This window comes from Homo sapiens, chromosome 5, assembly GCF_000001405.40.
Source record: "Homo sapiens chromosome 5, GRCh38.p14 Primary Assembly".
In the NCBI taxonomy this organism is placed as follows: Eukaryota; Metazoa; Chordata; class Mammalia; order Primates; family Hominidae; genus Homo; species Homo sapiens.
In genome coordinates, this window is record NC_000005.10 from 64,005,658 (window position 1) to 64,505,652 (window position 499,995).

At 37.3% G+C, this 499,995-nt stretch overlaps 1 protein-coding gene across 15 annotated transcripts, besides 4 other annotated features; it reads left to right on the top strand.

The window, feature by feature from the left end:
• Positions 14,353-14,543: a silencer, noted in NCBI's record as "fragment chr5:63315837-63316027 (GRCh37/hg19 assembly coordinates)". NCBI's record gives its function as "represses an EF-1alpha promoter that drives an FKBP-Casp9 reporter gene in an ReSE screen in HepG2 liver carcinoma cells {active_cell/tissue: HepG2}" and the evidence as "EXISTENCE:reporter gene assay evidence [ECO:0000049][PMID:32094911]".
• Positions 159,694-367,212, top strand: RNF180 (ring finger protein 180). Of its 15 annotated transcripts, none has more exons than XM_047417118.1 (8): positions 159,694-159,768; positions 195,151-195,285; positions 206,408-206,503; positions 207,901-208,860; positions 211,704-211,739; positions 319,511-319,754; positions 324,624-324,749; positions 363,958-367,212. In XM_047417118.1, the coding sequence occupies exons 2-8, from the start codon at positions 195,151-195,153 to the stop codon at positions 364,155-364,157; spliced, it is 1,797 nt and encodes a 598-aa protein (XP_047273074.1). In that variant the 5' UTR covers positions 159,694-159,768; the 3' UTR covers positions 364,158-367,212. The 15 variants fall into 15 exon arrangements, with proteins under 15 accessions (XP_047273074.1, XP_047273076.1, XP_016864877.1 ...); XM_047417120.1 differs by having other exon boundaries at positions 319,529-319,754; XM_017009388.2 differs by having other exon boundaries at positions 159,694-159,723.
• Positions 205,225-205,519: an enhancer, noted in NCBI's record as "tiled region #1263; HepG2 Activating non-DNase unmatched - State 24:Quies". NCBI's record gives its function as "activates a minimal TATA promoter and a strong SV40 promoter by Sharpr-MPRA in HepG2 cells {active_cell/tissue: HepG2}" and the evidence as "EXISTENCE:reporter gene assay evidence [ECO:0000049][PMID:27701403]".
• Positions 401,336-401,836: an enhancer, noted in NCBI's record as "H3K27ac hESC enhancer chr5:63702820-63703320 (GRCh37/hg19 assembly coordinates)". NCBI's record gives its function as "activates a minimal SCP1, AML or CMV promoter by ChIP-STARR-seq in primed H9 embryonic stem cells {active_cell/tissue: H9 hESC(primed)}" and the evidence as "EXISTENCE:reporter gene assay evidence [ECO:0000049][PMID:30033119]".
• Positions 401,837-402,337: an enhancer, noted in NCBI's record as "H3K27ac hESC enhancer chr5:63703321-63703821 (GRCh37/hg19 assembly coordinates)". NCBI's record gives its function as "activates a minimal SCP1, AML or CMV promoter by ChIP-STARR-seq in naive H9 embryonic stem cells {active_cell/tissue: H9 hESC(naive)}" and the evidence as "EXISTENCE:reporter gene assay evidence [ECO:0000049][PMID:30033119]".

Below are 499,995 nucleotides of genomic sequence, written 5' to 3' on the forward strand. Positions count from 1 at the left end.
AAATATAATGGAAGCCAATGGTCCAGGAAGCAAAAATATCATTATCTTAAAATTAAGGCAGTATCTACCATGGCCTAGAGGGTGCACAACTAGAATTAGAAGTTTAGGAGAGTGGTCACAGGTAGAGATGAGTGGTCACAGGTGGAGATTAGTAGCTACATTCGAGATTGGATGGGACTAGATGGGGGAGTCAGACGGATCCAAAAAAATGAGGAAATGGTATGGTTTATCTCTAAATGTCATGCCTTGAAAGGCTCAAGTTCCAGACATAAGACATCACTTGGTCGCTGACATATGCTTCAAAGCAACTATCTCCCTACCTCTGTCTCCTAGTCTTCCTTCAGACTGGATAAACTTGGTTCTCGTGTCAGCTCTGAGATCCACCATCCCTTGTCTTCTTCCCACTTCATTTGTATAGTTCATATTCATTACGCTGGCTGAGTTTTCCCCTCAACATGAATTCTGATAGATTATCCTTCTTCTAATTCCTAGGATGGAGCTCCACTCTGTCCAGAAATATTTTCAACAGACAGAAGAAAAGATGGCACAGGCAATTAGGATACATCCTCCTTCTGCCAGCTTTGACCCAAGGACTAGGACTGTCATGAACCAGCAAGTTAGAGCCATCAGAGGGTTCAACCTCAAGGAGGTGGAGAAGACAGAGACAGAGGAATGCAGGCAGAAGATAAGAGCAAGTTATTGACTCCATCAGCTCCCATGACACACCAGACTACAAGGTGAGAGGTTGGGGTTGACATTCAGGAAGAAATGGTAAAAGCTGGTGACTTCTGGTGTATATAAATACACACACACACACACGAATATCAAGCAAAAATAAAACCCAAAGCCCCCCCAACCAACTGAAGAGACCTTTTCTGGGCCAAGGGAAACCTGAGAAACTGATTTTCCAACCATGACAGAAAGAGAGGTCAGAGGCACCTCATTATACCCCCTCCCTTTTGGAGTTTAGGCAAAACTGACGAGCATTAACATTGAAATAGAGATTATAAGACTGACAAAACAGACTTTTTGTGTCAATAAGGTACCAAATTCCAACCTGACTCTGGTATAACATCATATGACAGGTAGCAGGCCCTTAAGGAAAGTATTTTACCCCAAAATATGTGTCTTTGGCATTTTTTGAAATGACCCTGCAAAAACCATCTCTTGTGGGGGAAATTTGTATCTGTAGATCTGTAGAGAATCTCCTTCCCTTTCTAGGTCTTTTCCAGATCCAGGAGAAATTTAACTAAGAGTCTGACACCTTTTAAGGTCAGGTAAGATACATTTACCAAGTATTCCCTCGGAAGCCTGCTATTTAGAGGCTTCAACTACATAACAAGAACCTTGGCTTCTACAACTCCCCTTATTTTAACTCAAGCATTTCTTTCTATTGATTTTAACTTTAGGCAAAGCTTAACTCTTTCAACCAACTGACCATCAGAAAATCTTTAAACTTTACATCTACCAATCCACCTGTGACATCCCCCTGACTGTAGCCCCTCCATCCTGCCCCCAAGATATCCAGCCTTTATGGCCAAACCAATGTATACCTACATGTATTGATATATGTCTTTGCCTGTAACCTCTGTCTCCATAAAATGTATAAAACCAAGTTGTAACCCAACCACATGTTCTCAGGATTTCTTGAGACTATACCCCAGTGATGATCACTCATAATTTGCTCAGAATAAACCTCTTTAAACATTTTACAGAGTTTGGCCTCTCTTCTCTCTTTCTCTACGTATATACTTTCTCTGTCTCTCTCTCTCTCTCTCTCCATACACACTCTCTCTCTCTTCATATATTCTCTCTCTCCATATATACTCTCTCTCTGTCCATATATACTCTCTCTCTCCATATGTATTCTCTTTCTCTCTCTTTCTCTTTCTCTCTCTCTCTCTCTCTCTATATATATATATATATCCTCTCTCTTTCTCTCTCTCTCTCTACACACACACACACACACACACGTATACACTCATAAAGCCAAACTCTGTAAAATGTATCTTTTCTGTTAATAAGCAAAAAGAACCACAAGTCCATTGCACTGGCCCTCTCTCTGAAGTAAACAATGACTGGCCCTGTTTTCTTCAATAATCTTCATGCTCAAGGATATCCTACTTTCCAAAATACAGAACACACTACAAGTTTTAATACTGCTATTCTGTTTTCCCAGAGGCAGTTTTGACCACCTCTCAGATTTTTAAATGTAAATTAATTCAGCTGGATTGCAGCTATGCAGTTATTTATGGTGCATTTGCACCTAGGTAAATTGCCCTACTCCTCTCCTAGACAGTGAGGGGATCAGTCCCTCAGGCTTTTTATAATTTGTCATTTTCAGTTAATATTAAAATCCTCCAGGAAATGTTGCTTATGGTCAGTATGGCTCAGACGCCTCAGCAATGTCTCTGACTACATTGAATTCAGTCTTTCAGACTATGGTTGGATAAATCCACAAAGGGTAGTCCTCCTAGGGTTTTTGACAAACCATAAGAATGTATCTTCCTGACCTTCTTCTTTCTCCTGCCTCCCAATAACACACACACACACACACACACTCACACACACACACAAACACACATGAGACATTTATAACACTCCCACTTAAGAAACATCTACTGGGGAATTATCTCTCCCATGCTTCCTCAGTGTTTACAGGTATTCTAAATATCACTGAATAAGGTGGGGTATTTTCTCAGTAGTGCCCTGAAAGGGGTTATTTTCTGAGTAATGACTTAGTAGTGACAATGTTGTCTATCTCTTTGATGGATGCAGCAGGAAGATTAGAGGGAGGGTCCCCAGAGAATCTTGGACCAGTTTGTGCACTGGGAGGATGGGGTGGAGCCATGGGAAGTTCCCACCATTTGCAGAAGGGAGGAGTCTGGCCTCTCCTGTTCCTGTGTGGGAAACCTGCTAGCAGGATGCCCTCTTGCTTTGCTAAGAGTTATTTTTCCTTTGTCCTTTTCACCCAATACATTCCGTTCCCCTTCATCCTTCAAAGTGTCTGGGCGCCTAACTATTCTTTTTCGTGTGACAAGAACCTGTTTTTTTCTACAACATCTTTACAGAAATGAAACAACTTAACATGCCCGTAATGAAATTCACTATTGGTAAAAATTGACAACTGTTTGCATCCATAATTTCTGAAGTGTCCACTATGAATGACTCTTCCCTCAACCACTGAGCTGCAACTTTTCTATTCTGCAGCCACCACGGAAGCTGGGACCAGTAACCTCTCCCCTCTCAGCCCACAGGTTTTTAAGTGTATACACAGTGTATGTGATAGCCCTGGTTCCATCAGGAAAATGTAATGAATGAGCAGGAAAATTAGTCAATAATCTAAAACAGTAACAGCTAAAGGCTAAGAGGATTGTCCTGTTAATTCATGTTCTAAGGGATCACAAGTTTAGTTTACCCGAGAAAGATTTTTAAAAAATCAGTGGTCTTGAATGTTACCCCTTATTCATGATTCAAAGCCCTCCCAAACTACTCCCCATGTCTTTCCCCCAGATGACATTGGTTGATCATAAATCCCTCTGCTCCTGATTACTAATTAGCCTTATTTGCATGTGATTGTGTTTATTTGAATATTACTTTATATGACATCTGGCCTCATAACCAAAGCAACCAGAAATGGTACAAGCACTATTGAAGGAGGATACCTTGTCCTCTGACCTTTTTCCCTAGAGTCTCACAAACTGAACAATACCTCCCATAAACCCATATACTTTAGAGCGTTCCCATTACGACCCTCCTCTGGTCATGGTCCTCTCCACCAGTCAAGGAGTCTGTGAAGCTAAATGTGTGAGCCCTCTAGATAATTCTCCAGATACCAAGGATGCCAGAATTACTGGCCAAGATGCCTCAGCTCATTTCCAGGACCTATGAATCCACAGACTGACCATGCTGCTGATACATACATCTCTAAATCATATGATTCACTTTTGGCGAGGCAGTGTGCCCAGAGCTTAAATGAGAGCTGGAATGTCCACCCACATGCATTTGAGGTACCACTAGATGTGGGACAAAGTATCAATAAGAAGAGGAGAGTGGCAAATAGCCTCTGTTAAAAGCTTATGAGGGGCCATTGTTTTGGACTAACCTCCTATACTAGGCCCCAGCAAACCAGACCAAACCAAAAATGGAGTCACTCTATGCTAAGTGACATATAATCAAACTGAAACTTTAAGGAAGCAAGTAGACCCCCAAGCAGTCCAGTTTATCCTGAAAACAGGAGATTCACAGCAACCAATCAGAAAGAGCCAGTCTATCTGAGTCAGTGCAATAAGGAAATCTCCTCTGCTTTAACTGTTACAAAAAAAGTGACCTGTAGTAGCCTGACGTTAACCAATCTGCATTTTAAAAAGTATTCTGTTTCCTTGTTCCCACCTTACAAAAACCAACCATTCTGTCATGCCCACCAGAACATGCATTCTATTTTATAGAATGTGATATCATCTAATTCTAGAATCACAAATAAAAGCCAATAATATCTTGAAACTAAATTTATTGTAATTTCACCTTTTGACATCTCCATTTCAGCTCTTGCCACTACCCTTCAAATGCTAACAATGTACTTTCCTCAGTATCTTACTAAAATGTACACATTCCCCTGAATTCACTGACATTCAGAATTCACATCCTGAATTCACATTCTGTTTCCACTGACAAAATCTAATAATTTTCCTCCCTACAGTAAAAGAGTTTTCTTTTTCCTAGTCAACACTACTCAATGATTTAGGGAGAAAAAAGAAAGCATAAAGGTGATCTAGAGGCACACAGCTCTTAAGAAATGCATACCCTTGCAATTACTATATATCATAATCATATTTTATTAAGAAGAAATCAGCTTGAGCCATTTTATTTTTCCTCTCATCACTCATTTAGGTATGGTCAGTGATATGGCTTGGCTGTGTCCCCACGCAAATCTCAAATTGTAGCTCCCATAATTCCCATGTGTCATGGGAGGGACCCAGTGGGAGGTAATTGAATCATGAGGGTGGGTTTTTCCCATGCTATTCTCATGAGAGTGAATAAGTCTCACAAGATCTGATGGTTTTGTGAAGGGGAGTTTCCCTGTACATGCTCCCTCTCTTGCCTGCCACCATGTAAGACATGACTTTGCTCCTCCTTTGCCTTCAGCCATGATTGTGAGGCCTCCCCAGCCACATGGAACTGTGAGTCCATTAAACCTCTTTTTCTTTATAAACTACCCAGTCTCGAGTATATCTTTATTGGCAGCATGAGAACAGACAATACAGGCTGCTAACTTAGGTTTGGCATAGTTTACCGAGATTTGTTGTATTTTTCCTTCTGCCTTCTTCTCTCAGTTCATGGAAGTGAGCTCTCCATTGTGCCAGGCAGAGAAGGCCTAGAGAAGTTGGAATAGTGATGGATAGAGTCCTTTTCTTTAAATTCATTTTTGTTTTCTACACTTTAGCTCTTACCCACAGACAGACCTAATGAATAAACCCATACGTAAAAAGGCATCAAATGGCTGCAATGAATTAACATTCTGCATACTATCAAAATTGCCTATGGTATGAAGCTGTCACGTTCACATAATGAAGAAGCAGAAAGGTCAAATGTATAGAGTGTGGGGACCTGTGCATGTCGCCCAAGAAAACAGAGCCAAAATACCAGTCCAGTTATTTCATTAATACTAGTAGTCAATCTTTCTTGATCAACAGGAAAGAAGTGAGGAAAATAAAAGGTAATCTGTGCTTCTTATTGCTTCTAGTAAAAAGAAAAGTAAATTTTGAAAAAGTTCTATAGTAATATAGACTATATGGTAGAATGTAGCATAAAAATAAAATTATGAAGGAGGATGGAAAAGTGTACAAGGACAAGTTGGGGGAAAAAAACTATGTCACATGATTTTTCCCTGACTATAAAATTATTTTCCAAGGCAGTCATATCATATATAGTGATAAGAAAAGCAAAATGATTATAGAGAAAAAGAATTGTAAGCAACTCATTAAACTTAGAGCAGCACTGTTTATTGCACAGCTGCAGGGGCATTATTACCATCTATAGGATGGTGCCCTTTGGTTATGCAACAAGGTTGGCTGCCAAGAGAACAAGTAGAAGAATTAGAGTAGATGTCTGTCAACCAGCTTCCCAAATTAGGGAGTTAATGAAAGACAATATTAAGAATTGTTTATCAGTAACAGATACTATACAATTTGACAGATAATATATACCATGAATCTATAATCACATGACTCCTCAAAAGTTTATATACAATAAATGGAAAATGTTACTCATATTATGACAGAAGGCACAAGTAGGGAGAGTTTAAATGAATTCCACCAAGTCATAGGCTGGGATAATGTTACTAAGTCTTAGGCCAGACCCACAATTTCTCCCAAGCAATTAGTCAACTTAACAGAGCAATCTGACTTTAGGTGAACATTTTGTGGCACCTTGATTCTGTAGGCAATTTCAACTGCTTTTAAATAACACTTCCTCCAGGCTTCAGAGGCATTGTCACTTTATGGGATGGAGGAATTAGGCTATTACATATCACAAAGCTCATGGTAACTGAATGATCACATTAATTCCAATTAGTTCAGATGTGAGCAAGATCCTGAATAAAAAAGACAGCCTGAAGCACTGAGGAAAAAAATCTAAAATGGAAATACATTGAGTTACCAAGAGGATTCTAATGTGCTACCACTGCAATCTTATTTAATAACCTCATTATAGAATAATAAGCAAGAATAGAATTTGGGTTTCCAAAATTTGTAGAAGATAAGGTAAATTTGAAGTCACTAAATTAAAAAAAAAAGAAGCATGGAGAGAGAAATTTCAGGAAGGAAAGATCCATTAGCAAGAAATAAAATTAGATTCAACAGGGTATGAGCTAAACATCTGAATCTAAGGGGAACCAAACTTTCAATACAGGCCAGAAATCTTGAAATAGAAGTCTGAATGGTCATAGCAAGAGATAAATCTGCAGCCTGATACAGCACTAACCTCATCCATTGTTGCCTCGAGTTCCCAAAGGGAAGGTGGCCCACTCTGTTCAGTTTTAGTAAAATAGCTACTTCTTTCATAAGAATGTGACACCTCCATCCTATCTGCCTGCACCTGTACCTCTCACTCTCTCTTTCTGTTTGCTGTTAGCCAGTTGGTTCCAGCCGCCATTGTCCATGGCCTAGATGCAGTGTCCTTTAAGACTGGCTCTCCCAACCGTGAGAGGATGTGAATGGCAGCTGTGACTGTGAGTTTTGGATGTATTCAAACACAAGAAATGCATTCATACTCTTGTGCTTTTCTTGAAGCTGGTCTTATGAAAATGTTTGTTTTGTTTGCATGGCTTACCCTGTTTAATCAAGACTGAAACTATTTTAAAAATGGAAAACAATACTTGAGGCTATAGGGCTTTAATTCAAAGGAAGACAGTTTAATGGTGGAATTTCAAATGCTGTGACAGATTCATGGGATTAATACACTTGGGCAAAAAGTTCAGCTGGCTCTCCTAGAAACTTCCCCACAGATACTTGTCTTCCTTGCTTATGCAGAAGCCTGTTGACATTTGCTTACACAGAATGGTGAGCTATCATCAAGATGGAAAGGTGAAGCTTTGCTCCATTCATCTTTCTATGATAGCCTGTTAGAACTGGTACAGCAGTAGTCATGACTGTCTATATTCTATGCAAAAATTAGTCCCTAAAATAATCCGCCATCCCTGTCTCCAACCAAATTGTCATTTGTATTTCATCAAGATTAGGAGAAGAAACTGAGGGACACAAGGATGAGAGATGAAAAATTTTAGAGGCTGCAACCATACCCTCCAGAGAAACCTCACTGGGAGTCTCTGTATCCTGAGGAAGTATCACAAAGGCACAAGTCTCCAGAGGAGACCCCTGGAGGAGAAGAGGGCTACAGTAAAAGGAGGTGAAAAGGCACTGTTGGCAAGTGTGACTTCCCCTATAGCTCTGTGTTTGGAGGAGTCAACCCCCTTGAGCACTCTGTTCCCCTGGCTTCCGAAAAGCCAACCTTGCCCTCTAATTTTCTCAATCATAGAAGACACATAGCTCAAGAACTAAAGAAGAATTTATTCACTGTTATGTTCCATGTGCCTAGGCTACCTACCTGAGTTAATCCCCTTAGCTCAAAAATGTTTTCATTAACCACTAACTCCATTCTTTAATTCCAAACAGTATAATTATCATTTCTAAGACAATTTCCTCCCAAAGTACACATACCCCCTAAAGCCATGTAGTTTCTTACTTGTGTTTTATTCATTTCCATTTTCAGTCTCCTTCCTCTTCCCCTCAATAGTCTATTAATTCCAAGACTATTCAAATGAAGTGAAGGCAACCCTCTATTTCACTTTTGCCTTTTTTGGATAGGGACCAGATCCAGCATTCCATTTTATCCTCTTGTTACTTGTTCTATTTTCCTAATCATCTGACCCTTTCCCTTATCTGGGCCTGCAGTACCAATTGGTGATTTTTTCATCTTCAAGCATACCAGCATTCCTATGACTGCCTGCATCTCTCTCTGTTTTCTCATTATGTCCTTGGACAGTCCTGCCAATGACTTAACAATAGTTTGATTTAGCATGACCTCCCCAACTCCCCAAATTGCAGTGACATAAAGTCCTCCAAAAAAAAAGCCAGATGCTCTCCCTGGCAGTAAGAAATTTATGCCATCCATGTGGATGGTAAGAATAGTCTCTGCTGGCAGAACAGAGTCGGCACACGCACAAGACACACACACACACACACACACACACACACATACACACACATAGGAGAATCTAAATGCAGTATGGGCTCTATACTGAATGTGTATCATATCCTGGTCTTATAGATGTTTAGTGTTATGTGTAGCGGGTATGTTCGTGTATGTATGCGTATGTGCAAGTAGAAGAAACTGACTTTACCCTGAATTTTGTTCTATCTACTTTGATTTTTCTTTCTGAATGACTACTGTAATAAGGAACTTAATTCAACAAATATGTTGTGTTAGTCCATTTGGGCTGATAAAACTAACCTAGGCTGAGTGACTTATAAACCATAGAAATGTATCCATCACAGTACTGGAGGCTAGGAAGTCCAAGATCAAAGTGCTGGCAGATTTGGTGTCTGGTGAGGGCCCTCTTCCTTCTTCATAGACACCCATCTTTTTATTGAAACCTCACGTGGTGGAAAGACAAGAGAGCTCTCTAGGGTCTTTTTTATAAGATCACTAATCTCCATCCTCATAACCTCATCACCTCCTGAAGGCTGCACTTGCAAATACCATAATCCTGGGGGTTAGGATTTCAACATAAGTTAGAGAAGACACAAATATTCAGACCACAGTGTATGTCTAGCTCTTACTAAATGTCTGACATTGTAGGTATGATAGGACACCCAGAAATGTATAAAACATGACATCTAACTTTAAGAAGGTTATTTTCTATAAGGAAAATAATAGAAAACAAAAACTTCCTCAGTCTTCTAGGTTAGAGAAAGAAGGCTTTTGTGACAAGCAAATCTTAGGTTCTCATTTCAACAAGAGGGTAGAAGTATAAAGACAAATATAAAAAGATTGGTAACTTGCAAGCTGTTGGAGGAAAGTCAATAGGAGGTAGGAAAAGGACCAAAATTCTGGCTTTAATGTGCTATGTGAAATAATGCAGTTGGATTTCAGGTGGAACTGGCTCATTAGTATTGTCAGTTTCCACAGAAAAATCAAATATATTACTTTAGGGTTTAGGGCTTAACTTCCTTGCAAAGCACGAACAATATCATATTTCCTACTAGTAACGAAAAGGAAAAGCAGGCAATAAAACAATTCCAGTGAAAACAGACTAGAGCAATCATGATTTGCCAAATAGCATTGCAAAAATTGTTGTTTTTGAGGGGGCATTATGAACTCAAGCATGAAAAAACAAATCAAATACTCTTGTTTTTCAATGATTGTATGATACTTTATTTGACATTGGTGCAAACAATTTCTTATCAAATTATAGTCCTATTAGAGATATTTTGTAGAAAAGATGGCCATGAATTCCCTCATTTCTATCATTTCTGACTTTGATCTTCTTTATGGCCTAGATGTGAACAAAGGGTGTACTCACCACAGCTTTCTGCTGTTTGTAAAATGGGCCAATAGTGCTAATCGCAAGTTTCTGATAGAGTGTGGCTGTCTTGTGATCCTGGGTTCAGCTCAATTCCCATTGCCAGGGACACAACAGAGATCTTATAACTGGTTTAAATGGATAACCTCACTGAGGACAGGGTTAAGTCACCCTTATGTATACAAGAAGTAGATGACACTGTCCTCACAGCCCTAAGAAACCAAATCTGCCTCCCCACAAGCCATCCACAGTACTTCAAATTCCTGTCACTAGAGTGACCCATTTCAGTTAGTTACACTGCACCTCCAGCAGACTGCCTAAGAGAGGTGACACATTTCATTGTTGTGATTAGCTTAGTGAGTTTACCAAATGGGAGAGAAAGTCACTCAAAAGAACTCTGAAGAAATGGGACGCAGCTCTCTTGGGCTGACCTAGTCCTAGTGCACATTACTTAACATATCTGTAACTCAGTTTCCTTATCTGGAAAGAAGGGCTTTCATTAGAATAATAGATTTGGAAGCATTTCAAAACACTTTAAAATCTAATGCTATAAAAAAAAGACTATTAAATTCACTGTCATAGGGGGATTCTGTAAATAAGCTGTGCTTCCCCGAACAATGTAAAGTGTATTTAATAGTGCATGCCTCCTCCTTCTCTGGCCTTCCAGTTATTTTCCTATAAAAAAACTTATTCCATCTTGTTTTCCCCTAGGGCTGCACTATCTAATTCCTTCAAAAAAAGAAAACAAATATTGGCTTTAAATGACTCCAAACCACTCTGTGTTTCATTGAAAGGCAAGGCCTCCCTGGAATTCTTGAAAATAATGAGCCTAATTCTCTCTTATGCACCAAGCAGAACAAAAATGAGTGTCCTTCCAAATGCTGAGGACTCTGTAAAGTTAGGAAGAAACCTGAAGAAAAAGGCCAGTCAGCTGTTCCATGCGGCTTAAGTAACTTTCTGTAACCCCTACTTGGGAGACTAGGAGTTCTGCTCAAAGGATCACAACCTTGGAGCCCAGGTCATTCCAAAGCTGTCTAGTAGAGTAGCCATCCCCCATCAACTCGCAGTTCCCTATTTAAATCCAAAAGCTATAGGTTGTTGCAATAGCAGAAATAAATGTTACCGAGGTAGGACATTATATATTGATCCAATGATAGACTAATCAGACAAATAAAACTGATTACTGTTATGAACCCCATTTTACAGCTGAATAGAAAGATTTAGAAAGTTTAAGTTATATGTCCAAGTAATTGATTTAAAAGATAAATATAGATTAGAGAGGCTTTATTTAAGGGACGAGAGAAAGCAGAAGACGGGGAGGTTGAGAGATAAGAAAGCAGAGCAAGGGCTCTTTTGGTGAACTTATTGATGTCATATAATACTTCCTAAAATCTCTCAACATATTACCATGCCAAAGTGTGAGAAAGAATTTGAATCATCTGAAATTGTTTTCCTTATGAAAACTTTTAGTAAATTCATTTAAATTAACTTAGTGTTATTTAGGCCTTAAAAGAGGTAAGCCTTGTCAGATTCTATTTTCGTTGTTTGTCTTATACCCTCAGTCAGCTCACCCCAGGATGGAACCAGTGCTGCTTAGAAGGTGAAAGCTCCAGGATATCAGAAACTGGAGTAAGTAAAGAGCAAATGTCAATTGACTTGACCTCCCTCTCCATTTTCATGTGATCCTAAAGAATGAATCGAGGAATGTCATCATTCTATAAATTGAGATTTTTACAGCAGCCTTTATAGAACTATAAAAGATGGGTTCTCATTAAAAAAAAAAACCTGTGGTTAAAAGCATGTCAGAAGTAATAATGGCCCTCAAAGATAAATGCTTGTGCAATAAAGGAGAAATGGCTGGATTCATCCGTTTTATTTTTCTAAAGAACTATCTTGTATTAAACATTGTCGGTTTCTCAGCTCAGTAAAGCAGGAATTGCAGCTAAGACTTTTCAATATGTTTGTCCTGTTGTTCATCAGATAACTATTGCTGCCTTAAAAGTCACCCCTAAACTTAGGAGACTAAAACAACAATATTAATTTATTTCATAGGTCCTGCATGTCAGTAATTTGGGAGCAGTGTGGTGGTATGGTTCTGGCTTGGGATCACTCGTGAAGCTTCAGTCAGATGGTGGCCACAACTGGGGTTCTCCAAGATGTATTCATTGTCATGGCTGGGGCCTGAGCTGAGAACAGTGGAGCAGAGTCTGGAAGAAATGGGGCTTCTCATATTCTCTCTGTGTCTTTTTGTAGTCCCTTCTCATGGTGTCTCTAGGATGACAGCTTCAAGGTAGCCAGGATTGTAACATGGCAGCTAGGAATGTAAAGGTTTATATCCTCCAAGAAAGCCAGGGGAAGTTATACCATGTGCTATAAACAAACCTCAGAAATCATGTAGCAAACCTTTCTCCACATTCTATTTGTCAAGGTAGTAAAAAGGAACTGCCCAAGTAGAAGGCAAGGGACAAAGACCCCCAGTCTCTCAATAAAGTGACAACATCACACTGGAAGAACATGTGAGATTTTCCATCTTCTGAAAATATAACCTTCTACATACTGATTCTTAGAATTTGAATTCAAAATGCACTCAGTTGAAATCTACAAATCACATCACATTTACAGACATTAGTGAATTATATTGGATCTGCACTTCTCATTATATGTGTGGTAGTCCTCAGCATCTGATTACAGGGCTTTATTCAAAGTGTTTGCTTGGCAAGTATCTATGGCCTTGTCACAATGCTGTTTAGCTAGAAAAAGAAGACACAGCTAATTTCTATTCCTTCTTAAGTTGTTGTGTGAACAGGTTTAACCTCTCCATGCTTTTACTAATCTGTAAAATGAAGACCATATTAGCTCTCTTTCCTATATCACATAATTTATGAGAATAACCCATGTATTCATGTCCCACACAAATTTGGAACTACAGTAGGAAACCTAAAATGGTAGCAGAACCATATTCTCTTTGTCTCTGATGCCATTTGTAGAATTTTAGAAATTCTGACCTAATTGAAATTACTGCGTTAGTTTGGAAAATTCCAGGGGCCTGACTGGCATGCACCGTCCTACAGTGTATTTCCTTCTTTACAGTTCCTGAATGTGATGTCTTAGGATGATGTCACTTTGCTAAAGTGGGAACACCACGAGCCATCTCTATTAATTCAATCCGTTCATAAGGAATGTTGCTTTGTGCTCTCCAGGACTCAGCCAGGGGGCTGTGACAAAGAGAAATCACACTAGCAAATGTCACTCTGCTTTCAAAATCACCTTTCTCCTTTAACAACTGCTTGCCCTGCAACCATGTTCTTGTATATTGACCCCTGATACTTTAGGAAGAACTTCTTTCCAATAAGCTGTTTACTCTCCATGTGAGCAGAAACCCAGCTGGCCTGCCTCACAGGCTGTCCAAGCATGGCCAGACAACTCAATCCCCAGATTAGTTTAGGCTTTGCTGATTTCATCTTTCATGCCAATTCCAACTGATGAAGCATAGCCAACTGGAGTAACGGAGTAACCTAAAGCAGAGTCCAGGATCAGGAAGAAGAGTTCCTTGATCCGCTAATATTGTCTGCCAAAGGCACAGGAGGAAGAGAATGGTAACAATAAATCTCAGTGTTGTTAGAGCTAAGCACAAGCCAAGGAGAAAAGGTGCAGCAATATTCCCGGCCTGCAGGTTGACTGAAGATGACAAGGTGAGAGAATTGCTAAGTTTGTACAAAAGCTACAGTCATGGTTTGAGGAGAAGAAGGCTGAAATAGGAGAAAATCCATGAAAACAATAAAGTGTTTTTCAAATAAATTATTATTCCTTATTACAAAATTAGTACATGGTTATCATAAAACATATAGAAATATGAAAAAATATAAAGACATTTTAATTACCTATTACACTATCTTCCATTGTCAATGTTTATATGTATTTCTTTTTAGACTTTTTCTATACATACGCATAGTTTAATATTTTATTTTAACTTATGATCAGCTTCAGTATTTTCCTATGACATTATATAAGGAGTTTTGAATAGCACTATTATCTTTTATTACATAAATTTACCACAACTAATTTAATCAATATTTTATTCTTGGAAATTTGGGTTCTTCCTAATTTTACAATTAACACAAGGATAAACCATGGCAGGCAGAAGTCAAAGATGGTCTCCAAAAGTCCCGGTCCCTGGGGTACACACAGTCATCCAGTCAAACACTAATCTAGGTGCTGTTGTAATGGATTTTGCAGATGTAATTAAGGTCTCAAAGCAGTTGACTGTAAGATAGGGAGATTATCCTAATCGGCCTGACAATAACATTAGCCCTTTAATCCTGGGTCTAGAGGTCAAAGATAGGGGAAATCAGAAATTCAAAGTACAAAGGGATTTGACACACAAGAAGTTCTTTGTCACTGGAGGTGGGAGATGCCACATGGCAAAGAATGTAGGTGGTCTCTAGGGGCTGAGAGCACACCGCGGCTGACAGCCTGCAAAGAAACTTGGACCTCAAACTGCAGCCACAGGAACTGAATTATGCCAACAAACTGAATGATCCTGGAAGCCGATTCTTCCCCAGAGTCTCTAGACCAGAACTCATCCTGGTTGATACCTTGATTTCAGCTGTGCAATACCCTGAGCAGAGAATCCAGTCATCTTGTTGCTGGCTTCTCACCTATATAACTGAGCTGAGAAATGAGTGTTGTTTTAAGCCGCTAAATTAGTGGTTGTTATACAGCAATAGATAACTAATATAACACACTTACACGGAAATTCTTATGCATATCTCAGATTATTCCGTTTTTTTTTTTCTTTTGAGACAGAGTCTCATTCTGTCACCCAGGCTGGACTGCAGTGACGTGATCTCGGCTCACTTCAACCTCTGCCTCCCAGGTTCAAGCGATCCTCCTGCCTCAGCCTCCCAAATAGCTGGGATTACAAGCATGAACCACCACGCCTGGCTAATTTTTGTATTTTTAGTAGAGACAGCGATTCACCATGTTGGCCAGCTGGTCTTGAGCTCCTGACCTCAAGTGATCCTCCTGCCTCGGCCTCCCAAAGTGCTGGGATTACACGCATGAGCCACCTCCTCTGGCCTCAGATTATTTCTTTAAGATTTATTTCTAAACATAGAATTACTGAGACAAAGAATTTCAGTACTTTGACTCCATATGCATTACCAAATTTTCTTCTATAAAGGTGTGACAATTTACACTCTTACTATATATATATGAGTTGTTTTACTCTACCTTTACCACCTCTGAATGTTATCATTTTTAAAAATAATCCTTCCAAATTTACCTGTATTTCCTTCTAGTTTTCTTATGGTTTGATTTTAAGCAGTTAACATTTTAATCCACCTAGAATTTATTTAGGTATCAAGTATGTGGTAGGGGATTAGTTTTTTTCATTTCATCTCTCATATTATTAATATGTGTATTTTATATTGAATATTAATTATTTAATAAATCCTTTTTTCATTAATTTATGACACACCTTTTTATAATCTAAATTTTTACATATCCTGATGTTTGTTTCTAATTCATCTGTTCAGTTTTACTGATCCCATAATATTTATGTGAAAGTAATATATGTTTGAATGAACATTAAGCAGCTTCTATTCACAGACTCAAGAGCGTGGTACATTTGGATGATCAGCAGAAGAGATTTTAAAAGAGAAATACAGAAACCTCCAAAAGCAAGGAAAAGTCACAACAGGACAACCTATACCTTAGAAGTGCATCTGAAAGTTGACAGAAAGGCCTGTTACTGGGCAGCCATTGTGGTCTCATTTCCATTGACCATGTGACTTCAAAAGACTATTTGAGGATCTAGGATGGCCCATTGTAGAAAAGAGCCTCAGGTTTTGGATTTCTAACAACTAAACTAATTAATGATATACCTTCAACCTCCTTCACCCTTCTAAATATTCCCAACTATTGAGTACCTTCAGCTCCCTGAAGCTGGTTCTATTAATGTTGATTTGCTTTTTCTTCCTTGGCAATATAAATTATGACTCTTAGCTGGTTACAGAGCTAAGATGAGTTCTGTCTGAGTATGGGATAAAGATTACATTTTCCAAAATTCCTCAGAGATAGATAGGCAAAGTCACATGACTAAGTTCTGGCCAATAGCATATAGGCAGATATGTCATATGTGGTATCCAGTAAGTATCCTTAAAGAGATGAGGTTCACCCTTCACTTTCTCTTTCTACTTCCTGCTTGCTAAACTGTGGAGTTATGGTTATAATTCAAGCAGCCATCTTGAACCATAAGGTGGAAGCCACATGTTGCAGGTGAAATAACAACAAAATAGAAGGACCTGAGTTCTTAATTTTCACTGTGACATCATACAAGCTCTTTACTGCTTATCATTTATCTTTGCTTATCAAAGAGAGAAATATACTTTATCTTATTTAAGCTGTTAGTGTTCCACGTTTCTATTACTAAGCAACAAATATAATCATAACTGATTACCACTACCCACAAGATAGAACAAAGAGTCTCTGGCTATCTCTGCTAGAAAACCCTTATTTCCTCCAGATTTCTCACATTGGAGTATTCAATACAGTCCTCCAGAACCTACCTTTTATTCTCTCTTTTCCAGTGTGAGGGATAAACCCTTATGCCTTCTTTCAAGCCAGTACCAGGTTGTCTGTTTTATGTGACTACATAGGTATTTTGATTCAAACAATAGCCTAACTACCTATTTTGACATATTGTACAAGCAGATTAATACAGTAGATTCTCAGTGACACAACAATATCCAGAACTTTAAATCAAAGAGCACTGACAGGCCAAGAAATAAAAGGCATTGCTGTAATAAAATAGAAGCTTAGGACCAGTGTATATCAAGACAGCAAAATGTTATTGCCATCAAAGATATGCATTGTGTTCAGTTTGAGTTGGAGAACAAGGGTTAGTGCACAGTTGGGGTGAAAAAAGAAACAGTTGCAAGTTTTCCAATCACAGGCTGAAATGGTGGCTGTCATCTAAACATATCTCATAGCATTTTGTGGTACAGCCACATATATTATTAATAGCAATAGAAAAGAGATGACTTGGTAAGGCAGAAGGTAGGATGGTTAACATAGATGAGCCCCTTTCCTTTAATACCCTCCCTTGGATTCGGCACACATGAAATCATCTATAGCTCATGAAAATACAGCCTCTGGAAATTCAAGTGCCCACAATTAGCTGAGTGTCTTTAGCTGACAGTTTTTGAACAAGCCGATTGTATTATTTTTTCCAAAATAAATCAAAACTAAATATGAATCCCTAAGAGATAGTAAGTCTGAGAATATCAAAGTATTGATTTGTTACTATACAATGTTCTATTAGTATAATCATGACACCTAAAATTGATCTGATAGATTCAAGTTCTAATACAGACAACCTAGAATTCTAATTTCCAAGGCAACTATTCAGAAACTCATTGAAAACATTGCTTCTAATTCTCATAATTAACTCACATCACTATCCAGGCCTTTTTAGTATAGTTTAACCTTATAAGTGCCCTATGTATAATGACCGTGTACATCAAACAAGTTATAATTACTAAAAATATGCTTTCCTTACTATTAGTACTTCAAAAACATGTATGACTGCCAATAACAATTTCTATTAGGCATGAGGCAATTAGTGTTAACACACTGGAATAATACAAAAGCAAAAAAAAAATGTGGTTTTAGTTAACCTGGGAATTCTTACAATTATTTCTATCAGGGATAGATTATTTCTATCAGGCTCTTAAAAGGACAGGAAAGAGCTCCCAGGACCACATGAATGAACTTTTGAGAGCTCAGGACTCCAAGATGAGCATACTGCTGTAATATTATATGTAATTTACTTTGAAATAATTCTGTACAAACAGTGTTACAAAATGTGTGAATTAAACCTAAACTACAACCTAAGGCATTGTGATATGGTTTGGCTTTGTCCCCACCAAAAATCTCATCTTGAATTGTAATCCCCATTATCCCCACCTATCAAAGGAGAGACCAGGTGGAGGTAATTGAATCATGGGAGCGGTTTCCTTTATGCTGCTCTCATGATAGTGAGTGAGTTCTCATGAGATCTGATGGTTTTATAAGTCTGTGGTAGTTCTTCCTTCATTCACAGGAAGGACTGCCACTTTGTGAAGAAGGTGCGTTGCTTCCCTTTCACATTCCGCCATGATTGTAAGTTTCCTGAGGCCTCCCCAGGCATGCTGAACTGCAAGTCAATTAAACTTATTTCCTTTATAAATTACCTAGTCTCGGAAGTCCTTTATAGCAGTGCGCAATGGACTAATACACAATGTTAGCATTTGAAGTAATCAGGAGTTCACCCTCCAGGACTGGGGCTGCAACAAGACCTTCAAATATCAATATCTGAATCTGCACTAGAGAGTTTGTATAGTATTACAAAGAACCTTGCAAGTACATTTTCACTGCTGAAATTAGTGATGTTCAAGATACGTGTTTGGCTTGGAATTTTATACAGGCACCTCTGCCCTTCATGAATGAAGTCAAACTCTGAGCTATATGAGCTATTTCTCTCCATATCCTTGTTTGGATCTTCCTAATTATTTCTGTAGGTAATCAGTATTTTCTATTTTCAACTGCCCAGGTTTAATGTCTGCTAGAGGGATTTCACACATTAGAGTCACTAACTTCTAAGGGCTCAAACCCTTAAAACTACTCAGTGCTTCCCTTTACAGCTTCACAGTTGTAGCATGAAGCCTAATATCTCTGAAAACTCCAGAGCACCCGCACCTCCATTCTTCTTTCTTCCTTGTCAGGGATAGATGTGAAATTATTGGACATCATCTTATGTTTCTTTTCTGCTTTCAAATAATGGACAAGAATATGTTTGTCATCAGGGAGAATCACCTGATGAGGTTGGAGTAGTTTTCTCCACAAAACATTGTTGAAATCAATTAAAGAATACCTAAATAAATGGAAAGATATTTCATGCTCATAAATCAGAAGACTTAATATTGTTAAAATGGCAATACTCCTCAAATTGATCTACAAATTCAGGGCAATCCCTATCAAAATTCTAAGCTGGCTTTTTGAAGAAATTGAAAAGCTTATCCCAAAATTCATATAGAAATTCAAGGGACCCAAAGAGTCAAAATAATATTGAAAAAGAACAAAGTTGGAGAACTCACATTTCCCAATTTCAAAACTTGCTACAAAGCTACAACAATCAGCCAGGCACGGTGGCTCATGCCTGTAATCCAGCACTTTGGAAGGCCGAGGTGGATGGATCACAAGGTCAGGAATTCGAGACCAGCCTGGTCAATATGGTGAAACCCCATCTCTACTAAAAATACAAAAAAAATTAGCTGGGCGTGGTGGCACATTCCTGTAATCCCAGCTATTCGGGAGGCTGAGGCAGGAGAATTGCTTCAACCTGGGAGGCAGAGGTTGCAGTGAGCCAAGATAGTGCCATTGCACGCCCACCTGGGCAACAGAGTGAGACTCTGTCTCAAAAAAAAAAAAAAAAAAAAAAAAAAAGCTACAACAATCAAAATAGTGTGCTACTGGCATAGATATAATTATAGATATATATCAACAAATATAATTGAGAGTCTAGAAAGAAACTGTTACTTTTTTAGGCAATTTATTTTCAACATGGATATCAAGACAATAGAGGTGGAAAGAATAGTCTTAACAACAAATAGTGCTGGGACAACTAGATATCCATATGGAATAAAATGAAGTTGAGCAACTACCTCACACCACAAGCAAAAATGAACTCAAAATGTTTAAAGACCTAAATTTAAGAGGTAAAACTATAAAACTATTAGAAGAAAATATAGGTATAATTTTTCATGGTCTTGGATTTTATCAAAACCTAAAACTTTTGTGTTCAAAGGACACCATGTGGAAAGTGAAAAGACAACTTATAGAATGACAGAAAATATTTTCAAATCATATATCTCATAAGGGACTTGTATACATTCTATAACATGAATGAACCTTGAAAACACAACCTTTCACAAACAGTGAAAGAAGTCGACCACAAAAAACACATAGTGTATGACTCCATTTATGGTGTAGTGCCCACACAGGAAAATCTATATATAGAGAAAGAAGGTTAGTGGTTGCCTAAGGCTGGTGGGGAGGTCAGTGGGGAGGAGAAAGGAGTTGGAAAATGGAGGATGACTGCTAATGGGTACAGCGTTTTTGATGGAAATGATAAAAAAAAGTTCTAAAATTGATTGTGGTGATGTTTGTGCAACTGTGAATACACTGAAAACCATTGAATTATATACTTTATGAACCGGAAGCTATGTTAATAACATCTCAAAAAAGCTATTATTAAAATATTAGGAATGCACTTTTGAATATCCTGTCCCTAACTAAAATAAAATAAGAAGACAAAAAAGGTCAATTTTATTTGAAAAGAAAATTGCATATTATTGTTACTTTAATTTTTAAGATTTTTATACCAAACACACACAAACACACACACACACACACACACATAACTCTGGTGAGCCCAGTAGGATACCTTCAAAGTAACAGCCATATCAAACTCTGTTTCATCCTGTGTCCATACATTTAATGGTGGAATCTGTTTCCTGATCCAACAGGGTTAGCTAATGCTGCTGACAGAATATTGTCATTTTCTCCAGATGAATGATTCATGCAAGGTCCTTGTCAGAGCACCTGAAAAGATTTTTTAAAAAGCAGGGTTTTCACTGGGTTTATAGGAAAAGAGTGTTTCAATGTTTTGTGACTGCTGGCTAACAAAAAATGCATTTATGTGGCAGTATTTGGTTCACAAAATATTTCATTTTTACAGTTCTTGTGATAGCAGTGTTGTAGAGTAGGAAACTTAGTTTCTATCTTTTTTTAGTTGCCACAGGTGTCTATTTTGCCAGCGTAATCTAATAATTATGAACAGTTGATTGGCCAACTCAATTTACAACACATTGAATAAGGTATGGTGCAAGATCACTCTGTAATTCTATATTGTACATACTGTATTGCACAATTCTGTATTGCATTGTTCAAGATGAGTACAATTCAATACAGTATTTGTTTCTGTATAAAGATGTTTGTCAAGTAACGAGTTTGAATAAATAGGAATCTCATCAGCAATATTTATAAATACCTGATTTGCCACAACTACTTTCAAAACAATGTCTCAGATATTCTAGAGATTTATAATTCTCAAGCACCATTACCTTTAAGATTCCAATCATTTTAATTAAAAATGTACACCAATATAAATAAGGTCTTATTTTTTCCTTTTTCTGTGCTTGCTATGTGATCTTAGACAAAATTAGATACCTTTCTAGACCTCAATTTTTCTCATGATAAAATAAGGAATTAAACTAAATGATTTATAAGTTCCATACCATTTCTAATTATTCATAAATCCCTTCATTCAGGGACAATTTTTTGAGAACTGACCCACATTACCTAGTGTACTAGGCAAGAGGTAAAGCAATGTGGGTGGTTTATAAGACTAACCACAAGATAAATAAAATGAGAGTCTGATCTCATAAAGTCTATGATGCAGTATATGAAGTCTCATGAAAGAGATATAACCAAGGTTAAGAAAATAAAGAGCATGGCTGACTTCATTCTAAGGGAGGCTTTCAAAAATTTCCTGAAGAAAGGGACAGTTGAGTTCAAAAACCTTTAAGAAAAGATGGAGCTTGGACAGACAGAAATTGAATCAGGAATGAGTAATTATTTAGCACATGCAGACCATAGGTGAGTGCACATAACAAAGTAGTATGTTTCCCCCCAATTCAGCCCCAGCCCTTTTCTTGGAAATTTGAATTCATGTGTCTATTTTTATGTGTAAATACAGTTACAGGTTTTTCATGGACCTAAAAAATTTACCAAGGCCATTTGTGAACGTCTTAATTTTTTTTTTAAAGAGCAGAGATAACCATGGCCTTAGACAGCTTCACATCAGTTGGTTGTTGTATTGATTTTCTCTCTTGTGACAGTCACAGGCAAGACATGGAGCTGCCAATATCTCTTGGCAGACAATAATTTGAAAAGAGTGCTAGTATTTTGTGTAAAGATCAGCATATGCTACTCAAAAAATAAAAAAAGATACAACTTGTCTTTTTCTGGTTCAAAAGAATGCCATTGTGGGATACCAAAAGTTACTACATTATACTATGAGTAAGAAAGGTGGAGTGCCATGGGCTATTTCTATATGTGTGGCGATGAAATCAAGACAAATGCATTCCATATAAAGCCTTAGAGTATTTATAGACATACACACATGCACACACACATAAGTATATGTATATGCGCTATTTTATATTATCTCATTTAGTCCTCCCTACATGAATGAGGTAGTGACTACAATTATCTGTTTTGATGAGGAGGAAATTAAAGCACAGTAGGGTTAAATAATTTGCTCAAAGTTGTTACTAGCAAACAGCAGAGCCAAGTTTCAAGTCTATGGCTGTCTGATTCTAGAATATGCACTTAATTCCTCTACACCTTAGTGTCACTATTTGCCTAATTAACAGAGACAGATGCAGAATTCTGCACCTGTTTCACCACAAGTATAAAAACAATATCAGGCAAACCAAGGGATGAGATGCACTTATAATAGTTTCTTCACCTGAGATTTAGTCTCCCAGGTGCAAATAACCAAAAAGCATATTTAACATACCATGAGACTTCAATAGAAAGCTGGGTGGCAAGCTGCAGATATACGATGGATAAAACCTGAAACTTATTGAGTCATATAAGTATTTATAAGCTTGAAGATGTTAATGCTAGCAAGGGGATTAAAACAAATGAGATGGTACTTTAAAATATTCCCTGGGGAGATTAAGAAAACTGAAAGTTGGCATTGGGAAACACACACACACACACACACACACACACACACACAGACAAAGATAATTTTTAAAGTCAGAGGCTATTAAGCACAGTTCTCAAAAATTGAATTATTACTGAAAAGAAAAGATTTTGGCAGTCAGAAAGCAATAAAAAAGTATCTGAAAAGTGGTAATGGTTGTAAAATCTTCCAAGAATTCAATACTTGAAGTAGCTAATAAAGAATAGCTGGTATATTGGAAACTGTCAGAATTAATAAAATTTTCTGACTAGCATTATAAAGTCAGAAGAATTGGTAAGCATGTTTACTGATTTGCTCAAATTATCAATAAAGGAAAACTGAAAGATTAAATATCTTGATATTCAAATACCTAGAAAAAAGAACTGAAATTTTGGGGAAATATTAGATAGTACAAACATAATTGCAGTTCAGTGACTTCCTGAATCTATGTGAAGATTATTTTCTATGATAAATAAATATCAGTGTTAATGCAAATAGCATCCTCACGGTAAACTTTTCTATTTCCACTACTAAAAGCATCCTGTAGATAAAATGAGAGGTCTAATCTCATAAAGTCTCTAAAGTCTCTAAAATGGAGACTTTATTTAAATAAAAACTCTAAAGTCTCATAAAGTCTCTAAAATAGGTGAAAAATAGATGATTTTGATAGCAATAATTATGTATATATTTAAAAGCATCATGCTCCCAAAAGAAGTTGTATCAAGACTTTTGGCCAATTGATTGGTCATAGTGTCATTATACAACCACCATTTAATTTGAAATTATAAAATATAGTAACAATGAAAGCTAGCATTGAAAAATTACAGGAAGGTATAAAAATTACCTATATTTCAGAGTAAAAAGAGAAGATAGTAGAATCTCTAAATAAAACAGATAATAGACACACTTTTAAAACATAGGAAGACCAATACTTAATTGTTATTGCGTCAACTGAAATTGGAGTCTTTGTGGCAACTGAAAATGCAGTCTTATAAGCCTAAATCAAATCTTTACATTCTCTGCTATGATTCATGTGCTTTCCAGCTAGTTACTAAAAACTCCAAACTTCACTTTAATAATCTGTAAAAAAAAAAAAGTGATAATAGCATGCAGAAATAAATTGAAGTAAAATATCAAGGGCTTTCCCACAATGCCTGGCACATAGTAATGCCAAACAAATTTTAGTTATCTTCCTCTCAGAAAGAACTTTCTGTTCAAAGTTCTTTCTTCTGGAAAATTGGAAATGTGGTATAAGTTATAGCCTTTGAGAAGCTTGTAGCCTTGTTGGAATGATGAGATATATAGTCAGGGAACAGTCAAAGATTATAAGCATTTTATAATGAAATATGAAATATAAGTACTAACTGTTCAAAAAACAGTACTTATATAAAAAAAAAGACAAATCAAAGAAGGCATAAATTGTGGTTAACTATAAGGCTTCAAGAACAGATAAGACCCAAGGAGGATCCTGATGTACAAGCAGGATTGGATATGTGAATGGGAAGGAGGAGCCTTTTCCAAGCCACAAGAGCAATAGGTCTGGAAATTGGCCCTCCATCTTCCTGGCTCAATCCAGCCAACCCGAAGCTTAGCTTCTGGGAGCAACAGTACCAGATACCATCTGCTTGTCAGACTTACATCAAGGGGGCTTTCATCTCATCTCAGTCAGCTTTACCAAATCCCCCTTCCCAATGCATTTGCCTGCCAGGGTCCTCACACTCTCCAAAACTACTTCCTGCCTTAATGAAATTTATGAAGAGAAACATCAAAATTTGTTGTTCTGAATCAAGAGTTTGAGGATGTATCAGAATCCCTGGGGGACAGAAGAGAATGTGGGGAGGATCTAGCATAGGTAATTCTGATACCCCACACTCTACCTAAGAACATCTGACATAAATTTTATGCTAAAGAAATCAACAAGAGTCAAACACTAGCAAGACATCAACAGAAGCCAGATATATGAATAGATATGGAGGTAAAACAGACAGAAAAGCAGGAACCAGTGATGTGTGGTCATCACAAAGAGTTGAAGAACATCTCAGGCCAACGACATCTGTGTGGAATATTAAAAAATTGATATATGGCCCCAGAATACCGAAATTTTATTCAGTACTTTTCAACAGAGTATGACCTATGCAGCTGAAATTACCAGGCTTCTCTTTCCAAGTGAAAAAAGGATGCATTCATTCTTTTCCCAGCCTAAAACAGGATTATAAATGGCAACAGACCTCTCAAAACCTTGTCTTCAGTTACACAAAAATCAGTCTTACATACAATGTGAAGATGTCAGATGTGAGATTCAGCCACAGCCACATACAGGTTATCAGGCAAGGTGTGCAAAAATGCTGATCATGACAGGTAAGTGTTTACAAAATGAGAGTTCCCTCCCTCTGCAGACAACTGTGCAGCAGCATGTAAAGGTGAACAGAGATGCTATACATAGCTCCCGCTAACTGATATGCCTATCAAGTATAATGTTTCCATCCTAAAATGAATGCAAATTGCCCTGAGTACTTTTTAGCCTAAATTTAGATGTAAAAATATGGTAATGGATGTGCTTTCTTTCATATTTAAATATTGTGCTGCTGACCCTGCATTATTAGGGCACACACTTGAGGCCAGCTGCCCCAGTGTCACTGACGGATTTGCAGGCCGCCTATAACCAATAGCAGAAATAAAACAAAACAAATCACCCTAGCCAGAAATGGAGCTTATGGAGGTTACAGTGAGATTCTAGCAGTTTCTTCACCCCTGAACTTATCCCCATTCCACTGCCACCCCCAAGACTTGGAAATCAGGGAAATAACATGGTCCTTTAAGAGTTCAGCTCTAATATTAACACACAGTTGCACTGAGCAGAGAGATGCCAAGTTACTTTTGAGATAGAATGGCCTTTGGATCTACAGGATCTCACTATGTGCTAAGATGAAGGGAATGTTTTCAACCTTCCACACAAGAGAATTTTCAGTTTTCTGGCTCAGGTTCCCCATAAGTAAAGTTCACCTTCTAAGTGGCTTAGCCAGACCTATTCTAGGCTTACAGTGTTACAGAAAAGGGTGAATGCAAACGAAAAACCAGGAAAGTAAGGCCAAGAGTAAAATGGAAGGATCCTTGCTTGCTAGATGAATGCCCAAGTTCCCACTCTTCCTTTCATATGAAGAATTTGCACATGGCCTTAAAATGTTGGAAAAACCTTTGGATAAAACAGAAGGAGAAGCAGTCAAGTAAAGATCTTACAGATGGGCCAAAATGTCAGATTTGACAAAAGTTTAGGGATTTCACATGAGAGTCTCTGAGAAAACTGAAAGATGCTAAAGAACTGCAAAAGAAAGAGAATGAGTTTTGAAAAATGTTTTCCTGAGTTTTGGATTGTGTCCTATTACTGTTCTGTGAGAGATACAGAAAAAGAAATAATATTTTCAAAGGTGATTTTTGTAAAGGTGACTATATGCATAGAATGAGCCACCTGAGACCAAAAGAAGGTTTTATAACTATAATCTCATTAAATATATTAATATATGTAAAAAAGATTACCTTTTAATGTAAAGATTATCAAAAGTAGGACTTTAAAAAGTAGGACTAGTCAGGCATGAAAACATATGAATCTAAAAAGGAGATGCTCCAAGGCTGGTGCCTAAAAGCCTGCTACCAGAACTGCCCAAGAAGGGAGCCTTGGCCCAAGGACTGCCCTCTCTAGATCCTGGAACACATCACTGCTTTTGAAAACCTAATGATTTGAGTGTGACAGTGTGATGTCATTCATATTTAAATCCTGTAAATAATCCCCCTTGTTCTGGCTCCATTCTCACCAAACAATATTTTATATCCTGCCTAGGGGTCTCAATTGTCCTATCCTGTGGTACCTCAATTAGAATTTCTCATTTCAAAAGCAACAGAAAACCCAAGTCAAAGTTGTTTGAAGACTAAGGGAACACACATATCAAAATGGCTAAAATTAAAAATCTTAATAACACAAAATGTTGGCAAGGATGCAGAGAAACCAAATCAGTAATCTATTCCTGGTGGAAATGTAAAATGGCACAGCCATTGGAAGTTTCTTTTAAAACTAAAAGTGGACTTACCATATTACCCAGCAACTACATCATTAAGCATTTATTCTAGAGAAATGAAAACATGTTCACACAGAACTTTGTACACAAATATTTATGTCAACTTATTTGTAAGAACCCAAAACTGGAAACTACTCAAATGCCCTTCAATGGGTAAATGGTTACATAAACTGTGGTGGGTTCATACATGGAATACTACTCAAAATTAATAAGGAATGAATTATTAATGCATTCAACAATTTAGGTGAGCTTTAAGACAACTATACTGAATGAAAAAAAGGCATTCTCAACTGGTTGTATACTGTATAATTCCATTTATATAATACTCTTGAAATTAAAGTGTGGTAATAGAGAATAGATTAGTGGTTGTGAATAGCTGAGGATGAAGGATCGGAGTCTGGTTGGCTACAAGAGGTAACACAAAGGAGCCTGGTAGGGATGGTATAGTTATGTGTCTTAACTTTGGTGGTAGTTACATAAAGCTACCTGTGTAATTGAAGTTCATCAAACTGCATACTCACACATGCATGCAAACACATGTGTAATGTACGTATGTATAACATAAAATCAGAATGCGTTCATGGATTATACCAAGGTCAATTACCTGGTTTTAATATCACACAATAATTATGCAAAATAACATTAACTTTGTGAGAGGCTGAGCGAACGGCACATGGGCATTTTTATTCATTTATTTGTATCTTGCTATAAATCTATAATTATTTCAAAATAAAAAGTAAAAGAAATACTAATTCAAAACCTATGTTTATTTATTCCCACTGATTTATTATATACTATGTCAATAGGAAAATTGAATTGAAAGAGAAATTTGGGCCCAATAGGTAAATAAATAAATAGAGTTATTGGTTCAAGTGAATGGAAATCCAAACATAGTGCGGGCTTCAAGTTTGGCTGACCCAACAGCTTAATGTGTCACTGAGGACCCATTTTCTTTTCATTTCTTCATATTCCGTTCTTCAAAGACTGTTTCATTCTGAGTAACATTTGGGGCTATGTGTTCCATTGTACATGTTCAGTGGAAGGGAACATATTTATAAGATTCCAAGAAGGATTCAGAAATTCTTCCTAACTGGACTGCTTAGGTAAGGGAATCACATATTCTGATTCCTCAGACCATTCCAATTTCCTATTGGCCTGAAATTATTGTTATTAATGCCTCTCCCTTTTCAAATGCCTTAATGGAATATGTTATTTTCTCGTTAGGCCAAACATGGTCTACACCGAGAACTGATCTTCTGGACTCCAAAGGCAAGGGTATGGCTTCCCAACCAAACTTAAGGTATTACTAGGAAGAGGAGGTACCTGGTTGCTGAGTTAGCAATTAAAATTTTCCACTAGATATGAACCATTATGTTTCTGGTGGAAAACTAATAAATTGGCCTTCTGTTTCATACATTAATTTCTATAAGCTTGATTAATGTGAAACAATACCTGAAAAATTAATTTGTTTTCAGTGCCCATAATTTTGGAAACTGAGCCTCTAAGACTGATACTTGGCCACTAGTAAATCCATGAAAATGATGAATACTACCTGGAAAATAGCCAGCTGGCTTTTCCCTAGAGATTCTAACTTTGCTCTTGCATATTTTTCTCCATTAGTACACATGTTTGTTTAAAAATCTTAATTAAAAATGAAGCAAGGGAATAAGCAAATACCCTGTAAAGTTAAAACAGAGGAGATAGTCTCTTTGAATATTCGTAAGTGCCATAAGCAAAAAGCTGCTAAATTGTTGTATAAAGAATGAAATTCAATATACATACTAAAAGTAATGCAACAAATACTTTAGGTCTAAGCCAAATTGCTCATGCACATCCTAAAATAATAATATATCCTGTTAAAATTATATTATCTTCCTGTCAGAAGGAAATTATTAATTATAAATTATTAATTATTTAGAGCCATGAATACATTTTTAATATTTGTTTATGTTGAGCTTTGACACATACTTTTTTATCTTTAAAACAAGGTATCTCCAATTTGATAGTCAGATATAAATTATTACATGGCAGATTAAGAATATTAGAAAAGGTGCTGAACCTCAATTCTCTCACCTTGAAAGTACCTGGATACTGCAACTATCTCATAATGGACCCCCTTAATTCCAACCCTACACGTTTTTGTTTCCTTATAAAGCTACAAGTTCATCAACCTATCCTAGAAACAGAACCAAACTGACTCTGCAAGCCCCCTTTATTCACCTACAAACTTGTTCTTGTCTTATGAATTCCATCCCTGCTATGCTGTCCTATCTTACTCATCTATGACCTAGTCTTTACTTTCTAATGGCTTTGTCTGTCTGTGCTAAATTGTAGAACCCCAGCTTTGCCAAGGAAGAGAGTTCTTGGGAGAACTTGAGATCTCTCTGGCATCTGGGGTCATACATGAACAAAAAGACTGACAACAGCTTCTCATCTGGAAAATGCTAGAGGCTGGAGGTTGGCCAGTGCGGCCTCTCAATGGAAAAACAGAGAGAGGGCAGCAGTGGGAAATCTTACACTGTGATTATTCTGTGTAGCTAAAATGTATGAGTTTTCTGTGATCCAAGTATAGCCCATAGAGAGTAGCTAGGCTCAAGCTATTTTGAATTTATTTTGCTCAAGAGGGAAGCCAACAGATGTCAGAGAATCCAATGCATCAACAATGCATTTCATGAGAGGGGTTGTTGTAAGAGTTCACTGGAATACGTTGCTTATATCACAGAACTATCTACCATGGAAATTTTTCAGAATATCCATAGAATCCATGTCTGTACCCAATTTAATAGCCAGGCTTTTGATGCCTGTTATGTAGGCAGATTACGATAGTACCTGTAAGACCGTTACTCTTGTTCCTCTAATACTCCTTTTCCCTCCCAGCCTCAAAAGAGCCAAAGCAGCAAAGAAGGGATGGGAGGATGAGTGAAAAACAAAACAAAACAAAACAAAAAAATAGGCCACACACACCTCCTTCCCTGTGGCAAGTCCCAGTCAGGGGTGAAAGTCATGAAGGGAAGAAGAACTTTGAATTGAGTGTGAGGTTAACATTTTCATTTAAAATGGACAAGATCTTTTAATGTCTGAAAATGAACTGTTATTATGGAAACCATACTCACAACAGGAAATAACAGAAAGGCTAAGACATCTTTCCAAGATATCATTAGGGGCAGGGAAAGGAGATCTGAAGGTAGCGGTTGGTCAAAAATAAAGCCATTTTCTGTCTGAACCCCACCAATCCCAGATTGTTCCATTAAACAAGGAATATTCACATGCACACATACACATAGTATTCGGACTGATTTTTTTTATTTGCTACTATATCTTGAATAATTCTCATAACATTAAATATCCACATCCATATTCTGGCTTTGCAATATTTCTTTTTAAAAATACACTGTAATATATTTTACTGATTCCTTATTATTGGACATTTAGGTTATTTCCCTTAAGTTTCCTATTAAAACAAATGCTATAATAAACAACTTTATACGTAAAGATTTGCCTGTAACCATGATTCATTCTTTGGGACAAATCTCTGAAAGTGAAATTATTAGATCAATGAGTATAATCATTTTTAAAGTCTTGGATATATATTGCCAAATTTCAAAATGGATAATTTAATAAATGTATATTTAATTAATATCTATATCGATAGCTTCTCAAATTCTGCTAAATTTATATGCATTTTGTCAAAATTAAAAGTTAAAAATAGAATATTTTAGATACCAAAAGTTGTGCTGTACAGCATTTAGCTAAAGAAAATATTCAATGTTAAATTAAAATTCCAACTTACAATAAATGATCAAAGTAATCATTTATGAAAATAAACAATTACAAATAAATATAATAAATACAATATATTATATAATAAATAATTCAAATCTACCTGTAAACTGGCAACTTCAAAATAATGGCCCTCCACATATTTATTTAACTTCTAGGCTTTTGGGTAAAGTTGTTCTAATGATACCCACTCTGGATATCTATTTGAAATTTTCTCACCTAGAAATCTAAAGAACAAGGTCTTTCTTCCATTAGCAAGGACTTTTTAGGTAATAGACTCCATGAATGCTTGGGTTAAAAATAAGAGTTACACCCAAATGTTCAAAATAATCAGACTGCAGCACAGCCACCTGTGTTTTCTGAGGAAAGAAAATATCTGTGATGAGATATGGTTAAACTGGCTAACTGCCAAGCAAAAAGTGTTGTCATCTTTTCTGAATATAAACAGAATAGTTCAATAATCATAATTATTGGTCTGTGAGCAATAGCAGCAAATGTTTTAAAATTAATATTGTTTATAAGGTATGTGTAAAGTATTTTCATATATACATTTTCATTTGAATGTCATAACACCCCTACAAGGTAGATTGTATTATTTTTATTTTTTTGTAAGTGAGAAAACTAAAGCTCAAAAAATTAGTTGGCTCACTCATAGACAAGCAGCTCTGGAACAAACACAGCCAGGAGTCAAAACTGTACCTTAATTTTAAGTTCAGACTTTTTCTACCATGGTACTGTGCCTCGTGGTAAATTTATTTATTTATTTGTTTGTTTAAGGAATAACTTATTGAACATCACTGTGTGTCAGGAATTGTTGTAAATACTGCTCCACAACTGGTAAAGGTAACAAAAAATCCCTTCCCTCTCGTATCTTGTGATCACCAGCAGGAAGTTGAGGAAGAGAGAGATAACAATTAAAAAATAATTTGTAATATCTCAGGAAAAGGATAGTACTGTGAAAATGAATCTGGATTAGAGTAGACACAGTGATGAGAGGTGCTGATATGGTCTGGATCTGTGTCCCTGCCCACATCTCATATTGAATTGTAATCCCAGTGTTGGAAAAGGGACCTGATGGGAGGTAATTGGATCATGGGGGTGGATTTCTCATGAATGGTTTAGGAGCATCCCCATTGGTACTGTACAGTGAGTGAGTTCTCATGAGATCTGGCACATCTCCCCTCTCCCTCTCTCTCTCCTGCTCCAGCCACTTGAGGTGCAAGCTCTGCCTTTGCCTTCCACCATGATTATAAGTTTCCTGAGGCCTCCCCAGAGGCAGAAGCCACTATGCTTCCTGAACATCCTGTGGAACCATAAGCCAATTAAACTTCTTTTCTTTATAAAATATACAGTCCCAGGTATTTCTTTATAGCAATACAGGAGCAAACTAATACAGAAATTCATACTGAGAAGTGCGGCATTGCTATAAAGATACCTGAAAATGTGGAAGCAGCTCTGGAACTCTGTAATGGGCAGAAGTTGGAACAGTTTGGTTGGCTCAGAAGAAGACAAGAAGATGAGGGAAAGTTTAGAACTTCCTAGAGGTTTGTTAAATGGTTGTGACCAAAATGCTGATAGTGATATGGACAGTGAAGTCCAGGCTGAGGAGCTCTCAGATGGAAATGAGGAACTGATTGGGAACTGGAGCAAAGGTCACTTTTGTTATGCTTTAGCAAAGAACTTGGAGGCATTGTGCCCCTGCCCTACGGATCTGTGGAAGTTTGAAGTAGAGAGTGATGATTAGGATATCTGGTGGAAGAAATTTCTAAGCAGCAAAGAATCCAAGAATTGACCTGCCTCCTTCTAAAAACCTATGCTTATAGGCATGAGCAAAGAAATGACCTGAAACTGGAACTTACATTTTAAGAGGAAGGAGAATGTAAATGCTTAGGAAATTTACAGCCCAGCCATGTGGTAGAAAAGAAAAGACTGTTTTCAGGGGAGGAATTCAAGCAGGCTGCAGAAATTTGAAGAAATAAAAAGGAGCCAAGTGCTAATATCCAAGACAATGAGGAAAAGGCCTTGAACGCATTGAAGAGACCATCCTGGCAGCCCTTCCAATCACAGACCCAGAGGCCTATGAGGGAAGAATGGTCTCATAAGCCAGGCCCAGGGCGCTGCCACCCTGCACAGGCTCTGGACACTGCTCCCTGCATTCCAGTCACTTCAGCTCCAGGCTAAAAGTGTCCCAGTGACAGCAAGAGCCACTGCTTCAGAGGATGCAAACAGTAAGCCTTGGAGGTTTCCACATGGTCTTAAGCCTGTGGGTGCACAGATTGTAAGAGTTGAGGCTTTGGAGCCTCCAACTAGATTTCAGAGGATGTATGGAAAAGCCTGGATGTCCAGGCAGAAGCCTGCTGCAGGGGTGGAGCCCTCATAAGAAGCCTCTATTAGGGCAGTGTGGGGTAGGGGGATGTGATGTGAAGTCCCCACTCAGAGACCCTACTGGGCACTGCCTAGTGGATCTGTGAGAAGAAGGCCAGCGTCCTCCAGATCCCAGAATGTTAGAACCACTGACAGCTCTCACCATGCACCTTGAAAGCCACAAGCACCCAACACCAGCCCAAGAGAGCAGCCACAGGGGCTGACCCCTGCAAAGTTACTGAAGTGAAACTACCCAAGGCCTTGTGAGCCAACCCCTTGCATCAGTGTACCCTAGATGTGGGATGTGAAGTCAAAAAAGATTATTTTGGAGCTTTAAGGTCTTATTACCTTAAACTTGCTGGGTTTCAGACTTTCCTGAGATCTGTAGTCCCTTTCTTTTGTCTGATTTATCCCTTTTGGAATGCGAACAATGCCTATACCCCCATTGTATCTTGGAAGCAACTTTTTTTTTATTGCATCATAGGCAGAAGGGACTTACCTTGTCTCAGATGAGACTTTGGACTTTGGACTTTTGAGTTAATCCTGGAATAAGTTAAGACTTTGGGAGACTGTTGGGAAGTCATGATTGTAGTTTGAAATGTGAGAAGAACATGAGATTTGGGAGGGGATGGGGTGGAATGATATGGTTTGGATCTGTGTCCCCACCAAAATCTCATCTCAAATTGTAATCCTTAATGTTGGAAGAGAGGCCTGGTTGGAGGTAATTAGATCATGAGGGTGGATTTCTCATGAATAGGTTAGTACCATTCCCCCTTGGTACTGTATAGTGAGTGAGTTCTCATGAAATCTGGTTGTTTAAAAGGTATGTGGCACCTCCCCTCTCTCCTTTTCTTCCTCCTGGTCGTGCCATATAAGGTGCTGGCTCCCCCTTCACTTCTACCATGATTGTAAGTTTCCTGAGGTCTCTCCAGAGGTAAAAGCCACTATGCTCCCTATACAGCCTGCAGAACTTTGAGCCAATTAAACCTCTTTTTTATATAAAACACCCATTCTCAGGTCTTTCTGGAGAGCAATGCAAAAACGGACTAAAACAGATATTATTTAAGATTCAGTTCTTAAGGAAGTTCTCTTGGATGAGCTTGACAATTGAGCAGAGATCTGACTCTGAGAAATCAAGCTATGACGATATCAGGGACAAGATAACTCCATGAAGCATGTGGGAATCCCCTTTTTAACACGAGTTACTCTTGTTACAGGATAACTAATAGCAGTCTTGCCTACTATTAGCTTAATAGTTATTTCTAGAGGCAGGGAAATGCATTTGTTTAAATAAATAAGACTTATCTGAAAGAAGGCAAAGATTAAATAGCATATTCACCACCCAGACGCAAAAAGTGAAAGCTTCTGGGATTTCTACCTCTAACTAGCATGGTTTTTAAATACTCATAACTTTTTGTTGCCAGACAGCATTGGAGAACTCAGTTTTTTTTTGAAGAAAATCTTGCAAATTATCCATAGTTTCAGACTAATTTAATTTCATCCACAATCTTGTAAATATCTTTTAAGGACATTTACTAAGAGATAAGAAGGGGTTTCTTATATATTTTTTTTCTTGTGTTTTGTCCATTTTTACTGCATCTATCTTTTTTTTTTTTTTTTTTTTTTTAGAGACAAGGTCTCACTTTGTCACCCAGGCTAGGTGCAGTGGCAACATCACAGCTCACCGCAACCTCAAATTCTGTGCTCAAGTGATCCTCCCACCTCAGCCTCCTGGTTAGCTGGGACTATAAATGTGTGCCACCACACCTGGCTAATTTTTTTTTTAAGACACGGGGTCTCACTATGTTGCCCAGCCTGGTCTGTAACTCCCGGCCTCAAGTGATCTTCCCAGCTTGGCCTACCAAGGCACTGGAATTACAGGCATGAGCCACCACCATGACTGGCCTCATTTTTATTAATCTTAAAAAAAGATTATAAGCATTCTCCACTAGATGTCGTAAATCCTCAGCATCAGGTAATGAGGTATAATATTACATACTTGTTGCTTTAGTATAAGATATTAGAGCTCTTGATTATCCAATTACTTGGAGAAATGAAATAAAGAAGATTATTATCCCCAATAATTTAGGGAAATCTTTATAGAAATAATTGCTGGAGGTACAAAATGAAAGAATGGTGAAGAGATGCCAAAGCTTTAATTTTCTTATATGGAAGACCTTATGATGTAGGGTCTGTGTAGCTGCTAAAATCCATGAACATAGTATTGCTACCTTTTTTTTGGTCTCTTACTCTGAAACAGGCCACCTGCTAAGCACTTCACCTGCATTGTGGCTGAACCCCATAACAGTCTTCTGAAGTAATTACTATTAATACAGTTCTCCTTCTACTGATAAAGAGAGGCTAATTTAGCCTACCCAATATTCTATAACTAGTAAATGGCACAGCCATGATTTGAATTCACTGCTAGAGCATAGGCTCTCACAGAACCTGCTACACTGACTTTCTACCAGAGCCTTATTCCCAGCCTCTCTACTGGTGTTCTAACAACCAGGAGGTTGACTAAAAGCAACATCAGATTTAACAGCCACACATAATCCATTGTCCTCTATCCAAGAAACCTCAAGATAGGAGATGGAGCAAGATTGTGGAATAGAAAGCTCTACCAATTGTCCCCTCTCCAAGGACACCAAGTTAACTATCTACACACACACACACACACACACACACACACACGCAAAAGAAAAAAAAAACCTTTTTAAGAACCAAAAATTAGGTGAGCACTCATAGTACCCGGTTTTAACTTCATATCATGGAAAGAGTCACGGAAGAGACAGAAAAAGCAGTCCTGAATCACTGACACCACCTCTCCCTTACCCCTGGCATCAGCTGTGTGATGTGAAGTCTCTGGACACTGAGGAAGAACACATCAACTGTGAGGCATTGAACTCAGTGACGTTCTATTAGAGCAGAAAGGAATATTGGACCAAATTTAGCTGACAGCCACCCACGAAGGGAGTATTTAAAGCAGCCCTAGCCAGGGAGGAATCACCAATCCCTGTGGCCCAAACTTGAGTGCCAGCAAACAGCATTCTGTGTCTTCAAATAAACTTGAAAGGCAGTCTAAGCCATAAGTACAACAGTCAGGTGACTCCTAGGGCTGAACTAGGCCCAGACGCAGTGGACTTGGAGGACACAGAACCTACTGAGACACCAGCAAGGTCAGTCAAGGGAGTACTGGCATCACCCCACCCCTAACTGTAGGCTGCACAGCTTGTATCTCCAAAGAAGATCACTTCCTTCTGCTTGAGAAGAGGAGATAGGAGAGTGGGGAGGACTTTGTCTTGCATCTAGAATACCAGCTTGGTGACAGCAGGATAGGGCACCAGTCAGTCATGAGAGTCATGAGGACCTCATTCCAGGCCCTACCTCTAAGATGACATTTATAGACACACCATGGGCCAAAAGCAAACCTGTTATCTTAAAGGAAAGGGTCCAGTCCTCCCAGCATTCATCGCCTGCTTATCGAAGAGCCCTTGGGCCCTGAATAACCAGCAGTAATACCCAGGTAATACATCATGGGCCTTGGGTAAGCCTCTGAGACTTGCTGGCTTCAGGTGAGGCTCAGCACATTACCAGCTGTAGTGGCTACAGGAAAAAACTCCTTTAGTTTGAGAAAAGCTGAGGGAAATATAAAGGGGACTTTGTCTTACATTTTAGGTACCAGCACAGCCACAGGGAGGTGGAGCACAAAGCAGGCTGTTAGGAACCTCAGTTCCAGAACATGACTCCTGGATAGCATTTCTGGACCTGCTCTGGGCCATATGGGAGCCCATTGCCTTGAAGCATGAGTCCTAGGCCAGGCAGCATTCACAACAAGCTGTCTTAAGAGCACTTGGACATTAAGGAAATATCGGTGGCAGTCTGGCACTACTCCTCATGGCCTGCGGTGGCAATGGCTATGGGGTGAGGCTCCTCTGCCTTTGGAAAAAGGAGAGAAGAGTGGGAAGGACTGCATCTTGTGGCATAATGCAAGCTCAGCCACAATACAATAGAACACCAGGTAGACTTCTAAGGCTTTTGACTTTAGTCCCTGACTCTTGGATGGCACTTCTGGATCCATCTGAGGCCTGGGTGACCTTGCTGCCTTGAAGAGAAGAAAACAGGCTGGATGTCTTTTCCACCTGCTAATTAAAGAGTCCCAGGGACTTGAGCAAACATAGACAATAGCCAGGGAGTGGTTACAGCAGGCCTTGAGTGAGACCCAGTGCTGTTCTGGCTTCAGGGCTGACCCAGAACAGTCATAGTAGTGATAGCCACAGGGGTGCTGTATCTCTCCACCCCCAGATTTAGGTGGCTCAGAACAGACAGAGTCTCTGTATGTTTGGGGGAAAGTAAGAAAAGAGAACAAGAGTCTCTGCCTGAAAATCCAGAGAATTCTCCCTGACCTGGTCCAAGACCATCAAGGCAGTACCCCTATGAGTCTGCAAGAACAACAGTGTTACTAGGCTTAGCATGTCTCCTAAAGCAGATACAGCTTAGATCATAACATCCAACTCCTTTCAAACATCTGAAAAGCTTTCCCAAAAAAGATGACTACAAATAAGCCCAGACAGTGAAGACTGCAATGTATACCTAACTCTTTAATGCCCAGACACCGAAGAACATCCACTAGCATCAGCATCATCCAGGAAATCATGACCTTACCAAGTGAACTAAAAAAGGCACCAAAGTCAAAACCTGGAGAAAGAGAGACATGTGACCTTTCAGACAGAGAATTCAAAATAGCTGTGTTGAGGAAACTCAAATAAATTCAAGATAACACAGAGAAGGAATTCAGAATTCTATCAGATAAATTTAACAAAGAGATTGAAATATTTAAAAAGAACCAAGCAATAATTCTGGAGCTGAAAACTGCAATAGGCATACTGAAGAATGCATCAGAGTCCTTTAATAGCAGAATTGATCAAGGAGAAGAAAGAATTGGTGAGCTTGAGGACAGGCTATTTGAAAATACACAATCATAAGAGACAAAAGAAAAAGGAATAAAAAACGAAGCATGCATAAAGGATCTAGAAAATAGCCTCAAAGGGACAAATCTAAGCGGTATTGGCTGTAAAGAGGACCTAGAGAAAGAGATAGGAGTAGAAGGTTTATTCAGAGGGATAACAGGGAGCTTTCCAAACTGAGATAAAGACATCAATATCCAAATATGAAAGGGTTACAGAACATCAAGCAGATTTAACCCAAAGAAGTCTACTTTGAGGCATATAATAATCAGACTCCCAAAGATCAGCAACAAAGGATCCTAAAAGCAGTAACAGAAAAGAAACAAATTACATACAGGAGAGTTCCAATATGTCTGGCAGCAGATTTTTCACTGGAAACCTTACAAGCCAGGAGAGAGTGGCATGACATATTTAAAGAGCTGAAAGAAAAAAATCTTCACCCTAAAATAGTATATCCAGTGAAAATATCCTTCAAATATGAAGGAGAAATAAAAAATTACTCAACAAACAAAAGCTGAGGGATCTCAATACCAGATCTGTTCTATAAGAAACACTATAGGGAGCAGTTCGATCAGAAAGATAAGGACATTAATGTGCAGTAAGAAATCATTTGAAGTTTCAAAACTCACTAGTAATGGTAAGTACACAGAAAAACACTGAATATTATAACACTGTAACTGTGTTGTATAAACTACTCTTATCCTAAGTAGAAAGAATTGATGATGAACAGATCAAAAATAACTATAGCAACTTTTCAAGATATGGTACAATAAGATATAAATAGAAACAACATAAAGTTAAGAAGTTGAGGGATGAAGATAAGGCATAGATTTTTTATTAGTTTTCTTTTTTCTTGTTTGTACAAATAGTGTTAAGTTGTTATCAGGTTAAAATAATGGTTTATGAGATAATATTTGCAAGCCTCATAGTAACCTCAAACCAAAAAACATACAATGGAGACACAAAAAATACAAAGCAAGAAACTAAATCACATCAGAAGTGAAAATAATCTTTACTAGAGGAAGACAGGGAGGAAAGAAAGACAGAAGAGAAGACCAGAAAATAACCAGAAAACAACAAAATGGCTGGAGTAAGTTCTTAATTATCAATAATAGCATTGAATGTAAATAGACTAAACACACCAATCACAAGACATAGACTGGCTGAATGGATGCAAAGACAAGACCTATTGATTTGTTGCCTACAAGAAACACACTTCACCTATAAAGACACACATAGACTGAAAATAAAAGGATGGAAAAAGATATTCCATGCCAATGGAAACCAAAAAAGAGAAGGAGTCATTATGCCTATATCAGACAAAATAGATTTCAAGACAAAAACTATAAGAAGAGACAAAGAAGGTCACTATATAATAATAAGGGGGTCAATTCAGCAAGAGGATATAACAATTGTAAATATATATGTGCCCAACACTGGAGCACCCAGATATAGAAAGCAAATATTATTAGAGCTAAAGAGAGACATAGGCCCCAATACAATAATAGCTGGAAACTTCTACACCCCACTTTCAGCATTGGACAGGTCTTCCAGACAGAAAATCAACAAAGAAACATTGAACTTAATCTGCACTATAAACCAAATATATCTAATAAATATTTACAGAACATTTTATCCAAATGCTGCAGAATACACATTCTGTTCCTCAGTACATAGATAACTCTCAGAGATAGACCATACGTTATGTAACAAAACAAGTCTTCAAACATTTTTTAAAAACTGAAATAATATCTAGCATCTTCTCTGATTACAATGGAATAAAACTAGAAATAAATAAAAAGCAATTTTGGAAAGCATACAAATACACGGAAAATAGTATGCTCCTGAATGCCAATGGATCAATAAAGCAATTAAGAAAATTTAAAAATTTTTTGAAACAAATGATAATGGAAATACAACATACCAAACTTATGGGATACAGCAAAAGCAGTACTCAGAGGGAAGTTTATAGCTATAAGTGCCTACGTCAAAAAAGAGGAAAAACTTCAAATGAACAATCTAATGATGCATTCTAAAGAATTAGAAAAGCAAGAGCAAACCAAACCCAAATTTAGTAGAAGAAAAGAAATAATGATTGGAGTAGATACAAACAAAATTGAAATTAAAAAAACACAAAAGAACAATGCATGAAAAAGTTGATTTTTTAAATAGTTAAACAAAATTGACCAGCCTTAAGTAAGACTAACTAAGAAAAACAGAGAGAAGATCCAAATAAATAAAATCAAAATGAAAAAAGAGACATTACAACTGCAGAAATTCAAAGGGTCATTATGGCTATTATGAGCAAATAAATGACAATAAATTGGAAAATCTAGAATAAATGAATAAATTCCTAGACCTATACAACCTACCAAGATTGAATCATGAAGAAATCCAAAACCTGAACAGACCAATAATGAGTAAGAAGATCAAAGCTGTAATAAAAGTCTCCAGTAAACAAAAGGCCAGGACTAATAACAATCCTACTTAACAGAACTATTGACAATCCTACTCAAACTATTCCAAAGGCCAGACATGGTGGCTCATGCCCATAATTCCAGCACTTTGGGAGGCCGAGGTGGGCAAATCACTTGAGGTCAGGAGTTTGAAACCAGCCTGGCAAACATGGTGAAACCCCATTTCTACTAAAAATACAAAATTAGCTGGGCATGGTGGGCACCTGAAATCCCAGGAGGGCACCTGAAATCCCAGCTACTTGGGAGGCTGAGGAAGGAGAATTGCTTGAACCCAGGAAGTGGTGGTTGCAGTGCACTACAGCCTGGGTGACAGAGTGAAACTCCATCTAAAAAATTTTAAAAAATAAAAATAAATATAAAAAAACTATTCCAAAAAATAAAGGAGGAGGGAATACTTCCAAACTCATTCTATGGGGCCAGTATTACCCTGATATCAATACCAGACAGACATCAAAAATAAAAACTGCAGGCCAATATCTCTGATAAGTATTGATGCAAAAATCCTCAACAAAATACTAGCAAACTGAATTGAACAGTACATAGAAAAATCATTCATCATGACTAAGTGGGATGTATCTCTGGGATGCAAGGATGGTTCAACATTCAAAAATCAATCAATGTGATACCTCATATCAACAGAATAAAGGACAAATGCCATATAAATATTTCAGTTGATGCTGAAAAACCATTTGATACAATTCAACATCCCTTTATGAGAAAAACTCTCAAAAAACTAGGGATAGAAGGGATATACCTCAACATAATAAAAACCATATAAATCAGACCCATAACTAGTATTACACTGAATGGGGAAAAATTGAAAGCCTTTTCTATAAGATCTGGTACACAAAAGGATGCCCACTTTCACCAGTTATCCAGCATAGTATGGGAAGTCCTAGCTAGAGAAATCAGACAAGAGAAAGATATAAAGGACTTCCAAATTGAAAAGGAAGAAGTCAAATTATCGTCGTTTGCAGATGACATGGTCTTATATTTGAAAAAAACTACAGACTCCACAAGAAAATTATTAGAAGTGATAAATAAAATTCAGTAAAGTTCCAGGACACAAAATCAACATAAAAAATCAGTAGCATTTCTATAGGCCAACAATGAACAATGTGAAAAATAAATTAAAAAGTAATCCCATTTTCAATAGCCACACATAAAATTAAATACCTAGGAATTAACCAAAGAAGTAAAAGATCTCTATAATGAAAACTATAAATCACTGATAAAAGAAATTGAAGAGGACACCAAAAAATGGAAAAATATTCCATGTTCATGGATTGGAAGAATTAATATTGTTAAAATGTTTATAGTACCCAAAGCAATCTATAGATTCAATGTAATTCCTATTAAAATACCAATGACATTCTTCAAATAAATAGAAAAAACAAATCTAAAGTTTTATGGAACCACTAAAAATCCAGTATAGACAAAGCTATCCTAAGTAAAAAGAACAAAACTGGAGGAATCATATTACTTGACTTCAAATTATATTACAGAGCTATAGAAACCAAAACAGCATGGTTCTGGCATAAACACAAACATGTATGTCAATGTAACAGAATAGAGAACCCAGAAACAAATCTATATACCTATGGTGAACTTATTTTTGACAAAGCTTTAAAGAACATACATTGTGGGAAAGACAGTCTCTTCAATAAATGGTACTGGGAAAACTAGATATCCATATGTAGAAGAATTAAGCTTGAGCCCTATCTATCACCATATACAAAAATAAAATTAAGATATATTAAAGACTTAAATTTAAGACTTCAAACTATGAAACCACTACAAAAAAAATTGGAAAAAAATCTCAGGACATTGGTCTGGGAAAAAATATCTTGAGCAAACCCCACAAGCACAGGCAACCAAAGCAAAAATGAACAAATGGGATCACATCAAGTTAAAAATAGTCTGCACAGCAAAAGAAATAATCAACAAAGTGAAGAGAAAACCCACAGTATGGGAGAAAATATTTGCAAATTATCCATCTGAAAAGGGATTAATAATCAGAATATATAAGGAGCTCAAACCACTCTATAGGAAAAAAACCTAATAATCTGATCAAAAATAGGCAAAAGATCTAAACAGACATTTTTCAAAAGACATACGAATGGCAAACAGGCATTTTAAAAGGTGCCAACATCATTGACCATCAGAGAAATGCAAATCAAAACTGCAATGAGATATAATTTCACCCCAATTAAAAGGGCTTATATCCAAGATGTGGCAGGCCAGGTTTCCATTAGCAACCAGAACAGTCAATTTCCACTAACCCTTTACTATAATGCTGGTGAATGTACAAATTAAACATTAAAGAACTGGAGAAATTGATACCTGAGTAAAAGGGCTGGAATGTGAAAACAAACTCATTACAACTCAGCCTGGGTTTTCTCAGACCCTAAAGTCTGATCAAATAATAAAACTTTCTTACACATACACTTCATACCAGGGCCCACTTAAGATTAAGAAACTTTCCAAGACTCTGGAGAAAGCTTTCCAGATCCTAGACCCTAGTTAAAGATTAGATATAGATTGCATGAGACACTCCCACTTGTAGGTACACTCCCAGACGTAGGCATAGAGCTTAGAATATATATAAGCTCTGAAGAAAAATTTATAACTTTGAGTTGGTCTGGTAAGTTACTCCAACCTTCTCCCTATAACTAGTTGCAGAAATAAACTCCCTTCTTTCCCAGTCTGCTTGGACCATGAGAACAAGCAGCTGGACCTCATTCTGTCCAGGTACAAAAGATAGGCAATAACAAATTCTGGCGGAATGTAAGAAAAGGAAACCCTTGTACACTGTTGGTGGGAATGCAAATTAGTACAGCCACTATGGAGAACAGTTTGGAGGTTCCTCAAAAAACTAAAAATTGAGCTACCATATGACACATTAATCCCATTGCTGGGTATACCCAAAAGAAAGGAAATTAGTATATCAAAAAGATATCTGCACTCCAACGTTTATTGCAGCACTGTTCATAATAGCTAAGACTTGGAAGCAACCTAAATGCCCATCAACAGATGAATGAATAAAGAAAATGTGGTCCATATACATAATGGAGTACTATTCAATCATAAAATAGAATGATATCCAGTCATTTGCAAGCAACATGGGTGGACCTGGAGATCATTATTTATTATGTTAAGTGAAATAAGCCAGGCACAGAAAGACAAACATTCACGTTCTCACTTATTTGTGGGATCTAAATATCAAAACAATTGAACTCATGGACATAAAGAATAGAAGGATGGCTACCAGAAGCTGGGAAGGATAGTGGGGTTGGGCAGGGAAGTGGGGTTTGTTAACGGGTACCAAAAAAATAGAAAGAATGAGTAAGACCTACTATTTGATAGCAAAATAGAGCGACTATAGTCAATAATAACTCAATTGTACATTTTAAAATAACTTTAAGGGTATAATCAGATCATTTCTAACTCAAAGGATAAATGCTTGAGGGGATGGATACTTTATTCCCCATTATGTGCTATTTTGCATTGCATGCCTGTATCAAAACATCTCATGTACCCCATAAACATACACACCTACTATGTACCCAGAAAAATTAGAAATAAAAAATAGAAAAGTCTCTTGCTTTTCAAAGAAAGGGCAGGGAATTTTGGAATACAGGAGTATACCTGCATTTTATTTAAAAAACTCTCAAAATTCAGAGATACTCACCTGGAGGTCTCAAGTAGTTCAGTGAGTTCAATGTATGCAAATTGGAAAGAGAGATAAAGGATCAATCCCCTTTGGGAATTAAGAAAGACTTGCTGAGCTCTGGCTAAGACTAGAGCAGATTTATAAAAGGCACAGCCCTGCCCTACTGCTTGACTGAATGATGGGAGGCAAAAGACAATGACTGTGTCCTTCCCGACATGATGCCTGTGACATAGTCAGCACTCCTCTGTTGAGGAAAAGAAATGAGGCAGAGCGGAAACCCCTAAAAAGAAGATAAACCTAGAGAGACGATAAAACTTAAAACCACTTATGGAGTAACCCATCATCCAGTACAGGACTGGCATAGGCTATTTCAGCCATCCTGAGGCACCTGAGCCAACTTCAAAGGCAGGAGAGAGCAGTGGGTAATCCCTGTCTGTTGAAAGCCAACCTAGACTCAAGCCTGGAATAGCTTTCACTGCAGATCCTTGCTTCCCTATCAATATATGGCCTGACAGTGTCTCTTTTAGGCTCTGGGGAAGAGTTCTGACAAGCTTTTATCATGCATGAATTTATTGTCTTTCTCCTGAAAAGAAATATTTTCCTGACAAGTTAAAAATCTCTCTCTGCAATAAAAATGCCTTCAGCCTTTCTGAGCCATCACTGTATTTAAAGATTATCTTCTGGAAAGATGCCAAATTGAAGTCTTACAGACATTTGCCAGGCCATCATCTGCCCATCACCCAGAAGCTGCAGTTATTACTTAACATTTCAAGTGGTATATAAGTGTAACCTTTGGCAACCAGAGAGGATTCTCAGTTTCTCTTGTCCTGGGTTCCTGGTGATAGCAGCAGGAGGCAGACAAACCCTAGGCAGACAGGGGAGCATCCTCAGTGAAACACAACCTTCAAACTAAAGACAAGTTAAAGCCTGAAAATTGAGCTACAAGTCTTGGATAAATCTACAGACCAGATTGAGAACCGCTCTTCCTGATCAGCGTGCTTTCTTCTGATTGAGCCCTACCCTTCACCTATTTTACATATACCTACCCTTCCCTAATTGTTTTTTTACACTGTCATGCCCATCTTTGAGTGGTTCCTTTTTTATGCTTTTTGTATACTCACAAACCAATCAGCACACAGTCCCCCATTCTGAGCCCATAAAACCCCCGGACTCAGCCACACTTGGGAGAGCTACCCAACTTTGGGTACGAGACTATCCCCTTCAAGTCCCCTTTCCACTGAAAACTGTTCTGTCACTCAGTAAAACTCTCTGCCCTGCTCAACCTCCAGTTGTCAGCATAACCTCATTCTTCTTGGACATGGTACAAGAGCTCAGAACCCATTGAACACAGGTACGAAAAAGGCTGTTACACTGTAGCCCTCTGCATTCCGCTGGCACCTGGCAGACACCCCATGCAACAGGACCCCACTCACCAAGGTGCAGGCAGCGGGAACAACACCCCCTTTGGAGTTCCGGGTTTCCTGACGTCTTCAAGTTTTTTGGGTGCTACTGCATTCCCCTCATCCAGATTCCAGTGTCCAAGATGGAAGCCGGCTGTGGCATGCCCACTCCAGCCACAGGCTGGAGCACAAGTCAAGTGCAGCCCACCAGGCCAAGTGGGCGGGATACCTCCAGCAGTGATCTCAGAGCTGAGTAAGGCTCTGGACAGCTGAAAGCCCTGGACCATGAGGCCCTGGACAGTGTGGTCCAGCTGGCAAAGCAGCACTGAAAAATTTCTGCATTACTGGTCTGATAATGAACAGCTCTAGAAGAGAAATCCCAGAGGAGAGAAGGGTCTTATGCATGCGTCTATGTGTTTATCTATGTGTTTGTGTGTTTACACCCAAATCTTCTCCTCTACCCCATGTTTTCAGAAGACAGTGGCAGTTATAGTATGAAGTCTGCACAGTTATATTACCAGGTACTGGAACTGGTCTAGAGGGATATGAATGATGAAGACTCCAGAGGAGGAACAGATAAGAAACAAAAGGAGCAGGAGCAGACAAGCAACATATAATCTGCTTTCTGGAGATAATGAACTTCAAAGACAGTAGAAAGTGAATATCATGAAAAACAAACAAATCTCACAAAAAAGAAACCAAAGAGATATAAAAACTAAATACAATGAGCAATTTTTAAGTGGACCCTGGAATAAAAGAATAATTTTTAAGCTTGGGGGACAATTGGTGAAATTTGCATTTTTGATAGCATTCCATAATACTATTAATCAAAAAAGATTTTAGATTCTAATTCAATGTAACTGTTTATATAGAAAAAAAAATGGGAAAATGCTTTTGGAATTCTTAGGTTTAGTTTCTGTTTTGCTCCTAGAAATCACTTTTCAGAGCACCTGTGGGCCTGTCATGCTCACTCAACCCACCCAAAACATAGTTCGCTGGAGCTCTCACCTGTTGAGGTAAAGTGTGGGAAGTGGAATGTAGATTAGCCAAATTGAGAGTGGGGAATAAAGGTTAGAAAGAGGAAGAGCTGAATGACTAGATGTACAATAAAAATTAACAAGACAAGCCCAAGAAATAACACAATGATTTGGTTCCCATACAAGGAAACATGGTCCCTGAACAAGCCATGGGGTGTGTTTTTAGAGCTGGCTGAATCTGTAAGTAGTGACTATAACACATCAAGTTACAAAAAACCTAAATCTACTCTTTGTAGTCATAAGAGAGAGAAGTGGAGGGTGTTTTTCTGTTTTTTTTTTGTTTGTTTGTTTGTTTTTTGGAGTTTTTTTGGTTTTGTTTTGTTTTGTTTTTGAGACGGAGTCTCCCCGTGTCGCCCAGGCTGGAGGGCAGCGGCACAATCTCAGCTCACTGCAACCTCTGCTTCCCAGATTCAAGTGATTCTCCTGCCTCAGCCTCCTGAGTAGCTGGGACTACAGGCTCATGCCACCATACCTGGCTAATTTTTTGTATTTTTAGTAGAAACAGGGTTTCACTGTGTTAGCCAGGATAGTCTTGAGCTCCTGAATTCATGATCCACCCGCCTCAGCCTTTCAAAGTGCTGGGATTACAAGCGTGAGCCACTTTGCCCGGCCATGGAGGGTGTTTTTTAAAGGAAAAAAAAAAATAAGTATTGATCTAAAGGACTACTCCATACCCCACCCAGCTCTGACTGACCAGGTTGGCCCTGGCTGCAACGAGCCTACAGGTGAAAAGATTGGGCACATTTGTGGGGAGAGGAGGAAAGTGAGAGCAGGGAACCCAGTGAGACCCGAAACATTGGAGCGGCAGCATCTTTCTTCCCTGTCCATCATTCTCTGATACTTTCATCCCAACATTTAATAAATGTTCTGGATGATTTTCAGGCAGAGGCAAAGAGAAAGAGGGGGAGCTTTGTCTCCTTTTCTTTCTCAACTATATGCTTTTAAATGTATATGAGGGAAACTCTTCCCAAAAATGAATCATTGAACAAAAACAGATAAAAGCTCTACAATAAATCTCATCAGGGGAGATCCCAATACTTGAGAGCAGCAAAATTGAAACATTTCCTATAGAGTTTTATAGCACTAATTACCACAGTATTAATGTTGCACACATAAACATCATTAAAATCAGCAGGAGGGAAGCTTCTTCATGAGCCAGTAAGGAGAGATCAGCAGCAAATATTTAATTTTCCACTGAGGTTGGTATTAAAGGCAGACTTAATTTGTGCCAGAAGGAGACTTTACCAAGAGCAAGACCATACTAGCCAGGAAAGTGACTGTCTTAAATGCTGGATTCTATCCAATGACTATTAATTGGCACCTCTACTATTTTCCAGGCATATGCTTGGTGCTGAGACACAGCCTTTGTCCTCTAGAGCTTCCGCTATTTGTCTGAGTTCATCATCACAAAGTTTCTTTATCATCCCTAAGTATGCTCCTGGCTGGAAAATAATTTGAGCAAATGAACTTTTTTGAGTAGTGTCGATTAGGGTTCTGTGGTTTTAGACAGACACACACACAGACACACACACAAACACACACATACACAAAATCACTTTTAATCAGAGGAACTCTTTTTTCAAACAAAATATACATATAAACCAGCCTCTTCAATATTTTTGCAAGATATATAAGTTTGCTTTGAACCCCTGAATTCCCCACTCTGTGGCAGTGCAAAGATATCTGTGACTTCTTGGGACTGGGTGGGGTATGGTATACTTTGCTTGGAGACAGACACCTCCGGCATACATGCTGCTTATGTTCTGTGTTGTGCTGATGTGAAAACATTCCTCTCATGATTTTCAGCACTCACCATACTCACACAAATCATTTGGGGTTAAATTTTCTCAAATTATTGAGGGAACATAAAAGTTGGCTTCAAAAATTATTCCTTCTAGAAAGTTCTTTCTTCTGCCCCTCCACAGGGAACTTTCCACTATTCTTTCACCACAACAGTCTCCTACCTCATACTATTTTGCTGGCACCTTTCTTTACCCCCTATGCTAGTTCATTTTATGTGTCAACTTGACCAGGCCACGGAGCGCCCAGATATTTGGTTAAACATTATTCTGGGTATGTCTCTCAAGAGGGTATTTCCAGATGAGATTAACATTTTAATTGCCAGGCTGAGAAAAGTAGGTTGCTCTCCCTAATGTGGGTGGGCCTCACTCAATCCACTGGGGACCTGAATGTGACAGAAATTTGAGTAAAAGAAAATTTTCTCTCTCTCTGCCTAATGTTCTTCAAACTGGAACACTGATCTTCTCCTGCCTTTTGACTCAGACTGGAACTTATACCATCAGTTGTGTTTCTAAGTCGTCTGAAATGCAGATCTTGGGACTCAAACAAATGAACCAATTTCTTATAATAAATACATATATATATCCTAGATAGATATATATATATATAGGTATTTTATGCCTATATATAGATTTATAAATCTATATATAAATTTATATATATATAGGATATATATATCTAGGATATATATATATATCTAGAGAGAGAGAGAGAGATAAATAGATATCCTATTGGTTATGTTTCTTTGGAGAAGCCTAATAGAACCCCCACTCTTTTCTCTTCTTTCTTTTTTCTCCCCTGCTTTTTAGAACAAAATAATAATAAACAAAAATTGTTTACTTTCTCATGCAAAGCAGTTTAACCATCTAGTATTGTTGTTCAGGCTCTGCCATCCCTAACTTTCTGTCTCTGTGGAATATATCAAGGTGTTTTCCCAACATAGGCAGCTTCTTTATACTTCCTTCTCTAAGAGGAATTCCACTGTAATCTGTTGAGAATACCATCTTCATCATAGTACATATGGAAAGATAAACAGTGAGGTATTCTCCTTGGTGGAAATATGGTGGACCTGGAGCCTGCCTACTTTCTCCAGCTCTAGTCCTACCCACAAATCATCCTACCTCTAACTGCTGAGACAACTCAGGAAACCCGGGAGTCCTGGGTAGACCATCAAATTAGGCATCTGTCTGTCAGCCGGTAGAGAGCAGGTTCCTAAAAGATTGAGGCACAGAAGTAAAAACTAAACAAAGTTCTAGAAAAGAATAGGTTGCTGTAAAGTGAGGTAAGGATGAGGCTGCTGGAGAAAAATGTGGGAGCAAAAAAAACCTCAAGTGCACCCTAGATGGAGTATGAAAATGGAAAGGGGATTCCAGCATTGGCCTGCTGCTGGTCCCCAGGCCAAGTGCCGTACAGAGAAAGTAAATAAGTCTTGATCTTTTTTTAGCCTGTACCATTCCCACTGTGAAACCAAATAGTACTGTCAATAGAGGACTTATGGCAAAGCAATTCAGGCTATAATGCAAGATGTATCTATAGGTAGTAGAAAACATAGTTGGTGAAATATGCATAAGGTATTTCAGTAATATTTACATTTTATACATTCTATTTTATAATTTAAAAAAATGAAGTCCAGGTATGGTGGCTCATGACTGTAATCCCAGCACTTTGGGAGGCTGAGGCAGGAGGGTCACTTGAGCCCAGGAGTTTAAGGCCAGCCTGGGGAACATAGTGAGACCCTATCTCTATTTAAGAAAATAAATATTGTTATCAATGTTTTTAAAAAATAATGAGGATACAAATGGAATAAAATAATATGTTGAAAGGGGCCAGAGGGTCTTAGATTCATTGGAGAAGTTTTGGAGGTTTTTGGTTTTGTGTTTGCATTTTTCTTCTAGAGTTTCTTATAAACTATCATAAGCCTCCTTAATGGATCTCCCTCCTCCTCAGAGCTCATTTGAGTCTGACCTGAAAACTTCATTATTATACTCAGAAAGACTATTACACATTCAAAGCTTAACTTATTCTACAAACATCTATAGGCAGCAGAGACAACATAGTGTAATGGCTAGGAGAATAGATTTTGGAACCAAACTGCTCGGGTTTAATTTTAAGCTCTACCACTTACAAGCCGTGTGATCTTGGACAAGTTACTTAATCTCTCTGTGCCTTAGTAAAATAAAGGTAATAATAATACCTACCTCCAATAATTATATTGATGATTTAGTGAGCTCATCTTTGTAAAGTGCTGAGATAGTGTCTGGCTCACACAAAATGGAATTTTAGTGTTTATGTGTCAGGCATTATGTTGGCTGGTGAACAGATGGTAGTTGTTTTCATGGAGCTGACATTCTAATGGCTTCCAATGGTCTGCAAATAACTAACTACAGGAAGAGTTTGTTTTCCCAGGACAATTGTTACCTGGAAAGAGTCCTCCAAACGGAGGAAACAAAAATTCATAGAATAAATACAGTCAAAAAAAAGTTTTGGCCTGGATTTGATCTTTAAAAAAGGAAACTCAGAGTCATGATAAAATGTTATTTTATCTCATGTTTAACAAAATGTAGGTTATGATTGCAACAAAGGATAAATTTTGTGTTGGATTTTTATGGGAAATTTTTTTTCTACAAAATGTGTAGTATGGCAACCTTCATATCCCATTTGAATTTTTATAACATTTTTGCAAAGATGATCTCATTTGTAAGAATGTTGGCCAGCTTCACCAATTTTTTAATGCCTGGGTATACAAATTATTCTCCTTTGATGCTCTTGTCATCATCCTTGTTAATTTTCTCTTGGCTTTCATCTTATGAATAGTTTCGTGTTTATTTCAGCGTTTATCTGGACTTCATGATTTCCTATATTTTGGGGTTCATGAAATTTCACAGCAGTTCATTAACATCATATCTAAATTATATTATGGAATGTTTATAGCAACCAACAACCAGAGGGGAAATGTCAAAGATATTATGGTGATAGGTAGATATTATTTATGATAAATGAAGAGAAGTTTTAGAAGAGTTGGGGTTAATATTATAAACTGTCAGCTAATTATTGACTCTATTCATGTTTTATAATTTTTGTTTCCCCTTATAGACTCATGACTTCAGAGACTAAGATGATTAATAATCATGCTTTTCATATTAATAAAGGCAGACAAAATAAGTATAATAATCAAAGTATGTACCAAGTTCTATAGGAGTAAGCAATAAAAAGCCATTTGTTCTACCTGGAAGAATTGAGCCTATTTTATGAGGAAGCCAGTGTCCATGAGCTAAAAATGACAAATTGAGTAGTATTTCAACAAAACACGAGCATTCTCAAATTAATAAAGGCAGAAGAGGTCATGTTATTTTTAGAAAATCATAAACAATCTGCATAGGAATTGTTTAGAGGGCTGTAAATGTGGATTTGGGATGGAGGTAATGGAATAAGAAATGGCATGAACGAATGAAGAAAATAACTATGGTTGCAGTGTAAAGATTGCATTAAAAAGATAGATGATTAGAGGCAAGGAATCATATTAGAAAGTTATTTAAATAATCCCATCATGCCTGAACCATGGCTTCCCTAAGAACCCTGTCCTTTATTTTTTGTTCTTTGCCTCTCTCTCCCTTACTCTATCCCTTTTCCTTAATTTCCTCCCTACTCCCATTGTTCCACCTTACTTCTATATATAACTCTATGCCTTTTAATCCTAAATGTCCAGTAGGTTCACATGACCCAGGGAATAGTAGAAAAGAAGGAACAAAGGTCATTCAGGTCTGCTGAGCCACCATTTGAAGGGAGGAGGAAGCAAGGCTTTCAGTGGGCTTCCACATTCCAAGCTCTAAGCTAGCACTTTACATATCTTATTTCAATTAATCTTAACATGCCTATGAGTTAGAAACTCCTGACCTCACTTTTTAAACTGAGGCTTTGTTGGTGAGACATGAATTTACTTCCAGGTCTACTTGCACTGAATCTATGCATCTGTACCACACTTGTACTAAGTAGTGAAGGGCAAATGGGTAGAGTGAGGCCTCCACTGTGAGAAAAATGAATTGAAAAAGCGATTTAGGCATTAAAGAAAACAACGTAATATTCTAAGCCACAAATGCTTGCTGGTTTTTTTTTAATGTTGCTGTTGATTTTTTTTCCCCAAGCCACATGTAGAAGATTGGTCTAAGTTGAATGAATGAACTTCCTCAAATCAACTTCCTCCATGGGATTTTTCAAGAAATCACAACCCAAAGTCTATATGTTGATAGCATTACTGCTTGCCAATTTCTTACTTATCCCAGGTTTATGTTGTTTTAATAATTATTTAATTGCCTTAAAGCCAAGCACAGTGACTCACACCTATAATCCTAGCACTTTGGGAGGCTTAGGTGGGAGGATCACTAAAGTCCAAGAGTTTGAGACCAGGCTGAGGAACATAGCAAGACTCCATACTTACAAAAAACTTTAAGAAAAATTACATTTAAAAAAAGAAGCAGAAAATTCTGTATTAGGTTCCCAGGGTAAAAATTTTTGAGGGAAGTCAGAAGAATAAAAAGAGAATGCCTTATATTTAAATTCATGAATTCATTCATTAACTATTTTGAGTGCTGATATGATTTGGCTGTGACCCCACCCAAATCTCATCTTGAATTGTAGTTTCCATAAGCCCCATGTGTCATGGGAGAAACTTAGTGGGAGATAATTGAATCATGGGGATGATGGTTTTATAAGGGGTTTTTCCCCTTTGCTTGTCACTCATTCTCTCTCCTGCCACCTCGTGAAGAGGTGCCTTCTGCCATGATTGTAAGTTTCCTGAGGCCTCCCCAGCCATGTGGAACTGTGAGTCAATTAAACCTCTTTTCTTTATAAATTACCCAGTCTCAGGCATTTCTTCATAGCACCGTGAGAATGAACTAATACAGTAAATTGGTACTAGAAGTGGGGTGCTGCTGTAAAGATACCCAAAACTGTGAAAGTGACTTTGGAACCAGGTAACAGGCAGAGGTTGGAACAGTTTGGAGGGCTCAGAAGAAGACAGGAAGATGTGGGAAAGTTTAGAACTTCCTAGAGACTTGTTGAATCGCTTTGACCAAAATGCTAATAGTGATATGGACAATGAAGTCTAGGCTGAGGTGGTCTCACATGGAGATGAGGAACTTGTTGGGAACTGGAATAAAGGTGACATTGCTATGTTTTAGCAAAGAGACTGGAGGCATTTTGCCCCTGACCTAGAGATCTGTGAAACTTTGAACTTGAGAGAGATTATTTAGGGTATCTGGCAGAATAAATTTCCAAGCAGCAAAGCCTTCAAGGTGTGACTTGGTCACTGTTAAAAGCATTCAGTTTTATGTATTCATAAATATATGGTTTGGAATTGGAACTTATGTTTAAAGGGAAGCAGAATATAAAAATTTGGAAAATTTGCAGCCTGATGATGCAATAGAAAAAAAAACATTTTCTGAGGAGAAATTCAAGCCAGCTGCAGAAATTTGCATAAGTAACGAGGAGCCAAATGTTAATCACCAAGACAACGGGAAAAAAGGCCCCATGGCATGTCAGAGGTCTTCATGGAAGCCCCTCTCATCACAGGCCCAGAGGCCTAGGAGAAAAAAAGGTTTTGTGGGCCAAGCCCAGGGCCTTGCTGCTTTGTGTAGTCTCAGGACTTGGTGCCCTGCCTCCCAGCCTTGGCTAAAAGTGGCCAATGTAGAACTCAGGCCATTACTTCAGAGGGTGCAAGCCCTAAGCCTTGGCAGCTTCCATGTGGTGTTGGGTCTGTGGGTACACAGAAGTCAAAATCAAGGTTTGGAAACCATCTAGATTTCAGAGGATGTATGAAAATGCCTGGATGTTCCAGGCAGAAGTTTTCTGTGGGGATGGAGCCCTCACAGAGAACTTCTGCTAGGCAGTGTGGAAGAGAAATGTGGGGTCAGTGCCCCACACAGAGTCCCTATTGGATACTGCCTAGTGAAGCTGTAAGAAGAGGGCCACCATCCTCCAGAATGCAGAATGGTAGATCCACCAACAGCTTGCACTATGTACCTGGAAAATCTGCAGACACTTAATGCCAGCCTGTGAAAGCAGCCAGGAGGGGTGCTTTACCCTGCACAGCCACAGGGGTGGAGCTGTCCAAGGACATGGGAGCCTACCTCTTGCATCAGTGTGACCTGGATGTGAGACATGCAGTCAAAGGAGATCATTTCAGAGCTTTAAGATTTGACTGCCCTGCTGGATTTCAGACTTACATGGGGCCTGTAGCCCCTTCATTTTGGCCAATTTCTCCCATTTGGAATGGGTGTATTTACCCAATGCCTGTATCCCCATTGTATTTAAGAAGTAACTAACTTGCTTTCATTTCCACAGCCTCATAGGCAGAAGGGACTTGCCTTGTCTCAAATGAGACTTCAGACTTGTACTTTTGGGTTAATGCTGGAATGAGCTAAGACTTTGAGGGACTGTAGGAAAGGCATGATTGTGTTTTGAAATGTGAGGACATGAGATCTGGGAGGGGCCGGGGGGGAATGATATGGTTTGGCTGTGTCCCCACCCAAATTTCATCTTGAACTGTTGTTCCCATAATCTCCATGTGTCATGGGAGGGACCCAGTGGGAGGTAATTGAATCATGGGGGTGACAGTTTTAGAATGGGGCTTTTCCCCCTTTGCTTGTCTCTCATTCTCTCTCCTGCTGCCCTGTGAAAAGGTGCCTTTTGCCAGGATTGTAAGTTTCCTGAGGCCTCCCCAGCCATGCTTAACTGTGAGTCAATTAAACCTCTTCACTCTAAATTACCCAGTCTCAGGTATTTCTTCATAGCAGCATGAGAACAGACTAATACAAGTGCCTACAATGGACCTGGCACCATATGAAGCTCAAGGATAGCATGATTGATTATAAATCAGTCACAGTTTCTTTCTTTGTGGTGCTTATATTTCAGTAGAAAAAAGTGCATCCCTAACGTATACAGTAATTAAGCAATAGTAGGAAGATATCAGGAGAGGTAGGTGGATGTCTTTAAAAGAGAGAGCTTTAGCAAGTAGACTTTCTCCACCATTTCCAGCTTTTCATTTCAGAAATATCTTCCTCATGCATTCACACATTATAGGAACTGCTTATATATTTGATCTCCAAGTTAAATGAAGTACTAGTTCAAGGAGAATTAGGCCATCTATACTTAGGATTGAATTAATTCCATTCAATGCCATGTAATTTATTGAGTGCTCAGTATTTGAATAATCTCAAATACAAAACTGAGATTAAACTGATCAAGGTCATAATCCCTGGCTCTGAGTCAGTTATTTGACATTTCAAGTTTCAACAACATAATATAGGAATAACTGCTTGTGTAATACTTCCCAGGAGGCAGAAGGAAAGCCTTTCTGCTTTGAGAACATGAAGGAAATAGCAAAGAACCAAGAAAATTGTAACTGCTCGAAAATTAATTTTAATTAGGAAATGTAGACACAACACCAAACAAACATTAGTCTTTATTTTCATTAATAAAAGAAAATCGAGGTATTCCACAGTGCTAATGGGAAGAAGTATGTTTTGGTACTCAGAAAACATGCCTGGCATCAGTAATATTTTGCAAAGTAGAAATTGAACTTCTTGTTGGCCCTCGATAATTTTTCTCTTGAGTTGAAAAGGGAGATTTAAACATGGCCTATAAGGCTCTACCTAATCTGTTCCCAGCCCCTGTCATTACCTCAGCTCCTACTTTTGTTTATACGTTCAGTTCCAGCACCCCTGGCCTCATCTTCACTGTTCCTCAAACATACCAGTACTGCTCCTGCCTCAGAGCTTTGTTACTTGCTATTCCCTCTGCCAGGAATAACCCTCCATGAACTATCCATGTACCTTATTTCTCACATCAAGTCTTTGTGCAAAAGTCACCTTCTCCAGTTGGCGTTCCCTGATCATATTATGTAAACTACAAACCTTTTCCCAGTGCTTCCCAGCTTTATTTTTCTTCTAACTCTTGGTCAGTATCTAATATGTTATTTACCTTGCCCATAATTTCTATCCCTGCTAACAAATAAGTTTCTTAAAGGTAGGGACTTTTTTCAACTGTTTTGTTCACCACTATAGCCTCAAGAGCTAGAACAGAGCCTGGCACATGGCATGCATTCAATAACTTTTTGTGAGTGAATGAATAAATAGCATAGCCAGCTACAGCTGGAAAGGCCACAAAGGAAGCACTTGCAACTTGGTGTGAAACCACCTAGATATAATGGTTTCAAGAACTCTGAATGCCTCCTTGAAAAAGGATCACTGATCTCTTTCCTCTTCTTCAAAGATATCAGAAAGTAAAATTTTTTTAAACCATCCAGCGATGTCAATAAGTTTATGTCTGATTTAAACCACTAAATGGAGCCATTATCAAGAAGAATACCTGTGCAAGAACAGAAATGATTGCCCGATCAGGTCAAAATAAAACTATACCCTACAACCCTTGAATTATGACTGGCATAAAATACAAACCACCTAGCTAGACCAAATCTCATAAGATCCCAACAAGCTCCAGGCACCAGGGTTATCATTCTTTATGAGCAATTCCAGGCAGAAAAATTATCTTTACAGTGATTTCAAGCATTAAGTTGGCTATAAAATACAACGATTGGCAAAGATAGTTATGGCACCTCTCAGTAAAATAAGACTATGCAATTATCATGAAAATAGACTTTCAACAGCTATTCTTATAAGCATTTTATTTTCATGCTAAAGGCAAACACATTAGCAGAAAACATGCATATATATGACTTTATAATTTACTTATATATCTAATGAGTTACGTAATGTCTGTTGAGGGCTATGGGTTCACCTACAGCTAGTTTAGTCATCATAGCAAGAGGCTACAAAGATTCTACACTTAAGTACAAATGCAATGTTACCATTTATTACAAATTACCTTTCCCCCTCTTAGTAGAAGTAGGGCAGAATAGAAAGAAGCTCCTCAGTAGAGTTACATCCTGATAAACCTATCGTAGTTTGAAAATACTGTAAGTTGAAAATGCATCTAATACACCTAATCTACTGAACACAATACTTAGCCTAGCCTACCTCAAAGGTGCCCAGAACATCTCCATTAGCCTACAGTTAGACAAAATTATCTAACATGAAGCCTATTTTACAACAAAGTATTGAATATCTTGTGCAATTTTTTGAATACTATACTGAAAGTGAAAAACAGAATGGTTGTATGGGTACTTGAAGTAAACTTTCTACTGAATGTGTATCCCTTTCACAGCATCCTAAAGTCAAAAATGCATTAAGTTGAACCATCCATAAGTCAGAGATTGTCTGTAATCAACCCATGAGGTATTCCCAAAATAAATGTTCAACTTATTGGCTTCTGTCATAACTTCCATCAGTAGAAACAAGCCCTTTCTTCCACAATTAAGCATAAAGCTTCTCAGAAAAATATCCTTAAGAACAGCAACATTTTAGCTTAAGTTCACAAAAGTAATGCTTGGTATTAGATCCACTCCTTAGGATATGATTTGATAATGAAGAGAGTTTAAGAACTCTTCATTCCCTCTTCTTACTTTTACTGTCTTTTAATGTATTTTGTTTTGGTTATTGTTGTTGTTAGTAAAATAACAACACCATAGAGTATGTTTCCTCTATGAGTTTGACTGTTTTACTTACGTCATATAAGTGGAATCATGTAGCATATCTTCTATGACTGGCTTATTTCATTTAACATAATGTCATCAAAGTTCACCCATGCTATCACATATTGCAGAATCTCCTTTTTTTAAGGCTGAATATTCCATTATATGTATACAGCACATTTTTAAAAATTCATTCATCCATTGATGGACATTTAGGTTATTTTAACTTCTTGGCTATTGTGAATAGTGCTCATATCTCTTTGAGATATTGATTTTAATTCTTTTGGGTAAATATCCAGAAGTGAGATTGCTAGATCTTATGGTAGTTATATTTTTAATTTTTGAGTAATTTTATACTGTTTTTAATAGCAGCTACACCAATTTACATTCCATAAACAGTATACAAGAGTTCCAGGTTTTCCACATCCTCACCAACACTTGTTACATTTTGTCTTTTTGGCAGTAGCCACCCTAACAGGTGTGAAATTATGTCTTACTGTGCTTTTAATTTGCATTTCCCTGATTAGTGATCCTGAGCATTTTTTCATATACCCATTCGCCATTTGTATATTGTCTTTGAAAAAATTAATATCTAAAATATGCAAGGAACTCACAGAACTCAATAGTATTTTATATCACACACACATATAGGAGCTCACACATCTCAACAGCATTTTAAATATATATATATATATGTTTGTGTGTGTGTATAATGCTATTAATTTTTGTGAGTTCCTTATATATTTTAGATATTAATCCCTTTTCAGATGCATAGTTTGTAAATACTTTCTCACATTCTGTAAGTTGCATTTTCACTCTATTGAGTGATTTATTACTTTTTAGTAGAAGATTGTGACATAAATCAAGAAAGTAATAGAGATAAAATAATCATAGGCAAAATTAAGTAAATCAAGTTTGTTAACTTTCAATCAGTGGAACATAGTTCACTAGATATTTGATGGTTTTCAACTGGGGTTGAGGAATGAGAATGCAATCATGATTCATTTGAGAAAGTGTCCTTGGTGGGTATCGCTAACTCTCTCCCTCCCAACTCTCTTTAGGGTGTAATACAAAACCAGAAAAATAAAGCCAGCAGTGGGGGAGGGGCGCAGATAAAGAGGTCACTTTAGATTAAGGTAGTCTCCCATAATGTCTAGGGGAAAGCAGGCATGGGAACTGGAGAGAGAAAGAGATGGAGAGAGAGAGAGGAGAAAAAGAAGAGTGGAAACAAAGGGAAAAAATGGGTTCTGTGGTTCCTTTGGGCCAGTTAATAGAAGCCTACAATTCCCTAGAGGAAGATGCTGCACCTTCAATTGCTGCCTCTTGTGTATTGTCTGGGAAGCTAAGCCCAGTGGACCTGAAGGATACCTGCCATGGTAAGTGGAACTCATCTCAGGCTCAGTGCTGTGGAGAGGCCTTAAGGTTGCCCTCACACTGCTCACACTCCTCACTAGGTTGTTACTCTCCTAGCTCTAGAGACACTACTAGCCTAAACTACTTTCAGAAAATTATGAACAGTTAATGAAAATTAAAATTCACTGCAGGAAATCCAAAAGCTGACGGAAAAATCCCAAGCTAACATCTAGAAGAGGTGAATTCCACTAAAGAAAAACTGATGGAAAAGATATATGAGAAGCCTCAAGAAGATAATTTAGAACACAAAGAAGATTTTCTAAGTGTTAAAATTATGACATTTTAACTTTAAAAGTAAAAAAACAAAATGGCATTCACTGATGAGAATCAAATTTGTACTCTGGGAAGACAAAAAGAAAAGAAATAGTTCCTAATATATAAACACAAAGATATTTTAATTATGAAGGAAAATGCAAGACACTGGAAGGGCAGATGGAATAGTGATATGGACTGGAAGCAGGGAAATATTGGGTACAAGAGGGCGGTCCCCTCAAGCCTGGACCCATGGTCCAAAGTGAGAACATGCATTCCTGTTTTCCCACCCAAATGTGGCCTTTTCCAAAACCATCCTGGCCCACCCTGCCCCCCATCCTGTAACCATAAAAACCCCAGGCCCCACCAGTGGAGCAGCACAGTAGCAGAGCAGCAGAGAAGGAGAGGAAAGAAGAGAAGCAGCAGCCAGATGTTGGAGAGAAGCAATTTGACTTCAGAAGGATGGTTTGATGGCAGGACCTTGGAGAAGAGTTCAGACAGGGGCAGCTGAATTCCAGGCGAGGACCACCTTACCACTCCATCCCCTTTCCAGCTCCCCATCCTGCTGAGAGCCACTTCCACCACTCAATAAAATCCTCCACATTCACCACCATTCAATTCGTTTGTGCAACCTGATTCTTCCTGGACACTAGACAAGGACCTGAGTGCAGGTACAAGAAGTTGTCACCTTGACCCTCCACTGAGCTGGTTAACACTTAAGCTGTCCACAGATGGCAAAGCTAAAAGAGCACACTGTCGCACATGCCCTAGACACTGCCACAGTCCCACACACAGTTCTGCTCCTGCTGGTTGCCCAGAAGCACTTGTCCTGGTCTCTGTACCCACTCACATGAGTGCTTCCCCTTCCACAAGGGGTTGAGAGCTGTGAGCTGAGTAAATGAGCCAACCCCTTTGTGAGTCCTGCAAAGGGGGCAGGGAACTATCCTATTTCAATAGTAAGGACAGATCCAGAAGAGAAAGGAGAATAAACAGGGAAGCAATAATAAAACAAATAAATAGATAAAAATTCTTTAAGCAGCAGCCTCTTGGTGTCCAAACATTCTTGAGCCTGAGAGGGCTTAGTGACTGAGGCCGTGCTGTCCTTCTCCCAGTTGTGAAGAGGCAGCTCAATGTGGATTTTCTACTTCCAGTTAGGACAGAGTAAGCAACATCACATCCTCTCTCTCTCTCTCTCTCACTGATTATAACTAAAAATCCTAGACAGGATGCATAAATAGACTAACTGAGGACTCTGAAAAGTAAATAAAAGCAAGCAGATTGAAGAGAAATATAAAGCACAAAGAATAAGCAATATGGCAGAGATTTTCTTCAGGGCTGTTTTCTTCTCTCATGCCTCTGGGATTAGGCTCCAGAGCAGCCAGAATCCTGGAACTGCACAGAGGGTATGAGCAGAAAAAGCGCCAAGAGAAATCCTCTCTCTGGCTGGAGGACCACAGAGGAGGTTAGGAGGGTCACTGCAAGGCAGAGGCCCTGGGAAGAATCCCTCAGTTGTCCCTCACCTTTTCAATGTCTGTGATGGTTAATTTTATGTGTCAATTTGCCTGGGCTAAGGGATGCATGCGGGGTGTGTCTGAGAGGGTATTTCTAGAAGAAATTACCATTTAAATCAATATACTAAGTAAAGAAGATCTACCCTCACCCATCCATTGCAGACCCACCCAAATAGAACAAAAGAGGTGGAGGAAGGGTAAACTCCATCGTCCTGAGCAATTGATATCAATCTTCTCTTGTCCTCAGACATCAGAACTCCTGGTTATAACAATGGTTCCTCTGTTTCTTGGGTCTTTGGACATAGACTGAATTACACCACCAGCTTTCCTGATTCTCTAGCTTGCAGACAGCATATCCTGGGACTTCTCATGCAAGCCAGTTCCCATAATAAATCTCTTCCTCATATGTCTATATATATATATGTGTGTGTGTGTGTGTGTGTGTGTGTGTGTGTGCGCGCGCACGCGTATCCTCATTTGTTTTGTCTGTCTGAGAAACCCTGACTATTCACATGATGGAATACTGCACAACAGTAAAAATGAATGAACTGAGCTACATCTGCCAATATAAATAAATCTAAAAGCTACAGTGTTAAACTAAAATAGCAGCAGAATAATGAAACAGCCATTGCAAAATTATAACTGAGAAAATGAAATAGATTTGACCTAACCAACTCCATCTTGCTTCTAATCTCCAAGCTGTTCTTGCTCATTCCTGGGTGTAGGCTGAACCAACTTTGGGAGGACCTTAATTTATATTTTGAAGCAAAAATGATAATGGCCCTTTCCCAAAACAAATCCCCTTATTGCCTGGAGAATAGTCTACCTTGGAGGACTAATAAATTAGCCAAAAGATTAGAAATTATGATATAGGAGTCACGCAACTAGAGACTACAAGATTTTGACCCTCCTCAAATTGCTCCTGGGGATAACATCATTATTGTAAAACCTAAGATCAGTGCTTGAGATATTTTGCAGACTCCACACTTGATGGATCAGCTGGCACCACCTAGATCAATAAACTGGCTCAACTGATCTTGTGGCCTCCTCTTAGGAACTGACTCAGTGCAAGAGGGCAGCTTTTACTCCCTATGATTTTATCTCCAACCCAACCAATCAGCACTCCCAACTCATTGGTCCTTACCCAGCAAATTATCCTTAAAAGTTCTGATCCCAAGTGCTCAGGGAGAGTTATCTGACTAATAACAAAACTCCGGTCTCCCACACAGCTGGTTCTGTGTGAATTACTCTTTCTCTATTGCAGTTCCCCAGATAAATCTGCTCTGTCTAGGCAGTGGGCAAAATGAACAGTACAAGACCATGTGCATAACATTTTAAAACATCCAAAGCAATTCTATATTTTTATTATATAAATGCATGCAAAGGAATTAAAAACATGAACTCAGGGTGGTGGTTACGTCTGGAAGAGGTAGGAGAATGTGACTCATACTACATAAAGGACTTCAATGAAAGATGTATTGAATTTTTTTTTTTTTTTTTTTTTGAGATGGAGTCTTACACTGTCACCCAGGCTGGAGTGCAATGGCGCGATCTCAGCTCACTGCAACCTCTGCCTCCCAGGTTCATGTGATTCTCCTGCCTCAGCCTCCCAAGTAGCTGGAATTACAGGCACACACCACCACACCCGGCTAATTTTTTGTATTTTTAGTAGAGACAGGGTTTCACTATTTTGGCCGGCCTGTTCTTGAACTCCTGATCTCATGATCTGCCTGCCTCAGCCTCCCAAAGTTTAAGCTAGGTGGGAGCTACATAGTTGTTATATAATTATTCCCTATATTTCTTCAGTATACAAAGTGATACTAATTTTACTTATAAACATTGATGCAAAAATTCTAAATAAAATATTAACAAATTAAATCCACGAGTATATAAAAAGAATAATATACCATGAAAAAGTGTTTATTATATCCATCAGTATAATTTGTTACATCAACATGTAACTGTGTATTTAAAGAAAAATGACCACTCACAGAGTTTATTCCAGTAATGTAAGGCTGAATCAACAGCAGGAAATCCAGTAACATAATTCATGGCACCAAAGAAAAGACAAATCCTATATGATTGTATATTGAAAACGTTATTTGATAACATTCAAAGGTTAAATGGATATAGAAAAACTAAACGTACTATTTTAGAAAGCTGTTTGCTCCTCCAAAAGAGAAGTTTTATCTCCTTGAAGTCTGGGTATTTGGTAAAAAATCAAGAAGTTTAAAAAATTATATATTTACCAAAAAAACAAGAGCCAACATTACACTAAAAACAAAATGTTAAAATCAAGAATAAATCAGAAACAACCTTATTGCCATTATTTTTTAATGTGGTTTTAGAAGTTTTAAGCTAAAGCACTGAGACCAGAGTTGAAATAATCAATTCATATAAGTAAGAAATAAAAAACAAGATCCTACATCCCCAACCAAGTGAACAGATCCTCTCTTGGCCAAGGGGACCCCAGGGAAAGCTTGGAAGCTGTGTTCCCAGCAGCCATGACAGGCTGGGAGGTCAGACAGCCTGATTAAACAAACAACTGACCAAGAGATTACTGGATATGGTTTTTAGCACAATATCACATATATCTCTTAGTGATTGTGTTAGCCAATTTGAGTGTTGATTTAGAGATAGATCTGCTCTCTCATCTAGGAGATTTGCAGAGTAGATGATACAAAGCCAATATGGTAGCTCTGTGACATCCTGATGGGAGTACAGGACAAAAGGCACCTCCCTCAGCTATCTGTCCCCACTTTAAAAGAAATCTGTAAAAGTCCCACCCAACAATTCTATTTGCATTTCACTGACTAGATCTGAGTCACTTGGCCATACATATCTGAAAGCAAGGGAAAAAAATGTAATTTTCTATTATAGCTGGCCTCACTGCTACCCCAGGCAAAATTAAGGTTCTGTTGGTAAGGAAGAAAGGAATACAAGACATTGGCTAGGCAACTTGAAGTCTGCCATTCTACTGTAATAAATATAGCACAGTATTAGCATAGCAACAGAGAAATAGCTGGGTAGAACAGAGTAGCAGTCTTGAAATAGATACAAGTATATATGGGAATCAAATTAGATATTATATGTCAGCTTAGAGGGGAAAGATGTTTTGTTTAATACATAAATGGTGCTGGCATAATTGGCCGCTCTGGAGGAAAACAAAGTTAAACACCCATTTTACATAACATATAAAAATAAATTACTAATAGATTTGAAATTTAAATGCAAAAAATAAACATGAAGAAAATTTAGAAAATAAATAATTTTAGAGTGGGAAATGCTTCCTAAGCAGAAAAGGATATGTAAGCATTACACAATTTGAATCCATGAAAATGGAAAATCTATATGGAAAAAGAGGCCATAGACAAACTCTAAAGATGATCAATAGATTTGAAAAAAATAACACATGTGAGAAACACAGGGTTAGTATTTCTAAAGTATCCAAAGCTCCTGCAAAATTTTAAGAAAATCACAAACAACAACATATAAAAATAAGCAAGGAATTAAAAACAGACAACTCATGTAAGAAGAAATTCAAATGGCCAATAAATACATGTAGAAGGAAACATCAGCTGAAAACTAGATGTCAGGGAGATGAAAGGTAAATAAATGAGATGTATTTTCTACCCTGCAGATTAGTCTTGATTAAAGTATGCAAAATCATTTCATGTTGGTGAGGCAGCAGACATTCTCAATATAGCTCATGGGGCTAAAGAGCCATGTATTTTCTTTTTGGGAAGCAATATAGAAAAACCTATTAAAACTATACATATATATATATATATACTCTTTGAGCAAGCATGCTCACTTTTGAAAACCTCTAACAGTTAAAACATCAGTATAGAAGAATATGTTAGAAGATAACACATAGAAATTCCAAGGTTGCTCATAGTGGCAAAAACTGAAAACAATGTGAATGTTAACAGGCACATTGTAAAATAAATGTCATTACCTCCATATTATAAATTATCATGCAACAGCTAAAAAGTGCATGAGATTGAAAAAAAAGTCAGGTTTCAGAGTAAGATATATAAACTATTCCCATTATGGTTTAAAAAAAGGAAGGAAACTCATCCCACAATTGTATATGTGTTTGGTGTATTTGTCCAGACATGATGAATGATGGGGAAGGACACAAATCATATTGTTTACAGCAAAGATTTCAAAGGAGTGGAGCTAGAGATAGGATACAAGGCAGAAAAGTTATTTTGTGTATTCATCTTTGGCCCCTTACTTTCTTCAATGGACATGTATTACTTTTGGGATTTAAAAATTAATTGTGGTTTGACTGCCCATGTCACCAAAGTAATGAAGTTTTGTCAAATAATAATTTTAGTTTTTCCTACAGAAAGAGCTAAACAGATTTTTTTCACCCAACATTTGTACCCTAAAATTGGTTTTACAGGTTGAATTATGTCCCTCCAAAAATATATGTTGAAGTCCTAACCCGCAGTACCTCAGCATGTGTCTTTATTTAGAAATTGGGTCATTGCAAGCATAATTAAGATGAGGTCATATTGGAGAAGGGTGGGCCCCTAATCCAATATCACTAGTGCCTTTATTGGAAGATAGCCGTGTAAAGAAAGAAAGGAAAACTGAAAGAATGGCATGTGGAGATGGAGGCAGAGACTGGAATGATGTCAACTGGTGTTCCTATGAGTCAAGCAACACCAAGGATTGCTAGCCATCACCAGAAGCCATGGAACATAGATTCTCCCTCTTAGAACCCTCAGGAAAAATTAACCCTGCTGACACCTTGATTTTGAATGTCCAGCATCCAGAATTGTGAAAGAATAAATTTCTGTTATTTTAAGCCACCTGGTTTGTGGTATTGTTATGGTAGCCCTAAGAAATGAATACAATGGGTAAATCTGTTTCTTAACTACCAGCATATTTCAATGCATATGAGAAGCATAATCAATGGATTTTCTTTACATTCAAGGAATATAAGTTGTTTCTAGAAACAAAGATTCTCAGTGGCTTGCTTTGAAAATTCTTATTAGAAACTCTATATAAGACAGTTCTAACTTCATTTTCAGCTCATATAAGAAAAAGAAAAGATCTTCAAGAAACATATTCCCAAAACAATGATTCTATAAGTTCAGCATCATATAATGTTACTATTTAAAATTATCTTAAAGACTGTATTCTAGTTTAGCTTAACTGGATAGAACTATTTAATGTGTACCCTCCCTCTACTGCTAGGCACTGTGATTGAGGCTTAGGATATAAGAATAAACAAGATAGATTCATTGATTTAGGATGCTTACAACCTAGTGGAGAACACAGTGCTATGGCAGGGATAAGAATAGTAGGAGATGGGAGAATGGCCACAGCAGAGGGTTGAAGTGAAAATTTTTAGGGAAGATTTCCTCTAAAGAAAGTAACATCTAGGCTGAAACTCAAAAAAAAAAAAAAAAAATAGAGACAAGCAAGTGAATGGGGACGCATTGAAGGGAAGTGTATTCTAAGTGCAGGGGTCAACATGTGCAACTACTAAATGATAGTTTAGCTACTAGAGGTTACAGTGCATAGCCCACTACAGGAATGTCATTTCACAGTGGTGAGAACACAGAGTGTGCTGGAAGACATAGTGAGTTAAGGCTGAAAATTAATTGCAACTTTGTAAACTGTGTTAAAGATTTTAGACTTTATCCTGAGGGTGGCAGAGGGAACAAACCTGAGAAAAGTAATCCAGGCAAAAAAGGTTGGTGCTGGAACTAGGAAGTAACAGCAAGGACAGAAAATACTGAGTAGATGAAAATAGGGTTGGAAAATAGAATTGGTTTGATAATTGAATGGGAGAGTGTGGAAAAGGGAAGGATGAAGGTCAGCTTTTTGGCTAGGGCATCAGGATGAATACTGAAGCCATTTCCAGGAAAGATGTATAAAGTATGAGGGCTGGAGGATGAGGTCAGACATCCCTGAAAAACAATCGAACATCTGGCAGAGAAGGAGACTTAAAAGACATGAAGAAGAGAGTGCCGGAGAGAAAAGAGGAAACCCAGAAAGATATTGCACTTGAAAACTGGAGACACAATGTTCCAGGAAAAAGTGAATGGTCCACAGTATAGATTGTTTTCAAAAGGTCCATTAAATAAGAATTGAGCATGTTTATTGGATTTAGCAAGAAAATGTTGGCTAGTCACCCTAGCAAGAGCAGTTTTAATGGAGTAGTAGGAATAGAAATCAGATTGTTGTGGGCTGAATAGTGAAAAGGAGGGGAAACCAAGAAACAGAAGCTTCAGTTTTAGCAAAGAGGAAAAGCAGCTAGGTTCTGATTGCAAGAGGCTAAGTAAGTTTGTAGATTGCTGGTAGATCAAGTTTGGTGGCTCCCTTTACATGGGGGGAAACCAAGTTACAGAGAAATGATAGCAAATGTTTATCTCTAAAGAGGTATATCAGTTATCATGTTGCATTGAAATTTTAGTACTTCCTTTATACTTTTTTGCATTTCATGTTATTGTATTTTTATAAATTTAAGGAGTACAGGTGCCATTTTGTTACGTGGATATATTACATGGGGTAAAGTCTGGGCTTTTAGTGTAACCATCACCTGAATAATTCATATTGTAGCCATTAAGTAATTTCTCATCTCTCAGGCCCCTCCCACCCTTCCTCCCTTCATGTCCAATGTGTATTATTCCACAGTCTATGTCCATGTATACACATTATTTAGCTCCCACTTATAAGTGAGAACACGTGGTATTTAACTTTCGGTGTCTGAGTTGTTTCACTTAATATAATGGCCTCCAGTTCCATGTACGTTGCTGCAAAAGATATGATTTTATTCTTTTTTTATGACTGAATAGTATTCCATTGTTGATATCTGCCACATTTTAAATTCAATCATCCATTGATGGACACTCAAGTTGATTGCATATCTTTGCTATTATGAATAGTGCTGCAATAAACATACAAGTACAGGTATCTTTTTGATATAATGGTTTCTTTTCCTTTAGGTAGATACCCAGTAGTGGGATTGCTAGATAGAATGCTAGTTCTATTTTTAGTTCTTTGAGAAACCCCCCTACTGTTTTCCATAGAGGTTGTACTAGTTGACATTCCCACCAACAGTGTGTAAGCATTCCCTTTTCTCTGCATCCTTGCCAACATCTGTTAATTTTTTGTCTTTTAAATATGTGCTTCCTTTATGTTGTAAAAATATTATTGTATGGACCAATGAGTCAGTCAAGGTTATGTATTAAGTATATTTTTTGAAGTATATACTTTCCTTTCAAAGAATTTGAATTCCAAGGAAGGAAAAAAGACAAAATGTTCCACACCCAAAAGTGACAGAAGCAGGTCTCCAAATTGTACAGGGAAGGTTATAAGATACTAAACAGTGCCTAAAATGAAATGAAGGCTATCAGGTTCTATAAATGTCTGGTGTGTGTTATCCGAAATCAAGTAGGAATAGTCTACAATTCAAACTAATAATAAAAACACATGCCAGGTGCAGTGGCTCACGCCTATAATCCCAGCTGTTTGAGAGGCCTAAGTAGGAGGATCTCTTGAGCCCAGGAGTGTGAGAACTGCCTTGGCAACATAGATCTCATCTCTACAAAAAAAAAAAAAAAAATATATATATATATATATATATATATATATATATATATATATATATATATATAGCTGAGCTTGGTGGTGTGTGCCTATGGTCCCACATACTTAGGAGGCTGAGATGGGAGGACTGCTTGAGCCCAGGAGGTCAAGGCTGCAGTGACCCTGGGTGACAGAGTAAGACCCTGTCTCAAAATAATAATAATAACAATAACAACAACAATAATAAACCTGATATGGTGTTTCCTGCTTTCAAAGGCTTTTGGGGGCAATCTCCTAAAGTACCAGCAGGTGGGGATATTACAAAAGAGGACGGCAATCACAACAGTGACTTGTTGTCATCACCAACATACAGGAATGAGATGTTAACAGATCAGCAATGGTGGTACCTCCTAAGCATACCTCCAAGTACGCTCCAGGAAATATGACCTTCCTCACTATCCCTAAGAAAAGAGGTTTCCTTTTCTTTGAAATATGTGATACAGTGATTGAGTTGAGTGAAACAATTATTAGTGTGTTTTGGTTTCCCTCATCTCAAATTTTGGAAATGTGGTTACATCATTTTTATAATTAATAATATATGTATAAATTAAGAGGATACAAATGCAATCAGTTACCCCCAAACACACTGTACTTCCAGAGATTAGTTTTAAAATAAAATATGTATTGGCTGGGCTTGGTGGCTCACGCCTGTAATCCCAGCACTTTGGGAAGCTGAGGCGGGCAGATCACTTGAGGCCAGGAGTTCGAGACCAGCCTGGCCAACATAGTGAGACCCTGTCTCTACTAAAAATACAAAAAATTAGCTGAGCATGGTGATGCATGCCTGAAATCCCAGCTATTCAGGAGGCTGAGGCAGGATAATTGCTTGAACCCAGGAGGTGGATGTTGCAGTGAGCCAAGATCATGCCACTGCACTCCAGCCTGGGCGACAGAGCAAGACCCTGTCTCAAATATATATATATCAATATAAATATTTTATTAAATATATATCTTATCAAATATATATATCTTATCAAATATATATATATATACACACACACACATATATATATTTTTTAAGGTAAATTCTGGTGTTTCCAATCTGTGGGATTAGAATTGTTCATAGATGTATGGCATCTATAACAACAAACTTCTACAGGGATGTTTAGGAGGGATTTTTTGTTTAATTTTGTTTTGTTAGTTGTTTGTTGCCTTGCCTAATAGTTCCTATATAATTTCATGTTAAATATAATTGCACTTGGCTGTCTAAGAGTTTGACGGGCTGATTTATAAACATAATTTCATTGGTTTGTTGATTGGTTGGATGGGTGGGTGTTTAGGGGCTTATAGATTGATATTTTTCTGAAATCAGTTTCTGGGTTTACAAGTAATATTTTGAATGTGCCAATTTTGTGTAACATTTTGAGGGAAGGATTTCTGGAACTACCCTAATTTAATGATAAATAGGCCTAGTAAATTATTGCCTGAAATTATTTTGTGTATGAAAAGGCAACTACCAGCAAAAGCATTCTAAAGACAAAAAAAAAAAACTAAGACTTTTTAGTGAATATAAACATGTACACATACATTTTGTAAAATCAAATTTATTTTATGGATTAACTTTCTACTGTCCCCCTTTATTTTAAGGGCACAATAATCATCTCCTGTTTAATACTTCTAAACCTGATTTTCTTAAGAATTGGCTCTTTCTCATCTTATAGACCTCAGGCCTTCTCATTAGGAGATTGCACAGAAAATGTAATCCTAGGAAAAGTAAAAAGACAGAGGATTTCATTCAACCATTGGGGTCTATTAAGAAATAAGTTTTTTTTTGGGAGGCCGAGGCAGGCGGATCTTGAGGTCAGGAGTTCAAGGCCAGCCTGGCCAACATAGTAAAACCCTGTCTCTACTGAAAATACAAAAAAAATTAGCCGGGCATGGTGGCAGGTGCCTGTAATCCCAGCTACTCAGGAGGCTGAGGCAGGAGAATTGCTTGAACCAGGAGGCGGAGGTTGCAGTGAGTGGAGATCGTGCTACTGCGCTCCAGCCTGGCTGACAGTGTAAAACTCTGTCTCAAATTTTAAAAAATAAAATAAAATAAAAATAAGTTTTTAAACTAAATACTGTTTTTATAAGAAGAGCAATGCCAAGCGCTAAAAGGTACAGCAGTTGAAAACCTTGCTAACTTTGTCTCTTGACAGCCTTTCATAGCATGGCTTATCTGATATGGTGTCTAACATTAAAAGTTCTTTGACCATACACAGAGTATGGAATGTCCATATTACAGGCAGTGGAGAAAAACATTGCTTGTGCACCCTGCAAACTTCTCTATCTGAAATGGGAGCACAGACTAATATCTGGGCCAGCCGTTGTTCAGCCTTGCTTGATCAAACATAGCAATTACGTGAAATTGGGGTAATGAGGCTGCTGCCAGCCAACCGGGGCATATTTTATTACATCTAGTTTTCAAAGAAGGTAGAATTAATATATCAAAGCAAATCAGTGTTTGAATATGGCTTTATTTTTTTTCTTATCTAAGAAGTTATTTTGGTCTTTTAGTCTCCTGTGATCTTTATTCTGAGCTACTGTCTACATTGTAAGCCCTGTCTCAGAAATTGTACCCACACTTTGTACAGGAGATACTGTTTCCTACTTTGAAGCCTCTATGAAAACCGTTAAGACCTGAGTAATGATGTTAAGTTCATGCTGACTCTCAGTGTCAAAGACAGGTTTAAAACAAGTTATCTTAAAGCCTGTGATTTTACCATTTACATTTCACTCTTTGGCATCTGTCAATGAATGTTTTCTTTCCAAACCAGAAGGGTAAAAAACGAAATTCCTTTTAAAAGATAAATTACCCCTTATATTCAATCTCACCAAAACTACAATGTTTGGCTTCTATTTGTCACCTGAAGAAGGCAGTTCCCTGGTATTTTCACCCTACGATTTAGCTGAAGCATTCGCACTTACGCACCGTATAGATAAAGCAAGTTCCTACAGAATTCAGGCAAAAGATTATTTCTTTGCCTCAATTTCATCAGATGAGTGCTTTGGACTATGGATTTTGAGGATATTACCACAAAATCATTTTCTAAACCACCTTATGTTCTGTTTAAATGTGCTTTAAATGTTATATTCCGTGGAAGTTTATAATCCCTTGAGGGGAGGTAACAATCAGAGTAGTCTAATTCTACATCATTTGATCGAGGGATTAACTACTTGTATCTTAAATACTAGATAATTGAACGGAAAGGAAAACTTGCAACCATTTAGAAGTCAGCTGGTCGGGAAACCACCGATGGAGAAATTACAGAGTGTGGAGAGGTTTCCATGAGTAGAAACAGCTGCAGTGCCTTTTTAACATCAGAACTGAATAATGCCCGGAAAAGTTTCATGTTATGCAATGTGAGGCATTATTTCTAACATTCTGAAATAGATCTTGTGGTTTGAATATTTGTGCAGGACCACATAGTAGTACAGTAAATGAATGGAGCATTAGAAAGGAAAACATAAATTATAATAGTAATTTCTGGCCGGGCGAGTTGGCTCACGCCTGTAATCCCAGCACTTTGGGAGGCCGAGGCGGGCGGATCACGAGGTCAGGAGATAGAGACCATCCTGGCTAACAAGGTGAAACCCCCGTCTCTACTAAAAATACAAAAAAAAATTAGCCGGGCGCAGTGGCGGGCGCCTGCAGTTCCAGCTACTTGGGAGGCTAAGGCCGAAGAATGGCGTGAACCCGGGAGGCGGAGCTTGCAGTGAGCCTAGACCGCGCCACTGCACCCCAGCCTGGGCGACAGAGCAAAACTCCGTCTAAAAAAAAAAAAAAAAAAGAAATTTCTAAAGCTTACATGTTACATGTTATTTGTCAGGGACTATTGTGAGCGTTTTACATATACATGTTTTAGTTCATTTAATTCCCACAAACACTCTTTTTTTTTTTGTTTTTGTTTGGTTGTTTTTTTCTTCTTTTTTTTTTTTTTTTTTTTTTTTTGAGATGTAGTCTTGCTCTGTCGCCCAGGCTGGAGTGCAGTGACGTGACCTCGGCTCACTGCAACCTCCGCCTCCCGGCTTCAAGGGATTCTTCTACCTCAAGCCTCCGGAGTAGCTGGGACTATAGGCTCGAGCGCCACCACTCCCAGCTAATTTTTGTATTTTTAATAGAGACCAGGTTTCATCATATTGGCCAGGCTGGTTTCGAATTTCTGACCTTGTGATCCGCCCGCCTTGGCCTCCCAAAGTGCTGGGATTACAGGCGTGAGCCACCGTGCCCGGCCCCACATTACTCTTACAAAATAATTTTATGCTCAGATGCAGTGGCTCACACCTGTAATCTCAGAACTTTGCGAGGCTGAGGTGGGCAGATCGCTTGAGCTCAAGAGTTTGAAACCAACCTGGGCAACATGGCAAAACCCCATCTCTACCAAAAAAACAAAAACTAGCCAGGCATGGTAGTATGACCTTGTAGTCCCAGCTACCAAGGAGCCTGAGGTGGGAAGATCACTGGAGCCCAGGAAGTTGAGTCTGCCATGAGCCATGATAGCACCAGTGCGCTCCAGCCTAGGCAACAGTGAGACCCTGTCTCAAAAATAATAACAATAACAATTTCTATTGTTACTTCAATTTCTTTCATTTTTTAAAATTTGACATATGATGTACACACAGAAAAATGAGTTTGGACAAATACAAGATATAGAATAAAACAATTCATCATCCCAAAAATCACTTCGTGCCTCGTCCCTGAATCACCATCTCCAGTGATAACCATCTTTCTAATTTCTATCACTGGACTTTAGTTTACTGTTAGAGAAGTACATGTAAATGAAATGATACAGTTTGAACTGTTTTTTGTCTGCCTTCTTTTGCCTGAATTTTTTTTTTTTTTTTTTTTTTTTTTTTGAGATAAGAGTCTCACTCTGTTGCCCAGACTGGAGTGCAGTGGCGCAATCTCGGCTCACTGCAACCTCCGCCTCCCGGGTTCAAGTGATTCCTCTGCCTCAGCCTCCCGAGTAGCTGGGACTACAGGCGCACACCACCATGCCCGGCTAATTTTTGTATTTTTTAGTAGAGATGAATTGATATTTTTAAGATTCACCCATGTTAGAGCATATATCAATAGTAAACTGTTTTATGAATACACCACAATTTATTTTCCCATTTTCCAATTGAACATTTGTGTTATTTCCAGTTTTTAGCTATTATGAATAAAACTGCTGCCAATACTCTGATACAAATCCTTTTTTGGACATATGATTTCATTTCTTTTGAACTAGGATTAGAATTATTATGCCATAGTTTAGGTGTTTATCTGGTATCATATCAAATTGTGAGACATTTTCCCCAAACAGTTGTATCATTTAACATTTTCATCCAGTATGTTTGAGAATTCAAGTTGTTCCATATCTTCATCAATACTTGGAATTGTGACCCTTTTTAAATGTATTCATTCTTAAGGGTTTGTTGCAATATCTCATTTTTCTTTGAATTTATATTTTCTTTATGATTAGTGATATTGATCATATTTTAATTTGCTTACTGACCATTGGTATTCTTTCATTGTGAAGGGTCTGTTAAAGTCCTTTGCCTATTTTTTATTGAGGCTGTTTGTATTATTATTATTGAATGCTAAGGATTATTTGTATATGGCAGATACAAGTCCTTTGTCAGAGATATGTAATGTGCATATTTTCTTTCTGTGTGTGGCTCAACTATTCATTACATTAGTGGAGTATTCGAATGAGCAGAAGTGTTTTATTTTCATGAGGCCAAATTTGTCCCTTTTTTCTTTTAGGGTGAATATTTTCAGTGTTCTGTATCCAAAAATTTTTCCTACACCCAGGTAATGAAGATATACTCCTATGTTATGTTTTATTTTAGAAACTTTATAGATTGAACTTTTATGTCTTGGTTTATAATCCAACTCAATTGATGTTTTTTAATGTATGGTATTCAGGTAGCTGTCAAAGTTCTTTTTTTTGCATATTGATATTCAGTTCTAGCATCATTTAGGGAAAAAAGGGGTTTCATCCATTAAATTGCTTTCATGCCTTTGTCAAAAATTTACTAGAAATTTAACTGTGGTGTGAGTCTATTTAGGGGTTTTCTATTCTCTTCCATTTTTGTCTATCTTTATTCTGTGTTAATTTTATTTTTCTTTCAGAACTTTACAATCTAGTTTCATTTTCATCTGGCTTGCATTATTTCTGATGAGAAGTAGAGATTGTTCGTACTGTTGTTCTCCCCCGGGTATCTTTTTGTCTAACTATTTATTTATTTATTTATTTATTTATTTATTTATTTATTAGATTCAGAGAGTACATGTGCAGGTTTGTTACATGGATATATCGCATAATGCTGAGGTTTGGGCTTCTATTGAAACTCTCACCCAAATAGCGAACATAGTACCCAATAGGTGGTTTTTCAAGCTTTCCCTCCCTTCATCCATCCTCCTTTTGGTGTCCCTAGTATCTATTGCTTCCATCCTTATTTAAATATGTAGCCATTGTCTAGCTCTCACTTATAAGTGAGAATATGTGATATTTGAATTTCTGTTTCTGTGTTAATCCACTTAGGATAATGGCCTCCAGCTGCATCCATGTTGCTGCAGGAGACTTGATTTCATTCTTTTTTGTGGCTGCATTGTATTCCATGGTGTCTGTATGCCACGTTTTCTTTACCCAATCTACCACAGATGGGCACCTGGGTTGACTCCATGTCTTTGCTATTGTGAATAGTGATGCAATATTGGAGTGCAGGTGGCTTTTTGATAGAACAATTTATTTTCCTTGGGGTAGATACCAAGTAATGGGATTGCTGGGCCAAATTGTAGTGGTATTTTTAGTCCTTTGAGGGATCTCCAAACTGCTTTGCACAGGGGCTGAACTAATTGCCACCAACTGTGTATAAGCATTCCCTTCACAACTCATCCTCGTCAGTATCTGTTATTTCTTGACTTTTAAAAAATAGCCATATTATTAAAGCTATTACATTGTAGACTGCTGTGAGACAGTATCTTATTGTGGTTTTACTTTGCATTTCTCTGATGATTACTGATGTTGAGCATTTTTTCATATGTTTGTTCACTACTTGTATGTCTTCTTTTGAGAAGTGTTTGTTCATGTCCTTCGCCCACTTTTTAATGTGATTTTTTTTGTTTTTCTCTTCTTAATTTAAGTTTCTTATGTATTCTAGCTATTAGTCTTTTGTCAGATGCATAGTTGAAAATATTTTCTCCCATTCTATAGGTTGTCTCTTTACTCTACTGATAGTTTATTTCACTGTGCAGAAGCTCTTTACTTTAATTAGGTCCCAATTGTCAATTTTCGTTTTTGTTACATTTGCTTTTGAGGTCCTAGTCAATTTGCCTAGGCCAATGTCCAGAAAAGTTTTTCCTAGGTTTTCTTCTAAGATTTTCACAGCTTGAGATTTTACATATAAGTCATTAATCCATCTTAATTTTTATATATGGTGAGAGGCAGGAGCCAATTTCATTCTCTTTTTTAAAAATTTGTGGGCATGCAATGAGTAATAATGAAATCAGTATATGTGGGGTATCCATCACCTCAAGCATTTATCCTTTGTGTTAAAAACAATCCAATTATAGTCTCCTGTTATTTTAAAATGTACAATTAAATTATTATTGACTCTAATCACTCTATTGTACTAGAAAATACTAGGTCTTATCATTCTTTCTGTTTTTCGTACCCATTAACTATCCTCACCTTGTCCACATCCCCCTGCTACCATTCTCAGCCTCTGGAAACCATTCTTCTATTCCCTCTAGCATTTCTTGTAAAACAAGTCTGGTGTTGCAAAAATCCCTCAGCTTCTTTTTGTTGAGAAAGTCTTTATTTCTCCTTTATGTTTGAAGGACATTTTTGGCAGATGTTCTATTCTATGGTGTAAGCTTTCTTCTTTCAGCACTTTAAATATATCATGCCACATTCTCTTGACCTGTAACGTTTCCACTGAAAAGTCTGCTGCCAGATGTATTGGAGCTCTATTGTATATTAGTTGTTTGTTTTATCTTGCTGATTTTAAGATCCTTTATACTTGACCTTTGGGAGTTTATTAGATGACTTTGAAGCCTCTTCTTTGGTTTAAATCTGCTTGGTGTTCTATAAACTTCCTTTACTTGGACATTAATGTCTTTCTTTGGGTTTTAGAAGTTATCTATTATTATTCCTTTGAATGAGCCTTCTACCCCTATCTCTTTACCTCCTCTTTAAAGCCAATAATTCTCAGAGTTGACCTTTTGAGGCTATTTTATGGATCCTGTAGGCATCTTCATTCTTGTATACTACTTTTTTCCTTCTTCTCTGACTGTGTTTTCAAAAAGCCTGTCTTCAAGCTCACTACTTATTTCTTCTTCTTGATCAATTTTTCTATTATGAAATGCTCATGCATTCTTCAGTGATATGGTTTGGCTTTGTGTCCCCACTCAAATCTCATCTTAAATTGTAATCCCATAATCCCCATGTGTTGTGGGAGGGACCCAGTAGGAGGTAATTGAATCATGAGGGCAGATTCCTCCATGCTGTTCTCATGATATTGAGTGAGTTCTTATGAAATCTGATGGTTTTATAAGGGGCTTTTCCCGGTCTTTGCTCAACTCCTCTCTCTCCTGCTGCCATGTGAAGAAGGATGTGTTTGCTTTCCCTTTCACCATGATTGTAAGTTTGCTGAGGCCTCCCAGCTATGTGAAACTGTGAGTCAATTAAACCTTTTTTCCTTTATAAATTCCTCAGTCTTGGGCAGTTCTTTATAGAAGCATGAGAATGGACTATTACATTTAGCATGCCTGTTGAATTTTTCAAACTTGAGAATTTCTGCTTAATTCTTTTTAATTATTTCAATTTCTTTGTTAAATTTATCTGATAGGATTCTGAATTCCTTCTCTCTGTTATCTTGAATTTCTTTGAGTTTCCTCAAAACAGCTATTTTGAATTTTCAGTCTGCCACGTATCTCTGTCTTTCCACAACTGGCCCCTGGTGCTTTATTTTGTTCATTTGGTAAGGTCATGTTTTCCTGGATGATCTTGATGCTTGTGGATATTTGTTAGTGTCTGGACATTAAACCATTAGGTAATTATTGTAGTCTGCATGGTCCAGGTTTTTTGTACCCATCCTTCCTGTGAAGGCTCTCCAAATGTTTGAAAAGACTTGGGTGCTGTATGTGTTAAGGTGAGTCTCAAGACCAGTAGCACTGTGGTTCTTGCAGACACATAGAGGTACTGCCTTGATGGTCTTGAACAAGATCCAGAGAATTCTCTGTATTACAGGGCAAAGACTCTTGTTCTCTCCTTCCTCTTGTTCTCTCCTTCCTTTACTTCTCCCAAACAAATGAATTGTCTCTTGCTGTGTGCTGAGCTGCCTGAAGCTGGGGAAAGAGTGAAACATCCACTCATGTGGCCACCACCACTGGGATTGTGCTGGGTCAGACTTGAAGCCAGTACAACACTGGGTCTCACCCAAGGCTCACTATATCCACTACCTGGCTACACCCTATATTCGCTCAAGGCCCTGGGTTCTAGAATCAGCAGGTGCAAAGCCATCCAGTCTTGTGTCCTTCCCTTCAGGGTGGCAAGTTTCGCCATGCCTGGGACAGGTTCAGAAATGCTGTCCAGGAGCCAGGACCTGGAATCAGAAACCTTAGAACTACCTGGTGCTCCATTCTACTGTGGCTAAGCTGGCACCAAAACCACAAGACAACATTCTTCCTACTCTTCCTTCCTATTTCTCCAGGCAGAGGAGTCTTTCCCCACATCCACCACCACCATAGGCCCATAAGGAGCACTGCCATGGTACCACCAATGTTCGCTTAAGGCCCACAGGTGCTTCAGTCAGCTTGGGGTAAATGCTGCCAGGCCTGAAACTCACCCTTAATGGCAGTAGGCTTTCCCTCTGGCCAAGGGTAGATCTAGAAATGCCAACCAAGAGTCAAAGCCTGACAATGAGGACCCCAAAAGTTCACCCAGTGTTCTTCCTCATTGTGGCCAAGCTGGTGCCTAAGCTACAAGAAAAAGTCCCCTTTATTCTTCCTTCTCTTTTTCTGAAGCAGAAGGAGTATCTCCTCATAGCCACCACAGCTGTGAATACACTGGGTCACACTTGCAGCTAGCATGTCTGAGTCTCACCCAAGGCCCACAGCACATACCACCTTGTTACTGCTGCTGATTATTCAAGGTCCAAGAGCTCTTTCATAAGCAAGTGATGAATCCTGCCAGGACCGGGTACTTCCCTTCAAGGCAACAGGTTCCCTTCTGGCCCAGGGTATGTCTAGAAATGTCATCCAGGAGCTAGGTCCTAGGGCCTAGCTAGAATGGGGGGCCTCATGACTCTGCCTTGTGTCCTATCTTACTGTAGCTAAGCTGGCATCCAAGATGCAAGACAAAGTCCTCTTTATTCCCCTTTCTCGTCAAGAAGAAGGAACGGTTCTCTTTTGGAGCTGTGAGCTGTGATCCCTGGGGTTTGGTGAAAGATGACATAAGTGAGTCCCTTAGCCACCCTGTCTGCTGTCTTACTAGATCTTGTGCCCCCGCCAAGTCCAGTGACTCTTAGTCCAGCACAGCACTAGGACTTGCCTAGGAGTTGCAGTCCTTGTAGCATAGACTGCCTTTCAAGTTTACCTAGGACCCCAGAGCACTTTAACCCATGATGGTGGGGCTTGCTGAAACTCAAGTTGCAACCACTGGAATGAGCAATTCCTCTTTGGCTAGGGCTGGTCTAAATACTCCCTCTGTAGTCACCAGCTGATTTCTGCCTGGTGTTGGCAGCACTTAGTTCCAATGTAGAGTCCCACAGTCACTGCACTCTCCCTCTCCCAAGCTCACAGTCTCTCTCCATGCAATGTAGCCAGTGCCAGGGGATGCGGGAAGAGTGGTGTTGGCAGTCCAAGGCTATAATTCCTACCCTCTTCAGTGCCTCTTTCAGTGATATGAAGTTAAAAACCAGGTATTGTGATTACTCATCCAATTTTTGGTTCTCATGAGTGTGCTTTTTTGTGCAGATAGTTGTTAAATTTGTTTTCCTGTGGGGAGGATGATCAGTGGAGGCTTCTGTTCAGCCATCTTGCTCCACCTTCTCTCCTTTCTTTGTCCTTTTTAACTGTTGTTCATTTAAAGCCTATTCTATGTGATACAAGAATAGTAACCCCTGCTCTTTTTTGTTTTCTGTTTGCATGATAGATGTTTTTCTGTCCATTTACTTTGAGCCTATGGGTGTTATTACATGTGAGATATAGGTCTCTTGAAGACAGCAGAAGGGAAGGTCTTATTTTTTGTCCTATTTGCCACTCTATATATTTTAAGTGGAGCATTTAGGCCATTTAGGTTCAAGGTAAATATTGATATGTGAAGTTTTGTTTTTGTCATAGTGTTGTTAGCTAGTTGTTTTGTAGTGCAGTTGCCTTATGGGGTCTGTAAGCTTCGTACTTATGTGTGCTTTGTGCTAGCAAGCATCATTCTTTTGCTTTCATGTTTAGAATTTCTTTAAGCATTTCATATAGGGCTTGTCTTGTGATGAATACCTTTACCATTTGTTTGGGAAAGACTTTATTCTCCTTTGTTTATGAAGCTTAGTTTGGCAGGATATAAAATTCTTGGCTGATATTTTTTCTTTATGAAAGCTAAAAATAGGTCACCAATCACTTCTAGCTTGTAGCTTCTAGCTTGTGAGGTTTCCACTAAGAAGTCTGCTGTTAGTCTAATGGGATTCCTTTTATAGTTAATTTGGCCCTTTTCTCTATCTGTCTTTAAGATTATTTTTCTTTTCTCATTTACCTTGGATAGTCTGATGACTATGTGTCTTGAAGATGGTCATCTTGTATAATATCTTGCAGGAATTATCTGCATTTGTTTTATCTGCATGTCAACCTCTAGCAAGATTGGGGAAGTTTTCCTGAATTATATCTTCAAATATATTTTCTAAGTTCCTTACTTTTTTTTTCTTCTCTCTCAGAAATGCCCATAATTAATAGGTTTGGTTGCTTTACATAATCCTACATTTCTCAAAGGCTTCATTTACCTTTTTAAAATTGTTTTTATAATTTTTGTCTTACTGGGTTAATTCAAAAGACTGCTCTTTAAACTCTGAAATTCTTTCTTCTGTTTGGTCTAATCCATTATTAAGGCTTCTAATTGTATTTTTTAATTTTTCTAGTGAAATTTGTAATTCCCAGTGTTTGATTTTTTTTCTTAACATAGCTATGTTGTATTTTATATCCTGGATTATTTCTGTTTTCTTTATACTGGATATTAATTTTAACTTTTCTCAGATTTTATTGAGTTTCTTTGCCACCCATATCCTGAATTCTATATCTGTCATTTCAGATATTTCAATCTGGCTAGCATACATTGCTAGGGAGCTAGTACAATGCTTTGGAAGGGACAAAACACTCTTGTTTTTTGTATTGCCAGAGTTCTTGCACTGATTCCTTCTAAACTGAGGGAGTTATTGTCTAATGCCAAAACAGATGCTTCGTACATTTTCCAGTATTATAGTTGTCTATTGTGGGAAGGTAGTCTGATACCCACTATTTGGTCATATTTGGAATCAAAAGTTCTTTTATTTAGATTTTATAATTGAAGAAACTGAGACAAAGAGAGGTTTAGTAATTTACCAAAGCTCTTACAACTTGGCAAAGTCAGGATATAAATTCATTCAATCTGGCTCCAAAATGTGTGGTCTAATGGAGAGACTGACCATAGAGTTTTGGGATTCTTTTTTATCACCTCAATTTTATGAAGTTAAAGTGAAAAAAAAAAAAATTGAGGGGGTGGAGCCAAGATGGCCGAATAGGAACAGCTCCAGTCTACAGCTCCCAGCATGAGCGACACAGAAGATGGGTGATTTCTGCATTTCCAACTGATGTACCAGGTTCATCTCACTGGGGAGTGTCGGAAAGTGGGTGAAGGACAGTGGGTGCAGTGCACCAAGCATGAGCCAAAGCAGGGCAAGGCATTGCCTCACCCAGGAAGCACAAGGGATCAGGGAATTCCCTTTCCTAGTCAAAGAAAGGGGTGATAGACGGCACCTGGAAAATTGGTTCACTCCCACCCTAATACTGTGCTTTTCCAATGGTCTTAGCAAACGGCACACCAGGAGATTATATACTGCACATGGCTCAGAGGGTCCTATGCCCACAGAGCCTCACTCATTACTAGCACAGCAGTCTGAGATCAAACTGCAAGGCAGCAGCAAGGCTGGGGGAGGGGCCCCTGCCATTGCAGAGGCTTGAGTAGTTAAACAAAGCAGCCAGGAAGATCGAACTGGGTGGAGCCCACCACAGCTCAAGGAGGCCTGCCTGCCTCTGTAGGCTCCACCTCTGGGGGCAGGGCATTGCCAAACGAAAGGCAGCAGAATCCTCTGCAGACTTAAATGTCCCTGTCTGACAGCTTTGAAGAGAGTAGTGGTTCTCCCAGCACGCAGCTGGACATCTGAGAATGGACAGACTGCCTCCTCAAGTGGGTCCCTGACCCCCGAGTAGCCTAACTGGGAGGCACCCCCCAGTAGGGGCAGACTGACACCTCACATGGCCGGATACTCCTCTGAGACAAAACTTCCAGAGGAACAATCAGGCAGCAACATTTGCTGTTCATCAATATCCGCAGTTCTGCAGCCTCCACTGCTGATACCCAGGCAAACAGCATCTGGAGTGAACCTCCAGCAAACTCCACTAGACCTTCAGCTGAAGGGTCCTGACTGTTAGAAGGAAAACTAACAAACAGAAAGGACATCCACACCAAAACCCCATCTGTACGTCACCATCATCAAAGACCAAAGATAGATAAAACCACAAGGATGAGGAAAAAACAGAGCAGAAAAACTGGAAACTCTAAAAATCAGAGTGCCTCTCCTCCTCCAAAGCAATGCAGCTCCTCACCAGCAATGGAACAAAGCTGGACAGAGAATGACTTTGACTAGTTGAGAGAAGAATGCTTCAGATGATCAAACTACTCCAAGCTAAAGGAGGAAGATTGAACCCATGGCAAAAAAGTTAAAAACCTTGAAAAAAAATTAGATGAAAGGCTAACTAGAATAACCAATGCAGAGAAGTCCTTAAAGGACCTGATGGAGCTGAAAACCAAGGCACGAGAAGTACGTAATGAATGCACAAGCCTCAGTAGCCGATTTGACCAACTGGAAGAAAGGATATCAGTGATGGAAGATCAAATGAATGAAAGGAAGTGAGAAGGGAAGTTTAAAAAGAATAAAAATAAATGAACAAAGTCTTCAAGAAATATGGGACTATGTGAAAAGACCAAATCTACATCTGATTGGTGTACCTGAAAGTGACGGGGAGAATGGAACCAAGTTAAAAAACACTCTGCAGGATATTGTCCAGGAGAACTTCCCCAATCTAGCAAGGGAGGCCAACATTCAGATTCAGGAAATACAGAGAACAACACAAAGCTACTCCTCGAGAAGAGCAACTCCAAGACACATAATTGTCAGATTCACCAAAGTTGAAATGAAGGAAAAAACGTTAAGGGCAGCCAGAGAGAAAGGTCGGGTTACCCACAAAGGGAAGCCCATCAGACTAACAGCTGATCTCTCGGCAGAAACTCTACAAGCCAGAAGAGAGTGGGGACCAATATTCAACATTCTTAAAGAAAAGAATTTTCAACCCAGAATTTCATATCCAGCCAAACTAAGCTTCATACGTGAAGGAGAAATAAAATCCTTTACAGACAAGCAAATGCTGAGAGATTTTGTCACCACCAGGCCTGCCCTAAAACAGCTCCTGAAGGAAGCACTAAACATGGAAAGGAAAAACCAGTACTATCCACTGCAAAAACATGGCAAATTGTAAAGACCATCAAGGCTAGGAAGAAACTGCATCAACTAACGAGTAAGATAACCAGCTAATATCATAAGGACAGGATCAAATTCACACATAATAATATTAACCTTAAATGTAAATGGGCTAAATGCTCCAATTAAAAGACAGAGACTGGAAAACTGGATAAAGAGTCAAGACCCATCAGTGTGCTGTATTCAGGAAGCCCATCTCACATGAAGAGACATACATAGGCTCAAAATAAAGGGATGGAGGAAGATCTACCAAGCAAATGGAAAACAAAAAAAAGGCAGGGGTTGCAATCCTAGTCTCTTATAAAACAGACTTTAAACCAACAAACATCAAAACAGACAAAGAAGGCCATTACATAATGGTAAAGGGACCAATTCAACAAAAAGAGCTAACTATCCTAAATATATATGCACCCAATACAGGAGCACCCAGATTCATAAAGCAAGTCCTTAGAGACCTACAAAGAGACTTAGACTCCCATGCAATAATAATGGGAGATTTTAACACCTCACTGTCAATATTAGACAGATCAACAAGACAGAAAGTTAACAAGGATATCCAGGAATTGAACTCAGCTCCGCACCAAGTGGACCTAATAGACATCTACAGAACTCTCCACCCCAAATCAACAGAATGTACATTCTTCTCAGCACCACACTGCACTTATTCCAAAATTGACCACATAGTTGCAAGTAAAGCACTACTCAGCAAGTGTAAAAGAAAAGAAATTATAACAAACTGTCTCTCAGACCACAGTGCAATCAAACTAGAACTCAGGATTAAGAAACTCACTCAAAACCGTTCAACTACATGGAAACTGAACAACCTGCTCCTGAATGACTACTGGGTACATAACGAAATGAAGGCAGAAATAAAGATGTTCTTTGAAACCAACGAGAACAAAGACACAACATACCAGAATGTCTGGGACACATTCAAAGCAGTGTGTAGGGGGAAATTTATAGCACTAAATGCCCACAAGAGAAAGCAGGAAAGATCTAAAATTGACACCCTAACATCACAATTAAAAGAACTAGAGAAGCAAGAGCAAACACATTCAAAAGCTATCAGAAGGCAAGAAATAACTAAGATCAGAGCAGAAGTGAAGGAAATAGAGACCAAAAAAACCCTTCAAAAAATTAATGAATCCAGGAGCTGGTATTTTGAAAAGATCAATAAAATTGATAGACCGCTAGCAAGACTAATAAAGAAGAAAAGAGAGAAGAATCAAATAGATGTAATAAAAAATGATAAAGGGGATATCACCACCGATCCCACAGAAATACAAGCTACCATCAGAGAATAGTATAAACATCTGTATGCAAATAAACTAGAAAATCTGGAAGAAATGGATACATTCGTCGACACATACACCCTCCCAAGACTAAACCAGGAAGAAGTTGAATCTCTGAATAGACCAACAACAGGCTCTGAAATTGAGGCAATAATTAATAGCTTACCAACCAAAAAAAGTCCAGGACCAGATGGATTCACAGCTGAATTCTACCAGAGGTACAAGGAGGAGCTAGTACCATTCCTTCTGAAACTATTCCAATCAATAGAGAAAGAGGAATCCCTCCCTAACTCATTTAATGAGGCCAGCATCATCCTGATACCAAAGCCTGGCAGGGACACAACAAAATAAGAGAATTTTACACCAATATCCCTGATGAACATCGATGCAAAAATCCTCAATAAAATACTGGCAAACCAAATCCAGCAGCATACCAAAAGCTTATCCACCATGATCAAGTGGGCTTCATCCCTGGAATGCAAGGTTGGTTCAACATACACAAATCAATAAACATAATCCAGCATATAAACAGAACCAATGACAAAAACCACATGATTATCTCAATAGATGCAGAAAAGGCCTTTGACAAAATTCAGCAGCCCTTCATGCTAAAAACACTCAATAAATTAGGTATTGATGGGACATATCTCAAAATAATAAGAGCTATCTATGACAAACCCACAGCCAATATCATACTGAATGGGAAAAACTGGAAGCATTCCCTTTGAAAACTGGCACAAGACAGGGATGCCCTCTCTCACCACTCCTATTCAACATAGTATTGGAAGTTCTGGCCAGGGCAATCAGGCTGGAGAAAGAAATAAAGGGTATTCAATTAGGAAAAGAGGAAGTCAAATTGTCCCTGTTTGCAGATGACATGATTGTATATGCAGAAAACCCCATCATCTCAGCCCAAAATCTCCTTAAGCTGATAGGCAACTTCAGCAAAGTCTCAGAATACAAAATCAATGTGCAAAACTCACAAGCATTCTTATACTCCAATAACAGACAAACAGAGAGCCAAATCAGGAGTGAACTCCCACTCACAATTGCTTCAAAGAGAATAAAATACCTAGGAGTCCAGCTTACAAGGGACATGAAGGACCTCTTCAAGGAGAACTACAAACCACTGCTCAATGAAATAAAAGGGGAAACAAACAAATGGAAGAATATTCCATGCTCATGGGTAGGAAGAATCAATATCATGAAAATGGCCATACTGCCCAAGGTAATTTATAGATTCAATGCCATCCCCATCAAGCTACTAATGACTTTCTTCACAGAATTGGATAAAACTACTTTAAAGTTCATATGGAACGAAAAAAGATCCCGCATCGCCAAGTCAATCCTAAGCCAAAAGAACAAAGCTGGAGGCATCACGCTACCTCACTTCAAACTATACTACAAGGCTACCGTAATCAAAACAGCATGGTACTGGTACCAAAACAGAGATATAGACCAATGGAAGAGAACAGAGCCCTCAGAAATAACGCCACATATCTACAACCATCTGATCTTTGACAAATCTGACAAAAACAAGAAATGGGGAAAGGATTCCCTATTTAATAAATGGTGCTGGGAAAACTGGCTAGCCATATATAGAAAGCTGAAAGTGGATCCCTTACTTATACCTTATACAAAAATTAATTCAAGATGGATTAAAGACTTAAATATTAGACCTAAAACCATAAAAACCCTAAAAGAAACCTAGGCATTACCATTCAGGACACAGGCATGGGCAAGGACTTCATGTCTAAAACACCAAAAACAATGGCAACAAAAGCCAAAATTGACAAATGGGATCTAATTAAACTAAAGAGCTTCTGCACAGCAAAAGAAACTACCATCAGAGTGAACAGGCAGCCTACAGAATGGGAGAATATTTTTGCAATCTACTCATCTGACAAAGGGCTAATATCCAGAATCTACAATGAACTCAAACAAATTTACAAGAAAAAAACAAACAACCCCATCAAAAAGTGGGCAAAGGATATGAACAGATGCATCTCAAAAGAAGACATTTATGCAGCCAAAAGACACATGAAAAAATGCTCATCATCACTGGCCATCAGAGAAATGCAAATCAAAACCACAATGAGATACCATCTCACACCAGTTAGAATGGCAATCGTTAAAAAGTCAGGAAACAACAGGTGCTGGAGAGGATGTGGAGAAATAGGAACACTTTACACTGTTGGTGGGACTGTAAACTAGTTCAACCATTGTGGAAGTCAGTGTGGCGATTCCTCAGGGATCTAGAACTAGAAATACCATTTGACCCAGCCATCCCATTACTAGGTATATAACCAAAGGATTAAAAATCATGCGGCTATAAAGACACATGCACATGGATGTTTATTGTGGCACTCTTCACAATAGCAAAGACTTGGAACCAACCCAAATGTCCAACAATGATAGACTGGATTAAGAAAATGTGGCACATATACACCATGGAATACTATGCAGCCATAAAAAATGATGAGTTCATGTCCTTTGTAAGAACATGGATGAAGCTGGAAACCATCATTCTCAGCAAACTATTGCAAGGACAAAAAACCAAACACCACATGTTCTCATTCATAGGTGGGAATCGAAAAATGAGAACACATGGATACAGGAAGGGGAACATCACACACTGGGGTCTTTGTGGGGTGGGGGGAGCGGGGAAGGATAGCATTTGGAGATATACCTAATGTTAAATGACGAGTTACTGGGTGCAGCACACCAACATGGCACATGTATACATATGTAACTAACCTGCACATTGTGCACATCTACCCTAAAACTTAAAGTATAATAAAAAAAATTTTAAAATTTTACTTTAATGTGGTAGGCCATGGATAGGTGAAGAACATGGGATTATATAACCATGGCAATAGCTGCAATAACGTCTAATACTTCCTTCTCCAGATAAAAAGAAAGGAAAAAATAACAATAAATAGTTTTTTTGTTTTTGTGACCTTGTGGAGTGTTCACTTTATGCATTCTACTATGAGCACTGAACATCAGAGTCATTTCCATGAAAAACTAGAGAGATATCATGAGAAGCTATATCAATTCACTCATTTGTATCCTTGCCACTTGTTCTGTTCCCTAGTCCAAAAATAAATCATAGTGAAAGCAACTTCAGGCCATGTGTTGTCATTGTTGTCAGCCTCTTTTACTGGATCAGTCCTTTGTAGTCTTGTCTAATACATCTAGGCTCAAAATTACATATTAAATTATTTTGTAATTTCTCCAAAAACTGCAAATTAATTAGAATTCTAGAACTTAGGCTTAGAGATACTTTCCATAATATTACTAGGCTTGGAAAAATTTCTAGTTTCACTGCTCGCAATACCATTCAGTGATTTTTTTAACGAAACATCACAGGTAAAATAGGACAAAGTTTCCCCTATAATGGGAAATTCAGATTTTTATTTCAGCATTACATTTTTAGACTCCATGAATTCAGATTTCTCTTGTTAAATTGCAGGTCCTTCCCTTGATTCATTATTTATAAATTAATATATATTTGAAGGAGATATTATATGTCCCAGAAGCTACCCTCAAGAAGCAGAAAAAAACTTCCATATAATCTTCAAGATAGCACAAGATAATGCAAATTATATCAAACCTTTCTTAAAGAAATCAAAATAAACAACCTCGGTATAATCCAAACTATGAATACATAATATTCCTAGCCTTGATGGAATAACTGTAGAAAAATCATGATTATAAACTGACAAAGAACAAAAATTGTATGACTTTGAACAGTATATGATGTATATTGCAGATAAGCTATTGTGCTTATTTACTTTAATCATTAGCTTTATGCAAAAAGAGGAGGTATGAAATACTTAAAAGTTAAATAGTGAAAACCCTTGGTCTAGGTCATAAACCTAATAAAAAATTGACTCACTCTTCAGGTGTAAGACATTAAAGGATTAAGTGTGACTAAATAAAAGAAACATGTCTTGAGGTGTCTGCCTCCCCATAACTCTCTTCTCTAGCAGCTGCCTGTTAAAATTGCAGGTGCCTTCAGTCAAATTTGTGCCATGTGGTCTCAACACAACAGCTCATTGAATTCGGGGTATGCATTGGACTGAAAGTATCCAGTGCTTTAACCAGCTGGTGATCAATCATATTGTCTATACTTACACTAAGAGGCACAAGTTGTAGGGTGTGGAAATGAGATATGTGATTGAATTCGATAGAGGCAACCTGACGTAGTCATTTTTAGCTATATGTATGCCAACAACTAAGCAGGTGGGATGTAGTCAGAAGCAGAAGATGGAGCAGGTACTTAGACACAAATAAAAGGTGGATTGAGGAAGTCTTGATCTCTGGTTTTCCAGTTCCTGATTTCACAAGCCTACTTGTATTTCAGTTTTTATACACTTAAGCCTGCCTGTTGAATTCTTAAAATTAATCTCCCTTCACTGGAACTAGCTTGCATGGCTTCCTTGCAATAAATATTCCCTAAGATGCTTAAGCACCTAGTTCTGATTGTCCTTTGAAAAAAATCAGTACAAACTGGCATACATTTTAAAAGTTTCTTTGGAAGTGATTATCTCCAAAAGCAAAGAGGTAGCCCATCCACCTACCTAAGTGAGCTCCATGGTCCCTTACAAAATAAATGATCCAACATAATTGACCATGTGCAAGAAATAAGCAGCTATTTTACATTGTTTCACTGATTAAGAAATCAGGACAAAGGAACTGTTAATACCAAGTAGCTATTGGTGCTTGAGAATTGGCATATTCAAATCAAACTCAGTGAAATAAAATGGAGATGGATCTGCTTTTGGTTCTTGCTAGAGACATGTTAATTAACTTTTCCTTTCTATTAACCAACAGTTATATTAAAATGACAGTGGTTTTGCTCTCCTGTCTTTTATTCCTGTTGTAACAAGTATATAATCTTCTCTAACAGGAATTTCTATGTTTACTCTTGTGATCTCATTAGACCTAAATATTGTCAAATGTTAATGTACCAAAACAGAATTTGAAATAATTTATTTCCTCTACTTTATTGCATTTCCAAGAATTGGAAACAATCGGTGTAATTGGCTATTTGCACCAAAAACACCTTCCTTGAGAGTACTCCATCAGTTGATTCTAAATCTAATAATATCTTTTTGTTTGTACACCATTTTAAAGTTTTCCAGGCACTGTCGTATGTAACATCTCATGTTGTTTTCAGTGGGAGAAGGAGATAATCCTATCTCTATTTGCAAATGAGAAGACAAAGGCCAAGAAATTCCAGTGCCCTATTTATCTGTGAGCTACAGCAACAAATTACCACAATATTGTGGTCTAAACAATTTAAATTTATTTTACATTTCTGTAGGTCACAAATCCAACCTGGCCTCACCAGGCTAAAAGCAAAGTGTTAGCCGGGCTGCATTTCTTTCTGAAAGATCAAAGGCAAAAATCCATTTTCTTGCTTATCTAGGTTGTTGGTAGAATTCAGGTCCTTTAAAGACCAAGACCCCCATTTTCTTGACGGCTGTCAGCTGAGGCCCATTCCTGTCTTCTAGAGGCCAGCTGCATTGCTTGACTCATAGTCCCTTTCCTCCACCTTCAAAGCAATGAAAGACTTGTCCTTTCACATTTTAAATCCCTCCTCCTTCTTCTACTGTCTCATCTCTCTAACCAAGTTGGGAAGCATTCTCTGCTTTTAAGGGCCTATGTTATTAAATTGTGCCCACCTGGATAATACAGGCTGCTCTCTCCATCTCAAGGTCTGTAAACTTAATCATGCCTCCAAAGTCCCTTTTGCCATGTAAGACAACACAGTCACAGGTTCTGGGTATTAGGGCATAAACATTTTTGGAGGTGCCATTATTATGCCTACTATATTCAGTGAAGGCTAATTTAGGTCTCAGAGGTTTCCTCTCAGGCACAAAACTTACAAGAATCTCCTTTCAACATGATTTAAATAACAAAAATAATATTCTAGTAATGCTATAATATTTTTAAAGCATCCTAAGACCTTGGAAGCCAGAAAACATATCCTAAACACTTCTAAAAGTCTTCTGTCTGCAAGATGGAAAAATTTTCAAAGTCATAGGCTAATTTGGTATCCAAAATAATAAAACAGTGCTTAATTTCACAATATTGAGAAGTCTGAAAATGTGTTTTCTAGTCTCTACATTCTAAACACTGCACCTGTATTTTCTTTTCCCCCACTACATCCCTAAATCAGAAAAGCTATCAAAATTATTTAGGTATTGCCTGTGCAGTTCCTTTAGTTTTCAAATAAACTCATGTTTTCAAAACTATCCTGCTTATGTACAATTTTAGTGCCTCTTCTGGAATGGATACTATCTCATGTACATGCAAAAATCCTTACATATTGTGCCCCCTCCCATATGTCTATCCATATGGAAAAGACTTTATTTCTTTGACTCTAATCTTCCTAATCCTTCTTAACCTAATCTTGCTCCTTGCCCAGGCCTCTGACCAACCAGCTAAGTCATTTGCCACAGCCATGTGTCTTGTGCCAGAGGTTTCTTCTCTTAAATCCAGAATTGATGAGGTTCACTATCCAAAGCTCTGCCTTTAGGAGGATTTCCCCCATACCACAGTCTTTCTGAGACATCTCTGAGTGCAGCTATAGTTCAAAATCAGTCAATTTTGTGTTTGCACCAACATAGCAAGTCAGCCAATCCATAAACCAAGCCCTGTTTATGTTTTCTTTCAAAACTTCTGTCCACTGGATGGATGGAATGCCCATCAAAGTCATCTGTTCCAAGCTAAGGTATAAGTATCTGAGCAACTTACGTAATAGGGGAGTGTGCACTACCTCTTTCTGCAGCTTGACTATGCCTCTAGCCTTGCTCAAAACTCTCAAAAGTATTATTTTCCTCTTACAATGGATCCTACCATCTTACTTACAGTAGGTTGCTGCTGGGCCCTCCTAACTTTGTGAATGAGAGGATTTGATACTCTCCCAACTCATGATGGGCAACTCTGGCTATATGGTCACTTCATGTTCCATGCTTAGATGCTCAGTCTCTCTGAAGTCCCAGGGGCATCCTAAGAGTGTTTTATAAATGGTGTACAGCTCTTTGCAGAAGATTGAATAGCCTGTTTCAGAATTCTAGGGTTCTTCTCTGCCACTCTTCAACTGGGACTTTTCTAGTGTCATCTTTTTCTACCACAGTTATCTCTGATACCATGGTTTATATGACCTAAATGGCAGACATGTTTATACTGCATTCTTGATGTGCTACACAGTCTTTTCTTGCTCTATATCCCACTCAAAACTAGCAGTATTCTCAAGTGCTACCTCAAAAACAACAAAAAGGAATGCCAAGCATTTTGCTTCTCTCTTTATGGTAGGAGGTACAGGATACAGCATCATATCCTTTGCTTTGGAGAGAATGTCAGCGTGCTTCAGCTTTCTGCACCCCTAACCTCTTCACCAATGTGGCAGCCCTCTGAATTTTTGTGGTATTTATCTCTCACCTTCTGGTGTACATGAGTTTACTAAGGTAGTCTGAAGGCTGAGAGCTTCTTGCTCTTCAGGTCTATTAAACACATTGCCATAGATATATTGAATGAAAGTAATGTTCAGAAGAATGTCCAGCCTGGCAAGTTCCATTTAAGATTATGTTGTGCAGCAGATGGAAGAGTTAACATTGACCTGGAGACAGACTGTGATAGGCACTTTGACTATTCAATATGAAGGTGAATCATTTATTCTTCCCTGGTGGTATGGAAAGAATGTATTCACAAGATTGATAGCTGCAAACTGTGTCATAGAGACTTCATTTAGGGCTAGTACTTAGTTAAGTGCCTGGTAATCCACTTTGATATGTCACAATTCATCAAGTTATTGCAAGTTTTATACTAGTAAATTAAATGAAGTTATGATTGAGACCACCATGTCTGCATTATTTTGGTCTTTGAATATGGCACTAATCTCTGTCATTTTCCTTGGGATGCATTATAATTTGACTTACTGTATTGGCAGGGATAGGGAGAGAACAACTTCAAGGATTCTACTTGGCTTTTCTTGCTAAAATAATTGGATTTACAGGTCAAAGAACAAATGTGAGTGTTCCATTATGAATATACATTTAGGAACTAAAAAAACTGCCACCTAATGGATCACCATGGACCTAATGGACCCACCATGAGACGAATGTGGAATAGAACTCCATTTATGACTAGAATTGATATGTCCTTATTCTAACAGGGGGTCAGTGATTATGGTCTGAGTTCCCTGGTGTCAATGTCAATTCAAAGCCTGTATCCAGTAGCCCTCAACAGGTGTGGGTATTCTCTTTTCCCTAGTTGATTTTTAACCTAGTAAACAGCTACAAGTGTCTTTGGGGGAAGGAATGGGGTGATCAAATGCACACATTACTGTATATCTTTGCCATAGTGTTGGAAGGTCTTTCCTTGTGGGGACCCAGACTCTCCTTTAGTTGATGAATTCTGAGTAGAGTAATCGGTTCAGATGTAGAAACTGCTAAGGCATTCTGACTTTCCGCTGGGAGGCTGACCTCAGCCCTCTGCTTATCCAATCTTGACTTTTTTTCTGGAGATATATATGGTCTCAAATAAAGTTGAACTTTGACCTGACCCCTGTGGCTATGGAGGCTCTAGACCAGTGCTGCCCAACAGAAATACTGTGTGAGCCACATATGTACAAATAAATAGGTAAATTATTTTTAATACACTTTAACCCAAAATATGCAAAATATTGTCATTTTTACATGTAATCAATATAACAAATTATTCATAAAACATTTTGCATTCTTTCCTTCTTTGTAAATCTTCAAAATCACTGTGTATTTTACAGTTCTGACATATCTCAGTTCAGACTAGCCAGGTTCCAAAGTCTCAGTAGCCACATATGGTTAGCTCTATATTGGACATTACTGTTGCAGACTGTAAGTTGCACCACAGAATGTCCCATTTTAATTCAAGTGGACTGAAAGAGCAAATTTAGACTTTAGTACCTTTATATCAATCAGTCAGTGACCACTCCAGCAAAGGAAAGTGGGTGTGAAAATTCCTAGACATCTCTGGGAGAGGCACCTCTCGCCAGTCAATGGTAATTCGCTGAAGAAGGTCACAGCTGTAAGCCATTATCCAAGCATTTTCAGTTCTTAGGGAATGGGTGCAGTGGCTGGAAAAGGAGACCAGGGTGGTAATCCTACAGTGTTCATTATAGCGTACCTAAGTTAGCTAAAATAATTTTTGTAACTTGCATCCAGAAACCTTACAATGTAACAGAATACCTAAAGTGTGGTTTTATCTCATGCCCTTATTTTTAAGAAGGCTTTGTAATGTGAGCTACTCCCCAGATCTTCAAGTTCTGGGCTATTCTATTAAACAGTGAAGAAGAAAACAAAACGACCCTAATTTATCCAACTGAATAAGTCTGCCAAGTGCAAACAAAGCCTTAAGTTAAAGCTGGGGCTCTAAAAACCTGGTCCCAGAATCAGTAGTATCTTGGAACTTGTAGAAAACACAGATTTGGAAACTCTGGGGGTACATCCCAGCAATCCTTGTTGCAAGCAGGCCTCCAAGTGATTGTGATGTAGTCTGAAAAGTACTGAGTGAAATGCATGTCTCTCTGGAAATACAGCCTCAACCTTAGCACGGCAAAGCCTTTGACCCATGTGAAGAAGGCAGACTAGCTTCCTACATTGATACCCCTAATACTGGTGCACTTTCCATCAGAGATATAGGAGAGGCAAAAGGTCTTCATATTTGATACACTAATTAACATAGAGCAACTTACCACTCTGTATGGTAGATTGCTTGAAGCTAGTGTTCTGTTTTTCAGAGCATATGGAACAGAAATTGATTCTGAACTTTTACCTGATGTATTTCTGTGGAAAAGTGCAGACCAGTATGACACCTGCTGGTGCAACAGGCCTAACACAATGTGACAGAGAAATAGAAATGACAGCCAAAGAGCTATGCCTAACCCTTCTGCCAAGCTGCCCTAGATTTGCTCAAATTCATGGCCAGGTAGACCTGGGGAGTTGACAAAGTGCTGATTCTTCTTTCTGCCCGGGGATGCAAGTCTCCCAGCCAAGTCTTAGAGAACAAGCTAATGATCAAGAGATAAAATAAGTTCAATGAGAGGCCAAGCACAGAAAAGTCATCAAAACAGAGCCAAAGGGCCCAAAATACGTTGAAAATTATCCTTAACATCAAATAAAGAACATTTCAGTAAGCTGGGATTTTTAGTCACTTAATGATTAATCATTGAAACATTACTTGTTTATAACACATAGGGCAGAATTATGACAGAATGTTTAGATATTGAGTTTAATTAGCATAATACCAATTCCTTTGTTTACAGTTGCCATCCATTACTATTTTGTTCTGACTCCAACACATCATGAAACTCTGCAAAAGTTGTTGCAAATATTTGCAGATATATCTACTCTAAATAGTGAAGGAGAAATAAAATACTTTACAAACAAGCAAATACTGAGAGATTTTGTCATCACCAGGCCTGCCCTAAAACAGCTCCTGAAGGAAGCACTAAACATGGAAAGGAACAACCGGTACCAGCCACTGCAAAATCATGCCAAAATGTAAAGACCATCGAGACTAGGAAGAAACTGCATCAACTAACGAGCAAAATAACCAGCTAACATCATAATGACAGGATCAAATTCACACATAACAATGTTAACTTTAAATGTAAATGGACTAAATGCTCCAATTAAAAGACACAGACTGGCAACTTGGATAAAGAGTCAAGACCCATCAGTGTGCTGTATTCAGGAAACCCATCTCACGTGCAGAGACACACATAGCCTCAAAATAAAAGGATGGAGGAAGATCTACCAAGCAAATGGAAGACAAAAAAAGGCAGGGGTTGCAGTCCTAGTCTCTGATAAAACAGACTTTAAACCAACAAACATCAAAAGAGACAAAGAAGGCCATTACATAATGGTAAAGGGATCAATTCAACAAGAAGAGCTAACTATCCTAAATATATATGCACCCAATACAGGAGCACCAAGATTCATAAAGCAAGTCCTGAGTGACCTACAAAGAGACTTAGACTCCCACACGATAATACTGGGAGACTTTAACACCCCACTGTCAACATTAGACAGATCAAAGAGACAGAAAGTTAACAAGCATACCCAGGAATTGAACTCAGCTCTATACCAAGCGGATCTAATAGACATCTACAGAACTCTCCACCCCAAATCAACAGAATATACATTTTTTTCAGCACCACACCACACCTATTCCAAAATTGACCGCATACTGGGAAGTAAAGCTCTCCTCAGCAAATGTAAAAGAACAGAAATAATAACAAACTGTCTCAGACCACAGTGCAATCAAACTAAAACTCAGGATTCAGAAACTCACTCAAAACCGCTCAACTACATGGAAACTGAACAACCTGCTCCTGAATGACTACTGGGTACATAACGAAATGAAGGCAGGAATAAAGATGTTCTTTGAAACCAATGAGAACAAAGACACAACATACCAGAATCTCTGGGACACATTCAAAGCAGTGTGTAGGGGGAAATTTATAGCACTAAATGCCCACAAGAGAAAGCAGGAAAGATCCAAAATTGACACCCTAACATCACAATTAAAAGAACTAGAAAAGCAAGAGCAAACACATTCAAAAGCTAGCAGAAGGCAAGAAATAACTAAAATCAGAGCAGAACTGAAGGAAATAGATACCAAAAAAACCCTTCAAAAAATTAATGAATCCAGGAGCTGGTTTTTTGAAAGGATCAACAAAATTGATATACCACTAGCAAGACTAATAAAGAAGAAAAGAGAGAAGAATCAAATAGACGCCATAAAAAATGATAAAGGGGATATCACCACTGATCCCACAGAAATACAAACCACCATCAGAGAATACTACAAACACCTCTACTCAAATAAACTAGAAAATCTAGAAGAAATGGACAAATTCTTCGACACATACACCCTCCCAAGACTAAACCAGGAAGAAGTTGAATTTCTGAATAGACCAATAACAGGATCTGAAATTGTGGCAATAATCAATAGCTTACCAACCAAAAAGAGTCCAGGACCAGATGGATTCACAGCCGAATTCTACCAGAGGTACAAGGAGGAACTGGTACCATTCTTTCTGAAACTATTCCAATCAATAGAAAAAGAGGGAATCTTCCCTAACTCATTTGATGAGGCCAGCATCATCCTGATACCAAAGCTGGGCAGAGACACAACCAAAAAAGAGAATTTTAGACCAATATCCTTGATGAACATTGATGCAAAAATCCTCAATAAAATACTGGCAAACTGAATCCAGCAGCACATCAAAAAGCTTATCCACCATGATCAAGTGGGCTTCATCCCTGGAATGCAAGGCCAGTTCAATATACCCAAATCAATAAATGTAATCCAGCATATAAACAGAACCAAAGACAAAAACCACATGATTATCTCAATAGATGCAGAAAAGGCCTTTGACAAAATTCAACAACCCTTCATGCTAAAAACTCTCAATAAATTAGGTATTGATGGGATGTATCTCAAAATAATAAGAGCTATCTATGACAAACCCACAGCCAATATCATACTGAATGGGCAAAAACTGGAAGCATTCCCTTTGAAAACTGGCACAACACAGGAATGCCCTCTCTCACCACTCCTATTCAACATAGTGTTGGAAGTTCTGGCCAGAGCAATTAGGCAGGAGAAGGAAATAAAGGGTATTCAAGTAGGAAAAGAGGAAGTCAAATTGTCCCTGTTTGCAGACGACATGATTGTATATCTAGAAAACCCCATTGTCTCAGCCCAAAATCTCCTTAAACTGATAAGCAACTTCAGCAAAGTCTCAGGATACAAAATCAATGTACAAAAATCACAAGCATTCTTATATACCAACAACAGACAAACAGAGAGCCAAATCATGAGTGAACTCCCATTCACAATTGCTCCAAAGAGAATAAAATACCTAGGAATCCAACCTACAAGGGACGTGAAGGACCTGTTCAAGGAGAACTACAAACCACTGCTCAATGAAATAAAAGAGGATACAAACAAATGGAAGAACATTCCATGCTCATGGGTAGGAAGAATCAATATCGTGAAAATGGCCATACTGCCCAAGGTAATTTATAGATTCAATGCCATCCCCATCAAGCTACCAATGACTTTCTTCACAGAATTGGATAAAACTACTTTAAAGTTCATATGGAACCAAAAAAGAGCCCGCATCACAAAGTCAATCCTAAGCCAAAAGAACAAAGGTGGAGGCATCACGCTACCTGACTTCAAACTATACTACAAGGCTACAGTAACCAAAACAGCATGGTACTGGTACCAAAACAGAGATATAGATCAATGGAACAGAACAGAGCCCTCAGAAATAACGCCGCATATCTACAACTATCTGATCTTTGACAAACCTGAGAAAAGCAATGGGGAAAGGATTCCCTATTTAATAAATGGTGCTGGGAAAACTGGCTAGCAGTATGTAGAAAGCTGAAACTGGATCCCTTCCTTACACCTTATACAAAAATTAATTCAAGATAGATTAAAGACTTAAATGTTAGACCTAAAACCATAAAAACTCTAGAAGAAAACCTAGGCATTAGCATTCAGGACACAGGCATGGGCAAGGACTTCATGTCTAAAACACCAAAAGCAATGGCAACAAAAGACAAAATTGACAAATGGGATCTAATTAAACTAAAGAGCTTCTGCACAGCAAAAGAAACTACCATCAGAGTGAACAGGCAACCTACAGAATGGGAGAACATTTTCACAACCTACTCATCTGACAAAGGGCTAATATCCAGAATGCACAATGAATTCAAACAAATTTACAAGAAAAAAACAAACAACCCCATCAAAAAGTGGGCAAAGGATATGAACAGACACTTCTCAAAAGAAGACATTTATGCAGCCAACAGACACATGAAAAAATGCTCATCATCACTGGCCATCAGAGAAATGCAAATCAAAACCACAATGAGATACCATCTCACACCAGTTAGAATGGCGATCATTAAAAAGTCAGGAAACAACAGGTGCTGGAGAGGATGTGGAGAAATAGGAACACTTTTACACTGTTGGTGGGACTGTCAACTAGGTCAACCATTGTGGAAGTCAGTGTGGCAATTCCTCAGGGATCTTGAACTAGAAATACCATTTGACCCAGCCTTCCCATTACTGGGTATATACCCAAAGGATTATAAATCATGCTGCTATAAAGACACATGCACATGTATGTTTATTGCGGTATTATTCACAATAGCAAAGACTTGGAACCAACCCAAATGTCCAACAATGATAGACTGGATTAAGAAAACGTGGCACATATAAACCATGGAATACTATGCAGCCACAAAAAATGATGAGTTCATGTCCTTTGTAGGGACATGGATGAAACTGGAAATCATCATTCTCAGTAAACTGTCACAAGGACAAAAAACCAAACACCGCATGTTCTCACTCATAGGTGGGAATTGAACATGAGAACACATGGACACAGGAAGGGGAACATCACACTCTGGGGCCTGTTGTGGGGTGGGGGGAGCGGGGAGGGATAGCATTAGGAGACATATCTAATGCTAAATGACAAGTTACTGGGTGCAGCACACCAGCATGGCACATGTATACGTATGTAACTAACCTGCACATTGTGCACATGTACCCTAAAACTTAAAGTATAATAATAATAAAAAAAATTTTATTAAATAAAAAAAATTTATGAAAATATTAAATAGACAATAAAATGTTAAAATACACTTTTCCATGTATAATAGCTCTGTTAACTATCTTGATGACCCTATTCCGTATTGTAGTTCACTAAACACTGACAAATAAATGCTGCCACGTATACCTTGGCTTGTTAACCAATCTCCAAAGAACTAAAACATACTAAAATGTACGACATTAAAAGCCATAATGAAGATAGATATGTGTATGAGAGAGAGTATTTTAGGTACTGGCTATATTTCTGAATTATAATCATGACCATTTCCTGGGATTGTACTGTTATTCACGTGTGGTGGTACCATTAGTAGGGGTTACGTAAAGATAGATCTGAATCTCATTACCTCCATCTGCCAGATGCATGGCCCTAAGCAAGCCATTTCACTTCTTTGTGACTCAGTTTCCTCCTTTGTGAAATGAGATGAAGATAATGTCCCATTGGGAAATTGACTTACAATAGAAAGAAAGGGAAATGGATCCTGGGAAGGCAAAATTGAGATGACAACTTCCATAATACCTGTCTTCAAATATTTGAATGTTTGACAAATGAAAAATAAACCCCTTTTATTTTGTGAAATCTCACACAAAATAACAAGAATTAGTGTATAGAAGTTACTGGGAAGCACCATTTATTAAATAGAGAATCTTTTCCCCATTTCTTGTTTTTGTCAGGTTTGTCAAAGATCAGATGGTTGTAGATGTGTGGTATTATTTCTGAGGGCTCTGTTCTGTTCCACTGGTCTATATCTCTGTTTTGGCACCAGTACCATGCTGTTTTGGTTACTGTAGCCTTGTAGTATAGTTTGAAGTCAGGTAGCGTGATGCCTCCAGCTTTGTTCTTTTGGCTTAGGATTGTCTTGGAAATGCGGGCCCTTTTTTGGTTCCATATGAACTTTAAAGTAGTTTTTTCCAACTCTGTAAAGAAAGTCATTGGTAGCTTAATGGGGATGCCATTGAATCTATAAATTACCTTGGGCAGTATGGCCATTTTCATGATATTGATTCTTCCTATCCATGGGCATGGAATGTTCTTCCATTTGTTTGTGTCCTCTTTTATTTCGTTGAGCAGTGGTTTGTAGTTCAACTTGAAAAGGTCCTTCACATCCCTTGTAAGTTGGATTTCTAGGTATTTTATTCTCTTTGAAGCAATTGTGAATGTGAGTTCACTCCTGATTTGGGTCTCTGTTTGTGTGATATTGGTATATAAGAATGCTTATGATTTTTGCACACTGATTTTGTATCCTCAGACTTTGCTGAAGTTGCTTATAGCTTAAGGAGATTTTGGGCTGAGACGATGGGGTTTTCTAAATATACAGTCACGTCATCTGCAAACAGGGACAATTTGACTTCATGTTTTCCTAACTGAATACCCTTTATTTCTTTCTCCTGCCTGATTGCCCTGGCCAGAACTTCCAACACTGTGTTGAATAGGAGTGGTGAGAGAGGGCGTCCCTGTCTTGTGCCAGTTTTCAAAGGGAATGCTTCCAGTTTTTCCCATTCAGTATGATATTGGCTGTGGGTTTGTCATAGACAGCTCTTATTATTTTGAGATATGTCCCATCAATACCTAATTTATTGAGAGTTTTTAACATGAAGTGTTGAATTTTGTCAAAGGCCTTTTCTGCACCTATTGAGATAATCATATGGTTTTTGTCATTGGTTCTGTTTATATGCTGGATTATGTTTATTGATTTGTGTATGTTGAACCAGCCTTGCATTCCAGGGATGAAGCCCACTTGATCATGGTGGATAAGCTTTTTGATGTGCTGCTGGAGTCGGTTTGCCTGTATTTTATTGAGGATTTTTGCATTAATGTTCATCAGGGATATTGGTCTAAAATTCTCTTTTTTTGTTGTGTCTCTGCCAGGCTTTGGTATCAGGATGATGCTGGCTTCATAAAATGAGTTAGGGAGCAATCCCTCTTTCTCTATTGATTAGAATAGTTTCAGAAGGAATGGTACCAGCTCCTCCTTGTACCTCTGGTAGAATTCACCTGTGAATCTGTCCGGTCCTGGACTTTTTTTGGTTGGTAGGCTATTAATAAATAGTGCTGGGAAAACTGGCTAGCCATATGTAGAAAGCTGAAACTGGATCCCTTCCTTACACCTTATACAAAAATTAATTCAAGATGGATTAAAGACTTAAATGTTAGACCTAAAAATATAAAATCCCTGGAAGAAAACCTAGGCAATACAATTCAGGACACAGGCATGGGCAAGGACTTCATGTTTAAAACACCAAAGGCAATGGCAACAAAAGCCAAAATTCACAAATAGGATCTAATTAAACTAAAGAGCTTCTGCACAGCAAAAGAAACTACTATCAGAGTGAACAGGCAACCTACAGAATGGGAGAACATTTTTGCAATCTACTCATCTGACAAAGGGCTAATATCCAGAATCTACAATGAACTCAAACAAATTTACAAGAAAAAAACAAACAACCCCATCAAAAAGTGGGCAAAGGACATGAACAGACACTTCTCAAAAGAAGACATTTATGCAGCCAACAGACACTGAAAAAATGCTCATCATCACTGGCCATCAGAGAAATGCAAATCAAAACCACCATGAGATACCATCTCATACCAGTTAGAATGGCAATCATTAAAAAGTCAGGAAACAACAGGTGCTGGAGAGGATGTGGAGAAATAGGAACACTTTTTATTGGTGGGACTACAGTTTACAAACTGGTTCAACCACTGTGGAAGACAGTGTGGCTATTCCTCAAGGAACTGGAACTAGAAATACCATTTGACCCAGCCATCCCATTACAGGGTATATACCCAAAGGATTATAAATCATGCTGATATAAAGACACATGCGCATGTATGTTTATTGTGGCACTATTCACAATAGTAAAGACTTGGAACCAACCCAAATGTCCAACAATGATAGACTGGATTAAGAAAATGTGGCACATATACACCATGGAATACTATGCAGCCTTAAAAAATGATGAGTACATGTCCTTTGTAGGGACATGGATGAAGCTGGAAACCATCATTCTCAGCAAACTATCGCAAGGAACAAACCAAACACCGCATGTTCCCACTCATAGGTGGGAATTCAACAATGAGAACACTTGGACACAGGAAGGGGAACATCACACTCTGGGGCCTGTTGTGGGGTGGGGTGACGGGGGAGGGATAGCATTTGGAGATATACCTAATGTTAAATGACGAGTTAATGGGTGCAGCACACCCACATGGCACATGTATACATATGCAACAAACCTGCATGTTGTGGACTTGTACCCTAAAACTTAAAGTATAATAATAAAAAAAAAAGAAGTTACTGGGAAGCATATTCCTAATAAATACAAGATATAACTATATAATTATTACAGTCATCGACAATGAACAGACTGCACCAAAAAGTGAGGATGTCCTATCACAGTTTCCAAAGTTAGATGAATACTTGCCAGTGATCTAATACAGGGGATTTTTTGAACTGGGCAGAAAGGAGGAGCAGATGAAATCTAAGGTCCTTTCCATCTCAAAGTCTATGGTACATTCTATAAACATTCTAGCTGAAAATCATGTGTTGTTGCCGTTGCTGTTTTTTAAGTAACTTTTTAAGATATACTAGTATTTCTGAAAGGCCTCTGTCAGGCTCATAAGGAAACTGGATATGAAATTTTGACCAGCTTATCGGTTGCCATGGCAACCAGAGAAAGGGACGTAGCAGAACAGATTGGCTAGTGATCAGAGACTTGTTAAAGAGCAATTACTGCAAATGAGGAAAAAGTTGATACTATGCAATAACAATATCGGAGCAGTGTGGTTGACCTATCATGTTAAGATTAAAAAATCAGGATTGAGTGTACAACCACAAAATATGACAAAAATTTTAAATATAAATGCTTACCTAAACAAAAGGAACAAAGATATAAAGCATGATAAATAAGTACTGGTGCAAGATTAGGGTTAGAGGTTATTAAAGGAAGCTGTTCTGAATCAGTAAGTATGATTTTTTAACACAATGATTCACAAGCAGCACTTATTTCCTGTTAAATGAATATTTAAATAAGTTGAGTGTGACTTCAAGACCTATTTGGAAATATAAGTATGGATGCTTGGATGATGCAGCATAAATGGATGTTGAAACCCTCTCATCTGCACAAACTCCTCATCCAATTTTAGTCAAACACATACTGGCCAAGATAAAATACAACTAAATCTAAGCAATCATCTAAATGTGTCAAAAGTCATCTGGATGAGAGAAAAAAGTACTTCGATTCAATGGAAACAGATATTAAACTTATTTCAACATAATTATTAAGAAATTCTCCACAAATAAACCTTTATCCATATACTTAACTGTTTTCTAAATACAAAATAATGAATTGATCTAGATTTGAAGCTATTTCATGGCTGGGCAGAGACATTTCTGAACTTTCTAAAACTGTATACAAAATTGATGTCTATTTGCTTTCGCTTACAGAATATGGCCCATAGTTCCTGTAAGATTTTTTAAAGAAACTGTGACCCATTAAGAACACTAGGTGACCCCATTACACTTCATGGGATCTGAAGCTGATCCCATTGATTCCATTCACTTCAGAAATTTATACCCTGAAACTTGTGCTAACTTCAATATTTCTGTAAAACTTATGATAAAAGGAAAGTATACTTCAAACTAGTCGCTAAAATTAGGTCCAGAAGTGATGCATGGGTTATAACAAGGAGTTTTTACACACTTGCAGCTGGTACAGATAGATTAGAGTAGCCTTCCCTCTTACACTGAGCTCAAAGGAGAAGCTCTGTCACTGGGCCACCACTCACCATTAGGGGCCACTTCAAGTATTTTAGTTTGGAAGCACATTCCTAAACATACTCAAGAAGACATAAGAGGAAGGTAGATGTATTTCCATTACACAAATTAATAAAAATAATGTGGGAATGTACCTCTGAATTAGCCTATTAGAGTTCAGAAGAGCAGATAGATAAAGGTAAATAGAGGCAGAATTACCTAAATATTGGAAATGAAAAACCACAAAAAAATTTTTAGATTTATGGAATTTGGCTAAGTTCTCTGAAGCTAAAGTTATCTTCTTTTCAAATTACATCAATGCTTCTGGTCAAGAAAAGAGCCAGGAATGAAAATGTTGTGTCAGTAAGCAAGACATTAGAAGTGTCACAGGAAAAAAATGTTTCTGATGCATATGAATACCGAGCACACATGCTTCTGAGAATGAGTTATCTGTTTCTGCTCAGCAAAACAGGCGCCCTTTCAAAGGACCTGTGGACAGACATTTCCTTTATGCCATGTGATTACCTCCACCAAAATATTTTCCAGTAAATTTTAGAATATGAATTGCCCTCATGCCTACAGCCATGACTGAACTTAATCCCATTCCTAAGGTATGTTTATTGCTGAAATCCCAACCCCTACTACCCCACTAATAAGTTATTTTCTTTTTCTCTGTCACTATTTTTTGTTCTCTTCCTGCTCCCCAAGTTCTAAAGCTCCAGCATTCCGCAGCTGGCTGGAGCCTCTCTGCCTCCCCCAAGGCACCAGCCAACTATTAGCACTGCTACCTCTGGGTCTTCAGTTCCTAAAGACAGAGGCTGTCTTTTCTTTCTCTTGCCACTGTGAGACTACCCTACTTCCTCCTAGGCCAGATTTTCTAAGTATATTGAAAATCTGCCTGTCCCCACTGCAAACACGTCTGTAGTTATTCAATTAATGTTTAACATTGCATTCTCTAGACTATTTCCAACTGTTTTCATCTTTTATTATTCTTTCCTTCAATTTTTGCCAAAACATTCACCCTAAAATGTTAAAGGCTGAACCAGCTGAAGCTGATCAACCAAAACATTATGATGGGGTGTTTTTGTGTCCTTAAATCTGTACACCATTGCTGATGTGTTTGATTTAGTAATAAAATACTGAAATGTTTAGAATTGCCCAAGGCCATTAGTCCCTTTATGCCACCAATTATTTCCCATCTTTTAGCTGAGTATTTTATTCATTTTTGTCTTCCTACTTATGTTTTTAGATCTACTCTATTTCATGACTCAGAGTCCAGATATGCCATGAAAAGAATTCTTGATATTATATTGGTCTTAGTTTTGGAAAGTAATGTGAGTTTACACTTTTTCTTGTTTCTTCTCTTGGTAAAAAAGTTTCTGTTTTTAGTGGAGAAAAGGAGATAGGCTTTAAATGAGGTTGTAGACAGATACCATACTAAATAAGGAATCTTTCCTGTAGAAGCTTACCTTCTCAAAGTGCCTTTATCTTTTATCTTAAGTACAAATAATTTTTCTGAATTTGGTGTTACTCATGAGCCTGATTACTATTCATAACAGGTTGTATTTTCCAAAGATGGTCACCAAAATATCTCACCTCACATGCTTTTCTGCAACTTGACCTTAACATTCCTTCATCATTCCACATCAAAATGTGTAAATATATATATATATATACCCAACACAGGAGGACCCACATTCATAAAGCAAGTTTTTAGAGACCTATGAAGAGACTTAAACTCTCACACAAAAATAGTGGGAGACTTCAATACCCCATTGAGAGTATTAAACAGATCATTGAGGCAGAAAATGAACAAAGTTATTAAGGACCTGAACTCAGCACTTGACCAAATGGACCTAATAAACATCTCCAGAACTCTCCACCCCAAAACAACAGAATATACATTCTTCTCATGGCACATACTCCAAAATCGACCACACAATCAGATATAAAACATTCCTCAGTAAATTCATGAAAATCGAAATTATACCAACCACACTCTCAGACCACAGTGCACTAAAGATGGAATTAAATACAAAGAAAATCGCTGAAAACCATACGTTTACATGGTAATTAAACAACCTGCTCCTGAATGACTTTTGGGCAAATAATCAAATTAAGAAAGAAATCACAAAGTTACTTGAAACTTCTTGATTTTGAAAATGAGAACAGAGATACAACATACCAGAATCTCTGGAACACAGCTAAGGCAGTGTTAAGAGGGAAATTTACAGCACTAAATACCCACATAAGAAAGAAAGATTAACAACCTTTCTATTAACAACATCACAACTAGAACTACATCACAACTAGAACAACATCACAATTAGAACTAGATAAACAAGAGCAAACCAACCCAAAAGCTAGTAGAAGACAAGAAATAACCTAAACCAGAGCTGAACTGAAGGAAATTGAGATGCCAAAAACCATTCCAAAAATCAACAAAGACAAGAATTGATTCTTTGAAAAAATTAATAAGGTAAATAGACCACAGCTAGAATAATAAAGAAGAAAAGAGAGAACATCCAAGTAAGCATAATTAGGAATGACAAAGGGGACATTACCACTGGCCCCACAGAAATACAAATAACCATCAGAGACTACTATGAACATCTCTATGCATACAAACTAGAAAATCTACAAGAAATGGATACATTTCTGGACACATACATCCTCCCAAGACTGAATCAAGAAGAAACTGAATCCATGAACAGTCAATAACAAGCTCTAAAGTTGAATCAGTAATAAATAGCCTACCAACAACAACAAAAAAATCCCTTGACCAGCCAGATTCATAGCTGAATTCTAGCAGATGTACAAAGAAGAGCTAGCACCATTCCTACCAAAACTGTTCCAAAAAATTGACAAGGAGAAACTTCTCCCCAACTCATTCTATGAGACCAGCATCATCCTGATACCAAAACCTGGCAGACACACACACACACACACACACACAAACACACACACACACACAAAACCACTTTAGACCAATATCCTTGATGAACACAGATGCAAAAATCCTCAAGAAAATATTAGCAAACTGAATCCAACAGCATACCAAAAAGCTAACAATTCACCACAATCAAGTAGGCTTTATCCCTGGGATGCAAGATTGGTTTAACATATGCAAATCAATAAATGTGACTCATCAAATAAACAAAACTAAAGACAAAAAACACATGATTATCTCAATAGATGCAGAAAAGGCTTTCAATAGAATTCAACATCCACTCATGTTAAAAAAAACCAAGGAGAGTCTCTTCCATTGTCCCTTGATTTAGCTGTGGGGTAAAATATTGCAGTACATAATACAATGTTGAGTCCAATACCTGGCTCAGTTTCCATGGCTGTCCTTGGAACTGATACTCTGGTCATGAAATGACACTGAGGCGCAACATGTAGACTAGCTCTGGGTGGCATGTCCTCCAATAGGGTCTTCTGTTGTTTTCTGTATCAGCAATTGATCACTGAAAAGAGAAAATAAAATGGTTAAGGAGAAAGCTTTCCACCCAATTAGCCAGTGAAGTAACTAAAACCGGAAAGCATACAGAAGAGCAGACTGAATCCACTTGATATAAAGTAATGAAAAGAAAATTGCCCTCAGCATCCCCACCTTATTGTACAAAAAACTTCTAAAATGAAATAAATGCACTGCCACTTCTGTTTTTTTAATAATGAATTTCCATTAGATACCGAGGAAAGAAAAAGGACCTTTGCCTCTCCCTGAGCTGAACACTTATGGACAAAACATGAAACAGTTTCTTCCTCAACATGTTTAAAAGCTAAGCACATGTAGCCAAAAAATGATAGGGCACAGAAGAGGCCAATACCAGCCAACAAAAGGCATGGGTTTTGTTTGGTTTAATGAATGAAAAACCATTGATGATGACCTCAAAAAGAATTATTTTTCTAGAGGAAAGACTGGATTATCTTTCTATTTTTCTCTAGAGAAAAAGATATCACAAAATTGTTATATGTAGTGGCAACCAAAGAGTATGCAAACAGAGAAGGAAACTATTGTACAGACCTTTAGGCAGTTACTTAATTTTAAAAAATCATTCTCTTTTCCTCTGTGTTTTTTGGTAGTTATAGTATTTGTCACCTTTTGAAAATCTGTGCTTTATTGTGGATTATTTTACATTTTATCATCCTAGATTAATGTCCTCTTTTATGTCTAAACATTACTTCCAAATAGCTTATTCATGGAATAATGATTAATTTTTATAAATCATTTCATGTTTTAAAGAATGGAATTCTTAGCCTTCAAAGACCCAAGACAGTAGTACTTATTATATCTCACTTATCTGAAGAAATTATTTATTTAAATAACAAATAAAAGTCAAACAGCACAGAGGGAGTAAAGCTCATATAATAAGACACAATTTCTTCCTCTTTAGAAATGAATGCAATCTGATATGAACAAGCCATTCAAATACTTAATAAGGTTCTGGAGAAGAAATAAATATACACCACATTGACAGCAAGCTTTGCATCTGTATTTTACATTAGATTCATTCTTTCATTAAACAAATAATTGTTGACCTCTGCATAGACAGGGCATTATGCTGCTGTGGGGCTATCATTATTTTTTTTAACTATGATATATTTTATTCACTACATTAGTCAGGGCTCTTTTGCTTGCCAGTGACAGAAACCCAATTCAAACTATCGATATTAAAAAATGTATATATTGGCTCACATACTTGAATAAGAATGTAACTTAAGAATAGATCTATCAAAATTATCAGAAATTTCCTCTGTCTCCTCACTGACTTTATTCTTAGACTGATTCTACCATTGTGTTGGCTAAATGGCCACCACCAGTTCCAACTTAGGACCTCAGTGAAAAGTCAGCGCTTTTCCAAGAGTCCCAGCTTAAGCCCCAGTGCTTTTGTCCATTGGCTGTAATTGATTCATTTTACGTTATGTGACTATTCTTAAACCAATTACTATGACTGAAAGGAACCAATATACTACTTTATCAAGTTCATGTCTGCCCCTGGAGCCAAGAGAGAAGTAAGCCTCATCCAAATGGCCAGCAATGAAATAGTGGACCAATGCTTCCTCAATTAAAAAGAGGGAATGGATACCTGAGAGGAAAAAAATAATACCTTCCCACTACAACTATACACAAGGAGCTACAGAATAGAGTAAGATATAAGTATGTAAACAACTATAATGTATCTCTTTGCCTCTGTCTCTCTGCTTCTCTATTTATCTATATCTGTCTACATTCACAGACACACACAGTGGTGCATATTAAATGTTTAGCTGGCTCTGCAGGGGAAAATAAGTTCTGATTTATACTGTTATCCAATCTCCATGGTGTAAATACTCTCATCATAGCTGATTTCATGTACCAATGTGATGTCACTGAACGTGGAATTGAGGAGATATATCCACACGTTCAGCTCTTCTCAGCCAGTATGAACTGTCTCCAGCATACCATTGCCATAATTAAAGATAAGGTGGGAGAAGTTTCAATCTAAGTGAACAGAAGTAGTATATGGTCTGACCCTTACAGGATGAGTAGAATTTTTGCAAACTGATTATATGTGTAGTATTATTAAAAATAATTACAGAGGCAGATCAAAGAATCAGAGTTGGAAAAATGAGAGATGTTTTATAGAACTCAAAATTGTTTTCAAATATTTAGTTTATATGAACTTGTGCCCCATATCAAGAGAGTTTGACATGGCATTTCACAGGGAAGGGGTAATTTTGGTGGGGAAGAATATTTCTATATTCTGAGGGTCCCATAAGAGTTTAGAATCCATTTAATTGCTTTACTTTTCAAAGTCATTGTTTTACTCTCAACCCTCTATTATCAGACCCGATTTATGTGTAACTGTGAATAAACTACAGCCACTTCAAATTCTTTTTAAAATGTCCTTTATCCCCAAGAGTAATGCACTGAGAGAAATATGTCATGTTCCTCATAGACTTAGATCTATGCCAGTAGAAACACCAAAGGGATGTTGCATAAACAAGTAATATAGACTTCTGGTTTCAGCTCTGACATATAAAGAGCTTGAAAGTCGTTACTCCTGTCCTTAAAAGAAAAAGTTGAAAGAACTAAAAAATCAATGATTTTTCTTAGACCCATCAGGAACTGAGGTTACAGGCAAGCCACCATCCAAAATCTGAAAAGAGAGAGATGAATCCAGAAAGTGACAGCCAGGATCTGCTTACCTGGAGCAGAAGCTACTGGATCCATAAACTGGCAGACAATCTTAAATGGTAATAGTGATGATTTACTGGCGACCGATGGTAGATTGGCATAAGAGTAAGAAACTCCTGGAGACTACAGTCTTAGGGCAGACCCATACTTTCTTGGATTTACCTTCAGAACCTCACCAGGTTCTCACAGTGAAGATCTAAAAAAGACATGCTGATGGCTCTGTCAGGGGGAGGGAAATAATAACCAATGTGAAAAAGGCCCAGAGTCTTCTCCTTAACGAAGGCCTACTCAATGAGGGAAAAGACTACCAGAGCCTTATCCCAGCTGGGGGAAGGATGGGAAGGGCATTCCTTACCTTTCTGCACACTCTAGCCTTTCTTTCTCATCTAAGGGGAAAATAAAGGCTATACAATGGCAACATAATTGTTAAAATCACAGATAAGAGACATAAGGCCACTAATTATATTACAGAATTCTTTTCTCTCCCCTATACCTTAGCACCACACCAGCACGGCTCCAGAATAACAATAGTGGATTATAGCTAAAGAGCTGTGGAGACCAAACTCTCTCTGATGAGGTGTGCACGGGAAAGCTCAAAGTCAAGAGAGGAGACAAAACAAGGACACTAGAGGAATTTGAAGGCCCTGAAACCCGTAGTGATGGCAAACAGCAAGCACAGCCCAATTCCTAGCTAGATTATCATAAGTCCTCACACTAAAGGCCTGTTTACCTCAGTTCCTATTCCTGATACAAACATGTCAGGCTTTCAAAGAAAAGTCACATGGCATGCCAAAAGCAAGAAAAAAAGACACAATCTGAAAAGACAAAGCAAGCATCAAAACAAAATTCAGAAATGACATATGTTGAAATAATCAGAAATGGAATTTAGAGTGATAACTGTGATTAATACGTTAAAAGCTCTACTGAAAAAAGTAGATAATATGTGAAAACAGATGCTTAACGTAAGCAGAGAGATGGCAACTCTAAGAAATAATCAAAGGGAAATGCTAGAAATCAATGACATTGTAATAGAATGAAGAATGCCTTTGATGGAATCACCAGTAGACTGGACATGGCCAAGTAAAGAACCAGGGAGCTTTGAAGGTAAGTGCAGAAGTGATACACTCAGGACTAGACTTAAGCAATGGACAGTTCAACTCTTGCTGAAAGCCCAAGAAGGCATCTGATATGGTTTGACTGTGTTCCCACTCAAATCTCACCTTCAGTTGTAATAAGCCCCATGTGTCAAGGGCATAGCTAGGTGGAGATAATCGAATTATGGGGTCAGTTTCCCCCATACTGTTCTCATGGTAGTGAATAAGTCTCACAAGATCTGATGGTTTTATAACTGGGAGTTTTCCTGCAAAAGTTCTCTTGCCTGCCACCATATAAGACATGACTTTGCTCCTCATTCGCCTTCTGCTGTGATTGTGAGCCCTCCCCAGCAATGTGGAACTGTGAGTCAATTCAACCTGTTTCCTTTATAAATTACCCAGTCTTGGGTATGTCTTTATTAGCAGTGTGAGAACAGACTAATACAGCATCCTTTACTACCCCGTAGTTTCAGGGTCCTCTTCTGATAAAAAGGGATAGTGGGATGGAGTAAGCAAAGTCAAATTTGACACTTTTTCTAGCACTCTTGAACTACATCAAGATTTGCCACTTTTTCTAGCCCTCTTGTACTACCTCAGTGTCTTTGCACTCCCTCTCCTTCCAACTCTCATACAGCATGATTTCTGGGTCTTAAATTAGGCATTTATAAAATTATACAAATAAAGCTACTTGCCATATTATCTCTCTTGGAGTGTATTTGCATTACAAGCTTTATCTAATTGTGTATTTAAGGCTTTGCTTCCTATGGAAGGAAGAGCAGACTCCAGGGAGGAGGTGGGAGATGGAGGGCCTTTTTCTTAACCCTGGAATCACATCTCTGCCCCATGCATAAGGCAGCCCTGTGGGGAATTGTTATGTGCATTGCTCTCGAGTAACAGGTGAGAATGGAGTTCCAAGAACAGCAGTATTAGGAAGGTGAGTAGTGGGAGGCTGCAGGATAAGGATTGGCCTAAGCCTTGGGGACTAAAGAGCCAAGGGGGTGGCCTAAGCCTTGGGGACTAAAGAGCCAAGCCTTCTGTGGTATCAGGACCACCTCCTTAAGTTGTTAAATCCCATGACCAGAAGAACCTGGAAAGAGTTTCAGGGGGACACCAGGTGAGAAAATCAAGCCCCGTGTGAAAAGGTCACAGAAATTTCCATCGTTCCACTGAGAAAAGGGATGGCAATAAGGATTTTTAACATCCGTGAGTAAAAAGAAAAAATTATGGGCAGTTGGTCCTTTGCCAGAGGACAGAATTCAGAAGACAGCTTTGGAACATAATGTGATAGATTCAGAGCACATATTGTTACACCTTTAAATAAGCTATCTGAAGGATAGTGGAAACAATCCAACTATGGATGGTTTTATTCTTTGTTTGTTTGTTTGTTTGTTTTTACACAGAGTCTCTCTCTGTCGCTCAGGCTGGAGTGCAGTGGTGCAATCTCTGCACTGCAACCTCTGCCTCCCAGGTTCAAGCGATCCTCCTGCCTCAGCCTCCCAAGTAGCTGGGACTACAGACACACACCACCACTCCTGGCTAATTTTTGTATTTTGAGTACAGACGAGGTTTCACCATGTTGGCAGGCTAGTCTCAAACTCCTGACTTCAAGTGATCCACCTGACTCAGCCTCCCAAAGCGCTGGGATTACAGGTTTCATCCTTTTCTGAAGGCCAGAAGAGATATTTAAAACAGATCCCAAACCTTGATTAGATGTAACCTGGCCTGCATTCTGCTAACAATTTGGTTTTATTTCACCAAGAAACTCTAGCAACTAATATGTTCATCTGTCAAATGCAAATAGAGCGAAACCTCTCTGCAAAACTATCTGCTACTGAGTCATTTTCATTAAGAAGCTAGTCCGTCTTATACCCCATCCAAAGAGTGCTTGATTCTTGACAAATCAAAACTACCACAATAATAACAGGCTCTTACCTATAAAGCAATCTCACAGCACATAACTCAAGGATAATGCCACGGTGTTCTTCCACTGGAAACATCCTACTGATGCAAGTGGAATCCCTGCTAGGAAGCACTGCCAAGTACTTTGAAAAGAGAAAATGGTTCTACTAGCTGATTCACTTTCTTGATGAGCTTCAACTACAGTATCTACTTTAGTGTGTTCAGAGAATCAGCATAAATGTATCCAGTAATCCTTAACAGTAAGTCTATTTTTTTATCTATTTATCTGTCTAATGTATTATAGATCCATTATGTTTCATCCAATGGCTTGCTTTCATGAGACTATGTTTGCCTTATTTTTTGTCAGTCTTTTAAAATTGTTTAAATTGGAGAGCCATTTTAGTTAACTTTCACGCAGAACCAAATAATTTTTCAAATTTAAAATGTTTTCTTTTTCTGTGCTACCCCCCCAAAAAATTATTGACCTTGAATCAATGTCTCTTAAACACATCTCTCTAGCCTCCTAGCTGTATTTTTTAAATCACAGATTCTGATAGAGCAGATACTTTTAGAAGTTTTAAGATTCTTAGACTTGGTTCCACAAAATCCATTCAACTCTTGCCCTTCCACTCTAATGAGAATAATATATCAAAAGGACAGCAAATGAGAAATCGGATTATTAAACCTCAACATGAAACAAAAGATATGGTATGAAATATTTATAAGCAGAACAAAGAGCATTGATGGGAACAGAAGATGATGAGGATGATGTCTAAAATTATTAATGTTACAGAAACCATCCAGGAAAATTAACTGAATGATTGCTCTCCATTGCTATGAGTGAATGATAGTGGTAGCTGAAGGAGATTACAGGTAAATGTGGTTTTATTTACCATAATTTTAAAGGTAGTTTCAAAGTCATTGCCCATAATAAACTACTCATGCTTTGGGGATACACAGAGACTGAGATACATGTTACATTTGTTCAGAACACTTAAATGGGAATGTTCCCCTTACTTAGTAGTGCAAATCTGGCAGGTGTAACCAATATAAGGTGTAACCAGTATCTTCAGTAACTAGATACTGACTGACTTAAAACCTACACTTCACCCTCCCTCACCCCTCCTATGCAGCCATCACCAAGTCCTAAAAATCTCATGAATCCATTCCTTCTTTCCATTTCCACTATCACTAACAAGAGAAATCCTGGCTACCATCGTCTTTAACCTGCATTACTGCAATGGTTTCCTGACTGGTTGCCTATAAGTGGTTCTTACTACCATCTAACAGCAGCCAAGTGCTCATCTTAAAATGCTCATCTTATTACATTCACTTTTTTCTTAAAATATATCAATATTTTCCTGTTGTTTTTAGCATAAAGACAAATTGCCTATGACTCCTTGAGTGATCTGGCCCCAATCTACATCTCCAGCCTCACTTTGCATCATTTTGCCTCCTCTCACTCTCTCTTATCCAGCCACACTGCCCCTCTTTGAACCCCATGTTCATGTCATGCTCACTCCCAGCACAGGACCTTTGCACAGACCATTCTCCTCTCCTAGGAAGCTAATTTGCCCACCTTCAGCTAGTTAATATCTACATATTTTCAGCTCTCAGTGATGTCATATGCATAAAATATTATGAAAACAATAGAGGAGGCACACAACCCATTCCAGATGGAAATCAAAGACTTTCTAAAAGTCCTGGGCCTCTAGTCTGATTCATACTGGAGCTGAGTAAGGTGAAGAGGGAAGGAACAGCATTCCTGGCAAGGGAACAATAGAGCCAGTGGAACAGAGAAATTAGTACTGTCGGAGCCAAAACTAGCAGGAGAGGTTGAAGGGAGATAAAGTTGTAGAAGTAGAGGGCTACTTACATAGAGCTAAAAGTCTATGGAAGAACTTTAGAGGGTTTGAGGAAAGGGCAAAAGAATATTAGATTTGCTTTGAGCGATTTTCCCATAGTCACCGGGTGGTTAACAGTATTTGGACTAAGATCTCATTTTTCTAACACTCAGACCAAATGTCATTCACCAAACTCAGTACATCAGAATAACCTAGGGATTGTTAAATGCAGATTGCTGGACCTCACTACTGGAGTTTCTGATTCACTGTGTTTGGGACAGGGCCCAAGAATTTACATTTTTAACAAGTTTCCAGGTAATACTAAAGCTCCTAGTCCAAAGACTACACTTTGATAATCACTGCACTAAATGTTATAACTTGATAACTGAAATATAAAGCCATTCAAAGAGATTTAACTCTAAAAAGAATAAGAAAGAAAAACTGAGGCACAGAAATGCCAAAACAATGGAAAACCTAAGAGCATTTTTTTTCTTAGCAGTAAACATAACTTTAGGCTGCAAATTAACTAATCTCCTTAAATCTCATTTTCTTACCTGTAAAACAAGATCATCAAGTGAAATGAGCACTATAGTTCCTTCCAGTTCTAAAGGTTTACAATCCTATGATTTAGCTTCTTATTTATATTTTGCTAAGGTTTTTTTTATTAAGTTACTTGTTATTCCATAAGTATACATGTGGGTAAAAATGAGAAGAAGAAAACAGACTGAGACTTTTGGGAAATAAGAGTTAAACCAAGAATTCTAACAAAAAGAGGCTGAATCATCAAGTTAATCACATATACCTATGAAAGATGGTTATCAATAAAATATCAACAAGAAGAAATTATGCAGTTTGCTAAAATTCCTGAACTTTTAAACATCTAACAACTCAATTTTTAAAAAATTTTAGATTTGGGCCGTACATGTGCAAGTTTGTTACATGGGTATATGGCATGATGCTGAAGTTTGGAGTTGTAATGATCCTGTCATCCAAGTAGTGAGCATAGTACCCCATAGGTAGTTTTCCAACACTTGCCTGTCTCCTTCCCTCCCCTGTTTTGGAATCCCCAGTGTCTATCGTTCCCATCTTTGTCAGTTATTCCCAATGTTTAGCTCCCACTTTTCTGTTTCTGCATTAATTCGCTTAGGATAATGGCCACCAGCTGCATCCACGTTGCTGAAAACAACATGATTTCGTTTTTGTTTTTGTTTTCTTATAGCTGCACAGTATTCCATGGTGTATATGTACCACATTTTCTTTATTCAGTTCACCATTGATGGGCACCTGGGCTTATTCCATGTCGTTGCTGTCATGAATAGTGCTGCAATAAACATACAAGTTTAGGTGTCTTTTTGGTAGAATGATTTATTTTCTTTTGGATATATACCCAGTAATGGAATTGCTGGGTTAAATGCTAATTATATTTTTAGTTCTTTGACAACTGATTTTTTAAAGCATCTTTCTAAATGGGTGTTTTTATCTGAAACATAACCCAGGTGTTATTTTCTCTTTACCAAACATCTCAAACTATACTTCTTTGCCAGAAATGCCATCTTATTAGCTAAGATTCCCATGGTGAGACAAATTTTAAAGAACCATCCAAATAGTAAATAGTGTCCAGAATCTATGTAATATTCATGAGGGACCATTTTCTTTCCAAATGAAACATCAAAAAATGTTTTAATAAGATTTTACATAGTTCCAATTTTCTTTTTTTGACCAAATGCCATGCTTTTTCGATTAATCCTTTAAGACCACCAGATTGTTATATTTTTATTTTTTACTGATTAGATATTGGGAATTAAATAGTATCTGATATTTTCCCTGTAGGTATTGATTCTCTTTTCGATTAATGCCCTCTAAATAACTGTCTTTGTTGTTCATATTAAATTGACAGCTAGATTCTAAACAAGTGCTATTAACTTTGTCATAACCCTAAAATTAGGAGAAATTAATAATGGGTTGGGGGCAGGGTTGGGGATACAAAAGATGGACAGCAGCGACTCTAAGAAATATGGCATTGAAATTAGGACTAATTCACAACTTCAGGGGGGTCTACTTTTCTGGCAATGAAAAAGACTTGTTAATTAATTGCTCTCTTCTATCTGTCATGTACCTGTCTTTAATTTGACCCCTCTATTTAATAAGAATTCTTTGCTCTTTTCAAAGGCTTTCTCTCAAAGTGCACTTCTTATGTTCCCTTTGGCCCACAAATGGCCACCTTTTTCACAATTACGTACTCTTGAAGATACCTGATGATGAGGATGAAATTCCAGCTCTTTGTGGAGGTTTTTACAGATTACAAAGTGACAGAATCCTACCTCAAACTTGGTTACATAAAATAGAATAATTTGTTGGAAGGACACCAGGATACTTCTCAGAAATGAAGGAAAAGCTGCAGGATCAGGGAAACTCAGAAGAACTTAGTGACTGTCACCAGAGGCCCAAGCACAGCTTGTTTTCTCTTCCTTCCTCTTTTTTCTGAGTTCTTCTTTGTGTACCTTCATCCAGTTATACTGCAGGAAGGCTTTCACCATACTGGACCTAGACTGGCCCTGGCAGGGTCATGTACCATCTCTTGGCCCAATCACTTTAGCAAAAGTAACATAATATTATAAGTCCAACCTAGGCCACATCCCATTATTATGCCAATTAAAATGTCCAAAGGGGAAGTGCCTTGCCTGGTAACTTTCCGGTTATATTGGGAGGAAAAGTCAAAGAAAGGTTTGTTTGTTCCCAAACAAATAAAACAATATTTCCATTACTATTGCAGTGTAACCAACCACTCCAAATTTAGTGACATAAAACCACCATTATATTTTCTGTACCCAAGAGTAGTACATGTGATGTATTTCTGGAAGAGCATATTTGAAACTAATTCCATTCAAGAAAATCAAGAATATTTTTTAAAATTAGGTATCCCTTATTATAAAAGCAACTTTAATAAAGACTGTGCATAGCAATATACCTGTAGATTTGATACCTCAACTTACAGCCAAAGTTTCACCTTTAAGTCAAAACTGCAAAGGATATATTGATGCTATTAATAAAAATAATAAACAACAAAGAGTATAACACTAAGGGAATTGATAGCTGCCTAGGAGGTGTTAACAGAGTATGGTAAACCCAAGGACAATGAAGCCCAACTGCACATTCATTACTTTAACATGTTCAGCAATGAGGTAAGATAGTCAATTATTAATGGTAGCACTGAGACCAAGGGCCTAACAATGCCTTTATGGTTATTAAATGTTATTTGGCGTTTGTTATCTCAAATTGCTTTTGTGTTGCTTGCTTATGACCTTCCTATTGCTCTTTTGGGGGTGCTAAATAGTCAAGCATTTCTAAAGAATTGTTTTCTAATCATCTGAATGGAGGAAACTCTTCAGGTACCTATCTGAACATAATTTTCTTTGTGGTTCACAAAATGATATTAAAAGATAGATCAGCCTACAAAAAGACAAATCATTCCAATTTACCTTTTAATGATCCAATATGAGGAACTGTATTTTTATTTGCCTACTAAAGACTTGCTGTCATTTCACTAGTATTTTATTGATGGCAATTAGATAATGTCATTTATGTCCCACAATACTAAAATAATGCACTGTTACTAAGCTTTTCATTTTCGAATGGCCTTCCTTAACCTTCATCCTTCAGTACTCATTTAGTACATTGCATACATTAATAAATTCTCAAACATTGCTCTGATTTTTACACTTACTGTCATTTGGTGCTATTTCATTTAGAAGAAACACAACACTGGAACAATGTAAAGCACACCAGCCCAAGTAACAACTGACCATCTTTCAAGTCCTCTCTTTGTTTGGGTTACATTAAGAGCAGTAAAAAGAGAAAATTCTAGATGGAAAGGAAAGCATGTTGTTCAAAGCCAAGACAGACAAAAGACAGGTTGTCTTTTTTTATTTCCATCCTTAACCTTGGCAAAATAAGAGAGATTGTCTTTTTTCTTAACCTAGGACATGGGTCCTCTGGCAAGGAAGAGCACAGAGGGCAGCAGTTATTTCTGAGAACAGATGTAGAGATAGAAGTGTTTGTCCTCCTATCACAAATACCCACTGTGTCCTAATTATACATCTGCCAGGATGAATTAAAGGTAAGAGGACTTGAATGCCTTTCTGTATTTTGCCTTATCAAGAATGATAAACAGTGTCAAGACAGAAGTTAGGACTCACTCTCAGGAGTAATACAACAATTTAAGGATTTTGAGAATGCCAAATATTAAAAATCAGTGTTAATAATAAGCAGCTAACATTTTTTGAGCACTTACCATGTGCCAAACACTGTTTTAAATACTTTACTTAGATCCCCTATAAGCCTCAACACAAACATAAGTGCTATTGTTATTCCCATTTTTCAGATGCAGAAACTGAGACACCAACAGATTCAATCACTTGCCCAAGGATACACTTGGAAAATGATGAAGACAATGACAATTGAAAAGAAATGTTACAGAGAAGGGAGAAAAAAGAAGAAAGTGAGTAATCAGAATTTTATCAGATATCAGCTTTGGCTCTTTTAGTAGGTAGTAAATATGGATTTTCTGGAAGAGAAGTATTATCTTGTGCCCAAATAATAGTAATGTTTGAAAAACAACAGATATGAGGACTCTTGTTACTAACAAATAGTGACCATTTATTGGTATCTTCTATCTACACAGCTATGTGCATACACATGCACATTTAATCTGCAACAGTCGTTTGAGAAAAAGAGTATGAGGTCAATGAAGCTCAGAGTTGCTGGGAAATCATTGAAAGTATGCTAAGTCTCATTCTTCCTGCAGATTCCTGTGGGGATATATGACACCCACAGAAAGGAACTGGAAATTGTCTCCAGTGATTATAAAGTCCTGGAAGGAAATCTAAGACTTGAGACATTGATGGACTTTAATCTAGCCTTCCAAACAAAGTTTGGGATTTTAGTAGAGAAAATCCATGGTGAATTTAATGGCTACATACATAACTGATATCAAATAATGAGATTTGATTTCTAGAAAACAGTTAAAGTTTCTTTAGTGTTAGAAACACTGTTGAAAGAGTTGTTAGAAAGAGATGAGTACTCCAAGAATGTGTTTGCCAAATGATTTGTAGATCTGATCAAAATGGTATTAAACTCAAAATTGAAAAGAGAAAAGTTTACCATTATAAAACTAGAAACTATCTAGATGATTCAATATTGGAATACTCTGCACCTAGTGGGGAAAGCAGCTTTTCCATAAAGAAAGCCCTTCCTAGAATTTTTTGAATTTCAAAAACTTCTAGATTGAAAAAATGGAAAAAAGTATGATAGTCTCTTGCAAGAATTAAACCTTAGGATTCAACATAGAAGCATTATTGATTAGAAGCAATCCACTAAAGTAAAATCTAAAGCAGGAGCAGGAAATGCTGACATGCAGAGTCCAAAGGTAAGGTTGACATATCCAGAAGCTGAATTAGGAGCACTAAAGAAAAAGCAATCACAATCCATCATTTTTTTGTAGCTATCACCATGTTAGAAGTGTATGTTCATCATTCTGTATGCAGCTAATGGTGAGTCATTCTTGCAAATAAAATAAATATTCATACTATATAAGCATATGTACATTACATAAATTATATGCATACTGTTCCAGGAAATAACAGGTTTGGAAGCAAATAAGTCTGTAAATTGGCAATTTTGGCATGCAGTTCTGTATAGAACTAGAAGATCCAAAATTTTAATTGTTGAAATGCTATTCAATTGCTACTTTAATTGTTCAAAATGCTCCTATTTACTTGCATATCCCTGAGAGTATGAATATTCACAATAGACTGTAGTTCTTCATAAATGCTATAATTTCAATGTTTCTTATTTATTAACCATATTTTTGATACCAATAATGAGTAAGCAGTGCGAAGAATGTTAATCTTTAATAATAACTTCCAATTGCAAAAATTCCTAGGAATTCTGAAATCTTTTTCTCAAATCCTGAAGATAAATATCTGTTGGAATTTGAAAACACTAGGAGAAAGTCTAGAATGGCAATTTAAAAAAATACTGAGTGTCATGACTACACAAACATGTAGTATATAATAATTCACTTCTACTATCACTTATCTCTATTTGAACTACTAGGTCATTTTATTTGTATAGTGGACTTCATTGGAGCCTTTTAAAATGGTTTTGGTCCATAGAAGTTAGGCCAATGCTCACGTTAAGTTGGGATTTTACCAAACAAAGATAATTATAAATTTTTATCATCACTGATAATTTGTGGGAATAAACTCATGTCTAGAATATTATACACATTGTTTAAAAGAAATGATCTTATTAGAAAGGAGGTTAAGAGGCATTATGCATCAAAATAACAAAAACTTGAAAGAAAATCAATAAACTTAAAAGTAGAGACATATAATATACTTTTGTAGGGACAAAAGAATAAATAAATATAAGCCAAACACTGTGGTAATTTATTATACACCACCCAGTTGGTATGAAAATGAATGGTACTTCCTGAAGACAGTTTCTAAAAATGATATAAAGAGAAGATAAAATAATAAACAGTTGCACTTATCTGGAAATTCCTTCAAAGTTTTATTTCTGTACAGTGCCTGAGTATAACAATAAATACTTGTTAAATGAGTGACGTAAGCGAATTTTGTTTAAAAAAAAAGCTATCTTTAACCGTTCTGAACCTTGTTTTGCTAATTCTTTTATTTCTCTAAAGTTAGAAGAAACAAACTGTAGAAAATGGATTTGTACCATCTCTTTAGTTTTTTAACTATTTTTAACAACTTTATTGAGATGTTATTGACATACAATAGACTGCACATATATAAAGCATACAATTTGATAAGTTTTGACATATGTACACCCATGCAACTATCACCGCAACCTAGATAAATGAACACGTCCAATAGTTCCAAACTCCTCATACTCCTTTGTGATTCTTCTCTTCCACTCCTCCTGACACCCTTCCGCATTCTGACAAATACTGATGTGCTTTTCTGTCACAAATATTAGTATGAATTTAATAGAATTTTATACAAATTGAGTCATATAGTATTATTCTTTTTTTTTTTTTTTTTTTTTTTTTTTGAGACGGAGTCTCACTCTGTCACCTGGGCTGGAGTGCAATGGCGCAACCTCAGCTCATTGCAACCTCTTGGGTTCAAGTGATTCTCCTGCTTCAGCCTCCTGAGTAGCTGGGATTACAGGTACCTGCCACTACGCCCAACTAATTTTTGTATTTTTAGTAGAGAAAATGTTTCACCATGTTGGTCAGGCTGGTCTCAAACTCCTGACCTCGTGATCTGCCAGCCACAGCCTCCCAAAGCACCGGGATCACAGGCGTGAGCCACCACGCCCGGCGAGTATTCTTTTATATCTGGATTATTTCACTCAGCATAATTATTTTGAGATCCACTAATGTTGTGTGTGTCAATGGTTCATTGTTTTAAATTGCAGGATAGTAGTCCAGTATACGGATATACCATGGCTTGTTTATTCATTCACTTGTTCATAGACAGATACTTTGGCTGCTTCTAGTTTGGGGCTATTACAAATAAAGGTGATATGAACATTTATTTCAAGTTTTTGTATTGATACATTTTCATTTCTATTGATTGAATATCAAAATGTAGAATGGCTGAATCATATGGCTCATACGTGTTTAACTTTTCATAAAACTGTCAATTTGTTTTCCCAATTGGTTATATTATTTTACACTAAAACTAGATGTATCAGCGTTGCAGTTTCTCCACATTCTCACCAACATTTGGTATGGTCAGTCTTTTCACTTTTAACCATTCCAATAGGTGTATAGTGGTTATAATTGCATTTCCCCAGTGACTAATGATGTTGAACATCTTCTTATGTGCTTATTTGTCATTTGTGTATCTTTTTCGGTGAAGTGTCTTCAAATAATTTGCCCAGTTTTTTGTAGGGGTTTGTTTTCTTATTTTTGAATTTTGAGAGTTCTTTATATATTCTGTGTAAAAATCCTTTGTAAGATTTGCAAATATTTTCTCCCAGTCTGTGGCTTGTCCTTTTATTCTCTTAACGATGAGTTTAACCATGCTTTTTATTCTCTTTATTCTCTTAACAGAGCAGAAGTTTTTAACTTTGAAGTTTTTTTTTTTTTTTTTATACTTTAAGTTTTAGGGTACATGTGCACATTGTGCAGGTTAGTTACATATGTATACATGTGCCATGCTGGTGCGCTGCACCCACTAACTCGTCATCTAGCATTAGGTATATCTCCCGATGCTATCCCTCCCCCCTCCCCCCACCCCACAACAGTCCCCAGAGTGTAATATTCCCCTTCCTGTGTCCCTGTGATCTCATTGTTCAATTCCAACCTATGAGTGAGAATATGCAGTGTTTGGTTTTTTGTTCTTCCGATAGTTTACTGAGAATGATGATTTCCAATTTTATCCATATCCCTACAAAGGACATGAACTCATCATTTTTTATGGCTGCATAGTATTCCATGGTGTATATGTGCCACATTTTCTGAATCCAGTCTATCATTGTTGGACATTTGGGTTGGTTCCAAGTCTTTGCTATTGTGAATAATGCCGCAATAAACATACGTGTGCATGTGTCTTTATAGAAGCATGATTTATAGTCCTCTGGGTATATACCCAGTAATGGGATGGCTGGGTCAAATGGTATTTCCAGTTCTAGATCCCTGAGGAATCGCCACACTGACTTCCACAATGGTTGAACTAGTTTACAGTCCCACCAACAGTGTAAAAGTGTTCCTATTTCTCCACATCCTCTCCAGCACCTGTTGTTTCCTGACTTTTTAATGATTGCCATTCTAACTGGTGTCAGATGGTATCTCACTGTGGTTTTAATTTGCATTTCTCTGATGGCCAGTGATGATGAGCATTTTTTCATGTGTTTTTTGGCTGCATAAATGTCTTCTTTTGAGAAGTGTCTGTTCATGTCCTTTGCCCACTTTTTGATGGGGTTGTTTGTTTTTTTCTTGTAAATTTGTTTGAGTTCATTGTAGATTCTGGATATTAGCCCTTTGTCAGATGAGTAGGTTGCAAAAATTTTCTCCCATTTTGTAGGTTGCCTGTTTACTCTGATGGTAGTTTCTTTTGCTGTGCAGAAGCTCTTTAGTTTAATTAGATCCCATTTGTCAATTTTGTCTTTTGTTGCCATTGCTTTTGGTGTTTTAGACATGAAGTCCTTGCCCATGCCTATGTCCTGAATGGTAATCCCTAGGTTTTCTTCTAGGGTTTTTATGGTTTTAGGTCTAACATTTAAGTCCTTAATCCATCTTGAATGAATTTTTGTATAAGGTGTAAGGAAGGGATCCAGTTTCAGCTTTCTACATATGGCTAGCCAGTTTTCCCAGCACCATTTATTAAATAGGGAATCCTTTCCCCATTGCTTGTTTTTCTCAGGTTTGTCAAAGATCAGATAGTTGTAGATATGTGGCATTATTTCTGAGGGCTCTGTTCTGTTGCATTGATCTATATCTCTGTTTTGGTACCAGTACCATGCTGTTTTGGTTACTGTAGCCTTGTAGTATAGTTTGAAGTCAGGTAGTGTGATGCCTCCAGCTTTGCTCTTTTGGCTTAGGATTGACTTGGTGATGCGGGCTCTTTTTTGGTTCCATATGAACTTTAAAGTAGTTTTTTCCAATTCTGCGAAGAAAGTCATTGGTAGCTTGATGGAGATGGCATTGAATCTGTAAATTACCTTGGGCAGTATGGCCATTTTCATGATATTGATTCTTCCTACCCATGAGAATGCAATGTTCTTCCATTTGTTTGTATCCTCTTTTATTTCCTTGAGCAGTGGTTTGTAGTTCTCCTTGAAGAGGTCCTTCATATCCCTTGTAAGTTGGATTCCTAGGTATTTTATTCTCTTTGAAGCAATTGTGAATGGGAGTTCACTCATGATTTGGCTCTCTGTTTGTCTGTTGTTGGTGTATAAGAATGCTTGTGATTTTTGTACATTGATTTTGTATCCTGAGACTTTGCTGAAGTTGCTTATCAGCTTAAGGAGATTTTGGGCTGAGATGATGGGGTTTTCTAGATATACAATCATGTCGTCTGCAAACAGGGACAATTTGACTTCCTCTTTTCCTAATTGAATACCCTTTATTTCCTTCTCCTGCCTAATTGCCCTGGCCAGAACTTCCAACACTATGTTGAATAGGAGTGGTGAGAGAGGGCATCCCTGTCTTGTGCCAGTTTTCAAAGGGAATGCTTCCAGTTTTTGCCCATTCAGTATGATATTGGCTGTGGGTTTGTCACAGATAGCTCTTATTATTTTGAAATACGTCCCATCAATGCCTAATTTATTGAGAGTTTTTAGCATGAAGGGTTGTTGAATTTTGTCAAAGGCTTTTTCTGCATCTATTGAGATAATCATGTGGTTTTTGTCTTTGGTTCTGTTTATATGCTGGATTACATTTACTGATTTGCATATATTGAACCAGCCTTGCATCCCAGGGATGAAGCCCACTTGATCATGGTGGATAAGCTTTTTGATGTGCTGCTGGATTCGGTTTGCCAGTATTTTATTGAGGATTTTTGCATCAATGTTCATCAAGGATATTGGTCTAAAATTCTCTTTTTTGGTTGTGTCTCTGCCTGGCTTTGGTATCACAATGATGCTGGCCTCATAAAATGAGTTAGGGAGGATTCTCTCTTTTTCTATTGATTGGAATAGTTTCAGAAGGAATGGTACCAGTTCCTCCTTGTACCTCTGGTAGAATTCGGCTGTGAATCCGACTGGTCCTGGACTCTTTTTTGTTGGTAAGCTATTGATTATTGCCACAATTTCAGCTCCTGTTATTGGTCTATTCAGAGATTCAACTTCTTCCTGGTTTAGTCTTGGGAGAGCGTATGTGTCTAGGAATTTATCCATTTCTTCTAGATTTTCTAGTTTATTTGCGTAGAGGTGTTTGTAGTATTCTCTGATGGTAGTTTGTATTTCTGTGGGATTGGTGGTGATATCCCCTTTATCATTTTTTATTGCGTCTATTTGATTCTTCTCTCTTTTTTTCTTTATTAGTCTTGCTAGTAGTCTATCAATTTTGTTGATCCTTTCAAAAAACCAGCTCATGGATTCATTAATTTTTTGAAGGGTTTTTTGTGTCTCTATTTCCTTCAGTTCTGCTCTGATTTTAGTTATTTCTTGCCTTCTGCTAGCTTTTGAATGTGTTTGCTCTTGCTTTTCTAGTTCTTTTAATTGTGATGTTAGGGTGTCAATTTTGGATCTTTCCTGCTTTCTCTTGTGGGCATTTAGTGCTATAAATTTCCCTCTACACACTGCTTTGAATGCGTCCCAGAGATTCTGGTATGTTGTGTCTTTGTTCTCGTTGGTTTCAAAGAACATCTTTATTTCTGCCTTCATTTCGTTATGTACCTAGTAGTCATTCAGGAGCAGGTTGTTCAGTTTCCATGTAGTTGAGCGGTTTTGAGTGAGATTCTTAATCCTGAGTTCTAGTTTGATTGCACTGTGGTCTGAGAGATAGTTTGTTATAATTTCTGTTCTTTTACATTTGCTGAGGAGAGCTTTACTTCCCAGCATGTGGTCAATTTTGGAATAGGTGTGGTGTGGTGCTGAAAAAAATGTATATTCTGTTGATTTGGGGTGGAGAGTTCTGTAGATGTCTATTAGGTCCACTTGGTGCAGAGCTGAGTTCAATTCCTGGGTATCCTTGTTGACTTTCTGTCTCGTTGATCTGTCTAATGTTGACAGTGGGGTGTTAAAGTCTCCCATTATTAATGTGTGGGAATCTAAGTCTCTTTGTAGGTCACTCAGGACTTGCTTTATGAATCTTGGTGCTCCTGTATTGGGTGCATATATATTTAGGATAGTTAGCTCTTCTTGTTGAATTGATCCCTTTACCATTATGTAATGGCCTTCTTTGTCTCTTTTGATCTTTGTTGGTTTAAAGTCTGTTTTATCAGAGACTAGGATTGCAACCCCTGCCTTTTTTTTGTTTTCCATTTGCTAGGTAGATCTTCCTCCATCCTTTTATTTTGAGGCTATGTGTGTCTCTGCACGTGAGATGGGTTTGCTGAATACAGCACACTGATGGGTCTTGACTCTTTATCCAATTTGCGAGTCTGTGTGTTTTAATTGGAGCATTTAGTCCATTGACATTTAAAGTTAATATTGTTATGTCTGAATTTGATCCTGTCATTATGATGTTAGCTGGTTATTTTGCTCGTTAGTTGATGCAGTTTCTTCCTAGCCTCGATGGTCTTTACATTTTGGCATGATTTTGCAGCAGCTGGTACTGGTTGTTCCTTTCCATGTTTAGTGCTTCCTTCAGGAGCTGTTTTAGGGCAGGCCTGGTGGTGACAAAATCTCTCAGCATTTGCTTGTCTGTAAAGGATTTTATATCTCCTTCACTTATGAAGCTTAGTTTGGCTGGATATGAAATTCTGGGTTGAAAATTCTTTTCTTTAAGAATGTTGAATATTGGCCCCCACTCTCTTCTGGCTTGTAGGGTTTCTGCCAAGAGATCCGCTGTTAGTCTGATGGGCTTCCCTTTGAGGGTAACCCGACCTTTCTCTCTGGCTGCCCTTAACATTTTTTCCTTCATTTCAACTTTGGTGAATCTGACAATTATGTGTCTTGGAGTTGTTCCTCTCAAGGAGTATCTTTGTGGCGTTCTCTGTGTTTCCTGAATCTGAACGTTGGCCTGCCTTGCTAGATTGGGGAAGTTCTCCTGGATAATATCCTGCAGAGTGTTTTCCAACTTGGTTCCATTCTCCCCATCACTTTCAGGTACACCAATCAGACGTAGATTGGGTCTTTTCACATAGTCCTATATTTCTTGGAGGCTTTGCTCATTTCTTTTTATTCTTTTTTCTCTAAACTTCCCTTCTCGCTCCATTTCGTTCATTTCATCTTCCATCGCTGATACCCTTTCTTCCAGTTGATCGCATCAGCTGCTGAGGCTTCTGCATTCTTCATATAGTTCTCGAGCCTTGGTTTTCAGCTCCATCAGCTCCTTTAAGCACTTCTCTGTATTGGTTATTCTAGTTATACATTCTTCTAAATTTTTTTCAAAGTTTTCAACTTCTTTGCCTTTGCTCTGAATGTCCTCCCGTAGCTCAGAGTAATTTGATCGTCTGAAGCCTTCTTCTCTCAGCTCGTCAAAGTCATTCTCCATCCAACTTTGTTCCATTGCTGGTGAGGAACTGCGTTCCTTTGGAGGAGCAGAGGCGCTCTGCTTTTTAGAGTTTCCAGTTTTTCTGTTCTGTTTTTTTCCCATCTTTGTGCTTTTATCTACTTTTGGTCTTTGATGATGGTGATGTACAGATGGGTTTTTGGTGTGGATGTCCTTTCTGTTTGTTAGTTTTCCTTCTAACAGAGAGGACCCTCAGCTGCAGGTCTGTTGGAGTACCCTGCCGTGTGAGGTGTCAGTGTGCCCCTGCTCGGGCGTGACACCCAGTTAGGCTGCTCGGGGGTCAGGGGTCAGGGACCCACTTGAGGAGGCAGTCTGCCCGGTCTCAGATCTCCAGCTGCGTGCTGGGAGAACCACTGTTCTCTTCAAAGCTGTCAGACAGGGACATTTAAGTCTGCAGAGGTTACTGCTGTCTTTTTGTTTGTCTGTGCCCTGCCCCCAGAGGTGGAGCCTACAGAGGCAGGCAGGCCTCCTTGAGCTGTGGTGGGCTCCACCCAGTTTGAGCTTCCTGGCTGCTTTGTTTACCTAATCAAGGCTGGGCAATGGCGGGTGCCCCTCCCCCAGCCTCGCTGCCACCTTGCAGTTTGATCTCAGACTGCTGTGCTAGCAATCAGGGAGACTCCGTGGGCATAGGACCCCCAGAGCCAGGTGCGGGATATAATCTTGTGGTGCGCCCTTTTTTTAAGCCCGTCGGAAAAGCGCAGTATTCGGGTGGGAGTGACCCGATTTTCCAGGTGCTGTCTGTCACCCCTTTCTTTGACTCAGAAAGGGAACTCCCTGACCCCTTGCGCTTCCCAAGTGAGGCAATGCCTCGCCCTGCTTCGGCTCGCGCACGGTGCGCGCACCCACTGACCTGCGCCCACTGTCTGGCACTCCCTAGTGAGATGAACCCGGTACCTCAGATGGAAATGCAGAAATCACCCGTCTTCTGCGTCGCTCAGGCTGGGAGCTGTAGACCGGAGTTGTTACTATTCGGCCATCTTGGCTCCTCCCTTAACTTTGAAGTTCTATTTATCAATGCATTCTTATATTGATTGATCTTTTCATGTTGTGTCTAAGAAATCTTTGCCTAACCCAGGTTAAAATACTCTATAAGTTTCAGAATTTTAGGATATAAATCTGCACTAGTTAGGGGTTCTCCAAAGAAACAGAACCAATTATAGATATTATTTGTATATATACATATAATTGTACCTATACATATACAATAATCTTGTATACATATAATTGATATGCAATTCTATGTATATATACATATATGTATACATATACCTACACACATATACATATACAATTATATATATACACACACACCTATATATCTATATGTATATATAGAGAGAGAAAGAGCGAGAGAGAACCAGGAAGCCAGTGGTGTGATTCAACTTGAGTTTGAAGGTTTGGTGGTTGGGGATGGTGGGGAGGGTGATGGTGTAAGTCCTGGTCCTAGTTCAAAGGCTCAAGAATGAGAAGCCCCATGTTTGAAAGCAGAAAAAGATGAATGCTCAACTCAAAGAGAAGAGAGTAAATGTACCTTTCCTCTGTCTTTTTGTTCTATTCAAGTCCACAACAGATTGGCTAATGCTCACTCAAATTAGTGAGGGTGATCTTCATTCAGTCTACCAATTCAAATGCCAACTTCTTTCAGAAATACCCTCACAGACACACCCAGAAATAATGTTTTACTAACTATCTGGTCATCCTTTAGCCTAGTCAAGTTGACACATAAAATTAGCCATCACCATATTTCCATCATCCTAGGTAAACATCAAAGCTTATTTTTTAATACATTGCTATCCAATTGTTCTAGCACCATTTGTTTAAAAATAACTATCCATTCTCCATTAAATTGTCTTTGCACCTTTGTTTAAAATGAGTTTCCCATTCCAGTGTAGGTCTATCTCTAAACTCTCTATTCTACCTCAGTGATCTATCTTCCTGTCTTTACAGTGTTATTACATTGTCTTAATTACTGTAATTTTAAAATAAGTCTTGAAACAAGGTGGTATTAGTCCTCCAATTTGTTCAGTTTTCAAAGTTGATTTAGCTATTCTAGGAACTTTTCATTTTCATGTGAATTTTAGAATCTGTATGTAAATTTCTTTTTTAAAAAAGTGTGACTGAGATTGCACTAAAACTGTAGATCAATTAATTTTGGGAGAAATGAGTGTTAACAATTTTGAGATTTCTGCTTCATGAATATTTATTTATTCAAGTCTTCTTAAATTTTTCTCAGCAATGATTTGTAATCTTCAGTATATAAGTCTTCCTGCAATGAATAATCTACTGTCATCCAATCCAGTGTGTGTGTATGTGTGTGTGTGTGTGTGTGTGTGTGTGTGTGTATTTCAAACACTACAGTGAAATAAATAAATATATATATATATTATTTCAAACACTGTAGTTTACATCTCTAGAAGTTAGATTTTGGTCTTTTGAAAATGTTCCATCTTTGTACTTAACTTTTCAATCCAGTTATAATAACTATTTTAGTGTCCTTGTTTGCTAATTATTGTTTGCTAACAATTTTTTTAGTCCCTGTTGATTGATTTATATCTCCATTATGTGTTGTATTTTTCTACTTTTTTACATACTAGGTAATTTTTGCCTGAATCCCAAACATTGTGAATTTTTTTTGTTGGGTACTTTTGATATTTTTGTTTTTTGTTGTTATTGTTTTTGTTTGTTTGTTTGTGTGTGTGTGTGTATTTTGAGACAGAGTCTTGCTGTATCGCCCAGGCTGGAGTGCAGTGGCGTGATCTTGGCTCAGTGCAAGCTCCACCACCCGGGTCCACTTCCCTAGTAGCTGGGACTACAGGCGCCCACCACCATGCCCGGCTAATTTCTTATTGTATTTTTAGTAGAGACGGGGTTTCACCGTGTTAGCCAGGAAGGTCTCAATCTCCTGACCTCGTGATCTGCCAGCCTCGGCCTCCCAAAGTGCTGGGATTACAGGCGTGAGCCACCACGCCCAGCTGATAGTTTTGTTTTTATACAAATGTTCTTGAGGATTTTTTCCTATGATTCAGTTAAGGTACTTGGAAACAATTTGATTCATTCAGATCTTACTTTAAGATTTATTAGGTGAAATGGAGCAGTATTTAGTGTAGAGTTAATTATTCCCCACCACTGAAGCAAAATTCATCTGTATACTCTACCTATTGTCTTCTAAAGTTGGAGGTTTTCGACTCTGGCTGGTGGTAATACAAACTACTCCTGGCCCTGTGTGAGTGCCTGGCACTGTTACCTCTAATTCTTTCAGGTGGATTTTTTTTTTACCACATCCTTGAGCAATTCACACTAGAATCAATAAAAGGTAGTTACAGAGAGCATTCTGAGAAGATGGCATAGTAGGAATCTGTCTCCCCAGCTAAACAACAATTACATTGGCAGGATCTGTCTGATGTAACTGTTTTGGAACTGGAGTCTAGTGAAAGCTTGCAACTTTCAGGGGAATACTTAGATGGTAAAATGTGATTACTTTTGGTCAATTTCAGCCCTTAATACAGTAGCAGCTACCATCCCCCACCCTTCATCCTCATGGCAGGCAGCTGTGTATGTGTTTCTCATGCAGCTTTCACACAGGTTAAGGGAGCCAGGGTAGGCAAAAAGGATCCTGTTCTGCAAATATCAGTGATCTGTGCTCTTATCACTGATTTCTACTTTTGACCACAGAGGTGTGGACAAAGAGGTAGCAGCTATTATTCTTGCACCTACCCACATTGTTGCAAGCCCCTCCTCCTCTAGCTAAAGTGACTTTCAGGAAATTTAAAAGGTGGTGTCTTCCTCTCCCTCCTTTCATTTTCTCTTTTTTTTTATTTTTTGAGAGCCATACATTGACAAGTAGGACATTCAAAAGCAACCACATATATGAGGGAAATTAGAAATCACCATAAACACCCAGGGGAAGGCACAGGCTCAGAAAATGCCTGAGAAGACCTTAAATTTACACTCAGGCTGATCCTTGGCACAAAGATATCCTAAATAATAAAAAAAAAAAAAAAAAAAAAAAAAAAAACACAGCAAACTCTGGGAAGGGGGTAGATTCTGATTTCTAGAGTTATCACACTTTTAGATTCAAATCTCCAGTTTTCAAAAAAATCAAAAGGCATACAGAGATACATTAAAGTATAGCCAATTTAAAGGAAAAAAATTATTCCAACAGAAACTTTCCCTGAAAAAAAGACCTGATGGTAGATCTACAAAATAAAAACTTTAAAATAACTGTCTTTTAAAAAGGCTCAAAGAACTAAAGGAAGATATGGAGAAAGTCAAGAAAATTATGTATGAACATAATTTAAATATAAATAGAGAGACAAACACCTAAAAAGAAACCAAAAAGAAAATACTTGAAAAATACAACAAATGAAATTATTAAATTATTAGAGGTATTTAAAGGTAGATTTGAGCAGGTAGAAGAAAGAATCAATGTACTTGAAGATAGGACAATGGAAATGATCAAGCCTGAGCAGCATGAAGAGGAAAGGTTGAAGAAAAGTGAACAGAGCCTAAGGAACATGTGGAACACCATGAAGTGGACCACTATTTGCACTGGGGAACTGGAGAAGAAGAAAGAGAAAAAGAGGCAGAGAGAATATTTGAATAAAATTTGACCAAAACTTTCCAAACATGATGAAAGTCATGAATATAAACACACAAGAGGCTTGATGAACTCTAAGCAGAGTTAACTCAAAGAGACCCACACTGAGGTACATACTCAAACTGTTGAAGGCCAAGGACAAAGACAGGATTTTTAAACCAACAAGAGAAGTGACTCACCATATACAAGGGATCCTCAATAAAATTATCAGCAAATTTCTCATCATACACTTTGGTGGCCAGAAGGCAGCAGACTGATACATTCAAAGTGCTAGAAAAAAAAACAAAAACCATCAACCAAAAATATTATATCTGGCAAAACTGTATTTCAAAATGAAAGAGAAATGAAGATATTCTCAGATAAACAAAAGCTGAGGGAGTTTATTATCACTAGCCCAGCCCTTCAAAAAATGCTAATAGGAGTCCTGCAGCTTTAAATAAAAGGATAGTAGACAGAACTCAAAGCTTTATGAAGAAAGATCTCAGTAAATGTAAATACACTGGCAATTATAAAAACTAGTATTATAACAATAGTGCATAATTATTTGTTTTCTACATGATTTAAGAGACATTTAAAAAAATAATTATTAGCCTAAAAATTAGTACTATTATTACTTTGGTTTGTAATCCCACATTTTGTTTTGTACATAATTTAAGAGACTAAAACATTTAATAGAATTATTAGCTTATATTTGGGAGCACATATAGAGAAAGGTGCAATTCTGTCACATTAACAACTCAGAAGGGTGGAGACAGCTCTTAAATAAGCAGTTTTTGTAAGGCATTGAAGTTAAGCTGGGATAAATTCAAAGTAGGGGGTCATAAAATTAGGATCTTAAGTACAATCCTCATGACAACCACAAAGAAAATGCTATCGAATATATAAAAAAGAAAATGAGAAATTATTTTAAATATCTCACTACAAAAAACATCAGCTAAACAATAAAGATAGTAATGCAGAAAATGAGGGACAAGAAAACAAATACCAAAATGACAGAAGTAAGTTCCTTCTTACTTAAATATTACTGGATTGAACTCCCCAATCAAAAGACAGAGATTGAAGTAATATATTTTTTAAATGTGATTCAACTATATGCTGTGTACAGTAGACTCACTTTTTATCTAAAGATACAAATAGGTTGAAAGTTAAAGTATAGAAAACAATATTCCATGCAAATAGCAATCAGAACAAAGGAGATGTGCCTATACCAGTGCCAGACAAAATAAACTTTATGTTCAAAGTATTACAAAAGACAAAGAAGGACATTATATATTCATAAAAGATTCAAAATAGCAAGATGAAATAATTAGCATTTATACGCCTAATAACAGACCATACATTATATGAAGAAAAAATTAACAAAACTGAAGAGATTAATTGACAGTCTACAATAAATAGTTGGAGATTTAAATATCCCACTCTCAATAATAGAAAAACCAGACAGGAGACAAGGAAATAGAAAAATTGAATGACGCAATAAACCAACTAAATCTAACAGACATATACAGAACATTCTTCTCAACAATAACAGAATATACATTCTTCTTAAGTGCACATAATAGATTTTCCAAAATCGACTATATGTTAGGTCACAAATTAAGTCTCAATAGATTTTAAAAGATAGATATCATATAAAGCATCTTCTCTGACCATGACAGGATGAAATTGGAAATCAATAACAGAAGAAAACTGAAAAATGTATAAATTTTTAGAAATTAACATACTCTTAACCAATCAATGAAAAAGAAATCACAAGGAAAATTAGAAAATACTTAAAGATTAATGAAAACAGGTTGGGTGCAGGTGGCTCATGCTTGTAATCCCACCACCTTGGGAGGCCAAGGCAGGCAGATCATTTGAGCTCAGGAGTTCAAGAACAGCCTGCTCAACATGGTGAAACCCTATCTCTACTAAAAAAACAAAAATTAGCTGAGCATGGTGGCACATGCCGGTAATCTCAGCTACTCAGGATATAAACACACTAAAATCAATCACATTTCTATACACTGATGATGAACAATCGGAAAAGAAAATTAAGAAACAATTCAATTTAAAATAATATCTGTCTTAGTGTATTCCTGCTGCTATAACAAAATACCTGAGACTGGGTAATTTATAAATAACATGCATTCATTTTCTCATATTTCTGCAGCCTGAGAAGTCCTAGATCAAAACACCAGAAAATTCAATGTCTAGTGAGGGCAGCTATCTACTTCCAGGATGGTGCCTTTTGCTACATCTTCACATGGCAGAAGGGGCAAACAGCTCCCTCACACCTCTTTTATAAGAGTGCTAAGTCATGAGGATGGCACTCATGACCTAATCATCTCCTAAGGACCCCACCTCTTAATACTATCACATTGGCAAGAAAGTTTCAACATGAATATGTGTGTATGGGGGAGACACATTCAGACCACAGCAGCATTATAAATAATAAAATACTTGGGAATTAACCAATGAGACGTAAGACTTGTACAGTGAAAACTCTTTTTAAAAATTCTGAAATAAAGAAGACAAAAATAAATGGAAAGACATCTTTTGTTCATGGACTGGAAGGCTTAGTATTGTTAAGATCTCAATACTACCCAAAGCAATCTACATATTTAATTCAATCACTATCAAAATCCCAATGACCTTTTTTACAGAAATAAGAAAACCCATCCTAAAACTCATAACTATATGAGTTAGTATCTGAAAGGACCCCAAATAGCCAAAACACTCCAGGAAAAGAAGAACAAAGCTAGAGGAATCACACCTCCTCATTTCAAAATTTATTACAATGCTACAGCAATCAAAGCAGTGTAGACCTGGCATAAAGACAGACATAGACTATTGGAATAGAATACAGAGTCTAGATAACAAACCTTTACATGTATACTCAAATTATTTTCGACAGAAATGTCAAGACCACTTAATGGAGAAAAGTCCATTTTTTCAACAAATGGTGTTGGCTAAACTAGATATCCTCATGCCAAAAAATGAAGTTGGACCCTTACCTAACACCATATATTAAAAAAAACTAAAAATGCATCAATGACTATATTAGCCTGTTCCCACATTACTATAAGGAAATACCTGAGACTGGGTAATTTATAACAAAAAGAGGTTTAATTGACTCACAGTTCTGCATGGCTGGGAAGGCCTCAGGAAACTTACAAACATGGCAGAAGGCACCTCTTCACAAGGTGGCAGGAGAGAAAATGAGTGCAGCAGGGGAAACGCCAGATGCTTATAAAACCATGAGATCTCGTGAGAACTCACTATCACCAGAGCAGCATGGGGGAAACTGCCCACATGATTCAATTTTGTCTCACCAGTTTCCTCTCGCAACACATAGAGATTATGGGGATTACAATTCAAGATGAGATTTGGGTGGGTACACAGCCAAATCATATCAATGATCTAAATGTGAGAACTAAAACCCTTAGAACAAAACACAGGGCAAATGCTTCATGACGTTGAATTTGACAATTATTTCTTAGATATGACACCAAAGGCACAGGTAACAAAAGAAAAAAAATTGGACATCATAAATTTAAAAATGTTTGTACACCAAAAGACATTATCAATAAAATAGAGTGTCAACCTACAGAATGGGAGAAAATATTTGCAAGAAGACATTTGCAAATTGCATATCTTTTAAGGGATTAGTATCCAGAATACATAGAGAATTTCTTAAATTTAACAACAGAAAACTATCTGATTCAAAAATGGGCACAGGACTTCAATAGACATTTCTCCAAAGAAGACATACAAATAGCCAATAAGCACATGAAAAGATGCTCAATATCACTAGGAAAATTCAAATCAAAACTACAATAAGATACTACCTCACACCCATTAGGATGGCTGCTAACAGGAAAAAAAAAATAAGTGTTGGTAAAGATGTGGAGAAATTGGAACACTTGTGTACTGTTAGTGGGAACATAAACTAGTACAGCCACTGTGGGAAACAGTAAAGCAATTTCTCAAAAAATTAAAAATAGATTTACCATATGATCCAGCAATTCCAGTTCTGAATATGTACTTAAAATAATTGAAAACAAGGTTTCAAAAGGGTATTTGTATATCCATGCACATAGCATTATTCACAATAGCTAAAATATGGTGTTAAAGCAAACTAAATATGGCCTGAGAAGGACTTTGTACTTCTATATTTGAGTCCTTGTGGACGAACTGCAACCTAACTTAGCGGGTAGACAAGATTGAAACCCTGACTTAGGAGTATGCACCCATAACAGTGGTTGAGTCTTGGCCAATCCTAACAGCCATACTTCAACCAGTAATACACTGCTGAGTGTTCAAATTGTGTTCAAATGAGGTAAATGGCAATCTGTAACCAATCCAGCTGTTTCTGTACCTCACCTCTGATTTCTGTACATCACTTCTCTTTTTTTGTCTATAAATTTGTTCTGACCACAAGGCAACCCTGGGGTCTCTCTGAATCTGCTGTGATTCTGGGGACTGCCCAATTTGTGAATCATTCATTGCTCAATTAAACTTCTTTAAATTTAATTCAGCTGAAGTTTTTCTTTTAACAATGGAAGCAACCCAAGTATAATACACACACACATTATACACACCACACACACACATTATACACACCACACACACAAATATTTCAACCTTAAAAAGGAAGGAAATTCTGGCATATGCTACAATGTGGATGAACCTTGAGGACATTATGCTAAATAAAATATGCCAGTTACTAAAACACAAATATTATATGATTCTACTTATCTGAGGTATTTTGAATAGTCAAAATCATTAAAAAAACCAGAAAGTAGAATGATGGTTTCCAGGGCCTTGGAGTAGGAGAAAAACAGGAGTTATTGTTTAATGGGTATGTAGTTTCAGTTTTGCAAGTTAAAAAGAGTTCTGGAGATAGATGCTGGTGATGACTGCCCAACAATATGAACATACTTAATACTACTGCCCTGTACACTTAAAATGGTTAAGATGGTAAATTTTATGTTATGTGTATTTTATCACAATAAGAAAAATTGGGAGAAACAGGAAGTTATGGAAAGGTTGATTTGAGATCAATAATACTTTCTAATACTTAAAGGGCATGTAAATGGAATGGATGACCTTTTAAGATGGCATGATGAGATCTCACAAACTGAAAATATTATAGCAAAAACTGGAAAGCCATTTATTGAGGATTTTATGGTAGAGAGTAATCTTTTATTATTCAGAATATTGTATTAGATTACTTTTAACTTCTTGGATGGAAGAAGACATGATTTTCGATAACCATAGAGGTGAGCCAGAGTTCAACATACTTGGAGATAAAATAAATTAGATGCACTCTTACCCCACTGAGTAAATAATGCAGCAAATACACTTTCACTATTAAGAGTTATAGTAAGAGTCACATTGTTTAAATCATTAAGCCTTTATTTCACCAAAAAATATTACTTCTCCATTTAATATGAAGATATTTTCCAATACCTTGAAGTATAAACCTTTTGATTTAGTTTTTACAGTATCACCTGAAAACACTGCTATGCACAGCAATAATAGTGTGGGCTCATGAAACCAAATTATAGGTAAAAACAAGCTTAAAGAAGGGATTGAGTCTGTGTGATAGCATTTTTCGGAGGCTCTGGAGCCCCCAGAATAGATTTTTCCAAGATTTTCATCATGAATAACAAAATATATATAAATACCTCTAATGTGAAAGAGACAGGGCTAGAATATCTGAGAACTGGAAATGGACTGAAGGAGGACCTATCTACATGGGTGATTATTCTTTAACATTCCTGCTGTATCATTCATGTTCCTGGAAGGAAACAGAAGCCACACCCAAAAGGGCTTTGGGGAAGAAACTTAAATGAAGGTCCTATTTATAGAGGTGTGAGTAGTGTGATTATTATAGCTCCACGCTATTATCACCCTTAGTCCTGAAGCAGCAAAGAAGATGTGCCATCTGCCAGGAGCTGTGGCTGTCAAGTAATGCAGGACTGCCACACTATGCTTTAGTCATGGAGGGAGAGAGAGGAGAAAAGATCTCAACCTCTTTTTCCTTCCACCCTCTGATCACCAGCCAATGCTTGCAGAATCCAACTAGAAGCCATAGGACAGAGAACCCAGTTAATGGTCTGTAGACATCAGCCTTTCAGGGTACAGAACCCAACATAGAACACAGAAACATTTCAGAGAATAAATTCAGGAGAGTGTGGTGGCAAATTGAGAAGAACCAAAACACTGGGACCTCAGAGAAGAATCCAGTAGCTGGAACAGGGAGATTCATCCACATTGTAGCATATGCCTGTGCTGACACATTAAGTAGGCACTATGCTTTGGCACCCATACACTCAGTTGTGAGTCACCCTTTCATTCCTTTTTTTCTCACATCCAGTTGTATTTACTTCATAGCATATCATTATATGAAATTACCATTCTTTTTTGTTTGTTTAAAGTTTATTACCTGTCATCTCTTCACTAAAGAGTATGCTCCATGAGACAAGAACTTTATTGGACACACTACTTTGTCTCTAGCACTCAAAACAATTGGCACATAGGAAATATTTAGTAGACACTTCTTTAAAGATCTTTTGCCTAAGTAGAAGTTTGAATGGCTGTCATTTTCTATCTGAACTTCTTGGAACAGGGAGGCTCCACAACACTTCCCTATATGGAAAATTATTTAACAGCTAAATAAAGATTTATAAAGTAATAGCTAATGAAAATGACATTTAAACTGGATTGGAACAAAACACATAAAGGACCAAAATTCCTGGGCAAACGTTTGCTTAGATATAGGCCTGGGGTTAAGCCAAGGAAAATCACTGGAATAATTCTTGATAAAAAGATTTGACCCATACCAGAATGACACAGTAAATCTCCCGAATAGATTTTCATTCCAAACTAGTACAAGAAGCCAGAAAGCCTCAATACGAATAAACTTCCAAACAGCCCTTTGATGTGAGGCTTGCCAAAGAGCAGCAGTGAGGAATGAAGTCCGACAGCTCAGAATCTTCTTTGGCCAACTAAATTAATGTCAAACAAAATAAAAACCTAGGCAGCCATTTATATAGCCCAGAGAGGAATAGAGAACCCTTTTCTTGCTTTATTTGGAAGTATCTACAAATTAAGACACTTATAAATCATACAGTTTTAATTTATTCAACATAAAAGTGACCCAAATGAAAAGTCCATTATTGTATTTAGCATAAGTGGTATTTATTTATCAAGCACATGCTGTTATAGTAACTGTGTCACCAAGCAGACGAAAAGAAGTAAAGTACAATCCCTGCCCTCTTGAGGATTACAATCCATGGCAGAAAAGATAATAATCTTTTTATTATCTTTTCTTTTATTGTCTTTTCTTATTATCTTTCTTTTATTATCTTTTCAGAAAGCTAATAATCAGTTTCATGACAAAGGCTATAAGAAAGGTATAAACAAGGCGTGATGAAAATACAGGAAAGGGAGGAGTAGGCACTGCCCAGAGATAAGGGCTTCGCAGAGGGAATGATATTTAAATTGAGTATTAAAGGGTATGTAGAAATATTTTTAGTTTAACAAGAGGATTTGGGAAGACATAACAAGCACACCATAACACTGCCAGTATTTGCAACTGTGCTTATTTGCAATTGTGCTCACTATTGTTGCTGCTAGCAGCTATTATAATTGTGATGAAATAAGGAGAAAAAAACAGGTAAATTTAATTCATAACAGATACAGTCATGCCACATGAAAAACAGATAAATACAGCTTGAGCCATATGTTTTACAACAGTTCAAATAGAGAAAAGTAATAGGACAATAAAGTCATCACATGGCAAAATGGGCATTTAAATCTCTAAGCTGCACTGAAGTCAGAACCATGTTCAGGTTGCAAGTGATAAGAACTTCTGCCACATTGAATTGATGTTCTTAATCTGACCTCATCCAATTTCATGACTCTAAGTACCATCTATAGGGTGTGTCGCCAAACATTGTATCACCGCCCTAGTTTTCTCCTCTGATCTCCTCTTTGGTATATGTGCAACAGGCATCTCAAAGTAAACATTTCCAAATAATAACTCTTGTTCTCTCTACCTTCACTCATCCAGCCTGCCCTTCCCACAGACTTCTCCATCTCAGTAAATGACTTCAGCTATTAAATTTCTCAGCTACCCAGTTACCCTTCAGTGCTCTCTTTTATACCCCTCATTCAATCCATCAGCAAATCTTCTATCTTCAAAATGTACCCAGAACTGGACCATATCTCACCACTTCCATTTTACCATGCTGGTCCAAGTCATTGTTACTCCTTGCCTCCTAATATGTCTCTCTGCTCATCCCTTGCCACAACTATAGTTTATTATTCATGCAATCTTCAGAGTGATCAATGTAAATATGCATTGCCACATCTCCCCTCTATTCAAAAGTCTCCAATAGTTTCCAGTCTGATTCAGATATATTTGTCTCTGTATGTCTGTGTGTTTGCCCCTGTCTCTGTGACTCTGTACATATGTCTCTGTATTTGTGTGTCTCTATTCTCTGTATATGTCTGTGTGTGTGTGTGTGTCTCTGTCTGTGTCTGTGTCTATGACTGTACATATGTATCTGTGTGTGTCTGTCTCTATTCTCTGCATTTGTCTCTGTGTGTGTCTCTGTTTATGTATCTGTGTGTCTTTATGTGACTCTGCATGTATGTGTGTGTCTCTATGTGTATGTCTCTATGTGTATCTCTGTGTATCCCTGTGTCTGTGTATACATACATATATGTATGGGTATATGTATGTACACATGTATACCTATGTATAAAATTGCCCATCTGGCCCTGTGTGCTCTGCCCCCTCCTGTCCACACTCACCTTTCTGGCCTATGCCCTACTCTCCCTCTCAGTCACTCTGCTGCAGTGCGGCAGCCACACGGCCTCCTTGATGTTCCTCAAACATTCCAACAGGCTGTTGCCTCAGTGTTTACTGTTCTCTTTGCCACTTCCTTCATGTGCTTTACATCTCAGGGAGGTCTTCCCTGGCCTTATCTAAAATTTAAATGCCCCTTCCCCCACTCCATATCTCCATTCCAAGCTATATTGCTTGTGTAATCTTGGATTTACCTTTTCCTGTTATGTATGTCTTGTATGTCTCCTCCCGACTGTTCAATGAGGGCACAGATTTCTGTCTGTTTCACTCACCGCTGTATCTGCAGTGCCTCGTATTTCTTCCACAAAGGATCTTCTCAATAAATGGTACTTAATTTTTTAAATGCAGCTTTTCATTACACACTAGCAACTGGAAAGGCATGCAATTCTATTTCCAAAATTCATTAAACAAACGTGGTAAACATTCAGGCCAGAAGGCGGCAGCAAAGCTTCATCAGCCCAGCAACCGGCCATCATGCTGGGTCAGCAATTCAGAGGCGCAACTAATGGAAAATTAGGCAGAACAGCTTTTCACCAGGGAGTCTGAGCTGAAGGAGGTGAGGCCAGAGAACTGAGCTGGTTAGGACTGCACCCTGGCCAAAGAGCAGGGAGACAGATAGGAAGAGAGAGAAAGGCAAGGCTTGTCCAGGAGAATGAGACCCACATTAGGGGCTCACAGAATGAACATTCAGGTTGTCAGGGAACTTAATCAGGTGCCAGAAAATTTGGCATATTATCTCAGCAAACTCAGGTAAACCTTTTGGCGATGTCCACAGGGAGGTTCCCTTTCAGATAACAAGTCTATTTATCACTGTAGCTAGAATCTGGGAGCCAAAATATACCTACCCCTATTAAGACAGGAGAATTATGCCAGTCCCAACAAGTGTGTCACCAAGCCGACAAAAATAAGTAAAGTACAATCCCTAGCCTCTTGAGGATTACAATCCACGGCAGAAAAGATATGAAAGCTAATAATTAGCTTTCCCTGAGGGCCATGTTTCTTTTCACAATTGCAGTGCCACATCTCATACTTTGTTAAAGAAAAATAAAGATGGCAAGTGCTTAGGTCTAGGCTGCTGCAGAAGAAAACCAGATGTAGGAGGAACTGTGACTCTGCCTCTCATGCAGGCCTGAATCTGGAGTGTGGTCCTCCTGTGGGGTTGCACTTACTCTGGATTTTTCCAGAAAGACTGTCTATAGGTGCCTGCATGCTGTGTTCCTGTGAGGGAAGCCCCAGCTGTGTCTGTGGTGGAGTGCCAGAGGGGAAAAAGGACCCCTTCTCCAAGCCCTTTCACCATCACGGAGGCTGCCTGCCTGTTGGGGTAGAGATGTAGACTTTCCCTACTACACCCGGCACTGCAATTGTGTCTCTGCTGTCAGAAACTAACCATTAGTGGAAAGATCTGGAACTTGAGGCCTGATTTTCAGATTCTTTTGTTCCATGGGGTGATCCTTGACGTGCTGCTCTTCCCCTTCCCCTAGGGATGGGGCTTCCTGAGAGCCGGACTGCTGTGCTCGTTATTGCTCTTCTGGGTCTAACCACTCAGTAGGGCCACCAGACTCCAGGCTGGTGCTAAGGAATGGCTGCAAAAAGCCTGTGATGTGGTCCGTCTTTAGGTCTCCCAGCTGTGAATACCAGCACCTTCTCTGGTGGAGGTGGCAGGAGAGTGAAGAAGATTCTGTGAGAGTCTTTGGTTGCAGATAGGCTTAGTGTGCTGGCTTTCTTGAATGCTGATTGTGCTGGTGGTGATGTTGTCATGTGGACAGACTCAGGGCCTCTGGTTATCCAGAATACTGCAGGTGGTGGTATTAACTGTTGTTTTCTCCTTCCTGGGAGCAGGGTAATTCTGTCATGAGTTGCTGTAAAGGCCTGAGTTGGTTGGACTTCAGCCAGGAGGTGGTGCTTTCATGACAGCACCAGCTGTGATATTAGCAGTGGGATATAAGCCTCCCCTAAGTTGGCCAGGGGAGGTATTCTGGTTACTCAGGCAATGGATGGGATCATAAAGCTCCCATGAGTGTATGTCTTTTGTGTTCACCTACCAGGATGGGTAGAGAAATACCATCAGATGGGGACAGGGTTAGGAGGGTCTGAGCTCAGACTCTCCTTTGGTGGGCTTGCCATGCCACTGTGGGGATTGGGAGGGTGGTTCTCAGGCCAATGAGGTTATGTTCCAGAGAGGACTATGGCTGCCTCTGCTTAGCAGTATTGTTCACCAGGTAAGTGGGGAATAGCTAGTAGCAAAAGGTCGCACCCACCTCCCACGCAGTTGGCAAGGCTGGTCTCGCTCTCACAGTGTCCTACTGAGAGGTGACAGCGTGCTGGCAGCCCTCGCAGCCCTCTCTCACTCTCGGTGCCTCCTCAGCCTTGGCGCCCATTCTGGCCACACTTGAGGAGCCCTTCAGCCCGCCGCTGCACCGTGGGAGCCCTTCTCTGGGCTGGCCGAGGCGGGAGCCAGCTCCCTCGGCTTTCGGGGAGGTGTGGAGGGAGAGGCACGGGTGGGAACCGGGACTGTGCATGGTGCCTGTGGGCCAGCTAGAGTTCCGGGTGGGCGTGGGCTTGGCGGCCCTGCACTTGGAGCAGCTGGCCAGCCCTGCCGGCCCCAGGCAGTGAGGGGCTTAGCACCCAGGCCAGTAGCTGCGGAGGGTGCGCCAGGTCCCCCAGCAGTGCTGGCCCACCGGCACTGTGCTCGATTTCTCACCGGGCCTTAGCTGCCTCCCTACGGGGCAGGGCTCGGGACCTGCAGCCGGCCCCCACCGCCCCTCTGCCGTGGGCTCCTGTGTGGCCTGAGCCTCCCTGATGAGTGCTGCCCCCTGCTCCATGGCGCCTGGTCCCATCAACCGCCCAAGGGCTGAGGAGTGTGGGCGCATCATGGGACTGGTGGGCAGCTCCACCTGCAGCCCTGGTGCGAGATCCACTGGGTGAGGCCAGCTGGGCTCCTGAGTCTAGTGGGGACTTGGAGAACCTTTGTGCCTAGCTAAGGGATTGTGAGTGCACCAATCAGCACTCTGTGTCTAGCTCAAGGTTTGTGAACACACCAATCAGCACCCTGTGACTAGCTCAGGGTTTGTGGATGCACCAATCGGCACTCTGTATGTAGCTAATCTGGTGGGGACTTGGAGAATCTTTATGTCTAGCTAAGGGATTGTGAATACACCAATCAGCACTCTGTATCTAGCTCAGGGTTTGTAAATACACCAATCGACACTCTGTATCTAGCTAATCTAGTGGGGACGTGGAGAACTTTTGTGTCTAGCTCAGGGATTGTAAACACACCAATCAGCACCCTGTCAAAACGGACCAATCATCTCTCTGTAAAACAGACCAATTGGCTCTCTGTAAAATGGACCAATCAGCAGGATGTGGGTAGGGCCAGATAAGAGAATAAAAGCAGGCTGCCTGAGCCAGCAGTGGCAACCTGCTTGGGTCCCCTTCCACACTGTGGAAGCTTTGTTTTTTCACTCTTTGCAATGAATCTTGCTGCTGCTCACTCTTTGGGTCCACACTGCCTTTATGAGCTGTAACACTCACCGCAAAGGTCTTCAGCTTCACTCCTGAAGCTAGCGAGACCACAAACCCACCAGAAGGAAGAAACTCCGAACACATCCATACATCAGAAGGAACAAACTCCGGACACGCTGCCTTTAGGAACTGTAACACTCACCGTGAGGTCCTGCGGCTTCATTCTTGAAATCAGTGAGACAAAGAACCCACCAATTCTGGACACACTACTAACAGTGCCAAGTTTAGATCCAGGCAGCTTGCTCTCCTGAAACTCAGACGTTGCCTCAGGCCATAAACTACCCCACTTAGCAAGCAAGCACTGCTTTCAGGCCTTGCCCCTCCCCATCTGCCAACAAAGTTGGCTGTGACTCCAGCTCTTGTATTTGCAGCAGTTCCCATTCACCCCCATATCCTGTCAAAAAAGTTAGTGCCCAGTTAAAATTATTGCAAAATTCAGTTGGAAACTTCTTACACCCTGTGACCCTTCCCTAATTCTGCTGAGTGCCTTCCCTGAGGGCTTCTGTGAAATACAATCAGAAATGGCTTCCCTGCGCACAAGGTGAAGAATGGGAGTGCCTACAAGGCTCTTCCCACTGTTGCATTTACTTTTATATTTTGCACAGCTCCCTAAATCCATTCCAGCTCTAGATAAGGTTAAATCCTTCTCTGGTGATCTGTATTTTCAGATTCCTCAGCGGGAATACGTGTTTGAAGGCAGGTTTTCCCCCTTTCAGACTATGGAAACTCATAGTTGTTCATCTGTCTCATGCAATCTGCAGTGACTTGTGCTTCTTTCAAAGATCTGTGAATTCTTTAGGTTTTCCTGGTATGGTCCTGCAGTGGTTCTTGGAGCAAAAGTCCACAGTATGAATCTTCACATGCCATACTGTCCATCCAAGTAGGAGGTACATGTTAGCACTATCTCCTATCCAGTATCTTCTGCCTGTGAAAGGAAATTAAATTTTGACACCCCAAACTCATTTAGCCAAAGGGAAAAGTCAAGCTGGGAACTGGGTCATGCAAACCTGTCTCCACCTTTTGATTCCTAAATAAAATGGCTACAAGATGAAAAGCTACCCACTTTTCCCATGTTTTGCCAGCAAGGAAATTCCTGGTGAGCTGTTACAACTTCACCATGGCAATGCTAATTGATAGCTTATCTTGACAGGTGCAGTCACCCAGCCTGCCAGACACAAATGCGTATCAGATTGTCCCCCTACCCCATTTTGTCTGTATTATCTTATGTTAAGATGCAGATTCCCCACATTTTTCCTTTGCCCCTTTTGTTTAAGTGAAAACTGTGTGCTTCTCAATATCCCGCCCTTTCCCCTTTAAATTTGGAGCCCTCAAAATCATCTTCAGAGAAAGGCATAGACCTATCTCCTGTGAGCATCCTTAACTTTGGTGAATAAATCTCCAAAAATGATTGAGACTTTTCCCATCATTTGCTTCGACTGACACCCTCATCATGACTTTTCTACTGCAGGAACATCCAAATATGCAGGGATTACTTTTTCAATGTTTCTGTGGCCTTATTGCATCCCTGCCAAATCTGAGCCCCACGGACTGCCATTTCAGCTCTTCTTTCATGACACCTTTATTCCTTTTGCTTTTTGTCCTGTGACCATGCTCACTGTTCCAGTCCTGAACTTCATGTAAATCACATCAATTTACTGTTTTTGTTCCTCCTCTTGGGCTGCTGATCATTTTGAAGAAAATCTCAAAACCTACATACCCATTTCTGCCATCATTCAAGCCTCAGCTGGCTCCCTCTGACATTTTATAATCTTTTATTTTGTACTCAATTAACTACACATTCACCACTTATACTGAACATTTTTTATTTTTGCCTGTCAAATGTCCATTTCCATTTGTTTTGATAACAGCACCCCAATATTCATTTGGGTAACTATGCCTATCTCACTTTCAACCTTTGTGGACTGAGTAGGGGACTGATTCCCTTCTACACATACATACAGTTTTATGGGTGAGAAAATGATATGCAAAGGACCAACTTGCTAGTTCCTTCTCTCTGTGGGAATGAGCATGTGGTACAAGTCTCTACTGGAAGCTCAGTTCCAGAACTTTGCTGGAATTAAAGAGATATTACTTTTTGCATTGTGGTTGCTAAACTGGATGAATTTAAGCCTGGAGCTACTAGTGGCCAATCTTGCCACTACATAAACTGATTCTGCCTAAAAAGGAAGCCAGCACAGAGAAATAGAGGGAAAATGGTGAAAATAAATTGATGATGGCATCATATTTTGTTGTTAAAAACAAATAGTTCCTCTTCAAAGGGTTTCAATTCCTGGTTCTTTGTTCTATTCTAAAAGGTAATCGTACCCATTCATCTATCAGCCCTCCCTATCTCTGCTATGCCCAAACACCCCATGATGTACCATACCTGTCCTTCCCATCAAATGCCCACCCTTGCCTCCTTTGATGATGTCAACAGTAGCTTAGTTTACCCTAGATTGAAATTAGCCTAGATTGTGTGGTCCGACCCCAGCCCACAAGGGGAGGACACAGGAACAGGGTCTGCATTACAGATAAAAATCTCCTACTCTCCTTTGTTTTGCATGCTCTCCCTTGCCTCTGCCTTGCATGCAAGAGGCGCCCTTCTATAGAAGTAAATTGCCTTGCTGAGAAAACTTTTGCCTGAGTGCTAGTTTCACTTTGTGGCACCAAATATTTGTTTCTAACAATTTGGGGGCCTGCCCAGGATTCCCATTTTCCTCTGAGGAAGGGGTCTCTGGTCATCTCCCAGGGGGAGATGCGTCCCACTGCCTCACTGCAGTGGTCTCAGGGGCTAAAGATCCAGCCATCACCCACTGTGATGAATAAACCCAGACTCTCAGCAATGTGGGAAGGAAAGGCTTGCCTACAAATACCACAGTGACCAGGTAACTTCGTGCACAGACCAAGGTAAGAAAAGCCGCAGAGGGGGCAGCAAAGTATTTCCTTGGTTGTTGGGATATCTTGGAGGCTGAAAGTGTGTGTGAATGATCACTGCTTGTGGTGCTGCTTGTGTGAATGGTGATAAGTACTACTGCTGTGTGGGGTGAGTGGGTTCTATCTGCGGTTCCGTGGTCACCTCATATGGCTTAGGGCAGATCCTGCCATGGGGCTTATACCAGCACACCAATACTAAGAGGGACCTAATTTCCCACAAGGGAAGTGGCCAGATAGGACGAAGCGAATGGAAAGGAGTGCAAGAAACCTCCAGTAAAGGGGGTGAGCCTCTAGAGAAAAGGGAAGGCAAGAGATTTCTAGTAAGAGAGGTTGGACCACACACACACTCAAGGGAGCATCCAAAACCTCCAAGATGGGAAACACTCCTAATACAACAGGGAAAGATAAGGACGGGGATAGTCAGATCACCTCCAACAGTCCTTTAGGTCTCATGCTAAAATATTGGGAGGAGAAGGAGAGGACTAGGCACAAGAAAAAGCAACAGATGGTAAAATATTGTTGTTTCATCTGGGCCAAGGAACCCATCCTCAAATCTGCCATCTTCTAGCCAAAATATGGATCAGCTGAGGCTTGGGTCTGTCAACTTTTAATTCAGTATGTGAATGACAAAATTCCAGTCGCGCAGGAAGAAACAGACTATGCTCTCTGCTGGAGAAAAGAACCTGTTCTCCTCTTTCCCCTAAAGAATGCAGGGGAAGCATCAGATTTCACACTCCCCAAAGTAGGCATAGTAAAACCAACCCCTAGGCAGAGGACTCCCTATGCCTGGGACCCTCTTAAACCACCTTCTCCTGTTTAATTCCCCACGTCTTGACCTGCCCCCTTCCCAGGCAGCTGCTGCCACCCCAGACCCAGTCCCAGATCCTTCTCCTACTCCTATTATTCCTCCCCCTTATAAATCTGACTCTTGGGAATTACCACCACCCCATGAGTCTGCTCCTTGTCAGCCTAAGTATCCTTCCCTAAAGGGACTACAACGTGAAGTACAGCAATGTAAAAAAGATATTCAAAATCTTCCTTTCCCCTCTACCTCTAAGGAATCAGCTCCAACTATCTTCCCTTTGAGAGAGGTGCCCCAGGGAGGAGGAGCTATTGGCTTTGTAAATGCTCCTTTGACTAGTTCAGAAGTTAGAGGTTTAAGGAAAGAATTTAAGCCATTGCTAGATGACCCATATGGGGTAGCAGACCAAATTAATCAATTCCTAGGCCCCCAGTTATATACGTGGGCTGAATTAATGTCTATCCTGGGTATCTTCTCAGGGAAAGAAAGGGCGATGGTTCGCAGGGCTGTTATGACAGCTTGAGAACATGAACACCCTCCCAGCCCAAACGTTCCTGCAGCAGACCAGAAATTCCTGGCCCAAGATCCTGAATGGGAAAATAACAAAGCAGTACACTGGGAAAACATGAAAGATCTCAGGGAAATGATAATTAAAGGAACTCAAGAGTCAGTGCCCCTCACTCTGAATCTTTCCTGACATACAACAAGAAAAAGATGAAGGCCCCATGAAATTTCTACAAAGACTAAGGGAACAAATAAGGAAATATGCAGATTTAGATCCAGAAGACCCTCTCAGGCAAGGAATGTTAAAGCTACATTTTGCAATAAATAGCTGGTCAGACATAGCAAAGAAGTTGCAGAAACTAGAAAACTGGAAAAATCAGTCCATAGAGGAACTCCTAGGAGAAGCCCAAAAAGTGTGTGAGGAGAGATGAAGAAAAGCAAAAACAAAAAATGAAACTTATGCTATCCACCTTCCAACAGATGGCTTCAAGCCCATATGTTTTTAAACAGAGACTCTGGGTGGGGCAGGAATTATAAAGGGTCCAAACCCCTGTTTGGAGGACCCAAGCCTCCAACTAGGGGACCTGGACCCTCAGTTACCAGGCCCTCTAAAGAGTATGGAGGAGCAACGTCAAAGAATCCCGGAACTGAGGGAGAGGAAGAATAGAATAGGTGCTTCAAATGTGGAAGAGCAGGCCACTTCAAAAGAGAATGCCCCCAGTGGGAAAAAGAAAAAGAAATTGTTCTGCTCATGGCATTCAAGGAGGAATAAGGAGGTCAGGGGCTCTGTCTTTTCTATCTCAAGTCCCACCAAGAGCTCTTGATAAATTTAGAGGTGGGACCCAAACATAAGCTTATCACCTTTTTAATAGATTCAGGGGCTGCTGGTTCCTCTGTTTGCTATCGGCCCTCTAATATAAACTGCTCATTAGGGGAACTTCTTGTCTCAGGGGTGAAAGGGGAAGGATTTAAAGCCAAAGTTTTAGAAGAAACAAAAGTTAAATACAAAAATCAATCAGCCAGTATTAAATTCCTGCTAATCCCTGAAGCAGGAACAAACCTGTTAGGAAGAGACCTGATGTTAATACTAGGCATAGGCCTGCATGCCTGCCCTGAAGGATTTTTCACTTCATTGAACCTGCTCACCACCACAGAAAAAAGTTACATTCATCCCAATGTGTGGTCAAAAGAAGGGAACCAAGGGAAACTAAGAATCTCCCCCAGTTCATATAAAGTTGAAAACCCCTGGGGAAATAGTAAGGAGAAGGCAATATCCAATTCCTCTAGAAGGCAGGATAGGCCTGAAAACTGTGATTGAAGGTCTTGTTCAGGATAAGTTACTTGAACCCTGTATGTCTCCATATAATACTCCTATATTACCTGTAAAGAAATCAGATGGGTCATATCAACTAGTAAAAGACCTCTGGGCCATGAACCAAATAGTCCAAACCACTCACCCTATTGTCCCCAATCCATATACTATCCTCAGCAACATTCCATATGACCATCAGTGGTTTACAGTAATAGATTTAAAGGATGCCTTTTGGGCATGTCCCTTAGCTGAAGACAGCCAAGACATACTTGCTTTTGAATGTGAAGATCCTCATTCAGGGCGGAAGCAACAATACTGCTGGATGGTCCTGCTCCAAGGATTTACAGACTCTCCTAACCTGTTTGGCTAAATTCTTGAACAAATTTTAGGGAAGATATCTGTCCCAGAGTCTATATACATGCTCCAATATGTAGATGACATACTTGTGTCTGGGGAAACTCATAGAACAAGGATCTGATTTCTTCATCAGTCTTCTCAATCACCTGGAAGGGGAGGGATTACAGGTATCAAAGGGGAAGCTCCAATTCGTATAGCCTGAAGTATTTAGGGCACTTGATAAGTGCAGGCAAGCGAAGAATAGGACCCAAAAGAGTTGAAGGAATTGTGTCCTTACCCCTGCCTAGTACAAAACAAGAGCTTAGAAAATTTTTAGGGCTAGTTGGATATTGCCACTTGTGGATTGATTCAGATGCTCCAAAAGTCAAGTCTCTGGACTCCAAGCTTACCAAGAAAAACCCCACCCCCTCCGTGGGGCCCCAGAGGAAGTCAATGATTTTAAAGAATTGAAACATTTACCCATAACTGCCCCTGTTTTAGCTCTGCCTTCCCTCAAACAACCATTTCACCTGTTTGTCAATGTAAATAAGGGAGTAGCTTTAGGAGTGCTTACCCAAGAACATGGGGGCCACTGGCAGCCCGTGGCCTTTTTGTCAAAAATTCTAGATCCAGTAACCTGTGGATGGCCCAAATGTATTCAATCTATAGCGGCCACTACTTTGTTGATTGAGGAAAGTAGAAAGCTAACCTTTGGGGGAAAATGAATTGTTAGCACACCTCATCAAGTTAGAACAATGTTAAACCCAAAGGCAGGTAAATGGCTTACAGACTCAAGAATTTTAAAATAAGAAGCCATTCTATTAGAAAAAGGTGACCTCACCCTCACCACTAACAGTGCCCTTAACCCTGCTGCTTTCCTAACTGGGAATCCAAACCCCAAAGATCCTGAACATGATTGTTTAGATCTCATTGACTACCATACTAAGGTTAGACCTGATTTAAGAGAAACCCCTTTTGAAACAGGACGTCATCTTTTTATAGATGGCTCCTCCCGGGTGGTTGAAGGAAAAAGACACAATGGATACTTTGCCATAGATGGAGTTCTTGCCGAAATAGAATCTGGAAGATTGCCAAATAATTGGTCTGCTCAAACTTGCAAATTGTTTGTGTTAAATCAGGCTCTAAAATATTTATGAAAGCAAGAAGATACCATCTATACCTACTCCAAGTACGCCTTTGTGGGTAGTGCACACCTTCGGAAAAATTTGGACTGAGCGGGGTCTAATTAACAGCAAAGGGCAGGACCTTGTCCACAAAGGATTAATCACTCAAGTTTTAAAAAGCTTACAATTACCTGAAGAAATAGCTGTTGTGCATGTCCCAAGGCACCAGAAAATTTCTACCTTTGAAAGCCGAGGAAATAACCTTGCTGATCAAATTGCAAAACAAGCTGCCCTCTTTCAAAAAGCACCTATCTTCTACCTGACTCCCTGTCTCTCTCCCCTAGTTGCAATCCCTATCTTCTCTCCCGCTGAAAAGGAAAAGTTAGAGAAACTAGTAGCTAAGGAAAACTCAGAAGGGTAGTGGGTGTTACCAGACCAAAGGGAAATGCTTTCCAAACCACTTATGGGAGAAATCCTGTCCCGACTACATCAAGGGACTCACTGGAGACCTCAAGCTATGTGTGATGCAGTTCTTAGAGTCTATGGATGTATAGGAATTTATACCTTAGTAAACCAAGTTGTGGACAGCTGCCTAATATGTAAGAAAACTAATAAACAGGCCCTAAGGAAACAAACTTTTGGGGGCAGAAGCCCCAGATTAAGGCCATTTCAAAGTATTCAAATTGACTATGCTGACATGCCCCCACTAAGTCACCTTAAATACCTAATAGTAATAGTAGACCACCTCACTCATTGGGTTGAAGCCATTCCTCTCCTCAGTGCAACAGCTAATAATGTGGTTTAAGTATTACTAGAGAACATAATACCTTGGTTCAGGCTACCAGAAAATATTGACTCAGACAATGCAACTCATTTTACTGCAAATATCATTAAAGGGCTTATTCAAGCTTTAGGAATCAAATGGGAGTATCATACCCCCTGGCATCCATCCTTGTCAGGAAGAACAGACAGGATGAATCAGACTTTTAAGAATCATCTAACTAAGTTAATTTTAGAAACTCTATTACCCTGGACTAAGTGTCTCCCCATCGCTCTACTCAGGATTGGAACTGCCCCTCGAAAAGATGTTGGCCTATCCCCTTAGGAAATGCTCTATGGGTTACCATACTTAAGCTCCAGTAGTGATATTCCCACTTTTGAGACCAAAGATCAATTACTTAGGAACTATATACTTGGTCTATCTTCTACTTTATCTTCCTTTAGGACTAAAGGTCTCTTAGCACAAACCCCACCTCTTGAGTTTCCAGTCCATCAGCACTGGCCCGGAGACTACGTCCTCATTAAGAGCTGGAAAGAAGAGAAACTTGAACTGTCCTGGGAGGGACCATATCTAGTGCTCCTAACAACTGAAACTGCAGTCTGAACCACTGAGAAAGGATGGACCCATCACACCTGAGTCAAGAAAGTGCCCCCCCGAATCCAGGGCTATGGGCTATAGTCCCAGGGGAAAATCCTACCAAACTAAAGCTAAGGAAAGTTTAACTCTCTTTCATTTATTCTATTACTCCTTCTTCTTTCCTTTTTCTGTTGCTAGCCACCTCATTATTAATGTAACTAGATTAGACTCACCCCAAACCATTACCTTTGATGCTCGTTTAGTTATTTCTTGTGGGGATCTCCAAAGCCAGAGACAGCTTGCAGCAGCAGAGAAATATCTCTGCCCCATCCACAGCAGATGCTTCTAAATTGTTTAAGTACCTGTTTTGTCATACTTGGGAATATGTCATTTGGACCACTCAATGTCAAGACTGGGTCCCCTCAGAGGATTTCCCGCTAGCAGTTCTAAAGCCCTATAACCATTTTACTAAAGGAAGTGCCCCTCCCAACTGTCAACATAACCAGTGTAACCCTGTGCAAATTTCCATCACCATCCCAACTCTCCAAGATTCCTCCCCTACCCTAAACTGTTTTTATGGTATGGGAGCAGATGTAACAGGAAAAGACCCTATAGGTTTCTTCGAGTTGCACCTCATTACATCCTCATCCCTCACATTTCCACCTCTATCCTCTTCTAAACCTGCTGACCAGACCACTGTCTCTTCTCCACCTAATGACAAAACCAACATAGCTATTGTAGAGGTTAAAAATTTAAAACAAACACTGGCAATTGAAAAAGGATACCACGATGCAAATGCCTGGATGGAATGGATTGAATATTCTGTTCGCACTCTAAATAAAAGTGACTATTACGCTTGTGCGCATGGTAGGCCAGAGGCCCAAGTTATCCCCTTTCCACTTGGATGGTTTTCTGACCAGCTGGGCATGAGCTGTAAGGTGGCACTTTTCCAAGACCCCACAGCCTGGGGTAATGAATTCTGTCGAACTTTCTGCTATTCCCTGAAGTTCAACATCGTGCAGGTCAGCCCCTGAGAGCCATCCAGCCTCCATCTCCAGACACCAATTTTACTTCTTGTCTCTCACTACAGGGACAACATTTGGCATTTCTTGGAGACTTGAAGGGATGCAGTGAGTTTAAATCTTTCCAATAGCTTACCAATCAGTCCGCCCTTGTTCATCCCCATGCTGATATATGGTGATATTTTGGTGGACCTCTACTGGACACTCTGCCAAGTAACCGGAGAGGCACTTAGGCTTTAACTCAATTGGCCATCCATTTCACCCTGGCATTTCATCAACCAGAAAAAGGGAAACCACAACACCATAAAACGAGAGAGGCCCCTCATGGATCTTTCAACTCTCATGTTTATATAGATGCAATTGGAGTCCCACAGGGGATACATGATAGATTCGAAGCCCAAGACCAAATAGCTGCAGGATTTGAATCATTATTTCCATGGCTAACTATTAATAAAAATGTAGATTGGATAAATTACATCTATTATAACCAGCAGTGACTAATTAATTACGCTAGGGATGCTGTCAAAGAATTAGCCAAACAATTAGGGCCTACTAGCCAGATGGCTTGGGAAAACAGAATGGGCCCTAGATATGATATTAACAGAAAAAGGTGGAGTTTGTGTTATAATAGGAACCCAATGCTGCACCTACATTCCCAACAATACAGTCCCTGATGGAAAAATTACAAAAGCTTTACAAGGTCTTACCTCCTTATCAAATGAATTAGCCACAAATTCTGGGATAAATGACCCTTTCACAGGATGGTTAGGGAAATGGTTTGGTAAATGGAAAGGACTCATGGCCTCTATTGTTACTTCTCTTGCAATCGCAATAGCTGTGTTTATTCCTGTTGGATGCTGCATCATACCCTGCATTCGTGGACTAGTCCAAAGACTTATAGAAACAGCTGTTACCAGCACCTTCCTTAGTTCTTCCCAATCTTATACTAATAGATTATTTCTCCTGGAAGAACAACAAAGCTGAGTCATGTTAGGTAAGTTTGAATAACAAAATATATAAATTCAAGAGGGGGAAATTGCTGTTAAGAACAAACAGTTCCTCTTCAAAGGGTTTCAGTTCCTGGTTCTGTGTTCTATTCTAAAAGGTAATCGTAACCATTCATCTATCAGCCCTCCCTATCTCTGCTATGCCCAAACACCCCAAGATGTACCATACCTGTCCTTCCTGTCAAACACCCCTTGCCTCCTTTGATGATGCCAACAGTAGACAATCGGAATTAGCCTAGATTGTGTGGTCTGACCCCGGTCCACAGCAGGATAACACAGGAACAGGGTCTGTGTTAGGGATTAAAAAAACGCCTGCTCTCCTTTGTTTTGTGTGCTCTCCCTTTCCTCTGCCTTGTAAGCAAGAGGTGCCCTTCTGTAGAAGTAAATTTCCTTGCTGAGAAAACTTTTGCCTGAGTGCTAGTTTCACTTTGTGGCATTGAATATTTGTTTCTAACAATAAGAACACTTAGATCCACACATGCCTGAAGCTATCATAGGCTTATCCATACAAACTAGTGAATATTTGCCTTGGGCCAACTTGAGTTAGGTTTCTGTCACTTCACTGAAATGAGTCCTAACTAATGCACTTCTGGATGGAATGGACCGAGCAGTGCATTAGGCACTGCTCTCCAGAAACTGTTTCTTAAAGATCATTAATACTAACAACAATAGCTGATATTTATTGAGTGCTTACTATATACCAGGTATCATTTTAAGCACTTTGCTTGGGTAAAATCATTAAAACCTCACAATAACTCTACGATATTACTATTATCTCCTGTTTACAGATGAAAAAACTGAGGCACAGAGAGATTAAGAAACTTGTTCTCAGGTTATACACTTGTAAGTGGAAGATTTGAGACTCAAGCCGAGGAAGAGTTCCACACCTGTGCTATTCTACACTGCCTCAAGAGTCAGCATATCCAGTGGCCTTTTCTCATTCTCTTTAGCCTCTTTGTCCAGTTCGACTATGCATTTGCTCTTCAAACTTGCATAGAAAGCTTTAGGTTTCCAGTCCTTCTATTAGGAACTTCTTTAGGTTTTCTTCTGCTCTGCCTCCTAAATCTAAGGTTTTCCTAATAATTCTCTGCTCTTTTCTTGGTAATCTCACATACCTCTGTGCATTAACTCAAACCTCTAATTTTGAACTTCCTGCTGTTTCCAATTCACCCAATGTCCTGCTAGGGCCTCAAATGGCATGAATTGCATCACACAATGTTGGGTTTGTAGGAAGAAATTAAATTTTTTTATTATTTCAGTCTTGTTGGAAATTATAATTTATGCTAGAGGTTATAAAATTCAACCGTTAGGTAATGAGATTATTGACACAGGTGCTTTGGGAGGACTAAAGATTCAGCTAGCCATTATATCCGGTGTGATGAGAGATAATGTTAGTTAATATTTAGATACTAATTACCTAGTAGTTAAAATAAATCTGTACTTATTTTGTATCTTATAATCATAAAGCTGAGTTTTTGTCTGTCTTTTTACTAAAATGTAAATGATCTTCCTGAAATATTGAAAATCATACTCTTCGTTTGTACCTTTGAGATGATGAATATTTGTTAAGATGTTTATTAAAGGAAAAAGTGTTTCTTCACTTCTGGTTGTAAAATGACTGGAGAGGTTGTTTTTAGTTTATCACACCTGTGCAAATTAATTCCTCTCTAGAGTCATGGGTTCTCATACTTGACTTTTCTTTAGAATCATCTGATATCCCACATCAAGAAATTCTGATTGAATTGTACCACAGTAAGAACAGGGCATTGGTATTTTCACAAGCACTCCAGGTTATTCCAATGTGCTTCCAAGGTTGAGAATCATTGCTCAGAAGTTACACTTTTTAAGGTTGCTCAATAAATATGGGACACCCAGTTAAATTTTAACTTTTAGTAACCAAATATTTTTAGTGTGTTTTATACTAAGAATTAATTCACTGTTTATCCAAAATTCAATTTTAACTGGGCATCCTGTGTTTTTATTTGTGAAACTTGTCAACCTTATCATTTCTCTGAGTTCATCCCTGTGATTTCATCAGAAATAAGAGATTATATTACATTACTGAATTAGAAAGCATCAAGACTTTCATCTTGTCTTTCTTCTTTCAGTCCTGTTTGTAATAAATCTTGTACCTCCAAAAGTTTATTTCTTTAAAAAGGAAGCACTGCAAATTCAGCCAGGAGGCCAATCTTTTCCTCTAGAAGTTACCCACATTCTCCCTCTTGGGTGTTTCCAGGGTGGTTCCCTCCCGGAAAGGAAGGTCAAGTCTCTCTCAGGCTTCAAAGCTCTCTGACATTTCTTGCCATCTCATCTTTCTGATTCTAGGTGGAGAAAGTTTTCTGCTTTTAAAGATTCATGTGATTAGGCTGGGCCTACGTAGGTAATCCGAAATAGTCTCCCTATTTGGGTCAGTCACTTTTATGACATCAGTAAAGTCCCTTTTCTATATACTGTAACATCTTTGCAGGATCCAGAGATTAGAATGTGGACATTTTGGGGGAGCCATTCTGCCTACCACAGTTGTTGCGGGTGTCACCTTCACTTCTCTTTTCTATCAGATTCTCTGTCTAACCACTTTGTTATAGAATACATCCTCCAATTGCTTCCTGAGAAAGAATGCATGAAAATACTATTTAAACCTTTGTATATTTGAAAATGTCTTTTTAAACCTCATACTTCATCAATTTCAAAATTGGAAATCATTTTTTTCTCAGAATTTATCTTTTATTTATGTTTCTGTTGAGAATCCAATGCCATTCTGATTTCTAAATCTTCATAAATCACCTCCTATTTTTTCCTCCATGAAAGTTAAGATCTCTCTGACTCATGTGGTTTGAAATTTCACAACTTGGTTATAGAAAATTTTTATCCATTAAACTGAGAGCTCATGTGCTTCTGTCCTTTAGCTCTGAGAACTGTTGTCCTCGTTTTCTTTGGTAATTATCTTTCTTCTCTTTGTTCTACTAGCTGTTAGATATTCCACCTTTCCTTGCCTAACTGCCCTGGCTAGTGCCTCCACTATAATGTTGAATAGAAGTAGCAACAATTGACATCCTTGTCTTATTCCTGATTTTAGGTGAAAATGTTCATTCTTTCAAGATTAAGTATGATGTTAATTATGGATTTTTCAGAGGCTCTTTATTAGGTTGAAGAAGTTTCCTTTTATTCCTAGTTGAAGTGTTTATATCAAGAAAGGGTGTTAGATTTTGTCAATTGCTTTTCCTTCATCTTTTGAGATGATCATGTGGTTTTTACATTTAGTCTATTTAAAGTAGTGTGTTACATTAATTTTGTATGTCACACCAAACTTGCATTCCTGAGATAAATCCTACTTGGTCATGTTGTATAATTTTTTAAAATGTTGCTGGGTTTGGCTTGCTAGTATTTTGTTGAGGATTTTTATGTTACTATGCATAAGGTATATTGGTCTGTAGTTTTCTCGTGATGTCTTTCATTTTGTTCTTTATTTCCTTGTATTTCCAGATGGGAAGTCACTGCATACAGCCCTAATCTTAGGACAAGTTTCCAAGTAAGCCACTTCAGGCAAATAAAAATTTCTGTATCTAGCAGAGAAACAAAGCTGTATATTTTTTTTGAGGTTCCCTCCTAGCTCCCTTCCCTCTCCTCAAGCCAACTAATAAAACTTGCTTTTTATATTCCGAATCTTATTTATAGTCGTTTGATCATCTATGAGGCACCTGCAAGTCAACATTTACTGCACGCGGCCCCCTCACTCCCTAAATAAGCACTTTTGATTTACCGCCAGTCATCAACTCACCTCCCAACTGCAATTTGTCAAGAGTAGTGTCAGGTGCACTTTAGTGGTTAATCTCCTTGCACATCGGTGGAACTTTAGGCACAAGAAGGTAAGCAACGAAGATAGTGATATACGAAGGGAAAACTAAACCCAGGTAGCGTTGCCAGCTTAAAAGTCCTAGGCATGGGGATGGGTGGATGGGACGCCGGCCTAAGATTTTAGCAGGGAACAGACCCAGTAGTTGGCTTGGATCTCTTAACTCCAGAAAAGGCCGAGTGAGGACAAGGGAGACCACAGGGATAATTTCTGTGGCTCTGGTAAGGGGATGACAAGGGAGAAAAACTTTCCCACGGTTCCGTCTGGCCCGCGGCGCTTGTCTGCCTGCGCGGGGTCAAAGCCCGGCGCCGCCCACGCGCGGCTCGGGTGGGAACCCGCAGACGTGGGGCGAGCAGGGCCGCTGGCTGTGGCGGGCGAGCGCCGGGGCGCCACGTCCGAGGCCGCGGGGTCGGGGCTGCAGGCACAGCTCGAGCGCTTTCCGCGGGGTTTGGCTCCTGTCGCTTCCCGTCTCGCCGAACCGGCATCGCCGCCGCCGGAGCCGCAGCGAGTCCTCAGAGCCTGGCTGCTGGCGGCCGGGAGCGCCGGGACGGGGCGCGAAGCCGGAGGCTCCGGGACGTGGATACAGGTAAAGGCCGGCGGGTCGGAGTCGGGCGGGGCGCGGCGGCGGCGCCTCTCGGAGGGACCTGGCCTCGGCCGGGCCCTACCCAGCCGCGGTGGCCCGGGCCCCCACGTTGGCCCAGGCGGGGACGTGCCAAGGGGCTGGGCTAGGGTTGCCGCTGGCCTGGCCGCCTCTCGCCCGGCGGGCCTCAGGTGACGCGGCCGCGGCTTAACTTTCGCACCTGAGGCTCTCGGAGCGGCCTCGGGGCGCGCCCACCTGGAGGTTGGAATTACACAGGGTCGAAAAAGCTGAGTCCTGGAGGCGAGGCGCTGTAGGTGTGGCGGAGGAGGCCGGGGAAGGTGGGGTGGGTGCCAGGGGTCCAGTACTGAACCCTCTCCAGGTCTGAGGTGGGGAACTGCGTCTTGTTTAATTTCGGAGCTTGTGGGGACCACACAGCCCCTTCCACGGCCGATTCCCTCTGCACGGTTCCACTTTCCTTTGTCTAGCCCATTTCAGTATCGGCGTCGCAGTCGCTTTTGTTGCAGCCTTGGGTCCGGAGTGTACGACTTTCTGCTAGGCAGAGGTCATAAGCTCTGAAATCCATCGGGCGGAGGTGGGGAGATGGTCCTTTGGTGGGAAATTACTAGTGCTGTTATGAACACTAACACATATATTCCACCTTGTTTTTTTTCGAGATAGTGCTCATTATTTTCGTAGCATCTAACAGTTGTAAGTGTATCTGTGAGAGCATTCATTAGTTAACTTCAAAGGAGCATTATGCGGTCGGGTTACTATTATCCCATTTTATAGACCAGACAGCTGAGGCACCCAAGAGGCAAAGTGATTATATCAAAACTAAGCAGTCAATCCTTGTGGAATCTGTGATTAGAACTTGTCTGACTAGAGTTGTCCTTGGTCCAGTTGGTCTCTTAGTCTCAAACAAAATTTAGCTCTCAAAGATGGACGGTCTGATGCTCATTGTATTTTTATATACTCATTAATTGTTAAAACCTTTCTTAAAAAATAGAGTCAATTCCTTTCAGACTCCTGTTATAGTACCCCTAAAAGTGATACTTGAAAGATCATAAACACTTCAGTTTCAAATGAGTGGTATCATTTGAGTCGTAGAAAGAAGTAAAATTCCGTTGTCTTTTATCTGTCAGACTTTCGTCTCTTGTATAAATGTAGTGCCACTGGCAGCCCAAAGATACTTTGGTGACAATGGCAGAAACTCTAAATATTTATTTAATAAGTAGAATCGAGGAGGCGAGCTGTTAGGTTTCCCGGAATATTTGAGTAAGTTTTTTCTCATAAAGAATCAAAAATTTAGGAGAATAGTCATTTTAATTATTGTAATGAAAAATTATCTCGTAATTGTGTACGTGTTATGTTGTACTTTATCTCTCTGGAACCATCAACAATTTACCAGTTTCCCTAGGGTTTGCTCTTAGTTTTGTCAATGGTATTTTATTACCCCATTTTTCTTCCTCTCTTTCATTTTTTGTGTGTTTGGTTTTTCAAAGTGAAGATTTTTTCTTCGAAAATTCAAAAAATAATATTGAAAAAATCAACAAGATTTCTTTCTTGATAAAATAGACTTAATTAGCACTTTTTTGAGTGTGTCTGAGGACCGACACCAGCCTCTTTAATAAGCACCTCATACATGAAGCAGGAATTCTTCCAGGCAAGAATGCAATAAATTAATCATTTTAATATATTTCTGTAATATGACATAGCTACCTGAATGATAATGCTTTTTACTCTTACAATGTCTTTTTCATTAAGGAGCATAAAGATTAAAAATTTCGCTTAAATTTTGCTAACTACATAGTACAAGGGGACAGTGTGCTTAGACTTAATTGTTGCTTTCATGGAATAAACACAGTTCTCTCTCCCTTATACCACCTCCATTTGGCCATCTGAAAAAAGAATGGTGATGTGTCCTTTCCTTCATAGGGATATTTGGGGAATTAATGAAGTAATATCTCGAAAGTAGTTTGAACTCCACGGAAGAAAGCAGCTTTGTAACTTTGAAATGTGATTGCAGAGTCTTGAAACATTTTCCCTCCTTAAACGTGCTGTCGTTTATATTTTTAGAGAGTGGTCATTCCAAGTAGTCACCTCAGGAGGCTAAAAACTTATTCCAGTAGTGCTGCTGCCATTCATAATTATTTTGTATTTTTTGAAATTTCTAGTCAATTTACAAGCAAAATAAAAACATTTCATGATAACATTCATAAACACTTGTTTTTGTTTCTATTTTTTAATCAAAAAACTAATTCAGCTTGAGTACCTATTTTCTTTGCTAAATTTGGCAGAATGATTTCTACATGGTTGTAAAACTCAGTTCTACCTTCAAGATTTTACCACTATTAAGGATATTTAAAGGATTGTCCTGATGGCTACGAAGGCAGTTTTAAAAGGGCAGTTTAAAAATAGTTTAAAATAATGACAGACATTGTTAGAATTTGCAACCTTCCCAGAAGTCTACTACAAAGGGGACAGTGCTTACTTGTAGGCTGAAGTTCTGTGTGTATGTGCACATTTGCATGTAATCTCTGTTGTAACCTATCAATTATCTCTTTTCATCACATTGATTTCTTAGAAATCAGATATTTTACTTACATATTAAATAGAGTACATTAAGTAGATCACATCATACTGGAACAATGTTAGATTGGGAGTGTATTTCATAGAGAAGTTTGAATGTCACATAAATTTAAATTTAAATCTTTGTAACAATTTTGAATAATAAAATGTGGCTCCATATTGTATGTTTTGAGTGTAATACAGCCAAGGCAATATAGCCTCAAAATATAAAATTGCTATTTCCAAAAAAAAAGTTATTAACAAGTTGTGTGTGCAACAGACTTTCCTGACCACACCGATGTCAAAAGAAAAAATTTCGACAAATTTAGTTTAAATATCAAATTGGCTTTTATTAGCAATTCTGAAATTGGGTAGCATCTCATTCCATAAAATAGAATGCCATGCCCTAGGCATGGCAGAATAGTTGGTTTTTGTAAGGTGGAAACAAGGAAACAGAGTATTTTTAAAAGTCTGTTGGTTAACATCAGATTACTTAAGGTTACTTTTAAGTGTTAAAGCAGAAGGGGCTACTTATGCCAGCTTAGGTTTACTAAGCCCTTTCCTGTTGCAGCAAATCTCCTGTTTTCAGGAAAAACTAGTTTGGTCTTTGAACTAGTTCCTTACAGTTTCAGACTGATTATGTGGCACTGAGCATGAGTGACTCCCTTTTGGTTTGATCTCTTCGGGCCTAGTGGAGGAGCTCCGTCTAAAACAACGTCCTGTTGTAAATATTATTTAACAATTCTGTCCTTTCAGTAAGCTTTCACCTAAGTGAGAGTGTGACCAAAACTTAGGGCATTAACGCTACTCTCAGTTACTATCATTCTGGGTTTCCAGTCTCAACATGTCATTAATAGGTTAGGTGTCCTCATTATCATAGGTTTCTTTGAGTTTTTATCATATCAGCTGGAGAGAGATCATTGACATTCAGCAGATTGCTGCATGCAGTCATTTAAAACTTTTGAGAGAATGCAGCACACTAGGGAGACTACCATTATGACTATCAGAAAGATAATACCAAGAGTTTGGAATGTGATTCTTAATCAAAGTTCCCATGAACCAAACCCACTGAAATTGGACAGATCAAAGAACGAGAAAGACAAAGAATCCACTTATTTTAACCAAGTAGCCTGTTTAATTTTTTTTGCAACTGAGTCTCTATAATACCGGAATTTATCCATGTGCAACAATAAGTGTTACCAACTGCAAAGACTCCTCGCTCTTTGACCAGTAGAAATCTAGAGCAATTCTGTTAATACCTAGTATAACTTTAACAAGAGAATTCAAAGAAGTCTTGTGCAGCTATAGCATTGCAGTAGAATCTTCTATAGAGGCTATTTCGCGGGATAAATTCTAATCATTACTTCATTTGTATTACTCTAAGCCATAGGAAAAGGGACCTAACAAAGCCGATCCAAAAGGGTTAATGCCTCTTGGCAGTGTTCTCTTTAATCTATGACATAGGTAAGGAGTGAGCCAGTATTCCACTTCTGGATTATGGAGTGACAACTTACCATTTAGATTTTTAGCCCACATTGACCCTTCATCCTCTACCTGTCAAGGCATGAGGTTGCCTGTGTATAAGGTTGGCCACAGAGTTATCCACAAATAATGATACACCCTGTGGGTGCACATAAGGACTGCTTCCCAGTTCTGTTGTTTGTGGATATATTGCTTGGAATGGTGGATTTAGCAGTTTCTAGCCAAGGTTAAAAAACTAATATGTTTGCACTAAGTCAGTTTGAAATAAACTCTATTCAGGCTTTTGGTACAATCCTGTCTTATGATACACTCATTTGGACTTGGTTCTTGTATCCCATGACTGGATTAAATTAAAACAGGGAGAGAGAACAAGTGGGTCTAGAAATCTGACTCTATAAGAGGGACCAGTAGCACAATTTAAACAAGCAGTTGTGTTCGGGGTGTTTTTAAGTTAGCCACTGAGTAGATTAAAAGATCTTTTAAGTTATGTAAAGATTTGGGTTTGGCAGGACAGATCCAACACTCTGTGAAGTTACCTACAGAAGCAACTGGTTATGACAGTATTATCCTGCCTAGCGGAAAAGGCATAAGAAAGGAAAAATTAAGAGGGATAAGAATCTTATTATGATGGAGGATCTTTTTCTGATGTCTTGGGAAAAGCCATCCACAGTGTGAAGTCATCAGCTTCTTATCCTGGTTAACCTGATTTTTTAAGGTCTGTGGCTTAAGAAGAGAAGCAGGTGGCATCAGGAGGTGGTCTTTTATGAGGGAGATGTGAATCCAGGGGTCAACACCTTTGAGTTTAGCTGCTATGCCTGTAGTCAGGAGCACTTGGTATGGTCCTTTCCAGTGGGATTCAAGAGCAGTCTTTCTTTGAAGACATTTCGAGAACACCCAGTCACCAGGTTCCAACAAGCCTTTTTGGTTCTGTGTCTTGAAAGTCTTCCTTTACCTGTTGGTGATAACTTTTGGCATAGTGCATTAAGAATGTACAGTATTGGGTCATTTCAACATAGGTCTATTAGGGATCTACATTTGGAGTAATAGTCAACGATATAGAGTAACAAGCAGTAATTTCATAAGAAGTTAACTTGTGTTTTCCAGCACTGTGGCTCTGAAGAGTCATAAGAGCCAGAGACAGAATTTTAGGCCAAAGAAGGCTAGTGGTTTCAGAAAAGTTGGAAATTCTGAGGTTAAGTATCCCATTCATTTTATCGACCTTACCAGAGGACTGAGGGGGATAACGACAATGATAATGCTAGACTGTTTGTAAAAATTTAAGTAGAGCATGAATTAACTGTCCAGTAAAATGAGTGGCTCAGTTACTTGAAATGGCATTCAGTATATACCGCAGGTGTGAAGTACTACTTTTGGCAGTTTTGTTTTACAGTAAGGGCATTGTCAGCCTTTTGACATGGGAAGGCCTGAGCCCATCCAGAGAACATATAGACTATAACAGGCACATACAGACTATTGCAAGTACATGCTTGGTGGGAGTGGATGAAGTCTCATTGTACATGTTCAAATGGGCCTAATGGTTGGAGTGAGGGGTGGTCATTCCAGGGGAACTTTCTTGGATTATGAGTTTGCCAGCTTAAATATTGATTTTAAATAGCTTTTATAACTTTATAACAATTTTCCCACCACAACTTTTTGATCATTTGATCTATCTTGTCAGTACCATTATGGATAAGGGAATGTAAGAAGCATAACAAATATCCCTTAAGTGACCTTTGGAGTACCAAGTGGCTGTCTTGGCCTTCCCAGAACTTGGAAAGGAAATTATAAGAACATCCTTCTCATTCCTAAAATTTGTTTTAATTTTTAGAGGCCTTCTCCACCCCGCCCCCCCACCAATAACTAACAGCATCTGGGTATAAGGAAGCAAAGTTAAGTAGCAGGGAGCATGTCTTACTGTTTCCAGCTGTTGGATTTAGGTAAAAGACCTCACAGAGTTGGGTAACATCTTTGGCACAAAAATCAGTTGGAGTACTTACCTGCTATTCAGCCTCAGTTCTCTTTGTTTGAGCTTCTTCTTTTATAACAGTAATGTCTTTGGGCATCAGTATCCAGCAAGGAGCTTATCAACTTGTGGGCCACTTTTTATTGGTATGCCTGAAAAAGTGAGGAAACATCTTTGCTTCCAAAGTGTTTCAAAATCACAAACCACTTCAAATGCATAGTGACTGTTAGCGTAAATGCTGACAGACTGATTTTTAGGTAAAATTCAGGCACAGGTATGTGTGTGAGTACTCCCCAGTGCCTGCTTTAATGTACAAAAAGGATTACAGGTTTTGAATCATTGGGCAATTCTAAAGCAGGGGGCTGGGGGTTGTTGTACTACCCTTTTTCATTCTACAAAGGCTGCCTCATGTCTCCCCCCACCCCCCACAAGGAATGGGTTTAGGAACTGAATTTTTAGTGAGTTCAATAAGTTGGGATGCTAAGAGTAAAGATTTAGGAACCTGTAGATGGCAATATGCAACTAACTCTACTAACATATTAAGTTGTCTCTTAGTTCTGGGCCTGGGAAAATCGTGGATGAGCCTAAGTTTTTTAGGAGACTTGGATACTTGCAGCACTTAGATCATGTCTTAAATAGTAAATAGTATCTGATGATAAATGTAATTTTTCTATGGAGACGTTATGTCCTTTCTCTGTTAACTGTTAATATGTAGATGAAATACTCTTAGGATGCCTCCTCAGTGCACGAACAAAGAGGTCCTCCGTGTATTGCAGGAGAGTTGACCCTCGATACTGGAGGGTGTGCTCAAGTCTTGATGGAGCACTTGAGAGAAGTAGGAGGGGGCTTCAGTGAACCCCTGAGGCATGACTGTCCAGGTACACTGTTGATTATTCCAGGTGAAAGCAAATAGATATTGACTGTCATGGTCAGTGGGAATGCTAAAAAAGGCTGAACATAGTTCTACCACTGTCAACTGTTTAGAATTCAGGGGACCTGGGATAAAAGAGTATTTGGGTTTGGAACCACTGGGAAATGTTAAATAATTATCCTGGTAATGACTCTTAGATCCAGACAAATTGCCATCCTTGCCTGTTAGATTTTTGTCCCTAGTATACAGCAAACTGTACAAAAAATAGAATCATATTAACCAAAACCAAATATCCTTGATACAGTATATATTAACCATTTAATTAAGGTTTTTATTTTCTTTTACAGAGACAAATTTTAATTACTTGAATTCCCAGCCAAAGTAGAAACCACCCAATAACATTTAAATGAGAATAATTTTACATATTTCTTGAATGTATCTTGAATGTATATACAATTTTTGTTGTCATATTTTTGTAAATAGCCATTTAATTTCACTGTACTTTTATTTATAATTGACACATTTTTGACATATATTGTACATATTTGGGGGTACAGTGTGATGTTCTGATACATGTATATGTTGTATGATGATTAAATCAAGGTATTTATTACCTCAAAGATTTTTCATTTATAGTGAGAACATTCAAAATTCTCTCTTCTTGGTATTTTGAAATATATACAATATAGTGTCGTTAACTATAGTCATCTTGCTATGCAGTAGATCACCAAAACTTATTCCTTGTACGTAACTGCAAGTTCGTACCTATTGACCAATCTCTCTCCCTCCTCCTTTCCCTTTCCCCTTTCCCTTTTCCCTCTCTCCCCTTTTCTACTTCCCAGATTCTGGTGACTGCTGTTTTCCTCCCTACTTCTATAGCATCAACTTTTTTTTTTTTTTTTGAGATGGAGTCTCATTCTGTCACCCAGGCTTGAGTGCAATGGCATGATCTCGGCTCACTGCAACCTCTGCCTCCCGGGTTCAAGTGATTCTCCTGCCTCAGCCTCCTGAGTAGCTGGGATTATAGGCATGCACCACCACACCCAGCTAATGTTTGTATTTTTAGTAGAGACAGGGTTTCACCATCTTGGTCAGGCTGTTCTCAAACACCTGACCTCGTGATCCACCTGCCTTGGCCTCCCGAATTGCTGGGATTACAGGCGTGAGCCACCACACCTGGCCTGACATAACTGTTTTAGGTTGCACATGAGTGAGATTTTGCAGATTTTGTCTTTCTGTGCTTGGTTTATTTCACTTAATATAATGTCCTCCAGACTCATCCATGTTGCCACAAATGACAGGACTTCATCCCTTTTTTTGGCTGAATAGTGTTCCATTGTGTATATATACCACATTTTCTTTATCCATTCATTCTTTGATGGACACTTAGATTGATTCCATATCTTGGGTATTGTGAATAGTACTGTAATAAACATGGGAGTGCTGATGTCTCTTCAGCATACTGATTTCATTTCCTTTGGATATATACCCAGAAGTGGGATAGCTGGATCATGTTGAAGTTCACTATTAATTTTTTGAGGAACCTCCATACTGTCTTCAATAATGGCTGGACAAATTTACATTCCCACCAACAGTATGTAAGAATTCCTCGTTCTTCATATACATTCCAGCATTTGTTATTTTTTTTTCTTTTTGATAACAGCCATTCTAATTGGGGTGAGATTATGTCTCATTGTGATTTTAATTTACATTTATATTTACCAAACAGTTAGTGATCGTTGAGCATTTTATCATATACCCGTTGGCCATTTATATGTCTTCTTTTGACATCTATTCAGGTCTTTTGCCCATTTTTGATCAGATTATTATTATTTTACTGTTGAGTTAAGTTCCTTATATCTTCTGGATATTAACTCAGATGCATAGTTTGCGAATATTTTTCCCATTCTATAGGTTCTGTTTATCGATTGTGTCCTTTGGTGTGCAGAAACTTTTTAGTTAAATATAAATATAATCCTGCTTGTCTATTTTTGTTTCTGTTGCCTGTGTTTTTGAGGTCTTATCCAAAAAATCATTGCTCAGACCAAGGTCATAAAGCATTTCCCTCATGTTTTCTTCTGGTAGTTTGATAGGTTCCGGTTTTACATTTAAGTCTTTAATCCAGTTCTTTTTTTTTTTTTTTTTTTTTTTTTTGAGACGGAGTCTCGCTCTGTCCCCCAGGCTGGAGTGCAGTGGTGCAATCTCGGCTCACTGCAACTTCCACCTCCCGGGTTCAAATGATTCTCCTGCCTCAGCCTTCCAAATAGCTGGGATTACAGGCATGTGCCACCACACCCGGCTAATTTTGTATTTTTAGTAAAGATGGGGTTTCTCCATGTTGGTCAGGCTGGTCTTGAACTCCCAACTTCGGGTGATATGCCCGCCTCGGACTCCCAAAGAGCTGGGATTACAGGCATGAGCCACTGTGCCTCGCCAATCCGTTTCTATTTTGAGGTGATTTTTTTTCATATGGTAGAAGACGGGGGTTTAGTTCGTTCTTCTACATGTGGATATTCAGTTTTTCCAGTATCATTTATTTAAGAGACAGTCCTTTTCCTAACATGTGCTTATTATACCTTTATCAAAAATCAGTTGGTTGTAAGTGTGTGGATTTATTTCTATATTCTCAATTCTCTTCCATTGGCTTTTCTATTTTTATAGCAGTACCATACCATTTTGATTACTATAGTTTTGTAGTATATTTTGAAGCCAGATAATATGATCTCCAGCTTTATTCTTTTTGCTCAAGATTACTTTGGCTATTTGGGGTCTTTCGTGGTTCTGTATGAATTTTAGGATTTTTTTTCATTGCTTTGAAAAATGTCATTGGTATTTTTATAGGGATTGCATTAAATCTGTAGATTGCCTTGAGTACTGTGGACACTTTAACAATCTAATCCATGAACACAGAATATCTTTCTATATATTTGCATCCTCTTCAATTTCTTTTATCGATATTTTATAATTTTTACAATAGAGATCTTTCACATGCTTGGTTAAATTTATTTCCAGGCATCTAATTTTTTGTAGTTATTGCAAATGAGATTGCATTCTTGGTTTCTTTTTCAGATAATTCTCTATTGGCACATAGAAATGCTACTGAATTTATATATTGATTTTGTATCTTACAACTTTACTGAATTTGGTAATTAGTTCTAACAGTTTTTTGGTGGAGTCTTTAGGATTTTATAAATCCTGGAAGATTTTGAGAAGAACTGGTATTAGTCTTGAAATGTTTGATAGAATTCAGCAGTGAAGCCCACAAATCCTGGGCCTTTACTTTGATGTGAGACTTTTTATTACTGAGTCAATCTCCTCATTTATTATTGGTCTTAATGTAAAGGTTTTCTATTTCTTCATAGTTCAATCTTGGTAGGTCGTATATATCTAGGAATTTGTCAGTTTGTTTTCAGTTTTCCAATTTATTGGCATATAGTTTTCATAATATTTTCCTTTGTATTTCTGTAGTATCATTTGTAATATCCCCTTTTTCATTTCTAATTTTATTTGAGTCTCCTATCTTCTTTTTCTTAAGGTTCTGTTAATTTTGTTTATCTTTCCAGAAAACCAGCTCTGTTGTGCTTATCTTTTGTATTGTTCTTTTTAGTCTCTTCTCGAAAAAATCCCTTTTTGTGGGGAATGCCAGGTACTTCTAGTCAGCCATCTTGATGACATCACTATTAACAAGGTGTTTTCTTGCTTTCTTAGATTTTTAGAAAATTTTTGAGAAATGACGGCTGAGTTTCATAAAAAAGCTGGCTGAGGAAATTGAAACTCCTGAGTTTTTTAATCTTGATAAATTTTTCCATAGCAAGCAGAAATACTGGAGAACATTCTGTTAGTAACTGAATTGTCCTTATGTTTTATAATCTCTTTACCTGATTAGTTCACTGATGGTTTGATATCTGGAAAACCTTAGAAACAACCACAGCTGTTTAAAAGCAGCTTTAAAACATCCTTGGTAAAATTGCTGAAATAAACAGTGAGGCTTGTTCTGAATGAGAATTGCCTAGCCTATTCAGAAACCTGTTGAAAAAATGTATCCTAGAGGCCAAAATTGAAGTATGGACACATATTTTGGGCAGCAAGGAATGAAGAGAATAGACGTGTGGGCCAATGGTATTATAGGTAAATTGGGGGCTGTCTACTCAAAGTTTGTTTAATAGAGTTAGAAATTAACTGCATAAGGAGAACTTCTATCTTTCTGGCCAAATTTTGCTCAGATCTCTGGTTTCAAGGTGGAATTTGTTAATTCTCAGACTGTTTTCTGATGATACGTGAAGTGTATAATAGATATTTGTATAGCTACACGTGTCTGACTTAGAACTACTAAGGCTGTAGAGTCAGAAATAAAGCTTTCTCTGCTCAAGTCAAACATTATACTTACTGCTAGCCAAACAACCCTACACATTCCCGACTTAGTGTTTTGGCTTATTTATTTTCCTTGTTTTAGATGTCCATATCTCTTCATTCTACTTGGCTGATGCTATTTAAATCCCCTCTATACTTTAAGACCCAACTGGAAGACTACTCTCTTCACAAAGCTTTCCCTGACTCCCTAATTCTTGTTTCTTGCCCTTAGTTTATCTGATACTACTTAATTGCTAGTTATTTTCTGTGTTCTCAATTATTTTACTTATTTTGGCCATGAACTTGTTCTCTATCTAGATTTTTTTCAAAGGCATAAATTATGCCATATATATATATATATATATATATATATATATATATATATGTATTTATTTCTTTCCTGAGTCATACATAATACCTAGAACAGTGGTTAATAGCAGTATATGTCAGCTTATAAGGTTAGATCTACAGAAGAAATTTATTACTCTGATACTCTGGTATAAAGCATAACTTAGTAATGTTAGTCAGTGTTCTGGTAGAAAATAGATGACATACTCAGATGAGGTAACTGAGATGAGTTTAATTTAAATAGGTGTCTCTAGGTTAAAATAAACCAACAATGGATGGTGAAGCACCCCAAGACTAGCAATAATGAGAGTCATTATCATCCCTAGGCTTGAAGAGGCAAAAGAAGGACCATTACTGAAACCCACATGGAAACTATGTAGAAAAGGCTGCCTGGGGCTGGGCGTGGTGGCTCACGCCTGTAATCCCAGCACTTTGGAAGGCCAAGGTGGGTGGATAATGAGGTCAGGAGATTGAGACCATCCTGACTGACATAGTGAAACCCCGTCTCTACTAAAAATACAAAAATTAGCTGGGCATGGTGGTGTGTGCCTGTAATCCCAGCTACTCAGGAGGCTGAGGCAGGAGAATTGCTTGAACCAGGGAGTCAGAGGTTGCAGTGAGCTGAGATGGCGCCACTGCACTCCAGCCTGGTGACGGAGCTAGACTCCATCTCAAAAAAAAAAAAAAAAAAAAGAAAAGCCTGCCTGACAAGAACTCTGGCCTTTCTATGATCTGACAGGGGAGCACCAGAGGGAATATATATACCCCAGCCTCACGCTTTTCCAGTCCTTTGATCTCCACCTGATGCTTTCCATTGGCAGACAATATTGGAAGCCAAAAGGCAAGAGAGCCTTGATGTAGCAGTCCAAAAGTCAGCCTCCTGGGAATTAGAGCAAAGTTAAGAAGGTAAAGAGTAGACTCTGGAATGTGGAGCAAAGAATATCCAGCACTGTAATCATATCAAGAGAGTGTTTCAGTTACAGTTAATGTTTTATGCCTGTTTGTGCTGTTTTTATTTCTTGAAAGGCACCTATGTTTTTCTAGTCTAATTCAGTTACTAACATCCAAGAACATTGTATGATTGATGCATTGCATATGAAACGCAGCTACTGTCCTCTTTTCTTGTGGTATTAACTTGTGTAGTATTGTTAAATGTGTCTTCTTAATTTATTTTTTTATATTTTTCTATTGCTTGTACAGTGCATAGGTAGAATACATGGAACTGTCCACATAGCCATTAGGAAAACTGTACCTTCACCATTCCAACTACATATTTTTTCTAAATCAATCAGCGTTGCTCATTTTTCTTTTTGTGTCATTTTCATAGACAAGTGGTTTTCAGTCTTATTGTGTATATGGTCCTCAATGCAGACATTTTGATTCAAGCAGGTTTAAGATGAGGCCTGAGCGTCTATTCTTTTAAAAAAAACCTTTCAGATATTTCAGATGCACAATAAATGAGAACTACTTGCCCAGGTTATCATTTTGACCCAGGTGTTGTTGCTGCTCCTTCCCCACTCCCCAATATATATCATACTTTTTAGTAACTAAGGCTTAAATGGAAATCGAATGCTACTTTATGTGCTCTTCAAAGCAAAATAAATGTTTCATATTTTTCATATTCACAAATACTTATGGGATAGAAAATATGTGGTTTGCAGATTCCTAATAAAAAATTTAATTTTTTAAATAAAATATTTCAAATTTACGATATAGAGAATAATATACTGAACATCTGTGTGTTCTCACCACTTAGTATTAGAAAATATTAATGTTTTACTATTTTTCCTTTTTTGTTTTAAAAATAAAAATGCAGATAAAATTTAAGCCCCCTTTGGTTTCTTCCTAGAGGTTACTATTCTAAACTTGGTGTCTGTCATTCCTGTGCATGTTCTTATGCTTTTGCTACACATGCATGTATCAATAAACAAAATATTACTTTGTTTTACATGCTTTAAAACTTTTTATAAATCTTACTGTGCTGTGTTATTCTTTAATGTGTATATTTCTGCAGCCTTTTTACTTAAAATAACTTTGATTTTTTTCTAGATACATACAGCTTTATTACTTTTCATTGCTATATAGTATTCCATTGTATGAATGAACAAATATTTATCAAATCAATTGATGCACATTTGGGTTGTTTCCAGTTTTTTTATATTATTGCAAAGTGTTGCTAAAATGAACATTCCCATATGATATGTTTCCTTATTCATATACAAACCTAGAAGTAGAACTGCACATCCATGGATAGACATATTTTATTTTATCAGACATTATCAAATTGCTTTCCAAAATGATTGTGCCTAGTTATACCTCCCCGTAGCAGTTTTTGAGATTCTTCTTGTTGCTCCAGATCATTTTTATAGTTGGTATTGTAAGACTTTTTAATTTTTCCCAGTGTGATGAGTGTGAACGGGAACCTTGTTTTATTTTTCATTTTCCTGATTTCTGGTGAGGTTGAACACTTTTTATATAATTGTTGGCCATTTGGCTTTCCTCCTCTAGGAACTGCACTTCCATACTCCTTGTTCATTTTTCTGCTGGATAATTTTCTTTTAAAAAATTTGTTTTGTAGAATTAATTGTAGCTATTAACCATTTGCTTATATTTGCAGATTTCTTCTTCCAGTCTGTGGGTTGTCATTAATTTTGTCTTTTCTTATACTGAAGTTAAAATTTTATCAGTGTTTCACTTTGCCATTTTATTCTACTCTGTTTTTTGAAACATGACCCAGCCTATAGTCACAAGTTTGAGCTCAAGGTTTGCAGCTTTCTGTAATATCTTACTTTCAAAATTTGTTTGTAGATAAGGCAGGGTATAAATAAATAAATGAAGAAGTAAACATGCCATACAATTGCTCATTAAAATTTGTGTAAAATTATGAATTTTTAAAAAATTATGTGAAGACTCCTTCTGGTTCAGAAATGGCAGCTAGCAGCCTCCAGTGTACCATTTTCTCATTTTTCATTAAGTTCCTATGAAGATGTAGAATAAAATCAAAATTTACCACAAAACCAAAACTTAAAAACTTCAAAAACACAGAAAGCAGGAGGAAGTACCTTAATTAAGAAGCATATGGTCTTAGGTTGAGAGGAATTTCTCTACTTTAGCACCTGCATACCCCACCCTTGCCTCAAGATATAAACAACCTGATAGATACAAGCTAAGAGGCATTATTCTTCCCCTGTAGTCAATTCCTTCATAGAACTTCTACCAACGGCAAAATGGAAAGACATCCCTTTTCGCCTCTCAGATTCTCAGATACTACTCTGTGAGGCAGAAACTGCTGAATTTCTTTCATTTCCTGTGTTCCCAGCAAATTCCAGGAAGCTACTAGGCAGAAGGGGAATTTGTCATGTTGTATTAGGGTTCTCTAGAGGGGCAGAACTAACAAGTCTGGATCCCAAAACCTCAAAAGTAGGGAAGCCAACAATGCAGCCTTCAGTCTGTCGCTGAAGGCTTGAGAGCCCATGGCAAACCACTGGTATAGGTCCAAGAGTCCAAAAGCTGAAGAACTTGGAGTCTGATGTTCGAGGGTAGGAAGTATCCAGCACACAAGAAAAATGAAGGCTGGATGACTCAGCAAGCCTGCTCCTTCCACGTTCTTCTGCCTGCTTTGTTCTAGCCTCGCTGGCAGCTGATTAGATGGTGCCACCCAAATTAAGGGTGAGTCTGTCTGTCTTTCCCGGTCCACTGACTCAAATGTTAATCTCCTTTGGTAACACCCTCACAGACACACCCAGGAACAATACTTTGCATCCTACAATCCAATCAAGTTGACACTCAGTATTAACCATCACACGTGGGTACCACAAAGCATTTGCAGAAGTTAAAATTTTATCAGTGTTTCACTTTGCCATTTTATCCTACTCTGACACAAAAAGAACCCTGTTGATTATGTGTGGTAGCAATGGCAATTACAGTTTTTTAAATGGGTTTCCTCTCCCAGAAAAACAGGTAGGCAATAAAGGGTATTGAAAAATGCCCTCTCTGAAAAATATTGAGCTAAAAATCAGGTGGTAAAGGCCTGTTAAGGATAGGTGAACAGGACTGAGTGCTTTGTATGTCAGCAACCTTTGCCTAGATAGGAGCAGATGGGCAGAAAAGTGATCATGGGTAGTTTCCCTCAGCTTGTCTGTTTGACACCAAAGTCTGGGCAGATCTCTCTGTAATCTCGCTGTGTGTACGAAGAAAAATAAAGCAGCCTGAAATGAAACCTCTGAAATACTATGGAACAAGGGAAGATTTATTATTGAAAATAATTGTAATAAAACATTAATTTCAGTAATTGATAGTGTTTATGAACACCGTGTTTTATATCAGTAGTGCTCAATCTGTGTTTCAGGGATTCTGCAAATAGTGAAATATTTAACCCCTTAATTGCTTTGGTCAGGTTAACATTTTGGGGTTCCTTATAAGATTTTGTATGAGGGAAAAGTGCAACTGCTACTGTCTTTTTTTTTTTTTTTTTTTTTTTGAGACAGAGTCTCGCTCTGTCTTCCAGGCTGGAGTGCAGTGGCACATCTTAGCTCACTGCAAGCTCCGCCTTCCAGGTTCACACCATTCTCCTGCCTCAGCCTCCCGAGTAGCTGGGACTACAGGCGCCCACCACCACGCCTGGCTAATTTTTTTGTATTTTTAATAGAGACGGAGTTTCACTGTGTTAGCCAGGATGGTCTTGATCTCCTGACCTCGTGATCTGCCCGCTTTGGCCTCCCAAAGTCCTGGGATTACAGCTACTTTCTTAAATAATGTGATTCACAAAAAATTTATTTTAAAGAAATTTCACAAAATGAATCAATCCAATTGCTTTAGAGGATCTTCACTAATCACCATTAAATATTTTATTGTGAAACTAGGGTTGTTGAATTTACTAACAGTCATGAGTAACTTCAGAATGTAGGAAACATTAGTGTCTGGAAACATTCAAAGAAAACAAGCTAAATTGCATACTTCAGGAGCCTCCAAGGGCCTCAGTGAATGAGAAGACAGAAGAAATAACTGGGACAGCTTGGCTGTTTTAGTATTATAAGCTAAATCTTTATCTTAGCGTAAGATCTAAGAGTATTACTGAATTTCAGGGAGATTCATGCTGAAGGACTATATAGAACAGCTGTCTCCAGAGGCATTTACTGCCAGATAGTAGTAAGTTTATACGAGAATAAGTGATAGCAAATTGAGTATGTCTTGATGCAGATTCCATACTCCTGAAGAAAGGGAGAAAAGTACACAAAAGCAAAGAAAAAGTTTAAAGTAAAGAAGGCCACCAGTATTCATATGGTAAGATAGTAATGTGTGCAGAGTCTTTGCAGACCCTGTCAATGTATTGGACCCTGTTTTATTTTTAGAATGGCTAAAGGAGAGTACTTCCGATGTCACGTAAAAGGTGATCAAGACTGAATATAGATCTTGACATTCCATCTCGGAGCTAGTTGCTGCTTCCATTCCTTACCTTCTGCTACTGTAGCCGGCTAAGATGCCAGCAGGTTGGGGAGGACAACCAATGATGTTTGTTGCATCCTCCATTTCAGTATGTGACCATCAGCTTAGAATTCTCTGTCAAAACTTCAATGCATCTCACTCTTCTCATCCTTAGAAATCTCAAGACTAGAAAATAAGAACATCTTCCTCACAAAGTGATGGGAATAATTTCAGAAGTCACTTAACTTCTAGGACTCAGTTTCCTCATCTATAAAATGGAGTTAACAGTCCCTACCTCATAGGAATGTCTTGATGATTAAGGGAACTAATGCCACTTAATAAGTACTACACTAAAAAATGATAGCTAGTTTAAAAAATAATATTAATGCTTTGATTTCATGTTTTATATATGGAAATTTTAGTTTCAAATATATGAAGGATATACCACTTTCTGGCCTATTGCCTATTAAAAAGGGAGAAAGTATACCTTTTTTTTTTTTTTTTTTTTTTTTTTGACTCAGTCTCTCTCTATTGCCCAAGCTGGAGTGTTGTGGCACTATCTTGTCTCACTGCAACCTCCACCTCCCTGGTTCAAGCAATTCTCATGTCTCAACCTCTTGAGTAGCTGGGATTACAGGCGTGTGCCACCACACCTGGCTAATTTTTGTATTTTTAGTAGAGATAAGGTTTCACCTTCTTGGCCAGGCTTGTCTTGAATTCTTGGCCTCAAGTGATCTGCCCGCCTTGGCCGCTGAAAGTGCTGGGGTTACAGGCGTGAGCCACTGTTCCCAGTCAAAAAGTATACATTTTTTGATGGATAGTTTCATAAACAGCATAGTAACATATAGTTATCAAACCACATATGATGTCCTGAAACTCAGACTGTGTTCTTTAATGGATTTTCTAAAACATCAGTCTCTATAATAGCTTTATTAGGCTGCATTGGGCACCCCCAAATTCATGTGTTGAAGGCCTAATTCCTAGTACCTCCGAACATGGCTATTTGGAGGATAGGGACTTGAAAGAGGTGATTAAGTTAAAATGAGTTTGTTAGTGTGGGCCCTAATCCAATCTGACTGGTATCCTTATACATAGAACAAATTTGGACACATAAAGACCTACTGGTTATGTGTGCCTACAGAGGAAAGATCATGTGAGGACACATTGAGAAGACAGCCATCTGCAGCCCAAGGAGAGAGGTCACAGAAGAAACCAAACCTGCTGATGTCTTGATTTTTGGCTTCTAGTCTCCAGAACTGTGAGACAATAAGTTTCTGTTGTTTAAACTACCCAGTCTGTGGTACTTTGTTATGGTAGTACTAGCAAACTCATACCGTTGTCCTGTTTTTAGTGATTTTGGTTTGATCTTTGAGTGTTAGTGGGAACAGCCTTATTTGCCCATTATAAAGTACTTTATTATCTTTTTTTTCTAATTGTTTAACATCTATTGATGGTTTTGTCTAGATCCATTATTTCATCGGGGTCAAAAATGGTAATTTTAATATAATCACCCTTCATTTTTTAGCACTGTGCTTCTATACTGAAGAATTTTTGCTCACCAACTATTTGGTTACCGTGAAATAGTCTGTATTGCAAAGGTACAATAACTGCTTGATTGGATTCTTTCTCTTTTTAAATTCATTTTTAGATTCTGACATCCTCCATATCACCTGAGAATCCTAAAATTTCAGGTTTGGGGATTTGAATTTATACTATTAGGGTGAGCCAAAGACTTCCAAACTGAGAAATTTATATAAAGTATCCCTGGGCTGGTGATGCCTTTGGAACACCTGGCGGATATGGTGTGAAACTCTGTTTCCAGGAGGGGCAGATTCTCAAGGTCACATGCTAGTCTTCAATCCATGAGGAAATGAATGAGAGTTAATATATCCCCAGAAAATTTAGGTAAACCCAGGGCTGAGTCTTTGGTCTTTTCTCTGTCCATGCTCACAACCTTGTAGATATCATTTATTTTCATGGCTTTAGAGAACCATCCCACATTTAAATCTTTTGTTCAGAGATCTCATACCTAAATATATCACAAACCAAACTCCTGACTGTCCTTTCTGTTTCACTGGCACCCTTTCCCTTACCCGTTGATGGCAGTTTCATCTTTACAGTTGCTTATGACAAAGAATTTGGAGATCCTTAGATCCTCATAGACTCTACATCCAATCTGTCTGGAAATCATCTCTGCTTTACTTTCAGCATATATCTAGAATTTGATGATAACTTAACACCTTCACTGCTATCACCTTAATCTAACTTTTGGCTATATTCCTGTAGCAGCATTTTTCATCATAACAGTGTTTGTCTGGTAGATTAGTTAGTTGATACTTTTCATAAACATAGTCCTGTTTTACACTCAGAGTTTTATTTAAAAATAAATATGATAATTCATTTAAAAAGTACTGCTTTATCTCATTTTTCTTTTCTTTATGTAATTATGAGTAAATTAAGAGTTTACTAGGGAAAGGGCAGAAGCTTGTAGAAGCGTATTGTATACTAGGACAAGCATTTTGATTCAACCAGAAGCATATGAGTATGTAAATCATAATTTAGTTTCTAATTAGGTTTTTTTCCCATGTAATTCAACCTAATGTATTTAAACATTGGTTTGGCTCTTAGGTGAATTTAAATGAAATAAAGAATGTGGTTTATACCTGATATGTTTGGATTTCCTTTCAATGCCCAAAGAGAGAACAGTAGCTCTAATTGCCACAAATTCATTTCAGCAACATATATAGTCACATACAAGGCAGCCTGTGGTATTGAGGGGGACTACAAAAACTTGAGCTACTGCTTATGCCCTATCTCTGGGAGTTTACAAGTAGAGGAAGAATCAGATGTACTCATTAGTGTGTTATCTGGTGATGCAAAGACATAAGTACAACATAAAGGCATAAGTAACAGATGAACAAAGGTATCAGATGAACAAAGGTAAAAGCTGTTTAGGAACAGAGCAAACAATAAAAGTGCTAGGAATGTAAAACTCTCTTTTGGGGAAGATGGTGGGATAAGTAAGTAAACAAGCCCAAGTCTCTCGGCTTCCCAGGCAGTGCTTTATTGGCCAGTGTTTTATCTGCTAGGAAATACCTGCTTTTTTTTCTCCATTATCTGGCAATTTTTTGGAGCCGTATCTTTTGAGGTAACCTAGTATAGTTGCCTCTGCATCAAACAAAATGTCTCTGTATGTGACAATTCCTCTTGCCCTGAAGTAAAAAGGATTTTGAAGCCAAGTCAGTGTGCTTGTCTGTGCAGCCACCTTTCATCTGAATCCTTTCTTGATTACTGATACATCAAGAAGAATATATCTAGTAAGAGTATGGCAAATCAGACAAATACTTATTATCAACATTTGGTTAAAACAACACTTTATGTCATATTAATATATTTAACATAAGGTAAATATGTTTTAGCCCGTATTTCCCCTTCTAAGAAGTCAGCCTGAGAAGCACTTGGGAGGAAGAAGGCTCCATTTGACCTCAGGCTCAAGTCTTTATTTAGATGTTTTCCTTTGAGAACCCTGACAATTTTTGCCTGTTCTCTCCCAGTCAACTGGCTTAGAACCCCTCTCACCCTCTCATATGCTTTCATAGCACGTGTCTTTGTTATTCTTTATGTTCTGGGACAAAATAATAGTTTCTCAGCAAATAATTATTGAATATTAACTGAAAAGAAATTTCCTGATTTTATTTTCTTCTTTACTGTATCTTTATGGTCCAATCAGAAATATTATTGGGACCTTCATTAAAATTATATTTAGATGTATCATGTCCTGGATTGCTCAAGAATCTCCAAAAATAATGAAAACTCTTCTTTGGAGCCAGAACTTGTATACTCATCATATGATGATTTCTGAGAGTCCCATGTAAATACCGACATGCACACAACATTTTGGAAAGTGTATTTCAGCATTTTGTACAACTCTCTTAATTCCGCATGCAATTTCTACCTTTTCATATATTTTTCCCATAAGAAAGTAGTGTGTTAGAAGTCAGTGAATATATGGGTCCTGCTTATTATTACTTTCATTCTTCTTTAAAATTCACTATTTTATGAAAGACAGGTAGCAATTAAAATGGACAAAACTAATCAGAACACATGTCTGCATTTCTTCAGTAATATTTTATAATTCTTAAAGATGTCACTTGGATTGAAATACTGCAGTGGGCATTCAAGACTAAGTGCCTGAGATATATTTGTGAGAAAAAGGAAAATGAGTCAGTTTACAAGAATAAAGAAGTGCTATTCAACTTTAATTGAAGTATGTGACTTAAGAACCTATGGGACAGGATATGAAGTACTGGTAGCAAGTACAATGACAAATTCATACTACTTTTTGTCATTAAGGTTGTTTATTATGCATTGCACTCTGCCTAACTCAACAAACCCAGAGAAGGTAGAAGAAAAGTAGAAATAAGGAAGGTGAGAGGTGGCTAGATGGAGATAGGAAAAATACTTATAGATGTGAACACCAAAGCATATGCAGAACCATTTAAACTATTGAAGTTGATTTTATCATGTTCAAACACAGAAGTATGTAACACCAACAATTATTTAAGAAGACTGTGGTCTCTCTCTCTGTAATTCGTGTTGGACAGTTTAAGTTCATAAATTAGCAGTTTCAAATGCAGTTTTCATTACTGCAGCATAGAATTATAAAATGACAGTTTAGAAATCACCTGACACCGTCTATTTGTGTAGATGAAGTATCTGATATCTTTCACAAAGATTGAACAGTAATATGAGAGGGATCCCAGATTACAAACTGTCTTTCACCAAATAATACAGGTACTTGAAATATTCATTGAACTAAGTAAGTAAGGCACATACATTCCATAGGCATCTGGCCATAACTGTGAGAAGCTGTTTTAATTTTTACTTAACATAGGAATACTTTTTGTGTCCTAAGGTGTTCTTAAATGATTCACGAACAAATTAGGTGATTGTCTGTTTTGCAAGTTCAGCCATTTTACGTTTTTGCAGCATTTCACAGATCATTGACTGTAGTGTTGCTAGTATTTCTTTGCTGTGGCCTGCTTGGATTTGGACTCCTTTTATTTCAGTTCTTCCGTGCTCACAATAGGCATCAAGAAGATTCAATATCAGTAGGGTGAGCTGACATGTAATTAGTTTTACAAAATAATTAATATCTGTGCAGCTCATCTGACAGAGTTATTATGTATGATGTTCTGCTCATGTTAACAGCCACGGATGCCAAAGCCCATTTCAACAAAGCAGTTGTGGGTTACTGTTGGGATTGCTATGCCCTGTGTAACAATGAGATTTCCCTTACATTAAGGACATGCTATTTCTTTATATCTACAAAAGGAATGTTCTTTCTCATTTTCTGGAGACATAAGGTCCTGAGCACTTACAGTATACAACCTTTAGGTGATTAATTATGCTAAACTTAATGGTTACAAATACATTATGGTTCTCGTAAACAAAAAAAAAAGTACATATTTTTAAGTGCCGTGCCCAGGAGGTATGGATAGTTTAAAAAAAATTTGGAAATATTATTTGCCCTGAGATGGTTTGAACTGGCTAAATTATTTAAGCATTTTATTTTCTAAGTTGGTATGCTTTGCTCCTTTCATAAATTTATCAATTTTACCTCACTTGAATTTTTATCTTAAGTTTTAAGAAAGATATTGATAATTGCTAAGGGAGCTCTAAGTTCTTTGGTCATTTCTCTTCTTGATTTTTCTTTCTTGTTCACTAACAGGATTTTTACCCTTTGAGAAATATTTGGTGGGTTTTCTTTGTGCCGTGACTTTATTCTATGCAGGAAGTATAACAGAAAAGACACGTAATAAACATGAGCATTCTAATAATGGCAAAATTGGGAGGACTGGCTTGGGTTCTATAGGTACTGTTATGGACTGAATTGTGTCCCTCACCGCCTGCCCCAAAATTCATATGTTAAAGCCTTAACTCCCAATGTGACTATATTTGGACATGAGGTCATAAAGGGAAAGTTAAGGTTAAATGAGGTCACAGGGTGAAACCCCAATCTAATAGGACTAGTGTAATTGTAAGAAGAGGAAGAGACATCTGAAGTATACACAAACAGAGGAAAGGACATATGAGGACTCAGCAGGAAAGTGGCCATCTGCAGGCCAAGAAGAGAGGTCTTACCAGAAAGAAACCCTGCCAATACCTTGATCTTAGACTTTCAGCCTCCATAACTATGAGACAATAAATTTCTTTGGTTTAAGCCACCCAGTCTATGGTATTGTGTTATGGTAGCCCAAGCAGAATAGTGCATATTTTGGTACTGTGAATTGGTATTCTTCTGTAACAAACACATAAAAATGGAGAAACACTTTGGAATTAGGTAACATATGGAGGCTGGAAGAGTTTTGATGCCTCTGTTAGAAAAAGCCTAGATTAACTTGAAGGAATCATTGGTAGGAATGTGGATGTTAAAGGTGATTCTGGTGAAGTCTCAGACAGAAGTGAGGACTGTGTTATGGGAAATTGGAAGAAGGTAGTCCTTGTTATAAAGTGGCAAAAAAAGAAAAAAAGAAAAGAAAAACCTTGGCTGAATTGTATTCTAGTGCTTTGTGGAAGGTAGAACTTGTGAGTGATGACCTTGAATATTTAGCAGAGGAGATTTGTAAGCGAAGTGTTGAAGATGTGGCCCGGTTTCTCCTTACCGCTTACAGTCAACTCAAAAGGAGAAAGATGAATTATACAAGGAATTTTAAGCTAAAGGGAACCAGAAATTAAGATTCTGAAAATTCTCAGCCTGTTTATATTGCATAATAAATACTGGAAAGCATGTTTTGGAGAGGACACTCACTGTATCGTTGGACAATCTTTCCATCCATAATACTATGATGGGATTATAGCAGCAGAGATACTGCCATTTTGGATTAAAGGAGACAAGACAGGACAAAATAAAGGAAGGCTTTCAGACTTCTGGGATTCTACAGAAAAGGACCATAGGCCTATCTGGCTATGAATATGCCTTATCCTTCAACAAAAGATAAGGACCCGAAGATGATACAGAGATGCCTCCACAGGCCCAGAGCACACAGACTCACAGGGCTAAGGCTGTTTCTTCCTCAGTTTGAGTATAGGGCCATCTCTTCAGTTTTAGCAGTTGAATATTTGTATACTTGTGTCCATAGCCTTAGGGGCAAGGCTGCCACCCAGAGCCAAGGGAGCAGGTCTGCCATCTCAGTGGGCCGAGAAAACAAAGCCGCTGTTATGGTGGGCCTGTAGGTCAGACCATTAAGCCAGAAAGGATTATTATTGTGCCTTAATTTGTCTTGCTAGGTAATGAACTTGCTTGCAACCTGTCATCCCTTTCTTTGTTCTGATTTCTCCCTTTTAGAATGGGAATGGCAACCCTATGCATGTGCCACCATTGTATTTTAGAAGCATATACATTGCATGCTTTCACAGTTTCACAGCTGGAGAGGAATTTTGCCTCGTGATTAGTTATACCTTGAGTCTCATCCATACCTGATTTAGATGATATTTAGATGCGACTTTGGATTTGGAGTTGATGCTAACATGAGTTAAGACTTTTGGGAGCTGTTGGGATGGAGTGGATGTTTTTTTGCATGTGAAGAGGACATGAATTTGGGGGTCCAGAGGGAGGAATGTTACAGATTGAATTGTGTCCTCTCCCCTAAATCCATATGTTGAAGTTCTAACCCCCAATTTGGAGATAAGGTTTTTAAGGAGGTAATTAATGTTAAATGAGGTCAAAAGGGTGGGGCTGTAACCCAGTAGGACTCCTGTTCCTAAGAGGAGGAGACACCAGAAGTACACATGCACAGAGGAAAGGCCATGTGAGGACACAGTAAGAATGTGGCTGTCTGCAAGCCAAAATGAGAAGCCTCACCAGAAAACAACCCTACCAACATCTTAATTTTGAATTTCCAGCATTCAGAGCTGTGAGAAAATAATTTTCTGTTGTTTAAGCCCCCTAGTCTGTGGTATTCTGTTATTGAAACCCAAGCAGACTAGTACATATATCATACTGATGAAGTATAACTTTTTTTACATTTAGAAAAGCAGCGTTGATACTAAATTTCAAAAGAAGGGTGTAAAAACCCAAGACAAAAGTAAACTTCTCCTTTTTTTGTTAATGAATACCAGTAACTTTGAGTAGATGGTATTGTTATTAGATGTCAAAATAGTTTTTTAAATTTGTAGACTATTTTTAGAGCAGTCTGTTTATAGAAAAAATGAGCAGAAAGTTACAGAAAGTTCCCATTTATTTCTGTATGGAAAGTACAGAACACTTCCTCTTACCATGCAGTTTCTCCTATCATTAACGTTTTGTATTAATGTGGTACACTTGTTACAATTGATCAATGAATATTAACTAAAATTAATAATTTACATTAGGATTTATTCTTGGAGTTGTATAGTTCTGTGGATGTTGACAAATGTATAACATCATGTGTCCACCATTACAATATCATACAGTATTGTTTTACTGCCCTAAAATTCTCCTGCATTTCACCTATTCATCCTTCTCCTCCCCCCAGATACTTAGATATTAATACAAGGTGATGAGACTGCTAGAAAGCACTAATTGGAAATTGTCTTTCTTTACTATTCTGATAGAAAATATAGACTATTTCACAAAGGTCAATGCATGAAATACAAACATATTTTTTCTGTTGTCTAATGACTTTAAAGACTAATATGTCAGTGTTTAATTGGCTTATGTTTTGCTATTGAATTTTAGAAGATTTTTATGTTTTTATATTAGCACCTTATCTAAATGGTTTCCAAATATTTTTATCCCATTCCATAAGTTGCCTTTTCACTCTGTTGATTGTTTCCTTTGCTGTGCAGAACTTTTTGGTTTAATGTAGTTTTACTTGTCTATTTTTGGTTTTATTGCCTGTCCATTTTGTGTCAAATTCAAGAAATGCTTTCCAAGACTAATGCCAAAAAACTTTCTCTGTTTTCTTCCAGGAGTTTTACAGGTTCAGATATTACTGTTTAAGTGTTTAATTCATTTCGAGTTGATTTTTGCATATGGTGTAAGATAGGGGTCCAATTTTATTTTTTTTGCATGTGGGTGTCCAGTTTTCTCACCATCATTTGTTGAAGAAACTGTCCTATTCACCCACTGTGGTCTTGACACCCTTGTCAAAGATCACTTGATCATATATGCCTGATTTTGAGATAGCAAACAAACAAAACAATTAAAAATGGGTAATAGACTTGAATAGACATTTTTGCTAAGAAGACATACAAATGGCCACTAGATACATGAAAGGGTTCTTAATATCAGTAATCATCAGGGAAAGGCAGTTCAGAATTACAATGAAATATTGTCTCACACCTGTTAGGATATTACCAAATAAAAGGTAAGGGTTGGCCAGGATGTAGAGAAATTTTGTACACATTTGGTGGGAATATCGAATGGTGTAGTCACTATTAAAAACAGTATGGAGTTGCCAGGCGCAGTGGCTCACTCCTGTAATCCCAGCACTTTGGGAGGCTGAGGCTGGCGGATCGTGAGGTCAGGAGTTCGAAGTCAGCTTGACCAACACAGTGAAACCCTGTGTCTAGTACAAATACAAAAATTACCTGGGCGTGGTGGCGCGTGCCTGTAATCCCAGCTACTCAGGAGGCTGAGGCAGGAGAATCACTTGAACCCAGGAAGCGGAGGTTGCTGTGAGCCGAGATCGCGCCACTGCACTCCAGCCTGGGCGACAGAGTGAGACTCCATCTCAAAAAACAAACAAACAAAACACAGTATGGAGGTCTTCAGAAAATTAAAAGTAGAACTACCACATGATCCAGCAATCCTATGTCTGATGTATATACAGAATAATTGAAGTAACAGTCTCAAAGAGATAATTGCATCCTCATGTTCATTTCAGCATTATTCAGAGTAGCCAAAATAAGGGGAGAAAAAACCAGGTGCCTATTGACAAATGAATGCATGCAGAAAGTGTGGCATGTATATATATATATATATATATATATATATATATATAAAATGAAACATTCAGCATCGAAAAAGAAGGCAATCCTACCATTTGTAAAATGGATGCACCTAGAGAACATTATGCTAAGTGAAATAAGGCAGTCACAGAAGGGCAAATACATTATTATACTTATATGAGGTTATCTAAGATAGTCAAACTCATAGATGCAGGGAATAGAATTGTGACTGTCGGGATGGGGGAAAGGAAATCAGTAACTGTTGCTTAATGGGTATACAGTTTTAGGTATGTAAGATGAATAAGTTCTACAGATCTGATGTGCAATATATTACCTATAGTTAACAGTACAGTATTATGCACTTTAAAATATGTTAAGAGGATAGATTTCATTTTAAGTGTTCTTAACCAAAACCAAACCCTACAAAGAACAAGGAAATTTTTGGAAGTGATGGATATATCAAGTACCTTGATTGTGGTGGTAGAATCTTGGGCATATACATATGTCCAAACTCATCAAAATGTATATATTAAATATATGCAATTTTTGTATACCAATTGTATCTTAATAAAGCTTTTTTTAAAAAAAATTAACATCAGTCCATATAAAGGATAGCAAATCACAAAGTTATCTGTTTTGAGAGGTTCTCAGCATTACATTAGATCTTTCTATCTTGGCCCATTCCCAATTGTTTAGGATTTGGATTATGAAAGTCGTCTTTAGCATTTAACCAGTTCTTTGGTAGTGACAAGGGCTGGTACTGTTTATCCACATATAAATTTATCTGTTATATATCACTTTTATAATGAAAGATCAGCCTGGGTTCATTTCCACACTTTCTTGTTCTCCAGTTTTTCCTTGGTGATAGATAAGTAATCCCTGTATGGGCAATGGTGGGAAAACACATCTGTGATTTCTTGTCTCATTGCAAGGGCTTGACTTTTACCTATCCGAAAACCTTGACCTTTTAACCAGGGCCCAATAATAAGAGTTGTCACTGTAGACACTGCCCCATATTGGGCACCCTTTACCTACTGTTATCAAACAGAGGCAAGCATGAGGTTATATTGATGAGAGGAAAAGAGGGAAAGGAAGAGAGACACACTTTAAAGTTACAAGTTTTTTTTTTTATTATACTTTAAGTTTTAGGGTACATGTGCACAACGTGCAGGTTTGTTGCATATGTATACATGTGCCATGTTGGTGTGCTGCACCCATTAACTCGTCATTTAACATTAGGTATATCTCCTAATGCTATCCCTCCCTTTTCCCCCCACCCCACAACAGTCCCCGGTGTGTGATGTTCCCCTTCCTGTGTCCATGTGTTCTCATTGTTCAATTCCCACCTATGAGTGAGAACATGCAGTGTTTGGTTTTTTGTCCTTGCGATAGTTTGCTGAGAATGATGGTTTCCAGCTTCATCCATGTCCCTACAAAGGACAAGAACTCATCCTTTTTTATGGCTGCATAGTATTCCATGGTGTATATGGGCCACATTTTCTTAATCCAATCTATCATTGTTGGACATTTGGGTTGGTTCCAAGTCTTTGCTATTGTGAATAGTGCCACAATAAACATCCGTGTGCATGTGTCTTTATAGCAGCATGATTTATAATCCTTTGGATATATACCCAGTAATGGGATGGCTGGGTCAAATGGTATTTCTAGTTCCAGATCCCTGAGGACTCGCCATACTGACTTCCACAATGGTTGAACTAGTTTACAGTCCCACCAACAGTGTAAAAGTGTTCCTATTTCTCCACATCCTCTCCAGCACCTATTGTTTCCTGACTTTTTAATGATCACCATTCAAACTGGTGTGAGATGGTATCTCGTTGTTTTGATTTGCATTTCTCTGTTGGCCAGTGATGATGAGCATTTTTTCATGTGTCTTTTGGCTGCATAAATGTCTTCTTTTGAGAAGTGTCTGTTCATATCCTTCGCCCACTTTTTGATGGGGTTGTTTGTTTTTTTCTTGTTTACAAGTTACAAGTTTTAAAAGAAATTTTCATATTGAAATATACAGATAGGAAAATGAACAGATCACAAGTATACAGCAAATGAATTTTCACAAACTGAACATGTATATATGTATGTAAAATACCAGTACCCAGAGTAGGAAAACTAGTAGTATGTTAGAAATTAGTATATTTCTAGCACCACAGAAGCTTATCAGGTATTATGTTAGCTTATTTATAAATTTAACATTGTATCCCAGGAGATTCTTTTTTTGAGTAGTACAGTTTCTCCTTCAAATAAGGAAAACTGTATAGGAAAATGTTTTCCATGATCTTATCCTCACCAGTTATCCTAGTGACAAATGTACATATTGGGGGTAGAGTGTCTTCTAGCTGATTAGTAATACTGAAAGTATTTCATGTAAGTCTAAAAGTTGAATTTAAACATTTTTAAACCAAGCATATTTACTAATATAGGAAAGTTTTATATACCAAGTGTATGAAAGTTATGTAGTTAAAATCATCGTAGTAAGCAAATTGTTATTAACCACCTCCTGTGTAGTTAGGAAATAAAGAAATACCATGTGAAAGGGGTGTGTTCTCCCCAGTTCCTCAGCATCAGGGAACAAACTTGCTAACTGTTGTTATTTATGTGCAGTAAGTCCTCACTTAATGTCATTGATAAGTTCTTGGAAACTGCAACTTTAATCAGAATTTAGTATAATGAAACCAATTTTACCATTGGCTAATTGATATAAATAAGAGTTAATTGCCTATGGCATATTTCTGGCCACAAAAACATCAAACTTTTAAGTAAAGACCAAAACACTTCTAATATTAAACATTAAAGTAAATGTGAGCTATACAGACATTTAAGAAATCAAGACATGTAAGAAAATAAGATCAATATTCACCCAGTTATTCTAGTTTAGGGTTGTAGGTGGCAGAAACCTAATCTGTCAGCTCAGGGTGCAAGGTGGGAACCAGCCCTGGACAGGGCACCATTCCATCACAGGGTACACTCCCACCATCTCAGATTGGCACCATTAAGACATGCCAATTAATCTAACATGTATATCTTTGGGACGTGGGAGGAAACTGCAGTGCCCACAGAAAACCCGCACAGATATGGGGAGAGCTTGCAAACTCCACACAGTGACTGTGGTCAGGAATTGATTATTTTTCTCATCAGTGTTACAATGGAAATTGACTTTCTTTTCCTTGTCAATTTTATAACTGATATTGAATAAAACAATGTTATTCAAGGGCCTGTTGTATTTCTAACAAGATGGAAACACCTGTAACCTAAAAACCAAAAATGATGTCATGTATTAACAGGCACTTAGTTTTTTTTTTTTTCCCACCATTAACGCTTTCGGATGCTATAACTCTTATTTACTAGCATTAGCTAGGAGTCCTGCTACAAATTTGAATAATAGGGCAAATAGCATCATTATGTTCTCCCTGATTTTAATGGAATGATTTTAAAGTTTCACCATCAAGTATTATATAATTGCTAATGTTTTCGATAAACTCCCTTTCTCTCAGGTTAAGGAAGTTTCCTTCTATTGCTAGGGTGGTGTTTTTTGGTTTTGTTTTTCATTTCTGACTAAATGTTGAATTTCACTGAGAGTTATATTTTTTGCAGCTTTTAAGATGAGCATGTTTTTTCTTTTAATCTTTTATTTCGGTATATTGAATAGTTTTTCACCCAATTTTGACCATTCTTGAATTCCTGAAAGTAATCTTACTTGGTCAAAATGTATTATTATTTTAATTCATTGATGGATTCTGTTGGCTAATATTTTATTTAGAATTTTAGCATCTATGTTTATAAATAGTTTGGTTCATATTTTTCTCATATTCTCCTTGTCTAGTTTTATATTTCCTTGTCTAGTTAATATATCAAAGTTATATTACTCTTATAGAATTATTTTGAGGAGCTGTTTTTTCTTTTCTGTTTTCTGGACTACAGTTTATAGGTTATAAAGATTATTTCTTAAAAGATTGGTAAAATTTGGCAGTTACAGCATTTATGCTTATATCCCCCCTCCAAATTGCTTTGGAGAAGGTATCTGAGTTCTGTTTCAATTTTAAAAATCGTTTTATTCGTATTTTCTAACTTTAGGTTAATTTTAATTTATAATTTTGTCCACCTCATCTCAAGTTTCAATTTATGAATAACAAATAAAAAGGTCAGCAAAGACTAGAGACCCACGAATGTAGAATTATTACTGTGTCAAATGCTGGTATTTCACCATAAAGTGTAGCAAATAGCAAAGGATAGACAAAGAAATGCAACTTCGTTATGGAGGTTATAATTCCAGTGCTTGGTATTATAAAAAATTTCAACCTAATCTGTTATAAATATGTTTCTCCATAGGGACTCATCTTTCGTTCCTAAGTATTTTAAAGAATGTTATTGAGAAGTAAGATTTTCAAAAACAACACTTTTGAGATAGCTGTTTTGCATAAAGTAGCATTTCTCAAAATGTGCTTCATGCCGCTGGTGTCTGTGAGACCTTTTCAAAGAATGCGGTCAAAACTGTTTTCTTGGTAATATTAAGATGTTGTTTGCCTTTTTCACTGTATTGACATTTGCACAAATAATACAAAAGCAATAGTGGGTAAAACTGCGGGTCCCTTAGCAAAATCAAGGCAATGGTGACAATCTATACTAGGAGTCCTTTTATTCTTTACCACCATATAGATGCAAAAAACCTGTTTATCGAAGCAGTAAATAATATTGTATTAAATCTTTTCTTTTAAGTACATCTTTTTAAAAATATTCTTTGTGGGAAAAAATGAGAAGAACCCATAGAGCACTTGTGCAGTCTACTGATGGCTGATGATGATCTTGAGGAAAAACCCATGTTCAGTTGTTTTAGTTGAGAGTTGAAGTCAGTACCTTTTCGTGGCACATTATTTTTTACTTGAATGATTGGCAAACTGTATATTCAGACATGGATATTTGGCAGTATTGTAAGTGATAAATTTGAACTTTATACAAAGATTACATCCTAGAAACATTGAATTAGAATCTCTTAGATTGTGGCCCACTGACTTGCATTTAAGTAAATTCAAGGTGTTCCTTATACTATATATTTGAGGAGGTGACATTGAACCAAGATCTAAATGATGAGAAAGGAGCCAACCATGCAGAGACCCAGGAGAGGTGAGGAGGTCTAGAAAAAGGTTATCCAGTAGAAATACAACACAAGCCTTACCTATAAAGCCACATAAACAAGTTCAAAGAAACAGGTTAAATTAATTTTATAATACATTTTCCTTAACTCGGTATATTAAAAGTATTATTTCAACATGTACTTAAAAATATTGAGATATTTTACATTCTTTTTTTCTACGAAGACTTCAAAATCTGGACATCTCAATTTAGATAACTCACATTTCAAGCACTCAATAAACATGTCTGGCTAGTAGCTACTGTATAGAATAGCTCAGATCTATGAAGAGTGAACAGCCAGTACAAAGGCCCTGAAGGAGATTCATAGAGAGATGTGCATTGGCATTTGGAAATTGAAAATACTGGTTTAGAGCTTTGGAACAAGACCAAAACTAGATCTATAGATGTAAAAATCATTGATACGAAAGCATTGTCACACAGAGTGAATACAGTTTTCAGTGTTTAAATGAAGACTTAAAACAATCTCCTACAGGGTTTTTTTCCTACTACATAGTTGTACCCCAAGAAGGCATGGAAAAATTTCAGGGAGAAGAGGGCAGGTATTTCAGGGTTGGAGGGCACAGGCAGATGTAGAGTTTCTCCATACTTGATTCTGGTATGAATCCTCCCTGCAGTCCCTATCCTGGCTGAGGACCACTGGTTAAAAGGGAGATGAAGATAAAAGAGGCTAAGAAGGGTAAGAGAGGAAAGAAGAATACTAAAGAAGTTAAGTGTGTTCGTGCTTCAACAATGAAGAAAGGGGAGGGCAGAACATTTGCAAATTAAACAATTTTTTTTTTTTTTGAGACGGAGTTTCGCTCTTGTTGCCCAGGCTGGAGTGCAGTGGCACGATCTCGGCCCACTGCCACCTCTGTCTCCCGAGTTCAAGCAATTCTCCTGCCTCAGCCTCCCAAGTAGCTGGGACTACAGGCATGTTGCCACCACACACGGCTAAATTTTTGTATTTTTAGTAGAGACAGAGTTTCACCATGTTGGCCAGGCTGGTTTCGAACTCCTGACCTCAGATGATCCACCCGCCTTGGCCTCCCAGAGTGCTGGGATTACGGGCGTGAGCCACCACGCCCGGCCAAATTAAATGATTTTTGGTGGTCATTGAGGTCATAGTTAAAATGGAGTGGTCAACTGGGCTAAGATGCATTCTGAAGATGGGTCAGTAGAGACAGAACTGCAGCCTGTCTACTTGAAGGTCTGAACTAGAGGGGCTTGCTGTGCCCTCTGAGCCAGAGTTCTTTAAGTCCTACCTTTAAAGTTGATTACTGTCTGTCCATGTTCCCTCTCTTATAGTTGCATTTTACTTAACTGTTAATAGTATGCATGTCTCCGTGTTCACCCTGACCATACTGTAGATTCCCTCGGGTAATTTTTTTTAAATGTCCATTTCTACCTGCATCCCCATCTCAGAATCAGTAAAAATTTCTAGGAGTGGGTCCTAGGCATCACTGTTCTTTTAAAGCTTCCCAAGTGATTCTATGTGCTACAGTTGAAAAACTGTTGATCTGTAGCATAGTGAGCACCTCTGAGACAGAAAGAAAGTTTTACTCATTTTCATGTTCCCAGAGTTTGACTCATTGTCTGGCACATAGGTAGCTTTCAATAAGTGTTGGACGAATGAGAACTGAATGAACAAATGAGGAAATGTGGCCAGGGAACTAGGCAGGCCCATGTGGGTAGCCTGATAAATTAATGTTGCCTTTCTTTGTAATGGATAATTACCAGACAAGTTATTTAACACCCTGTACCTATTTTGGAATTGTTATGTATTAGTGTGAAACTATTATCCCAAATTGGCTTAAAGTATTGACATAAAATCTCAGGTGCAAAAATAGATTACAAATTTGGTGGGGCTGTTCTCTGAGTCTTGCTTGATTATATACAAGATGTAGTATATAGTTAACTGTTCCAATAAGTACAATATAGTGGAGACTTTGTCGCTTTCAGGATAAAGGAATTTTGCCATCAATTTAAGGTAGGCACTTCCAATTTTCACAGAATTAACAACTCAGTAAATCCTATTTTTAAAATTTAATGGTATGACTATTCAAAACATGCTACTTATAAGAATATTTAGTTCTTTGTCATGACTCTTTAAAACCACTGTAGGCCAGATGCAGTGGTTCACGCCTGTAATCTCAGGACTTTAGGAGGCTGAGGCAGGGGGATTGCTTGGAAAGCCAGGAATTTGATACTAGCCTGTGCTACCAAGCAAGACCCTGTCTCTACAGAAAGTAAAAAAAATAAAATAAAAAATAAAAAATATTAGCCAAGTGTGGTGGTGCACTCCTATAGTCCCTGGTACTCAGGAGACTGAGGCAAGAGGATTGCTTGAGCCCAGGAGTTCGAGGCTATAGTGAGCTATGATTGTGCCACGGTACCCCAGCCTGGGTGACAAGAGTGAGACCCTGTCTAAAAACAAACAAACAAAAAAACTACTGCAGTAACTTATTGAATTGACTCTACAGATTGTGTTTACCACTTTTAGTGAGAGACAAATGAAAAGCAGTAGATACAAAACTTTGTGCACAAAGAAAATAAGCTGGTAGTCATTAACATAATGTATCATCATAATTAATTGGGATTTTCAATCTCAGATGTAATGTATAGAGTGCCCCAAACCTAAGACCTGATAACTGGTAGGTACCTTAATAAATGATAGTTCCCTGCTTTACTGTCCACTTGTAGCTAATGCCATGTTAAGGATTTAGAAAGTCCAGTTTATCTGACAGTTTAACATTCTAAAAATGCACTAATGTTTCCGCAGATGAAAAGAAGCAAAGAATTGATAACTAAAAATCATAGTCAAGAGGAAACAAGTATTCTTCGTTGTTGGAAATGTAGAAAATGTATAGCAAGCTCTGGTTGTTTTATGGAGTATCTTGAGAATCAAGTGATTAAGGTGAGTATTGGTAACTCCAGTCTTCAGTTTCCTGGTAGAGGAGTGCTGTGGGCCTATCCACACACATGCACACTTATTCTTCTCTACCTTATTAAGAATATTTATAGTTCTTTGTCATGACTCTTTGTCTCTCACCTTATTTCACCTGACCCACTGAAAACATTCTAAAATGGTATTCAAAAAGCATCCCCTTCCAAGGTTAAAATTAATTTTGCCTTTAATTACGAATGTTAATATGACCTTAATGTTTTAAGTGCAATGTTATAGGCATAAGCTGAAGATAATAGTCAATGTTTTTTATTCCCACTATGAGTGAGCCTCAGTAATCACTGCACAATTAAATTCAGAATCCTAGTAAGAATTGGAAACTTGTTATATAGGTTTTTTTTGTATTCACTATGGGCCTAGAAAAGAAAGTTTATGTGTTAATATAAAAGTAACCCATAGGAAAACCTGAATAATATTCAAGTGTGTGTTTGGTCATCCTGATTAAAAAATGAGTGTTTTTAAACAACAAAAATAAAAATTTCTTCTCTAAGAGCAGTATCAAAGAGGCATGAACTAGAAAGTAATTAATGGAGTTTGGCAGAAATTCTAAATTTAACAGACAGAGTGACTGTAATCACCTGTCATTGTTTTCTTCCGCTTCTTTGGGAGACATACTCAGCTTTTTGGTTTTCGTTTGTTTCGTTGTTTTACCTCAGTTAGATTTGATCATGATGGTTTCCCTTCCACTTTAACAAATTAGCTAGTCTAAACTGATAATAGTAGATAACTTTGATTGCATACTTACTACATGCCAAATACTTATTTTGGAGATGGAGTCTTGCTCTGTCACCCAGGCTGGAGTGCAGTGGCGTGATCTTGGCTCACTGCAACCTCCACCTCCTGGGTTCAAGTGATTCTCCTGCCTCAGCCTCCCAAGTAGCTGGGATTACAGGTGCCTGCCACCATGCCTGGCTAATTTTTGTATTTTTTAGTAGAGATGGGGTTTCACCATATTGGTCAGGCTGGTCTCGAACCGAATACTTTTTAATGACTTGAAATAACATTTTAATTAGGAAAATATCCAAAACTTTTTATGCTAAGAGTATTTTGGTGGATATAACTTATATGTAGTACAAAAATTAAATGTACAACTTGATAAGTTTTATCAGCCCTGCCATGAATCAGATCAAGATATGCATTTGCATCACCCCAGGAATTTTTGTCTTGCCCTTCTGCAGGCAGTGGTCTCCCTCTCACTGATGTCTTTCACCATAGTCTAGGTTTGCTTGTTCTTTACATTCCTTCAAATGGAATAATACAGCATGCATTCTTTTGTGCCTGACTTATTTGTGTCAGCGTAGTGTTTTAGAGATTTATGTTTTGCATGTGTCAGTAGTGTGTTCCTTTTTTCTCCTGAGCTATGTGCCATTTATGAATATACCACAGTTTATCAATTTTTTTCTGCTGAAGGACATTGGCATTCGTTCCAGTTTTAAGTTATGAATAAAACTGCTATCAAAATTTTTATAAATTTTGTGGTCATGTTTTATTATTTCTGTTTAATATATGCATAGGAATGGATTTTTGGGGTCATGGGGGTAGGTATAGTTTAATTTCTTAAGAAATTGTTAGTAGTTTTTCAAAGTTTATGTTCACTTTCGGTAGCAACATATGAGAATTCCAGTTACATCTTTGCCAATACTTAGTATTTTCCGTCTTTATAATTTTAGCCATTCTGATGGACGTATAGTGGTATATCATTACAGCTTTAATTTTCATTTCCTTGGTGACTAATGATGTAGCGTACTTTTTTATGTACTTGCTGGTTAGGAACTGTTTTAAATGCTTTAAAAATATTATTCATTCCTTACAGTAACTCTTTGAGGAAGATAACCTATCATCTCCATTTGCTAGATAAGGAAACTGAGGCACAGAAGATTAGGTAATTTTCCCAAGTTCACACTGCTACTAAGAAGTGCAGCTGCAATTGGACTGGGCAATGAGGCTCCAGAGCCAGTGCTCATAACCTCCACACTCTCTGCTGCCTTTGCTCTTCCTTCAGGATATCATATGATGTCACTTCTTCTCACTGGAGTGGCTGATCCTTTTATTTACCTGGAGAACTCCCACTTACTCATTCATTAAAACATATTTAATGACCTAGAACAATTCTAGCACTGCTGTAGGATGTATTGGGATGGATAGTGGAAGAGTGATACAGAGTTGAAAAAATATACTCTGGTCCTTAGGATCTCTAAAGTCTTGTTGAAAATAGGCCAACCAGTGTAGCCTGATCTGAGGAGTACTCTAACAGAGGAATGCAAACAAAATTCTGCCTGGGCTGGTCACAGGAGACTTTGCAGAAAAGATAATATGTGAACATATATATGTTTGTGTCTTACAGATTTTAAAGTATAATTTGTAGACCATAAAATTCACCCATTGTTAGATAATAACTTAATGATTTTTAGTTGTGTAACCACCACTACATTGCAATTTTGAGCTATTTTCATTACCCCATAAAGTTTCCTCAGGCCTATTTGTCCTGCTCCCATCCCCAGGCAACATACCAATCTTATTTCTGTCTCTGTAGATTTATATGTAAAATAAAATGTATAAACATAATAAAAGATGTAAACCATTGAAAATACCTTATAAAGTAAAAATATATTCATTTATATAAAATTGCATCTGTAATTGAAAATACATAAAAATTATGTACTAAATATATATAAAATACACACAAATTATTTTAAAATGAAGGGATAATTCAATATCATGGTTAAGTCTTAGCAGAAGGAGTAATATGAAGCAGTGACTCTGAGGGGGGCTTCTAAAGTAATGTTAATGTTAAATTGCTTAATCTTGGTAGTGGGCATATTGGTATTTTCTTTTCTTTAAATTCCCTTTATAAAACATATTTTATATTTTATAAATCTGTATACATTATCAAAATATTAAAAATGAACATGAAAGGATCCTTTAAAGGAAACTGCAAAAGAAATTATTAGAACCCCAAAGTAATTTTATCAGTACTGTGCTGAAAGGTTGCTAAATTTATCACCTATTAAAGTAACTGTACAGTTAAAAATAAGCCATATATATAATAAGTGTTTATGAACTTTCTGTAAATGAAATTACACTGTGATTATTCTGGAAATTGCTGTTTTTACTCAGTATCACCATGTCGAGTGTAGATTTAGTTCATTTTCACTTCTGGATAGTATTCCAGAATATACTCTGGTCCTTAGGATCTCTAAAGTCTTGTTGAAATTCTTGTTGAAAGATCTCTAAAGTCTTTGTTGATAGTCATTTGGGTTACATCTATTTGTCTTGCTCTTATAATCAGTGCTACTGTGAACTTTCTTATGCATATCTTTGCACACATTGGCATTAGTATTACTAGAAATGGAGTTCCAGCATCATAGGGTATGTGCATGTTCAACTTTACTGGGCAATGCTGTTTTCAAATGACAGTCTCACCAACAATAGTTCAGCATTGCTGTAATTTCACGTCTTCACCAACATTTAACATCTCATTCTCAGAGGTCAATTGTGTTTTCTGCAAAATGTCTTTTTTTCTTGCCTATTTTTCTATTAGGATGTTTTGTTTTTGATACTTGGAGATTCTGTGTTCTAAATACCAACCTTTTTTTGGTTATTGTATTGCAACTATTTTTTTCCCAGTTTATGTAACTTATATTTCATTCTTGTGGTGTCTTTGTTGAAAAGAAATTCATAATTTGATGAATGTATTAGTTCTGTCCTTTATGTGTTGTACTGTTTAAGAAAATCTATATTGTGAGGGGAAATGTTTTTTCCTCTCCTTCTACTGAATACCAAAGTTAGGCAAGTTTCCTTGTGTGCCCTCTGAGAAACAGGTTTCTCATTTACCCTCATACTGAGGTTATAATCAGCTTTATGTAGGGAGTTTCTCCTTAGGTTCTTTCCATCCTGAGGGTGCCCTGGGCTGTATCTCCTGTCTTCCGCATGCAGACATGAAATGGCTCTCAGAACAACATAGAGAATAAGGAAACTGGGGAAACAACATCAATAGCTGTTGACTCCAGGACCAATTGCCTTCTTTAGCCCTGACCATTGCCAGGAAATGGAAGTCTCACATTCTTTGTCTCAGCCCTCCCAAAGCTAGGAACTGGACACTAGAATTGCTGTGATGTTTGCTGCAGAATAATCATGTACCTCCAAAACCAAATTTGCCACAAGAAACAGTACAAATGCAGCCATCAGTTCTGCTTTTGTAATGTTGTGTGGGTGTATCAGGTTTGTCAAAGTTAGCTTGGTGTGGAATTTGAATTGTAAGGGAAACTGGGATATTTGAGCTTTAGTTATCCAGCCACTGGCATGCTGTAAGACATGAGAAAGGCAATTTAGAATGGAGTTTTCAGACAATCTACAACGTCCACAAGGAGAAAGGGGGACTTCGACCTTGCATCCAGACCTGAGATAGATGAAATGTGGGCAAAAACCAAAAACAAAATAACAGCAACAAAGACCCTAAAGATGTAGAAATAAAATAACAGAAATGGTCTCCATTTGTGCAATCTGTGTTAGGGAGTGGCGTCCTTAGTTTTAGTTAGTTTTGTTATGGTTTTGGACATGTGAAGTTTATGTGGCCTGTAGAATATTCAAATATTTTAGGAGGCTGCTCGGTTCTATGGATGTGGGATTCAGAAGAGAGATCTGAACTAAAACTGTGGATCATCAGCATATAAGTTTTAGGTGAAGCTGTGAGAGTAGATGAGATTACCATGCAGTGTATGAATGGAGTGAGAGTTAAGTAGTTCCTATCATACAGGAACATTTATAGGATAGACAGAAAAAGAGAAGCTCTCACAAAGGAGAAAAAAAAAGAGTGAAAAAAATAGAACCGAAAATAGGAGAGAGCAGTAGTTACTATCATATAGGAACACTTACAGGATAGACAGAAAAAGAGAAGCTCCACAAAGGAGAAGAAAAAGAGTGAAAAAATAGAACCGAAAATTAGGATACAATATTATGGAAGTCAAGGGACGAACATTCTCTAGGAAAAAAAAAGTGTTGATGATTCGTGTTAAATGTTAAATGAGATCTAGAAGATCAGACATTTCCTTCAGTGTGCAGATTGTATACTGCACAATTCTAGAGGGAGCTAGTTTGTGAAAGGTTTGCCCTGGATTTGTGCAGTTAGCATACAAACTATATATCCATATGTAAAGACCCTAAATGAGAGTTAAAAGTGTCCATTGGTTTTAAAAGAAATCGTTGGTCAACATTCATTGTAGTTATGAGACTTTTAGGGGCAGTTACCAAATTCTACTGGGTTCAGATAATTGGGAGCTGAGGGATGGTCAAACACTTACAATAAAACACTTTAATTATTAGGTTATGACTTCTTCCATCACCAGGCTATGAAGTATTTCATCTGTATAACACCATTGCCAATGCAGTGGCTGACATGAATAGGACTGATGAATGTTGAATTGATTATTAGAGTATATACCTCCTCCCTCATGTTTTTTGGTTAGATAATTTGCTTATTTTCTCTCTGGCTTTATTATTCTGGTGGTATTTTTCCTTCAATGGCTGTAATACTGAAATAAATATTTTTATGCTTATTACATTTTTAATACTTTGTGTTCGCTCTTCTTAGTGATACCGTATATTTGTTCCATACTAGTCTTAGCACATGCTATGCTATGGACTGAATTGTATGCCCTCCAAGTGCATATTTTAAAGGTGCAGTGTGACTATATCTGGAGATAGGGTCTTTAGGAGTTAATGAAGGTTAAATGAGAGCATAAAGATGGGGCCTTAATCCAATAGGACTGTGGCTCTATAAAAGGAAGAAAAGAGAAAGAGATCCTGTGAGGACACAGTGAGTAAGCAGCCACCTGCAGGCTAGAAAGAGAGCCCTCGCCAGAGCCAGAACATGCTGGCACCCTGATCTCAAACCTTCAGCCTCTAGAACTGAGAGAAAATAAGTTGCTATTGTTTAAGTCATTCAGTCTCTGGTATTTTGTGATGGCATCCCAAGCAGACTAAGACCACACACGTCCTGTAATAGGAACTGGAAACTCAAAGATGAGCAGAAGAGAAATGGTATGTCCTTATGAAGTTTTCAGGATTTATCATTTAATCTTCTATTAATATTATAACAATTATAAATGTATTCTAATTATATTATAATCATATTAAAAGTTTGATATTTATAACTTAATAGTGAAATAATTTAATATTTATAATATTGACCAGTTATGTAAATATTAAATATTGATTACTCATATAGATATAAATTATTAGCTGTTTAAGTGGCAAAAAGGAAAAGTATAGGAAGCCATAAGAGTAGGATATAGATAGAATGCTGGACCTAGCTGTAAGGCTTTTCTGAGGAAGTGACCTGTGTAGAGATATGATGGATAAGTGAGGACAGTACAGGTGGGAGAACATTCCAAGATTCAGGACCAGCGTGTTCAAAGGCCCTGTGGTGGATCTCCGGAACTAAAATAGATTGCCACTATTGGAGTTCAGAGATGAAGAGGGAGTTTGGCAAGATCTGAGAGTAGAAAGTTGGGTGTTGTTCAAATCATGTATGGTCTTGTAAGTCAAAGACTTTGATCTTTATCGTAGGAGCTGGCAAGTCAGTGGGAGGAAGTAACATGACTTTTGAATTTTAAGATTATTTTGGTAATAGTGTGAAGAGTGAATTAGAAAGGTACCAAGAATTGAGGCAGGGAGCCTGTTTGTTTTTTAAGTGAGGCTTTCATTTTTTTCAATTCATTGTGACCTTTTGATTATAAAAAGTTTTTACCCTTAAAGTACCTTCTCAAAGTACAAATAGACAAACTAGGCAGTCCAATAGAATTGTGGTTCCTTTACATTTGTGACACTTTAGACAATTAATAATGTTAATTTAAATGACATTTTTGTTACATAGTCTTTTCCCTGTGGTGTTAGCTGCGGTAGTCAAATAATATAGTTGGCTCACATTTAAAGAATTAGCTGAAGGAATGTTATTGCTTACTTTGGAAATGCAAAGGGTTAAACATCTTCCAAAATATTATGTAATAATATTATCAACTTTTTACATGTAACTTGTTACACTTAATTAAAAATATTAAAGATCACATAATGATAAAAAATAAGGCATCAAATTTGTAATTTTAAAATTAAGTGATATTTTTCTGTTATAGAAACTGAGAATATTCCCAACACTTAAAGAAAAAATTAAAATAATACATTGGCTCCCTCTGCTGCTTGAACAAATTATTTCATTTACAAACATAATGTTGTCAACATTTTTCTGACATTATTACATGAAATTGCTATTACTTTCTCCTCCTTTTCCTTCCTCCTTCCTCCGTGTGGGAGATTTGAGACAGAAAGAAAATCTGTTTAGTAATTTTTTTACAATCCTGGTAAAACAGTTCTAATTTTCAGTCAAATTTTTCCCGAGGAGATAACTTGTTGTGCTAATACTTTGATGGCTTTAAATTCCTAAAATTGGGTTGCCTCCAGTTTCATCACTCATCTTAAAATATGTCCATCAAAACTTGTTTTATCATTTATATATTTGTGTGATTTTAAAAAATTAACTGACTTAAAACTTAATAGTTGATACATCCTCTTTACTTGTAGAATTATATTGGAAATAAATATTACAAATAAAAATGTATTTTTTCTAAGACTGTGTTGGTAAATACAGGTGAAAGTAGTTGGCAGTTTCATTTATAGTTGAGGTGTCTGTGTTTACCCTGGTCCATGTGTAAAGTTTTCAGAAAACGAAACAATGCTATAAATTCAACCCAGCTTTTTATGCTTTCCTACCTGTATGAATTGCTATTCCTCTCTTTTTGGTTGTGAGGAGATGAAGGTATACTTTAAATTTTAGCTATTTAAAAGAAAAAAATATATGCTGTTTTATATTATTTTTTCTCAAATGAAGGAGGTTGGGTTGAGGGGTACAAAAGGAGAATCAGCTGTGGAATTTTTTCTAAACATACCTCTCCCTACATAAATTTATTTTAGTTAATTTAAAAATAAGATATGCTTCAGTTTTAGTTTTATAAGCGTTAGAGAAGAATAGCAGTATCATACCTTAAAGCATACACAGGCTAGAGATATAAGAAAGTTTATTGCCCTAAAAACTATAGTATTTTATATGGCATAAGAGGCAATGTGGAAGCTTGGGATCGCTTGTTTCAGTGTTCTTATCTGTAAGACAGTAAAAACTCTTAAAACGGTGCCTGTGCATAGTGAGCACAATATAAATATTTGTTATTTAGTGAAAATAAAAAGAATAAGTACATTGTAAAACTTTCTTCTACCTACAACTGTGACTCCAGTGTTTATTCTCATAGGAGTATTCATAAAGCATTTCCAAAATTTATAGTGGGTAGTGGTTTTTTCGTGTTATGATCAATGCTATGTGATTAAAAAATGATCAATTTATATGATTAAATGAAATAATGAAATGTACATAGTAAAATAAGAAGTAGGACAGTGAAATATTAATACATTAATACAAATAATAGATGTACCTTTATGCAACACAGTCCCTGGCATATTAATAAGTATGTCTCTACATGCTTTGTGTGGTCAACACTGTGTTTAGTAATCACTAAATAAATATTGATAGGCTGAGTGCCATTAACTTACTTTGACATTGATAATCTATTATTCTACCAGTGTAGAAATTTCCTCCCTCTCTCTGTCACTGCCACCCTTCTTTCCTTCCTCTGTATGTAGACATAATCCTGAAAAGTCAGAACAAAATTCTGGATCTGATAATGAAAAGATTACTTCATTTGTCAATTCTAGTTTGTATTCTCTGTAAGATTGTTTTAAAGAATTCATTAGAGTTATGCTAATCTTCATAATTGTCAGCTCCTAATGAAAAGAGCTAGTGTGTGTGAGTATGGATGTTTCACAAAATTAATTCTACTTTTTCAAAAACTGTATCCATACCTTTATTTTGTTTCTGGGGCAAAATAGATAAAGCTATACTGTTTAGTTTTATTGAGTCACTTCCAATAGGTTTCCCAAGTTTCTTTAAAAATTTTGTGTATGAGTTGGAGAGAAAAGCTAGTCATGACTGAACTGTTATTGTAAATTAATCACTATTAGAACTTAGAAAAGGCAGATGACAGAAGCACACAAAATCAAACACTAAAAAAAGATGTCTCTGGGTTCTTAAGTTTAGCGTGTATGAAGATCATAAGTAGGGATTTATTTATAGACACTCTTAGGTGTGTCCCAGGAGTATAAATTTTTAGTAAGTAACCCAACTTATGTCTAATGCTAGTGATCTAGGGACCACATTTTGTGAAATACTCTTCTAAGGTGGCTCTTCACAGAGTTCATGATCTTGATGCAGGCTCTTTCCTTCAGTGCTAGTCAAAAGAGAACCTTGGACTTACCAGAGTGTTGATACTCTCTCTCAAACTCTCTGTAGAAATTGGCATCCACAGATGTCTTAGAATAATTAAAGTTTGGAACCCTAGGATTATCAATGATTGAATGTGCTAGAATTTCTCTTTTGAGGGGGAAAATCTGATAACATCTGTTTATATTTGTATTATGTTGTGGGTTTATGAAAAATAATTCTAGGGTGTTTGTTTTCATGCAGTTTGCTTGCTGGTGAACAGTGGAGATAGAATGTGACTTAAAGTTTCTCTTCTCTTGCTAAAATTGAAGATTTACCTTTCAAAAGACCTATTAGTCTGTCATATGCTTATCCATATACAGACTTGCACTGAAGTACACCTCTTCCTGCCCTGTTTATTAGATGAATTGGTAAACTTATTCAGAGGGCCAATTTCAAATGCAGTTTTGAAGATACCTTTCTCCTGGTATAGGGGATGGCACTGTTATAGGACTAACAGTTTCATATGCCCGTGTAGTAACAGATCAATACACTGAGATAGCAGGATTTGCAGCAGAGAAAGAATGTCATGATTGCAAGGTGTCCAGTGAGGAGATGGGAAGAGACCCTCAAATCCTTCATCTTCCTGAGGAGTTCTGGGCTGGGAGTTTTAAGGAAACCATGGAGAGTGAGGAGCTGGAAAATTGGGGTGGCTGATTGGTTGGGGAATGAGGGATGAAGTCATCAGGATGTGGAAACTACATTCTTTGGTGAGTCAGCTTCTGGTGGTATCCTTCTTTCAGAGCAGCTGGCATCAATGGGGTTTTTCAGACCAGCTGGTGTTAATAGTTTCATTGGTATGCAGGACCTAGAGGAATATCTCAAAGGGAAAACTAGAGGAATATCTCAAAGGGAAAACTTTGAGTTTCATAATGTTCAAGTTGTTACCTATAGAGCAGTTAAGGGAAACTATAATCTAGGATCTATGGGATTTGGGGCAATAGGCAGCAAACAGCCATGAGGAAGCAGGTCAGACAGCAAGCAGACCTGGGGATTAATGCTCAATGTGCTGCAAGCTTGGTTTATTTTTGTTTGTCCCCCTCTTCTTCCTTGGCTAATTTATAAAGTTTATAAGGACAGTTTTAGCATCTCTCATGTAAGAGTCTTATGACATACTTTATGGGAGGTCAGAAAATCCTTCCTAGGTTATTGACCTGCTTCAGGCGAAAAGGGCAGGGGGAAGGTTAGTGAGACCTTCCTGCATCCGCTGTTTTTCAGTATGCCAAGGAGGCCTGTTTTGGGGTAGTGTGTCCTGAATCCCATCATTCTGTTCCTCCATCTTTCTGCACATCCATCCAGCATCTTGATAGAGAATAGAGCAACTTTATTCTGTCATTAATAGAATTCAGATAGAATAGAGATTTGGGGCTGGAGAAAGTTGCCATGAAAGACACTATTTTGTCTCACATGCAGAAAAAGACACTAGATGTGTTCATTCAGTAACTAACTGCTAAATTGTAAATTTCATTTGATGACCTCAATGAGATGGAAGGGCTTTGTCTTAAATCACAGGTCGTTATTCCCTGAAGAAATTTTTAAAAAATCTTTTTTTGTGGGCTTGTTTTTTTATTATGGGAGTTAGGAAGGGAAGGCAGTGTATATTTGCCTTCTAGCTAAAATAGAATTTGTATTTTTGAGTTTTACTTAAATATGAAACCTGTGAAATAAATTCTGAACTGGTAATTAGTAATATCATTTATTTTTATTTAACAGGATAAAGATGATTCAGTTGATGCTCAAAATATTTGTCATGTGTGGCACATGAATGTAGAAGCCCTTCCAGAATGGATAAGCTGCCTAATCCAAAAAGTAAGTTCTTAGTTTCTGAGTAAAATTAAGAATATACAACCTTCAGAATGTTTTTGTCCTCCTTTTAGAGCTATTTTTCTTAGATGCATTCCTTGGCCAACCTCTTACTGCTCCTCACTCCCATTACCTCTCTTCACACTTCTTTTCTCCTTTCTCCGCTTTATATACCTACCTGTGTTTTACGCACACACACACACATGCACACACACACATAATATATGTTACTTTTAAATATACAGAAGCATATATATGACATATATATTATTATACACACACATATACATATTTACCTAAATACACATATAGCTTATTTAACTTGTTAATTGCCTAGCTCCCACCCTAGAATATAAGCACCATGAAGTCAGGGACTTTTATATTTTGTTCATTTGTATTTCCCAGCACCAAGAATAAGTCCTGTTGAATAAATGGAATATTCTGTATGTGTTATTCATATGTATACATATATACATAAATGCACAAGCATACAAAATAAATAGGATAATTAATGACCCTCATTGGTATAATCAAAATGAAAATTCTACACTTTAAAGGATCCTTAATGAAATATTATAAGAGCAAGAACTGACCTGGTATGTGTAGTTATTTTTCACAATTCAAAACTCCTGTCTTAGAAAATTATAAGTAGTAGGACTTTGGAAATATATAATTACATTTCTCCACTGAGCAGCTTAATTATTTGTTAAAAAATAACATTTGATAGATATCCCTTTTCACACTGTAACAGTTTTCTAGGAGAATGCCAGTGCACTGTTTATAAGTGTCCTGAACTTAACAAAATATATTAGGACACTGCAGATATTTCACTATCTCAGTTGGAAAGATAATTTTAAGACAGTTCATTATTAATTTCCAATCTAAGCATAGAAAATGCACTGTCTGATGTATGCAATCAGTATATTTTGGTTGTATGTAAAAAGCCAGGAAGAGCTTTATTCTGTTGGTTGGGTAACGTTCCCTCCCACAGTGCTTGGTATGCAAGAAGTGTATCAAAACAGATACTTTTCTGTGAGATTTTACTTGCAAATTAAGCTCTGTCCACTGATTTGCTTCCTGGTTCCATAGCATATTTTTCTTTAGTTCACACTGTATCCATATTCAACCTATTGTTCAAGAGACTCTCATTTAGAATTCTTAGGAATATTGTTTGGATGGGCATGATTTGCAATATGTTATCATTCTAGAACTTTGGCGCTGCTTATCTTTATTTCTTGGAAGGCTTGTTTTATTTGCTGTTCAGTCTACTAATCAGAAAACAGAAAGCTAGCCTTTTCTGTGGCATAGAAAACTTTCATGTGGCTGGCTTTAAAGAAAAAAAAATTTCTCTTCAGTTACTTTATAATGAAAGCACTGTCTTTATTCTTCTTTATTACCTGTAGGCCCAGTGGACAGTTGGAAAACTGAATTGTCCTTTCTGTGGGGCCCGTTTAGGGGGCTTTAATTTTGTCAGCACTCCAAAATGTTCCTGTGGCCAGCTTGCAGCTGTACATCTCTCCAAGAGCCGGACTGATTATCAGCCAACACAGGCAGGCAGACTAATGAGACCATCAGTGAAATACTTGTCACATCCTAGAGTTCAGTCAGGTTGTGACAAGGAAGCTCTGCTGACAGGTGGTGGCTCTGAAAACAGAAATCACAGGCTTTTAAACATGGCCCGAAATAATAATGACCCTGGAAGATTAACAGAAGCACTCTGCCTGGAGGTGCGACCAACATATTTTGAGATGAAGAACGAAAAACTGCTGTCCAAAGCATCAGAACCAAAATACCAGCTTTTTGTTCCCCAGCTTGTGACTGGCAGATGCGCTACAAGAGCTTTTCATAGAAAATCACATAGTTTGGATCTGAACATCAGTGAGAAACTGACTTTATTACCCACTTTATATGAAATACATAGTAAGACTACTGCCTATTCCAGACTAAATGAAACACAGCCTATTGACCTTTCAGGCTTGCCTTTACAATCTAGTAAAAATAGCTATTCCTTTCAGAATCCATCCAGTTTTGATCCTAGTATGCTGCTGCAAAGATTTTCAGTGGCCCCCCATGAGACCCAGACACAAAGAGGAGGAGAATTTCAGTGTGGTCTAGAAGCTGCTTCAGTGTATTCTGACCATACTAATACTAACAATCTGACTTTCCTGATGGACCTGCCCTCAGCTGGCAGGAGCATGCCGGAGGCCTCAGACCAGGAAGAGCACCTCTCCCCTCTGGACTTCCTGCACTCAGCCAATTTTTCATTGGGCAGCATTAATCAGAGGCTTAATAAGAGAGAAAGGAGCAAGTTGAAGAATCTAAGAAGGAAACAACGAAGGCGTGAAAGATGGCTACAGAAGCAGGTAATATTTTTCAAAAGAGTTTACTAAAAATCTGTATTATAAATACTGGAGTTTGGGGAGTGGAGCTAACTTTCAACATCTGTATAATAAAAACTTGGTTTTAGTAATTCTGGAAATGCTATTTCTCTCTGAGTGCACTCAGTAATCATGCAGCCATATTATAATTGGCATGTATAACCCAGTCTCTATGCTTCATGCATGTTTAGAAAAAACCTCTTTTGTGCAATTTTTCGCAATTCTAATATTTTAGAGGGATATTAATCTCTAATTAACACTGGATTGTTTTTTACTATATTTTAAATGTATGACATATTAGGATTGTTTTGCAGCGGTTTTATTTTGGGTTGAAAAAATGTTTTTTTTAAATTTTGGGTTGAAAAAATGTTTCAGTAAATTCAATCAGGTGACAAAGTCATTCACTTTTCATCACATTTATAATAGCTTAAGTGGGTATTTCAAGAAGCCTTAATCATGGGCTCACACGATCTAGTTATGATTAACTGTGCTAAATTGTGAAAATTATCTAAAGGGTAATTTACCCTTATTGTAATTTCGTAGGAGACTATGCTTCTCTATGATTTGATCTACTTCAGTACCCATAGTAATATGCTCCAGAGTAGGATGTGCGAAGGAACTGAACAGTAAATGTTAGGTGCTGTGGAAAGAAAGCAATTAAAGCCAATGGATGAGATGCTCATGAACATTTGAAAGTTCGAACCAATATGTTTCTGAATAAACTTTTTTTTTTGCAAATTGACTTTATTATCTACTTATTCATAATAGTGTCCTTATTAATCAGTGTGTTGTAAACAGAACTAAAATACAGAAAGCTGCAACTTGATATATTAGTTTTTTCTTTTAAAAATAGTTAAGTGAACTCATTATGGCTTATTCTAGTTTTGACTCAATGAAATAAAACTACTGCATTGAATGCTTCAGATTGAGTGTTTTTGTCATCTTTCAGTTACATAGTATAATTATTTCTATAGGTAATTTTTTATTATATTTTTGGTTGCTAAAACGCATTTCAGTTTGGTTTGTTTACAAGTGATAGTATAATGTGACATCAAAGTATATATTACAGAATGTAAAAAATGAATGTGTTTTAGCATCATTATAACATACTTCATAGTTTAACTTAAACTGTAAAATTCAAAATTTTCATTGAGACTCGAGCTATACATAGGTAAATTGGAAGTGATCATATGTTAAGTGAATATTCAGAAAGAATATTTTCAAAATGATTAATGTAATGTGGAGGGCTCTAAAATCTGTAGCAAATAGAAATGAAAAAGAAGTATGAAAATTATACTTTGTACTGTAAATATATGCAGATAACATCTGCAATTTAAAAATGTGTTTAATTCTTAGGCTAGGTAGTTTTGAAAACCTCAGCTACATGATTGATCATTTTCCATCATAGGAATACTCTTATACACAGTTTAGAGCAAAGCAAGTACAAAGTTAATGTGTTTTTTTTTTGTATAGATGAAGTTATTTGTATTCATTCACATACATATGATATAGCTTAATTGATCAGAATTAATGAGTCTTAGACCTGTTGTCACAGGTCAGTGTAGGGAGTGACATGGCAGGATCCTACAGAGTTTGATTGGTAGCACAGAAGCTACAGGCAAACAAATACCCAGTGTTTATTTAGCACAGTAAATTTTAAAGTGTATGGCAGCACAGAAATTTTGTGTTAGTGATATAAGTATACATCGCAGTTAGAACCAGAATAATTACAATTTTTAAGTCTGTTTTGCTAATTCAAGCAAAAAGACAAATCCTAGAAAGAGTAAATATCTGAGATAAATTAATGGCATAGCTGTGCAGTTCATTCCATATTTAATAAAGATTATGTAAACACTTACTAAAGCTTGTTTGTGATACTGTGTCTTTGAGTAATGACTTCAGTACAGATCAATCTTGCCCTTTTTAAAATGAGGATAAACATACAATATGTAAAGTAAAAGTTACTATTATTAATGATAGTTTTTTAAAAATTTAAAATAATTGGTTGATATATCTGGATTTCCAACTTTCACTTGAAGTTTTTAATAAATGTTTGTAAGCTAGACATCTTTCAGTAATCTATGCCATGACAGAAAGTATTAATGACAGTACAGAAAGTTATTTAAATATTTGAATCTTAGGGATGTAAATGAGATTGATATTAAAGCAGACATTACAGCCAGTTTTCAGGGTTTTTGTTTAGCAAAAGTTAATTGAGCATCTACTTTGGGGAAAGACGTAGCACTGAGCCACATTTAACCAGCAAACCTCTTTTTTATCCAGCATAGTCCTTTTGTTTTTCATTTTTATTTTTTAAATTATCATGCAATAAAATTATTCTCTACATACAGCTTTATGACTTACACACATGTAAAGGTTTATATAATGACCAACACAATGGACATACAGAACATTTTGATCACTCTCAAAACTCTCTTGTGCTATATACCTTTATAATCACATGCTCATCCCGTCCCTAATCCCTGAAAACCACTGATGTGTTCTCCATTATTTTAGTTTTGTCTTTTTGATAATGTTGTAAAATATTAATATACTGTTAAAATATAGAATCCTATAGTATACAACCTTGAGACTGGCCTCTTTTACTCAGTAAAATTGCCTATAGATTCATGCAAGTTGTTTGCATATATTTATAGTTTGTTCTTTTTTATTGCTCAGTAGTATTCCATTGTATGAATGATCCACAGTTTATCCATTCAGCTGCTGAAGGACAAGTGGATTGTTTTAGGTTTTGCAAATTATGAATAGAACTTTTACAGACATTCATGTGCTTATTTTTGTGTGAACCTAATTTTTTATTTCTCTAGGGTAAATACTCAGGAGTGGGATTGCTGGATCATATGGTAAGTATATATTTACTTATATGAGAAATTGTCAAATTGTTTTCCAGAATGGCTGTACCATTTTGCATTCCAAGCAGCAAAGACTTCCATTTTCTGTGCGTCCTTGAAAGCAAGCACTGGTATTCTCAGTGTTTTAAAATTTTAGTCATTCAAATACATAGACAGTTGTATCACATCATGACTTTAATTTGCTTTTCCTTAAGGATGCTGAACATATGTGCTTATTTTACATTTGTATATATTCTTTAGTTAAGTGTCTTCAAATCTTTTGGGCTGGTGTGGCAGCTTATGTCTATAATCCCAGCACTTTTGAGAGGCCAAGGCAGGAGGATTGCTTGAGTTCAGGAGTTCAAGACCAGCCTGGGCAACATAGCAAAACCTTATCTCTACAAAAAAAAAAATTAAAAAAAAATTAGCTGAGCGTGGTGGTGTGTGCCTGTAGTCCTAGCTACTTGGAGGCTGAGGTCAGAAGATTGCTTGAGCCCAGGAGTCCAAGGCTACAGTGAGCTATGATTACACCACCGCACTCCAGCCTGTCTCAAAAAATACAAAAACAATCTTTTACTCACTTTTTAATTGGGTTATTTTCTTTCTTTTAAGGGTTCTTTATATATTTGGGATACAAGTGTTTCATTTGATATGTGATTTGTAAATATTTTCTCTCAGTCTATAGCTTTTCTTTTTATTCTCTTAATTTTTTTCCTGTAGAGCCAACCTGTTTAATTTTTATGACGTCCTATTTCTCAAAAAACGTTTTAATAGATTATGCTTTTGGTGTTGTATCTAAGAACTCTGCCTCGTACTAGGTTATGAAGATTTTCTCCTATGGTTTCTTCAAAAAGTTTTATAGTTTTAAGTTTTACATAAAATTGAGAATTAGGATTCATTTAAAATTAATTTGTAATAAGTTGTGAGACTTAAGGGGTATATTATTTTACATAGAGATCCTCAGTTGTTTCAGCACCAGTTGTTGAAAACAATGTCCTTCCTTCATTGAAATGCATTTGCAGCTTTGTCAAAAATAAGTTGTCTGAAAATGTGTGGGTATATTTCTGGACTCTGTTCTGTACAGTTCATATTTATGTCTGTGCTTTTGTTAGTACCCCTTTTTTCCTGTGACTTTGTTATTCTTTTTCAAAATGGTTTAGCTATTTTAATTTTTTGACTTTCCATATAAAACTTAAAATCAGTCTGTTTATATTTATAAAACATCATGTTGGGATTTTGATTGGAATTATATTGAAGCTATAGATAAACTTGGGGAGAATTGAAATCTTTACTATGTTGACTCTCGTAATACGTGAACATGGTATGTCTTTCTTTTTAAGTCTTTGATTTCTTTCATCAGCATTTTGCAGTTTCCAGCATTCAGAACCTGTGCATGTTTATTTAGATTTATACCAAGTATTTTTTCTTTTGAGAGGAGTTATTGTTATTTAAAATTTTTTTGACTCACAATTATATATTGCTAATGTTTAAAAACACTATTTTTGTTTTGACTTTGTATCTTGTGTTATTAAGAGTATACATTCTTGACGTTTCTTGTCAGATTTATTCCTATTATTTTTAATGCTGTTGCTAAATGCTAATGTTTTATTAAATCATAGTTTCCAATTCTTCATTATAGTATAATGCTGAATGGAGGTGTTGAGAGCAGAAATCCTTGTCTTCTTCCTGATATTAGCATGAAAGCATTCATTCACCAGTAAATATAATGTCAGTTGTATGCTCTTTTTCAGGTTGAGGACATTTTCTTCCATTTCTGGTTTGCTGATAGTATTCTCATGAATGGATGTTGAATTCTGTAGAATGCTTTTTCTGTATGAGTTTGATATGATCATGTGTTTTCAATGTTAATAATAATTCACTATCAAATATTGAGATAGTCTTGCATTCCCGCCATAAACTACACTTTGTTATACTATATTATTATGTGTATTACTAGATACTATTTGCCAATCATTTTTGAGGATTTTTTATGCCTCCGTCGTTGAAGAATATTAGTCTGAAATTGTCTCTGTTTTTTGTAATGTCTTTGTCTGATTTTGGTACTAGGGTATGATGGCCTTATGAAATGAGTTAGTTGTCTTTTTTTTGTTTTCTGGAAAATAATGAGGATAACATTTTTTTTTCAATTGACATGGAGTCTTGCTCTGTCACCAGGCTGGAGTGCAGTGGCGCGATCTCAGCTCACTGCAACCCCTGCCTCCCAGGTTCAAGTGATTCTTCTGCCTCAGCCTCCTGAGAGCTGGGACTACAAGCGCACGCCACCACGCTCAGCTAATTTTTTTTTTTTGTATTTTTAGTAGAGATGGGGTTTCACCATGTTGGCCAGAATGGTCTCTATCTCCTGACCTCATGATCCGCCTGCCTCAGCCTCCCAAAGTGCTAGGATTACAGGCGTGAGCCACCGCGCCTGGCCGAGGATAACATTTTTTTACTTAAATCCCCAGTGTTTCATAGTGAAACTACCTGAGCCTGGAGATGTGTTTGTTGAAAGGCATTTAACTATGAATGCAATTTCTTTAATAATTACAGGACAATCCAGGTTATCTACTTCATATGGGGTAAATTTTGATGTTGTTTTTGAAGAATTATCTAAGTTGTCAAAATTACATGTTTAACATTGTTCATAATATTCCTTATTTGTTATTTTAATGTCTGTTGGGTCTGTAATGATAACCTCTTTTCAATCCTGATAATGATGGCTTCTCTCCTTTTTTTAGTCTTGCTGGAGGTTTATTAAGTTTATTGATATTTTTAAGGAAACAGCTTTAGGTTTCAATTGTTTTTATTGATTTTAAAATTGTTTTACTGTTTTCAAAATTTGTTTATATGTAAATATGTATATATTTACATATATTTCTTCTCTTTACTTCCTTTGCTTTGAATTTATTTGTCCTTCTTTTATAATATTTTTATGATAGAAACTTCTATTACTGATTTGAGATTTTTTCTTACCTAATCATTTAATGCTATAAATTTCCTTTACTGTATTAGCTGTATACTATAAATTTTATTATGTGATATTTTTATTTTGATGCAGTTAAAACTTTTTCTGATTTGTTTTGCAACTTCATTTGGTCCATCTAGTTTATCTAAGTTATTAGTGTATTCAGGAAATTGCCAGTATATCAGCATTTTGAGGAAATTAATAAAAATTTTAATCCTAGAACAAAACATTTTTTTCGCTGAATTGAGAGAAACTAAAGCTACCATTAGTATAGTTGCATAGTATTTCCTAATATTTCTAAATAATTCTATTTAAACAGCATTTCATTCTACTATATTTGTATTTCTTACCTTTAGGCCTATTTAATATAAATAAAAGAAAATGTCTCTTTAAGGCCACAGGAAGCTGTTGTGAAAAGAGGCAGTTTTTCCTTATGTGTCTGTGGAGTATTATACTTGAAAATTAAAATAATTGACCATATATCATGGTTTGTAATAAATCACTGAGTCATCTACAGTAATTCTATTACATTATTTTCAGTGAGCTAAATGAATTAAGATGACTTGTATTATTAAAAGGGTGTGATTTAGACACTACGCATAATAGAAGCTAATAAATTATATTAAAGACCTGCTTATTTGGTTTTATCTAGCAAAGACATATCTTCTACAAAGGCACTAAGTTTCATTTTCATGGATCTGCATATAGAGATCATTTTGAAATTTTTACAGTTTTTAAAGGAGCCCATTTAATATTTCATCTCTTGATTCATCATCTTAAAATCTTATACAAATCACACTCCAAATATATATTTGATTATGCAGTAGAATTAAAATAGTGATCCAAATATTGGAGAATTATTCCCCATTCATTCTCCTCTTCCTCAAGCAGAAAATTAATGGTTATTGAAATGAAAAGCTTCAGTAATGGAAATATGACAATTTTGAGTTTATAATACACATTTCTTATGGTTTTATTAAACATAGAAAGTCACAAAATAGTCGTTTAGTAAAGAAGACAATCAATAGATTAAAAGAGCATCATGACCTTTAGTCATATATTGAAACAGATCATTATTTATTGCTCACTCTACTTTGTGTCAAATTATTATTTCAGTATAAGTTTGTTACTCTGTTTTATGAATGTAAAAATACCTAGGGCATACTCAGTAAGTTGATAATTCTAATTTTATTCTACCTTCTAGGAAGTCATCATCTACTAGAATAAGATATAAATGTGCAGTCAAGTTAAATAAATAAAACTAAATATCTTAATTTGGCCTTTCTGCTAACATCCAGCTAAATGAGCAGGTGTGGAACAAAATAATGTATGATTGATAATGCCTTTACCTGAAGTAATTATATAGATCTAATTTTCTAATGCTTAGCACAGTACTTTGTACATAATAGATGCTCAAGTATTTTTTAAAGGGTCTTTTTTATTTTAGGATAGTTTTGGATTTATAGAAAAGCTTTGAAGATAGTACAGGGAGTTCCCAAATGCTCCACACGTAGTCTTCTGGATTGTTCATATCTTACATTAGTATGATACATTTGTCACATTTTATGAACCAATATCAATACATTATTAATAGTATTTATACTGTATTCAGATTTATTTAGTTTTTACCTAATAAGTCTTTTTTTTGTTGTTTCAGAATCTCATCTAGGATACCACATTACAATTAGTTGTCATGTCTCATTAGGTTCCTCTTGGCTGTGACAGTTTCTCAGACTTTCTCTGTTTTTGATGACCTTGACAGTTTTGAGGAGTACTGGTTAGTTATTTTGTAAAAGGCCCCTCAACTGAGATTTGTCTGATGTTTTCCCCATGATTAGACTGGGCTTATCGGTTGTGTCATGGGTTCCCAAAACTACTGTATTTGATGATTCACTAAGAGGACTCATAGAACTAAGCATGAATTCATACTTCCAGCTATGTTTTTTTTTAATTATACTTTAAGTTTTAGGGTACATGTGCACAATGTGCACGTTAGTTACATATGTATACATGTGCCATGTTGGTGTGCTGCACCCATTAACTCATCTTACAACAAAAGGATATAAACCAACATCAGCAAAGGGAGGGGGTACATGGGGGTGAAATCTGGAGGAAACCAGGTGCAAGCTTCCAAGAGTTCTCGCCCCATGGAGTTACACAGAATGTGCTAAATTCCCTCAACAGTAAGTTATGACAACAGGTGTGAAATGCTGTGCACCAGGAAGGTCATTATAGACTCAGTAGCTAAGGTTTTTATTGGGAGCTGGTCACATAGGTACCCACTGTCTGACACATACCAAAATTCCAAACTTCTGGAAGGAAAACAGGTGTTAAGCATAAATCACATTGTAGTTTGGGCACAGTGAGTCACTATTATCAATTAGGATGATGGGAGCTCTCCCAAAATTCAAGTTTCTGGATGACACAAGGGCCAGCCTTGTAAATGAAGACAAATATGCTATGTTATCTCTTCTCTGCACATGAGTTTCGGGGAGGAAGACTACAGAGATAAAATGCCATTCTTTATTAGAAGAATACATACTATCAACATGAGTTATCACTGTTGATGTTAACTTGAGAATGTTTTGTAACAGAGGAAAAATAATTGTCACACTTACATATCCCTTACATTAGTTTTCTATTGCTGCTATAACAAATCACTATAAACATTGGTTAAAATAACACAGTTTTATCATCTTATAGTTCTGAAGGTCACAAATCTGAAAATGGGCCTTGTGGGGCTGATATCAATATGTTGACAGGGTAGTATTTCTTCTGGAGGCTCTATAATAGAATCTGTTCCTTTCTTTTTCCAGCTTCTAGAGTCTACCCTCATTTCTTGGCTTGTGGCCCCCTTCCAGCCATATGGCATCACTACAACTCCTATTTTCTTTCATCACATCTTCTTTCTGACCCTTTAAGGACCCTTGTGATTACATTGGGTCTACCTGAATAATCCAAGGTAATTTTCCCATCTCAGGGTCCTTAACTTAATCATAGCTGCAAAGTCCCCTTTCCCATGTAAGGTAGTACATTCACAGGATCTTAGATTAGGACCTGGACATCTTTGGGGAGTCATTATTCTGCCTGCCTCACCTTTCTGGATGCCAGTTATTTTTCTGAGTGCATTATTTCATTTAATTTGACACAATTTTAGAGATAATTTCTATTATTATCCCTATTTTATAGATGGAGAAACTGAGTCTCTGGTTAAATAACTTCCCTAGGCCTACAAACCTAGTATGTGATAATAGACCTGTGTCCCAAAGTTTGTGCCCTTAACCATTATTCCACAGCCTTTCAAGAAAGAAAGTTTTTCTCCCACATATTTTATCTTTTTTTTTGATGATTCAGAAAACATTTTACTATCATATATCTTTATTCTTCATTCATCCTTTCCTTCATGTAACTAATGATCACTTGGTAGTTTACTCTTTGCCAGAAACTGTGTCAAGTATTGAGGATACAACAATGAATGAAATATCATCGCTTCCTGGAAATGGAAGTAGAGGGGGGGAGACACGTGAATTTCAGTAATCATTTTCTTGGGTATTTGCAGAAATGCCATATTGTAGAGAATTTTGGACAGCAGTTTACTTAATATGGGATTGCTTTGGCCAAGACCTTGAGATGCAACTGCGAATTCTAAAGTAGTCACAAAGGAGCAAGCATGATTGGCTCTGTTAGATTTTCTTCAGTTGATCTAGGTTGGGGTGTGTGTGTGTGTGTGTGTGTGTGTGTGTGTGTGTGTGTGTACATACATATTTATATCTCAAGTTATTCCAGGGTCAAAAACTATTGAAAGGAAGAGAGGTAAACAAAAGGAATTTAAAGAGGTTTAGACTTGAGTTGATAGAGTCCTTGACAAAGGATTTATTAACAGCAGCAAAGAAAATTCTGATGGATGTTATAGAGGGAAAGACAGCTGATTTCAGTGGTTGCCAGGCCAACAAAGGTAGATAAAGAACCATACTGGGAGAGAGAAAATATTTTGATCCTATGCTGTCCAACACCTAATATAGGCCCTGGCAGTAAAATGGTATAAATATTTATGTCCAAGTAATGTTTAGTTCATTTATATAGCTTTTCTTACCCTGCTATTGAGAGAATGAGAGTTTTGATTACGAGCAAGGGGGAAAGAGAATGGGAGGGAGAAGTTGTAGTGGTGAGGTGATGACAGCAGGTTAATATTTAATGAGCTTTATTGTATGCTAGGTACAGTGGGAGGTATTTTACTTGCATTACCAGATTTACATGAGCTACTAGGTCACTGGAGTATAGGAAAGGTCTGAGAAAAGAGCACTGACGTCCTCAGGCACTGGGGGGAAATGTCAGTTGGGAGGTAGGAGAACAGCAAAGATGCATGCTGTCTTTCCCAAGTGCTGTGGTTTGAACATGTCACCTCCAAAATGCATATGTTGCCTATGTGATAGTATTCACAGATGGGGCCTTTAAAGGATAATTAGGCCTGAGGACTCCTTCTTCATTAATGGAATTAAAGCCCTTTTGAAACAGGCTGTATACAGTGTTCGGCTAGCTTGCTCTCTTACCCTTCCACCTTCTGCCATGTGAGGATGCAGCAAGGAGGCCTTCACCACACCAAATGCTGGTCCCTTGACCTTGGGCTGCTGGCCTCCCAAACTGTGAGAAAATCATTTTCTTGTCTCAATAAATTACCCAGTCTTGGGCATTCTGTTACTAGCAACCCAAAAGGAATAAGATGCTAAGTTTTATGTAAAGCCAGCTTGTTAGGGGAAAAAATCAGAATCATCAGCTAGTCTCAGAGTAGTAACACACACAGAAAACTGGAACTAACCATTTTGGTCTGAGCTTAGTGCTAGCTGTGTTTGATGAATAGAACTAGGTGATGGCTTCAGCTCTTTTGGCCTTACGCATAGGAAAAACTATCTTTTTTTCATTCTAAATCTGCACATTTGGCCCGGCCGCCCCGTCTGGGAAGTGTGGAGCGCCTCTGCCCAGCCGCCCCGTCTGGGAAGTGAGGAGCGCCTCTGCCCGGCCGCCCTGTCTGGGAAGTGAGGAGCGCCTCTGCCTGGCCGCCCATCGTCTGGGATGTGAGGAGCGCCTCTGCCCAGCCGGCCATCGTCTGGGATGTGAGGAGTGCCTCTGCCTGGCCGCCCTCCGTCTGGGAGGTGAGGAGCGCCTCTGCCCGGCCGCCCTTCGTCTGGGAGGTGAGGAGCGCCTCTGCCTGGCTGCCCCGTCTGGGAGGAAGTGAGCGCCTCTGCCTAGCCGCCCTGTCTGGGAGGTGAGGAGCGTCTCTGCCCGGCCGCCCCGTCTGGGAAGTGAGGAGCGCCTCTGCCCGGCTGCCCCGTCTGGGAAGTGAGGAGCGCCTCTGCCTGGCCGCCCCGTCTGGGAAGTGAGGAGCGCCTCTGCCTGGCCACCCTTCGTCTGAGATGTGAGGAGCACCTCTGCCCAGCCTCCCTTTGGCTGGGAGGTGAGGAGTGCCTCTGCCCGGCCGCCCCGTCTGGGATGAAGCGAGCGCCTCTGCCCGGCCGCCCCGTCTGGGAAGTGAGGAGTGCCTCTGCCCGGCCACCCCATCTGGCCACCCCATCTGGGAAGTGAGGAGCGCCTCTGCCCGGCTGCCCCGTCTGGGAAGTGAGGAGCGCCTCTGCCCGGCCGCCCCTTCTGGGAAGTGAGGAGCGCCTCTGCCCGGCCGCCCCGTCTGGGAAGTGAGGAGCGCCTCTGCCTGGCCGCCCCATCTGGGAAGTGAGGAGCGCCTCTGCCTGGCTGCCCCATCTGGGAAGTGAGGAGTGCCTCTGCCCGGCTGCCCCATCTGGGAGGTGTACCCCACAGCTCCGAAGAGGCAGCGACCATCGAGAACGGGCCATGATGACAATGGCGGTTTTGTCGAAAAGAAAAGGGGGAAATGTGGGGAAAAGAAAGATCAGATTGTTACTGTGTCTGTGTAGAAAGAAGTAGACATAGGAGACTCCATTTTGTTCTGTACTAAGAAAAATTCTTCTGCCTTGGGATGCTGTTGATCTATAACCTTACCCCCAACCCCATGCTCTCTGAAACATGTGCTGTGTCAACTCAGGGTTAAATGGATTAAGGGCGGTGCAAGATGTGCTTTGTTAAACAGATGCTTGAAGGCAGCATGCTCGTTAAGAGTCATCACCACTCCCTAATCTCAAGTACCCAGGGACACAAACACTGCTGAAGGCCGCAGGGACCTCTGCCTAGGAAAACCAGAGACCTTTGTTCACGTGTTTATCTGCTGACCTTCTCTCCATTATTATCCTATGACCCTGCCACATCCCCCTCTCTGAGAAACACCCAAGAATGATCAATAAATACTAAAAAAAAAAAAAGAAAAAATTTTTGTTGTTTTAAGCCACATTTGTGATATTTTGCTACAGCAGCCACAGCACAGATATAGCTGGTAACAGAGTTCTTTAGCCTCCAAAATACAAGCCTGGGGTAAATAACTATTGAATTTGGCCACATGGAAATCAGGAAGAATGTAATAAGCATCATCGATGGATGGGATGACCTGGGAGATCGTGGCAAGTTTAAAGCTAATTGGAAGTTGGCAACCAAAAAGTCCTGTCTTGCAAATTGCCAGGAAATTGCCAAGAAAACCTTTAGAAAACATGATTAAAGATGGAGAAACCCGGCTGACTCCCTGGTTTCTGAAGAGGTGCTTAGGCATTTAAATGAGACTGACGAGACTTCACACTGTACCCTTCAGAAGGGCAGACACTCACGAGATCGTCAACCACGGCTCCCTCGCTGGGAGGCAGACACAGAGCTGGAGGCAGCGGCCACAAACTAGGTGGGCAGAGAGGCGTCAGCATCGGGACTTGCAGGAGGCCCTGGGAAGGAACAGGCAGCGGTGGGGCCTGGACAGCCTTGGGGAAAGGAAGTTACTTGGAGGAGACCAGGGGCTTGCATTTGGGCCAAAACCAAGGACGAGATCAGCTGGTCCCAGGGAACTCTGGAGCCCAGCACCCCACCATGGGTGCAGGGGCCTGACAACCCAACAGAAGGCTGTGGGTACCGGGCACCAGCCTGTGGGGGGTCTGAAGGCTGCTGCCCAGCCACACATGTCCTGGTCCCGAACAAAGGGTTCAAGAGGCACCTGGAGCCCCGCCCTCCTCAGAGCAGCCTCTTAGCCTCAGCTGGTTGTTGGCCTTTGGTCACCCCACATGCCCTGACAGTGGGGCCTGGCCTCAGAAAGGGGCCCCTCCATTTGTACTTTCTATCTGATCCTTGACACAGTGCTAACACCAAAGACCAAACCCGAATCTTGGTTCACATACTCTGCAAAGAAATGACTAAGACTAGTTCTTCTGGAGGTCAGTTTTAGAACATGTTTATTCTAACTTAATTCTGCCTTATCTCTGTGCACCAAGAAAACTATCTGCACATGTGTAGTAAAATGTGAAGGTACCTTCATTTTGTTTGTACACTAAACTTTTAAGAAATATCTCACTTTTAAAATAAATAAATAAATAAAAAATAAATCTGCACATTTGGTTTTATTTACCATGTCAACCAAGATGTACACTGCCAACCTGTTTTTCTCTCTCATTGCTCCATGTCTGCCCTTACCCATTTTTAAAACCATAGTCACTTGCTGGTAGTGCTTCCTTGTCCTGCCTTGTCCCATGTGGAGATGCAAATCTCACCTACTCCTCTCACGTGTGGAGACCTTACAATATCAGCCTCCATGTGCCCCCAAACTTGGGAGGTACCTGGAATCCTCTCCTTGGCTCAGCATACCAACTGTAATTATCACCTGGGATTCCTTTTTACAAAGTAATATTTTAAAGTTAATATTTAATCTTAGAAGCAATATAATAGTGTCAGAGGGCTGAAAACTGAAAATATATGTAAGCATCAATCATTAGGAGGCCAAATTTGGTCAGGCACGGTGGCTCTTGCCTGAAATCCTAGCCTTTGGGAGGCTGACGCAAGAGGACTGCTTGAGCCCAGGAGTTCAAGGCCAGCTGGAGCAACATAGTGAGACCCCCATCTCTACAAAAAATGTATACTTAGCTGGGCATGGTTATGCAAGCCTATAGTCCCAGCTACTGGAGAGGATGAGGTGGGAGGATCGCTTGAGTCCGGGAGGTTGAGACTGCAGTAAGCCATGATGGTACCATTGCACCCCATCCTGGATGACAGAACAATACCCTGTCTCAAAAATAAAATAAAATGCCAAATTTGAGAGCGTTGTTATCTATGAAGGGGAAGGAGAATGTAATCTGGAATGCTATTAATTATGTTTTATTTCTTAAGCTGGGCAGTATTATCACAGATGTTATTTTCTGTTCTATTTTATGTCTCCAGTATTTTGTAAAACGTTAAAAAAATCATTATAAGTCATTACCCTAATATTATACCCTTTTTATTCATTTCTTGGTGCAGAAGCTTAGATCACTCACCTTTGTTCTCCTTGTAAAGCCAGAGGGAAAATCTCCAACAGACCATATAGCCAAGTATTATTTTACCTAAGAGGCCCAATTTCAAAATAATGCTTTTAAGATAATCTATCAGAATAAAAATTGAATGATAATCCATGACCAAAACTTTCTATTACTGCTTTTTTTTTTTTTTTTTTTTTTTTGAGACAAGGTCTCACTCTGTCACCCAGGTTGGAGTGCAGTGGCGTGATCTCGGCTCACTGCAACTTCTGCCTCCTTAGCTCAAGTGATCCTCTCACCTCAGCCCCCCAAGTAGGTGCAACTACAGGCACACATCACCAAGCCCAGCTAAGTTATTGTGTATTTTTTGTAGAGATGCGGTCTCACTATATTGCCCAGGCTGGTCTTGAATTCCTGGACTCAAGTGACTCAGCCACCTCAGCCTCCCAAAGTGCTGGGATTACAGGCTTGAGGCACTGCACCTGGCCTAAAACTTTCTACTAAAAAATAATTACATATCTGTGCTGTCCTGAAATATGCTATTTAGCTCTTAAATTCTGTACTTTTGTGACCCTCTCTGAAGTGCTGGTTTATTAACGGTGAAATGGATCATCTTGTTTTTCAACACTAGAGGGCACCAAATTCTCTTCTAGAGCAAAACAATCAATGTTTTCCACCAAAGAACTTCATTTACTAGGGTAGAATATGGATTGGTATATTTTCAGTCGTTTGATAACCAAAAACGTAAGAGATTTTGTGCTTTATGATAAAGGGTTTAGAGAATCATAGTAAGGCTTTCTCTTGCTATGAATCTGTCTCTAGCTAAGAATCTGTCAATGCTTTTGCTAAACTGCTTTTCAGGAACATTTATTGTATGTTTGTCCAGAGGGAATAAAACAGCTACTCTGGGTTAATGCTTGGGATAACTTATTTTTAAGGGTTAGGGTTAGACACATCGTTTATTCTGGTTTTAAGTTTCAGGTAGCATGTGCAGTTTTCTGAAAATAGGCATTTCCCCTAAATTCAGGATAAAATCAATAGCCGGTATTGTGCTTCAGTGTGAATTGGGGTGCTGGTAGAGAGGAGTGAAATGATGTTAGCTAGTAGGTTACAGTGAGCCATTCATATACATTGATGTTTAGCAGAGTTTCTTAACTTGGGTTTGATAAATCATCCTTTTATTCTTCAATAAAAGTGATTGGAACAAGGTCACACCAGTCAATGACTTCTTGTCACTAATTATACCTTTTTTTGTCCAATTAAAACATTTAAAGATATTTTTGCATTGTACATTAAATTATTTCTGGTTGCTGAATTTTTCTCCTTTTATCTCTAGCCACAACAATGGGTAGTCTATTTAGGTTGTCTAATCTGTAGGAAATACAAATGAGGCAACTTCTATAAAGCAGCAGCATAATCCAGTGAGATAAATGCCAAGCATGTATTTTAAGGAAATGAAGGTACTAGCACTCTCTGTGTACTTTGATACTATGTTCATTTGCTATTGCCACTGTCACAAATTACCACAAATTAAGTTGTTTAAAACACACACATTTATTACAGTTCTGTAGGTAAGAAGTTGGAAATGGTTGTCATTGGACTAAAATCAAGGTGTTAGCAGGATTGCATTTCTTTCTGCAGGCTCCAGGGGAGAGTCTGTTTTCTTGCCTTTTCTGGCATCTAGAGTCTGAACCTTGGCTCATACAAAACTTCCATATTCAAAGCCAGCAGTAGCTGGTTGCATCTTTCTCACAATGTCATCTCTTTGTTTCTGACTCTTGTGTCTTCTTTTTCCTCATTTAAGGACCCTGTGATTACACTTGGACCCACCCACTTCAATCATGATAATCTCCTTATTTTAATGTCAACTAGTTAGCAGCCTTAATTCCATTTGCAATCTTAATTCCCCACTGCCATTTACAGGTTCCAGAGATTAGGATGTGGGCCTCTTTGAAGTGGGGAGGGAAATATTATTCTGCTTACCACAGATAGTTTTGGTGGAATTCTTGAGTCAGGCCAACCTTGAAAGAGAAGAGGTAGCTACTATTTACAGGTCTTGACAGCTTCTAGAAAAATTAGTGTTTTCTCTAACTTTCTTTGGAATTTCCACATTATTCACTTCTCTAGTTTTTCTTGGGGTTCTGAAAGTGAGTATGGGTTCTAGGAGGTATAATTCATTAATTATGTATCCACCATTAGTATCATAATTTGACATAAATGATCAGATTGGTCCATTGGGTCTTGCCTAAGTAGCATAAAGGGCAATTAAGTTTAGATGGCAGAGCTGGATCAAGAAAGGTAAAAGGCACAAGGCATTGTTTGAAAAGGTTCAGTGGGCTCTGAAAAGAGAAAGCTGCATGAAAGCAAGGGCTGCTTAGGTAAAAGGTATGGCACTAAAGATAATATTGACCTACCTCACAGTGTTGCCTGGAGCCAATCTGAGTAAAGAAACATTAGACAATAAATCACATCTTCTTGGTACATAAATAACACATATGTAGCACAAAGCTATGCCAAGATCTTCAGACTGCTAGGGTCCATTTCAGTCCATAGAAATAATGGCATTCACAGACTAGAGGTTTATTAATGACAAAGACAATAGATTTCATTTGGGATGCCTGTGTGTGTGAGGTTTTTACACTTACTAATGAGCAAAGTGCCCTGAAAATCCAGTTTTCCTCATGTTATTTTGAATAAACTAAGTATATGTGCCACACACTCTTTATTTATCCTCAAATGGTGCAAATTTAATGAAAACTGGATGCCACAAACTTGCTGAGTTTGATAAGGAAGAGTTGTGCTCTCTTTCGGTTAATTCGTTAGTTATATAGGTCCCAAATCATTATGCGAAATATTGAAGCCAGAAGTTTGAGTTAGCCTTTAAACTTTAATCAGTAATAGTTTGGGGAATAGTGTATGTTGTGACATGTTTAAGATTCTCTTCTTACTCAGAAGCTAATTGCTGAATTTTGCTGTACCAGCAATCTCTGGAGAATTCTGTGCCATCTCCTTGATGCAGTGCTATCATCTCACTTATATTAGGTGAATGCGTTTATTATTGGGGTTAAGCTTAAGGAAGAAAGAAAATAAAGCAGTGTTCCAGAGCAAAAAGCTTTTGCAGCCACTACAGATATTTATGAGTCAAAGAGTAGTGCTCCCCTTAGCACACTTGAAATTATAGGAAAATGTTCCTTTATTTTAAGTGACCAGTCTTTGTGTTAGGCTATTTTGCTTTTTAGTAACACTTAGATTTTATTACAGTTTTGGACTACACACTTGAGAAGTCAAAAGTCTTTGACTGCTTGATTGGCACCTAATAGTAACTGTTGTCATACTAAGTGCCAGACGTTTCCTGTCTATTAGATAGTAATAAATACTGAGAATGTAATGGCTTCACCTTTATAAGGGTCGCAGAGCATAAGGGTTTATATTTCTAGCCTTTTGAAAGAGATTTACCTTAGGAACATATTTAGGGAAGAGATGGATATTTTAATCTCTTTGGATTGGTTTCTTTATGCCTTAAAGGAATGTGTAGTGCAGTGGTTCTCAAATGTTCATCTGTGGACCAGCTGCATCAGAATCACTAGGGGAGTTTTTTTACAATTTCTGCAGACATTGTAAGTGTTATAAGTCTGGGATAGGCCCCAGACAGTTTTTTTGTTTGTTTGATTCAAGGCTGGAGTGTAGTGGTGTGATCAGAGCTCACTGCAGCCTTGAACTCCTGGACTCAAGTGACCAGACAATTTGTATAAGCACGCTGGTTAATCCAAGTGTGTAGCCAGGCTTGGTAACTCTTACATGTTTGTTCAAAAGTTTAGGAGAATATTTCCTCCTTTATGTTACTAGACTAATGTCTGTCAAAAGTCATAAGATTGATATTGAAGAATGAAAATGAATAAACCTTCTTAAATGGTATGCCACCTCTAAAGGATTGACTTCAAAAATATTTTTACGTGGGAGTCAAAAGAATGGCAATAATGATAGATAATAACAGCAGTAGTAACAAAAACAATAAACATTTACATAGTGTCTACTGTGTGCCAGGTACTGCTCCAATCCCTTTGGATATATTATTCACTCAATGTTCAAGGCAGCCTGTAAGGTGTTTACTTTATTATTGCCATTTTACAGATGGAAGTTAGATATTTTGTCTGGGGTCACCAAACTAGTAAGTGATGAAGCTTGAAATCAAACCTTGGCCATGAGGCTTAAGAAGTTGTGCTCTTAACCAATATGCTCCATCCTCTGCATATCTCATGATTTGGTTATGCTGTGGAGGTCCATAATGAGAAGCAACATAGTTAAGTTGGCTTAAACCATGGGCTTTTGAGGCAGACACTGCACAGCACTGGCAAAGGAATCATTTAGGTGAATTAATTACCCTTTCTGGGGCTTAGTTTTCTCATCCAAAAAAATGGAATGTAAAATATATTACTATAAGGTTGTTGGTAAGACTAAATTAAGAAATGTTTACAAAATGTTGAACACATGGATCTTACATAAGTACCCAATCATTGGTAGCTATAATTATTTTAAGTGTTAAAGCATTAGACAGTCAAGAAGCCTAAAAAATGAAAAATTATTGGCAAACAGGACTGTCTAGAATGCATTGGCAGGTTAGATTTCAGCAGTTATAGGACTGTGTAGCAAATACAACAGCCAACATAAATAATTTTAAGGAAGCTAGAAATGAAAGAAATTAAAAATTAACGAGAAATTAATTACCATTGAGAAACATAATTACAAATGACAAAAAGGGATGGCTTTTGCTTATGGACTATATACGTACATTCTTTCCTAATTATCATGGGAATTGTGTGCAAGCCACTGAGAAGAAGCTATAGACCAATGTGTATTGAGTAATATACGCCAAAATCTATGAAGGAAACTGATAGGATTGGGAGCTGGAAGAAGACAAAAATTTGGCCACTGTGCCCATGGAGTAGCCATTGTTTTATTCCTTTACGGCCCTAACAAACTTGCTTTCACTTACTCTGGGGACTTGCCCCAGATTCTTTCTTGTGCGAGGTCCATTTAAAAGAAAAAGAAAAATTCAATAACCTTTCTGAAGATTGCAGAGTCACAGAGTGTTAGAACTGGAAAGGAACACTATGCCTGGTTCTTCTTCACTGCCACTAGAATTGAGACCCACTGCCCTAAATAATTTCCTAGTATTCCAGATGAATGCCCTGGTCTGGTTCAGAAAACTTATCATACTACATGGCTTGTAAGTTGGAGAGAGGCAGTATAATATATTGGAAAGAAAGTTAGAAATGTCAGTAGTTTGATATTGGAGTCCTAACTCCCCTGGTGATTTAGCTGTATGCTCTTGTGCAACATGCTTAATTCAGCTGTCTTGGTTTCTTCTGTGTGTTTACTACCTTGTCCACAGAAACTAAGAAATAAATCTCATTTTTTTTCCTGTTAAAAACGAATTAAAGTTTACTAACCAAGCACAGTGGCTCACGCCTATAATCACAGCACTTTGGATGCCGAGGTGGGTGCATCACTTGAGATCAGGAGTTCAAGATCTGCCTGGCCAACATGGCGAAACCCCGTCTCTACTAAAAAATACAAAAATTAGCTGGGTGTGGTGGCATGTGCCTGTAGTCCCAGCTACTCAGGACGTTGAGGCAGGAGAATCGCGTGAACCCGGGAGGCAGAGGCTGCAGTGAGCCAAGATCGCGCCAGTGCACTCCAGCATGGGCAAAAGAATGAGACTCTGTCTCAAAAATAAAAATAAATAAAGTTTACGAACATGATCAGTGACAATACCATGACCTTAGGCTTTCTAATTCATAGTCTTATGTGGCTGAGCTTTCCAAATGGCAGTTACCCGTTCTTTTTTTTTTTTTTTTTTTTTTTTTTTTTTTTTTTTTTTGAGAAGGAGTCTCACTCTGTCGCCCAGGCTGGAGTGCCGTGGCGCCATCTTGGCTCACTGCAAGCTCCGCCTCCCGGGTTCACCCCATTCTCCGGCCTCAGCCTCCCGAGTAGCTGGGACTACAGGCGCCCGCCACCACGCCTGGCTAATTTTTTGTATTTTTAGTAGAGACAGGGTTTCACCGTGTTAGCCAGGATGGTCTCGATCTCCTGACCTCATGATCCACCCTCCTTGGCCTCCCGAGGCGCTGGGATTACAGGCGTGAGCCACTGCGCCCAGCTACCCCTTCTTATTTTACCTTAATTCTACATAATGTTTTTGTTTAAGATATTCCTTTAAAGGGCTATGCCATAATGTTAAGCAAAAAACAAAGCAGGGGACTGGTGGGGTAGCTCACACTTGTAATCCCAGTACTTTGGGAGGCCAGGGCAGGAGGATCACTTTATCCCAGGAGTTTGAGACCAGCCCTGGCCATGTACCAAGACCCAGTTTCTACAAAAAAACAAAAATAAAAAAATTAGCTGGGCATGTTGGCCTGCACTGTAGTCCCAGCTACTCAGAAGTCTGAGGTGGGAGGGTCACTTGAGCCTGGGAGGTCAAGGCTGCAGTGAGCCATGGTTGTGCCACTGCACTCCAGCCTGAGCAACTGGGCAAGACCCTGTCTCAAACAAACAAACATAAAACACCAAAGCAGGCTATATGAGTATCTTTACAGATAATTAAATCATTGATCACAATCAAAAGAATTGCAAGAAAACATATCAAAGATTTACAAAGATCTTTTTTTCTACTAAATACTTAAAATAAGCATGAATTTCTTTTATTACAATAAATAAACAACACTGTTTCCCCTTAGGATAAATATATACATTTGCCAAGGTAGCCATACTCTCAGATGGGTTTTCACATTCATTTTGTGAAAATAGCTATTCTCATACTGATACTAGATCCACCTACAATTCCAAAGTTTTCTAGGATAGACAACACCGTATTGAAGTTCTTACCACTTTTCCTGAATTTCTATCTAAATTCCAAATCTCATCTCAAATTGTAATCCCCACGTGGGAGGGGATTACAGGGTGGGACCTGGTGGGAGGTGATTGGATAATGGGAGTGGATTTCCCCCTTGCTGTTCTTATGATAGTGAGTGAGTTCTCACAAGATCTGGTTGTTTAATGTGTCTGGAGCTTCTCCCTTCTTTCTCCTGTCACCATGTAAGACATGCCTTACTTCCCCTTTACCTTCCACCATGATTGCAAGTTTCCTGGGTCCTCCCTAGCCATGTGGAACTGTGAGTTAATTAAACATTCTTTCTTTACAAATTACCCAGTCCCAGGTAGTACATTTATAGCAGTGTAAGAAAAGACTAATACAGAGAATTGGTACGAGCAGAGTAAGGTACTGCTATAAAGATAGCCTGAAAATGTGGAAGCAACTTTGGAACTGGGTAATAGGCAGAGGTTGGAACAGTTTGGAGGGCTCAGAAGAAGACAGGAAGATGTGGGAAAGTTTGAAACTTCCTAGAGCCTTGTTGAATGGTTTTAACCAACATGCTGATAGTTATATGGACAGTGAAGTCTAGGCTAAGGCTGAGTTGGTCTCAGGTGGAGATGAGGATCTTACTGGGAACTGGAGTAAAGGTCACTTTTGCTATGCTTTAGCAAAGAGACTGGCAGCATTTTGCCCCTGCCCTAGAGATCTGTGGAACTTTGAACTTGTGAGAGATGATTTATGGTACCTGGCAGAAGAAATTTCGAAGCAGCAAAGCATTCAAGAGGTGACCTGGTTTATTCTGAAAGTGTTCAGTTATATGCATTCACAAAGAGATGGTTTGAAATGGGAACTTATGTTTAAAAGGGAAGCAAACTATAAAGATTTGGAAATTTTGCTGCCTGACCATGTGGTAGAAAAGAAAAACCCATTTTCTGAGGAGGAATGCAAGCCCACTGCAGAAATTTGCATAAGTAATGAGAAGATGAATATTAATAACCAAGACAATGAGGAAAATATCTCCACGGCACGTCAGAGATCTTTGTGGCAGCCCCTCCCATCACAGGCCCAGAGGTCTAGGAGGGAAAAATGGCTTCGTGAGCCATTCCAGGCCCCCTGCTGCTCTGTGCGGCTTCAGGCCTTGATGTCCTGTGTCCCAGCTGCTCTAGCCCCAGATGTGGCTAAAAGGGGTCAAGGAACAGCTCAGGCTGTTGCTTCAGAGGGTGAAAGCCCCAAGCCTTGGCGGCTTCCACATGGTGTTGGGCCTGTGGGTGTGCAGAAAAGAATTGAGCTTCGAGAACCTCCACCTAGATTTCAGAGTATATATGGAAATGCCTGGATGTCCAGGCAAAAGTCTGCTGCAGGAACATAGCCCCCATGGAGAACCTCTACACAGGCAATGCAGAGGGGAAATATGGGGTTGGAGCCCCCACACAGAGTCTCCACTGGAGCACTGCCTAGGGGAACTGAGAAGAGGGCCACTGTCCTCCAGACCCCAGAATGCTAGATCCACTGACAGCTTGCACCTTGAGCTTGGAAAAACCACAGGCATTCAGCGCCAGTGTGTGAAAACAGACACAGGGGCTGTACCCATTAGATCCACAGGAGCAGAGCTGCCTAAGGCTGTGGGAGCCCACTCATTGCATCAGCATGCCCTGTATGTGAGACCTGGAGTCAAAGGAGATGTTAGAGCTTTAAGATTTATTGACTGCCCGGCCAGGTGTCAGGCTTGTATAGGGCCTGTGTCCTCTTTTTTTTTTATTTTTATTTTTGGCCAATTTCTCCCATTTGGAATGGGAACATTTACCCAATGTTGTACCCCAATTGTATCTTGGAAGGAACAAACTTGTTTTTGATTTTATAGGCTCATAGGTGGGAGGGACTTGCCTTGTCTCAGATGAGATTTTGGAATTGGACTTTTGAGTTAATGCTGGAATGATTTAAGACTTTGGGGGATGGCTGGGAAGGCATGATTGGTTTTGAAATGTGAAAGGGACATGAGATTTGGGAAGGGCCAGAGGCAGAATGATATGGTTTGGCCGTGTGTCCCCACCGAAATCTCATCTCAAATTGTAATCCCCACGTATTGAGGAAGAGATTGGGTGGGAAGTGATTGGATCATGGGGGTGGATTTCTCCCTCACTGTTTTTGTGATAGTGAGTTCTCTTGAGATCTGGTTGTTTGATAAATGTCTGGCACTTCTCTCTCTCTCTCTGTCTCTCTCTCTCTCTTTCTCTTCCCCACCAACCCCGCTTTCACTCTCCTGCTGCCATGTACAATGTACCTTTCTTCCCCTTTACCTTCCTCCATGATTGCAAGTTTCCTGGGGCCTCCCTAGCTATGTGGAACTGTGAGTTAATTAATCCTCCTTTCTTTACAAATTATCCAGTCTCAGGTAGTATCTTTATAGCAGTGTGAGAACAGACTAATACAGTCTATGAACTTGACGAGTTTTAGATACCTCATATAAGTGGAACCATACAGTATATGACTTTCCATGACTGGCTTATTCACTTAGCATAGTGTTTCAGTGTTCAACCATGTTTTTGCATATTGCAACATTTCCTTCTTTTTTTAAGGCTGTATAGTACCCATTATATGTTTATCCCACATTTTCTTTATGCATTAACCTGTTAATGGACATTTGGGTTGTTTCCACAAGTTGCCTAGTGTGAATAGTGCTACAGTGAACATAGGAAATCTAATATCTATTTGAGATCCTGATTTTAATTCTTTTGGAGAAATACTCGAGTGGGATCACTGGATCATATGGCAGTTCTATTTTTATTATTTAAAGACCCTTTATACTCTTCTCTATAGTGGCTATACCATTTTTCATTATCATCAACAGTATGCAGGGGTTCCCTTTTCTCCACACCCTCACTAACATTTGTTGTCTTTTGGTTTCTTTTGGTAATAGCCATTCTGATAGGTGTGAGGTGATATCTCACTCTGGTTTTAATTTACATTTCTCTGTTCATTAGTGACATTCAAAATTTTTATATACCTGTTGTTCATTTGCATGTCTTCTTTGGAAAAATGTCTATTCAGTCCTTAGCCCATTTTTAAATTGGGTTATTTTTTACTACTGAGTTGTAGGAGCTCCTTATATACTTTGGAGATTAACCCCTTATCAGAGATATGGTTTGCAAATATGTTCTCCCTTTCTATAGATTACCTTTACACGCTGTTGATTGTTTTCTTTGCCGTATAGAAGTTGTTTGAGTTTGATTAGTCCCACTTATTTATTTTTGTTTCTGTTGCCCATGCTTTTGTTGTCATATTCATGAAATCATTCCTAAGGAGACCCTGAAGTTCTTAACATTCAATAATCTCATTTCATCACTCTGAGATATTAGTTTAACCATGAGGTGGATGAAATGGCTAATAATTTTGAGGAATAATTTTATAATGATGATTCATGCTTTATGGGTGTTTTGTCTGATTTTGCTTTTGGAAAATTTATCATTTCTTCTTCTAGTTAAATATAATTTTTAAGGAAAGTATTTGAGTATTATTTTGACCCATGTATATGGTTCTCCCAGCAGCACCTTAGATGTAGGTACTTTATAAATAGTATACTTCAGGGCTTGCTACTCAAGGTGGGATTCATAGATAAGTGGCATTGGCATCACCTGAAAACTTGTTAGAAACATACGTACCTACTGAATTATAATCTGCATGTTAATACATTCCCCAGGTGACTCATATGCTCTTTAATGTTTGAGAATCATTGCTTTCAGCTGTTTTGTTCTCAGCTTATTTCAGCTTTATAGACAGCTTACTTTGCTCCTAGTAGTAATTGCTTTTGCTGCACGTTACATTTTCCTGTCTGCTAGTAGATAATGCACTTTTTTGGAAGAGCTTGCTTTTTAAAATGTGTCTGGTTTGAAACAAGAATGGAGTAGTCTATTTCAAAAGACAATTGTCTTTTGAAATAACGTTTCTCAGTTGAGTTAAGAGCTGTTGTATTGATTATGGCATTTTAGAGGTAGCTGAATTATTAATTTGGCTTCATTTGGCAGATAGAACAGTTTAAAATCAGCGATTTTATGAAACATGGTGTTTTATGTCATGAGTCTGTTATCATTGTCTTAAATATATGCTAGTGCTAATAAATATATCTCCTTGGATATAAATAACGATCATCTTAAAAAATAAACATTACCTTCATCTGAAAATGGTTACTTTGCAAATTCATTGTTTCAGGGGAACAGATCTGTACCTTAAATGACAAATGTCATAAAAGTTCTACTTGGCATTACAATTGTTTGCTAAATATAACAAAATGTATTTTTATGTTACCTTTCCAAATCTTTAATTAAATGTCTAATGTACTGCTCACCTATATACAGGTATTCCTCACTATTTAAACTCAGGAACCAAATGGGTTTGAACATATTTTCAGAAATACACATTTGCCCTATGTATTCTTGCTCTTCACTCTCTGAACTCATTAACTGAGGAACCAAATAGATTTGAATAGGAAGGGTTCCCCATGTCCTTCTTCTGCACAAACCATCAGCATAATAGATATCCATAGACTATAATATATAACAGCATTTCATTGTTTGCTTTTCTCAAAATCTTAACAAAATGTTCTCATAGTATATTAAATATAGAAATGCCCTATTAACCATATCTTCTTTTTGAAGACTCAAAATGCAGATCAGTATAATAAAGGCTGCAGTAGGTCCTCTATGAATTAAATCTGATAAAATTTGCTTTATCCAGCATTTTTCACACAACTATATGACAAGGATTAGCAGGCCATATGCCTAAATGAGGAGGACATAATATATTTATAATAGAGTCTATGAAAGCCTTACCTAATATGAACCTCAGATTCCTTAAAATCATTACTAAACTTTGTTATTGCAGTTAAACATGCTAACATGTGTACCTGATATGCAGTCATTGGTTTTAGCTTCACAGTGGAAATTGGGTGACAGAGTTACTTCAGCACTTTTAACCATGATGATTCCCTAAAAGTGTGGTTTTACAATATCCTGTGATATGCCCTCTCAGGTGGCATCACTGATTACTTACCCCCTCATTCACTCTCCTATACCTATAATCGTCTTCTCACCATCTTCCTAGCATACCAAACACTTACTGTTTCTTCTGCCTGGAAGGCTCTGCCCTGAGGTATCCACATAAGTCCCTTACCTCATTCACATCTCTACTCAAATGTCACTTCCTTAGAAAGACCCTTATTAGACTACCCTTTCTGAAGTAGTGACCTACCTACCTTACATCTACATTCTTAATTTCTCTACTTAGTGTGGTTTTTCTTCATAGTACTTATTGCCACCTAATACATATTTTAATCTTTTTCTACCCTACTGGACTATAAATCTCACAAGAAAAAGGTGTTTTGGGTTGTATTTACTACTGTACAAATAATAATTCAATGTTATTGAATGAATGACATTTTATTAAGTATATATAAATGAGATTCATATGTTGGTCTCTCCCAGTTGTATTTTTAACATTAGATACATGATTTGGAACTATGCAAATATAATACAAATACAATAGTGGAAGACATTGTTAGTTCACTAACTTAGCACCTATTTCCAGCCTCCTTCTTTGCCTGCCTTTACTGTAGAAGACCCCTTCCCAAAAAACAAAGACACAAATTCTAAATATTTTACTCATTTTGCCAGTCTCCTTGTAGCTAGGATTGACTGTGTGTCATTATTCAGATCAGTGAGAAATAAGCAGACATCTGCTGGGGTCTTCTGGGAAAGCTTTCTCTTATGTACAAAAGGGACAGATGTGGCTGATCCAGACACCTTTTCTTTCTGTCTTAAACAAGAACCCATTGCCTAAACCTGTGGAAGCCAGTCTTGCAGCCTACAAGTTCAGACATTTTAGTACATAAGGAAATGAACCCCAATTTATTTGAGCTGCATATGATAACTTATTCTATTTATTGCATTTGACAGCTTTCTTAACTAATACAAAAGTCTTTGGGAGGAGGGTATGCTCAGTATTTGGCACACAGTAGATGAGTCTTATACATCAATTTGAACAACTATCTGTGTACTAAAATATCTTCATAAGAGCTAAGGAAACCAGGTGAAAAGCTGTAGTACTTGGTTGTAGCACAATAATAATATTAATTTTAAAAAGACTCATTGAAGAGGGTAGGAAGGACAGTTTTTCATTACCCACATTACTCCTCCGCAAACCCTAGGCAGCACAACACAGAGAGAGATACTGTTTTCCTGGGGGAAAAAGAGGGAAGTGAGCACAAGACTTTGCCATGGATGCTAACACCAGGCCCACCACAGCATTCAGCAGAACCCCACAGCCCCATGTTCCAGGCTGGTACTCACTGACAGATCCTCTAAAACCACCCTCAAGCTTACATGGTTGACTTAGTCTCTAGTCCTCCCACCCTCCTGCACTGGACTGATTCCACTGGCCTCAGGTTCCAGAAAGCCCTCAGTGGCAGGCAGCTCTCAGAGGCCCCAGCCTTCTGACACAATCCAGTGCTATGCTGTTTACATCTGTCCTGGGTTTCAGCCCTACCCTACTGCCATGTCTGCCATATTGGGCTCTGGGCTTCTGTCAGCCCTACACTGATCGTGGCTGCTTCTGGCACCCCAGCACCACCTACATCTGCCACAGAGCTTTCCCAGACAAAGCCAGTCTGTGAAGACTGGAATAAGTAACTCCTACTTCAGCTGTGCAGAGATCAGTGCATGAGAACAGAGATCAAGAACAATCAGAGAAATGTAATATAACCAGATGGACAACATAAGGTGTCAGTGACCCTAATTAAATGCATGTATGAAGTGCCTGACAACTCAAAATCACTGTTTTTAAGAAGCTCACTGAACCTCAGAAAATACAGAGAAACAATTAAAAAAACTGAAGGAAACTGTAAGTGACCAGGACGAGAAATGTAATAAGGTGAAGTAATAATACTATAATCAAAACAGATATTTTGGAGCTGAAAAGTTTTGGGCATCATCAAAAGAACAAATCTTCAAGTTATAGGAGTTCAAGAATGAGAAGAGAAAGATAAAGGGAAAGAAAGCTTATCTAAAGAAACCTTTCAACCTGGAAAAAGATGTAAATAATACAGGTAAAGGAAAGACAAAGATCTCGAATCAGATTCAATCCAAGTAAGACTGCCTCAAGACATATAATAATCACATTATTGGGATCCCAGATTGAAGATGGCCGAATAGGAACAGCTCCGGTCTGCAGCTCCCAATAAGATGAACACAGAAGGTGGGTGATTTCTGCATTTCCAACTGAGTTACCCAGTTCATCTCACTGGAACTGGTTAGAGAGTGGGTGCAGCCCACAGAGGGTGAGCCAAAGCAGGGTGGGGCATCACCTCACCTGAGAAGCACAAAGGGTCAGGGAAGTCCCTCCCCTAGCCAAGGGAAGCGTGAGGGACTGTGACTTGAGGAACAGTGCACTCTGGCCCAGATACTACACTTTTCCCACAGTCTTTGCAACCTGTTGACCAGGAGATTCCCTCAGGTGCCTACACCAACAGAGCCCTGGGTTTCAAGCACAAAACTGGGTGGCCATTTGAGCAGACATTGAGCTACCTGCAGGAGATTTTTTTTCATACCACAGTGGCACCTGGAATGCCAGTGAGACAGAACCGTTCACTCCCCTGGAAAGGGGGCTGAAGTCAGGGAGCCAAGTGGTCTAGCTCAGTGGATCCCACCCCCATGGAGCCAGCTAAGATTCACTGGCTCAAAATTATTGCTGCCAGCACAGCAGTCTGAAGTTGACCTGGGACTCTCAAGCTTGGTCAGGGGAGGGGTGTCTGCCATAACTGAGGCTTGAGTAGGCGGTTTTCCCCTCATAATGTAAACAAAGACGCCTGGAAGTTTGAACTGGGTGGGGCTCACTGCAGCTCAGCAAAGCTGCTGTAGCCAGACTGCCTCTCTAGATTCCTTCTCACTGGACAGGGCATCTCTGAAAGAAAGGCAGCAGCCCCAGTCATGGGCTTATAGATACTTCTATACTCCCATCACCCTAGGACAGAGCAGCTGGGGGAAGGGGTGGCTGTGGGCACAGCTTCAGCAGACTGAAACGTTCCTGCCTGCCAGCTCTGAAGAGAGCAGCGGATCTCCCATCACAGTGCTCAAGCTCTGCTAAGGGACAGACTGCCTCCTCAAGTGGGTCCCTGACCCCCGAGTCTCCTGACTGGGACACACCTCCCAGCAGGGTGGACAGACACCTCATACAGGACAGTTCTGGCTAGCATCTGGTGGGTGCCCCTCTGGGACAAAGCTTCCAGAGAAAGGAACAGGCAGCAATCTTTGCTGTTCTGCAGTCTTTGCCAGTGATACCCAGGCAAACAGGGTCTGTAGTGGACCTCCAGCAAACTCCAGCAGACCTGCAGCAGAGGGGCCTGACTGTTAGAAGGAAAACTAACAAGCAGACAGGAACAGCATCAACATCAACAAAAAGGACGTTCACGTAGAAACCCCATCCAAAGGTCACCAACATCAAAACCGAAGGTAGATAAATCCACGAAGATGAGGAAAAAACAGGACAAAAAGGCTGAAAATTCCAAAAACCAGAATGCCTCTTCTCCTCCAAAGGATCACAACTCCTTACCAGCAAGGGAACAAAACTGGATGGAGAATGAGTTTGATGAATTGACAGAAGTAGGCTTCAGAAGGTGGGTAATAACAAACTCTTCCAAGCTAAAGGAGCATATTCTAACCCAACGCAAGGAAGCTAAGAACCTTGAAAAAAAGAGAAATTGCTAACTAGAATAACAAGTTTGGAGAGGAACATAAATGACCTGATGGAGCTGAAAAAAAACAGCATGAAAAGTTTGTGAAGCATACACAAGTATCAATAGCCAAATCAATCAAGTCGAAGAAAGGATATCAGAGATTGAAGGTCAACTTAATGAAATAAGGTATGAAGACAACATTAGAGAAAAAAGAATGAAAAGGAACAAACAAAAGACTCCAAGAAATGGGACTATGTGAAAAGACCAAACCTACATTTGATTGGTGTACCTGAAAGTGACGGGGAGAATGGAACCAAGTTGAAAAACACTCTTCAAGATATTATCCAGGAGAACTTCCCCAACCTAGCAAGACAGGCCAACATTCAAATTCAGGAAATACAGAGAGCACCACAAAGATATTCCTCAAGAAGAGCAACCCCAAGACACATAATCCTCAGATTCACCAAGGTTGAAATGAAGGAAAAAACGTTAAGGGCAGCCAGAGAGAAAGGTCGGGTTACCCACAAAGGGAAGCCCATGAGACTAACAGTGGATTTCTCTGCAGAAAGCCTACAAGCCAGAAGAGAGTGAGGGCAAATATTCAACATTCTTAAAGAAAAGAATTTTCAACACAGAATTTCATATTCAGCCAAACTAAGCTTCATAAGCAAAGGAGAAATAAAATCCTTTACAGACAAGAAAATTCTGAGAGATTTTGTCACCACCAGGCCTGCCTTACAAGTGCTCCTGAAGGAAGCACTAAATATCGAATGGAAAAACTGGTACCAGCCGCTGCAAAAACATACCAAATTGTAAAGGCCATCAACACTATGAAGAAACTGCAACAACTAATGACACTGTGAAGAAACCACATCAACTAACAGGCAAAATAACCAGCTAGCATAATAACGACAGGATCAAATTCACACATAACAATATTAACCTTAAATATAAATGGGCTAAATGCCCTAATTAAAAGACACAGACTGGCAAATTGGATAAAGAGTCTAGACCCATCAGTGTGCTGTATTCAGGAGACCAATCTCACATGCAAAGACACACATAAGCTCAAAACAAAGCAATGGAGGAATATTTAACAAGCACATGGAAAGCAAAAAAAGCAGGGGTTGCAATCCTAGTCTCTGATAAAACAGACTTTAAACCAACAGAGATCAAAAAAGACAAAGAAGGGCATTACATAATTGTAAAGGATTAATGCAACAAGAAGAGCTAACTATCCTAAATATATATGCACCCAATATGGGAGCACCAAGATTCATAAAGCAAGTTCTTAGAGACCTACAAAGAGACTTAGACTCCCACACAATACTAGAGGGAGACTTTAACACCCCACTATCAATATTACACAGATCAACGAGACAGAAAATTTACAAGGATATTCAGGACTTGAACCCAGCTCTGGACCAAGTGGATCTAATAGACATCTACAGAACTTTCCACCCCAGATCAACAGAATATACATTCTTCTAAACACCACATAGCACTTATTCTAAAATCGACCACATAATTGGAAGTAAAACACTCCTCACCAAATGCAAAATAATGGAAATCATAACGAACAGTCTCTCAGATGACAGTGCAATCAAATTAGAACTCAAGAAACTCACTCAAAACCACACAACTACATGGCAACTGAACATCCTGTTCCTGAATGACTACTGGGTAAATAACAAAATTAAGGCAGAAATAAGAAAGTTTTTTGAAACCAATGAGAAAAAAGACACAATGTCAACATACCGGAATTTCTGGGATGCAGCTAAAGCAGTGTTTAAAGGGAAATTTATAGCACTAAATGTCCACAGGAGAAAGTGGGAAAGATCTAAAATCGACACCCTAACATCACAATTAAAAGTACTAGAGAAACGAGCAAAGAAATTCAAAAGCTAGCAGAAGACGAGTAATAACTAAGATTAGAGCAGAATTGAAGGAGAAGAGACACGAAAAACCCTTCAAGAAATCAAGGAATCCAGGAGTTGGTTTTGTGAAAAGATTAACAAAATAGACTGCTAGCCAGACTAATAAAGAAGAAAAGACAGAAAAATAAAATAGACACTATAAAAAATGATAAAGGGGATATCACTAGTGATCCCACAGAAATACAAACTACTATCAGAGAATACTATAAACACCTCTATGCAAATAAACTAGAAAATCTAGAAGAAATGGATAAATTCCTGGACACATACACCCTCCTCAGACTAAACCAGGAAGATATTCTATCCCTGAATAGACCAATAACAAGTTCTGAAATTGAGGCAATAATTAATAGCCTACCAACCAAAAAAAGCCCAGGACCAGATGGATTCACATCTGAATTCTACCAGAGGTACAAAGAGGAGCTAGTACCATTCCTTCTGAAACTATTCCAAACAATAGAAAAAGAGGGATTCCTCCCAAACTCATTTTATGGGGCCAGCATAATCCTGATATCAAAACCTGACAGACACACAAGAAAAAAGGAAAGTTCAGGCCAATATCCTGATGAACATCTATGAGAAAATCCTCAATAATATACTGGTAAACCGGAATCAGCAGCACATCAAAAAGCTTACCCACCACGATCAAGTCAGCTTCATCCCTGGGATGCAAGCCTGGTTCAACATATGCAAATTAATCAATGTAATCCATCACATAAACAGAACCAATGACAAAAATTACATGATTATCTCAATAGATGCAGAAAAGGCCTTCAGTAAAATTCAACACCACCACTTCATGCTAAAAACTCTCAATAAACTGAGTATTGATGGAACATATCTCAAAATAATAAGAGCTATTTATGACAAACCCACAGCCAATATCATACTGAATGGGCAAAAGCTGGAAGCATTCCCTTCGAAAACCAGCACAAGACAAGAATGCCCTCTCTCACCACTCCGATTCAGTACAGTATTGGAAGTTGTGGCCAGGGTAATCAAGCAAGGGAAAGAAATAAAGAGTGTTCAGATAGGAAGAGAGGAAGTCAAATTGTCTCTGTTTGCAGATGACATGATTGTATACATAGAAAATCCCATCGTCTCAGCCCAAAATCTCCTTAAGCTTATAAGCAACTTCAGCAAAATCTCAGGATACAAAATCAATGTGCAAAAATCACAAGCATTCCTATACACCAATAATAGAAAAACAGCCAAATCATGAGTGAACTCCCATTCACAATTGCTTCAAAGAGAATAAAATACCTAGGAATCCAACTTACAAGGGATGTGAAGGACCTCTTCAAGGAGAACTACAAACCACTGCTCATGGACATAAGAGAGGACACAAACAAATGGAAGAACATTCCATGCTTGTGGATAGGAAGAATCAATATCGTGAAAATGACCATAGTGCACAAAGTAATTTATAGATTCAATGCTATCCTCATCAAGCTACCATTGACTTTCTTCACAGAATTAATAAAACTACTTTAAATTTCTTATGGAACCAAGATGGAGCCTGAATATCCAAGACAATCCTAAGCGAAAAGAACAAAGCTGGAACTATCACGCTACCTGACTTTAAACCATACTACAATGCTACAGTAACCAAAACAGCATGGTACTCGTACCAAAACAGATATATAGACCAATGGAAGAGAACAGAGGCCTCAGTAATAATGCCACACATCTAAAACCATCTGATCTTTGACAAACCTGACAAAAACAAGGAATGGGGAAAGAATTCCTCATTTAATAAATGTTTTTGGGAAACTAGCTAGCCATACGCAGAAAACTGAAACTGGACCCAATCCTTACACCTTATACAAAAATTAACTCAAGGTGGATTAAAGGCCTAAACGTAAGACCTAAAACCATAAAAGCTCTAGAAGAAAACATAGGCAGTACCATCCAGGACATAGGCGTGGGCAAAGACTTCATGACTAAAACACCAAAAGCCGTGGCAACAAAAGCCAAAATAGACAAATGGGCCTAATTAAACTAAAGAGCTTCTGCTCAGCAAAGGAAACTATGATCAGAGTGAACAGGCAACCTACAGAATGGAAGAAAATTTTTGCAATCTATCCATCTGACAAAGGGCTAATACCCAGAATCTACAAAGAACTTGAACAAATTTACAAGAAAAAAACAACCTCATCAAAAAGCAGGCAAAGGCTTTGAAAAGACACTTCTCAAAAGAAGACAACAAATGTGCAGCCAACAAATATATGAAAAAATGCTCATCATCACGGTCATTAGAGAAATGCAAATCAAAACCACAATGAGGTACCATCTCACACCAGTTAGAATGGCGATCATTAAAAAGTCAGGAATCAACAGATTCTGGAGAGGTTGTGGAGAAATAGGAATGCCTTTACACTGTTGGTGGGAGTGTAAATTAGTTCAACCATTGTGGAAGACAGTATGGCGATTCCTCAAGGATCTAAAACCAGAAATACCTTTTGACCCAGCAGTCTCATTGCTGTGTATATACTCAAAAGATTATAAATCATTCTATAAAGACACATGCACACATATGTTTATTTGCAGCACTATTCACTATAGCAAAGACTTGGAACCAACCCAAATACCCTTCAGTGAAAGACTGGATAAAGAAAATGTGGCACATATACATCATGGAATACAATGCAGTCATAAAAAAGGGTGAATTCATTTCCTCTCCAGGGACGAGGATGAAGCTGGAAACTATCACTCTCAGCAGACTAACACAGGAATAGAAAACCAAACACTGCATGTTTTCACTCATAAGTGGGAGTTGAACAATGAGAACACATAGACACAGGCAGGGTAACATCACACACCGGGGCCTGTCAGGAGAGGGTGGCTAATGGAGGGATAGCGTTAGGAGAAATACCTAATGTAGGTGACGGGTTAATTGGTGCAGCAAATGACCGTGGCATGTGTATAGCTATGTAACAATCCTGCACATTCTGCACATGTATTCTAGAACTTAAAGTATAATAAAAAAAGAAAAAATAAGCTCACTGTCAAAACTTAAAGACAGAGAGGATTCTAAAAGCAGCAAGAGAAAGAAGCAAATAACTTGTAAGGGAGTTTCCATAAGGCTAGCAGCAGGCTTCTCAGCCGAAACCTTACAGGCCAGGATAGAGTGGGATGATTTAGTCAAAGTGCTAAAGGAAAATACACTATTGTGAATACTATACTTAGAAAAGCTGTCCTTCACAAATGAAGGAGAGAGGAGGCTTTCCCAGACAAACAGAATCTAATGGAATTACCATCAAATCTGCCTTATAAGAAATGCTAAAGGGACATTCTGCCAACAGGAGACTAACTTGACTTCTAAAGACACATGTAGGCTGAAAGTGAAGGGATAGAAAATGATATTCCATGCAAAGGGAAACCAAAAGTGAGCAGGAGTAGCTATACTTATATCAGATAAAATAGACTTTAATTCAAAAATTGTAAAAAGAGAAAAACATGGTCATTATGTAATGGCAAAGGGGTCAATTTAGCAATCCTTATAATAGTTGTACATATATATGCACCCAATATCTTAACACCTAAGTATATAAAGTAAATATTAACAGATCAAGTGGGAGAGATGAACTGCAATACAATAATAGTATGGAACTTCCACACTTGATTTTCAGCAAAGGACAGATCATCCATCAATAAGGAAACATAAAACTTAAACTACTCTAGATCAAATGGACTTAACAGGCATATAGGAAACATTTTATTCAACAGGTGCAGAATACACATTTTTTTCTCAACTGCACATGGAACATTCTCCAGGATAGTATAAATGTTAGGCCACACAACAAGTCTCAACACATTTTTAAAAATTGAAATACTATTAAGTGTCTTCTCTGTCCATGTAGTGTAAAACCAGAAACCAATAATATGCTGAACTTTAGAAAATTTACAAATACATGGAAGTTAAACAATGTGCTCCTGAACAACCAATGGGTTAGTGAAAAAATTAAAAGGGAAATTTAAAAAATTGTTGTGGGATACAGCAAAAGCCATTATAAGAGGGAAGTTTGTAGCAACAAATGTCTACTTCATAAAAAAGAACAGAAATCTCAACCTAGCATTGAACCTCAAGGAACTAGAAACAAGAACAAACTAAACCCAAAGTTAGTAGAAGGAAGGAAATAATATCAGGGCAGAAATCAATGAAATGTACACTAGGAAAATAATAGAAAAGATCAACAATACCAAATATTGGGGGTTTTTTTAAAGAGAAAATCAACAAACCATTAGCTGGGCTAACAGCAGAAAATGAGAAGACTCAAATAAATTTAATCAGAAATGAAAAAGGAGATATTACAACTGATAAAACATACAGAGGATCATAAGACACTATTATGAACAATTATACACCAACAAATTGGATAACCTACAAGATATGGATAAATTCCTTTATGCATACAACCTACCAAGCCTAAATCAGAAATAAAAAGTGTCCCATCAAAGAAAAGCCTAGGACCTGATGGCTTCACTGCTGAATGCTACCAAATATTTAATGAAGGACTAATACCAAATCTTCTCAAACTGATTCAAGAAATTGAAGAGGAGGGAATACTTTCAAACTCATTTATAATGCCACAATCACCCTGACATCAAAGCCAGACAGACACACTACAATAAAAAGAGAAAACTACAGTCCAATAAAGCTGACGAACATAGATGCAAAAATCCTCAGTAAAATACTAGCAAACTGAAGTCAACATCACATTAAAAAGATCATTCACTATGATCAAATGGTATTCATCCCAGGGAAGCAAGTGTATTTCAACATACATAAATAAATAAATGTGATACATCATGTTAACAGAATGACAGAAAAAACATATTCTTTTGATATAGAAAAAGCATTTGAGAAAATTCAACATTTTATGATAATAGCTCAACAAATTAGGTATACAAGGAATTTATCTCAACACAACACAGACCATATTTGACGAGCCCACAACTAACATCATACACAATGGGGAAAAAGTGAAAGCTTTTGCTCTAAGATTTGCAACAAGACAAGAGTGCCAGTGTCACCACTTTTTATCGTTACCATACTGGCGACCCTAGCCATAGCAATTAGGCAAGAAAAAGAAATGAAAGGAATTCAAATTGTCCCTGTTTGCAGATGACATGCTTTTTGAAATTAATTAGTTAGCTAGTTAATTAATTAATTTTTAGAGGTAGGGTCTCATTCTGTTACCCAGGCTGGTGCCATCATTAGCTCACTGCAGCCTGAAACTCCTGGGCTCGAGCAAGCCTCCTGCCTCAGCCTTCTGAGTGGGTAGGACTACAAGCATGTACCACCACACCTGGCTAATTTTTTTAATTTTTTATATTGTAGGCATAGGATACTGTGTTACCCGGGATGGTCTGGCCTCAGGCAATCTTCCCACCTTGGCCTCCCAGGTGACGTTGCCTTATACACAGAAAATCTTAAAGACCCCATAAAAAACTTTTGAACTAACAAAAGAATTCAGTAACGATACAGAATACAAAATCAACATTTAAAAACTAGCATTTCTACACACAGTGAACTATCTGAAAAACCAGTAAAAACAGCCCCATTTACACTTGCTACAGAAAAAAATACCTAGAAATAAGTTGAACCAAGGAGGTGAAAGATCTGCACACTGAAAACTATAAAATATTGATGAAGGAAATTGGAGAAAAAGACAAATAAGTGGAAAATATCTCATACACATGGATTGGATTTTAAGTGTCCATGCTATACAGAGTGTTCTATAGATTTCACAAAAATACAAAAAAAATCCCTAATATTTATATGAAACTAGAAAAGATCCCAAACAACCAAAACAATCTGGAGCAAAAAGAACAAAACTACCTTTCTTCAAAATATACTACAGATCTATAGCAACCAAAACCACATAGTACTAGCATAAAAACAAACACATATACCAATGGATCAGTATAGAGAGCTCAGAAATAAATCCATGCATGTACAGCCAGCTGATTTTCAACAAAGGTGCCAAGAACACACAACAGGGAAAGGCCAGTTAGGGGAGGGGGAAGTTGAGGAGATATTGGTCAAAGGATACAAAATTTCAGTTAGGAGAAATTAGTTTAAAAGATACATCATATGACATGGTGGCCATAGTTAATAAATTGTATTTTTGAAAAATGTCAGGAGAGTGGACGTAAAGTGTTCTCACCACAAAAATGATAACTGTGAGGTAATACATATATTAATTATCTAGATTTAGTCATTTCATAATTATATATACTACAAATAATCATATTTTGCATAGGGAATACATACAAGGTTTTTTGTCAATTAAAAAGAAACCAGAGCCTGGGAAGATGGCAGGTCTCATAGAAATGCCATCTTTCAGTTCCAGCTGTTAAGTATACAGATGGATGGGCATGAGGACAGCTGCCCAGAATGTAGTGGTCCTGAGCATGGAAAACTAAACTTCCTGTGCCTCAAAGAGATCAAGGACATATCTGAGAAGAAAACAGTGGATCTAAAGAGGCTTCATGACATGGGGGTTGGAAGCCTTGTGGAACACAGGTTTTAGTAGTAGATGCTGGGGCACAGTGATGAGGACGATGAAGGGCAGGTTAGATCTCAGCAGAGCCAGTATTAACAGAAGACATTCATGAACCATTCACCACCATCACCATCACCACCCCCCGCCCCAGCACACACACACCTCAAATGACCTCATTCATGTTTGCTCTGTACCTCCCCGAGAGTGATCAAGGATGGGATAAAGGAAGGAAAAGATACAAGGAGAGAATCCTGAAACTATTTACCACTAAAAAACTGAGTTTTAAACTATAAGCCAATGATTTGCCTTGAAGATTGTTGTCCTAGTCTACACAGAGAAAATCAGAGCTAAATAAACAAATTACGTCCCCTTGCTAAGAAATCATTACATTTCTGAGTTTGTCAGCTTTGAAATTCACACTTGCTAGACTTAAACATTTATGAAGCTATGAACCTTCATTCTATGAGTTTTTCTTAATTCCAAAAACTAAGGCATGTCAATGAAGTTTCTATCTCCTGTAAAATAGAAGAAATTTGTTAGCTGAGCTTTCAATTTCTATGAATTTTTCACATTGTTTATATCCCTCTTGTCATTTAACCATCACAACTAGTGTTCTCTGTAAATTATTTCAATACTAATATTTATTTTTCTTCAAAGGCCAAATAAATTAAAAACTTTAAATTTTCACAGGTTTCCCGTTTTGGAGAAATAAAATTTGATCCCCTGTAGTTTAATATTTTGCTACCAAAATATCACTGAGATTGAAATTTTTCAATCTGTAAAAATCTGATTTAGTTTCTCTGGTTCCTCGTTTTTTGTGCTTCATTCCATTAAACTGTTAAAGACAATAGAGTCTCAGGAGTTTTATGCACAGGCAAAACTGAAATCAGTAAGATGTTGACATAAATAATATAGTTAGTACTAGAATAACTTTCATTTTTTTCTTGAGTCTTTATCCTGAAAGTGCTTGTAATAAGTGGAGTTCCTTCATTATAACCCCAAGGTCACCTATAAAAGCTCTGAATTAAAGTAATATCGGCATATTAAACTTTTAAACAAACCTGATATGTGGTAGTCTAAGAGATCAAGCAGCTTAGGATGGCCATTTTAGAACATTATCTTGCATATAGTAAGCATTTAATAAATACTAGCTATTTTATTAAAAGTGAACTTATTTTTTATATTAAATTTACCCTTACCACTAAAGGGTGGACCCTCTCTTCTCTAACTTCACATATATGTAATGATCACCTAAACATTTGGATATCCTGAGCTTGCAAACTAGGCCTTAATTTCACTATTTCAACTCTGATAAACAGAAATTATTTAAAAATTCTATTCATTCACATAAAAGGTTGAAAAATCAAGATTATGAAGGCAAGTTGTTTTTAAGGTTAAAGACAGCTAAAATCTCTAGGAAGCTAAACCTTTCAAGTCCACCTTTAGCTGTTTTAAGATGCTAGTTAAGAAGCAATGTTGGAATGCTGACAAATGGAGCCTGATGACAGGATGAAAATGAAGATTGTGGAAGTGGTGTTTCATCTAATAATTCCTCTTCCTCAGAGATTGGCAGAACCATATTGGTGCCTTGTTTCTGGTAATGTATGGCTCTTCAAACAAGAATTGTTTATTTCTTCTTTTGTTTAAATAACAAAAAAGTATTTTATGCCTTGGGGAGATCAGGAAATCTCTGGCATTTTGCAACATGCTTTTTATAGAATATTATGTTTAAAAATTTAGGAGATTGGGGCTGGAGAAAAATGAATTTATAAATGGACATCAAATAAATTGAGTTTTGTAATGAAGCAATCATAAAGCAAGCCATACTATTAATAAAAATATAGATAGGGACAGTCTCTTAAGATTATCCATTCTTTTTATATAATCTTTTTATTTGGATATTGTGTATCAAAATGGACTTAGCTAATTATAGAGTAGGCGAAGCTTATTCTATCTTTGCATAAAATAATATGCCTAAGGAAATGTATAGAACAACAGTGCAGGAGACTTTCATTCCTGTTTTTCTCCAGCCATTAATACTAAAAGGTAACTTTCTGGATTCACAGGTTTATGAGGGTGCTTAGAAAGACATTTGGTCAGTACATCTGAGCCATTTGAAGTGATATCTGATATCTTTCTCTTTGGGGGAGGAGAGCCCCATTTTCTTAGAAGAACAACCTCCAGTTGTTCCTTACTACATTTTCCCCACAAGCAAATCACATTCTCCATATTTCTAAAGAAAGATCACAATTGTTTTGAACTAACTTTCTTAAAAACATTTTTTAAGATAGTAGCCATGAGGTGATTCTGAATCTTAATTTTTTAAAAAAATTATTAAACCATTATCTAAAAAATGTTGACATTGGTTAAAGCTTCACAATTCTTGGTATATTTTATTTATCCAGCATTTCTGAACACTTTCTTTTTTTATTATTATTATACTTTAAGTTCTAGGGTACATGTGCACAACGTGCAGGTTTGTTGCATATGTATACATGTGCCATGTTAGTGTGCTGCACCCATTAACTCGTCATTTACATTAGGTATATCTCCAAATGCTATCCCCCTCGCCCCAGCCCCACAACAGGCCCTGGTGTGTGATCTTCCCCTTCCTGTGTCCAGGTGTTCTCATTGTTCAATTCCCACCTATGAGTGAGAACATGTGGTGTATGGTTTTTTGTCCTTGCGATAGTTTGCTGAGAATGATGGTTTCCAGCTTCATCCATGTCCCTACTAAGGACATGAACTCATCATTTTTTATGGCTGCATAGTATTCCATGGTGTATATGTGCCACATTTTCTTAATCCAATCTATCATTGTTGGACATTTGGGTTGGTTCCAAGTCTTTGCTATTGTGAATAGTGCCACAATAAACATACATATGCATGTGTCGTTATAGCAGCATGATTTATAATCCTTTGGGTATATACCCAGTAATGGGATGGCTGGGTCAAATGGTATTTCTAGTTCCAGATCCCTGAGGAATCGCCACACTGTCTTCCACAATGGTTGAACTAGTTTACATTCCCACAAACAGTGTAAAAGTGTTCCTATTTCTCCACATCCTCTCCAGCACCTATTGTTTCCTGACTTTTTAATGATTGCCATTCAAACTGGTGTAAGATGGTATCTCATTGTGGTTTTGATTTGCATTTCTCTGATGGCCAGTGATGATGAGCATTTTTTCATGTGTCTTTTGGCTGCATAAATGTCTTCTTTTGAGAAGTGTCTGTTCATATCCTTCGCCCACTTGTTGATGGGGTTGTTTGTTTTTTTCTTGTAAATTTGTTTGAGTTCATTGTAGATTCTGGATATTAGCCCTTTGTCAGATGAGTAGATTGCAAAAATTTTCTCCCATTCTGTAGGTTGCCTGTTCACTCTGATGGTAGTTTCTTTTGCTGTGCAGAAGCTCCTTAGTTTAATTAGATCCCATTTGTCAATTTTGGCTTTTGTTGCCATTGCTTTTGGTGTTTTAGACATGAAGTCCTTGCCCGTGCCTATGTCCTGAATTGTATTGCCTAGGTTTTCTTCTTCGGTTTTTATGGTTTTAGATCTAACATTTAAGTCTTTAATCCATCTTGAATGAATTTTTGTATAAGGTGTAAGGAAGGGAATCCAGTTTCAGCTTTCTACATATGGCTAGCCAGTTTCCCCAGCACCATTTATTAAATAGGGAATCCTTTCCCCATTGCTTGTTTCTGTCAGGTTTGTCAAAGATCAGATGGTTGTAGGTGTGTAGTATTATTTCTGAGGGCTCTGTTCTGTTCCATTGGTCTATATCTCTGTTTTGGTACCAGTACCATGCTGTTTTGTTTACTGCAGCCTTGCAGTATAGTTTGAATTCAGGTAGCGTGATGCCTCCAGCTTTGTTCTTTTGGCTTAGGATTGACTTGGCAATGTGGGCTCTTTTTTGGTTCCATATGAAATTTAAAGTAGTTTTTTCCAATTCTGTGAAGAAAGCCATTGGTAGCTTGATGGGGATGACATTGAATCTATAAATTACCTTGGGCAGTATGGCCACTTTCACGATATTGATTCTTCCTATCCACAAGCATGGAATGTTCTTCCATTTGTTTGTGTCCTCTTTTATTTCGTTGAGCAGTGGTTTGTAGTTCTTCTTGAAGAGGTCCTTCACGTCCCTTGTAAGTTGGATTCCTAGGTATTTTATTATCTTTGAAGCAATTGTGAATGGGAGTTCACTCCTGATTTGGCTCTCTGTTTGTCTGTTATTGGTGTATAAGAATGCTTGTGATTTTTGCACATTGATTTTGTATCCTGAGACTTTGCTGAAGTTGCTTATCAGCTTAAGGAGATTTTGGGCTGAGATGATGGGGTTTTTTAGATATACAATCATGTCATCTGCAAACAGGAACAATTTGACTTCCTATTTTCCTAATTGAATACCCTTTATGTATTTCTCCTCCCTGATTGCCCTGGCCAGAACTTCCAACACTACGTTGAATAGGAGTGGTGAGAGAGGGCATCCTTGTCTTGTGCCAGTTTTCAAAGGGAATGCTTCCAGCTTTTGCCCATTCAGTATGATATTGGCTGTGGGTCTGTCATAAATAGCTCTTATTATTTTGAGATATGTTCCATCAATACATAATTTATTGAGAGTTTTTAGCATGAACGGCTGTTGAATTTTGTCAAAGGCATTTTCTGCATCTGTTGAGATAATCATGTGGTTTTTGTCTTTGGTTCTGTTTATATGCTGGATTACATTTATTGATTTGCGTATGTTGAACCAGCCTTGCATCCCAGGGATGAAGCCCACTTGATCATGGTGGATAAGCTTTTTGATGTGCTGCTGAATTCGGTTTGCCAGTATTTTATTGAGGATTTTTGCATCAATCTTCATCAGGGATATTGGTCTAAAATTCTCTTTTTTGTGTGTGTGTCTCTGCCAGGCTTTGGTATCAGGATGATGCTGGCCTCATAAAATGAGTTAGGGAGGATTCCCTCTTTTTCTATTGATTGGAATAGTTTCAGAACCCACACAATAATAATGGGAGACTTTAACACCCCACAGTCAACATTAGAGAGATCAACGAGACAGAAAGTTAACAAGGATATACAGGAATTGAACTCAGCTCTGAACACTTTCTGTGTGTCAGATACTCTTCTCAGGGCCACGGAAACAAAGAAAAGGACATAGTGCTTGCTGCCTAGGAAAGCTGAGAAGGAGATAAAGGAAGTGATGACATCCTAATTTGGCCAGTGCCATAAAAGAAGGAATAACAGCAAACTTTGCATGGGAAAGGCAGAGGGTCAGAAGGGATTTCTTCATGAGAGTCCTTACATGAAATCTTGTGGGACAGTCAGGAGTTGACAAGTGAGGCTGAGAAGAGAGAAAGGAGAGTGTATGGCCTTCCAGGGACTAACCACATGTTCTTGTAACATTGGTAGAATGAATATGGGGACACTTATGACTGGATATCAAGGTAGGAAGTATGTAGAGACCAAAACTAAAAGACCATTTTGTGCCTTACAAGGAAATTTAAAAAAAGATTAAGAAAGACCTAGTAAGGTTGTGTTTTGAATTCAGTCTGGCAGAAGTATGGAGGATGAATGTGGGAAGGGAGGTGGATAAGGTCAGAGAAACTAGTTAGAAGTTATTCTGGTAAGAGAGGTTGAGTTACTGAACCAATAAAATGATATGATGCATTGACAAATTTGAGAGAGACTGAGTCCCAGCAGAATTTGGCAGCTAGTTAGATATAATGGTTGAGAGTGAGAGAGAATAATTAAGGTTTTTTTTCTTTTAGATGAATGGGGGTGCTATTCCCTTGGATTGTAAAGGAACAGTTTTGGGAGGGCAGTGAAGCAAGGAATGCTAGACATATTGAGATTGACATGCCTGTGGGGTGTGAGATATATAGGTAGATATATTGAACAGTTGGCTTTATACATATGTATGTTTAGAGTTTAGAAGATAACTCTGGGCTGAGATATACTTTGAAAAACATTTTCTCTTAGATAATAACTGATTAGTCATAGGTGACAAGTGAGTAGTTTAATGGAAGGAGAGTGGGTAATGTGAAAAATGAAAAGACTTGTAGATACAGCTTGTGGAACACCATCATTAAGGGATGGAATAAAGAAACAAGAGGTGTTAGGCTAGGCAGTGCTTGTCAGAGAGTAGGTTGTTTGAACTTGAAAGCCAAGTAGGTAGGATATTTTTAAGTGATAGCAGACAAGAGGACAGCAGTGGGTAGGAGAAGAAGCTTATATAGCCACATGTGAGTATATTGTTTGTTTGTTTGTTTGTTTGTTTTTGTCCTCAGAGGTAGAAGAGCACTAATTTGAAAGAGGAATTAAATGGGGCGGGAGTGGGTGGAATACTAACCACCTCCTTTCTCTTGAGGAACATGCTGTTGGAGGAGCCATCTTTCATAAGAAGGCTGTATAAGTGATGTGCTGGGGAGGAAAAGGTTTCATGCAAGGCAAGGAAATATCTGCATGTCTGAAGAGGCTGAGAATCCCGACAGTAAGGGGATGCCCAGGGCATGTTGGAAAGGGTTTTGGGGGGAACAGTGAAAGAATGATTTGGAAAGAGCAAAGTATGAGGGTGATTTTTTGGAAGAGATCAGTGTCTAGAGAAGCAGAATACTCTGCTCTAAGCCTGTTCTGATTTAGAGAGATTTCCTTAGTCATCAGACTTGATCCTGGGAAAACTAGTCAAGTATAGACCTTGTGATGTTCAACTCACACAGCTTAGCTCTGTATCTACTCACCAAGACTTCTTAGAGACTTACTCCTATTGTCTGAACTTTAATACAGACATAACTTGTTTTTTCAAATTTAAGTTAGCATTTTGTTTTATGATTATAAGAGTACTATATGCTCTTATAAAATTCAGGCCAGGCACAGTGGCTCACACCTGTAATCCCAGCACTTTGGGAGGCCGAGGTGGGTGGCTCACCTGAGGTCAGGAGTTCGAAACCAGCCCGACCAACATGGAGAAGCCCCATCTCTACTAAAATACAAAATTAGCCGGGCGTGGTGGTGCATGCCTATAATCCCAGCTACTCGGGAGGCTGAGGCAGGAGAATCACTTGAACCCGGGAGGCGGAGGTTGTGGTGAGCCAAGATCACGCCATTGAACTCCACCCTGGGCAACAAGAGCAAAACTCCGTCTCAACAACAACAACAAAAAAATTAAAAAAATTCAAACCCTATGAAAAGAAGAAAAATCTTTGACTATCCTAATCATCCTAGCACCAAAAAAGCAATTATTATTATTTTAGGATGTCCTCATTTCTTATTGACTTTATACATACACAATTTTATATACTCACAAATAAATGTACAGATATAATAGTACGTATCTATAGGCACATATGTAATTTACATATTTATACATATTTATGCATATAGATATTTCGCCCAACAGACGTAATGTGACATAGTCTTGTGAACTGTTTTCCCCCTCAAATTAATGGGCCCTCGTGGCAGTTTTTCTAGGTCTGTGATTTACATCATCATTTTCAGTAGCTACACAATATTTTATTTTACGGTTATGCAGTAGTCTCTGTAATTATCCTTCTATTAATGAATTTTAAAAATTGCTTCCAGTTTTTTATTGTAACTGATTTTAGAGTTATTTGTAAAAGAATAGTCTTTCTTTTGAAGTAAATTATTTCATATTTAAGAAAGAAATTAATTTCTTCAATATTGGGTTAAAAGTCTTGGATTTCATGACAGATGCTATCTGAGTAGGTCATGTTACTTCTGTATCTTCAGTTTTCTCATCTGTGAAATTATCTATTAATTTAGAATAACCAATCCCTCAATTCCTTTCAGCATTGACACTTAGGTGGACTTGCCTATTTCTCTCTGTTGATGACTACTTCTAGAGAGGTAATTAAACATATTTGCACAGAGCAAAGGCCTTGGAATCAAATCAATTTAGGGTTGAACCATGGTTCTACAACTAACTGGCTGTATGAGATCTTCAGCTTTGTTTAACATCTCATCTCTGAGCCTCAGTTTTCTCATATGTAAAATGGGAATGTTAATCCCTGTCTTAAAAGACTGTGGTAGGGTATTATATACAATTTTCTTAGCACAATGCTTTCCACATAGTAAGTACTATTGTTTATATTGTTGTATGTTCTTTCCGTCATGAACAAATCATCTAGCTTAGTTCAGTTTCCTCTTTTTTTTTTTTTTGGCTGTATTTTGGGTTGGATTTAATCCAACAGTCATGCTCATACTGAATGCAAACAAGTATTTTAATGTTCCAAATAGGAAAAAACCTAAAGAAGATACATTTCTTTGATGTCATACAGATTTATTTAAGCACATGCAGAAATAGTAGATTTAACAATTTTGGCTTTCTAGTTCTGTTGTAAATCAGAAATCATTCACTGATCATTTGGCATATCATATCTACGTACAACATCAGCCTTGGAGAGAAGTGACTCTTCATTTGTCAGTTTTATCCTTTTGGATTCAGATTAAGCCAACATTTTCATTCAGGAAAAAGAGATTATAAATGGTGGCTATACCATTTTTGCAAATTCATGTCAACCTAACAAGGCTTAATTTCATTTCCTAGCATCCACCTTTCAACACAGAAAATCCTCAAGCCTGGGTAATCCTGATGAGACAATCTTAGCCTTGCTTTGATAAAGCACCTGCGAAATTGGACTGGGTTAAAGAATGGTATCGCTACTTCTTTCAAAAAAATTTTTTAAGTGTCCTTTTACATATTCCTAATACCAATGCCTTTCATTCATTGGGTTTCAGAATATTTTAAATATTTCCTATGAGGTTATAGGATGTTATTTATTTTTGAAAAAAATATCTCTTATCACACACAGTGAACTCACTGACCCTCTCCCTACCTTCGTTGTGTTTCTTTCTGAAAATGCTATTATCTGGTTGAATGTTACAAACATATGTTTTAAGTAGGGATTTCTTTTGAGTCTCTTATAAATCAATATCAGGTGGAAAGAAACAAAGCTGCTCAAGTGAGAACAACCAAAGGCTATTTATTCAGAATTTGCTGTAGCTAAGGAGTCATCCACCATCACTTGCGTTTGGTGTTTGGCAGACCCTCAAAGGCAGGCAGATGAATGAGAACGTTTTATAGTGGAAAAAAGTGAAAGCTGTAGGTATACCTCGATTGGATTCTGTTGGCATGGGGAAGCTTTAGGAGTTAATACAAGTTCAGAGTCTTATTGACCAGAACAAAGCTATATTGTTACTGACTTCATGGCCAGTATTATCCCTGTTCTCAAGAACTTCTTGTGAAGTATCATTTTATTGTTATACTTACCAAATAATTTTTTGCATTTAGATGACTTTGGGCAGCTTTTACACCTGAGGGAGGATTCCCCCTGTGATCTTCCTTTGCAGTGGTAACTTACTAAGGGGATACAAATTGCTTTAATCAAATAGGAAGATTAAAGGGGTAAATAATATATATATTTCAAAGCTAGATATAAATCTTGAATTATCCATTCTTTAAGATTACTTTCTTCCCTTTGTTATATACATAAATAAGTAAAAGCAGTTTGGGGGAATCAGGAGAATGACAAGACCATCAATTAATGCATCTGTGTGTCATCTATGCACTGGGCACTGTGCTGGATGCCTTTCATATACCAACTTGTACATTGCTCATTTCGTATTTCAAAATCGGACAGCCTTAGCACCACTCTTTGAATCTAAGGAATTTTTAGAAATTGATCACCCGTCTCTTTTACCATGGCATAGAGTCCAAACTACCAATGAGTGTGAATTTGAAATATGTGTGATTTACCAGTAACAGGCTGTTAAATAATGAAAAAATCCTCAGTTAATTTCTTCATATTGCCTAAATAGGGAAAAATTGAGACTGTTAATTTTCAGAAACACAGTGCCACTGATGAATGAGAAACATGCACTCATTCAAGAGACTTTTCCCTGAGTTGCAGAGGATTTTTGGTTTTTTGTAATTCTCATGTAGAAAATTCATTTTGGCCTTATTTATTTTGAGCATTAAAGTCCTCAAAAGGGGCTCCCCAACATTTTTGTGAGCCACAGGTACTTTTTATTTTCCCTCTAACCTTCCCTACGTTCTCCAAAGGAATATTTGTGGTATACTGACAGTGATGTCTCTGCCTAACCAAAAACTCCCACTGCAAAATATGTGCTTCTGTAGAAGATGCTGGTTCAAATATCCTGTTCTCTAGGAGTCCCAACAAGATGTAAAATAGAAGTGAATATAATGGCCACAAATATGGTGTAGCATTATAGCCAGACAGATTTAGAAATAAGTCCTGGCCCTAAAACTTCTATCTCTGTGATACTGAATAAGTCACTTGTCGGAGAATGAGTTTCCTTGAAGGGAGCATGATAAGGATATTCAGGGGATTAATAAAATTCTGTTTATTTATTCACCTGGTTGGTGGTTAGTCTGGTGTTTACAGTTTGTTAGAATTCATTGTGCATTTGTGAATTTTCTCTATGTGAGTAACACTTCAATTAAAACAGCAGTGTGCTGGGGAATATTTCTCCAGTGAGAAGCCCCAATTTGTAACACTTGCCGGTCTCCATGGTGTAAATATTCTCGCCACACCTGAATTCATTAATATGAAATCACTGAATGAAGAGTTGGGAAGAGATGTGCACAGTTAGCTCTTTTGAGTTAGTATGAGTTGTCTCTAGCACATCCCTAGATAAAATATGTTTAAAAGAAAATTAACTATGTAATGAACCTTTTAACTGTGTTATTTTTTAACTTCCTTCAGATTTTGCTTAGCTGTTTTGAAGTGAAAAAGCAATTGACGGAATGGCTTCATGAAAACCTGTTTTTTAATGTAAAATACTTGTTTCCTCAGCTGCACAAAATTGAATTTTTCATAATCCATAATTCATGACAAAACATCATTGATCCACATATTAATTTTATTTTACCTAATTTACTTACTTGGTTTTTTTAATTTATTATTTGATGAAGTCTTGTGAACCCACTGCCTAACTCAAAAACTAGAACAGCCTTAGTCACATCTATTTTTTATTTCGTTTTAGTTACTTTAGTTACATCACATACACACTTGCATACAGATGTGCAATCAGTATGTTTAGTCTTGTCTATTTTTGACTTTTACATAAACAGCTTAGTGTTTTGGGCTAATGTTTTGATTTAACCTTGTGTTACTAAGATTCACCTATATTGTTAGTTTTCAAATTTAGTTTATTCATTTCCATGGCATAATTCTACTGGCCTTTTACCTAGTGTTTGCTGTGGCCTGATTTACTTCAGTCTCCATATAGTAGTCTAACTTTCCTCAAAAGCAGGTATGTTGTGCTTTGTTTTGGTCCCCTTTTTCACAATTTGATGGATTATGAAATCTCTCTCCTCTCTTTTCCCTTATTGCCTTCTATCCAATATACATGTTCTTTGGCAAATGAATGTGTTTTCCCCAAAATAGGTCATAAGAAACATCTTTTTTTTATTTCTTTAAGTTCTGGGATACATGCGCAGAATGTGCAAGTTTGTTACATAGGTATACATATGCCATGGTGGTATTCTGCACCCATCAACCCATCATCTAGGTTTTAAGCCCCACATGCATTAGGTATTTATTCTAATGCTATCCCTCCCCTTGCCTCCCACCCCCGACAGGCCCCAGTGTGTGGTATTCCCCTCCCGGTGTCCATGTGTTCTCATTGTTCAGTTCCCACTTATGAGTGAGAACATGCAGTGTTTTGTTTTCTGTTCCTGTGTTAGTTTGCTGAGAATGATGGTTTCCAGCTTCATCCATGTCCCTGCAAAGAACATGAACTGATTCTTTTTTGTGGCTGTATAATATTCCATGGTGTATATGTGCCACATTTACTTTATCCAGTCTATCATTGATGGGCATTTGGGTTGGTTCCACATCTTTGCTGTTGTAAATAGTGCTGCAGTAAACATACATGTGCATATGTCTCTATAGTAGAATGATTTATAATCCTTTGGGTATATACCCAATAATGGGATTGCTGGGTCAAATGGTATTTTTGGTTCTAGATCCTTGAGGAATTGCCACATTGTCTTCCTCAATGGTTGAACTAATTTACACTCCCACCAACAATGTAAAAGCATTCCTACTTCACATCCTCTCCAGCATCTGTTATTTCCTGACTTTTTAATGATCACCATTCTAACTGGCTTGAGATGGTATCTCATTGTGGTTTTGATTTGCATTTCTCTAATGACTAGTGATGATGAGCTTTTTTCATATGTTTGTTGGCTGCATAAGTGTCTTCTTTTGTAAAGTTTCTGTTCATGTCCTTCGCATACTTTTTGATGAGGTTGTTTGTTTTTTCTTGTAAATTTGTTTAAGTTCCTTGTAAATTCTGGATATTAGCCCTCTGTCAGATGGGTAGATTGCAAAAATTTTCTTCCATTCTGTAGGTTGCCTGTTCACTCTGATGATAGTTTCCTTTAATGTGCAGAAGCTCTTTAGTTTAATTAGATCCCATTTATCAATTCTAGCTTTTGTTGCCATGGCTTTTGGTGTTTTAGTCATGAAGTCTTTGCCCATGCCTATGTCCTGGATGGCATTGTCTATGTTTTCTTCTATGGTTTTTATGGTTTTCAGTCTTACGTTTAGGTCTTTAATCCATCTTAAGTTAATTTTTGTGTAAGGTGTAAGGGAGGGGTCCAGTTTCAGTTTTCTGCATGTGGCTAGCCAGTTTTCCCAACACAATTTATTAAATAGGGAATCCTTTCCCCATTGCTCATTTTTGTCAGGTTTGTCAAAGATCAGATGGCTGTAGATGTGCGGTATTACTTCTGAGGCCTGTGTTCTGTTTCATTGGTCTATATTTCTATTTTGGTACCAGTACCATGCTGTTTTGGTTTCTGTAGCCTTGTAGTATAGTTTGAAGTCAGGTAGCGTGATGCCTCCAGCTTTGTTCTTTTTGCTTAGGATTGTCTTGCTAGACAGGCTCTTTTTTGGTGCCATATGAAATTTAAAGTAGTTTTTTCTAATTCTGTGAAAAAATGTCAGTGGTAGTTTGGGAATAGCATTGAATCTAAATTACTTTGGGCAGTATGGCCATTTTCACGATACTGATTCTTTCTATCCATGAGGATGAGATGTTTTTCCACTTGTTTGTGTCCTCTTATTTCCTTGAGCAGTGGTTTGCAGTTCTCCTTCAAGAGGTCCTTCACGTCCCTTGTAAGTTGTATTCCTAGGTATTTTATCCTCTTAGTAGCAATTGTGAATAGGAGTTCACTCATGATTTGGCTCACTGTTTGTCTATTATTGGTGTATAAGAATGCTTATGATTTTTGCACATTGATTTAGTATTCTGAGACTTTGCTGAAGTTGTTTATCAGCTTAAAGAGTTTTTGGGCTGAAACAATGGGGTTTTCCAGATATACAATCATGTTATCTGCAAACAGAGACAATTTGACTTCCTCTCTTCCTATGTGAATACGCTTTATTTATTTCTTTTGCCTGATTGCCCTAGGCAGGGCAATCTTAATATGTGTCAATGCCACATAGAAAAGAAATGTGTGTGGGATTCTATGAGGGTTGCCAAGGAAGTTCTGTTACTAGCAAAACTGAGAGTTGAAAGTGACACCAGGTTCACATTTAAATATCGAATTCATTTATTGGTTATAACTATAATAGTTATAATATACAGGCTTCTTCTTTTATAAAGTTATTACCATTATAATGTATATCTCTTGTATGTAATTGAATGGAAAAATTGTTGCTAAGGGAATGACCCCAGAATATTATAGGCTACTAGTAGCCAGAAACATGTGTTTGCACTAAAAGGGATATTGCTCACTCAAGATAATTACCTGTTATCAAAATTTCATCACTGTATTTCTTCGAATTGTAGGAAAAGACATAAGGTGGCTTTATGCTACAAGTTTAACTGCTCTAAGCAGATTTTAAAAGAAAATCTTGTAACAATCAAAATTTAAATAATGCAGGGTAAAAAACTATTAATTCAAAATTAAGGGGAGGGAGTAGAGAGTAGGTGTAAATCGAGAAAAGGACAGGACAGATAGATGTGTATTTATTTATATATAAAACAATAAGACCTCAGTCCCTTATTACAGTTCCAAAATTCAAAAACTACTGAAAGCCAAAAGTTCAGGAGTTTTCATAATTCACTTATTTGCAAAACCTGTACTGTTCTGAATGTATGTGGCAGCAAAACCTGACTTGAACTATTTGTTGCTTGGATTTATTCTACTTAGCATATATTTTCATATTTTTGCTGAAGAAATATTAGTATGTTTAATTTTAGGATGCTGCATCAGACTGTGGTGAGACATTATATCATATTCAGCTTCTCTACCTGTCTGAAATTTTAAAATTTCTGAATTCTGAAACATCTCTGATCCTAAGGGTTCTATTAACAGATGATAAACTGTAGTTAAGAAATTTTTCGCCCAGACCATGGTTTCTTAACCTGTTTTGTACCATCAGTCTCTTTGGCAGGCTGTTAAAGCCTATAGATACTTTCTTTAAAACAAGATTTTAAATGCATAAAATAAACTACAGGCTTAAGAAAGTAATTACACTGAAAAAGTTTTTTTTTCACTTTGATTCTTTTATTTATTTATTTATTTATTTGTTATTATACTTTAAGTTTTAGGGTACATGTGCACATTGTGCAGGTTAGTTACATATGTATACATGTGCCATGCTGGTGTGCTGCACCCACTAATTCGTCATCTAGCATTAGGTATATCTCCCAATGCTATCCCTCCCCACTCCCCCCACCCCACAACAGTCCCCAGAGTGTGATGTTCCCCTTCCTGTGTCCATGTGATCTCATTGTTCAATTCCCACCTATGAGTGAGAATATGCGGTGTTTGGTTTTTTGTTCTTGAGATAGTTTACTGAGAATGATGGTTTCCAATTTCATCCATGTCCCTACAAAGGACATGAACTCATCATTTTTTATGGCTGCATGAAAAGTTTTTAAAATATTAAAACTCATGATATAGTAATATATGTGCTTCTTTATTAAGGCATTAAATAGAAGTATCTAGTTATGGCTGTAATTGTTACTGTAAAGTCTTTGCAATGATTAGTGTAAGTAATATTGGGATATCTGCAGTCACTGGAAGTATCTTTAATTTCTGGTGACAGTGTCACAGGTAGTGCTGATACTGCTGTGATTTGTCTTCTACATTTATCATTGAAGGATATGATACAATTTAAATAGAGATTAGGTAGATAATTATGTTTGTAATTATTTTTCCTATCCAAGTTCATAGAACACCTCTCCCCTTGCATTTTATCCATGGGTCACAGTTTAAGAAACCTTGATTTCTTGAAACATGATTACAAATCTATTGACCATAAATATATCTGTCTTCTTTATTAGTTTCCAATGTTTATTCATTTAGGTTCACAAGGTGGTGATGGTGAAGTTCAAATTATGCCTTTACTTTTAGCTAGCGTTATTTTAGACAGTTCCTACCTTATTTGGGTTTTACTTTACAATAGACACAGCAGCAGAGAGTGTGAATTTATAGGCTGAATTATAGTAACTACATTACTACAATTTAGAGTGTATTCTCTTCCAGCCAGATTATAAATTAAGAGGCAATGAAATATTTTCATTTGTCTTTTCTCCTTTTTTTAGTGTCCATGACATTTCATTTCAAATAAATGAAAAAGAGATACTTTTTTTCCTTTTCTATTATAAATTTCCCTATATCTTAGGTAGAGAGAATTTGCATAGAGGGGCAAGAACCTACTTGTGTATGTATGCTCTGCTGACATTTCAACATTGACATTTCTAATACTACCAGCTAAGTGATTCCTTAACTTTTAAAATCAAAATACCCCTTATACATGGAGGAGGAGAACATACCAAAGTAAGATTTTGAATCTTTCAACTTTTAAGAACCATCTGATTAATTCCAAAGGAACCAAGGCATTCTAATTTCCTTCAAATGCAAAATTTAATCTCTGTTGTTGCTCATCTACAGTGCTGCAGCCAAAAACCTAGTCCATCACCGTGTCATATTTGGACTGCTACATCAACCTTGGGGAACGTGTCCTGACTTCAGTCCCTCTAAACTTCTGTTAGTTTTATGCAGAGCTGCCAGCTCTTCCTTGAACATGACTTTTTATCACAAGAGCCCTTCTCTGAAACCTATATTGATTCATAGCACAGCATAAAAATTCTCTATCAGGAAACCCCCAACCCTCTTACTTATTACTTCTAATGTCTCTACCTTTTGTTGCATACCTACATCCAGATTGCTAGTTCCCATGTCCATACCCTTGCTCATACCATCCTTACCTCTCTTATATTCTTTCCTTCCCATCTTTAATAGTCTAAATCTCACTTCCTTTGAGGAATGATTTCAAACAGTCCATCCAATGATACATTGTTAAATTAACTCCAGCGTGCTCTAGTCACTTTTTTGGAAATGCCTTTAATATTTTATACTGTCTTCATTTATGTATTCTCCCATGGAAAATTATCACACCTCTCTTATTTTGAGACAGGGTCTCACTCTGTCACCTGGACTGGAGTGCAGTGCAGTGGCACAGTCATTGCTCACTGCAGCCTCGAACTCCTGGGCCCACGCAATCTGTTGTAATTTTAAAAGAGGAAGTGTGTGATAGTTTTGCTCTCCCTAACATTTCCCGTGATAGCTTTGTCATTGCCAGCAGCAGCACACTTGCAGCAAATTTGAGGTACTTCTTTGTTTCCATGTGCCTCATAGAATACTACCGTCTCTTTTTTTGGCATCCCTGTGTGCCCAAGTAAAAGCCTGAAAATTATTTATTCCTTTCTATGTAGAAGTGGAAATGATTTTCAAAAAACCTTACTGAAGGCCCTGCTATGTTTGTCTGAGATAAATTACTCTTATAATAAGCCACATTTAAGCTAAGCTGTGGGACATCAGAGTAAATCACATGGCTTTGGAAATTGTGATTATGACCACATTTATTCAGCTCTGATATTATCTTCAAACTTCAAAGTTTATTTTTGAAGTAAAGCTGATTTTCAATGGAGTACCAAACATTTTGGCATGTATTTGAAACAATGTATTTTGGCATATGTTTGGCATGTATTTGAAATTTTGGCACGTATTTAAAACTTTAGTTCGGAACTTAAAGGTAGCCATCAATTTTCAGGCACTCACTACAGGAAATGCTACAGGCATTCATTGCCTGGCTGAAATCCATGGGCCAGGTCAACCCAGGTCTCCATAATGCCATTCTGATATAAGTTACCTATTCTGTCTCTTCCTCCTTCCCAGTAACAATAACACACACACACACACACACACAAAAGCCTTTAGTGGATCGTAAATCAGTGTATTTCACAGAAATACATGAAAAGATTCTAATATCTTTTCATAGAATATTTCATGGAATAAGTGGGTAAACCATTGTATTAATATTTGCCTTGTCTATTTTTATTACATTTTTAGAGGAGACTACCGTAATTGATAACTAGCGCCACCCAAGTGAAGAGAAGTTAAATGGTAGGCTTCACTGTTACCAGATTTTACATCACCAAAGCTGTGTGGTCTATATCCTTTTATCTTCAATTTGACAGTAATTTGCTGGACCAGGAAAAGGGAAATTAATTGAGTAAATGCACTATTTATTTCCCTGTATAGTCATCTAAACAATAAGCAAACCACTGCAAAATGTTCTTACCTTCCTTCCCCAGGAATTTCAGGGATTCTGGATTATATTTGCTGAATGTGCTCATGGCCTTAAGCACATTTATTTTATGTGCTCATGTCATGCTGTTTATGTATATAGTCTCATTTAATTCTTACAACAGTTCTGTGAGGGAAGTGGCATTCTTCCCATTGTGCTGATAAGTACATTGAGACTCAGAGAGGTTGAGTAATTTGTCTAAGATCACAAAATCTAGTAAGTGGAAAAGTTGAGAATTCACTTACACCTTTCTGAAGCAGTATTTTTTAAGGATTTAAAAATTTATTTCTGTATATTACCTGTAATTGCTAGCTATTTGACTATTTTGCTTCTCTCATGTAGCTTTTCAGTTACTGAGGAAAGGATATAATTTCAAAATCAGTTGCTCATATTAAATTGTATCTGAAAGGAAATTCAAATAATTTTAATGAAAACAAGAAAGTGACCAAGATATAATCACAAAATACCTGATGTGTTTTTTGTTTATCCTGCACCATTGAAATATCAGCTTATAATCATATAAATACTTGAAATTGACTTCTTTAAATGTAATTCTTAGTCATTGATTCCTACTAGAGTTGAAGAAAACAAAACAGAATAAAATACTTGATTTGAAGGAAACATATTTCATTTGCTTGGTAATATTTCATGTGCTTGGTAATGATTGATTTTCTGTATCTGTGTATCTGAACTAAAAGTAAATAGCTAAATTAGTGAATGTAGAAAGTAAATAAAAAACTACAACTAAGTGTGAACCAGATTATTGCATTAAATAAAAATCACAAAGTGTACATTGTATGAATACCTACTGTTAGTATTTTCTGGCATTTTAATTAAACTGAACCCTCTTTAATGTGGAACATTTGACAGGTATATGTTGCTATTGAATATTTAATTAATACATGTTGTCACTTTCATTTTTTATATTTTATTTGATTTTCATGACCAAAGTATGAAAAGTAATTATAGTATATGTTGTATAACAACACTGCATTCAATAATGGACCACATATAAAATAGTCATCCCATAAGACAGTAACATTCTGTATATGTTTGTAGCCTAGGAGCAATAGGCTATATCATATATCCTAGGTGTGTAGTAGGATATACTATCTAAGTTTGTGTAAGAACACTCTATGGCTTTCACACAATGACAAAATTGCCTAACGACACATTTCTCAGAACATATTCCATGGTTCTGAGAATACACCCCACAGTGGATACAATGGAGTGAATAAAATGTGACTTATCTTAGTAACATGTTGCTGACTAGCCTAAAGAGCCATAATATATCTCAAGATTATTTGTGCTTTTCTAGGAATTTTAGTTTTATTTAAAGAAACAATTAGTTGGCAATCTAGAGTAGCAGTTATGAGTTTTTTGGTTTTTATTTTTTGTTTTCTCACTGTGACACAAATGAAGGAGGATTTCACACACATTCTCAGGAACATTCCCAGGTTTATGCACGTTTCCCACCTCACCAGCAATAACCCTTCCTCTTCTTTCCCAGTCAAAGAAGAAAATCAGAATGCAGTAAATTTAGAATATATAAAATACAATAGACTAGAAATAAGGAATTTTAAAACTAACTATTAAACACATATTGTAACTTCTCTTTCATTCAACAAATATTAAGTGAATGGCTACTACATAATAGATAATGTACTAGACATAGAGCTTAAGGTCTAGTGAGAGTGGCACACATTAATCAAGCCCTCTTTCACAAATATGTAAAATTCAAACTATGATAAATGCTAAGAAGAAGGACACGTTTCTATGAGGACATATAAGTAGGGGACCTATTTTAGTTTGAGGAGTCAGGGAAGGCTTTCCAAATTGAAAAAGTGTCCTTTTGGCCAAGATCTAGTAAATGAGTAGGAGTTAACTAGGTAAAGAAGTATGAGGGCCAAACATTACAGACAAACAGACCAATGTGTGCCAAGGTCTGTATCCCAGAGAAGAATGGTACATTTAAGGAAGTAAAAGAAGGACATGCTGAGGCTCAGAGGGCAATGGTATGGGTGGTGAGAGATGAAATAGATGAGGTTAGAGTGGAGTAGGAGGGACCATGATACAGATGTTGGTCTTTAGCCTAAGAACAGTTGGAAGATATTGAAGGTTTTTAAACTATGGAGTGGCGTGATAAGAATGACAGTTTGAAAAAAAGCATTTTGACACAGTATGCAAAAATTATTAGATGCAAGAAAGGATGGTAACGAAAATTAATAGCTTATTGAAGTAGTCCAAGTGAGAGAGAGTGGTGGTTATAAACGTAGAAAGACAGGAATGGAGAAATTCAGAGACTAGGATGAAAAGGATTTACTAAGTTGGGAAGAAATGTCAAGGATAATACCTAGGGTACTAGCTTGTGGAGCTGGATGAATTGAATTAGTTAAAGAAAATTAAAAGTAGTTTGGTTATGGAGAGAAGATTGTGAGTTCAGTATGGATGTATTGAATTGAGGTGCCTTTAAGACATCACAATGAAAATATCCAAAAGACACTTAAATGTCTAGTTTTGGAGGTCAAAAAAAAGGTCAAGGCTGGAGTACTAAATCTGAAGTTTATCTGTATACAAATATTGACAGAAGCTGTAGGTCCATTGCCTAGGGTAAAGAAGCCAGCCAAAACCCACCAAAACCAAGATGGTAATGAAAGTGACCTCAGGTTGTCCTCACTCCTCATGATGCACTAATTATAATATATTAGCATGCTAAAAAACACTCTCACCAGCACCATGACACTTTACAGATGCCAAGGGAATGTCAGGAAGTTACTCTATACGGTCTAAAAAGGGAAGGAACCCTCAGTTCTGGGGGGAATTGCCCACCCTTTTCCTGGAAAACTCATGAATAATCCACCCCTTGTTTAGCATGTAATCAAGAAATAACCATAAAAATAGCCAACCAGCAGCCCTCAGGACTGCTCTGCCTGTGAAATAGCCATTCTTTTATTCCTTTACTTCCTTAATAAACTTGCTTTCACTTAAAACAGAAGAGAAAAAAAAGAGAAGGCAGCTTAAGACCAAGCATTAAGGAACTCCAACTTTATGGAAGGATAAACAAAGACATACTTGAAGAATGAGCAAGGAGTTAGGAGAAAAGAATGTTGTATCATAAAGATGAAAAAAAAGTAACACCTATTTCAAGATATTTGAAAAAAGAGGTCAAGAAAGATAAAAACTGAAAAATATCTGTTGGCTCTAGTAACAGCAGAAAGTGGGTTGAAGAACGTTTGAAGAAGTAAGAAAACTAAGAAAAAAAGTACAGGCAATTCATTTGATAAGTTTGGCTGTGACAGGAAGAAGAAAGAGGGAGGTCACTGAAAGAAAAGGCACAAGACTAAGAAAATTTTATTTTATTTTTTAAATGTGAGAAGCCACTAGAGACAAATTGTAGATCCAGGAAGAATTTGAAAGGAATGGTGAAGGTTTCAAAAGAGTCATATCAGAGAGCAGCTAAGTGACTTTAATAAGGTGGCCAGAAAAAAACATATTGGAATTGTTCCCACAGATTTGACACTAGAGTTGAGAACTGCCAATCTAAAAGAGTTCAATTTAGTTTAGTTATTAGGAAATTGCACAGAGCATTATGTGAAAGAGATTTTCAGAGAAGCCCTGATTTTAGTGCTGAATTGGATGATTTTTTAAAAATTATTTATAGCCCTATACCATTCTTAGGATGTTTCAAGGAGTCTCTACCTTGTCTCTCTAAAATTAACTGAGAATCTTAACGGTTAATCATTCCATACATTTTTTTTAGTTTTCCAGTTTACTAATTTTGTCTTCTTTAACCCAGCTTTTCATATGTAAAATCTCCATTTGGGTACTTTTTTCAAATTCACTTATTCTTTTTTATTATGTCCTGTTCTTGCCTTATCGACTATATTTCTTTTTTTAAATCTCTTAACACGCTCATTTTTAAAAGTTCCTTATATATTTCTCGGTTATATAGTCTTCAAAAGTGAATTCTTCTGGTTATATGTCTGCTTATACTTGTTCGTTGGCAGTTGATTTTCTGGCATGTTTCGTAATTTATAATTGTGAGTTTATCTTTAGTGGGCATTGTTTCTGTATGTCTTGGCTGTTCTGAATTATGGAAGCAATTCTGTGGGGCCAGTTTTGTGTTTGATTTTCTGTGATCTTATGGCTTTTACCAGTAAAAGACTTGTTTTAATGTTATTTTCTCTGTTCAGGGTTTCCAAGCTCCTTGAGAAGTGCTAATTCAGCCTCACAGCCACAAATCGTGCAGATTTGGAGTGCTAGTTCTCCTGGTGACTCTCTTTCTATCCTTTGTCCAGAGTGACTGGCTTCTACTGTACTGTATTCCTCAGACCAAACAGCCTTCCTAGCTTGCTGCTATACATAGAGTGTAGAATTTTGACTCCTATATCTCTCTACCATAAACATCAGGGTTTTAAACCTTTTATCTAGCATTTTAATCTAATTAGCACTGGAGAAATACTTCCTGCATCAGCATGGTCCTCCATATTGACTAAAGAATTTGTGGGCTATATAAAAACTTTTCTAGTTGTTTCTTAAAATATATGGTTTGATGACTGATATGGAAGTTAGCATATGTTAGAAATCCAAAACTGTCAAATTTGGAATGTGTATAAATGCACATTTGAAGCCATATTCTGAGACTAGAATTACAAATTCTTTTGACACAACAATGACATTTATAAAAATTTATGTTTCTTTAAGAATTAGAAATTAAAAGAATTCTGTAACATACATGTCTGTATATTTAAAGTAACTTCCATATGCTCTTAATCACTGGTGTTTTCTGATAACCTTAATATCTAAACTTTTCCCATGACATAATGTGGACTTTGTGTCAGGCATATGAAAAATAAGAATAAGATTTAGAGAATAAGATATAGAATTCTCTAAATCTTATTCTCTAAATCTTATTCTTATTTTTCATATGCCTGACACAAAGTCCACATTAGTCCATAGTAGAATAAGATGTAGAGAGAAGTAGGCATCCTTCAAGTTTGTGTGTGAAGAGGTTAAATGATATAATGAAAAGAGAGGAAAGGAAATAATTTAAGAATGAATGACAGTCCACAAAGTCACATATTTAGAAAATATACTTTTTATTACTTTTAATTAAGTTATTTATACATAATACAGTGAATATAATGGGTACTTGCTGAATTAATTAATTTCTATATTAAGCCCAGTTTCTATGAGGAGGTAGAAACTAAGTCTTAATAAATACAGGGCCTTCTTCTCTCTTTTCTCCCTGGGTCTGGGTCCTAAGATTCTAGTGCCTTTGAGTGCCAGTATGTTGGCAAGGATGAATATTTGGCTTGTCTGATGCTTTCTGAGCTATAGCCCTCCAGGTCACTGTACTTTCTTTATTCTGCTAACTAAAAGATGTTTACTATTTACTCAGTACTAAATCAGTGACATCTTCTGCTACTCCCCTACCACCCTAAGCATGAGAAAATTCTGAGACCTTGCTTTCTCTTTAGAGTGTATTCTGGAAGTGGGATGAAGTGAGCTTCCCTGCTGACAAAACTCCAAACCTTATGGAATGTTCTATCCTGTCATTCTCCCACCAATTATAAGCTGAGGCAAATATGTTGCAGAGTACCTTCCCAGAGATCCATCAGCATCTTGCCCCAACCCCATAGAATCTTTGTCTACTATGTGTTGAGCATAAGGGGATGGGGAAAAGAGGAGCAGGAAAAAGACCTTCCAAATCTATTATTTATGCTCAGAATCATGGGCTTCTGAAAATCAAAGGCCAAAAATTTAATAATTTAATTTCTTTGTTATCCACATACTGTTGTGTCATCCATTCCTTGAGCATTTTCTGCTTCTGCCTGAATGGAGAGGAAGGGTCATGGATAACCAGAACTGGGAACAAAAAATACATTGGTGTGTGTGTGTGTGTGTGTGTGTGTGTGTGTGTGTGTGTACAAAAACCACATTGGTGTGTGTGTGTGTGTGTTTATTTATTTTCTCCACAAAGAAACAAAGGAGAAAGGAATAAAGCAGGAAAAGAGGCCCAAGAGATTTAGTAAAGGAGAGAAAAGACTAAATGACCTCTTTATTCTTTAAAGTAATGTATGACATGCCTGTGACTGAAGATTTAACAGATCTAGAACCAGTGGACAAGTATAACGATTGTTGCTGGGGAGGCTGAAAAATGAATTTTGTTATGGAGCCATGTTCTCTCTCAGTGATAGCTCAATGGGATTTCTCACCTACCTAGAAATCAGAAACTAAGAACTTTGATTTATTAAAAAAATTTAAAAATAAATGAGGGAATACAAATCAAAATAATGTAAACTCAGGGGATATGATTATTTTAAGTCTTATAAGGAAAAAAATCAGAATTATTCTTTATAAAACCAGCGTATTTTATTCCACTCAAATGAAAATTACCTTCTGATTATTTTGCTTTCGAAATGTCTTATATTACCAACGCAAGCACCTGGTTCAGGCCCTTGATATCCATGCCTTAATAACCCTCCTTCTGCCATTTAACACTCACAATCTTGAAGATATCTTCTCTTCATGTTTTTCTCCCTTTTTAAAGAATTAATTCATAGGTCCTACTTGCTCAGCATGTTCGCTGTAGCATCCCTAGTGCCTTGGGTATTCTTGCTATGGATGGAATTACATCTTCCCAAAATTCATATGTTTAAACCCTAATCCCCAATGTGATATTTGGAGACCGAGCTTTTAAGGTTAAATGAAGTTAGGATCCTAATACAATAGGATGGGTGGTCTTAAAAAAAAAAAAGGGGAAAAAAAAAAAAAGAGACCGCAGAGAGTGGAAGGAGGAACAAGTCTAAGACAGTAGGGAAGGGGAAAGGCAAGCAAAATGGAAAGAAGTAAAAGCTGAATATAAAAAGCAGGAATGAGATCATCCTGTTTATGTAAAATATGTATCTAAGTTAAAAACAAGTGGAAAAGATTGATCAATATATGCTGACTTATATTCATGGTATGTTGGTAAGGGAAAAATAAATAAGCAGTGTACTTATGGGCACACATGCTTTTGTATTTTGTGTGAGCCAAGGAAAGGTATGAGAGGAGTTACCAATGTTGCCTCAAGGATGGTTGTTTCTGGAAGGTAGGGGCTGGGCAGGTGGGATGGAGGTGGTTATAGTGATTTTAGCTGTAAATAACAAAAACAGGATTGACAGGGGCTTGGCAAGTTGATGTTTATTTTTCTCATAAGTGTAGTAGTTTCTGCAGTCAGGGATACAGACTAATTTTGTGTCTTCATTCCTTCTGTTCTCATGCATGTTGCCTCATTTTGCAAGATGACTGACACAAATGGAAATACCAGGGACAAATCATGTTCGAGGAAGGGAAAAGGAATAGTGTCAGCTCCTTCTTCTCCTTTCATCAGGAAATCAAAAGCTTACACAGAACCTTTGAGCATACTTTTCCTTTGGTCTCATTGGCCAAAGCTGGGCCAACTCTAGCTGAAGAATGCCTAGGTAAACAACTATTTAGGCTTTCTGCATTCTATAATGGAGAATATTTTTATAAAGAAGAAGAGGGCTGGGGAAAGTATTGGTTTATCCAACCAAGAGTATCTGTGACAGTTTGTTTTGCCTTAATCAGTATTATATTTCATTGTTTCATTGTTTGCTATAATGTGTTCATTTTACAGTTAGAAAATAAATGTCTAATTTAGAACTTGCCATCACTCAACTAGTTGATCTCTCAGCCTAAAAATGTGAGATTGCTGAGTGTCGAAATGGCATGTGAAAAAGAGGAAGGAAGAAGATGGTGGAAGACAATGGCAGGGCCTGCACTTTTAACGTAATGATCTCATCCACCGGTTAGTAATCATGATTTGGCCAGTTACCTGTAAACTGATTTACCTGATGTGTAAATCCTTTCCCAGAGACTAGATGGCAGTTTCTCTGGACTGAGAAAGAGTGGAGATTTTTAATAGTCTCAAGAGACACAGACAGCAAGCTCTTCCAGATTCTATTTTAAAAGATCTGTCTTGCAGTAGTAGAGAGCCTAAGTTGTACAAATTGTGAGACAGGAGGAAATGCTAAGTCCAGACAAGAGATTATGAGAACTGAACTGAGGTGGTAACAGTGGCAAAAGATAAAGGGAGTAAAGTATAAGAAAAGTTAAGCAAGTAAAATGTACGTGAACTGATGGCTAGTGAAATGTAGAAAGAGATAATAATGGAAGAATCTAAAATGATTACTAAATTTCCTTCTTAGATGAATAATAATTGGATCGTGGTAACAGTAATTAAGATTTTGGGTGAGGTATAGGTTTAAAGGAAAAGTTAACTTACCTTTGAACATGTTATGCCTGCCTTTGCCTGTGTGGCAAATCCACAGAGAGATGGATATCTATTTATTTAAATTTTTGTAGAGATGGGGGTCTCATTGTGTTGTTGCCTAGGCTGGTCTCAAACTCCTGGCCTCAAACTGTCTTCCTGCCTTGACCTCCCAAAGTGCTGGGATTGCAGGTGTGAGCTGCTGTGCCTGGTATGATGGATATCTAATAGATAGATTAATGGTTTGGGGGTTTAGGAGAGTGGTCCCAGCCAAAGCTAGAGATTGAATCATTAGATTAACAAGTAGTGGTTGAAACCATAGTAATTAAAGATATGACTACTCAAGGAGAATGTATACTGTTAGAAATGAAAAGAACCAAGGCTGGGCCCTATAACATACCAACATTTAATGGTTTGCCAAGGGAAAAGCCAGAAAAACAAAGAGTTAGAAGCTAAAAGGAGACTCTATTCAAGTGGCATCCCTGAACTGGATAACTTTAAGAGATTGGCCAACAATATTAAATGCTGCAGAATTATTGAGTACAATGAGAACTAAAAATAGAGTTTTAGATATGGCAATTGGGTCACAGATTTTTGGCTATAGCAATTTTATTTTAATAGTGGGTACTGGGAAAGAATAGACAGAAGTGATCAGGAACTCTACTCTGAAGGGAAGGAAAGAAGTGACTATGGCTAGATGAAAATGTAGCATCCAGAGAGGGGTTTTTCTGTTGTTGTTTTTTGTTTGTTTTTTGTTTTTTGAATAGGAGGGATTTGTACATGTGTGTCTCCTTTAGGGAAGGCCATGTCAAGAGAGAAATGATGATCTTATTTTAAAAAAGTATTTAAAAGTATGCTTATACATAGGAAAAATCTCTAGGAAGATACATACTTAAATATTAGTAATTCTGGCTAATGGGTGTCTTTTATTTTTTCTACTTTTTTATATCAGTTAATTTTTCACAATGAATATTTATTGAGAATCTAAACACATTTTAGACTATTTAGAGTTATCTTTAATCCTACTACATCCTATGATGAGTTAATGAAAGGTTGACTGGGTGCTTTTATTACCAATATGTCCTCAAAAATATAGTCCATTTTTGGCCAGACGTGGTGGCTCACATCTTTAATCCCAGCACTTTGGAAAGCCAAGGCATGTGGATCACTTGAGGTCAGGAGTTCAAGACCAGCCTGGCCAACATGGTGAAACCCCATCTCTGCTAAAAATACAAAAATTAGCCGGGCGTGGTGGTGCACGCCTGTAGTCCCAGATACGTAGGAGGCTGAGGCAGGAGAATCACTTGAATCACCTATGTATATATGAGATGGTATGTCAGTGTGGTTTTTGATTTGTACTTAATGATTAGTAATGTTGAACATTTTTTTTCATATGCTAGTTGGCCATGTGTATGTCTTCTTTTGACAAGTGTCTGTTCATGTCCTTTGCCCATTTTTTAATGGAGTTGTTTTTTCCTTGTTAAGTTTCTTTCAGATTCTGGATATTAGACCTTTGTTGGATGCATAGTTTGCAAATATTTTCTTCCATTCTATAGATTGTCTGATTAGTCTATTGATTGTTTTTTTGGCTGTGCAGAAGTTCTTTAGTTTAATTACATCATATTTGTCAATTTTTGTTTTTGCTGCTGTTGCTTTGTCTTTGTAATGAAATCTTTGCCAGGGCCTATGACCAGAATGGTATTTCCTAAGTTTTCTTCTAGGGTTTTATAGTTTTATGGTTTATATTTAAGTCTTGAATCCATCTTGAGTTGATTTTTATATTGTAAATAAGGTGTCCAGTGTTAATCTTCTGCTATGGCTATCCAGTTGTCCCAGTATGATTTATTGAATAGGGAGTCTTTTCCTCATTGTTTTTTTTTTGTCGACTTTGTTGAAGATCAGATGGTTTTAGGTGTGCAGCTTTTTTCTGGTCTCTCTGTACTGTTACATTGGTCTGCGTGTCTGTTTTTGTATCAGTACCATGCTGTTTTGGTTACTGTAGCCTTGTAGTATAGTTTAAAGTAGTGTGATACCTCCAGCTTTGTACCCTTTGCTTAGGATTGCTTTGGGTATTCTAACTCTTTTTGGTTCCATATGCATTTTAGAATAGTTTTTCCTAATTCTGTGGAAAATGTCATTGGTAGTTTGATAGAAATAGCATTAAATCTGTAAATTGCTTTGGGCTGTATGGCCATTTTAATAACATTGATTCTTTGTATCCCCTGTCCATGAGCATGGGATGTTTTTCCATTTGTATTTGTCATGTCTGATTTCTTTCAGCAGTGTTTTGAAATTTTCATTGCAGAGATCTTTCACCTCCCTGGTTAGCTGTATTCCTAGGTATTTTTGTGTGTGTGGTTATTGTGAATGGGATTGCATCCTTGATTTCACACTAGACTCAGACAGTGTTGGAATATAGAAATGCTGCTGATTTTTGTACATTGATTTTATATCCTGAAACTTTGCTGAAGTTATTTATCAGATCTAGGAGCTTTTGGGCAGAGACTGTGGGGTTTTCTGTATATAAAATCATATCATCCATGAAGATAGTTTGACTTCCTCTGTTATTATTTGGATGTCTTTTGTTTCTTTCTCTTGCCTGATTGCTCTGGCTAGGACTTCCAGTACTATGTTGACTAGGCATGATGAGAATGGGAATCCTTGTCTTATTCCAGTTCTTAAGCAGAATGCTTCCAGCTTTTGCCTATTCAGGATAATGTTGGCTGTGGGTTTGTCATAGATGACTCCTGTTATTTTGAGGTATGTTCCTTCAGTGCCTAGTTGCCTAGTTTGTTGAGGACTTTTTTTTTTGAGATGGAGTCTTGTTCTGTTGCCCAGGCTGGAGTGAAGTGGCATGATGTCAGCTCACTGCAACCTCTGCCTCCCAGGTTCAAGCAATTCTCCTGCCTCAGCCTCCTGAGTAGCTGGGATTACAGGTATGCGCCACCATGCCTGGCTAATTTTGTATTTTCAGTAGAGACAAGGTTTCACCATGTTGGCCAGGCTGGTCTCGAACTCCTGACCTTGTGATCCACCCGCCTTGGCATCGCAAAGTGCTGGGATTACAGGTCTAAGCCACCGTGCCTCGCTGAGGATTTTTAACATGAAGGGATGTTAAATTTTATCAAAAGCCTTTTCTGCATCTATTCAGATGATCATGTGGTTTTTCCTTTTAGTTCTGTTTATGTGATGAATCGCATTTATTGATTTGCATATGTTGGACCTACCTTGCATCCCAGGGATAAAGCCTACTTGATCATGGTGGATTAGCTTTTTGATGTACTACTGAATTTGGTTTGCAAGTATTTTGTTGAGGATTTTTGCATCCGTGTTCATCAAGGATATTGCCCTGAACTTCTCTTTTTTGTTGTTGTTGTATCTCCTCCTCAATTTTTTGGAATAGTTTCATTAGTAATGGTACCAGCTCCTCTTCATATGTCTGGTAGAATTCAGCTGTGAACTTCTCTGGTCTGGTACTTTTTCTGGTTGGTAGGCTTTTTATTACTGATTCAATTTCAGAACTCATTATTGGTCTGTTCAGAGTTTTAATTTCTTCCTAGTTCATTCTTGGGAGGTTGTATGTTTCCAGCAATTTATCTATTTTTAGATTTTCTAGTTTGTGTGCATAGAGGTGTTTGTAATAGTCTCTGAGGGTTATTTGTATTTGTGTGGGGTCTGTAGTAATGTCCCCTTTGTTGATTCTAATTGTGTTTATTGGATCTTCTCCTTTTATACTAATGTAGCTAGTGGTCTGTTAATCTTCCATATTCTTTCAAAGATCAAACTTCTTGTTTTGTTGATCTTTTGTATGGTTTTCACATCTCAGTTTCATTCAGTTCAGCTCTGATTTTGGTTATTTATTGTCTTCTAGCTTTGGAGTTGTTTTGCTGTTATTTCTCTAGTTCCTCTAGGTATGATGTTAGGTTGTTAATTTGAGATCTAATTTTTTTATGTGGGTGTTTAGCATTATGAACTTTCCTCTTAACACTGTTTTAGTTGTTTTCCTGAGATTCTGGTATGTTATATCTTTATCCTCATTTGTTTTAAATAATTTCTTGATTTCTGCCTTATTCAGAAGCAGGTTGTTTAATTTGCATGTGACTATATGCTTTTCATTGACTTTAGTATTGATTTCTATCTTTATTGTGCTGTGGTTCAAGAGTGTGGTTGTTATGATTTCAGTTTCTTCAATTTGAGAATTGTTTTGTGGTTGATCATGTGGTTATTTTAGAGTATGTGCCATATGCAGATGTGAAAACTTCATGTTCTGTTGTTTTGGGGTGGAGAGTTCTGTAGATGCCTGTTAGGTTCATTTGGTCATATGTTAAGTTCAAGTTTAGATATCTTTGAGTTTTCCACCTCAGTCATTTGTCTAATATTACTAGCACAATGTTGAAGCCACCTTGTATTATTGTGTGGTTATCTAAGGTTCTTTATAGGTCTCTAAGAACTTGTTTTATGAATCTGGGTGCTCCAGTATTGGGTGCATGTGTATTTAGGATAGATACATCTTGTTGTTGAATTGAACTCTTTACTGTCTTGTAATGCCTTATCTTTTTTGATTGTTGTTGGTTTAAAGTTTGTTTTATCTGCTTTTTTTGTGTTTTCTGTTTACTTGGTAGATTTTTCTTCATCCCTTTCCTTTAAGCTTGTGGGTGTTACTGGATATAAGATGGGTCTCTTGAAGACAGCATACAGTTGGGTCTTGCTTCTTTATCTAGTTTGTCACTCTGTGCCTTCTAATTAGGGCATTTAGCTTGTTTACTGATATGGTTTGGCTCTGTGTCCCCACTCAAATTTCACCTTGAATTATAATCCTCATAATCTGCACATGTCAAGGGCAGGACCAGGTGGAGGTAATTGAATCATGGGGGCAGTTTCCCTCATGATGTTCTCATGATATGAAGGAGTTCTCATGAGATCTGATGGTTTTATAAGTGTCTGGCATTTCCCATGCTTGCACTTCTCCTTCCTACCACCTTGTGATGAAGGTGCCTTGCTTCCCCTTTGCCTTCTGCCATGATTGTAAATTTTCTGAGGCCTCCCCAACCATGCGGAACTGTAAGTTAATTAAACCTCTTTCCTTTATAAATTACACAGTCTTAGATATTTCTTTATTAGCAATATGAGAACAGACTAATATGTTTGTGTTCAGTTTTAAAATTGGTAGGTGCACATTTGATCCTATCATTGTGTGTTGTTAGCTGGTTATTATGCAAGCTTGATTCTGTAGTTCCTTCATAATATCAATGGTTTATGTACTTAAGTATTTTGTGGTGGCCGGTAGTTATCTTTCATTTTCATGTTTAGCACTCCCTTCAGGACATCTTGTAAGGTAGATCTGGTGGTAACAAAATCTCTTGACATTTGCTTGCTTGAAAAGGATCTTATTTCTCCTTCACTTTTGAAGCTTTATTTGGCTGGATTTGAAATTCTAGATCGGAATTTCTTTTCTTTAGGCATGTTGAATATAAGCCCCCAATCTCTTCTAGCTTGTAGGGTTTCTACTGAAAGGTCCACTGTTGGCCTGATGGGATTCCCTTGTAGGTGACCTCCATCTTCTCTCTAGCTGCCTGTAATATTTTTTCTTTCATGTTGACCTTGAAGAATCTGATGACTGTGTATCTTCAGGATGGTTATCTTGTACACTGTCTTGCAGAGATTCCCTGCATTTTTGTGAATATGAATGTTGACCTCTCATGAGGTTAGGGAATTTTCTTGGATGATATGCTCAAATTTGGTTTCCAAGTTGCTTGATGTCTCCATTTCACCAATGCCAACGAGTTGTAGATTTAGTCTCTTTTCATAATCCCACATATCTCAGAGGTTTTGTTCATTATTTTTTCTTTATTTTGTCTGATTGAATTAATTCAGAGAACCAGTCTGAGATTCTTTCCTGAACCTTATCTATTCTGCTGTTAAAACTTGGAATTCTATTATGAAATTCTTGTAGTGAGTTTTTAATCCCTATCAGATCAGTTTGGTTCTCTCTTAAAAGGGCCATTTCATCTTTACTATTTTATTGTATTTCTTAGATTCCTTGGATTGGACTTCCACTCTCTCCTGAATCTTTATGATCATCATTCCTGTCTATATTCTGAATTCTGTGTCTGTCATTTCAGCCAATTCAGCCTGCTTAAGAATCATTGCTGGGAAACTAGTGCAGTCATTTGGAGGTAAGAAGACAGTTTGGCTTCTTGAGTTGTGAGAGTTCTTGCACTGTTTCTTTCTCATCTGTGTGAGCTGATGTTTAATCTTTGAAGCTGTTGTCCTTTGTATGGGGATTTTGGTTTTATTTTCGTTGGTGCCTTTGAGGGTCTGATCATGGCATATGGTGGGTTCACCTCAGTGGCTTCCTTTCTGGAAGATTTCACAGAACCAAGGCTCAGCTCAGCACTCCTGGGCTACAAGCTCCAGCTCTGGGGTGGGGCTGGTACCAGGCTGCTGCTTTGTTTTCTGGTCCCTAGTGTTTAAGAACCCACTGCACTGGAGAGACCAAGATGTTCCCAGTCCACTGGTCATTATACTTTGTTTGGGGGTGCTGGCCACAGTGCTTCATCTGATCAGTGACAGCAGAACCTGTGCTCACTCACTTGCATGCCGTTGTCACTAGCAGCAGCAGCAGGTTGTATACATATCAGCTGGGGTGGGTAGCAGCACTGGGATCAGGTTGGCAGCATCCTTGCACAGATGCCAGCGGGGGAGAGGAGGCAAGGTCTACCCATGCTCATGTGCCAGCAAAGCAGTGAGTTTGGCTGCAGGCAAGTGCATGCCAGCAAAGTGGTGGGAGTAGGTTGCAGTGGGGGTAGACCACAGGTGGACAGGTGTGCATCATGTGGGTCAAGTCAGCTGGAGCTCTCTGATGGTTAGGTGCACTCTGCCAGTGAAAGAGCTATGATGAGGGACTCCCGGGAGCACCATGGTTGGGCATCAGAGACTGTGTTGCAGGCAGACGCAGCTAGGCTGGGGCCCCCACACAGGCCAGGAGATAGAGGGTGCTCAGATTGGACTATCTCTGTCCTACAGTCAAGACCTACCCTGCTCTGTCTAGGTCCGACAGTCACCCAAATGCTAAAGCCACCTTGAAGAGCATGGTGAGCCTTGGGGAAGGGACATCCCTGGCCCTGCTCCACTGTAGCTTTTCCTGTGCCAGACCCGCTGTGCTCCTCACAGGCTGGAGTCCTGCCCCTGCCATCTCTCTAAGCAGCTCTCCCTGCCAGCTGAAGTGTCTGTAGGGGTCGTAGGGTCTCCTGCAGCCAGGAATCCAGATGTGCATAGCAAGCGTGGGCCACTCCCACCTGCTCAACCCCCCCTTCCCCAGGAACTGCTTGAAATCAGGAACAAGTCCCAGTATGGGTTCCAATCTCCCTCCCACTTCATCCCAGCATCTGCCTCCTCCCTCCATACACTTACCCTCAATGCCTTAGGAATTTTCTAATCTGGAAGGTTTTGTATGATGACTTGCAACCTCAGAAATAGTTTTTAATAATATGGTGTCATTTAGATTAACAAGTATGTATTTAAGGAAACATCATTTATTTGAAGTTTTTGTAACCAGAACTATGGAGAACCTTGAAGGTGCCAGGCTGAAACCATAGAACCACTGCTCTGTGACATGAGCTATATAAAGACATAAGTTTCAAGAAAAAAGCACATAGTTACCAGAAGACTTGAAGATTAAATTTCTGTGATCAATGCACTAGCAGGCTATAAAAGCCCAAACCCTTAACTCCAATACCCTAACAATACAGAAAAGGGGTATAATCATCAAATAATAGATAAGGGGGAACAATTATGAAGTATTATAAAGATGAGAAGGCAGAAGAAGCAGTATTGGACCTGAAAAATTGAATCACCCCTGAATTGCTGAGTTGACTCTTTATCACTTTTTTCAAGCAAACTAAATCCTTCAATCAGTTCTAAGAATATTAATCTTTTCCATTGTGCGAAGCACTCTATTCTAGAGGCTTAAAATGAATACAGAAGTACCAAAAGTGTGGCTTCTTCAGTTTACAATCCAGTTAAGGTATTAACTATATATATGAGAATATGAATATGAATTTCACAAGAAATACAGCAGAGAACCACAGGAGTTCTGGAAGAGGAAGAGTGGTGGCAAGGAAAGTTACAGAGGCTTGAAAACAAGACCTGTTCATCACAGAGGAAATCACCTGTGGCAGAATATAAAGGGCAAACTGGAAGGGGAAATTAGGGCAAGAAGATAATAGAAGACGTCAAATGCTAATCTTAAAAAAGTCCAGATTTATTTATTTATTTATGAAATGAAGTCTTGCTCTGTTACCCAGGCTAGAGTGCAGTGGTGTGATCTCAGCTCACTGCAACCTCCACCTCCCAGCCTCAAGCAGTTCTCCTGCCTCAGCCTCCCGAGTAGCTAGAATTACAGGCACCTGCCACCACACCTGGCTGATTTTTGTATTTTTAGTAGAGCTGGGGTTTCACCATCTTGGCCGGGCTGGTCTCGAACTCCTGACCTCATGATCCACCCACTTCGGCCTCCCAAAGTGCTGGGATTACAGACGTGAGCCACCGTGCCTAGTCCGAATTTATTTTTACATTGTTAAATCTACTACTTGAAAAATCAGGTTACCATAGTCAAATGAAGGAAGGAAAACCCAGCACAAATATAGTTATTATTAATGGTTTACTAAATTCCATTGCCAATTAATTCTCAGAATGAGTGCACATCCAGAATATCTAGTTGACCCACCATTGCCTATGGAGGATTCTCTTAAGTTTCCAGGTTATCCGGGAACACAGATGTCCTCTGGTAAATGTGCCTGCCTCTCAGTATCTGCAATTAATTTACACTCCCATCAACAGTGTAAAAGCATTCCTCTTTCTCCACAACCTTGCCAGCATATATTGTTTCTGGACTTTTTAATAATTGCCATTCTGACTGGCGTGCAATGGTATCTCATTGTGGTTTTGATTTATATTTTTCTAACAGTGACGTTGAGCTTTTTTTCATATGTTTGTTGGCCACGTGAATGTCTTCTTTTGAGAAGTGTCTGTTTATGTCCTTTGCCCACTTTTTGATGGTACTATTTTTTTCTTGTAAATTTAAGTTCCTTGTAGACTCTGGATATTAGATAGATTGCAAAAGTTTTCTCCCATTCTTTAGGTTGTCGGTTCACTCTGATGATAGCTTCTTTTTGTGTGCAGAAGCTCCTTAGTTTAATTAAATCACATTTGGCAATTTTTTGCTTTTTTTGCAATTGCTATTGGCATTTTCATCATGAAATCTTTACCCGTGCCTATGTCCTGAATGGTATTGCCTAGATTTTCTTCCAGAGTTTTTATAGTTTTGAGTTATACATTTAAATATTTAATCCATGTTGTCTTAATTTTTGTATAAAGTGTAAGGAAGGGATCCAGTTTCAGTTTTCTGCATATGGCTAGCCTGTTCTCCCGGCACCATTTATTAAGTAGGGAATCCTTTCCCCATTGTTTGTTTTTGTCAGGGTTGTTGAAGATCAGATGGTTGAAGGTGTGGTCTTACTTCTGAGTTCACTATTCTGTTCCATTGGTCTATGTGTGTGCTTTTGTACCAGTACCATGCTTTTTTGGTTACTGTGGCCTTGTAGTATAGTTTGAAGTTGGGTAGTGTGATGCCTCCAGCTTTGTTCTTTTTGCTTAGGATTGCCTTTGCTATTTGGGCTCTTTTTTAGTTACATATGAATTTTTAAATAGTTTCTTCTAATTCAGTGAAGAATGCCACTGATAAGTGGGAATAGCAATGAATCTATAAATTACTTGGAGCGGTATGGCCATTTTCACGATATGATTCTTCCTATCCATGAGGATGAAATGTTTTTCCTTTAGTTTGTGTCCTCTTATTTCATTGAGCAGTGGTTTGTAGTTCTCCTTGAAGAAGTCCTTCACGTCCCTTGTTAGCTGTATTCCTAGGTATTTTATTCTCTTTGTAGCAATTGTGAATGGGAGTTCATTCATGATTTGGCTCTCTGCCCACCTGTTGTTGGTTTATAGGAATGCTAGTGATTTTTGCACAGTGATTTTGTATCCTGAGACTTAGCTGAAGTTGTTTATCAGCTTAAGATTTTGGCCTGAGATGATGGGGTTTTCTAGATATAGGATCATGTCATCTGCAAACAAAGATAATTTGACTTCTTCTCTCCCTATTTGAATACCTTTTATTTCTTTCTCTTGCCTGATTGCCCTGACCAGAACTTCTAATACTATGTTGAATAGGAGTGGTGAGAGAGGGCATCCTTATCTTGTACCGGTTTTCAAGGGGAATGCTTCCAGCTTTTGCCCATTCGGTATGATACTGGATGTGGGTTTGTCATATATCGCTCTTATTATTTTGAGGTATGTTCCTTCAATACCTAGTTTGTTGAGAATTTTTAACATAAAGGGATGTTGAATTTTATCGAAGGCCTTTTTTGCATCTATTGAGATAATCATGTGGTTTTTGTCTTTAGTTCTGGTTATGTGAGAAATCACATTTATTGATCTGAATACATTGAACCACCCAAGAATCCTAGGGATAAAACCTACTTGATTGTAGTGTATTAGCTTTTTGATGTGCTGCTGGATTCTGTTTGCCAGTATTTTGTTAGGGATTTTTGCATTAATGTTCATCAGAGATATTGGCCTGAAGTTTCCTGTTTTTGTTGTATCTCTGCCAGATTTTGGTATCAGGATGATACTGGTCTCATAAAATGAGTTAGGGAGGAGTTCCCATTTTTCAATTGTTTTGAATAGTTTTAGTATAAATAGTACTAGCTCTTCTTTGTACCTCTGGTAATATTCAGCTGTAATCCTCCTGGTCCTGGGCTTTTATTGGTTGGTAGGCTCTTTATTACTGCCTCAATTTCAGAACTCATTATTGGTCTATTCAGGGATTCAGTTTCTTCCTGGTTCAGTCTTGGGAGGGTGTATGTGTCTAGGAACGTATTCATGTCTTCTAGATTTTCTAGTTTATGTGCATAGAGGTATTTATAGTATTCTCTGTTGGTTGTTTGTATTTCTGTGGGGTCAGTGGTCATATCTCCCTTATCATTTCTGATTGTGTTTCTTTGATTGTTCTCTCTTCTGTTCTTTATTAGTGTAGCTAGTGGTCTATTTTATTAATTTTCTCAAAAAACCATCTCTTGGATTTGTTTATTTTTTTTGAAAGGTTTTTTTTATGTCTGTCTCCTTCAGCTCTGATTTTGGTTATTTCTTGTCTTCTGCTAGCTTTAGGGTTTGTTTGCTCTTGGTTCTCTAGTTATTTTACTTGTGATGTTAGGTTGTTAATTTGAGGTTTTTCTACCTTTTTATGTGGGCATTTAGTTGTATAATTTTCCCTCTTAACACGGCTTTATCTGCACCCTTGAGATTCTGGTATGTTGTCTCTTTGTTCTCATTAGTTTCAAAGAACTTTTTGATTTCTGCCTTAATTTCATTATTTACCCAGGAGACATTCAGGAACAGATAGTTCCGTTTCCATGTAATTGTGTGGTTTTGAGTGAATGTCTTAGTCTTGAGATCTAAGATTTTGCTGTGGTCTGAAAGACTGTTATGATTTCAATTATTTTGCATTTGCTGAGGAGTGTTTTACTTCCGATTATTTGATCAATTTTAGAGTAAGTGCCATGTGGCGATGAGAATAATGTATATTCTGTTGGTTTGGGGTGGAGAGTTTTGTAGATATCTATCAGATATGCTTGATCCAGAGCTGAGTTTAGGTCCTGAATATATTTGTTAATTTTCTGTCTCAGTGATCTGTGTAATATTGTCAGTGAGGTGTTAAAGTCACCTACTGTTACTTTGTGGAAGTCTAAGTCCCTTTGTAGGTCTCTAAGAACTTGCTTTATAAATCTCAGTGTTCCTTTATTGGGTACATATATATATTTAGGATAGTTAGCTCTTTTTGTTGAATTGAACCATTTACCATTGTGTAATGCCCTTCCTTGTCTTTTTTAATCTTTGTTTAAAGTCCATTTTATCAGAAACTAGGACTGCAACCCCTGCCTTTTTCAGTTTTCCATTGTCTTGGTAAAATTTCCTCCATCCCTTTAGTTTGAGCCTACATGTGTCTTTGCATGTGAGATGGGTTTCTTGAAGACAGCATACTGATATGTCTTCACTCTTTATCCAGCTTGCCATTCTGTGTCTTTTAATTGGGGCATTTAGCTCATTTACGTCTAAAGTTAATATTGTTATTTTGCAGACTTGTTTATGTGGTTGCTTCATAGTGTCACTAGTTGTGTACTTCAGTGTGTTTTGTAGTGGCCCATAACAGTTTTTCTTTCCACATTTAGTGCTTCCTTCAGGAGCTCTTGCAAGGCAGGCCTGGTGGTGACAAATTCCCTCAGCATTTGCTTGTCTGAAAAGGACTTATTTCTCCTTCACTTATGAATCTTAGTTTGGCCAGATATGGAATTCTAGGTTGGAAATTCTTTTCTTTATGTATGTTGAATATTGGCCTCCAATATTTTCTGACTTGTAGAGTTTCCACTGAAGGGTCTGCTGTTACTCTGATGGGTTTCCCTTTGTAGATGACCTGGCCTCCTCTCTGGCTGCCCTTAACATTTTTTATTTCAACCTTAGATAATCTGATGATTATGTGTCTTGGGTTGATCTTATCAAGGAGTGTTTTACTGGGGTTCTCTGGATTTCCTGAATTGGAATGTTGGCCTTCTTGTTAGGGAAATTCTCCTGGATGGCATTCTGAAGTATGTTTTCTTTTTTTTTTTTTTTTTTTTTTTTTTGAGGCGGAGTCTCGATCTGTTGCCCAGGCTGGAGTGCAGTGGTGCGATCTTGGCTCACTGCAAGCTCCGCCTGCCGGGTTCACACCATTCTCCTGTCTCAGCCTCCTGAGTAGCTGGGACAACAAGTGCCCACCACCGCACCCGGCTAATTTTTTTTTGTATTTTTAGTAGAGACGGGGTTTCACCGTGTTAGCCAGAATGGTCTCGATCTCCTGACCTCATGATCCACCCGCCTCGGCCTCGCAAAGTGCTAGGATTACAGGCGTGAGCCACCGTGCCCGGCCCTGAAGTATGTTTTCTAATATGGTTCCATTCTCCTTGTCTCTTTCAGGTACCCAAATCAGTTGTAGGTTTGGTCTTTTTACATAGTTTCATGTTTCTTGAAGGTTTTATTCATTCCTTTTCATTCTTCTCTATTCTTATCTGCCTGTCTTATTTCAGAAAGACAGTCTTCAAGCTCTGAGATTCTGTCCTTCGCTTGATCTCTTCTGCTGTCGTGGTTATATTGTGAATTTCTTATGTTTTTTTAGCTCCATCAGGTCAGTTATGCTTCTCTCTAAGCTGGTTTTTCTGGTTATCAACTCCTGTATTATTTTGTCATGATTCTTAGCTTCTTTGCATTGGGTGAGAACATGCTCCTTTAGCTTAGCAAAGTTCATTATTATCACCTTGTGAAGCCTGCTTCCATCAATTCAGCCATCTCTGCCTCAGCCCAGTTCGTGCCCTTGCTGGTAAGGTGCTGCGGTCATTTGGAGTAGAAAAGGCACTCTGGCCTTTTGAGTTTTCAGCATTTTTGCATTGATTCTGTCTTATTTTTGTGGGCTTGTCTGCCTTTGATTTTTAAGGTTGCTGACCTCTGAATGGGGTTTTGGGGGTCTTTTTTCTTGATGTTGTTGCTGCCTTATTTTCTTTTAACAACCAGGCCATTATTTTATAGGGCTGCTGTGGCTTGCTGGGGGATTGCTCAGCAATCCTAGTTGCGTTGGTTTTCCGCTTACCTGGAGGTATCATCAGTGAAGGCTGCAAAACAGCAAAAGTGGCAGCCTGCTTCTTCCTCTGGGAGCTCCATCCCTGGTGGGGATGCTAACCTGTTTCTGGCTTGGATGCTCCTGTAGGAGGTGTCTGGATACCTCTGTTGGGAGGTCTCACCCAGTCACGAGGGATGGGATCAGGGACCCACTTAAAGAAATAGGCTGGCTGATTTTGAGAACAGCAGCTGTGCTGCACTGGGAAACCCTTCCTTGTCCAGACCACCTAGACTCTGCAGAGCCAGCATGCTGGAAAGGCTGAGTCAACTGAACCACAGAGATATCAGCAGCCCCTCCCCCATGGGGCTTCATTCCATAGGGAGATCAGAGTTCTGTCCATATAATCCCGGCTGGAGTTGCTGAAATTCCCACAGTGAGGCCCCACCCAGTGAGGAGGGATGCATTGGGGTCCCACTCAAAGAAGCGGTCTGGCCACAATCTGGCACAGCAGATGTGCTACATTGTGGGCACTCTTCCTTGTCCAGACTGCCTGGATTCCCCAGAGCCAGCAGGCTGGAACAGCAGAGTCCACCTAACCACAGAAATGGTGGTCCCTCCTCACCCTGTCTACTCTGTCTCAGGCAGTTTTCCAGCCTGTTGCGCTGGGTTGGCTGGAATTCCAAACCAGTGGGTCTTAACTTGTGAGGGGAGCTCCTGATCTGTGGGTTGCAAAGATCCATGGGAGGAGTGTGGTTTCCCAGGTGGGTTCACACAATCACTCACTGCTTCCCTTGGCTTGGGGTAGGTGTGCTTTTGGCTCTGTGTTGCTCCTGCTCCTGGGGGGGCTGTTGTCCCACTCTGCTTTTCTTCATTCTTCATGGGTTGAGTTGTCTGCCTAGTCAGTCCAAATGCAAGAACCTGGATATTTCAGTTGAAGGTGAAGAATTCACTCGCCATTTTCATTCCTCTCTGTGAGAGCCACGGACCGCAGCTGCTTCTAATCGGCCACCTTGTCCCCTCCTATGATTGAAACTCTTCTTACAACATATTAAAACACAGCTCCTGCTTTTCATTTTTTATGAGAATATTATTTTAATTTTATTTTAAATCTAAACTTGCACTATTATGTAATCATTAAATATATTATTCTGAGAGGAAAATTCTTAATCTACCATAGTAGCTGAGAATGTAGAATAATTTTAACTACTGTATAATTACAAATATTATTTTAAATTAAAAATATATATTAAAATATTCGCAATGTATTATTTGGAAAGTTGGGTAATAGGTGATTTATTGGTGATCTACTTAGTATTACTTCCAGAGTTATGTACTTTATTTCTCACTGTCATATCAAAGAAAGCACTGTTTCTTTTGCCAGAAACAGCTTTATCCTAACTTGTGAACTTCAGTTAAATCTTAGTGTATATTCCGTATTTTTTCTGAAAAGTGAAATATTTTGAAAGTTAAAGTAGAATATTGCTACTAAACAATCATGCAGTACATCCTTTTTAAAAAGACTTCTTATTATCATGCATAGTCATATTCACTTTATAATGTAAACATATTCTTTAAAAATGCATATTTTTAGCTATGTATGCGTGATGCATGGGCCTACATACTTCAAAATGACCTGCAGGAATCAAGTAGAACGATCTCCAACAATTGTAGACTTCTTTTCTAACCACCTGCCTACCGTTTTGGTTTAGGGGGTTGTTTTTGAGTGACATTTTAAAAATCAATAATAACTGAATGGTACATTTAAAAATAATTTAAAGGGTATAATTGGATTGTTTATAACTCAAAGGATTAAAAAAGTTTAACAAGTTTGTAACTCAAACTTTGCAAAAGGGTAAATGCTTGAGGGGATGGATACCCCATTCTCCATGATGTGCATATTTCACATTAAATGCATGTATCAAAACATCTCATTTGCCCCATAAATATATACACCTGCTATATACACACAAAAGTTAAAAATAAAATTCTATATTTCAAAGAAGAAAAATATCTGGGGGGTGGCAAATAGCCACATGCTAAGAGCATTTTAATCTATTTAAACTTTAATGTAATTTTAAAGTTATAGCAACCATGTATTACTTTTTTTGTAAATGATTAATATGTACACTGCATTAGTATATTTTTCTACCTTAAAAATTACATTATTAAAACAAAAACTTTGAAAAAGCTAAAGACCCTTTAACCAGTGCTTCCAATTTAGATCCTCTCCCTCTTCCCACAGAATATATATGTATTCATAAAAACATATAACATTGTTCTTCCTGCATTATTTTACAAAAGTGGTATCATACTATATTAAATTGTGCTGTCATAGTTCATTACTGATGAATTATATTGTATGACTGTCTCTTTTTTTGCTGTAAACTTTACCTACAATGAAATCCATAAATCTTAGATGTTCATTCACTGAATTGTAACAAATGCAGACACCTGTGTAACCCAATCCTCACCAAGACATAAAGCGTATTACTCTGGAAAGTTTCTTTATTCCCCTCTCGTTCAATTTTTGTCCCATCTTTCAGAGGCAACCACTATTCTGATTTTTTAATCACAGATTAATCTCACTTGTCCTGTAACAAAAATAGAATCATATGCTATGTAATCTTTGTGTAAGGTTTTTAAATGTAAGTGTTATGTTTTAGGGTTTCATCCATGATGTTGAGTATATAAGTTTTTTCCTGGTTATTGCTGAGTAGCATTTCATTATGTGAATATACTACAGCATGTTTATTTGTGCTTCCAGAAATCCTCCTAGTCTCAACTATCTCTAGCCATTTGGCCACTTGTTCTGGCCTAGCAACCACCTCAAAAAACAATTCAGCCTGGGCTCTGCCCATCTGCTACTCCAGCAAGCAGAATAATAGCACTTGCCACCTGGGGCATCTCTGTTGCCACTGAAGCATGAGATGCAATGAGACCTAGTTGGTTCTCGTGTGTGTGTAACCTGTCAGTGATGTGGTATTAATGCTCTATGGGGAAAACCTTGGACCATGAGGAGATGGGCCTCAGAAGATAAATTATTCTCCTTTCATCCTTCAGTGGTCTGTAGCTCATAATGCATAAGGTTGGAACATAATCGTTCATGGGGGCCTTTCAAAAGATTGTACTTGATACTAATTAAAGGCCTACTCAGAAATCCATGTCCTGATACTTGTTCTGTCTCCCTAACTCCCTTTTTTACCCACCCCTGTGCTTCCTAATAAAGTAGTATCAGGTAAACTTTTGCCTCAGTTCTATTTCTTGGGGAACCCCAGGTAATGCATCCTATATGCAGACATTTAGGTTAGTTTTTGTCTTTTTTCTTTTACTTACCTGAAGTGTTTCTCTAGAGTCTTGCTAGTTTTTAAAGTATGTTGAAGTATGATTTTCTCCTTTATCAATCCTCAAAATTTGTCTTACATACTGAGCATCTTCTATGTGTCAGGCACTCTTCTAAGTTATAGGAACACATTGGTTAAACATAATATTCATGATTCCTGCTTGATGGGCAGAAGTTATATAGGAATGTTATAGGGTTATTGATTAGCCATTTCTAGTCACTTCTGTCCGCTTGCTTCCATTGTTTTGCTCTGCCAGTAGCAGAAATTAAGAGTATTTCTAGAAACATTAATATTGGTGTATGTATAGTAGGTTTAGATTTAAAGACCTTTATTCCTAACATGACTACAGGCTACTTCAGACAACTATGACAGGGACTTGAAAATGGACAGTAGACTTCCTATAGAGAGGATCTGGAGGGCACTTAGGTCCACGGAAATTTCTAAAGTATGACTACTAACATACCATGATTAGCCCCTGATATTTACCCTATCTTACTTGCTCCACTGCTTTGTTGCTGAATGAAAACATAGACAACAGGAAGTGGGAAATAGGTTTTGAACAGTTTAGTTCAAAATAAAGTGTGGGTGAACATGGTTAAGTCATGGGAATATTCTTAAATATGCTCAATTTGACATTGGTGTCTTTAGGTAGTTAAATGTTGCAAATTTTATTGACTCAAGACAAAAATTCCATCCAAATGTTAAACAAGAAGTTTTAATCTGCTCCATGATCAAGCTTTAAGAAGCATGTGGACTCTCTGAAGTTTTGTGCAATACAGCATATATAGAAACTATGTGCATTTTTCTAGGGAGAGGATCTATAGCTTTCAGAAGAATCTCAGTAGGATTCTTTTGGGGTGAGGGGGAAGCAAGCAAAAGGTTGGATTTGCTCCATTTCCTAGGGTCAAAAAAAAAAAAGGAAAATGATTAAGAGTTAATGAGTCAGATGTGCTGCTGCACAGGTAATTAGAATTTTGTTTTGCAACCTGTGCTCTCCTGTCCCAGGCTTTGGAGGGAAATGCATAGTTGGAGCTTCTGCTACCTCTTTTCCAAGACTTGTACTGTCTGCCTGGATGTCAGGAGGTACCATTTTCTCTACTTCTCTTGAAATGGAGGTTTGATTTTGTATGGGAAAGGCCTTTCCACTCTTTGTGGAACTCTCACACTTCATTCATCTGGTTTTTTGGTAGGAAAAGAGTGACTTTTCTGTTTCTTATAAACTTACACAAAGGAAACTATAGCCAGACATTAAATTATATGACAAAATGTAGCCAGATGTTATGAAGATAGTAATGTGTATATAAAATAAATATTATAGAATTCCAGTCGATAACTACTAGATATAAATAACAGTTCAGGACAGGAACCACTGAAAATAAAGTAATAAATTTAAATTACTCTGATTATTAGTCTCATTAAATGGTCATATATGCTATTCTTTTAATGTTTTGTACACTGGTTGAGATAGCTTGGTTTCTCTTCATGGTTACTTTTTGTTTTTAAATTTGTGGACAGATATTCTGGTAAATTTCTCACAAAAGGCCTGGTTTCTTACATTTTTCAGTGCTTTATAGAAAGTGCCAAGGCCTATATGTCCAGTCTATTCTCTCTATAAACCGATTATTTTATAGTAGTTGAATTTTATTTCTAATTTTTATAAATCCCTCAAAATTTGGCTCGAGTTTCAATTTATTAGAAGAAGGGCTTCTTTTTTTGGTATTTTGTTGATTTTTATTTTAAATTTTTAAATTTTTTCCTTTATATAAATTCATGGGTTACAATTGCAGTTTTGTTGCATACATAGACTCAGACTACAATTACCATGATACCAACTATAGTCTCAAGTGTGTTCTTTCACCAAGGTTAGTTCACAACATGTTTAATTATCTCATAATATTTAGGGCTTCTTAAAAGCATTTGAGAGCAATAAAAAAAGTTTCCAGTTTTTAACTGCAGCAGAAGAAATAGACCTGACTTCGAAGTTGAGTTCACTGTCTAGTTTCTTAAGGGACTTCAGGAGAAAGCTTCCAAACTTGGTTACTTGAAATGACAGGAAAATTAAAAAGATATTTAAATAGTACATTTGTTTTATGGTAATGAAATTGTATTTAGTCCATTTCAAAACATTATTATATAAAAGGATATTTTCTCTTTTTAACTTTTAAGTTCGGGGGTACATGTGCAGGATGTGCAGGTTTGTTAGAAATGTGTGTCACGGGGGTTTGTTATACAGATTATTTCATCACCCAGGTGTAAAGTCTAGTACCCATTAGTTATTTTTCCTGATCTTCTCCCTCCTCCCACCCACCATGTATCCATGTGTTCTCATGATGTAGCTCCCACTTATAATTGAGAACATGTAGTATTTGGTTTTCTACTCCTGCATTAGTTTGCTAAGGATAATGGCCTCCAGCTCCATCGATGTCCCTGCAAAGGACATGATCTCATTCCTTTTTATGGCTGCATAGTATTCCATGGTGTAAATGTACATTTTCTTTATCCAGTCTATCATTTAGATCAAGTCCATGTCTGCTATTATGAATAGTGCTGCAGTAAACATGCCCATGCCTATGTCCAGGTTGGCATTGCCTAGGTTGTCTTCCAGGGTTTTTATAGTTTTTGTGTTTTATATTTAAGTCTTCAATCCATCTTGAGTTAATTTTTATATATGGTAAGGGGTCCAGTTTCAATTTTCTGCATATGGCTAGCCATAAAAGGATATTTTCTTATAGCTATGTCTTACTCCTTTATGCAGTGAAACTTTCTTACTGAGGGGTATTATTCCAGAAATAGAATATAATGCCTTATTCTGCATTAAGCATACTACAATGGACTGAATGTTTGTGTTCCTCCTCCTTCACTTCATGTGTTGAAATTGTTAAATGGAAACTCTTAGACAAATTTAAATTTTAATTGAGTTTATTCAGCAAAGAAAAACAAACCAAAGCAAAACAAAACAAAAATGGTTCAAGAATTAGCCAGTCCGCTGAACCAGAGCAGGTTCAAAGAACTCCAGCCAATAATGTGATCTGACAGCATTTATAGAAAGTGGAAGTGCAGTGCAGAGACAACTTTATTGGTTACTGTTTAATTAGTTCCAGAGCCTCTTGCAATTAACTAAAGCTCAGCTGCTATAGCTAAACTCCCTATTGATTTGGTCTGCTAGGCTTAGTGCAGGAGCCTAGTCCAAATCAGTGGCCTCCCACAAATTTTATTTGACAAAATCCTAAGCCCCAAGGTGATGGTGTTGTTAGTATGGCCTTTGGTAGGTATTAATAATTAGGTAACAGGGCAGAGCAACTATAAACAGAATTAGTGTCTTTTAATGAGGACCAAGAGAGCTCCCTTGTCCTTTGCGCCATGCGAGGACACAGCAAAAAGATAGTTTTCTGTCTATAACCAAGGAATCAGGCCCTTACCAGACACTGAATCTGCAAATTCCTTGATCTTGGACTTCCCAGGATCCAGAACTTTGAGATATAAATTTCTGTTGTTTATAAGCCATTCAATTTATGGTATTTCTTTATAATAGTCTGAGTAGATTAATTTTTCTTGGCAACTCAGGGTCATGATTTATCAAAATAGTCATTATCCTATGCCTGTACAGCAATGATCTCAGTAGTTACTGGGTTATTGTTACATATACAAATAGACACCAGTTAAACATTCATCTTCTTTTCTGTCTTTAATTATTTAATTACAGAAAATGCCTCCAAACAGCTCTTTGATTTTAAAATAACAAATGTGCTTGTCTGTTATTTGACATTCTGTTATATTGTTATAGTATTTTAAAAATTGATTTAAATATCTAGGCCTAGCCTCTGAGACTGATTCTTAACAAGAGGTATGTGTTAGTATCATCTTTTAAAAAGTATATTTGTCCAAGCCTTACCCTAGAAGATTTTGACTCAGTAGGCTTGTTTTGGAAGTTGGCTGTGATTTCTCTGAAGTGTCAAAGTGAATTTTTATGAACAGTCAACTTTGGTAACTGCTGATTTAGGGAAATACAGTAGTCCTCCTGTATCTGTGGTTTCACTTTCCATGGTTTCAGCTACCTGTAGTCAACTGTACTCCAAAACTATTAAATAGGAAATTTCATAAATAAATGGTTCATAAGTTTTTAAGTTGCATGCTGTTCCATGTAGCATGGTAAAACCTTGTGCAGTCCCCCTAGATCCTGCCCAGGATGTGAATAATCCTTTTGTCCAGTGTATCGGTGGTATGTACACTCCCTGCCCATTAGTCACTTAGTAGTTGGCTCAGTTATCAGATTGACTGCCACTGTGTCATGGTGCTTGTGTTCAGGTAACCCTTATTTTACTTACTGATGATCCCAAAGCACAGAAGTAGTACTACTGGCAATTTGAATACACCAAAGAGAAGCCATAAAGTGCTTCTTTTAAGTGAAAAGGTGAAAATTCTCGACCTAATAGGAAAAGAAAAAAAAATTGTATTGCTAAGACCTAAGGTAAGAATGAGTATTTTGTGTGTGACATTGTGAAGGAAAAAAATTTGTGCTAGTTTTGCTGTCACACCTCAAATTGCGAAAGTTAAACCCACAATGCTTAAGTACTTCCACAGACAGTTCCTGACTTAACGATGGTTAGACATTTCAGTTTTATTGTGGGTTTATCTGGACATAACTCTGCTGTAAGTCGAGGATCATCTGGATTTATGATGGTTCGAATTACAATTTTTTAATTTACAATGGGTTAACTGGCATATTTATTTCCGACTTACAGTGGCTTTTTTGGGATGTTACTTCTTCATAAATCATGGAGCATCTGTATGGAATTTGGTACTAGCTGTGGTTTCAGGCATCTACTGGGGATCTTGAATGTATTCCCCTCAGATAAGCGGGGGACTACTATACATTGTTCAAATATCTGAGAATTAAGCCATTAAGGGCCAGATCTTGAGCATTTAAGTACTAGTGAGTATGGCACAAACATTAGATTCTCCCACTTCTTCCTACTCTCCCCTGCCATTGCACAGCTAAGGGAGAGATGCTTTAAGGCTTCAGAGGCACTATGTTGAGGATCATTTTATTCTCTAGTAAAGTGTCTCTCCATGTATTACTAACTCTTTTCCTTACTATATCTCCTATTCATTACCCTTGTAAGCAGTAAATAGTTACCAAGTTTTATACCCATACAACTGTTTTTTCATTGCTTTCATTCCTCATTGGTATATTTGGAAAAATTGCTACTGTATGCCCAGGAGCTCCTGCCTCACTCTCAAAGACATCACAAACCCAGATATTTCCAGAAAGCTAAATTCCAGATTGTTAAAGGTCTTTTGTCTCTTTCTTACAAAACAATTTTTCTGTCACAGTACTGTAATATACACTGTAAAACAGTAAAGATTCATTGCTGAGTAGGAATAAATAATAGAATTCCAGAGTGTACTATTTCTCTTAGCCCTTCCTACTGAACAACAGCAATAAGAACAAATGGTAAATGAACAAACCCAAGTATGACAATTAAATTTATTCAATATGTTGTATTTACAAATATAAATGCAAATCTGTATTAGTATTTTAATCCTCATAGTCATTATGAACCTTATCTCAAAGGATTTGATCTGCAAACGTCAAAATTTCAGGTTTGGGTTTATTTATGAGTCTTCCAATGATCTTACTTTCAATGTTTTTATACTTAGTTCTGAAAATTAAATTAACCAAATAACTAAAAAGATGATTTTAAATTTTATTTTATGAAATGACAGATGGTTTCTGGTTAACTGTGTTTTATTTTTTGTTGCATATTTGTTAAAAAGAGAATGGTTAGATCTGGAAAATGCTGTTAAACATTCCTTCTTTTAGTTTTATGTTCAGACATTTATTATTCAGCAGTGAGTATGATGGCTTTTTAAATAACCAAATCAGTTGGAAATTAAAGCTGCTTTTAAAAATGTCTTAGTCATATATTTGTTGTATGCCACATCAGAATGTGTGTGTGTGTGTGTGTGTGTATAGTTTTCAGTCTGGTTGTTATAAGTCTCTTGGCAAGGGTAAAAGTCATGGGAGCACCAAATGATGACTCTTAAACCTTCTGTTTAGGAATGGCACATATCACTTCTATGTACATTCCATTGCCCAAAGTAAGTCAGATGGCCCAGCTTGAAGGTTAATAGGGCAGCAAAGTGTGATTCTTTTACCAGGGAATGAGAACAAATAATTGGAAGCAATAATACAACTTAACACATATACACTCTTAATATGTTTTTGACCCTCTTGGTCAAAAATATTTCTCTTTTTTACACATGTAAAATACCCACTCCACAAGGTATATAGTCATAAGTCCCATCCCAGACTCAAAGTGCAGAATTTAATGACAGCTGTTGTATCAAGTCTCCATATGGCCCTTCTTGATCCAGTGAGCTAAGAACTAAAAAGACAAATTTTCTGCCCCACATATACCCAATATACACTGCTGGAGCAGGAACAGGATAATCACAATAACTCCAATTTAGAAAGGGAAAATTGGAAGCACACAAAAGTCGCTGGTCAATAGCAATTTTGAAATCCCACTGATATATGTTGTGAAGGAATCCTACATTGTGGTAGGGATATTTATTTATTTATTTTTTTAGTTCGGATTCTGTTCTCTACCATTATATCCCTAGTCCATTGTCTCTATGGTTTTTAAACTCTGAATTTTATGTGGCTCATTCTTTTCCAGTATCTTCCTTGGCCACATCAGAAGATATTGAAGTATATATGTCTTTTTAGGGCTGAGAAACTTTTTCAGGCTACTTCATTGCCATAGAGGATTGGGGCCAAAGGGTCATTATAAATCTCAAATAGTCCAAGTCTCTTAGTCCATGCAAGAAGCTGTCATGGCAGAACTGTCTAAACCTTAGCTTTTTATGTATTTTATTCAAGGTGTTTACATGTGTCAGAAGCTATTTTGAAGATAGTTATTTTGATGACATGTCCATCTTTCTTTAGACTTAATTGCTGGCCTGTTAAACTTATAAGATTTCCATGAGAAAACATACATAGCCTCTTTCCCCTGATCTACTTTTGTCCAAGGATTTGTAGGGGCTACACTTAATCTAGAAAGAACTTGTTGAGTGCCACTTTTAATTTATGAAGAGAATATAACAAAGGACATCACAGTTATATGCAGTCAAACCTTGTATTTTTGCACTTTGCTTTATTTCACTTTGTAGATACTGTGTTTTTAACAAACAGAAGGTTTGTGACAACCCTGCATTGAGCAAGTCCATCGGCATCATTTTTCCAATAGAATGTTCTCTTTTTGTGTCTCTTTGTCACATTTTGGCAATTGTTGCAATATTTTAAACACTTTTGTTATAATATCTGTTATGGTAATCTGTGGCCAGTGAACTTTGATATTACTATTGTAATTGTTTTGGGGCATCACCAACTATGCCCATATAAGATGGTGAACTTAATCCATAACTGTTGTATGTGTTTAGACTGCTCTACTGACCAGCCATTCCCCCATCTCTCCCTTTCCTTGGGCCTCCCTGAGACACAATAATATGTAATTTAGACTAATTAATAACCCTACAGTGGTCTCTAAGTGTTCATGTGAAAGGAAGAGTCACATATGTCTCACTTTACAACAAAAGCTATAGATTAGTAAGCTTAGTGAGCAAGGCATGTGGAAAGTCAGGATATCCTAGGCCTCTTGCACCAAATAGTTAGCTAAGTTGTGAAAGCAAAGAAAAAGTTCTTGAAAGAAATTAAAAGTGCTACTCCAGTGAATACACAAATAATAAGGAAAAAACAGCCCCATTGCTGATATGAAGACAGTTCGAATGGTCTATGTAGAAGATGAAACCAGCCACAATATTCCCTTAAGCCAAAGCCTAATCCAGAGCAAGTTCCTATCATTAATTCTTTGAAAGCTGAGAGAGCACAGGAAGCTTCAGAAGAAAAGTGTGAAGCTAGCAGAGATGGGTTCATGAGGTTTAAGGAAAGAAGCTGTCTCTATAACAAAAAAGTGCAAGGGGAAGCAGTAAGTACTGGTGTAGAAGCTGCACCAAGTTATCTAGAAGGTCTAGCTAAGATCATTGATGAAGGCAACTAACTAAACAACACATTTTCAATGCAGACATAACAGCCTTCTGTTGGAAGAAGATGCCCTCTAGGACTTCATAGCCAGAGAGAAGTCAATGCCTGACTTCAAAGGATAGGCTTACTCTCTTGCTAGGGGCTAATGCAGCTGGTGACTAAGCAGAAGCCAGTGTTCAATTTACCTGTTTCATAAATCATAAGGCCCTTAAGAGTTATGCTAAATCTACTCTGCCTGTGTTCTATAAATGGAAGAACAAAGTCTGGATGACAGCACATCTGCTTACAGCATGGTATACTGAATATTTTAAGCCCACTATTGAGATCTCCTTCCCAGAAAAAAAAAGGCTTTTCAAAATATCAGTGCTTGTTGACAGTGTACCTAGTCACCAGAGAGCTCTGCTGGAGGTGTACAAGGAGATTAATGTTGTTTGTATGCCTGCTAATAAAACATACATTCTGCAGTCCATGGATCAAGGAGTAATTCTGACTTTAAAGTCTTATATTTTAAGAAATACATTTACTAAGGCTATAGCTGCCATAGATAGTGATGCCTGTGATGGATCTGGGCAAAGCACATGGAAAACCTTCTGGAAAGGATTCATCAATCTAGATGCCATAAAGACCATTCATGAGTCCTATGAGAGGGTGCAAATAACATTAACAGGAGTTTGAGAAAAGTTAATTGCAGCCCTTATGGATGACTTTTAGGGGTTCAAAACCTCAGTGGAGAAAGTAACTGCAGATGTGGTGGAAATTACAAGAGACCTAGAATTAGAAGAGGAGCCTGAAGATATGACTGAATTGCTACAATCTCATGATACAATTTGAAAAATGAGAAGTTGCTTCTTATGGATAAGCAATGAAAGTGGTGGTGTCTTGAGATGGAATCTATTCCTGGTGAAGATGCTGTGAACATGGTTGAAATGACAATTTAGGATGTTCCATAAACTTAATTGATAAAGCAGCAGCAGGATTTAAGAGGATTGACTTCAATTTTGAATGAAGTTTTACTGTGGATAATATGCTATAAAACAGCATTGCATGCTACAGATAAATTTTTGTGAAAAGAAGAGTCTAACAATGCAGAAAACTTCATTGTTGTCACAGGCACTCCTTCCTCCAGCAACCACCACCCTAATCAGTCAGTAGCCATCAGCATCAAGACAAGACCCTTCACCTCCAAAAAGGATTATGACTTACTGAAGGCTCAGATGATCATTAGTACTTTTTAGCAGTAATGTGGGTTTTAATTAAGCATGTACATTAGTTTTGTAAGCACAAAGCTATTACACACTTAATAGACTACATTATAGTGTAAACATAACTTTTGTATGCACTGGGAAACCAAACAATGTGTGTGTCTTGCTTTATTGCAATATTCACTTTAATGAAATGGTTTATTACTAAACCCGCAGTGTCTCCAAGGTGTAGGTATACTAGATTTGGTCTTTGACTCTGGGTCAGCCTTTGTTTCTCAGAGCTTATTTAACTTTTATCTTTCACTGGTTGAGCATGAGAAAAAACTGTTATCTTTAACTCTGGGGGTCCTATAATTTCTAGATTCTTCTCTTTCTTCCTTTGTTGATGTTTGAAACCAGATCATTTCCTTCTGAGCTTATCTTTTTCTTGTTGTACCATATTAAATGCAGCCAGTAGCAACCAAGGCATGTTACTGAATTTTTTTTTTTAAGCTCATTTTGCTCTATATCGTCTGCCAGTTTACTACAGGTGACAGTTTTACCATATGCGTCACCAGTGTATGAGTTCTATTTTTTATTTATATCTTTCAACCTCTAATAACAGTTTCCTAAGTCACTGCCACATATTTCAGACTATGTTACATAAGTACCTCTATTCCTGATACCAGTTTTTGTATTAGTCACTACATTAATTACTACATGTTAATGTAGTAACATTCTGCCCCTAAATCTCAGTGGCTTATAAGCAACAGAGATTTATTTATTTCTCATGTTTCATGTTGGCTGCTGCTCTGATTTAGTGACTTCTTAACTAAGGATCTAGTTAAGAGATCTAGAATGATGGAGCATCCACTATAACAGACATGTCATTATTAAGACCAAGGTAAAAGTGTCATGGTAGAACCATGCAATGACTCTTTAAGGAAATCTGTTTATACATGGTTTCAATTGCTTCCACTCACGTTCCTTTCGACAAAATAAGTCAGATAGCCTAGCTTGATATCAATGGAGTGGACATATTTTATCCTAATCCTTACAGGGATTAAAAGTAGCTAATTAGCTATAGAAAAATCTAATCTCTCACAGCTGTATTGTATTTTTATACTTTTAAAAATGTAACTTGCAGTTATTGCATTTGAAAAGAGCTAAGCTAAATAAAAAGGTAGATTTCTTGAAACCCAATTGCATAAGAATTGTTTTCTGTGAGATTGTTTATTCACAAAATAATAATATGTTTATAATTCAATCTGAGAATCAAAAACAACTGTTTGAAAGAGTATGTATTATACTGTTGATGATATCACAGTGGGAAGGCAGGTTCCAATCATAAATAATATATGTAAAAAACTGTGGAAGCTTTAACAAAAACAACATTAATTTAGGTGTCTGTTTTTGAATGAAAGGATAAAATACATAGGCTAGCCAGCATAGCAGGTAGGACATTTTGAAAAGGGAGGTAAATTTAAACTAAAACCAGAAAGATTATATGACCTATATATAAAAAGGAAATATGTACTTTTTAGTTTCCTCTAAAAAGATGTGACCATACAATAGCAAAGACTTGGAACCAACCCAAATGTCCAACAATGATAGACTGGAGTAAGAAAACATGGCACATACACACCATGGAATGCTATGCAGCCATAAAAAGTGATGAGTTCATGTCCTTTGTAGCGACATGGATGAAGCTGGAAACCATCATTCCCAGCAAACTATCACAAGGACAAAAAACCAAACACCACATATTCTCACTCATAGGTGGGAATTGAACAATGAGAACACATGGACACAGGAAGGGGAACATCACACACTGAGGACTGTTGTGGGGTGGGGGGAGGAGGGAGGGATAGCATTAGGAGATATACCTAATGCTAAATGACAAGTTAATGGGGGCAGCGCACCAGCATGGCACATGTATACATAGGTAACAAACCTGCATGTTGTGCACATGTACCCTAAAACTTAAAGTATAATAATAATAAAATAAAAAATAAAAAAATAAAAATAAAAAAAAAGATGTGACCATAAAATGGTTAATGTAATCCAAAATATCCCCCCAAATTATTGTAAAAAGCTTAACTGTGAGCCAAAGGATAGCAAATCTCTTCATGCTTTCTGTCATTTCACTTTCTGTACCCTTTGCAGGCATTAATAACCAATTATGGCTCTTTCCCATCTAGTATAAGACAAGCCCCCAGGAAATCTCAACACAATACTCTAAATATATTGGGTAGTCATTATTCATTTAATAATATCAGTATTGATTTAATTAGGTTGGCTTAGGACATGAAACCTATTTGCTATTTCTGACACTTAAGACTTGGTTAAACTGCATTTAAAAATTAGTGTTAATATTTAGACATCTATTCTTTGATTCCAAATGTATAATAGAGAAAGACAAAATGAAGATTAATTAAAAGACATGGTTGAAATCCTTATTCTCTAACTGAGAAAACAAAATATTTTAAGGCATCCAGAGAAGACTTAAAAAGCTAAGTATGAGTAAGTGTGTTGTTTAGTATAAATCTGAGTGATATACATATAGCCCTCAAAATATAGATGTTCCTCAACTTACAGTGGGGTTACATCCTGATAAACTCATAACTTAAAAATATCATAAGTCAAAAATGTATTTAATACACCTTACCTATCAAACAACATAGCTTAGCCTAGTCTACCTTAAACGTGCTCAGAATGCGTTCATTAGCAAAATCATCTAACATAAAGCCTATTTTATAATAAAGTGTTGACAATTTTCACGTAATGTATTGAATACTGCACAGAATGTGAAAAACGGAATGGTTGCATGGGGACTTGAAGTATGGTTTCTGCAGAACATGTATCACTTTTGCACCAGTGAGAAGTCAAAAAATTTCAAGTCAAACCATTATAAGTTGGGGACCATCTGTAATCTGCTAAATTGCAGGAAGCAGTATGGCTGAAGCAGGTAGTCTTCTCAGAAATGAATCTTTAATTGGACTTCGGAAGAAATTTTTAAATTTGTGGGAAATGATTAGAAAGCTTAATAGTATGAATTTTAGAAGAGCTTAATAGTATGAATCAAGATACAAATTTCAGCTATTCTAAGAAGAAAGCCAAGGCTATTCTGATTGCAGTGCAGTTATGCATAGGAAGAATGAAAGGTGAAGAGAGTCTAGTTTATGGAGAGCTTTGAATAACTGATTCAGTCAATCCTCATTATTTGTTAGTTCCACATTTGTGAATTTGCATACTCACTAAAATTTATTTGTAACTCCAAAATCAGTACTCACAGTGCTTTTGTAATCATTCGTTGACATGCACAGAACAGCAAAAAACTGTAATCTTATGTGCATATTCCCAGCTGAGGTCAAACAAGGCAACAGTCTGGCTTCTTGTTTCAGTTCTATTACTATAGACAAGTGTCATTTTGTAGTCTGTTTAGTGTCAGGTCACAGTTTTTGCATTTAAATGAGGTGTCTTTAAACAGCAACAAACATTAAACAAAGTTATATATTGATTATTTCACAAAAGTGTAGCCAGGGGCTTGGAGGAACCTAATTCTATGTTTTTCCAAGGAACAATGGTTCAGTGTTTCTGAGGAGTAAGTTTTGGTGGGAGTTGGTAGTGTTTCCTGTCATCTCTTATTCCAGAATATGGCACTTTGCCACCCAAGACTGGTTTCCTATTTTACTCCCACCTTGCTCAGAGTAAAAATATAAAGGGGGATTTTTCTGTATTCTTCAGTTACCAGTAACTTAAAATTGGAATATGCAACAACCTTTTACTAAAGTCTTAGAGATAACGACTAAGATGAGTACTTAATCTGCAGAACTAGAAACATCTTAGAATTGAATATTAAACTTCACTTTTTCTAAAAGTTCTTCAGCTGACTCCCCCATAGGCAAATGCATTCTTCTCCTAGTCCTGTTCTAGCTTGTGTTTCTGCTCTCCTCCTCCTTCTGTAACTCTCTCTTATCCATTGTTTTATAAAGCAGAATAATTTGCCCTCTTCTTTTCTCATCCTTGCTGTCCTTAACCCTCCTTCCAGCCTAATCCAGATGCCAATCTCCACGTAATCAAAAAGTCTATTAATGTATTTCCTCCAACATTAATAGATGTATTTCCATATTTTGGTGAAAATGTCATTTAACAGTCATAGGAACAAAGGCAAGGAATGTAAAAGGCCTAAAGAATTCATGAAACTTTGACTACCTGAAAGTTAAAAGAGCAGTTATATACCTTCAATGTTAGGGACTCTGGCTCAGCCAGCAGTTTTCAAAATAGGAAAATAATTTTCCACCTACTATATTAGCATAATTTATATGATTGTATGTAATTGGTAAGAAAGTATTTCTTGAATTCAGCAGAAAACATATTCACTCAGAGTACATAATGAAAGCCGTGATCCCATCAACCATAGAATTGATTTAGATTTGTTTTATATATATGAAGGAGCCAAAACAATATTTTCTTTCCCGTTTCTTCCTATATGGAAAATAGTTTGTCAGACTGTTTTAGCCTCCATAATGTAAATTTTTTTGTTTTTTTAATATTTTGGTAGAAAATACTAATATCGGACCTTTTCACCAAATGTGGTTCTAATATTGTGGTGTGTTTGTTTTAATTATTAATAATTAATACTTGGAGATCTCTTGAACTGTTTAATATTTTCTTTAATATATTGAAGTGATTTGTTTAATGTTATAATCTATCTGATTTATACCTGTTTATAGGTTCTTTATAAACAAAATAGGGATTTAGTTGCTTCTATTTTAGTAATATATATAAATAAATTCAGCAACCACTCAAACCTTTATATTTTAAAAAATCATTCAGTTTATTCTTTACCAACTCTTAGCAGTGTCAGGTTGACTGGCTTTTATATTTATATTAATTTTTCCATTCATCTTTTGGCGAAAATGTCGTTTAACAGTCAAAGGAACAAAGGCCTAGAGAATTCATAAAACTTTGACTACATGAGAGTTTCTTATAATTTACACTTAATAAGATCCTGCCAGATTTGTTGTAGTGCCCTTTCTCAGATGGGTATCTATGATGGGAATATTTTCAAACTCATTATATGAGACCAGCATTACCCTCATATCAAAAAACTTACAAGAAAACCACTAGTCGGTATCATTCATGAAGATAGATGTAAAAATCCTCAACAAAGTATTAGCAAACCAAATTCAACAAGTATAAAAAGAATTATTTATATGCCACAACCACATAGGATTTAGTCCAGGGATGCAAGTCTGGATCCACATTCAGAAATTAATATAATTTGTCATATGGCTTAAACTATTAAAAGTAAATGTTCACAATTACTTTCATTTCAGCCACTTCCCCTAGAGATCTAGGCTACAGGGGCACACATAGTCTGCCTACCATGTTATTGTAGATGACATTTTACCAAATGTTTTGTCATTGCTTAATATATGTCTCAATCTTTTAGCCTCTGAGTATCAGTCTCCTCACTGCTAAACCAGTGCCTCATATTTTAGGTTTTTGTTATGACTGCAAAATACTTTTGCAAAAAAAAAAAAAAGAAACCCTGTTACTGATATAACAGTTTTTGTAGTACTTGATAACATTAGCTGCTATAACTGATAAATACCAGATCTCAGTTGTTTTTTGTGACAAATTTTTATTTCTCACTCAAGTGAAGTCCTAATTAGCACATAGTTCTTTTGTAAATGGCAATCCAGAGATCCAGGTTCCCTCCATCTTCTAGCTCTATCATATTTCAGTATGTGACTTCTACTGCCACTCATCTGCCTCAATCTGGAAGGGGAAAGAGTGTGGAGGACCACTAATGAAAGGATTTATTGTATATGGGCTAACCCTGGAAGTGGCGCATCTCACTTCTGCTTACATTCCTTTGGTTAAAACTCAGTCACATCAGTAATTCATTTCTTCTGCCACACCTAATTCACAGGAACTCTGGATATATAATCTAGCTAAGGACCTGGGAAGAATAATGGGCTTAGTGAACAACTATAAGTAAATGGATAGTAATACACTTTTTATCACTTTCAGACTTAAAAATACCAAGAAGAATTTCATGGTAGAAATTACAGATTATTTGGGTGGGGCACAGTGGCTTACTATAATCCAAACTCTTTAGGAGGCCTAGGAGGGAGGACCACTTAATGCCAGGAATTCAATACCAGGCTGGGCAATAAAGTGACACCCCATCTCTACCAAACAAAAGAAAATAAATTACAGTTACTTTGATCTGAAATATGCTAGCTGTTAGCCTGGCTCTTTGGGATAGAGGAAGTAAGTTATGGTTGATATAGTTCAAACTAAATACTAACCAAACTGTAAAAGCATAGATCTGCATCACACATTGGAATTTACGTCACTAAGTACTTGCTTTGTGTCCAGTATGGCATGTACTAAAGTATAGTACCCAATCCTTGAGACACAAAGTCCTATGGTTTCCTGCCTCCAGGTAGGAAAAAAAATAGATGGAGATGTACATGTACATGAACTAGAGTGTGGGTCCAAAATTCTGAAAGGAGTCTGCAAGTTCTCTCCTCTTTCCTGTTTTATCTTTTTGTAACCAAACTACCTTCCTGTTTCTCAGTGGCTCCAAAGTCCTTACTGTTTTTGAAGATTTTTTCATAAACTGTTCCTTTTGCCCAAAATGTTCTTTCTCTTCTTTTCCTGGTTAATTTGTACATACCATTCAGATCTGACATGGTCTGGTTTAGTGGACATTTTTGGGAAACGTCTTCAGTATCGATTCCTACCATCTTCTACCAATAATCTCCTGATTCTCCATTAGAAAATTCACCGTTCCCCCATTTATAGCCATAACCATGTGCTCTGATTAGATTAAATGATTTAGTGTCAGTTGTCTCCCTGAGGATAGGGTTTTTCCTAAGGATAGGTAAACAAACCCTCTTCAGGCCAATGAAAGAGAATGGATATCCGATATTATGCAAGAGCCACTGGAAAAGACCCTCTTTATTTCTTTGGATAGTATGATGGTACACGTATGCGAGAGTTGCAGCTGCCAGAGCCATTTGAGGGTGCAAGGGAGAGAGAATGAAGCTGCTAGGCATTAGGAGAAAATTGTCATCACAGATAGCAGAACAAGAAAATTCAGGTTCTTAGAGATGTCCTTTAGGCTACTGAGTAAGTTCTTACCTGAAACTAGATATACTTCTGGATTTTTTCAGTGTCTTATACCAACAAATTCCATTTTAATTGTTGAGCCACATTGAGTTCCATTTTTGGCCACTTGTAACAAAAAGATTTCTAACAAGATCTCAACTTAAATAGCACATCCTCACAGATGCCTTTCTGGACTGGAGACTAATTAGAGTTCCTCCGTTTCATGGTTTCTTAGCACCCTCTTATTCTCCTCCATTAGCCTAAAAGTTCTATGCTGTATTGTCAGAGCCTGGGACAGTACCTGGTACGTAGTACACATTCAAATATTTGTTAAGCATATATAAAGATAAGAACCTGAATTAGGAAGTAGCAATGAAAATAAGAGAAAGCATCAAACCACAGGGAAGTGGAGGGGAGCATCTCTGTTCAATCAGACATTTAGCATCAAAAACTGTGTTGGTGGGGTTCATTGTAACTTGTTACTTTGCAGTGTTGTTAATCGTTCAGCATCAGTAAGGCAACATAGCTTGGAGTGGTTCCGTTTCACTGATTGTTGGTAATTATCTCTACTTTTCTGTGCTGGAAAACACCCACACAGGAACAGGAGTAGGTGGTACCAAAATCACAATACCAACTGCAGGTCCCTTAGACGTGGTTGCATGTGTGTAGGTCTGGCTCAGATTACAAAGAAAACACAGGAACCTCAAAAGCTGGTGCCGTGTTCAGTGAAACCTTACATCTGGGGTCTTCTAGTAGCTCTTCTCATTTTAAATGAAGTTATTTATCATCTAATGCGCTGTAAATAAAAGCTGATTGATCTATAAAATGGTACTATATCTGGGTGTGGCCTTTTGAAGTAAATTCAGGTTGAGTATCCCTTATCTAAAATGCTTGAGATCAGAAGTTTTTCAGACTTTGGGTATTTTCAGAATTTTGAATATTTGTATGTACATAGTAAGATATCTTGGAGATAGGACCCAAGTCTAAACATCAAATTTATGATTCATATACATATTATACATATAGCCTGAAGGTAATTTTATTTTTAACATTTTTTTAACTTTTAGGTTCAGGGATACATGTGCAGGTTTGTTAAATAGGTAAACTGTGTGTCATGAGGTTTTGTTGTATAGATTAATTAATCACCCAGATAATGAGCATGGCACCCAATAGGTAGTTTTTTGATCCTCACCTTCCTCTCTCCCTTTACCCATAAATAGGCTCCTGTGTCTGTTGTTCCCTTCTTTGTATCCATATGTACTCAATGCTTAGCTCCCATTTTTAAATGAGAACATGTGGTATCTCATTTTCTGTTCTGTGTTAGTTTGCTTAGAATAATGGCTTCCAGCTCCATCCACGTTGCTGAAAAGGACATGATCTCATTCTTTTGATAGCTGCATAGTATTCCATGGTGTATGTGTACATTTCCTTTATCCAGTCTACTATTGATGGGCATTTGGGTTCATTCCATGTCTTTGCTATTGTAAATAGTGCTGCGATGAACATAACATGTGCATGTGTCTTCATGGTAGAACAATTTATATTCCTTTGGGTATATACTCAATAATGGGATTACTGGGTTGAATGGTAATTCAGCTTTGAGTTCTTTGAGAAGTCACCAAACTGCTTTCCACAGTAGCTGAACTTGTTTACATTCCCACCAACAGTGTGTAAGTGTTCCCTTTTCTGTGCTACCTCACTAGCATCTATGATTTTTTAACTTTTTAATAATAGCCATTCTGACTGTTGTGAAATGGTATCTTGTTGTGGCTTTGATTTGCATTTATCTAATGATTAGTGATGTTGAGCATTTTTTCAAATGCTTTTTGGCCATGTGTATGTCTTCTTTGGAAAAGTGTTTGTTCATGTCCTTTGCTAACTTTTTAATGGGGTTGTTTTTTGCTTGTTGACTTAAGTTCCTTATAGAGTCTGCATATTAAACCTTTGCTGGATGCATAGTTTGAAAATACTTTGCCCCATTCTATAGGTTGTCTGTTTACTCTGTTTAACAAAGTTTTTGTACATTGAACCATTAGTAAGCAAAGGTGTCAGGTGTGAAATTTTCCACTTGTGGTGTCTTAGCACTCAAAAAGTTTCAGATTTTGGATTTTTGGATTAGGGATGCTCAACCTGTACTAAATATTTTTTCTCCTCTGTCCTAAAATCTACAGCATGCCAACATTTTTTTTTACTACTTCTTCCTCTTTGAGCTTTTATTTATTTGGGTCTCAGATAGATAGAATTTGTCATTATTTAGATCCTAAGTTGAATTTTTACCCTAAATAATCGTATTTACTATTATCATTGATATTGACAATATTGCCAATTAAGTACTCATAAACTCTAATATGGTACCTAATAGATGTCTAGTGCTCAAATCTTTGCTTTCTGTTTCCTAATGTGTCAGTTCTTATTACACCTTTTGGTCTTAAGATTCCTTTACAATCTTAAAATTTTTTGAGAGCCCAGCGAACTTTTGTCTACATGGATTATAAATATTTACCATATTAAAAATTAAAACTAAAAAATTTAAGATATTTATGCATTCATATAAAGATAATAAACTATTGCATGTTGTATAACTACTCGAGAAGAATGCCATTGTTTTACATTTTTACAAATCTCTTTAGAATTTGGCTCAATAGAAGACACATGTATTCTCATATCTGCTTCTGCATGCAGTCTATTGCCACTTGTTTTAGTTGAATTATGTGAAGAAAATCTAGCTAGACATGCAGTCAGAAAAAGGGGATAGTAGTATAATAGCTTTTCAGAATAATTGTGGATATTTGTCTTTGATAATTACAGCAAAACTTGACAAGCACTAGATTTTAAAGGCTAGTTGCAATGTAGTCTTGACACCTGATACTAACTTTAAATACTCTATTACATTAAAATCCGTGGGTCTGTCTTTGCACTTTGAGTGGTTCATTTACCCATGCATGATTTTTGTAACATCATGCATTAGACATTTGGAAGATATTCGTTTACTGAATTATCTAACTCTTCTAAATGTTGACATATTTTATTATGCAGTGTCAAAAAGTATTTGTTAATATCATCACCAGTCACTTAACAAAAGTCATTAAGTATTGGGAATCTGTAAGCAAAAACAAATTTTACAAACTTCTGACTTTTGCTTGAAAGTTCAAATTTTATCATTTTGATTGGCAGCAAATACCGTCAGTTGTTTCCCTTGGAGTGACAGATTTACTTTGTTCTTTTTTGTGAAAATGTCTACCAAATAACCAAATCTGAATAATCAGCTTGTCTGACACTTAAGTAAAAATGATGTTCTATGAAAAAAGAAGCTAATGCAGCTCACAATTCAAATAATAACCAAGATGCTTTTACTCGGCCAGCATGGTGGCTCACGCCTGTAATCTCAGCACTTTGAGAGTCTGGGGTGGGTGGATCACCTGAGGTCAGGAGTTTGAGACCAGCATGACCAACATGGTGAAACCCCTTCTCTACTAAAAATACAAAATTAGCCAGGCATAGTGGTGCATGCCTGTAATCCCAGCTATTTAGGAGGCTGAGGTTGCTTGAACCTGGGGGGCAGAGGTTGCAGTGAGCCAAGATCGTGCCATTGCACTCCAGTCTGGGCAACAAGAGCGTAACTGTCTCAAAAAAAAAAAAAAAAAAAAGATTTTTTACTCAAAATAACCATTATGCTTTGGTATACAGCTGAAATGCTTTATGGGTACTTCCCATTTCTGTCACATGCATTATTAAAAGGGCAAAAACAATAAAAATAAAAATTAATATTTTTCCAGATTGATTAAGGATATTCTTAATAGCAATGAGCTTTTCTTTTTTTCCCATAAGTGAGTATAATGACTCAGTAAAGTCTGGCCCGCTGCCTTGATTCACACTAAGGCACTAGCAATTTAACCCACTATTACTTCCACACCATCAGTACAATTGCCAACACAGTGAAAAGGGCAAATAACATCTCAGTATATTATTTTGTTGTTTTTATTTTGTTTTTTGTTAGAAACAGGGTCTTGCTATGTTGCCTAGGCTGGAATCAAATTTCTGAACTTATAGCCTCAGCCTCCAGAATAGCTGAGATCACAGGCACATGTCACTGTCCCCAGCTTTTAGTATTATTATGAGAATACTTTTGCCCTCATTAATCCTCTGAAAGGGTCTTTTTGCTCTCAGGAGTCTGTGAATCACACTTAAGAATTGTTATCCTAAAGGACCCATTAAATATTTATCTCCTACAAATACCCTATCATTTTATTTTGCTAAAGAGGAATATGATTTAATAAACTCACACCAAGATACTGCAGAAAGTGAGATGTCCCTTTCTGGAAATGTTTGTACTGCAGAAGAGGCTTAATTGCAGAGGACAATGTGTGGTCTGAGTGAATATTTATTCATCCATGCATAATTTGTTGAGAACGTACTATGGTGTTGTAATGCACTCTGATATTTAGGGTTTAAGGTAGTGACATTTTTGTGAAATTGTCCCTGCATTCTTCAGATTGCAACAGATACAAGACTTTGGATATGCTATAGCTTAGGTCACTTATTTTTAACCATTAAACTAGAAATAAAAATATATAAATCAAACACATTTAGTACTTAACCTAATATAATCTTTAAGAGTCTTGAATATATGAAATATAATTGTGTTGATGGAGAAGGCAATTTGAATGCTTATCCTTTACTTCTGTGGTATATTTCTGTAATCCAAGAGAATATTGTTGTTTATTAATTTTGCACTGAAATACAGATATGTCCCTCAATGTCCAAGGGGGATGCGTCCAGCGACCCTTCACACCCCCTGGCAAATACTAAAATCCACACATACTCAATTCCTACAGTAGGCCCTGTTGGGACCCAGATATATGAAAAGTCAGCCCTTCATATCCACAGGTTTTACTTCTCACAAATACTGCATTTTAGATTCATGTTTGATGGCAGATGCAGAACCTGCAGACATGGAGGGCCAACTATATTTATTGAAAAAAATCCACATATAAGTGGACCCACCCAGTTCAAACCCATGTCAACTATATATATGTGTGTGCGTGTGTGTGTGTGTACACACACATATACAGGCATACCTCAGAGCTATTGGTTTGGTTCCAGACCATCACAGTAAAGCAAATATCACAATAAAATGAGTTGCATGAGTTTTTTTGTTTCCCAGTGCATATAAAAAGTTATGTTTATACTGTTCTGTAGTCTATTAAGTGTGCAATAGTATTATGTGTAAAAAATGTATGTCTTAGTTTAAAAGTACTTTATTGCTAAAAAAATACTGATAGATATTAAATGAGCACATGCTATTAGGAGAAGTGATGCCAACAGACTTGTTTGTCACAGGGTTGCTACAAACCTATAATTTGTTATTTTTAAAGCAATATCTGCAAAATGCAATAAAGCCAAGCATGATCAAGTGAGGTGTATATATATGTATATTTATATATACATATATACACATACATATATATACACATATATATACATATTTATACACACACACACACACACACATATATACACACACACACACACACACACACACAGTAGTCCTGCCTTATCCACAGAGGATATGGTCCAAGACCCCCCAGTGGATGCCTGAAGCAGCAGGTAGTACCAAACCCTATATATATATATGTTTACACACATATGCTCCTCAATTTTCTATGGGTTTTTGTCCTGATAAACCCATTTTAAATTGAAAAATGTAAGTTAAAAATGCATTTAATACACCTAACTTACCAAAAAAGTGTTGCTTAGCCTAGCCTACCTTAAATGTGCTCAGAACGTTTCCATTAGTACATTTGCCCACAGTTGGGCAAAATCTTCTAACACAAAGCCTGTTTTATAATAAAGTATTGACTATCTCATGTAATTTATTAAACACTGCACTGAAAGTAAAAAACAGAATGGATCAATGGGTGCTCAAAGTATGGTTTCTACTGAATGCATATAATTTTCACACCATCCTAAGTTGAACCATTTTAAAATGGGCACCATCTGTGTTATGTGTACTGTATGTGTACTATATGTTTTTTTCTATATATACAACCTGTGATAAAGTTTAACTTAAAAATTAGTCACAGTAAGAGATTAACAATAAAAAATAGAACAATTAACTATATTCTGTAATAAAAGTTATGTGAATGTGTTCTCCCTCTTCTCTCTCAAAATATTTTATTATACCATACTCGCCAATCTGATAACTGAGACATGTATGAAATAACTAACAGGTGGTAGTATATACAAAGTGGATATACTGAACAAAGAAATGATTCACATCCTGTGTAGGATGGCAAAATATTTCATCATGCTACCTAGAATGGCACACAATTTAAAACTTATGAATTGCTTATTTCTGGAGTTTTCCATTTAATATTTTCAGGTAAATGGTAAATGAAACTACAGAAAGTGAAACCACAAATAAGGGGGAACTATTATATACACACATACATACATATATAAAATAAGACTAGGTGAAAATTTTCATTTACTTTATACATACTTTTTTAGACAATTTTTAGTGAAAGCAAAGTGATACTTATTCTGTTTCTTTTCAGCTGATAGTTAAAAGTGGGATTATAGAAAAGGGTATATTTTTAAAATAATAAATGTATCATACTGCTGGAACACAGCAATATACCATCAGTTGAACAGACTCAGGAATTTCTAGGCAGTAAAAAACAATTGGATTTGCATTTATTTAGAAAATGAAGCAAATTGATTTTTTAAATGCCCAAGAAAAAACAAACTGATATGGAATTGAGAGTTCTCATCAGAGACCTGGAATAATTTCAAGATCAAAAATCAATTAGGATGCATGACATTACGCATTTGACAAAACTCATAGAATTGTGCAAAAAAAGAGTAAGCCCTAATGTAAACTGTGGACTTCAGTTGTCAATAATGTATTAAAGTTCGTTCATCATTTGTAACAAATGTACCACACTAATGCAAGATGTTAATAATAGGCAAAACTCTGTGTGTGTGCATGTGCGTGTGTAGAGAAAGTATATGGAAATTCTCTGTACTTTCTGCACAATTTTTCTGTGAACCTAAAACTGTTGTTTAAAAAAAAAAAAAAAAACTTTGTATCTATAAAAAGGTTACCTTGAGGTTGAGTCCTCGGCCACATGCTTGTGAAGCATATACCACAATAAAGGATCCTAACCACATTTTTGACAATAAAGATTATTCTTTATTTCATTTAAAAAAATAATTTCTATAGAAGACACCACTGGGAAAATTGGTAAAATTTGATGTACTATACATTATACTATTGTGTTAATGTTTAATTTGCTGATTTTGATTATTGTGATATGCAGTGTGATTATATGAAATAATATGAATGAGAAAGAGAATATGATAAAGGCAAATGTTAACAATTGATGAACCTAAGTCTAAGGTAGAGTTATTTATACTATTCTTTGTGCCTTTTCTATAAACTTGAAATTATTTAGAAATGCACTTTTTAAAAAATTTAAAATACAAATGTTTTTCAAAGTCTAGAGCTTTCCTACTCCCATTGGGTGGGCTGGCTGAGGTCATAAGTACATCATGTACCCTGTGAGCAATGCAGAATATATGATTTAAGCTCCTGAGAGTATTATCTGGCTGAGGAAGAAGTGTTCCCTTTTAATAGGTGAGTGAGGAGTGGCATACAAGTTATAGGGATGCCTGCGGCCTTTTATTATGAAAACAAACTAGCAGCAGTCAAAACAAAACAAATATTTTGTACAGTTGAATCTTTATTTTTACAAGATTTGGCAGGTGCCATAAGATCTAGAACAGTGGGACTTTGGGGGAACTTTGTATTCATTAAAATGATCTGAACATTGTTTAAAAAAGTCAGCCAGGTAGCAGGAATTATAGGTCATGATATGAATCAGTTTTCAAAGTGTGAACCAACAGCATCAGCATTACCTGGGAACCTATTAAAAATGCAAATTCTCAGGCCCCATCCCAGATCTACTGAAGCAGAAACTCTAGGGATGGGCCCAGCATTAATTTAACAAGCTCTCCAGCTGATTTTGATAGGCAGTAAAGGTTTAGAGCCACAGGTGTGAACATTATAATTGTTACTAGATAACCTGCTAAATTGTTGGCCTAGTCTTGATCCTGCCCTTCCACTTCCCATGTAAAGAAAAGCTAGCTTTGACATTTACACTCTGACAACACCATGGGAACTCCTTCCTAAATTCAAGGACATGCCTGGTTCTTGGAGCTGGAGGGAGAAGCAGAGTCTGGAAATAGATTGATGGTGGGCATGGAAAGGCAGTTCTCATGAGTGAAGTAAGTCCTTCACTCCCTAGGAAAACATTCTATATTTTAGCAATTGTGAGAATCCTCAGCCTGTATGCTTGCTTCCCACTATATACACAAAAGGTACATGTTTATTGACATACTTCGTTCATTTAGGATTTGCAGTCAATTTCTCTATTCAGAGTAGTGATCTCTTGCAGAAAAAGACCTACACAAGTGAGGGAATCTGTGTCAGCTAACTATACTAATAAACCTAATCCCTTGTATATAAAAATAAAGCAAATATTGTCAGACTTTTGAGGAATATCAATAATGTAAAAGAAGAAACAACCTGACACAAGGAAAAACAGATCCAGAAAACAAAAGGGATATTATAAATGGTCTAATTAAGGCTGGGCGCGATGGCTCACGCCTGTAATCCCAGAACTTTGGGAGGCTGAGGCAGGCAGATCATGAGATCAGGAGTTCGAGACCATCCTGGCTAATACGGTGAAACCCTGTCTCTACTAAAAATACAAAAAATTAGCCGGGCGAGGTGGCGGGCACCTGTAGTCCCAGCCACTCGGGAGGCTGAGGCAGGAGAATGGCATGAACCCGGGAGGCGGAGCTTGCAGTGAGCCGAGATCGCGCCACTGCACTCTAACCTGGGGAACAGAGCGAGACTCCGTCTCAAAAAAAAAAAGGGAAAGAAAAATTATGAATGGGCAAAAGCTGGAAGCATTCCATTTGAAAACCAGCACAAGACAAGGATGCCCTCCTCTCACCACTCCTATTCAACATAGTATTGGAAGTTCTGGCCAGGGCAATCAGGCAAGAGGAAAAAAAAAGGGTGGGGGGTATGCAGATAGGAAGAGAGGAAATCAAATTGTCGCTGTTGCAGATGACATGATTCTATATTTAGAAATCCCCATAGTCTCAGCCCAAAACCTCCTTAAGCTGATAAGCAACTTCAGCAGACTCTCAGTATACAAAATCAATGTGCAAAAATCACAAGCATTCCTATACACCAGCAATAGACAAACAGCCAAATCATGAATGAACCCCCATTCACAGTTGGTATAAAGAGAATAAAATACCTAGGAATACAGCTAACAAGGGATGTAAAGGACCTCTTCAAGGAGAACTACAAACCACTGCTCAAGGAAATAAGAGGACACAAATAAGTAGAAAAACGTTTCATCCTCGTGGATAGGAAGAATCAGTATCATGAAAATGGCCATACTGCCCAAAGTAATTTATAGATTCAATGCTATTCTCAAACTACTATGGACATTTTTCACAGAATTAGAAAAAACTACTTTAAATTTCATAAGGAACCAAAAAAGGGCCCGTATAGCCAAGACAATCCTAAGCAAAAAGAAGAAGGCTGGAGGCATCATGCTTCTTGACTTCAAACTATACTACAAGGCTACAGTAACCAAAACAGCATGATACTAGTACCCAAACAGACATATAGACCAATGGAACAGAGACCTCAGAAATAACACCACACATCTACAACCATCTGATCTTCGACAAACCTGATAAAAACAAGCAATGGGGAAAGGATTCCCTGTTTAATAAATGGTGCTTAGAAAACTGGCTAGCCATATGCAGAAAACAAACTGGACTCCTTCCTTACACCTTATATAAAAATTAACTCAAGGTGGATTAAAGACTTAAATGTAAAACCCAAAACCACAAAAACCCTAGAAGAAAACCTAGGCAATACCATTCAGGACATAGGCATGGGCAAAGATTTAATTATGAAAACGCCAAAAGCAATTGCGACAAAGGCTAAAATTGATAAATAGGATCTAATTAAGCTAACAAGCTTCTGCATAGCAAAAGAAACTATAATCAGAGTAAACAGGCAAGCTACAAAATGGGAGAAAATTTTTTCAATCTACCCATCTGACTATGGTCTAGTATCCAGAATCTATAAGAAACTTAAATTTAAAGAAAAAAACAACCCCATCAAAAAGTGGGGAAAGGGTATGAACAGATACTTCTCACAATTTTATGCAGCCAACAAACATATGAAAAAAAGCTCAACATCACTGATCATTAGAGAAATGCAAATCAAAACTACAATGAGATACCATCTCATGCCAGTCAGAATGGCGATTATTAAAAAGTCAAGAAACAATAGATGCTGGTGGGGCTGTGGAGAAATAGGAATGCTTTTACACTGTTGGTGTATATGTGTGTATATATGTATACACGTATATATATATATAACGGAATATATATATACGTGTGTGTGTGTGTGTGTGTGTGTGTGTGTGTGTGTATAACGGAATACCATTCAGCCAATAAAAGGAATGAAATAATGGCATTCTCAGCAACCTGGATGGAACTAGAGACCATTATTCTAAGTGAAGTAACTCAGGAATGGAAAACCAAACATTGTATGTTCTCACTCATAAGTGGGAGCTTAAGCTATGAGGATGCAAAGCATAAGAATGACACAATGGACTTTGGGGACCCAGGGGGAAAGGGGGAAGGGAGTGAGGGATAAAACTGGGTTCAGTGTATACTGCTCAGGTGATGGGTGCACCAAAATCTCACACATCACTACTAAACAACTTATTCATGTAACCAAAACCACCTGTTCCCCCAAAACCTATGAAAATAAAGAACAAAATAAAAACAAAGAGGACAATAAGGAATATGAAAAAGCATTGTTAAATAAGCCAAAGAATGAAAATAAGCAGAAGAATAAAATATAGTTAAAATGCATAGATTAACAGTTTTAAGGAACATGCTCCTGACAAGTAGGGGCAGAAGGCAGTCTTTGTGTTTGGAGTTGAGAATATAATGTCTTGTTCAGAAGGGGGAGATTACAGATACTGAACTTCAACTATTTTTGTTAACACTTAAGATTAATCTTAAGAATACAAATAGGATATAGGCTGGGTGTGGTGTCTCACAGCCTGTAATCCCAGCACTTTGGGGGCCAAGGCATGTGGATCACTTGAGCCCAGGAGTTCAAGACCAGCCTGGCCAACATGATGAAACCCTGTCTCTACTAAAAATACAAAGAATAGTCGGGCACCATGCCGCATGCCTGTAATCCCAACTACTTGGGAGGCTGAGGCAGGACAATCACTTGAACCCAGGAAGCAGAGGCTCTGTGCAGAGATCACACCACTGTACTCCAGCCTGGACGACAGAGTAAGACTCGGTGTCAAAATAATAATAATAATAATAGAATATAATAACAGTAAACACTTATAGTATGTTTTATATTATAAGCACTGTTTTAAATGCTTGGTTTGAGAAAAACATTCTCAAGGCTTTAGCAAAAACTACAGAACCTGTAGAGAAAGAGCAGAAGGGATGGGGGAGGGTAGAGAAGTATGGCCGTGGCTAACATTTTTTGATAATTAATTACTATGTGCCAGGTGCCATACTAAATGTATTAAGTGGATTACCCCATTTAATCCTCACAGCAATTTCACAAATGAGGAAGTTGTGAGTTACAGGAATTCTGCTAACAAACCTTCTACTATTAATACTAACCTCTGAGCTGCCTCTTTCCTAACTACAGTAAATCCTCATTTATTTTGCTTAAAGTCACCATTTCCAAGAACCTACTGGTGATGTTTTAGGTGGATGCAAAGGTAATTGCAGTTTAGTAGCAAAGACCGCAATTACTTTTGCACCAATCTACTATCAGTGACTTCAGGCGAAATAACACCACCAATTTTACCATAGGCTAATTGATATAAATAAAGAGTTCAATTTTTACAGCCTATTTCTGATCACAAAAGCATCACCAAACTTCTAAAGACCAAAACACTTCTAATATTAAACACTGAAATAAATGTGAGCTATACATACATACATTTACAAAAGATGAATAAAACAAGATAATTACTGGAGCTTCTCCTGGCAGCTCAGGGTACAAGGCAGGAACCAGGCCTGGATGGGACACCATCCCACCACAGGGCACACTCACACACACCAACACTCACCCCAACTGGGACCATTTAGACACACCAGTGCACCTAACATGCACATCTTTGGGATATGAGAGGAAACTGGATTACCCAGAGAAAACCCCCACAAACGTGGGGACAACATGCAAACTCTGCACAGACAGAAACTCCACACAGACAGCAGCCCCAGCTGGAAATCGGTTTTTTTTCTCATCATCGTTATAACAAGACAATGTTGAATGAAATGACATTATTCAAGAACCTGCTGTATCTTTTTCCTAACAATTCCATTTGGGAGGGGAGAGAGGCTCATCATGTTTCCCCATAGCAAGGCTAATCCCATAATTACTCTCAGTTTCTTTGCTTTGCTTTCCTCCTGACACCCCTTAGGCTTTGGCTCTTTCTTTGAGGTCCAGGAAGACACAAAATATAGAATAGAGAATGTTCCACACGCAGTATGAGAATGAAGTATGACGTCTTCTGCCTTCACTTTTCATCATGCATGGATGCTCATATTAAAACTCTATAACCTTGTGACAACCAGTTTATTTGCTGTGGTAGGAATGGGGTAGATAGAGAATCTACATAATTCTGGGACTGGTACACCTAACACCTATCTAGTGTTGATTAAGCCAAAATACAGGTATACTTAATAGGTTTAGGTATATTTTAGCACTTAGCACTATGTCACAATACTAAAAAGAAAAATAGGCTTCTGGGTTTTCATGTATATTTTTAGTTTCTTGACTTTGAAAGGTAGCATTTCTGGCACTTTGAATATGCCACAGTTTATATGCTTCTCAAATATTTTTGTTCATTTTAACAAAATATAAAGGCTATCTTAAGGAAACCAATCTCATACTAAATTAAGAAAAAAGTTTTCTTATGTTTTGCAGACTTTGAATAATGAGATGAGTACAGATGAAGACAATGAATATGCAGAAGAAAAGGATAGCTACATCTGTGCAGTGTGTCTGGACGTTTATTTCAACCCTTATATGTGTTACCCTTGCCATCACATCTTCTGTGAGCCCTGCTTACGGACTCTGGCCAAAGACAATCCTTCAAGCACTCCATGCCCATTGTGTCGGACAATTATTTCTAGAGTCTTTTTCCAAACAGGTAACAATTCTCTTTCATTAACATGATTGTCTGATTATTCTACCTCTTATAGTTCTAAAGGTACTTTATAAATTAAAAAGTTACTGAAAATCACATATACCATAATTTGTTATTCTCCAGTTTATAAAACAGTACTTACCCAACTCATAAAACTGTTAGAATCATAGATGAGAATAGATCCTCATCTCGAATTCCCTACTGTACACTCAGATCCTTTCTAAAACACTGTAACTAGTAGTTGTTCAGTCTTGGACATTTCTAGTGTTAAGGAAGTTCCATTTGAAGCAGTGCTGTTGATTATTTATTCCTCATATCTGCCTTCCACTACCCCTTATTCTTTGGTTCTTGTTATTTCCTTTGGAGTCACAGAGAATAAATCCGTAAATATCTAAGTACAATTACTACATCTTTCCCCCAAACTCAAAATTTTCTCAACCTTCTTAATGTTCTTAAGGTTAAGGTCTTTCTCCTTGAACAGGAAAAAAGTCAAATTGGAGCAAGGATTTGTTGACCTAATTTTCATATAAAGATGTAATATAACACAATATTTAAAATATTAATGAAGAGATAATAATGAATGTGGAACATAGAGAATGACTAAGGGTAGAATGATAGAATTCACTACTAGGTGCTAAATATTAGGTGGGAAATTTTCTATCTTCACATTCTCCTCTCAGCCATAAAGGAGCCAAATGAGGATCTGAGTATGTACTACATTAATAGTAAAACTGAAGAGAATAAATATATGGTGCGTCTTTCTTCCCTCAAGGAAATACAAGGACCCACCTGCTACATATTTCTCTTAGGGGAAAGGGTTTAAAATGATTGCAACAGCTTTTTATTCTGGTAAAAAAAAAATTATACTCAATTATGAGTACCAAATATTGTACTACCAGAAACTAAATGGAATTATTAATATGGACAAATTTTAACTAAATCTTATTTAATAGAAACTCCTAAATATTAATATTTGCTAAGCATACATTGCTTACTATAGTGACTCACATATTGTAAAATCTATAACTCCATTTTGACAAAGTATCAGGTAAAGAAATTTTGTTTTTTGTTTATTTTTGTCTATTTTATATGCCTCTGCCATCAGGCTGCATATTCAGCTGGAGATTGGGACTTCTCAGACTAGTTTGTAACCTTTTAACAGTTCACTAGGAAAAGATGAAAATAAGATTCAAATTTACTTTGTTTCATCCATATTTCCGTGAATTTATCGAACCATCCTTGCATTTGTTGGATAAATCCCGCTTGGTCATAGTGTATCATCTTGATGTGTTGTTGGATTCCGTTTGCTAGTATTTTATTGAGGATTTTTGCATCTATTTTCATCAGGGCTATTGGACTGAAAACTTTTTTTTGTTATTGTCTGTTTTGGTATCAGAGTTATGTTGGCCTTGTAGAATGAGTTAGGAAGACTTCCCTCTGCTTCAATTTTTTGGAATGGTTTGAGAAGAATTGGTAATAATTCTTCAAAGATTCAGTAGATTTCGGCAGTGAAGGCCTCCACAGCTGGACTTTTCTATGTTGGAATATTTTTTGTTACTAATTCAATCTCATTACCTGTGATTGGTATTTGGTTTTCTACTTCCTCTTTGTTCAATCTTGGTAGGTTGTATGTGTCTAGGAATTTATACATTTCCTCTAGGTTTTGAAATTTACTGGTATATATTTTGTTGTTCATAGTAGTCTTTAATGGTCCTTTGTATTTGGTATGTGTTGTGACATCTTTTTTGTTTCTGATTTTATTTGGGTCTTTTTTTCTTAGTCTAGCTAATAGTTTGTCAATTTGGTTTATCTTTCCAAAAAACCAGCTTTTTGTTTTGTTAATTTTGTTGTTGTTTTCTTAGTCTCAATTTCATTTATTTCTACTCTGGTCTTTATTATTTCTTTCCTTCTAATTTGGGGTTTGGTTTGTTCTTGCTTTTCTGGTTTCTTGAGGTACATACATCATTAGGTCATTTATTTGAAATCCTTCTAGTGCTTTGATGTATTTATTGCTATGAACTTGCCTCTTAATACTGCTTTTGCTGTGTCCTGTAGCTTTTGGCGTATTATATTTCTATTTTCACTTGTTTCACATACTTTTTAAATTTAAATTTCTTTCTTCATACATTTGTCATTCAGGAGCATATTGTTCAATGTCCACATATTTGTATAGTTTCTAATGTTCCTCTTTTTGATGTCCAGTTTTATTCCATTGTGACCAAATAAGCTATTTGACATAACTTCAAGTTTTAAAATTTTGTTATACTTCTTTTGTTCTAACACATGGCCAACCCTAGAGAATGGTCCATGTGCTGATGAAAGGAGTGTGTAATCTACTGCTGTTGGGTGACATGTTCTGTAAATGTCTGCTAAGTCCATTGGGTCTGTGGTGCAGCTTAAATCCAATGTTTGTTAATTTTCTGTCTAGATCTGTGCAATGCTGGGAATGAGTTATTAAAGTCTCCAACTGTTATTGTATTGAGATCTATCTCTCTCTCTTTAGATCTAATAATACTTGCTTTTATCTGGGTGTTCCAGTGTTTGGATACATTTTTATAATATTTATAATTATTATATTCTCTTGCTGAACTGATTCCTTTATTGTAATTTTCCAGAAGGAGGAGGAAGAGGGAGAGGAAAAGGAAGGGAAGGGAAGGAATAATAAGAATCCTTAAGTTGCAAACTGTTCACCTTCGTTTGTATTATCTGCCATGACACACCACATGGATCTCATTTCCAAGGACATTTAGAAAGTTGTGAGTCAATTTTCCCAAGAGTTAATACAATACCACTTTTTTGGGGGGGATTTTTAACTTCTCAGAAAATACCCTGAATCATAGTTATCAGTTCTTAAGTCCTAAGAAAAAGACCAGTATTACTGTAAATGAATATGTTATTTGATAACTTCTTTCACTTTCTTCATCAATATGAATGACACTGACAAGCCCCTTCAACCAAGTGATAGTGTCATAACCATCTTACACTAAAGGGCTATAACTGGGCAGTGGGAAAAGTGGACTTTAATAAAACAGCTATGCATTGCTGCAGAAACCCTTGAGAGAATATCTAACTTGAAATGATTAACTTTTAAACATATGAAGGATTTTTAAATGCACTGTAGTCATATCAACTCTCTAGCATACATGATGAGCATGAAAATACCTTTTCTCTAACTTGTATGCTGGTTCGTGGGTGTGCAATTGGGAAGGGAGTTAGAGTTGCAGGTTTAATAGATAACTTCAGTTGCCTAGAGTAGTGTATTTTTTACATTTGTCCTTTTGTTGTTAATTGTAAACTTTGTGAATCAGTTTTCCCTTTAAATTTCTTAGGTAAAAATCAACCCAAGGCAGTGATTAAGAAAAATTGAGAAAATTTAATTCAAATCACTTGAGCCAAAGCTTAAGGCAGTTGAAGTAGGATGGAAACTGAGGAAATGCTACAGGTGATCATTGCGGGATGAAAGTAAGAGGGGATGGTTGATGGAAAGCCTAGTTTACTTCTCAGGTTAGTAACTAGCTCTGCACCAGCCTAAGAGGTTGTTCTCAGATCATGGTTTGCTTTCTATGGTTCAGATATAAAGAGTTTCTACCGTTTAAAATGAATACCATCATATATGTTCTCCAGTTGGTCTGTGTGTACTTCAAACGACTATATCCTTTTTAACTCATTAGTAAGCTTCTGAATGGTTATTTTCATATTTTTAAAATTACCTCAAGTATATAGCAATAGACTCAGGTGGTCAACCCATCACATATAGAATGAAATAGATTATGAAGTTTAAAGTTCTACAAGTGTTTTTCCTTTTCACTATCACTCCTGAGCTCAGATTACACTCTAGCTATTCTGTTGTTACACTCATAACACATTATTCTCCTTTTTTGTCCACCTGTTTATTTCTTTTAGACCACCAGTCCTCAACCTTTTTAGCATCAAGGACCGGTTTTATGGAGGACAGTTTTCCCAAGGAATTAAGCGGAGGATGGTTTCAGGATGAAACTTTTCCACCTCAGATTATTGTGCATTAGTTAGATTTTTTTTCTTTTTTTTTCTTTTTTTTTTTTTTTCCCAAGATGGAGTCTCACTTCTTCGCCCAGGCTGGAGTGCAATGGTGCCATCTCAGCTCACTGCAACCTCCACTTCCCAGGTTCAAGCAGTTCTCCTGCCTCAGCCTCCCAAGTAGCTGGGACTGCAGGTGCCTGCCACCATGCCCAGCTAATTTTTGTATTTTTAGTAGAGATGGGGTTCCACCATGTTGGCCAGGCTGGTCTTGAACTCCTGACCTCAAGTGATCCACCTGCCTCAACATCCCAAAGTGCTGGGATTACAGGCGCATTAATTAGATTCTTACAAGGAGTGTGCAACCTGTATTCCTTGCATGCGCAGTTCACAATAGGGTTCACTTCCTATGAGAATCTAATGCTGCCACTGATCTGACAGGCGGCAGAGCTCAGGCAGCAATGCTTATTTGCCTGTGGCTCACCTCCTGCTGTGTGGCCCAGTTCCTAACAGGCCATGGACTGCTACCCATTTGTGACCCAGGGGTTGGGGACCACTGTTTTAGACTACAGTTGTTTTAAGGTGAGGGACGATGTCCTATTTATCATTATATACTCTATACTGCTTGACATAGGAGCTACTCAGTAGATTTATGTTCTATGTGTAGGCATGTCAAAGTTGCACCAAATGTGAACTTGAGGAAGTTGTATTTGCTTGAGTAAAGAAAAAAATGTTGAATCTATTTTTGTCTTCACTGACTTAAAGAGGTGTGAATTGTATCAAATAGTATCAAAATACTACAGTATTCACTTGTCATTTTCTTGCCATTTTACTCAAATTAATTTCAAAATCCTATTTTCTTTTGCTTTATTCTAGAATTGAACAATGCCACAAAAACTTTCTTTACTAAAGAATATTTGAAAATAAAACAAAGCTTTCAGAAATCCAACTCTGCAAAATGGCCCCTACCAAGCTGCAGAAAAGCATTTCATCTTTTTGGAGGTAAGGAAATCTAACGCCAAAAAAAAAGTCTGGTAATTTTGTCTAAGGTCTGTTCTTAAAAGTAACTTCCTGCTGTCTCAGAAATATTAGGGGAAACATATTTCTGTATTAATCAATTTTAAATAAGGATTTTGCTAAGTATCTCCTTGCTGAAAACTACAGATGTACAAATGAAGAAAATGAAGACTATACAATAAGAGCAAATCCGAAGACTCATGACTAAATTGACTTTGCCATGCTATCACTGTTTAGTACATAGATAATGAAAATACGTCTCAAAAGTATCAGATTTGACAAAGTCATATTTATGGCAGCGGCAGCCCATCTGGAACAGCTGCTACTATGAAGCCAGCTGCAGTCGGGGAGGCACAAGCCAGGGCTGCACATTCCACAGAGCTGGCAGGAGCCAGGAACAGGTGGGAGCCCTGCCCCTTTCCAAGTTAGCAGGGTGGGAGCCCTGCCTACCCAGGCAAAGTTGCAGCCACCCAGCCATGGCTTCGGACCGAGACATCCTTGTACTCTTGGGGACTGGGGAAGCCCCCTTGCCCCTGCAGGCTCAGAAATGCCTACTCCTGCTGCCTGGCCTCTCCATGCTCCTGGCACCCACTCCAATTTCACAGCAAAGTTGAAGCCAAGCCCAGGCACTGTCGCAACCCAGCCAAGTGTGTACACTCTCAGGGCAGTCCTGACATGCCAGCCCCCTGCTGCCTAGGCCCACTCCAAACTCTGGGTGCTGACAAGCATGGGAGGAAGGCTGAGGGGAGCTGAGGGCAGCTCAGCGCAACCTGCATACACCGCTTGGCAAGAATAGCTTGGGCACTGTGGGCACCGTGGATGGCAGGTTGATGGTGGCAGGAGGCAGACAGGCTCCTGGGCAGAAAGGGGACAGGTCCCTGGTAAAGCCCCACCTTCTTCAAACCTGAAGACTGGGGGCTGGGCTGTCAGTTCTGTGGACCAGAGTGAGAACTTACAGTGCTTTTTCCAGGCCTGCCTATGGCCACCCATGAACCAGTCAGCATGCACTTCCTCCCCTCTTTAGCCCATAAAAACCCTGGACTCAGCCAGACTCAGGCAGACAGTGGGACAACCTACCTGACAATATGACCTGTGAGTCTCCTCTCCACTGAGGGCTGTAGAGACAGCGGGACAACCTGCCTGTGAATAGGAGATACCCACTGTGGGTCTCCTGAGAACTGTTCTACCACTCAGTGAAGCTCCTCTCCACCTTGCTTACCCTCCAGTTGTCTGCATACCTCATTCCTCCTGAATGTGGGACAAGAACTCAGGACCTGCTGAGTGGCAGGACTAAAAGAACTGTAACACAATAAGGGCTGAAACACACCCCCGCCCCATGCTCGCCACATTGACGGTGACAAGACAAGAAGAGCTGCAGCCCTTTGAGGAGCCCAGATGTAGAGATCCCTGAGCCAGGGCTGTGACACCCTCCTTGGGGTTCTGCAGTTCCTGGAGTCTCCAAGCTTCCAGGCACCACTGCATTTACCTCGTCCTGACTCGGGTGCCCACAGCAGAAGCCGCATGAAGTATATCTCATCCAGCCACAGCCACACACAGAGCCAACACCTGGAGCTCCCTGCCCCGCCACAGCAGCCAGCATGCCTGGCTGTGCACAGTGGCTGGACCTCACGCTTGCTCAACCACACACCCCTTGCCATTCTGCACCTGGCTTGCACTTGGCAGATGTGGGATCTGAGCCAGTAGTAAGAGCCAAGCACAGCCTGCCAGGCCAAGTGGGTTGAACTGGCCCAGCAGGCACAAGCAGTACTCAGGCAGAAGATGCCGTCAGCTACAGAGGTTTCTGGCTGGTGAAGTGACACCCTAGGGATCCTGTGACAATAGTTAACAAAGGCACCAGTACTCTGTATAAAGATTCCTAATAATGCGTTCATTAGCAGAAGCTCTATTTATTTAGTTTTAATATTTTATAGTTGTCCCACAAGTTTAAAACAAATAGAAAGTAACAGAGCCTTGGTGTCAGGGTGTCTTAGAGATGTGCAGTGGTCAAGGAATACCAATTTCTGGCTTTAGGTCTAAGTTATCAACATGACTTCAGCGATATCATAGGATCTCTGTTTTGATCTGTAAAATAGGAATAATTATGTCTTCCTCACCTAACTAATATAGTAGTAAAGATTAAATGGGCTAATGTGAAAGTACATTGTAAATTATAACTAATTGGAATATAAAAATATAAGGAATGAAGGTAATGCAATATCTAATACCTTTTTCTGCTTTGGGAATTTGTTACTATATGAACATACAATATGGACATAAAATATAATTTCATCTTTTATGAAACCGTAGTTTATCAAAGCATGAACTACTGTGCAGTTTTCGTTATTTAACAATTATGACATTATGGGACCTGGTAGAAAAGTCCAGATATGAGGAACTGTGATCTTCAGGGAACAGGAGGAACTTCTGCATAAGACCAACAAAATCAGTACAGCTACTACCTACACCAAAAGGAGGTTGGTCTTCTGCGTAAGACCAACAAGATCAGTACAGTACTACCTACACCAAAAGGAGATAGAAGCAGAGCCCCTATGATTGTGGCAAAAGAAAAATTGGTGCATGAAATTGGTACTCTCAAAGAAAGTAACATAAGAATATAACTTTACACAGTGATTTGAATGAAGAAAATAGTTTAAGGACATTATATAAGCACATACTACTTTATAAAGTGGTCAGTAACTGTAAAAATTTAATATCTAGAGATTTGGTATAGATAGGTTTTATTTTTATTTTTTACTCATTTATTTTATTTTTTTGAGACAAAGTCTGGCTCTATCGCCCAGGCTAGAGTGTAGTGGCGCAATCTCAGCTCACTACAACCTCTGCCTCCTGGGTTCAAGCAGTTCTTCTGCCTCAGCCTCCCAAGTAGCTGGGATTACAGGTGCGTGCTACCATGCCAAGCTTTTTAGTAGAGAAGGAGTTTCGTCATGTTGGCCAGGCTGGTCTTGAATAATGAATGACCTCAGGTGATCCACCCGCCTTGGCCTCCCAAAAGTGCTGGGATTATAGGCATGAGCCACTGTTCCTGGCCATAGATAGGTTTTAATAGGTCACATTTAGCCCCCAAAATATGAAATCAAATGTAAGAAATCGAGTCTTAAAGGATTTCATACCAAAGAAAAGTAAGTTTATTATTTTAAGAGTGTTCTTCAAAACAGTCCCTTGTATTCTACCTTCTATGCTATACCCAAAGTTCTAAAAGAATGGAGTACCTTCTGGATAACTCTACACTTTCCCTTGTCTTTTTGTATTCTGAGGTAGTACAGAAGCTATAATTTAAAGCAGTTGCTTCCTTGTGATTTCTTCTTGTCTTCCCCATAGGAGTTCCAAATAACTTAATTTTTTAAGTGTGTGTTTATGAAGGAGGTTCAAAGTAGCATTATTACACCACCCAACATAAGAAATATATATATTCTATCAGGAGCTCAGCTGAGCTGGGAAAGAGCTGAGTTATCAGGTGTCTGGAGTAGCCGATTAAAGTATCAAGCCAAAAATGAAGGAGTTAAGCCTTTAATCATTTACTGCAATAGTATAACCAAGAGTCTAAAACCAGAGGAAATGCTGTCTCCTCCTGTTCAATTATCTCATGCAACAGTGCACACTGGTCCAGGGCCACATAGAGCAGGGCAGAAGTAAGGATTCACTCACTGTTGAGAATGTCCCAAACAAAAGGCTCCAGCAGTTTTTCAGACCCTGAGGTCAGGAGGATTGGCAAAGAGGAAAGGCTAGGAGTAGGAAAGCAATGGGCACTGAGTCAGAGTGGAGAAAAGTGTTTCCCCCTCCAACCTCCATAAGAAAGCCTTTGTAGAGACACAGAAGGACCTCTGCCCAAGCCGTCAGATAGATATAAGTAGTAACAAAGGTGCTGGGAATATGAATATAAATACGTAAAAGTGTATATGCAGCCAGGGGAGCCTGAGAACTTGACTGCAGCTCCCTTCAGAGATTGTAATGCACTGGTTGTACAACAAATCTGGCTTTTTCCCATGAATCCTGCCAGATAAAGCCTTTGTAATGGTCTGTTGAGGCCTGAAAAAAAATCGCACATAGGATTTTAATCAGGAACTGTACTCCTCAATTACCAATATTATTGAAGCACCTTCTGTAGTTCTTCTTTGTTTACCCTGATTCCCCTGAATTTTGTATTTATCATTTCTTTGTATAAGTATACATATGTATACTTAATCATGTTACTTAATTTTGCTTGTCTTTTAACTTTTATAATGGTAGCAATGTATATATTCTGCTTTGCTTTGTCATTCAATATTTTTCTCAAATCCATTTCAGTAAGTGTGGCCACATTCTTTTTACTACTACACTGTAGTCAATTATGTGAAAATGCCCCAACCCAACTTATCCATTCTCTTGTTGATGAACAATTGAGTGGTCCAATTTTTATTATAAACAGTGTTTCTATAAACACTCTTGTGATGTCTCCTGGAACATAAGAGTTACTCTAGAATAAATGCCAGGTAGAAACTGGCTGGGTCATAGGAAAAGCACATCTTTAACTTCATAACCTACCCAAAACCGTTTTCCTAAATGGCTGTGATGATTTATCACCAGCTTTGTCTACCACATTTGGTATTTTCAGTCTTTTAGATTTTACTGATTTGATAGGTAGAAAATGATATCTCATTGGGGTTTTAATTTCCATTACTGTGATTACTGATGGGGGTTGAACATATCTTTATATGTGTATTGATCATTAAATTTCTTCATCTGTGAAATGCTTTTTTACGATTTTCTGTTGGTTGTATTTTTTTGTTGTTTAAGAATGTTAAAATATTTTCTAGTGACTTTTTTTCTGTTGGTTATATGAATGGCAGTTATTGTCTCCCAGTCTGTGGGTTCTTTTTACTTTGATATATTTTAATGAATTGTAGTTCTTCAATTTCTTCATCTTTCTGGTGTGTACTTGCTTAAGAAATTCTTCTCTTTCCCCAAGGTCATAAAGATATTTTCTTATGTATTTTTCAAATAATTTGAAAGATCTTTGAAACTGATTTGTGTTAATTTTTTTTTTATTGATTTACTTTCTTTGTTGTAGGTAGAGACCCAGTTTCTTTGGATTTTTTTCCTACCACCATTTGTTGAAAATAATGTATCATTTCCTCACTGATCTACAGTACTAATCTGTCATATTTTAATTTCCACACTTGGGTCTGTTTTGAGGTCTTTGAGTCCATTGGTATAATTTTTTATTCCTATAGCAATACCATACTGTTTCAGTCACTAAAAACTTAGTAAGTTTTGATATCCCCCCTTCCAATTTGTTTTGCTGCAAGAGTGTCTTGGCCATTTTTTGGCCCTTTGCTCTTCCATATAAATTTTTAAATCACCTGGTCAAGCTGCATGAAAAACTATGTTCTACTTGGGAAATGGGGTCCTATTAAATGTATAAATCAATTTGGGGAGTATTGATACCTTAGAGTAAAAGTACTTCTATCAGTGTTGTTTATCTCTTCATTTGTTTAGATCTCCTTTGATGTCCTATAATAAAGTTTTATAATGTTTTTATAAATATCTCGCACATCTTTTGGCTAGATTTATTCCCATGTACTTGCTATGTTGTCCTCTTCTCTCCTTTTTTGAAACTTCAGTGCAGAAAAATTGTCCTAGTCACACTTAATTTATGGCATACCATCATCACTGTTCCACATACTCATTTGTTTTCTTTTTATCCCCATATCCTTCTTTCTACTTCACTCTCATCCCATAGCCAACCATTATATTGGGTTTACTTAATGTGTGTCATTTTGTGTTCTTATAGAATGTATATTGTTTCTGCACATATATTTTTAATTTGTGAAAATGGTCTTATATATTGCATTGTTTCTCTTTCACCTAGCACTGCCCTTTAGATCCATCCAAGTGGTTATGCGTACCTCTAATCTGTGACTTCTAATTAATGCTCTACTAAGGTGTGCATTTACCATATTTTGTCTATCTATTCACTTTCTAGAATACTTCCAACTCTCTGCCACAATAAAAACACTCTAATGAATATCCTACTGTGGGCTGTGAATATCTATTTGGTATATAGGCTCCAAAGCAGAATGTCTGGGTCATAGGATATGAGTATGCTTGACTAAATATTGCCAACAGTTCTCCCAAATGACTAGCCTAGACACCTATTATCAGTGTGTAAGGTTGGGAAAAATTAGCACTATGGAAAATGTTGACAGGGAATGAGAATTAGAAACCCTCATTTTAATTTACATTCATCTGATAATAGTTTAAGGTCATTTTAAATATTAGCCTTTCAGATGCCTCTTTTGTAGTTACTTTGCTTATTTTACTATGGGGGTTTCTGCCCTTATTGGTTTTATAAAATTTCTTTTATATTCTAGATATTAATTTTTTATTTACTTTAGACATTACAAATTTCTTCTGCCATTTTTATCATCTACATATTGTTTGTCCATGGTATCTTTCATTGTAAGGAATTCTTAACTTTGATATAATTAAATGTTTTTCGCTTTGTGTCTTAAATTTTTATTTAGGTTCTTCCCTATTCCCAGACCACAGAGGTTTTCACTTTGATTTTCTTTTTTTGTTGTTGTTTTTTTTTTGTTTTTGTTTTTGTTTTTGTTTTTTTTGAGACAACGTCTCACTCTGTTACCCAGGCTGGAGTGCAGTGGTATGATCGGCAGCCTCAACCTTCCAATTCAGGCAATTCTCCCACCTCAGACTCCTGAGTAGCTGGGACTACAGGAGCACACCACCATGCCTGGCTGATTTTGTTTTTGTAGACACAGGCTCTCACTATGTTGCCTAGGCTGGTCTTGAACTCCTAGCTCAAGCAATCCTCCTTCCTCGGCCTCCCAAAGTGCTAGGATTACAGGCATGAGCCACCCTGCCAAGCCTCGCTTAGATGTTTTAAATATTTATTTTGTAGTTTTACTTTTTCGGTCTTTATCTAGAATCTTCCCCTTATATTTTGTTAAAGGTTCAACATCTGTCTTTTTTCATATAATAGCCTACTTTTCTGAATATTATACAATCTTGCTGAGATTTTTATATGGTTTCCTATTGTTGTCTAGAAATATATTTTTTTGCAATCTTTTTTATTTTTTATTATACTTTAAGTTTTAGGGTACATGTGCACAATGTGCAGGTTAGTTACATAAGTATACATGTGCCGTGCTGGTGTGCTGCACCCATTAACTCATCATTTAGCATTAGATATATCTCTTAATGCTATCCCTCCACCCTCCCCCCACCCCACAACAGTCCCCAGAGTGTGATGTTCCCCTTTCTGTGTCCATGTGTTCTCATTGTTCAATTCCCACCTATGAGTGAGAACATGCGGTGTTTGGTTTTTTGTCCTTGCGATAGTTTACTGAGAATGATGATTTCCAGTTTCATCCATGTCCCTACAAAGGACATGAACTCATCTCTTTTATGGCTGCATAGTATTCCATGGTGTATATGTGCCACATTTTCTTAATCCAATCTATCATTGTTGGACATTTGGGTTGGTTCCAAGTCTTTGCTATTGTGAATAGTGCTGCAATAAACATACGTATGCATGTGTCTTTATAGCAGCATGATTTATAGTCCTTTGGGTATATACCCAGTAATGGGATGGCTGGGTCAAATGGTATTTCTAGTTCTAGATCCCTGAGGAATCGCCACACTGACTTCCACAATGGTTGAAATATATTGATATTGGTATGTTGTTATCATATTTAACAACCTTACGAAATTGTCTTATTAAGTCTAATTATTTATAAGGTTTTTGTGGCTTTCAGTGAAGACAATATTAAATAAGGACAATTTTATATCTTTCAATTTAATGCATATGCTTTTTTCTCTTTGCACTTACCAGACTTTCTGAGCTAGGACTTCTATTTGATTTTGAACGGAAAAAGTAATCATAGCATCCTGATTTTAAAAGGAATGCTTTTGGCTGGGCGCAGTGGCTCATGCCTGTAATCCCAACACTTTGGGAGGCCGAGGCAGGCGGATCACGAGGTCAGGAGATCGAGACCATCCTGGCTAACACGGTGAAACCCCGTCTCTACTAAAAATACAAAAAAATTAGCCTGGCGTGGTGGCGGGTGCCTGTAGTCCCAGCTACTCAGGAGTCTGAGGCAGGAGAATGGCGTGAATCCGGGAGGCAGAGCTTGCAGTGAGTGGAGATCGCGCCACTGCACTCCAGCCTGAGCAACAAGGCGAGACTCCATCTCAAAAAAAAAAAAAAAAGTAATGCTTTTAATATTTACAAATAGGTATAATTGTTGCTCTGTATTCTTGGTAAGTACCCTTCATCAGGTTTTAAGAATGTTCTCTCATCTGTTCCTAATTTCTAATGCCTGTAGTTTTTCTTAAATGGAGTTTAATTTTGTGGATGTTTTTTCAGCATTTCTTGAAATTATCATACGGCTTTACTTCCTCAATTTGTTAATGCACTGAATCATATTAATAGATTGTAATTGATGTTCTAATGTTAGGACATTAGAACACTGCTAGATTTGGTTTGCTAATATTTTGTCTCAGAATTTTACTTATTTATGAGTAAAATTGTATTTATTTTTTATACTGTGTTTTGTCAATTTCTTCCTAAGTTTATATATCTTTTTGCTGAGAATTTTTTTTGTGTCAAATTTGTTAGCCTTTGTTTATAATATTTTAATCTGTCTTGTATATCTAGTTATGCTCTTTGAATTCTGATTATCTACTCATTTTTCTGTGATGTTGCTGAGTATTTGTCAATTTTATTATTCCATTTAAATTACCAAATTTGAGAATTGTCTATTGTATCTTTGTTTTTATACATTCATTTCTGTTCTTTATTAAATCCTTTCTGTTACTGTCTTTGGATTTATTTTGTTATTTTTATACCATATTAAGGTGACTTTCTAAGTCAGTTTGCATCCTTTTTACTTTCTTTGAATTATTACTTAAGGCTATAAATTTCCCTTCATCACTTGTAGTATTTTTTATTCTTCATTTCTAATTATTTTTTATAATAAACCACACAATCACATACTGGTTGGATCATCTTGATTAAAAATAACAATTGTACAAAATCAGGTTTGTATTGGAAAATTAGCACCTGTGATTTCAAGTTATACCACACTATTTCATATAAGATGCCATCTATGCAACATTAATAGGTTCCCTAAGAAATTTACTTCTCAGCTTGGTTTTCATGGTTGGTAGATGGAAGTAAGGTGGAAAGGGGGATCTTATGGGAAAAAAATAGACATTCCCATATACGCCTTTGGCTTCACAAAATTAGTGGGTTTTTTTTTTTCACACACACACAAAATTGCGAAGACAAACAGTTACAGATTTTCCAGCCAAAGAAGCTTGTATAAAAGCTTGAACTCAGGCATAAAACTAGCTAATACTTGTCCTTTTCACCCTATGAAGTGTCTTACATAATCAATAAGTAAGCAGACGTTTTAAATTTTTTTCTTCTTACAAATACATATTTCATGTATTAACACATAAAATGGGTAATAAGAAAAGGAATGGAAATAATCTAGATAAATGTGAGCTATCACTCTTTAATCTCTTATCAGATACTAGTTGCATGGATGACTCTGTCAATTGTAATTCCTTTCCCTGAAATACCTACCATTTTCAGGCATTTAATCCTCAGTTTATTTGAACAGTATCCAACTGATATGGTTTCCATCTATGCTATGTTAATTTATTCCCTGAAAAACCATTCATATATATAATTACATGCATATGTATACACACATACACACACAAAGCAATGTAGCAAAGAGGTTTCACTAAAACATTTTTGCAAAAAGTTCTACATTGTTGAATTTCTTTTCTAAACATACTCAAGTCAAAGGAATTTTTAACAAGAATTAAAAATTCCATGTTTTAATTTTACTCACTGTAACAAAAACATGCAGCTGAAATGTAGGTGTCTGATATATATTTATGACAATCCATCCATTTTTCATGAAAGCCTGGAGAATTATTTTATTTGGTCATTAGTTTGCCTGAAGGTGTTAGATTGGTGCTGCAAGTTTAAACATGCTCAGTATAAATCAAAGAACTCCACATGGAAAAGAATGATTATCTCTAATAGAAAACAAAACAGTACATGCTCACACAGCATGAGTGTGAATATAACGCAGAAATCCACCTTCTCAGAAAGTTGGAGGTAAGTCAGAGAAAATTTAAAATATGCTGTAGACATGGGACTGCCTTGGAGCTGAAAGGTACATTAACCCTTACATTTCCTCTGAAACTGGAACAATTTTGTTCACAAGATAATTTTTTGAAAAGGCCTGCAAATTCTGAACTTGTTCTTTTTAGCAGAATCAGGTTCTATTTTTGTTACACAGTTTACTTATGAGTTTAGAATTTCAGAAGCCTTTTGCTTCTATATTAAGTTCATGACCCAAATGACTTATAATGCAAATTGTACATTTTGTTCAACTATCACCACTTCATAACTTATTTTAAAAATTATGAGCAGTGTTTCATTCTCTCCTTTCCTCCCTCCCTCTTCCTTTACCTCCTTCCCTCTCCCTTTACCTACTCTTTCCCTCTGACTCTTCCTTTTGCACACACACTCACAATTTTTAGTCTTTTCATTATTTCACATATATAGAACTTGCTTGTTAATTCCATATGAAATTGGATGTTGGTGGGATATGATGCCTTCATTTTAAAACACTTGCATTTATAAAAGTGCACATGTATGCTTGTGCATTAAAAATTCAACCAGTAACCACAAGACTTCTGAAATTAGCTCAAGAAATAAATTCTCCTGGTGTGAAAGCGTGGTGGCCACATAGTCCTGACCTTGGCCCAGAGCTCACAATTTTAATAATGTGTCCCAAAATAATGCTTTACCTAACTACCCTAAGGAATAAATGACACCAAGTAAAAGTGTTCAAAGATATAATAAGATGACTGATACTGGATTTTTTTATCCTTTGAGAAGAAAGGGCAGAAAGGAAGTGAAGGAGCTCAGCATAGCTCTTAACTCAAACTGGACTGTTGATATCAATAAATGGTGTCATTTAATTAAAAGAAAAGATTTCAGAAATGTTCAAGTGTTCTAAAGTTTGATCACTGTGTGACTACCTTGTTGGGGCCATGGGCAATGTATGTACTCATTGTGAATCATTCTGGGAAACTGTGGTCAGTCTGGTATAGAATATGAAGATTGAGTATGTAGGCCTTAAGTGAGATGATGGAAAACCTACTCCATTTCTGCGAGACCTCATGGTAGGTTTAGATTTATCCTATTCTACAATCATGAAGAGTAGAGTACTCTTGGGGGTGATGGTGGATACTCACTCCTGGGACACAGAGGTGAGCAAGGAGTACAAAGGTATCCTGAGGATGAATCCATGTCAGTGCAATGGCTGCAGGTTATTCTTGATGTTGTGTCATACCTTTTATACCAAATGATCAAAAATGTTATGAAAAGTTATAGCAGATCTGATCTATACAACATTTGAGACACAGTAGCAAAAGGTAGCTCAGGGCTGTCCTCTTCTGCTTCAACACTAGAAGAGTAGAAATCTCATTTGATCAGCAGCAGCAAAGATGGAAATGGCAGATCAGGAGGCCAGATTAGAGGGATGAATGTGACCTGATTCTGAGTACAACGAGAAAACAACCACAGAACCCTGAGAAAGAGCAGGGACAGATATAAGTCAAGTATATTACTTCTGGCAACAACAGGAGTGGGAATTTCTGCTTCTGAGTAGGATATAGTAAGTGGTGGCAAGCGATCACTCTCAGTGGCAATAACTGGGGGGAAATTATAAGTTACAAAAATCACATTTACAAACAAATTTGAGATATATGGAATTGAAGACTAGGTGAATTAAAACTCCAGTATGATCAGAGCCCCCTAAGAAAGCTAATATTGCCAGCTCTTTGCTTTACTGGAAGTATTTTCTGAGTCTGAGGATTAGTCTAGCCATGGGCAGAGGACTCTATGAAGGGGAATAGAAATCAGCAGAAGTTTTGATAACCATAGAGACTGACATGTCGGATTGGAAGAGGAGTCCAAACATATAGCCGATTTTCTACATGAGACATTTGCTGAGAGCTTTGGGAGTAAAAAAGGCTTAAAAAGTTGGCTAAAAAAGACAGAATGAAATCTCTTGTAGTCTCAGAGTTTAGGAATCAAGTTATCCTACAGGGAGGGACCTATAACAGATACATAATAAGAATCCTCCTTAAGATATATCTCATATTTTAAACCTATATAGGATGGATGGCTAAAGAGAAACATCCACAACCTCTGAAAAGCACAGCTTTCAGATTAGAAGAGCTAGGGACCTTATAAACTGTTAAGCAAAAAATGCAGAGAACCATGCTGTAGTAGGGAGTCCAGACCTGAAAAACAACACACTAAACACTAAAAATTTTCTGCAGTCCCATTGTGAACTCCGTAGTGCTTTGGAGATAAAGTCCCATTAAAGAAATGAGGCAGCAATAAACACAGCGTAGGTCATGTGTCCTTAAGACGTTTGAAATTAGATTGAGTATAATGAAAGTACAACCTAACTTCAAACCCAACCCTGCTTATTAATTGTTAGATTGAGGGGATGAGTCTCTCACTCTGTCTGCCTGACAAAAGAAAGGTCCAGTCCTCTCTGGAGGGAAATATCAACTTCAGTCTCCATGGATCTTTCATACAATAAAAAATTATGATATATGCAAAAGGTTAGGAAAATGTGACCACTCATCAAAAAAGAAAGTACAAAATAGAAACACATCTCCTCTTTGATCTAGATGTTGGGGTTAGCAGACTTTAAAATATCCATTAGGAAAAAAGTGTTAATGAAAATAGAGAAAAAGAATAGATAAAAAGGTAAAAAACTGCCAATAGAAAATAGAAGCTATAAAAAAAGAATAAAACAGTCTGGGACTACAAAGTGCAATAGCTGAATTAAGAACATATGATATGGCTTTAACAGCAGACTATGTGGGATATAATCTGTTGAATATGTGTAATTGGAGACCCTGAAGGAACAAGAAGGGAATAGAAAAATATAGCTGAAGAGCTAATTGTCAAGAATTTTCCAAAACTGAAGACAGACATCAGTACCTATTGATAAATCTCAGCATAGCCTAATTAGGATAAATAGAAAGAAAACCATATCTAGAGACATCATCTAGAGCAGCCAAACTGCTGAAACCCAAATATAAAGAAAAAAATCTTAAAAACATCTAGAAAAAAAAGTTACCTTCCAAGAAGCAAGGATGACTGACTTGAACAGGAACACCACAGGACCAAATGGTGGAATAACATCTTTAATGTGCTCATGGAACATTAAACATGCTGTTTAATGGCTTACTGCTAACCAAGAATTCTTTATCCAGCAAAAATATCCTTAAAAAATGAAGGTGAAATAAAGACATTTCAGGTATCCAGTAGACCTACACTACAAGAAAAACTAAAGGTAGCTCTTTAGGGCAAAAGGATCCTAGCTGGAAGCACAGAACTTTAGCAAGGAAGGTCTACTGGATACCTGAAATGTCTTTATTTCACCTTCATTTTTTAAGGATATTTTCCAAAACTGAAGACAGACATCAGTACCTATTGATAAATCTCAGCATAGCCTAATTAGGATAAATAGAAAGAAAACCATATCTAGAGACATCATCTAGAGCAGCCAAACTGCTGAAACCCAAATATAAAGAAAAAAATCTTAAAAACATCTAGAAAATAAAAAATGTAAACATTAAAAATTCATACTAAAATAGATTGGCAGATGGGTTAAGAAAAACAAGAACCAATTATATGTTGTTTATAAGAGATGGCATTTAAATATAAAGGCACAGAAAGGTTGGAAGTATAGAAAATTATATATATGTAAACAGTAATCAAAAGAAAGCAGCTGTGGCTATGTTAATGTAAAAAATTAGACTTTAAGTGAACAGGAATTATTGGAGAAAAAAGGAACATTTCATGGCAATAAAAGAGGCAATTCCATAGGAAAACATAAAACCATAAATTTGTATGCAACTTAAAGTTTCAAAATATATGAAACAAAGGTTGATAGAATTAAAACAAGAAATAGAAATAAATCTACTATCACACTTGGAGATTTCAACACATCTATCTCAGGAACTGCTAGAAAAAAAAACACACACAATGATGGTGTACAGGATCCTTCACCTGTGAAAAATAGTGGCTAATCTGAAAGTTTGGGGCTTGTGTTATTAGCAGCGGTCTCTGTGTTCAAAGTCAGTGCTTTGGAGTGGAATTGCCTATTCTTTTCCCCTTCACTTCTACTTCCTGTACTGTAGCACAGTGGTTGCCTTTCACTTTCTGAACCCAGGAAAGGCCTCTTTTAGCCAATTCACTGTTCTCATTCTCTTCTGCTTGTTACAGGTTAAATAATAGTAACCTGTCATACATTTCTGAATTCTGCTTCATCTGTGCAGCTGAGTTGATTGAATAAATGGACTGAGACTTCCAGTCTGTAGGCTTAGTTCTGTGTCTTTATTTATATGGATCCCAAGATGAAGAGTAGAGAAGGGAACAAGAAGCCCCTCCTTCTTCAAGCCAGTTTACCCGTAAGCCTTGTGTTTGGGGGATTACTAGTGATTGCCTATATTAATAAAATCAGTGTTTTGTTTCTCATTTGGCTAGTGATCCATTCATCAGAATCTAAATAATGCAATTTGCAAGGTATAACTTAAAAATGTATAGCCCCTAAAGGGCTTCTAGCCCACCTCATCATAGAGAATTATCCACCTGAGTTTATGCACCTCCAACACTCTTCTAATTTAGGAAAGCAAGGAGAGCTTTGAAATCGGGGATCCCATACTGCCCAACTCCAGGAAGCACCTTTGGCTTACTTATATATGAAGGGTGCCCTCTGGAGCTCCGCAGTGCACAGCAGAAGTGTCCGTATATGGCACTCTATGTCTTATCCTCTTTCCTAATAAATGGTTTCTACTTAGTTTTGGCTTCTTGATCCTGAGGAATGCCTCTCCACTGGGAAAGATAACTATCCATAGGGGTATTTCTTGGTCTCTGGCATAACTTTATCAGGAAATACCATAATAACCCCAACACTGATATAAGAGAAAAATAATGGAGAGATACCCAGTAAATAAAATATGTTTAAAATGTATTAATTAAAGATGGATTGAAGAGATGCAGTCTATAGTCTAAGCAATTTCTTAGTGAAATTTTCCACAATGTTCAGATCTAAATGATTTGAAAGCTAGGATTTATCTTTAAAGGCTGGGCCACTTCCAATCAACCACACTCACAGCACCTGTCATGACAGATGTAAAAAGGAACACATTATAAACAATTTGCTGTTCTTCATGTAAGTTAAGGATTGGATAATTATCTAATATAACTCACATTACTGACCAAAACCTACTATTATGTCTGAGCCATTATTCTGAATACATGTAAATCTTACAAATTTATTTTAGATCCAAAAAAATCCTTAAATTTGGAAGGAATTTTTGTTCTGATTTTTTATGTGTGTGAAGTACAATTATATTGGCAGTTAAAATATTTTTCAAAATGACATAAAATAACCAGCTTCTAGGAAATTACAGTTTGCAATCATTGATTTTTTTTTAGGGAAAGTAAAATTTGAATTTCTCAGATTAATTTCAAATCAATCAAATGAGCATTTAGTTTGATGATACTAATAAAGAGGTAAAGAACTCCAGGAGAGATAACCATCAGCATTCATAATCTTAATCTAAAATTTCAGGAATTGGGCTTCCCAAAATAGAGCAACTACAAAATAAGACCATTATTATGAAACAGAACTTTTCATCTTATCTTGGAAAATTCCAAGGTCCTCAACTCACATTGGCAGATGGAAAAAAAATATTCATGACATGAGGGAAGATAAGAGCTAAGGTTTGGTTTGTTTTTTTTTGAAACAAAAACAATTCCGGCTACTAGTTTCTATTCTTCTTTTTTTCTTTTCTTCTTTTTTTTTTTTTTTTTTTTTTTTTTTCTGAGAGAGTTTTGCTCTTGTCACCCAGGCTGTAGTGCAGTAGCACAATCTCGGCTCACTGCAACCTCCACCTCCCAGGTTCAAGTAATTCTCCTGCCTCAGGCTCCCAAGTAGCTGGGATTACAGGTGCCTGCCACCATGCCCAGCTAATCTTTGTATTTCTAGTAGAGACGGGGTTTCATCATGTTGGCCAGGCTGGTCTCAACGTCCTGACCTCAAGTGATCCACCCGCCTCGGCCTCCCAAAGTGCTGGGATTACAAGCATGAGCCACTGTCCCTGGCCTAGTTTCTGTTCTTTCATATTTACGACCTTGACTAAGTCCCAATGCCCAGGCCATATCCCAGACCAATTAATTCAGTATCTCTGGAGATGGGTCTCAAACATCAGTATTATTTAAAGCTCCCCAGATGATAACTATGTGCATCCAAAAAGTCAAGTTTATGATTACACTGCTCTAAAAGATGATAGGACTTGGGAACGTAAGAATAGAATTGTGGACTCAGAATGGAAAGGTACCTTGAAAGATTATTTTGTTTATTCTCTGACTTGTTTATTTTCTGCATATCTGAACTATGATGAAGAATGAATTAATCAGAAGAAATGCAATGTTATAAATAAAAGAGACGAACAGTGTTTGCCTTATACCGAAATAAAGTTAACTCTGGCATATAATGATACTTTAATAGTGCATGGCTATTGTCCATTTGTTTTGTATAGCATATGCAAGTTTGGTTGGAAACTACAGTGCAAATTTAAGAAATCTAAGTAATTGTACAAACTGGAGTTTAGCCAATATGCTGAGAACAACAGCACCCTGGGGAAATCACCATGGGATTTGTGAGACCACAAAATGTTTATAGTACTTCAATACTGTATTCAAGGCATTAAATTTATTTGCCTTTTTTCCAGTCTATAAAAAATTACATTCAAAAAAATCTGTAAAACAAGAGGAGTGGTTTAAAATGGATATCAAGGTAGTCCCAGAAGAAGAAAAGAAATTCCAAAAAGTAAGGTTACAACTATCTGGAGAAGAGGGAAGGGGCAGTTCCAACTTCTTTCTTTTAGGGACTTGAGGAGTATGTTAATGATCAGAAGACAAGCTTAAAAGTGTCAGACCTTTTTTGCCAGCTGGTGGAGCTACTACCATGATTTACCATCCCATAACTGTAGCTGCATTTTTCATTGTTGCAGTGCACATGAAGTAGGACATATTTATTATGACTTAAAACAGATTAATATTAAATGAGATATATACTCATAAATTTCAGCAGCTATTAGAGCATTCATTAAAATAGGATAATATGAAATGTTTTAATATTTACAGATTTATAATTTGCAGTTAAAACCTTGCAAACAACTGAGCAGTTTAGAAGTTGAAATCTTTGCCTTTACGAGTGTCAGGACTGTGTTATTAACAAAAGCAGCTTCAAATGTTATTCACTCAAAAATAAAGTGTTGCAGAAAAACTTCATAACTATGCTGGCAATGAAGTGGTTTTTGTTGGCAAAATCTTACTCTACATAAATGTTTTAGCTTTGCTAAGATTACATTGTAATAATTCAAGATTTTGTTGAGAAATAATAGATACCACTATTTTGTGAACAAGATCATTATTTTGTTAATAATAAAGGTGCTACTCCATTATAGTATCACTTAAAATATGTATCTTATGCATTTCTGGTGCACTGAAATATTGTATAGGTAGCTGGATATAATGCAAGGTTATATATAAATAATAGATTTTATAACATAAATCTAAAAATATTTCATTTTGTTCTATTAGGTTTTTCTTCAATACTACATATAAATATCCTTTTTTTCTAATAGCAAAGAGAGAAAACAATAATACATGCCACAGGTACTGTGTGTTCTTTCGTTACTTTTTTCTGGCCTGAGAAAATGAAAAGCTATAGGATAATTTCTAAAAACATTTCAAAGAGAACTTAGAATTTCAATGACTTGAAAAAGCCTTGAGTTCACTGTGAAACTTATTCTTTCAAGTTATTTTATTCTGCATTCCTTAGAGTCCTAAGAATTCACACATAAAGGATAGGTTAATATTCACTTTTAAAAGAGATTATACAAACAACTGGTGGCCATATAGGAGATTTTTCAAGCTGAATCTGATAATACAACTTCCTTTCAAATGAGCACTGATTTTGTTGGAAACACAAGCAGCAGAGCTTTGAAAAGATAAGACATAGTTGAAGCAATAGCGATTTTTTTTAATCCTCAAGAGAAAATCTCTCAACCTGATAAAATTTTTTTCTAAATTGAATTGTCATTAAATTAATGGAGTCTGATGTTTCTGAACAATATTTCCTGTTGGGATGATATTTAAAATATTAAGTACTAGTAACAAAATCTATATGTAAGTCTAAAATTATAAAACAGATTTTTTAGTTCTCTAAATGACTATTTATAAAACTGATTACCAAATGATATAACTTATTATTCAGCATGTCAAGGAATTTTTACTTGTAGATTTAGAAAGTATAGCATTATTTTGATATTAATATTGCTACTTAAATGATACCTTGTCTGAGACATGATCTAACAAGCGAGGTTCATCCAATAAGCTTAAGATTTTAACTACCTGTGAGTCATTTTCTCCTTAATTCCTTGTTTTGTTTAAAAAAGATTGCTAAATAAGTAACCTCTAAAGTGTTTCCTAAAAGGACACCTGTTGGTCAATTCTAACCCAACACTGCTTGCTATAAAACCAAATCAACACTGCTGAACATTTAGCATACATAACCAGAAGTAAATCCTCCCATTTCTTACATCAAAAAAGTCCCCTTATATTTCCAAATGTCTGTCACCACCATTCCTTGAGAAAAACTGAGGTTACAAATAGACATAAACATTAATGAGGGTTGCTTATTCTTTTAATGCCAAAGAAAGGATTTTGTTGTTGTTGTTGTTAACTTCATTTTTTTTGTATTTTATTGATACTTTTGTTTTAATAAAGTTTTTAATTGCCATTGTAATAATAATAAGTTATGACAGGCTAGTCTTCTTTCTTTTTTTTTTTTGAGTTTCTATTACTTTTTTTTATTATACTTTAAGTTCTAGGGTACATGTGCACAACGTGCAGGTTTGTTACATATGTATACATGTGCCATGTTGGTGTGCTGCACCCATTAACTCATCATTTACATTAGGTATATCTCCTAATATGCTATCTCTCCCCCCTTGCCCCCCACCACACCATGACAGGCCCCAGTGTGTGATGTTCCCCTTCCTGTGTCCAAGTGTTCTCATTGTTCAGTTGCCACCTATGAGTGAGAACATGCGGTGTTTGGTTTTTTGTCCTTGTGATAGTTTGCTGGGAATGATGGTTTCCAGCTTCATCCATGTCCCTACAAAGGACGTGAACTCATCCTTTTTTATGGCTGCATAGTATTCCATGGTGTATATGTGCCACATTTTCTTAATCCAGTCTATCATTGCTAGACATTAGGGTTGGTTCCAAGTCTTTGCTATTGTGAATAGTGTTGCAATAAACATATGTGTGTATGTGTCTTTATAGCAGCATGATTTATAATCCTTTGGGTATATACCCAGTGTATTTCTAATTCTAGATCCTTGAGGAATCACCACATTGTCTTCCACAATGGTTGAACTAGTTTACAGTCCCACCAACAGTGTAAAAGTGTTCCTATTTCTCCACATCCTCCCCAGAACCTGTTGTTTCCTGACTTTTTAATGATCACCATTCTAACAGGTGTGAGATGGTATCTCACTGTGGTTTTGATTTGCATTTCTCTGATGGCCAGTGATGATGAGCATTTTTTCATGTGTCTTTTGGGTGCATAAATGTCTTCTTTTGAGAAGTGTCTGTTCACATCCTTTGCCCACTTTGTGATGGGGTTGTTTTTTTTCTTGTAAATTTGTTTGAGTTCTTTGTAGATTCTGGATATTAGCCCTTTGTCAGATGAGTAGATTGCAAAAATTTTCTCCCGTTCTGTAGGTTGCCTGTTCACTCTGATGGTAGTTTCCTTTGCAGAAGCTCTTTAGTTTAATTAGATCCCATTTGTCAATTTTCGCTTTTGTTGCCATTGCTTTTGGTGTTTTAGACATGAAGTCCTCGCCCATGCCTATGTCCTGAATTGTATTGCCTAGATTTTCTTCTAGGGTTTTTATGGCTTTAGGTCTAACATTTAACTCTTTAATCCATTTTGAATGAATTTTTGTATAAGGTATAAGGAAGGGATCCAGTTTCAGCTTTCTACATATGGCTAGCCAGTTTTCCCAGCACCATTTATTAAATAGGGAATCCTTTCCCCATGTCTTGTTTTTGTCAGGTTTGTCAAAGATCAGATGGTTGTAGATGTGTGGTATTATTTCTGAGGGCTCTGTTCTGTTCCATTGGTCTATATCTCTGTTTTGGTACCAGTACCATGCGGTTTTGATTACTGTAGCCTTGTAGTATAGTTTGAAGTCAGGTAGCATGATGCCTCCAGCTTTGTTCTTTTGGCTTAGGATTGACTTGGCAATGCGGGCTCTTTTTTGGTTCTATATGAACTTTAAAGTAGTTTTTTCCAATTCTGTGAAGAAAGTCATTGGTAGCTTGATGGGGATGGCATTGAATCTATAAATTACCTTGGGCAGTATGGCCATTTTCACGATATTGATTCTTCCTATCCATGAGCATGGAATGTTCTTCCATTTGTTTGTGTCCTCTTTTATTTCATTGAGCAGTGGTTTGTAGTTCTCCTTGAAGAGGTCCTTCACATCCCTTGTAAGTTGGATTCCTAGGTATTTTATTCTCTTTGAAGCAATTGTGAATGGGAGTTCACTCATGATTTGGCTGTTTGTCTGTTATTGGTGTATAAGAATCCTTGTGATTTTTGTACGTTGATTATGTATCCTGAGACTGCTGAAGTTGCTTATCAGCTTAAGGAGATTTTGGGCTGAGATGATGGGGTTTTCTAAATATACAATCATGTCATCTGCAAACAGGGACAATTTGACTTCCTCTTTTCCTAATTGAATACCCTTTATTTATTTCTCCTGCCTGATTGCCCTGGCCAGAACTTCCAACCCTATGTTGAATAGGAGTGGTGAGAGAGGGCATCCCTGTCTTGTGCCAGTTTTCAAAGGGAATGCTTCCAGTTTTTGCCCATTCAGTATGATATTGGCTGTGGGTTTGTCATAAATAGCTCTTATTATTTTGAGATACATCCCATCAATACCTAATTTATTGAGAGTTTTTAGCATGAATGGTTGTTGAATTTTGTCAAAGGCCTTTTCTGCATCTATTGAGATTATCATATGGTTTTTGTCTTTGGTTCTGTTTATATGCTGGATTACATTTATTGATTTTCGTATGTTGAACCAGCCTTGCATCCCAGGGATGAAGCCCACTTGATCATGGTGGATAAGCTTTTTGATGTGCTGCTGGATTCAGTTTGCCAGTATTTTATTGAGGATTTTTGCATCAATGTTCATCAGGGATATTGGTCTAAAATTCTCTTTTTTGTGTGTCTCTGTCAGGCTTTGGTATCAGGATGATTCTGGCCTCATAAAATGAGTTAGGAGGATTCCCTCTTTTTCTATTGATTGGAATAGTTTCAGAAGGAATGGTACCAGCTCCTCCTTGTACCTCTGGTAGAATTCGGCTGTGAATCCATCTCATCCTGGACTTTTTTTTTGTTGGTAGGCTATTAATTATTGCCTCAATTTCAGAGCCTGTTATTGGTCTATTCAGGGATTCAAGTTCTTCCTGGTTTAGTCTTTGGAGGGTGTATGTGTTGAGGAATTTACCCATTTCTTCTAGATTTTCTAGTTTATTTGCATAGAGGTGTTTATAGTATTCTCTGATGGTAGTTTGTATTTCTGTGGGATCAGTGGTGATATCCCCTTTATCATTTTTTATTGCATCTATTTGATTCTTCTCTCTTTTCTTCTTTATTAGTCTTGCTAGCAGTCTATCAATTTTGTTGATCTTTTCAAAAAACCAGCTCCTGGATTCATTGATTTTTTGAAGGGTTTTTTCTGTCTCTATCTCCTTCAATTCTGCTCTCATCTTAGTTATTTCTTGCTTTCTGCTAGCTTTTGATATGTTTGCCCTTGCTTCTCTATTTCTTTTAATTGTGATGTTAGGGTGTCAATTTTAGATCTTTCCTGCTTTCTCTTGTGGGCATTTAGTGCTATAAATTTCCCTCTACACACTGCTTTAAATGTGTCCCAGAGATTCTGGTATGTTGTGTCTTTGTTCTTATTGGTTTCAAAGAACATCTTTATTTCTGCCTTCAAAGAAAGGATTTTAAAGTAAGATATATTTGTGTATTTAGAAAGAATAGATAAAATGATTTTTTAAAATAGCTGTCTTCTCAAAAAACAATTTGTTTGGAATTTTTTGATATAAAATATCAGGCTACTGAAGGAAGATTTTTGAATTTTCTTAAAGTTTGAAATACCTGAAATTCACAGTACTGTCATAGATACATAAACAGAAACTGGCTGAAGACTCAGCTCCATCACATATGTAACCCATGGCAAATGAATTAAACTCAAAGCTACGGCCTTCTTTTTTTATTTTTAATCTGTAAAATGGGGGAACATATCTATCCTAAATGACTGTTAGTTATGATCTAATATAGTCTGTTCCACAACCTAAATAAGACTCTTTGATGTATTTCCTGACAAAATATAAATTTGTAATATATTACACATTAGGTTAAATTTAAAAGTTAAAATCTCTAGGCTATATTTGCTGTTAAAACTTTACCAATGAATTTAAGTTTTTAATACATAGATACATAATTATAAATAGACTAATTGGTAATATCTAGTTTATTCTGTATTCCATATTAACAGAAGAAAAAACCTTTTCTGTTTATTACAGAAAAACTAAGTTTTGCTTCATTCATGTGGAAAAAATCCTCAATTTTGAATATAAAATGACTATTAGAAAATGTAATAGAACATAAACTGAATGCTATTAAAGTAAAACAAATAAACAAAAATTAGAGATTGTATTTACCTCAATCTTGGAAGGCAACCGTTCAATCAAAACTAATATCACTAATTGATTGCATAAGTGCTGTTTGCTTATCTTTTTAATAGAAAAATTGCCTTCTGGTATTTATTATGTTAATATATGTATTCTGGAAACAAAATAAGAAATAAGTCGTATTTAGCCTAATTGTGTCCAATTTGAAATAGTATAACATAAACCCAGAATTCATGAGTATAAATATAAATGTATGTTATATAACCTAATGTCAAGTATTATAGCCCTATTAACTAAGGAAAAAATTGAAATATGTAAATCTGTGTTTACTTTTGATATTTAAAGTCATGCAAGTTAAAAAGACATCGTAGTACCACAAAGTAAGTCTTGATACATTTTAAAAGATTGAAGCAATACAAAGTATCTTCGCTGACCGCATAGAATGAAGCTAGAAATCCATATAGAAAGAAAACTGAAAAATTCACTAATACGTGGAAATTAAAAAACACACTCAAACAACCAGTTGGGTCAAAGAAGAAAGCAAAGCACGAGGGAAATTAGAAAATACACTGATATGAATGAAAACAAAAATATGGCATACCGAAAATTTACAGGATCCAGCAACAGTAGTGCTAAAAGGGAATTTTATAGCAGTAAATGCCTCCATTAAAAAAAGAAGAAAGCTCTCAAGTCAACATAATTTTATACTTTGAACTAGAAGAATCAGCACTCTAAACCCCAAGCTAGCAGAAGGAAGGAAATAATACATGATTAGAATAGGGATTAATGAAATACAGAATAGAAAAATAGAATCAACAAAACCAAAATTTGGTCAGGAAAATATCAAAGAACTGGGCAAGCTTTTACCTACACTGACAAAGATAAAAGAGAGAGGATGCTTAATAAATAAAAAACAGTGGAGACATTACTACCACTTTTACAGAAATAAGGATTATAAGAGAATACTATAAGCAATTATATACCAAAACTTAGAGGACTTAAGTAAATGCACAAATTTATAAAAACATACAAATTATCTGAACTGAATCTAGAAGAAATAGAAAATCTCAACAGAACTATAACAAGTAAAAAGATTGAATCAGTAATCACAAACTTCCCAAGAAAGAAAAGTCCAGGACCAAATAGCTTCACTGATGAATTCTGCCAAGTATTTAAAGAAGCAACACCAATCCTTCTCAAACTGTTCAAAAAAAAAATTGAAGAAGAAATACTTCATGATTCATTCTATGAGGACAACACTACCTCAGTATGAAAGCCAAAGTTATCACAAGAAAAGAATTATAGACCACTATCCCTTTGGAATATAAATGCAAAAATTCTCTGCAAAATACTAACAGATTCTAATAGCATATTAAAAGGATTTTACATTATTACCAAATGGGATTTATCTAGGAATGCAGGAATAGTTCAACATAAAAAAAATCTATGTAATTTACCACATTAATAAAGGGGGGAAGGGATTGTTTTACTTGATACAGAAAAGCATTCGACAAAATCTAGCACCCTGTCATGATAAACACACTCAGAAGACTAGGAGTAGAAGAAGACTGCTTCAACATGACACTGGGCACTTATGAAAACCTCCTAGCTAACACCACACATTTGTGAAAAACTGAAAGCTTTCCCCCTAAAATTAGGAACAAAATGAGGATGTCCACTTTAACCACTGCTATTCAACATTGTGCTGGAAACTCTAGCTGGAACAATTTGATTTAAAAATAAATAAATAAATAAAAGGCATCCAAATTGGAAAAGAAGTAGTAAAACTATCTGTATTCTGATGTCCTAATCCTGTATACAGAAAATCCCAAAGAATTCAGAAGAAAGCTACTAGAGCTAATTAATTTAGCAACATGGCAGGTTATACGATCAGCACATAAAAATCAGTTGTTTCTGTACACTAGGAATGAACAATCCAGAAAGGACACTAAAAGCAATTCGATTTACAATAGCATCTAAAAGAATAAAATACCTAGGAATAATTTTAAGCATGGATGTTAAAAACTTGCACACTGAAAACTAAGACGTTGCTGAAGGAAATTAAAGAAGATCCAAATAAATAGACATCCTGTGTTGATGCATTAGAAGATTTAATACTGTTAAGATATCAGTACTGCCCAAGGCCATCTACAGATTTAACACAATTTCTATCAAAATTTCAACAGCGCTTTTATAGAAATGAAAAGGATGATCTTCAAATTCATCCAGAATTTTAAGGGGTCTTGCATAACCAAAAAAAATCCTGAAAAGAAGTACAGTGTTCATAATATCAAAACTTACTACAAAGCTACAGTAATCAAAACAGTGTAGTACTGCCATAAGAATAGACATATAGATCAAGGGAATAGAAAGTACAGAAATAAATTCATATATCTATGACCAGTGGATTTTTGACAAGTCTACTAATGAAGTCCATTCATCTGGGAAAGAATAGTCTCTTTGATAAATAGTGCTAGGATAGCTGATTTACATATGCAAAAGAATGAAGTTGGACCCCTTAACTCCAAGTTGATCAATGACCTAAATATAAAATTTAAAAAACATAAATCTTGTAAAATAAAGAGGGGTAAATATTTATGAACAGTGGAGTCTTAGATATGACATCAAAATCACAAGCAACAAAAGTAAATTGAACTTGATCAAAATTAAAAATTTTGAAAGGAATCACTTGAGGCCGGGAGTTCAAGACCAACCTGGGCAACATAACAAGACCCTGTCTCTAAAAAAAAAACAAATTGTAATTAGCTGAGCATGGTGGTGCATGCCTGTAGTCCTAACTACTTGGGAGGCTGACATCTGGGAGCATTTTTTGAGCCCAGGAGGTTGAGGCTGAAGTGAGCTATTGCTGTGCCACTGCACTACAGCCTGGCTGACAGAGTGAGACCATCTCAAAAAAAAAAATAAATGTGGTGTAAGGGACAGTATCAAGAAAGTAAAAAGACAACATGGCTACCTACAGAATGGAAGAAAATGGTTGCAAATCATTTCTGATAATGACTTAATATCCAGACTATATACTATATATATAAAATGTTAATAAGGAGAAATTGGAACTCTGATACATTGCTGGGAGAAATGTAAATTCCTCGAAAAGCTAATCATAGAATTACCGTATGACTCTACAGTTCTGTGTATACCCAAAAGAATTGAAAACAGGGACTCAAAAAGATAGTTGTATGCCAATGTTCATTGCAGCATTATTCACAATAGCCAAAGGTAGAAACAACCTAAATTTCCATTAGCAATTGAATGGATAAAAATGTGGTATATACATACAATAGGTAAAAAGGAGTAAAAGCCATAAAAAGGAATGATATTCTGATACATACTGCAATATGGATGAACCTTGAAGACATTATACTCAGTAAAATAAACCAAACACAAAAGGCCAAGATTGAGTGATTCCACAAATTCATATAGAAAGAAAGCAGAATAGAGATTACCAGTGGCTGGGGAAAGGGACTCATGAGTTATTGCTTAATGGCTACAGTTTCTGTTTGGGATAATGAAAAAACTTGAAAATAAATAGTGGTGATGGTTGTACAACATTGTGAATGTAGTTATTGCCACTGAGTTGTACACTTAAAATTGGTTAAAATGACAAATGTTATGTTATATATATCTTACCCAATAAAAACTATTTTTTTAAAAAAGCAGTATTCAATTCTTACCTGGTTATTGAACCGAAACAAAAAAATGTGTAATGTAGCCTAACTTTATAAACTATATTGAAATTTAAGCAGATGTTATAAGTAATGTACAATAAATTTTAACTTATTCAATATAAAAGATTAACTTTCAGAATTAATACTTTTTACTCTAGGAGCCTAAGGGTATAGGAGAAAAGATGAAATTTAAAATCTATTTTGCATTAACTTTTTAAGTATATTAACAGTAACTCTATACCTAGTTGTGACTATAAATATATCTCTCCACCTCTGCTAAGACCTACTTATATCAATCAACTTTTGACATAACAAAATTCTTATGTAATATGAAGCAGTAAAATATTGTGCTTTAACCTTTTATCCGTCCCATCATATTTGAAAGATAGGACATGTCTCCTTTTTAATACTAATTTCAAGGCTCTCTGAATTAGCCTCTAAAGAACCTGCAAAATGTCTTTCAAATATGTTCATATTAATTTTCAATTCCTGCTGAAAATATATTTGAAAGGCTTGATTTAGGACAGTCTCAAAAATATGCTAATTATTCATTTTATTCTCTAAAGTCTGTCCTTTTATGCAGGTACTCATCCATCCAAAAACATATATTGAATGTCTACCATTAGCACAACACAACCTACCAAAATTACAAAAATTAGTGAGATAACTGTTCAGAGATAGTTTTTCTATCTCTGAAACAAGCTTCAAAATAATAGAGTTCACTTTATGGTCTTTGATGGCGAATATAAATTCGAATCATATTCCGTAGCGAAAAAAAGTCATAGCCTTGTTTTCTAGGATATGAGACAGAAATCACTCTGATGTAAAATTATTTCTACAAAATAAAATTGAAGAAAAGACAAGAGTAACTTTGTAATTTTTATAACCTAAACCTGATATCAACTTGTAGATTTTCTTCACGGGTCCTTCTTGCTCTTTGATTTCACCACAGTGAATTTCTCCAAGAGCTTGTTTTTCCATGTGGGAAAACAGGTCAGATTCAACTTCCATTTTTATCACCTGTTTCTTCAGCAGTTTTATTAGTTACTTCATTGTTTTCAGTAAGAATTCATAGTGAGATTACAATTTTCACTGAACTGCTGGGTGCTCCACCCAACATCATCCTAAACCTTGGAACCCAACCTAAAACACGATGACAGAGCAGCCCCTGTCTGGTATATTGCTGGTTATTGTGGCAGAGGAAAAGAGACTGCTGCAAAGCAACTTAAACTGATAAATGCCTCTATCCAGAAACAACACACGTAACTTTCATTGGACAATCATTTTCATTGGTCAAGTCCCATGGCCTTCGTAACTTCCAGGGGACAGGGAAGCACAAACCAACCATGTAATCAGAGACTAGAATATTTCTGAAGAGCTTTAAGGGAACAGTTATGAAAGTTTTACTCCAATTTATTTGAAAACTTGGATGTAATGGATAATCTTTTATAAAAGTTATTAGAAATGGCTCAAGAAGAACTAGAAGACATGAAGAGACCAGCAAATATTAAAGAAATTGATAGGTATTTTTAAATCTGCCCATAGACCTGAAAAAAGTACAGGCCCAAGTGGTTTTATAGGCTAGATTTATCAAACCTTTAAGAATTCTATTTTTTTTTATTATACTTTAAGTTTTAGGGTACATGTGCACATTGTGCAGGTTAGTTACATATGTATACATGTGCCATGCTGGTGCGCTGCATCCACTAACTCGTCATCTAGCATTAGGTATATCTCCCAATGCTATCCCTCCCCCCACCCCACAACAGTACCCAGAGTGTGATATTCCCCTTCCTGTGTCCATGTGATCTCATTGTTCAGTTCCCACCTATGAGTGAGAATATGCGGTGTCTGGTTTTTTGTTCTTGTGATAGTTTACTGAGAATGATGATTTCCAATTTCACCCATGTCCCTACAAAGGACATGAACTCATCATTTTTTATGGCTGCATAGTATTCCATGGTGTATATGTGCCACATTTTCTTAATCCAGTCTATCATTGTTGGACATTTGGGTTGGTTCCAAGTCTTTGCTATCGTGAATAATGCCACAATAAACATACGTGTGCATGTGTCTTTATAGCAGCATGATTTATAGTCCTTTGGGTATATACCCAGTAATGGGATGGCTGGGTCAAATGGTATTTCCAGTTCTGGATCCCTGAGGAATCGCCACACTGACTTCCACAATGGTTGAACTAGTTTACAGTCCCACCAACAGTGTAAAAGTGTTCCTATTTCTCCACATCCTCTCCAGCACCTGTTGTTTCCTGACTTTTTAATGATTGCCATTCTAACTGGTGTGAGATGGTATCTCATTGTGGTTTTGATTTGCATTTCTCTGATGGCCAGTGATGATGAGCATTTTTTCATGTGTTTTTTGGCTGCATAAATGCCTTCCTTTGAGAAGTGTCTGTTCATGTCCTTCGCCCACTTTTTGATGGGGTTGTTTGTTTTTTTCTTGTAAATTTGTTTGAGTTCATTGTAGATTCTGGATATTAGCCCTTTGTCAGATGAGTAGGTTGTGAAAATGTTCTCCCATTCTGTAGGTTGCCTGTTCACTCTGATGGTAGTTTCTTTTGCTGTGCAGAAGCTCTTTAGTTTAATTAGATCCCATTTGTCAATTTTGTCTTTTGTTGCCATTGCTTTTGGTGTTTTAGACATGAAGTCCTTGCCCATGCCTATGTCCTGAATGGTAATGCCTAGGTTTTCTTCTAGGGTTTTTATGGTTTTAGGTCCAACGTTTAAGTCTTTAATCCATCTTGAATTGATTTTTGTATAAGGTGTAAGGAAGGGATCCAGTTTCAGCTTTCTACATATGGCTATCCAGTTTTCCCAGCACCATTTATTAAATAGGGAATCCTTTCCCCATTTCTTGTTTTTCTCAGGTTTGTCAAAGATCAGATAGTTGTAGATATGTGGCCTTATTTCTGAGGGCTCTGTTCTGTTCCATTGATCTATATCTCTGTTTTGGTACCAGTACCGTGCTGTTTTGGTTACTTAGCCTTGTAGTAAAGTTTGAAGTCAGGTAGTGTGATGCCTCCAGCTTTGTTCTATTGGCTTAGGATTGACTTGGTTATGCGGGCTCTTTTTTGGTTCCATATGAACTTTAAAGTAGTTTTTTCCAATTCTCTGAAGAAAGGCATTGGTAGCTTGATGGGGATGGCATTGAATCTGTAAATTACCTTGGGCAGTATGGCCATTTTCACAATATTGATTCTTCAATATACGCAAATCAATAAATGTAATCCAGCATATAAACAGAGCCAAAGACAAAAACCACATGATTATCTCAATAGATGCAGAAAAAGCCTTTGACAAAATTCAACAACCCTTCATGCTAAAAACTCTCAATAAATTAGGTATTGATGTAACACAATACTAAGAGCTATCTATGACAAACCCACAGCCAATATCATACTGAATGGGCAAAAACTGGAAGCATTCCCTTTGAAAACTGGCACAAGACAGGGATGCCCTCTCTCACCACTCCTATTCAACATAGTGTTGGAAGTTCTGGCCAGGGCAATTAAGCAGGAGAAGGAAATAAAGGGTATTCAATTAGGAAAAGAGGAAGAATTCTATTTTTATGCAAACTGTTTAAGATACTAAAAGAGATTACCAAATTACCAATGTCTAGAACTGTTAATGGCCTGACATTTTACCCTATTCGTAAGCTAACAAGTTATTTGGCCACTGTCATAGATGGTGGCAGAAGACACAAGACTTATGTGTTAGAGACAAAGGATGGTTTGTTACTCACAGCGGTAGCCAGAGTAGCAGCATTTGTGATGGATACCTGAGCCTCATTTCCCATAGGGTATCTTGATATTCATATATGCAATGGAGTGTGTTACATGGGAGATCTCTAAGCTTACAAAACTCAAATCTTTTATAATAGGCATTAAATATGCTATATTCTAATACAAACAAACCTATACTCTGCTCCAAATGGAGACACTCTGTCTTCCGAGACAGTTTGCTGTGCAAATATCTTTCAAAAATAGTCCAGAACAAAGGCAGTTAGTACTTCTGCTTGCAAGATGTGCAGGCACACATTGATCCATGGAAAATTGTCACCTAACAGCCAACATGTTTTATGAAGCCAATAAAATCATGATACACAAACCAGGTAAAAGTGTCATAAAACAGAATACTATAGACCAATCTCCTTTTTAGCATATGGATTAAAATGCCATATAAAATAGTAACAAGTTGAGTTCCTTAGTATCAAAAAACCAGTATTAAAGACATATGGAATTTATCCATATGAAGGAATGGTATATATGAGGAAAGAAAATCAATTTAATAAAATTAATATTATTCAACAGTAGAAAAATTCACAAGTTGAATTTATCACATTAACAGATTAAAGGAGAAAACCATATGAACATCTTCAGAGATACAGAGAAATTATTTTGACTTGTGAATAATGAGTATGTGGAATATTGGCACAAGAATTCAATTCTTCAGATTCCTTGAAGAGTACAATTTTCACTGCAGTGTGCCTTTTTTTCACTGGATTATATGGCAAAAAAGTGTTTGAAGTATGTGTCCTTATTATGTCTCTTACTTTAAAATAGCATAGTTAAAATGAACTATAGCATAGTTAAAATGAACTAAGAATACTGGGTACTCTTTGAACCATGTCTTAATACCAAAATAATTAACAGCTTATCACAAAGAATAAGTTATGATTATGCCTGTAAAAGTGAATTCCTGATGCAGAAGCTTCTCTTACTATTAACTCCAATCCAAATCCTTTTTTAGAATGAAGTGGTTGTGTCTATTAAAATATATACATTGACTATTATGTTATCATAATAGTTCTAAGTGTATTGTCTCCTGTACCATGCATTTTAAATGGGGACAAAAATTGGTATTTGGTGGACAAAAAAAATCTTGGATATTAGAGTGGTTTGTGATCCTCATAAGCTCAACCCTACCAGACAAAATCTTCTGCTTATTTATCCTATTAGAAAGAAATTAGAAATTTAAAATTAATTTAATAAATTTATTTTTAATTAAACTTAAATTTAATTTATTGATTAAAATAATTTTTTAACTTTTAGGTTCATGGGTACATGTGCAAGTTTGTTATATAGGTACACTCATGTCACAAGGATTTGATATACAGATTATTTCATCACTGAGGTAGTAAGCCTAGGACCCAACAGTTATTTTTCTGCTCCTCTCCCTCCTCCCACCCTTTGCCTTCTGATAGGCCCCGGTGTCTACTGTTCCCCTCTTTGTGTCCATGTGTTCTCATCATTTAGCTCTCACTTATAAGTGAGAACATGTGGTATTTGGTTTTCTGTTTCTACATTAGCTTGCTAAGGATAATGGCCTCCAGCCCCATCCATGTTCCTGCAAAGGCCATGATCTCATTCTTTTTTATGGCTGCATAGTAATCCGTAGTGTATAGATACCATATTTTCTTTATCCAGTCTACCATTCTTGGGCATTTAGGTTTATTCCACGTCTTTGCTATTGTGAATAGTGCTGCAAAGAACATACACGTGCATGTGTCTTTATGATAGAATGATTTATATTCCTTTGGGTATATACCCAGTAACGGGATTGCTGGGGTCGAATGGTAGTTCTGTTTTTAGGACTTTGAGGAATCACCACACAGCTTTCCACAATGGCTGAACTAATTTACACTCCCATCAACAGTGTATAAGCATTTCTTTTTCTCTGCAATCTCACCAGCATCTTTTATTTTTGTACTTTTCAATAATAGCCATTCTGACTGGTGTGAGATGGTATCTCATTGTGGTTTTGATTTGCATTTCTCTAATGATCAGTGATATTGAGCTTTTTTGCTGTTTCTTGGCCATATGTATGTCTTCTTTTCAAGAATGTCTGTTCATGTCCTTTGCCCACTTTTTAAAGGGGTTATTCTTTTCTTGTAAATTTAAGTGCCTTATAGAGGCTGGATATTAGACCTTTGTCAGATGCAGTTTGCAAAAATTTTCTCTCATTCTGTAGGTTGTCATTCTGTAGGTTGTCTTTTTATTCTGTTAATAGTTTCTTTTGTTGTGCAGAAGCTCTTTAGTTTAATTAGATCCCAGTTATCAGTTTTTGCTTTTGTTGCAGAATTGCTTTTGGCATCTTCATCATGAAATCTTTGCCCATTCCTGTGTCCAGAATTGTATTGCATATATTGTCTTCCAGGGTTTTTATGGTTTTGGGTTTTACATTTAAGTCTTTAACCCATTTGAATTGATTTTTATATATGGTGTAAGTAAGGGGTCCACTTCAGTCTTCTACGTGTAGCAAGCCAGTTATCCGAGCACCATTTATTGAAGAGAGAATACTTTCCCCATTGTTTGTTCATGTCAGCTTTGTTGAAAATAAGATGGTTGTAGATGTGTGGCCTTATTTTGGGGCTCTCTATTCTGTTCCATTGATCGCTATTTTTGTACTAGTACCATGCTGTTTTGGTTGCTATCGCCCTGTAGTATAGTTTGAAGGCAGCTAGCGTGATGCCTCCAGCTGTGTTCTTATTGCTTAGGATTTCCTTGGCTATTCAGGCTCTTTTTTGGTTCCATATGAACTTTAAAGTAGTTTTCTCTAGTTCTGTGAAGAATGTCATTGGTAATTTGCTAGGAACAGCATTGAATCTGTACATTGCTTTGGACAGTATGGCAATTTTAATGATATTGATTATTCCTAGCCATCACATGGAATGTTTTTCCATTTGTCTGTATCATCCCTGATTTCTTTGAGCAGTGGTTTGTAGTTTTTCTTGTAGATATCTTTCACCTTCCTGGTTAGCTGTATTCCTGGGTATTTTATTCTTTTTGTGGCAATTGTGAATGGGAGTTTGTTCTTAATTTGGCTTTCTGCTCACCTGTTGTTGGTGTATAGGGATGCTAGTGAGTTTTGCATATTGAGTTTCTATCTTGAGAATCTGCTGAATTTGCTTATCAGCTTAAGAACTTTTAGACTGAGACTATGGGGCTATCTAGATATAGAATCATGTTGTCTGCAAACAGGGATAGTTTGACTTCCTCTCTTCCTATTTGGATGCTCTTTCTTTCTTTCTCTTGCCTGATTGCTCTGTCCAGGACTTCCAATGCTTGTCAAATAAGAGTGGTTACAGAGGGCATCCTTGTCTTATGTTTTTCAAGGGGAATGCTTCCAGCTTTTGCCGATTCAGTATGATGTTGGCTGTGGTGTTGTCATAGATGGCCCTTATTATTGAGGTGTATTCCTTCAATGCCTAGTTGGTTGAGAGTTAACATGAAACAATGTTGAATTTTATTGAAAGCCTTTTCTGCATCTATTGAGATGATGGTTATTGTCTTTAGTTCTGTTTATGTGACAAATCACATTTATTGATCCACATACATTGAACTACACTTGAATCCCAGGGATAAAGCCTACTTGTTTGTGGTGGACTCGCTTTTTGATGTGCTGATAAATTCAATTTGCCAGTATTATGTTGTGGATTTTTGCATCGATGTTTGTCAAGGACATTGGCCTGAAGTTTTATTTTTTTGTTCTTGTGTCTCTGCAAGGCTTTGCTATCAGGATGATGTTGGCCTCATAGAATGCGTTGGGAAGGAGTCTCTCCTCAATTATTTTGGAATAGTTTCAGTGGGAATGGTACCAGCATTCTTTGTATATCTTACAGAATTTGGCTGTGAATCAGTCTGGTCCTGGAATTTTTTTGGTTGATAGGCTATTACTGATTCAATTTCAGAGGTCATTATTGTTTTCTTTAGGGATTCAATTTCTTTCTGGTTCAGTCTTGGGAGGGTATATGTGTCCAGGAGTTTGTCCATTTGTTGTAGATTTTCTAGTTTGTATGCATACAAGTGTCCGTAATATTCTCTAATGGTTACTTGTATTTCTGTGGAGTCAGTGGTGTAATATCCCCTTTGTTGTTTCTGATTGTTTACTTGGATCTTCTCTTTTATTATTTACTAGTCTAGCTAGTGGCCTGTCTTAATTTTTTCAAAAAAAAAAACAGCTTTTGGTTTTGTTGATCTTTTGAATGCTTTTTGTGTCTGTCTCCTTCAGTTCAGCTTTGATATTGATTATTTCTTGTCTTCTAGCTTTGGGGTTGGTTTGCTCTTGCTTCTCTAGTTGTAATGTTAGGCTGTTAATTTCAGATCTTTCTAACTTTTTGATGTGGGTGTTTAGTGCTGTAAGTTTCCCTTTTAACTCTTCTCATTAGTTTCAAAGAGCTTCTTGATTTTTGCCTTAATTTCATTATTTGCCCAAAAGTCATTCAGAAGCAGGTTGTTTAATTTCCATGTAAATATATAGTTTTGGGACCTCTTCTTATTGGATTCTGTTTTTATTGCACTGTGGTCCAGGGGTGTGGATGTTTTGATTTCAGTTTTAATTTTCTGGGAACTGTTTTATGTTCAATTGTGTGGTCAATTTTAGAGTATATGCCATGTGGCAATGACAAGAATGTATATTCTGTTGTTTGGGGGTTGAGAGTTCTGTCCATTTGGTCAAGTGTCAAGTTCAGGTCCCGAATATCTTTGTTAATTTCCCTCCTCAGTGATCTAGTACTTTCAGTGGGGTGTTGATGGCTCCCACTATTAGTGTGAGGGAGTCTGTGTCTCTTTGAAGGTCTCTAAGAGCTTGCTTTATGAATCTGGGTGCTCTTGTGTTGGGTGCATATATATTTAGGTTAAGTATTCTTATGGAATTGAACTCTTTACCGTTATGTAATGCCCCTCTTTGTCTTTTTTTATCTTTGTTGGTTTAAAGTCTTTGTGAAACTATGATTGCAACCCCTGCTTTTTTATGCTTTCCATTTGCTTGATAGATTTTTCTCCATCCCTTTATTTTGAGCTTATAGGTGTCATTGCATGTAAGATGAGTCTCTTGAAGACAGCATACCATTGGATCTTGGTTCTTTATACAGCTTGCCAAGCTGTGCCTTTTTTTAACTGGTATTTAGCATATTTACATTCAAGGTTAATATTGATATATGTGGATTTGATCCTGTTATGTTGTTAGTTGTTTATTATGCCAACCTGTTTTTATGGTTGCTTTATAGTGTCACTGGTCTGTGAACTTAGAGTTTTTGCAGTGGGTGATAACAGTCTTTCCTTTCCATATTTAATGCATCTTTCAGGAGATCTTATAAGGCTGGTATAGTGGTGACAAATTCCCTCAGTATTTGTTTGTCTGAAAAGGATATTATTTCTCCTTTGCTTATGAAGTTTAGTTTGGCCATATATGAAATTCGTGGTTGAATTTCTTTTAAGAATGTTGAATATAGACCCCCAATCTCTTCTGGCTTGTAAGGTTTCTGCTGAGAGGTCCACTGTTAGTCTGATGGACTACACTTTGTAGGTGGTCTTTCTCTCTAGCTGCCTTTAACACTTTTTATTTCATTTCCACCCTGGAGAATGTTATGATTATGTGCCTTGGGGATAACCTTCTTACTAAATATTTTGTATTCGCTGGATTTGAATGTTGGCCTCTATAGCTAGGTTGGAGGAGTTCTCGTGGATGATCTCCTGTAATATGTTTTCCAAGTTGCTTCTCTCCCCATCTCTTTCAGTAAATGAAATACAAAATATATTTAAGCACTTCAGTAACAGTTTAGATAAAGCAGAAGAAAAAATGTCAGAACTTTAAGACAGGTCTCTTGAAATAACCCAGTCAGACAAAAATAAAGAAAAAAAGAATTTTAAAAGGATGAACAAAGCCTGTGTGACATATGGGACACCATAAAGTGATCAAATATTCAAATTTTTGGTGTCCCAGAGATGAAGTGAAAACGAAAGGGATAGGAAACATATTTAATGAAATAATAGATGAGAACTTTGCAAGGCTAGAAATTTATTTACATATCAAGATACAGGAAGCTCAGAAATCCCCAAATAGACATACTGCAAAAAGGTTTCCTCCATGGTACATATGGCCAAACTATCAAGAGTCAAAGATAGAATTTTTAGAACAGGAAAAGTATCTAGTCACTTACAAGGGAACCCCAATCAGAAAACATTGGATTTCTTAGTAGAAACCTTACAGGCCAGAGAATAGAATGACATATTCAAAGTGCTGAAGAAAAAAATGGCAGCCAAGGATATTATACCTGACAAAGTTTTCCTTCAGAATTGAAGGATAAATAATGCCTTTTCCAGACAAGGAAATGCTGATGGAATTCATCACCACCAGACTGGCTCTGTAGGAAATGCTTAGGGGAGTCCTATACCTGGAAGCAAAAGAATGATATCATGAAAACACATGAAAGTAAAACCCAAATGGTAGAACAAACATACAAGAGAAAAAATACACAGGATACCACTATAGAAAACCACCAGACTACAAAGATAAACAATAAAATATTACATATACTCCATTAAAATGTACAAATATTGTGTAGCAGTAAAAAAAGTTTTTAAATCAAATCAGATATGATAGAAAGTCAGCCAAGATCAATTAGAAATTATTTAAAAACCTATTTGAAATGTAGCTCTACAAATTCTGTTTAAATATCACTTATTTCATGTTTATCTTTTTAAATTTCATGTTTTGAACCTACGTAAGTAAATATAATTTCCAAATAAACTTAATACATAAAAAATAGGATAGTTCTTGATTAAAGAGATTTGACTTTAAATGAGCATACTAATACCCAGGTAAATGCAACCTTGCCATCAGAATAAGCAGCCTGACCTAGAGAATATTTAACATTACTCAATTGTTATAATGAGTGAACCAGAGTTTGCTTCAGGCTAGAGCTTCACAGAACTTTTATCACCATAGTTGCTAGTGAGTACCAGAATTACATTTTTCTGCCTAGTTTATTATGCTGTCCCTGTTCCCTAACATGAATAAACACAGAAATACTTAAAGTAGAAAGCAGATAAGTAAAAAGCAAAAGATTAATAGGTTATCAGTCTTCAGAGAATTGAATTTTGTTTTTTAAATGACTGAGTTTATATATTGGTCAACCAAAAAAAACAAGTTGCTATTGAGCAGGTTTTTTCTCAAGCTCTAATTAGCATGTAAATACACAAAAGAAAATTGTATTTCATGATGTAATATTTCTCAGAAATGTCATATTCATTTAGTAATAAGTAGACTATAGTTGACTTTCAAGATTTGCTTTTTCTGTACCAACAAATCCCCATGCTTTGAACTCTATGGAAATTAAAGCTAAATTTCTTTAAAGGAGTATCATTATGTCTGTCTAGTTTATTCGATGCTAAAATAAGATATTCTTCTTAGAACTTTGCTCAAAGAACTAAACTGAATGAAATTCTCAAAGTATAAGATACAAGGTTAAGTTGGTGATCAGAAGTTATAAAAGCAGTTGTAAAAATAAAACATGATAAATTTAGAAAATATTCTCTTGAAAATAATTACATTTGATCCCCACAAATTTTTGAAGAAATCAGATAGTATAGATGAGAAATTCATGACCAAAAGAGTTAAATGACTTGCCCCAGCCAAGTGGCAGACCTAGGCAAATCTCCTGACTTCATATCCTGTGTTCTTTGCTACCCTGCCTTTAATGCACTGAACTAGAAGAGGCTACTCATCTGACAAAGGGCTAATATCCAGAATCTACAATGGACTCAAACAAATTTACAAGAAAAAAACAAACAACCCCATCAAAAATGGGCAAAGGATATGAACAGACAATTCTCAAAAGAAGACATTTATGCAGCCAAAAGACACATGAAAAAATGCTCATCATCACTGGCCATCAGAGAAATGCAAATCAAAACCACAATGAGATACCATCTCACACCAGTTAGAATGGCAGTCATTAAAAAGTCAGGAAACAACAGGTGCTGGAGAGGATGTGGAGAAATAGGAACACTTTTACACTGTTGGTGGGACTGTAAACTAGTTCAACCATTGTGGAAGTCAGTGTGGCGAGTCCTCAGGGATCTGGAACTAGAAATACCATTTGACCCAGCCATCCCATTACTGGGTATATACCCAAAGAACTATAAATCATGCTGCTATAAAGACACGTGCACACGTATGTTTATTGCGGCACTATTCACAATAGCAAAGACTTGGAACCAACCCAAATGTCCAACAATGATAGATTGGATTAAGAAAATGTGGCACATATACACCATGGAATACTATGCAGCCATAAAAAATGATGAGTTCATGTCCTTTGTGGGGACATGGATGAAATAGGAAATCATCATTCTCAGTAAACTCTCGCAAGGACAAAAAACCAAACACCGCATGTTCTCACTTATAGATGGGAATCGAACAGTGAGAACACATGGACACAGGAAGGGGAACATCACACTCTGGGGACTGTTGTGGGGTGGGGCGAGTGGGAAGGGATAGCATTGGGAGACATACCTAATGCTAAATGATGAGTTAATAGGTGCAGCACACTAGCATGGCACATGTATACATATGTAACTAACCTGCACATTGTGCACATGTACCCTAAAACTTAAAGTATAATAATAATAAAAAAAAAAGAAAAAACTGTCAGGAATACAACATAACTCCGCTCAGTGAAATCAGGATATGCTTTGTTTAACTGTACTTGTGTACAGCTTCTTTTCTGAGCACTAGCTTGAATTTAATGGGCTTTAATATGTTCATACATCTTCTAGGTTTCCGCAGACATGCAGCTCCAGTTACAAGAAGGCAGTTCCCACACGGTGCACACAGGATGGATTACCTGCACTTTGAGGATGATAGCCGTGGATGGTGGTTTGACATGGATATGGTGATCATATATATTTATTCAGTGAACTGGGTCATTGGATTCATTGTTTTCTGCTTTCTTTGCTATTTTTTCTTTCCGTTTTAGGAATTTCATACCTTACTACAATTGACCAATCATAAATGATGTAAATAACAATTGCTTAAACATTTTTAAATGTGCTTTGAAGTTTTTTTAATGTTGCATTATACAAATTGTTGATGTTTATAGAAAGCCTGAGAATAATGAATTTATTTATTAATGTTTTTCATGTAACAAACTAAACTTTATTCAAGAGCTAACCTACCCAGCACTTAGCAACAATGCACTATTAATTTCATAGTTGTTCTTGGGTTAGGATTTGGGGCTCTGATTTTATAATATCACTTTAATACTTATTTTGATTGTAAAAAACTGAAGTTTTCTCTCCACTTAAAAATAGTAAAAATACAAAAAGAAATGATAATCTAGGTAGATATTATCTTTACTGATAAAATATTTAGTCAATCACCACTTATTCTCAGGCAAATTATATGTATTAAAGATAAACCATATTCTCTGGGAACTAATCTAGCAGGGTATATTCAGTTTTGGTTTCTAATTGTCACTACTTATATCCCTTTCTAGTACCAAGAAAACTGACTATTCTTTTTGTACAGATCTAATTAGTACAACATTTTAAATTATTATAAACAGAATACTAAATACAAATCATGAGACTAATCCCTACCAATAAACACTTTAGCTAGCTATAAACACTTTCCAGATTGAAGGATTAATCACCAGAAGACATGAAAAATTTACCGACTTTTAGTAGTCTAAAAGAGCAATGCATGGTCCAAAATGTAATTTAGTGATTCATTTAAGTAGGAGATGGTCAAATATATTGTAAATGTGCAATAAAGAGTGGCTTTTAATTTTTTTAATGTCTGAATAAAGTATTGTTATAAATAGGCTTATCGATTTTAGAAAGAAAACCTGACATTTTTAATTACAGTAATCATTAATTTTTTTCATTATTAAAATTTAAAAATAAGAGAACTGAATCATTAGAACATGGAATTGGGGCAGGTAACCCAATTCAAAAAAGGAAAAACTGGAGCAGAGACTTAAGCTTATTTATTCAGTTATTCTGGTGGTCTTTGTGAAACCTGGGACAAAGTTTTTATTATGAATTACTAATCCAGTATTACTACACTATGATGTCATATATCTGGTAATTCAATAAGCAAACTTTTACATAAAATAGGTGACTCTCTCGTGGCACTAAAAATACTACCACTATCCAAAAACATTGGGATCAACTGGGCTTTAACAGTTTCAATCTATGAAAAGCCAAAATTTAAGCTAATTGCTACTAACTGTATTTCAATAAAAGCACTTGACTGTTGGTATGTGATGTTCTAAGAAAACTAGAAGAATGGTACTGATTTCTATTCTAATGCTGTTCTTATTATTGTGTTTTAAATTATATCTATTACAGAAAATAGTATACACTAGACATCAAATCCAGAAATCAGAACACTAAGTACAATTTAGAAACACAGATAAATTTATACTTATAAATGGATATTTATAATTACTAATTGCTCAAAGTAAACATAAGGGAAAATATCAGCTCTCTTAAAATATATAGCAAGATTGAAAACACACATATGAGGAGTTGCATTATTTTAAGAACTTTAAATTGCAGCCATTTCCTAGGCAACTTCTGGTTTATACACTCTAGAAAATATATCTTGATTCATTCCTAAATCACAATAAAGGTTTTAATTATGTATAAACTAAATAAGTATTATTATAGATACAGATCTCTCATAGGAACAAAGTTGATTCCCAATATATATTTGTTAGGTCAGTGATACATATCAGTTTATAGATCTCAGTCTACTAAATATTTATGATACCCTTAAATAAACATGAACCTTTAAATGAAGAAAGCATAATCTGGAAAAGCATTCAAAATGGATTGAGTATATTTATCTTGACTAATAACTTGATCTGAAAATTATAGAATATTAAAAGAAGTAAATTCATAAAATTATAAATTACTAATCTTTAAAATATTCTTAAATTTTGTAAAAGTGGAGATAAAAACTGCTAAATATTAAGAAGTATAGCATTTCCTAGATCTACCAGCTTATAAGAAGCCAGATAAAATCTCAGATGGAAAGAAACCAGTTTCTTCTGGTATGTAGCACACAGTAGCCATTCAAAATAAAATACATGGATGAGCTTTAGAGTAAAACAAAAAATTATAATGCTCTTCCTAAGCATCTCTCACAGTAAAAACTCACTGTCCAATAAAGAGCCAAAGAAAGGAAAAGAAGAAAAATGTTAAAGTTAATGAAGCATAGTACTTGTCCCAAGTAATATTATTTAATAAGCTTAATTTTATGAGTTATCATTATCAATAATTTCTATTTCTACCAAGCTTAATTATGGTAAAGGTTAATTTTAAACATGTTCACACATTCTTTTTTAAAAAAATGCCCTAATTGAGGTATATTTCTGAATAGTTTCAGCAGGTTATTTTTTAATTTTAAAAAAGCAAATTCACAAACCTAGACCCATTTATTTTATACTCAGCAGAAGACAGGGAAATTTAAATTAGACAAAGTTGAAAAAGAATCAGAATTTATATTTTACAAAGCTTCTACCACTCTGAATCAACAAAATCAGGAATGGAAAAAAAAATTTCTGTATCTGCTGAATTATTAATGCCACTATAGTATTATATGCTAAATATGAAAGCAGTGCTGCCATCAGTTTCACTTCTGCCTTGGAATCTTGCTCCTAAGTTAGCTCTGTGGCATAACAAAATTCCAGTTAATAAAATTTTCATTTAAATGTCTTTTGTATGGCTAAATGAATATACAGATTCTTAAACATCTAATTTTTATATGGATTTCTCAAAGAATGCCTTACAGAAGAGCATTCTCTGATTAAATGCAATTACAGTTGGAGTCTTTGATTCTTCACAGAATTCTGTAGTTGAAGCCAGAAAACACTGTCATTTAGGAAAGTGTTCCTAAAGGTTTGAATGCTTTAACATGCTCAACTCTTACTTCTTGAAGTGTTTGATTGTCAGTAAATTTTCGAAGAACATTAAAGTTCTACCAATGTAGAAGCATGAGGAATAAAAGATGGTCTGGATCAAGAATGCAGGAATATGATACTTGTACTTTGTTTTTGATAATTTTCATTGCTTATAACAATGAAAAACTTTAATATTTGCAGGAGACTAATATGAAATGCTACATTTCATAACTTTTATTCTGCGTGGCAACTTTGATTTGTGGTGGCTGCCTAGAATGCTTTATTGAGAAGGATTCTGAGGTTACATCCAGGATCCAGGGGGAAAAAGTTTTCTGGATCCACTGGCATTGACCCTTATATAGAGGGGAAGGAGGGTCTTAAGGGAAAATTAGCCATCTCAGATATTTGCCATCCTTGGATAAGAGCGCAGAAAATCATTCATGTTTTAGAAACTGGTATCGCCATTTGTTGAGGGGAACAAAATGTAGTTTCCTGACTATAATTAATAATACTATGATATAGTCCAATTTAGCTATGATATAATTAATAATAAACTACTTTCCAGTCTTACACTTGTCATTTTGCCTTAAAACAGAAGCTTAATAGGACCTAATTGTGAATTACATCAATTTTTAAATCATAATGATATAGCTACAGTGTAGTTTAATTTTCTCATTTCAGAAAAAAGTGAACTGTTGTTCAAAAAATGAAGTAGAGTTCTGATTTGCAAATTCTACAGAACTAAATGGACACTACTGGCTATTCTGATTCCAATATTGCAAGTAAATCGGGCAGACAGGAATATAGTACAGAAGTCAACCTAGATCAGAAGTCAACAGCAATGCCTTTTAAACCTTCATATGCCTACATTAAATCTTGGTAAAATGTATATTTTTATTCAGAAGGTGTAGGGTAGACCTGAGATTCTGCATTGCTAATAAGCAGTCAGTGATACTGATCTGCTGCCCCATGGACCACACCTGGGATAGCAAGAAACTAAAGGAAGCACATCTGAAAAGGTGGCCATGAATCTTGCTTTCTTATCATTAACTGTCCCCAAAAGACAAATTTCACATTGTTTTTGCATTTGAGAATTACACAATACTGGTTATCCAATATAAAGGAAGAATAATGAATTATGCTATAAGTAATTTTATATAAATCTGTTGAATAAGTTTTTGACATTATCTGGCACATATTAAAGTCTAGGTATCAATATGTAAGTATTTTATTTACAATCTGTAATTCAAACTTTTTCTTTTCTTTAAACAAAAAAAAATGATTTTCCTACTTTTTCCCTATTCTCTCTCATTACCCATTCTTTCTTTGGCTATCTCTATCTAGACTCTATTCATATAGAACAAATGTGAGATAATATATAGTCACTTATAATACCACATCTGGAAATAGAAAACAAAATATACTCTGGCACTTCTGCTCACTTCTAAATTTTAGTACACATTATAACTGCAAAATCAAGAGACCTTATCGTCATCCTGGGTTATATGACTAAAATTCACTTCATCTTTCTTTCCTCATTTCCTCACCTTGTGCATAACACAAACCTTCCCATAATTCTGCTGCAATAAAATTCAATTTACAAGAAGATTGTGAATTGAAACACCTATTATCCATATATTTTCATGGTGATTCTTCATAATATAAGGAGGAGGAGCTACAGTTGTTCAATGCTAAATATATGCCAGGTACTATACAGTGTTTTGCACACAGTATCTCATTTCATATAACAACCCTAAAATACTTTTGTTACCACGTCCATTTTATAGACAAGAAGATTGGAGCTCAAAGAGGTTAACTAGCTTTCTTAAAGTCCTGTAGCTACCAGTGGTACAGCTAGGAGTCCAAACCCAGGTCTGACTAGTTCTTGAGGCTATATTCTTGTCACTGCATACACCTACAAAGTTCAATTCCTGAATTAGTTTTTCTTTAACAGTAAAAAGTAAAACAAAAATTCTACCTTAGTGAAACTTCTAGGGGTCCAGTGATCTATCTATAAAATGTCAAGATACCCCTTCCAGGGTAAAAGATAAAGTGCTGCATCTAACCCTCCTACCACTAAAATAGAGGCACAATGCCCAGGGGATCCTCTTTAGATTTTAGATGTAAAATACACCTTATTGGGGTGGCTATTCTGACCCGTTTGCCAGATGATGCAAAGAGCTGGCAGTGTAGAATATGGCCCAGACAAAAGAAGGCTCTTCAATACGTTCATGTTGCCATACAAACTGCTCTGTCAATTGGGTCACATAATCTAGCAGATCCAATGGTGCTTAAAGTATCAGTGATAGATGAGGTTGATATTTGGCGCCTTTGGCAAGCTTCATTAGGTAAATCACAGCACAGACCTTTAGGATTTTGGTGCAAAGCTACACCATCCTCTGTGGATAACTACTCTCCTTTTGAGAAACAGCTTTTGGCCTATTACTGGGCCTTAGTAAAGACAAACACTTGATCATGGGCCACTGAGTTACCCTGCTACCTGAACTTCCCATCATGAACTGGGTGTTGTCTGACAAGACATAATGTTGAGTGTGAACAGCTGTACTCTGTTATCAAAGGGAGGCAGTATATATGAGATCAGACTTGAGGAGGCCCTTAAGGCACAAGGAAGTTACATGAGGGATTTGCCAGTATGTCCATGGTCCCTATTTCCCCTACATTACCTTCTCTCTTTCAATCCATACCTAAGTCTTCCTGCCTAAGACAAGTTGACTGAGGAAGGGAAAAAAAAAAAAAGAAAAAAAAACCTCAGGTCTGGTTAACAAATGGTTCTGCATTGTATGCAAGTACCACTCAAAAGTGGACAACTGAAACTCTGCAGCCTTACTCCGGGCATCCCTGAAAGACTATAGTAAAGGAGAATCCTCCCAGTGGGCGAACTTCAAGCAGTGCCCTTGCTTGGTTATTTTTCCCAAGAGAATAAAATAGCCAGAGATACCAGTCTGTAATGAATTGACTCTGACAGATGGTTTGGCTGAAGGGTCAGGGATTTAGAAGGAACATACTTGAAAACTTGTTGGCAAGGAGGTTTGGGAAAGAGGAATTTGGATGGACCTCTTCTAGAATGACACCCAGAAATATTTGTGTCAATATGAATTCTCACTAGAGAGTTATATCAGTGGAGGAGAATTTTAACAATAAAATGGAAAGAGTGACCTGTTCTGTAGACACCAGTCAGCCTCTTTCCCCAGCTACTCTAGTTATTACCAAAACACTTTGTTCAATGGGCTCATGAACAAAGTGGCCGTGGTGGCAGGGACGGAGGCTATGCATGGGCTCAGCAACATGAATCTCTACTCACCATAACAGACACTGTTGAGGACCTAAACTGTCAGCAGCAGGGATCAACAACAAGTCCCTGATATGGTATCATTTCCTGGGGTAACAGGCTGGTGGCAGGTTTACTATGCACTGGACTGCTTTCTCATGGAAGGGAAAGCATTTTGTTCTTAGAGGAATAAACTTTTACACTGAATATGATTTTTTCTTCTGTGCCTATGATTCTTCTGCTAAAATGACCAAGTACAGACCTACAGAATGCTTTGTCCACTGTCATGTATCCCACTCAATATCAATTTTAATCAAGAACTCATTTCACAACTGATGGAAGTTACTGGTCTCCTCATTTTCCCCATAATCCCAGAGCAGCTGGTTTGACAATTGTACAAAGGCCTTTGAAGACCCAACTAAGGTAACAGGTGGTGTTACTTTGCAGGGCTGGGGCAATGTCCTCCAGAATGTGGTATGTGGCCTAAATTAGCATCTAGTATACAGTGCTATTTTTCCCATTACCAGGATTCACACATCCAAGAATCAAGACATGGAAACAGGAGAGGCCTCTTTACTACTCCTAGGGATCCACCACCAAAATGTATTCTTCCTGTCCTCATAACTTTAAAATGTGCTGGTTTAGAAGTCCTAGTTCCAGAGGGAGGAATGCTTCTACTGTAGGAACAATGATTTCACTAAACTGAAAGTTGAGACTACCACCTGGTCACTCTGGATTTTTTATGCCTCTGAATGAACAGACAAATAAGGGGGTTACTGTAATAGCTGAGGTAACTGCTCCCATCAAGAGGGGATTGGGTTGCTACTACACAATGGAGGTAAGGAAAAGTATGCCTGGAATACAGATCTTCTAACATGCTTCCTAATATTCACATCCTGTGATTCATATCAATAGAAAATTACAAAAAAACAATTCAGGCAGGACTGATAATGGCCCAGACCCTTCAAGAATAAGGGTTTGATCCCAGCTAAGGTGATTGCTGAGGGCAAAGAATATGGAATGGATAGAAGGTGGCTGTTAAAAATGCCAGCTACAACTACATGACCAGTTGAAGACTGCATTAGTTACAAGTTTTCTCTTGATGTGAACGTTTGTATAATATTAAGTATTTTTGTTTTCTTCTCTCCCTTATCCTCTTATCTAACACAAGATGTGTTAATAATAGCTAACTTTACATCACAAAATGTTTTTATGGTAGTTAATCTTAGTATTTAAATTTCAAAAGAGAAGAGGAACATTACCTGAGGATTTTGTATCCTCTTTTGAGGAAAAGGTTGGCATGTTTGCAGTTGTATATGGGATAGTTGTATCATATAGGCAGTATGTTTAAAGGAAATATGTATGGGTACCAAGTTGACAAGGGGTGGTCTGTGATGGCTTTGTGATGTGTCAGCCTGGCTAGGCTAAACTCCCTTCCCCAGAATTTCCTTTCCCCAGTGCACAGTCAACCTGGTAAAGAGCCGTAAGTCCCTTTGGGGAAATACTGAAAGAAAAGTCAACAGTATAAATTTTTGACAGTGGAGTGGGTTTCTTTCTCAAGGGGTTCTGAGTCTGTTAACTGACTCAAATTTGGAAATGAAGGAATTAACTCTATGTTTTGGAAATTCAAGCCAGACTTCTGTTTACTAGACCCAGAACTCCTCTGCTTTTACAGATCAAAAAGGAATTTAATAGGTTAACCGTCTATTTCCACTCTTGGGACATCATGAGAATTTTGATCATCATGAGAACCAACAGCTTAATCTCTTTGAGTCAAACTATTCTGGTTACTTTTTTTTTTTTTTTTTTTTTTCCGGAGACAAAGCCTCACTCTGTCGCTCAGGCTGGAGTGCAGTGGCATGATCTCAGCTCACTGCAAAGTCCGCCCCCTGAGTTCAAGTGATTCTCCTGCCTCAGCCTCTCAAAATGCTGGGATTACAGGCATGAGCCACTGAGCCCGGCCTCTGGTTACTATTTTAACTCTGCTATCCATTATGGTAACCCTGCCTATCTTATCTTTGGCAATTAAGTGTCACCACTTGACCCTTAACATCCCAGGATCTATTATCTCTATTGCATTTAGGTATCCTCATTCAATGGTAGCAGTTTACTTTATAATTTCTGACCTACAGAGAAGAGAGACTACAGAGCTTTTCAAGGATGCTGATGCTCCCTCACAAATTTATTTTTCACAGTTGTGGTGAAAGGCATGTTTTTCCAGGACTGGAGAGCAATCTTGCATGATAAATACACTCAAACATTGCAATCTCAAGCCTTTAGCTACCTTCCTCTATAATATCACAAGGCATTTCTACCTCATTTAGTGTAGGCCACCATTTTGTTCCTGGCAACCAGCCAACCAACCATCTAATTAAGCCCTTCCTAACTCCTTGAGCTAAAACATTGAGTCTCTGAATAGTGAGCCTACAAATTAAGCCTGATGACTTTATATTCCTTACACCTTGATTACACACCAATATCCATTCTCACACGTAACTCCTAGATTTCTATTTATATAAATTGAAAAAAAAGCCATGCAGTTCTTTTGGTGTATATCACACCTTTTCATGAGTCATACATTGTACCTCATTTTTTGAGGGCTGCTTCAAGTTGATTCTAGTTATAGAAACAAAAAGGGGTGTTGGGGAGTAGGTCCTGTGGATCATCAGGAGTACCTTGTAAGCAACTTCCTGAGGACTAAGCTCTCATTTTTTTTATCTTGCCCAAATTCCTATCTAAGGGGTGTGGGGAGTCATGCCCTACAAACCATAAATTCTCATCAGATGGGTTTTATTTAACCCTGTATACTGTGACTTGCTTTCCAATCTGACTCTGGCATAACAAGGAAGAAAATCAAAATATTTTACCCCAAAACGTGTTTCTCTGCCATATCTTGAAATGGTCCTGCGAAGCCATCCCTTGTGGGAAAAACCCACATTCTATCAAGAATCCCCTTTCCCCTTGTTTTCCTTCCTTCCTTTCCAGATCCAGGAGATAATCAACTAAGAGCCAGGCACCATTTTAGGTCCGATAAGAAACATTTTACAACCTGTTCTCTCTGAAGTCTGCTATCTGAGAGCTTCCTCCACACAATAAAATTTGATATCCACAATCCTTTATCTTAACCTGAACACTTCCTTTCTACTGATCCCAGGTCTTCAGATCAACTCAACCAATTGTCAACCAGAAAATGTCTGAATTTACCTATAGCCTGGAAGCCCCCTGCTTTGAATTGTCCCCCCTTTCTGAACCAAACCAGTGTATTTCTTAAATGTGTTTGATAAATGTATCATGCCTCCCTAAAATACATAAAACCAAGCTGTACCCCCGACCACCTTGAGCACATGTTCTCAGGACCTCCACAGACCATGATCACTCATATTTGGCTCAAAATAAATCTCTAAAAATATTTTACAGAGTTTGACACTTTTTATCAACAATCCTCAGGGGAGGCCATTCCAGGTTATTCAGGTAAAGGAGGACTATCCTCCCATATTAATCAGAGTTCTCCAGAAAAACAAAATATATACATATATTTATGATTTATAAATATTTATATTGTTTAAATGTATATATTTATGATATATATTATAAATATATAATTTATAAGGAAATGGGTAACATAATTCTGGAAGCTGGCAAGTCCAAAATCTGCAGAGCTGATGTCCCATTTCTAGTGCAAAGGTCAGAAGCTGCTGTAGAACCAGAAAAAAGAGCCAATGTCCCAGTTAAAGTCTGAGGCTGGCAGGCTGTTGTAGAACCAGGAACAGTTGATTTCCCAGTTCAAAGGCTGTCAAGCAGGAAAATTATCCTTCTCATGGGAGCATCAGCCTTTTGTTCTGTTTAGGCCTTCAACCGAGGATTGTAGCCCACCCACATTATGGAAGGCAATCTGCTTTCCTCAGTCTACTGATTTAAATGTTAATTATCCAAAAATGCCCTCATATAACAGAAAAATATTAAACCAAATATCTGGGCACCATGTGGCCTAGTCAAGTTGACACATTACACTTCCTCAGGCAGAACTGAAAAGACTGGTTCTATGGGCAAAGATTCAATTTCATATGGGAAGCCAAGATCCCCAGCTTTATCAGAATCTACCCATATTTCCCCACTCCCATTTGTAGAAGCCCATTCCTTCCCAATCACTGGCTAAACTTTAACAGAAGTGGTTGGGAATTCAGTTTGCCATTCACAGGAGGAAACTGTGGCTTTCATTTTCAGAAACCCCAGCCTTACAGCTACAGGATAGAGTTTCTCTGAGGGAAAATGCAGAAGTTTTCAGAACATTTAGCTAGAAATTTAGAGCCCTAAGTTCATTTTTCTATGGTCACTTTCTCTAGAGCAGTTAGGAATAACCAAACAACTCCATTCCACTCCTTGTTTTGACTAAAATGTTCTCAAGTGATTCATGCTTAGACATCTTGAATCTCACCTTCTATAGGTATTTAATTATAGTATCCAAAGGTGATAATTTGAGCAACTCTTTCACCACATCATGCCATGGACTACCAATGTCTTTTAAACAACTAGAAACAGGCTTATTAGTGCCTTAAGTTTTATCAGATTAGAAAAACAATTCCAGAAAATCAGAACCAATTCAGAGAACTCATCCTTAAGATCTTTAAGGCACCTCATCCTTAAGGCACAGGCCTCTGCATCCACTTTTGATACAAAAATCTGTGTCAGAGTCCAAACAGACAAGCAGAACCAGTAGGAGATATCTATCTATCTATGCATATATGTGTGAATATACACATACGTATAACAAGGAATTGGCTTACACAGTTTCGGAGGCTGGATAGGCAAATCCGGAGTCCACAGGGCAGAGAAGATCACAAGAAGGCTGAAGCCTCACAGACACTGGCTGAAGCTATTGTCCACAGGTTTAACTCTTTTTCCAGGAGAGGTCAACATTATATTTTAAGTACTTTCAACTGATTAAATGAGGCCCACTCAGGATAATCTTCTTGACTGATTAGGAACCTTAATTATACTCGCAAAATCTCTTCACAGCAGCAGCTAAATTAGTGTTTGATTCAGTAATTAGGAGAAGGTGTGTGGAGATCACAAAACTGCTGGTGCTCTCTTCTATCTTCCAGATCTTGAGGGAATGTATCTTATAGATCACTTATCCAGAAACTTACTGAAAAAGAAATTCAAAGGAATGTTGTTTTTTTAGCCTAGCCAAGACAACATACCACATAGCCATCACATATGCTATGCTCAACTAACTGCCCTTTCACTAAATTTTATCCTTGGCCTATTGATACAAAATTACCAACCTATAATTTAAAAATTATAGCATAACTTGTAATGATTATTCTCCAGTACCATAAAAGTGTTTAGATGTCCTGTGTAGGTGGTTTGATTATCTATTGCTGAGTAACAAACCACCCCAAATTTAATGGCTTAAAAAACATTTTATTATATCTAACAATTTTATGGGTCAAAGAATCAGGGCTCAGTTGGATGATTCTTCTCTTTCAACAGAAGTTAGCTGGTGGAATCAACGGAAGTTAACTGGTGGTATTCAGCTAACAGACACACTAATCTGGAGGGTCCAAGACAACTTCACTCATGTAACTGGTACCTTAGTAGGGATGGCTGAAAAACTAGGCCCAGCTGAGAGGGTCAAAGAAAGCTCCTAATACATGATCCCTCTCACATGGCAGTCTCAGTTACTTGTTCAGAATTAATATCAAAAAATCAAATTTTTTTAAGAGATGAGGTCTCACTCCATCACCCAGGCTGGAGTAGAGTGGCACAATCATAGCTCCCTGCACCCTTGAACTCCTGGGCTCAAGGGATCCTTCCACCTCAGCCTCCAAATATCAATAAATTATTAAAGCTGATTGTAAATTATAGTGTAACCAACTAATAGCCTATTTTTATACATGCTATCTTCTCTTTATCTTTGCTGATGCTCTTTAGTTTTCCTTTATGAAATAAAGGAATTAGCTCCCTTTATGGTTTTAATTTCCTTAATCATATTTCTATCTACTCTAAAGCTTTCATATAAAACAGTACTTCTGAACCCAGTAAAACTCAGCAATAACACATAATTACAAGGCCCCCAATTCATTTTTGCATTCAGCAAACAAAAATAGTACATATTCAATAAATATTCATTGAATAAATGAATGCACACTTATAAATCATCCTCAATTGAAGTTTTCTTCATGATCTAAAGCCCACTTAAATGCCAGCCGCATATCCTGAGGATTTCAGAATGAAGTTCTTATGAAGTAAGATTTCAGAATGAAGTAAGATTTCAGAATGAAGTTAGATTTCAGAATGAAGTTCTTTTGACCTAGGAGTTTATATACTCCTTCTAATTTAAAAATAGTGTTCAGAAATCTACCTGATATCTGATTATTCAAATAAAAGCTAACACTGCTGCTGGAAACAAAGTTTTCTACTGATCTGCTTTCTATTGTCATGGATTTCAGAGATAATTGGTATATATGTATGTGAGCACATCCATTTCTACTTATGGCTAATAGAAGGCTAAAAGCAGAGGAGAAAGTAAATGAAACTAGCACCACCACAATTCTTTCTACCACATAAACCTGCACTTATGGTTCTGTTAATTATTACTTCCAATCTAGACCCTAATTGGGTGTGTCCTTTTCTTTCTATGACAGGAAAAGGCACACATGGCCTCCATAGAAATGTACCTTTGCCCTAATTATGATATGTAGATCTTTGAGAAAAGACAGGAAGACTTAAAGGATGATGTGTTTTACTTCCAAAAATTATAAACTTAAAACTGTCAGAGATGAGATATAATTAGGAAAGACCATTATTTTATCAAGCAATTAACCAATTATAAATTCATTATAAATTTGGTACCATCTGGTTTTAAATTATTGTGAAGAGAATTTTTATCATAGTTTATTGATAAATGCTACAATATACCCTCTCATTTTTTTCTACTAAGACTAAAGACTGCTGTAATTGAAATAACAGGTAAGCAAAGTACATAAGTTCACATTGTCTGTTTCATTAAGATGAAAAACTCAGGACTTCTAAAAAGAAAGTATTTAATATCCCTTTGTATACCTTACAACTTCATCATCATCTTTACTGGAACAAAGAGTAGTAATGATCAGTGTTATATACACATTTATCTTATTTTCCCCTATTCTGAATCAAGTATGAGTGACAATAGAGAGTGAAATTAAGTGGCTTTAAACCAATGGAAGGAAAAGGACATGTATTTCATTCAGACAGAAAAAAAAGATGAAAAGCAAAAATGGATAATGTATAAATAAGTACTTTGAAAAGGTTAGCATGGAAGTCATTTAATCTGGAAACAGTATGCAGCATATATATGTCAATCACAAACATGTTCATTAGTGTACATAAATTGTTCCCTGTATAACACACTACTTGTTTTAATCTTAAAGAAATACCAAAAATCAAATTACTCAAAGCCTCAGGCTTCCAATGTGTCTCCAAATAACTAATATAGTATCCACAAATATATATACAAACACTACAATGGGTTCTGATTAAAGAGAAACAACACAGAGACCAAGAAAAAAATATACATCTGATTTTCACTATAATTGGTACATTGGTAGAATAGAAAAACTGGACGGATGTGGGATTTTGCATAAAAGCAGAGAAGTATGAGAAAAGGAATAATCAGAAAATACAAAAAAGACTGGGGCAGGGGGTGGGGAGTGAATGAGAAGCACATATGACTGACCATGAGCAGATCTGCTAGCAGTGATGACATGGCAATCAGGGCAATCAGTAATGATGACAGAGATGGCAAGGAGAAGACTTGGCCAATGGAAAGATGCCAACAATGAAAAGAAATAAAATGGTTTTGCAATAGGAGAGAAGAAAGAAACAAAGCCATATGTACTTTTCTATTTTCCCTCTACCAGTTTATGTAAAAGACCGAAAGCAACCAGATTCTAGAAGGAAGGGAGGCAAGGAGGAAAGGAAAAATGGAGGGAGGGAAGGAGACAGGAAGAGAGGGAGGGAGGGAGAGAGGGAGGGAGAGAAAGAAGGAGAAAGAGAGGGAGGAATGAAAGCAAGCAAGAGAGAAAGAGACTTGGATGGCCTAATGCTTTAGGTTGACCAAAGATGGTCACACAATCACAATCTGCAATCTAAGGGAGGAGGTTCCAATTCTGGGTTAGAGATAAGCACACCCCACCCTGTATATCCTAATGAATACATCAATAAAACCTGAACAGAACAGATGGAACAGATATATGGGAGATTTTGAGTAGTAAACTGCTGCAGTTGGATTCTGGAAAAAGAACAGAATTTGTAATGTCGCTGAACTGACAGTGAGTTTACTAATTTTTTTTCCTCCAGTAACTCTCAGCCTAACTTTAACATACCAGAAGTGGGCAGAAACATGTAGGCAGAGAGAGCTCCAAGAGAAGCCCACTAGCTCTGGCTGCAAGCAGAGAAAAAGAACTACAAAAGCTCAGAAAGACTGCTTCTTTCCACCACATCAAGCCCCCAAGCAATACAATGGTGGTGTCAACAGGCAGAGGCAACAGGAGACTGCAAGAGCCAAAACTCTAAAAGAGAGGAGCTGTCGTTCAAAGAGTGTATGAAAACTCCTCATTGCCTTTTTCTCCCTTAGTTCCCCTTCCCCACTACCACTTGATCCTTGATGTGGGGTACTTGAAGAAGTATATGGCAATGTGTGGTAACTAAAGTGTTGGCTTTCTGGCTGAACAACTAAAAAGAGGAGTCTTGAGGAACCAGAAAGTTTGAGGGAGATGGTGGAGAGGTGAAAGCTCAGGAAAGCAAACCCACAAAGTCATTTATGAACTCCTAAGCTCACCCAAGAGCTGCATAAGTGTGGACCTTATCCTATTCAGCATAATGGTGACTGAAAACTGAACAGACAGACCATAGCCAAGGTCCAAGACTGACCACTGGGTGGCACACATCCAGGAAAGATAAATCATACTATAAAGACTTTGAAAATGGAACTGACATTGAAACCACAGCCTACAGAGGAGGGTTGGAACCAGTGGCCTGAATCTAAGCAGGTTGACTGCCTGCTTAAAACAAAACTATTTAACAGTCTCCATAGAAATGAAATAAGATCAGATTCAAAATGTCTAGCATAGCCTAGTAATTTGGGGTAATAAATTACTAGGTAACTAGAATTACCTCGTTCTTTGCTGGGTAACCTGAAATTACCTGGCAAATAACTAGGAAAATGCCAAAGCACCAGGTAAAAGATAATCAAAGAATGCCAGTGTTAAAATAACACAGATGTTGAACTTTTCAAATATTTTAAAGCAGCCATTATAAAAATGCTCCAGCAAGCAATCAAAAGAATTCTTGAAACCAATGAGAAAATAGTAAATATTTGCACTGAAATTGATAATATGAAAAAAAATCAAAAGAAAAGTTTGACCTGAAAATAAAATAATCAAAATTTAAAATTCATTGGATAGCAAGGAAGGGAGGCAAGGAGGGAAGGAGGGTGGGAGAGAGGGAGACATTCAATAGCAGAATGTCAATAACAGAAAAAAAAATCAGTGAACTAGCAAATATGTTTGTTCTGAATCAGTCTGAACAAAGAGGAAAAAATGATTTTTTTTAAATAACTGAACAGAGCCTCATGGACCTATAAGACTATAACAAAAAGTCTAATTTTGTGTTATAACAGTCTCAGAAATACAGAAGAAACAGGGTGATGCTAAAAAAAAAAAAACTTAAGGAAATAATGACAGAAAACTTTGCAAATTTGATGACAGACAAACATATAGATTTAAAAGCACAGCAAACCCAAAAAGGAGAAATCCAAAGAAATTAGTCCTAGGCACATCAAAATCAAACTGCTGAAAATAAAAGACAACCAGAGAAAAACAATGCTGTATACATAAAGGAAAAATAATTTTAAAGACTAAAAATTTTCATCAGAAATCCTGGAGTTTAAAAAGGAGCGGAACAAGAGATTTAAAGAGCTGAAAGAAAAGAACTGTCCACCAAGAACTCCATGTCCAGCAAAAATATTCTTCAGGAATGGAGGCATTCTCAGATAAGGAAAAACTAAGATAATTAATTGTCAGCAGTCATGCTTTCAAAGAAATTCTGAAGCAACTTCTTCAGACAAAAGGGAAATGAGACCAGAAAATAAATTTGGAAAATCATAAATGAAGAAAAAGCAATAGAAATGGAAAATATCTGGGTAAATAGGAAACTATATTTCTTTTAAGTTGTCTAAAATATGTTTAAACAGTTGAAAGAAAAATTATAATACCTTGTGATGAGATTTACGATGTAACTACATGTAATGTATAAGAACACTACAACATAAAGAGGAGAGAATACATAGTACTACATATTGGGAAAGTTTCTGTATTCCACTTTAAGTAACAAGAATATTGATTCTAAATAGTCTGTGAAAAGTTAAATACACATATAGGAAGCCCTGGAGCAACTACTTAAAAAAATATAAAAACACTATACATTAAAGCTGGACACTAAAAATATTGAAATAACCCCAAAGAAGGCAGGAAAAGTAAAACAAAGGAATGGAAAACAAAGAGAATAAACAAAAAAATACTAAAATTTTAGAAATACTCCAAACATTGAAATAATTAGAGGCAAATTCAACCTACAAAAGGCAAGACAGAAATTGTGGAATGGATCTTTTTTAAACACATGAACCAACTATACACAGTCTATAAGTAACTAACTTCAAATATATAATGACATGGTTCAGTTAAAAGTTAAAGGATAAAAAATATATACCATAGAAACACTAGTCAAAAGAAAGCTAGACTGGATATACTTATACCAGCCAAAGTATACTACAGAGCAAAGTGAATTACCAGTGATAGAGATATTATATCAGAGAACAATAAACTTTTTCTATAAAAGCCCAGATAAATATTTTAGTCTCGGCAAGCCGTATAGTCTCTATTGCAAAAGTATAATTCTGACACTGTGGTACAAAACAAACCATAAAAAATACATAAATGAATAGGCTTGAATGTAGTCTAATAAAATTTTATTTACAATAACAGATGGCAGGCTGGATTTTGGCCTGCCATAGTTTGAGTCAGAGTTTACGGAGCCCAATACTTTATATAAAAGTAAAATGGTCCACTGGTCAACAAGATATAACGTTGCATATGTATCAACAGAGCTACAAATACATGAAGCAAAACCTGACAGAACTAAAAGAAGAAACAAAACCACAATTACAGTTGGAGAGTTGAATATTCTTCACTCAGACAGACAGAAGTAGTTAACAGAAAATTTTTTAGGATAGAGAAGAACTGAACCCAATTGATTTAATTGACATTTACAGAATATTTCTCCTACAACAGTGGGATATATAATATATTCTGTTCAAGTATACATGGAACGTTAATCAAGGCAGACCATATCCAGGGTCATAAAATTCTTTCAATATCAAAGAACTGAAATCCTACAACATATATTTTCTAACTATAATAAAATTAAACTAGAAATCAGTAGTAAAGGTAACAAGAAAATCTTAGAAATTAAATTACATACTTCTAAATAATCCATAGTTCAAAGGAAGTCTCAAGGAAAATTTAAAAATATTCTAAACAAAAATAAGAATATAGCATATCAAAATCTGTGTGATACAGCTAAAGTAGTCCTTAGAGTGAAACTTACAGCATGAAATGCTCATATTAAAATAGAACAATGATCTCAAATCTACAAGTTAAGCTTCCACCACAAGAAACAAGAAAAAGAGAAAAATAAACCCAAAGCAATGTAAAGAAGATAGTGACATAAATAAGAGCAGAAATCAGTGAAACTGAAAACAGAAATCAATAAAGGAAATCAATGAAATAAAAAACTGATTATCTAAAAAGATCAATAAATTATTGTTAATTATCAAGAAAGACTGACCAAGACTAAAAGAAAGAAGATACAAGTTACCAATATCAGATGTAAAAAAGGGCTTTTACTACATACCCTACAGACATTATAAAATATAATAAAGGAATACTATGAAAAACTCTACATAAGGAAATTCAACAACTTAAATAAAATGAACCAATTCCTCAAAAACCACAACCTGCCCAGACTCACCCAAAATGAACCAAACAGTACTATATTAAGAAATTTTGGCCGGGTGCGATGGCTCACGCCTGTAATCCCAGCACTTTGGGAGGCCGAGGCGGGCGGATCACGAGGTCAGGAGATCGAGACCATCCTGGCTAACACGGTGAAACCCCGTCTCTACTAAAAATACAAAAAATTAGCCGGGCACGGTGGCGGGCGCCTGTAGCCTGTAGTCCCAGCTACTCGGGAGGCTGAGGCAGGAGAATGGTGTGAACCCGGGAGGCGAAGCTTGCAGTGAGCTGAGATAGCGCCACTGCACTCCGGCCTGGGCGAAAGAGTGAGACTCCATCTCAAAAAAAAAAAAAAGAAAAAAGAAAAAAAAGAAAGAAATTTTATCTGTCGTCAAAATCCTTCCAAAGAAGAAATCTCTAGACTCAAATGGTTTCACTGGTGAATTATACCAAACATTTTATTTTATTTTATTTTATTTTATTTTTTGAAACAGAGTCTCACTCTGTCACCCAGGCTGGAGTGCAGTGGCATCATCTCGGCTCACTGCAATCTCCACCTCCCAGTTTCAAGCGATTCTCCTGCACCAGCCTCCTAAGTAGCCGGTATTATAGGCACCTGCCATCATGCCTGGCTAATTTTTGTATTTTTGCAGAGACAGGGTTTCACTATGTTGGCCAGGCTGATCTTGAACTCCTGACTTCAAGTGATCCGCCCACCTCAGGCTTTCCAAAGTGCTGGGATTACAGGTGTGAGCCACCACGCCTGGCCTCCAAACATTTTAAAAAGAAATAATATCACTACTGTATTCCATAAAATAGAAGAGAAAGAAACACTACCTATTTTATGGGACCAGCATTACCTTCATATTCAACCAGACAAAGACAGTATAGAAAAAGAAAACTACACAACAATATTCTTCATATAGAAGTGGAAAAAAAAAGCCTTAACAATATCCATTCAAATCCAACAATACACCAAAAAATGAATACACCGTGACTAGGGTTTATTCTAAAAATGTAAGCCTGGTTCAACATTAAGAAACCAATCAATGCCCACCATATCAACAGTCTAAAGAAGAAAAAAATACATGATTGTTCAATTAATACAAAAAAAGCTTTTGACAAGATTCAAAATTCATTCATGATTTTTTAAAAACACTCTCAGTGACTAGGAATAGAAAGGGACTTCCTCAGCTCCCTATAATTTGGTAGATGATAAAGTTCATCATTTTTAAAAATCCCATAAATAAAATCATAACAGTGAAAGACTGAATGTTTTCCTCCTGTAATGGGAAAACAAAGCAAGGACAAACACATTCACCAAATTATTCATCATCATACTGGAAGTCCTAGCTAATTTAATAAAGCAAGAGAAAGAGATAGGAACGAACTAAATTGTCTCTGTTTGCAGATGGCATGATTGTCCATGAGGAAAATCCCAAGAAATCTACACCAAACTGCTACAATATCTGAATATAGCATGAGGACACAATACAACCAACATGAAAAATTGACCATATTTCAATATACTATGAATCTACAGTTGGAAAGCAAACTTTTTTAAGAAGTACCAAACATCTCCAGAAAATACTGAAATACTAATTATTTTTAAATGGTAAAGTGAATTCAGATCTCACCAGTTACATCAACTAATTTATGTGTCTGTGTATTCTATGCAATTTTATTACATGTGCAAATTCATATTACCACCACAGCAGTAAAAATATAGAACAGTTCCATTACAAGGACCTTTAGTGCTAGCCTTTCATAGGGACAGTCTTCCCCACCTGTTAGCAACCACTAATCTGTTCCCCATCACTACAATTTTGGCATTTCAGAAATGTTATATACATTGAATTATATAGTATATAACTTTTTGAGATTGGCTGTTTCCACTCAGCATACTGCCCTTGAGATCCATTCAAATTATTGTGTGAATAAGTTATTTGTTCTTTTTTTATATTAGAGTAGTATATCAACAACCTGAATGACTTTTAAAGATATTATACTGAGTGAAAGTCTACTTTCAAGAGGTTATATACTGTATTATGACATTTATGTGGTATTATCAAAAAGAAAAAATACATATATAGTGATTGAGAATAGATCAGTGGTTGCAAAAGGGAGGAAGATATGACTACGTAGAATAGCATGACAGAGTTCTTTGAGGGGTGATAGGAGGTACCACAGTTTCTTTAACCATTCACCTATCGAAGGACAATTAGGTTGTTTCCAGTTTTTGCTTATTATGAAAAAAGCTGCTATGAACATTTTGGCATAAGCTTTTGTGTGAACATAAGTTTTCATTTCTCTGAGATAAAAGCTTAAACATTCAACAGCTGGGTCATATGATAAGGAGTAATTTTCTGGGGAAAAAAAAATTTGCCCTATTCTATTCCAGAGAGGCTCTATGTTCCTACCAGCAACATGGTGTCTTCCATCATCATCAGCATTTGGTGTTATCACTATTTTTTTTTAACTTTTAGCTATTCTAATAGGTATCTAGTGATATATATTGTAGTGTTGTCATTCTCTAATGGCTAATGATATTGAATATATTTTCATGTGATTATCTTTCATCTGACTATTCTCTTTGATAAACCATCTGTACATATCTTTTGCCTACATTTTAATTGGGCAATTTTTTTCATCACTGCTGAGTTTTAAGAGGTATTTATATATTCTAGATACAAGTTATTTGTTAAATATGTGTTCTGTGAATATTCCCCCCCCCAGTATGTAGCTTGTTTTCATCCTCTTTACAATGTTTTTCAGATCATGAAAGTTCTCAAATTTGATAAAGTCCAATTTATAATTTTTTCCTTTTTTGGATTATGCTTTTTCCAAGTCTAAGGACTCTGCCTAGTCCTTGATCCCAAAGATTTTCTCCTATGTATGTTTCTAAAAGTTTTATAGTTTTATGTTTTAAATTTAAGTATTTAATCTATTTTTAGTTAATTTTTACATAAGGCATGAAGCTTAAGTCAAAATCTATTCAGCATATGTGTGTGGTTTATTTTGGGGTTCTCTATTCTGTTCCATTATCTATGTATTTATTCCTCCATTAAATACCACAGTCTTTATTACTGTAGTTATGTAAAGTCTGAGCATCAGTTATTCACCACATTTTACACTTCTTTACCAAAATTATGTGAGTCTAGATTTTTTGCATTTCCATATAAATTTTAGAGTATACTTTTTTACGTCTACAAAAACCTTTCTAGGATTCTGAAAGATACTAAATTAAACCTACAGTTCAATTTGGAGAGAAATGACATCTTTACTATGTTGAGTCTCCCAATCCATGAACATGGTACATCTTGCTACTTAGTTAAGTTTCCTTTGATTTCTTTCATCAATACTTTGTAATTTTCAGCATACATATTCTATATATACTTTGCTAGATTTGTACTAAGGCATTTCATTCTTTGAATAATTTGTAAGTAGCATTGTGTTTTTAATTTTGGTTTCCACATGTGCATTGTCAATATATGGAACTGTGATTGATTTTTGTAGCCTGCAACCTTGCTGAGCTCATTTATTAGTTCTAGAGATATTTTTTGTAGATTTCTTGGGAATTTTTTATGTAGACCTTCATGTCATCCACAAATAAGTATAATTTTATTTCTTCCTACCTAATCTGTATGCCTTTTTTTTTCTTGCATGTTGCACTGGCTAGGACCTCTGGTGTTGTATTGAATAAGAGAGGTGATAGCAGATTATCTTTGGTTTATTTCCAATATTGGGGAAGAAGATTCAGAAGTATGATGTTAGCTTTAGGTTTCTATAGATGTTCTTTATTAAGTTGTGGAAGTTTTCCTCTTCTTCAAATTTGCTGAGAATTTTTACCAAAAATAAGCAATTTGTAAAATGTCTTTTCTGCATCAATTAATGTAATTTTTCTTCTTTAGCCTGTTGATATAGTGAATTTTATTGACTGATTTTCAAATATTGAAACAGCCTTGCACACCTGGAATAACCATGATTGATCACGTTTTATAATTATTTTTATACATTATGAGATTAAATCTGCTAACATTTTGTTGAGGATATCTGTGCCCAAGTTCATAAGATATTGTTCTGTAACTGTATTGTTTTGCACTATCTTGTCTGGTTTTTGTATTGATGTAATAATACCCTCATACAATGATTTGGAAATGTTTCCTCCTCTTCTATTTTGTGGAAGAGATTGTACAAAATTGGTGTTAATTTTAAATTCAATGTTCAATAGAATTCCCCAGAGAAATTATGTTGGCCTAAAGATTTCTTTTGGGGGAGCTCTTAAATCATGAATTCCATTTATTTAAAGGTTATTGGATTAATATTGTATTTCATCTTGGATGAATTTTGTATTTTGTAGTTTTCTAGGAATTGATTCATTTATTCTAAGTTGTCAAATCAAATTTATCTATGTAGAGATATTTGCTGTATTCCCTTACTATTCCGTTAATGACTACAGAATTTATAGTAATATCTTGTTTCATTCCTGATACTGGTATTTTGTGTCTTCTCCTTCTTTTATCTTTGTCTGTCTTGGCCACTGGTTTTTAACAGAGATGCAAAAAGAATTCAATAGGGAAAGGTTAGTCTATACAACAAATAGTATTGGAACAATGGGACATCCATATGGAAAATAAAATGAATTTCAACATATACAAAAATATCTCAGTATGAATCTCACAACTTATACAAAAAAATCTCAAAATAAATCTCAGATCTAAATGATGTAAAACTTTTAGAAAAAAATAGAAGATATTTTTGTTAACTGAAGTCAGACAAATAATTCTTATACATGATACCAAAAGCGAGATCCATAAAGGAAAAAAATAAATTTTATTAAAATTAAAATAATTTGTTTACAAAAGATATTCAATGAAAAGAATGAAAAGCTGCAGACTGATAGACATATATATAAATAACTTGGAATGAATTTCCTGTGTTCAGAACATTCCAAAAAGTATCAATACTCAACAGTAAGAAAATAAAAAATATATATATATAAATGGGCAAAAGATTTAAATGCTTCACCAAAGAGGATATATGGATAGAAAATAAATACATAAAAAGATGCTCAACATCATTAGTCATAAGAGAAATGCAAATTAAAACAACAATGAGATACTACTACTGACCAATTAGAATACATAAAATAAAAATACTGGTAAGAACAGCAAACAGTCAAAACTCTCATATAATGCTGGTGAAAATGTAAAAATACTACAGCTCCTCTGGAAAAAGTCAGCAGTTTGTTGTAAAAACAAATATACACTAGGTTACAAGGCAATCCCACTCCTGGCCACCTATTCCAGAAAAAAAATGAAAATTTATATTCACATAGACATCTGTACAAAATGTTTATAGCAGTTGTATTCATAATTGTCAAAACCTGGAAATAACGTAAAGGTCTTTCAGTGGGCAAACGGATAAACAAACTGGGATACATCCATACAATGGAATGCTACTCAACGATAAAAGGTAACAAACTTTTAACATTCAACATCTTGAATGAATGTCAAAAGTATTATGCTGAGTGAAAGAAGGCTACTTTCAAAAAGTTATGTGCTGTATAATTACATTTCCATAACATTATCAAAAAGAAAAACACTACTATAGTGATTGAGACTTGATCAGTGGTTGTAGAGCTTAAGAAGGGAGGAATATAGGACTGCATTATAAAGAATAGCATGAATGAGTTTTTTGGGAGATGATGGAACTTTTCTGATTGAGGCAATGGTTACATAAACCTATGCATGTATTGTTAAGCTTCACTGACATGTATAACAAAAAAATCAATTTTATTGATGATTTTTTGAATAAATAAGTAAATAAAACATGGGAGGAAAGAGAAGGCAGTCATTGCATGTGATGACAAAGATCACACATAACATGATAGAGTATTGGCTCTCAGCTAGTGTTGGTATTTAAAGCTATAGCTCAGTAGAGAACAAAAAGAGTTAAAGCAAGTGCTCTAGGAACTATACCTAAATTCTCAGTCCATCTTTTTTATACAGCAGCCCATACTGGAATAATTCTTAATGATGAAATTGGAAAAAATTAAAGCATCTGACAATACCAAATGAGAAAATTTGAACCTTATACACTGCAGGTGGGAGTGTTAATTTTTATGACCACTACAGGGTCATGAAATTTTGTAAAAGTGAATGTGTACGTGCCCAGCAATTCCATTTCTATGTGTACATCCTACAGAAAGTTGGTGCTTCTACAGACAATATTGTGTGTGAGAGGATATACCCATCAATGCTGTTTATAAAAGGAGAAAATTGGAAACAACTCACATGTCCACAATTAGGTGAATGGATAAATGAATTTTAGTGTATACCTATAATGAAGTAAGTTTCCAAAAAAGGACATCTGGCCCCAAGGGTTTTAATGAAGACTTTTATGAAATGCTTAAAAAAGAATTAACACTATTTCTACACAATCTTACCAAAAAACAGATGAGGAAGAATGCTTACCAATTCATGTTATGCAGCCAATATTTCCCTAATATCAAAACCAGAAAAAGATGATAAAAACAATACCTACAGACTATTATCCCTTCTGAATATTAAATATGGACACACAGATCTTTAACAAAATATTAAAAATAGAACTCAGTAATATATAAAAAAAGTATACCTTCATCAAGTTAAGTTTATTTCAGGGATGTAGGATGGTTCCCATTAACAACCTAAAGAAGCAAAATTACATGATCTTATGAATTGATGCAAAAAATGCATTTGAAAAAATTCAAAATTCAATCCTGATTAAACACTCTCCAAAAATTTAGAATAGAGCAGAATCTCCTTAACTTAATAAAGAGCATCTACAAGAAATCTACAGCTAACATCACAATGGTGAAAGCATGAGTGATTTTCCCCCTTAAATTAGGAGAAGGGAAGTATGTCTGCTCTCACCAACCTTATTCTACAGTGTTGGAAGTGCCAGCCAGTGCAATAAGGCAAGAAAAGGAAATAAGAGGCATACAGATTGTAAAGGAAAAAAATTTTCCATATTTACAGATGGCACATGGTTTAAATCTGAAGAAATACACAAATAAACTCCTGGAATTAACTAGTAAGATTACAGGATACAAGATCAACATTCAAAAATCAATGATATTTCTCCCATCCAAGTACTAATCAGGCCCAACCCTGCTTAGCTTCTGAGATCAGACAGGATCAGGTGCATTCAGGGTGGAATGGCCATAGACAAAATCAGTGATATTTCTATACAAACGTCACAACCTATGATGTTTTGACTTCCAATTGTGGAAATGATATGCATTCCCTATGCTCATTGACCTACAATGGGGTTACATCTGGATAAACCCATTTTCATCATAAGTTAAAAATACCTTAAGTAGAAAACGCAGTTTCAACTTACAGCATTTTCAACTTATGATGGGTTTATCAAAACAAAACCACATCATAAACTGAGGAGCATCTGTATAACAAAGAGCACACAGAAACAAAATTAAAAATACAAGACCATTCACATTTGCACATAACAATGAAGTACTTAAGTATAAACCTTAAAAAAAATTTACAGGACTTATATGCTGAAAACTACAAAATACTGATTAAAGAAATCAGAGAAATATATAAATAAAGTGGAGTGGCTTACCACATTCATAGATTGGGAGATTCGACATAGTGAAGAGTCAGTCCTTCCCAAATTGATACACAGGTTTAACATAATCCGTATTAAAATTCAGCAAAATTTTCTACTTGCTTATTCTAAAATTAATATGGAAAGGCAAAGGAACTAAAATAACTAAAACAATTTTGAAAAAGAAGGAAAAAGTGGTCTCAAGACATGTAAAATATAATAATCAAGACTATGTAGTATTGTTGGAAAAGAACATAAACCAATGAAACAGAATAGCAAACCCAAAAATAGACCCACATTATTATGGCTAACTGATTTTTTTACAAGGGTACACAAGTAATTCAATGAAGGAAGGATAGCAAAATAAGTTGGAGGAATCAGATATTCATTGGCAAAAAAAAAAAAAAAAAAAGATCTTCAACCTAACCTTCATGCCTTATACAGGATTTAACTCAAAATGAATTGCAGATTTAAATATAACACATAAAACTATAAAACTTTTGGAAGAAAACATAGGAGAAAATCTTCAGGTTGGTGAAGAGTTCCTAAACATGACACCAAAAGCATAATACATGAAAGAAAAAAAATCAATAAGTAGGGCTTAATTAAAGGTAAACACTTGTTCTCTGTGAAAGACCCTATTAAGAAGATGAAAAAGCAAGTTAAAAACTGGAAGAAAACATTTGCAAACCACATATCTGACAGAGGACTGATATCTAGAATGTATGAAGAAGTCTTGAAACTCAACAGTGAAAAAACAATACACTTTAAAAATGACCAAGAAAAACATGAACAGACATTTCACCAAAGAGGAGATACAGATGGTAAATTAGCACTGTAAAAGATTTTCAACATCACTGCCCTATTTGTGGGAATAGTACAGCCACATTAGAAAAGAGTTTGGCAGTTTCTTTCTTTCTTTCGTTTGTTCGTTCGTTCGTTCTTTCTCTTTCTTTCTTTCTCTCTCTTTCTTCTTTCTTTCTTTTTTCTTCCCTTCTTTCTCTTTCTTTCTTTTCTTTCTTTCCTTCTTTCTCTTTCTTTCTTCTTTCTTTTTTTTTTTTTTTTTTTTTTACAGTTTCACTCTTGTTGCCCAGACTGGAGTGCAATGGTGTAATCTCAGCTCACTGCAACCTCCGCCTCCCGGGTTCAAATGATTCTCCTGCCTCAGCTTCCCTAGTAGCTGGGACTACAGGCATGCACCACCATGCCCGGCTAATTTTTTGTATTTAGTACAGATGGCATTTCACCATGTTGGTCAGGCTGGTCTCGAACTCCTGACCTCAGGTGATCCACCTGCCTCGGCCTCCGAAAGTGCTGGGATTACACGCATAAGCCACTGTGCCCAGCCGGCAGTTTCTTAAGGAATAAAATATGTATTTACCATATGCTCCAGAAATTGCACTCCTGGGCATTTATTATAGAGAAGTGAAATTTTACATTCACACAAACACATACACAAAATTCTCATAGCAGATATATTTATAATAGCTAAAAACTAGAAATAAGAAACAATCAAAATGTTCTTCAATAAGTAAATGGTTAAACTGGTGTACAGTATTCCCCCCTCATCCACGGTTTTACTTTCCACAGTTTCAGTTACCTGCAGTCAATTGTGGTTTGAAAACATTAAATGGAAAATTCCAGAAAGAAAAAATTCACAGGTTTTAAATTACACACTGTTCTCAGTAGCATGGTGAAATCTTGCCTGTCAGTCACTTAGTTATCAGATTGATTGTTGCGGTATCACAGTGCTTGTAACACAGGCACCCTTATTTTAACCTTTACTTCTATTTGCTATTAGTAGCCCTACAGTAAATGAGTAACCCTTTTTTTACTTAGTAGCCCAAAAACACAAGAGTGCTACACCTAATTTGTAATTTATCATCAATCTGTATGTATAGGAAAAAACATAGTATATATAGGGTTTTGTACTATCTGTGGCTTCTCAGTCATCCACTGGGGATCTTGGAATGTATCCCAGTTGGATAAGAGGGGGATTACTATACATCCATACCATGCAATATTACTTAGTAAGGAAAAGAAATGAACTGCTGACACATGCAATAACTTGGATACATCTCAAGGGCATTATACTGAGTGAAAAAAAGCCAATCACAAAACATCACATTACTTATAATTCCATTTATCTCATATTCTCAAAATGAAAAAAAATGACAGAGATGGAGAACAGGGTAGTGGTTACCACGTATTAGAAATGGTGAGAGGGAAAGTGATGGGTGTGACCATACAGAGTAGGTAATATGAGGGAGGTCTTTGTGATGATTGAACAAACACTTCTCAAAAGAAGACATTTGTGCAGCCAATAAACATATTTTAAAAAGCTCAACATCACTGATCATTAGAAAAATACAAATCAAAACCACAAATGAGATACCATCTCATGTCAGTCAGAATGACGATTATTAAATTGTCCAGAAACAACAGATGATGAGGTTGCTTTTACACTGTTGGTGGAAGTGTAAATTAGTTCAACCATTGTGGAAGACAGCATGGTGATTCCTCAAAGATCTAGAAGCAGAAACCCCATTTGAACCAGCAATCCCATTACTGGATGATATGGTTTAGCTGTGTCTCCATCTGGAGCTCATCTTGAATTGTAGTTCCCATAATCCCCACATGTCGTGGGAGGGACCTGGTAGGAGGTAACTCAATCATGGGGATGGTTACCTCCATGCTAATCTCATATAAGTGAGTTCTCATGAAATCTGCTGATTTTATAAGGGGCCTTTGCCCCTGCTCTACACTTCTTGCACCACCATGTGAAGAAGGACAAGTTTGCTTCACCTCCCACCATGATTGTAAATTTCCTGAGGCCTCCCCACCGATGCTGAACTGTGAGTCAATTAAGCCTTTTTCCTTTATAAATTACCCAGACTTGGGTATGTCTTTATTAGCAGCATGAGAGCAGACCAAAACACTGGGTGTATACCCAAAGGAATGTAAATCATTCTGTTATAAAGATCCATGAACGCTAATGTTCACTGCAGCTCTATTCACAATAGCAAAGACATGGAATCAACCCAAATGCCCATCAATGATAGACTGGATAAAGAAAATGTGGTACATATACACCATGGAATACTATGCACCCATAAAAAAGAATGCGATCATGTCCATAAAAAAGAATGCAGGGACATGGATGGAGCTGCAAGCCATTATCCTCAGCAAACTAACACAGGAAAAGAAAACCAAACACCACGTGTTCTCTCTTGTAAGTGGGAGTTGAACGATGAGAACACGTGGACACATGGTGGGGAACAACACACACTGGGGCGTGTTGAGGAGGGTAGCAGGAGGGAGAGTATGAGGAAAAATAGCTAATGGATGCTGAGCTTAATACCTAGGTGATGGGTTGATCTGTGCAGCAAATCACCATGCCACACATTTATCTATGTAACAAACCTGCACATCTTGCACATGTACCCCGGAACTTAAAAGTTGAAAAAATATATATATATAACAAAATGATGATGAATGAAATGTTATTCAGGGATCTGCTGTACTGTTATTCTTGGGAGAGATATGTATGCATATGTATATGTACATAGATACAGATAGATATAAAATCTACTATATGACAAGCTCCTCATGGGCATAAACCATGCCCTATTTATTTTTTTTAATCTTCAGAACCAATTATAGTGCCTAGTACACAGCAGGGATTCAATAAATTTTTGATGAATAAAATAATAAATAATAAATTAAGATAATATTTTATCAGTGATTTTAATTGGCTTTTCTGAAATAATAATCTTTTCAGATTCATAAGCTTATCAAAGAATATCAAAGCTATTGTTTCATAACATAATTCTAGAATTTACTCCCAAAGCATTGTTAGTGACTAGGAATATTTTTTCCATTGTCCTGCCCCTCAGTGTTACCACAGTAATTCAACCTATGCAAAATGATACTATTCAAACTATGAAGACACTACATGAGATAATGGGTTCATCATGCACATACTATCCAGGACTTTCAATCTTACAATATTTCTTATAATATTTAGATGATTTTTTAAAATGGTGCTAACAAGTGAAAAATACACAACAGTAAAAAAAAAACAAAGATGGTAACATTCTAGAGGGAAAGCCACTTATGAAAAACTTCAGTCTTTGATCTGCTAATTAATTTTACAGAAAGGCAGCCATTCTACATTTTACACTGCCCAAGATAAGATGTCTTGCCAATGTGCATGCATAACTCCACCTTTATGAGAAACAAAAAGCAAATAATCAAAAAATAAGAGCCACTCCTACACTCCTAGGTAAATACCCAAAAGAAATGAAAACACAGACCCACACAAAAACTTGTACATTAATTTTATTACACCATTATCTATAATAGAATAAAAGCAAAAATAATCAAATGTCCATCAACTGATGAATAAATAAAATGTGGTTTATACATATAATGGACTATAATTCATCAATAAAAAATAATGAATTACTGATACATGCTTCGACATGGATAAACCTGAAAATATTTGGTGAGTGAAAGAAGACAATCACAAACATTACTTATAATGTTATTCCATTTACATGAAATGTGCAGAGTAAATAAATCTATACAGAAAGAGTAGACTGGCGGTTGCCTAGGACTGAAGGTGTTTTGTGAAAATGTGAGGCAATTGTTGATAAGTACAAAGTTTCTTCTTGAGATGATGAAAATATTCTAAAATGAACTATGGTGATAGTTCAGAACTGTGAATATACGATAAATCATTTAATTGTATACTTTAAATGGGTGAACTATGTGAATTATATGTCAATAGAGCTATTAAGTTTTTTAAGTGATATTTGGAACTTTTTCAAGAGAGCAAAATCCAAGTAAATTATTTCTGTGAGGACTTACATCACTGTTTGCATATAATTATATCTTCAGCACATTATAGTACCCACAGTTAATGATGACAACTTTGTGTCATTAAACAGGATAAACTTTAGTGATATATTTGAAGGCAGAAGACAAGATAGTATATTATACTAAGTTTTCACCCAAAAGGATAAAATTTAAGTTCTGGTATGAAAGAGTTAACCCTAACTGGAAAACTCAGGCTTTTCCTAAAGGCAGACTTGGAGTCTAAATCACTGATGATTTTCCTGCAAATATATTAGTAGTTAACACTAAATAATACAATAATTTATATACACAGCAGTTTCATGATTACCTGAGACAGGGCACATGCGAATGCTTGGCCGATAGCTGTTCACTAAGAAAAGCTGACAAAGTACTTCTACAGGTCTGAAGCTGGTTGATTTTGGCATTTTATCAGTTTCCCCTTCCCAGCCCAGTTAATTCTGACAGCCAGAACGATGCCTGTTTCAGTGAGCCCACTTCCAGGCAAACAGCAACACCTGTCAACTAGTTCAGGTTAGTTTTCATCCTAGAACACCCATTAGCCACACTGATAAGAAAGAACTAGAAAGCACTTCTACATATCTGACATTATCTCTTTGTAACTGCTTCATCCTTCCTAACACTATCTTAACCCTACTAAACTAACATTTTACAATTTGGCTGAAACTCAGTCAACCAAGACAAAGTCTGAAATAGTATAACATAATCTTTTAAAATGTTTTACTTTTGACTCCCAAAAATCTATCCTGCTCCTGCTATGCCTACCCCTCAGACTTTATTCCAGCAAAATAGGTGAAAATATTATTAATTATTGCCTGTAATTCCATATTATCATGTAAAATCAGCTAAGAATTTATGAAATGCCTTACTGTATGCAAGATACTATTTCGATACTGTAAATATTCAAAAACGAAAATGACATAGAATAATTTTACACCAGAAAGACTGCAAGAGAAAAAAAAAACTGCTTCCAGGATCAGAATATATGCAGTCCTCATAAAATCCATTTCTACCTGTGTTTGTAATTGTCCTGAAGGAAATGACCAATACTGGAAAGGAGGACATAGGATAAAGAGCTATAAAGTCAAGTAATATAACTAAAGGTTGAAGAAAAACCAAAAATCTAAATAAAACTGGTCTAAAATCTAGGCTAAATTAAAATCATGTTGGAAATCCCTTTGCAATACACACCAATAATGAATATCAAGAAATTGACTACTTGTGAAAAAAAACACTACTGGCTATAGCTTACTTTTCTTAACTGCACTTATTATGTGAAATTAACATTTCTACTTTTGAAAAAGAAGGTCCTTATAGATCTTCCTAAGCACTTCACTTTAAACTATATATACAGAAAGCCAGTTACACTATTGTAAATTTCTCCTTGAGTTTCTTCTCTACGTTAGTGCTAAGTTGGTTTGATGTTAAGACATAATTGACTCAATATATAAAACTCAATTGTATTTCTATATACTAACAATGAACAGTTAAAAAAATTAAGAAAACAATTCCATTTATAATACCATCCAAAATAAAAAAGTATTTAGGAATAAATGTAATAAAAGAAGTGTAAAACTTCTTAAAACTATAAAACACTGTTTAAAGAAATTAAAGAACTAAATAAATGGTAAGACATTCTGTACCATTACAGTAAAAGACTTAATATTGTTAAGATGGCAATACTCCCAAATTTACATATTCAATGCAATTCATATCAAATCCCAGCTGCCTTTTTTTGCAAAAATTGACAAGCTGATTCTAAAATTCACGTGGAAATACAAGGGACCCTGTATAGCTAAAACAATCTTGAAAGAAAAAAATCAAAGTTGGAGGACTCACATTTCCAGATTTCAAAACTTACTACAAAGGTTGAATAATCAAGATAATGTGGTACTGCCATTAATAAAAGACATACATAGGTCAATGGAGCACACTTGAGAGGCTAGAAATAAACCCTTACACTTATGGTAAATTGATTTTTGACAAGAGTACCAGGATAATTCTGTGGGTGGTGGGGGTGGGGTCAGTAGCCTTTTCAACAAATGATCTGAAATAACCGGATATCCATAGCAAAAGAATGCAGTTGAACTATCTTGTTACACCTTATGCAAAATTTATCTCAAAATGGATCAGAGGCCCAAAAGTAAGAGCTAAAATTATAAAACTCTTGGAAGAAACATAGACATAAATCTCTATGATATTGCATTAAGCGATGGTTTCTTACTATTACAACAAAAGCACATTCAACAAAAGAAAAACATAAATCAATTTGATACTAAAAATTAAAAACTTTTGTCCTTCAAAGCCCACCATCAACAGAGTAAAATAGCAAACTACAGAAAGGGATAAAATGTTTGCAAATCATATATCACTGATAAGAGACTTCTATCTAAAAATACCAAGAGTTCCTATAACTCTATAATTTAAAAAAAACAGTTTTTAAAAGAGCAAAATATATGAATAGACATTCCTCCAAAGGGGATATACATATGGCCAATAAGCACAAGAAAAGATGCTCAATATCAACAAACATCAGAGAAATGCAAATCAAAACCAAAATGAAATACTACTTTTCATCTATTAGAATGCTATTAGCAAAACGACAAATAAACAGAAAATGTTGGCAAGGAAGTAGAGAAACTGAAACCTGCATACACTGCTGGGAGGAATTTAAAATCGTGCAGCCACTTTGGAAAACAGTCTGTCAGTTTCTCAAAAGATTAAACTTAAGAGTTACCATATGACCCAGCAAATCTATTCATAAGATATAACCCAAGACATAAAATATATGTCCACATAAACATTTTTATATGAATTTTCATAGCTGCATTATTCATAATAGCCAAAAAGTGGGAATAATCCAAATGTCCACCAACTGATGAATGAAAAATGTTTTATATAATGAATGTTATTCAACAATAAAAAATGTGATACATGCTACAACATGGATGAACCTCGAAAACATGCTAAGTGAAAGAAGCCAGTTAAAAGGCCACATACTGTATGATTCTATTTGTGTGAAACGTACAGAATAGGCAAACCCAGAGACAGAACATAGATTAGTGGTTGCCTAGGGCTGGGGGCTTTGGGAGGAAATGGTGACTGATTGTTAATGGATACAGGGTTCCTTTCCGAGTGAGGAAAATATTCTAAAACTGATTGTGGTACTAACTGCACAAGTCTGTGAACATATTAAAAACCACTGAATTGTATACTATAAATGACTGAATTGTATGGTATGTAAATATCTCAATAAAACGTTTTAAACAAAACTTGGTGTAATATTTTATAAAAGCAAAAGATTTTTCTTTAAGCTTTCTTGCCAGATGGTTGGTCTCATTCTTTTTTCAGCACCTTAACTATTGCCACTTTAATACTCTATAATATATACAGTATAATGATACCATAGATTACAATGTTGAATTACTGGTTCATCATATATTTTTGTTTAAGAGTTAGACGAAGGGAGAGAAGTACCTTAACCCTTTAAATCTACTAGTTTTGCACCATTTACCTAAGAATTCTACAGCGGGATTTGGATATAAATCCAGCCAACAAGGTAGTACCTTATTTCTTAAACAAGGAAAAAAAAGAAAAAAAATTATGTACTTAAATATTGAAATTAAGGACTCACCCAAAATAACCATATACATCTAAAAATAATCCTAATTTTTAATACAAAGTATAATTTTTATAGACCAACACTTTGCCAATCTCACACTATTTAAAAAAGGATTTAAAAAGAATTTAAAAATTTAAAAGAGAATTTTAAAAATCACCTTTATGTACTAAAATTTTAAAGCTTTATATATTTAAAATTTTTAAATCTTAACTCACATTTAAATACAGAGTTTTCTTTCAGTTCCATGATACAAAAAAAAAAAAATAGTTGATGAGTACATCAATTAGTATATATACATACTTCCCATCTGGAGAGGGTACTTATAAACTCCATTTTCAAGTGTTTCAAGCAGCTAAGCACCTTGTCACTCTGACAACTAAACCTGTATCCACTATGGGAAGAATAGCCAAAAGATCATGCAAAGTGAAATTCCCCGCTGGACGTATTCGATCTGATCTGAGACGGCCTACAGCAATTTAAGAGAAAAAAATACGTATTTTAATATTTTCCATAAAATATCACCTTTATGACTCAATACTATGTTCAAAACTACAGTTATACACTACATTGCCAAAATTTCCTAATTATTTCTCCAATCCTTTCTCCACATTTACTTCCATCTTAATCATGTGATTATATCTAACCTATTCCTTTTTAGAAGATGTGATTTTATGTTAGCTACCATTTTCTCTTTACAGAATATTCCAACTGAAAAACTACTATTTCTACTCTGGCTTTCAGACAGGCTCATGCCAAAGCCAAGATGTTCTATTTTTAAAGATCTCCAAAGAAAGGAATTCCAGAAACTTCCTAAGTAAACAATACGAAAGCTTTACAAATTTCACTCTTAGGAAATTTTTCCATAAACTAACTTAATTATCCATGTGGAAGATTAAGATCACTTGTATTTTCAGTGAAAATGGCATTATAAGAAGTTTGTTGTTAGGATGTTACATGATGCAACATTCCACATTTTTTAAATAATCAGTAACCTTGTCACAGCATCTAAAGCTCTGGATTATGGCACATGAATCAAGGTTGCTTTCAACAAAAGACTTGGTTTTAATTTTCTATTCTCTACAGAGATTCTTAATACTTTATAACCCTAGCTAGGACAACTTCAGATGATTACAGTAGTACACAAAAATACTAAGATTAAGGAGGAGTCTCCCCATTCACCCTACAAGATTTCTCTTATCAGTTCCTCTTATTGCACAGGTAAGAAAAGAAAACTGGTAAAAGAGCAAGAACCTAAATAAAAGATTTTCAGGCAATATAGGGAAGAGACTCAGTCCTGAAAGAGAAGTGACATGGTAACCAAGGGCCTGATGGGCCTTACGTGTCCAAGCATATTCCCTCTCCTACCTTTTTTCCTCCCTTAACAAGCTTATTCATGTCACATAGCAGGAAAGGGGACCTTGTCTAACTTAGCTGACCAGGCTGAATTCCTAATTATAAAAGGAAGAACCTAACCATTTATCTCTTTGAGTCATGCCCTCCAAGGTCACTGAAATAAGACTGTAGCATTCCTGATGAGAACCTGACCAGATCCAGTGGCTGAAGACAAGATGGACTCCAGCACTGATATTTTACTGACTTTTTCCTCATTATAATCTCATTGTAATACTAAAATCTCTGCTCAAGATGGGGCATATCCAACACTTTCTGGTCATGTGATGCATGTTAAAGCATGATGTCCCACTACACAAGCATGGAAAAACCCTGCCTAAACATGCTTGTATATCATTGCTTTTCCCATCTCAACTTCCTTAAAATGAAAACAGCCTAGCCCCTTGGGGAGCTAGCACCAGGATCCCCTTCCTATATGCTGCTCCCTTGTGATTGTTAAAGCTGCAAGCCTATTAAACATTGCCTGAAGAAAGTTTATATTTGGCCTGGCATTAATTTCTATTTACATGAGGGCCAAGAACTCAAGGTCCAAGCTGCAGTAAAAATTTCAGTCCATTCCTTCCCATATAATCAACAATTCACTGCACACCAAGTTTAAAATGAATAACACGGGTACATCTTCATTCAAAATCTCACTGAATACAAAAGTCAGAATTTTTAAAACCTGATGCTTTAATTTTCAAATAAACAACTAATTGTGTATACTGTACCAGAGAAAAACAGAAAATGAAGAACTAATCTCATGAAGTTGATGGAATGGATTTCTAAACAGGACTTTGCATGTAATAAAAACAGTCTACTGCAACTATAAGTTTTAAAAACTAGTTTTAGTCCTTTAAAAAGTATAACTGTTTATTTTTAACAAACTGCATAACGAAATCACCTAAATTAAGTAGTGCTACATCTGCAAGAGTAGCTTCTAACATTGCCTTAGTTACCAAATTTCCAAGATTGCGCTCAGATTTTCTTACTGTAATTTCACAGCCATCTAATTGCATATCAGTTGGGCACAGAACTTCTTCTAACATATACCAAAAGAAAAAAAAGGGGGTCGGGGGAGATTCAAGGTGGCCAAATAGGAAGAGCACCAGTCTGCAGCTCCCGGTGAGATCAACGCAGAAGGTGGGTGATTTCTGCATTTCCAAATAAGGTACCCAGTTCATCTCACTGGGACTGGCTGGACAGTGGGTGTAGTCCACGGAGGGCAAGCCGAAGCAGGGTGGGGTGTCACCTGACCTGGGAAGCAGAAAGGGTCAGGGAATTTTCTCCCCTACCCAAGGGAAGCCTTGAGGGTCTGAGCCTGAGGAACTCTGGAAGAGATAACTGTGCTTGTCCCATGGTCTTCGCAACCACAAACCAGGAGATTCCCTCTGGTGCCTAGTCCACCAGGGCCCTGGGTTTCAAGCACAAAACTGGGCCACCAACTGGGCAGACACCGAACTAGCTGGAGGAGCTCTTTTTTTTTTTTTTTTTTTCCATACCCCAGTAGTGCCTGGAATGCCAGCAGGACAGAAACATTCACTCCCCTGGAAAGGGGTGCTGAAGCCAGGGAGCCAAGTGGTCTGGCTTGGCGGGTCCCACCCCCATGGAGCCCAGGAAACTAAGATCCACTGTCTTGAAATTCTCACTGACAGCAGAGCAGCAATCTGAGCTCCACCTGGGACATTCCAGCTTGGTGGGGGGAGGGGTGTCCACCATTGCTGAGGCTTGAGTAGGTGTATTTACCTTCACAGTGTAAACAAAGCCACTAGGAAGTTCAAACTGGGCAGAGCCCACTGCAGCTCAGCAAGACTGCTGTGGCCAGACTGCTAGATTTCTTCCCTCTGGACAGGACATCTCTGTAAAAAAGGCAGCAGCCCCAGTCAGGGGCTTATAGCAGACTTAAATGTCCCTGCCTGATGGCTCTGAAGAGAGCAGCGGACCTCTGAGCACAGCATTCCAGCTCTGCTAAGGGTCAGACTGCCTCCTCAAGTGGGTCCCTGACCCCCGTGTATACTGACTGGGAGAAGCCTCCCAGTAGAGGCCGACAGACACCTCATGCAGGAGAGCTCTGGCTGGCATCTTGCAGGTGCCCCTCTGGGTCAAAGTTTCCAGAGGAAAGAACAGCAGCAATCTTTGCTGCTCTGCAGCCTCCGCTGGTGATACCCAGGCAAACAGGGTTGGCAGTGGACCTCCAGCAAACTCAAACAGACAGGCAGCAAAGGGGCCTGACTTTTAGAAGGAAAAGAAACAAACAGAAAGGATTAGCACGTCCATTCAAAGACCCCAGCTGAAGGTCACTAACATCAAAGACCAAAGGTAGATAAATCCACAAAGATGGGAAGAAACTAGTGCAAAAAGGCTGAAAATTCCAAAAACCAGAATGCCTCTCCTCCTCCAAAGGATCACAACACCTCACCAGCAAGGGAACAAAACTGGACAGAGAATGAGTTTGACAAACTGACAGAAGTAGGCTTCAGAAGGTGGGTAATAACAAACTCCTCTGAGCTAAAGGAGCATGTTCCAACCCAATGCAAGAAATCTAAGAACCTTGAAAAAAGGTTAGTTGAATTCCTAACTAGAATAACCAATGTAGAGAAAAACATAAATGACCTGACCACAGCACAAGAACTTCATGAAGAATACGCAAGTATCAGTAGCCGAATCGATCAAGTGGAAGAAAGGATATCAGTGATTGAAGATCAACATAATGAAATAAAGAGAGAAGACAAGATTAGAGAAAAAAAATAAAAAGGAATGAACAAAGCCTCCAAGAAATATGGGACTATGTGAAAAGACCAAATCTATGTTTGATTGGCATACCTGAAAGTGATGGGGAGAATGGAACCAAGTTGGAAAACACTCTTCAGGGTATTATCCAGGAGAACTTCCCCAACCTAGCAAGACAGGCCAACATTCAAATTCAAGAAATACAGAGAACACCACAAAGATACTCCTCAAGAAGAGCAACCCTAAGACACAAAATCATCAGATTGACCAAGGTTGAAATGAAGGAAAAAAGATTAAGGGCAGCCAGAGAGAAATGTCGGGTTACCCACAGAGGGAAGCCCATCAGAGTAATAGCAGATCTCTCTGCAGAAATCCTACAAGCCAGAAGAGAGTGGGGGCCAATATTCAACGTTCTGAAAGAAAAGGATTTTCAACCCATAATTTCATATCCAGCCAAACTAAGTAAGCTTCATAAGCGAAGAAGAAATAAAATCCTTTACAGACAAGCAAACGCTAAGGGATTTTTGTCACCACCAGACCTGCCTTACAAGAGCTCCTGAAGGAAGAACTAAACATGGAAAGGAACAACTGGTACCAGCCACTGCTAAAACATACCAAATTGTAAAGACCATTGACACTATGAAAAAACTGCATCAAATAATGACAAAATAACCAGCTAGCATCATAATGACAGGATCAAATTCACACACTACAATATTAACCTTAAATGTAAATGGGCTAAATGCCCCCAATTAAAAGACACAGACCGGCAAATTGGATAAAGAGTCAAGACCCATTGGTGTGCTGTATTCAGGAGACCCATCTCACGTGCAGAGACACACATGGGCTCAAAATAAAGGGATGAAGGAATATTTACCAAGCAAATGGAAAGCAAAAAGAAGCAGGAGTTGCAATCCTAATCACTGATAAAACAGACTTTAAACCAACAAAGATCAAAAGAGACAAAGAAGGGCATTGCATAATGGTAAAGGGAACAATGCAGCAAGAAGAGCTAACTATCCTAATTATATATGTACCCAATACCAGAGCACCCAGATTCATAAAGCAAGTTCCTAGAGACATACAAAGAGACTTAGACTACCACACAATAATAGTGGGAGATTTTAATACCCCACTGTCAATATCAGACAGATCAACAAGACAGAAAATTAACAAGGATATTCAGGACTTGAACTGAGCTCTGGACCAAGTGGACCTAATAGACATCTACAGAACTCTCCACCCCAAATCAATAGAATGTACATTCTTCTCAGCACCTCATCGCACTTATTCTAAAATTGACCACATAATTGGAAGTAAAACACATCTCAGCAAATGCAAAAGAAGAGAAATCATAACAGTCTCTCAGACCACAGTGCAATCAAATTAGAACTCAGGATTAAGAAACTCACTCAAAACCACACAACTACATGGAAACTGAACAACCTGCTCCTGAATGACTACTGGGTAAATAATGAAATGAAGGCAGAAATAAAAATGCTCTTTGAAATCAATGAGAACGAAGACACAAGGTACCAGAATCTCTGGGACACATTTAAAGCAGTGTGTAGAGGGAAATTTATAGCACTAAATGCCTACAAGAGAAAGCAGGAAATATCTAAAATTGACAATTTAACAACAAAATTAAAAGAAATAGAGAAGCAACAGCAAACAAATTCAAAAGCTAGAAGAAGACATGAAATAACTAAGATCAGAGCAGAACTGAAGGGGATAGAGACACAAAAAAACCCTTCAAAAAATCAATGAATCCAGGAGCTGATTTTTTGAAAACATCAACAAAATAGATAGACTGCTAGCTAGACTAATAAAGAAGAAAAAATAGAAGAATCAAATAGATGCAAAAAAAACGATAAAGGGGATATCACCACTGATCCCACAGAAATACAAACTACCATTAGCGAATACTAGAAACACTTCTATGCAAATAAACTCCCACATGTGAGTGAACTCCCATTCACAATTGCTTCAAAGAGAATAAAATACCTAAGAATACAACTTACAAGGGATGTGAAGGACCTCTTCAAGGAGAACTACAAACCACTGCTCAAGCACACAAGAGAGGACACAAACAAATAGAAAAACATCCCATGCTCATGGATAGGAAGAATCAATACCATGAAATGGCCATACTGTCCAAAGTAATTTATAGATTCCATGCTATCCCCATCAAGCTACCAATGACTTTCTTCACAGAATTGGAAAAAACTACTTTAAACTTCATATGGAACCAATAAAGAGCCCGGATAGCCAATACGATCATGAGCAAGAAGAACAAAGCTGGAGGCATCAAGCTACCTGACTTTAAACTATACTACAAGGCTACAGTAACAAAAACAGCATGGTACTGGTACAAAAACAGATATACAGACCAATGGAACAAATGGAGGCCTCTGAAATAACATCACACATCTACAACCAGGAGGCCTCTGAAATAACATCACACATCTACAACCATCTGATCTCTGACAAACCTGACACACACAAGCACTGGGGAAAAGATTCCTATTTAATAAATGGTGTTGGGAAAACTGGCTAGCATATGTAGAAAACTGTAACTGGACCCCTTCCTTACACCTTATACAAAAATCATCTCAAGATGGATCAAAGACTTAAATGTAAGACCTAGGACCATAAAAATCCTAGAAGAAAACCTTGGCAATATCATTCAGGACATAGGCATGGGCAAAGACTTCATGTCTAAAACGCCAAAAGCAATGGCAACAAAAGTCAAAATTGACAAATGGGATCTAATTAAACTAAAGAGCCTCTGCAGAGCAAAAGAAACTATCAGCAGAGTGTACAGGCAACATACAGAATGGGAGAAAATGTTTGCAATCTATCCATCTGACAAAGGGTTAGTATCCAGAATTTACAAAGAACTTAAACAAATTTACAAGAAAAAAGCAAATAACCCCATTAAAAAGTGGGCAAAGCATATGAACAGATGCTTCTCAAAAGAAGACATTTATGCAGCCAACAACCATATGAAAAAATGCTCATCATCACTGCTCATTACAGACATGCAAATCAAAACCACAATGAGATACCATCTCATGCCAGTTAGAATGGTTATCATTAAACAGTCAGGAAACAACAGATGCTGGAGAGGATGTGGAGAAATAGGAATGCTTTTACACTGTTGGTGGGAGTGTAAATTAGTTCAACCATTGTGGAAGACACTGTGGCATCTTCCTCAAGGATCTAGAACTAGAAATACCAATTGACCCAGCAATCCCATTACTGGGCATATACCCAAAGGATTATAAATCATTCTATGATAAAGACACATGCACACATTATGTTTATTGTGGCACTATTCACACTTTGCTATCAAAGACTTGGAACCAACCCAAATGTCCATGAATGATAGACTTGATTAAGAAAATGTGGCACATATACACCATGGAATACTATGCAGCCATAAAAAAGGATGAGTTCATGTCCTTTGCAGGGACATGGATGAAGCCGGAAACCAACATTCTCAGCAAACTATAGCAAGGACAAAAAACCAAACACCACATGTTCTCACTCATAGGTGGGAGTTGAACAATGAGAACGCATGGACACAGGGAGAGGAACATCACACACTGGGGCCTGTCGAGGGGTGGGGGGCTAAGGGAGGGATAACATTAAGAGAAATATCTAATGTAGGTGAGGGGTTGATGGGTGCAGCAAACCACCATGGCACGTATATACCTGTGTAACAAAACTGCATGTTCTACACATGTACCCCAGAACTTAAAGTATAATAAAAATAAAATAAAATAAAAATAAAAATAAAAAATAAATTAAAAAAGAAAAAAGTTATCTAAAAACCAACATTTCTCATTTTTTAATTATTTTTTCTCCTCTTGATCATTTATTCACCTCCACCTCAAAATCAGATAAATTTATTACAATTCTTACTCTCCAAATACGAAAGTACGAAAGGGATACCAAAATACTGCATATTTCAACAATCATTTACTTTTCAGAGCCATTTAATGAGCCAGGTTATCATAAATTTTAGGAGCCCCTATCTATATTTTCAGGAACCAGAAAACTGTTATAAAATATCTAATATTCATGATACCAATCTGATCCAAACATGAAGCCATCCATTAATACTTAGACCCTAATCAAAACAGAGTGCGCAATTCCCACAGAGCTAACTGAGACACCAGAATTTATATGAGATAATGCATGAATAAATATAAATAGAATCTGGCTCATATTGCCCATCAGTTCTTAAAAATGTCACTCACACACATACACATGCACACGCACGCACACACACACACATACACACACATTGATTTTCCAATGTGTAGGGAGGCCTGGAAAAAAGACAAACCTCAAGGCTTCAAATGCGTATAAAAGTTTAAGTAGCATGATTACAAACCACTCAACATTTCAGGTAGTTAAGGAGAGAAGGCAAGAAAAAGTGCATTTTCTCATTACAAGCTGATGTAAAATTCACCTTTTCCATTGTTAACCCAGTACTTCTTAAATTTGAGTACTAATCCCTTTATTCAAGAAATAAATAATTGCAGAGTTTGAGTATTTAAAAATATTTTCATAATGATAGTTAATGTAAGTTCAAACATTAAAGTAGATCTAAATTCCTGTCACTTATAAAGCCAAAAGGAAGTATAAATTGAATATGAAAATTAAAATCCAATAAAGCTAAAACTAGCAATAATTTATTGTGGTTAAATATGCCTTCTACAGTGTTGGTTGGTCATTAGTCATATGCCACGATATTAATGTATTGTCCAATAAATGTGAACATGATCAATCTGTACTTTGCTAAATAATATAAGCAATATTCATGCACCTGTACATTTTGAGTAAAATCTTTTACTATTACTTGAATATATGAATCTTCTTCCAAATAATTCAAAATGTCCACTTTCTCAAATACATATTGGAAATATGCACCAAAGAGTCTTATATTTATTTTTGTTAAGTTTTTAAAATCGGATCCACTTTTGGCAATCCAAGTTTCATTCACCTTACTGATTCCATAATCATGGTCTTGGCCTCCAGGAATCAAACTGACCCCTTCTGCTCTTTGGGCAAGCCTTGTATCATTTCCCCATTTCATATGAGTTATTGCAATAACCAGATCTGCTCACTCTTCTTAAAGTTCTACTTCCCTTCCTTTTATTAGCAACTTAACATAATCTTTATAGTTTACTTTTGACTTATTAACTGTAGCCAATGTATCTGGCCAATCTTCTTCAATTAATCCCATTAAGACAACTTTTATATTGTTCCAATTAACTGGTTTTTTTTTTTTTTACTGCACCATGTCCAAGAGGTTCAGAAGTAAATCTGTTATAGACGTTACTGAGAAACCATGTAAAATGCATTTGTTTCATATACTCTTCCAAAATATCCACACCAAATCAAACTCACGGTTTCCTAAAAATAAACACAAAAAGTTTTAAAATTAATTCATAAGAATGTTATCCCATTTTCATATTTAAATATTGTTCTCCAAGTAGTAAAGTTTCCTATACTTGCAAGACTACATGTTAAGAAAATGCATTTTATCATACACTGCATTTACTTATGCCAGTATTTACTTACAAATGATAAAAAATTTTAGAAGCTTTTATTATACAAAATTTCTCTGTAATCCAGGTAGCACTACATTCTACAAAAAATTCTAAAGTAGGATGGAAAAAATGCCTTACAATATGAGGGAAATGCAATGATATGATGAATCTTAGGTAAATAACATGCTAACTTAAATATTATTTTTAGCTGGTGTAGGCACACTGGCCTACTTTATAAAAATACATATTGTTATTCCTAACTGAAATAATTTTTTAATTCATTCATAGTCACTGCAAATGACTAAAAAGAAATCCTGATGTTTTTCTCCTGCATTTTCTGAAATAGCTTTATTCCTTATAAGGGTAAATAAGTACTGATTTTGAAAATCAAAATCAGTGATGTTTTGAAATCACTAATATGAATTATTACTAAAAACTAATCCTGTGGTAGGGTCCTTTGTAAATTTTTTTAAAGACCAATAATATTCATTATTTTCCATTGATTGTTTTTATCATTTAATATTTTAAAGCATCAGATTTACATGAAGTAGGATGCTTGAGCAATAGAGTAAAAAAAGTATATGCATTTTTAAATTAATCAGCATGATATAGAAAACCAACTATTCCGAGAAAAATAAAAATAAAACATTAAAACAAATGATATGAATGTATGTTCACTTTCTTTTAAAAAGCAGAGACCTTTATGAATTATATTTGCCTTTTTACACCCTTAGGGAATTCTGTAATCATTAAGTTAGTTCCAATCTTTTATCACTGATACCTCTGGCATATATTTTCCCCACAGCACTTCCTGGGAAAACACTTCAGTGGGACCATTAGAGATTATGAAGTAGGAGTTGAAGAACTACTGACAATTACCTATAATAACACTTTTGATGTTCACAAATCTTATGAAGATATGAGTGTAAATAATGAGCAAGAGTGGAAATAATTATAGCAAGTTTGTAAGGTTAATATACGAAAGTCAGTCACTTGTCTATACACAGTAGTCCCCCTTTATCTGTGGGGAATACATTCTAAGAGTACTAAAACCTATATGTACTGTTTTTTTCCTATATATACATATCTATGAGAGAGTTTAATTTATAAATAATGTGTAGTAAAAAATTAACAACAATAACTAATAATAAAATAGAACAATTATAACACTATGCTGAAATAAAAGTTGTATGGGGTACATGTGGTATCTCTATCTCAAAATATCTCATTGTCTGTACTCGCCCTTCTTCTTCCTGTGATGATACAAGATAATAAAATGTCTACAGGATGAGATGAAGTGATGTGAATGATATAGGTATTGTGATATAGCATTAAGCTACTACTGACCTTCTGACAAGACATCAGAAGGAGGATCCTAGATCATCAAGCCATGACAGTGTTGATGCTTGGAAGTCAGAAGCAGACTATGTCCATGATGAAAGGGCAGGGAGCATATATAGCGTGAATACGCTGGACAAACGGATGATTCACATCCCAGAAGGGATGGAGTGGGATGGTGCAAAATTTCATTATGCTACTTAGAACACTTCACAATTTAAAACTTATGAATTATTTATTTCTGGAATTTTCCATTTATTATTTATAGTCCATAGTTGGCTACAGGTAACTGTAGCCACAGAAAGTGAAACTGTAGGTAAGAGGAGGCTACAGTGCTAGCAATGAAGAACTGGAATTTGAAATTAGAAACTCAATGCCATGTACTAAAATAAGTATAAAACTAACAAAATGTGTATAAGATGTATAAGATCTATATGAGGAAAACTACAAAACTCTGATGAGAGGAAAAAAGAACTAAATAACTGGAGAGATATTCCATGTCTATGGATAGGAAGACAATATTGTCAAGCTGTTAATTCCAGGCATTTAATAACATCCAATTCCAATGCCAATACAGAAGCAAACTGGCTTCAGTCTACCCCACCCCCTCCCAGAAAACCAAAAACAAATGTATGGCACAAGATTATAACTAGCAATATCACAGAACTCAAATATAAGGATAAGACAAGTCCCACTGTTATAAAAAAGTGAAAAAATTCTGAGCAGACAGTAAGAGAATCAGACTCCCACATCCACAGTGCTCCTACCCCCAATCTGCTGACACCAAGTGTGCAAAAAATGTCCCCCCCAATTCTATTTCTACACTGGAAAAATGATACTGAGTTAGACAACCAGCTTACCCACCATCTTGGGTTGCCTAGCAAGAGATCTGTCGTCACTTTAACTCGTGGGAATCATCAGGAGTGCCTGAAAGGAGAAATATCCCTGAGAATAATCAAAGTAGGGAGACAGAACCACCATCCTCTAGCCCTAGAAACTCTGCCCTGTAACTCAATCAAAGGAGATGCCAGATCAGAGTGACTGTTCAGTGATACCACACTATAGGAGGCTTGTTACACAAGTCCCTGGACACAAACTTCTAACCAGCCTTCCCACACTACTGGGATATCACAATTAGAACCTCCTCCATTTGGGACAGGAAGTACTCTGATTATTAACTATACTAGAACCAAGACAAACCTGGGCATAAGGTGCCATCTGTGCTAAGAAGGAGGAAGTGACCGAGCAGAAAGTAAAAACAATCAACAGATAAATTACAAAAAAAATCTCAAGGCAAACATAGTCAATAAAAAACAAACCAAGCCAAACAGAGAAAACTGGAATCACTAATCTTTCAATGAATACACAAATGTACATCCACAAGAAACAACGGCAAACAAAACCAAGACCTCCCAAAACAGACAAAGCAAGAAACCAGTAACTGATCCTAAGAAGATAGTGACATGTGAACTCTGACCAACTATTCAAAAAAAAAAAAAGTTTTAAGGAAACTTAGTGATCTCTAACATAATACAGAAAAGCAATTCCGAAATTGGTAAGAGAAATTTAACAGAGATTAAAATAATGGGCTGCGTGCAGTGGCTCAAGCCTGTAATCCCAGCACTTTGGGAGGCCGAGGTGGGCGGATCACCTGAGGTCAGGAGTTTAAGACCAGCCTGGCCAACATGGTGAAACCCCATCTCTACTAAAAACACAAAAATTAGCCAGGTGTGATGGCAGGCACCTGTAATCCCAGTTACTGGGGAGGCTGAGGCAGGAGAATCGCTTGAACCTGCGAGGCAGAGATGCAGTGAGCCGAGATTGTGCCACTGCACTCCAGCCTGAGTGACAGAGCAAGACTCCATCTCAAAAAATAATAATAATAATAATGTAAAAAAATCAAACAGAAATCTTGGAACTGAGAAATCCATTTGTTTAACTGAAAAATTCATTAGGGGCACTCAACAGCAGAATGAATCAAGCAGAGGAAAGAATCAGTGAACTTCAAAACAAGCTGTTGAGGGGGACAGAGCAAGATAGCCTAATAGAAGGCTCCACTCATCAGAAACACAAAATTTATCAAATATCTACAAGCACAAAAAAAAGTACCTTCATAAGTACCAAAAATGAAGTGAGCACTCGCAGCACCTGGTTTTAACATATAGCTGAAAGAGGCACTTAAGAGGGTAGAAAAACAGTCTTGAATTGCTGATGCCACCCCGCCCCCATTTCCTGGCAGCAGCCATTTGGCATGGAGAGAGAATCTGTGCACTTCGGAGAGGGAGAGTGCAGCAATTGTGAGACACTGTGTTGAACTCAGTGCTGCCCTATCAGAGCAGAAAGCAACACCGGACTGAACTCAGATGATACCCACCCACAGAGGGCGTATTAAAGCCAGCCCTAGCCAGAAGGGAATCACCCATCCCAGTGGTCAGAATGTGAGTTCTGGCAAGCCTCACCACCACAGGCTAAAGTGCTCTAGGGCTCTAAATAAACTTAAAAGGTAGCTTATGCAACAAAGACTGTAACTTCTACATGAGTCCTCCTCTTGAACTGGACTCAGAGCCAGTGGACATGGGGGGGATACACAACCTACTAAGATATCAGCTGAGGTGGTTAAGGGAGTGCTTGTGCCACCTCTCTCCCAACCCCAGGCCATACAGCCCACGGCCCCCAAAAAAGACCCTTTTCTTCCACTTGAGGAGAGGAGAAGGAAGACTAAGAAGACTTTGTCTTGCATATTGGATATCAGCTCACCACAGTAGGATAGGGCACCAGTCAGAGTTGTGAGGCCCTCTTTCCAGGCCCTAGCTCACAGACATTTCTAGACACATTATGAGCCAGAAGGGGACCCATTGCCTTGAAAGAAAGGAACAATCACCTGCCGACTAAAGAGCCCTTGGTCCCTGAATAACCAGCAGTAATATCCACATAATACACTGTAGGCCTTGGGTGAGACTCTGAGACTTGCTGGCTTCTGGTGAGACTCAGCACATTCCCAGCTGCGGTGACTACAGGACTAAATTCCTCCTGCCTGAGAAAAGCAGAGGACCAGGAAGCAATAATAAAGAAAAGGGATTTATTTATTTTCTTTTTAGAATTATTTTAGGAATTTCTCTCTAGCTTAGCTAATTATCTTCAAATCCCAAATACTATATTCTCAAATATCACACTAACACCAACTAAATTACAGAGCAAGTTTATGGTATGAAATAAAATAAATTTTCACTAATCCAAAGGGAAGACAGCTGGGAACTGCATCAAGCAAACTTGCTCCCAATTTATTACTAAATAAGATGGCTACAAAGATAAGGAAGCTACATACCTCCCTCACCATTTGCCCTTAGGGAATTTCCTTGTGGGCAAAGGATGAACAGAACACAATGCCATCTCTCCGCTCACCTGAGACAAATGCACATCTCATTGCTTCTTCTGCCCTATCATTTCACTAAGCCAGACTAAGACATAAGTGAAGATTCTTTTACCCTCCTCTCACATGTAAATTGTGTATTCAGAAAAAGGCTAATCAGAGACTCAAAATAATGCAACCATTTGTCTTATCTACTTATGACCTGGAAGCCCCCTCCCATGCTTTGAGTTGTCCCAGCTTTCTGGACAAAACCAATGTACATCTTAAACATATTGTCTGAGGTCTCACAACTCCCAACAATGTATAAAAGCAAGCTGTACCCCAACTATCTTGGGAACATGTCCTCAGGACCTCCATAGGCTGTGTCACATCCATAACCTTGGCAAAATAAACTTTCCAAATTCATTGAAAAAAAAGAAAAGCAGAGGTAAACTAAAAGGAATTCTGTCTTGCACCTTAGCTCAGCCACAGGGGGGTAGAGCAACAATTGGGCTCTAGCAGTCACAATTCCAGGCCTTGGCTCTTCGATGGCAATTCTGGACCTGCCTTGAGACACAGGGGAACCCACTGCCCTCAAGGGTGAGCCCTAGGCTTAGGAACATTCACCATGAGCTGACTGAAGAGCCCTTGGGCCTTAAGTGAACATTGACAGTAGCCTGGCAGTACTTCTCATGGGCCTGTGGTGGTGGTGGCCACAGGGTGAGGTTCCTCTACCTGTGGAAAGGGGACGGAAGAGTGGGAAGAATTGCAGTTCATAGTTTTAGTGCCAGCTCAGCCACAGTACAAGAGAACACTGGACAGATTCCTAAGGTTTTTTTACTCTAGTCCCTGGATCCCAGATGGCACCTCTGGAATCACCCAGGGCCTAAGGGAACTCACTGCCCTGAAGGGAAGGACACAAGCATGGCTGGCTTTGCCAACTTCTGTTTGTAGAGTCCCAGAGCCCTGAGCAAATATAGCCAATATCCAGGCAGTGGTTACAGTGGGCCTTGGGTGAGATCCAGTGCTGTGCTGGCTTCAGGTCTGACCCAGCACAGTCCCAGTGGTGGTGGTCACAGAGGTGCTTGTGTCACCATAACCCCAGCTTCAGGCAGCTCAGAACAGAGTGAAAGACTCATTTGTCTGAGAGAAAGTAAGGGAAGTAAACAAGTGTCTCTTCCTGGTAATCCAGAGAATTGTACTGGATCTTATCCAAGACCACCAAGGCAGTATCTCTACAAGTCTGCAAGAAATGGTGTTACTGAGCTTGGGGTGTCCCCTAATGTAGATATGACTGAGATCGCAACACCCAAGTCCATTCAAATATCTAGAAAGTTAGGATGGGTACAAACAAGCCCAGAGTAAGACTACAGTAAATACTAACTCTTCAATACCCAGACACAGACAAACACCAAAATGCATCAAGATCATCCAGGAAAACATGACCTCACCAAACAAACTAAATAAGGCACCAGGCACCAATCCTGGAGAAACAAAGACTTGTGACTTTGCCGACAGACCATTTTAAATAGCTGTTTTGAGGAAACAAACAAACAAAAAAACCAGAAGGAATTCAGAATCCTATCAGATAAATTTAACAAAGAGACTGGTATAATTTAAAAGAATCAAGCAGAAATTTTGGAGTTGAAAAATGCAACTGACATACTGAAGAATGTGTCAGAGTCTTTTAATAGTAGAACTGATCAAGAAGAAAAAAGAATTGGTGAGCTTGAAGACAGACTATTTGAAAATACACAGAGAAGACAAAACAGAAAAGAACAAAAAATAATGAAGTACACCTGCAGGATCTAGACAATAGCCTCAAAAAGGGGAATCGAAGAGTTATTGGCCTTAAAGAGAAGGGAGAGAAAGAGATAGGGATAGAAAGTTTATTCAAAGGGATAATAACAGGGAAATTCCCAAATCTAGAGAAAGATATCGATATTGAAGTACATGAAGGTTACAGAACACCAAACAGATTTAACCCAAAGACTACCTCAAGACATCTAATAATAAAATTCCCAGTGGTCAATTTTAAAGAAATGATCTGAAAGGTAGCAAGAGAAAAGAAACAAATAACATGCAATGGAGTCCAATATGTCTGGCAGCAGACTTTTCAGAGGAAAATTTATAGGCCAGGAGAAAGTGGCATGACATATTTAAAGTGCTGAAGGAAAAAAACTTTTACCCTAGAATAGTATATCCAGTGAAAATATCCTTCAAACATGAAGGAGAAATAAAGGACTTTCCCAGACAAACAAAAGCTGAGGGATTTCATCAACACCGGACCTGTCCTATAAGAAATGCTAAAGGAAGTATTTCAATAAGTAAGAAAAGGATGCTAATAAGAAGAAATCATCCAAAGGTACAAAACTCACTGGTCATGGTAAATACACAGAAAACACAGAATATGACAACACGGTAACTGTGGTGTAATATTCTCTTTAATTTATTTGTTCAAATAACTTCCTTATTTGAAGTTTTTCTTCTTTTCTTCATGTGGGCATTTATAGCTATAAACTTTCCTCTTAAGTACTACTTTCACCGCATTGCATGGGTTTTGGTGTGTTATATTTCCATTATCATTTGTTTCAAGAAACAAAATACAAAAGATTAATGAGACAAAAATATGTTTAAAAAATAAAATTGACAAACCTTTAGTCAGGCTTACTAAGAAAAAAAGAGAGAAGACTCAAACAAATCAGAGATGAAAAAGGAGACATTACAACTGATACTGCAGACATTTAAAGGATCATTAGTGACTACTATAAGCAATGATATGCCAACAAAATTTTTCAATTTCCTTGTTAATTTCTTCATTGACCTACTGGTCATTTAGGAGCATGTTGTTTAATTTCCATGTGTTTTTGTAGTTTCTAAAATTCCTCTTATTATTGATTTCTAACTCCATTGTGGTCAGAAAAGATACTTCATATTATTTCAGTTTTTTGAAATTGGAAAATCTAGAAGAAATGAATAAATTCCCAGAAACACACAGCCTACCAAGATTGAACCATGAAGAAATCCAAAACCGGAACAGGTAAATAACAAGTAACAAGATCAAAGCCGTAAAAAAACTCTCCCATTTAAAAAAAGCCTGGGCCCCGGTGCCTTCAATGCTAACACAAACATATAAACAAGAACTAATACCAGTCCTACTCAAAGTATTCTGAAAAAATATAGGAGGAAGAAATACTTCCAAACCCATTCTGTGAGGCCAGTATTACCCTCATACCAAACCATAAAAATATACATTAAAAAAAGGAAACTATAGGCCAGTATCTCTGATGAATATTGATGAAAAAATCTTCAACAAAATACTAGAAAACCAAATTCAGCAACACATTGAAAGAGCAAGCAGAATTTATCTCAGGGATTCAAGAATGATTCAACATATGCAAATCCATCAATTTGATACATCATGTCAACAGAATGAAGGACAAAAATCATATGATTATTTCAACTGATGCTGAAAAAGCATTTGATAGAATTCAACCTCCCTTGATGATTAAAAACCCTTAAAAAACTGAATATAGAATTAACATACCTCAACATAATAAAAGCTATATATATCAGACTCATAGCTAGTATCATGCAGAAAGAGGAGAAACTGAAAGCCTACTGAGGATGCCCACTTTCACCATTGTTATTCAACACAGTACTGGAAATCCTGGCTATGGCAATCAGACAAGAGAAACAAATAAAGGGCATTGGCAAAACTGAATCAGAAAGAAATTGAATCCCTAAACAGACCAATAATAAGCTCTGAAATTGAGGCAAAAATAAACAACCTACCAAACAACAACAACAAAAAAGCCCAGGACCAGATGGATTCACAGATGAATTCTACCAGATGTACAAAGAGCTGTACCATTCCTACTGAAACTGTTCCAAAAAATGAGGAGGAGGGACTCCTCCCTAACTCATTCTACAAGACCAGCATGATCCTGATACCAAAACCTGGCAGATAAACAACAATAAAGAAAATTTCAGGCCAATATCCCTGATGAGCAATGACACATAAATCCTCAACAAAATACTGGCAAATCTAATCCAGCAGCACATCAAAAAGCTTATCTACCATGACCAAGTAGGTTTTATCACTGGGATGCAAGACTGGTTCAACATACACAAGTCAATAAATGTGATTCATCACATAAACAGTACTAAAAACAAAAACCACATGATTACCTCAATAGATTCAGAAAAGGCTTTTGATAAAATCCAACATCTCTTCATGTTAAAAAATTCCCAATAAACTACTTACTGGAAAAACATGTCTCCAAGTAATAAGAGCCATCTAAGATAAACCCACAGCCCACATCATACTGAATGGGCAGAAGTTGGAAGTATTCCCCTTAAAAACTGGCATAGAACAAGGACGTCCTCTCTCACCACTCCTATTCAACATAGTATTGGAAGTCCTGGCCAAGGCAATTAGGCAACAGAAAGAAATAAAGGTGTTCAAATAGAAAGAGAGTAAGTCAAAATATCCCTGTTTGCAGAAGACATGATCCTATATCTAGAAAACCCCATCATCTCAGCCCAAAATCTTAAGTTGATAAACTCACCAAAGTCTGAGGATGCAAAACTAATGTGCAAACATCACTGGCATGTCTATACACCAGCAACAGTCAATCTGAGAGCCAAATTAAAAATGAACTCATGTTCACAACTGCCACAAAAAGGATAAAATACCTAGAAATACAGCTAACCAGAGAGGTGAAAGACCTCTACAAGAAAAACTATAAACCACTGCTAAAGGAAATCAGAGATGATACAAACAAATGGAAAGCATTCCATGCTCATGCATAGGAAGAATCAATATTGTTAAAATGGCCATACTGCCCAAAGCAATTTACAGATTCAATGCTATTCCTATCAAACTATCATTTAGATAATTCACAGAACTGGAAAAAATTATTTTAAAATTCATATGAAACCAAAAATGAGCCTGAATATCCAAGGCAATCTTAAGCCAAAAGAACAAAGCTGGAGGCATCATGCTACCCAACTTCAAATTACACTATAGGGCTACAGTAACCAAAACAACATGGTACTGATATAAAAAAAAACAGACACATAGGCCAATGGAACAGAATAGAGAACCCAGAAATAAGACCGCACACCTGCTACTAGCTGATCTTCCAGAAACCTGACAAAAACAAGCAATGAGGAAAGGATTCCCTATTCAGCAAAGGAGCTGGGAGAACTGGCTAGCCATATGCAGAAGATTGAACCTGGACCCCTTCCTTACACCATAGACAAATATTAATTCAAGATGAATTAAGGACTTAAATGTAAAACCCAAAACTATAAAAACTCTGGAAGACAACATAGACAATACCATTCAAGACATAGGCATGGGCAAAGATTTCATGATGATGATGCCAAAAGCAATTGCAACAAAAGCAAAAATTAACAAATGGGATTTAATTAAACTAAAGAGCACTGCACACCAAAATAAAGCGCTATGTTCTTTCATAGAAACAACTATGTTGTTACTATCAATATAGTAAACAAACAACCTACAGAATGGGAGAAAATTTTTACAAATTATGCATCTGACAAAGATCTAATACGCAGAATCTATATGGTACATCAACAAATTTGCAAGAGGAAAACAAACAACCCTATTAAAAAGTGGGTAAAGGACATGAACAGACACTTTTCAAGAGAAGACATACATGCGGCCAACAATTAGATGAAAAAAAAACCCAACATGTCTGATCATTAGAGAAATGCAAATCAGAACCACGATGAGATATCATCTCACACCAGTCAGAATAGCTGTTATTGAAAAGTCCAAAAATAACAGATGCTGGTGAGGTTGTAGAGAAAAAGGAACACTTTTACACCATTGGTGGGCATATGAATTAGTTCAACCATTGTGGAAGACAGTGTGGCAAATCTTCAAAGACCTGAAGACAGAAGTATCATTTGACCCAAAAATCCCATTATTGGGTATATACCCAAAGGAATAAAATTGTTCTATTATGAACACACATGCACATGTATATTCATTCTAGCACTATTCACAATAGCAAAGACATGGAATCAACCTAAATGCTCATTGATAACAGACTGGATAAAGAAAATGTGGTACATACACACCATGGAATACTATGCAGCCATAACAAAGAATGAGATCATGTGCTTTGCAGCAACATGGATGGATCTGGAGGCCATTATCCTTAGCAAACTAATGCAGCAACAGAAAACCAAATGCCACATGTTTTCACTTATAAATGGGAGTTAAATGATGAGAACACATGGACACATAAAGGGGAACAACACACACTGGGGCCTATTGGAGGGTAGAGGGTGGGAGGAGAGAGAGAATCATGAAAAATAACTAATGGGTACTAGGCTTAATACCTTGGTGACAAAATAATCTATACAACAAACCCCTATGACAGAAATTTACCTATGTAACAAATCTGCACATGTACCCCTGAACTTAAAAGTTAAAAAATTAAATTAAATTAAAAGAAAGCAAGGGTATCCAAATGGAAAGAAAGAAGTCAAGTTATTCCTCTTTGCAGTTGATATGATCTTATATTTAGGAAAACCTAGGCTCTACCAAAAAAACTATTAGAACTGATAAACAAATTCAATAAAGTTGCAGGATACAAAATTAACAGACAAGAATCGGTAGCACATCTATATGTGTACAGCAAACAATCTGAAAAAGAAATCAGGAAAGTAATTCCATTTATAATAGTTATAAGTAAAATATCTAGGAATTAACCAAAGAATTGAAAGATCTCTACAATGAAAATTATAAAACATGCAAGAAATTGAAGAAGACAAAAAAAGGAAAAATATTACATGTTCATAGATTGGAAGAATCAATATTGTTAAAATGTCCATACTACCCAAAATAATCTACAGATTTAATGCAATCCCTATCAAATTACCAATGACATTCTTCCCAGAAATACAAAAAACTATCCTAACATTTATATAGAACCACAACAGACCCTAAATAGTCAAAGGTATCCTAAGCAAAAAGAATAAAACTGGAAGAATCACATTACCTGACTTTAAATTATACTACAAAGGTATGGTAACCAAAACGAAATGGTATTGTATAAAAACCGACACATAGATCAGTGGAACAAGGTGCCAAGAATGTACGTTGGGGAAAGGAAAGTCTCTTCAATAAATGGTGTTTGGAAAACTGGATATCCACATGCAGTGGAATGAAACTACACCCCTCTCACTATATACAAAGATCAAGTCAAAGTGGATTAATGACTTAAATCTAGGACCTCAAAGTTTAAAACCTCTAAAAGAAAACACTGGAGAAACTCTCCAGGACATTGTGCTGGGCAAAGATTTCTTGAGTAACATCCCGTAAGCACAGGCAACCAAAACACAAATAGACAAATGGGATCACATCAAGCTAAAAAGTTTCTCCACAGCAAAGGAAACAATCAACAAAATGAAGAGATGACCTACAGAATTAGAAAAAAATATTTGCAAACTATTCATCTGATAAAGGATTAATAAACAGAATATATAATGAGATAAAACTTTATAGGAAAAAATATATAATAATCTAATTGAAAAATGGGTAAAAGATCTAAATAAGCATTTCTCAAAAGAGGACACAAATGGCAAAGAGGTATATAAAAAGGTGCTCAACATCACTGATCATCAGAGAAATGTAAATCAAAACTACAATGAGATATCATCTCACTCCAGTTAAAATGGCTTTTATCCAAGTCAGGCAATAACAAATACTGGTGAGAATGTGGAGAAATGGGAACCCTTGTACACAGTTGGTGGGAAGGTAAATTAGTAAAACTAGTATGCAGAGCAATTTGGAGGTTCCTCAAAATAAATAAATAAATAAATAAAACAAAACAAAAATAGAACTACCATATGATCCCTGAATCTCACTCTTAGGTATATACTGAAAAAAAAGGAAATCAGTATATTGAAGAGATTTCTGCTCTCCCATGTTTAGTGCAGCACTATTCACAATAGCCAAGATTTGGAAGCTACCTACGTGTCCATCAACAGATGAATGGAGAGAGAAAATTTGGTACATATACATAATGGGGTATTATTCAGCCATAAAAAAAAGAAATCCTGTTATTTGTAACAACAGAGATGAACCAGGAGGTCATTATGTTAAGTGAAATAAGCCAGGCACAGAAAGACAAACATCACATGTTCTCACTTATTTGTGGGAACTAAAAATTGAAACTATTGAACTCATAGAGACAGAGAGCAGAAGGATGGCTAAAGGAGGCAAAAATTAAAACTACTGAACTCATGAAGATGGAGAGTAGAAGGATGGCTATCAGAGGCTTGGAAGGGTAGTTGGGGATAGGAGGGATAAGCGTGGATGGCTAAGGGGTACAAAAAATTGAAAGAATAAGACCTAGTATTTGCTAGGACAACAGGGTGACTATAGTCAATAATAATTTAATTGTAAACTTTAAAACAACTAAAAGAATATAATTGGATTGTTTGTATCACAAAGGATAAATGCTTGAGGTGATGGATAACCCATATGTGCTGATGTAATTACTGTGCATTGCATGCCTGTAACAATATATCTCATGTAACCCATAAATATATACACCTAGTATGTACCCACAAAAATTTAAAATTTAAAAAACAGGCTATCTGAAAATACATGGTAAGAGGAGAAAAAAGAATAAACAATAAAAAGGAAGAGAAAAGGCTAGGTGAGGTAGCTCATGCCTGTAATCCCAGCACTTTAGGAGGCCGAGGCGGGTGGAACACTTGAGCCCAGGAGTTTGAGAACTGCCTGGGCAACAGGGTGAAACCCTGTCTCTACAAAAAATACAAAAATTAGCCAGATATGATGGTATACGCCTGTAGTCCCAGCTACTCAGGATGCTGAGGCAAGAGAATTGTTGACCCCAGGAGGCAGAGGTGGTAGTGAGCCAAGATCATGCCACTGCACTCAAGCCTGGGCGACAGAATGAGACCCTGTCTCAAAAAAAAAAAAAAAAAAAAAAAAGAAGAGAAAGCCTACACAAAATAGATAGAAAATTACCTCAAAATACCAAATATAAGAATTACCCGTGTTCAAGAGGGAGTTGAGCAAGAGCAAGGGGTAAAAAGCTTATTCAAAGTAATAATAACAGAAACATTTCCAAAACCTGGAGAAGATATAAATATCCAGGTATAGGATGATCAGAGGACACCAAATAAATTTGACCCAAATAAGCCTATCTGAAGGCATAAAATCAAATTCTCAAAGGTCAATGAAAACCAGAGGATCCTTAAAACACCAAGAGAAAAGAAGCAAATAACATATAAAGGAGCTCCAATTTGTCTGGCAACAGACTTCTTGATGGAAACCATACAAGCCAGGAAAAAGTGGGACAACATTTTCAAAGTGTTGAAAGAAAGAAAACTGGCATCTAAGAATAGTCTACTCTGCACAGCTATCATTCAAATATGAAGGAGAGGTAGTCATTCCCAGATAAACAAAAGCTGAGAGAATTCACCACCACCACCAAATCCATCTTGTAAGAAATGCTAAGTTCTTCAATCTGAAGGAAAAAAACACTAACATGCAAAAAAAACATGTGAAGATACAAAACCCACTGGTAACAGTAAGTACATGGAGAAATATACAATACTCTAATACTGTAGGTGTGGTTTACAATCCATTTACAACTTTAATATAAAGCCCCTAAAAAATTATCAAAAACAATAACAGCTACAGCAGCTTGTTAAGAGATAGACTAAAAGCATGTAAATTGAGACAACATAATGTCCAATGTTGTAAGGTGACGAAGTTAAAGTGAAAAGGGTTTTTTTTCCCCTTTTTCTGTTTGCTTCTATTTCTTCATTGTGATCTAAGATAAGGTGTCATCTCTTTAAAATAACTTTTTATATCTATAAGATAATTTTGTAAGCCTCATGGTAACCACAATGCAAAACTCTACAATAGCTTCATTAAAAATAAAAGACAATTATTTAAAATGTACTGCAAGAGAATATCACTTAACCACAAAGGAAGACAGTAAGAAAGGAAGAGAGGAAAAAAGAAGTTACAAGACAACCAAAAACCAAGCAACAAAATGGCAGTAATAAGTCCTTATCAGTAGTAACAATAAATGTAAATGGACTCAATTCTTCAATTAAAAAGCATAGAGTGACTGAATGGAGGAAGGAATGAGACCCAACTATATGCTGTCTACAGGAAACCTACTTCATCCCTAAAGACAGAGTGAAAGTGAAGGAATGGATAAAGATATTCCAAGCAACTGGAAACCAGAAAAAAAAAAAAGAAAAAAAACTCAGGAATATCTATGTTTACATCAGATAAAAATAGCCTACAAATCAAAGACTATAAAAAGAGACAATAATGGTCACTATATAATAATGAAGGGGACAATTCAGTAAGATGATATAACAATTATAAGCATGTATGCACACAACAATAGAGCCCCAAAGTATATAAAGCAAACATAAGTATATCTAAAGGGAGAGACAGACTGCAATGTAATAATAGTAGAAGATCTCAAGAGCCCACTCTTAGTAATGAATAGACAGTCCAGGACAAAAATCAACAAAGAAACATTGGTGTTAAGCTACACATTAGACCAAAGAGGCCTAATTGACATTTACAGAACATTTCACCCAAGTACTGCAGAATACACATTCTTTTCATCAACACATGTAACATTCTCCAAAATAGACCATATCTTAGGCCACCAAACAAGTCTCAACAAATTCAAAAAGGTAGCAATCACATCATGTATCTTTTCTGACAACAATGGAAGAAAACTAGACATTAATAAGAAGAGGAACACAAGAAACTAGAAAATCAAGAAAAAACTAAATGCAAAATTAGTAAACACTGACATCAAAAAGCATAAAGATTTTCAAATAAACCCAACAATGCATCACAAGAAACTAGAAAATCGAGAAAAAACCAAATGCAAAATTAGTAGAAAGAAAGAAATAATAAAGATCAGAGCAGAAATAAATGGTATTAAGATCTGAAAAATACAGAAAATCAACAAGATGAAAAGTTGCTTTTTGGAAAGATAAGCAAAATGAAAAACTCTTAACTGCACTAATAAAAAAAAAAGACAGGAAGGGGCCAAATAAGTAAAATTGTAAACAAAAAAACTGAGACATAATTGAGAAGACAGAAATATAAAGAATCATTAGAGGCTATTATGAACAACTGTATTTCAGCAAATTGGAAAACCTGGAAGAAATTCATAAATTCTGGGACATTCACAACCTACCATGACTGAACCATGAAGAAATAACCTCAACAAACCAATAACATGTAACAAAATGAGGCTGTAATAATGTCTTCAGTCAAAGAAAATCCCAGGACCTGATGGCTTCACTGTGAATTCTACCAAATATTTAAAGAAGAACTAACATCAATTCTACTCACACTGTTCAAAAAACAAATGACAGGGAAGGAATACTTCCAAACTAATTCTACAAGGCCAGCATTACCTTGATACCAAAACCAGATAAGGACTCAGTGGAAAAAAAAAATACAAACAAACAAAAACTACCAGCCAATATCACTGATTAACATATATGCAAAAATCTTCAACAAAATACTAGCAAATCAAATTGAACAAAACATTAAAAAGATTATTCACCATGATCAAGCAGGATTCATCCCAGAAATGCAAGGATGGATTGAAATATGCAAATCAATAAACATGATACATCACATTAACAGAATAAACAAAAATCACATGATCATTTCAATAGGTGCTGAAAAATCATTTGATAATAATTCAACATTCTTTATGATAAAATCTCTCAACCAAACTGGGTATGGAAGGAACATACTTCAAAACAATAAAGGCCATACACAACAAACCTATAGCTAACATTGTATTAAATGGAGGGAAATTGGAAACTTTTCCTCTAAGATCTAGAACAAGACAACGATACCCAATTTTGTTCACCGTTATGCTGGAAGTCCTGAAGAGGACAATTAGGTAAGAGAAAGAATTAAAGACATCCAAATCAGAAGGCAAGAAGTCAAATTAGCTTTATTCACAGACATGATCCTATACTTAGGAAAACCTAAAAAACACCAAAAAACTGTTAGGACTGATAAACAAATTTGGCAAAGTTACAGGATACAAAATCAACCTACACAAATCAGTAACATTTATATACAACAATAGCAAAAGAAAAATCAAAAAGAAATCAAGAAGCAATGTAATTTACAATAGCTAAAAAGAATATAAAAAATTTAGAAATAAATTTAACCAAAACGTGAAATTTCTATCCAAAGAAAATTTTAAAACATTGAATTTTAAAGTTGAAAAAGAACCAAAAAAAATGGAAAGACATTCCATGATCATGAACTGGAAGAATTAATACTGTTAAAATGACTATACTACCCAAAGCTATTAACAGGTTCAATTCAATCCCTATCAAAATACCAATGACATTCCTCACACAAATAGAAAGAACGCTAAAATTTATAATAGAGCCACAAAAGGCCCTGAAAGACTAAATCAACCTTGAGCAAAAAGAACAGATGGAGGCATCATACTTCCTGACTTCAAAATATACTGCAAAGTTCTAGGAACCAAATCAGCATGGTCCTGGCATGAAAATAAACACATAAGCCAATGGAACAGAATAGAGAACCCAGATATAAATCCATGAATTTACAGCCAAATCATCGTTTACAAAGGTACCAGGAATACACAATGGGAAAAGGACAGTCTCTTCAATAAATGGTGCTGGGAAAACTGGATATCCAGATGCAGAAGACTAAAACTGGACCTCCATCTCTCATCATAAACAAAAATCATATCAAAATGGATTAAAGACTTAAATGTAAGACCTGAAACTATGAAACTACTAGAAGAAAACTTAGGGGAAACACTCCAGAACATTGATCTGGGCAAAAATATTTTGTGTAGGACTTCAAAAGCATAGACAACCAAAGCAAAAATGGACAGATGAAATTAGATTAAACTTAAAAGCTTCTTCCCAGCAAAGAAAATAGTCAACAAAGTGAAGAGACAGCCCACAGAAAGGAAGAAAATATTTGAAGACTATCCATTTAAACAGGATTTAACAAGCAGAAGACATAAAGAGTTCAAACAATTCAGTGACAAATAATACTGATAATCCAATCAAAAAATGGGCAAAAGATCTGAATAAACATTTCTCAAAGAAGCTATGCAAATGGCCAAAGGATATATGAGAAAATGCTCAACATCACTCATCATCAGGGAAATGTGAATCAAAACCACAATGTGGTATCATCTTACCCCAGTTAAAATGTCTTTTATCAAAAAGACAAGAAATAGATGCTGGTGAGGCTATGGAGAAAAATGAACTCTTATACTCTATTGGTGGGATTGTAAATTAGTACAGCCACTATGGAGAACAGTATGGAGGTTCCCAAAAAAATTAAAAATAGAACTACCATATGATCCAGCAATTCCACTAGTGTGTACATATCCCAAAGAAAGGAAATGAACGTATCAAGAAGATATCTGCACTCCCATGATTACTGCAGCACTATCTACAATAGCCAAAATATGGAACCAACCTAAGTGCCCACGAAAGATTGAATAGGGCTGGGCATGGTGGTTCACATCTGTAATCACAGTACTTTGGAAGGCCAAGGCAGGTGGATTGCTTGAGGCCAGGAGTTTGAGACCAGCCTGGCCAACATGGCAAAGTCCCATCTCTATAAAAGTTAGCCAGGCATGATGATGCATGCCTGTAATCCCAGCTACTCGGGAGGCTGAGACATAAGAATCACTTGAATTTGGGAGGAAGAGGTTGCAGTGAGCTGAGACCATGCCACTGCACTCCAGCCTGGGTGACAGAGTGAGATTCTGTATCAAAAAAAAAAAAGAATAAATGGATTTTTTAACACGACATATATATATGTGTATATATATATGTGTGTGTATATATATATATACACACACACACACACAAAGGAATATTATTCTGCCATAAAAAATGATGAAATCATGTCATTTGCAGCAACATGGATGCAACTGGAGGTCACTATGTTAAGTGAAATAAGGCAAGCAAAGAAAGACAAATATTGCATATTCTCACTCACCTGTGGTTGCTTAAAAAAGTGGATCTCAGGAAGAGAGAGAGTAGAATAGTGGTTATCAGACCATTGGAAAGGTAGCAGGGAAGGAGAGATAAAGAGAGGTTAATTAATGAGTACAAATGTGTCAATGTAAGTTCATCAATTATAACAAATATACCACCCTGGTTAGGGATGTTGATAATGAGATGGCTAAGCATGTGTAGGGACTGGAAGTACATGGGAAATCTCTACACATTCCATTTGATTTTGCTGTAAACCTACAACGGTTCTAAAAAAAATCTGTATTGTAAAAAGATGTTAACAATAAAAATGTGTAAAAGTCTAGTAGACTGCTTTAAACACCACAATTTCATTGATTATAAATATGAGTAATCTCACTTAGAAGATAGTGAAGATAGTGACATGAAATATCCCCCATTATTACTTATGGCATAATTATTAAACCTGCATACTAACATTGCATAATTTATGACACACCTTGAGGTAATCTGAAGACCTTAAAAACAGTGAATAACCTGTAAATACCTTCATTTGAACAACTCCTCATGCCAGGCACTATTCTTGGTATTAGACATATCACAGACAAAAAATCTTTACTCTCATGGAATGAGGAGAGACAGACAATAAACAAAGTGATTAATTGAAATGTCTCCTCTATTAGAAGCTAGTAAGTGCTATGAATAGAAGCTAAACCAGAAAGACAACTACAGTGCCAGGGTAGAGGGTATTGTTTAAAATAAGGTCTTCTGAGGAAGCCACTCCAAGGTGACATTTAAGCAAGAAACGCCAGCTGTGTCAATATGTGAGAGAAGAGCTCCCTAGGCAAATGAAATAGCAAAAGCATAGACTTCAAGTTGATAATAATATAAAGAATATTTATAATATTTAAGAAATATAAAGAAGACTGACAAACAGCTGCGGCAAAATAAATGAGTTACAAGGCAGTAGTAGATGAAACAAAAGAAAAAGTAATGGAGACATATATCAGATAGGGTTTGATTGACTACAGAAGACTTTGATTTCTACTCTGAAAAAGTTCATCATAACCACAGTTTTTTATTTTAAAAATGACATTATCTGACATTTTTAAAGATGTATCTGGAAACAATGGTGGGAATAGACTATGGGAAGAAAAGGGCAGAAAAAGAGAAACCATTTGAGAAGGTATTATAATAATCCAGAAAAGAAAGAGACAGAGGTGCTTGGAGCAGGGTGAAAGAGTGGAGGTGATAGAAAGTAGACAGGTTTTAGATATTTTTAGAAAGCAGAGCCAATGGGATCTGCTAGCAAATTGGTAACGGGGTTCAAAGAAGGCTGTAAGAGTTCAAAGAAGTCAAGTATGACACCTAACATTTTTGACTTGAGTAACTGAAAGGATGAAGAAGATGGAGTTATATTAACTAAGAAAGGCACATCTACAGAAGAGAACATTTTGTCAGGAAATCAGAAGTTTATTTTGGACTTATTAAATATCAAAGTCAATATGTCAACTAAACATTTGGTTAATCAGTCTGGATTTGAGGGGAGAGGTCTAGGTTGAATATATGCTTTTGGAGTCAGCAAATATGAAATCAGAATTTGGATGACATCACTAAGGGAGTAAATATAGATAGAGAAAAGAAACAAGAACTGATTCCTGAGATGGTCCAACATTTAGAGGTTAGATAGATAAGAAGCAACCAGCAAAAAATATCAAGAAGCAGCAGCCAATGTGACTGGAAGAAAACCGGGAAAACTAAGTGAAGAAAGTGTTTCAGAGAGAAAGGAGGGATCATCTGTGTCAAATGCTGCTGATACAAAAAGTACTGAGAAGTGGCCATTGACTTTAGCATCATGTATATCACTGAAAACCCTGAAAACAGCACCTAAAACCTTCACCTCAGTTTAAATGTGTTCATTTTTCCTGCATCTAATATATTAGGAATTATATACCAGTGAGGGAATCCATGGCAGAATAAAGGAAAGTCCTAGGTAGGTAGGTGTGAATAAAAGTACATCTGACTTTCTTCTGGGTCAATATTTACCAAACTGTACTCTGTGAAATCTCAGCTCCTCAGGATATTTATAGATTCTACATAATTCTTCAGTCAAGTTTGAAAAACAACAAGTTAAGCAAGAGTTAATGTGTTTTCTTTATTCACCAACTTCTCTGCATTAATACACTATAATATTCAGTGTGAATCTCCAAAACCAGGGATAACTAATAAACAGTGTTTTGCAAATTCATTTGGAAATAGAAACCTGTTTTATGCAAAACACCTAGTGGTAATAATGTTTTGTAAAAGCTACTTTGAGAAATGTTACCCAAAGCCTCACAACTAATTCAATTTCTTGCCAAAAAAGAAAATAATATTTAAGCTACTCTATGTAAACTGGATTTTGAATTATTTCAGTACTTTACTAAAATTTACCCTAGCTACCCTCCACCAATAATGTGTCAAGTACTTTAAATACAATACTCCTTCAGGAGCCTGAGGCTCCCAAGCAAATCTAACTTTGTAACAAGATTTATTTATGTATTTATTTATTTATTTATTTATTTATTTATTTATTTATTTATGTTAGTTGTCTTTTTTTAAATTGACAAATGAAAATTTCATATACTTAACATGTTGAAATATGTATGCCTTGTGAGATGGCTAAATCAAGCTAATTCACATATGCATCAAAACAAGTCTTAAAGAATTTAAGAGGACTGAAATCATGTCAGGTATCTTTTATGATCACAATGGTATGAAACTATAAATCAATAACAGAAGAAATCTTGGGAAATTCACAATATGCCAGATTAAACAACATGCTCCTAAACAGCCAATGGTCACAGAAGAAATCAAAAGGAAATAAAAACTTTATGACAAACACAGAACCACAACATACTAAAACTGATAGGATCCAGTGAAAGCAGGCCTCAGAGGGAAACTTACAGCAATAAACATCTACATCAAAAAGATCTCAAATAAGCAGCCTAATTCATACCTCAAGAAACTAGAGAAAGAAGAACAGACTAAGCCCAAAGTTAGCAGAAGGAAGAATATAGCAAAGATCACAGAAGAAAAAAATGAAATAGACTATGAAAACAATTTTAAAATTCAATAAAACTATGAAGTTTTTTAAAGTAAATAAAATTGACATATAGTTAGCTAGACTAAGAAAAAAAAGACTCAAATAAATAAAATCAGAAATGAAAGTGGAAACGTTACACCTCACACCACAGAAATACAAAGAATAATAATAAACAATTATGAAAAATTATGCAACACAAAATTGTATAATCTAGAAGAAATGGATAAATTCCTGCACACATATAACCTACCAAGACTGAATCATGAAACAAAACCAGAACAGATCAATGATGAGTAAGAATATTGAATGAATAATGAAAAATCTCCCTTCAAAGAGCCCGGGACTGGATAGCATCATAGCTGAATTCTACCAAACATTTAAAAAAGGACAAATCCCAATCCTTCTCAAACTCTTCCAAAAAAAATTAAGGAAGAGGGAATACTTTTAAACTCCTTTTACAAAGCAAGGATTATCCTGATAACAAAGCCAGATAAGAATAGTACAAAAAAAGACAATTACAGGTCAATATCCCCAATGAACATTGACATAAAATCCTTAGCAACATACCAGCAAACTGAATTCAACAATATATTAAAAGAACCATTCACCATGAATAAGTGAGATTTATTCCTGGGATGCAAGAATGGTTCAATATACACAAATTAATAAATATGATTCATCACATTACCAAAATGAAGGATAAAAACCATGTGATCATATCTATAGATGCAGAGAAAGCATCTGAAAAATTCAACACCCTTTCGTGATACACACTCTCAACAGAAGAGTTATAGAGGAAATGTACCTCAACACAGTAAAAGCCATATATGACAAACCCATAGCTAACACCATACTCAATGACGAAAAATCTAAAACTTTTCCTCTAAAATCAGGGACAAGACAAAGATGTCCACCTTCACCACTTCTTTTCAACATAATTTTGGAAGTTCTAGACAAAGCAATTAGGCAGAGAAAGAAATAAAAGTCATCCTAATAAGAAAGTAGGAAGTGATATTGTCTCTGTTTGCTGGTGACTTGTTCTTATATAAAAAAAATCCTAAAGGTTTCACAAAAAAAACTGTTACAACTGATAAAAAAAAAAATAAACTGATCAAAGTTGCAGGATATAAAATCAACAAACAAAAATCAGTAGCATTTCTATACACTAATAAAAAATAAACTGATCAAAGTTGCAGGATATAAAATCAACAAACAAAAATCAGTAGCATTTCTATACACTAATAAAAAGATTACTAAAAAGTAAGTTAAAAAACAATCCCATTTACAATAGCAATAAAAAATAAAATACTTAGGTATAAATTTAACTAAGGAGGTACAAGACATGTATATTGAAAACCATAAAACATTAATGAAAGAAACTGAAGAAAACAAAAATAAGTGCAAATATATCCCATGTTCATGGATTGGAAGAATTAATTTTGTTAAAATGTCCAGACTACCCAAAGTGACCTACAGAATCAATGCAATCTCTATCAAAATCCAATATCATTTTGCACAGAAACAGAAAAAATAATCCATAAATTCATATGGAATCACAAAAGACCTTGATAGACAAAACAATCTTGAACAAAAAGAATAAAGCTGGAGGCATCACACTACCTGACTTCAAAATATATTACAAAACAGTTGTAATCAAAATAGCATGGTGCTGGCATAAAAACAGACATGTGGACCAATGGGACACAACAGAGAACCTAGATATAAACACATAAATATATAGTCAATTGATTTTTTACCAAGACGACAAGATCATAGGAAACCAAGGGGTTAATCTGATCAGGTCTGCCAAACAGCCTGCCCTGCTTGCTTTTGGTCACTTTTTTTTTTTTTTTTTTTATCATTTTATTTTTCCATGAAGCTGAAGGCCACAGTAGCTAAAGGTCACATTGCTGAATACTGAAACTTAACTTTCACTGGCTACCTTATAGATAACATTTATAAGTCACCATGGTAATAGCTGCTTCAGTTGTTTTTCAGGAACTTGGGGTAGCTCCTGTCCAGTTCAAACTGGTTGATACTGGTGATCCTTCAACTGTGCCCATGCAAGTGCCCAAGAGGTAACTTTTTGACATCTGAGAGCCAAAAACTCCACCCTCAGATCATGCTAACACTGCTATTTTCTGTACATATGTCCTGTGAAATGCCATGTGATATAGTTTGGCTATGTCCCCACCCAAATCTCATCCTGAATTGTAGTGCCCATAATCCTCATGTGTTGTGGGAGAGAGCCAGTGAGAGGTAATTGAATCATGAGGGTGGTTACCTCCATGCTGTTCTCATGACAGTGAGTTCTCACAAGATCTGATGTTTTTTGTTTTTTGTTTTGAGACAGAGTCTCACTCTGTCACCCAGGCTGGAGTGCAGTGGCACGATCTCAGCTCACTGCAACCTCTATCGCCCAGGTTCAAGCGATTCTCCTGCCTCAGCCTCCCGAGTAGCTGGGATTACAGGCGTTTGCCACTGCACCCGACTAATTTTTTGTAGTTTTTAGTAGAGACGGGGTTTCACCATCTTGGCCGGTTTTATAAGGGACTTTTCCCCTACTTCCTCTGCACTTCTCCTTGCTGCAGCCATGTGAAGGACGTGTTTGCTTTCCCTTCTGCCATGACTTTAAGTTCCTGAGGCATCCCCAGCCCTGCAGAACTGTGAGTCAATTAAATATCTTTCCTTTGTAAATTACCCAGTCTCAGGTATGTCTTTATTAGCGACGTGAGAACAGACTAATATACCATGAATCCTGACTACACTAAAAAGGTTCTAAGATGACAGTTGTCGCTATTTTCTGTTTTATCTCCATGCTGACACTTGAAAGAAGGTACTAGAATCCCTCTAGCCAGATTGCTCAGTTTCTTGTTGGTAATCAAACAGCAGCTGTACCAAAGGAAAGCAAAGCTAGGACCCAAATCAGAATCATAGTTGCCACATATATGGTAACAATATTGTGTGAATTTGCTTTCTCAGTGATGAGTTGGGGGATGAGGAGAAATTATTTGACTGGCATTTTTCTGTAGTTGAATAGAAGACACCTTTTTTGCCTTTAGGTTTAGGAGAAACTACTAGGATACTGGATGTTTATCCTATCTTAGTTTGATTTGGAGTAATAAGAGAGGAGAAGAGGATGGACTTTGGCTTTTTCAGTAGTTTTTCCCCTAACGGGTGACATTGCCGATGTTTCTATCAATTTTACACATAATATGTGTCTATGAAACTATGTATCTCACTTAACTAACTAAAAATCATAGTCTATTATTTAAAGCCAACAAAATAGTTTTAAGCTCAATAATGTTCAGTATTGTATAGAATTATAGTGGAGGCAAAGTTCAGTTGATGACAATTGGGTATATGTTACTGATGCTCTATATTATGTTTAATAAGAAAATTGTGTTATCACAAAAAATATTTGCAATGCATACATCGAATAAAGGGTTAATATCCAAAATATGTATGAAACTCAAACAACTCAATAGCAAGAAAACAACCCAATTTAAAAGTGAGCAAAGAAGCCGGGCACAGTAGCTCACACTTGTAATGCCAGCACTTTGGGAGGCTGAGGCAGGTGAATCACCTGAGGTCAGGAATTCGAGACTAGCCTGCCCAAAATAGTGAAACCCTGTCTCTATTAAAAATACAAAAAAAAAAAATTATCCAGGCATAGTAGAGCATGTCTGTAGTCCCAGCTGCTCAGAAGGCTGAGGCAGGAGAATCGTTTGAATCCAGGAGGCGGAGGTTGCAGTGAGCCAAGATCGTACCATTGTACTCCAGCCTGGGCAACAAGAGTGAAACTCCATCTCAAAAAAAAAAAAAAAAAAAAAAGAGTGAGCAAAGGATCTGAACAGACACTTCTCAAAAAAAGACATACAAGTGGCCCAAAGATTTACAAAATATGCTCATCATCACAAATCATTAGGGAAATACAAATCAAAACCACCACAATGATATATCATATCACCTTACCTGTTAGAATGGCTTTTATCAAAAAGAAGAAAGACAACAAGTGTTGGAGAGTATGAGGAGAAAAGGGAATGCTTTTATACTGTTAGTGAGAATGTAAATTAGTACAGCCATTATGGAAAATGGTATGAAGTTTCCTCAAAAAAACTAAAATAGAACTATCATGTGATTCAGCAGTCCCCTTTCTGGGAATATATCCAAAGGAATTGAAATCAGTATTTCAAAGGGTATTTACACTCACATATTCATTACAGCATTATTTACAATAGCCAAAATATGGAATAAACCTAAGTGTTCATCAAAGGATGAATATATAAAGAAAATGTGGTATATAAAGAAAATGTGGTATATACAGACAATGAAATACTATTCAGCTTTAAAAAAGAATGAAATTCTGTCATTTGGAACGACATGGTAGACTCTGGTGCACATTATCATGAGTGACATAAGCCAGGCACAGAAAGACAAATACCACATGATCTCACTTACATGTAGAATCTTTTAAAAGTGAATTTACAGAAATAGAGAGGAGAATGACAGTTACAGGGGTGGGCAGGGAGGACAGGGAGTGAAGTTGCTGGTCAAAGGGTACAAAGTTTCAGCTAGACAAGAGGAGTAAGTTTTAACAATTATTGCACAGCAGCATGACTATAGTCCACAATAATGTGTTATACATTTCAAAATAACTGAGAGTAAATTTGAAACATATCACCATAAAAATGTTAAGTGAGTGAGGTGAGGGTTATGTTAATTAGCTTGATTTAATCATTCCACATTTTATACATATATCACATTTTATACATACATCACATTGTACTCCATAGACTATATTAGTCAATTAAAATATTAATTTTTAAATTAAAATTTTTCTTAAAAAATATGCATAACAATTTATAGTCAAAAATATATGCATAACTTCATATAATTATTTTTGTGATGAGAACACAAAAGATGAGGAGACTGATTTGAGTAATAATAAAACTCCAGTTTCCCACACAGCCAGCTCTGCATGAATTACTCTTGCTCTATTGCAATTCCCCTGCCTTGATAAATCGGCTCAGTCTTCTCTCCAGTGATGGATCCAGAGGCCAGCCCAAGTGGCTGCCTAGTTCTCTTAGACTGGGGGCTGACTCTGGTACTGTCTCTATGGGCTGGGCACTGCTGACCTAATGTGCATGGATTTAACCGAAAAACAGAAATAGTCCTGGGGAGATGTGCATAACTGTAGCCCTATCAATCACAGGATGTCTGTAGCCCCATGGTGGGGTGCCTGTCTGTAGCCCCAGTGCAAGGTGTCTGTCTTGACTCAGCTCCTTCGGAGGTTGAAGTTGGCTCTCCTTAATTAGTAGGAAGAGTCTTGGTTTGGGAGACTTCTCAATCAGGAAGATTTCGAGGAGGTTTCCCAGATGGAGAATAGGAGGATAATTTGGAAGGGAAACCTCTGGAATTCTTGGTAAGGAATATTGATTTGGAAGGCCTTCTGTCTGTCCTGTCTTTGTATGTGTGTTTGTAGATGTAGAGGGGCTCTCTGAAGGAGTTACCGACAGAAGTTCAGCAGGCCCAACTCAGAGAACCCTCATCTATCTGGTCACATTCAGTGAGTCCTGAAAGAAGTTTAACAGGCCTGATTTGGGGTGACCGCTCTTCATCTTGCCCAGAGACCACCCATTGAATTCCTGGTCAGAGGCCACCCCTCCCTGCTTTGAGTGAATGAAAGACAACAGGGACCAACAAAAAAAAGTTTGAGCCTTGCCAGGTCAATGTTGGGTGCTGAACAAGGTGACTACTGTCGGCTTTGTTATGTGTATTTTGCTTTGGCTGGGATGGAAAATGTTAATTCAGGTCCTCATGCAACCCATTGGGCAGCATCTTGCAAAATTGAGAATCTTTTGCCTGTGGTTCCCTAAAACAGGAAAGGGTGATTTTCTTCTGTAAAGTGGCTTGTACCCCACAGCTATGGTACAGTGGGCACTGTCATCAAAAACCACTCCATTCTTCTGGAAGCTGCAGAGAAAGAGAACCCAGGAACCTGGTATGCTGGCAAAAAGGGTAAGAAATTCTTACTAGCTATGTTCTTGGTCTCTCTCTCTCTGTCTTTCTGTGTGTGTATGTGTATATAAATGGTAAATGTCACTGTTTGTCTCCTCTGCAAGCATTTAGTAGAAAAAAAAGGTTTTGTGAGACTAGACTTAGGCTGTAGCAAATCTGGTGCACTTTGTACTAAGAATTTATCTTTCTGTAATGGAGAGAGGGGCATCACAGGATAGAACATGGGTTTAGGACCTCTAGAAGCCTACTTTTCAAGCCAGACTGGCATGCTGGTTACTTACAAACTTTGCTGTGGGTCCCTGAAACCAATACTGGATGAAATTTCTCTGTCTTGTTTTGTGTCCTTAAGAGTTTCACGTTATAACCAGGTGGGGACACTTTCTCCTGGTTTCTGCCATCCAGAAGACAGGAATTTGGGGGTTAATGTCATAGTTAGCCCTATAAATTATCATAAGCAGTTAAAAGCCTTTTGCAAGCTTGAAATTGGCTGCTCTAAACTTCTTCTGGGAGAGCAACAGAAACTGCTGAATGCTGTGTAGCTAAATAACTAAGGTTTTTGTCTTTTTGACAATGGCAGCCTGGGTTCAATTCTTGACTTAGGGAGTGAGCCCTTTCTGGTTTGTTGTCTGTGTAATTTTTTTTGCCATTGATTAATTCTTTTCCCCCATGGACCGCTTCTGATTTCCTGTCTTTATTTTTCCTTTCTCTGAATTAACTTTGGGTAGATTCTAATTCTTGTAACAAGGAAACCGCTTACCATTGCTTTGAGACAGCTTATCCATCCATGGTTAAGTCATAACCTTAGTTAAAACTTACTAATTTCAGGTGGGAAGTAGCCTGTGGTAGAATTCAAAAGCCAGAAACATTGTCTGTCCTAGCTGGAGTCTCATAATAAGAGATTTTAGAAGATTTTTTTTTTTAAAAAAAGAGCTCTATGGTTAAAACCCACTTAATTAAAAACGGATATCCAAGCTATGTGTATTTAAAAGGTCTTTATCTTTTTCCTCTTTTTGAACTGTGCTTTTCTAAAAAAAAATTTCTTTTCAGTTGACTGAATTGTTTTTCTCCATTTTATCTTCTTGCCACTGCTGATGCCCATGTGAGAGAACCTAAGATAATTACTAATAACCCGGGACTCCTGGGGAAAAACAGAGGAGGCACCACAGAGCCCATTCTTGGAAAAACCTCTGTTTTCCTCATGAAACTCCAGGGGCAAAAATGAAGGTTTAAACAAGTTGAAAATGTTTTGTGAGGGGTTGGTCTTGTAAAGAAAGTTCTGTGGGTAGAAGCAATTGGCTAAGGCTTGAAGGGGATTATTTAATTTATTTCAATAGGTTGAACATTAAAATAAAAGCACACTAATGCAGGGCCAGAATCTGGGCCCATGTGTCTGAATCACAGGGTTTTCTTAGAAAACTGATCTGCTATTTAACAGAAAATTGTAAGTTCTAAAAAGTTGATGAAAATCTTACCTTATGGTCAAACTAATTAAAATTGGATAGATTTATAAAATTTTATTTAAAAACTAGCTATAGCATTAAAGATGCACTAATGGAAACATGAAATCTGGTTTTTTCTTTTGAAAAAAATTTTTATGTCATATTGAGACAATGGAAGATTTTTGTTTGCCTTTTGAGTAAACTACAAAAAGTGGGGAGGGAGAGAAGAGACAGATTCAGCTGGCCTCATGCTATCTTCCTTGGGTCTTGTTATTTGGAAAGCAAAGTCTCCTCTATCAAGGTAAAGGCTCTGCTTTTCCAAATTTTTGGACTTATCATTTTGGCCAAATGAATGATGTATGATGATCTGGGATTCTATTTTATGACTTCTAGTGTTTTAAACCTTTGGTATTTGACAAACATCCCAAAATCAAATTATAAATTATGTCTCTTTCTAACCTAATCTTTTAGATATTAGGCTCTCTACAGTCCAAAAGTGACATCTGGCTTATGTGGCATAAAAATCATACAGGAAGCATTGTCAAATATGAAATGGTGTTTCACTTTCTTTGGGCTATATTTGTGTAAATATGTTATTGGTATATGTTCCAAAATTATGTGAAACTCATAATTGTTATATGACTTACTGTATGTTACCAGTAATAATTGTTATGTTAAATTATTATATGCCACAGAGGTAAGAAATTTCATTGTCAATTGTGTCTTTAACTGTGGCTGCCCTTTTTGTCATCCACAGAAAACTGTTGTCTTGTTTTGATCCTCTTTAAATGATGGTTTTAAAATCAGCTATGAAATTCTAACAGTTATTCTTAAATGCAAGTTTCTGATTGATAACTTGGGAGATTGTGACACTAGAATAGAGGAAAAATGTTCAAATAGAATACTGAAGTAATCTTTTTTGACTTTTCACTTAAATTTTTGCTAATCCTTTTTTGTTTTTCAGAGCCAAGAAAACTTTTCTTTTGAGCTATTTACAGCTTTTAACAATTGAGTATACTCCTGTGAAAAATTTTAAAGCATATTTGTCTCTCTCTACCTGCTTTCTCCAGAATTTGGAATCTATTTGTGAGTATTCTTAACTTATGGCAATATAGTTATTTGCATAAGTGCAATAAGAATGTTTTCTTTTGGGACAGGAAATAATTGGAGAAACTGGTTATTTTACCAAGGCTTTGACAGGAGTGGTGTGCTTTCCTTTAAGGAATCAAACTTGACTCATACAGCCAATAAAAGACCCTTGGGAAAACTGGCCTTATAACCTGTCTGCACAGTCCCTGAACAAGGTTCTTGACCAGTGGTAAGTACAGAATGTCACTTTCTAACAGCCCCAGGAGCCCCAGGTTTTCTTGGGACCTCAAGAGGAGAGGAATTTACCAAATTCATAGGTATTTGATGGTACAAAACCATGGCTGGGCTCAGCTGCAAAAAAATGTCTTATCTGAGATTCCTTATGACAGAGTTCCATCAAAGCCAACTTTAAATGCCTATGTAAAAAATAATTATTCTTGTTATGCTTTATGCAAATAATCCAGCCAAGTAAATATATTTTGCAAACAAATCAGTCCTATCTTGATTTGTTTTTAATAAAAATGGGGACTGGAGAAAAATTATGTTTCAAAAAAAAAAACTACAATACACCTGTTGTTAGCTGTTCTTGGGTTTTTTTCTCCAGTTTGGACTAAATCCTAAACTCTTTGTAAGCTACAAGTCCCCAAGTTGATGCTTTCAAATCTTTACTTTTAAAACCAGGAATTGCACTCCTTACCATAGTACTCATTATTTACCCTATAGTATGTGGTTCCCTTAAATGCTGTGCTAAGATGACACTACTAACGCCTTTGCCATGAAAGCCTTGGAACCCCACCCAGGTCTGCATGAGTGGGCTCAGACAGTTGCAAAGCAGTTCCAATCCTCTCACCTTGGAGTCAACACCTACCCCCACTATGCCCCTGGTCAGCAGGAAGAAGTTAGTTAGAAGTTCTTCAACTTCATTAGCCAACACCTTAAGGTTAAGGTGTTATAAAACCCAAAGGGACGGATTTGAAACTGCCATTGCAAAACAGTAACTGAGACAATGAAAGAGATCTGACCTAACCAACTCCATCTTGCTTCTAACCTCCAAGCTGCCCTTGTTCACTCCTGGGCATAGGCCGAACTAACTTTGTGAGGAACTTAGTTTATAATTTAAACAGAGATGATAACAGCCCTTTCCCCTAAACAAACCCCCATCTTGCCTGGGGACTAGGCTGACATTGTAGGACTAACAAATTAGCCACAAGATTAGAAGTTATGGTTTAAGAGTCAAGCAGCTGGAGGCTACAAGACTCTGACCCTATTCAAATTGCTCCTGGGAATAAAATCACTATTGTAAAACCTAAAACCAGTGCTTGAGATAATTTGCAGACCCTGCACTTGATGGATTAGCTGGCACCACCCACATCGATAAACTGGCTCATCTGACCTTGTGGTACCCCCACCCAGGAACTGACTCAGTGCAAGAAGGCAACTTTGACTCCTTATGATTTCATCTCTGACTTGACCAGTCAGCACTCCTAGCTCACTGGTTTCCCTTAACCCACCAAGCTGTCCTTAAAAACTCTGATCCCTGAATGCTCAGGGAGACTGATTTGAGTAATAATAAAATTCTGGTCTCCTGCAAAAAAAATTCTAAAGAAAAGATTTTAAATCTAAATCAAATTTACTTTTTATTTGGACATCAGACTTACTGGTAAAGTAGCTGAAGAATATAGTTCACTTTAGATATGAAGTTAGATACCACAAACTTGAATTTAGATATCAGTGTTATGTTTTAAATTTAAGTGTGTGGTTTTTTGCTTTATATTTTTTAAAGACTGATAGGTTACTTTTGTCTGGTCAGGTTTCTGAACCCTTGATCACTCTCAGTATACTTGGGGAGCTCATACCTTAATGCCAAGTCACTTTTATTAAAATCCAGACCTATACGGGCTAGTTTTAAAAAGGGAGAGACCAATGAATAACTCTCTGGAATAACCTGATTAAAGAGCATATGCAACATGTCATGCTACTACTTTCACCCACCAACACTTGCTGAGGTAAGTGCTTTTACTTCCCAAAAGAGAGGATGAGAAACTCAGTTTCCTGGGAATCCACAGGCCATAGGAACAACTCTAACTGCAATTCCCCATCATTTGCTTGCACTGAATCCTACCTGGCACCACATTGGTAAAAGAAAAAAGATAAGAAAGGCAGCAAAACTTACCAAAGAACAATTATTCAAAAAAAACTTCTCATAGTAGAGATTAAAATTTTGGTATAGCATTTCCTCAATAATTAAAATAAGAAGAAAGGAAGGTCACAAAGGGAAATTGTTTCAATGTAGGAAAAAGATAGTGAGAAAAGAGTGAATGACAAAAATATATGTAATATGCTCCATTTGTGTAATAAAGGGAAAAGTAAGCATCATTATTCACATTTGTTTATGTTCACTTATAAAGAAATCCTGGAAAGAAACCTAAAACACTGAAAAAAAAAAAAAAAAAAAAAAAGTTACCTGGACGCACAGGAACTGAGCAAAAGGGGCCAAGCATTAAAAAGAGACTTTTTTTTTCCAACTCCATAATTAAATTTTTTTTGGATTTGGAACCACATGGATATATAATTTATATGAGAAAGTTAAATACAATGAATAAAATAGTAACACTTAATAAAAACACAAATTCAGTTATCCCAAAAAACAGTTTGTTTCAGAGAACATAAATTATCATTTTTGGTCTTAAAACATTTTCAGAACTAAACATAAAAGGAACTACAGTTGAGTTTTGTCTCTCTACACATATCAATGAGCAGAACAATCATCTACTGAAACTTTCATATGCTGCAAGTTTATTTCTGAAATATGACTCATAAAAAGCAGAGTTAGGGAAAATTAAACAAAATGTAATGTCTATTCCACTAATTTTGAACTGAACAGATGTTTATATTGTAATGTCTATGATAAAAATACAAAGCAAAAATATACTGGAGGGTCACAGCTAAAGTTACCTGAAAACAAACTAAGGATTTTGAAGATGATAGTGTATTCTCCTTGAAGGTAAGAAATCATAATATATCCACATTGTATTTAACAGACACTCAGTTCTTCAGATAAGTGAAAAAAAAAGTCCTAGACAGCCTTTTAAGTCTTCTATTTACCAAACCTTCATCAACAAGTGATTCATATTATGTGTGCTTTTAATGAATAAAATTACATTTTTAAATGTTCTATCATTTAAAAGTGAAATATAATATTAAATTTCATCACCTTGGAATCAAGTTCCATTAAAATGAATTAATTATTCAATCCATATATCAGAATTAAAGCAATAAATGGAAACAAATTAAAGAAATACAACCCAATAAATCAAGGTTTTGTACTCCACTATCAGTTTAGACAGAAAAAATTTTAAATCTTAAAGAGAATGTTACCTTATATATGGGGATAAAGTAGGCAACATCAAAATTCTATTGATTTTCAAATTCTGGAGTACACTTTTAAAAACTCTATCAGTGAACTGCTTGATTGCTGTTTTAACCAAAAATTCAGTTTATCTTTTATTTATATTAAATGAAACTATATATCCTAAATAATTCCCATAATTAGGCTACATTACAACTTTCCCCAAAGCATTTATAATACAATATAACATAATACATAAAATGCAACGTGCAATCCTTGAAAATTAGATTTGCAAACATTTTAATGAGGCTATATGCTGGATATCTTCAGTAGACTCCTCTAGATTTACTCTCTACCTTTTTCTACTCTGCTCTGGATCAGGGTGGACTGCATCAACTGGCTCCCTTATCTGTTGGCTTCCTTTGGATTAAGCTAATGGTAGACACAGCCAGGAATTTGAGAGCAAATGGTCAAGGCAGAAAACAGGGTCATGAATTTATTCCTCAAACCTCCTTCTTCCATTTGGGTCAATGTAGATTGGCTGTAACCCTCTAATAAAGGTCATGTATCCTATCAGCTGACCTTTCCACAGGCTCCTGCCTTCGTTTTTCAGGCTCACAGCTGCCTCTCTATATATCCCATCCTAGCACTAATAAAAATAAAATGTAAGCAATGTGTGTAATTTTAATTTTTCTAGTAGCTACATTTTAAAATGAAATAGGCTAATGTAATATTAATATATTTTATTTTTAATATACATCCAAAGTATTATCATTTCAGATGTGATAAGTATAAAAATCATTAATGAGATATTTCACATTCTTCTGCTTTCATACTAAGTCTCAGAAACACAGTGTATATATTAAACTTAAAACACACCTCAATTTGGACTAGCTACATTTTATGTGCTCAATTATTTTATCCCCTCCTGATGATTTCCTTCCTCCTCCCCATTCCTTTGTAAATAGTCTTTTTATTAAACTTTCCTTAATTATCCTCATGGTTGTCTCAACTATTTTCCCCCAGGATGAAACTAATACACATGGGGAAATCCTTGAAATAATGTTCATGAAAAAGTAGTATGCAAAATTGTACAATTACACTATCATCTCAACTACACGAATAATGAACATAAAAGAAAATGAAAAGAAATATCACAAGATCTTAACCTAAACTAATGGCACCGTTTCTTGGTACATTTTTGCACTCTCCAAATTGCATTAAATTCATAAAAACAATTTAAAATGTCAAAACAAAAATGCAGTATAATACTTTATAAAACTGATCAGCTGAATATAACAAACAGGGACTATTTGTTCTCACCTTCTTATAATAGAACCTGCTCATAAAAAGCCTATAAAAGGAAATTGAAATCATTCAAATATAGATTTCTGGTATAAACAGAGTGTCAAATAAACTGAAAACAATATCACTGGCAGCAAATCTATACATTCCTCAGAAAGGGGAGTCAAACACTAAGGAGCTCAGAGTATCCAGCGAGTATATCAGGTTTTCAACATTTACAGGTCCCTTCTTTCACAATATAGGCAAGTAGAAAAAGTCAGGACGTATGGCCCAGTTCAATGTGTGGACTAAAATTGGTTACCAAATACACACTGGATTCAAACATGGAACATTTCTAGATTTTAACATCTTAATCCCCATGGTAATGAGTTCCAGAATTCTGTGGCAGACAAAACAAAGAACACGGTAAGTAGGTTAAGATGAAGAGAGAACAGTTATATCCCAGGGCTGATTCTACTTCTTTTCCTCAATCTTCTCTTTCACCCAAAGAAACAAAGTGCATTCAGGGCTTAAGAAGGATGGCATAAATGACAGAATTCTATGTAACCATTTCATTCTTTACCTACTTGGCTTTGCCATCCTACCTACTCTTAAAACAGACATTCCCTAATATATGTGTGAAATATTTCAACATCTTTTTGTTTCCTAGATCAGCCTCTCCAAACTCCCAGTTTTGTTCTAATAACAAAAAAAAACCAATCTGAACATCTAATAGGTTAAATAATGAAACATCACCCATTGAATGGAATGCTATGCATTTATAAATATTTTTTAAATTATTTCATATACAACAATGTGAAGCTACGTAATACCAGTAAATCTTATACATAAAAATGGTTAACATGGTAAATTTTATGTTATGTATATTTTACCATAATAAAAAATGATTATTCCATAATATGGAACCAAGTGAAAACATTATATTGCGATGAACCAATGGGAACAATTAAGTAAACATTGGGAATCAGTGGTTTACTGTATAAAATACAGAAAATCTCACAGAAAAAAAAACCTGTTATACTATTCAGATACAACCACTATTAATCACTATATATCCCTATAATGGGATGGTGGTTAGATACAGAGATCGATCCCTATTAATCTCAGTCTCTATCTAAATTCCCTAATTATCTCTTCACATTAGCCAAATAATGTCCAAACCGTTATCTTCTCATCAAAATCCAACACATTTCACCAACAGTTCAAATATCCTTTTTTTAAAACCTGTTATCTGTTCATCTTAATAAAAACAGCTAAAATGTACTGAGTGCTTACTATGTGCCTGGCATTATTTCATTTACTTTATTATCTTGTTTAATCCTCATAAATATCTTGTGAGGTAGGAACCATTATTTTCCTAATTTTACACCTGATAAAAATAAGGGTTTGAGTGATTATTCAGTTTTTAAAAAATAACTAGAGGATAGTGGAATCATGATTCAGACCCAGGCCCAGCTAACTCTAAAGTTCACAATCTTAACTATTCTGGTAATACTTTTCACTTTTGTATAGACACAATAAAATATCTTACCACATACAATTTTTTTTAATTACAAATTTTTAATTTGTAGGTTTAATTACAAATTTTTAGATTCATTGAACAATACTGTTAATGGGCTCCCAAATGCTCTGTCTCAGTACCTATATGCCAATAAACAGAATTATTCAATTCCTCTTACATCAAATAATCTAAAAGTAGTCCTTAGTTACATTATAAGCTTCAAATAGACAGTAAGAATAATAGCTTACAAATACCAAAAACTACAAAATGCACTCCCAATTTATTTAATATAGGAATCATATGCTTTCCTTTCATTATTGTACTTAAAACCAAAGGATTTCAGCAGTTGCCACTAAAAATCAAAAGTAGATTCAGGAAAATGAACTTTTTCACATCTGTTGCAAGTCTAAAAAATAATAATTTAATATGCTGTAAATGTATACCTTTATCAAAAATAAAGAAAATATTTTAAATATTAACATGAATTTTTTTTCTTAAAATTAGAATAAAAACTAAAGTAAGTTTGAGAACACTTTTTAAAAAAATTTTCTTAGAGGCAGGGTCTTGCTCTGTCACCCACGCAAGGGTGCAGTGGTGTCATCACAGTTCACTGCTCAAGTGATTCTCTTGGACTCCAGTGATTCTCCCACATCAGCCTTCCAAGTAGCTAGGACTACAGGTACATGCTACCACATTCAGCTAATTTTTTTTTTTTTTTTTTTTTTTTAGAGATAGGGTCTTGTTATGTTGCCCAGGCTGGTCTCAAACTCCTAGACTCAAGCAATTCTCCTGCCTCGACCTCCCAAAGTGCTGAAATTACAGGTGTTAGCTACCATGCCCACCCTTCAAAAATGTTTTTAATAAGATCACTTCCCACATAACCAACATACCTCACTTTTTAGCATATTTGCATTCTCAAAGGATAAGTTAAAAAACAAATTTCTTCAGTCAATCATATTTTGCATTGAAATATGAAATGTATTTATACCACAGAAGATATCCTTGAATTATAATTTGAAATCACTTAAAAGAAAACACCTTAAAATATACAGGAAAACTTCAACTATGTTACAAAATACAAATCCTTAAATATAAATTATGTCCCCTGAGAACAAGATGAAAGATTTTCCTGACATCTTACTAGATATTTAAAATTAACTTTATTGAATCAAGTTTGACATAAGATAATCCCTCTCTGCAACCTTATAATCCAATGTTCCAATGCTAAACAGATCTACTCAATTTCACTACTGAATACTTCTTTCATCCCACTGCTTCCCCCTGCTTTTCATTGAAATCTAAACATCCCCTGAGGACAGCATTAACTATGCTAGCCCTCTCTAGTGGCCACTACCCATTCTCTGATTCCTCACAATGGACAGAACAGGGAATGAACGGAGAGGGAGAAAAAAGGCAGGCATTCTCCAGTGCTAATTTCAGACTGGACAAAGACTCTCCTGCTTTGTATGCCTCAGAGTATCTAAATCTAACACTCTTCATGCCAGGGAATTCTGAAGTATATCTTATAACCGCCTTAGCTTTGGGGATCAACCTATAAATTTTGAAAAATCTACCCAGGTAATTCTTGTCTGCTGCTTTCTCCCAATGAAAACCACCCTTCACTTCCCCACATTTATGTGGCTTACACCTTTCCCTATACTCCATATTCTGCCACCAGCTTGGTGACTTTAATACCTTATAGAAGAAGCCTTAGTTGGCTCCTCTACCTTAATGACCAGCTCCAGTTCACTTCAGCAACTCACTTTTGTGATCACATTGGCTATCAAAAAGGGAAGATCAGGCCAGGCACTATGGCTCATCCCTGTAATCCTAGCACTTTGGGAAGCTGTGGTGAGAGGATTGCTTGAGCCTAGGAGTTCAAGACCAGCTTGGGGAACATTGCAAAACCCCATCTCCACCAAAAACACAAAAATTATCCGGGCATGGTGGCACATGCCTGTGGTCCCAGCTACTCAGGAGGCTGAGGTGGAAGGATTGCTTTAGCCCTGGAGGCAGAGGTTTCATTGAGCCAAGATGGCCCATTGCACTGCAGCCTGGGTGACAGAGCCAGACCCTGTCTCAAAAGAAAAGGTGGGTTGTTGGGGGAGATATTTTAAAGGTCCTACCTGGTTCCTACATATCTTTCCAGTTTTATCTCCTCCTTTAAAATGCGCTCTACTCACTGGAACCTTGGAGAAGCTCTCCAAAATCTCCATTTTATACTTGTTGCTCCTTCAAACCACAATATCCTTTCCCAATCCAATCCAGGACACTCTTACTTGGTCCCTAAGATTTCATTTAAGGCCTGCTAGCTCTGTGAAGTATCTGCTGATATCCTCATGATATAAGTATGGCATTTAATCTATTTACATGACTTCTTCCAGTCCCCTAAGACTATTCAGCTTCTGAGGATAAATGCTTTTGTTTCAGTTGACTTTAAATACCCAATGCTTTTAAATTTGTGGAATACCTAGCACTCAGTATGTATCCAATAATTATATCTTAATTTTACATTCCTCTGTTATAAAACTTATCCACTCACATGTTTTCAACTATGGTCTGTATTTCCAAAATTGAAATCTCAGCTCAATCACCAAATAATTAGTAAAGGCCAAGTACTATACTATAAAAGGTATAATGAATGCTACCTAAACTTGAGCTTAAAAAATCTGGTTGCAGCCAATGTAAAACGTCTGGTCTTAGGTAGAATGTGATAGGTTGTGACAGACCACATTCTCACTTCAACAAATAAACAAACAATATTTTTTAAGACATTATAGAACTAAGGCCGTAAAAAGAATTAAGTTACATGAAATTCCAGAAAGTAGAAAACCTTTCTGAGGTAAGCAGTCTATCACTGGATATTTTCTTCTTTGGGGATACTTGTCTTATTACAGATGGAAGGGAACAAAGGAATGAGCTTGGTCCACAAAGAGTGACTTTTCTAGAAAAAAAAAGAAGCCAGCAATGTGTTGGTGATCATACAAAGCTGGTATAACAATTTGGAAATTTCAAGTGTCCTAATGTGTGGCTAATTAATCACAATATATTTGCTATATTCTGATGCTGTCTGGAGAGGCAGGAAACTTCTATAAAATAGGATGAAATTTTCTGTAGTCTTGTAGTAGATAGGAGACTACTTTCTACTAAAAGAACAATACCTGCCAAATCTGTAAACAGTATGGGAGGCCAAAGAGTAAAGTTCCAAAGAGCAGACTGAATCACCCAATCTTTAGAGGTTAATGAGGTAAAGACCTAGCAAATTATCAGTCAAAAGTACAGAAGGGTTAAGTCTAATGAATAAGGAAGAACAAAAGACAGAATGAATTTTACTAAACCAGCAATCAAAACTGACTCAGCTGACAGAACAGAATTAATCAGCCCCTAATCTTATCCATATGACAAAGGAAAAGGGAATTCATTTCTAGAAGAAAAGCATCATCTAGAACTTATACAGTTCCTTTATGTGTGTCTGGCATACATTAAAGGTTACTAGGCACATGAAAAGGGACAAGACTGAGAAAAAATACAAATTACCAATAACAATTAAAAATGAGAACATCACTATAAACCTATAGATTTTCAAAAGGTAAAAAAGATATTATAAATACCATTCTATCAATAAACATAATTTAGATAAAATAGACAAATTCCTTGAAAAATATAACAGCAAAAATGGCACAAAGAGATATAAAAATCTGAAGTTTCCTGTATCTATTAAATAAATTAAAACCATAATTTAAAACTTTTCAACAACAAAAAGTCTAGTCCTAGATCTTCCTTGGTGAATTTTCTTAAACATTTTTAAGAGTAAACAATACTATTCTTACAGAAACACTTCCAAAGAAGACAAAAAGAGTAACACTTTCCAACTCAATTAATAAGGTCAGCATTATCTCAATACCAAAACCTGAAAGACATTTCAAGAAAAGAAAATTATAGACCAATGTCCCTTATGAACATAGTAATAAAACTCTTAAACAAATTCTAGCAAATTGAATCCAGTATATATAAAAATAACAAGACATCATAAGCAAGTAGGGTTTATTCCAGGACTTCGAGAATGGTTTAATATTCAAAAATAAATATAACTTTATCACATTAACATAATAAAAGATAAAATAATGATTTCCTGCACTTATCTTAAAAATGTACAGAAAAAGCACATGAAAAATTTCAATCCCTATGCATGATTTTAAAAAAAGAATTATCAGCAAACTAAGATTAGGGAGGTTTGGGGGTAGAAAACCCCTTGGCTAGAAACTGACCATATACATTGTTTATATCTCCATATAAAATTATATGAAAATGCAAAAGTCTAGTAGACAAGTAAATACTAAAGAACTAGAAAACAAACTCACATGGCTGTACATCAAGACTTTTTATAAAGCTAAAGTAATTAAGACAGTATAGTATTGTCTAAGATTAATGGAAGAGAGCAGAGTCCGGAGCTAGACAAATACACAGCCACTTGATTTATTACAAAGGCACCCCTGCAATTCAGTGTGGAAAATGACAGTCTTTGCAATAACGGTGCTGGTGCTAGTAACTATAAATATATAAATATGGATATAACTATAAATATATATGAACGATGCAAAGGAAAGAAGGTGACCCCTACTTCAACCATATACAAAAATTAACTTAAGGTGGATCACAGATCTAATGTAAAAACCAAAACAATAAATGTTCTAAAAGAAATCATGGAAGAATATCTTCATAACCTTGGAGCAAAGATTCCTTAAGCCAGACCAGAAAAGCACAAACCATAAAAGACAATATTGGTAAACCAAAGTTCACTTAAATTAAGTACTTCTGCTGATCGAAATACACCATTAAAAGAGTGAAAAGGTAAACACCAAGTAGAGAATATATCTGCAAAACACACATTCAACAATGGAATCATATCCAAAAAATTAAGAACTCTTACAAATCAACAAAAAAGATAACCCTATTTTTAAAAGTGGGTTTTTTTTAAAAAAAAAAAGGCTTAACCAAAATACAAATCCAACTGGCCAATAAACATGAGAAAAATGCTCAATATCATTACTCAATGGGAAATGCAAATTAAACCCATAATGCCATGCCACTGTACAGTCATCAGAATGGTAAAATTAAACAGACAATATCAAATGGCAAGGATGCGGAAAAATTAAAACTCTGATACATTGCTGATGGAAATATAAACTAGTAAAACTATTTTGGGAAAATGTTTGGTGACATCTACTAAAGCTATACATGTATCTACGTATGATACAAAAATTCCACTCTTGGGGATATACCCAACAGAAATGATTGCTTCTGGCCATCAAAAAAATTACTCAAGTATGTTGATAGTAGTAACTCCACAATAGCAAATACTGGAAACAATCCAAATGCCCTTCAACAGAACAGATAAATAGATTACAGTATATTCATAAATCAGAATACAATTCAGCAATTAAAAAAAGAACAAATTACTAATACAGGCAACAATATGGATGAATCTCAAATATATATTGTTGAGTGAAAGAAGCCAAACATAAAAGAGCACATGGTATATGACCTACAGTGATAGATAAAAGAATAGCAGTATATGACTGGAAGGACATAAGGAAGTCATGTAGTATAATATTTCATATTCTGGAAATATTTCATATTTTGATCTAGGCATTGATTTTATTAGTAAAAAAATTATTGAGCTCTACACTTAAGATCTGTGTCCTTCAGCATATTTAAGTGATGCCTCACTTTTTAAAACTGAGAAAACAGAAAATAGTACATATGTACTATGTAAGACAGTAGAAAATATATGAATACAAAAACTGAGCAGTATAGAAATTCAAGACAGTTGTATCTAAGGTGGAAAGTGAAAGCCAAGGGTATGGCCTGAGTCTTGAACAAACAGGAACTGGATAATAAAAAATACTTAAAATATAATCAAAATTATATAGTAAAGAAGTACAAGGCATATGTGATGACTGATGAGTGTTTCAGCTAAAATGGTATGACTCAGTTGCTCCTAAAGTTGGCTCTTTCTATCTGAGGAATATATTTTAAAAAACAAACAAATGACTGAGAAGAGTGGACTGCTGCAAATCTCTTTTATGTCTAGCTTAATAGGGACAGGTGAAGTCTCATATCTGCTGCTGCATTCAATCTATTGGAATAAGTTGTTTTGGTTAAAACATATGAAGAAAATCTGGTCTTATACAAATAGTTAAATAGAAAAATATTTCAATAACATTTCCAGATAACTGTGGATATTTTTCTTTGACATGATACCAAAATTCAACAAGACAATTTCTCAACAAGTAGTTTCAATGTGCTAATCTCAAACTACATCAATTAAATTTTCAAACTCTGTACACACATGAAAAAATGGTAGTGGATAAGGTGAATAGCATCTGTTAGGTCTGTTAATAAAAATAGTTTCAACTTTGAGGTTTCTCTCTAAAAGAATCTCACAGAGCACTCTAAGGGTCCTTGGACTATGCTTTGAGAACTGCCAGTTTATATTTACAATCCAGGTGATAGCTTGAAAGAAAACAAGCACATGCTCTACATGGTACACATTTTGTCTAAATAACCCATACTCATCCGTCAACCCTCAGCTTAAACATTCCCCAGAGAAACATTTCCAGATCCCTCTCCATCAAAGAAGTGCCATATTAGGCATTCTCATTGCACTTAGCACATGATAATTTTACTTTTACTTATGAGATTTTTTTGTCAGCCTAATGCTAGTCTGTATTTTCCACAAGGGCTGAGATCATTGAGATAATGTCTAATTTTGTTCATGGTTATATCCCCAGAATCTCTCTCTCTCCCTAAGATCTATTCTCAATATAGCAGTCAGAGAGTTCCTTTCAAAATCTAAGTCATTTATATCATTCCTCTGCTCAAACCTTCCAGTGGCTTCCCAGCTCATGCCAATTAAAAGCCAAAATTGCCAACATGGCCTACACAGCTTTGTATGACCTGATTCCTGTTGCCTCTCTGATCTCACCTTTTACCAATATCTCCACTACTCACTCTGCTGCAGCCACCATGGCCTCCTGATATTCTTGGAACCCACTAATCACATTCCTACCATAGAACCTTTACTCTTGCAATTTTCTCAGCCTGAAACACTTTCCTATAGACAGCCAAATGTCTCATACTACCTCATTTCGCTCAGATCTCTCCTCAAATAACACGCTATCAGTGAGGACTTATCTAAACAAGCTTTTTACAAATAGCAACTATCCCTGCCCTCAACTCTCCACACTTCCTATTCTTACCCTGCACTATTTTCCTCCATAGCATTTATTACCATCTGACATATTACAGTAGTCTCCTCTTATCTGTGGGGAATATGTGGATGCCCCAGTGGATGCCTAAAACAGTAGATAGTACCAAACCCTATATATACCATGTCTTTTCCTATACATACATATGTTTGATAAAGTTTAATTTCTAAATGTAAGCAAGCACTAATAATAAAATAGAACAATTATAACAGTATGCTAGCATCACTACTTTTGTGCTTTGGAGCAATTATTAAGTAAAATGAGGGTTGCTTGAATACAGGCACTGCACTACCACAACAGTTGATCTGGTAACCAAGATGACTACTAAGTGACTAACAGGTAGGTAGCATATAAGGTGCAGATACACTGAACAAAAGGATGATTCACATCCCAGGCAGAGCAAAGCAGGATAGCACAAGAGTTCATCAGGCTACTTAGAATGACCCTCAATTTAAAACTTACAAATTGTTTATTTCTGGAATTTCCCATTTAATATTTTTAGACCACGGTTGACCATGGGTAACTGAAACTATGGAAAGCAAAACTACAGATGGTGGGGGGTGCTTTATGCATTTTCTTATTTATGGTCTGCTTCCTCAACTAAAACACACACTCTATGAAAGGAGGGATTTTTTTTTCTTTTCCATTCCCTGCTATATCCCCACTGCCTAGAAGAGTGCCTAGTACTGTAAGTTCAATAATTTACACATATTTATTGAATTCTTACCAAGTACTCTACACCTAGTAAATGGTATGCTCTCAATGAATATTAGTTGAACCAAATGAATACTGGATGAATCTGTTTCAATACACAGATAAGTAAGCCCAGTATAGAAAGCTGCCAGAAGTCTATGCACCTAGATTTCTCCAGAGAAAGAACTCACACTGGGTCACCCCAATCCTCTGGGACCCAAGCTGCTACAGCACAGCACTATTTTGAGAACAAAGCCACTGCTGCAGTGTATACTGCCCTGGGGTCGAACAGCCCCTGCAACTCCACATCCCTGGGGCCCCACCAGCATCCCACCATAGCCACACAAAAAGCTGCAGCACCACGACTCCAGCTAGACCCAGCAGTATAGCAATCACATGGCACCCAAGCTTACCCAGCACCCTAAACACACAAGGAACAGGTGATCCAGCACAGCAGGAAAGCCACCCCCAAGACTTGGGGAGCCAATGCAGGTGCTCCCCAGAACCTGGCAGTTGGCTGCCAGCTGCCATCATTGATCCTGCTCCCTAAACTAGCAGAGCTGCCCATGCATTGTATGCATGCCCCAGCGACAAAAAACTAGCCCACCCAACATTTAAAGCTGCCAGTGATCCTTCCCAGGTGACTGGCAGAGCATGACCCCCAGCGACCAAGAACCAGCCCACTTTATATTCACCACCACTGGCAACTCCAGTTCCATAACCAGAGGAGCCATAAAGGCCAGCACACACCCCCTTCAGGGCCTGAGAACCAGCCCACCTGGCAGCTGCCAGTTTCAGTAAAGGCATGCTGCTGCCTCCACAAACACCCACAGTCTAAGCCACTGAGACATTCACAGACACCACTGACATAAATTACAGCTGAAGAAATCCCATGGAGACTACACGTTGGCACCCACCCAGAATCAAAGCCAAAACACCCTACCCAACCAACACTATAGGACACATCTACAGGAAAAAGTCTTTCCCTACAAAAGCTACTCCCATAAAATTAGAGGAGGTGATTGCAGATGCATAGCTATCAACATAGAAACACAAAACACACGAAAAAGCAAGGAAACAGGACCACCCCAAAGGAACAAAATAATTATCCAGTAACTGATTTCAAGGAAAAGGAAATCAAAATAACGATCTTATGGAAATTCACTACGATATAACTGAAAAGGAATTCAAAGTAATAATCTTATGGAAATTCACTGAGATACAAGACAACTCAGTGAAACCCAGAAAACAATTCATGATTTTAATGAGATATTTAACAAAGAGATAGGGAAAAAAAGGCACAAGAAAGGATATCTGAACTTGAAGATAGGTCTTCTGGTATAATCCAGCCAGGCAAAAACGAAGAGAGAAAGAATTTTAAAAGCATGAAGAAGGCCTAGGGCTTATGGGACACCATTAAGTAGACAAATATCCACATTATGGAAGTTCCAGCGGGAGAAGAGACAAGGAAAGGCAGATAAAGCTAATTTAATGAAGTAATAGCTGAAAACATCCCAAGTCTGGGGAGAGATATGGATATCCAGATCCAGGAGCTCAAAAGACCTCAAATAGATTCAACCCACCCATATTTATTGAACTTTTACTAGGTACTCTATACCTAGTAAATGACATGCTTTCAATGAATATATGTTGAACCAAATGAATACTGGAAGAATGTTTCAATACACAGATAAGTGAGCCTGGTATAGGAAGCTGCCAGAAGTCTATGCATCTAGAATCAAAGCACATTAGAGTCAAATTGTCAAAACTCCAAGACAAAGAGAGAATTCTAAAAACAGCAAGAGAAAGCAGTTAAGTCACATATAAGGGAATCTCCTTTGGAGTAACAGTGGATTTCTCCACAAAAACCTTACTGGTCAGGAGAAAATGCAAAGATATAGTCAAAGTATGAAAGAAAAAATGTCATCCAAGCATCTAAGGATACTATATCAAGCAAAACTATCCTTCAGGAATTAAGGAGAAGTAAAGTCTTCAGACATGCAATAACAGAGAATTCATTACCACTAGACTGGCCTTATAGGAAATGCTGAAGGGAGTCATACATAGGAAGAGAAAGAACAATAACTACCATCATGACAACACATGAAAGAGTAAAGCTCACTGGTGGAGCAGATATACAAATGGAAAAGAGTTAGGAATCAAACCTTATCACTAAAGAAAACCACTAACCCACAACGATAAACAATAAGAGATGAAGAAAAGAACAAAGGATGTACAAAATAAACAGAAAACAATTAACAAAATGATAAGACGAAGTCTCCATTTATCAATAACTTTAATGTAAATAGATTATATTCCCCCAATTAAAAGGCTGGCTTAATGGATTTAAAAAAGAAAAAAAAAAACAGGAGTTCGAGACCAGCCTGACCAACATGGTGAAACCCCATCTCTAATAAAAATACAAAAATTAGCCAGGCATGGTGGTGCATACCTGTACTCCCAGCTAGTTGGGAGGCTGAGGCAAGAGAATTGCTTGAACCCGGGAGGCAGAGGTTGCAGTGAGCCAAGATCGTGCCACTGCACTCCAGCCTGGGTAACAGAGCTAGACCCCCGTCTCAAAAAAAAAAAGAAAGAAAAATCAAGCTCCAACTGTAGGTACACATAGACTGAAAGCATAAGGATAGAAAAAGATATTCCATACAACAGAAACCAAAAATAAGCAGGAATAGCAACATTTACATCAGGTAAAATAGACTGTAAGTCAAAAACTTTTATAATGACAGATATCATAAAATGACAAGAAGATTAACCCAGCAAGATGATGTAACAATGTTAAGTATATATGCACCCAAAACCAAAGGACCCAGATACATAAAGCAAATATAATTAAATCTAAAGGGAGAGGCAGACTCCAATATAATAACAGTTTGCGACTTTAATACCTGAATATCAGCATTGGAAGATCACGTAAACAGAAAATCAAAAAAGAAACATCAAAGTTAGAGTGCACTTAGACCAAATGGACCTAACTGACACTTATAAAACATCTCAATCAACAGTTGCAGAATGTACATTCTTCTCATTAGCACATATAACAATCTCCAGGATAGATCATATGTTAAGCCAAAAAACAAGTCTCAACAAATTCAAAAAAGTAGAAATCATATGAAATATCTTTTCTGACCACAATGGAATAAAACTAGACATCAATAACAAGAGGAACTTTGGAAACTGTACAAATACATGAAAATTAAACAACATATTCCTGAATGATGAATAAGTCAAAGAAAAAATTTTAAAAGATTTTTAAATTTTTCCCAAAATAAATGAAAACAGAAACACAACATACAAAAACTTACAAGATAAAGCAAAAGCAGGACAAAGAAGAAATTTTATAGCAATAAATGCCTGAATTTAAAAAGTGAAAGGTTTTAAATAAGTTATCCCTTTAGGATAAAAAAAAACCCTCAACAAATAGGGTACAGAAGGAGCATACCTCCAAATAATAAAGGCTATATATGACAAACCCACAGCTAACATTGTACTGAATGCTAAAATAAAGTTGAAAGTTTTTCTACTAAACCCTGGAACAAGACAAGGTTGGCCACTTTCACCACCTAAATAACGTTTTTGATGCACCTCAAAAAACTAGAAAAGTAAGAAAAAACAAACCCAAAATTAGTAGAAGGAAAGAAATAATAAAGATCAGAGCAGAGATAAACAAAACAAAGACTAAAATCATCAACAAAGCAAAAAGTTGGTTTTTGAAAAGATAAAACTAACAAACGTTTATTCAGAATAACTAAGAGAGAGAAGATTCAGATAAATAAAATCAGAAGCAAAAAAGAAGATATTACAACTGATAACATGGAAACACAAAAAAAATCATTACAGACTATTATGAACAACTATACACTAGCAAACTGGAAAACCTGGAGGAAATGGATAAATTTCTGGATACATACAACCTACCGAGATTGAACCAGAAAGAAACAGAAAACCTGAGCAGACCAATAACAAGTAGCAAGATTAAAGCAGTAATAAAAGATTCCCTAGCCCCCGTGACCCAGGAGGCTGAAGCAGGGGGATCAGTGGAGCCCAAGGGTTTAAGGTTGCAGTAAACTATGATTGAAACACCGAACTCCAGCCTGCGTAACAGAACAAGATCCTGTTTCAAATTAATTAATTAATTAAATAGTCTTCCAACCAAGAAAAGCCGAGGAACAGATGGCTGTCACAATTGAATTCTATCCAACTTGGAAGAGGAACTAACACCAATTCTTCTAAAACCACTCCAAAAAAATTATAGGGAAAGGAATTCTTCCAAACTCATTGTACAAGGCCAGCATTACCCTGATAACAAAACCAGACAAGAACAGAACACAAAAGAAAATGAAAAGCCAATATGCCTGATGAATATAGATGCTAAATTCCTCAATAAAATACTAACAAACTGAATCCAACAACACATAACAACGTTATACACCACAATCAAGTGGGATTTAGCTCAGAGATGCAAGGATGGCTCAATATATGCAAATCAATAAATGTGACATATCACAGCAAAAGAATAAATAACAACAATCATATAATAATCTCAATAGATGCCAAAAAGCATTTGACTTAAAAAAAAAAACTCAACAAATTTGGTATAGAAGGAGCATACCTCCAAATAATAAAGGCTATATATGACATACCCACAGCTAACATTGTACTGAATGCTAAAAAAACATTGAAAGCTTTTCTACTAAGCCCTGGAACAAGACAAGGATGGCCACTTTCACCACTCTTACTCAGCATAGCACTGGAAGTCCCAGCCAGTGCAATTAAGCAAGAAAAAATATAAAGGACATCCAAATTGAAGAGGAGGAAGTCGAAATATCTGTTTGCAGAAAACATGATCTTATATATAGAAAAAGCTAAAGGCTCCATCAAACAAACTCTTAGAGCTAATAAATCAGTAAAGTTGCAGAATACAAAACCAACATACAACAACTACCAGCATTTCTATACACCAATAATGAACAAGCTGGAAGAGAAATCAAGAAAGCAATCCTATTTATAGTAGCTACAAAGAATATAAAATATTTAAAAATAAATATCAAATTTTATCTGATAAAATTTATTTTGCCAAATTTTATCTGATAAAATTTATTTTGCCAAATTTTATCTGATAAAATTTATTTTGCCAAATTTTATCTGATAAAATTTATTTTGCCAAATGTTATCTGATAAAATTGATTTTGCCAAATGTTATCTGATAAAATTTATTTTGCCAAATGTTATCTGATAAAATTTATTTTGCCAAATTTTATCTGATAAAATTGATTTTGCCAAATTTTATCTGATAAAATTGATTTTGCCAAATGTTATCTGATAAAATTTATTTTGCCAAATTTTCTACAAGAGATCTTGTAGAAAGATCTCTACAATGAAAACTATGAAACACTGATAAAGGAACTTGAAGAGGACACCAAAAAATGGAAAGACATTCCGTGATCATGAATTGGAAGAATTAATATTGTTAAAATGACACACTACCCAAAACATTCTACAGATTCAACTCAATCCCCATAAAAATACCAATGACATTCTTTGCAGAAATAGCAAAAACAATCCTATATTTTGCATACAATCACAAAATACCCCAAATAGCCAAAGAAACCCTGAACAAAAAAAATGAAAAATGAAAAATAAGGCCAGGGGCATTACACTACCTAATGTCAAAATATACTGCAAAGCTAAAGAAACCAAAACAGCATGGTACTGGCATAAAAGCAGACACACAAACCAATGGAACAGAATAGAGAACCCAGATTTAAATCCATGCATTTACAGCCAGAGAACTTTTTACAAATATGTCAAGAAGACTCACTGGGGAAAGGACAGTCTCTTCAATAAATGGTGCTGGGAAAACTGGATATCCATATGCAGAAGAATAAAACTAGATCCCCATTTTCTGTCATATACAAAATTCTAATTAAAATGGATTACAGACTTAAATGTAAGACCTGAAACTATGAAACTACTAGAAGAAAACATTGGGGAAATATTCTAGAACATTGGTCTGGGCAAAGAGTTTTTTGGGTAACATCTCAAAAGCACAGGCAACCAAAGCAAAAATGAGCAAATAAGATTATGTCAAGCTAAAAAACTTCTACTCAGTAAATGAAATAATCCACAAAGTGAAGAGACAGCCCACAGAAAGGAAAAAAATATTTGTAAACTATCCATCTGACAATGGATTAATAACCAAAATATATAAGGAATTCAAACAACTCAACAGCCAAAAAAAAAAAAAACCCAAATAAATGGATTTTAAATAGGCAAAAGATCTGAATAGGCATTTCTTCTTTTCAGAAGAACAGGTATATGACCAACAGGTATATGAGAAAATGCTCAACATTACTAATCATCAGAGAAATGTGAATCAAAACCACAATGTGATATCACCTGAACCCAGTTAAAATGGCTTTTATAAAAAAGATAGGAAATAATGAATGCTGGTGAGGATTTGAAGATAAAGGAACTCTTGTACACTGTTGGTGAGACTGTAAATTAGTACAGCCACTATGGAGACAGGCTCCAGTGTGTTATGTTCCCCTCCCTGTGTCCATATGTTCTCATCGTTCAATTTCCACTGATGAGTGGGAACATGCAGTGTTTGGTTTTCTGTTCCTGTGTTAGTTTCCTGAGAATAATGGTTTCCACCTTCATCCATGTCCCTGCGGAGGACATGAACTCATCTTTTTTTACGGCCGCATAGTATTCCGTGGTGTATATCTGCCATATTTTCTTTATCCAGTCTATCATTGATGGGCATTTGGGTTGGTTCCAAGTCTTTGCTATTGTGAACAGTGCTGCAGTAAACATACATGTGCATGTCTCTTTATAGTAGAATGACTTATAAACCTTTGGGAATATATCCAGTAATGGGATTGCTGAGTCAAATGGTATTTCTGGTTCTAGATCCTTAAGGAATCACAACACTGTCTTCCACAATGATTGAATTTACACTCCCACCAACATTGTAAAAGCGATCCTATTTCTCCACATCCTCTCCAGCATCTGTTGTTTCCTGACATTTTAACAATTGCCATTCTAACTGGCATGAAATGGTATCTCATAGTGGTTTTGATTTGCAGTTCTCTAATGACAAGTGATGATGAGCTGCTTTTCACGTTTGTTGGCCACATAAATATCTTCTTTTGAGAAGTGTCTGTACATATCTTTAACCCAATTTTGATGGGGTTTTTTTGTTTGTTTTTTTTTCTTGTACATTTGTTTAAGTTCTTTGTAGATTCTGGATATTGGCCCTTTGTCAGATGGATAGATTGAAAACATTTTCTCCCATTCTGTAGGTTGCCTGTTCACTCAGATCATAGTTTCTTTTGCTGTGCAAAAGCTCTTTAGTTAAATTAGATCCCATTTGTCTATTTTGGCTTTTGTTGCCACAGCTTTTGGTACTTTAGTCATGAAGTCATTGCCCATGCCTATGTCCTGAATGGTATTGCCTAGTTTTTCTTCTAGGGATTTTATGGTTTTAAGTCTTATGTTTAAGATGTTAATTCACCTTGAGTTAATTTTTGTTTAAGGTGTAAGGAAGGGGAGCAGTTCCAGTTTTCAGCATATGGCTAGCCAGTTTTCTCAACATGAGTTATTAAATAGGGAATCCTTTCCCCATTGCTTCTTTTTCTCAGGTTTGTCAAAGATCAGATAGTTGTAGATATGTGGCATTATTTCTGAGGGCTCTGTTCTGTTGCATTGATCTATATCTCTGTTTTGGTACCAGTACCATGCCGTTTTGGTTACTGTAGCCTTGTACTATAGTTTGAAGTGAGGTAGCGTGATGCCTCCAGCTTTGTTCTTTTGGCTTAGGATTGATTTGGCGATGCGGGCTCTTTTTTGGTTCCATGTGGACTTTAAAGTAGTTTTTTCCAATTCTGTGAAGAAAGTCATTGGTAGCTTGATGGGGATGGCACTGAATCTATCAATTACCTTGGGCAGTATGGCCATTTTCACGATATTGATTCTTCCTACCTATGAGCATGGAATGTTCTTCCATTTGTTTGTGTCCTCTTTTATTTCATTGAGCAGTGGTTTGTAGTTCTCCTTGAAGAGGTCCTTCATGTCCCTTGTAAGTTGGATTCCTAGGTATTTTATTCTCTTTGAAGCAATTGTGAATGGGAGTTCACTCCTGATTTGGCTCTCTGTTTGTCTGTTGTTGGTGTATAAGAATGCTTGTGATTTTTGTACATTGATTTTGTATCCTGAGACTTTGCTGAAGTTGCTTATCAGCTTAAGGAGACTTTGGGCTGAGACAATGGGGTTTTCTAGATATACTATCATGTCATCTGCAAACAGGAACAATTTGACTTCCTCTTTTCCTAATTGAATACCATTTATTTCCTTCTCCTGCCTAATTGCCCTGGCCAGAACTTCCAACACTATGTTGAATAGGAGTGGTGAGAGAGGGCATCCCTGTCTTGTGCCAGTTTTCAAAGGGAATGCTTCCAGTTTTTGCCCATTCAGTATGATATTGGCTGTGGGTTTGTCATAGATAGCTCTTATTATTTTGAGATACATCCCATCAATACCTAATTTATTGAGAGTTTTTAGCATGAAGGGTTGTTGAATTTTGTCAAAGGCCTTTTTCTGCATCTATTGAGATAATCATGTGGTTTTTGTCATTGGTTCTGTTTATATGCTGGATTACATTTATTGATTTGCATATATCAAACCAGCCTTGCATCCCAGGGGTGAAGCCCACTTGATCATGGCGGATAAGCTTTTTGATGTGCTGCTGGATTCGGTTTGCCAGTATTTTATTGAGGATTTTTGCATCAATGTTCATCAAGGATATTGGTCTAAAATTCTCTTTTTTGGTTGTGTCTCTGCCCGGCTTTGGTATCAGGATGATGCTGGCCTCATCAAATGAGTTAGGGAGGATTCCTTCTTTTTCTATTGATTGGAATAGTTTCAGAAGGAACGGTACCAGTTCCTCCTTGTACCTCTGGTAGAATTCGGCTGTGAATCCATCTGGTCCTGGACTCTTTTTGTTGGTAAGCTATTGATTATTGCCACAATTTCAGAGCCTGTTATTGGTCTATTCAGAGATTCAACTTCTTCCTGGTTTAGTCTTGGGAGGGTGTATGTGTCGAGGAATTTATCCATTTCTTCTAGATTTTCTAGTTTATTTGCGTAGAGGTGTTTGTAGTATTCTCTGATGGTAGTTTGTATTTCTGTGGGATCAGTGGTGATAACCCCTTTATCATTTTTTATTGCATCTATTTGATTCTTCTCTCTTTTCTTCTTTATTAGTCTTGCTAGTAGTCTATCAATTTTGTTGATCCTTTCAGAAAACCAGCTCCTGGATTCATTAATTTTTTGAAGGGTTTTTTTGGTCTCTATTTCCTTCGGTTCTGCTCTGATTTTAGTTATTTCTTGTCTTCTGCTAGCTTTTGAATGTGTTTGCTCTTGCTTTTCTAGTTCTTTTAATTGTGATGTTAGGGTGTCAATTTTGGATCTTTCCTGCTTTCTCTTGTGGGCATTTAGTGCTATAAATTTCCCTCTACACACTGCTTTGAATGTGTCCCAGAGATTCTGGTATGTTGTGTCTTTGTTATCATTGGTTTCAAAGAACATCTTTATTTCTGCCTTCATTTCGTTATGTACTCAATAGTCATTCAGGAGCAGGTTGTTCAGTTTCCATGTAGTTGAGTGGTTTTGAGTGAGTTTCTTAATCCTGAGTTCTAGTTTGATTGCACTGTGGTCTGAGAGATAGTTTGTTATAATTTCTGTTCTTTTACATTTGCTGAGGAGAGCTTTACTTCCAACTATGTGGGCAATTTTGGAATAGGTGTGGTGTGGTGCTGAAAAAAATGTATATTCTGTTGATTTGGGGTGGAGAGTTCTGTAGATGTCAATTAGGTCCGCTTGGTGCAGAGCTGAGTTCAATTCCTGGGTATCCTTGTTAACTTTCTGTCTCGTTGATCTGTCTAATGTTGACAGTGGGGTGTTAAAGTCTCCCATTATTACTGTGTGGGAGTCTAAATCTCTTTGTAGGTCACTCAGGACTTGCTTTATGAATCTGGGTGTTCCTGTATTGGGTGCATATATATTTAGGATAGTTAGCTCTTCTTGTTGAATTGATCCCTTTACCATTATGTAATGGCCTTCTTTGTCTCTTTTGATCTTTGTTGGTTTAAAGTCTGTTTTATCAGAGACTAGGATTGCAACCACTGCCTTTTTTTTTGTTTTCCATTTGCTTGGTAGATCTTCCTCCATCCTTTTATTTTGAGCCTATGTGTGTCTCTGCACGTGAGATGGGTTTCCTGAATACAGCACACTGATGGGTCTTGACTCTTTATCCAATTTGCCAGTCTGTGTGTTTTAATTGGAGCATTTAGTCCATTTACATTTAAAGTTAATATTGTTATGTGTGAATTTGATCCTGTCATTATGATGTTAGCCGGTTATTTTGCTCGTTAGTTGATGCAGTTTCTTCCTAGCCTCGATGGTCTTTACAATTTGGCATGATTTTGCAGTGGCTGGTACCAGTTGTTCCTTTCCATGTTTAGTGCTTCCTTCAGGAGCTCTTTTAGGGCAGGCCTGGTGGTGACAAAATCTCTCAGCATTTCCTTGTCTGTAAAGGATTTTATTTCTCCTTCACTTATGAAGCTTAGTTTGGCTGGATATGAAATTCTGGGTTGAAAATTCTTTCCTTTCCTTTAAGAATGTTGAATATTGGCCCCCACTCTCTTCTGGCTTGTAGAGTTTCTGCCGAGAGATCAGCTGTTAGTCTGATGGGCTTCCCTTTGTGGGAAACCCGACCTTTCTCTCTGGCTGCCCTTAACATTTTTTCCTTCATTTCAACTTTGGTGAATCTGACAATTATGTGTCTTGGAGTTGCTCTTCTCGAGGAGTATCTTTGTGGTGTTCTCTGTATTTCCTGAATCTGAATGTTGGCCTGCCTTGCTAGATTGGGGAAGTTCTCCTGGATAATATACTGCAGAGTGTTTTCCAACTTGGTTCCATTCTCCCCGTCACTTTCAGGTACACCAATCAGACGTAGATTTGGTCTTTTCACATAGTCCCATATTTCTTGGAGGCTTTGTTCATTTCTTTTTATTCCTTTTTCTCTAAACTTCCCTTCTCGCTTCATTTCATTCATTTCATCTTCCATCACTGATACCCTTTCTTCCGGTTGATCGCATTGGCTCCTGAGGCTTCTGCATTCTTCACGTAGTTCTGGAGCCTTGGCTTTCAGTTCCATCAGCTCCTTTAAGCACTTTTCTGTATTGGTTATTCTAGTTATACATTCGTCTAAATTTTTTTCAAAGTTTTTAACTTCTTTGCCTTTGGTTTGAATTTTCTCCTGTAGCTCGGAGTACTTTGATTGTCTGAAGCCTTCTTCTCTCAACTCGTCAAAGTCATTCTCCGTCCAGCTTTGTTCCATTGCTGGTGAGGAACTGGGTTCCTTTGGAGGAGGAGAGGCGCTCTGCTTTTTAGAGTTTCCAGTTTTTCTGCTCTGTTTTTTCCCCACTTTGTGGTTTTATCTACTTTTGGTCTTTGATGATGGTGATGTACTGATGGGTTTTTGGTGTGGATGTCCTTTCTGTTTGTTAGTTTTCCTTCTACCAGACAGGACCCTCAGCTGCAGGTCTGTTGGAGTTTGCTAGAGGTGCACTCCAGACCCTGTTTGCCTGGGTATCAGCAGCGGTGGCTGCAGAACAGTGGATTTTCGTGAACTGCGAATGCTGCTGTCTGTTTGTTCCTCTGGAAGTTTTGTCTCAGAGGAGTACCCGGCCGTGTGATGTGTCAGTCTGCCCCTACTGGGGGGTGCCTCTCAGTTAGGCTGCTCCAGGGTCAGGGGTCAGGGACCCACTTGAGGAGGCAGTCTGCCCGTTCTCAGATCTCCAGCTGCGTGCTGGGAGAACCACTGCTCTCTTCAAAGCTGTCAGACAGGGATATTTAAGTCTGCAGAGGTTACTGCTGTCTTTTTGTTTGTCTGTGCCCTACCCCCTGAGGTGGAGCCTACAGAGGCAGGCAGGCTTCCTTGAGCTGTGATGGGCCCCACCCAGTTAGAGCTTCCCAGCTGCTTTGTTTACCTAAGCAAGCCTGGACAACGGTGGGTGTCCCTCCCCCAGCCTCGCTGCTGCCTTGCAGTTTGATCTCAGACTGCTGTGCTAACAATCAGCCAGACTCCATGGGCGTAGGACCCTCTGAGCCAGGTGTGGGATATATTCTCCTGGTGCGCTGATTTTTAAGCCCATCGGAAAAGCACAGTATTAGGGTGGGAGTGACCCGATTTTCCAGGTGCCGTCTGTCACCCATTTCTTTGACTAGGAAAGGGAACTCCCTGACCCCTTGTGCTTCCCAAGTGAGGCAATGCCTCGCCCTGCTTCAGCTGGCACACGGTGCACTGCACCCACTGTCCTGAGCCCACTGTCTGGCACTCCCTAGTGAGATGAACCCAGTACCTCAGATGGAAATGCAGAAATCACCCATCTTCTGCGTCGCTCACACTGGGAGCTGTAAAGCAGAGCTGTTCTTATTTGGCCATCTTGGCTGCCAGACCCCTCAACATTCTTAAAGAAAAGAATCTTCAACCCAGAAGTTCATATCCAGCCAAACTATGCTTCATAAGTGAAGGAGAAATAAAATCCTTCACAGATAAGCAAATGCTGAGAGATTTTGTCACCACCAGGCATGCCCTAAAAGAGCTCCTGAAGGAAGCACTAAACATGGAAAGGAACAACCAGTACAAGCCACTGCAAAAATACGTGAATTGTAAAGACCATCGATGCTAAGAAGAAACTGCCTCAACTAAAGGGCAAAATAACCTCCTAACATCATAATGACAGGATCAAATTCACACATAACAATATTAACCTTAAAGGTAAATGGGCTAAATGCCCCCAATTGAAAGACACAGCCTGTCAAAATGGATAAAGAGTCAAGACCCATCAGTGTGCTGTATTCAGAAGACCTATCTCATGTGCAGAGACATATATAGGCTCAAAATAAAGGGATGGAGGAAGATCTACCAAGCAAATGGAAAGCAAAAAAAGAGCAGGGGTTGCAAGCCCAGTCTGTGATAAAAAAGACTTTAAACCAACAAAGATCAAAAGAGACAAAGAAGACCATTACATAATGGTAAAGGGATCAATTCAACAAGAAGAGAGCTAACTATCCTAAATATATATGCAACCAATACAGGAGCACCCAGATTCATAAAGCAAGTCCTGAGAGATCTACAAAGAGACTTAGACTCCCACACAATAATAATGGGAGACTTTAACACCCCACTGTCAATATTAGATCAATGAGACAGAAGGTTAACAAGGATATCCAGGACTTGAATTCAGCTCTGCACCTAACAGACCTAATAGACATCTACAGAACTCTCCACCCCAAATCAACAGAATATACATTCTTCTCAGCACCACATCATACTTATTCCAAAATTGACCACATAGTTGGAAGTAAAGCACTCCTCAGCAAATGTAAAAGAACAGAAATCACAACAAACTGTCTCTCAGACAACAGTGCAATAAAATTAGAACTCAGGAATAAGAAACTCACTCAAAACTGCACAACTACATGGAAACTGAACAATCTGCTCCTGAATGACAAAAAAAAATGAAGGCAAAAATAAAGATCTTCTCTGAAATCAATGAGAACAAAGACACAACATACCAGAATCTCTGAGACACATTTAAAGCAGTGTGTAGAGGGAAATTTATACCACTAAATGTCCACAACAGAAAGCAGGAAAGATCTAAAATCAATACCACAATTAAAAGAACTAGAGAAGCAAGAGCAAACAAATTCAAAAGCTAACAGAAGGCAAGAAATAATTAAGATCAGAGCAGAACTGAAGGAGATAGAGACACAAAAACCCTTCAAAAAATCAATGAATCCATGAGCTGGTTTTTTGAAAAGATCCACAAAATTGGTAGACTGCTAACAAGACTAATAAAGAAGAAAAGAGAAAAGAATCAAATAGACACATTGAAAAATGATAAAGGGAATATCACCACTGATCCCACAGAAATACAAACTACCATCAGAGAATACTATAAACACCTCTATGCAAATAAACTAGAAAATCTAGAAGAAATGGATAAATTCCTGGACACATACACCCTCCCCAGACTAAACCAGGAAGAAGTTGAATCTCTGAATAGACCAATAACAGGCCTGAAATTGAGGCAATAATTAATAGCCTACCAACCAAAAAAAGTCAAGGACCAGATGATTCACAGCCAAATTCTACCAGAGGTACAAAGAGGAGCTGGTACCATTCCTTCTGAAACTATTCCAATCAATAGAAAAAGAGGGAATCCTCCCTAACTCATTTTATGAGGCCAGCATCATCCTGATACCAAAACCTGGCAGAGACACAACAAAAAAAGAGAATTTTTAGACCAATATCCCTGATGAACATTGATGCAAAAATCCTCAATAAAATACTGGCAAACCGAATCCAGCAGCACATCAAAAAGCTTATCCGCCATGATCAAGTGGGCTTCATCCCTGGGATGCAAGGCTGGTTCAATATACACAAATCAATAAATGTAATCCAACATATAAACAGAACCAATGACAAAAACCACATGATTATCTCAATAGATGCAGAAAAGGCCTTTGACAAAATTCAACAAACCTTCATGCTAAAAACTCTCAATAAATTAGGTATCGATGGAATGTATCTCAAAATAATAAGAGCTATTTATGACAAACCCACAGCCAGTATCATACTGAATGGGCAAAAACTGGAAGCATTCCCTTTGAAAACCGGCACAAGACAGGGATGCCCTCTCTCACCACTCCTATTCAACATAATGTTGGAACTTCTGGCCAGGGCAATCAGGCAAGAGAAAGAAATAAAGGGTATTCAATTAGGAAAAGAGGAAGTCAAATTGTCCCTGTTTACAGATGACATGATTGTCAATTTCTGCAAAATAACATGAATGGATTTTAATAGGAATTGTATTGAAAACCCCATTGTCTCACAAAGGCAAGAGAAAGAGATAAGGGGTATTCAATTAGGCAATGAGGAAGTCAAATTGTCCCTGTTTGCAGATGACATGATTGTCAATTTCTGCAAAATAACCTGAATGGATTTTAATAGGAATTGTATTGAATAGATCAGTCTGGAGAGAGCTGACATCTTAACAATACTGAGCCTCAAATCCATGAATATAGACTATCTCTCCATTTATTTAGAATTTCTCTAATTTTTCTCAATGATATTTTGTAGTTTGTGGTATACCAGTCAGCCCCACCTTTTGCTAAATCTATTCCTAAGTATTTTGTTATTTTTGATGCTATTATGAATGAATTTGTTTTCTTAATTTCATTCTCAGATTGATCACTGGTAGTATAAAAAAAAGATGATATACCTGGGCAAGATGGCTGAATAGGAACAGCTCCAGTCTGCAGCTCCCAGTGAGATCAATGCAGAAGGTGGGTGATTTCAACATTTCCAACTGAGGTACCAGACTCATCTCAATGGGACTGCTTAGACAGTGGATGCAGCCCACGGAGGGTGAGCAAAAGTAGGGTGCAGTGTCACCTCACCTGGGAAGTGCAAGGGGTTGGGGAACTCCCTCCCCTAATCAAGGGAAGCCCTGAGGGACTGTGCTGTGAGGAACAGTGCACTCCATCTCAGATACTATGCTTTTCCCAGGGTCTTTACAACCTGCAGACCAGGAGATTCCCTTGGGTGCCTACACCACCTGGGCCCTGGGTTTCAAGCACAAAACTGCACAGCCATTTGGGCAGACACTGAGCTAGCTGTGGGAGTTTTTTTTCATACCCTAGTTGTGCCTGGAATGCCAGTGAGACAGAACTGTTCACTCCCTGGAAGGGGACTAAAGCCAGGGAGCCAAGTGGTCTTGCTCAGTGGATCCCATCCCCATGGAGTCCAGCAAGCTAAGATCCACTAGCTTGAAATTCTTACTGCCAGCACAGCAGTCTGAAGTAGACCTGGAATGCTCCAGCTTGGTGGCGGGGAGAGGCGTCCACCATCACTGAGGCTTGAGTAGGCAGTTTTCCTCTTAAGGTGTAAACAAAGCCTCTGGGAAGTTGGAACTGGGCTGAGCCCACCACAGCTCAGCAAAGCCGCTGTAGCCAGACTGCCTCTCTAGATTCCTCCTCTCTGGGTACGGCATCTCTGAAAGAAAGGCAGCAGCCCCAGTCACAGCTTATACATAAAATTCCCATCTCATCTTCTTGGGACAGAGCACCTGGGGGAAGGGGCGGCTGTGGGCGCAGCTTCAGCAGACTTAAAGATTCCTGCCTGCTGGCTCTGAAGAGAGCAGTGGATCCCCCAGCACAGTGCTCGAGCTCTGCTAAGGGACAGACTGCTTTCTCAAGTGGGTCCCTGACCCTCATGCCTCCTGACTGGGAGACACCTCCCAGCAGGGGTCGACAGACACCTCATACAGGAGAGCTCTGGCTGGCATCTGGTGGGTGCCCCTCTGGGACGAATCTTGCAGAGGAAGGATCAGGCAGCAATCTTTGCTGTTCTGCAGCCTCTGCTGGTGATACCCAGGAGAACAGGGTCTGGAGTGGACCTCCAGCAAACTCCAGCAGACCTGCAGCAGAGGAGCCTGACTGTTAGAAGGAAAACTAACAAACAGAAAGGACCAGCATCAAAATCAACAAAAAATAGTCCACACAAAAACCCCATCAAAAGGTCACCAACATCAAAGACCAAAGGTAGATAAATCCATGAAGATGAGGACAAACCAGCACAAAAAGGCTGAAAATTCCTAAGACCAGAATGCCTCCTCTCCTCCAGAGGATCACAACTCCTTACCAGCAAGGGAACAAAATTGGATGGAGAATGAATTTGAAGAATTGACAGAAGTAGGCTTCAGAAGGTGGGGAATAACAAACTCCTCCAAGCTAAAGTAGCATGTTGTAACCCAATGCAAGGAAGCTAAGATCCTTGAAAAAGGTTAGAGAAATTGCTAACTAGAATAACCAGCTTAGAGAAGAACATAAATGATGTGATGGAGCTGAAAAACACAGCATGAGAACTTTGTGAAGCATACACAAACTTCAATAGCTGAATCGATCGAGCAGAAGAAATGATATCAGAGATTGGAGATCAACTTAATGAAATAAAGCAGGAAGACAAGATTACAGAAAAAAGAACGAAAAGTAATGAACAAAGCCTCCAAGAAATAAGGGACTATGTGAAAAGACCAAATCTATGTTTGATTGGTGTACATGAAAGTGATGGGGAGAATGGAACCAAGTTGGAAAACACTCTTCAGGATATTATCCAGGACAACTTTGCCATCCTAGCAAGACCAACCAACATTCAAACTCAGGGCATACAGAGACCACCACAGAGATACTCCTCAAGAAGAGCAACCCCAAGACATATAATTGTCAGATTCACCAAGGTTGAAATGAAGGAAAAAATGTTAAGTGCAGCCAGAGAGAAAGGTTGGGTTACCCATAAAGAAAAGCCCATTTGACTAACAGCAGATCTCTCTGCAGAAACCCTATAAGCCAGAAGAGAGTGGGGACCAATATTAAACATTCTTAAAGAGAAGAATTTTCAACCGAGAATTTCATATCCAGCCAAACTAAGGTCATAAGTGAAGGAGAAATAAAATCTTTTACGGACAAGCAAATGCTGAGAGATTTTGTCACCACCAGGCCTGCCCTACAAGAGCTCCTGAAGGAAGCACTAAATATGGAAAGGAAAAACCAGTACCAGCCACTGCAAAAACATACCAAATTGTAAAGGCCATTGACACTATGAACAGGATCAAATTCGCACAAAACAATATTAACCTTAAATGTAAACAGGTTAAAGGCCCCAATTAAAAGACACAGGTTAGCAAATTGGATAAAGAGTCAAGACCCATCAGTGTGCTGTATTCAGTAGACCCATCTCATGTGCAAAGAAACACATAGGCTCAAAATAAAGGGATGGAACAATATTTACCAAGGAAATGGAAAGCAAAAAAAGCAGAGGTGGCAATCTTAGCCTTTGATATAACATACTTTAAACCGACAAAGATCAAAAAAGACAAAGAAAGGCATTATGTAATAGTAAATGGATTAATGTAACAAGAAGAGCTAACTATTCTAAATATACAGGGAACCATTCAGGGCACCCAGATTAATAAAGCAAGTTCTTAGAGACCTACAAAAAGAACTAGACTCCCACACTATAATAGTGGGAGATTTTAACACCCCACTGTCAATATTAGATAAAAGAGACAGAAAATGAACAAAAATATTCAGGACTTGAACTCAGCTCTGGACCAAGTGGACCTAATAGACATCTACAGAACTCTCCACCCCAAATCAGCCGAATATACATTCTTCTCAGCACTACATCACACTTATGCTAAAACTGATCACATAATTGGAAGTGAAACATTTCTCAGCAAATACAAAAGAACAGAAATCATAACAAACTGTCTCTCAGACCACAGTGCAATCAAACTAGAACTCAGGATTAAGAAACTCACTCAAAACTGCATAACTACATGGAAACCCACTCCTGTATGACTACTGGATAAATAATGACATGAAGGCAGAAATAAAGTTCTTTGAAACCAATGAGAACAAAGACAGAATGTACCAGAATCTCCGGGACACAGCTAAAGCAGTGTTTACAGGGAAATTTACAGCACTAAATGCCCAAAGGATAAAGTGGGAAAGATCTAAAATTGACACCTAACATCACAATTAAAAGAACTAGAGAGCTGGAAGCCAAGATGGCTGAATAGGAACAGCTCTTACACTGGGTCTACAGCTCCCAGTGTGAGCGACGCAGAAGATGGGTGATTTCTGCATTTCCATCTGAGGTACCGGGTTCATCTCACTAGGGAGTGCCAGACAGTGGGCTCAGGACAGTGGGTGCAGTGCACCGTGTGCCAGCTGAAGCAGGGCGAGGCATTGCCTCACTTGGGAAGCACAAGGGGTCAGGGAGTTCCCTTTCCTAGTCAAAGAAATGGGTGACAGACGGCACCTGGAAAATCGGGTCACTCCCACCCTAATACTGTGCTTTTCCGATGGGCTTAAAAAACAGCGCACCAGGAGAATATATCCCACACCTGGCTCAGAGGGTCCTACGCCCATGGAGTCTGGCTGATTGTTAGCACAGCAGTCTGAGATCAAACTGCAAGGCAGCAGCGAGGCTGGGGGAGGGACACCCACCGTTGTCCAGGCTTGCTTAGGTAAACAAAGCAGCTGGGAAGCTCTAACTGGGTGGGGCCCATCACAGCTCAAGGAAGCCTGCCTGCCTCTGTAGGCTCCACCTCAGGGGGTAGGGCACAGACAAACAAAAAGACAGCAGTAACCTCTGCAGACTTAAATGTCCCTGTCTGACAGCTTTGAAGAGAGCAGTGGTTCTCCCAGCACGCAGCTGGAGATCTGAGAACGGGCAGACTGCCTCCTCAAGTGGGTCCCTGACCCCTGACCCTGGAGCAGCCTAACTGAGAGGCACCCCCCAGTAGGGGCAGACTGACACATCACACGGCCGGGTACTCCTCTGAGACAAAACTTCCAGAGGAACAAACAGACAGCAGCATTCGCAGTTCACGAAAATCCACTGTTCTGCAGCCACCGCTGCTGATACCCAGGCAAACAGGGTCTGGAGTGCACCTCTAGCAAACTCCAACAGACCTGCAGCTGAGGGTCCTGTCTGGTAGAAGGAAAACTAACAAACAGAAAGGACATCCACACCAAAAACCCATCAGTACATCACCATCATCAAAGACCAAAAGTAGATAAAACCACAAAGTGGGGAAAAAACAGAGCAGAAAAACTGGAAACTCTAAAAAGCAGAGCGCCTCTCCTCCTCCAAAGGAACCCAGTTCCTCACCAGCAATGGAACAAAGCTGGACGGAGAATGACTTTGACGAGTTGAGAGAAGAAGGCTTCAGACAATCAAAGTACTCCGAGCTACAGGAGAAAATTCAAACCAAAGGCAAAGAAGTTAAAAACTTTGAAAAAAATTTAGACGAATGTATAACTAGAATAACCAATACAGAAAAGTGCTTAAAGGAGCTGATGGAACTGAAAGCCAAGGCTCCAGAACTACGTGAAGAATGCAGAAGCCTCAGGAGCCAATGCGATCAACCGGAAGAAAGGGTATCAGTGATGGAAGATGAAATGAATGAAATGAAGCGAGAAGGGAAGTTTAGAGAAAAAGGAATAAAAAGAAATGAACAAAGCCTCCAAGAAATATGGGACTATGTGAAAAGACCAAATCTACGTCTGATTGGTGTACCTGAAAGTGACGGGGAGAATGGAACCAAGTTGGAAAACACTCTGCAGTATATTATCCAGGAGAACTTCCCCAATCTAGCAAGGCAGGCCAACATTCAGATTCAGGAAATACAGAGAACACCACAAAGATACTCCTCGAGAAGAGCAACTCCAAGACACATAATTGTCAGATTCACCAAAGTTGAAATGAAGGAAAAAATGTTAAGGGCAGCCAGAGAGAAAGGTCGGGTTTCCCACAAAGGGAAGCCCATCAGACTAACAGCTGATCTCTCGGCAGAAACTCTACAAGCCAGAAGAGAGTGGGGGCCAATATTCAACATTCTTAAAGGAAAGGAAAGAATTTTCAACCCAGAATTTCATATCCAGCCAAACTAAGCTTCATAAGTGAAGGAGAAATAAAATCCTTTACAGACAAGGAAATGCTGAGAGATTTTGTCACCACCAGGCCTGCCCTAAAAGAGCTCCTGAAGGAAGCACTAAACATGGAAAGGAACAACTGGTACCAGCCACTGCAAAATCATGCCAAATTGTAAAGACCATCGAGGCTAGGAAGAAACTGCATCAACTAACGAGCAAAATAACCGGCTAACATCATAATGACAGGATCAAATTCACACATAACAATATTAACTTTAAATGTAAATGGACTAAATGCTCCAATTAAAACACACAGACTGGCAAATTGGATAAAGAGTCAAGACCCATCAGTGTGCTGTATTCAGGAAACCCATCTCACGTGCAGAGACACACATAGGCTCAAAATAAAAGGATGGAGGAAGATCTACCAAGCAAATGGAAAACAAAAAAAAAGGCAGTGGTTGCAATCCTAGTCTCTGATAAAACAGACTTTAAACCAACAAAGATCAAAAGAGACAAAGAAGGCCATTACATAATGGTAAAGGGATCAATTCAACAAGAAGAGCTAACTATCCTAAATATATATGCACCCAATACAGGAACACCCAGATTCATAAAGCAAGTCCTGAGTGACCTACAAAGAGATTTAGACTCCCACACAGTAATAATGGGAGACTTTAACACCCCACTGTCAACATTAGACAGATCAACGAGACAGAAAGTTAACAAGGATACCCAGGAATTGAACTCAGCTCTGCACCAAGCGGACCTAATTGACATCTACAGAACTCTCCACCCCAAATCAACAGAATATACATTTTTTTCAGCACCACACCACACCTATTCCAAAATTGCCCACATAGTTGGAAGTAAAGCTCTCCTCAGCAAATGTAAAAGAACAGAAATTATAACAAACTATCTCTCAGACCACAGTGCAATCAAACTAGAACTCAGGATTAAGAAACTCACTCAAAACCACTCAACTACATGGAAACTGAACAACCTGCTCCTGAATGACTATTGAGTACATAACGAAATGAAGGCAGAAATAAAGATGTTCTTTGAAACCAATGATAACAAAGACACAACATACCAGAATCTCTGGGACACATTCAAAGCAGTGTGTAGAGGGAAATTTATAGCACTAAATGCCCACAAGAGAAAGCAGGAAAGATCCAAAATTGACACCCTAACATCACAATTAAAAGAACTAGAAAAGCAAGAGCAAACACATTCAAAAGCTAGCAGAAGACAAGAAATAACTAAAATCAGAGCAGAACCGAAGGAAATAGAGACCAAAAAAACCCTTCAAAAAATTAATGAATCCAGGAGCTGGTTTTCTGAAAGGATCAACAAAATTGATAGACTACTAGCAAGACTAATAAAGAAGAAAAGAGAGAAGAATCAAATAGATGCAATAAAAAATGATAAAGGGGTTATCACCACTGATCCCACAGAAATACAAACTACCATCAGAGAATACTACAAACACCTCTACGCAAATAAACTAGAAAATCTAGAAGAAATGGATAAATTCCTCGACACATACACCCTCCCAAGACTAAACCAGGAAGAAGTTGAATCTCTGAATAGACCAATAACAGGCTCTGAAATTGTGGCAATAATCAATAGCTTACCAACAAAAAGAGTCCAGGACCAGATGGATTCACAGCCGAATTCTACCAGAGGTACAAGGAGGAACTGGTACCGTTCCTTCTGAAACTATTCCAATCAATAGAAAAAGAAGGAATCCTCCCTAACTCATTTGATGAGGCCAGCATCATCCTGATACCAAAGCCGGGCAGAGACACAACCAAAAAAGAGAATTTTAGACCAATATCCTTGATGAACATTGATGCAAAAATCCTCAATAAAATACTGGCAAACCGAATCCAGCAGCACATCAAAAAGCTTATCCGCCATGATCAAGTGGGCTTCACCCCTGGGATGCAAGGCTGGTTTGATATATGCAAATCAATAAATGTAATCCAGCATATAAACAGAACCAATGACAAAAACCACATGATTATCTCAATAGATGCAGAAAAAGGCCTTTGACAAAATTCAACAACCCTTCATGCTAAAAACTCTCAATAAATTAGGTATTGATGGGATGTATCTCAAAATAATAAGAGCTATCTATGACAAACCCACAGCCAATATCATACTGAATGGGCAAAAACTGGAAGCATTCCCTTTGAAAACTGGCACAAGACAGGGATGCCCTCTCTCACCACTCCTATTCAACATAGTGTTGGAAGTTCTGGCCAGGGCAATTAGGCAGGAGAAGGAAATAAATGGTATTCAATTAGGAAAAGAGGAAGTCAAATTGTTCCTGTTTGCAGATGACATGATAGTATATCTAGAAAACCCCATTGTCTCAGCCCAAAGTCTCCTTAAGCTGATAAGCAACTTCAGCAAAGTCTCAGGATACAAAATCAATGTACAAAAATCACAAGCATTCTTATACACCAATAACAGACAAACAGAGAGCCAAATCAGGAGTGAACTCCCATTCACAATTGCTTCAAAGAGAATAAAATACCTAGGAATCCAACTTACAAGGGACATGAAGGACCTCTTCAAGGAGAACTACAAACAACTGCTCAATGAAATAAAAGAGGACACAAACAAATGGAAGAACATTCCATGCTCATGGATAGGAAGAATCAATATCGTGAAAATGGCCATACTGCCCAAGGTAATTGATAGTTTCAGTGCCATCCCCATCAAGCTACCAATGACTTTCTTCACAGAATTGGAAAAAACTACTTTAAAGTCCACATGGAACCAAAAAAGAGCCCGCATCGCCAAATCAATCCTAAGCCAAAAGAACAAAGCTGGAGGCATCACGCTACCTCACTTCAAACTATACTACAAGGCTACAGTAACCAAAACAGCATGGTACTGGTACCAAAACAGAGCTATAAACCAGTGGAACTGAACAGAGCCCTCAGAAATAATGCCACATATCTACAACTATCTGATCTTTGACAAACCTGAGAAAAAGAAGCAATGGGGAAAGGATTCCCTATTTAATAAATGCTACTGGGAAAACTGGATAGCCATATGGAGAAAGCTGAAACTGGATCCCTTCCTTACACCTTATACAAAAATTAATGCAAGATGGATAAAAGACTTAAATGTTAGACCTAAAACCATAAAAACCCTAGAAGAAATCCTAGGCATTACCATTCAGGACATAGGCATGGGCAAGGACTTCATGTCAAAAACACCAAAAGCAATGGCAACAAAAGCCAAAATTGACAAATGGGATCTCATTAAACTAAAAAGCTTCTGCACAGCAAAAGAAACTACCATTAGAGTAAACAGACAACCTACAAAATGGGAGAAAATTTTCACAACCTACTCATCTGACAAAGGGCTAATATCCAGAATCTACAATGAACTCAAACAAATTTACAAGAAAAAAACAACCCCATCAAAAAGTGGGCAAAGGACATGAACAGACACTTCTCAAAAGAAGACATTTATGCAGCCAAAAAACACATGAAAAAATGCTCACCATCACTGGCCATCAGAGAAATGCAAATCAAAACCACAATGAGATACCTTCTCACACCAGTTAGAATGGCAATCATTAAAAAGTCAGGAAACAACAGGTGCTGGAGAGGATGTGGAGAAATAGGAATATTTTACACTGTTGGTGGGAATGTAAACTAGTTCAACCATTGTGGAAGTCAGTGTGGCGATTCCTCAGGGATCTAGAACTAGAAATACCATTTGACCCAGCCATCCCATTACTGGGTATATACCCAAAGGACTATAAATCATGCTGCTATAAAGACACATGCACATGGATGTTTATTGTGGCACTATTCACAATAGCAAAGACTTGAAACCAACCCAAATATCCAACAAAGATAGACTGGATTAAGAAAATGTGGCACATATACACCATGGAATACTATGCAGCCATAAAAAAATGATGAGTTCATGTCCTTTATAGGGACATGGATGAAATTGGAAATCATCATTGTCAGTAAACTATCACAAGGACAAAAAACCAAACACCGCATGTTCTCACTCATAGGTGGGAATTGAACAATGAGAACACATGGACACAGGAAGGGGAACATCACACTCTGGGGACTGTTGTGGGGTGAGGGGATGGGGGAGGGATAGCATTAGGAGATATACCTAATGCTAAATGACGAGTTAATGGGTGCAGCACTGCAGCATGGCACATGTATACATATGTAACTAACCTGCACATTGTGCACATTACCGTAAAACTTAAAGTATAATAATAATAAAATAAAATAAAATAAAACATGTATTAATACTCCCTTGAAAAAAAAAAGAATGTTGAATATTGGCCCCCACTCTTGTCTGGCTTGTAGGGTTTCTGCCAAGAGATCCACTGTTAGTCTGATGGGCTTCCCTTTGTGGGTATCGCGACCTTTCTCTCTGGCTGCCCGTAGCATATTTTCCTTCATTTCAACCTTGGTGAATCTGATAATTATGTGTCTTGGGGTTGCTCTTCTCAAGGAGTATCTTTGTGGTATTCTCTGTATTTCCTGAATTTGAATGTTGGCCTGCCTTGCTAGGTTGGGGGAGTTATCCCGGATAATATCCTGAAGAGTGTTTTCCAGCATGGTTCCATTCTCCCTGTCACTTTCAGGTACACCAATCAAACAGATTTCGTCTTTTAACATAGTCCCATATTTCTTGGAGGCTTTGTTCGTTTCTTTTTACTCTTTTTTCTCTAAACTTCTCTTCTTGCTTCATTTCATTCATTTGATCTTCAATCACTGATACCCTTTCTTCCACTTGATTGAATCAGCTACTGAAGCTTGTGCATGTGTCACTAGTTCTCGTGCCATGGTTTTCAGCTCCATCAGGTCATTTAAGGTCTTCTTTACACTGTTTATTCTAATTAGCCATTCATCTAATCTTTTTTCAAGGTTTTTAGCTTCCTTGTGATGGGTTCAAACATACTCCTTTAGCTCAGAGAAGTTTGTTATTATCGACTTTCTGAAGCCTACTTCTGAGAACTCATCAAAGTCATTCTCCGTCCTGCTTTGTTCCATTGCTGGCAAGGAGCTGCAATCCTTTGGAGGAGAAGGGGCGCTCTGGTTTTTAGAATTTTCAACTTTTCTGCTCTGGTTTCTCCCCATCTTTGTGGTTTTATTTACCTTTGGTCTTTGGTGATGGTGACCTACAGATGGGGTTTTGGTGTGGATGTCCTTTTTGTTGACATTGATGCTATTCCTTTCTGTTTGTTGGTTTTCCTTCTAACGGTCAGGTCCCTCAGCTGCTGGTCTGTTGGAGTTTGCTGGAGGTCCACTCCAGACCCTGTTTGCCTGGGTTTCACCAGCGGAGGCTGCAGAACAGCAAATATTGCAGAACAGAAAATATTGCTGCCTGATCCTTCCTCTGGAAGCTTCCTCTCAGAGGGGCACCTGTCTGTATGAGGTGTAAGTCAGCCCCTACTGAGAGGTATCTCCAAGTTAGGCTACACGTGGGTCAGGGACCCACTTGTCCATTCTCAGAGCTCAAATACCATGCTGGGAGAACCACTGCTCTCTTCAGAGCTGTCAGACAGGGACGATTAAGTGTGCAGAAGTTTCTGCTGCCTTTTGTTCAGCTATGCCCTGCCTCCAGAGGTGGAGTCTACAGAGGCAGGTGGGCCTCGTTGAGCTGTGGTGGGCTCCACCCAGTTCGAGCTTCCCAGCAGCTTTGTGTACCTACTCAATCCTCAGCAATGGTGGACGCCCCTACCCCAGCCAGGCTTGCCACCTGGCAGTTTGATCTCTGCCTAGGAGTGAACAAGGCTCCATGGGCATAGGGACCCGCTGAGCCAGGTGTGGGATATAATCTCCTGGTGTGCCCTTTGCTAAGACCATTGGAAAAGTGCAGTGTTTAGGTGGCAGTGCTCCAATTTTCCCGGTATAGTCTGTCACGGCTTCCCTTGGCTAGGAAAAGGAAATCCCCCAACCCCTTGTGCTTCCTGGGTGAGGTGATGCTCCGCCCTGCTTTGGCTCACTGTCTGTGGGCTGCACCCACTTTCCAACCAGTCCCAATGAGATGAACTAGGTACCTCAGTTGGAAATGCAGAAATCACCCATCTTCTGTGTCGATCACGCTGGGAGCTGCAAACCAGAGCTGTTCCTATTTGGCCATCTTGGAACCAAATTGCAGGCCTTCTTTTATAGTGTGGGAAGTGGAATCCCATAACCTTAGCTCCCCCATTTCCCCACCAGAATCATATGGAGAGGAAGAAAATGAAAAGAATTGGTTCTGTTACCAGAAGCGGGAAGGCAGGCAGAAGAATTGGCTGCTTACTGTACCCGTGATTATGATACACAGCCTGGGTTGAAATTGCTGTTGCACACGTTCTCCTAGAGAGTGATTTATCCAGCTAAGGGCTTAAACTTTCACTTCTACCAGAAAGTCAGACATATATCTTGGCCCCTAATCTGTTTACTGAATTTTAGATGTGGTATATATAATTACCTGCAGGACTCTTTCCCTCAGAAATCTCATTATTACCTCAATTTAGCACATCTACATCCCACAAAACCAGCTTCTCCTCTAGCTTTTGATATTTCAGACAATCATTCTACCATTATTGAGCCTCCTAAATATAAAACCCTGGAGACATTCTTCATACCTCCTTTTCCCATTATTCCAAGTTCTTCCTTCATGTCTTTCACAACTCCCCCTTTCCTTTCCTACTGCTATCTTTAAATTCCAGACTCCATTATTTTACAGCAATAATCTTTCTCATTCTAATCTCGACTTTATTCATTCTATACACTAATGCCACATTAATCTTCTCAAAACATTGCTAGATTCACTTTCAAAATAAAAAATAATATCAATTTTCTCTATTATTTATAGGATGAAGTCCAAAATACTTAGCCTAGTATTTCAAGATCTGTTATAATCTGGCTCAAAACCACTTTTCTAATCTTCTTGATTATTTGCTTATATACACCTGCTGATCCTTCCAAACTGATATACTTGTCATTCCCCATGCATAGCATGTATATTTGAACCCTCCTCTTATGCATACTGATTCTCCTGCCTTGAATGCTTTCCTCATCCTTTTCTCCTTATCTAAAGTCCCATCTCTTTTCTTCAAGAGCCACATCAAATTTTATCTCTCCCCAAAGCCTTTCTTTACAGATTCAGCAACATGCTGGCTTTCTCCACTAAACTTTTGCAGCATTGTGGCCCACTACTCATTTTAGTAACAAAATGTGAGTCCTTTCCTTCCCCAACCATAGTCAAATACTGTGTATGCCACAAGCCAACTCATCTGTCTTCACTCCCAGCTCCCCAGACACTCCTGTCTAACGCAGGTAGTGCAAAAGAAATCCCCACACCTAAAACTAGTCTTGTTGCCAAAGGTGGCAAGCCGGGTGTAGATAAGCTTGTGTATCAATGAGGTCATTGAAATACACCCTTTCTCTGCTCCCAGGAGTGTTGGCATTGTTCACACCACTGAATTTCTGCTTCAGATTTTTCTTCAGGTTCTCCAGTTTCTTCTAAAAAATTGAGCCCAGCTCTAAATCTCATTCTACTGCTCTGTGACCTCAGAACCTTATTGAGCTCTTGTTAGCTTGATCCTCTATTCCCTTGTGTGCTGGGAGACTTACTCTCAACAAACTTCTCTCACAGATGCGTCTGACACACTATATATATAGCTTGCTATTTCTACTTCTGTTATAGTTAGTTCCTCTTAGGCAGGGATCTATCTTGTTTGTCTCTGTGTCCCCAGAAACTAGCACATAGTAGGTATATGCCATGTTTTTTAAAATAAACTTTTAATTTTTGAATAATTATAGATTTATGAAAAGAGTTGCAAAAATAGCACAGAGAGTTCCTATAATCCCTTTGCCCATCTTCCTTCAATGTTAACTTCTTATGTAACCATGATACACAGTTATCAAAACTAAAAAATTAATATTGGTATGGTACTATTAACCAATGGTACAGAATCCAGATTTCACAGATTATCCACAAATGTCCCTTTTCTGATCTAGGATCTAATCAAGGATACCACGTTAAATGTAATTATCTTGTCTGCTTGGTTTTCTCCAACCTTTGACAGTAAATCAAAATAGTCTTTCCTTGTTTTCAATGACGATGACTTTTGTCAAGAGCATTAGTTACAATTTTGGGGAATTTTCCTTAACATTAGTTTTCTCTGATGTTTCCTTTCCCTAATTTATTTATTTTTCTTAAATGATAAATAAAAATTATATATATTTATTGTGTAAAACAGGATGTTTTGAAATATGTATACCTTGTAGAATGGCTGAATCAAGCTAATTAGCAAATGTATTATCTTGCATACTTACCATTTTTGTGGTGAAAACTTAAAATCTACTCTCAGTGATTTTCAAGAATACAATGCATTATTAACTATAGTCAACATATTGCATAATAGAGCTCCTGAAATTCTTCTTCCTATCTAACTGTAATTTTGTACCCTTTGACCAACATCTTCCCAACACCACTTCCCCAACACCCAGGCCCTGGTAAACATATGAGTCATATTTTTTGAACCAAAGAAATCTCTGCTAAGTTAGACCTCTTTAGATATTTGTGCTAATATGAATCATGCCAATTTTGTCCAGTCTCTTTTAACATGGCAAAATGGACAGTCAGTTCCCCATCAAGGGTCAATTGTCCTTGTCCCAGTTCTGTCTAGACTCTGTTCCTCCTTTTCCTTATAAAGTCTCACAGTCAGCCATGATTTATGACAGTTAGAATTTTCTCTCTTAGATTCATGTCTGTTTGTATGGCTCTAAAGGTGGAAACTGTGTCATCTAATTTCTTAGACTCTCTATTGCATAGCCTAACACACTGAGTACACCAGACATTCAATAAAGTTTTGCTGATGTTGCTCTGGGTTAATTGTATGTCTTAGCCCATTTTGTGTTGCTACAAAGGAATGCCTGATATTGAATAGTTTATAAAGAAAAGAGGTTTCTTGAGCTCATTTTTCTGCAGCCTGTGAAGTTGAAGTGCACGGCCCTGGCTTCTGGTAAGGGGTTTTATGCTACATCACGCATGGCAGAGAAGGTAAAAATGGAAGTGAACATGTTAAAAGCAGGGGAAACCTGAGGAATATCCTGGCTTTGTAACAACCCACTCTTGTAGGAACTAGCTCATTCTCAAGATAACTGATCCAGTCTCCAGAGAGTGAGAACTCACTCACTACTGCTAGAACAGCACCAAGCCATTCACGAGGGATCCACCCTCATAGCCCAAATACCTCCCACTGGGTCTCATCTCCCAGCATCACCACACTAGGGATCAAATTTTAACATGAGGTTTGGTGGGGACAAACAAACCATATCTAAACCATAGCACTGTTTAACACTAAAATACATTTTAACACTGTAATGAATTCATTATAATCAATTGTCTTTTAGCCTTTTAATGAAGAATTATCTGTCAACCAATCATTTGATTCCTCATTTCTGATTTCTCAGTATATCCCTAGACTGATAGATTCAGATACTTCCCCTGGATGTCTAGTATTTCCCAATCTACTTATCCAGTAACTTTTCCATAATTTTTATTGAAGTTATAACTGGAGTAATAAGAAATATTCAATTTATGAAAAGGAGTTATTAGCTCTTTTAAATGCACACCAAAAAATTAAGTCATGATAAAGCCCTTTCCTTTTGAAATTTCTGTATTAATCAACCTTTATTTCTGTCCTATCTATTTATATCTCTTTTTAGTCCTGGTCTGAAGCTTATTTTAGAGCGAGTCAAGATGGGCAACTAGACACAGCTAAGAGGAACATCTCCCAATGAGAGAACGGGACATTAGGAAGACTGAGATCTTCAAAGGAAAGGCATTGAGAGTAGATGGAGGGAGGACACAGATGCTAAACTGAAAGGAGAGGAATCTGGGAACCCTGCATGAACCCTGGCTGCTGAACACCAGGATCCACTCCTGGCCCCCAGAAACTCCTGGGGAAGGGGTAAGTGGAATTGTTAAGGAGTGGCCCACTGTCGTTATGGACCTCCGGAATCCTAGCTGCAGGAGACAACACAACCCCCACTTGAGCTGGCAAGCAAAGCCGTTTAGAGTGGTGGCAGGGGCAGGACTCCAGCCTGTGTAGAGCCCAGAGGGTTTGGCATGGGAATGGCTGCAGTGGAACACAGCCAGGGATACCCTTTCCCCAAGGCTTGCCAAGATCTTGTAGGTGGCTTTAGCCTTTGGGTGACTGTCAGACCTGGACAGAGCAGGGAAGGCTTGCCTATGAGACAGGGCCAGTCCAATTTGAGTGACCTCCTGTCTGCTGGCCTCTTCTAGGTCCCCAGCCTGGCTATGCTCACTTTCAGTGCAGCCTCAGATGTCAAATCACAGTGCTTCCTGGGGGCCTGCATCATAGCTCCTTGGTCAGGAACTCATACCTAACCATTAGAGAGCTCCAGCAGACGGGCTTCTGCTGACAAGAACAGCCCACTCACAGCCTCATCCCACTGCAGCCTCCCCCACCATGTTCTGGCATGCCCTGACCATGGACGCTGTATTAGTCTGTTCTCATGCTGCTAATAAAGACATACCCAAGACTGAGTAATTTATAAAGGAAAGGTTTGATTGACTCACAGTTCCACATGGCTCCAGAGGTCTCACAATCATGGCGGAAGGCAAAGGAGGAGCAAAGTCACATCTTACATGGTGACAGGCAAGAGAGCTTGTGCATTTATAAAACCATCAGATCTCATGAGACTTATTCACTATCACGAGAACAGTATGTGGGAAACTGCCCCATGATTCAATTATCTCCACCTGGACCTGCCCCTGACACATGGGGATTATTACAATTCAAGATGAGATTTGGGTAGGGATACAGCCAAACCATATCATTACCACTTCACCAGCATGTGCACAGGAGTACCTTGCCTCCCCCCTCCCAACAGCAAACGTGTGCATGCACACCCCACCACCCCACTGCCATTGGAGTGAGCACACCCCATCACCCTGACCATCCCTGCCAGTGCTCCACCCCCCCTTAGGCATGGGCAGCCCTTCATGCTGCTGCCACTGCTGATGGCTCTAGTGCAAGCACAGACGCTTGAACCCTGCCCCTGCTGGTGTCACAACACTGCTGCAGGCACATACATGTGCATAGACACCACTGCCTCGCTTCTGCTGGCCCCCGACCCTAGCTGATGTGTGTGCAGCCCACTGCATGGCTGCAGCTGCTGGCATGCACAAGCAAGCATGGATTTTGCTGCCACTGCACGTACAAAGTGCTTTGGCTGGCATCTCCCATCAGAGTGTTGTGGTCAGTGGAAGAGAACACCTCAATCCTACCAGAAAAACAGGTTCCTAACTTTGAGAGGCCAGAGATCAAAGCTGCGGGCCTGATACCAGCCCCCCAGAGTTAGAGAATGCAGCCCAGGAATGCTGAGCTGAGTTTTGGCCCCCTGAAATCTTCCAGGATCAAAGTCAGTTGACTGAACCCACCTTATATGACAATCAAACCCCTAAGGACATTAAAGAAGATTAAAAACAAAAAACACCCATCCAAAAGACAAGAACTTCAAAGATTAAAGTGACATCAGCCCAGATGGATGAGAAAGAACCAGTGCAAGAACTCTGGCAACTCAAAAAGCCAGACCGTGTTCTTACCTCCAAATAACCACAGCAATGATTTGTAAGCAGGCTAAAATGGCTGAAATGACAGACACAGAATTCAGAATATGAATAGGAACAAAGATCATCAAGATTCAGGAAAAAGTGGAAACCCAATCCAAGGAATCTAGGGAATACGATCAAATAATACAGGAGCAGAAAGATGAAATAGCCATTTTAAAAAAAGAGCCAAACTGATCTGATAGAGCTGAAAAACACTACAAGAATTTCATAGTACAATCACAAATATTAACAGCAGAAATGACCATGCTGATGAAAGCATCTCAGAGCTTGAAGAGCGGTATTCCACATTAACTTAGTCCGACAAAATTTTTTAAAAAAAGAATAACAAAACCTCCAAGAAATATGGGATTATGTAAAGAGATCAAATCTACAACTCACTGGGGTCCTTGAAAGAGAGGGAGAGAAAGCAAGCAACTTGGGAAACATATTTGAGGATATCAGCCACAAAAATTTTCACAACCTCACTAGAAAGACCAACATTCATATTCAGGAAATGCAAAGAATCCCTGCGAGACACCAGGACACCATACAAGATGACCATCCCCAAGACCTACAGTCATCATATTCTTCAAGGTCACCATGAAGGAAAAAAAATACTAAAGGCAGCTATAGAGAAGAGGCAGGTCACCTACAAAGGGCACCCCATCAGGCTAACAGCAGACCTTTCAGCAGAAACCCTACAAGCCGGAAGAGATTGGGATTCAGTATTCAACATTCTTAAAGAAAAGAAACTCCAAGAATTTCATATCCAACCAAACTAAGTTTCATAAGTGAAGGAGAGATAAGATCGTTTTCAGACAAGCAATTGTTAAGGGAATTTATTACCACAAGACCTGCCTTACAGGAGATCCTCAAGAGAGTGCTAAATATGTAAACAAGAGACGTTTACCAGTCACCACAAAAACACACTTAAGTACATGACTATTGACACTATAACGTAACTACACAATCAAGTCTGCATAATAACCACTAAGAACACAATGATAGGACCAAATTTGCACATATCGATATTAACCTTAGACAACCTACAGAATGGGCGAAAATATTTGCAAACTATGCATCTGACAAAGGTCTGATATCCAGAACCTATAAGGAACTTAAAAAGCAAAAAAATGAACAACGCTATTAAAAACTGGGCAAAGGACATGGACACTTTTCAAAAGAAGACATGCATGCAGCCAACAAGCATATGAAAAAACGTTCAATATCATTAATTATTAGGAAAATGCAAATCAAAACCACAAAAAGATACCATCTCTCATCAGTCAGAATGGCTATTAATAAAAAGGCAAAAAATAACGGGTGCAGGCAAGGTTGTGGAGAAAAGAGAATGCTTATATGCTGTTGGTGGGAATGTCAATTAGTTCAGCAACTGTGGAAAGCAGTTTGGTGAGTTCTCAGAGAACTTAAAACGGAACCAGCATTCAAACCAGCAATTCCATTATCATGTATATACCCCAAGGAGTACAACTTGTTCTGCCATAAAGACACATGCACACATATGTTCACTGTAGCACTATTCACATGTAGCAAAGGCATGGAATCAACCTAAATGCCCATCAATGGTAGACTGAATAAAGAAAATGTGGTACATACACACCATAGAATACTCTGCAGCCATAAAAAGGAACAAGATCATGTCCTTTGCACAACATGGATGAGGCTGGAGGCCATTATCCTAAGCGAACTAATGCAGGAACAGAAAACCAAATACTGCATGTTCTCACTTAGAAATGGGAACTTAACATTGAGTATACATGGACAGAAAGAAACAAAAGACACTTGACCTACTTTGGAGGGTAGAGGTGGGTAGGAGGGTGATCAAAAAACTACCTACTAGGTTACCTACTATGCTTGTTAGCTGGGTAATGAAATAATCTGTACAATACACCCCCATGACATGCAATTTACCTATATTACATGTGTACTTGTGTACCCCTGAAAGTAAAATAAAAGTTAAAAAAGACAAAATACAGAACTGAATATGAAACATTTAAATTATACATTCTCTGAGGTCACATCCTATGTCTCTCATATAATCCTACCAGAAGTCTAAGCACATAGTAAAGGCATAATTTATTTATTTATTTATTTTTGAGACAGAGTCTCACTCTGTTGCTCAGGCTGGAGTGCAGTGGTGCAATCTTGGCCACCTCCCGGGTTCCAGCAATTCTCCTGCCTCAGCCTCCCAAGTAGCTGGGACTACAGGCACTGGCCACTGCGCAGGCTAATTTTTTGTATTTTTAGTAGAGACAGGGTTTCACCGTGTTAGCCAGGATGGTCTCAATCTCCTGATCTCATGATCTGCCCGCCTTGGCCTCCCAAAGTGCTGGAATTACAGGTGTGAGCCACTGCACCCACCACAACTTTTTAAATGAGCAAAAACTTAATAAAAACCAACATTGAGTAATATTATATGATTCCACTTATAGGAAGTACCTATAGGGGGCAAATTATAAGAACACAAAGTTACCAGGGCTGGGGGAGAAGAGAATGAGGAGTTATTTAATGGGCACAGAGTTTCTACTCGGAATGATAGAAAATGTTCTGGAAATGGTTAGTGGTGATGGGTGCACAACATTGTAAATGTACTTAACACCACTGAATTGTACACCTAACAATGGCTACGATGGTAAATTTTGTTATGTATATTTTACTACAATAAAAATTTAAATAAAAATAACAAATACTGAACTCTAGTTAATATGCATTCTGAAATATTTAAAGGGATATGTACTGATATACATATGCAATTTAAAGTGTACATAAAACAACTCAAGATGGATTGATGGATGGATAGATGGATAGGTATGTGATAAAGGAATTAAAGTATTAATGATAGAATCTGTACAAGTACTTATTATAAAATTTTTTCAACTTTTTTATATACCCAAAACTTTTTCTTATGACATATTAGAAAGAAACTAATATCATATTAGCAAACTTTAACTGAGAAATATTTTTAAAAGAAAGAGTGGAAAGATAATTACATGTCTAGTTGAAAAGATTGTATATTGCCAAGATTTTAATTACTCCCACATTAATTCATACATTTTACACAGTTTGGAATTTTGATTTTGAAAGTGATTCTGAATTTCATTTGAGAAATCAAGCATTAACCCCATCACAACAGAGGTATGTCATTATAATGTATTTGACATATATAGTACTATAGTTAAAACATCATGGCATTATGTAGCAATTAAAATATCATGGAATAGAAAAGATAACCTTAATTTACATGCTAGAATACCTATGAGCTTAATAAAAGATAAAAGAAATGCTAATTCTTTGGAGAAAGATGGATTTTTAAATGAATGTTGGAATAAAATCAAATAAGAACTTTACCTCACATCATCTCCCAAATTAAATTATAAATGGGTTAAAGAGTTTATTTTTTAAAATAGAGGCAGTTACTGCTTTAGGCAGTTATGATATACACAGATTTTACTTAACACAGCATTGTGAAAAGTTGAGAATGCCAGTATGAAAAACTAGAATAATGTATAATAAATAGTTAATTTATTTTCAGATGATGAAAACCATTCTACTAAGAGCAATCAAAGAAATCTAAAGGATAAGAATAGTATATTTGGCCACTGGAAAAAAAGCAAATTTCTATGTCTTCAAAAATGTTATAAACAACAGAAAAGAAAAATGTCAAAATTAGAAAAATACTTACAATACATCTGGCGGAAGGGTTACTATCCTTAATAGAGGCAGAGATCTTTTAAATCAGAAAACCAAAGCAAAAGGCCATAAGACTTCCACATATAAGTTGTCAAAGCATCAAAAGACAAGAAACTCATAAAAATCTCTCTCTCATTACTATGGAAAACTTTACACTAAAAATGAAATACGGCTGGGGGTGGTGGCTCACGTCTATAATTCCAGCACTTCAAGAGACCAAGGCGGTCAGATCACTTGAGCCCAGGAGTTCGAGACCAGCCTGGGCAACATGGCGAAACCACATCGCTACAAAAAATACAAAAATAGCAGAGCATGGTAGCCTGCACCTGTAGTCCCAGCTACTCGGAAGCCTGAGGTGGGAGGGTCGTTTGAACATGGGAGATCAAGGCTGCATTGAGCCATGATGGTGCCATTGCACTCCAGCCTTGGCGATGGAATGAGATCCCATCTCAACAGAAAAAAACTTACTTTTTTTGTTTATATTCACAAAGGTTTTAAAAAACACCTTCTCTGAGATAGTTTCATTAAATATGTTTCTCTCGTTTTGCCATTAAGGGTGATGCTGTGGTGAGCATCCTTATACATCTTGCATACCCTCTGATTATTTTCTCAGGATAATTATTCACATTGACGGTGTTTTCTTCTATTGATGATGTTTTATTCCTTATGTTGGTGGGTAAACACGTAAGAGTTGGTTACATAAATATCTTTTAAGATGTCAAAAATCATGTTGAATACATTAAAAGGTTTCTGAATGCAAAAAAAACAGAGAAAATGCATGAAAAATATACACAGTGACTGTCAACTGCATGACATGATTATAGATGATGTCTCTTTTCTTCTTTATAATTTTTCTTAATTTTCTAAGAGTTGAAGAATCATTTACAAAACAAGAGACACTAGGTTGACAGATTTGACCTGGATTTTATGTCAGCACCTGCTATAGTGCCTGGCATATATTTGATACTCATACACTTATTAAAACAACTTCATTGAGATATAATTTACACATCATACAATTCATGCATTTAAAATGTACAATTCAGTGGTTTTTAGTATATTCACAGATATGTTCAGCCATCTTCATAGTCAATTTTAGAACATATTCTTCACCTCATAAGGAAACTCTGTCCCCTTTGGCTATCGCTCCCCTATCCCCCCGTCTTCCACAGCCCTAAGTAAACACTAATCTATTTTCTGTCTCTACAGATTTGCCTATTCTGGTCATTACATTTAAATAGAATTATATAATATGTGATATTTTGTGGCTGGCTTCTTCCACTTACCTTAATGTTTTCAACATTCATCCATGTTGTAGCATATATCAATATTTCATTCTTTTTTGTGGCTGAATTTTATTCCATTGTATGAATATACAACATATTATCTATTTATCATCAGATGATTTATGTTTGGTTCTTTTTTACCTTTTGTATACCATGAACAATTCTGCCATAAACCTTTGTGTAAAAGTTAAAAAATAAAAATATACAAAAATAAAAGCTTATTTTAAATCATTTCTTTTGCTGATGTTGTCATATAAGGAATTATATCTGTCATTTAAACCATGAAGTTAACATAGATTATTAGCCTGGTTGTTTAACTTTAGAAGTAGTAGTTGGAGCCCTAATGTATTAGTTAGACATAATAATATGATACAATAAAGTTATTTATTTCAATCAGGTTATTACTAGAGACCACATTTTAGAGGTTAGTTTCAGTTATTTTGAAATAACAAAAATGATTGTGTACATCTTTCAAGAAAGGTGAAGGAATTAAATTACTTTTGCCTGGAAGGAAAAAACCTGAAAGGTGACCTGGATATGAATCTGTAAGGATACAAGAGTTAACGTAAAGAGGATAGTGGCCTCATTTTACCTATGGTCATGTAACAATTCAGTAGAGGTTGTGGTGGACTCTTCATTGGCAGTTTTGAAAGAGCCAGGGTACTGCAGCTGCATTTGCTGCCAAACTGGAATTCAGACACACTCTACTTCTGCCAGACTACCAGAACATCAGCTAAGTCCTTCCAACTTCCACAGAAATGGAGATGGGACAGAATGAGCCAAAGAGAAGGGACTGGTATCCATCCTAATCTGATGCTAAAACTTCCATCTCTCAGTCCCTTAGAAGAGCCCTGTTATTCCTCAATTCCCTTTGGGAGGAGAAACCCTAGATTCCCCACACCTTGGAGTTATTCTCTCTCCAACCTAGTTCTCTCCCCATTTCTATCAGGGGTAAAAGACTTACCTACACCACCGTTTTGAAAGTGCAATTTTTATTTTTAGTCACCTGTCTTACTTTAAGCCTGGCAACACATGCTATTTATTTCCCATCTTCACTAAGAAAGTGAAATGAAATTGCTCCAAAGAGAAATTTGAAATATATATAAATAAGAATGTCCTGACTTGTTGGATGCTAGAACAGGTTATTGAGAGGAATTGTAGAATGTTCTTTCAGAACCAACCTCAGAAAAAAACACAAACTCCCTAGCAGAAGACTCTGAATTTCCCTCATCACCCTCTGATGTATCAGAATTTCAAAAATTAGATAGAAAACTCAAGAGTTCTAATGCCTCAATCCCCAATGCCAGCTGATGGTGTTATTTTGTACTCCTTTGTTTGTTCAATTGATTATTTTATTAACATATCCTAAGGGCGTAGACACTTTAGACCTAGATTTTATTATCAGTGTTAAACTGAGACCAACAGCACTGAATTCCTGTTAGGGTCTTCTGGAAAGACTGTCCACAACTCCTTATTTGCAAAAAAAAAAAAAAAAATCAGTAAACTTCCATTCATTTGTACATTGGACCACTTCTTTCTTCTCTCAGCTGACATTGTTTTTCCTATAATTATGACTTATTAAAGCAATGTCTATCTTTGCTTATCTACTGGTTCCTTCCTTCTTTTTCAAACATGTCCTTTTGCACACACAGATCAGAACCTGCCATTCTGTGGGTATCACTCTGTCTCCTTCTTGCCCTTGTACTTGTGATCTCCGCCTGCTTCTTCCACTTTGCATCCTTATTGCTCACTTCTAATTTGGGTTTAGCTTCTTTTATTATTGAAAATACACAACTTTCCACAATGACCTCTTCCTGGCAAAAGATATTTTTCTAAATCCTCTTCTGCTTGATAGCTCTGGGGCAAATACAGCTCACTCCTTGAAAGTGACTCTGCCCTTTGCTTCTGGGTCACTGTATTCAGTGGATTCTTCCTGTCTTTCTCAGGCAGTCCCCGCTCCATCTCCACTGACTCATTATCGCATTCCACCTCCTATCTGTTGACATGCCTCAGGACTTAATCCTCACCCTCTGCCTTTTTTCCTCTCTGTACTACTCCTTCCTGGAAACACATTCATGCTCAAGATGTCATTGAACACTTTTTGTTTCTGACTTCACAATTTACATCTCTAGACCCAACCTGTCACCTAGTCTAATATTTTCAGTTGTCCAGTTCTGTCAGGGAAAGCTCCATTTTTATAATTTCTCAGATTAGGAAATTCAAATTCATCTTTTACTCTTTTATCTCATCCCTGTTCTATGTTTCCTAATTGGTGCAATTTATAAACTCACTCTTTCAAAGGTGGGCTGCATCCACTCAAGGCTACTGATGTGAGTAGGAGTTTGAGAGTCATAGTGGGTGGGAGGGTAGCATATGAGTGTGGGGAGTAGGGTGAGGGGGATGGATGGAAGCATTACCAAGTGTGATCCCATAGATATTCTCTGCTAAATCAAAATCAGTGAAAGCCTGTGAAGAGGAACTAGAAGGCTGAGAGATAAAAATATAGCATTGAAATAAAAAAAAATCAAGTTGGAACAAATTCAAAAGCTTAATGATGTTAAACTGGTCTTTCAACTGGCCAGTATGTAGGGAAATGGGTACTTTCATACATAGCCAGCATGAATGTAATTTGATACAACCATATTGGAAAGAAATTTCAGAATATCTCTTAAAAATGTAAATGCACATACTCTATGACCCAGCAATTTCACTTCTTTATATATACTTATGAAATATTGTATATACTCTCATATGAAGAAAAGAGCATGCTTAAGCATTTCATTGCAGTCTTGTTAATAATATTAAAACATTGGAAATCTAAATGTCCCAACTGGGGAATGGTTTAGTAAGTTATGATGTCTATTATTCTGGAATATTATGCAGAAGTACAAGATCGAGGTAGATGTCTATTAATATAGAAGCCTCTCCAAAGACTTAGTGTTAAGTAGAAAGAAACAATGTCCAGCGGCTGTGTGTCCGGCTCACACCTGTAATCCAGCACTTTGGGAGACTGAGGCAGGCAGATCGCTTGAGCTCAGGAATTCGAGACCAGCTTGGGCAACATGGTGAAACCCCATCTCTACTAAAAATACAAAAAATTAGCCAAGCATGGTGGCAAGTACCATGGTCCCAGCTACTCAAAAGGCTGAGGTGGGAGAATTGCTTGAGCCCCGGAGATGAAGGTTGTGGTGAGCCATGATCACACCACTGCATTCCAGCCTGGGTGACACGGTGAGACTCTGTCTCAAAAAAAAAAAAAAATGCATATTGTAGAATAACATACAATGTATGATTTCTATAAAAACATACACATAAATAAACAATACCAAAACTCTACATGTTTTTTCAGGAAGATATAAGTATACAATTATGTAACAGAAAATCTACATATAAAACCTTCCAGAAAGATTATTTTGGGGGAGCCAGGAGAGTACTGAGGCTGGAATGGTGCTCAAAAGGGACTTTATCCTTATCTGCAATTCAGTTGTTTTAAAACAAGGAAAAATATATATATGCATTAATTGTGTGGTTATTAGAGAGAGAGAGAGAAAAAAAAGCACAAAGAGGACTCAGATAATGAAGCAAAGGTAGAAAATGGAAGGCCAGAAATGAACCAGGGCACAGATGGGTCAAAGGACAGTTAAGGAACTGGTTCTGCAGACACATCCTGTCCACTGCAGTGTTCCTTCAACGTGTGTTTTAGCATATTTGGCAGGCCCAGAAGTGTCCTTAAAAGAACCAGGTTTTATTGGAAGAGTAGCCACTGCAGAAAGAGATGGTGAGGCCAGCAGAAGGAAACAGGGTAAGCAAAGCACAGGCTGACTAGTGTCTGGATATAGTGTAATGCAGGTTAGATTTAGGCCAGAGCTGTGGTTGGCTAGAAAGAATTCTAGTCAAATAGGTAAGAGGTCTCAGTAGAATTCATAGACAAAGTAGGCTGGAGGGCTTGACTAATGGGTATATGTCCTGGGTACATATCAGGTAGGAAGGAGTCTATAGAGTCAGGGCTAAATTCAAATTTCAGGGACCATTGTCAATGAGTTTTGTCATTTCCATGGGAAATTAAAATACCTGTTGCCTTTTACCTTAGCTAGTTCAGATTTTTTTCTAGTCAGTCCTGTGTTGAGATAATGTTCTGACCCTAAAACCCTCTGAAATTTCTCCCTGATTCTGACTCTCCTCCCAGCAGTCACATTCCTCTTCCACTTGGATTATTATAATAGCTCAGTAGATGGATTCACTGTCTCTTCATTCCAATGCATTCTACATATCACTGCCAAATCAGTTTTCTTAAAACATCACATGCCTCATTAGTTCACTTGAGAAATGGCAGTGGTCCTCTTTTGCCAATGGTCTATCCCAAACCAGCATCAGAATCAAACTCCTCTGTTTTACTCTAAAGGCTCTAAGTAATGTTAACCATGCCATTCTTAGTTACCATTAACTTCCACTCTACCCATAACTTCCATCAACATTTTCTCAAAACACTGGAGTTCAGCCTCCAGGTTCACTTCTGCAAAGCTGTAGTAAGTCAATAGTAGACATGAGATAAGTCCTTTGGGTATATCTATTCCCAGTGCAGCCTCAAATCATGTACATTATTGTCATCCAAAGAAAATTGTTAGGTTTTCTCTGCTGCTAATGTACTGTCCTTCTTCCTTTCCTAAACCAAAGGAACCAGATCATTTGTCCTGCTTTTGTGACCTCACCCACAACACTTTCACAATGGCCTCTCCTATTTATCTTCAATTCAGGTCTGACTCTTCATGCCCTCCATTCTTTACTCCCTTACTCCTGCTCTTAGCCAACCACTGAAAAGCTGTCCCACACTCCTCCACCTATCCCAATCCTGTATACATATACATCAATGCCTATCTCAGGTTCCATCTCTATCATGTAGCCTTTTCTAGTAACCTCAGCATACAGAGATTGATCTCATCTCTAAATTCCTGCAGTATTTATATGTAGCAGAAAGTAACACTATTACATATTTTATTGTTCTTAGTGGTTTCTTGTCTGTATATTTTATCTCCCAGGTATAAGTGCCTTAAAAAGAATTATATCTTTACTCTTATTATATCTTCTCTTTGTCATTAATGTAGTACCTTGCTCATAGTAAACATTCAATAAGTATTAGATGGATTGATTTGATGTATCCTATACTTTTTCACAATTATTCTTTACATATTATATTAATCAAGACTCTTTTGGTTGCAAGTGGTAGTAATCCAAATAAAACTGACTTAATTTGAAAGGAAATTTTTTGGTCCACCTAAATGAAATTGCAGGTATAGTTTGACTTAAGGCAGAGATGGATCTACAAACTCAAATAATATAATTAAGAATCAATATCTCTCCATCTCTCCATTCTGATCCTCTGGGTTAGATCTCAGGCAGTCTGTTGACTATGAATGGCAAAAATGGCCACCAGAAATTCCAGCTTTCATCTTACCAGTTTACCAACCCAATGGAAAGAAAAAAAACTAAATATTAGGTTGAAATATATAAAATTGCTATTTATGTAGGTCAAAATGGTTGAATAATGGCAATTTCATATCTTTCAACCTAATAGTTCCAGAAAAAGTCCCAATGCTAAAGTTCTTTGGTCCAACTTAGATTTCATAACCATTATTAAACCAGTCATTGTGGCCACTGAGATACAGTATTTGTATTGGTCAGTCCTGAATCATATGCCCATGCACAGAGCCATGTGGGCAAAAAGTGAGAGAGGACTGATTTCTCATAGGAAATTTAAGGTGCTATCATCAGAAAAGGGAGAATAAAAATTGAGCAAGCAAAACACTAGATGCCCATTATGCACACAAGAAACACTCCAAGGTTGAAATTTACCGTGAATTTCATGAAGCCTAAACTTCAGGGAACCTCACTTGCATAAGCTCCTTCTAAGACAATGTATCTCATCTTGTATTTAAATTTTTGTGTTCTTTTTCTTTAAGAGGGGCTCCCAAATTGTATAAGCTTCAAGACCAACAAAACCTGGATCTGTCCCTAACAAGAATACCCAAAAATATTTGTGAAATTAATAAATAAATGTTCCCAACATATTGCACCCTCTTATGCTTTTAGCAGAAAGAAACCATCTGTTAGATAGTTTATTCACTAAGTTCTTCAGAATAACTTTATCTCTTATCTTTTGACACTAACAAAAAAATAACTTGATCATGCCCTTCAGATCTCCCTAGCTTCTGGAATTCAGAATCTTAATGTATTTTTCTCTGCCTCTATCAGAGACCCACTCATGTAAGGGCCCCCCCTTTTTTTCACTTCTCTGAACTTTATTCCCAGATGAAACCTGCCTCCTACTATCACCTCTCATGAGAGGCCAATCCATTATGAAGTGTTCATTTCTGGGTCCCACTACGGTTCCCTACAGAACCAATTTGAAGAAACTCAGCAATTGCTCATATTCATTCTAAACTGATGTTCTCTGATGTTTCTTAAAATTTCAAATCAAAATGAATTCTCAAAACTATCACAGAGAGAACACAAAATGTAAGGTATATCTTATATTGGAGTGAATCTAGGATGTGACTCTTGTCAAAGCCATATACCTATAGGTGACCAATGATCAGGCATGTGCCAAAATCGGGTCTGGGTAATCAAAATATGTGCCTGTTGTTGAGATTTCCAACTACACTTTACCCTTCTACTTGGCAGTCAGACAGCCTCAGGAATGTAAATTCATGCAGTTTTGAATGTGGGGGAAGGTTAGGAAACTAAGCCTGCCTGCTGCTATTCTGATTACAGCATTTGTCGCTGGCTGGGAGAGACAGCTCTGAGATTGATGCTATTTTTCTCCCTTCTCAGGAAAATGGCTTGGGCTGTGTATCAGGGAAGGCCAAGGGGCACCTACGAGTGAAATTTCCGCTTAATCCCCCAGCAGGTTCCCAAGTCAGTAGTCTTTCAGACGTGGCATTGCATTTGACCTATTCATTCCATCCCCCACCCCTGCCCCCCAGCTCCTGCAAGAAATATGGCATAGAAATAGGGCAGTGCAATTATATTGCCTTTTTTTCTTTTAATTTGTTGAAATTGTCTCTAGGCAGAAGAAGGGAGGTGGGGGTTAGAAACCAGATGGTTGTAACTGGAGTAGAAACCTACTACTGAGTAGGTTTAAGACGCTCAAATCTGGTAGAAGTGGCTATTTCCTCACAGGAAAAGGGGATGAATCAACAGAGCCATGGAAAAAGATTTCCAGCAGACTGATCTCCAGTGTCCTATCCTCTTCAACCCATGTGCACACACATGTAAAAGGTAGCCCCTTTTCCCTTAGTTCTCCAAAGCACCACCAACAATGGGTTATAGCAGACTTTTCCTGAAAGTTGGGTGGAGAGTGCAGGGGTAAGCTAGTGACAGTGAAAGAGGTTTATAACACAGGACTTAAACCATCTACAAATGAATATTATCGATCCTTCTTTAAAGCCCCTCAGTCTCTCTGTTATCTTCCTCTTCATCATCCCAAGCATCCTCACCCCTCACAAAACCCCAGGCACCTGATGTGTTTTTCTGCTTCTCTCTTTACACGCGTTAAGTAGAAAGAAAATTGGGGCTGGGCACAGAGCCTCATGCCTGCAATCCCAGCACTTTGGGAGGCTGAGGCAGGCAGATCACCTGAGGTCAGGAGTTTGAGACCAGCCTGGCCAACATTGTGAAACCTTGTCTCTACTAAAAATACAAAAGTTAGCCGGGTGTGGTGGCACGTGCCTGTGGTCCACTCAGCTCAGGTTGTAGGAAGGGGTTCCTACAACCTCCTTCTCAGATTTGGTAATTCACTAGAATGACACAGCACTCAGGAAAGAGCTTTTCTTACTATTACCAGTCTATTCTAAAGAATACAACTCAGGAGCGGCCAACTCAGGCATGTCTGTGGAACTACTCAGAAGTCTGCACTACAGCCTGGGAAACAGAGTGAGACTCCGTAGAATGAACGAATGAACAAAAGAATGAAAGAAAGAGAGAGAGAAGGAAGAGAGAGAGGAAGGAAGGAAGGAAAAAAGGAAGGAAGGAAGGAAGGAAGGAAGGAAGGAAGGAGGGAAGGAAGGAAGGAAAAAAAGGAGGGAGGGAGGAAGGGAGGGGAGGTAATTGAGATTGCAGGAAAGAGAAAGGGTCAGGGAGCTGACTAAGCACTAACCTGTTATCTTCTTATATTTGGGGAGATTCAACCAGCAGAAGAGCCCTTTCTCTCAGTCTCTGGGACATCTAAACACCTGGAGGATAGCAGCACACCAAGGTCTGGGCCTGAGAGCTGATGCCTCCTTTCTCTAGTCTTTGATAGGGAAAACTCACTCTCAAGCTTGTGTGAAGTTCTGGTCAGGCGCAGTGGCTCACACCTGTAATCCCAGCACTTTGGCAGGTGAAGGTGTGTGGATTACTTGAGCTCAGGAGTTCAAGACCAGCCTGGGCAACATGGCAAAACTCTGTCTTTACAAAATATTAGGTGGCATGTGCCTGTAGTCTCAACTACTTGGGAGGCTGAAGTGGGAGGATCACCTGAGCCCAGGAAGTTGAGGCTGAAGTGAGCTCTCATGGTGTCACTAAATTCCAATCTGGGTGACGGAGCAAGACCCTGACTCAGAAAAAAAAAAAATGTAGCCAAATATCCACTCAGTGATCCATCTGTTAGGTTTTTTTTCCTTCCCACCCAAATACATGATGTCTTTTCCAATAGCACTTCTCCAACTCTCTAACACCAATTAGGTGGCCTACAACTCATTTCTGGCACTAACTACCCAGAGTTAACGTCAGATTTACAGGTTTAAGGGCTCAGTCCCACAAGACTGCCCTCATCTCAGAGGCCAGTCACAAGTATGGGATCCACAGGTTACCAACTCTTCTCTCCATCTTGGCGACAAATTCAGGGGTTCCTATAACCACCTTCTCAGATTTGGTAATTCACTAGAATGACTCACAGCACTCAGGAAAGAGCTTTACTTACTATTAGCAGTCTATTCTAAAGGATACAACTGAGGAGCAGCCAACTGGAAGAGAAACATAGGGCAAGGTATGGGAAAAGGACATGGAACTTCCATGCTCTTTCCTGGTGTACCACCCTTCCAGCACCTAGATGTCTTCCACAACCCAGAAGCTCCCCACACTCTATTGTTGTTTAGGAGTTTTACAGAGGTTTCTTTATGTAGGCATGATTGATTAAATAATTGGCCATTGGTGAGGAACGCAGTCACTAGCTCCTCTCCTATCCCCTGAGATTGGGGGATGAGGCTGAAAGTTGCAAGCAACTAATCAAGGCTTGGTCTTTCTGGTGACAAGATGGCTTATCATAATAACTCAGGCAATTTCTAAGGGTTTTAGGAGTTCTGCCCTAGGGACTGGGGACAAAGACCAAATAACTCTCTTATTATAGTACCCCATTATATTTACTTGTCTTGTAGAAAAGGTTGTAAAGCCACCCTCCTTAGGATATTAACCTTCCTGGCTATTTCAGGCTTTCTCTTTCTATGTACTCTCCATATCCCTTTAACAGACTGACCAGGAACCTCTAATCTGTTCTTATTAGGATTACTAATACATAACTAGTTTTCCTATGGGAGACCCCTTTATCTCCCTCTCCAAACAAATCATTCAGGAGAACAAGCATCCTTAGAGCCTTAGAGTTGAATGCCACAACACTCTCTCTTCCTCCCAGAAGAACCTTAGGAAGATGTCAGTGGGAAGGGTGAACTTAAATGGCTGAGGGCCTCACCCCCACTCCTTTCACACAAGAATCATCCCCGATTTTCTGGGCCACCTCTGTTGGCCTCTGGGTTACTGATATCCCATAAGTGAGAAGAAGGTCATTTTGAGTGTCCAGGGAGATCTCTTGGCTCTTATTTGTTCAAGTCTCCGGAAGGGAACTCTAGGAGCTGAGTCCTGAGACCCTGCAATGCAAGACCAAGAGCTTTACTACTTGAAATGGGATGGGGATGAGGCCCAATCTGAGTGAATGCCTCTGTGCATTCTGCCTCACTGGCTCTCCTCTTTCCCCCTCCATGAACAAGGACAAAATAAAAACAAAACAACTCA

Excerpts from the sequence above, each read along its gene's own strand:
- RNF180 (XM_047417118.1), top strand. The coding sequence starts at position 195,151 with ATGAAAAGAAGCAAAGAATTGATAACTAAAAATCATAGTCAAGAGGAA. Across the intron at positions 208,861-211,703 it reads AAAGATGGCTACAGAAGCAG|GGTAAATACTCAGGAGTGGG; the intron begins GTAATATTTTTC and ends TTATTTCTCTAG. Across the intron at positions 211,740-319,510 it reads TGGGATTGCTGGATCATATG|TTTTCTTATGTTTTGCAGAC; the intron begins GTAAGTATATAT and ends TTAAGAAAAAAG.